General features: G+C 37.4%; 1 protein-coding gene and 6 long non-coding RNA genes across 25 annotated transcripts; 3 read left to right on the top strand and 4 right to left on the bottom strand.

Annotated features, from left to right (window-relative positions):
• Positions 1–22,088: 22,088 nt before the first annotated feature.
• LOC140602256 (uncharacterized) lies at positions 22,089–29,989 on the bottom strand. The gene is made up of 3 exons (XR_012005227.1): positions 29,856–29,989; positions 26,030–26,352; positions 22,089–22,794 (listed from the first exon to the last, which is right to left on the bottom strand). It is a non-coding gene; the product is annotated as an uncharacterized lncRNA (long non-coding RNA).
• Positions 29,990–47,619: 17,630 nt separating this feature from the next.
• LOC140603159 (uncharacterized) lies at positions 47,620–48,837 on the bottom strand. The gene is made up of 2 exons (XR_012006213.1): positions 48,777–48,837; positions 47,620–47,997 (listed from the first exon to the last, which is right to left on the bottom strand). It is a non-coding gene; the product is annotated as an uncharacterized lncRNA (long non-coding RNA).
• Positions 48,838–49,709: 872 nt separating this feature from the next.
• On the top strand, positions 49,710–291,752 carry RAPGEF2 (Rap guanine nucleotide exchange factor 2). 18 transcript variants are annotated; one of them, XM_072773789.1, is made up of 31 exons: positions 49,710–49,860; positions 123,130–123,200; positions 134,167–134,223; positions 150,292–150,375; positions 175,954–176,029; positions 177,628–177,795; positions 180,206–180,223; positions 238,503–238,634; positions 249,514–249,691; positions 255,901–256,037; positions 256,638–256,796; positions 262,123–262,275; positions 262,651–262,815; positions 265,629–265,736; positions 265,825–266,028; positions 266,128–266,236; positions 266,764–267,010; positions 271,112–271,269; positions 272,423–272,663; positions 275,250–275,633; positions 276,818–277,029; positions 277,123–277,246; positions 277,860–277,883; positions 278,911–279,134; positions 280,557–280,763; positions 283,102–283,254; positions 283,990–284,112; positions 285,343–285,568; positions 286,121–286,680; positions 288,370–288,675; positions 289,687–291,752. In XM_072773789.1, exons 1-31 carry the CDS (start codon positions 49,792–49,794, stop codon positions 289,710–289,712), a joined length of 5,103 nt encoding a protein of 1,700 aa, XP_072629890.1. In that variant the 5' UTR covers positions 49,710–49,791; the 3' UTR covers positions 289,713–291,752. The 18 variants fall into 18 exon arrangements, with proteins under 18 accessions (XP_072629890.1, XP_072629893.1, XP_072629895.1 ...); XM_072773792.1 differs by having other exon boundaries at positions 283,990–284,064; XM_072773793.1 differs by lacking the exon at positions 49,710–49,860 and adding an exon at positions 83,438–83,456.
• Positions 68,502–130,478, bottom strand: LOC140603162 (uncharacterized). Of its 2 annotated transcripts, none has more exons than XR_012006217.1 (3): positions 130,102–130,478; positions 122,011–122,133; positions 68,502–68,601 (listed from the first exon to the last, which is right to left on the bottom strand). It is a non-coding gene; the product is annotated as an uncharacterized lncRNA (long non-coding RNA). The 2 variants fall into 2 exon arrangements; XR_012006218.1 differs by lacking the exon at positions 68,502–68,601 and adding an exon at positions 87,024–88,048.
• Positions 291,753–292,572: 820 nt separating the features above from the next.
• Positions 292,573–333,679, bottom strand: LOC140603163 (uncharacterized). Its single transcript, XR_012006219.1, has 3 exons — positions 333,241–333,679; positions 294,770–294,923; positions 292,573–293,975 (listed from the first exon to the last, which is right to left on the bottom strand). It is a non-coding gene; the product is annotated as an uncharacterized lncRNA (long non-coding RNA).
• LOC140602257 (uncharacterized) lies at positions 298,038–304,954 on the top strand. The gene is made up of 3 exons (XR_012005228.1): positions 298,038–298,303; positions 300,199–300,529; positions 304,511–304,954. It is a non-coding gene; the product is annotated as an uncharacterized lncRNA (long non-coding RNA).
• A 93,091-nt stretch (positions 333,680–426,770) lies between the features above and the next one.
• Positions 426,771–539,904, top strand: LOC140602258 (uncharacterized). Its single transcript, XR_012005229.1, has 3 exons — positions 426,771–426,870; positions 519,266–519,371; positions 539,558–539,904. It is a non-coding gene; the product is annotated as an uncharacterized lncRNA (long non-coding RNA).
• Positions 539,905–576,716: the final 36,812 nt, after the last annotated feature.

Raw genomic sequence — 576,716 nt, forward strand, 5'->3', positions numbered from 1 at the left:
TTTCTTGGGTCCCCAAGGACAACCCAGTTTTAGGTGACAGCTCTTTTGATTAGTTAGTGAGTATTCCTCTGACTGCATGGGGTCAGGGTGGGTACTTTTGACCTGGAAGCTCCTCTACTCCAAACCTCAGGCCTTTAGTTGAATCCAATGCACTGTGCCATACTTAATCTTTGCTTGGATTAATTCTCTCTCCTGCCTGGAAAAAAATCTACCTGAGAAAAATTTCTTCCATCAGTACTCTTCCTCTAACCCAACTCCCTTTTTTCTTATGACTCATCCAGTTCACCAGGCATGCTTCAGGTTATTTTCTCTGGAAACTCCCACCTCCCTTTGAAAACCCTGGATGCAATTAGCTACCAGGAGGGAGGCAGTGAGGGAAGGTTTCCCCAGTGCACAGCCAGGAACCAACCCTTTCCAAGGAAATGTATTTTTATGACAGACTATAAATATTTACACTTATGAGGAGAAAAAGCAATTAAGTGTCATCTATAATGATATGTGTTCTTCTGTAAGTTTTTCTAAAGTTCCTCCTCAGAACCAAGATCTAAAGTTCAGGGTGTCTTCATATAGCTTCCTGAGGTGAAGCTTAATTTACAGCAGTTCTACATTGTGATGTTTCATATCAATGTCAGACCTTTGATATGGATATGAGCTAGAGCTTCCTAATATTTGCCAGTCACTGGCCGTGCCACAGACTGAGCATTCAGATACGATCCTCAAAGAGGGCCTCATAACTACAAATGTAAAATTCATTAAAAAAATAGCTGTTACATTTTACCTAACACGCATTAGAAACTAGTTTTTCTAGAAACTAATATGAATGGTCTAGACTTAAAAAAAAATTCCATTTCTTTGAAAAATATCTTAGCAAATTCAGCAGGATTTCTATGGGGCCACAACTTTTCACATATATAATATATTTTATATATATATATATATATATATATATATATATATATTTTTTTTTTTTTTTTTTTTTTTTTTTTTAACTCCTGAGAGACACAGAGAGAGGCAGAGGCACAGGCAGAGGGAGAAGCAGGCTCCCTGCGAGGAGCCTGATGCGGACTTGCTCCCAGGAAACCCAGGATCATGACCTGAGCTGAAGGCAGACGCTCAACCACTGAGCCACCCAGGCTCCCTTTTCTTATATATTTTATTAGAATTTTTAGCGTGATCTTTTTATTAAACTCTAATGTAAGACATAGAAATGTTATCTTAAATGGCTAGGAACAGTGTGAGCTGAGGAGAGGGGAACAGCGTCTAGGAAAGAGTACGTGAATGGGGCTGAGGCCTCTTTGGTGGTAGAAGTCGAGACTCCTCCCTACTCCTCACTCAACCTCATTGATGGGGGGAGTTTACACAAAACCAAGTTAAAATGTTTTATATTAAGGAAATGTAAGGTCTTGGTGGGGAGTAGATCTGAGGCCTCTTAGACTGGAAGAAAAATAGCAAGACGGAAGAGATGTTTGGTGGACTAGGGGGGTCACTTAGGGAGGGGCACACAAGACCCTGAGGAGGACAGTCGAGATTCCCCAATGCTGCCATTATCCAAGGAACTGGAGAAGTCTAATTTCAGGAATCATGGAATTTTAATTTTAAGTGGTTTGTTATCAGTGCTCTGCTGTGCTTCCACTCCGCAGCCTCGTGTTGGTGGCATCTTGGGGAACTTGAAGAAAGCAGGGCAGGGCCCATCTTAGAACAAAACTCGAGCAGGAAGAGACCTGAGCCAGGAGAGGCGGGCAGACTGTTGGTGTGAAGTAATTCCAGAAAGAACGGTGACTAATGGGAATAAGAGCCTTCAGGGTATCCTCCAAAATGTGGGAAGAGAGAGGGATTTCCACACTGTGAGGGAAAGTGGTGGCGCAGAGCATTTTATTTGAGGTATTGAGGTAACAGCTGAGCCCAGGAGGCCGAAAAACAGAGATTTCAAGTGTGGACTGCTCTACTAGCATAGAGCAATATTCCAAATCAAATTGTAGCCAACGAATAACTAAAATATCTGAAAATAATTGATTTTATTACCATCAAAAGTTTAATCAGGGAATGGAGTATCTAATCATCACAGGTTTTAATTTAACTTTTATAAAATGTACCAAAGCTAGAATATGCTTAAGTTGATGAAATCATAGATTTTTCACATTATTTATTGTGGGTGATTCACAGTTTCTTCATATAAGCTAAGAACTGTGGTTACAGCAGCTAGCATTAGAGTTTCTCTTGGGTTAAAAGCTTACTTTATGATTTTTAGGCCATTTAAGATGAAAAGGAGAAGCCTTGAGGGCATGGCATAAAGGAGCCTGTGAAACGGAGACAGTTTTATTTTTTATTATTTTTTAAAAGATTTTATTTGTTTACTTGAGAGAGAGCAAGAGTGTGGGAGACAGCATGACTGGGAGTGGGGGAGGGCAGAGGGAGAGGGAGAAGCAGGCTCCCCGCTGAGCAGGGATCCCGATGTGGGATTCGATCCCAGGACCTTGGGATCGTGACCTGAGCCCAAGGCAGATGCTTAACTGACTGAGCCACCCAGGTGCCCCAGAGACAGTGTTAAATGATCCACAGAAGAAATAAAAGGAATGTGGGGGTGGGGAATGGCAATGAGAGCGATGGGACCCAGTACAGGAAATGAGAAGGTGGACTGAAGGAGATGGAAGGGTGCACCGGACGAAAAGGTGTATTAGTTATCTGTTGCTGCATAACAAATCACCCCAGAACTTAGCGGCTTAAACCAGGTATGTATTTTCTCGCACTTTCTGTGGGTCAGGACTCTGGGTCTGCCTAGTGTGGTGCCTCTGGCACAAGGTCTTTCTTGAGGTTGCGGTCCAGGTGTAGGCTGAGGCTGAGGCTGAGGTCTTCTGCGAAGGCTCGGTGGAGAGGATCTGATTCCAAACTCACTCACATGGTTGTAGCCAAGGGTCGATTCCTCGTGGGCTGAGTGTGCTGTGTTGTGTGCCTCTTGCAATGTGGCAGCTGGCTTTCTTCAGAGAGAGCAAGTGAGGGAGTGTACCTAAGACAGGAGCAAGGGCCGTTCTGTACCCTAACCTAGTACACGACGTGCCATCACCTCGCCACATTCTATTTGCCAGAAATAAGTCACTAAACCCAGCTCATATTGAAGGACACTCAATATGGCAGGATATTACACAAAGCATGAATACGAGGAGGTAGGGATCACTGGAGACCATTTGGAAGCTTTCTGTCACAAGTGGCCAAAGAGAAATCCTCAGTGGCAGTGTGGCTGGGGGTATTTTAAGAGCAAGGATGATAACTATGGAATTTTTTTTGCTTCTTTTTTTTTTTTAATTTATTTTTATTTTTTAATTTTTGTTGCTTCTAAACCTGCTTCAGCCTCTTAATTGTCAACATTGATTCTCGTGCTGCCCATCAAGATCTGGGAGACTGACATAGCCCTAGAGAGGTGGGGTGGGTGTGGTAAGGGTGGGGTTGGTGAATGGAGAGTTGGAAGTTTTCAGATCTTGGTATTTGGTTGTCTCGTTCTTTCATTACCGTATTTTCTGAGGCCTTTTGGAGCATTCCACATGAGTGGAATTCATGACTCTATGAATTCTGTTAGGCCAGTAGCATTCAGAAAAGTTAAAAAATATTATTCATGTTTTTCTAAAACAAACATCTATTCTTGTGCATCTTTAAGGTTATTTTTTTTAAGGAACTACAAAAAGTAGTTTGTTACCAACAAACTGAATAATCAACTCCAGAATGAATTTACTCTAAAAAATGACTTAATCCTAACAGGAAAGGGAAACCCTAAACATACTTACGTGCCTACATACATTTACGTCTGAAACCATTTACCCGTCTACTTAAGCAATACTTTTCTCCCTTAACTGTGTATTTAAGGAACTCCCTCTGCTTCTTTACATTTTGTTAAGGGCAAAATTTACACTAGATTTTAAATTGAAAAACATTCCTCTCATTCCTGCCTTGTTACATTGCTTGATTGATTACATTTTTTTTTTTTATCTGCTAATGCTTATCATCCATTCTTAGGAAACACAGTCTCCAGCAGTGATCTATCTTGATCTCTTTATCTGCTATGTCACAAAGTCACATTACAGCAGATTCTTGGTAATCTAAAAAATACCAAGATACTTCTAGATAACTGACAAACCCACAAACCCAGTAAGCAGAATTTCCTGCATCCACCAAACAAGCTCTGCGGGGAGGGTATTGAGGGGAAGCTTGGCTAGAACCCGATGCTCACAGTAGGCTTCTCAAAGCACAGTAGGGCCTGCCCTGCTCCCTGGTGTTCTGTGATTTTGTCCTCAGTTTTCTGAGCTTCTATAATGGTCTGAAATAAATTAAAATGTACAAGAAGAGGGATTGTCAAACATGCAAACCATGACGTGATAGCACGGAATGGGATAGCACTTCACAGAGAAAAGCACAGAGTAAAAGTAAAAGGGCCTCAGTTAGAGAAGAGGATACTTACCACATGGTGTGCTTACCACCACGCAGAGATGTGTGTCCTTTTTTTTTTTTTTTTTAAAGATTTTATTTATTTATTCGTGAGAGACACAGAGAGAGGTAGAGACACAGGCAGAGGGAGAAGCAGGCTCCCTGCAGGGTCTCCAGGATCAGGCCCTTGGCTGAAGGTGGTGCTAAACCGCTGAGCCACTGGGGCTCCCCATGTGTGTGTTCATTTTTTAAGTGATTTCTGTCTCTAGAAAGGTCCAGTTTTGCCCTTCTCTCAGCCACTTGAGCTAGTCAAGGGACTAGGGATAGGATATTCTTATGCCTCCTCCAGAACATGGTATTTGAGAACAGACCTGGCCTCTGTTCTGACTGTTTTGTGTAACCACAGAGGGGGCGGGAGGAAAGCTTTCCTGAGCTTCTGACCATCTCCTGTTCAAGCCAGTTTATTACCCTCGTGTGCAGGGTGCGCTGGAATGTTTGGCAAGTGGAAGTGCAGTGAAATGCGTCATTGTGCGGCCTTCCCAGTGCATGTTTTCCCACGTAGAACATTCAAAATGTTCAGTTCCCTGGAAAATGTTCTCAAGAAGTTTCACTGTATTAGGCTTTGTCTTCTCATCTTTCACAAAGCAGTCAGCTCTCTGTTGAGAACAGGCTTTCCTTTCCATAGGCATTTCTCTTGGCACCGAGCCACATAGATGTGAGCTACAGCCACAGGGCTACGGAGGAGAAAAGCAGGGGGGAGGGGACGCGTTACAATCCATCCCCCCCCCACCACACTCAATACACAGGAGGGTGCCGACTTGCTCGTGAAAACATTGTCAAAGAGATGTGCTTACGATGGTAACTATAATTCTTTTTTAAGAAGCGAGATAATTTACCAAATGAGAAAGAATTCAAAAATTTACTTAACATCAGAATATAAGATAGGAGCTTTAGGTTGAAATATGTGGTTGGAATTCCTCAAAATATTGAAGTCAAATGCTTAAGGTCATGTCACATACGTTCATTATGTTTTTTTTTTTTTTTTTTAATGACCGAGGACTGATTTTCACAGAAAGAAGTTTTCTGATTATTGTAAATTTACAAAAATGATAGGGATTTCTGAAAAATTACTGTCAAGAAAGATAAAGTAACATCAGTTTGTCATATTACAATGGATTCTACTGTATTAAACACAGATTAACTTATTTTTTTTTATGTTTAGAAAAACAAGAAGACATAGCTGGACCAATTAGCTTTTTTTTCCTTTCACTACATAGAAAAGTCCAAAAACATCTTTATTGCTTTCTTGAAAGCACCACAATAAGTAACTGAAAATTGTTGAGAAGTTATAAGAAAGAAGCTTGAAATATGGAGATGATATCAAGATTCTCAGAGATCTATTAAAGAATGGAATGCAAACCAAGTGATTTTAAACATATTCACTTGTTTCATCCCACCTTAGGATTTTCAGTCAACTTTTCTTGAAAAGTATTTGTTCTTTAGAATGTTTTGAATTTTCATGATTCTTTGGGAATATTGGTCACCTGTTCTCAATTTTTTTATATTGGGTCGGGATCTACTAAAAAATGAGTTAAAAACCACATGAATTCTGTGTCTGTCTGGGAAATAGGGTTTGACTTCCAGAGATGTCACAGAAATCCCAAATATACACTGCATTACATCACTGGTATTTTCCATGTCACAGAAGAGACAAAAATACATTTGATGTTGAGGAGGTCTTGGTTGGAAATTGGCATTGAGGTAAAGGCTACTTTGACTTTAGAATTAAAGCTTCTTGATAGATATAAGGCAATCTTCTGACAACACATCAAGTAGCTTAGACATTATTTTTAAAATTGTGCCTTGCAAAAAAATAAATAAATAAAAATAAATAAATAAAATTGTGCCTTGCTAAAAAGATGCCCAGCGGTGTCAATTATTGCTCTGGCCCTGCTGCTTTTTTTTTTTTTTTTTTTTTTTTTTTTTACTTAGCTGGGGAAGCAGTGGAAATACAGTTAACAGTGGCATTAATCCAACACTCTTAGTTTTGACAGCATCTGGATTTCATTCTTCTTACTGGGTGGCACTACCACTGATCTGTTTTATTTTTTGACCGTGCTTACTGATAACCCCGTCAGGGGCTGAGACGTAGAAAGACAGGTTGACTACTTTAGTGTTGGCCTCCTGAACTGAATGGCACAGGCAAGTGACTGCATTTTTAATAAACAAGTATGAAGTTCATGGTAGTATGAATATAATAATTTTAAAAGGAGGGGACGGGGAAGAAGGGAGTGTGGATTAGGAGAATTCACAGATTCAGATAGCCTTGAGATTAGAGAACTATAAACACTTTTATTTTTAAAATCTTCAAGAGGCTTCCAAGAAAACGCTGTTCCAAGAAAATGCTATTCTTTGCATTTTCTTACAGAAATATAAAAACAAAATGGCTGTAGAACAGGCTAACAGAGTTTTTAGCAAATGTGGTTTGAATTATGTTCAGACAAATGCAGAGTGCTACGTTTTCTGGGAGAGGTGTCCAGTACGTAGATTTCTGTGTTCCTTGAAACTGTTTTTAAGATTTGAGATGGACTTTTGGGAGGAGCTTCATCCTTCTCGCAAATCTGAAATACTAGACTATAAACTGCTCAGAGGAAAAGATCACCTTCACCATTTCCTGTGCCTCCCCCTTCTCGGTGCCTGCTACTTTGTGCACAATAGTTGCTAAGAAATATTGTTGCCTCAATTATCACAGGGTCACATTCAAAAGCACTTGCATTAGCAAAGGCCGAGCAAGCCTATTTACACTACGATTATTTCTAAATTCTCTTGCTGCTAATTAATGAAATCGTATCTGCCATGAGATGTAACATCTATTTAGAATGATGGAAATAGAATCTCTTTCTTCGATTACCATTCTTATTCCACCATTTATTTGTGTCCATAACAGCAAAAGCATTTGCCCCCTATTCATTACTCGGGGTTTCCTCCCAGCACAGTAAACCGTCTGCAATGTCAGGAGCCAGGAGCGCTGGGTGAAGCTCCAGTACCCAGCTGTGTGCTGAGCTACAGTCAACTACTGACGTGCTTATCACAGTTTACTTGTGGCCTGTTATTCTCCGTTGCATTACTGTTTACTATTGGCCAAGAGTGCCCTCAGCTCCATCCTTTGGTTGCCTCTCCTTCGCAGGCAGCACCCATTGCGTGGCCTGCCCCCATCCTTCCCTGCCCCCCCCCCCCCCCCCCCCCCCGCCTTCTAGCTGTCTGCTCTCTGGCTCACTCCAGTTCAGGACGCTGAAAAACCAAACACAAAGTTTCTCTTGACACTACTTGATTCCCAATGGAAGCTCCGGACCCCCCACCCTCACCCCCAAGAAAAGAGAATGACTCAGATGGAAGGAAATCGACAAAAAAAAGATAAGGAATCCAGGGGCACATAGTCAGACCAGGTGAGAGTCTGTTGGGGAAAAAAGGAGCAGAAGCCAGTGACATCACCTTTTCGCTCTCTCTGGGGATGAGTCTGGGAAGGAGCCAAGTGCACAGATTTAAGGCAGGGGTCTCACCCTGGTGGCTGGTGTCCTGGGATTGCGGGAAGTGTCGATTTCATTTCTTTCTCAAATGCGCCAATATCAAAATATCAGACTTTGTCTGTCTATAAATATAAATGTCCAGATCCTCTTGAAAAATCACAAGAGCTGGACCCACATTCCTGCATGGGGATAATCAGCTAGAGCTGAACAGGGCTTCCCATGCCCGGTGATTTAAGGAGATCCCCCCCAAAACAAAGACAAAGCCACACAACACTTGCACACAGTACAAGATTGATCTCCCTGGGTGCCACAAGCTGCAACTAGTCAGTTATGCGGGTACAGCAGACTGAAAATGGAGAAAGGCTTTAGGCTTAGGGCTCAGCTCCCCCGGTTACTAAGTGCAGAGCCTTCTAGATGTGAGCCTCACTCTTTCTCTTCCGTAGATGCAGTAGTAATGCTATTTGTCTTCACCTGGTTGTCATGAGGATCAAATTAAAAAAAAAAAATAAGATTTGAGTGAAAGTGCTGAGTATGCACAACATGCAGGGCAGCTAGTTTTTGATGTTCAAGCTTTTGAGTTGTGGTATCTACTCTGTGTGAGATCTCTTAAAATACAGATAGACATGGATGGGTAGTATATTGATTTATGAATGCATAATAACACCAGGGAGGACACAAGGATGGCCGCAGGCCAGTTAGGGTCCTCGTATTCCTGGGCTCCCCTAGCCCACATCGACTTGCTTCAGGTCCCACCCAGGGATCTAGTGTGCTCCTAAGAGCTGGAAGTATGTTATGTTTCTGAGTTCCTCTCCATTTAAAGCCATTTCTGGAAGATACGGACCACACTATTCCCTTCCTCAGGGTTTGTTCTCAGCAGATTGAAGCCATGAATGGCACAGGATAAGACAGCAGGAACCCACCCTTCCTTCCTTCCTTCCTTCCTTCCTTCCTTCCTTCCTTCCTTCCTTCCTTCCTTCCTTCCTTCCTTCCTTCCTTCCTTTTTTCTTTCTTCACTAGAAAACCAATTCATACTGTAGCAGTTTTTATTCCAATTTATCATCACTCCAGCTCACTCTTTCTTTAGTATATGTGCTGCCGAAGCGAGCACCTTCTCTTTCTTTAAAATTCATAAAGTAATGATCTTCCTTCCCATTCCCATCTTTCCCATTTTACATGTTTGTAGGAAATGCAGCCCCAACGCCTCACAATTCAGAGAGGCCAGGGATCATGTTTCCATGTTCTACAAACCCATTCTGGGTATCAATGTCCCTCTCACTCCACACCTCAGTTGTCTCCTAGGCTAACACCCCTGTCCAATCCACTTCCCTCCCCAAACACAGACACATATTCCCTCATATTCCCTCATACCCCTCAATGCACGGCTAACGGAAGCTGGTGTGGTTACCATTCTTTCCTGAAGGGTAGGTAGACACGAAGGGACACGACACGTTGAATGGAAAACAACTTGAGACTTAAGTTTTAAAGATCTTGTTTGTGGAGGACGGTGGCCATCCCCTTCTGAGCGCCCCCTCTGCCTGCCTCTGTCCTACGGCTGAGCTTCTGAGTCCCTCACCGTCTCCTGTCTCCTCATTGGAGGAGCTGACATCTTCCAGGGTCTTATTGCCTAGCACCCCGGCCCCCCCTCACCAGCCCCTGCCCTCACCACTCATACAGAAAATGCTTCAAACCTTAATAATCTCTACAGCAAGCGCTCTGTTCCCACTGGGGACAGCAATTTTAATTATTGAAGAAAATATTGAACACCCCAGGCTGAGGCATCTCTATTTATCTCTATTTGGCTTATTCCCTTAGTCCAAGGCTTCCATAAGAAAATCTGCATGTTTGTAAAGGGTTATCAAAACCCTGCCCCCCTTCTCCCTGCATAAAGTTTGAGTTTGCCTAAAGACCTGTCTAAAGGCAGCAGAGGCACGCCTGGGGGGCTCAGTGGTTGAGCCTTTGGCTCGGGGCGTGACCCTGGGGTCCTGGGATCGAGTCCTGCATCGGGCTCCTTGCAGGGAGCCTGCTTCTCCCTCTGCCTGTGTCTCTGTCTCTGTCTCTCATGAATAAATAAACAATCTTAAAAAATAAAGTCAGCAGAAATGTTAAGGTCTGGGGTCAAAGCATTTGGATGCTGTTCTATTTCAGGAGCGATCTCAGGGCTTCCTTAGGCCTACTTAGTGAAGTGCAGGCACATCATCAGGAAATACCTGAAGAACCCAGAAGAAGAATACTGACCCGCCACGGTCTATGTATCCAGGGCACAGCCTGAGGACAGACAGGCCGCGCTACGGGCTGCTCCATGGTGCGCTGATGACATTGTCTGGCTCTTGCCTTTGCGTCTCCCTTTTGAGAATCTCCAAATGCCAGAGGAAACTGAACCATATGAGAAAACCACAGCATCCAGAAGCATTCACATGGATAGCCTCTGTTGTCCCAGGGAATTAAAACACACACACACACACACACACACAAAACTCGAAGGGTGAGGTTTATAGGGTGAGCATGGGTTTCAATTATGTTCTGACCAGGTCCTAAATTTCAGGATGGAGAGCAGAGAAGGAGGGTGTCCTTCTCCCCTGAGGACTGTGCGGTTTTCAAGCAGAGGATAAAGCAAGCTTTTCCTGCAAAGGTTGGCTTCCAGCTCCCATTGTAAATCTGTGCCACTGACATTGAACAATACGTTATTCACACCTGTGTCAGACAGGGGAGGAGCCGCTGGTCTCAGCTTAGACCTCACCATGCTCACCAGTGTTCCAACACCTCCCCCTCTTCCCCGTTCTTCATTTCCTTTCTCACTCCCAGAGGTATGTTGTATTTCATTTTAAAGTGCTTAGGGACTACAGCAATATGCGCTATATAAATAATAAATGGAATGCAATAGAATTGAAATAGTCTTGAACCCCTGACTTTGGCTTATATCCCAAAACAGACAGATTTAGACATGCAAAAGCTGCTTCTCTGACAGGCTAGGTTTTTTTCCTCTCCCTTTCTTAAAACTGTCATTTCATTTACTTATTGGGATTTGTGTGTGTCTGTTGGGAGGTTAGGGGAAGTTCATAGCCTTCCGTCTCTCTTGTTTATGGTGGATGTGTTCGATGTGGAATGTCACTGCACATGAAATCGAAAGACTAAAGGCACAGAAGGGAGAACAAAGAAAAAAGCGTGACATGCGATAGGTGGAATTAAATCAATCAACAATGAACACAGGCGTATTTTGTGTCAGGCTTGGTGCTAGGGTGATGGAGGGATACAGAGAGCATGGAGACATGGGCTCCATTTCAAAAAGCTTATGGTGCCCCATAGACATCCATCACATACACCAATTGTGAAACATGCTAGAAGGCACAGGAAAAGAAGTTCATTTCAGTTGGGGAGATCAATCCAGAAAAGTCTATTTGGGTTGTGGATAGGATTTTGGAGATGCAAGAAATGAGCATTTGATGGAAAAAAATAGAATAAGCAGAGGCATAGAAACAGAAAAGCAACAGGTGGGTGTGGGGACCGATGGTGGAGCGTGGGGGTAAAAAAGGCTGAGCCCAGACTAAGGAGGAAAAAAAGAAAGGAATTCACATTAAGGAGGCCCTTCATTCTGGGCCCTTTCTAATGAATTCTCATCTAATCTTCTAAACAGCCTTGCAAAACAGATACCATTATTTTCACTGTGCAGATAAGCAATCTGGAAGGTTGATATTGGCACAGGGATGGGATCTGAATCTGGCTGCTCTGAGTCTGTGGCCTGTGCTCCTTCCAGGGTCCTGCTATCAATAGGTTCTTCCTATTGTCTTAGAGTCCCAATTTAGGACTTGGAATTTGTAGACAAACTGGAGCGATTACAAATTTTTTTCAGGAAGGGAAAAATACAATCAGATCAGAAAACAGAATCATCTTTAACGTGTTTGGGTCTTACATTTTACAAAGGGCTTCTAGAGCAGGGAGGGCGAGGGGGGCACCTATTAGGTAGGGAGGAGTAGCTCTCATTTCCTGACTGTCCTTTTATGATATCTGATAACTGATAATCTGATATAAGATTTTATAAATCATTCTCTAATAATCTGAAATTAATCTTCATTTTTTTTAATCTCATGTGCACAGCAACTGAAATTACTTCTTTCTTTTTGTTTGGTTCCCAAAAGATTAATTACATCAAAAACACCTATTCCAAACTTAGTGCAGATTAAAATCACTGAAACATTCAGTGCTAGAGCACTCTGCGTGGCTGATGATAAAGAAGTTAGAAGGATCATTTGAAAAAAGTAATTTGAAATTTAAGATAAGGTCCTAAAAATGTTAATTTTTGGAAATTTAAATTAAGAAAATACTTCAGTTGAAGAAAACTGTGTAGCCAAACATATTTATTGTCTCATTATATTGTTCATTGCTCATTTCTATTATTCCATAATAGAAAATAAATGATAATAGTGCATTCACTTACTGACATATTGTAAATTTATTAAAATGAAAGATACTAGCACCATGTCAGAATATGGAGATATTTATGCTGTAATGTTACAGAAAAAACTGAGTATATGATTATAATTGTTCTTTAATTTTTAATGGGGCAGGGAAGAAGATAGAGGGAACGTGAGAGAGAGAATCTTGAGCAGGGTCCATGCCCATGAGGAGCCTAACATGGGGCTTGATCTCACAATTCTGAGATCATGACCTGAGCCAAAATCAAGAGCTGGATGCTTAACTGCTGAGCTACCCTTATAATTTTTTAAAAATTAATATATGTATTAGTAATTACAGAAGAGTGATATGGAAAATGGTCAGTGTATTGGCTTGGGCTTTTTTCCCCCCCTTTAAAACTCTTGTTCTGTTGCTTTGAACAGTTTCTAGTGGTATTATTTTCTAAATGTCATTGTTGTAAGCAATGGCAACTAGGGCGGAAGGGGACAGAAAACCTATAGCTAAGAATAGTAATATCAACATTAAAAAAAAAAAAAAAAGAAGTCTTGACATTTGCAATGATGTGGATGGAACTAGAGGGTATTATGCTAAGCAAAATAAGTCCATTAGAGAGAGACAATTATCATATGATCTCACTCATATATGGAATTTTTAAAATTATTTTTTTAAGATTTTATTTATTTATTCACGAGAGACACAGAGAGAGAGAGAGAGAGGCACAGATACAGGCAGAGGGAGAAGCAGGCTCCCCACAAGGAGCCCGATGTGGGACTCAATCCCAGGACTCCAGGATCACACCCTGGGCTGAAGGCAGACACTCAACCACTGAGCCACTCAGGCGTCCCACTGAGCTACCCAGGCATCCCTCATATGTGGAATTTAAGGAACAAAACAGAGGATCACAGGGGAAGGAAGGGAAAAATAAAACAAAATGAGATCAGAGAGGGAAATAAACCATAAGAAACTCTTAACTGCAGGCAACAAACTGAGGGTCACTGGAGGGGAGGTGGGTGGACGGGGACGGGGTAACAGGGTGATGAACATTAAGAACAGGGTGATAGGGATCCCTGGGTGGCGCAGCGGTTTGGCGCCTGCCTTTGGCCCAGGGCGTGATCCTGGAGACCCGGGATCGAATCCCACATCAGGCTCCCGGTGCATGGAGCCTGCTTCTCCCTCTGCCTATGTCTCTGCCTCTCTCTCTCTCTCTGTGACTATCATAAATAAATAAAAATTAAAAAAAAAAAAAAAAAAAGAACAGGGTGATAAATCCCTGAACTCTACCTCAGAAGCTAACAATACACTATATGTTAATTAATTGAATTTAAATTTAAAAACATTTTTAAGAGAATAGTAATATTAATTCACAACCAACATTTTATATGCTAAGTACTAACAAAGGAAGCACAGTTTTTGTTTTATCTTGTCCTTCATCACTATTTTTTCTTTAAGATTTTATTTATTTATTCATGAGAGACACAGAGAGTGAGAGAGGTAGAGTCACAGGCAGAGGCAGAAGCAGGCTCCATGCAGGGAGCCTGACGTGGGACTCGATCCCAGGACCCCGGGATCACGCCGTGGGCCAAAGGCAGGTGCTCAACTGCTGAGCCACCCAGGTGTCCCAATCACTGAGTATTTCTATCATTAAACCAGAAGTATTTCATATTGAATGAAGGGAAGATACAGAACTTTTATAAAGTGTGTGTCTTGAGACCCCTGGGTGGCCGAGCCTGTTAAGCATCTGCCTCTTAGCTTCTGCTCAGGTCATAATCCGGGGGTTGTGAGGTGGAGCCCCAAGTGGAACTTCACACTTGGTGGGGAGTCAGCTTGGGATTCTCTCCCTCAGCCCCTCCCCCTACTCCTGTGTGTGGGTGTGGGTGTGGGTGTGTGTCCATGCACACGCACTCTCTCCCTCTAAAATAAATATATCTTTAAAAAAACAAAATGTACATCTTGCATTTATAATTAGGGAAATATTTACTTTGTATTTTCTCAATTGTCTATGTCTTCATCTGTCTGAATATGCTTAAGGGCAGCTCTGCCGCATGGGAGAGAAATGGATAAGCACTTTAAAGTCTCTTGCAAGTGTATGATTCTGTGACTCTCATTCTAGAAATATACAGCTATTACAGGATAAAGAAAATAAATAGCTGTAAAGGAAATAATGGAAGCATGGCTAAGGGTGACTTATTTCTAGATAAAAGCATAATTATAATAGGACAATATACCTTTTTTATTTTAATGGCACATTTATGGAGATATAATAATATAGAAATAACTTAAATAATAACTCGAATAGTATTTTAACAAAGCACATACCCATTATCTTTACAGTTGTACATAAAGTGAAATACCGATATACAGATGGCTAATAATACCTTTAATTCAGCTTTCCCGCTTTAAGTTTAGGATAATCATTGTAACAAAAAACACAGTAGTTAAAAAAAAAATCTAAGTGCAAATGTCATTGTGATTGGTACTTTACAGAGTAATATGTCTTGAGCAGAGACCTAATCTGTGAGAGTGTTTGTTCTAAATGGATAGCGTGACTGTAGACATGCATCAAGGACAGCTCGGTAAAATGAAGAAGGAAGAGAGAAGAGATAATAGCATGAGTTGAAGGGTGCTGCTAGGAGTCACATACGAGTCGCAAATATAATACAGAGTGACCTTTCCCTATGCATTGGAATTCTTTTTTTTTTTTTTTAAGATTTTATTTATTTATTCATGAGAGACACACACAGAGAGAGAGAGAGAGAGAGAGAGAGAGAGGCAGAGACACAGGCAGAGGGAGCAGCAGGCCCCATGCGGGGAGCCCGATGCGGGACTCGATCCTGGGTCTCCAGGGTCACGCCCTGGGCCAAAGGCGGGCGCTCAACCCCTGCGCCCCCAGGCGGCCCCCTACGCCCTGGAATTCTCTAAGAGGCTGGGATTAATGTCCATTCTTTGCCACAGACCCTGGAGAGCAAACTTTCCTGAGGTTCCATGTTCTAAAACACCAGCGTGAATCTGGTAGTGGGAGGATGTGGGATCAAGTATTTTTAACATCCCATAGAGTCGGTGAATCGGTGTTAAAATGCAGATGAGTTTTGTGAAAGCTCGCAGGGGGCAACGGGAGGGGACGCTCTGGGGGGGGGGTCTGGACCGAGGGAAAGCACCCGGGCGAGCACAGTGCTGTGGCCGTGGCAAGGCCTAGTCTAGGTGGAAGGTGACACGTGCGAGGCCCCACGGGTACAGGGCCCAGCACCCTGCCGTGGGTGAGCTCCCAGACCCCTGCGCCCTGAGGGCTGAGCAAAGGCCCCCCCGGGGGGCACCCAGGCGCAGCTGCGGCTGGAGCCGGCGGCCCAGGCTCGGGGAGGGCGTCTGAGTCCCTTCGGGAGGGGTCCGAGACCGGGTGCGAGCCCGGGGCAGGGGGCCTGGGAGGGGCGGGGGCGCCTGTCCCCGGAGCCCGAGGACGCCGTGCGGGGCGCTGAGCTCGTGCGTTGGGTCCTGGCAGCGGGGTGGGGGGTGGGGGGGGCTCTGGCCTCCGCGCAGGGGCCGCCGTCCAGAGCCGGAGCCCGTCGCCCCGGGTTCGAGCCCGCGGCAGGGCAGGAAGCAGCGTTTCTCTCCTGGGCGTCGGGAGTAGGGGTGGGGGGTGGGGGGTGGGGGGCAAGAAGGCGGCGCATCCTCCGTGGGAGGGGCCACGAGCCCCTGCGGGTCCGAGGGGCCTTGGGGTCCCCGGAGATGCGGGGGCGGCAGGTGGCCCGGGATTTAACCCCCGGCGAGGCCCAGCTCCTTGGGAAACCCCTTGAGCCTGTGGAATTCCGCAGGGATGTGAAGGGGCGTCCATGCTCGGGGACCGACTCTGCGGGCCGAGCGGGGAGGACGGGGAAGGGGCGGAACAGCAGGGAGCCCCCCCGCCCCGCGGGACCTCGGCGGGAGAGCCGCCCGCAGGCCTGGGGCTCTGGGTCCCTGTGGCCCCTGCCCCGAGGCCACCTGCGGGCCCCGTGCCCTACTCCTGCCACACACACCCCCTCGCGCCCGGAGCAGGGCGGGGGGTCCAGGGGCTGCTGCACGGACCCCAGGGCGCCCGCCGGGCCGAGTCCCCCGTGGACCAGATGCAGCGGACAGAGCAGGCACACCGGGGAGACTGAGGCCGTGCCTGCAGGGAAGTCGCAAGGTCCCGTCGCGGGGGGGTGGGCGGGCTCTGAGCGGCTGCAAACCAGAGGCCAGGGCGCTACTACCTTGGCGGCGGCTGTTCCGCGGCCCCGCCCCCCGCTGCCGAGGCCTGGAAGGCAAGGCTCGCCAGCGCTTGACCGCCGCGGCCTTAGAGCCACTATCAGAGCAGTCAGTCTAAGTGGCTTGCTGTTTTTGCTTATCAGCAACAGGAGCCACTTTATTCATTCACTCATTTATTTATCGAATATTTTATTTATTTGACAGAGAGAGCGAGCAAGAGAGAGGGAGGGAGAAGGCAAATGCAGAGGGCTTGTGCCCCGTGGGCCGGGATCCCAGGACCCTGAGATCATGACCTGAGCTGAAGGCAGCCGCTTATCGGACCGAACCACCCTGATGCCCACGAGCCTATATTTTATTTTAAAACACCGATGCCGATGCCGCACTAGTTGTGATCATAGGATGGGCAATTTATGCACTTGTGGAAGATGTAACTATCCTCTCATTTAGGTAAGGAAGTTGACACTGGAGAGCTAGACCGAGACTCAGAGCCCAGTCTGGTGCCTAGGTCCCATACCCGGGTTTTCCCCATGGCTCCCCCACCCTTTCTTTTTCCTTTTACTGTGTAAAGCATGGTGTCCCAACTTTTAATCACCTCACCTATCTTGGCTAGTCTTGAAAACTGCTGTGATTCACTGTCTATGTTGCTGATCCATTTATCTTTTTAAGTAATCTCTAGGCCCAACCGTGGTGCTTGCACTCATGTCCCCAAGATCAAGAATCACATGCTCTGCTGACCAAGCCGGTCAAGCACCCCTGGCCGATTGCATTTTTAAATGCTCTGTACCAAAAAAGAGTTGATAAAAATATATGAAGGCATTGCCATTTGGTTTTAAGTTTATCTATTTATGACTCAACCTCACAAAGATAATTGCAGAATGAAATGCTAGAGCAGCTTTGCAAAGTTTTAATGCTTTCGTTTTAAAGATCAACAAAGGAGAAGATACTGAGCAAAAATAGAAAGCTTCTTATAACATGCGCTGAAGGCCGGACTGACTCAGTAGGTTATTTAGCTTCATTGTGTTCTAAAAATAAATAAACTTGTATTTAGGAGGGTGGTATTTTCTTTGTCTTTTTCCACTGAAGTTTATTTCTTAAGTTTTAGTTTTTATTTATTTAGGTACTTGCAAGGATAATGCCAAGACAGCCATAAGAATATTAACTTTGATATTTGTAATTTATTACTATGTATTATTAATAAGAGTTGATGAATAAATAATGAATAGCAAGATGAACAATGCATATTTTCAAGTCAACAAAATTGGTTTGAGCAATGGTTAGAAGAGAATGATTGAAGCGTGGTGTGTCATGGGTTGCATTCTTCAGGTTTTACCAAGGGGAAAGGATCATATGGAACCAGAAAAGTGTATTAAAGTTTTTTTTTTTTAAACATTTCAAATGAATTGTCTCTAAAATATTCCTAAAAAAGACACCGGCAGGGAAATAAAAATGACCTGTTCGTAGCTTTACTGTTCTTCTCTCTCAAAGCTCATTTTACTATTTAAAAGCAGGTCCTTCATTATGTCTTTTATTTTAATTTGCAAAATGACAAGTAAAGTAAGCTAGAAAAGAATTAAGGAATTAAGAACTAAGGAAAATCACATTTCTGATGTCAAGGATCTTCTTGGAATTCTTCATTGTCTCTTATTTGAAAGAAATACGGATGAATAATATTTTTCTCCTATACTACTCAAAAATGGTGCTAGGAGGATTGTTTTAGAAAAACATCATTCACTTTTTAAGGTCAGTTTTCTCTAACATTTATAGGCTTTAGGGTGTCTTCCCGCAAGTTCTATTATTTTAATCATACTGAAAAAAAAAAGAGTAAATATAAATTAAATTAAATATTAAATATGTATGTTCAGGATACAGAGCAATAAACAGAAGAATGTTTTAAAACCCTTTTCATAAAAAAAATAATAAAACCCTTTTCATGAGAATATCACTGTCTAATTCCACTGATTGAGACTAGTCTCTAACCTGTGACGTGTAGAGTTTTCAAAACAAGCTCCACATATGGAAGGGATACACTTGTGTACTGAGGGGATGAAAGGAAGCATTGATTAGCTCTCAAGTTACATTAATGTAACACAACAGTGGGTTTTCCACTTGATTCTGTACCTTTGCATTAATAATGCATGCAATTCTTTGTGAACAGGATTTTACATTCCTAAGAAGATGTATGTGGTCAGGGGACCTTCTAGAATGTTTCAAATTATACCTGCTCACATAAACAGGCTACTGCTGTACTGGTGTGCTCCCTAGTACCTAGCCCTGAGAAATCTGCACGTTCACTGTGGAGAGGCCCTGAGCAAGGGTATCTTGCTAGTTCCTCTCTAACCATCCTTTCTTTTAAAACTCTGTCTTAAGTAATCCTTTCTGGCTACTATAACAGAATACCAGATTGTGTGGTTTAAAAACAAGAGACATTTATTCCTCTGGAGAACTGGGAAGTTCAGGATCAAGGCACTGGCAGATTCAGTGTCTGGTGAGAGCCTGCTTCCTGGTTTGGAGATGACCATTGTCTCTTCTCTCTCTGTCTTCACAAGGTAGAAGGTGCCAGGGAACTCTCGGAGGCCTCTTTAGAAGGGCACTGATCCTATTACTGAGGGCTCCACCTCACGATCTAATTGTTTCCCAAAGGCCCCATCCCATCCCTAGATATTCTCACTCTGGGAATTAGGTTTCAATGTACAAATTGGCTGGGGGGAGGGGAGGAAGTGGGGGGCGGGGGACACACACACATTCAGGCTATAGCAATTGATAGCTAATTTTGAGTATTTGACACGGAATAGAATCACAGCACCTATTTTGGAGAGGGAAGGGTGGTGAGTAGAATCTATTCTCCATCTTCTAAATAAATGTCCTGGATATGTCTAGACAAGTTCAACATATATGACCTGAGTTTCCTACCATGAGGAAGAATGCCTTTTAAGTAGCTTTTCTTAGTAAATAAAGTTGAGGTTTTTGGTATATTTATTCATCCAGTATGTTTTTTAAAAGCTGTTTTTCTCAGGGTCCCTCAGTGACTCAGTCGGTTAAGCCACCGGCTCTCGGTTTCCGCTGAGGTCATGATTTCGTGGTTGTGATGATCTCTGGTCATGAGGTCGAGCCCTGCTTCTGGTTCCACTCTCAGCGTAGAGCCTGTTTGGGGATTCTCTCTCTCCTCTCCCCCTGCCCTCTCCACCTATTATGTGCACATTCTCTCTGCCTCTAAAAAAATAAAATAATAAAATAAAAGCTGGTTTTCTATTTAGAACATAAGCTCCCTACTAAATGAGGGTATTTGTACTTTAGAGACGGAAAGCACAATATTGCTTTCCTTTCTCTCTAGGCATGATTGGAAGTGAAATTATGTCATGTTAATTATATGTTTAGAAATAATCTTAAATAGATAACCAACGGGGATTTGTGTCCCTATATTCATTACACTTGAATAGGTTCTAATTGAAAACAAGTCTGAGATTTTAAGAAATGAAACTTGACTGATTAAAACACTGAAAGGTATAGAAAAAACTCATTTGGGGAGTCGATTCGTGTTGTCTTCTGTGAGTTCTATGAAGCAGGGAAAAATCCTATCAGAAAAGATTGCTTGAAAACACAGGATTTCAAAGGATGGTAATCTAAAGAATTTATTGGAAAAATGAATCACAGTTTTCTTTAGTAGGAAAAAAATGCTGCATCCGAATAAATAAGATTCAAGCAAGGCCTTCACATGGTTGTGTTACCACTATATAATGGGAATAACACTGAACTGTATTTTGTGTGGGATAGTTGTTCCCTTCCCCACTCCTGCTTCTGGGCTGCCCTACCACATCTCGCAGCCCCTACGGTGAGAACCAACATCGTGCCTCCCTGTCCCAAACCTGAACTCTCCTTTTCTCTCACACCATGTTTTCTGGCTGTTTATTTTTTCCTTCTTAATGTCTATGTAATGCGTAAACTCTGACAAATTACCTATATCAATCTAGATTACTTTCTAGAACAGTTGAGTAGGCCTGGTAAAAAATGAGACCAGATGATTAAATAGTTAACAGTTACTAACTGGTTTCTCAAGGGAAACAGTTGATACTTGGAAGTTTTATTGCCACGTGTTTGGGATGACTCCTGCCCTCAGAACCCTGAGAGTTATGAAGATCATTTCAAGCAAGTGACTATCAATCTTTTACAGATAGCATCTTTCTGTGTTCTGTCCCTCTTCTCAGGGTAAAGTAGTTGCCATAGAAACAATGACAATGGCTAAATTCAGCCAGAAATATTTGCTGTTATCTATGCCACATGTTAAACATGGTTCTTTCCTTCCTTTGAAGCAGGAAAGAAGTAATCTGGAGAGTGAAGAGCATTGTAACACCTTCGCGTTAATTGCGAGGGTCATGCCTTTTGATTTTGGTAGATGTTGGTCCATATTATCCCCATTTCACAGGTAAGGAAATTGAGGTCATGAGAAGTTAAATTGCTTTCTAAGGGTCACACATGTAGGATTTTAATTGGGGCAAGTCTGATGTCAGAGTCCTCTCTGCCATGTGGCCTCCAGTCATTAGTGACTCTGTATGTATCTTTACTTTCCTCATTACCTAGTTCTTTCTCAATGTTGCTAAAATATCTGCTACCTTTGTGACTCCATGTACATAGTCTTATTCTTGATCCTAAAATTGTTTTAGCAAAGTTTGACAGTTTTCAGTCTTCCAAGATTCCAGTTACATTTTACACAACTTTCAATTCCCAGAAATATAACATATTACTTAACTAGAGAAATGTTTTGCTATAAAATACCTATAATTGCTGAAAAGAAATAACTAACACCTAGCTGATTTTAAGGTGGTATCTGCAGAAGACAAAAGTAGTTAGTATAGGAGCTGTGGGTGCTAAAATCCCATAGAGGGGTTGCTGGTGTGGCAGGAAAATCTTTTCTAGATCCAAAGGTTTGGATTTAAATGTCCTTCAGAACTGGACTCATGCAAGATAGAGAGTTAGGATCAGTAAGTCTGCATGCATTCAGGACCCCCAAAATGTCCTTAGTGAAAGCATGGATTAAAAAACAAAAACAAGAGCAACCTCCTGAGTAGCACATTGAGTCAATGAAGAAACTAGTCAGTTTAGAATCAGGGTGAAAGGAAATGGTCTCTTTCCCTGGGAATCTATAAACTTATGGCTGCTCTTACTCTGGCTTAGGATTTGAATTTATACCAGGGTGTGGCAAACATTTTCTGTGAAGAGCCAGATGGTAAATATTATCACCTTTCGGGGCCTTACAGTGTCTAATGCAGCTACTCAGCTCTGCCATTGTAGAAGGAAAGCTACTGCAGACAATATGTAAACAAATGAGCATGTTTGTGTTTCAATAAAACTTTATTTGCAAAAAATAGATGGTGGTGGGACACTTGGGTGGTTCAGCAATTGAGCATCTGCCTTTGGCTCAGGGTGTGATCCCGCGGTCCTGGGATTGAGTTCTGCACTGGGCTCCCTGCAGGGAGCCTGCTTCTCCCTCTCCCTATGTCTCTGCCTCTCTCTGTGTGTCTCGAATGAATGAATGAATGAATGAATGAATCTTTTTTTTTTGAATGAATAAAATAGATGATGGTTTGCTGAAAGCTGATTTATGCTATCAGCCTGCACCAAGTCAAAAAAATGATATAAAATTTGGTCCTGTCCAGTGGTAACCCTAAGGCTCCTGGAAGAAGCAAACATAAAAACTGTTGTGAAGAGACACAACAGGCTGTCAGGGATTCCCGTGCTGAAGATGAACACACATTCCTAAATACAAAGCATACAAGGCAACAGTTTGCCACGTCTGAGAGTCAGCAGACACAACACAACAATTAGGGGAATTAGGTTTCCTGAGAACTCCAGATAACAGAACTATTAAATCAGGAGTATAAAATAAATATAACGTGATTAATGGCATAAAGGAAAGACTCTAAAGCATGAGAAAATAATGAGTCTGTGAAAAACCAACATACAGATTTGAAAGAAATAATTGAATACAATTTCTATAAATGAAAAACTGAAGTAATGGAAATGAAATATTAATAGTTAAAGACCAGAAGTGAGACTTAATAAACTGCAAAGCAGGCTTAAGGAAATTACCTCTATATAATCACTTGGAGGGAGGAAGAGATGGAAAATATAAAAGAGATATAAACTGGGGGTGCCCAATTGGCTCAGTCGCTAGAGGATGTGACTCTGGATCTTGGGGTCTTGAGTTCAAGCTCCATATTGGGTGTGGAGTTCACTTAAAAAAAAAATAAAACAAAATAATTAAATATATCTGTTCTCTTTTAAAAGAGCGGGGGGGGGGCGGTGGGTGGAAAAGTGGATGGGGAAGAAAATTAAAAGGTATAACTTTCAACCACCCTTATAAAACTTTTTTGGGTCTCTAAAATGAAAGAATCAAGAGAATGGAAGAAATGTAATATTTAAAGAGATAGCACCTGAAGAACTTTTAGAATTGCTAAAAGATATACTCCTCAGATTCACGATTCACAGTGAGTCCCAAGGAGTCTAAATAAAAATACATTTTAGTGAGATTTCAGAACAAAGACAGAGTGAATAGTTTAAAAGAAATTAGCAAAAAAGAAATTACCAACAAAAGAACGATCATTGGAATGACACCAGACTTCTTACAGTAACAGCAGAAGCCAAAGACGGTGAATAATTTCGAAGGACTAAGAGGCGGTCTATGTCAGAGTTCTATATCCAGCTACACAATCATTATTTGAAGGTGAGAAAAGAGTGAATATTTTAGATCACCATTTCATACCACTGACCACCTTATTCTTCTTAAAGCTCCCTCTTCTTCCTTCCCTCTACTTCCTCTTTATGCCTTTCCTTTTAGTTAGGATGGCTCTGTTCCTCTCCACCAAACTGAACATTCCAGGAAATCGTATCCTTGGCTCTCTGCTCTTAGTCACTTACCCTCAAGGCTTTGATTCTTTGTGACTTGCAGATTCACGTTTCTTTGGCCCGTATCCCAGTCCTAGGTCATAAGGCAATGGGAAATGTCTAGTTGATCATGTGACTAGAAGTGTTTAGAGGAACATTGGCCAATCCCCAGTCTGCAAGGGGCCACCAGTGACAAAACTAGGTATCCTTTCCAGTGTCCTTTCATCTTTCAATGCTGTTGCCAGGTTCCTGTTACCTACCATTAAATCTCACTAGTTGTTGTCCCTCTTTCCCACAATTCTCATATTCAGTCTGCTCCTACAGTTCATTATATTTATTTAGAATAACAATTTATTCTTATATACCTTCACCCCATTCAAGTATTTTGTCTCTATATTCTTGAAAAAGTCAATAGTCTTTACTGAGCTCCCTGATTTCAGTCTCCGTCTCTTCCAGTCTGAAGACTCTATGGCCAGGTTACTAACCCTTTCTTCTCGATGATTACCTCTCTTAGCTTTTCATTCTTCACAAGTAGAATTCTAGCTTTATCATGCTGGCATTGGAAGGTTGCTATATTCTGGAACCGTAGTTTGAACTCACTTTATCAATTTTGTCATTCCCCTTAGCTACTTCCCACATTTTATTCTGGACCATTCTGGTTTTCCTTCCTTACCTATATTTTTGTTTCTTGTCCTAGATTTCTCTCCCTCAGGACCTTGTTTTGCTCTATGCCAAGACTGAAATGTTATCTGGTAACTGTGTGAGCCCTCTACATAACATCATTATATTGTAACAGGGGTTTTATAGGGACCGTGTTCCACATCTTTACTTAAACAAAAAGCCTGAACTTGAAGAATGGTTCTAATATTCTAATAGGGAGGAACTTCAGAAAAATTGGTAGACCAAGGGAAAGGATATTCTGGGAAAAACAGAGCCTTTGTGGTTCTCCAAATCACATCACTAGAGGATGTCTCTTGCTTGTCCTGGATTTAATTTAATGTCTAAGCCCGATAGATTAAAGTTCCTTGATGATTAAAAACAGCAGCAACAATAACTTCTATCAATTTTGCATCTTATTCCCACTTCTATATACCCAATTTTGGGTACATAGAGTGTTTAATAAATGCTGCCTAGGTAGGCAGCGTTTTTGAGGATTATAACAAAATTTTATGACTCTTTCACTTGAACTGAAGTAGATCCGTTGGGAGCCCCTCCAGGGCTCATAATACAACATCTCTGAGCAGATCTTTCATCTCCTTGATTACCCCCCATGTTGTCCCTCCTAGAATGCATTTCCCTCTAATAAAAATTAAATTAAAAAAAATTAAATCCTAGCTCCAGCTCCTTTCACTTTCTCTCGGGATACTGTTGAAATTAAGCAGTGGCAGATGTCTTTAGGAGATGTGGATGTATGTTTTTAATTTATTTTCTATCAAACATTGATACACCTTGATGTAAAATCAGTATTTGTCTTATACTTCAGAAGCTTACTTTTATGAGTATGACCATGATATGTATATTTTTCCCTTAAATCCTTTTTCATTCCCATGAGACAGGCAGACAAGATATTTAATACAAAGTGGAACGTTCTTGACTAACATTTTAAATTTTGTCTCCGTTTTGTTAGACTCTGACATTCACAAGAGTGGCTTCCGCCTGTCTCTCACAGTCTATGGGAAGGCTTTGGAACCACAATAGCAGATCATGTGTTTAGTGCCACAGAGAACAAAGCATGTAATATTTTAAGCACCATTACTCTAAAAGAAGACAATGACTGCTAACCTCTTGCAAGACACCAGCAAAGAGGTGGTTCGCTTTTTTTTGTGTGTGTGTGTAACAACAATTAATCATGACAGAAGGACTCGAATGAGGGAAAAGAGGGAAAAGGACAGATGGTTCTTGTTACAATCTGCCCCTAACCTGAATTACCATGCCCTACCATAAATAGAAAGTTTATATCAAAACTGTGAGAAAGAAAGAATCATTAGAGATAAATATCTGCAATAGTTTATACTACCAAATTGTTTAAAACCACAATTTAACGATGAGTACATTTATAATAGTGTGAATACAGCAGAGCCAGAAAAACTTTTGGCTGAATAAACATCAACAGTCATCAAGTATTTGACTGATTCAAAGGTAATATAGGTACTGATGGTTGATAGAATGTAAATATGTTTTAAGTTATTTTTTTTGAGGTGCAGCTTAATACCCCCATCATATTGTCTGGTATGACCTTGACAGTTCCATTCTAAGCCTACATTGCTTTAATACACTAAGCTTTGACTTACATGGAAAAAACTTTTCTGAAAGGTGATTAAGTTTAAATGCCAGATGAGCCCTGGATATTTTCAAATGTACAGATAACACCTATGGTTTGGAAGAATCTTCCATTATTGATTTCAACCAAATGATAGATATGTGAATATTTGGCCAACTTTGTAGATATTTCTTAGCTTCTTCGTGTATACATAAATCTTACTGGACTGTCCTCAGTATGGCGATCTGTAACCTAATGTGGTGTGCAGGGAAGGGTGCTCTAAAACAGAGACAGACTTAAATCACTTAAATGTGTGTATACTTACATGATGAGAATGTCCAGTATTCTGAAAGATAGGATGATAACTCCGGGTAGGAGAGTACACATTTGTGTGGTGATTATTTGTTTTCATGAATGCTTTAGAAGGGACAGTAGCCGAGCAGGAACTCCTCTCCTAAGGACCCCGGATGGCCTGCCATCACAGTTCTTCCTGGGTCCATGCCAAGCCTCGTGGTCAATGACGATGATGAGCGCTACTGGCAACAGGGTTTTCAGAAAGAACAGTCAAAACAGACTCCATTTGTTGCCCCGTGGATTGGTTCCAAGAAACATTTTTGTTTCTGGATGATCAAAGCATGGTCTGATAGGCTAAGAATACAATAATGGGTATAATTAGCCAATAATTTTGCAGCAAAAAAATGTCATTAGTGACTGTTAGCTAACTCATTTACATGCTAATATTTTGGGAGAGGGGCTGAAAGAAAGGCTTTTTGACGCTTACATTTTTTAATGTATGTCAGAGTTATTTCTGGCTTTATTGTTGTTGGAGTAACACAAAGGAGATCGCGCTCAGGTTATGCCATCAGCAAATCCTGTGAGGTGACTTGTAGAACCTGTGCACGGTTTCTGGCACCTCCGTTCAAGGCATCTAGAGTGACCTTTCCCTTGAGGTCTGTGGAGAACAAAGGGCTGGGGGAGGGGAGTAGCCCGGGATTTATAGGTTCTATTATGTGCACCCAAGAAAGAAGAGTAAGGACACCTGCCACCTCTCATGATCAAAAAGCAACACGGCCATTTCTATTAAATTAAACCAAACACATGAGGCAGAGATGACAAACTCATTTTGAAAGAAAACAAAGCAAGTTTCTGGATGTCGGCCCTTCCCAAGTCCTGAAAACTAAATCGGGAACATCTCTAATATGTGAGTCACTGCCCCCCTTTCCTGTTAACATTGGCTACCTGAGGATTCTTCTTTCTTTTGTCACCATGAGGAAAAAAATTCTCTTTTTTCTCTTGGCCCAGTAGGAGAGGAGACTGGAACATTCCATTCCTACTTTCCAAACTGAGGAGTTGTGGTGGATGGCAGTTTGGGAAATAGGGAGCCATTCCAGCATCGTGGGCTGCAGGGTGGAAATGTTGCTGTTTTCCCTCAGGAACAACAAGGAACTAGAATTTTTTGGTGCAGCCACTTGGGGGTTAGTGGGCTTACAAGGCCTGCTAGAAACCTAACCAATATCACTAACATTCTTTCCCTAGAAATATTTTCTTCTAAGTTCCAAATGAGTTCACAAGTATCCGTTTAGAGAGTAAAAATAGCAGTGGTAAATTGAGGACAACTTGGATTTGGATGTCTTCCTTGTTCATCCTCTCCTTGGGGAACAGGTTAGCAATGTTCTCCTCCTCCTCCTTTGGGAGGAGGGTCGGAGAACATTGCTTGATCTTTTCTTTTCTGTTCTGGTGTTTTAATGATGTTCATTGTTAATCTTACAAATTCTTTTTCAGTGTCCCAAGCTCTTCCCAAGAGAACCACTTCACCAGTAATGATATAAATGCCCTAAAACTAAACTTAGAATTTTAGTGAAAAGATGTGCTTTGATAAGCACAACAAAAAAATGGTGAGCTGTGTTGGCTTACTACTTCTAAACATAGGAAAGTGAAGTCTCATTAATTTTTATAAACCATTTCCTATCTTTTTAAAGGCTTTGTTAACCTCACAATGGCTCTGCCAGGGAAGTGGGTAACAAGGATTGTTACTACATAGCAAATTATTGTAATGGAGTATACACCCCATTGTACTGTTCTTGAATCTGCACAATGTCATACCTATGGAAGGAGGTTATTCTATTTAGGAAAAATAAATTTTCTTCTATTACTTTACTTAATATTTACCAAGGCTCTCTTCAGCCAAAAAACAAGTAAAGTTCCACAGTGGGTAGTAAAACCAAAACACCGTTATTAATCATGGTTACCTAACCATACTAGCTAATTTAAAAATGAGAAGAAATGAAAGTTCTTCTTCTTCTTCTTTTTTTTTTTTTTTTCACACCCTTTGCCATTCCCCGCTCTCCTAGTCCAGTCATTTTCCCCTCTGGGAAATAATCTGGACCAGGAACTACATCCTGAAGCAAACTGAATTTCAGTACAGGCTTTTTGGGGGTTCCTGGTAGTAAAAAGTCCCATTGATTTTGATGCATACATAGATCAGGACATTTTTAGCACATTTCTTGCTGGCATTGGTGAATTCTGAATTCTTTAAAACAATTGGATTCAAGTAGTAGAAACATCAGTTTGCAAAGTTTTTGCCATTGTTTTAATCAGTACCTTTTTTTTTTTTTTCCAGTTGTATGTGATAGAAACTCCAATAGGTTCAAGGAAAAAAGCTATAGTATATTTGTTCACATAATGGTGAAGAAAATTGTAAAAGAGAGCTGTAGGGACTGGGGGCTCAGAGTCTGGAACTGGGCACAGTGACTCCATGGGCCCCTTCTTTTTTTTTTTTAAGATTTTATTTATTCATGAGAGACAAAGGCAGAGACATAGGCAGAGGGAGAAGCGAATTCCCTGCAGGAAGCCCAATGTGGGACTCAATCCCAGGTCTCCAGAAACACTCCCTGAGCCAAAGGCAGATACTCAACCGCTGAGCCACCCAGGTGTTCCCCCATGGGTCCCTTCTTAGAGTCATCTTTCTCTCATTCATCCTTACTTGTCTCTGCTCAGCTTCATTCTGTAGAATGATCTACTGGTAGTAGGGAGGCTAGCCACAGAAGGTCCCAATGTTATATTCAAGTCTTTAGTTCAAGGAGAAGAGGGCCACCTTTACCTCTAATTTGGGAAATTCGGGGTGAAGAATCTCTATCATTTGGCTTAAACTACAGCTTCACCACATGAACTAATCATTATTTGGGGGGGGGGGTGGTGGTATTAACAGACTTGGCCCACGAAGTCTGGGAGTGGTAGTTGTAGTGATGCCGTATGGAATGGGCATATATTTTCCAAACTCAACAGAAGAAGGAAGTTGACTAGAAGGAGGATATTAAAGCTGAGAGGCAGCTGAGAATATTAACTACACAGTCCTTTACATTATTTCTATTAAGAGCTGGTATCAGTCAGGAGGTTAGGACAGGTTACATGAGACACACATATTAGGTAGTTCGAAGAGATCTTAATAAAGAGATTATTTACAAAAGGGTGAAGAGGATGCCACGAAATGGCCGTGATGCCATTCTCTGGAACTGGCAGGAGCAAGGGCCTTACCCTCTTACGTATATGGTCAAGGGCTACAGCCCACTTCCTCCCTCAGTGACCACTTTAGGGAGGGATATGGGGAATAAATACTCCAAAGTCTTGCTGTCCCCCCTCTCTCTCATCTCCTGCTGATGTACCCTATTGGTTGAACCTATCTAGAAGCCAGTGGACAAGGGCGTCCATTGATAGAGTTCTTAAAAGTCAGTTTAGCAGTGCAGAGCCCAGAGTGGAAAGGGTGGAGATCTGGAGGGACAAACAGAAAATTTCCAGGACAGCCTTATATACACACAGAGAGACCTACAGACTGACAGACATGGGACAAACACATTTAATATAGTAGAAACAACCATTCAATTGAATATCCAGTGAATATTATTATATGTGATAATTATGATTATACATATTATTATGTATATAATATAATATATATATTGCCTGGAAGAAGAGATTCAAAGAGACAGCGGGGCATCATAGAATCTTTTGGAAGTAGGCTTAGATTTTAATCCTCATCTTGAATACTTCAGTCTTGTATCTGCCAACACTAGTGAGGCCAAAGCAATTATATCTGCAGACTAGAAGCAGACTAGACTTAAAATTCTGTTTAACTATCGATAGCAGAAAAATACCTTGGGGGCAGCCCTGGTGGCGCAGCGGTTTAGCGCCGCCTGCAGCCAAGGGTGTGATCCTGGAGACCCTGGATCGAGTCCCACGTCAGGCTCTCTGCGTGGAGCCTGCTTCTCCTTCTGCCTGTGTTTCTGCCCCCCCCCTCTCTCTGCATCTCTATAAATAAATAAAATCTTTAAAAAAAAAAAAAAGAAAGAAAAATACCTTGGTTAGTGGACAAACTTCTTTATGTGGTCAATAAATTTTTGCCTCTAACTAGGTCTTTGAATCAATAGTTGGCTTCTAGTTTCTTTAATGTCACGATGATGATGATGCTAACGTTTATGGGATACTATGTACTGTGTGTTTCACACATATTAATTCTCCCAATGATTATGACTCAGGTACTATTATCCCCATTTTATAGGTGAATAACCTCTAGCTTAGAGAGGGCTATAAAAACAAGGTCACATTTTCAATAAGATTAAAACCCATGTTCAAATTCTGGTCTGTCTGATTCCAATCTTTGGTTGTATAGTATGTTGACTTCCAATACAGTGCTTTTCTGACCTACTGTTTTAATTCTGGCTCAATATGTTTACTTTCTGTTATTATTATATAGCATATAGCAGACTATAGTTTATTTCACAGTTACTTCTGGTTATTTTTGTAATTGTTCTTATTTCTCTTAGTTGAAATACATTTAACATCTCATTCTTTACCTCTGCTCCTCCCCCTGCTCTCTCTCTCCCTCTAAATTAAATAAATAAATCTTTAAAAAATTTCCTTTTAAAATAAACATTTTTATCCACAAATTGAATACATCTCATTATTTAAAACATAAGAAAGTAGGGATGAAATCCAGATGTCCATAAAAAAAAGATATTATACAAACAGTAATATACAGTTTTTCTTTTAATGAGTTTTTCTTTTAGGAGAATTTTTCTTGCGGGAGGGTGCGGGTGGAGGCTGCGTCTTTGTTTTTTAACCCAAAGTTTGAGTTTTATAATAGTTTTTATAAAGTATTCTCATTATTTAATAAGCTTACATGCTACTTAAGTCCAGCTATATTAGGAATGTGTAATCGGATTTTTCTTTTACATTTTAAAAATGTATCAAAAAATAATTTCGTTCATTAAAACAGACCTCATTATACTCAGAAGACCAAAGGTCACTGCATGACTCATTTTAAGATTTTACATTCAAGTGTGATATGAAGAGATCTTTAATAACCTGGACAAAACCTCTTAAGTAACAGAGTGATGGTGTTTAACATCTGGGGGAAAAAAACCCCGGAGACTCCAATTTAATGGAAGAAAGCATCATCCTTTCAAATAAACCACCGAAACTTAGATATGCAAATAGTGCTATTGTGGTAGCAAGTAGGTGGCACTTTCATTTTCTTGTTCCTTTACTAAAGAGGAGATGTAATCAGGAGTCTCAAGTTTGTACATCAATGACATAAAAGAAAGTCATAAAAGAAAAAAAGTCAAGGTGTCTAAAAATAGTATTTGAAATGTGAAAGAAAGCAGAAGCCTGGTGTGACAGGTATTTCCAAGTTAAATCTAGGCTTTTTTATTTTTGTTTTTTGTTTTTGCTTCAAAGATTAAATAGAAGGGCACCTGCCTGGCTCAGTGCATAGAGCATTAGACTCTGGATCTCACAGTTGTAGGTTTGAGCCTTGTGTTGGCTGTAGAGATTACTTAAAAATAAAATCTAAAAAAAATTAAAAAGAAATTAAGCAGAAAGTAGTGGGAGAAAACGTAGAATGAATAATATACAAATAATTTTTATTAAATGAAGTTTTCAGCATATCATGTGTCTTATTTCATGAATCCTATGCAGCCTGAGTACCAAAGATTGCTCTGAAATCCCAGAGGAGTGCCTGGCCTATAGTAGGTCCCCAATAAATATCCATAAAGAAATGAATTCTCAAGCAATCAGCAGGAGTCCAGATTAAAACATGACACTGGTTCTGTACCAACTTCGGATTTTCAGGGTCAGGTGGTGGGGAGTTCCTACTGGTGTTGGAATTGCCCTACTCCAATGCAGAAAATGCCCCAGTTGATAAAAACCAGGGGCTTCACAGCTGAATCCCTACTAAAACCAAATACGTATGATGGAAGTACTTAACGAAACTGGCCAGCCCTTTTTATCTTAGGCTGAATGAATTTTTGATAACCTTTCCTAAACCTTGTATTATTTAGCGGGGAATGGATGTAGATGAGGGTGAGGAGGTGAAGAAAACTTGAGGATTGGATGGGGAGGACACCAAAGGAAAGATTGGAAAGTCAAAAGACACACTTCTCACTTTTCCTGTGAGCATAGAGCTGGTCCTAACACAACTCAAACATTAGCTGATTACCAGATCGATATTTCCAACTGAGAAACCAATTTGTCATCTAAAGACCAACTGGACACATTAAAACATAGATTTCTATTCAAGAGGACTTGGGATTTTTGGGGTTGCTCTCTGGTTGGTAAATTGGTTAGTTTTACAGCCAGAGCTCAACCATATACCTAAAACACAAATTTTGGAATATTGGATTTCATTTTAGGTTTTACTTTAATTTGATGTACTGTATAAGCTAATGCATAAAAATTGTCCCTATTTCTATTTATATAGCTATCTATCTATATATACCTTAGAAAATTGAGCTATCATTGGAAATTCAGATTGGAGTCTACTTTTTTTTCTTACTAAATAGAATATAAGCATATACTTATGCTACCAAATCATCTTGAAAATGTGGGGAGCCTGGGTGACTGGCTCAGTCAGTTGAGGAGCTGACTCTTCATTTTGGCTCAGGTCATGATCTGAGGGTTGTGAGATTGAGAGCCTCTGAGTGGGGCTCTACACTCAGTGGGGCTCCTGTTTGAGATTCTCTCTCCCTCCCTCTCTCTCTGCTGTCTCCCCCTGCTCTCTCTCTAAATAAATAAGATCTTTTAAAAAGATATTGAAAATGTGAGCTTAATAACCTCACAGAACCTGTAGAGTTCTATTGCTTTAGCAATAACCTCATAGAACCTGTAGAGTTCTATTGCTTTAGCATCATTTATCTAAAAAAATGCTTTATTATTGAATATTTATTGTTACTACTTTAAAAAAAGATTTTACTTTTAAGTAATCTCTACCCAACATGGGGCTCGAACTCATAACCCTGAGCTCAAGAGTCACACGTTACACCAACTGAGCCAGCCAGGTGCCCCACTCCTTTTTTATTATTATAAACAGTGCTGCAAGTAACTCTTGATTCTTTACTTATAATCAGTTTCTGGAAATGAAATGATGGGTCAAGAAAGACCTGAAATTCAAGATGTATAGAATGCTGGAATCTTAGTTTTCCATTCTTTTCCAGTCCAGTTCCTCTTGGGACTCCACACTTAAGCATTTAATGCACCTGGCTTTTATGAGTATTCTTGAAGAGTTGTTCTCCTACTCTAATTGACAAAGGGAAAAAATGTTTGAAAGTCAAGCAGAAGGAAGGACAATCTAAATCTGACAATTCACCATTTGCATGCATGTGTGTGTCTGTGCTTGTGTTTTGTTTTGTTTTGGGACCTGAGAGTTAGGAGGGTTGATCAAATATGAGCTTGGTAAAGGTGAAGCGACTCAAGACTAGGAAAAGGAAGTTAAGAATCACATGGTATTTGGTGACAACCCGGAAGTGCTGAAACATTATCTTCAATAAATACTGTGCAATTTTTGTCAAACTTTTTTTTAAAGATTTATTTATTTATTTTAGAGAGCGAGCGAGCATGTGCATGAGTAAGGGGAGGACCAGAAGGAGAGAATCTCAAGCCGACTCCCTGCTCAGCATGGAGCCCCTCTCAGGGGCTCGATCTCACCACCCTCAGATCATGATCTGAGCCAAAATCAAGAATCGGCTGCTCAACTGACTGGGTTACCTGGGCACCCCAGTCAAATGTTTCCAACTGCATTTTCATGTATGTAATTAGTCTGATCATGGTCAGAAAACAGTTCCAGGAACAATTCTGGCTATAAATCGGTAAATAAATAATCAATTCAACAGATTAAGCGTTTGCTATCTATGAAATTTACTTTCTGGATTTCGCTGCCCTGTCATCCCTTTCATTTGTCCTAGTACCTGACAGCATAATCAGAGCTGAATTTCTCAGCTTTTGATATTTTGTTAGATTTATATTTCTATTTAAATGTAGTTTTTTGGTGTTTATTAAATCATCTGGGACATAGATTCAAAATGGTGCAATTTTCTCCTTTAAATTGTGTGCTTAACTCTTGTCAATGTTAATACATCTTAAGTGTGTATGTCAAAGTAGAACTATGAATAGGCTCTGCCTTGGGAGAAAAAAATGCTACAGATTTCTCAGACGCTGTCAGAAATTGCCTTATTTCTTTCATATTTCATTAATTCAGTTTAGTTCCTCCTGTGTCCCAAGTATAAATTATTGTGTAATTTTTGAAGTAAAAGTGCTATGTTCTACTAGAAATCATCTTTTCTGAAGATTCATTGGATTTTGTTTAAAATCATAGCTTTGAGGTGCAGACGTATTTTGAAAACATGTCACTTTGCTATACTCATCATCCTTCTCAATTCTGGAAAAACTATGAAAACTAGGACAAGTTGATTTTAATTAATATTCTCATAAATCTCTCTAGAGTGCATTATAATTTCCATTACTTTTAAAGTGTTTCTGGAACCACAGGAGACAACATTCCCCAGTTTAACTACATAGTTACAAGCAAGCACGGTAAATGTTAGTATGGTATATTTTTTTTTAATATTTTATTTTCTTTTATTTATTTTTCTTTTTTTTTAAATTTATTTTTTATTGGTGTTCAATTTACTAACATACAGAATAACCCCCCGTGCCCGTCACCCATTCACTCCCACCCCCCGCCCTTCTCCACTTCCACCACCCCTAGTTCGTTTCCCAGAGTTAGCAGTCTTTACGTTCTGTCTCCCTTTCTGATATTTCCCACATTTCTTCTCCCTTCCCTTATATTCCCTTTCACTATTATTTATATTCCCCAAATGAATGAGAACATATAATGTTTGTCCTTCACCGACTGACTTACTTCACTCAGCATAATACCCTCCAGTTCCATCCACGTTGAAGCAAATGGTGGGTATTTGTCATTTCTAATAGCTGAGTAATATTCCATTGTATACATAAACCACATCTTCTTTATCCATTCATCTTTCGTTGGACACCGAGGCTCCTTCCACAGTTTGGCTATCGTGGCCATTGCTGCTATAAACATCGGGGTGCAGGTGTCCCGGCGTTTCATTGCATTTGTATCTTTGGGGTAAATCCCCAACAGTGCAATTGCTGGGTCGTAGGGCAGGTCTATTTTTAACTCTTTGAGGAACCTCCACACAGTTTTCCAGAGTGGCTGCACCAGGTCACATTCCCACCAACAGTGTAAGAGGGTTCCCTTTTCTCCGCATCCTCTCCAACATTTGTTGTTTCCGGCCTTGTTAATTTTCCCCATTCTCACTGGTGTGAGGTGGTATCTCATTGTGGTTTTGATTTGTATTTCCCTGATGGCAAGTGATGCAGAGCATTTTCTCATGTGCATGTTGGCCATGTCTATGTCTTCCTCTGTGAGATTTCTGTTCATGTCTTTTGCCCATTTCATGATTGGATTGTTTGTTTCTTTGGTGTTGAGTTTAATAAGTTCTTTATAGATCTTGGAAACTAGCCCTTTATCTGATATGTCATTTGCAAATATCTTCTCCCATTCTGTAGGTTGTCTTTGAGTTTTGTTGACTGTATCCTTTGCTGTGCAAAAGCTTCTTATCTTGATGAAGTCCCAATAGTTCATTTTTGCTTTTGTTTCTTTTGCCTTCGTGGATGTATCTTGCAAGAAGTTACTATGGCCGAGTTCAAAAAGGGTGTTGCCTGTGTTCTCCTCTAGGATTTTGATGGAATCTTGTCTCACATTTAGATCTTTCATCCATTTTGAGTTTATCTTTGTGTATGGTGAAAGAGAGTGGTCTAGTTTCATTCTTCTGCATGTGGATGTCCAATTTTCCCAGCACCATTTATTGAAGAGACTGTCTTTCTTCCAATGGATAGTCTTTCCTCCTTTATCGAATATTAGTTGACCAGTATGGTATTTTGATTTAAGAAAATGGTGGCAGTTACTCAAAGCTACTTGGTTGAAGAAGGAGGACCAGGTTCTGTGTACAGGTGGGGATTTTTGAATTAGTTGGCTGCATACAAACTTGAGAATGCAAATGAGTATGAATGATCTCTTTGTGTGAAATAAGGTGGTACGCTTAGAAGAGAGGTATAATTAGAAAAGTTTAGTGGACTCTCTCTATGGAGTGTAGAGCATCATTTAGTTTGGATATACTATGTAGGGCAAAGCCATCAAATGTATTTTGTGTTACAAAGCTTCCTCATGGAAACCAGAACAATGTTGGACACCTGAGTGTTAAACAGGGCTGAGATCATCCTGCATAGAGTAGGATCCACCACCATCCTGTTATGTAAGAAATTATATTTAGTTGAAAAATAAAAGCTACATTTTAACTTTTTTGGGCTGATATCATCCTCACATTGTGGTCCTTGAAGAAGAAAAGATGACTCACATCACAGTAACAGCACACAGTTTTTTCCTGGTTGGGTTAGGTGTCCCAAAATCATGCTGGCCTGTCTTTCTACAGGCCCCGTCACAGCCAACCAGGCCTGGATACAGAGCCTTAGAAATCTTCAGTGCTTAAAAAAAAAAGAGAGAGAGAGAGAGAAAGAAAGATAAAAAATGATGCCCCACCCTACATGGGATTCTAAAATAAAACAATAATTTGTAAGAGAGTCCAACAAATTCTGATTTTTCCTTTAATGAGCTTCTTGATGCTTTTTCCTCTTTCCTTTCTCCCTCTTTTCCTTCTCTTTTTTTCCTTCTTTCCTTCCTTTATTTTGAATCTTTTTAGAAATCTTTTTTAAAAAAATGCCCTTGCTGTGGTGGTGCCCTAAATATGTGTTTAGTCTGTTTGGTTACTCAGCACTTCCTATGTAAGTGCTGGAGTCCCTATGAACCATCTCTAGCATGAATCCCAATATGGTAAGAAGTCTAATTTCTCTGCTCACTCAGTTCACAAAGATGAGGCCACTGTTGCTCCTTTTTCCTTCCTTGAAAGGTGAAAAGAAACCAAATGAAATGTATAATACCGATTGCAGTCATAGACAACAATAAAAGGTATGTTAGGGACAGTTGAGTGACTTTGAATGCAGACTGAGTTTTAGATATTATTGATATGAATTGCTTAGGAATTATACTGGTATTGTGATTATATAGGAATGTTCTCATCAGTACGAAGTACATGCTAAAATATTTAGGGGTTTAGTGTCATGGTGTTTGTAACTTTTAAACGGTTTAGAAAAAAATTGTAAAAGTGTGTGTATTATATATGTACATAGAGACAGAGAGAGAATGCAAATATGAAAAAAAGGTGGTATAATATGTACTATATTTTCAACTTTTCTATAGAGGGAAAAAGCACATAATCACTAAAACTGGAATGCCAAGTATCAAAAGAAACATAGTTGATATTATATGAAGCTGTAAGATACTTGGGAAACCACAGCTTTGATTTATTAGTTCCATCAAAAAAATCTACATTTTTAAAGATCATTATAGACTAGATAAATGAATTTAGGCACACACACAAATAAGCTTACAAAGACCGGAGTTCAATTGAGCCTAGAAGTTATTGGTCAAGTGCCAATTGCTTTCTGAGAGAGTCCAACCCTTTGAAAGCCAACTAACTGGTATTCTTTTGATGAATTTCTTTTACAACATCAGCTTTCCAGCAGCTCAGAACCTGTTAGGAATCAAAGTATATTTCTTATACTTTCCTAATCAATAAAACATATTTTCTGCCTTTATTGTTAGCTTGGAACGTACAGAAATAAAAATACAATGGCCCTGTCCTCAAGGAGTTCAGAGTCCATTGGAGAGGCAGACATTTGACACAATTAAAGTGTAATGTAAAAAGCATTATAATAATGTATATATATGCTGCTATGGGAGCATGGAGTAAGAATCCTAACTGACCTGATAAGGGAGGGAAGAGATGAAGAATCAGGGAATAATGTTACAATAAGTAATAATAGTAACAACAACAATAATAATGACAGTGGTCATATACCATGCAAGTCCTAAATATAATAACTGTCCTTATGAAGGTATAGGGACGGTTGCCAGAAGACGATACAAATTACTAACAGGGAAGGTGCCTGGACAGATCAATACAAATCTTGAGTAAAAAATGTTAAATCTACCCAGCTAGAACATTTTTGCCATTTCCACGGACTCCCTTCCCAGGTGTTTCCCATATGTTATCCAGATAATATTGCCTCCAGTGTAAATCAGGCCTGAGGCTCACAGGAGGCGGTATGGGAGTTGCCTCTGGACAAGCAGCTGGTATGTGGCAAGACAGAGTCTAGATTAGAACTCAAGTGTCACGCTTGGTCTCTTGCTCCATCCAGTATGTAACACCACCTGCCCACAGACCTGTGCGTAGGCAGGTCTGAAAGGAGTAGGAATTTCACAGGTGAACCTTGGAAACGAGAATTCTAGGCAAGGGGAGCTTGTGCATGGCATTAAGGAGTTAGAGAGTTTAGCAAATCCTCAGAGGATCAATTGTTAGGAATGACTGGAGTAGAAGTTCTACGGGTAGAGACGGCTGGATAGGTATACCTGGGCCGGAACACTCAGGGCCTCTTGGATATTGTACAGAGAGGCTTGTACTTTGGAGTGAGTTGGAAAGCCACTGAAGCTTTGGAATTACATGATAGATATGATTTTTAAAAATATCACCCTGTGCAAAAGCCCAGGCAGTTTCTAACAGGAAGGGAGGCAGCCAGGAGTAAGGGCCAAGTGCTGGCCAGGTACCCGCCACGGGGTGGAGTCTACACTTTGCAGACACCTGGCGGGATAAAGAGGTTTTACCCTTTGCCTGCATTCTCTCTACAACTTATGGCCCTTCTTTCAACAAGACCAAATGTAATGTCTTTTCATTATAATCATAAAAACAATTATGTCAACATGCTCTTTTAAAAGATTTTGAAAAGGTACCACTTTTGCAAATGGTGCTCAGGGAGGCAATGGTTCCCTCTGCCATTTTCAGCCATGCTCCTCCTTAAGAGGCATTTTGGGGGGATTGAAGGCAAGAGACAAGGTTTAGGGGAAAGAGTACCTACGCTAGGTCAATGGCAATAGAAGGGCAGGAAGGATTAGATGTGTGATTCAACATGATTTATTTATCTATTTATTTATTAAAAGATTTTATTTATTTATTCATGAGAGAGAGAGAAAGAGAGAGAGAGAGAGGCAGAGACACAGGCAGAGGGAGAAGCAGGCTCCCTACTGAGCAGGGAGTCCCAAACAGGACTCGACCTCAACCCTGGGATCACAACCTGAGCCAAAGGGAGACACTCAACCACTGAGCCACCCAGGCATCCCTATGATTCAACGTAATTTAATAAGTGATTGAACTCAGGCAGAAAGTGAGACAGTGGGTCAAAGGTTTGTTTATTTTTAGCCTGAGCAACTGGGTGGTTGATAGTGTCATTCTCCAAGATACAAGAATATTTGGAAAGATTTTGGAAGAAAAGATGTTGAGTTCAGATTTGAACATGCTGACTTTGCTGGATGTCGAATTGTTCCGGTACCATTTGTTAGAAACCCTCCTTGCTCCTTTGAATTACCTTTGTGTCTCTGTCAAAAATCAGCTGACTATATTTTTGTAGGTCTATTTCTGGCCTTTCTATTCTGTTCCATTGGTTTCCATTCTTTTGCCATTACCAAACTGTCTTGAATGTGGTTTTATAGTAAGCCTTGAAATTGGGTAGTGTGAGTCCTTCAACTTTGTTCTTTTTTATCCGAAGTGTTTTTACCTTTTCACATGAATTTAGAGTCAGATTGTCAATATGTAGCTTGCTGGGATTTGGAGTGGGATGGCACTGACTCAATAAATCAAATTGGGGGCAGTCAGCATCTTAACATCAGGTCTTCTAATTTGTGAATGTGGCATGCTTTTCCACTTTAATTGGACATTTTTGATTTCTTGTATCAGTATTTTATAGTTTTCTGAGTACAGCTATTGTATGTGTCTCGTTAGATTTATCCCTAGGTACTTCATTTGTCTTGGTTGGACATGCTGACTTTAAGGTGTCTGTGTGTACCCATGTGTAGATGTTCTGTGGGCAAGCCAGGAGGTCTGGGGTACTGTCTAGGTTGGGATTCAGGTTTAGTATAATCACACATGTCTCAGGAAGTGTCACATTTCTCAGGGACAGAAGATAGAGAAAATAGGGCTGAGGATTAAAAGTCACCTTAATTTTCAACCAATGGTTAGTTCTGTCACTTGATCGAAGCTCCAAGTTTAAGAAATAAGTCAAGGGAGACCTGAGAACCTCCATGATGAAGACTTAACACATATAATTTGGCACCAGAGAGCATGTGTGTAGATCCTGGCTCTCGGACCTCATCAAATCTCTGTTCCCTGGAATTGTAAAATATGTATGGTAATAGTATCCACCTCATAGAGTTGTTGGAAGATTAATTAAGGCAGTACATCTGGAGGACATAGAACAGTGCGTGGCATATACTGAGCACTCAATACTTATCAGCTATTATTATTAGTCACATAAATGAATTGCCAGGAGCTTATCGTGGGAATGCCTTGGAAAAAAAACTTTTTTTTAAAATTTTTATTTATTTTTGATAGTCACACACAGAGAGAGAGAGAGAGAGAGGCAGAGACATAGGCAGAGGGAGAAGCAGGCTCCATGCACCAGGAGCCCGATATGGGATTCGATCCCGGGTCTCCAGGATCGCGCCCTGGGCCAAAGGCAGGCGCTAAACCGCTGCGCCACCCAGGGATCCCAGAAAAAACTTCATGGTTCTTAAGGGTCTTAGCATTATTTGGTATCACTACTGATTTGCACAAGAAAAGATGAGATTCACTCACTAATAATTTTTCTTGCACAAAACATACCCAGGTCTCAATGCTCCCTTCCAAAGATAAGCGGTACGTAAGGAAGAATATATAACATCTGGAATTCCCCGCTAAAAGCTCTTTGTTCAGAAACCGTGTCTGCTGCAATTTTTGGTATGTTTCAAATATCTCCCAAATGAAGCATGGGAGTTGTGGCTGGATATCACCATGGACTCACCGTTTCTTTCTGGAGGGAAGTAGGAAAAGTGGTCAGAACTCCTATCCTCCCTCTCCATCGCTCCCCACTACCAATGGTTGTCTGGCCTTGTTCACAAAGATTACCACATTAGCTTAGTCCATCTCCAGCTTTGCATGAGTGGGCCCCAATCTGGAGCCAGGGCCCTTCAGAAGAACCCCACTTCAGGGCAAGGACAGAAATCAGGCAGGGACAACTGGATGGCCCAGACAATACCTGGCACTTTGTTTGATGGAAGGAAGGGGAGAATTGAAACCCCTTCAGAAAGTCTTTATTTTTTCCAATTTCCATCTTATTGTGTTTAAAAGGAGAGTCGAAGAATGTCTTGGCTAAAGGAAAGTATTCTCTACTCTTGGCAGGTACCAGGAAAGAGACAGAGAGCCTCAGCTAACTTTGGGTCTGATATAGTCACGCTGACTGCAGATGCTCTAACCAGTCAAAGGAGCTATACAGGCTCTCCTTGGAGATCTCCTTGGAGATCTCTTGTAGTGTATTGGGAGAAAGCCAGTTGTCCTGGGACCTAGTGCCAATGCTGCTGCTACCATTCATTCTGGAAATTCAGCGGTGCTTTTGTGTTCACAAAGTTCTCATAGTTCCTGATGGAAGTTGTGTTAGATTGCAGACAGCTTATCCTCAAAAATTTTTGATCACCATAAAGATAAATGAGGAGGAGGGAGGATGCTTCAGGTAATATTGTATAGATTCCACTTGTTTTTCAGATTGTAACACTGTAGTTAATCTTGGGTGGAGGGCATTGCGAGGCTCCAGGAGCATTATTCTTTGGTCCCTGGTGGGCCCAGGTAAGGCACAGATTGATTTGGTTTTAAAATTGGTTAAAAACCTGGGAGTTGCAAATATCACAAGCATTCCACCATAGATATTATCTTTGTATGTAATTAAATTAGGTCTCTGGTTTGATTTTATTGCACCTTTTTTTCAGATTGTCTTTTGAGTAATATGTGTAGATTTAGACAATTCCAAATATTAATATTTGGAATCAATAATTCTGACACTTAAAAAATGAAACAGCACACATATTAGCAGATTGCAACTATCCCTGGCTTTTTGAAATGGACATAAACCTGGCAATAGAGTTAATATTTGAATGAGTAAGTTCTAGTTTTTCATTTATTTGATAAAGGCAGAGATGCTGTGAGACCCAGGTTTGGCACCTCTGGGAAGCAGCTCCAGTTGTGCCGTGTGGAACCCTGGAGGCTTCCCGGGTATTGCTAGCTCTGGCCAGCTGGCCAGTACACTCAGCACCGAGAAGATGCTGATACTCCACAGCTGGGAATAGCTGGTCCAGCTGGAAAATTATTTACCTTTGAGGCTTTGGACTATTTAAAATAATTAAAGCGGGATCCCTGGGTGGCGCAGCGGTTTGGCGCCTGCCTTTGGCCCAGGGCACGTTCCTGGAGACCCAGGATCGAATCCCACATCGGGCTCCTGGTGCATGGAGCCTGCTTCTCCCTCTGCCTATGTCTCTGCCCCTCTCTCCTTCTCTCTCTGTGACTATCATAAATAAATAAAAATTAAAAAAAATAATTAAAGCTTATTATAGTTCTCTAAGTTCAAAATTCTATCTATAAAGTTAGAGAGGTCAATATATTATTAACCTAAAATCTTTCTTTCCTAGAGACTTGAAGGGCCATTATAAGATTCTTTCACTAAAAAAAAAAAAAAAAAAAAAGATTCTTTCACTAACGCTATTCCTTTTAGGGAGAAGGGAGAGATGAGAAAGGGGATTTACTTTTATAAATCCTGTTTTGAGTCACTGTCATATTACTAACTACATTTTACAAAGGTAGAAACTCAGGCCAGAGAGGTTAAATTCTGTCTTCAGGGTCACAAAGCTCATGCATATCAGAATAGGCTTTCAAATTCAGGGCTGCCTCCTATTAGATTGCAAGGTTTTCCCCACTATATTACTTATATCATATATTCCACTGTGCCTTTATAAACCTGTGTTTATTGACTCCACTAAAAATACAGATTATGTTTTTTCCTGCAGCAATGTGAATAAAGTTCTGTAAATTCAATCACTTCTATGCTATTTCTTCTGTGTCAATAGACCTGTTTGTGAGGCACCTCACCAGGTTGGGGTGGAGTACTGTGGGTTTATGTTGGTCTTTAACTTGATTTAATTACCTCTGGATTCTTACAGACAGCTACGATGCCACGGGCTCATTCCTTGTAGGTGAGATAAGCATAGGGTGGAACTGAACTCTATTTTAACCGTACTACCAGTACCTATCACTGGTCATATTTATGTTATATGATAAGTAAAATGTTAAATGTAAGAAAAACCCTGAAGATGGCCAGGACCGATTGTGATTTGCCTCTCAAGGGCTTGGATGGTTCTATTTCTTTCTGAGCCATGTCTCATGCATTATCTTTACCTGGTCCCTGTATCATAGTAGCTCATCCTATATTCAGAGTTTCTCTTCTTGCTATTTCTTTGTACTTTCTTCCATTAGGTCTCTAACTCAATGCATTTTGCCATTTTATATTTAAGGTTTCCTCCATAAACTCCCACAGAGGGGGAATGTGCTTTTTCCTTCGACTTCCCTCCTTTAAATTTTTGTGTTGCAACATAATGGATCTTCTAATAGTTAAAACTAAAATAACAACATAACAAAATAGCCTCATTTTCTAAACAGGCCCTCAGTGCGTGTTTCCCACGCCCTTGTTTGCCCTTCACTTCCTTTGCCTAATTTAGATTTGTAGGCTCAACGCATAGGCACTTTGTCTCTGTTTATGTACATATGGTGCCTAACACTAGTCTTGGATTTAACAAATATTAAATAATAATGACTTCAGAAGAATCACGAATGAGTGTTGGCATTTAAAAAAATCAGAGCTGATCAAGAGTGCTGCTTTTTTTGCTCAAATGACCTTGTGTGATTTTGAGTCTTACGTAGACATTGGTACTATAGCACACTTGCATTTACCCTTGGATACCACTCAGAGACCAGAGCTGGTAATAATTGTAGCTGCTCTTCTGTAGAACACATTTACAAATTCTGCACTGCGTGCCACTTTGCTTGTGGATGTAATTTCAGTTGTGTGTAATCACCTTACCATAACTAGAGAAACCCAGATACAATTTTATATGATGCTCCCTGATACTGTTATGATAGAATAATCTCACTGGGTTAACTTTGCATGTTTGAAATCAAAGGTCTTTTTCTCTTTGAATTGTTACCTTGAGCATTCATGATACCCGGTATGGGCTTTTAAAATCTATGCATCAAGTACTCATTGATTATGTAGTGGCATTTACATTGTTAGGTTTAAAAGTGAAGTCTTTAATTCTACCTATTTTCAATATAAAAAAAAATCTGTATATCTTACCTAATCCCCTTTAAATGGGTGGACTGATTGTGGACTATAGTTCTACAGGGCAATTCATAAAAATAAATGCCAAACATCAGTCAACAATAGAAGGAATCGACGGTGGATCCAAAGTTTAACAATGCATTTCCTTTCAGAAATGTCAGCATCAGCTTTCTCATAATAAGGAAATAAAGAGGGTTGTTTTCTCCCACTAGCCTAATATTTGAAATGCAAACAAATCAATGGAAGAAAGTAGTTATGTCAGTATGAAGGATATAATAGTGTAACCAGATAGAACAGTTTTGTTAGCCTGAAGATTTTTTTTTATATGTATATTTAATTTTATGTTCAAGGCAGACCCACCGTGATAATGATGTTAAATTAGGGGAAAAAATGGGTTTCTTTTCATAGAACCAGTTCCAAAATATCTAAACATCCATGTGACATTTACATTAGTATTTTTCTTACTCATGTGGCAGCATTGTCAAATCTGTATTTATTAGAATTCCTGTAAAATCAAATCTAAGACTCTGATTCTAATTGTGCTTTTGATATGCTTCACCTAACTTGTTTTGTGAGCTCCATCCTACCAACACATTGCATCGTTCCCTGGATGTCTGTCACTGCACGCCCCACCAGGGACTCTTCTGGAATGCTATTTGCAGGTGAATCCAGTATTTCCTAGTGGAGTGTGCTGACTGAGAATGATACAATGTCTAAGCTACAGCCTTCCACTCTCCTGAGATTCTCACTGACTTGATGTCAGGGGTAGAAGTAACTGTAAAACAATATTAAAAAATGTTTTGGGGGGAGGGGGAAGTATGTGAGGAATGTCATTAATAGAATTCAACTTCTCTCTGCTCTGAACCTTCTGTTCAGAGAGTTTTAACAACCAGAGAAAACGGTAACCAGAGGAAATTCTTGTCTTAACAGAGCAGGGAAGCTTCCTGGATCTTTTCAATCACCCTCACCTTTCTCCTGTGTAAGATGAGTAAATTAACCAAGTGGCTCGTACATAGAACAAGTTCCCACAAGGCCAGGGAAGGGACCATGCTTGTCTTATTCCATTGGTATTCCAAGCATCAAAATCAGCACTTGGCATACAGCACCCAAGAAACATTTATTGACTGAACAGTGATGCTCAATGTGTGTGTGTATGTGTGTGTGTGTGTGTGTGTGTGTGTGTGTTTTAACAAAGTGACTTCTCTGTCTCAATCAACTAGTCAATAGATAATAATATAAATATAGATAGATCAATCCTTAGCCTTAGGTCATAGCTGGAGTCACAAGAATTTTTAAAAATTATTTTAATTCACTTTAAAATGACTCTAAAATACCTAACCTTCAAAAAAAAAAAAATACCTAACCTACATGATATGTTAATATAGGTAGGGATGTACTAGATTTTACAGTTGGAAAGAAAGAGATTTTTAGGTTACAAGTAAAATGATATTAAGGCCAGAACTCAAAATGCATTTCTGATTTAAAACTTAGTGCTCTGTCTCTGTTTATCCTCTAATGATTTCTGGATAATATGATATTGTGGAGACAGAACAAAGAAAGTCTCATTTTTATACTCGCCTTTATGAGGCAGCATAATAGATGGCTTACTTTGATTATGGTTGGTTGACACAGTTTAGACTATCTGGCAAATAGGCAGATTTGTGTCCAGTTCTGTCATCCATGTTATACCTAACCTGCTGTTGGTGCTCAAATGATACTGAAAGAGCAATGCATGCCAAGTATCAGATGTCCTAGATGCCGAATGGTGATAAGCATTATTGACATACGTAGAGAAGTAGATTTTAAATAGTGGGAACATTAGCTGTAATTGAAGTTAAATGATACTGTAGAAGTTGACAGTGAGTCATTCTGGCGGTGGAGAAGACCTACTACTATACCTTACCCGAGGTCACTGGTACAGTTCAGTATCACAGTGCAGCACTCAGAAAAAAAAAAAAAAAAAAAAAAAGAGCTGGTTTTATAGCTGGAATTCACAACTTTATGGCTGTGAGATCCAGGTGATGGGGCTTCCTGCCTACTGCCCATGCTCCGAAGGACTCTGCACTAGCTTCACACTTCGTCATGGGACAAGGGGTTCCATACTCTTTGAGCACCCAGAACCTGGAACTTACTGCTCTGCGGCTTTCTGGCCTGATCCTCCAAAGCTGGGGCAGGGCTAGAAGAATGGCTGAGAGGTGCCTTCTGCAAGGAGTATGATGCAGTTTGGATGTGCAGGCCAGGGTGTCCTCATGTGCATGAGCCTCTTTGTGGTATGGGATGGGAAGAAAATGGAGTGTGAGTTTCAGGCCAGAAACCACTAATCCCTGCAGCACTATGTTCCAGTTAGTGTATAGTTGTCAGTATTTTTTAATAGGTATATGGATCTCCATCATTAGCTAACCCCAGACCCTTCCGAAGTTAAAGGCAGGCCTGAAACTAGGGCAAGTCAGGTCACCTATTTTAGTCTCAGTTTCCTCATCTGTAAACAGGATGAGGAAAAAAACAAATAAAATAGATGGTAAAGAAAGCAAGGAAGAGAACAGGGCATATGAAGTTATAGGGAAAATGACATTTGAATAAAGATATGAAGGAGGAGAGGTTTTGTTTTTGTTTTTTGGGGGCCTGGGGGAGCAGGGAGGTAATTCAGGTGGTGAGAAGGCCATGAGACTGGAACTTGTTCATTATGTAGCATCTTCATGCGTTCAGAAACAGCATCTCCATCTCCAGTGTGGCTAGGAAAATAAGGTGGGGGTAGAGGAGCAGGAGATGACGTCAGAGAGATAAGCAGTGGAGGGAACAAGGTCCATAGGTCATTTAGACTATGGTAAGGACTTTGGTTTTTACCTCACATGAGATGAGCTAATGAATTTTTTTTTTGTTTTTCTTAGCTGATGAGTAATTTGAGCTAAAGTGAAAAGACTCACTCTGGCTGCTGTATTCAAAGTAGACTGCTGGAGGCAAGGACAAAAAGAGGGAGACCAGGTAGGGGGTAATTGCAAAGTGCAGGCAAAGGGTGATGCTGGCTTGGACAAAGGCCATGGCAGTAGAGGTAGTAGATAGAGGGTAGATTCCAGATATGGTGCTTTGAAGGTTCAGCTGACAGATTAGTGACACTTGTGGGGTGTAATGGAAAGGAAGGACTCAAGAAAGACTCCAAAGTTTTCAACTGAGCAATGGCAATGGTGTAGACAGCATTAACTGGAATGAGGAAGGCTGTGGGTGGGGCACTTTTTGGGTAGGATATCAAGACTCTGGTTTGCAAACGTTATTTCTGAGATATCTATTAGACACCAGATGGAGATGTCAGGTATATTTTTTCACTTCACTGGATTTGATTTTCTTCTCCTTCTCCTCCTCCTCCTCTTCCTCCTTCTTTTCTTCTTCTTCTCTCTTTACAGAGCTGTATTTATTCACGTCCCTTTGCTTTCAGTGTGGTGGTCTGCTGGGGCTCAACGAAGCAGTGAAAAAAAATGTGGGGAAGCAGTTTCAGTAACAGTAATACAGAAGGGTCTAGAGGTCCAGTTTCACAGGTTGGGCAGTCAGTTTTCTAGGAAGCCACACAATCTGTTTATTGACGCAAAGGTGACTTAAGGATCCCAAAATGTTTGCTCACAAGCAATGCATCCTAAGTGTCTAAAATAAACTAGATGTTAAAAAAGTATGTTGGAAAATTTGAAGAACAGTTCAATAGAGTAGGCCATCAGTGTAACAACCCTCCTCTAAGTATAGCATCCACATAGACATCAAAACATGAACTTATTGGGAGGGGGGGGGGCAGGAGGGAGACGAGGCAGATAAAAATAAAACCCTAGGACCAGAGCAGCCGAGCTGTCCCCGGGCTTGGCCGACCTTCACACCTGGACCTGGCACGGGAAGGGAGGCGGAGGGGACCCGAAGCAGCAGGAGGGGAGGGTGTCTCTGCCCCGAGCGGGTGGCGGGTGGCGGGTGGCGGGTGGCGGGTGGCGTGGACATCTGGGGTCTGCACAAGGAGGGGCGCTCTGCCCGGATGCAGCCCCGGCCGGCAGCGCCTCTGATCCTGCCGCAGGCCGGGCCTCGGGGGCTCAGACTGAGGGCCTCGGAGTCCGGCCAGGCCCGGCGGGCGGCGCTGGGGCTCGTGGGGAAGCTGGCACTTCTCCACGCCCTTAGTCTGCGGTCACTGAGGTGTCCCAGGGGGGCGGTGGGCACGGGAGGCCGGAGCGGGCAGCTTTCCCGGCCGCGAGCTGCACACCGAGGCCGGAGCGCCGACCCCCGGGATCAGCCCGCAGCCGGGCCGGTGCCCCCGGGTCACCTCCCTCCCCTCACCTCCGGGGAGGGAGCGGCCGCCGGGCCGGGCGGGGTCCGGGGGCGGGGCGGGGCGGGGGCGGGGGCGGGGGCGGCGCGGCGACCCCTCGCGGCCCGGGCGTCCGGCTCACCTGGCGGCGACGCGAGGTGCGGCTCGCGGGGGAGGGCGCGGCCGGCGGGCGGCGGGCGCGGGCGGCGGGCGCGGGCGGCGGGCGCGGGCGGGGCCGAGCGCCGGGACGCCCCGCCCCCCGTGACGTGGCGCCGCCCCACTGGCCCCCGCCCTGCCACTCACGCCTCACCATGGTTGCAGCACAAAGCAACAAGCCCCGGAGGCCGCTTCCTCCCTGAGGAGCGGCTCGGGCGGCCGGAGAAGGCGCAGGAGGAGGAAGAGGCGGAGGAAGCGGAGGGGGAGTCGCCGCTTCCCAGTCGCCGTGTGCGAGGCGGCCGTGCGCGGCTCTCGGCTCTCCGCCCTCGGCCCTCGGCCCTCGGCCGCCCGCCGCCCGGAGTCCGACCGCCCCCCCCGCAGGCCGGGAGCAAAGTTGCCGGGAGCCCCCGGGCCGGGGCTCAGCGCGGGCGGTGCTCGGGCCGCTCCGCTCGGGCGCGCGGATGGGGGCGGGCGGCCGAGCCCCCGGCGGCGGCGCGAGCGGCAGGGGCGGCCCGGGGGGATGCAGCAGCAGTCGGGAGGCGCGGCCGAGCCCCGTAGCCGGAGACTAGGAGCGGCGGCGGGCGCCGGACCTGACTGACCCCGCGGCGCGGGGACCCGGAGACCCCGGCGGGACCCCCGCGGCGAGCGAGCCCCAGCGGCCACCGGCCCGAGCGCCGCAGCCTCTCCCGCGGACCCGCCGCCCGCGCCTCGCCGACCCGACTGCGGCCCGCGGGCCCGGGAGCCAGGCCCCGAGGGAGCGGCGCGCCGGGAAGCCCTCGCCCGCCGCGCGGAGGAGGAGGCGGAGGCGGAGGCGGAGGCGGAGGCGGAGGCGGCGCAGCTCCCGGCGCCGAGCGCCCGCGGGGACCCCCTCGCCCCCCCGAGGCCCCGCCGCCGCCGCGGTTTGGCCGCCGGGCCTCGGGCGGAGCGCGCAGGGCGGGGGCCGGGAGGCGGACGGGCGTGCGGAGCGGCCCCGGCCCGGCCCGGCCCGGCCCACGGGGGACATGGCGTCCTACGTGGATAACAGCTTCCGCCAGGCGGTGATGAAGAACCCCGCCGACAGGACCCCGCAGGTGAGGCCCGGCCCGCGCCCCCGCCCCCGCCCCCGCCTCCGACCCCGCCCCCGGCCCCGGCCCTCCCGGCGCTCCCCGCCGCTGCCCCCCCCCGGGACTGGCCCCCTCCCCCCACGCGTGTCCCGGGGACTGACCCCTCTTCCCCCCACCCCGTGTCCCGGGAACTGACCTCGTCTCCCCCCACCCCGTGTCCCGGGGACTGACCTCGTCTCCCCCCACCCCGTGTCCCGGGGACTGACCCCCCCACCCCTCCCACCCCCCCCACCCCCCGTGTCCCGGAGACTGACCTCGTCTCCCCCCCCCCCCCCGTGTCCCGGGGACTGACCCCTCTTCCCCCCACCCCGTGTCCCGGGAACTGACCTCGTCTCCCCCCCCCCCGTGTCCCGGGGACTGACCCCTCTTCCCCCCACCCCGTGTCCCGGGAACTGACCTCGTCTCCCCCCACCCCGTGTCCTGGGGACTGACCCCCTCCCCCCCCCCCCCCGTGTCCCGGGGACTGGCCCCGTCTCCTCCCCTCCGTGTCCCGCGGACTGACCCCCTCCCCCCCACGCGTGTCCCGGGGACTGACCCCCCCCTACCCCCCGTGTCCCGGGGACTGCCCCCCCCCCGTCCCGGGGACTGGCCCCCTCCCCCCCGTGTCCCGGGGACTGGCCCCCGCCCCCCCGTGTCCCGGGGACTGGCCCCCGCCCCCCACGCGTGTCCCGGGGACTCACCCCCCTCCCCCCGTGTCCCGCGGACTGACCCCCTCCCCCCTCCGTGTCCCGGGGACTGGCCCCCCCACGCGTGTCCCAGGGACTGACCCCTCTTCCCCCCCCCCCCGTGTCCCGGGAACTGACCTCGTCTCCCCCCCCCCCCCGCCCCCGGGTCCCGGGGAATGACCTCGTCTCCCCCCACCCGGTGTCCCGGGGACTGACCCCCTCCCCCCCCCGTGTCCCGGGGACTGACCCCCCCTCCCCCCCGTGTCCCGGGGACTGACCCCCCCACCCCCCGCGTCCCGGGGACGGACTTTGCCAAGGAGCTTCGCGTCCTCGCGGGCGCGCCCCGGGGCTTCGGAGTCTGGCGAGGTGGGGGCGTCGCCGGCCCCTAGCGCCCCGCTCCTGCCGCGGGCTGCAGGCCCTGCCCTCCCTCTCCTCCCTCTCCTCCCTCTCCTCCCTCCCCTCCCTCCCCCCCTCTCCTCCCTCCTCCCTCCTCCCCCCTCCCCTCCCGGGCGTGAGGCCCCCTTGCCCCTCGGGTTCTTGGGTGTGTGCGGGCCTGTAGGAAGGAAACCCGCAGGGCTCTGCGAAGGGCAAATCCCCGCTGACCGCAGTAGAAGGTTGGGATGTGTCTACTTGGTGTCCCGCTTGTGTGAAAGGGACGCCGCTTGCCAGTCGGGGGAAGGAAAGTTGGTCAGCTAGGCTGGTGCTTGGAGTTTAAATCCAAGGCAGGCGTCAGCGCGGAGCCGCCCGGTCAAGGGCACCCCTGAAAGGGCGCCCTGCGGATCCCCTGGGTGTTGCAGGAGCTTGTCAACATTAGAGAAGTCTGCGGACCTTTATAGGGCCGTTTACCTTCAGGTTTATTTGTCCTCTTTAAGCGGAGCGATTGCTGATGATGTTGGATTTGGACTAGAGAGGGTGAAATTTTATAAAAATGTGGTGGTTTGATTTGTTTTTAGTTGCAGACTGGTTAATGACACATATTCCCAAGCATTGGGATGGTGACTGCAGGGGATCCTGCTGCCAACCCTCTTAAGACCAATAAGCCCTCCTGATCCGTGGGACCATCAGACATTTAGGATCTAATGCTGGAAGGAGTTGCTTCACTTGTTAGGTGTTGGATGCCATCTGTTCAAACCCAAATGCTCTCCTTCTCTGATGTTGATTGTTATTATTATTTAATGTGGGGAGAACAGAATAAAATAGAATCTTTCACTGGCTGCCTTTGGACAAGGCCCAAGAATGGCACCTGGTACCGTTAATGAGTTTTCATTTTTCCTGGTGGAGCCATCACATCTGGGGGATCGTAGGTTGCACCATATTTACCAAAAGAGTGGAAGATGTTCGATAATATTATAAGAATATTCATTTCACTATACTTCAGAAAATGCCAATTCTAAAGGACTATTTTATCAAAACCAAGCAGTGTCTTCTTGCTTTGGTCTTGGTCCTGGGCATTGCACTGCCTCCCATGGGCCTTCTTCCTCTACTGTTTGTTTAAAAATTGTCAGTTGAATCAGTCTTCTGCATGTGAAAATGCACATTTTCAGTGGTAGTGTGACAGAAAAGCAGATTTCAGTGAGATATTTCAGTTCCTTTCAGTGTCTGTAGCGCCAAATGAAATCACATAGGCTGAGAATATTAGAACCTAGCAAGGCAAGTGGAGAATATTAGAACCTAGCAAGGCGGGTCAGAAAATGATGTCATAGGCCGTTAGTGGAAATTAGAGACGGTGTGAGCGGTGCCTTCGGTTCATTAGTTAGAACAGCAATGACTTGAAACCTACTATCAGTTGGAGGTGGTGGTCACCAAACAAGACTGGAAGAGACAAAACCTCCACTGTGAAAGCATGTGGATTGTTCCAAATAAATGAACTGTTAAACTTTCCTCTTCTCCTGCCAGTTGTGTAGAATAAAAACTGACCTAGCATAGAACTTGGCCTGATTCAGAAGTGGGCCGGTTACTATTAACGCCACAACATGAAAGCTTTATTGATAATCGGAAAGCAGCACATTCCCCCCCCCCCCCCCCCCACCAAACCTTTATAGAAAAAGTAAACCTGGAGAAAGCTACCAAACATTTTGAACATTGTTAAGTGCCAGCTGCGTTAACTTTGATATTCATTTGGTTATTACTAATGCAAACTCCACGGTTGCTTATTGTTATCTTAAAGAGAAAGTACCTTGAAATGTGAATGTTTTCCCATCCTTACCTGGCTGGTTAAAAACAATCTTCTAAAAGTTTGAAATGTATTAAATTGTGTGTGTGTGTGTGTGTGTGTGTGTGTGTGTAGAGGTGCTTTTTATATTGAGTGCTTTGGTAATGTAAACACTCACTGTATTTTGAGTGCTGGAAATTTTTCTCTCCCATCTTTTCTCATTAATGCTAGAAAAATTTTGTAATATGAGGAAAGTAAATGTATTAAACTTGATGTCACAAACAGAAGGATATAAATTAGGAAAGTTTTGCTGTCATGCTTCCTTCTGTTTTACGGGATAGACTCGATAAAGGACTTCATATGATTCTCCTTATAGGCAAAAGGAAGATGCTTTAAAAGAATAGAGGAAATACATTTTTTTTTAAAAATCCAGGTTTTTAAAAAAATCCCCACCATCCCAGTTTGTCTTTCAAACCCTGATAAGACATAGTTTCGTATTTAGGTCAATCAGTTGCCTAGAAGTTAATAGAGATGTTACTAGTGTAACCTAAGAAGTTAGCTAGAAGAGAATTTAGGGGTGGGGAGAGCCCCAGTGTAAACACAGAGACTGCAAATTAGGGAGCTTCCAAACACACCTGGGAAATGGGAACCTATTTTATTTAGCCACATTAGACAGGCAGAATGGTAAGGAGAAATAAAGTTTCCTGAATTCTTAGCCAAGTCATGCATACTTAGATTTAAGACCCTGTCACTCTTTCACCTGATATTCTGAGAGAATGAAAAAAATCTTTGATTCAATATGTGACCCGTATTACGTGTTTGGAAACCTGGCTAAGTTTTAGTCAATGGGGCTACTGTATTCTAAATAACAAACCCCTTGAAAATAATGAACACTAAACGTTGTATTGATATTTTTCAGAGCGCCTATATTGAACAACAGGACTGTTAAGTAATTGCTTTATTAAACTATTTGGGTTTATGCTTTAATCATTTAAATGAAAAGCTTGGTCACCGAAGCAATTTAGTAAAGTAAAAGATGTAAATAAATTACAAACAGCTTTATCCCCAAGGCTTTAAACAATAAAATGCTTTTTCTAAACCATTTTATTAACTGGTTGAGTTCAGACCCTTTGTAGCTGCTTCTGTAGAGTGTTTAAGTGCATGATTTTAGTTTTTCAGGTGAATCGTCTATTGCTGAATTGTTTTCTTTCAAGATCTAATTTGATATGTTTTTAGCTAGTAGCTGTAACAGTTTTTGTTTTTTTTTTAATGGTGTGTGTAAAACAGCTCCATCTCATTTCTTCCTCATTAATAATATTACTTTGTCCTTCACTGTTGAAAATTTCTTTGGCTCCTGAACCTTTTGATTTAGTTGTTAACTCATGAATTTGTCAGCTGAGGTCTCACAGCAGTGTAAGACTTCATTCTTTGCAAAGTCACTTAGTCATAGTGAGAGGGCTGAAAAAATACCTTTTGTCCAGAGAACTTTAAATTATGAGAATCTGCACAAAACAGTATCTCTGGTAAATAATTAACTTTTAAATCTAGTGAAAGAATTATGTTCAATACAGGTATGTTTTCCATTTGAATTTCTTTTTATCATTGTTTACCAACAGTTTCATATTTTAATTTGACAACTTAAACTTTGATTATGTTTTAGCAAATTTTAGGGCTCTAGTAGTAAATATTTGGTTTTGAAGTAGTTTTTGTTGAAAAAAAAAACACAGCTAAACGATCTTTGTGCGGTTTTGCGAACTGTATTTTACTAAGTAATTCCTGTTTGGCCACAAGCATTTATTTACCCTTCATAACAATGATCTTTGAATTTATAGGTTAAAGTATATACATATTTATAACTGAAATACTAATTTCAAACTGTATTGGCATGTGACATTGAACGAGTACTTAAATTCATGGTAAAAATTGACATTTTTTTTTTTTTTGCAATAATGATAGAAGCTTAGTTGCCTTAACCTTTTAAACAATTAGTAATTAGCAGTTCTATAATTAGCTTTGCATATCTTGGCTAAGGCTGAAAATGAATCTCTCCCAACTGCAGTGCTGTATGTGGACTGGTTTAATGCAGTTCTTCCGAGGTCCTGTTCTTTAACAGAACAGTTACAAAAAAATAGTAACAAAATAAGACTAGGAAAAGGAAGGGGACTTGCCAACTTGTTTCATTTTTTTTTTTCCTTTCAAGAAAGGTTGTGAAATAACAAAATAAACTTACAACCTTTGACCACTGTCATAAGAAAGGGAGGATATACCACCGTCTTTGGGAAGTTAATTTTCCAGGTCAAAGATTCCTTGATTCATAAGAAAACTCACTGTTTTTGTTTTTTTGTTTTTTAATTTTACTGTCAGTCTGAAAACCGCTTTATCTCAAGTGGGTTTTGGGGGGAGTTAAATGATAACAGTAGGTCTGCCTTTGCTGATACTTGAAATTCAAGTCACCTAAAGTAACAGTGGGGTAGACTTCAGATACAAGTTAACTATCTGAGGTAAAGATAAAACAGCGCTTTAAACAGCCCTTTAAAAACACAGACTGTGTTTCTTCTTGACTCATTTGAAAACTTTTTTTCTTTTAGTGAAGAAGACTTAGGGGCAGCCGGGGTGGCTTAGCGGTTTAGCACCGCCTTCGGCCCAGGGCGCGATCCTGGAGACCGGGGATCGAGTCCCACGTCGGGCTCCCTGCATGGAGCCTGCTTCTCCCTCTGCCTGTGTCTCTGCCTCTCTCTCTGTGTGTCTCCCATGAATAAATAAATAAAATCTTAAAAAAAAAGAAGACTTAAAATTACCTGAAATAACTTTGATCTAGACTAAAGACATAGGGAAATGTGATGATAGTTCTTTGATGTCTAAATTTTATGGGCCATTCCCTCTCCTCATCCCATTTTTGGCACCAGGTAGTTTTATCCATAAAATACGGATTCTAGCTTCCTGAGGTTGTTTGTGGACTAAGTGACTGAAAGTACAGTTACTATTAGTGCAGTGTCTACTAGTAGTTTTTATTGTAGCACAGTTTACTGAAATACTTTCTATCAAGCCTTGGGAATTCACAGATGAAATAAGACCTCCATCTCTCAACTAACTCACCAGTGTATTGTATTCTCTAAGTAGGATGTGATTCATTAGTGCTGTAGCAGCTGTTGAAGAGGTTTGGACTATCTAGATGAGATGTCCTCTGCCAACACTGAAGAGGCTGTGAACTTCTTAGACAAGCATGTACTGAGTCTTAGGAAATTATCCACCAGTGGAGTAGGGAACATGCAGGATATTCCAGATTGACCTGTCATAGAAGTAGCACATGTGATTGTAAGAAAGTATGTGTAGACCTTTGTTCCATGTACTTGTAACCAAGGGAATGATCAGGGCATGGGGAGTGATTCCACTGGAGTATAGAAGGTTGTGGTTTGAAGGAAGGAAAGAGGAGACCAAGAAATCTGTTAAAGACTGATGTCTTTTCTTAAGGCTTGAGATAGCTGGGAGCCTGAGTTACACAGTGGACATGGGCTAGAATTGTTGCAGTAGTAGAATTTGTTGGGCAGCCTGGCAGAATGTGTGCACATTTGTATCAGCTACTCACTGTATCAAACTAGCTGCATATTTATGCCTGTTACAGCCTCATCATGGCATGAGATTATGATGGACATTTCCTAGTTCGTAGGAAAATATTCTAAGTTGTTGAAAAAAATTTTTTTTTTGTTAAAGTTTTTCCTTTATCTTATACTATTTTTTCCTTAAGCTTTGTGGTCTTCTACAGTTTGGAATCTAATATGAAATATCTGACTTATCATATTATGCCAAACATGTTAATATTTCTTATTTTGTAACGATGTGATTTTCAAGCATTCTGTCCTTTGGAAGAGTTGAGGAATATCTGAATTTAAGCAGGAAAAATGGACTTATTTATATAAAGACTCACAATTGTCTTATGATAGGACAATGTAATGATTATAGTGAGTGAGAATGGTTCTTTATTCCCCTGCACCATTTTTGTTTAGACAGACTAGTAAGTTAGGAGGGAGAAGCAAACTGTACTACGTATTATTGCTCTTTTGTAGCTTTCATAAATTGAAATGTATAGTTAAAGTATGTTCAGTAGTTATAATGTCAGCCTTTGTAGGGAGAAAAACAGGCTGATTACTACTTTATTTTGACTGTTTAGGATTTTTATCTATTCAGGAAGAAAAAACCCCACCTCTGGTCTCACATGCTAATTAACTACTGCTTATTGAACTATTTACCCTATGTATTTCTTACTGTACTCAGGTGTTTTCTTTTTCAATCTGTGGGAGGATTTACCTTTAATGTGGTCATGGTGGGGTTAGTTTTGTGATGTTGGAAGTTTAGACCTTCTTGCATTTTGTTTTATTTTTAATATTTTATTTATTTATTCATGAGAGACACACAGAAAGAGGCAGAGACACAGGTAGAGGGAGAAGCACACTCCCTGTGGGGAACCTGATATGGGACTCGATCCCAGGACCTGAAAGGCAGATGCTCAACCACTGAGCCACCCAGGTGCCCCTAGACCTTGCATTTTAAATTCTCTTGGGCTCCACACTCAGCAGGGAGTCTGCTTAAGATGCTGTCCCTCTGCCCCTCCCACCACTCATGTGCACTCGCATGTCTGTACTTTCTTTCTCTCAAATAAATTAAATCTTAAAAAAAGAAATTATGTATGTATATATATGTGTGTGTATATGTATGTGTGTGTCTGTATATATGTATATACACAAATATATCAGGTATCATCAGAATATTTGCATAGTCTCAAAGTATCTTCCCAAGGTTGATTAATCATAGAGGGGAAATCAGTGTGTTTTTATATTGAGGAAAACTGGTAGATACCAAATGAACCAGGTAAATCAGTTATCACACCACTGTCAAATAACAATATTGAGTAAATTTGAGGATCTAATTGGCTTTATTAGATGATTCATGAATCCGTATTCCATCTAGCAAACAGGAAGGAGCTTCCAGAAGCTGTAGAAAAATGGAAGGCAGAAGGGAGAAGGGATAATGAAAGAACAGATTACTTTAACTTTCTTTTGGGGGATGGAAAGGTCTATGTGGCAAACTACCTCATTGATGTTGACCAGTTAAGACTAAATTCCTGGAGAAAGTGAATTTCCTAATTCCTAATGAAGCTGCCATTAGATTAATTATGAAGCCTTGGTTTGACTACATGGGTTTAGCACAAGTGACTCCACTTTGGGCCTGTCGTTTGTTTGTTTTTAAGATTTTATTTATTTGACAGAGAGTCAGAGAACACAAGCAGGGGGAATGGCAGAGAGGGAGAAGTAGACTCCCCGCTTAGCATGGAGCCCGATGTGGGACTCAACCCTGGGACCCCGGGATCATGACCTGAGCCAAAGGCAGACACTGAAGGCAGACTGAGCCACCCGGATGCGCCTAGTGATAAGACACATCAACATTATGCTGCATTGAGAAGGGCACATCTGTGATAGTATTCTTACTGAAAATACTTCCACCTAAATGGCAGACCATACTAGACAAACTCAAATTTTAGGACATTCTACAAAATAACTGTACTCAAAAGTGTCCAGTTTAGGGGTATCTGAGTGGCTCAGTTGATTAAGTGTCTGCCTTTGGCTCAGGTTATGGTCTCAGGGTCCTGGGGTCGAGCCCTGCATCAGGCTCTCTGCTCAATGGTAAGTCTGCTTCTCCTTCTGCCCCTTGCCCCCTTGTGCTCTTAAATAAAGTCTTTTTAAAAAACTCTCTAGCTTATGAAAGGATAAAATGCTGAAGAATTGTTACAGATTGAGACTAAGGACATGTGATAACCAAATGAGATGTGAGATTCTGAGTTAGAGCCTGGACCAGAGAAAAAAAAAAAAAAAAAAAAAAAGCAAAACAAAACCCAAAAACATAATTAGGACAATAGGTAAAATTTGACCAGTTAGATAATTTTACTGTGGTTATTTTGTTAAATTATGGGAAGCTTGGGGTGTATATAGGACCTCAACTATTAAAGTTATTTCAAAATTAGAAGTAAGAAAGGCCTAGCTTTTGAAGTCTTATTGTGACTCTGATAAGGGACCACAAATTAAGATATTTTGAAAAATAATCTTTTTCCTGATTAGTGATTTGGTCTTACTGAAGAGCCTAGTCCTTTTCTTGCTAAATGTTTTGTATGCACTGGACCATTAATGACATGGTCAAAGCAATATATTAGTTGGAAGAAATTTAAAATACACTAATTAATAGATAAGTAAACACAAAGAGCTAAAATAAGTTTTTGACTATTTATTCGTTTTTATTCCTATCTTGTAGACATTCACAAGATGCAATTTATTTTACCAGTTTTGAATGTTTCACAATCCTGAATTTTAGTAGTTTAGTGTATTTGGTATAAGAAAAAACATGCAGAAAATAAGGTATTCCATGTACATTAAGCACAATAGAAAAGAAATTGTGGTAGTAACTTAAGGAAGTCAGTCTAGCTTAAAATAAGGTTGTAGATTCCCTCCTCCCTCTTTTCCTTTCCTGTGAACTTAAAAATTATTTAAAGTATTACTTTTCATGGGAGTGAGGGGGTGGATGGAAGGAAAAAGCAAGGGTGTGTATAAGGAAGTTTGAAGTTTGGTCAGAGGCACTATTACCTTTATAGATGTGATAGTACTATGTAAGCTGAGTGTGGTCAGTACACTTTTTAGGAGTTTTTTATTTATTAGAACCACCCCCCGCCAAAAAAAAAAAAAAAAAAAAGAAGGAATTTCTTTTAAAATCAGTGTAAAGCAGAATATCCTTACCAGTATTTTTTTCCTTCATACGTACACCTTTATATTTCAATCATAAAGCCAAACTCCATGGTCTCTTGCCTCCAATAGTTACCTATTTTTTCTTTCTTTCTTTCTTTCTTTCTTTCTTTCTTTCTTTCTTTCTTTCTTTCTTTCTTTCATCTATCTATCTATCTATCTATCGTAAATACTGGAGAATGCATGCTGTATTTGTATACATTAAAAATATGGGACCTAATATTTAGATAACTACAAATAAACTGCAAGTCTGAAAGTATTTACTATTTTCAATTATAAAAACATAAACCATTTAGTTTCTGTATTTTAAGAGATTTTTGTTGTTTCATGTTTTCAATAATAAATTAGATTTGAGGCCACAAGTGAAAAAAGAAAAGAGCTGGCCAGGCTTTGAAATAACTAAAGTCTTAAAATAAAAAATGTAAGAATATGTAGGTGTAGACTAAACCTATGTATTTTAACATTCTTTCAGTTATTCTGTGTATAAGTAACTATTTGAATTATTCAAGCCACTAAATTTCTGATTTCTAACGCCTCTAACATACATTTTGCAGTCTTACAAATTCTGTTTTAAGCACCATGGAATTTATTAGGAAATAGGTGGTCAAGTTGTTAGAAATATTTGGCTACCTAAATTATATTATTATAGTATTAAGAAACTGATCGATTTTATACATTTTGAAATAGTTAGAAAGGAGTTTAAAAAATGAGAGTTTAGGGCAGCCCGGGTGGCTCAGCAGTTTAGCGCCGCCTTCGGCCAGGGTGTGATCCTGGAGACCTGGGATCAAGTCCCATGTCGGGCTCCTTGCGTGAAGCCTGCTTCTCCCTCTGCCTGTGTCTCTGCCTCTCTCTCTCTCTCTCTCTCTCTCTCTCCATCTCCATGAATAAATAAACAAAATCTTAAAAAAAAAAAAGAGAGAGAGATTAAAATAATGAAATGCAGTAGCATAAAATGCCAAGAATTGAGGTAGGGAGAGTTTGGCTGCATTTAAATTTTGGTTTGATCCCCCTACTTTTGTAGAATGGAAGAAATTGAGGAGCAGACTTCAAGAGGCACATTTTATCTGCATACCTGTTCCTATTCCTTCTATTGGGGGAACCACAAACCTCTTTTAGAGGTAGAAAATATAGGAAGAGACCCAAAAGTTCTTCCCAGTATGAATCTCCAAACCTAGATTGGGAATTCCTAACCTTTTTTTTTTTTTTTAATTTTTTTATTTATTTATGATAGTCACACACAGAGAGAGAGGCAGAGACACAGGCAGAGGGAGAAGCAGGCTCCATGCACCGGGAGCCCGACGTGGAACTCAATCCCGGGTCTCCAGGATCGTGCCCTGGGCCAAAGGCAGGCGCCAAACCGCTGCGCCACCCAGGGATCCCTGGGAATTCCTATCTTGATTCTGTTTCTTTAGTATGGTTTAAATCTACATTATACAGAGAAAACTGTGGGAGGTAACATGATAAAGTAATTTCACTTTAATTAATCAATTTTATTTTTATTTAAATTCAACTAATCAACATATAATGTGTCATTGGTTTTGGAGGTGGAGGTCAGTGATTCACCAGTCTCATATAATACCCAGTGCTCATTACATCATGTGCCCTCCTTAATGCCCATCACCCAGTTACCTCATCCCCTACCCCTATCCTCTCCAGCAACCCTCAGTTTGCTTCCTATGATTAAGAGTCTGTTTTGGTTTATTTCTCTCTCTGATTTTGTCTTGTTTAATTTTTCCCTCTCTTCCCCTATGATCCTCTGTTTTGTTCTTAAATTCTACGTCTAAGTGAGATTGTATGATAATTATCTTTCTCTGATTGACTTATTTCACTTAATATTCTCTAGTTCTATCCACATTAGTGCAAATGGCAAGATTTCATTGTTTTTGATGGCTGAGTAGTATTCCATTTGTGTGTGTGTGTGTGTGTGTGTGTGTACACATCTACCACATCTTCTTTATCCATTCATCTGTGGATGGCATCTGGGTTCTTTACACATTTCGGCTATTGTGGACATTTGCTGCTGTAACCATTGTGATACAGGTGTCCCTTCAGATCACTACATTTGTTTCTTTGGGATAAATACCCAGTAGTGCAATTGCTGGGTCGTAGGGTAGCTCTATTTTCAACTTTTTGAGGAGCCTCTATGCTGTTTTCCAGAGTGGCTGCACCAGTTTGCATTCCCACCAACAGTGTAAGAGGTTCTTCTATACCTGCATCCTCGCCAACATCTGTCATTTCCTGACATCATTTCACTTTATTTATTAATTTTTGTCATTTCACTTTAGAAGTCCTTGTTCACACTTTATTCTGGGCTGGCTATTTTCCTTTGTAGTTATACATTTATATCTTTAATTGTGTTCACAGAATAGTTGTTTTGAATTCATTTAGTGGATTTCCTTAATGTAACCTAGTCGTAATGTATGATCTTGGCCTTTGTTGTCAAACACACTGCTTTGTGGTCCTGGGCAGGTTACTTAACTTTAGTGTGTTTCAGGCCTTCGGATTTCATCAACTATTAAAATTTCATGAAACACTGGGGCACTGACATTGATTTGTTACTTATTTTGCCAACTAAATATGTTAAAATGAATGTAAACTCATTCTCCACTATTCCCATTTTGTAAAAGAAAGGGCATTTTAGTATTATAAAAATAGAAAATCTCAGAATAAGTAAATTTAGCTTTGTTTTATTGTTACTTTTATTAAGGATTGATAAAAATTTTACATTGGTTGTATATGGTAATATTTACCTTGTTGTGAAGATTAAATGTGTACATGTGTATTAAAGTTCTTTAACAGTCTCTGGCATAAGTAATTTAATGAGTAGTTAAGAAAAATAGTTAATAATTTAATATTTCATGTTTATTATTATTTTTTCAGTAATTAGTATTCATTTACTCTCTTGATCCTTTCCCTTAGATAATTTTTCATCATTAGTATGCCTTGTGGCAAATTCACCGAAGTGATTTATAATATGAGTCAATTTCATACACTTGATTCATAGAATAAATTGTGTTAGGATTGCATTAGTCTATGGGGTTACCCAAAACTATACACATAGACTTAGTAATGGGCTTATTTTCTTCACACAAAAAGAAATCTAGGGTAGGTAGTGTAAGATTGGTGCAGATGCTCAAAGGTGTCCTTAAGGAAACTGGCTTAGTCTCCTACTTAGTGTGTGATTTTAGTTTCCAAAGTCTCAAGATGACAGCTGCACCACCAACCAGGGGAGAAGGGAGAATGTTTTCTTGGTAGGAGTTCATTTTTATTTTGAAGGAAAACCCTTTCCAAGTACTTGTCTTTGGCCAGAGCTTTATTACATGACTACTAGTAGCAAAGGAGGCTAGAAATTCAAATATTTTGTTTATAAACTGCCATATTACAGAAAGGTAGGAAAGAAAGAGATTAAGATGAATGAACTATGAGCTGATAGTATTTGTCCAACTTGCTTTGCATAGGAAGCAGATAATTGTAATAAGTTGAGGCAGTGATTCTCAGGAAGATCTCTTTGAAAATCTTACTGGAATATATAGCTATGTTATTATAATTATGGTTATGGAATCATACAGATACATTTAACTTCTTGGTTTGCTTATTAGGTGTATGGTTATTAATTTTCTGAACTGCAGTCTCTTATCTGAAAATAGACATAACAATACCAGTGCATGAGCATTATGTGTAAATATAAATATATACAAATTTATTTATGATATTTATTGAATATCAATGTAACTTTTAAATATAATCATTTCTAAGTGGTAACTATTGATTTATATATATATATATATTTTTTTTTTTTTTTTAGATTTTATTTATTTATTCATGAGAGACACAGAGAAAGAGAGAGGCAGAGACACAGGCAGAGGGAGAAGCAGGCTCCATGCAGGGAGCCCGATGCGGGACTCGATCCTGTGACTCCAGGATCATGCCCTGGGCCGAAGGCAGGCGCTAAACCACTGAGCCACCCAGGGATCCCTTGACTTATATATTGGTTTAAAGTTAAACATAGGCTTATATTTCTTAATTTGTTACTTTTGCTTCAAATTTATTTTTAAAATTTCAAAAATTTCATTTTTAAATATGCTCCATTTGTCGTGTGTGTGTGTGTGTGTGTGTGTGTGTGTGTGTTTAAGATTTTTATGTATGTATTCATGAGAGAGACGGAGACAGACATAGGCAGAGGGAGAAGCAGGCTTCATGAAGGGAGCTTGATGTGGGACTTGATCTTGGGACTCCAGGATCATGCCCTGAGCTGAAGGCAGACGCGCAACAGCTGAGCCACCCAGGTGTCCCCATTTGTGTATTCTTATATTACTCTCTGTAGTAAATACTTTATTTTTCTGTGACTTTAAGGCTGCAATTGTCATTCCTCCTAGAAGTTGAGTCATTACTATAAAAATACATATACATTTGGTATAAAACATTTATAAAGATAGCTGTTTGGTTTTCTGTATTTTGTTGAATCCATACTTATAAGCTTATGTCTTTAAGAAAAATGGTTTGATATTGAATGTTAAACAAAACTAGCTTTGATACTAAAACTTGAAGTATGCACTACGTCCTGACTTAGAGCAATTGTTGTGTTTACTTATGGGCTTTTTATGGTAGCATTCAAGGTTTATATAGATAAATGGTGCTTATGTGTAGTGAGATCAGTTAAACAATCTGCTATCAAAAACTAACGGATAGATATGTTATTGGAGAGTCTTGGCTATTTGTCATTTAAAAATAGCTTATGTCTTCATACGTTCCTTGTTTGGGTGGGTAAGGTAGGGTATAATAAATGCCTGAAATTGGAATCTAAGTTAGGACCCTGATTTCATTTAAAATGGATTAGCTTGCACTGTGTCCATATACTTCACTAGAGATCTTGCTGGTCTGGGGCTTAACTATCCATCTTTAAAGCTCAGGACTTGGCATACCCTTTGCAGAATTTGAGCTAATAAATGTTTAATGACTTGATCTTTCTTTCCTGAAAGTATGAGATACAGGGAAAAAAGTAATTATATACTTTTGTGTTAATAGCAAGTTGAATAAAAGCTGAAAAGGAATAGTAATTTTTGGTTCAACTTCTGTAACACATGAGTCCTCCTATTTTATTTTTTTAAAGATTTTATTTATTTATTCATGAGAGAGAGAGAGAGAGAAGGAGGCAGAGACACAGGCAGAGGGAGAAGCTGGCTCCATGCAGGGAGCCTGATGTGGGACTCCATCCCGGGTCTCCAAGATCACGCCCTGGGCTGAAGGTGGCGCTAAACCAATGAGCCACCCAGGCTGCCCAAGTCTTCCTATTTTATAGAAACATGTACCTTTGTGGAACAAAGTTATTTTTATTGAGTGTCAAGCAGTTGCCTCCCTGTGAGTTTAATCACTTTGGTGCTAGTATTTTAAACTGTCATTGACATGATGTTTTCACTGGCATTTAACACAGGGTATAAATTCTTTCTCTGGGCTCCTGTGACATTTTTGTACTATTATGCAAATTTTGATTACTTTGAGATTTTTGACTGTCATCAGGAACAGTAATTTAAATTAATGACGGACTTAAGTTATAATTTGATTCTAGTATCTAAAACTAATTTGCTGTTACTAAGTAGAGATCCTAGCCTTGACCTATTTTAGCAGATAAGACTATTTTTTAATCATAGAATGCTTTACAGGCAAATATATTAAGGGGTGATGTCAAGAATAGATTAAATATACTCCATTGAAATCTTACTCAACTTGCTGATTATAAAACTTTAAGAAAAAGTAAGCTGTAATAAAACTTATTGTAGGTAAGTTTTTTTTTTATAGATTTTTAGTGAGAGATATATTAAATACATAGAGGAGTATATTAACTTTCACTTCATTGTCATTCTGTGAGTTTTTTTTTTAAGATTTTTATTTATTCATTCATGAGAGAGACACACACAGAGAGAGAGAGAGAGAGAGAGAGAGAGAGAGAGACGCAGACGCAGGCAGGCAGAGACACAGGCAGAGGGAGAAGCAGGCTCCATGCAGGGAGCCCGATGTGGGACTCGATCCCAGGTCTCCAGGGTCACACCCTGGGCTACAGGCGGCGCTAAACCGCTGCACCACCAGAGCTGCCCTACGAGTTCTTTAGTTTTAATTTTGACATATAATTGCTCCTTCATGGAAGGAGATAGTGTGATTTCTAGAGTATCTGGAAGGCCCCTAATCCAATAGAATGGTTTTCTCATCCTCTGATTATGCCTAAGGTGACAGTGAGGAAAACCTTTGTCCAAATTGGTTCTTGGTATTGAGTGGAACCTTAGGAACCAGCTGATCATTGTCCCATAGAGCTGTAGATGGGCCCCAGGAGACTTCTTAGAGGCCTTTGAGGAGACCTGGAAATCTACCCTGGTTTGCACACTTAATTTTAATTAGAAAAAGGAGATTAACTAAAAAAATGTTGAAAATTCCTGATCTAGTTTGGACTGCTGAGTGACATAAACAACAAGAGTAGTTATGTGAATTTCTCCACTTTGACAGAGACAGAATTTAATCATCCACATTAGGGTGAGCAAACTATTGCCCTTGGATCAAAATCAACCTATTTCCCGGTATTGTAGGTAAAGTTTTATTGGAATACAGCTACGTTCATTCTTTACCTCTTGTCTGTGGCTGCTTTCATGCTGGAGGTTGAGTTGAGTAGTTGACAGAAACAATGTTGCCTGCAAAGCCTAAAACATTTTATTGTCTGGCTCTTCACAGAAAAAGTTTGCCCTTTCTCTTAGACCTTCATATAGGTGAAAATGCAGATATTTTTGGAAGAGTGTGGGTGTGGGGTGACTATTTAGTACTGTTATCAGTTAAACCTCAAGAGAAGTGGAAAGTTCTTATTTAATGTTTGATAGGGTGAGGAGTGAATGAAGCTTTGCTATAAGAGTGAATTTTATAATTCAAGGGGCTGTTTCCAAAAGCGAAAATGTCTTTATTTCTAATTATATGCCTTAAAGTCTGTACTTTTCTCAGTCAAGTATATGATAACTGCAGAATTTTGGAGTTGTTTATAATGTAGTTCTGAGCAGAGTCGATTAAATAATCAACTTTCTTGAATGGTCTACAGTTTAGAAAACTTCAGAATGAAAAGATAGGTTGGAAATGTGTCTGAGATTGGTCAGAATATTAAGTCATCTGGGGATCCCTGGGTGGCGCAGCGGTTTGGCGCCTGCCTTTGGCCCAGGGCGTGATCCTGGAGACCCGGGATCGAATCCCACATCGGGCTCCTGGTGCATGGAGCCTGCTTCTCCCTCTGCCTATGTCTCTGCCTCTCTCTCTCTCTCTCTCTGTAACTATCATAAATAAATAAAATTAAAAAAAAATAGTTTAAAAAAAAAAAGAATATTAAGTCATCTGACCATTATTTTTCTTTTTCACTCAGTATTATTCTAACTCAGAATTTATTTATGTGTATGGTGATTTTTAGAAATTGTCAGTAAATTGCTTGAATTCTTCAGTGATTACAGTTAAGAATGTTACAGTTGCTATTCCATAGTCTGTTACTAGTCAATTCATAAAACGAGAACTTTAGGAACTTTTTGAAGAACAGTAATCCCCCATATTGTAAATTAATTTTCTTGGCACATGTCATATGTTTCCATTTCTTTTTTATTTCAAGGTAAGATAACTTGGTGAAAAATTTTTTTTTGACAGAAAAGAAATTTGTTACTTCAGAAATACATGCTGTACTACTAGTGAATGAAGGCTATGTGTTCAATAATATAGGAAATGAAAACACTGATTTTAAATTCAGTTAACCCATGAGGTTTGTGTTCTATTTCTTAAATACCTTAATAAATAAATAAATAAATAAATAAATAAATAAATAATTTTAATCATTTATTTTGCCAACAAATACAGTAAAAGCTTCAGAACCATTCAAACTGAATATTTAGAAAGCTAGCTGCTTATAGGACACATTTAATCACTGATTCTTAGCAAGGCTGTTTTCTGCTTCTGTGATGGAACATTTATATATTTCTCTTTTGTTAGATGGAAACTGTTAATTCCTCCATATTTTGCATATACTCCATAAGAAATACCTTGCTGACTTTCCTAGTGGTTACCAAAAAAAGTGTTTCACCGCCTTCTGGTTTGCTTACAGGCTTGAAATGTTTAATCATGCTAGGTTAAGAATTTCTAGTGTGTTTGATATGCAATGGGGAATCATTGGAAGCTTTTGAATCCAGGCAGTGAGTCAAGATAGTGCTTGAAAACACAATTTTGTAGTGTTAGGATGAACGTGAAGGTCATGGAGGACAGCTACAGCTTTTGATGTGCTTGAAGCCTACCCTCAACTAGACTGGGTGCACTGGTCTAGAAATGACATGGAGGTGGATCTGTATCAGTTTGAAATGAAACAAACTTGGGAGGAAGAGGGACCAGCAGTTGCTCAGTACCATACTTGAAATAAAGGACTATTATTTTCATGACTGTTCTTAATGATCAAATATGGTGTAAGGGCAAGATACATGACTGTTTTTGCATTTTATATTAGGAATATGTTAAGAATAATGTCTTACTAATTTAACATTGTTAACTGTACTGGAATCAAAATAAAACAAAACACAAAAAAGGAATAACATGTTATAGTCCATTGACTGTAGACTGTGAGGACAAAAGTAAATGAGGAAATTTAATTTGTCAGGAAAGCCAAAGAGTTGTTTGAAGGAAGTAGGGGCACAGAATATGGATTCTTATTATTTTACCTTTTTTTTTGGTGTGTGTGGCATTAAACACATTAAGTTTTTCTTTTAAAGAGATTTTTAATTTAAATTCAATCTGCCAACATCTACATTAAGTTTCTCTTTCCTGGTTTGTCTGTTGGGCCCTTAATGAGAACATCCAACTGATTTTAGAGTTCAAGGATTTAACTCTTTTGTAATTGCAGCCTGTAGTCATTTTACTGAAAAGGTATCTTTACACAGAGTAAGGTGGAGGAGTGGACTCTTCCCAGCCTAGTTTCATTATTATTTAAAACAACAAAAACAGAGCTACTTTGTCAGTCTTTTATTTTTTCTTCTTACGCATAGCCAGACAAGGACTAGGACTTTTTAATCATTGTAGTAGAGTATCTCTTCGTGATCTTTACAAGTGGACTCTGAAAGGAGAAAATAAATTTTGTTCCATAATATTATTAGTAACATAACTGTTTACAAAGCATCTTAAAGGCACTGTATATAATATGTATTATTTATTTTGTCTGTCTGTTAGTGTTCACCTAGTGTGGTTTTTCTGAGTCCTACAGTTTTGCTCCTGGGAAGGATATATATTTGTCTAGGTTGTTGTCTTCAGTTTTCCAGCCTTTTTGGAAACTCTGGCTTTTTTCTAGGTTTTCAAGGAATCCTGAGTTAGATGAGAAGTTTTAATAAAATTTTTTTCCTGAATTAGGCTTTCATTATGAAAAAGGCAAAACAAAGTGAAATTATTGAATTCGTTAAGCCCATCGGTTATTATCAGGCCCCAGTACCTGGCGCATGCTAGACACTCAGTTCAATTAAGCAGCTTTGTGTTGTACTCAAACACCCTAATTTCCATTAAATTTGCAGTCAAGAATTATTTTTACTGCTACTTTATCTTATTTAAAATGACTATAGGCATTATCTAAATCTTGAAATTGGACTCAGAGATAAAACTGTTTATTTTTTTTACTAAGTTGTTTACCTTGCTCTATCTCACATCCAAAAAAATTTGCATGAGTCTATCATCTTTCCTCTTTGTGATGTGCTCTGGCGTTGTTTCAGTAGCTGTTAACTTCTTTGCAATTACACAAATTTTTAAATAATTAGTTAATATAACTTGTACATGTGTGGTAATAAATTACATCAAATGTATTAAAGAAAAGACTGTTCCATTGAGATTTGGGGGGTTAGAAGGTTAGAAGTGAAATTGCTTCGTGGAGAGCATATGCTCTACTCAGGGTGTAGGAGGGAGTAACTACTTCAAATTTGCAACAGTGTCTTGCCAATGTTAAGTGAAACTTTGTAGAAAATACTAATGAAAACATTATCAACATCAATGTACATAGTATCAGAACTCCTTACTCCCAAATAGAAATATTCCCAGCGTTTACTGTTCTTCAGCTACTTTTCCTTAGAGGATAATCAATTTTTATCTCTTGAGGTGTTATCTCATTTATAAAAACAATGTAGTCTTCTGAAAGGGTCAAGGACTAATTTGAAACTTCAAAACTGTTATACAGTATTTTGTATATTTCTACTTGTGATTTTTTTTTTGTTTTTTGTTTTTTAAGAAGGTAGTAGATGTTAAGCATATTGAATCAATTTTTCAGGAAAACGGTACTTACCTTTAAATTGGTTGCAACAAAATAACATGGAGGAAAGAGAAAAAAAACAAAACCTAACAGCTCCTCTTCACTCTTTGAAAAGTCTGATGGAAAGCATTCTGAAATTCTCATCAAGTTTGGTGCAATTTTTTAGGAAAAATGAGAAAAAAATATCTCACCCATAAAATCTGGGCCTTAAAATCTGGCTCTTTGTATATCGTATAGTTTTCTTTATACATGAAATAGGCTAAATGACTTACTATAAAATATTTACTCTTTTTTGTCCAGGGCTTTAAAAAAAAAATGCCTAATCCCTCTCCTCTCTTTCAGAGGATTAGAATAATTTCTTAGAATGTTCTTCTTAATTTATTGGATAAACATTCTCCTCCGCTGATTATGAAGATAACTGCATTAAAAATATTTACACACTTATGTACCATGGTTATCTTTCTTCCTCTGTGCTTTTAGGCTAGGTCCTAATTTCCATTTCCCTTCATTTTTACTTTTCTCCGTTGATTATAAGATCAAAGTTATAAGAAGAGACATGTTGTGGATCTATTTACTTAGGATGGTATTTTAGAGGAAGAAACCTGAGGCCTCATTTCTCTTTGTCAAGTAGAACCCATTTATATGGATGGTAATTGTCAAGAATGATACTTGTAACCACAGAGAACAATAATCTTACATTATCTTCTGGGTAAACTATGAACTGATTCTGTAAAAAGCTAACTGTGGGGTTTGGGAAGGAAAACATCAGTTTATTTTCCTTTCTTGTTCTTCTTTCCATTCCAACTGCCATCCTTCTCAGGCCTTATCAGTGTCTTGCAAGTGAAGCTTTTGATTTTCTGTCTTTTTACCCATGCTAGTAGCTCTTCATTTAATGCTCCTTTCCCACTCTCACATCTGTCCTGGTAATTTAAGGACTAATTCAGATTTTTTTTCCTCTTTCATAAAGCTTTCTCTGGTCCCTGGGGCAAGAGGCTGAATTTTTCTTTATGGGATCTTTACTATTTTTAGCTTGTGCATCTCTTTAAGGCAATTATCCTCTGGTAATTATTTCATAATTCTTAGCTATATACATCTTACCTCCTTTTTTAGACTGCAAAATTCCTTAAAGGTGAAATCTTACTGATGTTTGTATTTCCATGAGGTTTTAAAAGACCTTAGCATTTAATAAATGTTTTAATGTATGAAGTGTATGGCAGACATTCTCCTGTAATTCAGTAAGCAGTACCGATGAGGTGCAATCCAATTTGGTACAATTTTAAAATTTAACTCTTAGAAAATTATTTTTATTTCATTGTAACCTAATTTAGGCTTATGATTATTTTAAGACCATGCCCAGTTGATTCTTAGAATTGCCTGGTTAGGTGATAGTGCTTCGAATTTTACTTAGTCACCATGACTTACGTCAGCCATAGAGGCAAGTCAAAAGTAAAACCTGAATTCTAGGCATGACATGAATTTCTAAGCCCTGGACTTCACTTTGTTGCTTTGGATTAAATTTGGGTATGTAGCCATTTGCTTTCACTGGATTCTGAACTTTTTATTTATCTAGACTTTAACCTCTCTTAAGTTAGATCAATGATACTTTAAGTTACAGATTCAATCTCTTTAGGATCCAAGAAGTAAAAGAAATTGAGAGTACTAATGCCTTTGTGTGTGTGTGTGTGTGTTTGTGTACCTTTTTTGCATTGATGTCACGCTAATGCTACCACTAATTTTTGGGATTTATACTTCTAAAGAGGAAGTGTTGCTGGAAAAGAAGGACCTATGTTACAGCCCTCACTCTGTCTGACTTTGGCAACGTTCATTTGGCCTTAGTTATTACTCTGGTGTGTAAAATAGGGTACACTGTCTGCCTTATCTATTTTTCAGTGTGATTGTAAGGCTTAAATGAGTATAATATATGAGAAAGTACTTCACAGATGGAGAAGTCTATACTATGTAAGACATTACTATCACTGACGCAGCCAAAAGTATTAGTGCCAGTAGAAATTGTGAACCACTTATAAAGATAATAATAGACTAAGATCCTTTTAACATTTGGCTAGTAGCTTTTATAGAAATATGCCTCCTTTTGGTGCATGTAAGGCAGTAAAACCATGTTTTCAAATTATTTCTTTATTTGGTTGTCCAGGTTAATACTTTTCTGGATCATTTTAGAAGCATGGGCTTCATGTTGGGTTTTATAAAGAGCTTTTCTTTGTTAAAGCATTTTCTGACTTCAAAGTACCACTGTGTAAAAGCTCATCTACACCAATGTATCTCAAATAGTTTTCATCATTTTATTTTGAGCAAAAAAGCTGAACCTCAAATTCTTTACTTTCAAGAGTGCTCAAAAGTGGCAAAGTCTTTCCATGTGTGTAACGTGTGCATATGTTCTAAGGGTGTTTATCATAATGCAATTTTTAAAGTAAATCTTTGTAATTATATGTTATGAGTGGATGCAATTTTCTTTTCTTTTTTGATTATTGAGATCTATCATCATTTTGTATTTAAATTTGAATGCTGTATGAACTTAGACATATAGTTAGAAACTTGCATAATCGGAATAAGAATGTAATAGACATCTCATGACTGTTTTTGAAGAATTTGGAGAGGGATTTGAATTAGTTTCATAATATAAATGTTCAAAATTGAAAGATGCAGCAGTAAATGAATCTATATATTATTGCCTCTAATGATCTTTAAGAATTATTTTTATGATGCAGCCCTTTTGAAAGGGCCATATTCGCTGTTTCAGGTTGCCTGTCAATGTAATAATAAATAAATACTTTGACTTGTGTTGTTTGTTCTTCATTTTGTATTTAGGGAGAACATAACTCTATAGCTGAGGAAAGATATAGAAAAGCAATTGACGTTTACTGTCAGTTATGTGCTTGAAAATCGAGGTGTTTAATTTTTTTAGTTTTTTTTTTTTTTTTTTTTTAAACATCAACTGAATTTAGTAGGAGATGCTGTCTTCAGTTTACCAGTGAAGAAACTAAGATACAAAGAGGCTAAGTAATTTGCTTAAGGACACATAGCTATCTGATTTCAAAGCCCATACTTTTTTTTCCCCCACTATACTATACACCCTCTACAGTGAGATTTGGTATTATCTGTATTGTTTGTTAATAAGGACTTTTACAAAATGAAATTTTGATTTGCTTAGGATTTTTAAAAAATTGTTATTCACAATACCTTGTTAGCTTATACTTTAGAGATGAGCTTCAGATTTAAAGTCTAATTTTATGATGGTTATTAGACTGGGGCTAGAAGGTCTATTTTTAAATTAGATTCAGGCACTTAGCAAATAGATCACTTTCAAAAATTTTAGCTATTATTGCTTTAACTCTACCTTTTAAGGTGCCTGTCTTATAGCATCTAATATTTATTGATTGTTAATTTTGTTATCAGACACTGTGTTAAGGATGTAAATGACTTACTGTCTTGATACCCTCTGATGCCTTCTTCCAAATATTTGGTATTGCTTTTTTTTTTTTTTTTTTTTAAGATTTTATTTATTTCTTTCAAGATTTCTTTCATGAGAGACAGAGAGAGAGAGGCAGAGACACAGGCAGAGGGAAAAGCAGGCTGCATGCAGAGAGCCCGACGTGGGACCCCCCCATCCTGGGTCTCCAGGACCACGCCCTGGGCCGAAGGCGGCGCTAAACCACTGGGCCACTGGGGCTGCCCTGGTTTTTGGTTCTTAGTTTGTTTTTTTGCTTGCTTATTTGTTTGTTTTTAATATTCAAGTACGCTGTTGGAGAGTTTTGCCAGTTGAAGAGAAATGTTAGTGATAAGTCTAGTTAAGAGTTCCTTGGTTTACAGAATGGGCTAGCTTGAGGCCTTTCAAGTTGTTCTATATTGAGGATAGTAACCACTTCTAATCAGCAGTAGCACAACCAGTCATCTGCTGGATTGTCAGAATCACAGAATTGGCTTGCCTTTTATTTCCATTGCTTCTGAAGTTTCAACATGGAATTACTTTGATACTTAGCCTTTCTGTATAAGACCATAGCTGGGAGCTTTGGTTTTCAGTGCTGACTAGAAAAGCCAGGGGAAAGTTTTGGGAGATCACTACCAGAGACTAGGTTTGAATGGGTTTTAGTTTTTGAAATTTAGTCTAACAATTTGAGGGTAAAACCTTCTGGACACTTCTGCTTTTCTCTACCTGGCCATGAGGACAGCTTTGGTTGTAAATGAACTAATGAACTTTGTTGTCTGGCCACACTGTTCAGAAAGGGGCTGATAGGACTAAAATTTGACCAGAATTGAGAAACATTTATTTGGGTATGCTAAGAATTGATTCATAAGCCTGTATCTTGCAGAAAGATAGTATTTATCTGAAGTTATCTAGCTCTAACACCATTTTAGGATTGTACTTCACAGTTTCAGCTACAGAATAAAGGGCAGATTGCTGGATTTGGAATGTGAAATTTCCAGGACTCTTAAGTGCTTGTGAAATCCAAAAATAATTCATCCAGATGCTCTGGTTGTGCTGAGTGTGTATCAGTGTTTAAATGATGCTTTTGAGTCCTTCATTTTCCCAGGACGTGTGTCACTTTGTGTCTGTGGCAAGAAGACCTATTTCTTTCCCTTTGGCTCTTATAAGACCTAGAAAATATCAATCCCTACTTTAGGGGTAGTGTTACCCTGGAAGAGGGTAACACTCCAGGACAGAAAGATAGAGGCTGTTCAAAGGTGTACCAAACTCTTGACTTTTTTTTAATCTAAGTTTTCTCATTTACTCCTCCTTTAAAAAAATTATACCTTTTCCTTCTACAACATCCTCTGTTCTCTATTTCTTATACTCCTTATTTTCTTCTATTTTTGTAGGATACTGGGGTCAAAAAGAAAGGTTAAGTACATAGTCTCTTATGAAGATTGCTCATTATCTTCTGGTAATTGAAAGTTAACTTGCATTGTAAGTGTACATGATAATGTTTTCTGTCTCTGGAATGTTTTTAGTGTTCCAAAAATGTTTATAATTTGTACTTAAACTAGACATTTTTAAAATTAGTGTTTTCAATATTATTTAGTTTTTTTGCATACCTCATACGTAAAAAAGTATAAAAAGGTTCACAGTGGAGAGTGTTACTTCCTTTTCTGTTCCATATCTGCCTAATTCCCAGTGCCCCAATGGTAATGAGTGATTTTAGTTGCTTATTTATTTTTCCAAAGATTTTTTTTAAAACCATATATAGACCCATGCAAAATGTATTCCCCTGCCCCTAAATTATATCTGTACATCTGTCCCCTGCTTGTTTAAATAAAAATATGATTTGGAGATCTTTCTAGAACAGTACATGAGGAGCTCCCTTGTGTGTGTGTGGAGGTGTTTGTGTAAGTGTGCTTAACTATTTCAGAGTATTCATGGTTCTGTAAAGAATATCCCTTACATTTGTGATTTGTTTTATTTCTGCTGGGCCAAAGGGTGCTTGCATTTTTTATTTTGAGAATTATTGTAGTAGTTTACACTACCTACCAACATTATATTAGTAGTTAAAAAATCAAGTTGCATTTAAAGTTGGATGGAACTTTAAAAAGTCAAGTATAATTTATACATAGTAAGATTTAACCTTTTTTAAGTGTAAAATTCAAGGAGTTTTAATGTGTACAGTCCCATCACCACCATCACCATTGCAATAAAAATAAAGGCATTTTCATCATGTTGAAAAATTCCCTTGTCCCTTCTTTGTAGTCAGGCCCCTCTGACTAGCCTTGCATCTAGTAATTATTGATCTGATTTCTATCCTTATAGCTTTGCCTTTTTCAGAATGTCCTATGCAGGGAATCATATAGTGTGCAGTCTTTTTGTATGGCTTTTTTTCATTAAGCATAATGATTTTGAGATGCTGCCATGCTGTGGCATATTTCATATGCCACATATCATAGTTTTTTTCTTTTCATTGCTGAGAAGTATTTGATTGTATGGATGTGCTAAACTTTGTCCAGTCCCCAACTGTTGGGTATTTGAGTTGCTGCCTGTTTTTGGCAATTCTCAATAAAGCTGCTGCAGATATCTGCATAGAAGAATTTATGTGGACATATATTTCAATTTTTCCTGATAAATACCTAAGTGTGGGATGGTTGGGATATAGGATAAGAGTAAGTTTAACTTTATGAGAAACTGACAAACTATTTTTCCCAAGCAGCTATATCACATTGTATTTCTATCAGCAATGCATGAAAGTTCCAGTGTCTGCGTCCTGGTCAACACTTGGAGTTGTTGGTTTTATTTATTAAGCCATCCAATGGACATGTATTGATGTCAAGTTTTCTATCTATCTATTTATATTTTTTAAAGATTTTATTTGTTTATTAGAGTGAGCACATAGGGGAGAGGGGCAAAGGGACAGGGAGAAGCAGACTTCCCACTGAGCAGAGAGCCTTCCTTGGGGCTCAGTCCCAGGACCTTGGGATCGTGACCTGAGCCGAAGGCAGATGCCGGTCTAGTTACTTTTTTAAAAACAGCTTTATTGGAGCTTTAGAAAACCTTAAAAAAGAAAAAAGCTTTCTTGAGATATAATTCACCTGCCATGCAACTCACCCATTTAAAGTGTGTAAATAATGATTTTTTTGTGTATTTTCAGATAGGTGCAGCTGTCATCGTAGTTTTAGAACATGGTCATGCCCAGATCCTGAGATCAGGATCTGAGCCGAAAGTAGATGCTCAACCGCTGAGTCACCCAGGAATCCCTGGAAGACTGTGAATTTGTTTCTTTTAAACCCTCAGTGTCGGAATTGATGATTGTAGCAATAGGAAAGTGACAAAGACATTTTTCCAATAAAATTTTCTTTGAAGAAACTGAAAAAACAACAACAACAAAAAACAAAACAAAACAAAAAAAAACATGGTCATGACTTCAGGAAAAAAAAAATTCCTTGCACTGTTTAGCTATTACCCCTCTGTTCTCTCTCCTCCCCCCCACCTTCCTAATATGAATGGAATAATATGTGTTTTTTTGTGACTGCCTTCTTTCATTTAGCATAATGGTTTCAAGGTTTATCCATGTTGTAGTATGTATCCATACTTCCTTCATTTGTTTATATAATCAAATAATATTTCATTATATGGATATAATATATTTTGTTAATCTACTCATTAGTTCACAGACATTTGGGTTGTTTCTGCCTTGAATAGTATGCTGTAAATATTTATGTACATGTTTGTATTTCCTTAATGATTAGTGATGAGAATCTTTTCATATACTTAGTGGACATCCACACATCTTTGGTGAAGGTTTTTGCCAATATTTTGCCCCCCACCTTTAACTTTTAATTTTGAAATAATTTTAGATTTACATAAAAGTTTGCAAAATAGTAGAGGGTTCCTATATATACCTGTCAGGTTATTCTGTTAATACTTTACAGAGCCATGGTATATTTGTCAAAACTAAAAAATTAATATTGGAACAATACTATTTACCAAACTATAAATCTTATTTGTATTTACCAGTTTTTCTTTTCTTTATTTTTTTTTTCAGTTTTTCTATAAAAGTCTTTTTCTGTTCAGGATCCAGACAAGGATACCACATTGCATTTAGCATTTTGGAGATTTAGATGGTTTTCCTTGAGTTATGGTAGTTCTTTATATATTCTCTATACAAGTCCTTTATCAGATGAATGCCACTTGTAACTTGACAAAATTCTATAAAATAATTTTTATTTGCAGCAGAATCACTACTTACTCTGTTTTAGATAAATGCAAATATGTATATTTTTAAATGCTGATTAAATTTACATAACATTAGAGGTCTGTAGTTTCCCCACTTCCATAACAAATGAATGTATTTTAAAAATTGTGAAAGAATTATATTTTCTCCAGATTTCACCATAATTTTGTAGATGTGTTCTCAGAAAAATCTTCCTTCCTTCCTTCCTTCCTTCCTTCCTTCCTTCCTTCCTTCCTTCCTTCCTCTCTCTTCTCCTTTCTTCTCTTCTCCCTCCTTCCCTTCCTTCCTGCCTGCCTTCCTTCCTCCCTCCCTCCCTCCCTTCCTTCCTTCCTTCCTTCCGAGAGTGCACACTTGAGTTGGGGGATGGCAGGAGGGGCAGAGGGAGAGAGAGAGAACCCTGAGATCATGACCTGAGCCTCGAAGTTAAGTGTCTGATGCTTAACTGCTTGAACCACCCAGGTGCCCCCCAAAATATTTTCTTATTGTTGAAATATCACCTATGTGTTGTGATTGATTTTTCTGACAAACATAGAGAAAGATTCTTTGCAAACATGAGTATGTGGCTGCATAGAAAGCCTCTGAGGGTCGAGGGGCCTTAGGAAACTTTTGCACGAGGCAGATATTTTTTATTTTTTCCTTTTACATAAAGTGAATCTCACTGTAGAATATTCGTACCTTGCATATCAATAAACATTCACTCCCATGAATCCCTGTAATAGAAATTAAGTAATTTAACAAGTGTGTCTCTCAAGGATCTACTGTGTGCCACCCACTGTTTCAGCCATTGAGGTTACAACTGTCAACAACAGAAGAACCCCTGCTTTGTATGTGGAGCTTACATTTTAGTGAGGGGAGGCACACAAGCAAGGAAATATATAGCATGTCAGATGCTGATAAGTATTATAGAAAAATATTGAGCTGAGTGAGGTCACATTTGGAAGGCTTCACTGATGAAGTGGTTTTGGAAGAAGGACTGAATGAAGCTGTGGAACCAGCTCTGTGGTAAATAGAAAACAGCAAAACTTCTTAGGTGGGATCTTGTCGTGGCATGGGAAGGAATGGAAGTTTCAGAGTTGAAGCACTGGCCAATGGAAGGTATTGATATCAGAGGATTAGCAAGGGAAGCCCTGTTGTGTAGGGACTTTGGCATTTATTCTGAGCATGTCAGGGAACCATTGGAAGGATTAGATTAGCAGTATGGTAAGATCAATTCTAAATGCTGGGTCGAGAATAGTCAGTAGAGAGAAGAGTAGAAACAGGGAGACCAGTCAAGGGGGTCAAAGCAATCAGCTAATTGTGATAGCTCTGGAAAGGAGAAATAGTCACATGTTGGGTACATTATGAAAGTAGAACAGATGGACAAGATAAATTGGAATTGGGTGTGAAGGAGAACTCAAGAATGACTTCATGGCTCCTGAAAGAATGGGGATGGTATTTACTGGAGAAGAGGACTTTGGGAAGATCAGGTTTGATGGAGGATGAGATGGTGGTGCTAGTGGTGGTAGTGGTCAGGAGTTCAATTTTAGAAGAAGTGGAGCTTAGGATGCTTAGTTGTGATCCAAAGAGTTGTCAGATAATTAGTTTGAAGTTTACTGGGCTAGAGATTTAAGGCTATAATGCTTTATTTATTTTTTTTATTTTTTTAAGATTTACGTATTTGAGAGAGAGAGCATGGGGGGAAGGGCAGAAGGGGAGGGAGAAGGAGAATCTCATGTTGACTCCCCACTGAGTGTGGAGCCTGACTTCGGGCTCCATTTCACAACCCTGAGATGGTGATCTGAGCTGATATTAAGAGTTGAATATTCAACTGACTAAGCCACTCAAGCGCCCCAAGGCTATAATGCTTTTTAACTCACACCTGACATCCCTCTATCATTGGAAAGCTTTATCTGATCTTAGTGACATGAGTGCCTAGCATAGTATGTACTTGATATGATGGAAATGTTTAATAAGTATTTGATGAATGGACTTGAGTGTAAATCTCAATATTTTCTCTAAAGATACATTTTATTATTATAGTCTCTGTTACTAGAAATTTATCATCCTCTCAAATGGACTTTAATAAAATGGAACTTTATTAAGTCATGAGAAGTTGGATAATCTTTCTGAAGCAATAATTTTTGGAAACATTTAGACGTTAAGTAATATGTAGACATTATCTGAGTTGGAGCTATCCACACTTCTCCCTCATTACCTCTATTTCTGACTATCATCAAAAGTGCTATCCTTGGGGCACCTGGGTGGCTCAGTCGGTCAAGCATCTGACTCTTGATTTCTGACTTAGGTCATGATTTCAGGGTCATGAGATCGAGCCCCACGTTGAGCTCCATACTGGGCTTAGAGCCTGCTTAAGATTCTCTATTTCCCTCTGCCCACCCCACAGGCCCACACCCTCACAACCCCACCCCACTTACACTCTCTCTCAAAAAAAAAAAAAAAAAAAAGTGCTATCCTTGATCCTGGGCTTCTTGTTCCTGATGGCCATTGAATTTTAAGGCTTAGACTGTGGAAGAAATTAAATTTATCTGTATCAAAGGTTATCTATATCAGAGAAAGTGAAGGTTTTGGTAGTATAACTATTTTGGCTCTGCTCAGTGGGCTTAGAGATCTATTTGAATGTATTATTTAATGTTTTGAAACATTGGCTTAACTTTACTAGATTTAAGAAACCTACTGTATTATTCTGTGCAGGCTGCCATAGCAAGATAAGATAGACTGACTAGCTTAAACATTAGGAATTTTTTTTTTTTTTTCTCACAGTTCTGGAGGCTAGATGTTTGAGACCTGGATTTTGACTGCTTTGGTTTCTGGAGATAGTTGGCTTCTTGCTGTGTTCTCACATGGACTTTACCTTTGTGCAGAGAAAGAGGGCTGTCGTGTCTCTCCCTCATTTGTAAGGACGCCAATCCCTTTGGAGTAAGGCCTCTAATGACCTCATCTAACTGTAATTACCTCCTAAGGGTCCCATCTTCAGATATCACAGTGGTGGTTAGGACTTCACCATATGAATTTGGTGGGGTGGGGTGAGGATGGGGGACACAGGTATCTTGGTATAGCATCTTTAAATACCTAGGTTATTTTACAATTTCCCTTGTGTTTGAAAAAAACCAAAGAACTCATCTTTTTAGGTGTTTATACTTGAGGCATCATTCTAGAAAATGAGAGTGACTTTATGAAAAATAAATGCAGAAATAATGCACAGATTAAGTTTACTGGGAAAAGTAGTTTAAATTTCTGAAATGCTTACATTGTAGAATATTTAAATACATGTGGCTCATTATCTATAAGCACAAAGAAGAATAGTGATACTTTAAGAATGTTTTTTTTTATCCTGATGGAATTGATTTTAGTGAATTGAGAAATTATTCACTTGTAATTAACATTCAACTAATGTGCTAGGGTTCTTAAATTCTTTTCTTAAGTAGGGAAAATGTGCTCACATACAGATTTAATTGCATTATTAATTTGCTTAGCATTTTCGTGGTGTAATTGACTTTTGCACAGATTGAATTGCTAATTAGTGGAACCTTAATGAATATGGCTTAATTTTACCACATAATATGGTCTGATACATCAACCACAAGCTTTCTCTAAGGAGGTATTGGAGTAGAGGTGTCCCCATGGACATTTAACATTGGTATCTGTTTCATCCTATCCTGACACTGCTGAAAGGACCAGCAATCTGGGATAGATGGAGATATATACACATTTACATATATACAAATGGGCCTATATACACAAAATACCTAAAAGCACTGCTATGGAGTATTCTGTTCTTTTTGATAAAGAGTATGAAAGTATAGATGTCCATAAATCCAGCTAAAGTTACAAAGCCTGTATGTGATACAATTAGTTTGATTATAGTTTTCACTGCCATGTTGAATACAATTTTGTATCTTTCAGCTTTTGAAATTTTGGCAGGTATGGGGAGGAATTAAGAGTTACGTTCATACCTTAGGATGCAGGCCAAACCTTGTCAAAATTCTACTGTCTTAAAATCTCGTTGAGTGAACAGACTCTAATATACCAATAAGAATAAGGTGACTTATTGCCTTTTTGGTGAGTTAACTTCATATTTGCGAGGTAGAAAGATTCATATGAAGGAATAAAATATACGTGTTGGGGGAAAATACCCCCCCCCCATATTTATTGTTTTTTTTTTTTTTTTTTTTTTTTTTTTAGTGATGAAGACAAGGGGATTTTGACTTAATATTTTGTTTTGAATTTGGTCAATTGAAAGGATTAGGAAATGCATTGTAATAATCTTACACCATATCTTTATCTATTTGCTACTTCACTGTTTGGAGCATAAAATAAATTCTGAGACCGCTTGAACCAAAAGGAACAGGACCAGGATACCAGTCATGTAGTTCTAGTTTAGAGTTAGTCCATACACATTGAATGGATACCCAACATAACTACCACCTGAAGGAAATTTCCAGACCATAATGAATTGATATTGTTAGGACAGAAGCATATTTAAAATTTCCGTGAAATAGAGCCTCTATCAATTTGATACATCTGGCTAGGTAGCATTTTCAATGAATGGATGAAGGTAACTTATGTTATAACAGCGTGAAATTCTAGGAGGTGCATACTTAGACATTTGAGGCACATTGTCACTTGCCAAATATTTTTTAACACATTTATGGTACACGTGGCACTGTGCTACTAGGTGCATTAGGATACTCAGATGAGTAGGACAGTGAAGGGAACTTACAGTTCAGGGAGCCAGTACTTGGCAGAGAAGTATTCATACACTTGTGGAAGTGATGAGGTGGTATGAAAGAGAGTAAAAGGAACTTTAATGTACAGGTGTGAAACGACAGACTCCCTGTTTCTTTTTTATTTTTTTTTTAAAGATTTTATTTATTTGTTCATGAGAGATACAGAGACAGAGAAAGGCAGAGACACAGGCAGAGGGAGAAGCAGGCTCCATGCAGGGAGCCCGACGTGGAACTCGATCCCGGGTCCCCAGGATCACGCCCTGGGCTGAAGGCGGTGCTGAACTGCTGCACCACCTGGGCTACCCAAACGCCCTGTTTCTGTTGGAAGAATTGTTGGTTCCTCAGCAGCCTCTTTTATATACGTTCTTCAGTGTTTGAGATTATAATTCTGCAATACTTAGGGCTTTGAGAAGAGTATCTTACACGGTGTAAAGCACACATTTTGAGCGTAGAATAATAGATTTTTTTTTTTTGAATAATAGATTTTTTGAGTTACATTTCCTGTACTGTCATTGATACCCACAATATACAGAGCACTTTTAATTTTTTCTTTTGTTAAAGATTTATATATTTATTTGACAGAGAGCGCATGTATGCTCATGAGTAGAGGAGGTGAAGGGGGATAGGGACAGAGAGCATCTTACGTAGACTCCTCACTGAGCACGGAGCCTGATGCAGGACTCAATCTCAGGACCCTGAGACCATGACCTGAGCCGAAATCCAGAGTTGGAGGCTTAACTGACTGAACCACCTAGGCATCCCTTAATTTTTCTTTAAAAGCTATTTTGGTAATCTTAAATTCCATAATATAAAGATTAGAAGGATATTAAGCTCTAAATTATTCTAAAGTTATCTTATTTTTTGTAAAGTTATCTTTTGTCCAGTAAGATTTATTAAAAAGATTTCCGTTTGTTCAGTATTAACAAGTGGACAGTGAACAAAGCAGACAGATATTTGCCAGGCATAAACAATGTGATATCCTGTTGATTACATAGAAAATACCTAAGTAGATATGCTAAAAATGGATCCCTCAGATTTTTAGTTTTGTCACACCAGGGGTGGGGTCACTAAATGGGAAGACTGAAATCCAATAAACAGGAAATGCGTGCTGAGAGACAGATTTTGGAGGCCCATGCCCTGAGAATTTCAGTGGAATATTTCACCATTATGAAGTACCTTTTTAAGAATGTTCAGTGTTATGGAGTGCCAGGTGATCTTTTTTCTCATCATTATAGTACTATGGATGACAAATGATCTCTACTAGGATTGCAAGTTGCAGGTTAAATTTAATTTAATCTGAAATTTAATTCATTTCTGTTTTCACAGGCTAATGCATTGTGTTTAGTCTCATTTTTTTTAGTACTTTATATATTATAAGGAGATATTTTTTCACTTAGGTAGAGATAATTTTTGGTATACTTTAGAATGGTTAGTTGAGTTTTGTATTGCTAAGTATAGCCACATATATTTTTATATTTATACATATATATTCAAGAAAGTTGGGAAAATGTCAACTGTAATATTTAAAAAGCAGTTTTCCCTCCTGGAACTCCAGCAGGTAAACAGCAGACAAACCTGAACTTTTCTCTTTCAAAGCAGTTGTTTTTGGGGGCGCCTGAGTGGCTCAGTCAGTTAAGCATCTGATTTGGTTTTGGCTCAGGTCATGATCTCAAGGTCCTGACATTGAGCCCTGTGTTGGGCTCTGTGCTCAGTAGGGGGTCTGCTTACGACTCTCTCTCTCTTCCTCTCTGCCCTTCTCTCCATCTCTTTCTCTCAAATCAATCAATCTTTAAAAAAAAAAAAAAAAAAGACAGTTTTTGGGGAAGGTATATATTAATTCCAGTGGTGTTAACAATTTCTTAAAATGCTTTTGGGATGTTTCTTTTGTATTTGCCAAATATTAGATTGTAAGGTGACAGCTTTAAGTGTTAAAAAATATCAGAGAATTCAGAATTTACTGTGAGCTGAGGAAATGGAGAACTGGATAATCAACATAGTGTTGTGGAAGGCTCTTCTACTTATGAGGGTGGAGATCAAATGAAAGAAGGATCTCACTGATAATTCTCTAGTAGACAAAGTAGAAAACAAAATTAATGTCATTTAAGTGGATGGGGGCTGAGATGAGAGAATTTCACATTGATAATGCCAATTTTATGTGTAATGGAAGATCTTACATGCAGTGATGTTGAATATGTTTTGTGCCTCAAATTTCTTTCTAGAAATAGCCTTTTTAATTATAAAACTGCAAACACTATAAAGATTTATCTAAAACAATATAAGTAAAGGTAGGTCTCTTGTGTATCACCATCCCAAAATCTCTAATAAGTTTTTATATAATATACTTGGGAAAAAAGTTTTTTGCTCTTACAACATATGTAAACAATATATGCAAATGGAATCACTCTACATACAGTTCTTACCTTTGCCTTTACATAGGGTTTTTGTGAGATGGCCCCAAGATCAGCCTTGTTCTGCTCACAGATTGTATAGCATTCCCCTGGATGCATCATGATTTATCTCCACAGTCCCCCAAGGGTGAATATTTAGGGTGTTTCCAGATTCCATGTCCCCTGACAAATAGTGTTGTGGTGAATATCATTGTACTTGTGTGTATGTGTGTTTGTGGAACAGATTAAAAAGATTCTTGGTAGTGGAGTTACTAAATCTAAGTATACGTAGAATTAACATTTTTTTTTATTTTTTTTTTAGAATTAACATTTTGATACATATTTCCAAATGACTCATTGAAAAAAACTGTACTGATTTATATTCCCACCAACAGTGTATAAAAACCTATGCCAATGATGGATTTTCATTAAACTTTTCCAATTTTGCCAATCTGAGATGTGAAAACTTGTATCACAGTTTTCATAACATTTTTTTAAATTTTAAGTGAGGTTAAACATTTTTATGTTTAGTGGCTAATGTTGAAGGCATTCTTAGACAGTTTTACCTATATGTCAATGAGAAATGCTTTATTTTAATTGGAGACTAGCTCAACCAACAATAGGATCCTGAAAACCTAACTCCTGTATGACATAGGGAAAGTGTTCATCTCAGTGTGTCAGTGTTTGGGGCATGTATGCAGAACAGAAGACATAAAGAATTGCCTGTACTTTCTTAGTGTGTATGACCAAACATTTTTCCCATGTTGTGTACGTCTAAGATTATAGGTATAACAGTTTTATTCTTTTTAGCAAAGAACATTCTAAAGAACAATTGGAAAAATAAGAATTTGTTTGGATATTTATTTTTCCTTTTTGATTTTGAAAGCAAAAAGAGATAACTTAATGACACTCAGAACATAAAAATTTTATGTTTTTTCCTTTTTGTTATAATTAAAAGTTAATGGATTTATAGTTTTGGAAGATGAGAAACATTATTTCTAATATATAGTGAATCCCGATTGATTTCTGACAGAACCAGTAAACAATTTATTTGTAGTATTTTAAAGTAAATTATAGGATGGAAAAATCCTGGTACATTGGCAAGTAGATGGGACCAGATGATCAGATATTTCATTTCTACATCTACGTTTCATGAGTCAGTTTCACACAACAGCTGCTATGGAGGAAGGGTTGATTTACCAGAATACTTCATGGTTTAATAAAAAACAAAAAACAAAAAAACAAAAAAAACACCCCCCCAAACAATGAAAACACAACAACAAAAAACTCCTACCTACCCAAATCGATAAAAAAATAATACAAGATGCAAGTTTGTATTTATATTTACATGCAAGTGTAAACTGAGCAAGTTATTGCTAATAAAAAAAGATCACTTAAAACATACAGTTCTAAAAAGGGCCCTTTTTGGACAGCCCCAGTGGCTCAGTGGTTTAGCGCCACCTTCAGCCCAGGACGTGATCCTGGAGTCCTGGGATCGAGTCCCACATCAGGCTCCCCGCATGGAGCCTGCTTCTCCCTCTGCCTGTGTCTCTGCCCACCCCCCACCCCCCGTGTCTCTCATGAATAAATAAATAAAATCTTAAAAAAAAAATAAAAAGGGCCCTTTTTGATTTTCAGTGTTTTAAATAACAGAAAGCAATGGTTAATTAAAAAATAGTAGTAACTAATAGCAAACATTTATTGAATAGCTTCTGTATAAAATATTTTACTATGTTATGTGAAGAGCATAGTGCATTTTTCAGAAGAGACGTGCCTTATCAGGGCTGATGTAGATGGTAGTAGAGCTGCTGTTGGAATCCAGGGGCGCTGTGTGCTCTTACACATTGTGTTAGATTGGATTTAAGTCATTAAGAAGAATAAAGGTAATTTGTGAGTTAGGCTTATAGTATTAAAATAAATACCTGCTAATTTTAAAACATTAAAAATTTTTCATTGAGTACTTTTTAAGGATTAAGAATATTTTTTTCCTACAATAAATACCTAGTTCCTCTAGTTTTGTTGATGAAAAATGTTGGTGTTTGTGCTACTCTTGATTCAGGTCTTAATTCTCCATTGTTTGAGTCCCAGGGATTATGTGAAAACTCCTACACTAACTGGAAACCCATAAAAGTGAGACACATAAAAATTATATATTTGAAATGTTTATTTTTTCCCCAATTTACGGTATATGCATGGGGAATGTATTGTTTGACACAAAATATTCCCCTGGGCCCCTAACTAGTGATAATAGAAGGAGGATTTGTAAAAGTCATGTGCTATATTAGTTTATATTGATAAGGGCTTGGATCAAATTTTATAAATTTTTTACACCTTCAGGGATATATTACTCTAGGTAGCTTGATCAAATGTTACAGTTGCTTTGAAGTTGATATTTGCTGGGAAGAGAGTTATATGGATTAAGTGTTGCTGACTTTTTGTTTTGTTTTTTTGGATTTTTTTTTTTTTTTTTTTGGATGGGCAGGATGCTTTTGGGGAACAGTGTTTGAACAAATACCTCTCTTTTTCACAAAACATGTTATTGCCATGGAGACCTTTACATTCTATAAATGCAGCCTCTAATAACAGGAATATGGCATTGGGTTGAGTGTGAGGGGCTGTGAGAGCACAGCGCAATCCAGATATGTATAGTCAGTTTGTTCATAGACGTTATTTTACAGTAGCCAGAAGCCCATTGGTCTTTTGGTAATCTCCCCTTTTCTTGTTCTTTTTTCTTATGTATATGTGTGTGTCTGACATAGAAATAATGGAACAGTATAGAGAAAATCCATTTTTCCTTCTCTAGTTTCATAGTCCTTCCTCTCAGGACCACCATTGTTGAAAATTTAGTGAGTATCCTTGCGATGTTTTTATTCTTTTACTGCATATGTATTAAATGTCAAGTTTTGTATTTTTAAAGTTTCTCTTAATACTTCCATGCTTCATATGTGATTCCGCAGCTTGCTTTTTTTCTCAGCCATATTTTTTGAGTTCTCTTCATGTTGATTTATGTCTAGTTCATTTATTTTAGTTGGTGTATGGTATTCTATTGTATTGCAGTTAATCTACTCTCTTAGTTTTGGATGTTTAGAGTATTCCCCCATTGTATTTCTTTATAATTCCTCAGTTCTATTTTTCCCCTATCCTTTCCATGTTGTTCAGTAGAGAAACTCAATAAATACTTGCTTCATTTAATTTTAATTTGGCTAAGCTAGGTCATAGGCTATCATTAATCTGTTTTTCCAAGAGGCTCTGTTCATTTTTTATTCAAAAAAATTGTTTTAGTATCCTCCAGTCATTCTTTTTCTTCACATACTCAACCTAGCAAAATTGCACTGTGATGCTTATTACCCAGGTACTTGTAGCTTGGCCAGGTTCTGGGATGTCCTTGATTATTCCTCAAGTTATGCATTTTTCAGAAGATTATAAGTAACAGATTCCTATTGTAAGTAACCACTTGTAACGGGTTTCATTGGGTCCAGGGTATCTAGAGAAAGCAAAGCCAAAAGCACTTTTGATCAAGTCTGCTGATGGTTTTTGCTTGTTAAACAACTTGCTTTCTTATTTTTACTTCTCATTTTTACTTTCCTTATTATCATAATACCATTCAGAAAGTACTTCTTGAGGACTCAGTGTTTGCCCGATACAATTGTCAAAATATGAACTATATATAGATCAGTGCTGCCCAACAGAAACATAATGCATGCCACACATATAAACTATTCTAGTAGCTGCAACAGAAAATGTAAAACAAAACAGTTGCAATAAATTTTATTTGATCAGTATTTTCAAAACTATTGTTATGTCAACATGTAAGCTATGTAAAACCTATTGAGATATTTTACTTCTTTTCATAGTAGGTCTTCAAAATATCGTGTGTGTTTTACACTTATGACAACGTATCTTCACTAGGACCAGCAAAATTTCAAGCATTTCATAAGCGCCATTTGGCTAGTGGCTACCATATTGGACAGTGCAGGTATAGAAAACACAATTCTCAGAAGTATCAGTTACCAAAGAAGATATACAAATGGCAAATAAGCATATGGAAATATGCTCCACGTCAAATATCATCAGAATAATGCAAATTAAAATACACCTGCTAGAATGGCCCAAATCTTTGACAGTACTAAATGCGGGCAAGGATATGGAGCAGTATGAACTCTCATTCATTGCTGATGGGAATGCAAAATGGCACAGCCACTTTGGAAGATGACTTGGTAGTTTCTTACAGACTATATATACCCTTATCATATGATCAAGTAATCATGCTCTGTAGTATTTACTTAAAGGAATTGAAAACTTAGGTCTACACAAAAACCTGAGCATAGATGCTTATAGCTGCTTTTCCAAAACCTGCTAAAACTATTTTAAAACAAAAATTTTTTTACAAAGACAACATTAATCCAGAATTATTTTTTATTTTCCATGTTACTGTTCTAGTAACCAGCCTTTTCTTTTCATCTAAAACTAAACATTAATGACTAAACATCATTGGGGAAAATTACTTCCAACATAAAGGATACTGTTCTTAAAAGAACTCAATAAGAAAGGCAAACATAAAGAGTGAACAGAAAACAAGAAAGGAAAATACAAAAAGAAAAAATACAAATGGCCTAAAATATATGAAAGAGTGATTTTCATTAGAAATTGCAAGATGCACTTTGCATGAAATACCGTGGTTTTGCTCATGAAATTGAGAAAAAAGTTAGATAAAAGATAATACCCAGTTTTCTTATGGGTTTAAGAAACAGGTACTCTCATACAGGGGTAGTAAGCATATAAATTTTGTAACATTTTGGAAGGTCTTTTGGTAACAGGCACTAAAAGCCTGTACATGCCCTTTGACTCAGCGGTTTTTTTCTTCTTCTAGAATTAAAGATGTTTAAACAAACTACCATTTCGGGCTTAATTTATATGCCATCTACTCTTACATCTCCTACATTACGTAATTTACTTTTTTTTTTTTTTAAAGATTTTATTTATTTATTCATGAGAGACACAAAAAAAGGCAGAGACACAGGCAGAAGGAAGAGAAGCAGGCTCCCTGCAAGGAGCCTGATGTGGGATTCGATCCGGGAAATCGGGATCATGCCCTGAGCCAAAGGCAGACACTCAGCCGCTGAGCCCTGAGCCACCCAGGGGTCCCAGATTACATAATTTTCATGGCACCCCAAGGGACTTGAAAAGGTTAGACGACCTGCCCAAGGTCACGCATTATCAAGTGGGAGATGTATATTACAGCATTGCTTAAAATCGACTCCCACATTGGGCTCCCTGCGAGGAACCTGCTTCTCCCTCTGCCTGTGTCTCTGTCTCTCTCTCTGTCTCTCATGAATAAATAAATAAAATCTTTAAAAAAAATAGCAAAAAAAAAATAGCAAGAACTTAAATATCTAAAATGAAAGGCTTGATGGAGCAGAATTTAGAGTAAGCGACTACCTTGTAGTCTTTTACTTCCTGAGGATAATTATAACAGATATCACTGATGAAAGCTGATTGCAAAACAGAATGTATACTGTAATTGAATTTTTAATAATATACCTATATGCTTATATAGGTGATTTGAAATCACCTCAACAGACGCAGGTCCAAATTTTTGCTTTGTTCCTTACCAGGTGTGTGACTGTAGTCAAGCTACTTAACCTCTTATTGCTTTAATTTTCATCACAGAAATTCTATTACCAATTTACAGGTAGTTTGAAGGATTACATTAAATGAGTGAAAAAAGAATTTTCCACAATATCTGGCATATGTGCTTAATAAATGGTTTTCAAGTCTTTGAAAAAACCTTGTTTCTGAGTAAAGGGATTACAGATAATTTAAAATTTCTTATTTTCTAATTTATAGTTGCTCTACAATAGTTATGTTTTTTGAGTTAAAAAAAAAAAAGGTTAGAAAAATGCTTAATTGGGATGCCTGGATGGCTCAGCGGTTAAGCTCTTGCTTTCATTATCAGGGTGTGATCCTGGAGTTCAGGGATGGAGTCCCACACTGGGCTCCCTGAGGGGAGCCTGCTTCTCTCTCTGCCTATGTCTCTGCCCCTCTCCTCTCTATGAATAAATAAATAAAATCTTAAAAAAAAAAAAAAAAAAGAAAATGCTTAATTTACTTCTGGCTTAAAGAGAGAAAAGATAGATTAGATGTTAGATGAGACATATACCAGAAATTGTTATATTGTTTACAAAATTGGAAAATTTAGGGCACCTGGGTAGCTCAGTGATAGAGCATCTGCCTTTGGCTCAGGTCAAGATCCTAGGGTCCTGGGATTGAGTCTGCATCAGGTGCCGCTCCCTCTGCCTATGTCTCTGCCTCTCTTTCTGTGTCTCTCATAGATAAATACATACAATCTTAAAAATATATATAAAAACAAAAATTAATTGGAAAATTTAGAGACCCACTCACTTGATGTTGAAAATAGCCCTTTAACTGCATGTACATTTAGTAGTATTTATGAAAGTAGTAGATTTAATTGAATCCTAGGGCTTATTCTTTATTGTTAAAGTAGGTGGTTAGGTGAGGTTCAATAAAGAAAGAATAGATATTGAAAATTGTAAATGCTAGTTCCTTTTATTTTCAGGAAAGTTTTTCCTCTATATAAGTCATTTCATATATTTTGAACGAGGAAGTGTTGTGGCCCTTAATGGTGAGAAGGGGCAAACTGTCAAATGACTTACTAATTTTGGAGGTTCTGTATAATGTTTCTGATTATTTTTCCTGATTTTATTTCCATTTTGCTTCTATCTACTTTGAAGCGTCTGTAACATATGTGGTGATCCATGTTTAATAACTACCTATTGAATGCCTACTCTTTCCATTTGAAATGGAATTTCATTGTGTTTTTCATGATTTTCTTGTCATAAACCATTTTTAACTTTGATTGTAGTTAGGCATTGGGTACAGGAGTGAATCTGGATTTCATATTACATTGTATCAGTAGTGATACATCTTTCTCTTTTATTGGTTGCATTGTGGTGGGACTGTCAAGAACAAGCCCAGAAGAAACAAAAATAAACCAAATTCTTATGAACACTTCATTTTATTTTATGCAAGTTCTTCTCTCTATAATCTGTTTTGTCAAATGTTGACATTTTACAAAATGCCTATTACTATATTTCTTAAAAAGAGGGTGTTGTGGTCAAATTGTTTTTTGGCTCCAAATTAAACTTGGATTGAACAAATTTATTTAGCATTTTTGGAGACCTTAAGTTTCAGATCTGCATCATGCCTTTCTACGGCAGGAGAGAGTAGAATATGTATTTCCCAAATTTATTTGACTAGGCAGTGCTTTTGCAGAATCATCATGAAAGACACTCTGAGAACTACTGTTTTAAATAAAAATATAGAAAGCAAGAAAAAAAACGGAAATATTCACTCATTGAATATGAAAGCTGGCTCTTAAAACTAGATTATGGACACTTCAAAAGATAGCAAATTTAGGTAGTTTCAGTTTTAGTTTTTCTTTTCCTCCTTCTTCCCCATTCATCTATCTCTTCCTTTTTTTTTCTTTTAAGAGAACATTCTTATGGAAATGCTGAAAAATAATTAAGAAATTACTGTGAGTGTTTATTTGCCTAAGTAGATTATTTCTATGTACGTTGGTAATGAGTGTTCAAAAATTGCTTTGAGTATTAAGCTTTAGACTGTCCAGTTTTCTGAAAAATAGAATTGTTTAGGATTGGGTAGGCCTCCCCTTGTTTGTTTTGGAGCAATAATAATCAGGGTTCATAGGAGACATTGTTATCACAAACAGGTGTGAGAACATAATTTTATTCTAAAAACAGTTGAGTGCAGATAGAATTTGGATCTAGAAAATTGCCTTTGTAATCTTGAATATTTTGGTTTTTGACCTAGAATTTGCAAATCCTAGGAAAATTTTAATCAAGTAGTATTAATTTATCTTGTTATTAGTTGTATTGTTACTGTTATTAGTAGTATTGATTTATCTCATTATTTGTGGTATTTATATTCTATAAAGTTGCTGAGAACCCTGAATTAGCAAATAATGAGCTATTGCTACTAGAGGGAGTACTAGATTAGGTTCCTGAAAGCCTTTGGTCAGAACCTTTTCATCAACTGATCAATATGTAACTATGCTTTGTGTTAGAACTAGAGAAGCAAGTGAGATTCAGTATATCCGTAAAATGTCAAGAAAACTTACTAGGTAGATAGGATTTGGAAAGGAAAATACTAGAGGTTAATTCTCTCCTAGCACACAGGTGAGTACTCCTAAGAAGTAAAGGAGGCACATATTATTGCCTCAACATTATGGTCTTGTGTGTGTGTGTGTGTGTGTGTGTTTTCATCTTTTGAAATCCTTTCACTCATAAAGTTGTCTTTGTACTTTAGAGAATGCACACTTCTAGTATCTTTGAACTCAGATTACAATCACATTCTTATGTAACCTCTTGTTCCACTCACGTTACCTTTGTTTCTTGTTCTTTGTTTTAAATTCAGATTGCCTCAGAAGCTAGTGACTGATTTTAGCTTTTAGAAAGGAACAAATGATTAGTGATTGATGTTGACTATGTTAATGTATTTGAAGATTTGTACAGTAAACTGTTTTTGGAGATAGGTGAGAGGCTGAGTTTTAGTGATTGACTAGATTTTAGACTAGATTTTAGAACTCAGAGATCCTTGATTTAACCATTTTTAGAATACACATTTGGGATCAAAGACCCAGAGGAAATCAGTGACTTCTTTTAAGAATCTCAGGATTTGATTCCAGATCTCAGTCAGATTTCTTTCCATGTTACTATACTGCTCATAAGATTCTACATTAGAGTGAGTGGGTAAAACAGGTGTTTTGTTCATCATAATTGGTATGAGCATAGTCCATGTGCCACGGTATAGTTTTATTTGATTATTATACAATCATTTGTATAATCTATTTCTTAATATACAGTATATACCACTTTTTAGTAGGTTACATATTTATTTAAAGTATAATTTTCAGGGGTGAAATACTCTATTATAAAAATATTTGATATTTGAAAATCAAATCAAATAAAAATATTTACAGAAAATTCTGTAACTTCTGTAACGTAAGCCACAAAAATTAACATGGGGAAACATTTAGCTGCTGTGGCTACGGTGGTTCTCAAATTGGAAATCGAGGACAGACAACCTTTATAGGGGGAAGATGATGAGAATTATAAGTTTTACAGGAGTGTAGATAGGTGGGAAAAAGTTGAAAAACTTAGCACTTAATGTCAGAATGAAACTCCAGCTAAGCAGTTTTGATTGACAGTCTCTTTTGCACATTTCTTTTTATTTCCTCTTCCTCATTTTGACGTGATCTAAGAGGATTAGAAAGTGGAATGTTTAGGCATTTCTTCTTCCTTTTGGCTTTGAACAAAGGTGGGAATGTTCGGTAAAAAAAATTCTGTCTTGAGAAGAACCATATATAATAGAAAGGAGATAATGGGCTTCTTTGTGGGAAGAGTTTCCAGGTAGTGGAACAAGAAGAGATATTATCTGTTTCTCTAATAGGGCCATACTGGGCATTACGTTATAGTTCCTACCTGAATTGACTCGATTTAGAACAGGAGAAACTCCTGGAATTTTTTTTTTTTTAAGATTTTATTTATTTATTCATGAGACACACACACACACACACACACACACACACACACACAGAGAGAGAGACAGAGACACAGGCAGAGGGAGAAGCAGGCTCCATGCAGGGAGCCCGATGTGGGACTCGATCCGGGGTCTCCAGGATCAGGCCCTGGTCTGAAGGCGGTGCCAAACCGCTGAGCCACCGAGGGTGCCCCAACTCCTGGAATTAATTTGAGTAATATTGTAGAAGATATAACAGTTTTCAAGTATGTCTTTTGATTATTTTTTGTGGAATAAAACAGTACTCTCTCAGCAGACCTATGCTATTTTTGCATTTAAGTAAATGCATCCTTATACTTCAAGGTGAACTCATTTTTAAAAGTAAAGGTGGTTTGATCTTGAAAAAAAAACATATTTCGCTTGTGTATGTTATTACATGAAGTATAGGCAAGCTAACTAATTACTTTGAAAATGGTCACTTTTTAATTTCCTTGCTCTGAAACCTTTGAAAAAAGTATCCTTATTTAAAATATAAAGATTCAGATTTTTCAGGCAGTCAGAAGTTTGTATTACCAAGTTCATTTTGTTATTACTGTTGTTTATAATTTCTCCTTTCCAGGTCTACTCAACTTCTCTCAATAGTCTAACCTAAAATGAAGCCATCATCCAAATTCAAGTATTTGATTCAATAGCATCAAACTTCTGAAAACCACCTGTTGTGAATTGCTGGCTTCTACCTACCATAAAAATGCAAATGTAGGCAGAATAATTGTGCTTGCTTTTAGGCTTTCACTGCTCTTTTTGGTTAAAGTTAGTGGAGTCCTAAGTCCAGCTGAAATGGTGATTGCGTTTATTGTAAATATAAATTGTAATTATTAATAATAAAGGGTGGGTAATATAGGCAGAAAGCATTCTAAGCTTGAAATTTAGGCTTACAGAGGATTAAAAAAAATACATTGGCAAGAGACACCAGGATATCCTTGACCAACCAGATGGAGTAGATAAATGGTTTAAAGAGACAAATTCATTTAATGTGCTGGGGAAGGAGTATTAAACCTAGTTGGAAGCCTGAGATCTGTTTTTGTCACCCAGGATCCCGAATTAGCAGAGGTTGGGAGGAAACCTTTAGTTTATCATACTGGTTAAGAATGCTCGGTTAGTTCTTTCCTTTGCAAGCTGTGTGAACATGGGCAGGTTACTTAACCTGTTTGAACTTTCTCATCTATGAAAGAGGGGATAATAAAATACCTATCTCATAAGACTCTTCTAAGGATTGAAAAAAATGATCCCTTTCAAATAGGTGGTTTTTATGAGTTTGACAGTACTAAATCCAATAATTGAATTTGGGTGATGGCAGCAATTTAGGTTAGAATCTTAGATAGAGCTGGGAAGGAGAAATTGTAAACAAAAAAAATAATCGAATCTAAAGTAAATTTTTATAAAAAAGAATAGTTTGAAATCCAGGCCTTCAGATCCCCAAGTCAGGCTACTCCCTGCCATGTCCCAATATGCTATATTTCTGTTTTCCCTAAAATACTAATAATTGCTTAAATACATTTATTCCAAAAATTTAAGTAGGAGCTTGCTGTAATCATTAGGATGTCTTAATGTTAGCATTTTCACTTTACCTGGTTTATGGCATCTTTGGTTAGTTATTTACCTGTATGTAGCTGTAAAGCTGACTTACTGTAAACAAATACCATGATTTTTATACTCTGTGTGGAAAATCATAATTCTGGTATCACAGTGTCATCTAACACCATGAGATTAGCAAGAACAGTGGTAATTAGGTGCTTTTGACAAGAAACTCAATTGCACATGACAGGACACCAGTGGTTCCTTCATGTATTCCCTTATGTCTCTGTTTCCCAAACTCGTGTGATTATAAGAATTTCTTTAATTCTTGGGGGAGGCATAGATTCTGCTTGTGAAAAATACAGATTCCTAAGTCTCCAGAGTTGAGGAATTAGTACAGCTAGAAAGAGGCTCAGGAATATGTATTATTTTAAGAAGCTTACCTTGTGACTCAGTTAATTTAGGAACTATTGGCCTGTAGCCTGGTTCATTTTATTTGGTTAGTCAGGATTCTTGCATTGTCCATTCAGGGTGAGGAAAAGATACTGCTCAGTTGTAACTTCTTCTCAAGGAACTTCATAATCTGTAAATTTCAGGAGCATATGCAGACTCCCATTACCCATGAGGTTAGGACTGCTGCTTTGCCCTTTGTTGTAGGGATCTCAGATGTTTGTAGTTGAGTGAATCTGAATGAAACTGGTATTTAATAACAATATAAATGATGTCTGGGGGATCCCTGGGTGGCTCAGCGGTTTGGCGCCTGTGTTTGGCCCAGGGCGTGATCCTGGAGTCCCGGGATCGAGTCCCGCATCAGGCTCCCAGCATGGAGCCTGCTTCTCCCTCTGCCTGTGTCTCTGCCCCCCGCCCCCCTCCCCCCGTGTGTGTGTCTATCATAAATAAATAAATAAATCTGTAAAAAAAAAAAATGATGTCCTGCAGGGTATACCAATTCAGTGTCAGTCTTTAAAAAAAAAAAAAAAAAAGCCAGCAGAATTGTCACTAAAGCACTTGGAAGAGACAGAGCAATTAATATTTCCTACATTCTTGTTGATACTCCTAAATTATGAGTTTATGGTATTCATCCATTATGGCCAATACTCCTAAACTTTATTGCTGAATTTTGTGTTTATTGCATTCCTTACTTTCCAGTTTGGGAATCATAAGCCTATAACCTTTTAAAATGGTTTCTAGGGTTTCAAAGCCTTGCCTTTGACTTAACTTGACTATACCTGTTAGCCAAGATGAATGAATGGCTTTTTAGAAAAACCAGTTTTGCAACACTAGAAGGTTTGTTGCACTTGATATCTATAATCTATCTGTGAAAAGGAATTCTTCACCAAGTCCGCTCTTTAGGATGGAGGAAAAACTGAAGAGATGACTTTAATCTTTGTATTTCAGTAGCTTTTCTTGTCCTTTAAAATATCAACTTTCCCTTTAGGAATTTAAAGAAGACCCCCAATATGTATCTGCTACTAGAGTTTCATTCTCTGAGAAAGGAATCACCTTTCTCCTGTGACAATCTCTAAGCAATTGAAGCCATCCCATCTCCCTTTATCCTTTCCTCTTGAATTAATGGCAGTGGCAAGGTAGTTAGGGTAGGAAACCTGGGTTTTAGAGGAGTTGGAATATGGACTGAAGCAGGTGGCCGTGATGACAAGCATGATGAAATGTGTGTACTAGTACTAGCAAAGGGTACCTCTGGTTGTACCATTTAAAAGTTCTCCCATTTGGTTATTCCCACAATTTGCTTATTCAGTGTTTCAGAGCTTACTGAAAGGCAATAATATTTTCTTATTAGAGGAGAAAAATATAAACTAGCAGGCTTTTATAATTTTTATGCTAAAGAATGTCTGTGTTGCATTTTTGCCAAGTGAGAAGAGGGAAAGTTCCTGCTAATTCTTCTGCACCCACCCTCTTCACTCCCCATCCAACAGTAAATTCTGGGAACAATAGTTCAGTGTTCTTTTATCTTTCATTCTTATCTGGGAAAATACTACTACTTAGGTATAAGTATGGATACAGATATAGACTATATTTGAACAAAAAGCAAAGGAAGACGTGTGACTGTTCTTTGGTTCTCTTTCTTGTGTCCTGGGTCTGGAAGGACTTTAAGATTATCTAGTTAGAGGCGTCTGAGTGGCTCAGTTGGTTAAGTGTCAGCTTTCAGCTCAAGTCATGATCTCAGAGTCCTGGGATTGAGTCCCAAGTTGGGCTTCCTGCTCGGTGGGGAGTCTGCTGCTCCCTGTCCCTCTGCTGCTCCCCCTGCTGTGCTCTCTGTCTCTCTCAAATAATTCTTAATCTTTTTTTTTTTTTTTTTTTTTATTCTATCTAGTTAATCTCCAGTCTCCCATGGCAGGGGCAGGGGCAGTACCTAAGCCATCTTTATTGAAAGCACCTAAAAGATTATTAGAGGTCATTCGGCACTTTCCTACCTAAATAGCTCTACTTTTAAGTAGTGGGCACCTTCATTTATAGGTGTCCACCACTTGCTTATCGAACATTTTGTGTGATGTTATCTTCTTTGTAAAGAGGAAAAAGTAAATCCATACAAATGGCAACCCTTGGTGGTTGCAAAAAAAAAAAAATCCATAGATTGTTATTTAGGAGAACATTCAAAGTATCTGAGAAGCACACACCAAAGTCTTCTCAGTTTGCTCATTGTGTACAATTTTAATTCAATTTTGTTGAAAATAATGAAATTTACCAACAACAGCACTTGCTAAATCAGACCTGAGAACTTGAAGCAACTGGAAACTGTCACTGGCTGCTTTGCCAGAATCCCTTCAAGTTTTAGTCTTGATTGGTGTCATCGAGTCTGGCTAATCCTTTTTCCCCTTAAATTTGAGATGATAGCAGTTAGCTATATAGTAGCCAGTGTGTAAATGCTTTATATACCTTGTGTTATTTGGGTTTCACAGCAGCACTTACAGTGTAGATACTATCCTCAGTTTACATATGGTGAAATTTAAGTTTAGTGCTGTGAAGTGACTTCCAGGACCTCACAGCAGTGAAGAGCAAGGTCAGGATCGCAGCTGGGCTTGGATGCCAAAATACGGCCTCTTGTTGTCGTCCTCCGCCATCTCTGTCATTTGCAGTGTCTGCCCTTCAGCCGTTGTCCTTCTAGATTATGCAGTTGTTTATATTTCGCATCATCCATCCTCCTTCCATTTTACAAATAAGAATTGGTAAGTTCAGATTCCACCATATTGTGAAAGTGGCAAGGCATCATTACTATTCTCTTGGGAAAAATGTGTTGCCTCAACCTGTGTGGAGAATTTTCATTTGATTGTAGGACTTGTAATGGGGTCAGCCTACGGTATTTCTAGGAAAACTAAGCATAGTTTGTTCTTGTTGTCCAAACTTCAGAATCAAGTTTGACCACTCTAAAATTATTTTTATATATATTATGACAAATTAAATTTGAGGCATTGTATTTTCTAGCCTTTAGAATTTCAGTGATCTGTTATTTAGGAAGGATATGCACATTGGCTAGCCCATTGTGGAACTACCTATTTATCCATTCATTGCTTTCTGTGGGTTTTTTTTTCCTCCTTTGTTAGGTACTTCCTCATGGCTTAAATAGCTTTGCTCCCTGCCCCCCCCTTTTTAAAATTAGCAGGATATAGAAATTTTACAACTGGAACTCTTCATTAGAAGTGTGGAAGCAATTTTAACTGATGGTGTGAACAATAGTGTTCTCAACTTGTATAGCAGCACCGTATTTACACATGGAAGCAGCTGCATCCTTTTTCTTAGGAGGAATGAACAGTATTGTCCTCAGATCATCAGGTAAATGCTCCTGTGGGAAAATGGAAGACAACTATAGCATAGATATGATTGATCTCTCTCTAACCAAGCTTTTACTAATCTGTAAAGAGAATCCATTTTAACTCTAATACCTAAGTATGAAATGTGGCATTGGATTCATATTAATTGGCCATTCACATTATTTTTTTAGCTTAATAGGAGTTTTTCATCAATAAACTGTCACTGTTCAACATTACATTTATATTATAGTTGTGCAAAGACTTTAAAAAGTCTTTTGTTATGTCAGGTATACCATAGGTGGGCATGACTAGCTTCATTTTATTTTTTTATTTAAAAAATTAAGAAAAATTATTTGAGAGCAAGAGAGCACATACACAAGTGGCAGGTGGGGGTTGGGGGGACAGGCAGAGAGAGAGGGAGAGAGAATCCCAAGCAGGCTCACTGCTGAGCATGGAGCCAGCTATGGGGCTTGATCCCATGGAGAGTCAGATGCTCCGTTTAACTGTGCCACCCAGGTCCTCCTTTTTTTTTTTTTTTTTCCTATCTTCATTTTAAAGTGTTATTTATTCTGTGAAATGTCCTTTTTACCAACTGATTCTTCCCTGTTTCCTGCCAATAACTGTTAGTCATGCTTCTATATGAGATCTTAACAATAGCTAGTAGTTAAGCAAGTTTGATCACTTAAACCCACTGAAGAACATACTTTTGTTTTTATCACCATTTTACAGATGAGTAAAGTTCAAGTTCAGGAACTTGCTCAAGGTCACAGCTCCCCAAGGTAAATGGTGGAACAAAGCCTCAAACCCATGTCTTTGATTTTAAAGTCCCATTCATCACACAGGAATATCCTTGATGGTGTTGGGACTATGGCTACAAGGTGTTTGTTTATTTCATTCAGTAGCACACATGTGAAAGTCTGCTTCAAATTGACGGCATTGACCTCACAGAGCTTAGACTAGAGTTGGTGTACATCCTTAATATGATTTGTAATTTACCTTTTTCTATGTGTAACAAACTATATGGATGAACATCTGCTAATTTGTGCTTTAACGTAATGCCTCCAAAAAGAAGTGGATTTGATTTAAGTGAATTTGTGATGCAGGCTCTCTCTATGCAATCTGGTAAATCATCTTCTTTTTCTCTTTTTACAATAAAACTTTTCAAGTACAAGGCAGGAATTCATGTTCAAGTGTTTTCTTACCCATGTTGAGATTTAAAAGGTAAAAATACTGCAGCAGTTTCTTCTGTAATATCTCCTATGCTACATTTTTTAAGTTGTGCTGATTTCTTGTGATTACATATTTGGAACTAATTAGAAATTAAATTTCTTTAAAGCTATAGGTTTTGAATACATAACAGTTTTTGATACATGATTACACAGGAAAAAATCATGAGGAGAAGAAAAATGGATAACTTGCATAAGGACCTTCTTTCATGTATATAGTTCAAAAAATCTTGGAAATAACAATTAAAACTGGATTGCTGTGTAGCATTCTAAACATTTTAAGGTAGAGGTGCTAACTTATTAGAAATTGATTGCTGAATATGAATTAAAACTTGTGAATAAAATTGAATTTTGTAGCAAATTTCTTTTTGATGTTGGATTTAGAAAGCACATAGAAGATCTTAACTATGTGGAGATAGTTTTCTTTTAAAATAATTATATTTTTAGAAGTTTGCTTCATTTATAATTTGTGGTTTTCTTATAGTTTTTATTTCATGAAGGTGTTCTTTGAATTAAAGAAATAATTTAAATGTGATGTCAGTTGTGATAGTTTGTTAATCGTAGCTATATAGCTATATATAACTCCTTATCTTCATACATATTCAATTTGATGCCTGGTATGTGGTCAGGTTTGATGAGTAAATCAAGAATGGCAATATCCTTCAGGAATATAATGGTCGCTTAATAGAGGCAATTAAGACTTATTTTTTGAGAGCTATGGTAATTAGATTATCTCCCAGATATATTCTGAACTTTTATAATTTTTTAAAGCATGCATTATCAAATTCTGGAGGGAAAAGTCCTCAAAAGACTGAGTGCAAACTATAAACTTCACATTCTGCTCATTTATATGGTATCTCTGACACATCTTTTTTAAAATTTTTATTTAAATTCAATTACCATATAATGTATTATTGGTTTCAGAGGTAGAGATCAGTGATTCATCAATTTATGTAATACCCAGTAACTGACATATCTTTAAATGTTTATTAAAAATCTAGGAGTCTTTATGTATATTAAACAATTTATCTATGATAACTGTCATAGTTGTTATTAAAAAATAATTCTCAATATCCAGGGAAAAGGACTATTAAATCTTCACACTTACAATTCAGGTTTCTAGTATATATTAATGAACCTGACTGAGAGAACGTACGTAAACTCTGCCCACCTCTGTACATTATGCCACCTGACTATCAAAATAGCACCCGAGGGATTTGTTGGCATTCTCTCATTTAATCCTTGCAACAGACTGAGGGGTTGAGCATTAGTTTACCACCATTTTTGAAATGAAACAGACTCTTAGGTTAAGTTACGTTGTCCATGGTTAAAAACATGCAGGTGGCAGAGCTGTGGATTTTAATGCAGCCTGGCCCCAGAGCTCAGTCTCTTACCCACTGTGCTAGGCTGCAGCTATATTAAACAGTGCATTTCAGCAGTCTCTGTTACTTCCTATAATATATTTTCCAGACAGATTACTCAGGGAGGGAAGAAATAGGTGAAATGCCATAGTGTAGGCACGGACTATATACATAGAAATACAGATATAACTATAAAACTATGATCTTTTTGTTACTTGCTACCCTCCTACTCGCTAACACCTCTTTATATAATAGGAAGCATTTCCCGTGACTTGGGCACCACTTGCTGAGCTATGTAAAGTGTGTAAGTTTTGTTTTTAAATTTTGTATGATATCATCCCAGGAAAGATAGTTGAATACTAGGTATTTATTATCCCTATTGGAAGATGGGAGTACTTGTGGTAAATGGTTCATGTATTGTATTTATTTTGGAAATGTTTTTTTCTACTCAGATGATTTTGTGTATTATCATTGTACCTGTTTACAGATTTATAAAAGTATGGTAGAATTTTTTTCCCTCCAAAAGCCCCAATATGGAGCTAATATAGAGACATTATTTTATTGTGTAAAACTGAGAGTTGAATAAGCACTTTGCCTTGATGGTGAATTAGTTATAGTTACTTACAGATGCTTGCTTTTCTCGGGTAAAATTGATAGAACAAAGCAAATAAGAAAGCTTATAGGAGTTCAGTGGAAATAAAAGAGAGCATTCAAAATATAAGTTCAAATTCTTTTCAGTTTCCAGAATTCTTTTTTTTAATCTTAATTTTTTTTCAGTCACCTGTGGTGATTTACCATACACATATGTTGTGAAAGGATCTTCCCCATCTGTTACCTTTTTTTGTTGTTGTTTAGAACATTTAACATTTAGAACATTTAACTCTAATAAATTTCAATTATGCAAAAAATAACGGTGTTATCAACTGTAGTCATCATGTTATACATTAGATTCTCAGGCCTTATTCTTCCTAGAACTGAAAGTTTCTATCCTCTCGCCTACTTCTTCCCATTCTCCACTGGCAGCCACTTTTCTATTCTGTTTATATGAGTTTGACTTTGAAAAACATTTTTTTTTTTTTTTTTTTTTTTAAGCAACCTACATATAAGTGATACCTTACCACGCAGTATTTATCTTTCTCGGGCTCAGATTTTTTTTAGTGTAGTGCCCTCCAGATTCATCATTTTGTTGCAAATGAAAGGATTTCATTTTTTAAAGGCTGAATGATACTCCACTGTACAACTATATCACATTTTCTTTATCTATTCATCTGTCTATGAACATTCAAGTTGTTTCCATACCTTGGCCATTGTGAATAATGATGCCTAAGTCCACTTTTTTTTACATTATATATTTGCAGAAAATAATTTGGTTTTTCATGCAAAACTAAAAGCTCTGATTAATAAATGATATTCATCCTTCTTTAAAATCCATAAATTAAATAATTGCAGTGGAACTGTCTAAGGCAATCAAAGAAAATTTCATGTTAAAACTAATCTATTGAAATAGATCCGTGGGCATAGAATGAGAATTACCTTTTGCAGTGCTTTGGGAAAAAAATTATTCATTGACTCAATGAATTTTCATTTCAAAAACTCGATGTGTTTTCATTGAGGACAAACTGTAGGCTAGATGCTGTAGCCTGAGAGGTCAAAGAGGATCAGAAAAATCAGTGGACATATTACAACTGTGGAAATCATGTCAGACATCTAGATGAATATGAAGAAATAGTAGTATAGATAAAATGACCAAAGTTAGAATCTTAGGCTTTGAAAGTTGCCAATTGCTTACAGTACAATTAACATTATGTAGGTTTCAATGAAGGAATATGGTGGTTTATAAATTACAAGCTTTTTTTTTTTTTTTTAAAGTGACGTGTTATGATTGGACTTGCGTATTTCTAAATTGCTACTACTGAGCATGTATTTAATTTTAGCTTTCTGGAAAGGTGATTGTTGAGAGGTTATATTATATATGAAACAATACCAGGACTAATTGTAAGATTTCATAAACTACGACTTCAGTTTTAAATTTGATGTTTAGATAATGATAACATGTATAACTACCAGTAATTTTTTTTCTTTTTTTTCCCCTTTCTTAAAGAGGGAGGGATATGGGGAAAGAGTTGAATGTGAGAATGAATTTTAATGAATAAGAGGAATGAATATTAGAATATTTGGGATTTGAAAATTCTGTAAACTACAATAATCTTGCTTATTATAGAGCAATCTTTTTGCATGTATGTTTGCAGCGGAGCAGTTTAAAAACTATCTTTGATTTCTTTCTGTTTGGTAATTATTAGATATAAAGTATCTACGTGTGAGATTGTTATGGAAGTTAGAGATAATAGATGTAGAACATCCAACACAATTCCTGGCATGTAATGGGTAGTAGTTATTATTTACGAAGGTTACCCTTCATGCAACATGGGTTATACAATATAGTAAAATGATGTAAATAATGTCTTGAAACAGTATGTCTGAAACTGATTTTTTTGTTTGATAATTCATATTACTAAGCCGTTGAGACATGACATCTCTACAAAAATTACAGATAGAGCTTAATATCAAAATAGTAAACTGAAATGCCAGATCATAAAAATACAGATGCCCATTGTATTCTGTGACTTAGTCCAGTTTGCTTATTTTTGTATTAGCCTTAAGAAGAACAAAACTTCCAGGCTCTGAACTATAGCAAGCACACAGAATGGTACAAAAAATAACAATGTAACCTACTGAAAATCTTTAATATTATGTACTCCTGCTGAAAATCTTTAATATTGGAGTATATTTTGCAAACTTAAAGAGACAACTCAACACAAAGAGCCTTCTATGCTTCTTGAAGGAATTTTTTTCCCTTGGGGGGGAGGGGAAAGGTCTGTGGGATAAATTTATTTAATATGACATCAGTTGAATAAAGCCAGCTGTGAGTAATTATATCTGATATTTGATTTCCAGCTGGTTTGTTGAACTATTATTGGCTCTCAAGGTACTTGGATATTAATTAAATGATGACTTATAAAGAAGTCTTGTTTAAAGTAGTGTTGCCTCAACTAGAACATTTAGAATGGGCCACCTGTTACAAAGTTGTAATTCTTTCTCTTGCAACTGCTGTTTTAAAAATCAGTGCATTTTAAAAAAATCAATGCGTTTTTAACTTGAAAAAGCATACAGTTCAGATCTATTTTGGCAGTGATTTTCTATATATTATATACGTATATATGAATAGAATTAAATTTATCCTTTCTTTGCCTAATAGTTTTCAAACTCAAGTTATCATAAGTGAAGAATTCATGTCAGATTGAGTATAGAAGCACAGGTATTTTTATTTTAGCATGTCAGACATTGAACATGTCTAAGCAATGGATATTGTGTGAGATTTGAAAAAAAAATAGGATAAAAGAAAAAATACAAAAGAATGGAAGAAAGAGAAATAAAAATTTAGGAAGTAGGAACTGGCCAAATGCAGATTAGTGCTTTAAAGATATAAGGAAAGGGGTGCCTAGCTGGCTCAGTTGGAGATTCTCAGGGTTGTTAGTTTAAGCTCCACATTGGGTGACGAGATTACTTAAATTAAAAAAAAAAAAAAGTGGAAAGAGCAGAGGCATAACTTAAAACCAAACAACCCTTTTAGAAGCTCGGGCAGTGGGGTTTGGTGGAGGTGGAGGGTTGCTGGATGAGAGGGGTAAATGCTTCTAGGAAAAACATGTGTTTATTTGCAGATAATAGTGACCAGACACACATTCTCACTTACCTTCTGCATTGGCATTTTAGTGTGATCACCTTATTAATTTCTCAGTCTCAGGACTAGTCAAACTACAGAAGTTAGTGTAGCTACTAGCTGTGGAGCACTCTGCCAATCAGATTCTAGATTTTAGCAATTCTAGACACTTCCTAGGGATTATGGGGAAAAAGAGGTACAGGGACATGGATATGTTTCTTGCTGGGAGCATATGGTCTTTATTAAGTATTGCCCATATTGACCTGTTTCTGCGGATATATATATATATTAAAAAATACCAATGGTATGAAGAAACATGGTGAGTTACTTATGAATGATACTTATGAAATGTTTAGGATATTAGAGGAAGGAAGAGCATGATAGAATGGTCTGAAAAGGCATCTGAGAGGACCTGAGCTGAGATGCCCATGAGGATGGATTGGGCCTGGATATGTACAAGGCAGGAGGAGGCATGTATCTTGCACAGTGTGGTGGTCGGCAGAAAAGCCGCCCCAAGCAGAGAATGGAGGAGAGGAAGAGTGGGAGAAGTCTGAGCTAGGCCTCGAGTGCAGGATGTAGAAAGCTCTGTGAATGCATGTGTGATGCAATTGAAACTTGGTGATCAGTGGAAGTTTTTCCGCTAGGGGAAGGGGTGGCCTAAATAATTGTTCGGAGTCCCTTATGCATGATAATGGGGTGATGTCTCTAAAACTGTCCGTGAGATTAAAAAAATAGAATGAAAAAAAAGTATGACAAAAAACTGGATTTGAAAAAACTACATGTGTGGAAAAGGCAAAGAGAGCTGCTATAAGTCGCAGCTATAGATTGAAGATAATTCCTAGGGTTCTCCCCAGAGCAGCCGGGGCACTTGTACCAGTGGCAGAAGGAGAGAAATCAAAAGGTTTGGGTAGAGGAAATTTAGTGTGGATTTTAGCTACCCTTTTAAGCAACTTGGAATAGTAAGTAGTCAGCTGGATGATTGTGGTCATTTGTAAGGAAAGTTGGGGTCTGGGAATCATTTGTAAAGGTAGGCTGAGAGCAGATGTGATTTCTAAGTGAAAGGATCTTATAAGGAAGGGTGAGGTCAAAGACCAGCCTTGGGATACTCACCTTGGAGAGACTCGGTGCAGCCTACAGAGCACTTTGAGGGGGGCCTAGGGAAGACCTAGCGGGGAGGGAGTGGTCAGCACTGGTCACCTTTCATGACATTTCATTCTCTCCTTCCCTTCATTATTTTTTCTTTTTATTGCTTATCACTATCAACAGTTTTTATACTTATTCAATTTCTTCTGTCCCACTAGACTGTAATATCCACAAGGACAGATAAATTTTGTCTGTTTTGTAGACTAGTGTATCCTTAGCACCTACAAGAGTGCTCGGCTTTGGGGAAAAGAGAAAATTAATTTGGGGAAAAGAGAAAATTAATTTGTTTTAAGTAGATTATTGGTGATCTTGGAGAAAGGACTTTCAGTCAGTTTAAGGGCAAAGATCAGGTTCCAGAAGGTTATACAATAACTGGAGAGTTGAGAAAATGGACAAAAAGGGTACATCTCTCATTCCACAATCATAGCTAAAAAATAGAGCTGTTGCTATAGAGAATTTAGGAATGGTCAAGTGAAGATTTTCTGAGGTAGGAAGCTTGTTCATTGCTAAGGAAAGAATGGAAAATGTTACAGACAACACAATGTTACTAGTTTAGAGATCTGGGTGTGTTCTGTTATTTATGCTTGAATGACTTACCAATTTCAGAAAAGACCCCAAAAGATGATAAAGGAAAAAGGAAACCCCAGGAATGGTCTTTTTTTCCCTTGTTTTAATTTGTAGAAGTTTAATTTTTGCTCAGGATACTAATACTAAAGGCAGGATCAGCATGATTGTTTTGGGTGGTAGTGGTAGTGGGTTTGTGAGGAGGGATTTACTGATCTACCAGACTTTTTGCATTTCACATTTTTGCACTGAATCTTCTACTCATAAGGTAGCTGGCCTCCTGGGCAATACCTGTGTGTTTGGTAGATATCTCACTGGCAGGATGAGGCAATGGTTTGGACAGGTTTACATTTGGATCATTTCAGTGGCATCTAATAATTACTTTTTTTTTTTAAATAATTACTTTTATGGATCAAACTGTGTTGATTCCAGAAGAATAAGAAGTTAATTATCTGCTACATATTTCAGAGATAGGGAGGTTTTTAAATGCCAAATAGGTATGAGTAATATAATATAGTAGATTTAGTTCCATAATTACCTGTTATTTGATTTTGGTGTACTTTTTTCTACCAAAGATGAGAATCAGCTATAATGAAGTAAAATTTAAGATAAGGCAGGGCTTATATATCTAAAAAAGTATTATCTTTAGAATATTATCTTTAGAATATGTTATTCTTTAGAATATGTTACTTATATATCTAAAAAAGTATTATCTTTAGAATATGTTACTATGGTTAATATAAAAACCTTGTTGCTGTTGTTTAAAACATCTTTAGACTGTAACCTGGTGTTATTATCAGAGTTGTTTAGTGAATCCTACAAGGAAGTTACTTTTTTACTTCATATAATTGCATGTTATTTTTGAGTCTGTGTGAGCTTAAAAAAACCCAACTTGCTCACTAGGCTTAGTTCTGGGCAAATGTTGGATGTTTTCAAAAGCCAAATCTCCCAGTTATTACTAATGATAAAATTGAGAAGACTGTATTTTACAGATATTCGTAAAGCACACAAAGCTTGTGTGTACATTCAATAGCTAGACCATGACTGAATAATGGTGAGTGACCTGTGACTAGGGAGGAAGCCTTTATGTCCTTTGTCTTCCCTTTTTCTTTTTTTCTCCTCAGTTCATCACAGTTGGCACTTGGCTTTGATGGCAGACTGGGTGCAGGGTAGTGGAAGGCTGGGCCTGATACTTGTTCAGCATAGCTGGTGGTTCTACTAAGTTGGGTTTTATCCGCAGAGGCATGTAAATTTATTTGTACTTTTAAGGCACTGCTGAATATTTTATTATTGAGCTGTAATGAATTGAAATAACTCAGTAAACGTACACTTTGGAAGTGACACTCCTCTAATGGTAAAAGGACTTGATGCTGACTATCGGATCCGCTCACATTTCCTTATGTATAGTAGGTACTCAATAATGATTTGTCATGTGAAAGAGTGAGGTTCTAGATACTAGATTTCTGGTATAATTAATTCTCTTAATACATGTTTTGAGGATCAGAGCCTATGGGAGAAGAAGATAGGTGATATGACTTAGAAGTTCTGATATAGGCAGGTGGCAGTGGTAAAGTGACAGAAAGCTTTTGTTGAATTTGGGTGGGAGTAATTCAGAAATTGCTGTGATAGACTAATGACTATGAATTTTGAGGCCTGTAATTTAGAAGATATGAGTAATTAAGAAGTGCTCTGTAGGGGCTCCTGGGTGGCTCAGTTCGTTGAGCATCTGCGTTGGGTTCAGATCATGATCCCAGGGTCCTGGGATTGAGCCCTGTTCTCCCTCTCCCTCCACTCTCATGCTCTCTCTCACACACACACTCTCTCTCTCACTCAAATAAATAAATAAAATCTTAAAAAAAAATTGGGAGCAAGAAAACATGTCTTCTAACACTCGTGACTGACTTACAATGAAATTTCTGTCTTGCCTTATAGCTAGTTGTGAGGATGTTCCATCTATCTTAACAGACTAAGTAAGCTGCTTTGAAGACTAGAGTTGTATTATTCCAATCTCGTCCTCCAAGACAACATCTATCTAGCACAGTGCTTGTTCAGAGCATGTATTCCGTATTGACAGTGGAGTACCTGGGAACTGTGAATGAAGGGAAGGGATGATGTCTGAGCAGATTTTGGGTCCCCTTCCCCCACCCTGAGTTGAAATTTGGGCTTAGTAGAAGTCTTCATTTGCATTACAAAGAACACGAGGTATATTCAAGGTTCTTTATTACTTTTCAAGTCCAGCCATTCTTTACTTCTGTACTTCTCCTGTTAGAGTGTTGCAGCATTGTATTTTACTTTAAATCCAGAAATTAGATAAGTAAGATGACAAAAACAAGACACTGAAGTGCTATTTTCAGTGTGTTGCCAGGAGGTCTCTGTAGCCTGACAAATTTTGGAGAATTACTGATGTCTCCTCCATTGCAGCACCCCTGTGCCTCAGATTTCCATAATTAGCATTAAACACTGAGTATTAGTAATAGTAGCTGGTGCTCAAGAAAAAAGTGTCTACCATATGCCAAGGAACAGTTCTAAACACTTTTTGAAGCTTACCTTAGATACTGCTATAATTCCCATTTTACAGGTTCAATCCCAGGACCCCAGGATCAGACCTGACCCCAATGAACAGCTACAGAGAAGTTGAGTGACTTGACTTGTTCAAGGATGCTGAGCTACTAAATGTCAGAGTCAGGTTTTGAACTTGGGCAGTATGGTTCAAATGACTCATACTGTTAGCACAGTGGCCTAGTGTACAGAGGGTACAGAAAAGAGTTTCCTGGCAGGACTCCCTCAGAACACCTGGCCTGTCCAAAATATCTTACCATGTTTTCTGCCAATTTTTCATTCTGTTCTCAGACCCAGAATTCCATCAGAAGCTTCTAATGTTAGAGTTTTCATTAATTAAAATTAATTGAAAAATCTCTTTTGGGGAGGTTCAAAATACTGTGATGCTTTTCTCTGTTAAGTTTGGAGAATAAGAGCTGGAGTAAGAGGTTGATAATTTATGAAATTTGTATTCATCCCCCTTCCTCATTAGTATGATTGCCTAAGTGGGTGTCCCAGGTTTTTGGATTTCATTGAATTAAGAGCATTGAACTCCCTGTCATTCAAAAATGAAATTACCAATGTAATGTGGGCAATAAAAAAGTTTCTTCTATTAATGATGTTAGACAAAGCTATGAACTACTATCATCTAGTATCAATTTAATTTCAAAGAAAGCAAAAAAAAAAATGTGGTTATGATCCTAACGTAAAGGAGAGCTCTTTCAGTTGAATACCTTAGCTCATCAAGAATCTCACCACGTTATCCTTGTTTTCTCACCTTGCCACTTGCAAAAATTTTCCTGTGGACCTACATTTGGAACCCTGTCACTGTTCTTTGAAATTTGTCTTTTACCAGGAAGGGGAAATTGTGCAGCTTCCTTTTCCTTCTTCTTATATGGATCCTCTAATTCTAGGATGCAGTGGCCAATGTAGAAACCCATCTACCTTTTGTAACGCTGGCCCTGAAGTGGCATGCCATTTAAGTTGTGAACATATATTTTAGGAAATGTGGAGTGGGAGCCATCTTCCCACCTTTCCTTCTTATCTTTTCTGGTTGTGATGGCTTCTCTGCAGTCATTGACTTCACAGAATGGTCACTGTTGCCACAGAGAGCTCTTTGCATCCTTCTGATTTCTGGAGAATCTTGGTAACGATGCTCTAGTGGCTTCAGGGGTGTGTATGTGTGTGTGTGTATGTTGATGTCAGAGTATTGCTGTTATGAAGGTCAAATTTATTTATGAATGCCATGGAGTCTGTTGTATAAATCAAATATACACATGCACAAATTTAAGCTTTTGTGTATGCATGGTATATCCTGTACAGTTGGGTGAGGTAAAACAACTATAGTAGGATAAATAAAAAGATGTTAGATTTTTAGCTTCAAAAAAGAGTTCAAAATATGATTGACAGGTGGGATACCTCAGAAAGTATGACCTGCTATCCCTTCTAGTGGATCACTTGATTCGAATTTTATATATGTATGTAGTATGTAATACAGATATTTATACGTCTCTAATTCTTTCCTATAATTGAATCATACATACGCTTTTTTATCTGTAACTGCTGTCCCCACCCCACCATCAAGTGTTTATCTGGTTAGATGGTCAAACTTCTCCCTTCCCACCACCTTCCCTTTTATGGACCGATCTGAATTTTGAGCAGTACCTACTTTTTTTTTTTTTTTTAGCATTTAGTTAATTTCTGACTAACATAGTTGGAAGGCTTTAATTACATGTGTAGAATATTCTCATTTGCTTCTCCTGTTCTCTTGAGAAATAGAAAAGTTTGAGAAAAAGTATAATATTGGTGGTTGACTCCTCAGTAAAACATTCAAGATGGGAAAAACAGATGTCAAATTATTTTTGTCTTTTGTCCTAGAAAAATGACAGCAGTGAAGTTTTCTATATTTAAATCTGCTTCCATTCGGAAGCTCTTCCTTTCTGCTAAGAGGCAATAAAGAGCCTGTGTCCTCAGTGACCTATTCTGCTTTGCTTTTATGATGTTGGGACTGCCTAAACTCTACCGCTGTAGGAATATTGCCATTTGTACAGTCAGTGATTCAAAATAAGTACCATTAGTTGAGCCTCTGGAGTTAAGTTGGTATTTGAAACCTGAGGTATCCTGAGGGTGATCTTGTAGACTCTAAACTCTAAGGCCCCTTGCTATAGAGATTGTGTTCAGTGGAGTGGTATATGTCAGCTGTCCTCTACCTTGGTCCTCCCTGGCTGAACAAGGTTTCTACAGGGTTTACCAGAGCCAGATTGTTGTCTGTGGAAAATGAGTTGAACCCCAAGCTGTAGGTTTTAACTGTGTTGTTAGAGGAGAGTTGCAGGGGAGGGAGTACATTTGGTTGATTTTGTTTTCATTGAAATGAATGATAGTCCAGGAACCATTTTATTGGATGGTGGTGTGTGTGTGTTTGTGTTGTGTGTGTGTGTGAGTGAGTGCATACGCCTGTGTACAGCTGATTGACCTTTTGGTTGTTGCTCTTAATCAGATGTTTAAATGTTAACTTAAAATGTAGTCATTCACCGCTGCTAGCTTACTCATGGAGGGCAAAAACCAGGCTAGCATTAAATTTACTGCAAATAATTTTCTAATGTGTTAATCTGTACATGTGAAATTAAAATTTGACTACAAGGTTTTTTACTCTGAAGAAATTAAAGTAAGATAGTTACTTTAATATGAGGATATTTTTGTTTTGCTGCCCTAAGAGATGTGAATTCTGGGAAGCTGTCAACTTGGTGGTAATGCATTGTTCTGAAAGGGAAATACTTACACTGACTCTTGAAAACAGGAATTGTGGACTGATTTAGACGCTTGATATTTTTCTCATTTGTGCACAAGATGAATTTTTAGTTACAACTAAATTGTTGATTTTTCTAATGAGAAATTTTAATATTCACAAATGGAATTTAATTGCTTTGATTTGGATTTTCTTTTAGGAAATGACAATGAATTAGGGTGCAATATGTATTCTAAGTGTTTGACATAACACTGATTATTTAGTAATCATAAAAATTGCCTTGTGATTTTGTTGTTGCTTGTTCTTTTACTTAATGCATTTTCTTCAATAAGATACAAACTCTTTAAGAATGAGGATAGGATGAGACACTTCATCTCTCTTTTAGAATTTATAAAGTACTTGTCTACCTTCTTCAGCTCACTCTCCAGAAACAATTGCCCACTGACACCAACCTGAAGTAGAGGAGGCTTGGGACAAGGGTGTGTTTTGTTGAACCTAGATGTCTATCTCGTAATTGTCATGGTTAACGTAGGAGGTAGTGACTTTATAACTACTTTTATATAAATTTAGCAACTCTTCAAAAACTCCCTCTTTTTTTTTTTTTTTTTTTTATAAAGATATAAGTGATGCCTTCTTCAGTGGAAAACACCAGAGGAAATTTTAGACCAACAGAATAGCTTGACTTTGTACCTCTTATTCCAGAATTCCTTATGCATGTGTCTTGTAAAGATACAATGCTGAAAAACCTGAAGCTGAAGACATATATCCAGGCTGTGTCAAAGATGACCAGTAATATCATTTTTCTAAGTTTTGGCAAGTGAATTTGAATGAAATTACAATTCTGGGTGATTTTTTCCTTTCAGGTATAAATTAGTAAGCTCAAAAACAGTCCTCATATGATTTAAAGTTGAAATTGCTGTTTAAGAACATGTTTAAGAATTTTACTTAAAATCACAACAGTCCACCATGGACTTTTTTCTTACACTTCCCTGAAGTGTGTGATGGCATAACCCTGGGTTGTGAAGGACTTGGCTAGCGCAGAGCACCTCAGCAGTGTTGTGATTTGACATTTTTGTTTTAAATGCTGTTTCTTCACTATGACACATGGGGTGGTGGTTCCCCGGGAGGGATGAACAGGACTTGTGTATTTTCTCTGGCGATCTAAATCCCTTAAGTATATGCATAATGGAAACGTACTTGGGGTCGGGACTGAGATTGCTAGCCACGGAAGAGGACCGCTGGCCCGGTCTGCCACCTTGTGGCCCTTTACAGAATCCTCGGACTGTACAGGTAGTCGTTTCCCACCGCTCTGGACTCCAAGATTGAAACATGTTTTCTCCCTTTTCTTCTTTCACTGTCATTCTCAGGAGTATTTGCTTTTATTTATTTTTTATTTTTGTTTAGGAGTATTGACTTTAAAGTCTTGCATGCGCCCCCCCCCCCCCCCCCCCCCGCTGCTCTGCCCCAGTGGGAAGGTTGCCCTTTCCTTTCTTTGCATCTAATGCATCCACAGTCTTTTGCTAGATATAGATTAGAAAAAAAATGTAAAAGAATCAGAGTGACTTTGTTCAAGGTGCTTATTCTCCAGTTGGGGGATAAAATGTAAACCCTTGAAAGTAAAGCAGCCACACAGAACATGTGGGCCGGGCCACGTGTGAGTGGCACAGGCGGTAGGACCTGCAGTGGCTCAGAAGGGAAGCCTGGACGGCCTGTGCAAAGTGAGATCTGGGGGGCTTGCTTTCCACTAAGGTGATAGGGACTTTGTTAGACCAGACCCCAAAAATGTGGGTCATTTGTGTGGAAAGAATGCAACAGATTGTTGGAGTCTGGGCTTTATTCAGAAGCCCTCCCAGGGGACTTTGGAAGCAGGAGGTTTGAATGTGACAGGCTTAAAACATTGCACACTGTTTCAAGGTGCTCTGGAAGTAATAGGCATCTTCTGCTCAACAAACCTGATGTAAAAGCTGGGATTTATAAGGCAGACAATTTACAGGACCCTTTAAAGTTTTATAAATAATTCATTTGACTTTACTTTTATTTTTTTGGATAGAGATACATACGAAAAGGATGCATTAATTTGTAAAAATTCTGATGTATACGTATTTCAGGAATACTTTTATATTCTTAGCATTACTATGTGCTTGTATTCAGTCTCATAGGTAATAAAATCAGCTACTATTTTATAGTAGTAGATCTTTTCCAAGGATCTATATGGGTCGTGTTGTTTTGAAATTATATATCATTTTAGCCACACAGCCTAGCCAAGTTAGATACTATTTCCTTTATTTTGTAAATACAGTCTGTAAAATACCCAGAGTCACACATCTTGGCAGTAATGGGGATGAGGATGTGAACTCTGCTCCATTTGACACCAAAATGTATATTCTTTCCATTATTCTTCCTGGGATAATTGTTTTATATGTTTTAGTGTACAAAAATGGAGAATCTTTCAAATAGAACTTTTGTCACCATGTCAACAAGCACAGAGAAACTTACAGGCTTCCTACCTTTCTGCCCTCTCCCCCATTGGGCTGTACACATGAGTTTGAGCGTTGAATATTCTATCTTTTAGCCTCCTTATTAATGATGTTCAAGACCTAGCTCTCTAATTCCTTGCTAGTGATCTTTGGCCTACAAGGATAAATTACCTTTCTGTCTTTGCAAGGGAGAATAAATGGGCATCAGTATAGTTCCTGGTCATGAGACTGATGTCATTTAAGCAAGGTACTCTTTTCTCTTTATGTTTAAATTTGTAGGTATTTACCCCTTGAGTCTCCGTAGGCCTGCTAATTGTAGCATAATCTTGGCCTTAGTTTCTTTGAGGATTGAGATAAAGTCTTTATAAAGGAATAACTTTCCTTTTTAAAAAAAAATTTATCTTATACGTGGAAGGTTCTACTCTTTGAGCACCTGATTATAGTTTTAAATACATAGCTTCATGGGGCATCCGGCTGGCTCAGTCCATGCAGCTTGTGACTCTTCATCTCAGGGTTGTGAGTTTGAGCCCCACATTGGGTGTAGAGATTACTTAAAAATCAAATCTTAAAAAAAATACTGAGCTTCAAATATAAAACATGTATAGGGATCCCTGGGTGGCGCAGCGGTTTGGCGCCTGCCTTTGGCCCAGGGTGTGATCCTGGAGACCCCGGATCGAGTCCCACGTCGGGCTCCCGGTGCATGGAGCCCGCTTCTCCCTCTGCCTGTGTCTCTGCCTCTCTCTCTCTCTCTGTGACTATCATGAATAAATAAAAATTAAAAAAAAATTTATAAAACATGTATAAAACTCACTTTAAAGGAAAAAAATGCATACTTTTTTTCTCATAGTGCAGTGCAAAATACTAACTCCCCTTGCCTCATTGTTTACAAAGAGTCTCTAGAGGAAAGGAGGAAGGAGCACATAACACTAATTGTGGGAAAAGACATAGAGGAATAGTCAGTCCTCTTTTCTCAGATCTCCGAAGATTGTTTTAAAATATATTGTAAGTTGTTGGCGGATCCCCGATGCTCCAAATTAAAAGCTAGTTTTAAATGCATTATAACTTTGCTATGAGGTCGATTATATTCTAAATGAGTCTCTAAGGAGAAATTAGAGAAAGAGCCCAAGATGTAGAAAACTTTCCCTCTGACTTCTTTCCTGTTAGAGCTGTTTTGTGTTTATAGACTCTGAGCAAGATGGTTAGGTTGTGAACAATTAGAGAATAGTTTTGGGTTTTGATATGTGGTTTATGTCTGGGACAAGTTTGCTTGTTTTTCTTTTCAAGGAAAGCTCCATTCCAATCAGCCTGTCAATATTCTTGCCTACTGGGCTATAGTACTTTTACAGTAGCTTAATCTGCTTTCAAATAGCATCTATTTTTGAAAAAAGGATGTCCTTCCTAGGGTAGAAGGAAAGGCTTATTGTTTCCAAAAATACTGCTTCCTGGTTAGAGCAGTATGTTCCTGTTTGTATTCAAGACTAGAAAAATTTTGGGGAAAAATAGCTTACATTTTTTAAGGTCCTTTAAAATAACAATAGTCACGTGAATTTTGTCTTGGGAGGTGCAGTTGGGGAATTCTTAGTTTGCATATCATAGTTTCTTGACAGAAGTGTCAGTTGGAATACTTCAGGTGATTTAATGCCAGCATTTGTTTTTCTGCAGTCAGGTTTGTTGAAATGTAACTTCAGTCTGTGAATGTCTTGTTTGTGTAGAAAAAAGAAATTTATAATCCAAGAATATAACTCCCTGAAGGCCATACATTTCCTTGTTTATCTGGCTCTGTGATGCAGCAAGCATACCTGGTTTTCACTGAGGTTTGCAGATTTCAGGTTGGTTTGGGGAGCTAATGTTCCTCAAGACCTCACTCTTTTGCCTTTTTGTATCTTTGCTGGGTAAAGGCAATTCCATGCCAGTTTATAGATTATTTTAATAAAGACCAACTATTAAGGGAAAATGAGGGTTAAAACTTACCAGTGAAGAGTGAAGGCTGAGCAGTTAGGGGTGACCTCTAAGGGTTCCTGGGCGGAGTGGAATTGCTTCACCTGGCCTCTCATGCTCCACCTCCCCCAATATCTCTTCCCTTCCTCTGCTGATATTTTTCATTTTTCTTAGTTGTGCTGCCTGATATCTCATATATTTACGGGTTTGTTTGGACTGTGCAAATGCAGATGGAGGCAGACAGCTCTCCATGGAAGATTCAAGGGCCCCCAGGGAGAATTCAGGGACCCCCCACTGATAACTCACTGCTGCATTGTGTTCAGATTTAATTTTGATTTTTAGGCCTTTAATTTTTAGATCAGGGCACTGATGCCTCAGAATGAGGTTTGGGGTAATGCAAGATCGCTGGATACCTAGGGAGAGGGTAGAAAAAAATGCGTAGGAAGATTGAAAAGGCCATATTTGCCTATTTCAAAATATTGCTAGGAATATTTGCTACTAGGAAAGGATAAGAAAGCTTGTCTTCCTTTTTGCCTTTCAGTGTTATTTACTTTACTTGAAATCCCTGATCATTGCTAAACCTAATATTTGGCCACTGGACTCTTTATTGAAGGAAAGCTTAGCCAGAGTTCTTATTCCTTGAGTTTGCTTTTCTTTTGCTCATCTCTAGTCAATGTTCTTTCATTCCTCAGAGTTGGGAGGAGAGACTTCTGATGCCTTTTCCAAAGCTTTTCTGCTTTTCCTCCCTACCTGAAGCTGTGATGGTTGTGTTCATATTGCACATGAAACAGTACACAGACTTGTTTGTTGCCTGCCATCTAGACATCATTTCTTACCATTCCTTCTGTTAGTTACAATTAAGAGATCTCAAGCTTAGATAGAATGTATCCGTAAAGTCATCTAATTCCAACTAGGTAATATTACCTTTCTGTTTAACAGATTCATTTAGAATAATGATGACTGCGCCTTGAGTTTGTAAACTCCTTGTGGCATAAACCATTTAAAATAAGTTTCTTTTGAGATGACTTATTCTAAGTGTGATAGAAGAAACTCTGGACATAATAGTTGAATTCATTCCAAGAGTTGAATTCAGGAAGTTTATAGTCTAGTTAGGTATCTGAAGTACACAAAACAGTTGCATAGGATTCTGATTGTGCATCACTCAGGTGACACATGTTCAAGCTTATTCTCCAGAAAGCATCATGATCATGTGAGGTGCAGACGTTTTATTTATGCAGTGGCATACATACAGATTTGGTCATGCAGTGGTGATGTAATACAGTCATTTTCCTTCACACTCAAGAGTTTTATAATGCAGGCTTCATAACAGCTCTCTGACCCATTTATTTATGTCAGTGACTTAATAGGTGAGAATGCACCATTGTTCTCTGCATTTTTAAAAGTCATGAGCAATTTTATTTAATCTGCAAGTTATGATTATACATACTGTCCTAATATAAATAATGTGATAGTTATTCTTAAATATATTTTATATAATTGTATAGGCCAGACATTCATACTCAGAGTTGTTAACATCAGTACTGATACACGTAATGGGTATGACATAACTTTTTCAGGAAGGTGACTCCTCCACAATTATGAACTCCACAGTGTTAAAGAGCAACAAATTAATAAAGTGCCATTTCATTAAGGGATAAGCTCTTTTACTTTGATTTTTGCTTGGTTTGTTTGAAAAAGACAGTCACTTAAGACTTACTGTCTTTTAAGGTTTAAGGGTGCTTTTTCCCCTCCATTCTATTTCTAAGCTTCCAAATTCTTCTATCGTGTTTCTTTTAGACTTCTTCCTCCCCAGCTTAAAAAAAATTTCTTTCTATTGCTTCCCCAGTATATCTTTTTTTGTCATTGTAAATTTATCTGCTTGATGAGTATTAAATGAATGTCAATAGTCTTATCTGTTTGCTTAGATTAGAGGTGTTTTAGGCCATGAGCAGGTTATAAACCCAAGGTTGAAAGTTCAGTTAAAAATATATGTAAGACAGGGCTCAGCGATTAAAGTGTCTGCCTGTGGCCCAGGGCAAGATCCTGGAGTCCCACGTTGGGCTCCCTGCATGGAGCCTGCTTCTCCCTCTGCCTGTGTCTCTGCCTCTGTCTCTGTGGGTCTCTCATGAATAAATAAATAAAATCTTAAAAAAAATATGTAAGACTTCAGTATTAGTTTCTGAATATAAATAAGTTCTTTGAAAATGGGGGGGGGCTGTGTTTCATACTATTAGACTGCAAGTAGCACACATATTTATATCTAAAATAGAATGTGAACTCTAGGATTGTTCAGAAAGACCTTTTATTATAGCTATTAAGGAAAACTCATTAATTAGGATATTTTTATTGGTTTTCCCTACATGCAAATAGAATATTATGATTGGAGTGATTGCTTCTAAGGAAGGAATTTATTAGCTTTAGGAATGCAAACTTTGTTAACTAGATGGTAGGAAAGGTTTTTTTTTTTTTTTTCTTTTTTCAGCTTTCTTATTCATATTGAATTTATAGAGTCTAGTTTTAGGTTACAGCCTTTAAATAACTTTTAAAATACTTGTGGGAAGCCACAAGGACCATAGATGAATAAAGTTAAAGACCATTGGTTTATTTGAAAGTTGATCATCAGAGGATGGCACTTTAAATTTCTAATATTGATAAATTTTAAATTGGAACAAATTTAAGTTACAAGTAAGATTTTTTCTGCCTTACCCCATCACAATATTGTTTTAAGGACTACACTATAATATTTTAGGCTGAAAACCTCCACAGTATCCTCTTAAGAATGTTTTGAATTTTCTGTCTAGTTGTTATCACTGTCCCTTATCTGTGCCCTTAATATAAATTGCACATATAGTTTGAATTGTTCAGAAAGGTATTCCTAAGGCTCCAGAGTTGTTTTTTTTTTCTTAGTTGAAAGAGAAGATTAAATTGAACCAGAGTAGTACAAGCCCTGTATACTGAAAAGTATAAAAACATTGTTGAAAGAAATTAGGGAAGACCCCTTAGTAAATGACAAAGCATCCCCTGCATGGATTGGGAGGTTACATGTTGTCAAGATGGCAGTACTACCTGAATTGATCTTCAGACTCCATGCAATCCTTATTAAAATTTCAGTTGGCTTAAAAAAATTTTTTTTTTTTTTGTATTGACAAATGGTTCTAAGATTCATATGGAACTGCAAGGCACTCAAAAGAGCCAAAACAATCTTGGAAAAAGTAGAATAGGATTGGAACACTGATACTTCCTGTTTTTAAAACTTACCACAGAGGTGCATAAACAAGACAGTGTGGTACTGGCGTAGGGATAGACATATAGACCAGTGGAATAAAACTGAGAGTCCAAAAAGAAACACTTTTGTGGTTAGTTGATTTTCAGCAAGAGTTACCAATACAGTTCAATGGGGGAAAGAATAGTCTTTTCAACAAAGGATAATGGGGACAGGTGGATATCCACATGCAAAAGAACGAAGTTGGACCCTTCTTCCCTCACTATACAAAAGTAACTCAAAGATGGATCATAGACTTAAATGTAAGAACTACAGCTGTAGAACTCTTAGAAGAAAATATATTAGTAAATCTTTGTGACCTTGGATTAATAGTTTCTTACATATAACTCTAAAAGCACACACAACAAAAGAAAAAAATGGGTAAATTGGACTTCATCAAAATTCATTAATTTTGTGCTTCTAAAGGCATCATCCAAGACAGTGACAAATTACAAAGCCTGTAGAATGTGGGGAAATATTTGCAAATTATATATCTGATAAAAGCCATCTATCCAGGATATATAAAGAATTCTTAAAATTCAATAATAAAAAATGTTAAAAAATGAACAAAGATATTGAATATTTTTTCCAATGAAGTTATATAAATGGCCAGCCAGTCAGCACATGAACAGTGCTTAGCATCCTTAGTCTTTAGGGAAATGCAAATCAACACCACAACTAGATACCACTCCAAACCAGCTAGAGTGGTGAAAATTAAAAAGACAATAACAAGTGTTGTGGACAACATATAACAAGGAGGTATGTAGAGAAATAGCATTCCTCATACATTGCTGATAGGCTTATAAATGGTACAGCCACTTAAGAAATTTGACAGTTCCTTAAAGATAGAGTTACCATAGGAGCCAGCAATTCCATTTGTAAGCATATACCCATGAGAACTGAAAACAGGTGTTTAAACAAAAATTTGCTATTTTTAACTGTACCTCCACAATGAAATATTACTTGGCAATATAGTGGAGAGTAGAGATACATGTTTACAGAGTAGATGAACCTTGAAAATATTGTGCTAAGTGAAAGAAGCCAGACAGAGAAGGTGTAAATTCCATTGTTAGATTCCTTTTACACAAAATGTTCATAATAAGCAAGTCCATGGAAACAAAGTAGATTAGTGGTTGCCAGGAGTTGGGAGTGGGGGTTATGGAAAATGACTGCTCATGGATATGGAGTTGCCTTTTGGGGCATTGAAAAGTTCTGAAGTAGTGATGAGGATCATACAAAAATGAACCACCAAATTATTCACTTTAAAATAGTAAATTTTGTGGCACTTGTGCGGCTCAGTCAGTTAAGCTTCTGGCTCTTGATTTCAACTCAGGTCAAGATCTCAGGGTCGTGAGATGGAGCTACTGGCTTGGAGCCCGCGTAAGATTCTCCCTCTCCCTCTCCCTCAGCCCACCCCCCCCACCCCCCACCCCCGCTCACGCTTCCCCCTCCCCCCCCCAGAAAAAGAGAAATTTTGAGTTCTAGCTCACCCAGCCACCCTGTCAGAGCGGGCAGCAGACACCCCAGCCCCCACCTCTGCTCTCTGGGGGGTCCTCACCCTGCCCGCCCTCACCCTCTTCCTGTTGCTCTTCCTCTGGGGTAAGGTGCAGTGGGTGTCAGAGTCCAGAGGGCGGGGAGGGTCACACACATGGCCTTGGCTGGGGTCTGTGCCCTGGTCCGGTGCTGCTGTGAACTCCTGGAAGAAAAAAAAAAGATTTTATGTGACTTGTATCTCAATAAAACTCTTATTTTAAAACACAAAGGATAGGGGGCACCCGAGTGGCGTTCAGTCGGTTAAGTCTCTGACTCTTGGTGTTGGCTCAGGTAATGGTCTCATAGTGCTGGGATTGAGCCCCACACGGGGCTCCTCTTGGGAGGCCACTTCAGATTCCCTCCCCCTCTCCCCCACCCGCATGGATGCACTCCCTCTCTCAAATAAAATCTTTAAAAAACATGATAATTTTTCAAGTTTCTTAAAATACTTCTGTTTTAGATTTTAACTAAAATTTAAGAGAGGAGTAGTAAATACCCCTTCATATTCTTGTTTCCACAAACTGTAATCCTAGATTAGTCTTGAAATACTAATAACTTGTTAGCTTGTCATTTAAATGAATAAAAATGGGGTTTTGAACTTTTACCTGTTCTGAACTTTCATGAATAACTTTGAATTTTTTCTAAGTATTATAGTATGATTGAGAAAAGTAAGACGTCTCTTTTTTTAAGGCAAATATTTAAACTTAAATATTTCTATATATAAGAAATGTCATTGTGATAAGAATTGAAAAAATTCGTGTTCATTTTTAAGTGTAGTCATGTAATAGCATGCATTAATTTTATGTTGACTGGGAAAATAATTTGATTTAAGCATATTATTGGCATATAAATTAAGACTTTACATTTGAGATTTTATTTAAAAGGCAGAAAGTAAGTGATAAAAAACAAAAGGAATTTATTTTCATAAGTTTAATTAAGCCAATTTATTTTATATTTTGAGGCTCTGTCTATATCCCCAAGGTGGCTGATGAATGACATTTGTGTGATTTAGCTTTTCTCTTGATAATGTTATTTTTTATGTCTTAAGAGAACTTGTATTACAAGAAAAGCACTGTTTTTAACTTTGTAAATATAATGACTTATTTTAGAAGCTGCCTTTCCTGAGAATCTAAAAATTTCTGTTTTTCTTTTCAAACAGGATCTGGAAATAGTATATTCCTATTTACATGGTATGGAAGCCTTATCAAACTTGAGAGAGCACCAGCTTAGGTGAGTCATTTTACAATGACTGATAATGGGATGCTGGGATTTTCTATGATCATTTTTTATGGTTAAAGAAATAGGATTAAAGATAACTTGTGAAAACTCTGCTCTATCTAGCCTCTGTACTTGGCCTTATAAGTTTTATATCCATATAATAATATTTTGACATTTCTGCCATAGTGATATTCTCTCCTCCATATCCCACTCCCTACCCTCCCTCATCTAAAGGAATAAACACTATGTGGTGAATACCCCAAAAGAAACCTTATTTGCTGTCCTGGCAAACAAAGATCTACATTTCAATGTTTCAATGTTTAGATACATAAGAAACCAGATTTTTTTTTTTTTTTTGGATTTTATTTATTTTTTCACAAGAGACACAGAAAGAGAGAGGCAGAGACACAGGCAGGGGGAGAAGCAGGGTTCATTCAGAGAGCCCAATGTGGGACTTAATCCCAGGACCCCAGGATCACGTCCTGAGCCCAAGGCAGATGCTCAACCACTGAGCCACCCAGGCATCCCCAAAACCAGAATGTTTTTACCCATTCAAAGAATAATTGGGTTCATTATCAGTATGTTTTAGGTCTTTGTATAGAATATATTTATTGCATTAAGTTGACTGCCCTTTTTTGGGAAACATAAAAATCTTATTGGTTCTATTCTACAGTGATGCAGCAATCTTAATTATGATTATCTGGTTATATTAAAAGAGCAAAATCATGTAAGCCAGTGATTTTTTTCTTAACTGGAACAGAAAACAAAGGACCTTAGGTAGATGGATTATATATAAATGTCAGCAAGGACATATGAGCTTTTGTTTCCTCCAACTGTAGCTAGTTTTAATACCAGTAGTTTTTAATTATGAAAGCAATACATTTTCTATGTATTTTCCCTTTACTCTTTAAACACTAATTAATTGGCGAGCATGTCAATTTCATATTTAGTTGTTAATTGAAAAAAGTGTCAAGAGGATTCAGTACTTTTAAAATTTAATTTTTGATGAAAATCATTTAAATTAAAGTAGATTGCAGGTTAAGTGCTTAAAAATTCAAGTTTTATTGGAAAGGGCAAAACCATTGGGAACTTAGAAGATGGCTCAAATTAAAGTAGGCATAATTTTTAAAGTGTCTATAACTTCCATTTTATGTTTTTCGGTGGCAGCTACCCTAAGAAAAAGTTATGCACCATCTATTTAATAAATGCAGTTAATCTGCAAGTGCAAATGGAATTATTTAATAAGCAAATACAAATGGCACATTCCCATGTGCGTATAAAATGTTGTAGTTTTATATATATAGTATATACATATAGTTTTATATGGGTAATATTTCAGTAATATTTAACATATTGATTACATAATGTATGTCTGTAGTACATGTGATTATAAAATTACTGAGGTAACAGGAACTCTATGCAATAGAACAAGGAAAATTTTAATACTTCTTATGGAAATTTGCAAAATTACAAAAGTAAATAGTATGACAAAGTCTCATAGACCTATTACCCAGCTTTAGAACCATCAACTTTCCACTGTTTCAAAGGGAAATTATGGTTAGAAATAACTGATTAATTCAGTAGTGTAGTTTAGTCTATTTACACCTTAGAAAGTCTGTTTTGGAGACTATATAGTTTTGTTTGTTGGTTTGAGCTTACAGGGAGGGAACTTTGGGATGTTTATCTTAATCTGCTTATATTGAAAAGTCATTTGTTTCTGATATTTATGGAAAATATCAGCTGAAACTAACTTCAGTCCTTTTTTAGAACAAGATCAGGATACTAACATGATTAATAACAAAAAAGAGGTGCAGATAAACATAATAACTTGGATAAGCTTTTATAATAGCTACCATTTCTAGGAAAAATATATCTTAATTTCTTTTTTTTGAATTTTATACTCTCCCTGGGATTAATAGAGAACAGTTAAGACTTCCACATAATAGAGTTTTCCAATTTTAGAAAAGGCAGCTCTTAATCAAGATTTTAGAAGTTTATTTGATATTGGGTAATATAGAACGTTAGTCTTCTATGAGGGATAGCAGAGGGTTTCATTTATCTGAAAACTTTGGCTTTGTGCATTATTGTGGCCCATCCATATGCATGCTATCACGTGATTCTGAGTGGTAATTGACATGCAATTAGTTGACTGTGTTGCCATAAGATCACATATTTTGTGTAATGAATAGGTTTTTAGATCTTCACTTAAAAACTATGTATTTTTTCAACATGACTTTATTTATTTATTTGTTTGTTTATTTATTTATTTATTTATTTATTTATTTATTTATTATTTACGATAGTCACAGAGGGGGAGAGAGAGAGAGAGAGAGAGAGAGAGGCAGAGACATAGGCAGAGGGAGAAGCAGGCTCCATGCACCGGGAGCCCGACGTGGGATTCGATCCCGGGTCTCCAGGATCGTGCCCTGAGCCAAAGGCAGGCGCTAAACCGCTGCGCCACCCAGGGATCCCTGACTTTATATTTCTAATATTTACTCCCTTAACCCACATAGTTTAGAAGAAGGATATTTCCGATATGGGTAGAGGATGCTATAATTAGGAGTGGAGGCCAAAAATCTGAAAAAGCAGAATAACCGTCTGAGTCCATTCAGTGTTGGAAATGAAAGACTGCTGAAATAAATAAATAAATATAACTAACTATATATATATATATATATATATATATATATATACATACACACACACACACATACATATATATCTTTAGCGTTATGGATAAGTGTAATTATTGTTATATAAGCAGTTGTAGATCATTAAGAAACAACTGAATTATGCTTATTAGTATATTCTTGAGGATTCAGGGAATATCAATGTGCTTTTTATAAAATATTCAACAATGTTTAAAGACAACCAATTTTGGTACTTTTCCCATTTATTTATGTTAGTACTTTCCCCAGTTATTGGTCGCATAGAAGATTTTATTCCTGTTTTTCTGAGGGCACTGGTTAAATTTATTTATTCTGTCAACAATTATCTATTGTGTGCCTACTATGTATTGGACGCTGACATAAGCTATGGAGATGCAGCATTTAAGTAGACCAAACCTCTGCCATCATGGAGCTTATATTCCTGATGGGGCAGACAAGACTTAAGTAAGTGGATCAGTGTTGTTTTCTTCAGATGTTAGTGTGCTTAGCATGGTGTATAGAGTTACCCAGCAGATTCTGAACCAGGGGTGAGTGATAGTCCAGTGAGGCAGAAGACACACAGAGACAGTGATTGAGACATAAATTTGCCGAGGGATCTTGTGTAGAGGGAATCCAGGGACAGCAGAGTGGACAAAGCACCACTGCTGGGATCCACATGCAACAGGTTTTTATAGCATAGCAGCTTTGTCTAGCAGCTATCTGTAGCCTTTCCCCTCCTTCTGCGACCAGTGTTCCAGGGAGCTCAAGGCCTGCTGTCCACACACTCTTTGTTACAAAGGAGATGCTCTGTGTTAGCCACCCTGGGCTGCTGACCTTGAACACTGAACAGCTTGTTCTACATAGTCTGCTTGATGGGAATATAGAGGGGGAGGATGGGATCTCTACATTTTCAGTGAGTTATTAACAGGAACGTTCAAACTGCGCTTGTACAAACTAGCCTTCTAGCTTGTACCATATACTCTATCAGAGATTCCCTGGATGGCTCATGTATATTTTTTTAGGAGGGGGAGGGGCGAGGGAAAGGATGAGAGAAAATCTTAAGCAGGCTCCACACTCAGCAGTATGTAGCCTGACGTGGGGCTTGATCTCTCAACCCTGAGATCATGACCTGAGCTGAAATCCAGAGTTGGACACTAAACTGATTGAGCCACTGAGGCCCTCCTGGCCCGTACATTTTTTATATCCTCTTTTTCTGAGATTTCCCGGGGCCAAGTATGCTGAGATGAATTGCACCAAATCCTACAGTAACAGTATAAGCCACAGCATTCAAATAATAGAAAACAAATGGCTGAGAAACTCTAGAAAATATTTTATCAGAGGAAGCCTGCAGTCCCTGGTAGGGGGAGTTCACTATATACCCAACAGTTGGTTTTATTCTGTATGGAAGCTGTGGTCAGGGCCCAGTTGGCAAACAGGTTCCCCATACAGAATCCAAGGGCAAAAAGTTAAGCTGTTTAGGAGGCACCAGAAGAGGCAGGTCATGATTGTCTAATGAATGCAGGAGGTGCCGTTCTGGGATAATACCACTCCTGACTCGTGGTTTGGCTCTAGGTTTGTGGTACCCATTTGTTCACCTCCCCTCTGTTACACAGTGGGACAACCTGAAAAGGATGGTGGGAGTATAACAGTGCTCCATAAGGTGATTATGATTGTGTCCCTTTTGTCTTTTTTTTTTTTTTTTTTTTTAACAGGGAGAGAAACTCCTTAAGCAGGCTTCAAACCCAGCACAGCACAGAGCCCAGAGCCCAGTGTAGGGGCTCCGTCACACAACTCTGAGATCATAGCCTGAGCCAAAATCAAGAGTTGGGCACTTAACCTTCTGATCACCCATGTGCCCCAATAGTGTCCTTTTTAATGAGAGATCTGGGGTTGTGTGCCTTTATTATCTTTGGTTGAGTTGGGTGAGGAAATGGGGGATGGTTAGGTCCTGTTCTACTCCTTTTCCCCACTGGGCCAAAAACCTAAAGCACTGTGGACTTCTTTGCCATTTCCAGGGCCATTTAATTATATGTTCCCCTGTAGATGGAATTTGTGGCAAGGACAATAAAAGGTTACCTTGTGCCTCTATCTGCAGCAGAGAACATTCTTCCTGCACGTTGTCTATATGTATTCTAAGGGTGACATCAGGTCCTTGAGTGAGTAGAGTGTAGGCACGGGACGGATTGTAAGGTACATGACAATGGACCAAACTGTGATATAGGTTACAGGGCAGAGAATGGAGTGCAGCTCCACACTAGGAGGACTGTTGGTCAAGGTCTACATTGTTGCGAGGAGGCATGCCATTCCTCTGGTTTGGGTTGGGTCATTGCCTGACTCAGGCCTTTGGATTATATATCCTTTAGCCATCCTGCTATAGGATACTGGGTGTGAACAGCTACTGGGATCCCTTTAGTTATGTCTTCTACTTGCTATAAGGCAGGGTAAATAGCACACAGCTGTTCTAAAATGTTATATTGGGTCAGCTCCTTTTTATTTTTAATTTATTTTAATTTTTTAAAGATCTTATTTATTTATTTGAGAGAGAGAGAAAGAGAGAGAATGAGCAGTGGGGAGAGGCAGAGGGACAGGGAGAAGCAGACCCTCCCTCAGTGAGCAGGGAGCCTGATGTGTGGGGCTCGATCCTGGGACTCGCAGAACCTGACCTGAGCTGAAGGCAGCTGCTTATTAACCAGCTGAGCCACCCAGGTGCCTCTCAGCTCCTTTTTATGATTGTGATCAGAAACCTATTAGTACTCGTTTGTGTTCTTGCCATTGCTACAAGCTCCATCCAAACCTTCTGGGTAACTGGCTACACCCAATTCATATGGCTGTCCCTATACAAGAATACTTGAGGCTTTGATCTATTTAATAGCCATCTTGGCGTGTTCAAATGTGCCCTCTTGAGGACTAGTCCCATTGGGCTCCTTTTAAGCCAGTCTATGAAGGGGCAGAAGCAGTTGAGCCAGACAAGGGGTAAACTGATGCCAATACTCTAAGAGACCTACGAAGGTTTGCAGCTGCTTTGGGATAGTGGGGCATGGGTGTGCCTGTATTTTCTCATTAGGTACTACAGAAACAACCTTTGTCTTATCCGATAAGCCAGCACACTGTATTTTGTTTTTGTTGACTTCTCAACCTTGACTTATTAGGTGAGAAAGCAAATCTGGTGCAGCGGCCTGCAAAGTAGAAAAAGACTGAAAAGTTAACATTAGATCATCAGTATAATGAAACAAAAAGACTGGCCACCAAGCTGTGACAAATCAAGGGGCTTTATAAATACCCCTGTGGTAGGATAATGAATGTCTGTTCTCCTTCCCAGGTGAAAATGGATTGTTCTTGGCTTTCTAGAGCTATAGGAATACTGAAAAAGGGGTTAGCCAGCTCTAACATAATGATATGTGCCTAAAACTTCCCCAATTCAAGTCAGCAAGTGACATGATGTTGGGCACAGTTGTACGAAGAGGGGCTACCACCATATTTAGTTCCCTGTAATCCACAGTCATTCTCCATGTTCCATCTGGTCTCTTTCCAGGCCAGACAAGACTATTATATAGACTGTGAGTTGGTCATATCATTGCCCACCTGGGCTAATTCCTTAATTGTGCCTGTGATTTATTTTATTTATTTTATTTTATTTTATTTTATTTTATTTTATTTTATTTTATTTTATTTATTATTCATTCATTCATTCATTCATTCATTCGAGACAGACATAGAGAGAGAGAGGCAGAGACACAGCCATAGGGAGAAGCAGCTCCATGCAGGGAGCCTGACGTGGGACTCAATCCCGGGTCTTGGGGATCACACCCTGGGCCAAGGGCGGCGCTAAACCGCTGCGCCACCCAGGCTGCCCCATGCCTGTGATTTTTTTTCGTGGCCTCCTGGGAGGTGATACTATTTACTTGCCATCCCCCTCTGTGGGACAAGTAGCATTACAGCTGTACATTTTGCATCTCCCCTTATTATTTGTTTGACCAAGTGCACCCTCAATTTGAAATCCCCTGCCATAGTTTGTAACGTTAGTCTTGCGAAGACATCCATTCCTAGAATATATTTGGGTGTTGGGGTCATATACAACGAATAGGGCTTTGGTGGGAGTTATCCTGTCCACAGTTACGGCAACCTGCTTTGTTTGTATGGTACCCCCCCTCCGTAGTGGTTACCGTAAAAGAGAGTACATTTGGCACTAGTTTTAACCAGAGCTGAAACACTCTATGGGACCAATCTATGGTGAGTTCTCCATGTGGCCCCCAGTCCCCAGGTACCTGGGTGGTAGCAGCCTGAAGCAGCAGCACGTGTCCTTGGCCTCTTCCCTGGTTTGTAGAGAAAGCGCCTGTCATCTTCTGTCTCAGGGTGCCCTTTGTAAATTGCTGTTCAGGTTTTAAATTCTGCCAGAGGCCAACAAGGACTGCACTGGATTACTTGTCTCACAGAGGGTCCCTGTTACCCTGAGGTCTCACTACATCTGGCAACAGGTAACATGTGCACCCGTCGTCTTTGTTTCTTCCTCCTGTGAATCTGTTACCTTCATCCCTGCCTTCCCAATACCTCTTTTTCTGACCTTTCCTGTTTCTGCCAGACCTGTGGCAGCCAGCTTAGCCCATCAGGGGCTGCCCCATTAGAGGGTCAAGATGGACACAAGGCCCCGCCAACCATCAGGGGCAGACTGACTGTAGCACAGATTGTTATGTAATGAATGCCAGTTTGCACATCCCTGGCCAACAGCGACCTGCCTTCAGTGCCCATGTCCCGTGTACTGAGCAGCCATGCCACCCTGGATTCCCTTTGTTTCTCTCCAAATTTATCCCCCAATTCTATCCATTCGGCAGGTGTCTAATCTTCCACTGTGGTCTATGCCGATGCTTAAGTTGCCCGCAGGTTCCAGGGTTCCCCATTCAATGGGCATGAATGCTCTGCTTTCATTTTGGTTGGTAACAAGAGGCTGAGCTAAGAGAATGGGAATTTTTATGGGCTCATTCCAATTAGTCTCTTCTTCGGTAGAACTTTTCATTGGGTCCCCCAGCTTGGGAATCCCAGGCTGGCTTAGAGATACATGCAGGGACTTTGTTGCTGGGGCAGTTAACCACCCTTCAGTTGGGCCGTTCTGTGTGCCAGAGTTTTTAATTTAACATCTTGTTTTCCTCAAGCCGATTATTGAGGTCTATGGAGTGTCATTTATGTTAGTCTTGCCTTCCTCTCTAAATGCAGTTTCTCCTGTAGGGTGGCATACTTTCTTCAAGGCAACTACACGGACAGGAGGGGTCAGCTAACTATGGCAACTGAGCATCTATCCTTTTCTTAGTCAAATTTATCTTGGTCAAAATTTCCTCTAGACCCTTTGATACTTTCAGGGGGCATTTCGTTATACTCATGTGGTGGGCTTATCCATCAAGGATAGGGGCTATCGAGCCCCACATAGATGTGGATGGCCAGCCTGGGATTTCCCCTGCAAAAATCCTTATTCCCTTTCCCACGTGTTGGTGGTCATGGTTTGCATGTTTTGTTTTGTTTTGTTTTGTTTTTCCTGGCTTCCTGGTTGGCTCACCATTTGTGTGGTCACACCCCAACAGACTGTAAGCCAAGGGTGGATGATTGTCCTATGAGGCCAAAGAAATGACCTGGAGACAGCCAGGGAGGCATAGGTTTATTGGGAGAACTTACTATAGGGAGTCCAGAAGTGCCAGCCTGGACACACAGCATCTGTTGCAGAGATCTACATGCAGCAAGCTTTTATACTGTAGCAAATAGCCAGCAACTATCTGTAGCCCATCCCCTTCCAGCATGGCCAGTGTTCCAAGGAGCTCAAGGTCTGCCATCCAGACACTCTTTGTTACAAAGGAGATGCTTCTGATCAGCCAGTGACCTTGAACACTGAACACTTTCTTCTATACATTCTGCTTGATGGGAATATAGAGGGGAGGACAGGATCTCTACAGTCTCAAGATAGTGATTAACAAGGCCATTTAGAGTGTGTTTGTACGAACAAGCTTTCCAACACTTACCATACACATAAGAATGGGTGTTGGGCTGCTTTCACTTTGTGGTCAAAGGCAGTAACATCTGAGTCAGGGCAGTTTGCAGAAATCTCCACAGTATAGTGATGCCCAGATACTCTGCTATGGGAAACAGGTTCAGTGCATGAAGGCACCGAGGATAAGGAGTTTGGATTTCTTCCAAAGGTAGTGGGAACCAAGAGCACAAGTGTGAGAGGATCTGACTTAAGGTTTAGAAAGATTTCTCTGGAAGCCATGTGGCGAATGGACAATAGGTGTACAAAAGCAGAAGCTGATGTCTACATTTGTAGACTTGGTCAATTTGAGAGAATATATTTTGGAAACAGATGCTGGCAGAAAGATGGGATATTAAGAAAAGGGAGGAGTCAAGGATAATGATTCCAAGGTTTTTGGCCTAAACATTTGGGTTCTATTGATTGTGGGAAAGCAAATTTTTGGGAAGGAAATTTAAGATCCATTTTGGACATTTTGAACATGAAGTCGCTGTTACACAGCCAGTGGCTATGTTGAGTAGGCATTTAGATAAGTGAGAGATTAGGTGTGGGGCACTGTTTGGGAAGTCATCTGTTTATAGATTAAACTTAAAATCATAGACTGGATAAGATTACATGGTGCAGAGGAGAAGAGGGCTGATAGGAGTTGATAACATTTAGAAGTTAGGTAGAGGAATGGAATGGGAGGAGAATCCAAAGGAGACAGAAAAAATGACTAAGGAGTTAAGAGGAAAACCAGAAGATTGAGGACAGGAAGATTCTAGGAAATGATGGTGTAATGATACTGCTGAGAAGTGGAATTAAGATAAGGACAGAAAAGATTTAGATAATACAGAGGACACTAAGAACTTTTAGAGCCTTTTCTTTGGAGTTTCAGGGAGCAAATGATGGAGAAATGTTAAGAAGGTGAGAAAATGGAGAGAGAATATATATAGACAGCCCAAGAGGAGAATATCTGTCATGGGTAAAAGCAAAATGTGGTTAGTAGCGGGAGGGGTATGTGTGGTCAAAAGAGGTGCACCCTTACCCCACACGGGTGATGCTAAGGTGTGTTTATTTAGTAAAGGAAATGATTTTGGAGGAGGTAGACATGGATGGTGATGTAGGAGAAGGAGGTAAACCTGAAGGAACGCAAGGTCTACTGTAGGAGAAGAAATGAGATCCATTGAAGAGGTTAGGGCAAGGACGCTTCTTTCATTCTAACAGGAAACAAGGAGGGCTGTTATCTAATTTAAGACCAGGTATTTTTAGACTTAAAACTTGTGACTCTTATCTTTTCTTATAAAGAATTGGTGTGATTCAATCCCTGTGTTAATGATGTGTATTCAAGGTTTGATACTGCCTCCTCGAGTTAAGTAACATTCAGTTGGGATGTTTCAAGTTAAGGGATAGAGAGGACCTCTGAAGTAGGAATGGTGGTAGTAAGTACAAGGAAGAAGAATATACAGGAAAGTTGTTTTCAAGTGAAAAATCAAGAGTATGTTGTGTTAATAGGATTTAGCAAACAGGAAAGATGGCAATGGGTTGATATCAGAGTTGCTTGCACAAAGTGGAGACCACTAACCCCATTGATCAAAATGGAGGTGCTGTTGAAATAATCACTTTTATAGCCAATTTATTATTTGGTGGTTCCTTCATAAGAAGAAACAGTCATTTTCTCTTTTACATTTTTGTATTTTTTTGGAAATTTTACTTGGGCTTAATAGAATAGGATGCTTCTTGAAAATGCTGTTCTTGAGGTAATTTTGAATATTTAAACATTTATTCATGTTTTCCATAATTTCCATAATTTTTTCCTCAGGGATGAATCAGCCAAAATAACAAATCTTTAAGCTGTAAAGCCTCCATTTAGTCATTAGTCATAAATATACTGAGTTAATAAAAGCCTACTTTTGCTGAAATTACATACTGGTAAATAACATTAACATGAATGACGTTATCATTTTTTAAATTAATAGGTTCTCCCTTCTAATTTTTAGGTTCTTTTCTTATTTTCTGCTTACCTCAGAGAACATTAATTTGTCTACATGTCATTTACAAAGTGTAAAACACATATAATTTTGTACCCCATAAAAATAAACATGTAAAATTGACATATAACAAAGGTTTTTTTTTTTTCCTAGTGTCTTTTTACCAGATTTTATTTTATTTTCTTAACCTGGGTATCAAGAATATTTATCTTGAGGCTAATAATTATGGCAATCCATATAAAATAATCTTAACTGTCTATACTACATGTCTCTTTTATGTTTTTAAATTATTAGAGTGTTTTTTCATGATACATGTTGAACTCATGTCCCCCTCTTTTTTTTTTCCCTTACAGGTTAATGTGTGAAACTGTGAGATATGAAAGACATGAAGCAAATGAAGTTTTATACTAGTAGGTGTTTCCTTTCTCTTTGTTCAGTGTATACGGCAACAATTAAATAATTTCCTTAAAGTATCACAGAAGTATTACTAATGGCTAGGTCAACGTTACTTTAATTTTGCATTAACTAATTTTTTGTAACTTAGAAACATAAAACATTTCAACTATTACCTGTCATAAAGTAAAGTTTACAGTCCTTTGCAGATAAGTGTGTATCTATACCTATATACCTCTCATGTATGGTTCAGAGATCTAATTTAGTATTGTGGAGTATTTTGACAGTTTTATCATTATGAAATAAGGAACAGTGTAGTCTTTCCAACAGAACAAGATATATTTTCCCGCAACCATATGGAATGAGATGTAATGATGATAGCATAAATGTCATATTTTAGTTTATAATCCTTTCAAAAATAGGAAAATAAGCTGCCCACATCTCTTTGGGCATAGTTTGTTCTATAAATAATACTGATACTTATTTCAAGATGTGTAACATATTCCTTGAAAAAATGACCACAAGTTTTTAAAGAATGTGATAAACATAGTAGTAGATAAATATTGTTGTATTAAGGACGTATAAACTGATTTACTGCACATATTATTTTATTAATAATGTTTGCCACGATTGGCTGTTGTTCAGTTGACTTTCTATTTTTCAAAGTACTTATTAAATAAATAATAACTACTTTCCATGCATATTATAGGGATTACTTAATGAAATAAATAAAATGCAACTCTCCCTTAAGGAGGCTATAATTATAGTCTCCTGAAGGAGATGGAAATAAAAGGAGAACAACAACAGCAAAAAGTAACCAACCAAAAGAACTGAAAATAGATAGGTACTAAGGGCTGAAGAAGTATAAGGGGAGCCTTGTGGGGAATGGGGGGAGTCTCAGAGAGGTGGCCCTTGAACTAGGTCTCAAAAGTATATCTGGTGGTCTAGAGAGACTTTCTGGCAGAAGGAACAGTAAGAGGGAAAGGGGCCTGATGTTCTGAATATTATAAGGTTAGGGCCACTGACATGTGCATCAAGATGACAAATTAAGGAAGAGTCAGGCTATAGTCATATTTGCTTGTGAATGCGTTGTTAAAAATACCAGTTGTGATTTTTTAGGCAATTGGAAATGAGTTTTTTTTCCTTCTAAATAACACTTTATTATGGAAAATTGCAAATATTGATGATATTGGAGACAGTAGTATAATGGTCCCCCAGGTATGCATAATCCAATAATGTTAATTGATGGCCAGTTATGTTTCATCTCCTATTCCCTATCTCCAACCAGATTATTTTTATTTAAGTCTAGACATAACAATTTATCTGTATCAATTTTAGAATGTGTCTTTGTCTTTAAAAGATAAAGGATTAAACAAAAAATTTAACTACAATATTATCAATCAAACCTTAAAAAATAATTCTTTAATATCATGGAAATATTCAAAATCTCTTTGTCTCAAAATATCATTCATTCATTCATTCATTTATATATAAGGATTTTATTTATTCATGGAAGACACAGAGAGAGAGAGAGAGGCAGAGACACAGTCAGAGGGAGAAGCAGGCTCCCCATAAGGTGCCTGATGTGGGACTTGATCCTGGGTCTCCAGGATCACATCCTGGGCTGAAGGCGGCGCTAAACCACTGAGCCACCCAGGCTGCCCTCAAAATATCTTTTATTTATTGGTTGATATTTTTCTTAAATGTCTTTTGCAGCTGGGTGGCCAGTTTTCAAGCAGTAAAATGATGTGACCAAATGCCTCCCCATTCTTCCCCCTCAAAGATGTCTCCCTGAAGATACAAAGGTGGATTAGAGTGAGTGGCTGGGCAGGGAGATTAGTGAGGAAACATCAAAGTAATCTGAGGGGGTATGGCTAGAACTGAGGCCCTTCAGGGAGTCAGGGATGGAGGTTGGAAGAAGATAGGTGATCTGATCTAGGATGATTCTTTGGTTGTAACGTATGAAACTATGACATCTAGGGGATGTTTTACAGGCAATTCTAAATATACAATCTAGAGAATAAAAGAAGGTACATCAAATGTAGAAGAATAGTAAGTAATCGGAGTGTATTTATTACTGAGAAAACTAGCAAGAGGCAGATGCCCTTAACATATTTATTCTTGAAGAAATTAAGACAAATATTTTAGAATATTTGTTTCTTTTAGGAGCAATGAGAAGCTGTCAATGGAATGAGTGTACAGATGTTAGGGTTGGGAATCTCTGAGGGGTATTATTAACATTTTCTGAAGCTGTCTAATGGCGGTGTGTCAACTTTCTATTAATTTGACCTCCCTCCTTAAAGCATGGTTTTGATAGTATTGATGATGTAAACATTTGATGCAAATGTTTAACAAGCACTTCCTATCTCCCACATAGTCTAATAAGTACTTTACATGCATTAATTTACTTACTCCTTGTGGCTGCCTTTGGGATAAATATTATCATCACCCCAGTTTTACACATGAAGGTACTGAGCCGTTTAGGGGCTAAGGAACTCGCCAAGGTCTCATTGCTGAAAGTGGGATCTAGATTTGAGCCTAGCCATTGTGATTCTGTTGCCTTAGCTGTTATCCCACTCACTAGCTTTTTCCAGCCGTTTTCATGCCATCGTAAGAAATGGCGCCATAAAAAATGATATTGCTTGTGTGCATGTGAGTATAAGCCTGTCATCCCTTTCTGTTGCTGGCATCCCAGGGGTGCCAGGGGTGATGAAACCCACCATCGGTTGCCTCCATTTCCCCGAGTCCCTAGCAATGATTACTTTTTATTCATTTAAATTGTGGGTAGGTTACAGTGTCTTAAATATATCTGAGTTGTTTGTTTTAAAGTCAGCGAATGTGAGCTATGCTGATGATGCAAAGCCACGTCTTAGATAATCCTAAATTGATTGCATTTAGGTTAGAATTTGTATATAAAGTTGATTGTAGCAGTTGCTGATTTTTGATTAGTTAGAATCAGGTGACAATGGAAAGTCTGTGGATATTCAGGAGATCATGATTTCCTAAGACCAAAAATTCGCAGAGACTAATTGTAGATCACTTAATCAGATCCCTGGTATTTGGCCAATCTTGTGATGAAGGGTAATTGGAGTGTTTTCTTCTGTGATCCTTGAAGAGACATGCTTCTGCTCTTACCAATCTGTGTCCATGCAGTTTTGAAAATTAAAGAATACTTGTATTTGTGGTGTATATAAATCTGTGATAACTTCATAATACCATCCCTCTTTTGGGGACCCGCTGTTATTAACTCATGAGGGAAATGACTTGTCTGCTCTTGTTCTCCCTCGAGTGTTAAGAATGTAGTGTAGCCAGAATATCAAAGACTTCCAGACTTTGGCTTTATGATCAAGAGATGAGTATTTTTTTTCCTTATTATGTTTGTCTGCTGGTAACTTCTAAGTTGATGGTTATAATAATTTCACCAGGTAAATATAATACTCTTTTGATCCAACTCCACACCTCATTTTCCTCAACTATAAAGTGGGAACAGTAGTAATAGTATCTACCCTTTAGTGTTGGTGTGAGGACAATATCAGTAGCATGTATAAAGTCTGTAGAGTGTTGCATACCTCGGAAGTGCATAAAAATGTTAGCTGCTGCTCGGGGAGCCTGCTTCAGATTCTCCCTCTGCTCCTCCCCTCACTAGCTCCCTTCCCTCTAAAATGAACAAATCTCAAAAAAAAAAAAAAAAAAAAGGTAGCTGCTACTATTGTTATCATCATTGGTATATTGATAATTTACATTATGGTATTATGATCTCCCAATTTTTTAACTGCTTTAAACGTTTGTTAGGAAGGCATCATGGTAGTGATATCTAACTCCCATGGTGTTAATTGTTTTAGCGTAAACCAACAGGATGACAAAAAAGATTGGGGAAGAGTTGTGGCTCTGACGAAATTGAACTGTAAAAAATTTAGAATTGACCATTTAGAATCTGGCATTTTTTTTGTGTGCTAGAAAGATAGATGAAATTAGTTGGACTTTATACAATGGATGAGAATATCAGGTGATTTCCGTCTTCCTTTCATTTGTTGTTATCAATATATGCTAGATTGCTTGCTTGGATAATATAGAGGTGGATAATATAAATATGTAACCTGACACACTACAGATATTTTGCTTAAAGAATGTAATTTGGGGCACCTGGGTGCTCCATGGCTGAGTGTTTGCTTTTGACTCAGGGTGTGATCCTGGGGTCCTGGGATCAAGTCCTGCATCGGGCTCCCCATAGGGAGCCTGTTTCTCCCTCTGCCTGTGTCTCTGTCTCTCTCTGTGTTTCTCATGAATAAATTAATAAAATCTTAAAAAAAAGAATTTAATTCAAGAAATGACATAAACAGTATGTCCTTTCAGTTTTAGTTTTTCTTTAGTGTCCAGGCATCCTCATGATATCATTTTAATTTACAGTTACTTTTCAGGTGCTAAAAACCTTTGGATCAGAAATTCAACCATTACAGTTTTTTAAAAAATGTATACATGCACCCCACACCCACACTATAAATGTGTGTAACGCTACCTCTGTTCTCCTTTTCCCCATATATGTCTGCCTGAATGCATTGGTTTCCAGAAGAGTTTTCATAGCATTTTGTGAAGGAGTTTCTCCCTATTGCCGGAGAGGAAGTTGTTCCTGTATTTAAAAAAAAAAAAAAAAAGCTTCATTCAGGTCCACTGAGTCCCTTAAAGCATTTTGATTGAAATCTGTAAACGTGCAATTTAGAACTTCAAGCCTCTACTCAGTGCTCGTTGCTTGTAGCAGTCTTCCCATGTGTTGACTTGGTTTCCTGTTGTCACGGCAGCTATCCTGAACTGACCCTGCTCTGCAAGGTCCCCAAGCCTCTGCTGCTGTCCCCTTCATGCCCTCCCAACTGCCCCACCTCCTCCTCCTCCTCCTCCTCTGTTCTCCCCACAGGGAGGATCTTTCTGTTCTCTCCTCCTGCCCCCTTTGCTACAGGCCCGAAGCGTGCCAGTCTCTCACATCCGTAAGAACCTTCTCCTTTGATGCTTTGGCCCGTAACCAATTGTTGTACTGCTTTTTTCCTTCCTAATGTGGCCAAGCATTTATTTCATTTTACATCACTCATCTACTACCTTAGTCCTTCCTTAAAAAAAAAAAAAAAAGAAAAGAAAAGAGAAAGAAAATACGTCAAATCTCCTTTCTTTCCCAGCAGGATATAATCACAATTTTCAAATATCCTTCTTGTCCATGTTTCCATGATTTTGCTGTACTTGTATGTGTGTATAAAGAAAATAGTGAAGTCCCAAGATTTTCATTTACATGAAGGAATGAGATTTTTAAAGAATTAGCCTGTACGTAGAATTGTGGTACAAGGATGTTTAACCCCAAGCTTAGCGTGTTGTGAGGTACTTGTGTGCTGTATGTAAATATGAAAATTCAAATACACACACACTTGTGTATACATACATGCACATACACTGACATTTAGACAAACTTAAGATTATGCACAGTTGGTAATACTCTAGGGCTTCTTAGCAATATTGATATTTTAATATTTACTATTAGTCTTTAGATTAAAATGCTTTATTTTTGTGGTGAATAGAAGAGTAAATAGAACTTTCAAAGCTGTATTTAGTTTTAACCTCTGTCAAGGCAGGGACTGTAGTTTACATTTGCCACGCCTGGTACAGAAACTTGGAGTAGTCTGTTCTCTGTTATTTTTTGAGTTTATTTCAAAGGAAGATGCTCCTTTTAGAGATCGGCTGATAAAGACCTTCATTATGGTCTAATTTTGTAATAAAAGGGCTGACGGTGTGTTAGGTGTTAGATTTTTTCGTATCAGTTCCCTGTGGAACTCTTTGGTGAATAAAGACCTCTGAACTCTCAGATATAGCTCTTTAAAGAAATATGTAGTTGGTAAATAAGGCTAATTACTTCATCTGCTTTCTGATAAGTACAGGTTAGTGGTGCTATAAACCGTTTGGCAGTATTATTGCAGTTACTTGAGGCCCTTGTTTAGTGGGTTGGCAGATTTGGCTTTGAATTTCACTCAGTTTCTGGATGTCTACAGGTTCTCTTTGATTTCTGAGCACTACTTTTCACTAGATGAGGAACAGGTTTGTGATGAAAATGAGATTGCTGTGCATAATTCTAAAAGACTGGCTTTATAAATTAATTTCATGACTCATCGGTAGTTTTCAAAACATTTAACTTTTCAGATTTGGCTGCTCTTTTTTTTTTTTTTTAAGATTTTATTTATTTATTGCTGAGAGATACACACAGAGAGAGAGAGAGGCAGAGACACAGGCAGAGGGAGAAGCAGGCTCCATTCAGGGAGTCCAATGTGGGACTTGGTCCCAGGACTCCGGGATCACACTCTGAGCCGAAGGCAGATGCTCAACCACTGAACCACCCAGGCGTCCCTATATATTTCTTTTTTAAGATTTGATTTATTTGAGAGAGAAAGCAAGGACGAACATGTGAGTGCATGTGAGCAGTGGGAGGGGCAGAGGGAGAGAATCTCACAGGGACTCCCCACTTAGTGTGGAGCCCATCCCAGGACTTGATCTCAGGAATCTGGGATCACGACCTGAGCCGAAGGCAGACGCTCAACCACTGAGCCACCCAGATGTCCCTTGGCTGGTCTTTTAAATTTGATAAATTGTTTCTTGAGCCCTTGAAAATATCCCTCCATCCTCAGTATGGCTGAATGACTGATTGATGTATTGTAATATATGTGGAATCTGCATTGACATTTTTTTATCATTAAAAAAAAAGTGTTTTGAATAACTTAACGGTTCCCAAGGCATCACTCCTTCATTTCATTTTTTAAAATGAATTTTGTTAGTTTAAGAATGACTCCATTTATGAGCCTATAGAATTTTTGGCTTTACTCGTTCTTCAGGTCTGCTGGCTAAGTGAATTACGATTAAAAAAAAAAAAGGATGTCTTATTATATTCCCTGTATTTTCTTTTTTTTTTTAAATTTTTATTTATTTATGATAGTCACACACGGAGAGAGAGAGGCAGAGACACAGGCAGAGGGAGAAGCAGGCTCCATGCACCAGGAGCCCGACGTGGGATTTGATCCCGGGTCTCCAGGATTGCGCCGTGGGCCAAAGGCAGGCGCCAAACCACTGCGCCAACCAGGGATCCCTATTCCCTGTATTTTCAAAATACAGTTATTTATTTTTCAAAATAAAGCTGAAATAGCCTTAATATTTTCATCAGTTTTCAGAGTTCTTCTAATGTATTTACTTTTCCTTTTTTCATGGTTCTGAGCCCCTGCTATTGAGTAGAGAATAAGGATTTTCTCAAGAACTTAATGTTAAAATGGTGCTTTTTTTTCTTCAAAATTTTTATTTATAATACAGCGAAGTACCTTCCTTACAATCTAGAACTTTTAGGAGACAGAATAAAAAGTTACCCTCAAAAAAAAATTACCCTCTATTTCTTAAATGTGTTTTCAGAAGTATGGGAATTTATATATTTATATATAATTAAATATTATGAAGTATATACTTTTGTAATAAATATTGCTTCTTTAAGCAGAAGAGACCAGGGCCCTGGGTGGCTCAGCTGGTTGAGCGTCTGCCTTCGGCTCAGGTCACGGTCCCTGGGTCCTAGGGTCGAGCCCCGCATCGGACTCCCTGCTAAGCCTGCTCCCTCTATCTCTGCTGCTCCTCCTGCTTGTGCTTTCGGGCTCTATCTCTGTTAAACAAACAAACAAATTCTTAAAAAAATACTGCTTCTCTATAGGGTAAAAATATAAATGCAAAAACCTGTAATTCTTGTTAGAGCTCTTTCTAAAATATGTTTTATTATTATGCCTTAGTAAAAATCATGTGGGTTTACCTTTCTTTTGACCTAATATTTCTAGGATCACTTATAATGCTGTGTTGCATTAATTTATCTGATGAGCTTACTTTGTGGTATTGGCCATCCAAAAATAAATAATGCATATTTTGTCTTTCAGCTTATAGCTTACAGTCCCATCAGAGGAGCAGAAACCCAAAACAACTGATGATTAAACTTTTTGATTAACCCAGTAACAAAAGTGATGTAATGTATTTGAAAAAAATTAACATTATTGTGTATCTGAAAAGCCATCTGCATATTGGAAGGTGGCCATTGTTAGAACTTCTTTTTTTATGCCATGGAACACTTTGTTCATAGGAAATCCTATTTAGCTCAATAGCAGTAGCTGTTATGGTTAGAAGAGAGTTGGACGGTGTGTAGTCCCAAGGGGCTGGCAAGTGCATATTGAAAACCTCTGCTGTGAACTAACTGCCTGACTCCTGTAGAAGGACAGAGAATAATTTGCTCTAAATAAGTAAAGTTATTTGCATGATGGCTTTTGGCATAATCATATATTTGAGAGTACAAGTCTAAGCCCATCAGAAGAGTATGAAGGACAGTATAGGTGAGCAGCCACGAGGGCCTGACCTTCAGCAGAGAGCCTCGATGGAGAGGCTTGAGGGTTGGGAGGCACAAACAGAATGTGATGATAGGTTGGGGAGAAGGAGAAACTTAGGAAGATTTTCTTCTGTTTTCTGGTTTTGTCCTCTGGTTGGATGCTGCTGCTCAGATGGTAGATCCAGAAAGAGACCGATGTTTTCTAGTTTTGGTCATTTGGTGGCCGGCCTTTTGGGATTCCTTGCCTAGTTGTCTCCACTTAGTTATTGGAATTTTTGTTACTCGTCATTTTATTTCCCTTTCTGATGTTTTACCCCAGATGGGGAGCCATTCGCCCACAAAAGGGTGATAAGAATCCTGGCTCCACATCTTTTGGATGCCCGCAGCTTTGGTGTTTGAATATGGTATAATATCCTTTCTAAAACATCCAAAAAAATGGATGTTTGATGTTTGGTGTCCTAGTTGCATCTAACCTCTCCATGAGTGCCCCAGCCACTTCTTCCCTGAATGGTCTTCCTAACCCGTGTTTGTAGACGCTTCACTGATGCTTGAATGGGTGACCATTCTTATTCACCATGATTTTCATGTTTTTGCTTCTCTGTGTCCTAATGCCCTTGCTGCTGTGGCCCACAGAAAGCACTGTAGAGGTGATTCTATGCCTCTGGGTCACTTCCGACCTAGGCCAATGCCATATTGCACTTGATCTGCCAAAGTGGGCGGGATTCCTTCCTGTGGCTCTGACGCCCTCCTCATGCCTTGTTTTGTCAGGCTCATCTGGGAAAGCACTAATTTCTGGCCCCAAATTTTCTGAATTCTTGGAGGGTACCATTCTTACCAAAGTTTCTGTTTCTATTTGTCACCGCCACCCTCCCCCCTCAGGTGCCTGTTTCCAGCTGAATATTAAGGCACCTGAGTATCCCCTGCCCGCAGCTGCCTGCCCCACTCCTGCTACTCTTGTCTTGTTGCAAGGCTTTCTCCTCAGTTTTCCTTGCTGTCATTGCCATAAGCAGCCCTTTTGGTTGTTGGGCTCCACAAAACACCACTAAATTTTCATATTAACAACTGAATAAAGTAGCCCTTTCATGTTAGTTTTTTGCTCTCTAATAGCTGCCTTTGCTAAGTTAGTTTTCTTTTGATGCTGATGCTGATTCTTCCAACCCCCTTGTCATCTTCAGTTTGATCACTTGCATTAGCTTCCTGCTTTCTAAATGGGAAATGTGCAGCGGCACATGCAGCCCTTTCACGTGCAGACATCGCCACCGTGTGGGCTTCCCACATATTGCTTAAGGCCGTTCTCGGCCTGGTTTCATTTTTCTGGTTACTGGTAAATTGAAACTTACATCTTTGACTTTTCTTAAGATTTTATTTATTTATTTTATTTTATTTTATTTTATTTTTTTTATTTATTTTTTTTTTATTTTTTTTATTTTTTTTTTTTTTATTTATTTATTTTAGAAAGAAAGCCCAAGAGGGGGCAGGAGTGCAGGGGGAGGGAGAGGGACAAGCAGACCTCCTGCTGAGCGCAGAGCCCTATTCCCTCCAACTCTGGCCAGGTCTCCAGACCCGGAGGCCTGTGACCTGAGCCGAAACCCAGAGTCTGACGCTTACCCGACTGAGCCACCCAGGTGCCCCAGGCTTTCACTTTAATACCACATCTGAGTTGGTGTCTATTAAATATTAATTAATTCATTAAGAATAGAGCTTGAGTGCCAATCAAGCATTGTGTAGCATATATATATATATATATATATATATATATATATATACACACACACACACACACACACACACACATATACGTGATACTGGTGAGTTACAGGAGTTTAAAAACTAATGGTGGGGAAGACTCTTAAAATAAATATTATGACACTGGCAGCTGCTTACTGTGAACATGTACAAAATGCCCTGAGAGCTCAGGAAGAAAATGAGTCACTTTATTTGGAAGCTACTAACACACTTCTCAGGGTAAGTGGTAGTTAGCCTGGAATTCGAAGGATGAGTAATGAGTTTACTAGATAAAAGGTACTGTTTAAAAGCTGGACCAGCAGGTTTATCCAAAGGCCCTTGAGACATTGTTGGGGAAAAATAGTGTAGTATGGCTGACCAAGGTGAAGTTTGCAGGATAGGACATTTGGGGTTAGGAGCAGGAGGTAAAATTGTAGGTTGGCCTTTTAGAAATGGTCATAAGAGAAGGAAAGAGATGAAGAGAACTCTTTTTTGTGTACCTGCTATGCAAGGCACTGCACAAATATACTGTTGTTAAATCCAAGTAATGTTGTGAAAAAGGTATCAGTATCTCCATTTTACAGTGGAGGAACTAGGATCTAGAACTAGAATTTAACTTCAGCAGGATCACATGGCTAGCAGGAACGAATATATGTTCCAAAACCTTTGTGCTTTGCATAGCAACATATTGCTTCCTTCCTGTGCTCGCCAAGGGTTTGGACTTTCTCTGGTTGGGGAACTACGGGTCGTAAGCAGAAGCTCGCCACGATCTGACGCGCATGAGCAAACGGTAACTGCAGTGGTGCCCAGTTTCTACCTGCGGCAGCGCGCAGCTCCTGTCTGGAAGGAGCTTCAGTGTCGTTGGAGGAAGGTACCTAGGTACCTCAGGACTAAGAATTCAAAGGAGAAAAATATAAAATAGAATAAAATTAGATGGGATAAATATTTTGGAATTTGGAAAACAGTGAGGAGAAGATTTATTAAAGAAATAGGGCTTGAGCCAATTCTTTAAGGTATGATATGATTGAGAAGATGAAGAGAGGCAGACGTCTTCGACAGGTTGGCCGAGGTGGGAAGGAGCAGCCAGGAGAGCAGCCAGGCAGTAGTGGTGGTTCGCGTTGAGGAGTAGAAGGAAACAAGGCGGGGACAGAATGGCTCCACATTCAGTGCTTGCCTCTCTCTTCCCCGTTATTCCAAGTCTACACTTGCCATTCCAGCTTAGCCTTGGCTTAAGGGGCATCATTCATTTTTGATTACTTCAGAGTCCTTCTGTCTAATTAGACCGAGAGCGAATTGATCATTCTATAATGGTCTGTTTATATTTTGGTTTTGTTTGGTTTGGTTTGGTTTGGTTTATTCATTTTCTCCACGTTGGTGAAATAAAAAGGCTTTTCAGAGTGTCTTGTCATACACCTAGGCTTTTGTGGCTTTCATTTTGTAGATTGCAGAATGGGCTGTACTAGCATCAAATCAGTTGTCTGTTAGAGTTCTTAGTTTAGTCTAAAAAATTATAGGTCTTTTCTAAGTGTCCATTTTGGCTAATCAGAGAGATTTGCAAAGTACTACTTTGCTGTATGTCCCTCTTTAATCTTTAGGTTCCTCTTTTCTACCCACTGCTGCTGGTGTTAAGACTTAGGTTATTTGGAGACGCTCAATCCAAGGTTTATTCCAAGATTCAGCTTGTCCCATTAGCTCATAATTTCGGCCCTTAGCTCATTTTAAAAGCATAAAACAATTATTGAGGAAAAAATTAAAATAACACTGGTGAATATGACACCTGCAACTTATTTCCGTAGATATTGATAGAGTTGTACTTTTTCTCTTGCCATTTGTTGCTGTTGGGGCTTGGTTTTGAGACGGTTTTTCTAAAGGTTTTTCAAAGTTGACAAGCCCCAAGCATAAAAATCACCTGGGGTCTGTGTTTAAAAGGCACTGTGATGGATCTCCCACCTGATGATCATAGACTGTGGGGTTAGGTGGAAAAGGCAGAGGCTGAGAGCATTCATTCTTAATTAATATCCCAGGTGATTGACATGCATATTAAAGCTTGAGAACCACTGGACAAAATGAAATCCCAGTGTTAGTCCCAGATAACTACTATTGTCATAGTCTTATGTTTGCTAACTTCGTTGCCAGTGTGTCTGTAAGCGAGGTCTGGGATTCAGTTTGCTTATTACCCTTTAAGTGTTAGAAAAGTTTAATGCTGCTCCTGCTAAGTACTTTCTTAGAACCTCTGCATTTTTTCTTTAAAAAAATAATCATCACTTTATATGTGTAAAAAATGCTATAAAACCTCGGGTAATGACAGCTGCACTGTGGGAAAGGCGTATTTGCAGCCTTTGAAGGGAAGCAGGATGTACCCCATACTGAAACACTGCCTGCCTGAGGCATAATTGTAGATGATTTCTAACAAAGTCAGGAGAATTTTCTGGATGATTAATACTAAGTAAAACAGATTTTATGGTGGCATCTCACAGCAAGGAATTTTTGGAACACAAACCAACATGAGTTCTGTGGGGGGATGGGTGGGAAGAGAAGATGGGAGGGATTTTCTAGCTTTACAGCTATTTCCTGAACATGTTAAAATAAGATTCACTGTTTTTGTTTTCCTAGTTCTGATGAACTTACATTTATAAAACCCGAATCCTTAAAAAAGAGATAATAATAAAGGAGTTGCTGTGGTCATAATTGGCATGGCATGTAGTGTACATGTTCCCTAAATTCAATAAATGTTTGTTGATTGATCATCCTCTTGTCAGTTCCTTCTCAAGCAAATACAGCTTTTGTGAGTTGACATTTGAATTTTTTGGAAAAGGTAGAGGAAACAGCCCATCTATCAGGAAAACAAAATGAAAGTGGAAGAGGTTGAGATTATCAGTTTCTTATCTTTACCGTCTTAAATTTTTTCTGAAAGAGTCAACCCTAATTATAGGGTAATGAATGGGCATTCGGGGAGTCAGAATATTGCCTGTTACCGTACTTTATCCACTTTGGACATTAGTTATCATTCACTTCATGCATGCTTTAGGATCAGTGCCAGGAAGGCTGCATTTACAAACCTTGCACTTATTTCATCCATAGTAATATGCCTTCAAAGTGGACAGGTACGGGCGCCGAGGTGGCTCAGCGGTTGAGCGTCTGCCTTTGGATCAGAGGGTGATCCCGGGGTTCTGGGATCTAGTCCCACATCGGGCTCCTCGCAGGGAGCCTGCTTCTCCCTCTGCCTGTGTCTCTGCCTCTCTCTGTGTGTCTCTTATGAATAAATAAATACAATCTTTTTAAAAAAAAAGTGGACAGGTACAGAATAACTAGGAAGCCAGCAAATGTTTGCTCTAATCTCTATGTCACAGTTGATTTAGACCGTGGTATATGATAAAAAAAAAAAACTCTAGAATAATTATTATTCGCATTTAATGAGTGTTGTTTATTTAATCCTTGCAGTTACTCGCTCTAGTAACTTGCCCAAGGCCACATAGTTAATAAACAGTGATCTACCTTAACTTCCCATTTTTCTAGATTTCAGTTCTCTTGACCAACCTTTTGGTGATAAGGAAACATTGTAAGAGCAGATTAAGTTTACATAATAATTCTTTTTTTATTTCAGTGTTTTATTACTTATTATTAAAAATTTTTGAAGCGGTGCTTGCATTTGGGAGAGCACACCTTCACTTAACATAAATTAGAATTTAATAATAATACTGTCACCTTATGCTAAGAAAGACACCCCTCCCCCCCAATGATTATAGATTGTAAAAGCTAATGATTAAAATCTGGAGGGAAAAGGATATGAATTATTTCTGTAGTACTGTACTTTGCATTCTCATTTGAGAAATCATTGAACTTTTATGGTTTCGTTGGAGCTAAACTCTATTTGACAATATCCTTCCTTTACTTTTCATGAAGCCTTGCTATCAGGGACTAAGTAGTTGTGATATTAAGACTGATCTTGGGGAAAATGATAGTCAACTGCTGATTTGTTTGGAAGCAAATAGCAAAATGTAATGATTACATGATAGTGGTTGGTGCTTTAAATAGCTATTCAGAACTGTAAATAGAATTTACTGTCCTGTAAAAACTTTTGGAATCTATTTCTACCTGCCCTCTCTCACATTGTGCTGTGAGACAAGTGTAGTATGCAGCTTCCATGTTGTACTCATAACAGCAATGTCCTGTACTTCCTTCCACCCCTTCCACTGCCTAGAATGTGAATGCAGTGGTGAGATTTGAAGCTGCTTCCTTAGAATATGCCATGGCCGTTGTGGGTTGGGAATGACAAAGCCACCGTCATATCAGCCTTGGGCCTTTGGTGCTAAGGCTGCCGTTCTGTGTGTGAGAGAGAAATGAACTTCCTCCTGGTTAAGCCATTACTATGTTTAGCTTTTTGTTTTGTTTTAACAGTATCTGAGCCTGTATCCTAACTAATAAATTTGGTGAACTTGACTGGATAAAATAGAATAACTTACACAATGGCAAAAAGTGCAAAGGATAAAGTAACAAACTAAGGAAGAAGCTACTCACAGCCCATCTTTTTAAAAAGGCTAATTTTTATAAAGTGTTTCTAGATTAGAATAAGTCCCACAACTTAAAAGAAAATTGGTTAAAAGTAGTAAACTAATTTCACAGAAAAAGATTAGACTCATGGAAATAAAAAAGGTGCTCTTGTAATAAGAAAAAGAAATGAAAAATGCACAAAGATCTCATTTTCATCAAGCAGATTGGCAATAACCTAAAAGATTGTTAAAAAAAAAAAGCCTCAATGGTAGTATTTCTCATGCCCCCCTGTGGCTTACCCCTTACCCACTCTGCTTCAGCCGCACCTAGGCCCTGGCTAGGTCATGTCAGCCTTTGCACTGACGCTGGGTCCTCCCCGCCCTTTGCCTGGAATGATGGTTCCTGACCCTTGGCTGTCAGCTCCTCCACCCAAATGTGCTCTCCTTGGTGAGACTGGTCTTACCCAGCCAGGTATGACTGTAACACCCTGTTTCGCATTTTCCTTGACCTATAGTAATTTTTTTCCCCAGAGCACTGATTTGGAACTTAACTAATTTGCTATTTTTCTTATCTGTATTATCCCACCAGAATATAAGCTCCATAAGGGAAAGAACTTTTTGTTGTTGATGGTGGTGTTCCTTAAAGTATGCTAAGCACCTAGAATAGCCCTCATCATAAAATTGTGAAACATTTGTTAAACAAATGTAGCCACTATATTATATATTAGTAAGGCTGTGTGATAGTATATAGGTAAGTAAGTTGCTGAGTTGAGCACCTGTGGAGGACAGTTCTCAACATTTATCAAAATTATGGTGCATGTGCCTTTTGACACAACAGTTGCACTTCTGGTTACTAGTTATAGTAAAAACTGTATGCATGAGGTTCCTGGTTGCAGTTTTTATTTATTTTTAAATAACTGCAAATGATTAAAAACAACAGAAATAACTGTCACCAGGGGTTGCTTAAGGCAAATATGTCACATCCACAAGAAAGCTATCCTCTCATAAGAAGATCTCTAAGAGCACAAAGGAAAGAACACTATAGAGTATGCGGTCTTTCCATAGAGAGAAAGAAAGACGGTGGAGGGAATAAGAATATATGTCCTGTTTTTTCTGTATATAAATTCTGAAAGAATATCCAACAAGTATGGCAGAAAAATGTGGGAGCTTGGTAGAGAGTTTCATTGTTTACCTCTTTATATTTTGTTTTACGAAAAGCAGGGGAACTATTTTAGTCAAAAAAATTCAAAGATAAAACTTGGGATGGTAAGTGCAGTAGGTGTAATATACTGATAAGTATCTTTAGCTTATTTGGAGGATAAAAGATAATTTAAAAAATGATTCCAGTAATCAAATAGTGGCATTTTTATGAATTTGTTTTATGCTATTTCATTGTACTTCATGATTCTAAAAGAAACATGGGTACTATACTTTGTGCTATGTTTTGATTTTGTTGTTGTCACAGATTAATCATCTGATTTTATTATCTTTTTTTCTAGTCCTGATGATATTGGGACCTGCTGGTATATCCTTCTCTCTGGTTCCGTGTTCATTAAGGAATCCATGTTTCTTCCAAGAAGCAGGTATTGTATAGATATTCTGTAATGGATTATCTGTGAAGCTTAAAATCCTTTTGCTGAATCCTTTTGCACAATTCTTCTCTTCCTGTTTCCTCTTCTGCTGACACAAAACAAGGTAGTACCTTGGGGTGTTGATCTTTAAGAAAGGACCATTTTATGTTTAAACACGATTCCAATCTCTTTAACCAAGGAAAAGAACACAAGATGTGTTGGTGACATGTCCATTTGTTATAGGAACATGTCAGGCTAGTGTAGGGCACATTTGTTCATCTGCATAAAATCTGCCTCTGTAACAGGCAGTCTCATAAACATCTAAAGAGAAGCAAAGAAAGTTCATTGAGACCACATGGGACTAGAAATAGAAAGCCAGAGACTATCGTTGACTTTTCTGCTTTTTAGGACCATATGGTCTCTCATTCTTGCATTTGTCTCTGGACTGGCTTCCCGCTTTCTAAGGCTACTAATGTCTTTCTTCGTGTGATTTTGGCTGTGTGTGCTGACTGTTGATTTATGCCCTTATGTCCCTAATGGTTATGCCATTTGGCTGTAGTGCCCCTATCTTTTCTTTGGCTTCTTCAGGCTATAGTCTGATTGTCTGGGGTTGGGGCAGATGTGCACCTGGTTGCCATCAGCTATGACCATCTTTGGGTTAGAACTTAACTGTTACACATGTGCCGCCTCTGTTTAAGTTCCCTGACTGAGGGTGTCAGCTACTGAGTTTTACTAGTTATTTTTTACCCCATTTGTTTATTTTTCACAATTAAATATTTTTATTTTGACTGAAGTTTTTAAAATTTTAACTGATTAAAGGGCACCTGGGTGGCTTGGTTAAGCATCTGACTATTGATTTCAGCACAAGTTATGATCCCAGGGTTGAGATGGAGTTCCACATTGGGCTCTGCACTGAGTATGGAGCCTGCTTGGGGTTCTCTCCCCACCACCCCCACCACCCCACACCCATGCACACACATTCTAAAAACAACAAAACCCAAAACTGATTAGATATCTTTATTTAAACTTACTAAATAAATATTTGAATTGACAAAATTTATTAAAGCATAAATGACCACCCCCCCTTCTGTAACCTAACCTAAGTCTCTCATTAAAATATTAAAGTATATTCTTGATGAATAATTCTGAATGGGTCAGAGACATATTAAGAGTCTATTTTAAAGATATGAAGAAACTTTTATAAAATGTCAGAGTCGGTGAGACAGGGAGAAGTAATTTGTACAGACCTAGGTGTGGTAATAGAAGGCACTGGGATGGCCTTTGGAGGCCAGAATGGTAGGTAAAGAGTGCCAGAGGCACATTGCATCCATCTACTGAAAAACAATCTCTGGTGCAATTCCCATGCCTCTTTGCCCTTCTACTTGTCCAAGATCAGATTGGCAGGCATTATTCTCTTTGGAAAATGGCCCCATGAGGGAGAGAGGCTCTATTGCCTGTTTGTTCTTATAGTAGGAATAGTTATAGTAATGGTAATAGCATTGGTGGTGGCAGTAGTAATGATAGAAGTAGTAATCATTTTAGTAGTAATACAATAATGATGGAAAAATAGCTGAGGCTTCGATAGTGCTTTCTATTTACCAGGTCACCATTTTAAATGCTAAATATATACATATATATATATTTATGATATAATTTAATATTGCAACTATCTTTTGAGGTGAGTATAATTATCATCTGCATTTTATGATTGAGGAAACCGGCAGTATAAAATGGCAAGTGGTTTTATGTCCTAGAATTCTACCCAGGAAGCCTGGAATATGCCTGTAAACCAGCTCCTGTATTTCTGGGAATTCTGTTTCCCAGAGGAATGGAGAATTGAATAATACTCTTCTCCCTCAAACACAGGACCTACTTTTTTTTTCCCTTTTTGGAGACTCTTAACTTGGAAGAAGGTATAGGCAAACAACATTTAAACATTGGTATACTTTTAAAATTATATATAATTTTAATGTAAAAAATAATAATTACATAAATTAGCAAAGATAAAGAGAAGGAAAAAATCACTTATAATCTAATATCCAAGATAATTAATCTGTAATATTCTAGTGTTTTACAAGTATGCATTCCACATATTTAAGAGAATACTTAATAAACAATTTAATATCCTGTTTATTTCAACTAAATAATATGTGTACATATATGTGTAGTCTTGTAATATTAAAAACTCTTTAAGGACAGCCCCAGTGGCTTAGTGGTTTAGCACCACCTTCAGCCCAGGACATGATCCTGGAGACCTGGGATCGAGTCCCACGTCGGGCTCCCTGCATGGAGCCTGCTTCTCCCTCTGCCTGTGTCTCTGCCTCTCTCTCTCTGTCTCTGTCTCTCTCTGTGTCTAATAAATAAATAAAACTTTAAAGAAAACCCTTTAAAAGGCTTATGCTGTATGCATTTTAATGCCTGTTTAATTGTTCAGTTATCTGAACAGTTTAGTTAATAAATGTAAGGGTACACATTTGATACTTTATATTAGAAATACTGCTTTAATGACTGATTTGAAATTTATGCATCTTAAAAGAGAACAAAGGTTAGTGACTTCATTATCATATTGGTGCAAGGTCTGTTGTGCAAACCAAATCTATAGACTGAACTCCTAGAACAGTGAAGGAGCCTATGATGGTCTTTTTTGACTACCAGCCATAATGAACTAGCCAAGCAAGCAGCAGCTTGTTCTAACTTCTGGAAAGGGAACCTAATGTTCAGATAACTGCTGTTCTAGAAGAAAGAGGACTTGCAGTTCAGACCTATTTTATGAACACATTGGACTCTATGTCTAATTATTTAAAAAGATGACATAAGTTACTCTTTCTCTGGCTGGGTATCAAGTGCTCGCAAGCCAGTACTTTAATGGGATGAAGGAAGGAATGGTGTTGCAGTCTGAATGACAAGCTAGTACTATTTATAAGCTATTTCTTCACGTTGCACCTGTGACATTTGCTCTAAGTTGTTTGTTTCCTTTGGTGATGTTGCCTTAGGAATAGTGCTGATACTGTTTTAATAAGGAATCTCTACTGGCACTATGCTACAGGTTGACATTAGTGATTCATATTTCTCTAGAATTCTTTCTCATTGAGGTTTGATTACAGAATAATATGGATGAGGTGTTAGTAACAGTCGTATTATAAAACAACTAGTTCACAGATGATTCTCCACATTTACCATATTTTTATCATGTTAGTCTGGAAATTGTTTATTGGTGTATATATAATAAGTAACCTGCTCATTCTCTTAAAAGTTTCAACTCATTTTAACAGCTATTTCACCCCAAACAGTTAGTCTTGAATCAAAGTACTTTGAAAAACATTTTTATATTTTTAACTAATTCTCATGAAGTTGCTTTGACACCTGATATCATCAAGTGAGAAGGAAGGTATATATTGCAAAAAATCTGTCACTTGGCTTTCAGGTTTCATTCACTTTATTGAATTCCTCATTTAGGTCAGCATTTTATGATTTTAAAAAAGAAATTTTGTTTTCTTTTTAGATAGATAAAGGTTCTTTGGGCTGCTACCTTTACTGCGATTATTGAAACATGAATCGTTTTCGTGATAAGAGTTACATCATTAATGGAGTCTATTAATTCTTTTGAGACCATCAGTGACAGCTCACTCTTTCCCATTTCAAGCAACTTAAATGATATAAATTTTTTATGGATTTTATTGTAAATCTATTAGAAATGTCTCACCTTTTGAAACACTGGTATTTGTACAAGTGGCTGTAATGCCATTTATAATGTTGTTACATGTAATGTTGCCCTAAGGTACGCTAAACTCTGGAGTAAAATATGTAGTCTTGAAGCAATATATGATTTACAGTAATATTTTTCTTAAAGTCTTATTTAAAATAAATTCAGTCTCTTTGATCAGAAAGATGGTGAGCAAGGGTAATTTAGGAATGCAGCAAAGGTTATTCTCATTCTCATTTAGGAGAATGTCAGAGGGGACACTTATCATGGATGAATATAGAAACAGTATAAATTGGGTGTGTTTTCCAATCAGATAAGCAAAGCAGTGGTAGTCACTAAGTTGTGCAGGTGGTATCTATGGTAATCGTAGGTTGATCTATTAAGACGGTGACAGGCATCATTTCAAAGGCATAGTTTGCAGCAACAGTGAAGCTGGAAAGCAATAGATGAAAATTGTCTTAAATAAAGTTGCAGGTTTAGAAGTGGTTTTTAAAGTATACTTTTGATTATTCTACAAAATGGGCCAGAAGATATCAATATTGTTCATTGTCACAATGTGCTCTAAATCAGAGTATTTATGGAACTTTAATAAAGATTGTTATATACTTTAAATTTTCTCACTTTTAAAATTGTCCCACCCTATGAAACCTATTTTGTAGTAATGTCACAGTTTATTTATTTATTTATTTTTTTATTTTATGATAGTCAGAGAGAGAGAGAGAGAGAGAGAGAGAGAGGCAGAGACATAGGCAGAGGGAGAAGCAGGCTCCATGCACCGGGAGCCCGATGTGGGACTCGATCCCGGGTCTCCAGGATCGCACCCTGGGCCAAAGGCAGGCGCCAAACCGCTGCGCCACCCAGGGATCCCACGTCACAGTTTAATAACTTGGGTTAATATATTGTGTTTTGGCTGCTGGCTTCTTTGAAAGGCTGAGAATTTTAATGTAGATATTAAAGATAGGCTTAGACTGTGCTTCTAAACTTACTGTTTGGATTGTTAGAAAAGAAGACAGTTTACCTACATTAACTCACAGCATTGGAATCTTTTTCTAGTAATCTATCATTTTACATTTGTTTGTAAAAAACAGAATGTTAGATATATAAACATTATAAACTGTCCTTTCGGTTTACGTTGATCACAATCATAGAAAAAAAATCACTTTATTAAAATGTTGAACATGGTTTTCTCAATAGAATCAATTTTATCCTAGAAGCCTCCAAGGAAGGACCTTTTAATAGAAATGATCATGCACACGATATTTAAGAATAAACAATGTTTTTATTGCTCTGATAGTTAAAAACTCTCTATATTTTTATATACAGAGCAATCAGTAAGCAAATCTCTTAACTTCATATCAGTGTGGTAGAGGCTGTAAGTTTGAAGAAGAGATAAACCCAAGGTCTAGAAATGTTCAAGATGCCAAGAAATGGGTTATAATCAAAGCTGAGAGCCTGAGGAATTGGGGACAAAGACCTATCTATAAAGAGGGGGGAGGCTTTCAATGCATGGAAGTTAGGGTGCAGCTACCAGGTTGTCAGGCAGCAGACCTAGTGGGACAAGTGATCTGTACACTCGAAGTGCAGTAAGGGGTTATGTCTATAGTGGGCAAGCCTTGTCCATAGAAATTGCTGAACATGGAAATGCCATAAAAATTTAGGATTGGTCAAAGACCCTTTTCATGTTTTTGGTTTATTCTGTCTCATTCTAAAATAGATTTGATAGAGTTTAAATTTTGAGGCATAATTCCGTGTCATTTCAAATAGTGGTTGAAACTGGCATTACGTCTTGTTATGGTCTCTATATTAAGTTCTGGAGTATACAAAGGAAGCAAAATAGTCTACTCCCTGCTGTCATGTAATTTGATATCTATTTGGGGGGGGGTTGAAGCTGTTTTATATGAAACATAAAGAAATTGCCTAGGTGTCATTAGATAATACAGTGTAAACTGATAGAGCAAAGACCACACGGAATGCAAAATCCCTTCCAAGATTAGTGGTGTTTTATTGTCTGTGGTAATCAGGAGTAGCTCTTAAGGAAGTGAATTTTGAATTAGGTTTATGATTTAGATTGTTGAACAGTGGTTGCAAAGGAAATCTGGACATAGTACAGAACATGAGTGATGGCACAGAAATACAATTGAAAGAAGGCAGTTCATACATAAGCAAAAGCCAGGGTGGAGGGAGGCACAAGAATAGGATCATTCAGCTAGAACAGACATGCACTTTAGGGGGTGAACTAGTTGCAAAAGCATTTGGTAATGGTGTCATTAATGGAGAGGTCTAGTTTACAAAGCTACACAAGCTGGTTGGAAAGGCTAGGATTGCTGGGAAGTTAGGTATCACATAACACTGACGGGGGGTTGGGAGAAGTGCTCACATCATTTATTTGTGTCATATTGGCTGTGTCCATTTACAAGTACTGCTTCTCTTTCATTGATACCAAATATATCCACAATTTAAAAATTAAAATTATGATACGGTACTCTCAATAATCACATTTTAAATTAGAGCTGGCAGCTATAATGAGGATAAGTGGGGAAACAAGACATTTAACTAATCAGTTCTGAGAGGCTAAAATACTATTCTCATTATGATTCACATGACAAACAATGAGCTACTTGAGTTTAAAAATCCAGGACTACTTTCTGCTTTCCAGTGCTGCATCATAAGTTAATTGATTTCTCTGAAAATTGCTAGCTTTTTCAGAAATGGAAGAGGGTCAAACAATGGAAGAATGGTTCTGTATTTATGTGGTAGGGACTGAAAACACAACTAAATATTCCACATTTCATGTAAAGAGCTGTATAGGATTAGAAAATCATATTCTGGAAAGTACAAGTGTGTTATAAGTCATATGATGCCTTATCGGAGATGGGAATATGGCTTTTAAAAAAACAACTCACTAGTAAATCATATTATAGAAGGATAAGTTTATTGGACATTAAATATATCCACATGGTATGAAGGGAAGGTGAGGATCAGAGTTCTGGAGATTATACAGTATGGATAAGAGTTACCTTCAATTATTGGCCAAATCACATGGTTGCATAGATTGAGCATGGAAGAGAAATTGTGGTTACTAAAGAAGGCATGAGGGGGAAAAAAGAAAAGAAAAGGAAAACCTAAGTCATTTTACAACTGCCCTCACTGGGTTTTTAAAGTAATGTATTGGTCTTATATACCTTCCTTCCTACCATGGGAAGATACCAATAACTTATAACAGGATTAAATGACATGATACATAAGTTTTTCAGAAGTTTTCTTTATAGCCAGCATTCCTAAAAGTTGTTTATTTCTTTAAAAGAAAAAATTGTCCCTCCCTTCTTCCAAGAGAAACCATAAGATTGATTTAATTCATATTTGGAATAATCTAAAGTGAGTGGATGATAGAAGAATTAGTAAGAGCTAATAAATAAGGTCTAAGAGCCACTTAACTCAGGCATTGTCTCATACAGCCCATTACTACATTATTTTGCAGAAGCATATGATTGGGGCCAGTTAATGAAAATAGTTGGTTGGACATGGAATCATAGAAACATACTTTTTTTTTTTTTTTTTTTTTTTTTTTTTTTTTAGAGACAGAGAGCTTGTGAGGGCGGGGTAGGCAGAAAGAGGAGGAGAAAGAGAGGAGCCCAGGGTAAAGCTCAAAATCTCATGACCCTGAGATCATGACCTGAGCTGAAATCAAGAGTCAGATTCCCAACCAACTGAGCCACCCAGGTGCCCCAGAAACATACTGCTATTTTAACTTTAAAGTGGTCACATTGATCTGTAAATGTAAACACACACACATAAACTTTCATGTATAACTGGATTAAAATATACACATATATGCATGAATGTGGGTGTGTGTATCAAGTCTTATTGGACTTGACTATTTTGTGTCAGTCTTCTACAGTTATTTTGCCTATGCCTAATCCAGTGGCAGTTTATTAAAGAAAAAAAAAAAAGACATACCTTGGGGTGCCTGAGCGGTGCAGTCGGTAAGTATCTGACTCTTAGTTTTGGCTCAGGTCATGATCTTGGGGTCATGAGATCAAGCCCCACATCAGGCTCTGTGCTCAGTGCGGAGTCTGCTTGAGATTCTTGCTCCCCCTGCCCCCCCCCCCCATATTTGTGTGTGTTCTCTCTCTAAAATGAATAAATAAATCTTAAAAAAAAAAGCAAAACAAAATTGACATATTTTATTGAGATTGCATAAACATTCTACTTCATAGATTATTTAAGTTAGTTACCAAGAATAAATGATAAATGTATTTTTCATTTACAATCTTAGTCTGTTAATACCTAATCACTACAAGAGATGGTGTCCTAACAACTTCATATCTAGGAACTTGTTTACCAAAGGGTTATCAGAAGCGATGAGCATAATGACTAGACTGATTTCTAGCACCAACTGTACTTTAGGCAATTAGTTACGTCCTTTTAAAGGAGTCTTCAGCTTAATGCTTAATTAGCATTCATGAGTCCTTCTATCGACCTCTGTCCTAAATTGCTCATCTTCAGTCATATATGCATATCCTCCTATCTTATTCATTCTACAAATATTATTGAGTTGCCTCTGTGTGCCTGCCTAGAATATAGTGTTGAAACACAGGTCCTGCATCTATGTCACCAAAACCAAGAGATAAAAGGTGTTTGAGAAGGTGCTGCAAGGAGATTCAGTGAGGTAAAAATAGAGATGTGGTTTAGCAGATGGGAGATCATAGGTGACCTGAGCGAGTCAGTCTCAGTGAAGTGGTGGAGCTAGTTTGGGGGGGGACACTGGGAAAATAAGAACTGGTAAAAGATAAATTTTTTGGGAAGAGGAGCCCAGAAATGGAATGGTGGCTGGGAGTTGTTTGTGAAGTAAAGAGAGGTTTGTTTCTGTAAAATTAGAAGATGCTAGTATGTGTTTGTATGTTGATAGAGATGATCCAGTAGAGAGGGGTAAGTGAATGATACCAGAAAGAGGAGAGGGAATTGCAGAAGTGGATGAGACCCACAAGAGGAGAGGTGTTGGCTTTGGAAAGAGTGAAAGAGCTTCACCTTCTTTCAGGCTTATGATAAAGGCTGTATAGGTCATTGGGTAGATTTGGGAGTTCAGTAGTGGGTATTTAGGAATTTTTTTATTTTATTTATTTTTTATTTTTTTATTTTTTTATTTAGGAGTTTTGACAAAAAGAGAGAGAAGTTGTGAAGCAGAGAGTGTTGGGTGCCCGTTTAATATTAGTGGTCATAGGTGTGTGTGTGTGTGTTTCCTAGCAACTTTTGGCTCTTTAGAGGAAGGCGTGGAGAAAGTGGGTAATTGGGTATTGCTGGGGTTTGTGCTTTGTCAGTGCATGTCGTAAAGGGAGAGATGGGAGCAGGAGTTAGAGTGTATTTGGAACACCCATTCCTTATGTGGATTCTCTCCAGATCCCTTGAACTCTAGATACCATGTATGTAAAGCAACACACACAAGTCTGCTTGACTTCTTGCTTTTTCTCTAATAATGGTTTTAATAGCTTGTCACCAACTACAGACATTTCTGTCTCAGTTTTGATCTCTCTTTTCTCCCCTGACAGTTGTTTTTCTTTTTTTAAGCAAATAACACTTCAGAGTTAGAAATGACAGTATCTCTCAAATCAGCTGCCTCTGTCACCACTGCCAGTGCCTTTGTTCAAGTGTCACCTGCTCCATTAAAGTAGCTCCCTGTATGCCTGCAGTACTTCTTCCGTGGTGTCACCCTATCATTGTTCGAAGCACGGAATTTTTCTTTTTGATCTTTCGCATCATGAGCTTAAACAACTATCAACTGCCAAACAGATAAAATCTAGACTTCTTAGTGATATGTTTAGGGCAGCTCAAAATGTCTCCAACCTACATTTTCCCCTGTACCTTCTCCAGCCACCCAAGTGGTTCATTGTGGTCTGACGTACCTTTGTCAGGGTGTCCTCACCATCTGGGATGTCCACCTCGTTGTTGCTACCTACCTTCACCTCCCACTCCTCATTTGCTGGTGAAAACAGCATGTTTTCTTCTCTAGGAATCCTACCCTTGTATTCTTGTAGGATTAATCATTCCTATCCATACTAAACTGTAAGATTTTTTGGAGGGCATGGGCTGTATTATTCATCTTTGCTTCCCCTGTGCCTAGCACATAACAGCACTTTCATAAATACTTGTTGAATCATATTGGTTCAGGATTATATTTTTAACTTGCCCTTTGAAAAGGAGTTTAAAAATATTATGCTGATATCTTCCCTTTTAGAAATAACTTTTTGGGACGCCTGGGTGGTTCAGCAGTTGAGCGTCTGCCTTTGGCTCAGGGCATGATCCCGGTCCTGGGATCGAGTCCCACATCGGGCTCCCTGTGAGGAGTCTGCTTCTCCCTCTGTCTATGTCTCTGCCTCTCTGTGTCTCTCACGAATAAATAAATAAAATCTTAAAAAAATAATTTTTCAATAACCTATGATGTATTGAAAGTCTGATGAGTATAGAGATGAAAAGTTTGGAGAAAAGAATAAGGCTGCAACGCAACGGAAGGAGGGAGTTTGGGGCACTCATGAGAATTTGGTTCTGGCCAGTTTGTGCAGGACTGCAGAAGAAGAGGGAGAAAGGCAAACGGTTTCTTGTTGAATATTGTTTTGCTTACTGCATTAGTTATGGTTAGTTTTGGTTGTATAAAACAATTGCATAAACACAGCAGGAACTACTTTTTTTTGGTCACACAAACAGACTCTCAAGGTGGATGGCCCGTGATGGATCGGTGGCTCCACAGTGTGCAAAGGTTACAGACTTTCATCCTTCTGCTCTACTTGTGCTTACACATGGCTTCCACTTTTGGCATCAGTGCGTCCCTCCCAATGGCTGCTGAACTCTAGTGGTCACCTCTGCAGTGGCAGCTAAAAGCAGGAGGAAAGGCCGAAGAACAACAAAGTTAACTTCCATCCCAATCAGATCCCGTGAAACAACGTTTCTTTTTATATCACATCCTGCAGAGGTACATACATGGCCACTTCAGGTTGCCCAGGGGTCTGAGGCAAGCAGTCTTCTATTCTGCAATGCAATGCCCCCACTAAAAATAATAGTATAAAAATCTCCTTCTGAGGAGAAGGAGGAGAGTGGACATGGGAATGGGCCAACAGCAGTCTCTGATACATTTGCTCTGTAGTTCCCCCTCATGTTCTTTTTGTTGATTATTTTTCATTGCTAGATCATTCTTCCCCTCAGTCCTAGGATCATCCTCCTCTTTAGCTTATTCACATTGCTTCAGGTCTTACATCATCTATAATTTCTACTTGTCGTGTCTAAAGTTGACTTGAGTCCAGGTATTCCCATGACACACAGATAAAAGGTAAAGATATATATATTAAAGATTTTAAGGAAATGTTGGGACAGGGTTCCAAGAAGGCAAATAAAGTTAAGAAACAAATGTGAGCTCGGTTTGACTACAGCTGGTAATATTGAGGGGGAGAGTTTAGTTGCACTTGATATAAATATATCCTGTGTTAAATTTGAATTAAGGTAGATGTCTAAGTGAAAGTAGAGTGAGACATGTAAAAAAGATACATTGGAACATATTAAAATATTCCCCTTTAGATATTAGTTGTGCTTTCTGCTTCAGGATGAAGCATCTTCACTCTGGAAAGCTAGTGTGATTTTTTTTTTTGAGCATTTTTTTAGATGAAACTTACCTCTTTTAAATAATATTCTGATGGGATATCTGATGCACAGAGCACAAGTGCTCTCTAGAGAGGGAGTTCAATTGCTGGGTCAGGTTGGGAATTTGGTTGCTATAACTACAACTTCACAGATATAAGCACAGACTTTCATAGTCCTTGGAAAATTGGCATTGGTAGTGTCTTAACAAAGTAAGTAGCCTTACAGAGAAGGACTCTGATGTTTTTGTTTGTAGTATAATTGATATGGTAGCCCAGGTCATCTGATGCTTGAAATCTTTAAGTCCGGGAACTTGTCATTTGTGATGCTTGGTGTAAACGAGTGTGTGCGAGTTTACCCTAGATGTCCTTCTTTATAGTGATGTTTGGATTTCTCTTGCAAAAGTTAATATTGTATTTCATAAAGGTTGTAAAGCCTGATGTGTGTGTGTGTCAATGGAATATAATATTTTTCTCTTTAAAAAGCTGGATTTGCTTATCTCCTGCAAAGTGTCATGGAACTCACAACCTCTATTTGTGCCATATTTGGTTGGGGGGGGTGGGTTGGTTTGAAGGGATGAGTAAATTACCATTTCACCTATATGAATTCAAAGTATCTTAAATTTTGTATCAACTAAATTCGTTTTTATTTTTATTTATTTTTTTCTAAATTTGTTTTTAAAGAAGCATGTGTTCAGTATTGGGGCAACTACAGAAAATAAGAGAATGTTATAACTGAGAGAAAGATTGAGATATGAAACAAATTATACTTGATGAAATTGGAATATCTTTACTAAAATAAAGGTTTCCAATTAATCATAGCTCAGGGACCCTCTTTTATTTTACTAAGAGTTAAATTGCATATGTGTATATATATATATATATATATATATCTATAAATACAACAAAATTACATATTTGAATGTTAAAGAAAATGACTTTATATTATGTACCCCACTTGATTTTTTTCAGTGTACTGAAAATTGTTTAAAAGTACTTGAAGAAGAATTAAGAAATAGTTGAAATAAAGTAATAGCTTAGATGTATTACCATCTTTCTATTAGAATTTAAATGAATGTTATATGAGTTTAAAAATTACCTTTTATATTTATTACTGATGAGAATATTGAACTGTAAGTTCAAAATATTAAAAATTTTATTTCCTTAGGTGTTTCTTACTTTGCCACACATCTATGGTTTATAAAAGTTATGTGTTTTTTGCAGTGAAATATGAAATATAATTTCTGGTATTGCATGTTCATGTATTATAGATCTATGTAAACATTAACTATTTTCTTAGTTATCTAAAATTTTCTTAGTTTATCTAAAATTTGAGTCCTACATTTCAAGAGTATTTTTACTTTGCCTTTATTAATGATTTACTCTATGTGAGTTTATGGCAGTTTATGACTATAAACTGCTTAGTTTATCAGCTTTATTAAGATAATGTTTATTTCTTAATTTAAACATTTTCAGATAATTTAAAATATTGAGACAATGGTCAGAATCTGTCACTTTCCTATGTTTTATTTTAATTATTATTTTTGCTTTATTAAGATTATTTTAGAAAATCATCATTAAGTATACTTTCATTTTACAAATAGGAAAACATCATTCTAAATAATATATAATATATAATATATCTTTACCGATGTGTGTATGTATGTATGTATGTATGTATGTATCTCAGAGGTCTGCTGCTGCCAAGATGGTTTATACAGTCTAAATAATTATTTAATCATTATTCAGAATCTTGGGACCATTTCAGTTTACTACTTTGTCACCTGGTCTTGACTTTTAACTTACATAATTTTGGAAATGCAGAATGAAGAGTTATCTGTGAATAGGGGCTTCTAGGTTTTATACTCCTTATCCCATTTAATTTTTTTTATTGAAGTATGATTGACATATATAAAGTGAACTTAAAAAAAAAAGACTTATTTATTTGAGAGAGAGAGACAGAAAGACGGAGAATGGGCCCGAGAGCACGAGGGTGGGGACAGAGGCTTAGGGAGAAAGAATCTCAGCAGGTTCCCTGCTGAGCACAGAGCCCAGAGATCATGACCTGAGTGGGACAGTTAACCGGCTGAGCCACCCATGTGCCCTCTTAAGTGAACTTTTAAAAACCTTTGTATATAGTCAGTTTTGTGTATGGAAACATCATTGTGGCTAAAGCAGGGATTTCCCCCCCCTGATTATCTATGTCAGAGTATAAAGTTAACAGTTTTTCAAATATAGTAGAGAAGAACTATGGTAATTACTCCAGCCCAAGAAGTGTGAGTTTAATTTTTCTAAGAATGTGCTTATGGGACAAGTAGAAAAGACACTGGATTAGAGTCCTTGTGTTTGGCAACAAAGATGATAACAGATAACATGGGACAAGATTATGAAAGGTAATTGAGCAAGGCAGAGGTTTCTAAGCCAGGCTAGTTAGTAGGTTCACCTGGCTTAGGATGGGTAAAATACTGAGGCCCAGACCCTCGAGATCTTCATTCACTACAATCTAGACTGGACCAGACAGTCTCCTTTTCAAAGTTCAGAAGCAAGTGGTTAGTCAGATTTGAACTGGAAAGGCTGGGCTAACGACTATGAAACTGATATGTAACCACTGAAGTGAAAGGATCGCTAGACTGAGAAGATCGTGGAAGATTTGGCAAAGCTGAGACAAGACAGGAGCCCTATCTCTGTGGCCTTGGTGTGCCAAAGCTAAGGACCTGAATGTTATTTTCAGGAAAATTGAAGTTGATGGGTCATATGTCAGTGTAATTTAGAAGGATCAACTGATGGATTTTAGAGATGGAGCTTACAGGCAAGGGAAAAGGTGGAGTAAAAGATAATTCCAGTGCCTTGAACTTGGCATGCCTGGTAGTATGATGCCTTTGCCAGCTATAACCAAATCTGGAAGGAATGAAATGGGTGGATATCAGAGTTGAAAGGAATGTAATTGGTATTAGGCATGTTCTGGTACATGGTTTTGACAGATAGGGGGAGCTACAGGCGACAAGAAGAGAACCTGGGCATTGAGTCACCTGAAACACTTTGGAGATAGGGTAGCGGAGGGTGGAAAGGTAGGTAAATAGGAAGAATACAGAAGCAAAAATGAGATGCTTATAAGGTCAGAAGGCTATAGGGAAGGACTTTAACAACTAAAATTTTGCTACCTGTTTCAGTGCAGATTTATCTCATGCCCTGTTGAAGCAAACCATGTGATATGTTGCAATTCTCATATAAAGTGGATGCCAGATTTCATAAATTCTATTGAATTTTTCATTTTCATTTTCTTTTTCTTTTCTTTTCTTTTTTTTTTTTAGAGAGAGTACAGGGACAGGGGTAGGGGCAAAGGGAGAAAGACAATCTTGAGCAGGCTCCAGCCGAGCACGGAGGGCTTGATCTCATGACCTGAGATCATGGCCTGAGCTGAAATCAAGAGTTGGATGCTTAAGCGACTGAGCACCCAGGCATTTGTATTCCATTGAATTTTATAAGTGAGGTAGTAGTAACCTTTGCAAAACGTAATTTGAAAATGATGGTTTGGGTTCTTTCCAATTTTTTGTTTCTGTCAACATTGATGAACATCTGTTTGTGTGGACATATTTTTTATTACTTTTTGAATAACTAGGAGTGAAATTGCTGATTATAAGGTAAATGTATGTTTAACTGTATAAAGAACTGCCTCTTTGTTGTCTGCAATGGCTGTAACATTTTGCATTCTCCACATGTTATGAGAAATCTGGTTGTTCTACATCTTTCCCAACCCTTGGTATTATCAGTGTTTATAATTTTAGCCACTCTAGTGGATATGTGGGGGTAATCTCACTGTGGCTTTATTATGCATTTCTCTGAAGCCCAGTGTTGTTGAGAATATTTTCATGTGCTGATTGGTTATATATTTCTTGTGGTGAAATGTTAGTTCACCCATTTAAAACAATCGTTTTTTTAAAAAATTGGAATTTGCCCACTAAAATGGTCTATTTCTAGAATTCTGTTCTATTGATCTACATGTCAGCTGTTTTTTTTTTTTTTTTTTAAGGTTTATTTTATTTTTTTAAAGGGAGAGAAAAAGTAAGCATGGGAAGAGAGGGGCAAAGGGAGGGGAGATAGGGAATCTCAGACTACCTGCTGAGGGCAGAGCCTGAAGTGGGGCTCCATCTCACGACCCTGAAATAATGACCTGAGCCCACATCAAGAGTTGGATGCCCAAGTGACGGGGCCACCCTGATCGAGTGCCCTGATCTACATGTCAGTTCTTATACCAATACCACATGGTCTTGAATTGTGTAGCTTTTGAAATCACGTAGTGTAAATGCCCACCTTTGTTCTTTATCAAAGTCGTTTTAGCTCTTTTATGTCTTCGCCTTTTCATATAAATTTTAAAATCAGGTTGTTTATTAAGATTTGATTGGATTTGCACTGAATCTATAGATCAATTTGGAAAGATTTACTCTCAACAATATTGGGCCATCCACAGCATGAACATGATATATTTCATAATTTATTTAAATCTTCTGTTATTTCCCTTTGTAGGGTTAAGTACCCTTTTGTAATTTTGAGTGTATAGGTCATACACATCCTCCGTTAAATATATTCCTAAGTGTTTTATTTTTGATGATAAGCAGTAGGTTTTTACAACTTTATCAGAGAAGATCGGAAACAGATTAATCAATATTGCCAGGATTGTCTACTTATTGGTAAAACTAGAACAAGTACTTATAAAACAAGGTAAAACAAGTATGGCTTATGAGAGATGTCCATTTTATTCAGATGAACTAAATTAGTTGACATTTTATTACTTGGTATCTTTGTAAGAAATTACATATGTATGAGTTTATGCTTTGCTTTTCTTGTAGATGTTTTTTTTTTTTTTTTTTTAACTTCCAGGAATTTTATGAATGTGACATTATTCAAGTGACCTGTGTTTTTAGGTCCTGTCTTAACAAGGACATATGTACTATTTCAACTTCATTTATGGTATATGCTGAATTTGAGGGAGCTTAGTGGCTAGATTTTGGTGTCATTCATGTAAGCCTTTAAAGAATATCAGATGCCTTGTTGCCCTTATTTGAGATCTTGTTTGATTTTTGAGAACAGTTCCATTTCTTCCTGGGGAAGGGCCAAATCTGAATCATTCCTATGAATTCATCTACCATTTTTCTCATGAACAAGTTATGTAGATCTGTTTTGTTATTTCTTAATGTAATTGTTTATTTTACGTCTTTAATGAATTTTACGAAAATTAGATCATTTTTAGATAAGATGTTAGAGCTAAGCTTCCTGGTCTCTTTACCTCCTTCATGATGAACTTTGCGTGATGAAATAGTGAACATTTAACAAAGGCATTTTGGATAAGGCGTGTGTCTATATGCTGAAGGGGAAAGCTGTTATGGACCATAACTCTTATACAAACCGATCAGCTGCCATCTGTGTACAAAGCACTGTGATCAGCAGAGACCTGTTTGTGCCACTGAGTAGACTGATGGCAGCAGATCAATTTAGCTGAGCTGTTCTGTAGCAGTTCGGTCACGAGGACATAGACACTACCAAACTGTAGTCATCATCACACCACTGTCCTTTGCTGGTTTAGATTGTGGCAAGAGAGAAAAAACTGCTTGCTCTCTTCACCCCAATACAGCTTGAGGTAAGATCCACCTTTTTTCTCTTGAAGGGATAAGCAAGACCAAAAGCAGCCTCTTTCAACTTTTCCCACATTATTTGGATTTAAATTTACGCTAGTTTTTCTCATGACAACCCCTCAGGCCAGGTATACAATTCAGCATCCCTTTGGTGGAGAAGCAACGTGTGTAGTACAGCTTAGATAAATTCTAATAACAAAATTGCATTGCTGAGCACATCTAAGTATTTGACCTTGAAGACTCCTAGGAGAGCAGACATTGCAGATTTCCCTACTTGCCCTTGACTTACAAGAGAGTAGATAATGAATTAATAGAAATTGATAAAGAGCGTCTGTCAGGCAGCCGCTGAGGTCATGAGGCTGGTATGCGGAAACAGTGCCCATACTACATGCGTAACACATAACTGCAGCCAGGAGGGGTGGGTGGGTCATCGAAGCAGGAAATTAGCCTTCAGAAGGAATGTTGGCTTTCTGCACGAGCTACAGCCGCATGGACTCACTGAGAGAAAACACACAGGGACATGGGGAGTGCTCACTGCTGCAGAGAAAAGAGCTCCTATAGAAGGTGGCAGCGGTATTGCTGTTACTGGTGCTTCAAAGATATTGAAGACAGTGCAGGTTAGATTTTTTTATTTTTAAATGAATCGACATGTTAATAGTATCAATAGCAAATGTTTAGTACTTCTCCTGTAGCTAAACAGACAACAGGCTGCTGAGGAATGAACAGGGAGGAGAAGACACAGCTTATGAGGCCTTTGCTTGTGATATTTTTCTTGTTGCTCTATTTTAAGCGAAGGTTAAATGTTGGGGTTTGCTGTGGAGCAGTCCACCTCCACTAATTTGTGCAGGGTGATTGTTAGTGTATTTGTTAGTATATACTCTACATGAGTCTTGAAAGAAATTTAGAGACTCCTAAGTGCATATTTAGTTTTCCCAAATACTTACTTCTGAAATATGAGCTTGTTAAAGGCCATGCTTTAGAAACACTTTGTAATTTTGCACACACATGTAACTTGTATGTATACTTGGTGTGTGTATGTTTCTGTTTTGAATAATTGTTACCTTTTCCCCCCCTTTTTGGTTAAACTGAGTGAGGACAAAATAGAAAGATTAAATGCATTTTTATGGTTAGTTTTTCAGACCATGTTCCTTTTATATGTATATTAAAATTTACTCCTGAATATTCTACTGATTGAGAATGGGTTGATGACCTCAGCAGTTACTTGTTAGATTTCCCCCCTTATAGTTAATTGTTATTCTTCTATTTGAAGACAGTGTCATGTGAATATTTTTTTGTGAGCCCTGAGTAATTGATTGATTTTGGTTTAGGAGCATCATGTTCAGCCATTTATTTAAATTCCTACAGAGAAATGTGAAGTTTAGTAACTACTTACCATTATCTAGAAATAGATATAAAAATTGGTATCTTGGAGTATTATATTTTAGATCATTTTGTAAATTGGGATTGCCCATGGTATAATCTCAGTTTGATTGCTGTGTCTTCTTCCCTTGCTGGGTATAGCCTGACATGAATAAGTTTACATTCCAATACTGAGGAATTGCATTCCACTGGGCAGTTCTGACGTACAACAAGAATGTGGAGGCCCATACAAAGGGCAAGTTTAGGGACAGTGATAGAAGAAGCTTCTGTATTCAGCAACTGCCTTTCGTGGAAACTCACGCTGGTGAAAAGTGCTCTTGACTCCACTTGGGTCGGGAAAATGTGGTCACAGAAAGTTAAGACAGGACGGCCTTACCAGAGTAAGATCCCCCAGTACCCCGTCCGGTGTATTTATGAAAACTAGGTAAGACTTTATATTTTCAAACATTTGTGCTTTCTGGTTGTAGGTCTTGAACTTACTTGAAAGAAAGTTTATCAAGCTATTAAAAATTTCTCAGTCTTACATTATGTAAAAGACTACTTTTGGTAATTTTTTGTCTGCATATCTTTACTACTATAAAGTCATTTTACACTTGTAAAAGTATTGTTAGCTCATTTCAATTTTAGAACAACTTGTAATTCTTAATTTTAAATTTATTCTGTACAAAAACTTAATGGGAATGGAAATCTGGATTGTTAAACTGTTTGTGGAGCAACCATTCTTAAATTGGTTGTACTTAGAGGGTATGAGCATTTAGGAATAATCTGCTTGTTGTGCTGTAAGTGGTCTTTTCAGTGATCATTTCTGTGAGTTAAACTTTTTTTTTTTAATAGCTCAGAGAACCAATAGATTGACCAAAAGTAAACCTGCATCACTTTTAGTTGTCATCTTTGGTTGTATTTAATGTAAGATAATAAGGACATTCTGAAATTACATTGAGGTTAATAGTTGAAAGCCAAACTCTATAGTATATTCATACAGAACAGTTTTAGAAGAATTTAAAATAGGCTGAAGTAATTAAATTTTTATACTGTGTAGAACCAGAAGACTATCAGCATTCTTAAAACATAGTGTACTTCTTCCTATCAGCCTATTTCTTTCTTTCTGACTTTATAGTCTCTTGTGAAAGGCTGCTATTTAGTATAGAAAGGGTTAACAAGTTTTTATATATTTCAGGCCAAGTCTCATTGATAACAGTTACCCACATCCTTCTTGATTTTGAAAGTTATTATGCATTTGTATTTGTGAGTATACACAAATTATGAGAAGACAGGAATTTTTAAAAATTTAATTCAAAGTCTAAAAATAAGCTACATGACTTTAAAAATTAAGAAGTTTAAACTTTAAAATATTGTTTATCATGGTATGTGGCATTATGAGTGCCATTTCAAAGAATCAGATATTTTACTAGTTGAAGTTCTCAGCAGCTGCCTGAAGAAGCTTGGTTTTTATAGATTTGACATTCAAATCTTTGACTTTCCCAGGGTAACTAACCCTCAAGCTCTTGATGGTAATTTGTAATTTTGCTGAATTTGAATTGCCATCTGAATTACAAAAGCTGATGTGTCTTTTTTTTTTTTTTACTCAACTAGGCAGTGAGTGAGCCTAGCCAACCTCTGAGAATTTACCTCTTAACAAAATTCTGCTCCCCACCTGTCATTGAGTTTGTGCCTTATGGGTGAATGCGATACATGGTAGCAGTGTGCCTGAGGAGGTCTGGAAACTATTCCTCTGTAAACCTCAAGCTGACCAAAGACCAGAGTTTATGTTATTGAGTGTGGAAAGCAAGAGAAAGGGTAAGGTCAGTGTAGAATGATGGAATCCTGGATCATGGAATCTTTTGTTTCAGGCATCTCGTTTAACCTTCCCTCAGAGAAGCTGGCTTAGTTTCTTCAATTGTGAAAGGAAAACTGAACTAGAGAGACAGTTCTTAGGGGGAAGTAGGAATGCATTGGTCATATGTAGAATCACTTGGGGGCCTTTCCTGAAAACAAATGTTTGAGAACCTTTGAATGTAGTAGCTTGGATTATGCCTCACTTTCAGATTTGAAGCTGAAAAGTGCCAAGAGACCCTGTACTCTGTGATTTTCTAAGTTTTTTCTCGACTCTGAAGTTCTACAAATCTGTTCTGCTTTTGAGATGCAGCTATAGGAAGCAAAAGATATTCCTTAACTCGTGGTACTTAATAAATATTCTGTCTGTATTCATAACTTGCTGTGTACTCACCTTTTGTAGAAGATACGTACATTCTCACATCCCACCTATGTAAGAATAGGGACTATATTTAGCAAGCTCTGTATTGATTACAGAGTTTATATAGATTTTGTTGTTCGTGTCCAGTGAGTATTTGGAAGGAGGTACAGGAAGCAAAATCGTGGAGATGGGGCTAGCATGGCCATACCCTCTAATCTATGGCCAGGGATAAAACTTAAAACATGGGTTTACTGTTGCGTGGAAAAAAATTTAGGTATAATTGGCTTTTCAAAAATATTTCAGTAATATTTGTTTACCTTTTCCCCATTTCTTCGTAGTTCCACTTTTACCTACAACTTCTCTCACTTCATTGCTAATTAATGTAGAAAAGAGATTGGTTCCAGGCTTATCAGTGGTGTAATTAAGTCATCAAAGTTAACTCTTGTTCCTAAGATTTTCTGTTATTTGGCTAGAGAGGTAGTGTTCCCACTTTCTGTTATACAAGTCCTGGATTTTGTTTTTTTTTTTCTTTTAAGATTTATTTATTTATTCATGAGAGAGAGAGAGAGAGGCAGAGACACAGGCAGAGGGAGAAGCAGGCTCCATGCCTGGAGTCCGACTTGGGACTCCAGGATTGCGCCTTCGGCCAAAGGCAGGCGCTAAATCGCTGAGCCACCCAGGGATCCCCCAAACCCTGGATTTTTGCCAAGAAACTCAACCTCTAACCTTACATAAAACATACCATTTTAACTATTTTTTAAAAGTTTATTTATTTATTTTTTTAGTAGTCTCTACACCCAATGTGGAGCTCGAACTCACATCCCTGAGATCAAGAGTTCCATGTTCTTCTGACTGAGCCAGCCAGGCACCCCTGCCATTTTACCTTTAAGGTGTATGATTCAGTGGCATTAATTACAATCACACTTGTGTAACCGTGAGCACTACCTGTTTCCAAAATTTATGTTCCATGGCCCCAAATGGAAACTGTAACCATTAAGCATTCCTATAACCTGCAATAATATGTAGTCTACTTTCTGTCCTTATAAATTTTCCTGTTCTATATGTTTCATATAAGTAGAATCTTATAGTTGTCATTTTGTGACTGCCTTATTGTACTCAGCATAATGCTTTCAAGGCTGATCCAGGCTGTAGCATGTGTCAGAACCTCAGTCCTTTTTATGGCTTCCTTTGTATGTATTTATCACATTTTGTTTAAATAGTAATCTATTGATGAATATTTATGTTGTTTCCACCTTTTGGCTATTGTGAATAATGCTGTAGTGAACTTTGATGTACAAGTATCTGTTTGAGTCCTTGTTTGTAATACTTTTGAGTATTAATCTAGTTGTGGAATTGCTGGGTCATATGGTTATTCTGTTTAGCCTTTTGTTGAAGAACCAATTTGTTTTCCACAATGACTGCACCACTTTACACTCCCACCAGCTAAGTAACAAGGGTTCCAAGTTCTCTGTTCTCTTTAACACTTTTTTTTTTTTTAATTATCATCTTAGTATCTGATGCACATTTGGCATCAGGTATGAAATGGTATCTCATTGTGGATTTGATTTGCCTTTCTTTAATGACCCAGGATGTTAATCAGTTTTTCATGTGTTTATTGGCTATTTGTATACCTTTTTTTGGAGAAAAGTCCATTAAAATACTTGGCTCAATTTTTAATTAGGTCATTTGTCTTTTTCTTTTTTCTTTTTTTTTTTTTTACATTTGTCTTGTTGAATTATAGGAGTATATAGGAGTATATATATACATATATATATATATATTCTGAGTATTAAACACTTCTCAGATGTATGATTTGCAAATATTTCCTCCTGTTTGTCTTTTCAGCTTCTTGATAATGTCCTTTGATGCACAGAAGTTTTTGATTTTGATGAAGTCCAATTTATCTATTTTTCCTTTTGCTTCTTCGGCTTTTATAAAGTGTCATGTCTAAGAATCTCATTGCTGAACCTAAAACAGACTTAACTATAGAGAACAATCTGAGGGTTGCTGGAGGAGAGATGGGGGAGGGGGAAATGGGGAATGGGTTAAACAGGTGATGGGTATGAAGGAGGGTGCTTGTGAGCACCTGATGTTGTATGTAAGTGATGAATCACTAAATCCAACACCTGAAACTAATATTACACTTATGTTAACTAAATGAAATTTAAATAAAAACTTGGAGGAGAAAACCGAAAGAATCCATTGCCAGATCCAATGTCATGAAGATTTATCCCGTTTATTTCCTAAGAGTTTCATGGTTTGTGCTTTTTTATTTAGGTCAGTGATGATTTTCAGTTAATTTTTGTATGTGGTGAGAGGTAAGCAACTAACTTACTCTTTTTTTTTTTTTTTTTTAATGTGTCAGTACAGTTGTCCTAGCACATTGTTCTTTCCCCACTGATTGAACTTGGCATCCTTGTCAAAATTTGGTTAGCTATAGATATATGGGTTTATTTCTGGACTCTTAATTTTGTTTCATTGTTTTATACGTCTATCCTGTACCATACTGTTTTGATTACTATAGCTTTGAGGTGAGTTTTGAAATTAAAAGTGTGAGTCCAGAAAAAACAACAAAAAAAAAGTGTGAGTCCTCTGCCTTTGTTCTTTTTCAAGACTGTTTTGGCTGCATAGGCCCCCTGTGATTTTATATGAATTTGAAGATTAGCTTTTCCATTTCTGCAAAAAAAGCTGTTGTGATTTCTGACTTTTTTATCTCCCTCCCTCCGTCTCTCCCTCTTTTCTTTCTCCTTCCTTCCCCCCTGCCCCTTTTTTTTTCTGACTTTTCTTAAAACCTTTAAGGATTGTAAGTATATTTTTAAATTGCCCACATTCTTATTTAATTTGTATCATTCATGGATTTTCTTAAATCATGATTTTAGAAACTTAAATGATACCAAGTTGTAGCTGCTATTAATAGGAAGGGTTCTTTTAATTTGTACCTCTGAACTTACAGGAAAGCCCTTTGGAATCTCTTAATTTTTTTGTTGGAGACTTTTCAGGTCTGTGTTTTTCCCCTTAGAAACTTTACTAGGGCAATGCTATATCATAGGTTTTACATAGTTTTCTATATGGGTAGGTATAGTAATTTTTATTTTTTATTACTTCCTAGTGTGTTCATCATTTTGAGGTGCGTTTTGTGTATTATTTATTATGTTAGCAGCTCATGCTTTAAAGACTTCTAGTGTTCATTTATGTCATTTAAAATGTGAGAACCTCTTATTGTTTAATGTCATTAAATGGTGTGTGCATTTGATCACTTTTCACATTGGATAGTTCATTGTATAGATTGGATCTTCTATTTATTGCCTTCTTGCCCTCACATAAAACTTAATGAAATATTTTGTTCTTTATTCTTCTTGGCCTTTTTTTGTACTTCACTGTCTAAACATCTATATGTCATTTGCAAACCTGAAGATTTCTCTCCATTTGTTTCTACTAAATCATCTAAAATATTTAAAAAAAACTGATCTTAATATCACTTAGGGTAGATCTTATCTCTTATACATCTCTGTCTGGTTTCCTTTTTTATCTCTGTACTTATTTTCCAGAACTGCGTTTTTAAAACAGTTTATAGAACTTGATCCAAGGTTTTAAAAAGCTTATTAATAAATAATGATATTTACTTTTGTTTACATATTTATTGTTTCAAAGAATAACATAGGAAAAGCAAAAGTATTTTGTGGACTTAGTGAATTTCTAGCTTAACATTTTTCATTACTCTTCCTGTTAATTCCTACCTTACAGCTTCCGGTTTGTAAGCAAAGAGTAAATCATCTTTGCGTTTGAGTCAAGAGGCCTAGTCCTTAGGCCTAGCATGTGCATTCACGACCTACTCTTTGGCTCTTTTGGGGCCGGTCTTTACTTCTGGGTTCTTGACTATATTTGAAGTAATAGATTTTTTGATAAGTGAAATAGTATATCCTCCTTTGCTAGAGTACGTTCTGTGTGCATTTGCCTTTTCTGCTCTGTGTATTCAAGGAATTACCTGAGGGAGAGTATTATTTCTCCTATGGTTCACATATTTATGTTGTTCAGTAAGGCTCGAGTCTTCTGTGGCTACCAAGAAAGTTTCTTCAGATTCTAATGTATTTCAATTCCTTAAAAGACTTTCCTGGAGGTATTTTTTAATAGCACATTTTAGAGGATGCAGACTTTCCATCTCCAAAGTAATAGATAATATTTTCCTACCATAGAATTCCTTCGAGCCAATGGCTAATCTGCACAGGGATTTTCACTTCATGGTTCTAGTGCATATATAGCTGTGTCAGAATAAATATGCTATGGTGTTAAGGTGGGAGTTATCACACGTAGGGCAAAGTTGCTGTGTCTGAGTTCACTAGTGAAAAATTTCAGGAGAAATGGTTTTATAGTATGCATAACCACTTGAATTAAGAAAAGTCTAAAGTTGAATACTTTTCCTTAAACTTATCTAGAATAAGTTGATTTGAAAATTTAGAAAAATTAAATGCACTTTTTGGGTGAAAGAAATGCTTAACCTAAGTGAGTTCAATTATAGAAGAAAAAAATTTTTTTTAAGATTTTATTTATTTATTCATGAGAGACACACAGAGAGGCAGACACACAAGGCAGAGGGAGAAGCAGGCTCCATGCAGGGAGCCCAGTGTGGGACTTGATCCTGGGACTCCAGGATCAGGCCCTGGGATGAAGGTGGCACCAAGCCACCCGGGCTGCCCTATAGAAGAAAATTTATATGCATTTTATACTTTGCGTATTTTTATAGCTTGCCATTGGTTCAGTTCCATCCATTAGAATATTCTAAGTCTTCACCTAACTGGGAATGATTTAAAACAGCCTAATATACAACACATTCATACTGATTTTCTGTTATATATGTTATCAATTTGAAAACATGATACTGGAATTTTTCGGAAAAATATATGTCTGAAATGTAAGAAATTGAATGGTTCCTTGTCATTCTGTGTAAATAATGATTAAAGAGTTTCTCTTTCTCCAGTAGTTTTTGTTCTTTAGTTTCACTTACTTGAAGAGTTGGCCTAAATTTACAATTTATATTTCATAAATCTTTTTTTTTCTCCCTAGTTTTGGCAAGCGTTCTGCAGGAAGCTTTAGGCGTGGCTGTGAATGCATTGTTTTAGAGCCTTCTGAAATGATTGTGGTAAGAATACTTCTTTGAAGACTTTTTTCCCTAAAAAAAGTTGCAAAATAAAAGCCCTTTAACAAAGTCCTTATAATAGTGTATTATATATTTTATAACTTTAGATATATTTATATTTATATTTCATAATTTTTAGTATGAATCTGAGTTCATAATCATAATACTGTAATTATTTATAATATTCAATGAAATGAAAAGGATAAAAGACTCAAAAGGGGCAAGTACCTAAATGTTTTGTGATTGAACTTTGTCAAATCAATATTTGATAATACCACTTAATTGAAATTTGGAGGGAATACTTGAACTGCAGAACTTTATTTCTTGAGATATTAATTGGAATGAATGAAATACTTCAGATGAGTCACAGTGGTATGAATTCAGGCAATGGTTAACATAAGGAAACCAATTTCTGTTTTTTGTGTCTATCCTACATCAATATATTTTTTAAATCCTACAATTCAGTTAAAAAGAGAAACAAAGTTCTCAACAGAGTGTCTAGCCAGCATACCAACCCCCCAATTTTCTGGCCTAATATAGAAGATGGTGAAAGCTTTTTATTCACAGTTAATGAAGTATTTGGTAGAAAACTACAAGTCTATTTTTAGAGAAGAGTTAGGGTTTTTCCCTATGATGTAGGAGAGGAATTTATCAGAATGAAAACTTCCTTGTCAAAGCTAGTGAAAACCTTTGGTAAAATTTCACAAAATTTACTCTTAAGGGAGAAAGTAGCGTGGTGGTGAGTAAAGATACAAGATTGGAAAAATGTAGTGGTTACATAGGAGTTTCCAGCAACAGGTCTTGAAAAGTGTTTTAGATATTTCCTAGAGATTTTGGCCTCTGCTAGTGCTATTTAGTGTTTCTCTAAGGGACTTTTGATCTTCAATATTCTTTGAGGATTTTACATTTGCTGGTATCATACAAACTACTAGTTTGCTAGTGTGAGAATAGTCTTAGAATCTTAGTATGCCTTGATTGTGAGTAATCACATTTTCATTATATAAGTATGAGGAGGATTGACCTAAGGTAACTTTTATTCTGGGTTAGTCCATTCATCAGTTTCTAAAATGTTGAAAATGAGGATTTTTTTTTTCAAAAATAACACTTTATAAAAAGAGAAACTGAACCCACAGATTGAAAGTAGGAAGAGAAACCCTTAGGTAACAAAGCCATTCTGCTAGCAGTCCTGTTTGAGTCATTTGGGATTTGGGGGTTTTTATAGCTTTACTCATGTACATCAGGATTAAGACAATGAGGGCAGTTGCTTTCATAATTTGAGGCAATGTATCCTGTGAGTTCTTTCACTAATAAATCAGTACAAAGATTACTGAAAATATCCTTCCCTTTGAAACTGCAGGAAATTCAAGAGTTACTCATATTGTCCTAAGTGGAACTGAAAATGCTTCTTCATAAAAGAAAAGTTACTCAAAACCAGTTAGTTCCAGAGAAGTTCAGAAACACTTAGTCTGTTACCGTAGTTTGTCTACAAATGTCTTTGCAGAATGAATGAATATGGACCTACCTGTAAGTTTTATTTTGCCGCTGGTCTTAATATGGAATGTTGTGTTTGAGGAAATAAGTTTTTGGGGGTTTTATTTCAGGTGGACTATATGGATGAAAATGAAGAATATTTTCAGCGTCAAGCTTCTCATCGACAGTCTCGAAGGAGATTTAGAAAAATCAACCAGAAAGGTGAAAGACAAACAATTATTGACACTGTGGATCCTTATCCTGTGGGCAAACCACCTTTGCCTCGAGGCTATCATACGGTAAGTTATTAAAGTATAATATTTTTATTTATCTTTAGTTTTTTATTGGGAATTATGTGAAAAGACATGTAGATTTCCTATTTTAAAGGAATTATTATTCCTTTCTGTGATATGCTTATCCAAAGTGTAGATTTTGTTGGAAACCCATACAGTATGAATAGTTTAAAAGAGCATTGAAATAAGATATCAAAAGACATTGTTTAGCCCTTTTATTTTTTAAAATGTCCCCTGAGGATTAGCTTTGTGTGTGCAGCTATGCAGTTGTAACTGGGATATTTTAAGTTCTTACCTTAATCTAAAATTTGAGCTTCCCTTGCCCCTACCCCAGTGACTGGCATCACACTTATTTTTTATTTCAAAAGTAGATATAGCAATATAGGCTATTTTCATAGCTTCGCATACCACTACAAGAATAGTACCTGATAATTTTTTTTGTTTTTAACATGATGAAGTGAAAGCATAATTTGAAGCAGTGCTTTCAAAAATCCCAATGTTTAGTTGATCTGAAGTATTTCTGATAGGTTCAAAGATCCTTTTAAATGCTGTAGCCCACTTGATCATCATTTATTTCATAAATATTTAATAAAGTATTTTTATGTTTGAGGAAACCAAGGCACAGATAATGAATGATTTATAGAAGACCCCAATGTAGTCAGTTTCAGGACCTTATTTTTCATACTCCTTACCTTCTGCTTAGCTCCACCATGCTCATTTCCCCCGGTGGCCAATCCAAAATAGTTGAGAATATATTTGAGGATTTCTATTTTCAGAAAGAAAGTAACAGGAGTTCTTACATATGTCATTATAGAGTCAAAGGTGATTTGTCTGTACATAAATACCATTAAGTAAGTAGTCATTATATGTGAAATCAGTTTTAAAATAAAAATATGGAAAACATAAAAGTAGGTAATTGACAGCTCTTTTACATTTCTCATTTGTTTTGCTTACCTGCATTTTTCTTTCTTTTTGTAAGTATTAAATGCAAAATACATGGGAAAATATATATAGCCTTAAAATTATATATTCAATTTTTAGTAACTCTTAGTGATATGATATACTTGATACCCGCACTTCATCACTTCATATGTTTTATTTCTGAGAGCTCTTTGTGTGTGAATATTTAAGCAGTTTTGACCACCAGCTACTTGCCTACTCCTTTCACTACCCATGCACTATTTTAATTTAACATGAATTTTATAGCTGAATCATTTCATTGAGCTCATTTGGAAAGGGTAGCTTTTTGCTCATCATAAAGAGAGCTTTGTTTGTCCTTTGGAGAGACTTGGTATTTAAAAAAAAAAAAAAAAACCTATGAAAGGTTTTTTTGTTAGCATTGTCTGTAAAAGAAGGTAGTATTTTTAGTGTTGATATAGCATCATGGAAGAAGGAAATTTGGATTAAAAATAGTCGTACATATTAATAGTTACATATATTATTTTAGCCTGGTGCTAATATTGTTAATATTCTTTCTGTTCTGAAATTATTTTTCCACATCAGATTCCATACTAAGATAGTGAGAGTATGAGTTACTTAAAATTTAGTGTTAAGCAGATTGGTTTAATTCTATAGTCTTATATTTTTCACACTAAAGTTGAGGGAATCATATAACTGTTTCTCTCTTTTATTCCCCTGTGTCCCGTCCCCCTCCCCTTTGTGGAATATTTCACTCACTTTTCCCTATGTGACTTCCCTTTTCTGGTCTGATTTTTAAAAGTGTGTAGGGTTTTTTTATTATTACGAGATTACTTATTTTCTCATTTTGATTTAATGGTTTTAAGAAATACCTGGTTAATAGGTACTTTTATTAGGGAATATTCAGTGCTAGGATGAAAAGTTTAACTTGATTACTAATGGATCATGTACTAGGTTACTAATATATGACATGCTGGTATTAATTTTACTAAATGAGTTCTGATTGGCAACAATATGGTCATAATAGAAAATATTGGATCTTCTTAATTGTGTGCGAGGTGTGTTTTAATTATATTTAGGTAATATTCTTTCATCTAAATACATGATTTTAACATAAAAAAACAACAATATTTTGTTTTGTATATATGGTGCCACAGGATTAAAAGAATGAAATGAAAATTATTATTCCTCATTAGTCCTAAGTTATATTTCCTTATCCGTAACAGAAATATTTCTCCTTGAAAGAACCTTAGTAGAGAGGGACTGAGGGTGAAAAGTTTATTTAGAAAATGCATGATCATACTTCACAGGTGATTTTAAATAATTTCAAGTGCATGACTAAAAAACAGAGAACATTATACATACAGCCAATTCTATATGGTCATTCTTAACCTGATTTTAACATTATCTTCATTTTGGCAGATATACTATAGCATGTCTGATAATGTTCATCTTTTCCTTTCCTCTTTTATGGCACTCATTTCATTTTGGCTCAAAGGAATGCACTAAATCTCAGGTATTGTAATTTGTGTGTGGTCTCCTAATACTAACCTAAGTTTATTTGTGAATTTGCATTGTAACTAATAAGTTTATAATATTGATGTGTTTGGCTTAATCTTGTTCTTTTGTATTTTGCCCTAATTTAGTAAAATCTCTTAAACCATCAGTGGTTCAGGTGATGGCACAGTCTAGTTTATTTGTGCAGATGTAGTGATGCATTGTCCACCTCAGGTCCACCTAAGCGCAACCTGCTTGTTTTTAAGAATGAGTAGAAGCACTGTTCTTAACTGATGTGATTTGCAAGTAAAGAAATGAAGAGGGAAAGACAGGTAGTCATAATGGATATTTAATTGCTTCTTATGAGAAAGCTTATGGGAAATCCATTAGAAATTTACATTTTAAATGCTGTAGGTGAAAGCTTTAAATTTCAGGAATCCCAATATGAGAGCATTTTGGGACTACTAGTAAAATTTTAGTCAGAATAAGGGCTAAGTCAGAAAGGAAATGAGAATCTAAGAATGCTTGTGTTTTCTTATTTGCACTTTATTTTTAACCAGATTTCATGCTTTATTTCATTCTTTATTTTAATCAAGAGGCCTATAATAATATCTTTGCTCATTTCTTCCATGCCAACACATGACTAATTTATGATTTGCAGTGTTACTGTTTAGAAAATGTTCAGATTGGGGGTTATCAGGGAATTTGGAGTCAAGGAAGGAAAACAGGAAAACTGATTTATCTCTGGAAATGAATTGGTTAAGTAACTAGTAAAATTTTATGATTGTGTTTTCTTATTGCACAGGAAAAAGATCATATACAATTTAATTCACATTAGAAGAAGTCTGCTGTCCATATAATATCTTTGACAATATCTTTGTCCATATAATATCTTTCAGTCAGTAACCTTGCCTGAAAACATGAAATACTTGTATAGGTTTTCAAATTAAAATGAGGCAGTAATTGTATGTTCTGTGCAAGAGAATGCATATTAAAATGCCACAGGTGTCATTGCTGCTATACTATACTTTAGAAGCACTGCTAAATTTTAAATGATGTGATGAATCTTAAGTATTTTCATGCCATTTTTAAATTTAATAAAATTTTGATGTAATTGTTTTACTTTTTAAAATTGCTCTAGTGTTTTTGGGCTTTTATCTGGTAATGCTATACTCTAAAAATATAGAACTTTCATATTTTAAAAGATGCATCAATATATAATTACTCTTCCTCTTTTTTAATATGAAAAATTACCAGTTAGCCTGATTCCTGTTTAAAAGTAGGAATTGAATTGAAAATGTACACTGAGTTATGAGCTATACCTTATGTACACTTTTTAAAATTAGACGTGTTGCAGTATTTTAGAACAGATTATAATAATTTTCTTCAGAACCGTGAGTACTCAGATAGTCCATATCAAGTGTTTTCAAGACATGTTTTTCAAGGCAAGTGTATGAGGTTTGCGGAGAGAATAATAAGCACTTTAAAATGCAGTGAGAAGGGAATATTGGAGATGGCTTTCATTAGCATTTTCCTACATTTTGATGTGTTGAGGTTGAGGCTGTATTTAAGATTGCCAGAAAATAGGATGTGGCATGAATTTTAGTCTTTTTTTTTTTTTTTGGTAAAGATTTTATTTATTTATTTGAGAGAGCGAAAGAGAGAAAGCATGGGCAGGGGGAGGGGCAGAGGAAGAGGGAAAGCAGACTGCCCTCCGAGCAGGGAACTGGATGTGGAGAACCCAGGGATCATGCCCTGAGCTGAAGGCAGCCACTTAACTGACTGAGCCACCCAGGAGCCCCATAAATTTTCAGTCTTAGAATAGGTAACAAAAAATAAGGTTCTTGGCAGAGGCTGAAAGATTTTGGGTCAGTCTCTTTAGACTTTGAACAAGTTAATTTTGTCTGTGAGTTCAGAATAGGGTAGAGGAGAAAAGCTTTATTTTACCTATAATCACAGGCCCTACCTATCTATATTTATGGGTAATTTTTTCCAGGAGTTTGTGATTTATTTTAGAAGATATTTAAAAGGAGGACTTAACCTACTTGACTGGAGTAATAGGGAGACTGGCACATACCTGTTCTGTCATCTTTTATTTTTTTTATTTTAATAAAAAGAGAGCTCTGCCTTCTCAGTTTAGAAAGAGCAAATATTGTACAGAGATATTAGACCGAAGATGGAAGAAAACTTGTCTACACCATGGAGTTTATACACGTACCAGCAGACACTTCAGCCTGGGAAGGCTGAAACAATTGAAATGCTCCCGGTGCTTTGAAGTTCTGATGACTTTCCACTCCCATTCCTATTACCCCCAAAAGAATAGCTGTTTTTTTTTTTTTTTTTTAATAGTTTAATTAGCAAACATCTATAGAATATTACCTATGTATATACTACTGTTCTAAAACATTTCACATAAATTAAATCATTTAATATACATATCTACCCTGTGAAGAATGGATTATTATTACTACATTTTACAGATTAAGAAATGAAAGAATAAGGTTAGGGGATGCGCTCAAGGACACACAGCTACTAAGAAATAGTATTCAAACCCCAGAAGTCTGGTTCCAGAGTCAAAGCTCTTCACATCATTGTCTACTGCAGAACACAATAAACTCAATGAATGAAGGTGACTTCTTTTAAAATATGAAAAAACAAAACAAAACAAAAGAAGATTATATATTGAAAGGATCGGTATTCCTCAGCTATCACAACTTCTCAGCCAAACATTTTATGAGATTTCATTTAGTTTAGATAATATTTGGAAATGTCCATGACTAGTAGCTGTTAGGATGAAAAAAGTCAAAATCCAAGATGGCTTTGTGACGTTTAATTTTTTTTTTTTAATCTTGAAATGTTTTGTTTGAATGTAAGCACACTCATACTGTCCCAAAGGACATTTATACAAATTTGAATTAGGAGGATTTGAACACAGTATATCATAAACCATATTCATAAAGTTTCAATCAATGCAAAATTTTTGAAGTAATGAAAGCCTGTTGGTCACATAAAAAGGTATCTCCCAATATTTTATTAGTAGTCCTTTTCTACAATATGAATATACATTTCAGAGCACTGTTTAATAATTATGTATTACATTTTTCAGTAGATTGGGCTTAGTTTAAAATTCTTGGTGCAGATGTATAAGAGGTAATAAAAAATACTACATAAAATTATTAAGTTAATATAAAATGAGAATACTTTTTGTATTATAGTCCGTGATAATACAATATCTATAAAATGTGGCACCAATGTAATAAGATTGATTCATGCATGAGGCTTATGGAAATGAGTCCCATTTTTTATATGGTTATTCTTTATAATAATATAAAACAAGTTCTATTTCTTATAATGGTTATATAATCATTCTTAGGTTATATCATATTTCTCTGAAGTAGATTTTTTTTAAAAAAGACTTAAGTTATTTCCATTTTCAGTTAAAGACTACTTGGTTTCGTTAGTTTCAAAAATTGTTAGATAAGGAAACAAATGAAAAATTACAGATATTATGCACTTTTAGACAAATCTTTTTGACTGGATTATTCTTTCATTAAAAATAGTATTTCACTCATGTCATGGCTTTGCTTTTTCACTTATTTTTTACTGAAATCTTCATTTAATGCAATATTTGCTGCTTAACGGTAAGAGAATATGTTTTGAGTAATATATCAGTGACTTGTATACTTAATTTCCTAGAATATTAAGATCTTAGGATTTTAACTTACAACAATCATTTTACATCATATTACACCTATGATTTATTCATATGCTGATATCTTAAAATTTGTTTATATGCTTATAAAGAAAATATTCAAATACAGGGGAGATTGTTAATTATTTCAACATTTTCATTCTTCTTTAAATTCATCAAACATTTGTTTGCTTAATTGAACCTAAAGCCTTTGTCTTCAATAATGTCGTAATGCCTCTCTGTGAATTATAATAGGATGGAGTTTTAGAAAATGTGTGTATTCTCTTCCTTGTATCATAGAAAGGAAAGCTCAGTATCTTCATTTACATATTTTATTCATTTAATGAATATTTATTGAATGCTCACCTTGTTTCATGTTTGTGCCAGACTTTAGGGCTATAAAGGTCTATAGGATAGACATATTTTGCCCTTATTATCCTTTTAGTTTCATAGGGGATATAGATAAATAAATGGGCAACTAAAATGCAGGGAATTCTAGGTACGTGGAGGCACATTGGACACTTGAGGAATCAGGCATGATTTCTTAATATCTTGGCTCAAAGGAAAATATTCTTTAATCCAGGAAAGTCCAATAGAAATGTGAAAGCTGATTTGGTAAAGAATGGAAAGAGAGGTGTGGAGAGAGCGTTAGACAGTAGTGATGTACATCCTAGTTACTGTATGCATGCCTGATGTTTTATGTTTGCATCAGAGTCTGAAAGTGTCAAAAATATTCTCTGCTTTTCACACCCATTATCAGCAGGCTTACTGGTTCCTCTTCACCTAGATCATGTTGCATTTTAAAATCCTGCAGAAAGCTCCCTGTGGAAAGGTCTTTGAACAATAGGTGGATGTAACAATTCTGTGCCATATGTGCTGCAATTTCTAACAAAATGCAGCATGTAAAAACTGCTGCAGGGTCTTAATTTCCTTGCTTTGGGGGGACTATTTCTCTCTTTTGCAGTTCTAATCAGGTATTTATGTTCATTTAATTTATACAGATTGGGAAATTATACTATAGAGTATGTATAGAAATTGACATGTAAATCCGGAAATAGTTTAAAACACAGAATAATTTCTCTTGCGCTATTAACGGCATGCATTGCAAATTCGTGCAAGGCAGTTGAAGATAGTATGCAGTGTGCTGTTTACCCAAGTTTCAGCTTCTGTTAGAGGATGTCTATTTTTATATATTACATCATCTCTGCTGCAGAACTCCCGTGTCCACTGGGATTTACTGTTCTTTCATTCCATTTTGAAAGAAAGCTTGTATTGATGTCATAATTGGACTCATCTTTTGGTTGCACTTGGAAATTGAAAGTAATAAGGGTGTTGTGTAGCAAGTCATGCAATATTTCAAACTATTTATTTGTCAGAAAGATCACTGCTACTTTGTCCTGCCTCTAATTGTGAACACTGGTGGTTCACTGTGCTTGTGTATGTTTTAAATATACTTGGCTAAAATTTAGCTCTTGGTCGCCACAGCAAAGATTCTTTTCATCTTAGACTGTTTCATTTTGTATGTGATTTTTTTCTTTGTGAGATTTTGCAGGGCTACATGCTGATTTGAAAAATGTCTCTTTTCTTTGGGAAAATCTACTTTGATATTCAGACCGATTTCCTAACAGTGCTGAATTGATCTTTTTACAATTAAGTTATCAGTAAGTTGTCTGTCTCGCTGTTTCAAATATCAGGTGACCAGAAATTTTCTCTTTGATTTTGAATCCAGTGTTAAAACATTATTAACTTGAAATCCCTTTCTATTCGCTAGAAGGTATTGTTGACCTCTGATAGAAACTCTAGTTTGTGGCCAGTGTATAGGTGTTAGGTTTAAATCACTTGTGAAAGGAAATATTTAAATTTTTTAAATGCCTACTAGATGTTATATGTATATAAGATCTCCCCCTTATTGTCTCAGGAAACATTAGTCATTATCCATATGTCAGCAGTAAACCTTTTTTCAAATCTTTGCTACAAAAAAACCCCAAAAACAAAACAAAAAAGCAAACCAAAAATCTGATTAGGAGTAAACTTACACTTTTAAAAAATAATAGGTTTATTGAGTTATAATTCACATACCATACAATTTACCTATGTAAAGTGCATAATTCAGTGGTTGTTCTTTTTTTTTTTGGTAAGAAACACATAACATTACATTTACTATCTTAACCATTTTTAAACATATAGTTCAGTAGTGTTACGAATATCAGTAGTAAACCATTGACTGATTTGGACACACCCCATTCACATTGTACCTATTATCCTTTGTGGTTTAAATTACACAGAGGCTGAAAAAATAGCTAAGATATTTTGGAAAAAAAATAATTATAGAATCTACTTGGGGGAAAAAGCCTTACTGAGTAATTGTTTATATCAGAGCAATTTCTTTTGGACTTAGTATGAGACCAAGTAGCCCTTTTTTTTCTTACATCTTCCTTTCTCTCTTTCAAGTGAAACACAGGTGACAGTTGGATGTAATATGGAATTTGGAATTGCTAGTCTACAGGAGTAATGCTGTGACAGTAGAGTGAGCCATTCCAAAATATGAATTGCTCCTTGAGATGACTGATTGGGAGACTTAATTGAGAAGGGCAGATTTTGAGGGTGAAAAAGAAAATATTCAGGTTGTCTTGATTTTTACTTAAATGTCTATGAGGATAGTAATGATAATTGGCCACTTCCAGAAAGCATTTGCAAATGTTAGCAAATAAAGTTAAAATCTCAAAATAAATTTTAACATTTTCCTTTCACTAATTATTAGCATACTTTACTTTCTGTCTGTTTCTTTATACAGTTTTTAAACTGAAGCCTTAAAAAGCTGAATCATCAGGAATTTTGAAATACCCAGGCAAGAAAAAGATCATTTTGCCATTTGTTGATTTGTGACATAAGCATGAGCATCCTAATTAACTGAGATGTAGAGAATACTTGGACATCATTGATATTCTTGATGATATTGATGCCCTTGACAGTGGACACTTGATAGCTTTAGTCTTTTTATGTCTCCTTTGTACAAACATTTGCCTAGCTTTAATTAAAACAGAAGAGTATGAGCAACTAACCATTCTGCAAGTAGATTAAGGTGTTAGAGGGGTCAGCTGAAGTAGTATTTCATGTAAACACAGGATTTTGTCTTAAAGGAATCTATGGATGTTTGATAACTGTGGAATCATTAAACGAGCAAAAAGGCTGATTACTTTCTAGTTCATCTCTTAGAACTGTAGTTGTCAAAGCTTTTCATTTCAGGACTCTTTTATACTCTTAAAACTTTTTGAGAGCTCCAAGAAGCTTTTGTTTATATGAGTTATCTATATCATTGTTTGCCATACTAGAAACTGGAACTGAGAAATTTTTAAGAATTATTTATTAATTTAAAAATAGTAACCTATTGTATATTATATAAGTTTTTTAGTGAAAAATAACTATATTTTACAAAAAAAAAAATTTATAAGAAGAATAGTGTTGTTTTGTACTTTTGTTTAATACTTGGCCTGATAGAAGCAGCTGGATTCTCATATCTACTTCTGTACTCAGTTATGATATGCTCTTCTGGTTCAAGTATATAAAGTCTATGAGGAAATTCTGACTTCACACAGGTATTTGGAAAAGGCAGGAGTATTTTAACAGCTTTTTCAAATAATCTTATTGATACACTTAACCAAAATTTGACAGGTAGTAATTTCTTAAAAATTTAGTTGCCTTGAAGAATGTAAAGCTATGGTCGGGGCGCCTGGGTGGCTCAGCGGTTGAGCGTCTGCCTTTGGTTCAGGTTATGATCCTGGGGTCCCGGGATGGAGTGGCGTATTGGGCTCCCCGCATGGCGCCTACTTCTCCCTCTGCCTCTGTCTCTGCGTCTCTCTCTTTGTCTCTCATAAATAAATAAACAAACAAATAAAATCAATCTTAAAAACAACAACAACCCACTGGTCTTACTTACCCATGGGTCTTTTTACTCATGTATGATTTTGTAACATCAAGTATTGGTCACTAAATTAAGCTGTTGTCCAAATTTGGGCATGTTATACAAAATACAAAAATACACATTTGTTAGTATCACTACCAGTCTCATTAAAAAAGCCTCACTTATTGGGAAGTTGTCAGGCTTATGGTGTTGGATATACATTTTCCAAAAGTCTAATTTTTACTTGAAAGCTAAAATTTTATCATTGGCAAACAAAGTACTATCAGCTGCTTTCCTTGAAGTGACAAGCTCAGTTTGTTCATTTTTCAAGAAAATATCTGCCAGATATCTACTTTTGAATAACCGTAGTTTGTCCATTGCTTGTTCTTTAAAATAAAAATAGTTTTCCCAAGTGAAGGGGCCCTTGTAAACAGAGTCCTTTGTGACTGCACAGGCCCCATACCTACGAGGCTGACCCTAACCTTGTTTTCCTGTATGATTTTTCTCACTACTTCCTTTTCTTCCTTGTGGCTTCTTTTATAGATACTGGGAGAAAATGGAAAGATTCCAAGCTAACGTTGGGTGGAATCAGAAGAATTTTAAGATGTTTTACATGAAATAATTGTGTTTTAAATATATTAAGTGTATTGAATGGTTACCAACAATCCATTTTGCAGTTACTGTAGTGATTTTTAAAGATAGACATTTTTACTTAATTTATTTAGCTTTTCTTTTTTTTTTTTTAGAGTTTATATTTATTTATTCATGATAGATGGAGAGAGAGAGAGAGAGAGAGAGAGGCAGAGACACAGGCAGAGGGAGAAGCAGGCTTCATGCAGGGAGCCCGATGTGGGACTCGATCCCGGGACTCCAGGATTGCGCCCTGGGCCAAAGGCAGGCGCTAAACCGCTCAGCCACCCAGGGATCCCCTATTTAGCTTTTCTCAATTAGAGATTTTTTTTTCCCTTTAGGAATTTTATCTAGCCCCCCCATCACTCCCCCCTAAAAAAAAAAGCTAACACTCCTTCCCTTTTAAGATAATTATGAGCCATTATGTGGAATTATAAAATACTTAAAGTTTTTATGTCCAATTTTATATGGTAATGAAAGTATAGTAATCATACCTGTAAAATGTCTGTTAGATAACATTTAAAAATGGATTTGGGGTCTTATGCCAATACCAGTAAGACTAGTTTTAGGTCCTCATCACCCAATACTCTCCAAAAACAATATCACCATGTGTAGTTTTGACAACATCCTGTGGGTGACTAGTAGTTAATGTTCAGCATAATCCAATCCAATTTATTACAAATTGTTTCAGTTTGATAGTGCAAAATAAATAAATAACCTAGCAATATATTTAAAACTTTTTTCCCTTAAACTCCAATTACTATTTTTTTAGAGTTGAATTCTTTTCTTTTTATTATCCTCTACTTTGAGTACTTTCTTTTCTCTTTTTCTTTTTTACTGACTCATTTTGTGTCCAAATAAATATGCTACCTTCAGTCTTTTCCATCTCCTTGTTCTATTAGGTTAAGACATTAGTGGCTGCTTTCTTTTGTTATCACAAGGTGTGATTTGCTACTGATTATGCTCCGAGGTTCAATGTGATTTAATAATCAACGACTAAAACAAAATATCTGAAAGATAGAGCTGCCTTTGGAAAAAGACTGAAAATGTCCTAGCCCCAGATTTAAAATTGTGGGTGGGTTTCCCTTGATGGAAGCTGAAATGTCCACATGAATATTTTATGGGGTTAGTGGTTACTATAGATTCGTGTATCATTTCTCACATAGAGAAGTGCCTCTCTGTGAAAATAGTTGTCTCATTCTCTTCCCTACTGTATTTTTACCTTTATTGTAAATACCATGTTTTGCAGTAGCTTGAGTATAATATATTCATATCTTATAGTTTTGTTTTTTGTTTGCAGTCTTATAAGTCCCTTGGGTTGTGAGCATATATTTTTAGATTTTCGTCCAACAGATTTTTATTTTACTTTCTGTCATTGAAAAAGCTATAAAATACAAGCCATCAGGGAAAATAGATTTTGTTGTACATTTGTTCTAAGGTGGTCCTTTAGTGAGCATTTCGTATGAAGATCAATACATTTTGCTTAGGTCTACCACACTGTTCAGCTTCCCAGGATGATTTCTAAAGTTCATTCCAGATTTCTTGTTTCCTGTCTTACCCACTTAGTCTTGAGGGTCAAGTGTAGAATGAATAAATGACTGCTTTATTCTGTTTAGTATTTAATCTATGGTTATTTGTTGATACTATGAACTGCTATTTTATGGAACAACCAGGAGATATAATCTTCCATGAATATGATCTATCTGGCCAATTGTGAACAATTCTAATTATAATAGTCTGATATGTACAATTAATTATTCTAGTATTATTTTAAAATATCAGCATGGTGATATTTGAAAATTTCAAAATGCAACTAACATTATGAATAGGTTTGCCTTTTTAGAGCTTTTAAGGAGAAGGAAAAATTGGATGTGTGGTTTGGGCTTTGTTCATTTATTTATGAGGACGATTGAATGTTGCCATCTTGAGCCCATGTGGTCATATATCATAGGCTGACTTCTTTTTCAAGAGAACACTTAGAATTTCTTTGGCATCTAAAATATTTTCTATATTGAGACAGTCTTCTATATTTAATTATTTTCCAGGCAAAATTACTTGGAAGCATTTCCTGTCTGGAATATATTTAATTACACCAGAGGGGCAGTCACAATTCTGTTCCTGATTGTGAAGTTATTGATTAGTGCTTCCATTTATAAACATCGTCATTTTCTTTTAGAATGAAGATTATTCAACCATCAGAAAACCTACACATTTTGATATTTATTTGAAGACATTAGATTTTTTTCTTTTTTTGAAAGTGAGAGAGTAGGGGGGAGGAGTGGAAGGAAAAGAGAAGAAAGGAACTTAAGCAAGTTCCATGCCCAGTGCGGATCCTGATGTGAACTTGATCTCAGAACCCTGAGATCATGACTTGAGCCAAAATCAAGAATTGGACGCTCAACCATCTGAGCCACCCAGGCACCCCTGAAGACATTGTATTTTTAAAATGAGAGTATATTTGTTAAAAATTAAATTCCTAAGGAGAAAATAGTCTTTAAAAGCAGATAATATCTTGTCTGCCATATTATACTTTTTGCACAGTATATAATAGGTGCTTAGTAGCATCTTGGTTGTACGTTGGTGTCTTTGGATCAAACTCACAGAATTAGCATTACTGAATATTTCTGGGAGTGGCATTATAGATCCACCTACATTAGCAGTTCTACACAAGGGTATCTGCACAAGGGTATTAATCCAGTCATCTATGTTATTTTTTTTTAATATTTATTTATTCATTAGAGACATGGAGCAAAAGAGAAAGAGAGGCAGAGACACAGGCAGAGAGAGAAGCAGGCTCCATGCAGGGAGCCCGACGTGGGATTCAATCCTGGGTCTTCAGGATCATGCCCTGGGCGGCACTAAACCGCTGAGCCACCCAGGCTGCCCCATCTATGTGTTTTTAAATAATGGATTGCCCAAACCTTGAGTGCAACTAACTTTTTAGACTATCTTAGAAGGAATAAAATTTTCCCTTATTGAATCTTTATGATATATACCAGCTGGCTAGGTATTATTTCATATCTTTTGTCAATTAAACCTTGTAGTTCTAAACACTTAGGTGATGGTATCTCCACTGATACAATATAAGCATGGTAAGGTCAAAGAGGTTAAGTCACATGTTTAGTGTTTATGGTACTCAGAATCAAACCTAGACATCAATTTTTTCCATTCCTGGTATTTAAAATTATTTATTTTTTAAAAATGAACATATTTTGCTTTTATGTTACTTGAACTTTAAATTTGATCTGAAAGAGATACGTATCACATAATTCAGCCACTTTAAATGCCTGGTATTTAAGTAGTTTTAAAAGACAGGCTAGAGCATAGACTATCGAATGTGAAAAATAATTACTAAATTATATTGGCAGTGATAATAAGCTTTGATTAATTCATCGGTATTTTTGTTGCAAGTAAGTGCTTTTCCTTTTCAAACCATATCTATCATCAATAAAGCACAGGATTTGCCCCCCCCACACACACACCTTTATAGTTTCATTCCAGTACAAAAATAGGTTTTTATTGTTAAGTAGTACCATTTTGTAACAAAGATGACTATGTAATTAATTAGTATATTTAAAAGTTAGGTTCACTAATATTATAAGTAATAAAAGCCAAATCCTGCTGCAAGATTTTTTGTAAGTATGACCTTTTAATGAATCAAAACAACTTATAGTTGTCTGTAAGTAGTTGTAGTTTTTAGAGATGAAAAGATAAAGTCATAAGATTGTTTACTTCTGTACCAGAAAATATTGAATGTTTTAGTAATGTTTAAGAATATTAAAACATTAATAATTTCAAGAGATTTAAGAAACACCCTATAAAACTAATTATTGGGGTGCCTGGGTGGCTCAGTCAGTTAAGTGTCTGCCTTTGGCTCAGGTCATGATCTCAGGGTCCTGGGATTGAGCCTGACATCCAGCTCCCTGCTCAGTGAGGAGTCTGCTTCTCCCTCTCCATCTGCTGCTCCCCCTGCTTGTGCCCTCTCTCTCTGTCAAATAAATTAAATCTTTTAAAAAACCTAATTATCTAGTTATGTACAATTTTTAATCAAATTATTGCTAACATTAAGAAAATCATCTTTCTTTTTTTTTTTTTTTTTTTTTTTTTTTTTTTTTTTTTTTTTTTTTTTTTTTTTTTTTTAAAGATTTTATTTATTTATTCACGATAGTCACAGAGAGAGAGAGAGGCAGAGACACAGGCAGAGGGAGAAGCAGGCTCCATGCAGGGAGCCCGACGTGGGATTCGATCCCGGGTCTCCAGGATCGCGCCCTGGGCCAAAGGCAGGCGCCAAACCACTGCGCCACCCAGGGATCCCCAAGAAAATCATCTTTCACTTACCTAAGTGTGGCAACTTTTAATTTATGAACTAAGGATGTTAAGAAAACCTCTAGGCTGTTGTCTAGCACTATATCAGCACTATACTTTTTACAAAGTAAGGGCATTTTAATATTTCCCCTCTGACTGCCAAAATAAGGAAGACAGAGATCTCAGAACATAAAGAAATAGTTACTACCAGGAAATCTTATTACACGATAGATTTTTTTTTTCCATTCAATGAGTCTCTCGTTTCCTGTTGTTCTCTGTCATACCATCCCTTTTATCCCCATTTTGCTACCAGCTAATGTTTGGTAATAGCTGTGTTAGATAAGATAACCTTAAGAACTTGAAAGGACTTTAGGAATCTCTCAAACCACTTAATACAATTTATCTTTCTTTATAGAATTACTGACATTCAGCCTCTGTGTAAGATTTTTAATTACAATTAGCACTGATATTTGCAAGATAGTCCTTACATAATGTGTCATAATTATACCCTACTGTCTAGTACAAGCTAAGGGTTTAGTAAATCATAGCAGTAATTATTTATTATAGGGAAGAGTTAATTATGAAAAAACTTTTCCTTATGTTTAGCTGAAATCTGCTTCTCTATAATTTTAGTTCATGGTTCTAGATTTCTTCTAAAGCAACACAAATGAATATTTATATAACTCTGCTTCAAATAAAGAATTCCTACTCCATTAAGCCTCTTTTCTGGGTTAAACATTCCTAACTTCATGTACTTTCCTAAACCTCTTGTCATCTAGGTTTTCTGCTCTTTCAGTAATACATTTACTCATTATCTCACCTAAGTTATGTCTAGAACGGGGTGCTACCACTTACATAAGGTCCTACAGTACCCAACAATGCAGATTTTAGTAGAACTTTCTGTCTCCCTTGCTATTTTATGATGTAACCGTGATTATATGACAGTTTTGAGGCATCGGGTATTGGCTCATATGGAGCTTTTATCCAGCTCAATTTTATGGATAATTCTTCTCATCTCCTCTCACAATTATTCTTCCAGTGTGGTATCCCTTATATTGCATTTGTGCAAGTGACATTTTGATAGTATGCATGTAGATGTTTATATTTATCCCTGTTAAATTTAAATTTTCTGGTTTTAGTCTACTCTTTTAACCTGTCAAATGATTTAAAACACCTAATTTTGTCAGTAAACAAATTGGACATCTTTATGGTTATACAATTATCCTATGTCTCTTTCAGCACCTTAAAGCTGGTATAATAATACTCCACAGGGTAGTTTTGAAAAAGTTTAAGTGGAATCACTTATACATTCTTTCTTTTTTGGAGTAATTACTGTGTGTTAAGCATAAGAGATAAAGCATAATTTGTCATTAACAATATCAAATAGATTAAAAGCATGGTTCTTGGCTTCTAGCTAACCTACATTCCAGTTTGTGTTCAATAGTTCCCTTTTTATTCAATAAAAATGGAGGGATAATTAATAATTCATATACTCATGTAAATATATTCATCATAAGGGAATATGTTACATGCCAAATTAGTAATAAAGGTAATAATTGCTTTGAATTTGGAGTGTTGCTTTGTGAAATACTGTAGTAGGGAACCTATATTGAGTACTAGTGTGTAAGGACTTCACCTCTATAACTGAGCATTTCAGGATGAAGTATGGTATTTTCTTAAAATAGATTCTAGGAAATGAAATGAGCTTTGTTAAATCAGTTATTAAAATATGTTCCTTTTTCAAATAAATGGCATTGTAAAATCCCATTCTTGATGTTGGAATTTCTCATTGATTTACAGGGGGAAATTTAAATTGGATTAAATTTAAAATTTACTCTGTTGTTTTTCTGCATGTGTCCCATCTCTTGGTATCTTTTAATTTTTCTCTCCTAACATGTACCATATAAATATTGGGCATATTTATTATGGATAAGTTACTATGTTAATTTTCCAATTATCAGTCCAAGGTAACATAAATAGTATGTTGTCAGGAACTTTTTTTGTTAAAGAAAGAAATAGCCTATACAGAAAACCCAAAAGGCTCCACCAAAAAGCTGCTAGAACTGAGAAATGAGTTCAAATAAAAGATTACAAAATCATTCTTCAGACATCTGTTGCATTTCTATACATTGATAATGAAGCAGCAGAAAGAAATTTAAAAAAACCCATTTACAATTGCAGCAAAATTATGGAATATTTAGGAATAAACCCTAACCAAAGAGGAGAAAGACTTATACACAGAAAACTCTAAAACACTGGTGAAAGAAATTCAAGATGACACAAAGAAATGGAAAGATAGTCCTTGTTCATGGATTGGAAGAACAAATACTGTTAAAACATCTGTATTACCCAAAGCAATCTACACATTCAACGCAATCTGTATCAAGATAACAACAGCATTTTCCACAGAACTAAAACAATCCTAAAATTTGTATAGGATCACAAAAGACCCTGAATAGCCAAAACAATCTTTAAAAAGCAAAGCAAAGCTGGAAGCATCACAATTCTGGACTTCAAGTTATATCACAAAACTGTGGTAATCAGAGCAGTATGGTACTGGCACAAAAACAGACATATAGATCAATAGGACAGAACAGAAAACCCACAGATACCCACAATTATATGGCCAATTAATCTTCAACAAAGCAGGAAAGAATATCCAGTGGGAAAAAGTCTCTTCACCAAATGGTGTTCGAAAACAGGACAGCAACATGCAAAAAAAGAAACAGGACCTCTTTCTTACACCGTACATAAAAATGAACTCAAAATGAATGAAAGAGCGCACTTGATGGGATGATGAGCACCGGGTGTTATACTGTATGTTGGCAAATCAAACTTCAATAAAATTTTTTAAAAAAGAAAGAAAGACCTAAATGTGAGACCTGAAATCATTAAAATCCTAGAAGGGAGCACAGAGTTAACTTCTCTGACATTAGTCATAGCAACTTTTTTCTAGAAAGGTTCTCCGAGGCAAGGGAAACAAAAGCAAATGTAAACTATCGGGACTATATCAAAATAAAAAGCTTCTGCACAGTCAACAAAACTAAAAGGCAACATATGGAATGGGAGAAGATCTTTCCAAATGGCATATCTGATAAAGGGTTAGTATCCAAAATATGTAAAGAACTTTTAAAACTCAACACCCAAAAAATGAATAATCCAATTTAAAAAATGGGCAGAAGACATGAACAGACATTTTTCAAGGAAGACATACAGATGGCAACAAGCTTGTGAAAAGATGCTCAACATCATTAATCATCAGGGAAATGCAATTCAATGGCTAACAACAATACGAGAAACAACAGGTGTTGATGAGCATGTGGAGAAAAGGGAACCCTCATGCGCTAGTGGTGGGAATGCAAACTGGCACAGCCACTCTAGAAAATACAATGGAGGTTCCTCAGAAAGTTAAAAATAGAACTGCTTACTCTATGATCCAGCAATTGCCCTACTAGGTATTTACCCCAAAGAATACAAAAACACCAATTCAGAGAGATTGATTGATGAATGTATAAAGAAGTAGTACATATGCATGCAATATATATATATATACAGTGGAGTATTATTCAGCCATAAGAGAACGAAATCTTGCCATATGCAGTGACATGGATAGAATTAGAGAATATAATGCTAAGTGAAATAGAGACAGACAAATGCTGTATGATTTCACTCATATGTGGAATTTAAGAAGTAACACAAATGAGGAAAGGAAAAAAAGAGAACATGAGAGAAAGAGAGAGAAACCAAGAAACAGACTTAACTATAGAGAACAAACTGATGGTTACCAGAGGAGAGGTAGGTTGAGGGGTGGGTAAAGCAGGTGATGGGACTTTAGGAGTGCACTTGTCATGATGGGCACCAGGTGATTAAAATAAAAATTAAAAAAAAAAAATAGAACTTGAGAAGAAAAAAGATTTCTTTGGTACCTATCTTTGAAGTATATCTGAGTGAAAGTTTTGCACTCTCAGCTAGGTCTTTCTGATACTAAGTGTTAATTGAACAGGTTCCCGGTATTTGTGAAACCTGTATATAAATTCAACTCAGATAGTTTACTCAACAGTTATTACATGTCCAGCATTGTGTTGGTATCTTTCATGTATTTCATAATTAAATTATTTTTGATAATGAATCTGAAGTACCCTTTTTATTTGGTCAAAGTGAAAAAAAAATGTCTTTAGGAGGATGTGTGTGGAACACCTGTCTGAGGTATATCCAGGGATGGATAGAATAGATTATGTGAAACGTAGGATTGCGTTATGGTATAAAGAATCTTTAGAGAATCAGCTTTTCCTTTGAAATCATCATAGTACTAATGGGGGAGGTGGGTATATTGGGTTTAGGAAAAGGAGAAAAATTTCTGACCATACCTCCTACAATAACTTTATTTTGTGTTGGCTTAGTGCTCAATTGGTTTGGTGTATCCATAGAGAAAACAGCATTTTAAAATGTCGTTTCTTTGGTGAACAATAAGATATTAGGAATCAGATTTGTGAAATTTCATGTTTATACATATAAAAAAGTAAATTCTTCTATTATCTTCTCCCACAGATTCTCTCCAAGCCTCAATAGTTTTACCTTTCAGGTAGGGGGAATAGGGAAGAAATCAATATATATAGTGGATAAGTGAAATTAATGATATTAGAAACCTGGAGGTCTATTTTATATTCTCCTAAACTACCAAATCTATAATTTTATACACTTTATTTTTCTATGAGAGATGAATAAATTATTCCTTGAGTTTGACCATGCTTAATTAAAATATTTGTAAAGCACATTGAGATCTATTAATAAACAGTATAGATATTATAATTAAGTATTATAAATGAATAAATATATTAATCCTAAATGTGGTTAATAACTACTGGGAACAGTCCTTTTTTCTCAACTTCATAGTAATTGAAAACCAAGTAGAACAGGTGGAGAAATATGAATACAATGGTATTTTTCTTTTTATAAAGATTTTATTATTTGTGAGAGACACAGAGAGAGAGAGAGGCAGAGACACAGGCAAAGGGAGAAGCATTCTCCATGCAGGAAGCCCGATGTGGGACTCGATCCCAGGTCTCTGGGATCACACCCTGGGCTGCAGGCGGTGCTAAACTGCTGAGCCACTTGGGCTGCCCTACAATGGTATTTTTAAAAAATATTTTATTTATTCATGAGAAACACACAGAGAGAGGCAGAGACATAGGCAGAGGGAGAAGCAGGGTCCCTGTGGGAGCCTAATACGGGACTTGATCCCAGGGCCCCGGGATCATACCCTGAGACAAAGGCAGACGCTCAACCACTGGGCCACCTGGGCGCCCTTGAATATAGTGGTATTAAATTTAGCATGTAAAGGCCTTGCATTAAGCAGTTTCCTGAGCTATGAATATAATCTCTGTCTTTTGGATCAACGTTACTGATAATTTGGAAGTCATTAGATGTTCCTGACATGGAACAGAAGTTGTTACATGGTCCTTTTTCTATGTGCTCAATCTAGATGGTTAAGGAATGGAGCAGATAAAACCCAAATTAAGGCTACTTCAAGGTCAGTATAACATCTGTACTAATGGATTCTCTTAAATCTTCAGTTTATATTTCATTTCTTAAGTACTGTTTGGCATATTATAGCCTGGCATAATTGTGCTTCAGTGTACAAGGTAGGAGAGATAGTAAAATTTCAGTATTATAGTCATGAGTTTAAAGATATGTAGGTTGTAGGCACAGAGCCAGATTACGAGAGAAATCACACCAAGTCTCAGCACAGAAAAGCAGCGGTGCCTGAGGATGTGTGATTTTTCTGACATCACCTATCAGGTTCTCCCATTTAGTTGCCTTGTTGAGAGAAGTGACACATTTTCCCAGAGAGAAGCAAGCAATGGCAAACCTTCACATGTGAGGTCAGATACTATCAGCATGGGGGTAATTTGACTGAAACTTGGAGGAGACTTTTTGTCACATGGACATGTGGGACACGAGCTAAATGGATAGAAGTTGTAGAACTCGATTATTTAATTCTTAGATTGCCATTAATTTTGCATGTGTGTGTATGTGCATGTGGTGAAATATATACAACATTTAAATTTATCATTTTAACCATTTTTTAAGTATATGTAGTTCAGTGGTATTAAATTCATTCACATGGTTACACAACCATGGCCACGACTCATCTCCACAATTTTTTCATCCTCCCAAGCTGAAACTCCATGCTCATTAAACAGTAACTCCTTCTTACTCCCTTCCCCCCAGCCCCTGGCAACCACCATTCTCCTTTTGGTCTATGAATTTACTAGTCTAGGTACTTCATATAAATGGAATCCTATAGTGTTTGTCTTTTTGTGATTGGATAATTTTATGTAACATAGTGTGTTCCAGGTTTTTTCTTGTAACAGAATTGTATTTTCTTTTAAAGACCCAGTAATAATCCCATTGTAGGTATGTACTACATTTTTTTTATACATTCATTTATAGATGGATGCTTGGCTTGCATTGCTTATACCTTTTGATACCATGTACTTCTTTAAAAAATTTTTTAGAGCAGTTACAGATTTACAACAAAATTGCAAGAAAGATACAGAGATTTTTCATACATCTCCTATCCAACACATGCATAGCCTCCTCCACTATCAACATCACTTACCAGAATGGTACTTTTTAAACTCAATATGAACCTACATTGCCACATCACATTTACCCAAAGTCCACAGTTTACCTTAGGGTTCACTTTTGATGTTGTACAGTCCATGGGTTTGGACAAATGTATGAAGACATACAGCCATCATTATAATATCATACCGAGTATTTTCTTTGTTCTAAAACTCTTATGTGCTCTACCTATTCAAAGACTGATCTTTTTATTGCCTCTATAGTTTTGCCTTTTCCAAAATGTCGTATAGTCGGAATCATACAGTGTTTAGCCTCTTCATGTTGGCTTCCTTTACTTAGTAATATGCATTTAAGTTTCCTCCATGTTTTTACATGATTTGATAGCTCATTTCTTTTTAGTGCTGAATAATATTCCATTGTCTTGATGTACTACCATGTATTTATCCATTCGCCTACTGAAGTGTATCTTAGTTTCTTTCACATTTTGGCAACTTTGAATAAAGTGGCTTTAAACATCTATGTGTAGGTTTTTGTGTAGACCTAAGTTTTTAAGTCCTTTGAGTAAATATCAAAGAGTGAGTAAATATCAAGGAGTGTGCTTGCTGGATCAGATGATGAGTATGTTTAGTTTCTTAAGAAACCACCACACTGACCTGTGACTGTACTGACCTGTGACTGTACCATTTGGCCTTCCTACCAGCAATGAGTGAAGTTCCCATTGCTCCACATCCTTATCAGCATTTGGCGTTGTCAGGGTTTTGAATTTTGACCATTCTGATAGGTATATGGTGGTATCTCACTTTTGTTTTAGTTTGCATTTCCCTGATGACTTATGATGTGGGACAGCTTTTCATATGCTTATTTTCTATTCGTGTATCTTCTTTGGTGAGGTATCTTTTAAGATCTTTGGCCTATTCATCAAGTTTTTCTTACTCTTGGGTTTTAAGAGTTCTTTGTGTATTTTGGGTAAGAGTTCTTTATCAGATGTGTCTTTTGCAATTATTTATTCTCGATCTATGGCTTGTCTTCTAATTTTCTTAATATTGTCTTTTACAGAGCAGAAGTTGTTCATTTTAATGAATTCTAGTATGTTTTGGTGTTGTATCTAAAAAGTTATCACCATACCCAAGTTTATCTAGGTTTTCTCCTGTTATTTTGTAGGAGTTTTATAATTTTGCATATTACATTTAGGCCTGTGATAATTTTGAATTAGTTTTTGTGACAGATATAAAGTTCTGCATCTAGATTTATTTATTTATTGCATGTGGGTGTCCAACTGTTCCGGCGTCATTTGTTGAAGAGACTGTCTTTGCTGTATTGTGTTGCCCTTGCTCCTTTGTCAAAGTTTAGCACCACTTACTTTTAAATCATTCATTTGTTTATGGTAAAAAAAGCATTTGGGGTTTTGGTAAGAACTAGTTTATAAGATCAAACATGGTTTTCCTGATCTCTGCAGATTTTATTCATTTAGAAAAGGCGAGAGCCTATGATGTGTACCATGCTATTTGCTGCACGTACACTGGCACACAACACACATGATGCCAGGCGTCACAGAGATTAGAGTGTAGCAGGGGAAGTGGACACTACTTAAATAATTTCATGATTAAATGTAAAACCAGAACTGTAATAAGCATTATAGATAGGGAAGTGATACTCAGTATCATAATAACTTTGAGGGTATTTCACTGGTATTTTTTAGGGGTGAAGTAAGACACAATCAGGAAAGGGAGGGTGAAGGAATGTTCTAGGCAGAGGAAATAATGTGTAGATAGGCCTTTTTGCCCATTCTTGGAGACAAGAGCAGCCCAGGTGACCTAGGGGGTATGAGCATGGTATAACTCTTAAAAACATACAAATCTTGCAGACTATAATAAGGTATTTAGTCTGTATGCTGAGAGCAATGGGAAGCCATTGATGTGTTTTAATTGACGAGAGGGCTCAATAGATTTGGTTGAAATGACCATATTTTAGTTTTTAAAAGATCTCAGGAGGAGTATGTTAAATGGATAGAGTGGATGAGGTTAAAATTGAATCCAGACAGTTGAGTAAAGAGAGTTTTGCGATTTTTATGGCAAAAAGTAATGAGTGGGATGATAGTGGCAGAAATGAAGAGAAATTTAAGTTTGAGAAAAGGTAGAGAGCTTAATTACTGGGATATTGTGATGGATTGGACATGGAGAAAGGTGTTAAGGATAATTCATAGATATATAAATCGTACAACAGGACCATGATGGTCCTTCATTGAAGAAGTACATGGGATGACGAAATGGTGGAAGCCAAAGCCGGTGATTCTTGAGAAATCTGGTTGTGAAAAGGGTTAGTGTGAACAGATTAGACTGTAGCCATTGGAAAATGTAGGATCTAAAGAAGGTTTCCATTCTTTGTTTTGTTTTTGAGATGTGAGAGACGAACATATTTAAAAGCCAGTGCAGAGATCTGCTAGTTGTGAGAGGTTGAATATGTGTGGGGTGTAAAAGGGTTAATGGATAATACAAGAAGTCTGTGAGTGGGCTATACTGAGGATGGGCAGGGAAAAGAATCCCAAATTGTCATGTGGAGAGACTTTAGATAATGAGGAGGGAGAAGAAAAGAGATTAGCACAGGTGCCGTGTTAAGACAAGAAACACAAATTAGCAAGCACTGACAATATCAAAGTCAATTATTAAAGTTGCTAAATTTTCCATGTCTGTTTTCTATTATGTATACCATTTATAGACAGATTTGACTATGAAGAACTGACCAGTACCTCAGAGTGAAAATGTCCTTATTCCTTGTCACCTCTCATGCTGTCTTTCAAATAACCTGCTACGTCAGGTGCAATTAAGAGTTTATAGTGGAATGACATATCCTCATTAAATTTAAACTCTCTACCTCTAAAAGTTTGAATTTTTTTTTTGAATTGTGAGTGTGTTGATTTTGATACTATTTGCAATGTGCTGTGTGCATGTATATATGGGTGTTTGTGAAAATCACATCTTTTAAATTTATATAAAGCTTGTTAAATGTGCATTTTGTAAATTTTTGATAGATACTTGCTTCCTGTAGCACAGTGATATTTGAGGGTGGGGAAGAGGTCCCATCCATTGTCTTATCTTCAAATTGGTGAAAAAATCATATTTTAGTTCAAAGCTGTTCAAGTAAGTCCTTGCTCCGTTTTCCCACCCTGTCTTCAGTGATATTATTTGGAGTCAGCAATCAATGGATTCCATCCCTCTGAGACTTGCTTAACCTACAGCCGCTGATATAATACAGGCAAGAGCTTGTTACTTTATCTGAATTGTCCATCGCTACCTTAATGAGTGAAATGGTTAAGTAGAGGAGGGGGCGAGTCTTAAGGAATGTGTGTACCATTTGAGCTGAATATTTCAGTGTATGTAGAGAGAGGGAGGGTGAGAGAGAAATCCACTTACATCACTAGAACTGCATTGAGTGTGAGCCTGGCAGGTTAAGAGACAGACTACAGTGTCTTGCTTTCTGCAGGAAGCAGCAATGCCGTTTGTTTCCTAAGAGGAATTTTTTATTTAGAAAAGGAAGCTTTCTCTCTACCCAGGAAATGGCTTTCCTTGTGCGTTGCTATGCCAACTGCCTGCAGCCATGGTCCTCCAAAGTAAGCACAATAATGTAATTATATTGGTGTATTGCATTCAGACTCATGATTCTCGAGATTGTGTGTGTGCATGTGCTGTGTTTCTGTTAGTGACTCTCTTGCTAGCAGTCATGCTTGTGTTGAGTGTGAGGGACAGACATCATTAAATTAAATGTCCATCAGTGTCATGCTGCTAAGATTAATTGTGCAAACTTGGTTAGTGGAGTGGGACAGAGATCACTGGTCACCACTCTGTCAGCATCATTAGCAGCTAGGGAGGAGGTCCCGATTCACATGCTCTGCCCTGATTTTTTCTTTCTTTCTTTTCCTTTTTTCTTTTTTTCCTGGTTGGAGGGGTCCGTATGTGTGATTGCAAATGAAACAAGAGTATTAACAATGCTTGGCTGAATGCTAGAGACTGGTTCTCATACCACCCTGACTAATATAATTCTGTATTAAGCCTTTTTGAGGGGAGTCTGTGTGCAGTCAGCCATTTTAGCTTTTTTTTTTTTTTTCTTCTTTTCTTTTGCTTCTTGTTCTTCAATCTCAGAAATGATCTTGTTCTCTTGGAAGACTGAGAGCTGTATAAGGTTTCCTCAGTCTTGTCACAGCCTAAGATGGTTAGAGTTTCAGTGTTATAAAAATGGAGACGAACACCGTTGTTCGGATTCCTTTTCTGGTCTACAAGTGTGAGGGGTTTTTTAAGCTTACCAGTAGTGACACTTTAAGCTGCAGCTTGGTTTCCTCCTCCTCTTTTTTTTTCCCCCTTTTTTCTTTTTTCTTTTAATTTAATGCTGTAGAGGGTGACTTGCCATCCATGAGAGATTGGTACATGATGTGTAAATTCAGTTCAGCATATGTTTCTTCATTATGAAACCACTAGCAATCCCAGCTAACCATGGAGTTATGGGCCAGCAGGAGAAACATTCAGTAAGTATCGCAAATGCTGCTTGTGCTTCATCAGCACGTCATAGAGAATTGCTTTAAAATGGGAATTATTGCTGCTTCTGTTGAGGGAAAAGAGGTCTTTTAGAGGGTGTGATAGTCTACTTGGAGGCGGGAGGGTAAGTTATGACTGGCTTGCGCTTCTAATTTTGTTGTGATTTTTAAAAATTTTTAACAAGACCAACAATTCATTTAAGGGAAAATTTTGGACAGCCGATTTTTATCGTCAGAAACTAGCACTTGACAATTCAGGTTTGACTTAATACTCAAACAGTTTTTTTAAGAATGTTTTTTATAGTTGAATTTAATGAGAGATCATGGAAAGGGTTATTGGGAACAGGCGTCTGTGGTAAGGAATTCACATGTAGGTTTGAGGGAGGGCGGGAGAGCTTTGGGTATTGATTTGGTAATAAAACGTTTGGTTAGTGGGACTCATCTGACTTCTTAACATGCATTAATAGGTGATAAAAACAGAGGATAATTTTTTTAATGCCACAAGTATTGCTGCTTTCTAATTGATCCCATGAGTCAGCTATGCATTTGTCATGCCGAAATCCCACAGGCAGCTACTGCTGTTTGTAGGAAACACTCTTCTATGGCTAACACCAAGCCTGAGCCGCCTGTTTCAGGAATGGGGGTTCTCACGGTGCTACTTTTATGTCACCATGTTGGAGTTTCCTGCCGTCACACTGATTCATGTGGTTTATCTCTCTACGTTTTTTAAAATTCCCCAAATAAAAATGTATAAATTTAAGCGCTTATACAGGAGTCTAAGTATTTTTTAAATTGCCTGTTTTTACACCCTATTATATAGCAAGCGTTCTATTAGGGTATAGGAATTATCTTCTGTGTGTTCTTAAAAGGATAAGGTGTTAAAATTGTGAAAATTGAGAAAAATCGCTAAGGCTTTATAGAGAGGAGGCCATGAATTAGGAATATTTAGCTGCTTAGGCTTATGAGTGTAGTTTGGTTTTGATAAATTAAATCCAAGAAATTTTCTTAGATGAAGTGACCCTTATGGCACTATCTCACTTTTCCAGTGAACCGCAGGATGTTCTTAGGGAAGTATCTGAGGTGGAAGCGTGCTATGATGCTGTGGGTAGAGCCCGGCCCCTTCATAATGAGGTCCTAGTGGTACCTCACTAATTAAATCTCTTCAGGTCAGATCCAGGAAAAGACCGGTCTTCTACTCACTTACTTTCAGTAATAGAAAAGGTTGTTATAGAAGAGTTCCACTTTTGATTTTATTAGCAGGGCCTTTGAAATTAAACTCCTCTGTAGTCATGGTTTCTCCAGGTAAAAGTGAGACTATTACTTAAGACTACTTCAGGAGCCTTAGAAGGAAAGTTTAAACTACAGGTTCCTTGTCTACCTTTTTCACATATCCTTTCTCAAAATGGAGGGAGGGAGTATTTAGATTAATAATATAATTTTAGTGAATGAATAAAATTGTTAAAATTATTTGCTAATGGTGGTGGGGGAAGTATTACTAGATTTGTGACAACAAGAGCAGTTGGGATACCACCGAATAGTGCGTAAGCTACAGTACCTAGTATACTGTTCTGTATCATATTTGTTTCCTGACAAGTGCTTTATGTATATATTTTACTGAAATTTAGGGTAATGCTATAACAAAAGTAACCATAGCCATAAAATAGCCTTAAATCAAGCAATCTCTAAAAAAAATGTAAGTGGTATGTCCATGATACTTTTACAAACTGAAGGACTGGGATTGGCCATCCCAGAGCACCACGTGTGGCAGCGCCGGCCTGTGGCGTCAAGATCTTGCCGTGTACTCATGGATGAGTTTTTGGTTATCTAGACTTTGCTGTGTAATGAGCAGGCTTTCAGATTTTAATGATTTACGAGGAGTTGAATAGGAGCATAATCACTCTGGCTCTCATCTAACAGGTGACTCAGTAAACTGTTGAGCAAAAATGAGTGAGAATGCCCCTCTTCTGACTTGTGAGGCTTTATAAGACTGATGTCAGAGCTAATTTTAAATGAGGAAAATTTAGTAAATTGACAAAGACTTCTGTTTTTGCTTCTACAAAAGGTTGCAGCTTTTTATGTGGCTTTGCTTTTTTGACAATAGAAGTGAGCAAGAAACTAAAAAAGCAAAAACGTTAAATTGGGTGCTTTTAAAAGAGCTGTGATTGGGCACCAGTAGTAAACTCACTTATTCTGCTTTTTTCAGATCTTATGGGCTCCTATTCTTTATTTCTGGCTATTTCAGTACATTTTCTCAGTTGCTGGCACATAGTAGGTACACAATAAATGCTGTTGAATTTCTCATTTAATTTTATTTTTGAATCAATGAAGTTTCATTTAACCCTCTAAACTAGTGAATTTCATATATTTTATTACATCTCCTCCCCACCCCAGCTCTATATAGTCAGTTGATAACACTGGGATGAATACCTGTATGTCACCAAAAATGTCCCAGCCTGGGCTGTATGTATTCTAGTCATCTAGTGCTTTCAGTTAGTCTTCAGAGAAATCTTCTAGTTTTGTGAATTTTGAAAATAAAATACATTTTAAAAATACGATAAAACTGTACTTTCTAAAAGAGTACTGTTGAGCACGAGTTGTACTGACTGTGGATAGATATTTCATGAAAAGAAGTTTTCTAACCTCAGTAAATTGGGGAAACCTTTAGGATGGCATTACGGGTGTCATTACTCTGTTTACCAACTGTTTTTTTTTAACCTGCCTCTCCCCTATTTGCCTGCCGCAGGTTATCTAATGGGAAGGGTGTTCCTTGAGCGTTTTTTTGAAAATTCTGCATTCTAGGATGACTTTGAATCCTTGCAGATTTTAAAATGAATTGCTTAAAATCAACCAGCTTGATATTGTAAAACTGATAATCCCTTTTCCAGTTGGGCATTTTTCTAGGAATTACTGGAATATGTAGTGGGCTGTACTTAAAAATAGATGAAACCTCAGTCATGATTGAATAATAATTTTAAAAAGTGGTGTACCTAAGAAAACACTTTACTTAAATGTATGGACTAAGTCACAGTAGCTGTCCTTTATTGAGCACTTACTGTATGACAGGCACCGTATATTATCTGGCTTAATTATTATAGCAACCTTCTAAAAAAAGATGTATTGTCACCCTTTTAGAGATAATGAAACTGAAGCTTAGCAGGGTAAAAAATATTTTTTTCCAATATCTAGTAAGTGGTGGAGCCATCATTGGAAGCCAGGTTTGTCTGGTTTCATAGCCCTGCTTCAGCCACAGACCTATACTACTTCTCCTTATGTAGCCAAATTTAGACTACATTAGATGTGTAGACTGCATAATTATGAGAGCTGGTATTAATCAGTGCAATCCATTACCTGAAAAAAATGCTTGCTTTTCTCCTGCTACTCTTTCCTGGTGTGTGTGACATTCCAAGCACTGTTAATGTAAAGAGCAACAGTATCGCAATCAAAATTATTGTATAAAACTTTCATAAAAGTAGTTTTATAAAGCTGTTTATTGCTATGTACAATTTTGATGTTTCCTTGAAACTTGAATTGGGATGATCAGGAATAGATGCCATTTAGCACACTTCCTTCCTGTTTCTGTTTTTCTGTTTGGCCTTATCACACACATACCTTTTTTTGTTTTGCTGCTTAACTCTTTAAACATAACCTTTGCACCTCAACTTCCACTGTTCTGTTTGTAGCTTGTGACAGCCCATCTTTGGCCACTTGTGCTCCATTGGAAGCACTGAGTCTGGCTCTTTCGTCTACCCTGTTTGTGCTTTAATGAGGTCTGCATCTGTCATGGAACCCAACTAGAATTCATGATCTCTTCTCTGAAGTCCATACTGGTCATGGCTTGTTTGTAGCCATAAATATGAATTTCATTATGTCATTAGCTTCTTAACCAAGAAGGAAATTAATGGAGCCTAACCATATGTCTAAATTCCTGTTGGGTCACTAAGGCCCTCACTAATTGACATTCTCTTCTTTATGAACATATTTTTCCCCCAATCATGACTTTTTTATTTAGGACAAGATGATCTGATTACAGACCCTTCAGATTCATTTTCTTTTCTCATTTCTCAACATGCAGTGCTCTTTTCTTGACTTTCACTTGCTCCTTGTCTCTCATGTTCATCTCTGCTTTCTCTGAATATTGATTGGCACCTAACATGCAATGCTTAATTTTATTTATTCTTCTAACCGGTGCTTGTAATTGGTTTGGTATTTATAGTTCGATGAGAGATCATATCTTGAATGAATTCTCTCCCTGCCTTGTACCATGTATTAGGGATAGAGTTGGAATTCAGAATTGTTAACTGTTAAAAGTACAGTATATAGAGAGAAGAATAACAGGAAGTAAGTATAGGTTAGAAGAATGACATGTGAGGGTCCAAGGCAGGAAGATATAGGAGCATGTGAGGAATCAGAAGGTTAGGAAAATCAATGAAGTGTCATTGTTGGAATGGATTATATTAGAGAGTAGGTCAAAACAGGTGATGGAGAGGAGGATTTTAGGATACCTGATAAATAGTGACTATAATTTGAAGATCCAGCAAAGGAGTGTAACCTCGTTATCTTCTCCACCTCCCAAAGTATGTTTCCCCATCTATAACCAGAATATATTTAAGAAAACTCAATTTTTAAGAAATTGTTTTTTTTCCTACCCTGACAATTTGACCTTGTCTGTAAACACTGGGTAGAGTATCTTTAATATAATTTGATTGATGCATTTTCCTTAGCAATGTAGAAAATAGCACTGATTAATTATAGATGTTAGGTTATGTGTCTTTTGAGTTAAGACTCCACCTTTTCTTTATCTGATCTTTTTTTTTTTTTTTCATCTATTATGACAGATACATTTCCTGAGATGAAATAAACTCATCTCTTGGGGAGGTTTTTCACTGTGCTAGCTCACAAAGAGGCCTGAGAGGGAGCAATATCCTATTGTTTTATTCAAGGACAAGGTCATCTTGCCTTGGAATTGGGCCAAGAAACCCTAGCAACAAATAATAGATCTTTTTACTCTGTTAGAAGTGAAGAAATCTATTTTAGAAACTTGCAGTGTATTGCATACGCTACTTATATGTGTGAGATTGAGAAAAGTTCTGTCCCCTTGTGGAATATATTAAAGAAAAACTCTTACCTTTAGTCAAGAGAAGAACCATACTTCCCATCCTTGCTTTTAAATATTGTTTAATAATTTACTAGTGATCCATTTAAAATTAGACTTATAAAAATTAAATCAATTAAGATTAGTGAAAAAATGGTCATGTCACTATAAATATCCCTGAAACTTCTTCAGTCCATTTCCTTGATTTTATGTCTGACAACAGTCTTAATATTTTATCCAGGTAATCTGTTTAAGAATTCCTCCAGAGTGATCATTTGGTTTTCTTCATTTTCCTGTATTAATAATAGTCATGTAAAATTATTTTTATTTAATTTAAATCCCTGATGAAGTACGCTTTAATGCTTACTTTATGTACTTAGTAAAAAGAAAAAGTTACTACTGTCACATCTGTAGCAGTTTTTTGTAAACTTTGAAAAACTTTGCCTATTTAGAACAAATAACCAGCTTATCATTATCCACATATTTTATTTAGATTATGGTTTGGTTATGAGCTTTTTTTTTTTAAGAGATTTTTTTTTGAACTTTATTTTTTTTTATAATAAATTTATTTTTTTATTGGTGTTCAATTTTTTTAAGAGATTTTAAAAACAAAAGAACATGAATGCCTGGATGTATATAGAGATTTGTGTGTGTGCACGTGCGCGTGTGTGTTTTAAATGAAAGTTTATAAATGTGTCCTCTAGGTCCCTGTTACTTTCCTGTTCTAGGATCTTTGCTCTCTTTACCTCCTTATTTTTCTTCATCGTTAAGAAATTAAATTTATTTTTGAAGACCTGACATATGCTTGTATTTCCATTTACAGTATTAAAATGCCAGTGCTATTAGTACTGACATAGGAGTTATACAGGACTGGTTAAATACTGAGCCCATATTCTGGGAACATAGATAAGAAATGTGTACGAAAGCATATAAGAGAACATAAATATACATTTATACTCTAAAGCTCATAAAGAAGTGATATAACAGATTACACTAAAAAAAAAACAACACGTCCCTCTATGTTGTGCATCATACAGATCGTCCTTTTAAGCTCTTGATCCCTGCCCTTGCCTTTCTGTTAGTATAGAAACACTTTCACAACATAGAACTAGTCAGTTGTCAACCACTGCCATTTCTTCTTATTAATTGAACCTGTAGCATAGGCTTCTTATGTTAGTTTTGTTGTGTATATATAGTGTTGTGTGTGTGTGTGTGTGTATATATATATATATATATATATATATATATAGTATGTGTATATGACATATAATAATTGTTCTTAATTAGTCTACGATATGGGTCATATCTGCATAACTTACCAGTCAACCCCTGATCTCTGTTTCCTTTGTATGTTAAGTCATTATATAAATATTCCCCATGCACTTCGAATCTTTTCATTCCTTGTCAGTACACAGATCACACTGCATGCTCATTCCTTATAAAGGCTGTTCTCAGAGATATCTTAGTAATGGATTAACCTTATATTTGTTGATTGAAAAAGTAATAGTCTAGGGACACTTCGGTGGCTCAGCGGTTGAGTGCCTGCCTTTGGCCCAGGGCATGATCCTGGAGTCCTGGGATCAAGTCCCACTTCAGGCTCCCTGCATGGAGCCTGCTTCTCCCTCTGCCTATGCCTCGGCCTCTCTGTCTCTCTCTGTGTCTCTCATGAATAAATAAATAAAATCTTTAAAAAGAAAAAATAATAGTCTGAAAACATCTTGCAGATTAATGTACATATTTTTTTTTGTGAACTCTAGAGAAGTACATTATTGGTTTATATATTGACTTGATTATAAAATGAAATATATATATATATATTTATGAGTGTATTTCATGCATATATGTTTGTGTTAACACAATAATATAGTTAACCCATAATCTCATTTCCAATTTACATATATAGAAAAAGCTAGAATTTAACATTCTGCATGGTTTATTTTATTGGTAAAAGCTAACTTTAGGGAACTTAAAAAATAGAGATTATGATAGGAATATCTTATAATGAATTATTTCCAGTAGGTCAACTTTTCACTAAGTTTAAATGCTAGTAAAGAACTTCATGACTTTCATAATGAAAGAAGACAAACCTGCCTGTAAAAAAAAAAAAAAAAGGCCATAGAATTGTAATCTTGATTGCCTCTCTTCTAGAGAAACAGAATGGGTTCAACTAGACATTTCTATTCTCTGAACTATTTTGAATAAATATGAAAGCACTTTTTTTTCCCTCAGAAAATCAGAAAAAAATTAGAGTTAGTGGGAATATTGTGATGTGCAGTTTTTCTGGGTTTTATTGAACGGAGAAGTGCATAGCACTTTTACTATTAGTGAAAAAGAAGATTGCTTGGGGCTATTAATAAGGATTGAGAAGAATTCACTGAACATGTAGTGGCTGGGCAAGGGGCGGGGGGGCCAGGGGACGTGGGCAGAATTTGAGTGATGAGTACAATTTACAACCTAGGTTTCCAGTGATTGAGATGTGAAAGCTGAAATTAACTTTTTCTTTATGGCTAATTAATCTCTTATTTACTTTTTTTTAAATACCCTTTTCTTCATAATAAGTGGCAATTAAAAATAGGCATTTTATGTTTGTATTATATTAATCTATAAAGTTTCCTATTCCTTGTTTGAATTAATTCTATTTATGGAAACAATCAAATGTCAAAATTATACTAGTTTAGAGATAACATTCACCTAAAAATAAAAATAAAGTTATTTTAGAAGGGGTACCCCCTGAATAGGTAAACTAATTTTTGATGCTTGCTTGCTTTGTGCTATTGTTTTTCCGGTGGCACTTTAACCTGTGGCTTGTCTGCATTATTAGTTTTGTGCAAAACTTACCATTTAAAAAAACACATAACTTACATATTCTTTTAAAAGAAAGCAGGTAAAGACAAGGACAGAAAAAGAATCACAGGTTTACTAGTCAGATAAAACTATTGGTAACATTTTAATACATATCTTCGTATTACAGACATGTTTGTATTATACCATAGTATAAAATCTGTAATAGTATAGTATTTGTTCTAGATTTTCCTTCCCCCCAAAATATATGTAGAAAAATGTATTTGAGGACAACTGATTTAAGAGACACTTTAATTATTATGAGACTTCTAAGCTGCTTTGTCTACTTTACAGTTTTAAAGTTTGCAACATATTATATATTGCTATACAACATACTATGTATTATATATAATTTACATTTTGAGGGAAAAGTTATTTAAGAGCTTCTTTAGTTAGTGTTAGGATTCCATCTCATATGGAAAAAAATGCAACGTGATTTTAATAAAGTTTACTGTATTCATATCATTGTGTTTTTCTTGAAATTTGTGACAAACTGTAAGATACTGGAAGTCAATATTAAAATGTCTAAAGAAAAAAGAAGTGAAAAAAAAAAAGAAAAAAGAAGTGAGCTTTCAAATGGCTTAGCTAAAGAAAATATGTAAATACCTGTGACAACATTCTTGTCCTCTTCCCTTTCCATTGTGCATCATGGCTTTTATCATTGAAACCTTTTGTGTTCTTTTTTTTTTTTTTAATTTAAAGATTTTATTTATTTAATTTATGAGAGACCCAGAGAGAGAGGCAGAGATGTAGACAGAGGGAGAAGCGGGCTCCCTAATGTGGGACTCCAACCCAGGACCCCTAGATCACACCCTGAGCCGAAGGTAGACGCTCAACCACTGAACCACCTAGGTGCCCCCCTTTCATGTTCCTTTTAGTTGGGCATATTCCTGGATTTCTTTACCCTTCATTATCCTGTTTTCTTATTGTCTCCGTGAAAAAAAATTAGCAACTTAGTATAAATAAGATTTAAAGCCTGCGTGTTGAAGAACAAATATCCAAAAGTTGACAGTAGTGATATTAAATGAAAACTTACTTTGCCCTAGAAAAAGAGATATGGATAAAGTTAAATGTCTCTCAGGCTTTTTTCTTAGAGCAAGACTTCTTAAGCTCTCTCTTTGAAGAAGAGAATATAGATTGTAGTTCTCAAGTAATAGAAGTGTTTTCAGCATTAACTGAATAAAATGTCAAAATAAGAAAACTGAATGTTTTCTTGTGGGTTTTTATCCAGATTTCTCAAAAAGAGATTAAAAAATATGGTTTGAAAACTTTGTGTCTGGCTGCCTATATTTAAATGCTTGGGTGAGCAGTACTGACAAAAAATACATAGGAGTGCACAAGCAGGAATGTCATGTATAATTTGAGTAGTCTACAAAGAAGGAAATAAGACTTGAGCTGTGCCACAAATAAGGTCAAGAGATAAGCAAGATGTGAAGAAAAGAGGAAATGGGTGGAATTTTTGCAAGGCAAACAGAATGAGCTAAAAGCACTGAATCAAGTGTTCGTGTATAGTCAGGGAACAGTGATATAGATCAGCTTGGCTGAGGTGGAGGGGCAGCTGGAGGTGTACAGGCTGATGAGAGAGAACCCTTTGAATGTCAGGTCGAAGAGTTTTGGGCCAGTGCTGTAGATTGAGGAAATAATTAGAAAGCCATTAACAGTAGAATATAGTGAAAAGTGTAATGTGGCAGGGTACCACCTGGGATTGTAGTGTTCATGAGTTAAGTTTCTGAAGTACAAGCTTTGCTTTAGGTCTTTCTTGAGGGTAGCTAGTAGTCAAAGCATTTCTATCAATCTGGACATAGTTGACTAATCCTTTCTTCTAATTATATTAGGTGAGCAGGTGGGATGGATCAAGAATTCCCTAGGACTATTTTCTTTAAAAATTTGTGTGTATTTTAATGAAAATGTAATTTTTCATCACATCTAAGACACCACTGACTAACTCATCTTTTTTTAAATAACCCAGTATTTTCTTTTCATTGATTTTAGGATGGATCTCAATTTCAAAACTGTTAAAATAAAAAAGAAATTGTATATCTTAGAATCAGTGAAATATGATATTAGCATAATACTTAGTATAATTGTGTTTACATTTGTATATTACAATAATAGTGTACATATAGTTGTGGAACTAGATACATAAAATCACTGGTTTTAGGAAAATGTGTTCTGTATTTGGTTTTGGTTATTTGTAAGACTGCACTTCTGTCTTAGAGTTGCTCACAGAAGAGCAGCAGGAGAGGCATCTGTTGACGTGTGCATTAGTGTTATGTATGGGGCCCAGTGGAGGAATATACAAGGGGCAGCAGGAGCCCACCAGGTGAATATGAATAGATTTAAAGAATAAGGGCATTTCAGGCAGACAGATTTTGAAGGTTTTAAGCAGCAGGTCAGAATCATATGATAGAAGAACTTAGAAGCCCGAGATGAAATGAGGTTGAAGATGCCCTGCTCCCATAATGGTTTCTATGTTGTAATCTTGTAATTGATAGGATGCTATCTTTTATATCTAAAGGAAACTAAATCCTGAAATATATTAAAAATAACCATCCTAGCGATCTACAGGAGCTTAGAACTTAGCTATGAATGGGAGAAGGGAGATCTCACTTAGGTTTCTAGGAATAGTTTCACTTTCTATCTATAAAAATAACCCAGTTGGGGAAATAATTTGTACATGAAATAATGAAAACACTAACCAGTTGTAACCTTTGTGAAGGAAGTTACACAGAGAGAAGGCATTAGTAAGAACTGTAGCCTAGTGGGTAGAGGAGGGCTCCAGAGCCAGGAACTTGGATTTCTATTCTGGCTTCACCACTCACTAGCTATGTGAGTCTAGCTAATTTGTTTAGCTTCCCTCTTACACCAATTTCATTTGTAAAATGGAGATGGTATGGTTGTGTGAAGATTAAACAAGATAAAACCTATAAAGTGCTTAGAGCAATGAATGGCCCATAATAAGCACAGTTCCTATGTTTTTTTTGACAATGGCCGTTTATCCTTCATTATGCAGGAGGTAAGGAAAATTAAATCTGTCATGCAAGTGGATCAGAGACTATGTGTTAGGTTTTCTCTTTGCTTGGATGACATGTCTTAATGTTGATTCACTTTTCTTCCTCTGCAGTTCCATACTCAGCAAGCAATCTTCTGTTCACTAATCTAGTATTAGAGTAAAAAGTAACAGTCATAATGTCATTAGCTAAAAGTAAGGCTTCCTATGTTCTAGGCAATGGTCGAAACTCTGTTCATATATTATCTCATTTAATCCTCACAACCATGCAAGTATATTGTCTTCTTTTATAACTCAAAGAAATCAAGGCATAGAGAAGTCAAGTAACTTTTCCAAAGTGATACAGCTAATACAAGTGCAGCCAGTGGAAGTCTTTTCATGTACAGGTGTGCATACATATGCATGCACATGTGCACACACACACACACACACACACACACACCTGTGCACATGAAGATCTATTTTTGGAAGCTGCATGAGGGCACTAAACTTGGCTTCTAGTACTTTGTTGCAAGGATGGCCCAATTCCTTGTTTTCTATGTATCCTGTAGATTATAATTCTCATCAGAAAGTTGGAGAACAGTTTGTTTCTTCCCCCTACATTAAGACTTTCTCTAGTGTAAGTTTTAAAGGGATTTCATACAGATATGTAGTCATTACCATCCCTACCATAAAATATAGAGTAACTTTACCTTGATCTTGAAGGAAATAAAAGAAATGTATTTTATTCCCCTTGAACTGTGGCTAGAATTATAAGAGTGTAATTTTGTATTGAAGAATTTCTCTAACTCTTTACGTGGAAGTTTTCTATTGTTAATTCAACCTTTTTTGGGTCCCCACACATATCTGAGATTTCCCATCCGTATGGTCCTTCAGAGGTCTTTCATATTACCCTATATTTTTATACATAAGAATGCTGGGTTTTTTTACTTATTGTTTGGGTGATGTTTGCCCTCTTAATTTGTTTCTAGTGAGACAAGTAATTTATAAGGAGCTAATTTTAGCATTTAGCCAAATGAGATAGTTTTTTCAGCCACACAGATTTAGCAACATTGTCTTAGCCATTTAAAATATAGATAAATGAATCATAGGTCCATCTTTGTCACAATTTTGACATATCTTTAATCTCCATTCCTATAACACATATTCTTGAGACTGTGCAATGTAATACACCTCTTAGAAAGCTGTGTGAAAATATACTTTAACCTGGCCACAACAGTGACCCGAGTGAGATCCAATGATTATGGACTCCATTGCTCCATTGCGTTAAGAAGTCTTTTCTTGGCAGTGCTAATGGCCCTAGGTTCAGTCTCCATTTTCGTTTAAATAGGATGGTGGGTGGGGCATTGTAGCAGGCAGGATTAGAGAACATCCGTCAAGGTGTTGTATGTATGTATCAAGAACTGCCTCTGGATATACATTATTTCTTTTCTCTGTTTTGTTTGCTCCCCTAAGTACTATCCAAAGATGCCGTAGAAGAAGGTATTGCCTTCAATTGGTTTATAATAAACTTAATGGGTAGCTTTGAGTGTTACCCTGAACCTGAGGCCAAACAGGATGCATACTGAAATGTCATAGTGTAGCAAAGCTCACTAACAGCTCTCATTGCATATCGTTTTCCCATACCTAATGGGTATTTATAGCAAAATACCTATTTCAGCTGTGAACCTTTTCCCATAGTTCCCATAGAACTATTCCAAGTAGGTTTTTATGTAGCTGAACATAAAATGCTTTATGTACAAGGACCTTGCTTTGAGTCCTTGTTCTGATGCTTACTAGCTGCACACTGTTAAGCAAGTCATTTAACTTCTTGAAGTTTCTGTTTTCTCATTTCGAAGTGAAGATCATGATGCCAATACTGGTCTCTCTCAACCTTGTTATGAAGATTATTAATGATTATAGTAATAATTACTATTATTTTACTAAGTACATATATTATTTTCTTCATCAAAATAATACTAGGAGTGAAGTAAGAATCTGCGTTATTGGTGAAAAACTTGAGGCTTAAAAAAATATAAAAAGTTAATATTTTCAGAATCAGACTCGAAAGCCTCTGTCAGTTATTGATGTTAGATTATAATGCTCTAAAATCATTTGTATGTGGGTTGGAACCCTACCTTTTCTTAGTAGCTAGCTGTGTGGCATTAGGCAGATTAGTTAAATGTTCTGAACCATTTTTCCTAGTCTGTAAAGTGCTCTTAATGATGCCTACTTCATAGGTTTTTTGTCAAGATTACATATGTGGCACAGGGTCTGGCATCTAGTGGCATCCATGAGTTTGATTCCTACTTTTCCAGCCAGAAAATTTCCCTTTTCTTGGTTTTTAAATAGAATGTTGACAGTGATGCAGAGATTTATCTTTCTTTATCTTGTTTTAAGTTCATAGAACATGAGTCTCTGTTGGACATCTTAGATCGATTATGATTTGCTTTAAGATCCTCCATTAACTACTTTTTACAGATGGGAACTGGTTTTCAAAATAGCTCATAAAAGATCATAGTTGCTATGAAAAATTCCTGTTAAATTTTCCCTACTTTAAAATTTTTCCCCACTTATTAAGTGATTTTGTGCAAGTGGAGCTGCTTAGTAAGACCTGTCTTTGTAGTCATTTCGTGTGTGTGTGTGTGTGTGTGTGTGTGTGTGTTTGCAAGGAGGTATTTTTAGATAGTTTAGCTGAACAGCAATCTGACGTCTTTAGAGGAGACATCAGTTCATTATGTGGATACAAATTCTATGCTTTCAGCTTTTATACACCAAGTCTTAATTTAAATCTGTTCTTCTTGCCTTTTCTAACGAAAGAGACTATATCATGGTATGTATTCTATTCCTTCCTAAGGTTGGCCTTTCTAGTTAACCTTTGCTTAGAGAAATGATCAAGGTAGAAATGCCTTTATTTTGCTCACAACTTAATATAGATAGAAGCATGGAATTTTGGGTCATATTTAAATATGCTATTATACATTATGCTACACAGTGTTTTTCTATTGTGATGTGATTCAGGGGATTTAAAATAGTCATTATGGGGCTCATAAATGCTGCTTTATTATAAGAACAATTTAAAGGCCGGGATGTGGGAGTTCTATACCTCTTAACTGTACATATTGCTTTTCGGTTAAAAAAAAAAAAAAAAAAAAAAAAACCTTTTGCTTTTTGAAAGATAATTTAATGCTAAGCATGTAAGAGGGACATGGTTATTTGCTTTCTTGTTGCTCTAAACACAGTGTTATATATATATATTAAGTTACGATAATGTCTTCTTTTGCCTGGTTCTTTTCATCTTTTTTAAAATTCTGGGAAAAGAAGCTCTTAACAGCTTAAGCAAATTAATATTTGTTGTTTGTGACCCTTGTTCTCACAAAAGCGTGCCTTTGATTAATAATGTACATAGAACTTATATATTTGTTTTTCTAATTTTACTACAGCTAATTTTGGGAAAGTATTTATATAGAAGTTCAAATGATTTTTAAAATTAATTTTCAAATATATATTCTTTATTCATTTTCCAAAATTCAAAATTTGTATTTACTTCATGTCAAAATGACAAAGCCTGAGTGAAAACTTTTGTTATTCTTTCAGACATGTTATCTGCATGGTGTGAAGCTTCTAGGATTTAAAGCATGGTTTTTAATTTTTAATTGAGTTATTTGATAATGTGTGAACCAACCAGGATTTTAGTACTATTTTGATTATTGCAGTGGAATTCCTCATGTTTTACCTTATTTTGTAAACATGAAGCTTTATCATAGAGAGATGAGTTTCCAAACCTAAAGAAAGATACGTTCTTGGAGAGCCAGGTTAATAATGACATTTGTCTGAAGATATGGAGAGGTTTCGTTCTTCAAGAAAAAAAGCAGTAAGTAACATATATTAGTAGGGTCAGACATGACATTTTTGTGGTATGAAAACCAGAGAGAGGAAATCCTAAAGCCTTTAAAAAAAAACAAAAACCAAAAAACAACCTTTCTTGTTCTTAAAAATTAGTGGTGTTATGTAACCACTTAAGAATTTAGCTGAAGCCTGATATTAAGTGACTCACATTCCTAGCTTCTTAATGATGCTTCTTTACTGTGAAATTCAAGCAGTTGCCAGATTTTTAAGTCATGAGTTCATTCTCCCCCCACCCCCAATTTGCATGCAATAAAAATTGACAATCTGTGCCAAAGAAGGTGTTAACACTGAAATTCTTATATGCTAAATGCAACATATTTTATGTTAGGCTGTTTCTCAGTGAAATCATCCATATTTCAATTTAAGAAAAGTGACCAACTTTAGGCTAAAGTTTCTTTACTGAAAAGTAGTAAAACAGCTCCTAAATCTGGCTTTATTGGATCTTTCTCCTAATTCCCTTTGCCCCTCTGCCAGAAAAGCCATCGCTCTTTCAGAGTTGTTTTCCCCAGATCAACCAAGGAAGGTACCTGCTTTCTTCTAACACAGTAATATACTAACCATGTCAACTAAACATGCTCTCAGGTAAGCCAAGGGTTTTCTTGTTTCACCACTCACTGACTTAAAGGGAGATTCTTATATAATAAGCTTGTACAAATAGAGCTGAAGAACCCTTAAGACTTGTGAAATTGAACACTTCAAGAATTTTTTTTTATAAAGGTACCTGGTGACTGGGGAGGATTTAGGTTGGACATATGAAGGATGGTGTTAATCCTTGCTCCCCCATTCCCACTCCACCACCACGCACACTCACACACAGACACAATCGAGCAGGTATCTGCTCTGAGATGAGTAAAGCAGTGTCCTCATGAGGATATGCAGTATCTGACTTGTCAGATATTCATTCAAATCGATGTCCCATCCCCCTTTTCCTGAATTAAAGATGATTAAATATTTTTTTGTTATTGTTGTTCCATTCACGTCAGAATCTCTCACAATTTTGAAGCACAATTAAGTGGAATGTATAGAATTCTTGGCAATTGTGTATTTTTCACTTTTCCCCTCGGTTACTCACTTTGGGATAAAGATGTCTTAATTCACTCCCTCTGCGGTGACCTAAAATTATTTTCACCTCCTTTACTTTTCATTTCTTATTCCCCAGTTTTCCACAGTTGGTAGAATGCATTAGAATAAGCCTTGTTTGGTTATATATGAAGATAGGCATCTATCTAGTTTGATATGAAGATATCTAGTTTGTAAGCGAGGGAGAATAACATGTCACACCATGGCCTTCAAGGGAAGAGGATACACAAAGGAAATCAGAGATTGTATCTGATTTGCTTAATGTGTTTTGTTATTGGTATCTTTGTTACTATTTAGTTTTTCTTGATTCTGATCTTTAAATGAGTTCTCTTAAGATGTAAAAGAAAGGAAATTTCTATCTCAGGAGGTCTGTTAATCCTGAAAGCATTTAAAGAACAAACTTTACTTACAAAGGCTCATTAATTCAAATGACAAACGTCTAATTCATATCTCAACTGAACTTTTATTAGGTTTATACATTTGGAGGAGGCACTAGGTATTTTGCAAGTTCTTTAAAAGATTCTATGAGTAAAATTCTAAATATTTAAGGTAACTTTACTTTAAAATATAAATGAATTCCTATTTTTCATTCCTGTGAGCTACTTTTTAAATTTTTTGCTAGTGTGTATCTTACACTTTTATATTAATGGCTTAGATCAAAAGGGAAAGAAAATGGGACCTTGTATCTCTTGTTACCCTACCTGTTTATTGATTTCAAGAATCTTTATCCTATCGCAGTCAAAATATCCTCTTCCTCACCCTTATGATTATCTTGATCATTTGTTATTTATATATGTATTAACATGTAAACACTTAATGAGCAGCTAAAAAGTTTTACAAAATTTTGCCCCCAAAACCAGACACCCATTTGTTGATTATAATAAAATTCAAGACTATGTATTCAATTACCCACTGGATATATTGATGTAGATGTGTCAACTCAGATTTGACATGGCCAAAATATAACCCCTGAATGCTCTCCCAACCACCACCAAAAAAAAAAACCTAACCAACCAACTAATCAAGTAGGCAACAAACACCTGTGGTTCTCCAGTTTTCCTCAGCTCATCATCTTTGGCATTACCGCCTATTAAGACATTGAAGCCCTAACACTACAAATTACCTTTGGTTCTTCACATTGCCCCAAACTCATTATTCTTCATAAAATCCTGCCTTTTCTACCTTTTAATCATGAAGTCATGTTTTTACTCTCCTCCATTACTGTTCCAGTTGACTCCCACTGTTGCGTTTGAGTCTTGCCATTTTCACATAGATAGATGCCTGATTTATCTTATAAACTATGAACCAGATCATGTCATTTCTCTTAAAACTCTTTAGTAACTCCCTATTGCACCTGGAATAAAATCTATACTCCCTACAAAGCTGTGTATGAGCCAGCTGAGGCTTGCTCTGCTCTCATCTTGTTCTACTTTCCTTATCTTCTCCACTTCAGCTGCCTTGATCTTCCTTTTGTTCATTTAACAGACCAAGCCATAGAGTCTTTCCGCCAGTTGTTTCTTTTGCTTGAATTCCATTTCCTGTGATCTTAATGTGGCCGCTCCTTGACTCTCAGATCTCGGCCATTTTATAAGTATTTATCAATTGTATAAGAGATTAATTAACAAGAAGTACAAAAATGCAGATATAGGCAAATGTTATTAAGTTCAGAATCAGTGGATAATTATTTTACCTTGGGAAGATTTTTTTTTTCCCCATGGCTGGATAAACTTAGATGAAACTGAATAGGGTATAAAGACCGAAGACAGTAATGAGCCAGCATACATTAACACCCCCAGTATTTATATTAGCAATACTAGTGATAAATAAAGATTAACATTGTTAACTATGAGAATTTTGTTATACTAAATCATGTAGTTTAACATTTATGCGAAATATGGACATAAATATTCACCTAAGCAGCAAAAAATTTCTGATATAAACTATTTAGGAATTTTGGATGATAAGAAGTTTGAAACATACTATTCATAAGCAATATTAATATGGATTATATTGAAGATTAAACTTTTGAAGGACTTCAGTATAATTCAATGCCAAAAACCAGGTAAAAGGTACTTGCTTGTGTCCTTACATGTAACAACTTCAACCATTTAGCATTATGAAAGTCATAATTTTCTGAGAGCAGTCATTTTTTAAAGATCCATATATCATAGAATTGAGATTAAAATTAATCGTACATTATTTTTGGTTTATACAAACATAATACATCATTAATAATGAATTCCGAATTATTTTTTCCTTTTAGTATTTTTGCATGCTTTAGAATATTTGTTTTAAAATATTAATGTTACAGTTTTATATTATAGAAAATTTGAAAAGTATTCAAATTAATTTTTTCTATATTGCATAAAAGTATGATCTGGATTCTAGTGTTAGCAGTGCCATGCTAATTCACCTTCTTGGTTGTCAGTTCCCACAACTATGAAATGAGATTATGTTAAATGAACCCTTAAAATCTCCCCAGGTCTGTCACTGTACTTTGATACACAACCTTGCATTTGTATAATGCTTTATATTACTAGAATTCGTTCACATTCTTTCATTCTCACAGCTCTCTTGTGAGTTGGGCAGGACAGACCTTGTTATGTCTGTTCTACACTGGTAAGGAAATTGAGTTTCAAGGAATTTAAGTGATTTTCTTGAATCACACAGACAGCTTGGAACTAGCCATGTATTCTTTATATACTATCATATGATAAACTATGACCTCCTAATGTGAGTCTCTGGTTAGGTGCTTTGTCAAAATAAGTATTCATTTTATTAGGATATTTAATAAATTATTACTGCAATAACTTGAATATTTTTTACAATCTGATTCCTTGTTCCTTGGAAATCTGTTCAGGCACCCACATAACTTATAGAAGGTCAGAACTAATTACTAAAGTATTGTAGCAACCAGTGGCACATAACTCATTGCCTTTATGGTACTTTAGATAGATTTTTATCTTTTAAAGAAGTTAAACAGTTGATTACAGAGACCCCTCCAAGTATCATCAAGTGAGGTGTCAAAAGGCCATTTTTTGTTTGCCACCACCTAGGTGGCATGCCTCACTGTGTCCTGATTTGTCTCTCCACTCCCATTCCAACCTCTTATAACCCAGTCTCCCTCCACCACCCTACCAAGGATGATCTTATGAAATATAACTGGATCTTGTTAATTGCCTATTTACAAATCCCAGCGTCTTCCCATTGGCCTTAAAAAGCCCTCTTGTTAGAAAGAATAATTCCTTCTCTTTTGACCTCATTTGTCCCACTCTCCTCCCTCAAGCAATCTCACTTTCTCCCATCCAGTCACTGTAGACTTCTGTTTCTTGAACATTTACTTGCTCTTCCCACCTTACAGCCTCTGGCCTTCATGTCTCCTCCACCAGTAAAGCTCTCCCCCATCCTTATTGGGCTTGATCCTTTGTGTTCGTTCATTCATTCATCATTCATTCATTCATTCATTCATTCATTCATTCATTCATCACTCATCTCAAATGCCATTTTCTCAGAGCATCCTTTCCAGGCTGTCCAATCTAAAATAGTCCCCTGAAAATAAAATAAAAAATAAAATAGCCTCCCTGTTCCCAACCAGTACCATCCATTACATCACCCTACTTTTTTAGTATTCTCTTATGGTACTTGCTGATCTCTAAAATTGTTTTGTTTATTGTTACTTTCCTTGCTGTTCCACCCTCAAGCCCCTCCTGCCTCTAGAAATGTATATTCCAGGGAACAGGGTCTTTGCCAATCCCAGTCATTGCCATATAACTAGGTCCAATAGCAATGCCTGGTTCATTGAAGCAAGTCAGTAAATACTTGCAAAATAACTGAGTAATGAATGAGCCTCACGATTCTAAAGTAGAGTTCCAACACTCTTCATCTGCCAGGCTCCTCTTTTGGAATCTATACAGATAGAAAGTCAAAATTTTTTTAGCCCTGAAGCTTTTGTCCTTAACTTTTTTGTCCCAAATTCTAGGAAATCCAAACTAAATATATTGCTTAACTAGTTACTGTCCACCTAGGCTTAGTCTAATTCCATCCCTCTTCTGTTCCTCATCTTTTTGTTTTATTCTGGTGATCCAACATAGAATCGCTGGTAGTAAGGGGTGACTGTGGAATTGGGAAGGGAGAGAATGTTGGCAACAGACGGTCCTGGTTCAGTGTCTCAGCCACAGTGTCTTCAGCTCTCCACCAGAGTTAATAGTTTGGCAATTCGCGCATGTGTTAAGTACTGATTGCAGTAGTTTAAGCACTTGGAAGCAAGGAAAAGAGTAATGACAACAGCAGACTTGTTCCCTTTTGAACTCACCTAGAGAATTAGGTCAGCAGCTATTGTAAAGAATGGTTAAGTTCTATGGCAGGTGACATTCTCGGTGTCACAGGAGCATCTTAGAACTTCTCACCTCCACGAAGGAGAGTGCAGAGAATTAGGCAGCCTGGGAGTGAGTGTTCTAGGAGGAGAGAACAGTGAAGACCCAGGAGAAAGATACAGAGTCTGCCTCTTGAATGATCGTAAGTAGCTTTAGAGATCTAGTACAGAGAGACTCAGGGGCACCCTAGAAGCTAGTGGGGGCCATGATTCAGGGTGTGAACACTTTACTGAAGGTGAAGGAAGTCCACTAGAAGATTTGTGGCAGGGGATTGGGAAGATCAGGTGTGTATTTTTCTGTTGTCTTGTAAAAGTTTACTCTTGCTGCAGCATGGAGAAGAGATGGAAAGTGGGGGGAGACGACTTGCAAGCAGCAGGAGAGAACAGTGGTGGTGTGGGGGCATTCGAGGGAAGTGGGATGGTATTTGTATTTATTTATATATTTATTTAAGTAATCTCTATACCCAACATGAGGCTCAAACTCATGACCCCAAGATCAAGAGGCACATGCTCTTCCAGCTGAGCTGCCCAGGTGCCCCTGGGATAGTATTTGTAGCTCGCCTGTCACGGTGTTGTCACTGGGAGCCTGGCTCATTTTCTAAGTTCACGTTCTTGCTGAAGGTGAATTGCGGCTATGTAACTTCCAGATTATGAAAAGTTAAACTGTTTACATCTAAAGACATTTTCAGTTTATTAAGAGCTTGTATGTGTGTGCGTACACGCATACACACATGCGCTGACATCACAGATGATCTTAACGCAGTCTTAAGATTCCCTAAGTGTACCTCAATTAATGCTCTTCTATTTTCCTGATTTAAACTTGGGATAATAAATTAATAGGCATACACATACACGCTTAACAGGAAAGTTTAGAGAAAGTAATTGAAGTTTGAGGAAAGTAAAAGCTTAATGGACTGATATAGTACTAACTGTTGGTGTTAATTTAGGAAGAATGTGCTTTCTAAGAGAGTCGCTCAATTGATTATGTAAATAAATCTTTGCAGATGACTGAGAAGGTCATGAAAAATGGTGGAGCATTGACAGAAGTGAGGGTATTAGGAAGGAGTCTCCTTATGAGGTAATGTGTGTTTCACTGTGTCTTAGTAATTCGAACTATTCATCTGATGCTACGGTGTCTAAGGTTTACTAGTCCAAACAAAGGGGGGAAAAAAGGAAGGATGAAGGAGAAAGAAAAATCTGTTCAACTCCTTTCAATTTATGCAGTATGTGTTTCTGCTGACCCTGGGCAATGAGTAATGCACCACGAATGTTTAGTCAGTTCTCCCATAATGCCCTCCAGACAGAGCTAAAGCAATGAAATTATCTGGTGTGCCAGGGTTGACACATAGAGCCCTTGACAATAAACATTAAATTAAATGTCTTGGCATGGAAGTCCTTGGAAATAAATGCTGAAATGAATATCTTTATCTTTTGAAGTAAAAGAGAAAAAGTGATACACTAGACACATAAAATTAATACCTACTATTTTTGTTAGTAACTTAAGAGGGATAACATGTAATTATTTTTTGATTTAAAGATTATTGTCTAGCTGAGTTGTAATACTCATCACTAGCAAAGTAGCAGTTGTGGTGGTAGTATTTGAATGAAATCTTGAAATGAACCAGTAGAGGTAGGATCCTAGATGTCAATTAAAATCAAAGTACTTTCCTGTGTGTGTGTGTGTGTATGTGTGTGTCTCACATTACTGGGGTGGGATTTTTCAGTAAATTAAGTTATATAGCCAGTGTACCCATAAAGGATAACTTAGAATAGACACAGCTTCACAGTTGAGTCACATTACCTGTGGTGTATCCATCAAGATGAGCTACGATGCTCTTGTTTCCTGACGGCCTCTTGACACAAGCTGTAATAAACATCTTTTTCTGTTTAAGTCATGTGAAATTCTCATAAATATTTATCAAAAAAGTAATATATATTCACATTAGAAACTTTAGAAAAATGTTTTAAATTCATGATGTGTACATTGTGAATGCTCAGAACCCTCCAGTGGGTTCCATGTCGCTCAGGATAAAATCCAAAATCATTATCATAGCTTTCCTACACGGTTTCAGCATAGAATCTCTCTCTGTACTAATTCCCTCTGGTCTTCTCAGAGCTTTTACTAACCTTCTGTCTATTTCTCAAACATACGAAGGCCACCCTTGCCTTTGCGTTTTGCTCTCGAAGTCCTTGTATGTGAAATGCCTGTTTCCCCGTTGTGTATCTACAGGGTTCAGGCATGTGCTCCATCAAGGTCTTTGTTATCTTAGCAGTGAGACCTTCCGTCCTCTACCTCCTGTATCCTACTTTATTAGTTTTCAATTTACTTAACTCTGGTTGGTATATTCTTATGTGTTTGATGGTCATTCCCCTGACCTCAGTTTCCTACTACCACACACAAATGCCAGGATGTAAAGTCTATGGAATCGAGGGTTTTTGAGGCTATCTGAGCTTCTTCCTAGGGAAATAAAAGTGCGTTCTTATTTTTCAAAGATTACAACATAAATTTTAATAGAACTATTTTTTTTCTCAAGCAGTCAATCTATTCAGTGAATCTTTGAGTACTCAAATCAATTGACTATAAGTAGGTGGGTTCTAGGCTTAATTTTCCATCTAACTTAGCAGTATTTTTTGAGGACAAGTATATTTCCATCATATATATATATATATATATATATATATATATATATGTGTGTGTGTGTATATACACATATATATGCTGTAATTATTTTTTATGTAATTATATATATATATATATATATATAGTCAAATGGTGTAATTAGAACTGTCCATTTAAGAAATAAGGTGAAAGTATACAAAATAATTTTCTCATCTTAGTATCACATCTTAGATCTTTCCAGGCTATCCTGTGACTCTTCATCATATCAATCTCTCTCTTTTTTAGTTTTTATTCAAATTCCAGCTGGTTATCATACAGTGAAGTATTAGTTTTAGATGTATAACACCTGTGATTCAACACTTCCATAAAACACCTGAGGCTCATCACAGCAAGTGCACTCCTTAATCCTCATCACCTGTTTCACCCACCTCCCCTCTGGTGACCATCAGTTTGTTCTGTATCTTAAGAGTCTGTTTCTTGGTTTGCCTCTCTTTTTTTTCCCCATAATTGTTTGTTTGTTTTTAAGATTTCATTTATTTATTTGAGAGACAGAGCACGTGAACATGAGCGGGGGTTGGGGGCGTGTGTGTGGAGGAGAGGGAGAAGAGCAGAGGGAGAAGGAGAAGCAGACTCTACCTGCTGAGCAGGGAGCTTGACATGGGGCTCGATCCTAGGACTTCAGGATCATGAGCTGAGCAGAAAGCAGACACTTAACTGCTTAACCAACTGAGCCATCCAGTAGCCCCATTTGTTTTGTTTCTTAAATTCCACATGTGTCTGAAATCATATAGTATTTGTCTTTCTCTGACTTATTTCACTTAGCATAATACATCATTCACATTTAATCTTTGTTAAATGCAGCAGTTACCACTATTTGACAGTTTTCTTCATTATTTATTATTTGTCTCCACCCACTAGCTGTAAGATCCATGAGAGCTGGGAGTTTATCTTTCCTACTCCATTATCTAGAAAACCTGGAATAGTGCCTGGTATACTAGCATGAAGTGGGTTTTCAATAAATGTGTTTGAATAGGTAGAGGAACTCTAATGTTTATTTTATCCAAATTAGACATAGTACTGTGAGGTCAAGATATTATCAGAGCCCTACTTACTTCTTCTTAAGCAATTTAGAATTTCATTGTGAAACATTTTTCACAAATAGATCTCACTTTGTGTTTGTATGAGTTATGATATGTGTTAAGACAGTGTATTTATAGGAGTTATTTATTTGAGCTAATGATAATGTATTTATGAGTTAAGATAATGCTGTCCATTGTACCAAACAAAACATAATGATTCAAACACAGTAGAAGTTTATTTCTCTTTTGCATAAAATCTAAAGCAAGTACTCTTGATTACTTAGTGGTTGGTTCCCTTCTAAGCAGTGTTTCAAGGATCCAGTCCCTCTGTTTTTGGCTCATCTAACCTTCAAAACCAAGCTTCTGTTGTCTTCCAGCAGAGACTATTTTGCTGCAAGGGAAGAGGTCATGACAGGTCTTAAGGCAGATTTTTATAAGTGAGGTGTGGAAATGGCATATGTCACTGGTGTTTGTCAGCTTGAACTCACTTGTGTGGGCACATACATCACTATAAGGGAGGTTCGGAAATGTCTAGCTCTGTTTCCCAGAACAGAGGATACCGATAAATAACTAGCCAGTCTCTGACATTTTATGTTATTTTGTTACATAGAAACCTTAGTACCATTGCACTTGGACGTATGGTAGCTTTAATGATCTTTAAAGAGTTAAAGATTACTTGTAGGTTAAAGTTTTTAATTCTGTGTGAGATTTTCTCCCCAAACCAACTGTTTATTTTTGTTCAAAAAGAAGGCAGCTTAGGGTTCTCCATAGATCCCCCTAGGAATCTTTTTTCCTTGACTTTAACCACTCATTTCCCTAACTCCATACTCCCTTGAGCGTTTTTACAGCTGGGATAACTAAGCATAATCCCTTTGGAGCTCATCAGAGTTGTTGTCTAATTGGTCACAGAAGTTGGTTTCTGGTATTACCAGCAACTTCTTTACCTCTCCAGAGACTGCTACTTCCATAGCACCAGTCCCACTTAGTCCTGGAAAACAAGACACCGAGGACTCAAGTTTTAGCAACTGCAGGAAACTGGCAGTTTTACCACATGGATAATCACAAATTTTGCTTAAAATTGTATTTATTGGGCTGTTTTTCACATTAGAAAATAAAGCTATTCTTAAGTTAGTGTACAGTTCCTTTAAGGCGTTTACTGTTTACATAAGGGAGAAGACAGGAGCAAAGATTGGGTTAGAATATTGCGCCAATGGGATCCCTGGGTGGCGCAGCGGTTTGGCGCCTGCCTTTGGCCCAGGGCACGATCCTGGAGACCCGGGATCGAATCCCATGTTGGGCTCCGGGTGCATGGAGCCTGCTTCTCTCTCTGCCTGTGTCTCTGCCTCTCTCTCTCTCTCTCTTTCTCTCTCTGTTGACTATCATAAATAAATAAAAATTAAAAAAAAAAAAAGAATATTGCACCAAATAACAAATATCTAGAGACAGGGTACCCTGGGCAGAGATTTTGGAGCCTCTTACCTGAGGGCTTTCAACAAGTCACTTGAGCTGTTTGCGCTTCTGTCTCTTTAGCAGCATCTGGGCTTTTTACAAATATTAGAACAAATTGGTGTCAAATATTGAGCTCCTTGCTCATTACATAGTACGTACCCACCCGCGCAATAATGGCAGTAATGGTTACTAACAGGAAAAGAAAATGCACAAAGGGGTTTGGGGTTTAAATAGGTGGAATGCTACTCAGAAGATGATGTTTAAATTACTGGACTGAGAGCCAGAAGCTGCCATGTATTTTATTGACAATTTCTTGGACTGAGTCATCTAGGCATTTTTTTTTAATTCCTTGGAGAAATGTGTGCTTTTCAGATGGGTGGTTATGGATGATTGCAAATAAATTGAAAAGAAGAACAGATTATATGTTATGTCGGGGAATGGGGTGGGGAGATGGAGCGAGGATGGAGTGGCTATCTCTTAAACCATCATAAGACAATGTTTCTTAATAGGCAACAGGATATTTCATTTGCCATGTACCATGATAATTAATCAACTACCTCGGTATTTCTGTGGAAAACTATATAGACGGTTTTATTTTAGGTCCCAGATAAACATTTTCATTTTGAAAAATATACAGCTTTCTTTCACATGAGAAATTTTCATTGGTTCTAATATTAATATTATAGAACTGCTCTCACTATGCCAGGTGTCTTCCTTTAGGATGATGAAATTCATTGACTAACTCATAACTAACTCTGTGTATATGTGTGCATAATTTTTTTCTGATTATCAAATGTTAGGGAAATTATATACCAGGCAGATTCAGTTTCTGCCAAAAATAACTACCAGAAAAGGAATTGCTCTCCTCACATATTTTATGAGGTTCTCTCAATTTATTTTACTTTTAAAAACAATTAAAAATACTCTTCAGTAAGGAACATAATGCAGAAATGACCTCAACCAGTGCTAGCTTGGAATGCTTTCCAGTGTCACACCATGGAACTGGCATAAGGGAGTTAAAGAAGCTTTGCATTTTATGCAGGTTTAATAATGATTCCTGGATGTGTGATCTCAAAGTTGCAAGTACTGAATATTACCATAATATTTTTAAAATGAGTTTATCACATAAATAGTAAATTATTTTATAAAGAACCTGTAAGATGAATGACAAGTCAACTTCACTAATGTACATTATCACACACAGATTCAAGAAAGTAATGTAACTCAAACAATTTATAGGGAACAAAAATTCTGCTAGGATGTGGATGTAATGTTTTAATAAATTGGTTTTATGAAAGTGAGAGTGAAAAATCATTGTAGATTAGTATTTTTCTGTATGATTTTAAAATTTGCACAAGAAATTATATTAATAGGGCTGCCCTGGTGGCTCAGTGGTTTAGCGCCGCCTTTGGCCCAGGGTGTGATCCTGGGGACCTGGGAACGGGTCCTGCATTGGGCTCCCTGCATGGAGCCTGCTTCTCCCTCTGCCTGTGTCTCTGCCTCTGTTGCTCTCTGTCTCTTGTGAATGGATAAATAAAATCTTAAAAAAAAAAAAGAAATTATATTAATAAATTGATATAAGCAGCCATTTGACCATTTCATCATTATCCATGGGAGTTTTCAAGTCAACTACTGAATTAATAAATACATTAAATTTAAAGTTTAAGTATGTGTGCTCTGGAGACCCATACAGCCGGAATGTTTCTTTACCACCTTTTCACTATATGATCTTGGTACAAATCACTTAACTTTTCCATGTCTTAGTTTCCTCCTATTTAAAATGGTCATAGCCACACCTACTTCATAAGATACTTGTAAGGATTAAATGACCTAATACATCTACAAGTGTTGGATCGGGGCCCAGCACAAAGGCACTGGTATCTGGTATACAAGTGTTCTTAGTATTGCCTTCTCTTTGAAAAACAATGGGCATAGCCTTACATTTTGAAATATTTTGAAATATATGGTACCTAAATTCTCATCATACTAGAGGATTCTACTTTTCTGTTTTGAAGGAAAGGTCATGTGGATTGCTTTCATTCAACATCTGGTAGAAAAGGCTTTCTAAAAGTATTTGCTTAAAAACATCAATTTACTAGTTTTGGTTATTTATTTTCCTCAACAGAGGATAATAACTGTTCTATTTGTGTACAAATGATCACTATTTCATAAATGTAGGAATTAAATTTTAGATAGATTATAATTTGCCCAACTGTAGCCAACGAAGTTTATGATTCATTTATGTCACTAACCCCCAAAAATGTGAGGGTGGCCTTTCTGCCCTGGGGTGAGGGCTAGGTTACTACCATATTTCAGTAGGTAATTCTAACAAGTAAAGGCTTATTTTTGGGCAGAAAGTCATGTGAAATAGTCATGTGTATAAGTTTATCTTAATAGCAAGTCCTCTCTATTACAGATTCCTCTAAAACATTGTTTTAATGTTTTAGTAACAAGAAATTTTTGAAAAATGCATGACTGAACTTGCACTTTGCTCCCGTGCAGTGGTGTTTCCATTCAGTCTGTCCTCTAGAGGCAGCATGCTCAGGATGGCAAGAGTATCATTGTGGTTAAAGCCATACCAGGTTTCAGCACATGTATCTGGGTCAAATATATGGAGGCTTCTGCAGTCAAATATCATAGACTACACACAAAAGCACAGACTCCCCAAGACATTATCACTTTGAGAGAATTCTTAGCTATGACAATTTGAATGTTTGTAAAAGAGAGAAATTGGACTATAAGCATATCATGATAATGAGGTTGTTTACTTCACAAAATTTAGTACAGTGTTCTAAGAGTGAGCTCCTCCATATAGACCTACGGTTTAATGTAATATATAGTCTTGGGGGAATATGTATCATAAGTAAACTACTATAATGGTAGTGGTAGGTATGACAGTGTTAAAAATAAGTCAGTTTTTTTTTTTTTCTTTTTTTCATTGTACTTGAAAAACATCTGACCCAAGGTGATGGAGAACCTTGACTAGAAAAATACCAGAGGGAATGACGAGGAAGAGAGAGGCATCAGTAAGGTAGATTTTGTAGTTCCCAATGATTAGTTCATTTAGTCATTGTGTTATAGTCATCTGATGGAAGAAACTAAGGTACACAGAAGTTAATTAACTTGTTCAAAGTTGCCTGAGTTAGGAAGAGGTTGAACAGATGATAATCTATATATGTTGACATGAAGCTTATATCTTTTGAACCTGGCAGGAACCTGGGAGAATGTTCTTGCAAATTATTTTTTTTTGTTCTTACAAATTATTAATTTTTGTTCCACCAGTAGACATACAGCACAAATCCTTCTAGACCCACTTCTGTAAAACATAGTCATATTAACATTAAAAGTGTCTCCGTGTGTTTTAATGAGAAATATAATTAGACCTATTCATTATTAAATTATCTCATGACACCTTTGGGAAAACTTTCATGTTTATGAATAAAAGAAATTGTGTACTGTGCAAATATCTTTCTCTTTGTTGGAATATTGATGGATGATGTAATCAAGAATAAGTATTGGATCTAGGCATATCATAAGGCAGTATAAGGGAAGCAGAAATTACTTCTGATGAATAATATCTGGGTATTCAAATGTTTACTCTTTTTGGTGTTTTTAAAGAAATATTATGATGGAGAGATATAAAAGTCGATCATATAAAGTGGCCTTTAAAATGGTCTACTAGGGATCCCTGGGTGGCGCAGCGGTTTGGCACCTGCCTTTGGCCCAGGGCGCGATCCTGGAGACCCGGGATCGAATCCCACGTCGGGCTCCCGGTGCATGGAGCCTGCTTCTCCCTCTGCCTGTGTCTCTGCCTCATTCTCTCTCTCTCTCTGTGACTATCACAAATAAATAAAAATTAAAAAAATAAAATAAAATGGTCTACTAAATAATATTTCTGCCTACTTAGTCTCTATGTAGAAACAGGTCAGAGAGTGTCCGGACTAGTAGTATCTGAATAAATCAGTAGTGAAAGTGTGTGTGTGTGTGTGTGTGTGTGTGTGTGTGTGTGTGTATACAGATGCAGAGGGGGTGAAAATATGAATTGCTTTTAAAACACAACTTGAATTCAAAAGTGGGTAAGGGAACGGTGTTTGTGGCTGGAACAGTAGAAATTCTGGATCTGGAAAGGACCTGTATCTTACACGGCATCCACATGTGGTAATTGTAATAGCTGACACACTTCTATCGTGATTTCTCTGTGCTAGGCCCTACCCTAAATGCTTTATTCCGGCTCATTCATTTAATCATCACAACACAGGTTTCCAATAAGTGATGAATGAGTAGAAAATATGAGAGATGTTATTTTCACTAACATCTCAGAGAAAGACAGGAAATGTGTCCAGTAACATACCAACTCTTCCTTGCAGAGCTTGAAAACATGATCATAAAGAACACTCACAAAACTCCAGTGATAGGAAGAAAACAATATTCATTTGGGTAAATTCTTAAGGAGTACATCTTAATATGAAGTTAGTTTAGGTCATTAAGTATGATATTTACTTTAGATAGTGTTACTCAAGGTAAACTGCCAGCGAAGATTACGTAGATCCCAACAATTACCCCAAACCTTGTGTGTTTTGTTGTAACTGTTTCTTGAAATAAACTCATTCTAAAGATTAGTTGGGAAATTTTTCAGTTAAAGAAATTTCAATGTTGGTGGCAGTATTCGTTTTTTTTGTTTGTTTGCTTTTTAACTCTTGGATTTCTCAGCAATCCTAAGCTAATAATAATGCATTGTGAAACATAAACTATTCCATTTCCATTACATGTCCAGTAATATACCTACTCTTCCTTGTAGAGCTTGAAAATGTGAGCATAAAGAAGTCTTTTCTGGGGAGAGAAGGAAAGAGAAGCTTCTACTACTTTATCACCACTTTAAGGAATTTTACTATTTCAACAAAGTATTTACTTCCTGATGTCAGAGATTCCAGGCACTCAAATTCATTGCATTTATGTTCAAAACAGAGTTCATATATTAACTAGTATATTTATAAATGCCAATCATTAGACTAATAAATCAAAGATTATCAAATGCCTTTCAAATTCATTGCATTTATGTTCAAAACAGAGTTCATATATTAACTAGTATATTTATAAATGCCAATCATTAGACTAATAAATCAAAGATTATCAAATGCCTTTCAATATGAGACTTAAATCTTTTAGATAGTACTTGTTTATAGCTAATTGTTGTAACATTCCTTTTTCTTCCAGAAGAGAAAATAAAATAAAATAAAATAAATAAGATAAGATAAAAAAGAGAAAACAAATTATTATATAATTGATACCCAGATTTTATGAAACTATGATTATTTTTGCTTATGTTCATTTTATGGCATTTAAGAATCTGATTTTAATAATCCCCTGTATTACGTATTTAATAGTTTTTGCCGTTAAACTATGGTTCAATCATTTGCCTAATGGTCATTTATTGCAGTTGTGATGCATAAGTACTGTATTTCTAGGAATATAGGTTGATTGATCCAGGAAAAAATTAAGCAGGAATATATTAATATATCAAATATTAAAAATATTTAATAAATATAAGAGATGCCTTTAAATTGTGTTCATCATTGTGAAATATATTGGTATTAAGATCAAAATGTATAAAATGTGTTAATTTCCCCCTTAGCTTAATTATTGTTTAGTTTTATTCAGGTAGTGACTGTATATAGTCCCAACTTCAAACATTTTTCTTATATTTTGAACAGTTTCTGTTATAAATGGTGGTTAGGATCACAAGATAATTCACAGCCTCATTTTAATCTGAAATTTAATGAAATAGGATACTGATAGTAATTTAAATAGGCATTGAGTCAAGCCTAGAAAAATTTGGAATAAATGAATCTTGTTGTCTTTGCCATATCGTGCCCTTTTTGGGTATTTTTTACTCAGACTATGAGTTACTGCCTCTCTGGGATTCTGTGTTAGCCTTGTTGACCTCAGGTTTAAACATGGGTGCCTGTACCCAGGTTTGTCCGCTGACTTCCAATCCCTATATAGTTCATTTGCCTCTTAAAGACCCACTGCCCCTAGATTAGTCTCAGGTCTCTATTCTTTTAAGAGTATTGTGACTGGCTGGGTCAGATCAGTGGATTTCAGACTCTTCCTTTATGGAAACAAATTCCATAACTTCTCCCATTCTGATACCTTGGCTGAGGTGTACTGTCAATAAAGTTTACTCATGATACTATTATCCCAATCTATGGAAAACATTTTTAAACTTTCTTAAACATGGCATCTGCTCTAATATAAAGAAATGTTCAGTTAAGACTAAATTATGTATGCATTTACTGAGTTTAATATAACATTATTTCATGCTGCCCTGCAAAAAATACAGGTGTGTGTGTTGGGGGGGATAAAAGCCATGTTTTTTTTTTTTTTTAAGTATGTTTGATTTATTTTTATATCATAGGTAACACCTGTTTCAATTACATTTTGGGTAGTAGACGTTACATTTGGAATAGGATATGTCTGATTCCCCAGCCCTAACAATCTGACTTAGCAGATACTCCATAAGTGTTTATAAAATAGAACTGAATTCTTAAGAGTGAAAATATTTTTTTTCTTTTTAAATACTCCTTGTGGTTCTCAGCCTAACAGCCATGTAATTCTGGTGTCTGCAGCTATAAGCTAGCATAGATGAATATATTGTGGCATATGAAGGCTGGATCCACGTGTATCCTACTAGATTCAGAGCTCTGCAGCTTAATGCTTTCCATACAGTGAGTACTTAGGAAGGATGACCAGCTGATGGATGCTGGAGAGGAGAGTCCTCTGAGACTTGAATAAATAAGTGTCTAGTGAGTAAAAATTCATTAGACAGTTTTATCCTCACTTGACAAATTTAAGTTAATTTAAAAAAAATCACACTGTGGCACATGCCAACTGGAGTCAGGTCTATCAAAAATAATCAATAGAAATCAATTTATTCTATAATTATATATATCGATTTATGCCTTTTAAAATCACTGAGCTGTTAAGTAATGTTTCCCCAGTTGACTTCTGTAGTGAGTGACTGAATTAAATGGAAATGTAGCTAGAATGATGAAGGATGTTTATCCTGGTTTTGGACATATTATTTTAACATCTGCTATCTATCACTTAACTAAACATGCTAAATCATAATCATTAGTACACCTTGGCAGATTTCTGTCTTCAAATTGTTCCCGAAGAAATCCTGCAAATATTTCACTGTTCTACGTTGTGAATAAATATATATAAATTCTCAGTTTAGTTATTCAGCTATCTATTCCTTGTAGGGGAATTGTTATTCTCCTAAATTTTATCTAAATATTTCATAGCATCTTCAATTATCAAGTTTTTAAAAAACAACACTCTTAGTGAGGTATGTCATGTTTGCAATGATTTCACACGTTTGAGTAAACATCTCACTTCTCTGAGCTCCTCCAACATATGTGCTTTTTGTCCATTTATTTGGCATCTAATCATATACCTCCTAATAACTTTAAGTGCTTTCTTTGTATACTTGTCTCTTATGAAGTCAAAAATATTTCTGTACAGACTGTATTTAATCTTATTAAGTATTATTAAATATCATAGTCTGTTTACTGAGTCAGATCGGAATATTTGTGGGATATAAATATTTTGCCTCATTGTTTGGAACTTTGAGGTATTAAAATTCATTGGTCTTTGTCATAAAACTGAATCACCTCCCTTGGGAAACTTATTCTAATCTGTGGAATGGTGTCTTGTTTTCAGAAGGGGGGAGAAGGGATGAAGGTCAAAGGAGAGAAGGGAAAGTTCTAAGATTAACTCTTACAAAGTTTTACATTAACATTCCTTATTATTATTCAACAGCTAACTAGGATCAATATGTAGGGAGGAAATGGAGAATGTTACCAGTATTGCATGTCAGCATATATTTTGAAGTGTCGTGTATATTACTAGCCAATAACATAATAAGTTGGATAGGATAAATAGTGCCCGTTTTTAATTCACAAGAACTGGTAATAACTTATAAGAGTGTAAGATTCTTATGGCAGTGGTTTTCTTAGTGTCTCATTCACTGACTAGCACATAGAGGAAAAAGTCTCAGTAAATATTTGTTGAATGGACAACTATATGGATGTTTTCTTTTTAAGATTTATTTGAGAGAGAGAGCAGGGGGTGGGACAGAGAGAAAGGGAGAGAGAGAATTCTTTTTTGTTTAAGCTATTTCTTGCTATAAAGTTGTGTTCGTCTGCTTGCTGAGGGCTGAGCCCTGAGCCCAATGCAGAGCTCAGTCCCAGGACCCTGAGATCACGACCCGAGCCAAAGTCAAGAGTCAGTTGTTTAACCAATTTAGCCACCCAGGCATCCTGTGGATAATTTTTCAATTTATTTTCTGTTTCATAGGGGAATGGTAGAAGCACTTGAGGGATACTTAGTGAATCTGTTCCATAGAAGTTCTTTTATTTAGGGTGTAAACATGAACAAATAGAAAATTGATATATATGTGTATGTGTATAGATAGGTAAATGTTGTCCATAACTTTCTCAATTTTAAGTTCTTTGAACGCATTCTTTTCTGTTTTCATAGAGCCTAGCATAGTTATTTGTATAACAATATATTTTGTCAATCCTAAGATGCTCTTTTTTTTTTTTTTTTTTGAGAGACAGAGAGGGCCTGTGAGCAGTGGAGGGGGTGAAGGAAGGGGGGCACAGAGTGGGAAGGAGAGAGAATCTTAAGCAGGCTCCATGCCTAGTGCCCCATGCAGGGCTGATCTCAGGATCCTGAGATCATGACCTGAGCCAAAATCAAGAGTCAGCCACTTAACTGAACCACCCATGTGCCCCTTTTCTTTACTTTTAAGTAGTATGTGGGGATATAAGAACCTCATTTCTCTTTTTTTGTTTAAGCTATTTCTTGTTATAAAGTTGTGTTTATGGTGGCTAACAAACAACAGTAGACTAATTTGCTCAGTGGTGTGTACTTTGAAAGTTGTCACTCACTGAATTAAGTGCTCACCCAAGTGAGCACCTTCAAACCCACCTCTTTAAGCATTGGATTTAGTATTAAGGTTTATTGAATGTCCATAAGCTTTAAAAATTTATTTTGTGACTTTTGATAAATAGAACACTATTTAGTAATTTGTGAACTTAAAAAATGAAAGATTTCTTAGTACTTTTGGGTAAATGGTATGGAGTAGAGTATAATAAAATTTTTCAATGTCTTAAGAGTTCTTGATTCAAATTGTAATCCTGTTTCTCCTGCTCCTTCCATAGCTTCCTGCAGATTTCACAAAACTACACCTTACTGATAGTCTCCACCCACAGGTGACGCACGTTTCTTCTAGCCATTCAGGATGTAGTATCACTAGTGATTCTGGAAGCAGCAGTCTTTCTGATATCTACCAGGTAAGAAGGTGTTTTCTTTGTCATTTGCTTCATTTTTATGTATTCTAAGGATTTTTTTTTATTCTTAATTGATAGGATCTATAAAGTAAATATATATGTGTATATTATATGTACATACAGGTACATAAAATGCTAATGTTATAGTAGATTTGTTTCAGGAAGTAGAACTACTGTCTAATTGTATTTGCCTCTGCTGTTACCAATTATCAGAATTTTAAATATTTAAAGTTTTAAATTTAAAGTTTGACTTTAAATATTTAAATTTGACCATAGACATACTAGGTTTATGATTATTTCTGGACTAGAACTCCAGGGGAAAACTGCAGAATTATGCTAAATAGTAAGTTTTTCTTATTAAAATCTTGTGATTATTATAATTAGATCATTGGATTATTTTTCTTGCATTTTTAATTATGTATAGATTTAGTTATGTATATAAAATAAATTTTTATGATACTGATGGAGAGAAAAGAAATGAGAACTATGGAATTCCAAAAATGTTTTAAAAGCCAAATAATTTTAATTGTAAAGGGAGAGTTCATTGGCTTAGAATATGCATATTTAGGAAAGGTGACTAAAATAATGCAAAAAAGGCCCGTTTGTGAAGAGGTCTTTAAATAAATTCTAATATGGGATTTTGGATGGCTTCAAATAAAAAGAGCATAGTACTCATTTTACAAGGCATAATTCTTGACTTCTTAGGAATTGTGATAGGAGATGACCATAGAAGTACCTGTCCTTAGAAACATTATAGTGTTTCAGGATCACTGAAATATTCAGGCAGTGATAAGTTTCTATTAAAAAAAAAAAAAAAAGGTAAAAGTAACTAAACAATTAGAATGCCATCAGGGCAAAACATACTTAAGTTCTAAATTTAGTAGATCTTAGAGAATTAGTTTTAAGAAAGTAATAGGTACACAACTTTGTAGAGAGCTTACTGACTAATGATCAGTAGACAGAAATTAATTATTTGCAGATTCTTGGCTTATTAAGAATTTTTATTATTTTGCAATAAGAAGTAATATCTGGTTCTTTAACTTTAAAAATTTCTACTTGATAGAGTATCAAACGCAAAGATAGATACCTCGCAGTAAGTGTTAACTTACAAGGCAACTTTTAGGAAGTAATCCCACTTTCAAATGTTAGAGGAGGAGAAGGTGGTGGATAAAGGCAAGGTAACTTTGCTCTCCTCCCTCCACTTGGCAGTACTGCCTATTTTCAAAAGTTGATTTTTTAAAACATTTACTCGAGTATCCCTTATGCTAAAACAATGAATGGCATAACTAAAAATTGTGCTTTATAGTAACTGAAATGTCATGATAGAGCCCTGTCTTCTAAACTTTGAGATGACTGTACCCTTTAAAGATCTGCTGTGGAAACACAGCTTGAGGTTATAGTATATACAGACCTGAATGGAACTCCTAGAAGGCAAATTTATAAGAATGAAATAAGTTGTTCAAATAATTTACTGTGGAGTATTCAGAAGGAAATTCTAGCTTTATGTGTTTAACCCTTGAGTAAGCTAGGATAAGTTCATGAGGAAATTCTTGGTGATACAGAATGTCTGAGAATCCAGGCTGTGGGTGAGAACTCCAAATTGCTCTGATGTGGTCTGCCTGCAGCCTGACTTCATTTTGAGATACAGATGGAATAGAGGGTCCCTGTGTATTTTGATTTATTTTAGTTGAGTTTCAAGGCTATTCATTTCAAATTTGATGGCAAGCATATAGCCTGTTAAGTTTATAACCTTCATAAGGAAAAATCCATAGGAGTATCTAAGGATTTGTTACTAGCTATACAAAACTTAAAATTTAATAGAGATTCCCAATAGACCATTTCCATTATCTTTAAATCAGAAACTCTTAAGTTGAGAAGAAACCTGAGAGATGCACCTGGCTCAGTGACCAATCTTTTATTTGAATCCTCTACTACTTTCCTTTTTATTTTGTTTTATTTATTTTTTAATGTTTCAAGTTTTTATTTAAATTCTGGTTAGTTAACACAGAGTGTAATATTAGTTTGAGGGGCAGAATTTAGTGATTCATCAGTTGCATATAACACCCAATGCTCATTACATCAAGTGCTTTCCTTAATCACCATCACCCATTTACCCCATCCCCTACCCACCTCCCCTCCTGCAGCCCGCAGCCTGTTCTCTATAGTCAGCAGTCTCTGTTATGGTTTGCCTCCTTCTATTTTTTTTTCTTATAAATTTCCCCAATGTTTATCTGTTTCGTTTCCTAAATTCCACATATGAGTGAAATCATGTGGTATTTGTCTTTCTCTAACTGACTTAATCTGCTATCAGTGAAGTATCCAGTTTTTTCTTGAACATTTCTAGGGATGGTCAACTATCTGTCATGGTAGTCTATTTTATCTTTATATAATTTCTGACTTAGGAGAAACCTCCTAAGTCAAGTAAGGGAACTTTCTCCTAAGTCAAAAAGTTGTCATTTTGAAGAAAGTATGAATGTTAGGAGATGGGCCTGGAGAGGTTGAAATGCATGCTATGTACCAGAGAGAAAAGGGTAGAATAATCTTTCTGAGAGGAGGAGAGGAACACAAGAGCAAAGTGGAATAACTAGCTTTAAGATGAGAAACCTTCCTCTGTTTTAACAGGTACATATTTATCATGGTGGGTTTGGAGTGGGGAGTTTGGGAGTTGAGGGCATTTTTCTCCGGTGGCTTTTTTTCTCTCTGAATAGGTGAGTTCATTTGTTAAGAGTGAGAGGGTGGGCAGGTTGGGAATTAGAAGTTTGAAATAGAAGTTTCAGGGAGTAGGAGAGCAAATTGACTGGAGTCATGGAAGCTCAATTGAGATGGTGCCCTCAAATTCAGAGTGATTTTCCTCTGCCCTCTTAAGTATTCTTTTTTTTTTTTTTCTACAGCAAGCACAAAGAAAGCAAAGACTTGGCTTCACCGGGTCCCAGAGTTTTGTTAAATGAGTGTAACACAAAGACGGATGAAGCAACATGCCAGCCTCTTTTTAACGGCTGAGCTTTGTTTTTGCATGCCTTCTGCCTGGAATGTTTTCTCCTAGGTTGATCCTTTTCTGCCTTCATTTTTAAGTACCATCTTCTCAGAAAGTTCTTTCCTTAATTACTTTCTGAAAAGTAGGTCCTAACATTTTGGTTCCTTTCCTGGCGAGTCCTTTTGTTTAGACTTTGATTGAAATGATTATTGCTTTCTCTGTTCTGTCTGCTTACTAAAATGACAGCTTCAAGAAGATAGAGAACTTCTCTGTTTCATCTCTATTTTCTCTCTAGAGCCAGAAGTTGTGGGCATTCGGTAAAGGTGTATTGAATGAATGTGACTGAAATGCTAAGCTGAAATAAGCTGGAGGAGTGAAAGCTAGACATAGAAGGTAGTAGAGTCTTGAGGACTGAAGGTATGCGTGAGTTGTAAAGGGCTTATCTGGGGAACAGATGGAAGCAGTTGAGAGCAGGAGTTTGTTGGCAGTAGAAAACAGAATGCTTAAGTTGGTGATATGAGACAGTGCAATTCTAGCCTTGATAAGATCCTGTCTACATAGTGTGATTCTCAGAGCAGTAGCTTGGTGGACTGGAAACTGTTGTTTAAAAATAGATCAATAGAACAGAGAGTTCAAGTAAAATGGAATTCATATGTAAGGACGTAATATGTAATAGAGGAATCCTCACAAATCAATGAAGAATACAATAGATTATTCAATAAATGATCTTTAGGGTGAGGGGAGTCACTTTTAGTCTCATTTTAATTTGTTATTTTAAAAAGATCTATCTATCTGTCTGTCTGTCTACCTACCTACCTATCTGAGAGGGAGAGAGAGCAGCACAAGCACGAGGAGGGGCAAAGGGACCAGGAGAAGCAGAGAATCTATCTATTGGTCTCCTGACTGAGATCATGACCTGAGCTGAAACCAAGAGTCAGACACTTAACCAGCTGAGCCATCCCGGCGCCCTGTACTCTCACTTTATATGATAATTAAGATTAAGTTCCAGATAAACTCAAGAGTTAGCAAACTCTTAATCGTATATTAATAATAAATAATAATAATTAAAAGAACATTTGAGACAGAAGTTTAAAGTCAGAATACAGGGATCCCTGGGTAGTGCAGCGGTTTAGCGCCTGCCTTTGGCCTGGGGCGCAATCCTGGAGACCCGGGATCGAGTCCCACATCGGGCTCCCGGTGCATGAAGCCTGCTTCTCCCTCTGCCTGTGTCTCTGCCTCTCTCTCTCTCTCTCTCTGTGACTATCATAAATAAATGAATAAAAATTAAAAAAATAATAATAATAAAATAAAGTCAGAATACAACTCACTTATATTGAGAAAAATACAGTTCACTATGTAACAATATTCAAAGGACAAGAGTAGGTAATTTGCAAAGAATGTACATGTAGATATCTGTATCTTAGATAAAATATTTCAAAACATTTTAGTAATTGTGCATGTGGGATTAAATACAATATTTTACTGTCAAATTAGCACCAACTTTTTTTTTTACTTATAATAAATATTTACACATAGACATTCTTACACCTGTTAACGCTTATAATTTTGGAAAGAAACCTAACAATTTATACTAAGAAGTATAAAATTGTTCCTGTTTAGGCATACATATATTTTTAAAGTCTGTATTGAAGTAAAAAAACAAACAAACTGATGTGTAAAATTAGGAACAGTACAACTTATACAAACTAGCCTTATTGCAAGCATTATATTTATTTTGAAATTTTTCTTTTCTTTTCTTTTTCTTTTCCTTTCTTTTCTAAGATTTTATTTATTTATTCATGAGAGACACAGAGAGAGGCAGAGGGAGAAGCAGGCTCCCTGCAAGGAGCCTGATGTGGGACTCAATCCCAGGATCCCGGGATCACAACCTGAGCCAAAGGCAGACACTCAACTATTGAGCCACCCAGGTGTCCTTCAAAATATATTTTCATCATTCTACATATATATGGTTTTGTAGGTAGTTCCTACTTACTTATTGTTTCTTTTAAATTATCATCAGCATTAGCATTCAATATAACCTACAAGCCTAAATTTATATCAAGTCTGACTTAAGTGCTATTTGGGTTAAATATGTATGTTCAAAATTCTGCACAAAATTTATATTAAGAATGCTTATTAAGCAACTCCTCTAAACATAGGGGTATGCATGGTATATTTAATAAGCAAATACTTTTTCGTAAATGATTTTTAAGTACTTGGTAAAACGTGTAGTAATTTTTATTTTAGTTAAATTAATGCTTCACTGGAGCTTTATGGCATTCTTCTGTTCATTTTCTTGATATACTTTGAAAATGCAAAATAATCTTTTAAGAAATGTATTCACAATATCATATATGTAGTCCCTTTTGATTTCAGTAAATCCATAGAGCTTTGGCATTTATCTGAAGATGTTACAGTTTTTGGGGTGCCTAGGTGGCTCAGTCATTTGGGCATCAGCTTTTGGCTCAGGTCTTGATCTTAGGGTCCTGGGATCAAGCCCTGTGTGGGGCTCCCCGCTCAGTGGGGAGTCCACTGCTTCTCCCTCTGACCCCTCCACCTTGCTTGTGCTCACTCTCTTTCTCTCTCTCAAATAAATAAAATCTTTTTAAATAAAATCTTTTTAAAAAATGAAAATATTACTAGTTTTTCTTGAGAATATTACTATTTATCTATAATGTCCATCTAAACCTGTAATTTAGGACAAGAGTTATTTACCTACCTGAATTATATAAATCTTTCTTCTTGTTCCTGAGACAAATATAATCAGATACTATGTGCTTTTGTGCTTATCTTTATTTAGAATAAAAGAGTTTAAAGACTAGCATTAATCTTAGTAATATTATAGTTTGGAGGAAGCTAGAAATTAGCAAGCATTTTATTTATGTTTATATACAAATACATTTATTTAAGATTTTATGTTTTATGACTTAGCAAAGCAGAAAACACTGCTTTATTATATTTTAGCTATTTAGTATAGTTGAATTTAGTATTTAGTATTAGTATTTAGTATTTATTAGTATTTAGTATTTTAGTATTTAGTATTTAGTATAGTTACATTGTTACATTAGTTTCAGGTGTATAACATAGTGATTCCACAAGTCAGTGAGTGATGCTTAGCTCACTACTAGTGTAGCTACCATGTCACCATACAGTGTTCTTACAGTACTAGTGACTATATTCCCTATGCTGTCCCTGTGTATCTTTTATTTTCCTAAACTATTCATTCTGTAACAGGAAGCTTGTATCTCCCACTCCCCTTTACCCATTCTGCCCATCTTCCTTCCTTCTCTCTCTGGCAGTCATCAGTTTGTTCTCTGTATTTATGCTTTTTGTTTATTTGTTTTGTTTTTTAGATCCATGTATAAGCGAAATCATGTGGTATTTGTCTTTCTTTGAATTATTTCATTTAGCATAATATCCTATAAGTCCATCCATATTGTCATGAATGGCAAGGCAAGATCCATTCCTTTTTATGGCTGAGTAATATTGCTGTGTGTGTGTCTGTCTGTTTGTCTATGTGTCTGCGCCACAACTTCTTTATCCATTCATCTACTGATATACACTTGGGTTACTTCCATTTTTTGGCTATTGTAAATAATGCTGCAATAAACATAAGGGTGTATGTATCCTTTTGAATTAGTGTTTCCATTTTCTTTGGGTAAACACCCAGTAGTAGAATTACTGGATCTTGTAGCACTTCTATTTAATTTGTTAAGGAACCCCCATACTGTTTTTCACAGTGACTGCACCAATTTACATTCCCACCAACATTCCTTCTCCACATCCTCACGACCACTTGTTATTTTTTGTCTTTGTGAGTCTAGCCATCTGACAGGTGTGAGGTGATATCTCATTGTTATTTTGATTTGCATTTCCCCTGATGATTAATGATTTAACTATTTTCTTTATGAAGACAGTTGATGGAGAAAACTTGGGCAAAGTATTATAGTGCAGAGTATTTAGTAGTTGGTATTGGTCAGACCTGATTTTAAGTCCCGGCACTATTACTAGGTTTGGTTTTATTTACATTGAACAATTTATTTGATTTTCCTAGTGTTTTCTTATCTGAAAAGTAGGAATAATAATTCTAATTTTCTGAATTGATGTGAAGATTAATTATTAGGTATTAAAAGCATCAAATGTAGTGCTAGCTACATGGTAGTCATTCGGTGTAGGATCACTGTTTTTATAATTATTGTATGAGCCATTTGGCCAGAATTTAATGGTTGCAATTAGCCTGAGACATTTTTTTACAGTAAGTAAGAGGTTGCAGGATTTAACAGAGTTCTGTTTTTTTTGGCACAATCCGCCAATAAAAATTGTGTGCAAGCTTCATTACTGGGATGGGAAGAGGTAAAGCTCTGCCAGTGCTGATATTAAAAAAAAATGTCCCTTTAAGGAAGGGACTGACTTTTTTTTTTTTTTTTTTTTTAAGATTTTACTTTATTTTTTAATTTCTTTGAGAGAGAGAGCACAAGTTGGGTGATGGCAGGGCCTGGGGAGGGGTAGGAGCAGACTTCCTGCTGAGCAGAGAGCCTGACACGCTCAATCCCAGAATCATGACTTGGCCTCCCAGGTGCCCTAGGAAGTCACTGACTTTTGAAGTAGCCTATAATGAGCTTTCTTCCTCCTTATTTGAGCCAAGAACAGTCCTATGAGTGGGAAGATATAACTCTAGTTTACTGATAAAACTAGGTTCATAGAATTTGAGTAATTTTGCTAAAGTCACGTTATAAATGGTAGAGCTGAGATTTGAATAACTAAACTCTGAGTTTGTTCATTTAGCAAATGTAAATTCTGTAACTCCTAAGGTTTTAGGCACTCCTAAGCTTAGTACACTTCTCCTATAGACCAGTTGGTGTCTGTTCATTAAACTTTTAACTCCAGTCTCCAAATGCATCATTGTTCATGAAGCAGTAGTATTATGGAATTAGTAGACTCCTAAAAAATTGTTTATCAAATTCTATTTAAAAAGTATTATTAAAAAGGAATTCTGTTGGGGCTTCTGGCTGCCTCACTCAGTATAGCATGCAACTCTTAATCTCAGGGTCATGAGTTTGAGCTCTCTCTTGGGCCTACGGCTTACTTAAGGAAAAAAAATTAAAAGGGGAATTCCATAGTATTTTAAAATATAATGGATATTTATTTTAAAAAATAAGTTACTGGTTTAATGAATGTTATTTCATGAATAATTTGTTTAGGAATGGAATACATATAATAGAAAACAACTAATGATCATTTACACAAATGTGGTGGAGGGTTCAGTTTTGGAGAGATTAATCCAGTTCCCATTTAAAAGTCTTTTTGCAGGGCACCTGGGTGGCTCACTGGTTAAGCATCTGCCTTTGGCTCAGATCATGATCTTAGGATCAAGTCCTGCATCAGGCTCCCTGAGGAAAGCCTGCTTCTCTCTCTATGTCTCTGCCTCTGTGTCTCTTATGAATAAATAAATAAAATCTTAAAAAAAAAAAAAAAGTATTTTTGTTCTGGGATGCTGGCAGGCTCCATCAGTAAAGCATGTGACTCTTGATGTCAGAGTCCTGAGTTCAAACCCCATGTTGGATGTAGAACTTACTTTGAAAAAAAAGAAGTATTTTTATTCTATTTAAGATTTACATATAATTCATTTAAATGACAGTAATGATTTCCTTGGGATGGTATGAAATATTTTTTTAATCTCTTACTCTATGTTAGATGTTTAAAAATTAAACAAAAATGTAAGCTATATAACTATGTTACTTAGTTTTTTTTGTTCTTGTTTTTTATTTCTGTCTCCAGTAGTGTCCCTTCTTCACTCTACGCTAATATTAAAGAATATAGAGAGAGAGGACTGATTGTATATTTGAAAATAGAAGGTGATGAATAATAATCTTCAATGTTAAGACAAAACTGGGGTGAAAATGTAAACATAGGAAGCATTAGCAAATTGTCACATTTCTGGCTTTCAGAAAAAAGGTGGTGGTAATAACAGGTTGGCCTAATTTCTCTGATCACAGTCTTGACATTACTACATCATATCAAATTCTACTTCAGTTTCATTCTACACTCTAGAGCCAATTCTATGAATCCTAAATTTAAATTAGGAGATATGTTTCTGAGTGTGCCACAATTAATTCTCTAGTCCTACTGTTCTCCCACCATCAGTAATATTTATTAAGGTCATTACTTCGAGCTTTTGTAGACATTAGGTTTTCTATTTTTAATTATTCTGTCTTCAGTATTTTCCCTGCTTGTTTATTTATTATTAAAAATTTATTATTTATTTTCTACCATTTATATGTTTTAGTTCAGGAAATTGTACCTAAAGAACTGAAAATGTAAATAAAATCAATTTTTTTAACTTTAAAAAACATTAACACCCTACTTGTATTGCTTCAAAAGGTAGGATTAAATTTATATTCAGCAGTAGAAACCAACGCTTGAGAAAAGTGAAACTTTGTTGATAAGAAAATAAAGTTTTTCTTTTAATATTGATGTAAGCTAAATTACAGAAAAAGTATAGATCCTTATATAAGCCACATTCATATGTAAGTATGTTATAAAGAGACAGAGTAGGTTTGGTTAATGAGATTGTCAGAATTCCTGGGTTCTAATCTTGATTCCACAATTTATCAGCAACATAACTTTGGAAAAATAATTTCTCTTTATCTGAATGTTTGAAGAATAATAAAAGTCAATAATAGCACATATTTCATAGGATTCTTTTGAGTATTAAATGAGCTAATATATATGAAACAGAGCAGTTCCTGGCACGTTGTAAGAATTTGGTTTTAGATGTTGATGGTGAGGATGATAATCAGGTTCAACATTTTAGGTTTTTATCTTTCATTTTTAATGTGTTTTTGCCTATTCTTAAAAACAAGATGTTTTTAAAAACCACATGGACTGAGAGTTATTCAAAGGTAGTAAACGTCATAATAACATGTTTTCTACAAAGTTAATGGTTTTACCACAAACTGTTTTCAAGAATTTATATTTTATCTGGTAAAACATGTTTGTGATATTTAAGACTTACACAGTTAATATTTAATTGAAATCATTCTTATGCTTAAACAGTGAATTCTGAGTTTATAAGGTCAAGTAAGGCCGATATGGTAACATTTATACATATCATTGAGATGATAATCACAACAGGCCATAGAATGACCTAAATAGGATAACTATGCTAGCCTTGAGATAGCCCAACAGAAGAGATCATTTTGAAATCTGGGACTTTAGTGACTAAGAAAATATTCAGGTACCAGATTATATCTTAAATACTTTAAATTTGATTAGTGATGCAGTCACCTGTGTTGATGAATGAAGAAAGAATGTGTTCCCTGTAGGCTTATGGTCTTTTAATATTTTTTTGGTGATTTATAGTTGGAGAGTGGACATTGGGATAATCAAACTAAATGTTAATGTTTTATTCACATACTTAAAAGTTACCTTTGATTTATGACTCACTTTTCCTACAGACCATCTAATAGGAAAGAAGTTTTCAGTCTTCTTGGCATTAATCAGTCCACACCTATTCTTTTAGGGAAGGGATTCCTTAAAATCATTTGTCACCCTTAAGCTCTTAGCTTAAGCCATTCTCTTTGAAAAATGGAGTAAAAACAAACAATTTTTCTTTAGTCTGTTGTTTGAAGTAGATATGACAACTCAGATAAGAAATCAGAATTATTGAGATAAAATCATTAATCCTAACTAGAAATTTAATAGTAGATAAAATCACTCCTATTTTGTTGAAATAATTCTTCTTACATTGTGCCTGGTACATTATTTCTTGATGTTGAATATATGTTTATTTATGGACAAATTAATAAACTAAAATTTTAATATTTCAAATTAGACTTGCTCTTATTTCCTTTGAATACAAAGGACTTACTTAAAACAATTTAAAAAATTGTTTTGGTGTCTTTTCAGGCCACAGAAAGTGAGGCTGGTGATATGGACCTGAGTGGGTTGCCAGAAACAGCAGTGGATTCTGAGGACGATGATGATGAAGAAGACATTGAGAGGGCATCAGATCCTCTGATGAGTAGAGATATTGTGAGAGACTGTCTAGAGAAGGATCCAATTGACAGGACGGATGATGACATTGGTAAGTTTGGGTGAGAAAATGAATCTAAGAGCAATTTAAGAAATTTAGGGTAAAATGGTCTCATAAAATAGAGCCCAAGAATAGTAGGCTTCAAATAGTTATTAATTTGTAAACTTCCCTAGCATAGACAGTAACATTTGTTGAAAAAAAATCAATTGTATTCAGTTACTATGTTCTGGAGTCTACAAATAATAAAACTTCCTAATAAAAACTTTCCACATGAGCCCCTTCTTAGCTTTCTTTATGACAAAAAAAAAAAAAAAAAATCTTCCAAACAGTGTTATTTCTATTATTTTTCTTGTGAGCCCTATTCCTATTAAGCTCATGTTTTCTGTTTGTAAATGCTAGTCAATGACAACTGGTAAAATTGTCATGTAAATGACTTTGCTTCTACTCTAGTTCCATATGAAGATGGGACTGAGTGGAGGAAGATTATAAAATGTCACATTAGCCTATGAGCTTTGGGGGATTGAGACTTTGGGTGCACCCAAAGTTGGAAATCTAAGTGGCTTTGTATCTGTTTATTCCAACCTTGAAATTCCCTTTACCCACTTTCCTATCATAGCAAGAGTTGACTATATAACAATGGCTTAGTGTTTGAGTATGCCTTCTGCACTCTGGTTTCTTTCTTGGAATAACTAGGAGTCAGAGCAACTTCTGTTGAGTGTCTTCTCTCCTCAGGGGCCTGGAATCTGCAACCACCCTTGGCTGAACCCAGATAATCTGTCCTACCACTCTGCCAAGTCTTTGTGGCCCAATGTATAATTAAAGACAAATTCAAAGGACTGGATCTATTGAGATTAGATATAGGACAGGAGGGCATAGTAATGAATGGCTAGTTGCATGTGTTTTAAGGGAAATAAACACTAAAAATCTTTTACCACTTATACTATATACATATGCTAGAAAACTAAGGATGGAAAACAAACTAGTATTAGATATTTAAAATATAATTTTAAAATTTGTAGGAGTTGCTAAGTATTTCAGGTGAATATCACTTGTTGGTAATCATTCATTCATTCAGTTAATGCGATTGAGCCCCCTCGATGTACTGAACATGTTCCTAGGTCCTGGCAACTCCGTGGGGAGCAGAGCAGATAAGGTCCTTGCTCTGTTGCAGTCTGAAGAATGAAGTGAGGTTAGGGAGTGATGGAGGTTGGGGAATGAACTGAATAGGAGCCTGTTTTAGGAAGAAATGGCTGGTAATGGCCTTTTCAAGGGCTCGGACCTAAGGAAGTGAAAGTGGGAAGCGACCTGTGTCTGTGGCCCTCAGTAAACAATGTGTTCTGTGTTAATTCTTTCTGAATACTCTGCTGGAAGAAGGGACTTAATGACTTCCCAGATATCTATCCCTGACTCCAGCCCGTTTTCTTCTCTATTGCCTCCATTCCCATTGCAAAAGAGCTGGCAGTTCGTTCATAAGGCTTGAGGGTTCTGCAGCATAAATTATAGTGGTTCTACTGAACCTGCTGAAAACTCTGAGTTTCACTCTCTGGTGTCTGATACCCCATCCACCTGCATTTGGTTTCTAGTGTCCACAGTTGTACTTCACTGTCCTATTCTCTTCATCCTTGAGGATTTCTTTTCAAAAATATTTTTATTGTAGTTTTAAAGAGCAAGTGAAATTGGAAATGTATTCAGTTTGCCACCTTACTCCAGAATCCTTGTTCATTGGTTTTATTTTTTAAAATTAGATCGAACATTGCTTATGAACAGATTGATGTGGAAATTATTCTTTTGTAAGTTAACGTATCTTCTTTTTTGAATATGTTAATTTTAGTATAGTTATAGAAAATAATGATATTAAAAATGTCATTCCTGGCAATTTAAAATTTTTACTTCATATCTAAGAAGCTTTTTTCCCCCACAGTTTCTGGAAAGCAAAAGCTTTGCTGATTCCTACAAAAGAATACAAAGCTGTCTGTCTTTTTTTTTTTTAATGGGCTTGTTGCTATAACCTCTAGTGAATAATATTTACTTGAATATCAATTCACTTGCAAGCAGCAATGATCCTGATGCTTGCTTCTATCAAATATACTTTTATTTAAAATAATAAACCATTATTATTAAAGATAAGGCCTAGTAAGTATTGTTTGTTCTACAAACAATCTTATAAGATCTTATATTCTGACTCCTCAAAACAAAACCACATGTGAGAACTCTTTAGTTCTTTTGCTGTTACTCTTGTTAAATCTAATTCATCCTCCAGTATTTAATTATCACAGACACCTTTCATATAGTTTATAAACTACAAACTTCTGTAGAATTGGTGCTTTCTCTGGATGCCTCTTTTGCTAACTACCTTCCTCTAACCCCACAATAAAAGGAAGGAATGGTGTGGGATGGGTAGAGGGATCTAAGTTGAATCAAATGATATTGCTAATATTTGATCTTATTTTTAAAACTGCGAGAATTAAAAAATTTGCCTTTGGATTCCCAAAGATTCTTGGGTATGTGTACCACTGATTCAATACTTTGAAGGAAGGGAAAAAAAAAAAAAAATACTTTGAAGGAAGGGACTTTGTTCATTTTTGCTAACTCATAACTTTGTAGGTCCTCAATTATTGAATGGTTGTGAATTTATTTTTTTAAGATTTTATTTATTTATTTGTGAGAGACACAGAGAGAGGCAGAGACTTAGGCAGAGGGAGAAGCAGGCTCCCCATGGGGAGCCTGATGTGGGACTCGATCCCAGGACCCCAGGATCACAACCAGAGCCAAAGGCAGATGCTGAATCACTGAGCCACCCAGGCACCCCTGAATGGTTGTGAATTTAATTTTTTGTTTTGATGACTTGACACATTAAGGTAGAGACCTACTTCCAAGATCTCTTCCAAAGAATTCTTTTTTTCTCCCCTTCAATATACCACCAAAAAATTCCACAGATTTCTACTGGTAATCATTTCTTATACAAAAGTAAACCGGGGGCACCCCGGGTGGCTCAGCAGTTTAGCGCTGCCTTCAGTCCAGGGCGTGATCCTGGAGACCTGGGATCAAGTCCCACGTCGGGCTCCCTGCATGGAGCCTGCTTCTCCCCTGCCTGTGTCTCTGCCTCTCTCTCTTTCTGTCGCTCATGAATGAATAAATAAAATCTTAAAAAAAAAAAAAAAGTAAATCAAAGCAAATATGGTAAGTTAATTTCTATATTGACATAGCTTGTGGTATCTGTAGGCTAATTATCTAGGCTGATTATCTGGCTTTTCTGTGTGTCACATTGACTAAAAAAAAAAATAGTTTTTAAAGATGTCTTCTTTCAAAAACAAATATTCCTTTCCTAACAAAAAAACAAAAATTAATGTGTTATTCTATTAGATTCTTTCAAGCAATATACATGAAAGTAGTTCTGCTTCTCTAATCCATGGCTTCTTTCCATGTCTTAGGATCTATCTTATTAATCAGTCCAGGCTCTGAACTCTTGGCTACCCTAATTCCTTTAACTCTATATGATCCCTGTGGTATTATCAGAGTTTATGTTGAGCCCTGAAAGCCAAATGCTTCATTATTTATTTATTTATTTTTTGAAGATTAGTGGTAGAAATTTTTTAATTGCTCTAATTCTCCAGTGTAATAAATAAAAGTTACTACAAAACCAGAAATACCGTTATTGGATCTTTGAGGGTCTTAAAAACTCTTAGATACCATCTAGTTAAGCATTTATTATTTTTAGCTTTTCAACTGAGCCTAGAGAATTATGTACATTACTATAATTAGATCTTTTCTGTTTTCTTATTATTTATCCTTATTATATGTGATGCTAGATATTTTCTATCCTGTCATATTTTTTAATGTTAGTCATTACTCATATATCACAACTTAATTTAATGACCCACTAATGGAGGAGAAATATTGCAAAAACAAGAATAGTAGCTGCATAAGATACTTCAAATCATTATATAAGTATTAGTTGAATATATATATTTTTAAAGATTTTATTTACTTATTTGAGAGAGAGCACATAAGCAGGGCAAGGGACAGAGGGAGAAGCAGACTATCCTCTGAGCAGGGAAGCTGATGTGGGGCTCCATCCCAGAACCCTGGGATCATCATCTGAGCTGAAGGCTGACACTTAACCTACTGAACTACCCAGGTGCCCCTAGTTGAATATATTTTTATACTTCATATCCATATGCTTCATATTCTTCACTCATATGTGATTGTAGTTTGACTTATTGTTGCTTAAACATGTTAAATTTAAAGCATTTCTGACAACTTCTGGTCGCATATTTTCTTAAGGCACAAATCTTTGCCTATCTGAGGAAATTTAGTATTACTAGAGGAGGGGGAAGAAAGCAAAATGTGTATTTTGTAGATAATATTCTAATACCTTATGGTGAGGGGCCGGGGAGAGAAAAAAGAGCTGGTAACTGCAGAACTAAAATTAATGTGCTAGTCAGAGGACCAAGGTTTATACATTTGCCTTTATGTTTCAAATCAAAAGGTCAGTGTGTTTGTAAAACCATGATTCTTACCTCCCATGTATAATAAATATGGGTCACCTCCTGAAGTGGTACTAAAAATTGCTTTATCGCTGTCCCTAGGAATACGTATATTTTATGTCATGACACAAACGTACCTACTAATTGCAGAAAAAAAGTTTCACTAAATAGAACTTATTCTGTAAGTGATGTGCTTTGATTCTCTTTCTTCTTTTTTTTTGATGCTGGTTGCAAAAAAAATAAAAACTAAATAAAATGCTGGTTGTAACAGTAAATTGATTTCCTGGCACGTCAGTCTAAGGTTGAAGAACACTGTCTTCTTGGACAAAATCCCTGGGAACCACCTACCATTGTTACTCTGATTCTAAAGCCACCCTGTGTTATGAAAAGTCTTGTACAGGAGGGATGACGTAGGGTCTAATCAGAAGAGACATTACCCAGCTGGACCAGAGAAAAACACTCAGTCTGACCTTCTGGAAATGTAATGTTTTCACAGAATGTATCTTTCTATTCTGTGTTGTTTTTGCAATTAACAAACTACTGTATATCCAAAAACAATGTGTCACTAAGTCCTAACAGACGGAACTGCATAGGGACAGTTTCATTATGTGAGGACAAGAAAAATGTACTAGGATTTTTACTTAGCCAAAAATTTGAATGATGTATGATAATGACAAGAATAGCAGTTCTTTATTGAGTATTTACTCTGTGCTAAGGATGTTATTACTTCTGTTTCATTTATTGTATATTGTTCTTTCACAAGTGACAGAAACATGCTTAAGGAAATTAATCCGCTTTCCCAAAGTAATATAACTAATAAGTATTCAGATGATGTCCGATATACACCTTGTGCTCTTTATCACTACCTATCATGTCCAGCAGAAGCTTTGGAGGCAGGCAGTTCTGAATCCTACCACTGCCACCTCTTAATTATGTAAATTTGAGCTTATTTCCTCCCTGTGAAAGGAGAAAGAAGACGTGTCCCTCAAAGAGCCATGGTGAGGAGTAAGGATAGAACTTAGTAAGTAATTAGTAAAGCTACCTAATAATAGAGAAAATTAAAAATAGAGACCACAGGACTAGAAAAGACTATGAAGTCATCCATCTTGTCAACAGCTAGAAATGTATCAAAGTTTAAGCTGTTTCTCCACAGCATTGCCAACAGGAAAAGTGATCAAACTTTTCTCTTTTTTGGCCATTCTGTGGGATAAAAATTATATATCAATTTTCATTTGTATTTCTCACATAATGTAAAAATTTTTTGATTAAGTTTTTGTAGATTTGTCTTCATTCATAGAAAATATCCTTCAGTTTCTAAATCCTGGACTATTTTTAGATTGAAAGTGGTTATTTCTGCTGCTTTGGATATCTGCTTGCCCAAAAGGCACTAGAATAGACCTACTGACTTTTTGGAGAATTCTCAGAGCTCTACTTCATTTCAGCTTATCATTTTATCCTTTAATTAGCCTTAATAAGGTCACAGCTCATTTTCAATAGAAATTTCCCATTTGAAGTTATTAATTTCTTCATTCCCATTAGAATTTGAAATACAGTATATACTATTTCCTAAATCAATAAGTAAATGTCACCATTTCCACAGTGACAATTCTTTGTAGACTTGTAAGAAATTCAACTTTGTACTAACAATACTTGAAGTAATTATATTTTCCAGTGGGCAAATTTGTAGGGCATTTCAAAAGAGCCATAGAGCATTCTTTTTGAATGCTTGCTTTTAAAAAGTTTGTAATGTTTACAATATCTTTTGCCTTTCAGAACAACTCTTAGAATTTATGCACCAGTTGCCTGCTTTTGCCAATATGACAATGTCAGTGAGACGAGAACTCTGTGCCGTGATGGTGTTTGCAGTGGTGGAAAGAGCTGGGACCATAGTGTTAAATGATGGTGAAGAGGTCAGTGAACATTTCCACCACCTAAAAAGTTTCTGATTGAGGGTCTCAGTAACCGCATATGAACAAAAAAAAAAACAATTCTTATTTTTCCCTCTTAAAAAAGTAAGGAACAATTAATTTGAATAATTCAATAATTGTGATATACTCCTTGTCAGAGTATTCCAAAATCCATTTTTTTAAATATTTCATATGATATTGATAGAAATACTTTGATGTATTAACTTTTCAGAGTTTTGTAACTTTAAATATTCATAATATGCTTTTTGTGAGAACAAAATGATCTTAATTAAGGCAATGTGATCACTTTATATTGCTTGAATATGTTTTAGAGAGCAGAATTCTTTTTCCTTGTATCATTTTAGAGAAGAGTATCCAAGGTCAAATTAAAAGGGCATGTACCCTTTGCTAGGCGTGTGGAGAACACAGATACTTGGCTGTACTTTGCTTTATTACTTGTTTGAGTTTAGTAAACAGTTAATTTTGCTTGAGTTGTTCCATCTTTAAAGTGAAAGATCTGCTAAATCATTTTTAGGGACCATGCTAGGCATTTACAGCTGCATGACCATGATTTTCTGCTTTGTCTTCATTTTTTTGAATTAGCTGGATTCCTGGTCAGTGATTCTGAATGGTTCTGTGGAAGTAACTTATCCAGATGGAAAAGCAGAAATATTATGTATGGGAAATAGTTTTGGTGTCTCTCCTACCATGGACAAAGAATACATGAAAGGAGTAATGAGAACAAAAGTGGATGACTGCCAGGTATAAAATATCATTAAAAATGTTTATTTTATGCTTAACACATATATGCAGTTGGGGTAAGATTTTTCTGCCTATATAAATAGGTCATCTTTTAGAGTTATAAATAAGATTTTAAAGTAGAACTATTACTTCTAACGTTATCATACCCCAGAAAATTAAAAATAAATCTTCCTTAAAGTCATTTGGACTCAGGGCATCTGGCTGGCTCAGTCAGTAGAGCATGTGACTCTTAATCTCAAGATCATGAGTTCAAACCTCACACTGGGCGTAGAGCTTACTTTAAAAAAAAAGTTGTTTGGACTCCACATAACTAGGTGTTTTATAAATATGTTCTTTAAAAGTGTTCTATAAATATAGTATTTTAAAATTTCCATTAATAATATTTTGATCTTAAAAATATAGAAGTAATCACCCATTATGGAAAGAAATTATAAGTAGATTAAAAAGATAATGTGATATAGTTATGCTGTGTTTTTGTTTAAGTATATACAAGGAGTTGATTTCGAAGTCATGAAAATTAATCATAGTATGAACTAGTGGAAGGACTTGCTAATAAAAAAGTAATTGCTAATTAAAAGAAAATACTTGATCACAAAAGAAAAATGTTAGTGTTGATATTATATTAATATTCATTATTTGAAGACATTTAATAAGACTAGAGAAAATAGGAAGAACAAGTGTGAAGTTTAATATATAACTGGTAACCTCTGCTTTATTTATTTATTTATTTATTTTTTTTTTTTAACCTCTGCTTTAGTGAGAACTAAATTTAGGATGCTTGTGTTACCAAGTTTTTAAAATGTATGTCTTATCTTCTGAAAAAAAAAATAAGGTGTTTGAAATATAAAATATTTTAACATAAATAAACCCAGAGATTTGACTTAAACTAATTAATGCTAAGTGCTCATTGTTTTAGTCTGTAGCTGGAAATATATCTGAATATACTTTATTCTAAGAGAACATCATTAAAGTTTTAGGGCCTGATAAATGTAAAATAGTACTCATTTAAATTTTCATTTTGAGCATTTTATTTACCAAAAGAGAAAATGACCATGGCTATAAATAAAATTATCTAACATAGAAAATTGAAATAGTGTTACCAAATAATTCCTTCAGTAAGCACTGTAGAGAAAAAATAAAGGGCTCTGAATTCATTGTTTTGAATATTAATACGAGAAGAACATTCTAAATATGTCAACTCTCCATTATTTCTTAAAGTCTTAATTTGGCCTGGAAATGTGTTTGTAAAAGAGATCATATGGATTTTTCAGTTCTGGAACTGTATTCCCCAAAATAATAAAGCCATACTTAGTCCAAAACAAACTAGAAATTTGTTGAAGGTTTCCCCATTCTGTTACCCCTTATCACTTCCTCCCTGGTACATGTTGGCACTATTAGAGCATTTTAGTCAGTCTCTGCCCTTAAAAGACAAGTTAAAAAGTAACTTTATTTCTGAAGATTAATTGATTACATTAATATGTCTTACTTGGTCAGCCCCTTTTATTAAAAATTTGTAATCATGGAACTGAAATGATATTAGAGGCCTAGAAATGTTTCAGAATAATTGACAAACACGTTATATGACTGAATATATTACAGAGTAATATCAAATATACCAAGTTATCATTATATATTTGGGAGTTCTGGGAAAGGAAGAGGAAGTAGATGTCAGGGAAGAAAGTCTAATCTCTTTACTGCATGAAGGAATTAGTGGGAAACCCAGTGATAGCAAGATAGACCCAGAAGAAAATTCTGATTAAGATACCTAGACTCCTATAGTTCCTGATAGGAGGTTGCCAGGTATACAAAGAAGGTCAAGGGTGAGGTATCTGCCAGAGAAAGTCTCTTTCTTTCTCTCCACTCCACTCTAAGCCACTGTAAAAGGAACATGTTAAATTGGTGGTTTCAAGAATCACTCTTGTACCTCTACTGACTAATCTGCTCAGGCCTGACACTCTTTCCCTCAGCAGTAAAACAAGCATGGAGAATGCAGTGACACCAATTCACCTAAATGCTTGTTTTGGTCTAGTAGTTTAGTGTATTTCTGTTAAAATGTCATATATCTGTCAGAAGGTACAAATGTAAAAAAAAGTACAAATGTCAGATCATCCTCTTCTTAGAGGAAGTAAAGGAAACAATGAGACTCATCTTTTCATTCAGCCATAAGATGCCTCCATAAGTTTGTATCATTCTCCTGAGCACACTAACAGTTATTGAATGAAATGAACAAAAATGGTGTTCTCTTTGCCAAGAAGCGGCAACTTCATTTAGGATTGGCCTTAATTTTCTTACATTCCAGTGGGTTCCAAAATAAATATTGGGTATGTGACATAACTTAATTGTGCTCATATTAAGCCTAAGTGGCTTACAGTGAGTGGATTAAATTTAACATTTATTTCTACTTATTTGGATCCCACAGTATGTTCAGAGTTATGTTTTCCTCTGGATCCCTCCTTCGTATGCTCCTCTCTCAGTTCTTTTCCTTTCATGGTCTATTCTCGTTCCACTGTTCTGTTTGAAGGACAAAGGCAGGGCTACATGTAGACACTGTGGTACCAGCGATTAGTAATGGTTTTCTGTTTCCCATATGTGCTCCTTTCTTTTCTTCTCCTCACTTCCTATCCCTCTTTTCTTTTCCTTCTCTTCTACTCTCCTACTGTCTTTTCCTTCTCCACTGCCTGTGTCTTAGGCCTGCCAGTGACACATCAGGCATTGCTTAGCCCTGCCCTACACCCTTCAGTGGGGAATCAACACTTGGATACCCGTGTGAACAATTAGGTATGAACTTCCCTTACAGACCACAAAGTGTGCCCCAGTTTAAATAACTTCTTAAGGCAAACCTGTTAGGCTCACCTTTTTCAGAGACCATGGGAACTAATGACACTTTGAATTTAAGTAAGTTTTGGAGGAAGTTACGTGGATAAATTGAAAGTTGACAATATTGTATTATGGTTGAAGTTTAATTTTACTTTATCCCTTTATTGTCTATAATTTTTCTTCTCCATACCAGTTGTGATGTCATGTGCCCCAAAACCAATCCTGCAATATGAACTACCTTTTGCCTTTTATAACCAAAACTTATTTGGATTTTTATTTTATATCAGAATGCCAAGGTTATACATCACTTTCATGTATTAACAGCTATCTAAAAGTATAACTTATCAAAAACAATTATTATACATAATTCACAATTTTTCATCTGGCTTCAACATATCAATTAAAATTATGTTTTACACATGAATGTCTTATTAGATCTACAAACGTCTTAAAGCAAAAATAAATCTAATAAAAATAAAGATAAATGTTTTCATCTAAAATTTCTTTCTGTTTGGTATGTATGACCATATTAGAACTTCAGTTGGATTTTATCTTTTTTTTTTTTTTTATTTACTTTATTTTATTTTATTTTTGATGGTACTTTTCAGTTTGGTACAGAAGTGCCAAAAATGTCTCTCTAGGCATTAAAGCATTTCAAATCAAACTTATTCTAATTTCCTTAAATCCTTAGTCAAGAGTAATTTTGGTATGTTTCTCTTCCAAAAGCATTTTCTGTTTTACTTTTTTTAACTCATGGATTTATTTCTTTCTTAGGAGATAAATGAGAAAATACAATATATAATTGTTTTCTCTAAAACTGAGTATAAGAATGATCACCTAAAATTATTTGGAGGCATAGAGAGCAATTTTTGTGTCCTGTTGAAAGAAAGAAAATAAACTATTTTTGAGACAAGGGACTAAGGACCACATATTTCAAAACATACATATGCCTGTGGTCAGTGTTACAGAAATGCGTTTTGTTTTTAAGATTTCTTAAAAAATTAAATTATATGTGATTACAAGGAAAGTATGTCTTTTGAATTTTAATTTTTTGATTCCAAATTCTTAATTGAAAAATTAATGAGATTATATCAATCAGCTCTGGAAGAAACTTAACATTGTAATGCTGTTTCTCAGGTATGAAGCACTACTATTTCTTTTTTTAAAAACTTTACTGTTCGTACAGAAAGTATGGAAAGTATAGAAAAGTATTTTAAATCAAATGAAAATCACTTATAATTTGCACTGTTCAGAAATAATCATTTTAACATTGTTATATTTCATACTAAGATTTTGACATGCATGTGTAGTTTTTTTTTTTTAATTAGCAAGTGTGTAATTATGAGACACTGGGCAAGTCAGCAGGCTGTTGCTACAGCTGTTTCTTCATCTCTACATGGGGATAATAATAGTACCTTCTTTATGGGATGCTCGGGAGGATAAATTGAGAAAGTTCCTATAAAGCTACCACAAAATGATGACAGTCATCTTCATTATAGTTATTACTACAACATTTGGTTTTGCATCTTTAAAAAAATTAATGTGCTAATCATTAATTCAAAATTGTAAATATGAAAATATGATTTTGGATGGCTGCATCATATTTTATCTTCTATATGTTGTAATTTAGCCATCCCCTTTTTATCTTTTCACATTAAAGGCAAAAAAGAAATGTCCATGCTTTTTCCATTCCCAAAATGAAAATGAATTCTTCAAAATTCAGAGAGGACAATGATTCTTTCTTACTTTAGAATCTAACTCTTTATCTCCTCCTAACTGGATTCTAATTATTTTGTGCAATAAGTGATTTGTATTATTCATTCTTCACTTTCTTTTTAAAATTACTAGGAAAGGTAATTTAGTGGTTTGCCATAAGCCCTGATTTTTTTATTTGGGATCACGGAGGACTAATAGCTTGATGTGCATATTATTTTTAACTATGTTTAAGAGCAAGGATTATCCTAATACTAGTTACAAGGAATAATGACTTGATTTAACAAAGAGGTGGCTTGTTTTGTGGGCCTTTTTAAAATAAACTTTCTGATTTCTTATCAATAATTAGCAAATTTATAATATCTATTCAATGAGTATCTTTGAATTTTGATCTTTTATTAATACCACCTTTATTTTTAAATTATTGCTTTAAAAGTCCTTTCTAACTTGAAAAACCCACTAAAGGAAAGTTATGTTTTAAAATTTATCCTCCTAAGATTTTGTCAGAGACATGAAAAAGGACTCTTCTGATTTTATCTTCTGATTTTTAAAGTTGTTAGGATTTTTAATATAAACTACATATAAATATGCTAAAAATGAAGCTTGACTTGACCAAAGAAGAAGTACATTAAAAAGTAGAGAAGTCTGATTAAGGTTCATTACTGCATTCATTTAGAGAATGTGGGAAAGACATGGAAAAATGTCAGCCTTAAATAATTAAAACACTGAACTATTAGTACTGCTAGGTCTCTTGCAAGCACTTCATCATTAACATGTGACTCACATTTTATTTCAGTTTGTCTGTATAGCCCAGCAAGATTACTGCCGTATTCTCAACCAAGTAGAAAAGAACATGCAAAAAGTTGAGGAAGAAGGAGAAATTGTTATGGTAAAAGAACACCGAGAACTTGATAGAACTGGAACAAGAAAGGGACATATTGTCATCAAGGTAAGACAGACAAGCCTCCATCTTGTAGGAAAGGATTGTTTTGGTAGTATCCGTTAGGACAACTTAAGATTCCACCCACCACATTTTTATGTATAATTTCTCTTAAAAGTTATCAGTTGCTAAAAAAATCTTTATCCTTCCTGAGGAACAGAGTTTTACAAATTATTATATTGCAAAATATTATACAAACTATAATATTATATTAGAGTTAATATATATTAACTATCCAGTTCATCTTATGTTGAAAATTTGGAATTAAAGTACCATGTAATAAACAAACAAACAAACAAATAAACAAATAAATAAATAAATAAATAAAGTACCATGTAGATGACATTCCTGCAGGAGAGTGATTAAACCTTTTATTTGTTACAGGGCACCTCAGAAAGATTAACAATGCATTTGGTGGAAGAGCATTCGGTGGTGGATCCAACATTCATAGAGGACTTCCTGTTGACCTATAGGACTTTTCTTTCTAGCCCAATGGAAGTGGGCAAAAAGTTATTGGAGTGGTTTAATGACCCGAGCCTCAGGGATAAGGTTGGAGAATATATTCTAGTTTGGCTTTTAAATGTGAAATATTTAGATACAAACTTAAAGATATTTTAATAGTTGTCACACCAGTTATGTTCAAATTTTTTTAATGAAATAAGAGAATGTACTTTTTACTCCAAAAATGACAAAATCTCCAAACTCCTGAGTTCCACTGAAATCTGCATTCTCTACTTGGGCAAATGGTCAATGTATCTTAGATGAAAGTTAACAGTTTTTAAATTGGCACCAGAGCAGCATTTTATTGTAAGCATTGCTGGTTGGTAGGCCCCCCAGTAATATAATTCTAAACAGACTCCTTTAGCAGCTCTTGAGAGCTCCATCAAATCCAGATTGGATGATAAACTATATACTCTTGTGAGGTGTGAGAGTTAATCATAGCCTGTACTCATTTCTCCTTCCCATGTGACAGTCTGATTTACATGAGACAGAGTTGGGAAGACAGATAGGAAGATCCAGAACAGGAGACCGACAGTGGAACGCCCCCAAGTTCTCCTGTTGGTCCTGCCACTGACTAGCTCTGTAGCCTTAGAAAAATCATTTGGACAGCGATGTTTTTCATTTCATATTCTGACAGTATTAGCCTAGAAGAGCTCAGCCAAGCTCTCCAGTTGTTAAAACTTAGTTTGAGTATTAACTATGCCATGTACTCTATGTGCCATCTGACCCTCCTGACCATCACTTATTTACTTGTAAAATGAATAATCAACAACCTTCAAGGGTTATTGTGAACATGAATAATAGAAATAAAGTTCTTTTTGTCGGCCTGACTCAATTCACTTAAAACATCTTAACACATAATACATCTTAGAAGTTGTTTGTTGGTGGTGGTAGTTGGTAGTATTCGTTATGATTTATGAATCTTGGCTTTCTAACCTGTAATAGGCTAGTAAGACTTTTACGTTGGCTTCTCAGCTGCAAAATTATAATTTTATGAAAAGGTTTGTGTTAGATATAGTTTTAAGGGAGACGATCTTCTGGGTTTCCTAAGTTTGAAAAATGGGCAATGACCAGAAGTTAATATGAATATCAAAACTTGATTCTTTAGTGTATATTAACTATAAGAGTATTTTAACTGTAGTTAAAAATTAATTATATACCAAAGTGCCTGGCTGGCCCAGTCAGAAGATCATGCCGCTCATGATCTTGGGGTTATAAGTTCAAGCCCATGTTGTGTGTAGAGATTACTTAAAAATAACATCTTTAAAAAAAATTAACTTATGAGTACCTGGGTGGCTCAGTTAGTTAAGTGCCTTCCACTCAGGTCATGATCCCAGGGTTCTGGGATTGCTCCCTGTTCAGCAGGCAGTCTGTTTCTCCCTCTCCCTCTGGCCCCTAACTCATGCTCTCTCTCTCACAAATAAATAAAATCTTTTTTAAAAAAAATTAACAATATACCATCACCTTTGTTTCTCTACTGCTAGAAGAATACCATGCTTAATTTTATCACTTTAATTAAAAAGTTAGATGGTTTGGGACACCTGGGTGGCTTAGCAGTGAAGTGCCTGCCTTGGCCGAGGGTGTGATCCTGGAGTCCTGGGATCGAGTCCCACATCAGGCTCCCTGGAGGGAGCCTGCTTCTCCCTCTGCCTGAGTTTCTGCCTCTCTCTCTGTGTCTCTCATGAATAAATAAATAAAATCTTAAAAAAAGTTAGATGGTTTGATTAGAGGTTTAAAAAGCTCAAAAACAATTCTATGGGAAATTCTTTTATGTTGTTATTTAGAATTTAGAAAACTAAACGCATAAATAAAACAAGTACTCTTATATTTAAAGTCACAGTTTTACTCACTTCGTTTAGTAAAAAAATATTTAATATATAAAAAAAATATAAATATAAATATATGTGTATATTTTTTAATGAGAGTGCATGAGTAGGAAGAAGAGTGGGGGGCGAGAGGATCTTAAGCAGGTTCCATGCTCAGCACTGAGCCCCATGCAGGGCTTGATCTCATGACCCTGAGATTATAACCTGAGCCAGAATCAAGAATCAGGTGCTTAACCAACTGAGCCACCCAGACGGGACATCCCCAGCTAGTAAAATTTTGTTGAGAATTCACTCAATGCCAGGCATTGTAATAAGTTTTAAGGATGTCCTTAGAACATAACAGGTAAAGCTGTCCACGTGGAACTTAGAATCTAATGAATGTCACACACTTCCTGCTGGGTACAGCACAAATATTCTATGACTGTGTGTCTAGATAAAGGAGGTATAGGGCTCTGTGTAAAGAAAGCGTGCAGCGTAAGAAGGCTACTGATTTTTCCTGAAAAATTGTAGATGTTAAAAGCCCCCTAAATCTTAATGTTAGCAAGTAAGATGTAATTCCTAATAACTCGCAGCTAGCTCCTTCCTTTTACAACTTACTCCCTTGTAAATCTTTCTAGGCCTGATACTATTCATTCCTTTTGTCTATTTTGCCCTCAGCTGTTATTTTTTAGTTTCTGTCTTCTTTTAATTTATTTTGGTTTTATTATAGCTTTGTTTTTATTGTGACCAGTTTCAAATATGTTTTGAGAGTAATAAACATACGTACCTCCTTCACAGATTCAAAACCCTTCTTGGCAAAACAACAAAAAGTCTCTATTCATTATATATATATTCATTATATACGTGTGTGTGTGTGTGTGTGTATGTGTATATATATATCTTCAGAAGGTCATTTTCTTATGAATGCAATCCTTGCCATGAGGAGTTTGTTGTTTATTGTCCATTGTTATTAAATAAATTATTAAGTATCTTTTTTGAAATGACTCTATTCACAAACTTTTAGCACTGAAAAAAATAAAACAATTGATTTTTCAGGTTACACGGGTAGTATTATTGTGGGTGAATAATCACTTCAATGACTTTGAAGGAGATCCTGCAATGACTCGATTTCTAGAAGAATTTGAAAATAACCTGGAAAGAGAGGTAATATTTGTGATTTTTAAAAAGTCATCAATTTTAAGTTCATTTAATTCAGCCTATTTTTGAAACCATTCTTTCTGAACTTTTATAGAAAATGGGTGGACATCTAAGGCTGTTAAATATTGCATGTGCAGCTAAAGCAAAAAGAAGATTGATGACGTTAACAAAACCATCTCGAGAAGCTCCTTTGCCTTTTATCTTACTTGGTGGCTCAGAGAAGGGATTTGGAATCTTTGTTGACAGTGTAGATTCAGGTAGCAAAGCAACTGAAGCAGGCTTGAAACGAGGGGACCAGGTATGATATTTCTAAATCTAAACTTAAGGGTGAATATTGGTGTCTTTTTTCCTTCAATCAATTGGAATACTAAAGTAAATTTCATAATTTTATTTTTAGATATTAGAAGTAAATGGTCAAAACTTTGAAAATATTCAGCTGTCAAAAGCCATGGAAATTCTTAGGAATAACACACACTTATCGATCACTGTGAAAACCAACTTATTCGGTGAGTAGTTTTACATACTTTCATTTTTATCCTTTTGATCTTTTTTTTCCACATTTAGGTCTTAATCATGAAAAAAGTCATTTTTGTAAGTAATATTTCAAATGTAAGAATCAAAATATTTATAGTAAATGCTTATATAGAGATACTAATTATGTAAGTATATAATTAGTTCTAAATCAAAATCTACTAACTTGACCATAAAAATTTTTATTGATAAATGTTTAAGCATCTAGTATATATAAATACCTATAGATTTATCTATAGATAAATGTTTTAAACATCTATTATGTTAAATGCCTGTAAATACTACTGTATTTTAACTTATTCTGAATGGAAGTGACAAAGCAACAAAACAAAGCAGATTCTTGGTGTCACTCATTCATTGGAGTAGTGTTTTTTTGTAGGATATCAGTTTTGATAGCTGAAGTGTCTACTTCTCATCTGTTTCCAAGTCCAACAATTTCCTTTGCATTGCTTAGATATCTTATAATGGTTTTTGTGTGCATGTGTGTTTCTTTCCATTTTAGTATTTAAAGAACTTCTAACAAGATTGTCAGAAGAGAAAAGAAATGGTGCCCCTCACCTCCCTAAAATTGGAGACATCAAAAAGGCCAGTCGCTACTCCATTCCAGATCTTGCTGTAGATGTAGAACAGGTGATAGGACTTGAAAAAGTAAATAAAAAAAGTAAAGCCAATACTGTTGGAGGAAGGAACAAGCTAAAAAAGATACTCGACAAGACTCGGATCAGTATCTTGCCACAGAAACCATATAAGTAAGTGTCTGTGTAAATTTTCTGTACATTATTTTATTGTGTTAAAATGATATGCAAAGGTAGTGATAAAATGTTTACACTTAAAAAATGTTCTAAGCTTTTCTAGAAGCTTAGGACATTCTGAACTATCTTAGAGACAATGTTAAATAACCAAGTTGATTTTAATCTTGTGTATTTGCTACTTACTTGCCCAACCCAAGCTTCATTAGAGATAGTTTAGCACTTCCTCATTGAAACTTTTTTGTTTCTTGTTTTTTTTTTTTTTTTTTTTTTTAATCATTTGAACTAAAGAAAATAAGAATATGTGTTTGCTCCTGTTTCACCCATGGTTTAGAGTGGTTTTTGCTAGTTTTTCTTTGTGAAAATTATCTTTTCTTTTGTGAAATGTGTGAAAATGCTTCCTCAGAGTTTTAAAATCAATTCATCTTATTATCTTTTCTTCTTGTGAAAACTCTGAGGAAACATTTAATTTGTATTAAGAACATGTATGCCTCCTTTATTTTTTTGTGAAAATATTTCTTTCTGGAATATCTTCTCAAACATCAGTATCTGCTCTTTGACCACCAAATCATTGCTTTTTCTGGTTGCTACTGTTCATCCTTGCCATTTTCTTTTTCTCTTTCTCTGTTTTCAGTTATTTAATTGTTGTGAAGATATCAGCAACCAAGCACAGAACTCCTTTCCTTCTCTCAGTGAGCTCTACAGTCAGAATGTCAGGTGTATTCTTGAATCTGTTCGTGGCTGTTCATTTATGCCAGGAGCTCAGACTAGACAAAGTTGTAGGTCTCACACTTTTTAAGTCTTGTTTGTTAGCCTTTTTTTTTTTTTTTTTTTAATGTTAAATAACATGGTTGTTGGATCCCTGGGTGGTTCAGTTGGTTAAGTGTCTGACTCTTGATTTTGGCTCAGGTCGTGGCCTCGGTCCTGGGTTTGGTGCACCCAGTAGTACACTTGCTCTCTCTCAAATAAATTATAAATAAATAACATGGATACACCAAATGCATTTATTTTATATTCCTGGAATTACAGTGATATGAGAGAAGTTCAAAACATTTAGGTTATTTTTCTTTGATAATTTGATAATTTTTATCCATAGATTAGATAGACATGGCCCAAAATATAATATTGTTGGGAGTGTCAAACCCATGTTGTCCCCAGTGAACTATAAGGATTAGTGGATTAGTGGGTTTGTATCAGCTAAAAAGGCTTCTATAACAGAGTCGTAAGGATAAGCAATGAGTATGATGGTTTTATTTATTGACTTGAGAGTATTTTTATATTGAGTAAATTTCTAATAAGCAATGGATTAGGCCTATTAGCATTACAGAAAATAGAAATTTATTTTTAAAGTGATCGTTCTAGAGTTAAAAATTTACTTTAAATGGGCAAGAAAAAAATAAATTACTTAAATGTAGATTAGCAGCACGATAACAAAAAATCTACAGTCTCATTTGACCATGAGTTAAATATGAACCTTAAAAAAAAAGTCAAATAAAAGTCAGCATGACCCTGGAAAGTATTAATAGAAATGTGACACGTAAGAACTGGGATATAAGCCATCCACAGTACAGGATGTTGGCAAGGAACACAATATGAGAATACTATGTATAATTTTATTCTATGTGTATTTAAAAAGATATTCAAAAGTTAGAGAAGGGAAAAGAAGAAAAGATAATAAGATGTATTGATTTTAAGACTCTGAGGAAACATTTAATTTGTATTTAAGAACATGTATGCCTCCTTTAAGTATTTTTTTGTGAAAATTATTTGAAATAATTCATATATGTAAAAATTGAAATGAAAAAATATATTTAAAAGAAGGCTTAGTAAACTGTAGGATCTATTATATGGTATGATGTACTAATTACTACTTAAACTTTGCTCTCCTAGAAATCAGCATGTGTTCACAAAGATTTTTATTTTAACAAAGCCATGAAACTAGTCAATTAGACAAATCTTCTAGATATACTGATTCCCTCCCACGTCCCCTCCTCTGCATCACCATCAGTATTATAGAAGCTAAGATGCTGGTTGATGGCAAGTTGGGAGGGATAGGTATGGTGGAGAAATGTGAACGGGGGTGGGGGGGTGGAAGGGGGAGTTAAGAGGATGATTATAGGATTCAGATCTGGTTGTAAGGTAAGTAGAGAGAGACTGATGAATCCTGAGAAAAGAGAATAAGTCAATGAGCTATAGAATCAACAAAGGCCAAAAAGCAGTTTTAGTAATAATGAGAGTTGGAGAGATTGAACAATAAGGGGATGTGCTCAGAGAGGGACATTTCTGAATTAAGTCTTGAATATAAAGTAGTTCCAATCGGGAGTAGCCTCATGTCTGTGGGTAACAGAGATATAGGCAAGAATTAGAGCTTTATTTTAGGTGTTAAAATGTTGCTGAGGAACACTTTTTAAGAAGATAGCTCTATCTCCCTCTCCCTGTGTGTGTGTGTGTCTTTCTCTGTGTCTATGAATAAATAAATAAAATCTTTAAAAAAAAAAAAAAAAAGGGCAGCCCCGGTGGCACAGCGGTTTGGCGCCGCCTGCAGCCTGGGGTGTGATCCTGGTCCTGGGATCGAGTCCCACGTCGGGCTCCCTGCATGGAGCCTGCTTCTCCCTCTCCTTGTGTGTGTGTGTCTCTCTCTCTGTGTCTATGAATAAATAAATAAAATCTTAAAAAAAAAAAAAAAAGATAGCTCTAGCATTTTTAGCCATTTGTGGTAGCAGTGGTCCATTTGGCTATATCTTTGGCCTGAGCTCATAGTAGTTGTTTCATGTCATGGATGACATCTGAGATTTTGGGCAAAGGTGATTTATATGGTTGAAAAATGAAATTTTACTGATAATTTGAAAGTTTTAATGTTTCATGGAACATTAATATCTCTTACCATTATATGCATGCCTATATGTGCTTAAGTTGAAATTGAATTTTGTCAAAACTAACCTGTGAATTTGGAGGAATTTACACTAAACTCTTTAATATTCTGTGTTGACTTTAAAAGAAAAATCTTGTCCTTATTTAACTTTAGAATTTCCACTCTCCCCCCTCAAAATAAAGAATGCAGCTAGATTTTTTTATTTTCATGGCCATAGTGGGTACTATGATTAAGCGCTGATGTCTGAAAACCTAACTGATGCTAAATATGTTAATTTTATTTATGACACTTTGGACACCCAACCTTAGTACGGTCTTCCTTCTCCTCATTTTAAGGTATTTCTAGAAATTAGTTAGAACTATAAGCATTTGCTTATGACCTAGTTATTTTGAGTGTGTCCCAGCTTATTATTTCAGTTTTAATATTTTGTTTCGGAAACAGTTGACCTTTAAATTCTAGAAATAATTTTTATATGTTATTAAATCATATTTTAAGAATTGTCCACAGTAACAGACTTTTTACAAATGGAACTAAGTTTATAGCAATAATGATAAGTAGTATTTCTCTGGGAACTTTAAATGTATAAACTAGAAATTTTGACTAGAGAATTAAAAGTGGGTCAAAGAAGCTCAGAAATATCACCATGCATCACTGCGTTTTTATGCTTTGTATAAATAAGAAATAGTGTCTGTGTAAGGGTTTCTTTACATTTGATTCTTTAGTGATTTCATTTTATTTCTCTGAAACGTTAGAGAATGAAATTAAAATAGTTTAGATTTGTTTTCTTCTGTTCATTTTACTCCATTTTTTCAGTTTTTAAAGATCAGATTATAAAATAATTTATCATTCTGATGCATAAATCATCAATTGAGACTAAGTGCACTCTTGTCAATGTGCTTTTTCTTAAATCTATTTCCAGTAGTAACTAGAGCTTATTTTTTCTTGAATATACTGACAAGATTACTAGTATTTGTTATGCCTTGTCTCATGAAAAACACAGGTTTAGAGTAATATATGCTTAAGAAACAGCAGGGTAAGTTGAGTTAGATACACTTAAGCAGTAGTAGTTGCCATTGCAATTTTCAACCAAAAATTTTAATGGTACTTTTAAATGAACTGCAAGTCTTAAGAAATATGGTTTATTTATGGTCTGCATCTATTACATATTGATGAGTTATAACCTTTTTACTTGTGGATCATTGATTTTCTAATTTTTCCTCTTTGTCCAGTGATATTGGGATTGGTCAGTCTCAAGATGACAGTATAGTGGGATTAAGACAGACGAAGCACATCCCAACTGCACTGCCCGTCAGTGGAACCTTGTCATCCAGTAATCCTGATTTATTACAGTCACATCATCGCATTCTGGACTTCAGTACTACTCCTGGTGAGCACCACCCATGCCATTTTTGTTTTCTCGTAGTAATCTATTTTCTGTTTCTTCTGATGTAATGGTGATGCTTGTATGCTCTTGGTTTGGCATGGAATATGTCAAATGCAGAACGCCAGAATGAACCCTAAGTCTGACACAATTGGAATCAGTTCTTTTTTATTCTTCAGACTAGTTTGGTATGGTCATGGGCAAATTAATCTCTCTGAACTTGTCTTCTCTTTCATAAAATGAAGAGGACACATACCGTGCAGATTATTATTAGGTCATATTAGAGTAAAAGGAATATTTTAGGTTAGCTTAATGGGATTTTTTTTTTTAAGATTTTATTTATTCATTCACGAGAGACACAGGAGGAGAGAGGCAGAGACACAGGCAGAGGAAGAAGCAGGCTCCATGCAGGGAGCCCGGTGTGGGACTGGATCCTGGGTCTCCAGGATCAGGCCCTGAGCTGAAGGCAGATGCTCCAGCACTGAGCCACCCAGGCGTCCCAGTGGGATTTTCAATATTAGAAAGACAAACTTTAGATTCACATTTTTCATTTGTTGTTACCAACCCAACAATCTTTTTTTTTTTTTTTTTTTTTCTGGATGTGTTAAAACCTGATGATCTTATTGCTGCTGTTGTATACTATTGTGTTTATATTTGTGGACCAGTTATCTACAGGGAAAAATGTGTTCATATAGTAAATCAGTATGTTGTCTGCCAGAATCTTTTTTTTTTTTATTTAAATTCAGTTAATTAACATATAATGTATTACTGGTTTCAGAGGCGGGGGTCAGTGATTCATCAATCTTATATAATACCCAGTGCTCAGTACATCACGTGCCCTCCTTAGTACAATAGTCCATTGTATGGATAGACCACATCTTCTTACTCATCATCTGTGGATGGACATCTGGGCTCTTTCCAGAGTTTGGCTATTGTGGACACTGCTGTTGTGAACATTGGGGTGCAGGTGTCCCTTCTGATCACTACATTTGTATCTTTGGGATAAATACCCAGTAGTGACTTCTAGAATCTTTAAAGAAGGATTATAATAAGGGAGAGATGCAAGTTCAGCGTTATCTTTTCTGAGGAGGCTTTTCAGATGCTTATATTACCATTCACTAAAATCCTTTTTATTAACATACGGCTTTTTTTCCCCCAGACTTGCCAGATCAAGTGTTAAGGGTTTTTAAGGCTGATCAGCAAAGCCGATACATCATGATCAGTAAGGACACCACAGCGAAGGAAGTAGTCATTCAGGCCATCAGGGAGTTTGCTGTGACTGCCACCCCGGATCAATATTCGCTGTGCGAGGTCTCGGTCACACCTGAGGGTGTCATCAAACAAAGACGGCTTCCAGATCAGCTTTCCAAACTTGCTGATAGAATACAACTGAGTGGAAGGTATACAATATCTATTCTATTGTTTCTTTAACTTATCTTCAAACTCACACCGAAGTCTAAGAGATAAATACTTTGAAAGGGTTTTGAAATGAATTAAGCAAACTAGAAAGAAGTATATTCTCATTCTCTGAGAATTGCTGTATCAAAGTAAATTTACCCAGCAGTTTGTTGACCCTCACGAGGATCTCTTAAGAACCTTTTGCAAAGCAGGGCACTGTGCCCTCCGTGTTGTTATGGCCTGTCAGGGCACAGGGCACAGGGAATCACTTCTTAAACTCGCTCTTTAGGACACTGGCCCCCAGAACAGCACTGGGTGCCTAATATAAAGCCACAGAGTTAAGCCTGATGCTCTTCTTGTATATGTGCATTCACAAACACATTTTTCAATAACATTCTAGTGTCAATTGCTCCTGCCTGCCTTACTTTCCTAGAGCTTCATTTGTTAGATGAAGATATATATGACCACGTGGTTAGCTAATGGTGTCTGTTATTGTGCAGTACACGATGAAAAATACCTCACTCAAGGACTAAACTTTGAGTTGCTTCAGAGCTTTGTCTCCTACTGCATGATTGCATATATCATGTATTACTTGCAAGAAAACATTGTACCTGGTTTTGTGAGCCTCTTGAATATTAATTTCCTTGATATGTGTAATTTGTATCCTCACACCACAGATTAGTGAAAATTAAAAGTTTTGGCTCTTATTTAGTAACCAGATTCTACACTGATGGAGTATTATGTAGTTCTATAAATCAAATTTTTTTTCTTTCTTTCTTGCCAGATGGAGTGTTTTATCGTACTTGATTTTTCCATAATGTATATCTAAATCTGATTTAATTCATTCAAAACTTCACTTTTCTTGCTATCAACTATAACTTTCATGCTTTTCTTCACTACTGCTTTATTTCCAACCCTGACACTAGCAGATAGTGTTGTTTCAGGAGATCATTTTTTCTCATGACCATTTGAATGTACATTGATATATATATATATCTGTAACCATGGTGGAGTTCTACAGATCTCCACTGAGGTGCAGATTCATGACTCACATTCAAGAAAATTATAGATGAATACATGTCATGGGCTTTATGAGTAATGAAAACTGGGAATGTTACATCTGTGAATGTGAAGGACTCAAGGTATGTGTTTCCTGTCCTGGTTGCTTTGGTGAAATATGCAAAAGGCCAGTTTGGCAGGACTCCCACTGCGTTCATTCTGTTTCTATCTTTATGGAATTTGGCCTAGGAAAACCATCTGTCTACAAACCAAACCCCCCCCCCCCCCCAAAAAAAAAAAAAAAAACAGGGCAAACATCTGGATTCGATTTTCAACAAGTTATTTACAAAGAGAAAGGAGTATTAATAAGTTCTTGTCTCTGTCACTGAAATTAACTATCATTAATTTTGGGAGTCTATTTCCTCATCTGATAATAATACCTGCCCCACTTACTTGTAAGGTTTTTATGAAAATCAGGTATTTAATATTAAAAAATCTGTTTTAGGATTGTTGTACTCACAGGATCAAATAGAGGGGAGCAGCTTATAGGTTTCTTTGGTATTTAAATAAATAGGTAAACTTGGATTAATCCAATTTGGACCCATCAATAGTCACAGATTCTCTCTGGGAAAATAGGGTGATGACCTATGTCTGATCTCTCTCATTGCCTTCCTTAGAGCCTATTTTTTTTATTTATTTAAAAAATATCTTATTTAAATTAAATTTGCCAACATATAGAATAGCACCCAGTGTTCATCGTATCATGTGCCTTCCTTAGTGTCCATCACCCAGTTACCCGATCACCCCACCCACTTCCCCTTCTGCAACTCTTTGTTTCCCAGAGTTAGGAGTCTCTCATGGTTTGTCTTCCTCTCTAATTTTTCCCCACTTGGTTTCCCTCACTTCCCTTATGGTCCCTTTCATTATTTCTTATGTTCCACATATGAGTGAAACCATATGATAATTGTCTTTCTCCAATTGACTTACTTCACTCAGCATAATACCCTCCAGTTCCATCCACGTCGAAGTAAATAGTAGATATTCATCCTTTCTGATGGCTGAGTGATATTCACAGTATACATATACATCTTTTTTGTCCGTTTGTCTGTAGAAGGACACCGAGGCTCCTTCCACAGTTTGGCTGTTGTGGACATTGCTGCTGTGAACATTGGGGTGCAGGTGTCCTGGCGTTTCACTGCATCTCTATCTTTGGAGTAAATCCCCAGCAGTGCAATTGCTGGGTCGTAGGGTAGAATCCTATTTTCTTATTTAAACTGAAATATGAAATTTAGCTCTTTTCTGTCACTTTTTAGCAAAAACAGATAATCTAGAAAGCAGGGAAGGACAGGAGAAAAATGCATTACAACTGGTACAAGTGAAATGCCGTGTGATTGGTTAGCTTCCATCAGCGGCCTCTGGCTAGGTGATCCTGTGCGCTGGTGACAAGGCCCAGCTACCTTCTCTGTCCTTAGAAGAATTCTTGCATCATCCAACTGAGTGTTCTTGTCAATGTTATTTCCAGAACAGGATGATGCTTTCAAGTAATGTCATGAGACTGCTGCTTAGGCTTTGAATTCTGTGTTCTGCAGGTACTACTTGAAAAACAACATGGAGACAGAAACTCTTTGTTCAGATGAAGATGCTCAGGAGCTGCTGAGGGAGAGTCAAATCTCCCTGTTGCAGCTCAGTACTGTTGAAGTTGCCACACAGCTCTCTATGCGAAACTTTGAACTCTTCCGTAACATTGAACCCACCGAATATATAGATGATTTATTTAAACTCAAATCCAAAACCAGCTGTGCCAACCTGAAGAAATTTGAAGAAGTAATTAACCAAGAAACATTTTGGGTAGCATCTGAAATTCTGAGAGAGACAAACCAGCTGAAGAGGATGAAGATCATTAAGCATTTCATCAAGATTGCACTGCACTGCAGGGAATGCAAGAATTTTAACTCCATGTTTGCAATCATCAGGTACGAACATATGATCTCCTGGGATTGAGTCCCCACATTGGGCGCCCTGCTCAGCAGGGAGCCTGCTTCTCCCCCGCCCCTTGCTTTCTCTCTCTCTCAAGTAAGTAAATAAAATCTTATAGACATATGATAAATTGTCATTTATCATATATATCTAAATATATGTATATATCTCTCTATATATAAATCCAGGAACATCATATAATTTGTGTAAGTGTAGTAGGTTTTGTTTTTTTTTAAGATTTTATTTATTCATGAGAGACAAAGAGAAAGAGGCAGAGACATAGACGGAGGGAGAAGCAGGCTCCGCGCAGGGAGCCCGATGTGGGACTCCATCCCCAGACCAGATCACACCCTGAGCCGAGGGCAGACGCTCAACCACTGAGCCCCCCAGGCATCCCAGTGTAGTGGTTTTTAATTGAATCATATTGAACCATTCTTTTCCTCTAAATCCAATCATTCTTAATTTAAAATCTCCTGTAAACTACATTTAGAGCCCAGAAAAGCTATATTCGTTATTTTTTTAATTTCTGTGACTTTGAACAACTTCTTGAAATTTCTCTGAACATCAGTTTATTTCTCTGTAAAACAACTATGCCCCAAAGAGTGATCGAATAGATTAAATGGTATTACGTATATGGAGTTCTATCAGCTAGCACAAAGCAGATGTCCAGTAAATGTTCATTTTCTTCCCCTTTAAGTGCTTAGATTGAGGCTGGAAAAAAATATAAACTGAAACTATTAGGAATATTGATATTCATGGTGATTATTAGTCATTTTCTCTCACTAGGAGTTTGATCATACTCATTATGACTTTTATTTTATTACTACAAGATAGTCTGTTTTATCAAATGCCTGCTATGTGCCAAGTGCTTCTCTATGTATGGAGACAAAGCTGCAAAACAAAATGCTACCCTTATGATACTTCACATTCTAGTTGTTTGGTTCATAATAAACCCAGACTAGAAAGGTATAAAGGGAAGAAGAGTAATAACCCTTGGCCCTGACCCTGCTTCTATCTTCAATTCTCATTACCCAGAATTATTAATATTTCTTATGAATCCTGTGAATTGATATGCAGCATAAACACAGAGTTATGTGTTACTAAATATGCTGTTTTACTTTCTTCGTTGATAATAATGAGTAACTTGACTTTATGTCACTTTTCTTTTTTGTCCTTTCAGTGGCCTAAACTTGGCCCCAGTGGCAAGACTACGGACCACCTGGGAAAAACTTCCCAATAAATATGAAAAGCTGTTTCAAGATCTCCAGGACCTGTTTGATCCTTCCAGAAACATGGCAAAATATCGCAATGTCCTCAATAGTCAAAACCTGCAGCCTCCCATAATCCCCCTATTCCCAGTTATCAAGAAGGATCTCACATTCCTTCATGAAGGTAAGTGTAAAATAGATTTCTCTGTCTTTACTTGTGGAAACACAGAATAAATGAGTATGATGTGATCCCCTTTTCCTTCTTTGCCAATTGTAGGAAATGACTCAAAAGTAGATGGGTTAGTCAATTTTGAGAAGCTAAGGATGATCGCAAAAGAAATTCGTCATGTTGGCCGAATGGCTTCAGTTAACATGGACCCTGCCCTCATGTTCAGAACTCGGTAAGTCTGTCAACTTCAGTAGAACATGTGGGCTTAGAGAAGTGTGGGTTTACAGCTTCCTAATAAATGAGAAACTTTTGAATATTTATATTTGTAGCACAGTAGAAATTTTATTAGGTCATGCTGAGAATCCCCATTGAGCTCTAATTTGAAGTAAATATCTTATTCTGCATCAGGTATACTTTTGACTGTCAGTAAATACAGCTTGTCCTGCAGAAATTTTTCAGTTGGCATGGGGCAGAACTATTCCTTATTTGTCAGAACACTGATTTGTGGAGCTAAAACTCATAACTGATAGTATGAACCAAAATATGCAAAGAACCCAAACAATATTGTCTCAGTATCTATACAATGGATTAGTTGTCAGTATAGTAAAAAATGATTAATCTAGTGAAGGAGAGTAGTTTTTAGAATAAAAAATTTAAATATGTCTGTCTTTTGAGCTAGAAGAATATTGCCAGTAAAATTGCGTGTACGAGGTGATTGTACAGTTTAATGTTTGTGAGCTTCTAGTACTGCTTATCCAGAAGTCTAGTCCTTTCTTTCTGAGCTTGTGATCTTTCTGTCTCTCTCTCTACACCCATGCTTCAATCTCCATGGCTCTCACTTACAGGAAGAAGAAGTGGAGGAGTTTGGGGTAAGTGGTGGAGACCTTGCAAACCCACACACAATTCTTATTCTGCTCATTGCATTGTTTTCTTACCTACTATATTTTCTGATGCTTTGCATTTTTTCTTAACCCTCTTGCTCTAGCAGAATTTCAGTTGGCAAACTGACTTCAAGTTTAATCTGTTGGGGCTTTTGCTTTTGAGGTCATGATCCATGACAACCGTGAAATGACTGATGATTGTTCTGGGGAACTGGCCAGGCATACTTTGGAACTTTCAAAAAGATTTTATTTTAATTTGTGTGCTTTGAAATGGAGAAAGCCTAATGCGGAGTTAGGGGAGGAAGAATGTTAAAAGGAAAAACTGTGCAATATAAATACTATCGCACAGATACTTAACATAATATAAAAAGTGCCCCTACGTGTTAAAACTAAATTTTTTATAGCTCAACTAACTACTATTTTCATCCTATAAACCAATACTTTTTAAACATAATTCTTAACAATTCATGTGCTAGTTCTGTGTATATATATGTTTACACATTTGCATGATCATTTTATTAACAGATTGACCCATATTACTTTAAACACGCATTACATTTAACTCAAGGAATAAGGAAATGATTGTGAACAGTGTAATTTTATTTAAATGTATTTAAAGCATCCTCTTTAAGAAAAATAAATTTAATGTAAATCTCAATGATTTTAACTGTGTATTGCATGAGCTTTTTATATATAATCATTGTTATTTGCTGGCTTCTCTGAAAGAACTGCCTTGAACGCTCTATAGATAAGAAAAGCAGAATTTCCTAGTTCGACTAGTAGCAGCAGGTGCCAAACATATATATATGTTTGTATGTATGTGTGTATAATTCTTTTTTAACTTTAAAAAAATTTTAATCTATATTAGTCTATATTTCTCTGTAACAGTTTACTTACCAGAATGAGGCATGTGATCTTTTGAACATAAAATACCTATGTAAGTCTTATTATGTTTCAGATAGCTAACACAATCCCATGCTAGAGTGAGCTGCATATCTACCTTTTCATCTTCCAGGTCTCTCAGCCAGGGTAGTACAAATGCAACAGTGCTAGACGTTGCTCAGACAGGTGGTCATAAAAAGCGGGTACGTCGTAGTTCCTTTCTCAATGCCAAAAAGCTTTATGAAGATGCCCAAATGGCTCGAAAAGTGAAGCAGTACCTGTCCAATTTGGAGCTAGAAATGGATGAGGAGAGTCTTCAGACATTATCACTGCAGTGTGAGCCAGCAACCAACACATGTGAGTTTTTCCTTTAAGTGGCTACGAATCTGACTGGAATGCAGATTGGTTTCCTGGGCAGTGCCATACATGGGCCATGACAAATAGGGCTCAGTACAGCGTGGTCAGTAGCACCCTGGGGACATACTGGCCTTTCCCCTGAATGCTACTGTCAATTCCGTGCAGTACTGTCCTGGACTAGACCTTGTGTCCAGCTAGGTTAGTGTGGAGAGAATGATGCCAGAAACTTACGGCGCCTGCCATCTTGGTTGCATCCCCTTTTTGTCATAAAAGATACTTCCAGATTGACGGGTAACCTGGGAGGGGGGAGGAGCCGACCTTCTCAGAGGGACCTGTCCCTAAGCTAAGCGTGCTGGCTGCCTTTTTACGCTCTCAGTCTGGACAGCACCCAGCAGTAAGTTCACCTACCACATAAGCAGCAATCCTGCTACACGATAAACCACAACTCATCCTAGTGTGTAGCTTCCAGCCTTTAAAAATCTGGCCAGGCTAGAAGTGGGGGCAGTTTTCTGTTCACTTGGATCTGCATTCATGTAAGGTAGAGGCATTTTCCACCTAGGACACTTTTGGGTCTTTTATGGGCAGGTTTGAAGATACTTTTTATAGACTTTAAGTATAAGATGATTTGAGAAGATTCAAGTTATTAGATTTTCCCAGGACACTATGAAAACACTGTGTGTCATGGTGAAGAGTTTGTTCTCTGGAGTCAGACTGGTTTGAATTCAAATGCTGTTTGTTCCTCAAAATAGCAGTGTCATCACCCCAGGCAAGTTAATTGAGCTGCCTAACCCTTAGCTTCTTTGTGTGTACAATGGAGGAAGTAGATCTGTCATTGAGTTGGTTTTTCAAATATTATTATACATACAGCATTTCTGGATCATGCTAAATTGGTTTGCCTTCTGTATGCCATGGAATTATATACTCAGTATAATATTCAAGCAGTATTGGTTACTAATAGCTAACATAGACCATTCTACCCATTAGAGAGAAAATTTGATAGTAAAAAGATGATTAATACCACTTATTAACTAAAAACTAAGCTCATATATGTCAAGGAATTTTGGACTCCATTTTGAAAAGTAATTCCTAACAATCTTCCTGTTGTAGCTTTTATCATTTACTTGTGCTTTTTATATACATATAACGTGTGAACTCTCCATATTTTTCTACTTTTATTTTAATGTTGTAGTATTGGATAGTGTAATCATCATTTAAGAGCTAGTTTCATAAAGTAAATATCTTTGTCCTGTCATGCCTTTGTGGTCTGTAGGTGAGTTCTTACCCACTCCCATTTCTGTTTTTATACAAGCGATAGGAAAAAAGATAAGATATACATTTTTAGTGTTCTAAAGTGCAGAAAGTCTTGTATATAGTTACTAACCTCTGAAATTTCTTGTTGTTTTCAAATCAAATGATTAACAGTGCCTAAGAATCCTGGTGACAAAAAGCCTGTCAAGTCTGAGACGTCCCCAGTGGCTCCAAGGGCAGGGTCACAACAGAAAGCACAAGCCCAGCCGCCGCCCCCGCAGCCACAGCCCCAACATAAGATCAACCAAGGCCTTCAGGTTCCTGCTGTATCCCTTTATCCTTCACGAAAGAAAGTACCTGTAAAGGATCTCCCACCTTTTGGTAGGTGATTAAAATCATATCCCCGCCTTTGAGACTATCCAGTGTCATGGTTTTCAAATTAGGAAAAAATCCTTATCTTAAATAACTCTAATATACTTGAGTCACTCTCTCATGTTGCCTCTTAACAATAAAACGTTAATGTTCGGTAAGTGAAACTTAACTCTTGCCAGTGGAAGGGACTGTTTATGTTATAGAGTCTCTCATTTAATCTTGCTCTTTGGGAAAAAAAAAAAAAATCTTGCTCTTTGTCATGGTGGTGGGGGAGTGTAAAATGGGAAAATTTTGCTTTTATTAATTTTTTAATGAGTACAGACATTACTTTGTTCATATACATTATTTACACCAGTTTGGCCTCATGATCAAGGAATTGTTAGAATTTAGGTAGAATATATTTTTAAGTGAAATGATTTGTCTGGAAGTGAATCCTTATTTTTGAATCATTGATTCTTGTAACTTGAGGGGGAAATATAGTTACTTCCTGAATGTTAAGGAGCCAAATCATGCTTCATCTTTCCCACTAAAACATATCTGCAAGTTTAGTTCCTTTATATAAATGGGACAGCAAAATTATATTTCATAAAATGTATCAGTTCTTTTATATGCATGTATGTGAAAGGAAACAATAAAAGGGAAGAAATTGAAGAAAAAAACTTACAGAGTTTTCTTAGATAAAATTGGTACTTGGGCACCGATATAGTTCCTGCCCAGTTACAACCTGTACATGAGGAGGGCAAGAGTCTTAGAGTAGGTCCTTCATACTCTATCTTTGGCCCTTTCTTCCTCATCAGCAAGTATGCCGTTTGTGGAGAGTGACAGCAGAATACCTTTACTTGCCATTTTCCCCTTTGATATATCTGTATTGCTCTCCCTATCACAAATAAGCTGAGTTACATATTTATTTGTCCACTATCATATTGATATTTATATATTACTAAATCCCCTGCAACCTGACTTCTATCTTCTCTTTTACATGGAACTTCTTATAAGGAAGTTTATCAGTCTTTCGTTGAGTTAAATATAGCCTATTAGCCAGATGTGTAGGTGTGCCTGAGTATAAAGCACTTTTTGAATCTGTGTATAATGCTGACCTCAGAACTCTTTCCCAAATCCAAACTATTTATTCATATAGCTGTAGTGTAACTAACATTTTCATGCATCTTTGTTATCTTAGCATCTATACATGTAAATAAAATATTGCTTTAAAAGTGGTCTTTAGGGACGCTTGGGTGGCTCAATGGTTGAGCATCTGCCTTCGCCTCAGGGCATGATCCCAAGGTCCTGGAATCGAGTCCTGCATTGGGTACCTTGCGAGGAGCCTGCTTCTCCCTCCGCCTGTGTCTTTGCCTCTCCCTCTCTCTCTCTCTCTCTCATATGAATAAATAAATAAATAAAATCTTAAAAATAAATAAAAGTGGTCTTTAAAAAATTGTATTAAAACAAGATCAAATGCTTACATGAAGTAAAATGAAGGATTAAATCTTTGTTAAATTTTACTGCCTCCTTCTTAAAGGATTCTGTTAAGTCTAAGAATATTTAAGCTAGCATTGATTGAGATCGTGTCAGGCTATCATGCCTTTCCAAGTATCTCTTTTTTGTCTAAAGTAAGGCAATTGAGAATGTCTCATAGGAATAATATTTTAATGTGACCGCCTCATTTCTAAAAATAATTTTTTTGGGGAAAATCACCTTATAGTGTTATATGTAATCCTTTCCCTTCTACCCTCACCTTACTTGATCCTACATGCACTGGATCACTCCCTTCTGAAAATCATCTCTCTGTGACACAGGGCACTGCCTTCTCTTATCTACTTATTTGATCAAATATTAATTGTATGGAATTCCTAAGAATGCTTTTATTAACTTTTCCTACTACTTCTATTTAGCTCTTGGCTTGTTTGTTTTCTCCCGTCATTCCCACTTCTCCTGAGCTCATATGTCCAACAGTACCAAAACACCCGTTGTGAGTTCACCAAAGTACTTAAACTTGAATTCCAATAGTAAATATTCTTACCTGTATCACTTTCACCCTAAATTCTAATATTTTCAAACTGTGTTTATTCTTCATAGTTTAACATATTGTTGAATAAAGATGGTGATTACTTTAAGATGTAGAAGCTGAAGTAAAATACCAAAAACAGTCCACTTCTAGTACTCCAGCAGATAGCAATCAGAAACCTCATTACAGGTGTCGTGTGCCTTCTGTAAGCTTTCTGTTTATACCATGATGAGTACAAAGACTGCTGAGATTATGAATGTAATATTAAATTTTACAAAAAGGCTTTAGTTATTGATGTTATTTCTTTTTAGTCTTGAAAGTACATACTTCTTTCTTTTATAGGCATAAACTCTCCACAAGCTTTAAAGAAAATTCTTTCTTTGTCTGAAGAAGGAAGTCTGGAGCGTCATAAAAAACAAGCAGAAGATACTATATCAAATGCATCCTCACAGCTTTCTTCTCCTCCCACTTCTCCACAAAGTTCTCCAAGGAAAGGTAGAACTTAAGTTACTTACTGTTTTCCTTTATAGTAACCTAGAACATTTCCAGTACAGTCAATTCCAGTTATATATTACATCATTTTTTGATATTAGAGTCACTTAAAATGATCTACTATATAATGCCCAAGGGATTTTCTTCCCTTCAGTTTATGAATTTGGAAGGATTTTGGTATTTTTCTTAATATTATACTTTCTAGCAAGTAATGTTAAACTGTATAAGGCCTTTTAAAACATACATTTAAGATTTTTATTGATTGTAAGTACAGAAATAATTCTTTTTATATAACAATAATTACAGAGTTAGAGGGCTTTAAACACATAAAGAAAAACTAGTATCTTCCTGATTTATTTTTTCATTGTATTAACACGGGTCTTGATTATCTTTTTATCTTTTTTTGTCACTATTTTGTCTTATTTTAAGAGACTAAATTCTAGGCAGACTATCTCTTATGTGGATGCTTTCTGAGATTACAGTAACTGACTTTTTGCTGCATAAGTCCCTGAGTTACTTTCTCCTCCTCCCCTGTAAGTGAATGGGGGGAAGCCAGTCATTTTTCTCTGGAGGAAGGCCAAAAAGAGGAACAAATTGTTAGATATCACTGACGTAACAAATACCTTTTCAGCTTTGCTTTTTAGATATTTCAGACATCTGTGCATTTTGTGTGGGTATCAGTCTCTACTGTCCTTGTTAAATGGATACATCTAAATTCTTTTCTCATCCTGTTGTTAGGTGGCAGTGGCAATCAGCTGAGATCTTTTGGCTCCGGGCAGTTGGACTTAACCAGTTCCTCCTCTTCTCTTGGAAGTGAGAACAGTAACAAGAATAACAATGCACCACGGACCTATGGGATAGGTGGGGTTAATAGAACCAAAAACGGGGTGGGCAAGAGAGGACCTTTCTCATTATTAGCTAAGGAAAATGGGAGATATCCTCTAAATGTCAGGCGCTCCGTCTGAGTGATTATTTTTTCTAGAGATGTTTTTTTTTTTTTGAGCAGACTGTTCAGCGAAGGCTTTAAATCTTGTCTGTCAGAACTTCCAGTGTGGTTTATAAAAAGGCTTCTCATAGATGAACACATTCAATCTTATCAAGACCTGTGCGCAACCTTTAAAAAATAAATCAGGAATTAACAAGTTACTGAAAGGATGGGGAAGTACTATTTAGAGAAAAAATTAGCAACATTTAGGTGTTCTAGATTTACTTTTTTAATTAGGTAAGTGGCACTGAAAAATTTGTACTGCATACATATAATCATATGAAACCAGTATTTTAAGGTAACATGAGATCTATAGTAATGTTTTTTAAAAAATGAGTACTGTGAAAGAAGATCTGAATTTTTTTCACTAAAAATATTAAGGCATGTGTCTCTTCCTTTGTGACTTTCAAAACTATTTTTAGCAACAAAGGAGAGTTAAGGGTCCTTTGGGCCAAAAATGTCCTTTAGGATATCCATTTAGACATCGTGATGGTTTGGGAGAAAATGGAGATTTTGCACATCATATCCTTCAAAACAGTTGGCTTTTATTATATTATTAACATTGAAAAACCAAATGGCAAAAATCCAAAAAGGTCTTCTTCAGATATTATTCTTATATGTCCCATTAAAATTGTAACACAGATACTTCCAGTTGAATTACTGTATACCATAAAGTTTGAAAAACTTCATCGAAGGTTACTGACTTCGCAGTTTGAAAAAAAAATACTTTTAAAGTTGATCATAGTTATTCTTCAGTTTCTTTTATATAGACTAATAGGAGTGCAATTTATACTTAACAGGAGCTAAGAATAGTCCAGTAGTGCCCTGATTTCTGCAGGCTCACATTGTTGCTGCAGGCAACATTTCCTGGCTCACATAACACTTTCTTTTTTTCCTCCTTGATCTTTCATTAAGCATGTTAAATTTCATTCGAGTAAAAGTTTACTGTATCTTAGTCACCTGGTCTCTACAAGTAAAATGGTTTTTTTCCCCACTTCAATGGTGCTATCTTTGGCCTACATTTTGGTTTTGCTTCAATTTGTAGATTTCAGTTTTATGTCATAAACCTACAGTGTCTGATTAATATGGTTGTATTTCCCGTGCAGGCTACACCTTGGCTCCCAGTGGTACTGTGGATAATTTTTCAGATTCTGGTCACAGTGAAATTTCTTCACGATCCAGTATTGTCAGCAATTCTTCCTTTGACTCCGTGCCAGTCTCGCTGCATGAGGAGAGGCGGCAGAGGCATTCCGTCAGCATCGTGGAAACAAACCTCGGCGTGGGCAGGATGGAAAGGCGGACTATGATGGAACCAGATCAGTACAGCTTAGGGTAGGCAGCTTTTCTTTAGGTTCTTTACATCACTTCTTCCATCCTTTACTCCCGATGCATATTTCTTTTTTTTACAATAATGCCTAAGAAATGCTCTCCCATCCCAGTTCTAATTTCTGTAATTTCAAGATTATTAAATGCCATGATATTTTTGTTGTACACACTGCTTCTTAAGTTAGGTTTATTCTTTATTGGAAGACAGCTGTTCTGTGCTAAAGGCAGAGGGTGACTTTAGGATGTATCCCAGATCCTTTGTAGGAGCTACCTTCCTGAAATCAGATTATGTTGAGCCATGCTTTAATCTTAGAAGGAAAGTGTTCCTTTATTTCAAGCAAGTTGTTGTTTTCCCTCTGTATTTATTTTTTGGTAACGATAAGGGAGCAAACCGGCAGACCTGGCTGCGAGAATGCAGTTCAGTGGCGCTTTCATTCTCTTCCTGGGATGGACACAAGCCACCTTTCCGGGAAGAACAACAAGTATTTGGGTTTACATCCTAGATGAAGTTAACAGTCTTGCACCTTTTTTTCCTTTTCACTTCTTTCAATCACTTAGGTCCTATGCACCAATGGCTGAGAGTCGAGGCTTATATGCTACAGCTACGGTAATTTCTTCTCCAAGCACAGAGGAACTTTCCCAAGATCAGGGGGATCGGGCTTCACTCGATGCTGCCGACAGTGGCCGTGGGAGCTGGACGTCGTGCTCAAGCGGTTCACATGATAACATACAGACCATCCAGCACCAGAGAAGCTGGGAAACACTTCCATTTGGGCATACTCACTTTGACTATTCAGGGGATCCTGCAGGTTTATGGGCCTCAAGCAGCCATATGGACCAAATAATGTTTTCCGATCACAGCACAAAGTATAACAGGCAAAATCAAAGTAGAGAGAGTCTTGAACAAGCTCAGTCCCGGGCAAGCTGGGCATCTTCCACAGGGTACTGGGGAGAAGACTCAGAAGGTGACACAGGCACAATCAAGCGAAGGGGTGGAAAAGATGTTTCCATTGAAGCTGAAAGCAGTAGCGTTACCTCTGTGACCACAGAAGAAACCAAACCTGTTCCCATGCCTGCCCACGTGGCTGTGACATCGAGCACTGCAAAGGGACTTATTGGTAAGCTGATTAGAAAGCTTTGTCAAATCTAACCTGTTTCAGAAGTAAGATTATGTCTTCATGGTTCTTGTTCTCTTTTTGTCCCATCCATTGTTGTGTAGGGCTTCCAAATTAGCAGTGTGTTCAGAATTTTGAAATGAACGGTATTTAAGAGCCCAGGTACTGTGGTCAGGTACATACAGATATATTTTAACATACTAAACATCCAGTAGATTTTTAGCAGTCAAGATCAGCAGATTATCATTATGGATGTTCTCTTATTCTTTAAGCTAAAATTATCAGAAACGATGCCAATTCTTTCTAAAGGAAGAATTTTCATTTAATTGGAACTGGTTTAAATGTTCTATTATACTTTGTAAAACTTTGCACTTTATGTCTATACATCTTCCATTGACTTTTGTTATGCAGACAAATTGGGCGCTAAACAAATTCTCTCTGCACACTGTAGAACAAGGGAGAAGGTACTGAGAGATAACATAAAGCACCAAAGCATAGGCCTGGGAATCTGGCAGATTGGGGTTTGAATCCCTGTTTGTCACTTTACTAGCTTTATGATATTGGACAAGGTACTAAACTTTGCCTGTTTCTTCCTCCATAAAATGAGTCAATAATTTCCTCTAAGATAGCTGATGTGGGGATTAGAGGAAATCTATGGAAGGCACTTAGGACAGTGTCTAGATAGGAATTCATAAGTACACGAAAGATGCTGTTGCTCTGCGGCTGCTGTTTCTGTGTGAAGTCTCCCCGTGTTCCCCTAATCCTATCAGGTTGTAGTTTCTATGGCATATTCAACATCTACATAATTGAAGTGTAGGAATACAATACAGGATACAGAGTGAGAAACTCTAGAGTGTAATCATTACAGACATCACTTTTATTAGTAGGGAAATTATAGTTATTTTGCCATATAAACAGTCATGGATGAATAACAATACCTCTTCTTGGGTTGTGATTTTTAAAGCACTTTTTTTTTTTTAAAGCAAATACTCAGTATTTTTACTGCAAAGAAAAGAATGATTTTCAATCCTAATGATTCTGTGAAGTTCAAGAAAATAAAACTTTAGTTCTACTTGCCTTTACAGATCTCGTGTTCTAGGTCATGAACATTAACAAAAGGATTTTTAGAGAAATACATGCTGTATAGAGTTTTTTAATTTGCATCATTTTTTTTTTTTTTGGTACTACTTTTTCCAAATTTAATTCTGTTTTCCAAAATGAGGTCCAAAAACCTGAAAGTGATCTAATAACTGATTCTCTGACAAGGGTAATGCTGGGTAAATGCCCAGCAAAGATGGACTAGCCTTTCTTGACCTTGGGGCAGGGAGAGAAGGAAGGAAGGAAACTTTCATCAGGCACTAGAAATGTCCCAGGCATAGTACTTTTTCTCTTAGCTTCATTCTTGCAGTAAACCTTATTACTATTTTATAGTTTAACAGATTGCTTATTACTAAGTTCTCTTGCCAATTATTTTACCGCATAGAAATAACCATCATGAATATTTGGTCCAGTTAACATCCATTCCCTTGCCTACAGTATCCCCCACTACCATCTCATACCACACAAAATCACATTTGTGATTACACTGTGTTTGCAGTCTTAATAATTACTTGTATAATTTATTATAAACATTTGTGGCGTGAAATATTCTTCCAGAAACTTTCTAATGGCGGTGCATTGTCTTTACTCTAGTGCGGAAGGAGGGCAGGTATCGAGAGCCCCCGCCCACCCCTCCAGGCTACATTGGAATCCCCATCACTGACTTTCCCGAAGGACATTCCCATCCAGCCAGGAAGCCTCCAGACTACAATGTGGCACTTCAGAGATCTCGGATGGTCGCCCGACCCACTGACACAGCCGCGCCTTCGCCCATACAGCAGCCGCACGGGCATCCGGCGAGCGGAAGGCCGGTGAACAAACCACAGTGGCATAAACCCAATGAGTGTGACCCGCGCCTCGCCCCCTATCAGTCTCAAGGGTTTTCCACCGAGGAGGATGGTATATATGCATTCTTAAAACCATAAAGCTAGCTGTGTTCACTTATGGGGCTTACTGTAAGCTTTCCAAGGCATTTGTTTTCTTAATATCGTGGTCAGCTGTGTCTTTAGCCATATACTACGGGAAGAAAATATTCAGAGGTCCAAATTTAGGGTTAAAGCTTTCATATGTTTGAGGTTTTTTGTTTGTTTCTAAATGGCTTAAGAAATACCAAAGATTGGGACGCATGGGTGGCCCAGTGGTTGAGCATCTGCCTTTGGCTCAGGACCTGATCCCAGGGTCTGGGATCGAGTCCCACATCAGGTTCCTTGCAGGGAGCCTGCTTCTTTCTCTGCCTATGTCTCTGCCTCTCTCTCTGTGTCTCTCATGAATAAATAAATAAAATCTTTAAAAAAAAGAAATACCAAAGATTGCAGAGGAGAGCACTTGTAATAAAGTGTGTACATGACTAGATTTCTTTACTAATTGTCAGTTTTCTGTGAAAATGTTAAATTTGGACTTTTAATAAGTTCAAATGAAAGTCTCATAAAGAAATATACTTCTCTAACTTTTTTGCCTTCTTCCTATAAATCTACCTGGCTGTGCTGAAGAAGGACAAAGATTATTCCATCCCCTAATTTTTTTTAAGTTTTGCTTTTTGTATAATGATTATTTGCATAACAAGTTAAACACAAAAAATGAAAATTCTAATCCTGCCACTTGCAGATAACCACTATTTACATTTTGTTATATATCCTTCTAGATACATGCTGCTATAATTTATAATTTTCAATAAATTTTTCAATGAATAAACGATGTTTCTATTTTTATATTATGTATATATAAAGATATGCACCATATGTATTTTTTTAAAACTCTTATCAAATCATTTCTTAGGTGAGTTATACTAAAAATAATAGCTATGGTATTTTTATTTAACCTATATTGAATGTGTTCTCTCTTGCACAAGAAACAACCCGCTTACTGATTTTTTTTTTTTTTCCTTTCTTTCCTTCCTGGTTATGTTTACAGAAGATGAACAAGTATCTGCTGTTTGAGGCACAGGCTTTTTCTGGATCCAGAGTTAGCCACCTTTAAAAGGAGAGCACAAGAAGACGTCCCTAGCAGCGGAGCCTTGGAACTCACATTCTGAGGCTGGTGGACCAGTTTGCCTCCTTCCCTGCCTTAAAAGCAGCATGGGGCTTCTTCTCCCCTTCTTCCTTTCCCCTTTGCATGTGAAATACTGTGAAGAAATTGCCCTGGCACTTTTCAGACTTTGTTGCTTGAAATGCACAGTGCAGCAATCTTCGAGCTCCCACTGTTGCTGCCTGCCACATCACACAGTATCATTCCCAATTCCAAGATCATCACAACAAGATGATTCACTCTGGCTGCACTTCTCGATGCCTGGAAGGATTTTTTTAAATCTTCCTTTTAGATTTCAATCCAGTCCTAGCACTTGGTCTCATTGGGATAATGAGAAAAGCTAGCCATTGAACTACTTGGGGCCTTTAACCCATCAAGGAAGACAAAAACAGTGAAATCCTTTGAGTACAGTGCTTTGTCCACTTGTTTACAATGTCCTTTTTGTTTTTTTTTTTTTTTAAGAAATGAATTTAAAGATTGTGTTCAGAGAGTAAATGTTATATCCATTTAATGATTACAGTATTATTTTGAACCTGTAAGTAGGGTTGCCAGCCTGGGTTTCTAAAAAACCAAATATGCCGGACAGGGTGTGGTCACACCAAGAGGAGGGAAGACCTGGCTTGTGAACCTGTCTTCCTGTGTCCTTCTGGCCTCGCCTGTGAAGTGCCCTATCCTGGAAGTATAAGATGTTAGCCAATTACTTAGATACCAAGATCCCTCATCCACTCCTTCCCCAGTGGGTGGGGTTCTTCCATAAAACTGTTTGCACATGGCCAGGGGAGGGAAATGGGACTCTTGTGTCCTGTGTCTGAGCCTTATGGAGTGCAGGATGGTGTCATTTGAGGGCGTGTCCTGCTCCATTGAGATGGATGGCAAACCCCATTTTTTTAAGTTATGTTTCTTTGATTTTTGTTAAATTAGTTTTAGGGATTTTTTTTTTTCTGTTTGTTTTTAAAGAAAAATGTTTGTAACTGGATAGCATTGCAGTGAAAGCAGCTTGGGATATTGGAGCTAATGCCAGCTGTTAATACTGCTCTTTCAAGACAGCCTCCCTTTATTGAATTGGCAGTAGGGAAAAAAAACAAGCCTTTAACGTGATAAAAGAACAAAAGATCAAAAACCTGATTAGACATGCCAGCCTTTGCAAGGTGGGTTAGTCACCAAAGACTAACCTGTAAGTGGCTTTATGGACGCTGCAGATAGAGAAGGCCTACGTGTAGCAACCACCTGCTCACAGCTGCTATTAACCCTATAATGACTGAAATGACCCCTCCACTCTATTTTTGTGTTGTTTTTGCACAGACTCCGGAAAAGTGAAGGCTGCCAATCCGAGTAGTACTCAAATGTGAGGAACTGCTGGTCTTGGATTTTTTTTCCATTAAATTCAGCTGATCATATTGATCAGTAAATAAACGTAAATAGCTTCAAATTTTAAAAGTCAAATTGCAGTGTTTTTTCACTGTATCAAACGATGTCAGTGCTTTATTTAATAAATCTCTTCTGTATCATGGCATTTGTCTACTTGCTTATATATTACATTGTCAATTATGCATTTGTAATTTTACATGTAATATGCATTATTTGCCAGTTTTCTTATATAGGCTATGGACCTCATGTGCAGATAGAAAGACAGAAATCTAGCTCTACCACAAGTTGCACAAATGTTATCTAAGCATTAAGTAATCGTAGAACATAGGACTGCTAATCTCAGTTCGCTCTGTGATGTCAAGTGCAGAATGTACAATTAACTGGTGATTTCCTCATACTTTTGATACTACTTGTACCTGTATGTCTTTTAGAAAGACATTGGTGGAGTCTGTATCCCTTTTGTATTTTTAATACAATAATTGTACATATTGGTTATATTTTTGTTGAAGATGGTAGAAATGTACTATGTTTATGCTTCTACATCCAGTTTGTATAAGCTGGAGAATAAATAAATATAACATAAAGCGTTGTCTATATCCTTAATGAATCGTGCATGCCTTTTATTATAGAAGTGTAATAGGGCTCTGGGGTCTCATTGCAAGAGCAAGTCCTCAGGAGGCCAAAGAGATTTAGCCTAGTTAGCCTAAAAACTGACCAATGGCCTATTCTTTTAGGTAGCTTTCTGTGGATTCAGAGAAATTAATGTTACAAACCAAACCATGTTCAGAATGCAGTGTTTCTTGAGATTCAGTGAAAAATAATGATGATGATCGCTAAATGTTTACATAACATTTGTTTCTTCTCAGCCCTTTTCCAGTAAAGATCTCTGTGGGGCATAATATTTTAATTCCCAGTATTAAGAAACAGAGCCTCAGAGAACTTAAACTGTCATTCAAGATCATGACCACTAAGTTAAAGGTACAATTTAGATAATGATTTAAGACTTCTAATGAGTACGTAAAATAGCATTGTTGTGTCTTTAGAGTTCTATTGTTTGGTAAATCTGAATAACATTTCAGTCTATCGGAAGGGCATTATACTTAAAAAGGTAAAAATCAGTTAAACAGCAGCAACCCACTTAAGGACATTTTATCATCCAGGGCTCATTTCTTATCCTTAAGCAGGTATAAATAAAAGTATCCACCACCCACTGGGAAGCTTCAGAAGTTGGAGTGGAAGCATATGGAAGCACATGCGCAAAATGTGAGAAAGTCGAAAAAGGAGTCAGAAGTTTAGTCCTAAAGTTTAGTACTAATGTGGCCACTGGCCAAACTTAAGAACACTCTTATCAAAACAATAACCCTATGCTTTATTTAATGCAAAGCTCTATTTAAACTTGTCATTCAAAAAGCTTAATTATCTCAAATCTGGTTCAAAAAAAGAACCTGATGTTAATAAGCTCTTCATAACTTTTTGTGTTCTGCTAAAGTATAGGAAAAAAATCAGCCACTATGTGCCCATTAATGAACACTTTTGTGTTTTAGATTACCCTTAAGTGGCCAGAGACTTGTTTCTGCTTCATGACTTCAAGATGCAATCAATAGTAGTGACAGAATTAAGTCTATATCACGTTAATAACAGAATTTGGCCAACTTTTAGGAACGTCGTAGAAAGTACTTTGTCGGCAAACATTTGGTATTTTATTCTCTAATCAAAAAAGCCACACAGACCCAGGTCTGTTTCCATACATCCAAGTTAAAGCCCTCCACATAATCTCCTCCGCTTAAATCCACTTTCCTCTATTGGGACATGTGGAGTTTATGCTCATCTATATATTTTATCTCCAGTTCACTGATAATATCTCCCCAAATGTTCCTGAATGAAGCAAGCTTCTGAGAATGCTTGTAGCAAGAACACCTTTTAGGTCTGTGTACTAATGTATTAATGTGTTATTGCACTCCTGTTTTTGTCAAAAAGAGGGCGCTGAGTCCTTGATTCCATGATCTAATTCTCTTAAAAACCGCTTACTCAAGGAAAAGTGAATCAACTGAGGGTAAGTTGTTGATGGAGAGGAAATGACTCTGAATATTCACTAATGTCAAGAAGAATGTTGAAAGGGGCAATAATGTGATGGAAATGAGAAGGACAGAGATGGCTGCCAAACTGACAGGACTTTTAAGTGAATGAGCATTTACCCCACTGAAAATGAGACAGAAACATTGGAACTGAAAAATAATTGTGAATTGTACTTTTTTTTTTAATATCCACAGTTTTTGACAAGCACAATAAAATTCCTATCTATGTTTGAAATTATACTTACTGCCCATTTAGTTTTTACAATGCCATGGCTATATAACAGGAAAATTTATAGAGGTGATCAAAACATTACACGCAAGTTAAAAGAATCTTAGAAAAGGCTTTATTTCACGGGCAATCAACAAGATCATAACAATTTTCATCATGGGAAACTTGGGCAAATATAATATTAAAGTAAATTCAGAGTCAAATGACCAATTTTATAGAGGAGGGGACATAATAAATACCCTGGACTGAATTTACTTCAACACCTCAAAAATAAAAATTAGTTATATTCTGTAAATAGTTTCATAAAATTTTTAAAGACTTTATTAATAATATTAACTACTGGGGCACCTGGGTGGCTCAGTTAGTTAAGTGTCTGCCTTCGGCTCAGGTCATGATCCCAGGGCCCTTGGGATCAAGCCCTGCATTGGGCTCCCTGCTCAGCAGAGAGTCTGCTTCTCCCTCTCCCTCTGCTGCTCCCCGTGCTTGTGCTGTCAAATAAAATCCTAAAAAAAAAAAAAAAAAAAAAATTAACTATTTGACCAAACACTGAGTTGCCACACAGTATGGTCTTATGAGAACCAATGAATAGTATATCAGAACATTTGAGGTTTTCTTTTATATAGATTTATAATTTATACAAAACATTTTTTCCCAAATAAGACTATAAAATTAATGGAGGATCAGTGTCACGTGTAGCATTAAGATAAAAATATGTGCTATGCTTCCAGATGTAGTTAAATGAGCTCATTTCATTCATGTTATGTACTTACTGTGGTCTATGCGCTTTTCTAGATGCTAGATATTTATCGATTTTATTAAAATGAACCAAGGTGCTTTTTAATTACAGTTTTTTTTTTTTTTGCAAAGTGTTTCCCATTTCTCAGGCCTTAGAGGGCCTTCCTCAGTGATCCTAAGATAATAAATGAATACCTTATCAAGTAGCCTTGATAAAGGAGATACTTGGCACAAGAATTACCCATGTAGACTTGCCAGCAATCCATGAGAGGGTCCTGGAATAAGTACTGTGGCTAGGAGGGAAAGCACCAACCAACTTAAACTCATCACATTCTGTTTGGGGTATTTCCATGCAAAGGCAAAAAAAAAAAAAAAAAGCAAGAGCTATATTCAAATCAGTATGCAAAAGGCGTGAGACAAGAGAAGTGATGAGCATGCAGAAATCATGAATAAGGAGTCTGAAGTCAAGAAAGAGATTAATCAAAGACAGGAGTGGGGGTAAAAGTCTAGCGCAACAGATGCCTGTTTCTTAAGGAGCAACCAAATGATGTCTTCAATGTACCTGAATAGATTTCCAGTCTCAGAACAATTCCCTTGCAGGGTGGCTCTGTGGATTGTTCTTATTCTCCCTGAAACCAGGATGAAAGCCATTCCTATTCTTTGCATTTCCTCTTCTGATAACTGTTCTTCTCAGCACCTGGAACAGTGCCTGGGATCTGTAAAGGTTTTTATAAATGAATATCAAGCACCCTAAAGGGCCCAAATTACACTGGAACACTGGACAACCAAAATCAGCCAACATGCACTTATTGAGGGGCATCTACAACTGTGCCCAGTACCGGGAAATACTCAGAAGTAAAATAAGTGAGTTTATTAAAAAATTGGATATTTAAGATTTTATTTATTTGACAGAGAGAGCATGAGCTGCAGAAAATACTGATTTTTAAACCCAAGTCAAAAAAGAATTTTGTCCAGGAGACTCAAAGTTCCACTTTATCCCCATCATACCTCCTGCACCCACAAGAAAAGACTGGATGTGGTTGAGGAAGGGGACATTCTATCTGACTTTGGTACCATTATTGGTGAGTCCTCATGGCTTATTTACTACATTTTACAAAACGTGTTTGATTCATTCTTTTGTATCACTGTCTTGGTTTCAAATCACTGAGGGCAGGCTACTACACCTAACCAAACTATTTCTAGCACTATGTATCTATGGTTATGCTTAAATGATAGAATTTGTGTGATCTTGGATCAGCTGGTTATTTTTATACAGCACTTCAAAGACCAAAAGCATAGAAGAAACAAAATAGACAAGCAGAATGTGAATAAGTAAGAATGAAAAGAGCCAGAGAATTTGAGTGGGTAAGAGGTGAGGCCACAGCCCCACAAAATTATAATTATTGATTCACACGAAAAGCTAGGCCTAGAGAAGAACATTTGCAATACAGAATTTCAAAGACTCACCTTAAAAAAAAAGGCACTCCCCAGAGGGCTAGTAGAAATGAAAATATATATACCCAGCCTGCTCACAGGAGTCTTGATTCTCTGAGTGTCTCTTCTCCGAACTTTCCTAACAAGTGAAGACACTGGTGATTTGGCATCACACTGTGCCTGCTATCAGGCCCTTCACTACCCAGGAGATGGGAGCAGAATTTTTTCACTAAGATTCTTACTCCATCAAGAATCCTGAGACATGACCAAGTCTGTAATATGTAAGTCTCTGAAAAACCAAACAAGACAATAAAACACCTTGTTTTCAAAAAGGTGAAATGAATAGATGCCAAGGTTTCTTTTACAATTTTACTAAATTCAAAAAAATTTTTTTTACTAAATTCTTTTTTGGTCCAAACATTTGAATCTTGGAGTTGAACTGCTTGGTTGATTTCTTAACTGTGTGACTCTGGCAAAGACCCTGAATTCTATACCTGTTTCCTCATGTGTAAAATGGATAAGATAATGGTATCTATCTCAATGGTAACAGCAAAGGTAAATATCACACATTAAACATTTTATACAGTGTGTGTGGCACATGGTAGATAATAAAAAAAAATGTTAGCGGTTAGATTTTCTAAAATACAAAATATTTTCCCAAATAGCCTGTACATATTAATAACCTAATGTCTATTTGTAATTAAAGTATGCTTTTAGGGATCCCTGGGTGGCGCAGTGGTTTGGCGCCTGCCTTTGGCCCAGGGCGCGATCCTGGAGACCCGGGATCAAATCCCACATCAGGCTCCCGGTGCATGGAGCCTGCTTCTCCCTCTGCCTATGTCTCTGCCTCTCTCTCTCTCTCTGTGTGACTATCATAAATAAATTAAAAAATTAAAAAAAAAAATAAAGTATGCTTTTAAACATACAACTTAATGCAATTAAGCAAAATATTCATTTCGGGAGGATGTAAATCACAGCCTGACTGGGATAGCATTGCATACCCATTCAAAAAAATACCCAGGAAATAACAAATGCTGGTGAAGATGTGGAGAAACCAGAACTGTTGTGCAACATTGGTAGTAATGCAAAATGGTGCAGCCATTGTGGGAAGCAATACAAACAGTTCCCAAAAAATTAAAAATAGGGGTGCCTGGGTGGCTCAGTCAGTTACACGTCTGACTCTTGGTTTTGGCTCAGGTCATGATCTCATGGTCATTAAATCAAGCCCTGCATTGGGCTCTGAGTTCAGCAGGGAGTCTACTTGAGACCGTCCCACTCCTCTGCCCCTCCCTACTATGTGTGTGCTCTCTCTCTAAAACAAACAAATAAATCTTACATAAATTAAAAATACAATTACCATAAGATCCAGCTATTTCATTTCTGGATATATACCCACAATAATTGAAAATAAGAATGAGAAGGGTTATTTGTACCCCTATGTTCACAGCCATGTTGTTCACAATAACCGAAAGACGGAAGCAGCCTAGTGTCTACTGACCAATGAGTGGACAAACAAAATGAGGTGTACACCTATAATGGGCTATTACTCAGCCTTAAAAGGAAGGTTCTGACACATGGACATAGAATTCTGACACATGGACATTATTAACTAAAACTGGCCTTTTAAAGGGAAACGTATTACTGATTTCATATTTTCATTCTCAAAGAGAGAATTGTACAATTTTGTTCCTACCTCTGGATGATGGCTATAATAAGGAACAAGCAGTACGCAGGCACACGTGTACAGACAGAAGGCAGAATGATGGCTCCCAGGGCTAGAGGAAAGGAGAGCTATCGTTTAACAGGTACTGAGTTTTGGTTTTGTAAGATACAACTTCCGTGGATGGATAGTGATGATACTTTATGACATTGAATGACACGTTTAAAAATGGTTAAGATAGCAAATTTTATGTGTATTTTACCACCATAAAATTTTTTTTAAGTTTATCAATAGCCCACAGTTGTACACGTGTGCCTGCGTACTGCTTGTTCCTTATTATAGCCATCATCCCGAGGTAGAAACAAAATTGTACAATTCTCTCTTTGAGAATGAAAATATGAAATCAGTAATACGTTTCCCTTTAAAAGGCCAGTTTTAATTAAAAGGATACAAGGAATCAAAACATTTGAACCTAAAACAATTTAACTTATATTCTGTGTCCAATACATTGTATTAATGCTTTTTTTTTTAAGATTTTTAAATTTATTTATTTATTTATTCGTGAGAGACACAGAAGGAGAGGCAGAGACACAGGCAGAGGGAGAAGCAAGCTCCTGGGACTCGATCCCAGGACTCCAGGACCACGACCTGAGACAAAGGCAGACGCTCAACCACTGAGCCACCTGGGTGCCCCTGTGTTGATGCTTTAAGAAACCTTAATGGTACTATACGTCTATGATGCAGGATTGCATCATAAACAGAAAATCATTTGCATCAAGTAGAACTAAGTATGACTTCTGCTCCAGTCTTTAACACGAGAAGTAAGGGTTCCAATTCTGGTAATGGAAGAACAGCTTTGCGCTGAACTAACCCTCCTGCTGATGGCAATTTTAACTGCTACACAAAATATAAAAACAAACCGTAGTTTGAATTACTGAAGAGCAACCAAAAGCAATATTGGTAGAGAGAGACACAGTCCTGGAAGGAAGTGAAGCACACCAGGTGAGCTGTGCCTTGAACTGACTTTTCCCTTGTGGGTACCTTCCAGTCACGTGACCCATCAGGGACAGAGTTCAAACTCGGTCATACTGGGCTCCGGAAGATCAGAGGTCTGTCCTGAGAGGCTGGGAGAAAGCAGTCTGCAGAGACAGTGCCAAATCTGCATAACCGTTCTCTTCCAGTCACTGGAGGACGCCAAGTGATGGTCCAAAGAACCCAGCAGAAAGCAGCTGCTGGGAGGCTAGAGAGCTAAGCAGAGATTTCAGCCAGTGTCTGATTCTGGGGAGACTGGACTTAGAATAATCACCTTGCGCCACTACTAGGAGTAAAGATCACATCCCCAAACTGAAAGCTATGTCCTCTCCTCTAAGGCAAAACTTAAAAAGAGTCATCCTGACAAAGCCTATAACTAAGCCCCAAGGATCAAAGTGATCTGTTTGTTAATTACAAGACAGCACAATGCGATACTCTTCAGAGGAAAGTAACATAAATCCGGATTCTCTACAATGTTATCGTGGATTATATGATGTCAAGAATATCACTTAATATTACTAAGTATGGAAAAACTCAGGAAAATAAAAAAGAGTGGTAAGGGAGATGAAAGGACAGGGAAAGAGAGAGAGGAGGGTAAGAAACAATAAGAAACAACAATCATATGGAAGAAATAACATTTTCAAGAGAGGAAAACCTCCACAGTCGTTCATATTCATTTAATATAACTATATGCATATATTAGCCAAAATATGTGAAACATATTACTTTATTGCTAATATGATTATCTTCATAATAAACAATAAAAAGCAACAGATTTTTCTTTTGGTTTTACTTCCTGGCATTCAATAGAAAGAATGAAAAGGATGTTTATATTTACTTTTCTTTGCTGAAACAGTGATTACGGTCATTCGTATTTGGGCATATGGCAAACATGGTTTTCAAAATTAAAATACACACAGCCGTGACACAGAGCAGAACTCTTGTGAAACAAAAACTCAGTCCTTTTACATTGTAATAAATGACCCTGAGATTTTCCCATTAATAATAGTTAATGTGTTGGGCAGCCCGGGTGGCTCAGCAGTTTAGCGCCGCCTGCAGCCCAGGGCGTGATCCTGGAGACCCTGGATCGAGTCCCAGGTCGGGCTCTCTGCATGGTGCCTGCTTCTCCCTCTGCCTGGGTCTCTGCCTCTCTCTCTCTCTCTCTATGAATAAATAAAATCTTAAAAAAAAAAGTATCCAAAATATGAGCCACATTAACTATTATTTTTTTTTAAGATTTTATGTATTTATTCATGAGAGACACAGAGAGAGAGAGAGAGAGAGGCAGACACAACAGGCAGAGCCGGAGCCCAACATGGGACTCGATCCCAGGTCTCCAGGAATAAGCCCTGGGCCAAGGGGAGGTGCTAAACCACTAAGCCACCCAGGGATCCTATTTTGGATACTTCTGATAACAGCAAAGGATTGTATCTTTTATTTATTTTTTATTTTTTTATTTTTGGATTGTATCTTTTTAATTGTCTGATTTTGATAGTCACCTGATAAGCTCATTTAGTTAGTTTAAAATTAAAGTACATAATTTTTCACATGATAGCTGAATCCAGAGTTTACCTGGTTTACACTTAGAATGGTTTTCTTCTTTGATTTCAAGTATCTTTGAAGGTCAGTCAAGGATGACTGAACTATAAGCCGCCGTGGTGCCTTTTATTCCTACAGAGCACGAGACCCTCTGAGTTCCCCCCAAACGAGGCCATCCTCAGGGAGAGGGTGGAATAGGCTAAACGCGTTCACGTCATGTGAAATCTCAGTTGACCTGGTCAACCGAAAAGGAAATTATTAGTGGATTTATACAGATATCACTATTAAGAGACAAAATATGAATAAGTGCTTTCAATTTTTCCCAGATGCAGAAAGGAACCCGGGATTTATCAGCTTCACACATCATAAGCCTTGAGCTGACTCACCCTCTGGGCAGGGACTCTCAGTGAGTGAGGCTCCCCTTCCTAGTGCATGGCTCTCCCGGAGGCTGCTTCCCGCCCAGGTCACGAGGTCACGTCAGGGCAGCAGATTCTCGGAGGAACTAATTCTCATGACAGTGCACGGTCACCGCCTTCCTGCCTCGAAATGCTGGGGAGGCTTCACTGTGTGTCTAAATCATGCTTTGGCCGCCCAGACAGGACGACTGCCTCATGGTGACAGGCACACTGAGGGACTTCGGAGTTTAAAGCTAGAAGTGTGAGTCTTGGATGATTTTCAAACCACTTTCAATAGGTCTGAAACAAAGTGGGATAGAAATACATACTATCCGTTAGCTGATGTGGCACTTTTTTTTTCTTCTCTGAATATTTTAATAACTCGTTTCTACTGTAAAATAGTTCCTTCTGTCCCTAACCCTTCTTCCCTCCTTCTTTCCCTGTTCTCCCAACACGTCCTTCACCACCACCCGTCCTGCCCTAGGAAGATAGTTTCTTTCTCTTAGCATTCTTCTGTTCCGTCCCCCCCACCGGACTGAAGAGTGGTTCTCATTAGAGACATGTTCAATGCATTCATCCACGGCCTTGGGCTCTTTATCTTCTACTGTCAAATCTGGGGCATCTTTTAAAGCCCCCTTCACCACCTCCACCAAGCTCGCAGGTGTCCTTTCTTGTCCAAGAACTCCTCTCGCCAGCCTCTGCACAAAAGCCCGGACCATGTTCATTTCCATCCCAAGAAAAAAATAAGCTTTTGTCCCTCCTCCTTTAAAAACATTACTCAAAGGCAATGGGCATCACCACTTCACTGAATTAATTAATTTCTTCAATCAGGCTGGGTTTTATCTTCTTAGAGACTCTTGGCAAAGCAAAATGAACAGCAAATTTGATGTGACGTAAGAGATGAGAAGGGAGAGGATGTAGTGTGTGTTTCTGTGTGTGAGCAGAATTATGGGTATAAATATGGGGGAATGAGGATAAGATTAAAAGGAAAAGTGGAAATCGTAAATGCGCAGTGAGTACAGTTTTACAGCTTAAAACTTTTTTTTTTTTTTTTTTTAATGTAGCCTAGCTATTTAAGCTGAGATGCTAGGATACCGGAAGGCATTTAGAAAATAGTCTAACCCTCTTTAAGACCATTGCAAACCATTTTTCCTGGTTTATTTCTACATGACAACAAATATCTTTGAAAGTTAAATAATGAAAGGAGATTATTTCTCTCCCAAGAACTCTTTCAGATATAAGAAGGTGAACAACTCAAAGCTTTCAGTTGTGCTTACTTTGCCTGTGGTGTGTGTGTGTGTGTGTGTAAAGAGCTATATATGAACGTCCTCCCAAAATCTCCAAGAAAGTTGGCACATGCGTACACACACACACACACACACACACACACACACACACATTTTAATGTGACAAGAGGTCTGTGTACATCTTGGGCTTTTTTTCCTGGTGAAGGCAAAGCTTATTCCCAGCTGCCAGAAGAGTGTTCTGAGCCAAGCTCCTTTCCACCCCAGCACTGCCTTCTGGTATCCTGCTATGGCCCATGGGCCAAATAAATTTCCCAAGATGTTCAATTAATGCACCCAATCCTGGTCAGTCTGGCTTCTTTCTATGACCGAAGCAAGGTCTCCAAATCACCTCTTGGGAATGTGTGAGCCCTTAAGGGATGAATTCAAATAAAAATGTAGTAACAAATTCCCATTCTTTATTTTATTTTATTTTTTAAGATTTTATTTATTTATTCATGGCAGAGAGAGAGAGAGAGGCAGAGACACAGGCAGAGGGAGAAGCAGGCTCCATGCAGGGAGCCTGATGTGGGACTCAATCCCCGGCCCCCAGGATCACACCCTGGGCTGAAGGCAGTGCTAAACTCCTGGGCCACCAGGGCTGCCCTCTTTATTTTATTCTTAAAAAAAAAAAAAAAAAAAAAAAGAAAGCATTATTATGACTAGTCAAAGCATCACACGGCACACACTGCATGGTCATCTGCCACAACGGAGATATTTGTGTCCATCCTGCTCTGTGAAGGAGCAGAGTGACATGTGGTCATGCGGAAGCCTACTAGACTTCAAGTCATTTCGGGGTTGGCAGCAGGGAGGACCAGCAGTGTTCAGGATTAGAAAGCAAAGGTCTCTTGAGCTTCCTGGATTGCTTTCTCTCCTTTATGCTCCCTGAATTAATTTGCTAGGGCTGTCATTATACCACAGAAAGGTAATTTCTCATAGTTCTGGAGGCTAGAAGTCCAAGATCAAGAGGCCTCTCCTGAGGCCTCTCTCCTTGGATTACAGATGGCTGATTTCCTGATGCATACTCACATGGCCTTTTCACCCTGAGTATATATCCCTGGGTGTCTGCTAAGTACAGTGGTCCTATTGTTCAGGGTTTCACTCTTAAGATCTCATTTAACCTTAATTACCCCTGTGTAGGCCCTCCAAAGAGAGTCACGTTGGATATTAGGGTTTTAACACGTGAATTTTGAGAGAACACAGGTGGCCACTGAACCAGCAGGTAGCTAAAAGCAAGAGCTCAGGTTCACAAAAGCAACAGTCCTCCTGCAGCTCAAAGGGACATCCATACAAAACTCTTCACTAATGATGATCCTCCAGGGACTCTTTCTGTATACGTGTGATGAGTGAGATGATTTAAAGGTAACCTGTGGCCCTGTAGGTCTTTCATGATGACCCTCAGTACCTGTTTCCTCCTAGGAAATGTTCTGCTGAGTCCAAGGTCTCAGGCTTAGAGTTAGGAAGTTATTTGATACTAAAAACTAAGTAGCAAACTTTCTGCATATTTATTAAGATTTTTTTTTTCATAAAAGACATAGATGTGCACAAACACATTTTAAATTTGCAAGCGATAGTGAAGTAGGATGGGTTATTATAATCAGTTCATCTCATGGCCCCAAACTAGAGGCACGGGAGCTATGGTACTCCATGTGATGGTATTAGGAGGTAGAGCCTTTGAGAAATGATTAGGGTTAGGTGAGGTCATGATGGTAGAGCCCTCATGAATGGTTATTGGCGCCATTATAGAGTCACAAGCAAACTGACTTCCTTTTTCTGTTCCTCTGCCACATGAGGATATGAGAAGTCAGCAGTTTGCAACCCAGAAGAGGGATCTTTCTGGGAACCTATCATGTGCCCTGATCTCAGACTTTCAGTCTCCAGAACTGTGGGAAATAAATTTCTGTTATTTATAAGCACCCAGTTTATAGTAATTTGTTAGCACCCAAAACTGACTATGACATCTGATAAACTTTGTCTTCAAAAATAGAAAAGTGAGCCTACCACTTCAAGGAAAAATAACTGTGATGGTATTTGTTGCCAATGATAAAAATCCAAGCTTTCAAGTGAAAATTAAAATTTTGGAAAACCTGCATCTGCCATTGTACGCTTGAAAACTTCCCAATATTTAAAGCCTTTTCTGATGAAATTAGTAAGGATATCTTAAAGAATATGTGTTTTGGATATTATATAATGAAATATGTCAACAAAAGAGGTTGAGAATCACTACCTTAAAATGTAGGTTGGGCTTCTGTTATCCAGACCATTTTGATCCTTCCTTATTAAAACAGAACATAAATCACACACATAAAAATTATAAATTAAAGAGTTTCTCTCCTTGAAAATGATGAGCAGGGCAGCCCGGGTGGCTCAGCAGTTTAGCGCCACCTTCGGCCCAGGGCCTGATCCTGGAGACCTGGGATCGAGTCCCATGTTGGGCTCCCTGCATGGAGCCTGCTTCTCCCTCTGCCTGTGTCACTGCCTCTCTCTCTGTGTGTGTGTCTCTCATGAATAAATAAATAAAATATTTTAAAAAAATAAAAAATAAATAAAAATATAGATATGAAACTCTTGGAAAGGTTAGTCTTTTTTTTTATAGTTTATTCTAAGAGAACATCTAGAACATTTATAATCTACATTCCACCTTGTTTCAAATATACAACAAAGAGAACAGTTTCTGGAGTCACATAGATCTTGGTTTGAAATTCAGATCTTATTCCTTCTTTCCGATTGTGTGACTTGGAGAAATTTACATTTCTGAGCCTCCAAAGTCATCCTCGATGATCTCTGGTCTTTTATAACTTTTCTACTCTGGTCTTTATATCCTTGTGGCCTTTCCATGGTGAATATTGGTCTATATGACCAATAGAATATGGCAGAAGTAATGGTATGTAACTTTCAAGAATAGGTTATAAAAGAATACAACTATTGTCTTGAGTTCTTGCTTCTTTTTTGGATCACAGCTTCGGAAGAAAACAATCTGTGCCTTGAGGCCACGCAGGCAGCCTGTGGAAAGCTCATGTGGTGAAGAATGGATGTGCCAACAACCATGTGAGTAAGCTTGGAACATGCTTCAGCTCCAGTCAAGGCTTCAGATGCCTGGTGCCCCGGTTGACAACTTGTCTGCATCATGAGAGACCGTGAGCCAGAAGCACCCAGCTAAACCGCTCCCAAATTCCTGGCCACACAAACTATTGTTACCATATTTTAGTTACTATACTTTAGGGCCAGTTTATTAGCTACCTTCTGTGCCTTTTTTGAATTGATGCCTAACGGATATCTTTTTCCCCCTGAAAAACTATAGTTTTGTTAGAATTAGAAAGCTGGTACTGTGAGTTGTCGGCTACTGTTTCATTCAAGCAGAGGGGCACATTCAATAAAGAGTTTCACATCTTTCCTAAAGAAAATTTTACTGAATTTCAGATTTCAGCATTTGTTTCAATTATTTTGGCTTTCCTCTTTCCTAGTCCCCACCCCCCACTCTTTCCTAGTTAAATTAAACTATGTTGGTTTTCCTCCCCATCATACATGTGAGATCCTCTTTTACTGACTTTTACAGCTACCACTTCCTATCAAATCTTTTTTTTTTTAATCTTTTTCTTCATTTCCTATTGATGTTTAAGTTTCCGTCTTTGCCATCTTCTATTTCCTTTAAAGCATTTTGTGTTGGCTTTGTTACTATTTCATTTTCTGAGTCCTTTCACTTCTCATTTAAAGCTTTTCCTCTACTCATTTTATTTATGAAATTTAAAAAGATTCTGAATTTTGATGCTTTATCAAAACAAAGTATTTATCCTTATTTTAACATATTTTAAAATATTAGATAATAATTATTCATTTTGTAAATTGGATTTCTGGCATTATTTCACAGTATGTAAAGGCTTTATTTTAATATACTCCCATTTCCTTTTTCTAATAATATCTTGGCTTGAGATTTGATAAATCCTTTTCTGCAGTTCATTTTGAAGTGAAATAAGTACTCCTGTCTTCTTAAGAGGAATGAATGAGCCAAGATAGTTTTTCCAACTTCATGACTCTAGATCTCTCTTTCGTTGTTTTCACAAACTGATGAAAAATACAGAAGTTAAATTCCTGAGATTTTCCTCTTTTTGTCTTCTCCCCTAATTTTATTTAAATTCCCTTTCTTTTGCCTCTATTGTTTCTGTCCAACTCAAACAGGTTTCTACTCTCAGCACTTTCTCCTTGGTACAGGGCTTTGTCATAGAAAGCTGGTTTGGTTTGTTACTTTCAAGAATTCATAGGGACAAATCCCTGAACAGATCCTGCATCCTCAATTTCCTGAAGCCCCACTGAACAAAGCAGCCTGCAAAATGCCTTCCCAGGTTCTGCAGCTATTCTCAGAATAGTCCACCATGTTTTACAGTGAGTCACTGATAGTAATTTAGTAGATCTCTGTCTTTGGTTTTGTTTTCTTAGTTACTCTGATTGTTTTAACAGGGAAATTCAGAGAAATTCAAAAACTGTATTGCCATTACTACCTAATTCCTAGAATGGTATACTTTTGTTTCTCTTTTGAATAGAATTTCCTTAGAAGTGTTTTTTACAAACTTGTGCATTTGCTTAATTTTTTAGTTTGTTCAAAAAATGTGTTCCTGATGTAAATTTTAAAGGGAGAGATTAGTTTACTGCCACTCCTCTGTATACCCATTTTCAACATTTATTAACATATAGTCCATCTTATTTCATTTTTAGCCCTATTTACTCCTGCTCCCTCAATGGATTATTCTGAAGAAAATTCAAGATATCATATCATTTCAACATAAAATACTATCATTTTCAATTATTTTTGAATGCTAAATTTTATATGTTTGTGTGTTTGTGTATATATATATAAATATCAGGCCTGAAGTCATTTACAACTTCACATAAGTTACAAGTACATAATGGAGCCTTGTACATACAAGTACATAATCAAAATTAGCAAGAGGTCCATTCTTAGAGATTTATGAAAAAGACAGTATTAAAGACAACAATACCTAAAACCATCTGTCCAGTTTTCTGTCAGAAAATCTAAGCATCATCGTTAATTCTTCTTTCCCTTCCTCCAACAGCACCAGAAACCCAAAGTTCTAACCATTCAGCATCTTCAATATCTCTAATTCCCACTGCCTCTCTGCCTTAGTTCAGGACTTCTTTGTTTCTTTCCTGTGCTGTAGCAACAGATTTCTAACTCATCTCTTGACCTCTAGTCCCACCCACTTCAGCTGCTTCCCCCAAGAACCATTAGCAAAATCTTAAATGTAAATTAATTCATTTGGCTCTTAGGTTTAGCACTTAGTGTCCCCCATCACTTAAAGAAAACATTCCTTTTGAAATAAACTACACTGCTCAGGATCCAGATCCTGTTTATTTCTCCAATCTCTCCTCTTAACTTTGTCTATATAAACACCACTCATGTTTCATTCAATGCTCTAAATTATTTTAGACAACTGTGCTTTCTTTCAAATGTGTTGCTCTATTTTTTTTTCCAAAACCCTTCCCCCATACTGCCAGCAAACTCTGACTTACTTTAGAGCTTTAGCAATGTTTCTCTCAGCTTTGGGAAAAAAATAATAATAATAAATAATAATAATAATAATAAAGCTTTATTGAGTAAAATGACTACATTTTGTTCACAAAGAAAACTTAAATAGTATTCTGGACTTCCAATATCTTGCTCACATTTCGTATTTCATTTGTTCCTCAAAAATCTCCATGAAGTATAAAATGCAGGTATTGGTTCCTATGGATGAATAAACTGGGTAAGGGCAGCAGTCAGTAGGTGGTAAGAGGTAGGACAAGGCATTGGAAAACTCCAGCAGGCACCATTCTTGTTGTATCCTATAGAAATGATTCCCACCCCCAGTGCTGCAGCAAGCAAATCTGCCTTTGTTTCATATAGATCACTTTCAGAGTTCGCAGCAGGGGATGTCGTTCATTATGCAGATTTTTGACCTTTTTCTTTCTTTCTTTTTTTTAAAGCTGTCATGACCAGTAATTCTAAATAATAGGCAACTTAAAAAGCTTTCCATTGGAAGAAAGTTAGTTTTTTCCTTACCTTCTTCACTCACAAATGCACCCAGGTCAAAAGTTTAGGGAAGCTTGGTTTGAAATGGTATCCATGTTTTCTTATGGTAATTTTTGATTTCTAAATACAGAAGTGATTTAATAGTAAAATCCTACTGGTCCAGTTAGAGGTCATGGGAATGCCTCTGAGTATAAAGAATTTTAAGCTACTAATTGGGCAAAGGTTTATAGAAAGCAAGGGTAGGGAAGCAGTTTATGACCTTTACCTACACTTGAACTGGAATGATAATCTACATTTCCAAAAATACTAAAAATTTCAATTTGAATTTTGGTGCTAATGCTTGTAAAGACTGATCATTCTGTTCTGAAAGAAGAAAAAATGTAGGGGAGAAGTTAAGAGCAAGCAACATTATCAATGGGACTAACAATCAACTAGAAAGTAGCCTCAAGAATTTCCAATTTTTCCAGATGCAATATTTAATACTCTCTCTCTCTCTCTCTTTCTTTTTGGTTTACATTTGGTAAACAACCATTTTGAAATCTGAGTGTCGTAATACCTGCTGTCCCACTCCAGCTACCAAATTGGTTAAAATAGAAAAGATTTTTTACTGTAATTGTTTTTCTTCAGGTTGTGGAACATCTTTGTATTTTCAATAAATGCTTTTTTATTAAAGACATATGAATAATAAAACTAATTTCAAAATCCGAACATCTTAAGTTTTACTTTTTACTTTCAAACTGCAGTTGATGTGTTCCCTTCAAAGACTTTACTGGATGTAACATGTCCAAAGTAAACTGATTAATGTGGACAAATAATAATTCCACAGTTTAATCATGCTGGTACACCCTCCCACTGAATAATGTAATCTTAAGAAAATACTCAGATAAAGCTGATTTTTTTCAAGATGAAATTTAAGAAAATTTGGATATTAAGGAATTGAAAATTAATTAGAAGGGCAATTTAATCCCTCAATTATGTTTGAGAAGGCTGAAAATTAGGCTCCCTTTGAAAAAGGGGGGGTTGGGGGGGAGTATGTTAGAAGAGACTTCTAGTGTTTATAGTAACTTACTGCAGTTTCATTTTTTAAAAAATCTGTAGATAGAATAAATGTACTTTTCCCTATTCCTTTTTTTTTTTTTTTTTTTTTTTTTAGGATTTTATTTATTTATTCATAAGAGACACAGAGACACAGGCAGAGGGAGAAGCAGGCTCCATGCAGGGAGCTTGACATGGGACTCTATCCTGGGTCTCCAGGATCAGGCCCTGGGCTGAAGGTGGTGCTTAAACTGCTGAACCACCCAGGCTGCCCCTTTTCCCTATTCCTCACACTAAGTACAACTAAAACCTCTGATAATAGATATAAAACAAACATAAGATGACTCTGAAAGGTGAAGAGAAGAAGATAGGCTGGCTAGAGACCTCAGGACCAGAGGTGATGTGTTCCCTTGGTTTTCTTTTTGTCACATATATCTCAGACTTGGAGCTAAAGCTGGTAACTCAGAAATGTCAGTGAATGGAGAACAAATGAAACAAGCCTGCTCTCAAGCAAAAGAACTAAGAAATGGGCAACTAGCAAGACAGAAAACCATTAGACAATAACTGCTCTGCTCCAGTGAAACAGAACAGAAAAAAAACTGTAGCCTCACCCTACCCATGCCAGCAAAGGTTGAGATGAAAAGCCTAGATTTCTACTGTTCCCAGACTGTAATAGTAGTGGCACCAATCTTCCCCTTAAAACTTCTATGGGGTTGGTGTCAAAGAAAGCAGATCAGAAAGCCAGGACTTTCATCCCTCTCAAGCAGGATTACTCAAGACTGTGTAGATTCTCATATCTCTCCAGAAGTAATGATCAATAATGTAATGCCTTTGCCCATCCTTGCTGGGTTTCAGAGGATTTTTACTGAAGAGTTAGGACTTTTATCTCCACCCAGCAGTGATGAGGCTGACCCTCCCCCATAATGTCAGTCAATGCCATGAAGAAAGAAGTAACAAGCCCCTTGGCCCCTCCCACCCCGGCATAGCTGAGTGTGGAGCAGGAACTCCCATTCCCATTTTACAGTAATGATTAGCTTCTTCCCTCAGATGTCAATGAAGGCCAAGTGGGAACCTGGAATTCTATACCATCTGACAGTAATGAGGCAGTACACCTCCCACTTCTGCTTTCCCTTCCTAGAAGAAACTAGCTAAAACAGAAGATTTTAATAAAACTCAAATTCTCAGTACATAATGTCTCAGTTTTGACAGAAAAATCACTCATATCAAGAACCAGGAAGATCTCAAACTAAACAAAAAAAGACAATGAATAGATGTCAAAACTAAGATGACAACAATGTTAGAATTGCCTAATTAAGGTCTTAAAGAATTCATCATTAAAATGACTCAACAAACATTACAAATGTGCTTGAAACAAATAAGGAAAAAGTATTAATGAAGAAATAGAAGATATAAAGAGAGAGAAATGGAAAGGTTAGAATTGAAAAACATAATAAAAACAATAACAAAAAACTCAGTAGAGAAGCCCAACAGAATAGAGGGGACAGAGGAAACAGTGAACTTCAAGATAAGATGACTGAAATTACCCTATCTGGGAAGAAGGGAAGATGGCAGCAGAGTAGGAGGACCCTTAGGATCACCTCATCCCATGAAAACAACCAGGTAACTATCCAATCTTCCTAAATACCCCAGAAATTGACCTGAAGACTGGCAGATTCCACAGCCATATCTAAGAAGGTAGGAAGGGCAGAGATGTGTTTTGGGAGAGAAACAGATCATAGGCAATGTGATGGAGAGGGAGCCTGGAAGAGAGTGAGAGATCAGCATACAGGGGATTGCACAGGGAAAACAAATCCCCATAGCAGTTGACTTGGAAAGCAAGAGGGGCCAAATTTCAGGAGTTTTTGCAACCAGCAGGGCTTAAAGCCTAGAGTTCTAAAGGGCAGTGGGCTTGGCTAGTGAAGAGCCCCAAGGCATTTGAGGCTGCTCTTGGAGAGAAGGCAGGACATAGAGCCCAAGGACATACAGTGGGAACAGTGATCTAAAGAGTGCCCAGGGGTACACAGTACAGAGGTTATTTGCTCATCCCACAGAGGCAGTATTCACGGAGAGACCCCTTCAGGAACAAAGGAACTGGCAGGGGCCATTTCTCTCCCTTGCCCCTCATCACAGGCACAGCATCCACACTTGCTACATAATTTGCTTACATCAAGCCCCTTGAGCTCTAGGAGAACCACCGTTTGAGTCATGCTTGCCTTAGTCCCACTGTCCTGGGCTCCTCCCCCAGAAAACCAGCCCAAACCCCTGCTGACACTGACTGTCTCCTGACCTGGGAGTTTTCTGAAGCCTAAGTTCCAGCAAAGGTGGCAACAGGTCTCATTTCAGAAGCAGACCAGAGCACACCTACTTAAAACATGCCACACTGGGGCCAGGAACCAAACATTACTCACAAAAGGCAAAGAGAGGCTCTGCAGATGAAGACTAGCTTGAAGGATAAAAACAACAGAGCACATGTAGCACACATTGGAGACACTCCCAGAAGAGCCAGGCCCTTGGGAACAGGGTCCTATGGAGCCTTATACAGCAGGGCATTATAGGACCACTACTTCATAAGGCCATTACCCTCAAGACCAGGAGATGTAGTTTACTTTCCTAACACCCAGAAACGGGCACAGAGATTTAGACAAAATTAGAAGACAGAGAAATTTGTACCAAATGAAACAATAGGTCAAGGCCATAGCCAGGGACCAAAGCAAAACAGATGTAAGCAACGTGCCTGATGGAGTATTTAAAGCCGTGATCTTAAGGATACTCACTGGACTTAAGGGTGGAAGACATCAATGAAACCCTTGACACAGTGATAAAAAAGAACCAATCAGAGATGAAGAGTACAATAAATGAAATTAGAAACACTAGATGCAATGAACAGCACCCTGGAAAAAGCAGAGGAATGAGTTAATGACCTAGAAGACAGTGTAATGGAAAGTAATCAAGATGAACAGAAGAGAAAAGGGAATTATGCAAAATAAGAAAAGACTTAGGGAACTCTCTGACTCTATCAAATGTAATAACATTTGCATTATAGGAGTCCCAGAAGAAGAGAGAAAAAAGGGGACAGAAAATTTGAAGAGATAATATCTGAAAACTTCCCTAATCTGGGGAAGGAAACAGATATCCAGTAGGCACAGAGAACCCCAACAAAATCAACAGATCCATATAAATACAGATTATAATTAAAATGGCAAAGTATGGTAATAAATTTTTTTTAAAGTATCAAGACAATAGAAAGCAGTTACATACATGGGAAACCCCATAAAGCCACCATGAAAGAAAGACAAACAAGAAAGGACCAGAGAAAATCTTCAGGAACAATTAAAAAAACAGGCAAAAAAAAAAAAAAAAAAAAAAGGCAATAAACACATACCAATAATTACTTTGAATGTAAGTGAACAAAATGATCTAATCAAAAGACATTAAGTGACAGAATGGATAAAAAACTAGACCTTACATGCTGCTTACAAGAGACTCATTAGACCTAAAGATGCCTGCAGATAGTAAGTGTGGGGATAGAGAAACATTTATCATACAAATGGATGTCAAAGGAAAGCCAGTGCAGCAATAGTTATATTGTAAAAAAATAGACTTTAAAACAAAGACTGTAACAAAAGATAAAAAAGAATATATATAATAAAGGGGCAATCCAACAAGAAGTTATAACAATTGTAATATGTATGCACCCAATATGGGAGCACCCAAATACAGAAAGCTATTAATAACAAACATAAAGAAGGGGTGCCTCTGTGGCATAATCAGTTAAGCATTAACCAAACTCTTGGTTTCAGCTTAGGCTCCATGCTCAGTGCAGACTCTGCTTGAGTTCTCTCCTACCCTCTGCCCCTCCCCACTCATGCTATCTCTCTCTCAAAATAAATAAACAAATAAATAAATCTTTAAAAAACAACAAAAGGAACTAATTGATAATTATACAATAAAAGGAGGGGATTTTAACACCCTATTTATATCAATGGACAGATCATCTAAGCAAAAAATCAAAAAGCAAACAATGGCTTTGAATGATACACTGGACCAGATGGATTTAACAGATATATTCAGAACATTCCATCCTAAAACAGCAGAATACACATTCTTATCAAGGGCACATGGAACATTCTCCAGAATAGATCACATATTAGGCCACAAGACAAGCCTTAACAAATTTAAAAAGGTTGAAGTCATACCATGCATTTTTTTCTGACAACAGTATGAAACTATAAGTCACTCAAAAGAAAAAAAAATCTGGAAAGACAACAAATACTTGGAGAGACCACAAATACATGGAGGTTAAATAACATGCTACTAAATAATTAATTGGACAACAAGGAAATAAAATTTAAAAGTACATGGAAACAAATGAAACAAAATGAAAACATAATGGTTCAAAACTTTGGGATGCAGCAAAAGCAGTTTTAAGAGGGAAGTTTATAGCAATACAGGGCTACGTCAAAAAGCAAGAAAGGTCTCAAACAACCTAACCTTACACCTATAGAAGCTAGAAACAGAACAACAAACAAAACCTATGCTCAGCAGAAGGAAGTAAATAATAAAGAATAGAGCAGAAATAAATGATATAGAAACAAAACAAAAAAAAACAATAGAACATATCAAGGAAACTCAGAGCTGGCTCTCTGGAAAAAGAAAAAAAAAATCAATAAAATTGGTAAAACTCTTCCCAGATTTACTAAGAAAAAAAGAGAAAGGACTCAGGCTATTAGGTGGCTCAGTTGGTTAAGCATCTTATTCTTGATTCCTACTCAGGTCATGATCTCAGGGTCTTAGGATCGAGCCCTAATTTGGGCTCCCGACTCAGCAGGGAATCTGCTTATCTCCTTCTCCCTCTGCTACTACTCCCTTTACTCCTTCCCCTCTCTAAAATAAGTAAGTAAATCTTAGGAAAAAAAGAGAAAGGATTCAAATAAATAAAAAGGACTCAAGTAAAATCTCAAAGAGAGAGGAAAAATAACAACCAGCACCACAGAAATAGAAACAATTCTAAGAGAATATTATGAAAAATTATATGCCACCAAAGTGGACAACCTAAAAGAAATGGATAGTTCCTAGAAACATATAACCTACCAAAAATGAAACAGAAGAAATAGAAAATCTGACAGACCAATTACCAGCAAAGAAATTGACTCCGTAATAAAAAAATTCCCAACAAACAAAAATCCAGGACCAGATGGCTTCACAGGCAAAGTCTACCAAACATTTAAAGAAGAGTTAATATGAGACACCTATTCCAAACTCAAACTATTCCAAAAATAGAAGAGGAAGGAAAACTTCCAAATCCACTCTATGAGGCCAGCATTACCCTATACCAAAACCAGATAAACACCACAAAAAAAGAGAACTAAAGGCCAATATCTCTGATGAACATACATGCAAAAATCCTCAACAAAATACTGGCAAATCAAATCCAACAACAACAAAAAAATCATTCATCATTAAGTGGGATTTATTCCTGGGTTGCAAGAATGGTTCAATATTCAGAAATTAATCAAGATGATGCACCACATCAATCAAAGAAAGGATGCATCATTTCAATAGATGCAAAAAAAGCTTGATAAAGTACAAAATCTTTTCATGATAAAAATCTTTGACAAAGGTTTACAGGGACTGTACCTAAACATAAGAAAGACCATATATAAAAAGCCCACAGATAACATAATCTTTAATAGGGAAAAACAGTTTTCTCCTAAGATCAGGAACAAAATAAAGATGTCCATTCTCACCATTTTTAAAATTTATATTCGATTTGCCAACATACAACACCCAGTGCTCATCACATCATATGCCCTCCGTAATGTCCATCACAAAATTACCCTGCATTCCCACCAAACTACCCTTCACTATCATCACTTTTATTCAACATAGTACTGGCTGGAAGTCCCAGCCACAACATTCTCACAGCAAAGAGATAAAAGATACCCTAATTAGTAAGGAAGAAGTAAAACTGTGACTATTTGCAGATGACATGATAGAGAAAACCTGCAGGAATCCACCAAAAAACTGCTAGAACTGATAAATTCAGTACAGTGGCAGGATACAAAAAAAAAAAAAAAAATCAATCTACAGAAATCACATGCATTTCAAAAAAAATATGTTGTATTTCTATACACCAATACTGAAGCAGCAGAAAGAGAAATTAAGAAAACAATCCCATTTATAACTGCACCAAAACCAGCAAGATACCTAGGGATAAACCTAACCAAAGAGGTGAAAGACCAGCATTCTGAAAACTATAAAACACTGACAAAAGAAATTCAAGATGACACAAAGAAATGGATACTCATGGATTGGAAGAACAAATGTTGTTGAAATGTCTACACTACCCAAAACAATCTATACACTAATGCAATTGCTATCAAAATAACAACAGCATTTTTCACAGAGCTAGACCAAACAACACTAAAATTTGCATAAAACCACAAAAGACTCTCAAATAGCCATAGCAATCAAAGGACAGCAAAACTGGTGGCCTCACCATTCCAGACTTCAAGTTGTATTACAAAACTGTAGTGCTCAAAACAGTGTGATACTGGCACAGAAATAGACACATGGATCAATGGAACAGAATAGATAACCCAGAAACAAACTCCACAATTATATAGCCAATTAAGTTTTGACAAAGCAGGAAAGACTATCCAATGGGAAAAATACAGTCTCTTCAACAAATGGTGTTGGGAAAACTGGACAGCAACATGCAAAAGAATGGCATTGAACCACTCTCTTACACTACACACAAAAATAAATTAAAAATGAATTAAAGACTTAAATGTGAGACCTGAAACCATAAAAATCCTAGAGGAGAACACAGGCAACAACTTTGACATTGGCCCTAGCAGCTTTATTCTAGATAAATCCCCAAGGCAAGGGAAGCAAAAGTAAAAGTAAACTATTGGGACTTCATCAAAATTAAAAACTTAACAGTGAAGGACCCAACAAAATGAAAAGGCAGCCTATGAAATGGGAGAAGATATTTGCAAATGACATATCTGATAGAGGGTAGTATCCAAAATATATAAAGAACTTGTGAAATTCAACACCCAAAAAAACAAATAACCCAATTTAAAAAATGGGCAGAAGACATCAGCAAGGTATTTCCCCAGAGAAGACATACAGATGGCCAATAAGCACATGAAATGATGCTCATCACCACTTATCATCAGGGAAATGCAAACTGATATCTCCTTTGGTTTTGACTTGCATCTATCAGAATGGCTACAATCAACAACATAAAAAACAGGTGTTGGCAAGGATTTGGAGAAAAAAGAACCCTCTTAAACTGCTGGTGGAAATGCAGACTGGTGCAACCACTTTGGAAAACAGTATGGAAGTTCCTCAGAAATTTAAAAATAGGGCTACTCTATAATCCAGCAATTGCACTAATGGGTATTAACCCAAAGAGTATAAAAACACCAATTCAAAGAGATATATGCACCCCTATGTTCATAGCAGCATTATTTACAATAGCCAAGATATGTAAGCAGCCCAAGTATCCACTGGTTAATGAATGAATAAAGCAGAAGTGATTTGTGTATGAGTATAATGTTATTTAGCTCTAAAAAAGAATGAAATCTTGCCATTTGTAATGACATGGATGGAGCCAGAGAGTATAGTGCCAAAGTCAGTCAAGTCAGTCAGTCAGAGAAAGACAAATACCATATGATTTCACTCATATGTGGAATTTAAGAAATAAAACTAATGAACAAAGGGGGGAAATAGAGAGAAAAACGAAAAAACAGACTCTTAACTATAGAGAACTGATCGGTACCAGAGGGGAGGTGGCTGAGGGATAGGTGAAATTGGTGATGGAGAGTAACAAGTGCACTTGTTGTGATGAGCATAGGTGATGTATGAAATTGTTCAGTCACTATATTGCACACCTGAAACTAACATAACCCTGTAGGTTAACTAACTGGAATTAAAATAAAAACTTAAAAAAAATTATCTAATTTGAATAAACAGATTGAAAAAAAGTGACAAGACAGACCTTCAAGGACCTGTGTAGTCTGACTATAACAAAATACTCAACATTCATGTCAACGTTCCAGAAAGAGCAGAGAAAGAGGACAAGGCTGAAAAAACACTTGGAAGAAATAATGGATTAAAAGTGAGACAGAAATGACATCTTAACTACAAAGAAAAAACAATTTGAATAACAAACAGATTCATCCTGAGAAACCATGGAAGCCAGAAGTAAGTGAAACAACAGTTCTAAATGAAGGAAAGGCCTGTCAACACACAAAAAAACTATACTTAGTGAAATATCCTTCACAAATAAAGAGGAAATTAAGGCATTTCCAGATAAAGGAAAACTAAAAATATTTCTTACCAGTAGACTTATCCTTAAAAAATGGCTAAAAGAAGTTCTCAAAACAGAAAGGAAATAGTGGAGGAAGAAAATTTGCAACATCTGAAAGGAAGAAGGAATGATGGAATGATGGAAAGAGTAGTATGTTATACAGAACATTTCCTTTCCCTTCTTGGATTTCCTAATTTATGTTTGAGTTGAAGCAAAAAGTTATAATACTGCTAGATATAGTTTTTAACATATGTAGGAGAAATATTTAAGCCAATTATTACAAATGGTAAAGGTCATAAAGAGAGACAAGGTTTCATACTTTTCTCAAACTGGTAAAATGAGTAAAGTGTTGACACCAGTAGTTAGCAACAAGTTACGTATATACTATGTACCACCTAAATTAGTAAAAAAAAAAATTATACAAAAATATAATGATTCAATAATTCAAGATAGAATACTAAAATATGTTCAAGTAACCCATAGGTAGGCAAGAAAAAGAAAAGAACAGTGAAAAAAACAGAACAGAAAACAAAATGGCAGACTTAAAGTCTAACACTACTACAGTAATTACATTAAATGTAAATGTCTTAAATACACCAATTAAAAGATTAAGATTGGCTATGTGCATTAAAAATTTATAATCTATAATTATATTTTATTTAAAAATATATAATCCCACCTATATGCGGTCTATAATAAACTCACTTCAAACATAACAGTACAGGGCATGTTGAAAGGGAAAAAGATGGAATAAATTATACCATGTAAACATTAATCAAAAGAAAGCAGGGCAGCTATATTAACATCAGGTAACCAGACACCAGAGAAAAGAAAATTGCCAGAGAAAGATATTTCATAATGATAAAAGGATCAATCCATCAAGAAGACATAGCAATCCTGAATGGGTATCTACCATACAACAGACCTTTAAAATACATGAAGGAAAAACTGATAGAACTGAGAGAAAGAACAGACAAATCCAGAATTATAGTTGGAGACTTCACTCCTTTCTCAACAACTGATAGAGCAATTAGGCTGAAATTCAACAACAGTATAAAAGCACTAAATAACTTGAACCAACAGAAGATAATCAACATTTATAGAGTAGTCTGCTCGACAAGAGAATACACACATTCTTTAAAATACCTATGAAACCTATCTCCATATAGACCATAGCCTTACTTGTAAAACAAACTTTACCATATTAACAGAAAAAATAACAAAACTTCACAATCATATTAGTACAGAAAAGCATTTGACAAAATTTAATACCTATTTATGATAAAAAAAACTCTCATAATAATAGGAATAGACATGAAAGTCTTCATGTTGATAAAGAGCAGGAAACACATATAACACATATGCTTTTTTATTTTTATTTTTTAATTTATGATAGTCACAGAGAGAGAGAGAGAGAGAGGCAGAGACATAGGCAGATGGAGAAGCAGGCTCCGTGCACCGGGAACCTGACGTGGGATTCGATCCCAGGTCTCCAGGATCGCACCCTGGGCCAAAGGCAGAGCTAAACCGCTGCACCACCCAGGGATCCCCACATATGCTTTTAAAGCTGGATCAAACCTTAAATAAGAAAACTGTAATTTCAAAAAGTGGACTGACCTCCTGATAATTCGTAATGGACCTGAGACCTATTACTAAGCCTGTAACAGTTTCAGACTTGGGAATACCAGACCACTGGCCACCTGTATGGCTACCAAATGGCAAATTCAATTAAAATGTTCACCCCCTGACGTAATATTTACTTACATTAGCCTTTCAGGAGAGGCAGTCTTTTACTTATTTATAGGAGACTAAGAGCTACTGTTATTTAAGGCCAAACAACACTTTTTGTGAACCCAGAACTGCACAGCATTTTGTGTATCACAACCTATAGAAACTTTTCCACACTATGAATATGCTAAAAGTACTAATACACTAAAGGACATTATCCTAATGTCCCAGATCCATGTGTCTAGGTAAGCCTACATGAGAGTGGACACAAATGGCAATTATATATATATATATATATATATATATATATATATATATATATATATATCTCAAGCCTTTTCTGCGTGCTATGCACTGTTGAAGGCATGTCACCTTTAGTGACAGACTAATTTGTCACAACTCCATAAGGTAGATTTTCTTGCCGTTGTTTAGGTGAAGAAACAGGCATAGGAGATAAGCCACTTGGTGCAGTTAGAGTTAGAAAGTTGTAAAGCTAGCGTATTTGAACCCAGTCAGGCTAGCTTCAGAGTCTATGGTCTTAATCATTACTCTGTAAATGATTAAACAGTAAACATTTGAATTGCTAAACATCCAGAGATGTTACATAGTTTTCCTTGAAACTGCCTTGGCATCCATGATTTCTGAGCAATAGGGAAGGCTTTTTAGTTCAGACTGAGTTTGGAAGTCATTTTTTCTTTATAAAAATCAGACAACTGTCAAATTCCTTTACAGTTCTATCTCATCTGATGTGAGTCACACATGCTTGACCAAGAGGTAAACAGCCAGAGGGTGCTAAAACCACAAGCACTGAAAGTTGTAGAAACACAAGGAACAAGCTTCAGTACTGTGTAATATTCCTTGCCTCCTTCTCCCCTTTGCCTCTGTCTGGTTTCAGAAAATTTTGCTTTTCCTCTGCAAATAATCCACCACCCCCTTGACATGTTTGATTGCTTGAACTTGGCTGAGTTTCCTACTCTTTAGTGTTGTCGTCAGTAGAATTAGAAAAAAGGGTAACTTACTTAGGCTAAATACAGAAGCTGGAGAGAGGGAATGAACTAGAGAGGTTCAGAGGAAATAGGCAGGGGCTCAAGTTTAGGTTGAGCATATGAGGGAATCCTGAATAGTGAGAAGGAGGGAGAGAGAGCAGAGTAGAAAGAGACATTGGAGAAGTGTTTCTGTCAATTTAAAATGGAGTATCTTTCAATAGTATTCAGTATATCCAAGAAAAGATCACAGTCTGTTAAAACTTACCTTGCTTCCTGGATGGGATGTCTATGAATGCAACTCTGAGCAGAAATCTGCTTACAAGGTCCCTTGTTTTATTAGGGTCTCATATGCTTTGATTGAGAAGGACCACTCCCAGGGGCAGACAGGTCGTTAAAGGAATTGTACAGAATATTCTAAAGGAATAAACTTTTAAAAATAATTGAGATGATAGAGAATAAAGACCTTGCATTTAAAATTCTGACTTCATATAACGATAAACTAAAAAAAATGGAGACTTCTAAAATTAGAAAGAACCAGAAGAACTCAAAAACAAGAAAGACATTCAATCAGAAAAGAGTAAAATACTTTAACTGTGTTATGAGTTAACTAGCTCCTAGGAGGAACTGGCATATCAAAATATCCTAGGAGGAACTGGCATATCAAAATATTATTCATGGTTCATCCTTATGTGGTTGAGTTAATTAAAATAATGCATATAATTTTCATTTTGTAATGTAGGTTTAGTACTTCTGTTAACTTTCCATTTGTTTATAGACTGTCTTGATCTAAATGACCCCTTTTGTTATTCCCACAGTTAGTCTCCCTGGGCAATGTAAATCCCCACTAAAAATTACAATAAAAATTCTGTCATTCAAAATAGGAAAATCAGGTGAGCAGCGCCCCCTGCAGATTGATTTCTTGATTCAGCATATACTTGTCTGATTATACTACCTGTTACAATCATTTAACAAAGAAACTGTGAGATTTTAATTTTATAATAGAGATAGACAATATGAAAAATGTGTAAACTGTGATTCTGCAGATTTCTTTATCTGTGTAATCTTGGTTTCCTATTTCTCTAGCTCATCTTTTCCAAATAAGAGAAAAATTAAAATCAGACTGAGAATATATATCCACTCTTGGTTGGAGAGAGAATATTCTATCTAGAAATAGATTTATAACTTCAAGAATCCAAAGACTAGTTTGTTAAAATAAACTTTAAAAGCTTTTAAAATCCATGAAATTGAGAGCTTTATTAGTCCCCTTTTAATTTCATTTAGTTAGGAGAGTTTTCAAAATTAAGAACTTTGGTTCAGTTACTCTCATTCTGTGTTTTACTGGAAATGTCTTCTAGTGTTCTAAATATCATATTTTCACTGTTATCATTTAACCCTACAGGCAATTGAATTACTTATTTTCTTTTAAATTTCCCTAGGGTTAACAGATCTGACTCTGGGTTCAGATTTTTGTGATGTGGTTTTGTAATTCTGGAGTATTTGGTCATTTTAGAAAGAAAAGAGTCCTTTCATGACTCAGCCCTAGGCATGAGAAAAGATAATTTTTCCCTTGACTCCAGTGTTATCTGAGACTCCACAACCAACCAATTAACACTGTAGCTCAAGGACAAAGAGTAAGGATCTGACTTTAAGAGAATAATGGTAATTTTGCCTTCAGAGATTGTCTGAATATACCATTAAATGCTCCCTGTGAAAGATGCCACTTGGGTCCAACACAGGTGTAGTGGACATGCTAATTTTGTTTGGCCATCATCCATTTCCCCTTCCTCCATTCATTACACCTTTATTTGAGTGATGGAGTCCATCCCTCTCTATTATGTGGCCTGGATCATATGCTTACTCTAAGGTTCCAGAAGAGTATACAGCTCCAGCCTGGCCAGTCAGAGCACCTTGTCGTATCAATGGGAGGAATTGGGTGAGGGGTGTGTTTGTGACCTCAGCTGTGTCAAGCTGCTCACTGGGATTTTTGCTGGGATTTTTGGGAAAGGTGCAAGGCTTCTGCTAGGTTGCTAAATTGACGGAATGGAACCATTTTAAAAAACGGAACCATTTTTTAAAAACATGGAACGCTGGCCCTTCTGGAACCATTTAAAAAAAAAATTTAAAAGCACTAACCTTGCCTGAGAAAAAGCCAATCCAGAAACAAACCAAGGAGACGAAGCAAATAAATTCCTGGTTATTGAGTACTTGCTTCGTCAATTTAGCAACCTAGCAGAAGCCTTGCACCTTTCCCAAAAATCCCAGCAAAAATCCCAGTGAGCAGCTTGACCCAGCTGAGGTCACAAACACACCCCTCACCCGATTCCTCCCATTGATACGACAAGGTGCTCTGACTGGCCAGGCTGGAGCTGTATACTCTTCTGGAACCTTAGAGTAAGTATATGATCCAGGCCACATAATAGAGAGGGATGGACTCCATCACTCAAATAAAGGTGTAATGAATGGAGGAAGGGGAAATGGATGATGGCCAAACAAAATTAGCATGTCCACTACACCTGTGTTGGACCCAAGTGGCATCTTTCACAGGGAGCATTTAATGGTATATTCAGACAATCTCTGAAGGCAAAATTATCATTATTCTGTGCTAATAATATTATATATAATATGCACATAATTTACATTATGTATAATATAATTATTATTTTAAGCCAATTTAAGTTGAGTTACATTGGCAATGGAGAGAGTTCTGACTGTGTGATTAACACAGATTTTTTATTTTATTTTATTTATTTATTCATGAGGGACACAGAGACAGAGAGAGGGGCAGACACACAAGCAGAGGGAGAAGCAGGCTCCATGCAGGGAGCCCGACGCGGGATTCGACCCCAGGTACCCAGGATCACACCCTAGGCCGAAGGCGGCACCAAACCGCTGAGCCACTGGGGCTGCCCACAGTTAGTTTTCTGTGAACTGGTACTATTGGCCATGACAAGGAATGAAATATTATAAGAAGGTCTTGTGGTCCTAGAGGAGAGGGACTAGGAAAATCAGTTATAGGATAGAACTTCAAAATAGCTATTAAAGTTGTACAGGCTGCCAGACAGAGAAAAGTTGGTTTTATCCATTGACCCATATTATTGCGTATAAAACAAGACATTGTTTTTTTTTTTTTTTTTTTTAAAGTGTGAACTTGTACACATTGTTCAAAATGAATAAAAGCTCTACGTATTAGGGTGAATAACAGTCCCCCAGAGATATCTACTTCCTAATACCCAGAATCTGTGAATGTTATATATGGCAAAAAGAACATTATTGAGCTAATTAAAGATCTCGAGATGGGATGATTATACTGGATGGGCTCTGGGTGGCTCTAAATATAATCACAAAGGTATATAATTATGAGAGATGCAAGAAGGTCAAAAGAGGAAAAAGATGATGTGAAGACAGAAGCAGAGTTTGGAGTGATATGGCTATGAACCAAGAATGCCAAGGCAACCTCTGGAGGCTGGAAGAGGCAAAGAACAAATTCTCCCCTGGACCTGCCAGAAGGAAACAGCCCTGTGAATGTGAGATGGATTTTAGATGTCTGATCTTTCAAACTGTAATAGGATAAATTTGTGTTGTTTGTGCCACTAAATCTGTATTAATTTGTTATAGCAGCAATGGGAAACTAATACATATGTTAAGTGGATCTTTTTGAAATGGATCACCTCATATTAAAACATTTTTTTGACTCGAACCATGAGCAGCGTTAAGAGAGAAAAAGATCTCCAAATATACCTGGGCCTTATTCTATGAGCTAATTAAAAGAACACTGCTAATTAGGGGTAAGGGTGGAGACTTCCCAATAAATTGGATTACTTAAGAGGATCATCAGGTTCAGATAATATCATGGTGTTCATGACTGGAACACCTAATTACCCAAGAGAAAGCACACTTAAGAGGCCTTCAAAAGAAGGCGGGATGATTCTCTAATCGACTTGAAATAGAGAAAAGAAGTTAAACTTCTCCTCAAGAGATAGTGTTGGTCAGGAAAGCATTTCCTGTCAGTTGAAATATCTTTTTATAGCTGGGAAAAACTTGGAAAATCAACTTGTGAGCCATGGAAAAAAGGTTCCTTTGTTTATTTATTTTGACTTTTTAAAAGGTTCTTGGACTTGAGCAGATGTTGGACTCTGGGGAAAACAGACCTAAGGACAATTAAAGATGTACCAAGCTGACTCTGCAGGAAGTTAGCACTGCCTACGCCTACTGCAGTGCTTGAGAGTAGCTCTGAGATAGAGCTTCAGGCCTGTGTTCCCAAAGGCAGGCCGTGTTTGTTTCATCTTTGTGCAGCAGGCGATTGCACCTGAAACCTTTCCAAAAAGAGGGCAAAATATGCTTTCACCTCAACTTAAATTAGATACCATGTCCCATCTTGGTTAAGTGCCATTTTGTTCAAAGGACTGTAACCTGAATATATACAGCTAAAGACTCTTAGGACGCCCACCTGTAGAATTTAGGCCTTTAAGCAACCTTTATACAGGTTTCTCTTCACTTTAAACTCTCCTAGAGATTTAAAAAAAAAAAAAAAAAAAAAGGACTGACCAAGTTAGCCTAAGCATAATAACTCTTGGTCAGATTTAGGGACATCCTTTTCTCCCTAAACTCCCACTCCCAACTTATAGACCAGCAGTGGCAGATACTCAACCAACTTCTTCTTCTCAACAAGAAGTCTAAGGGAACCAACTTTGTGCATGGATTAAATTTCGGAAGGGAGGGGTTTTGATTTTAGGTATTCAACTTTCTGGTGTCACTGAAGGATTTTTTTTTTTCTTTCTTAGAGTCTTAAGGGTTGGTGAATAGTGGTAGGTATAGGAATGAGAAAAGTTTCTGTTTGCACGTGGGGTTGGAGCAAGGTGGGCAAGAGAGGACATTACACTAGAAGATGAACTTAGATTTAAAACTAGCAGCTGCAAGGAATGGACCAGTAGACCGAGGATCCTGGTTGGCAAATAGAGATTTCTCCATAAAAATAGTTAATATTTCCTGAGTATTTACTTTATACAGTCTTTAATGTTTTATATACGTCAACCTACACAGCAACCCTATGATGCGAGTGCTAGTGTTATTTACATTTAACCACCGGTAAATCGGAGGCACAGGGAGTCCAAAGCACCCAGCCAGTAAATAGGGGAACCAGGATTGCACTCAGGCTTGTCTAGATCTAGACCCACAAACAGAAAAATGGGAGAGGAATAAAAGAGGCCACTCCAAACTAGATAGAGATGCCTCCAAGGAAACAAGAGTCTGCATGCTGAGACGTTTTCATTCCTCTGGGCATGTGCTTCCTTGAATGGAAGGCGGAGGCAGGCCAGGGTGACTCAGCCCCTGCCTGGGCAGCCCACTCTCTGGCTGTGGTCCCTCCTGCCAGTGCCGCTGGGTGTGGATGTGCTGGGGAGGGAATTCTGAGTTGGGAGATGGTGGAGATGAGACACACGCTGGAGGCTATAAAGCTCAGGACAGGACTCTAACACCCCTTTTCCGCCTGAATGGGGTTGTTTGACTTCCTGGGGGAATGTGCTTCTGTTTGCAGTCAAACCAATTTGAATTAATTTAGCAAGTGTCAATTGCTTCCCTCTGAACTGTGTCAAATGCTCTTCTAAAATTAGACTAACTAGTGAAATCCTCTTGCAGTTTTTTTTTTTTTTTCTTTTTTACAAGACTGAGATAATGTTTCACACAAAGATGCAACTGGATGAAGCAGCCCTTTTTAATCACAGAGAAACTTCCCCTGAGGATTCTGATGCCTCTCCCACAGCCTGGGGATCTGCCGGTGGGGGGTGTGCCCCGGGGGAGGTGTTTGTTGTCGTTGTTTTGTTTTTACTAAGGGCGGCTGACCTACCTACCTACCAGTCAGTCACCTTCTCAACCTCGTATCACTGGGGCCGGACAATAGTTTCACCATTTTAAGAACAGCTGCTGGCTACTTCCATACTCCCCAACTTTTGAGAAATAGTTCGGAGTAAAACAAAGCCTTTGCAGAAGTCACCATTCTTGTTATTACCTGTGGATGTGGATTAGCAACGCAGGGAAGCTATCATTTAAGAGATAGCTTAGCACCTGGCCCCCTGCTGCCTGAGGGCCCTGATCCAGTCCTGCTCCTTTGAAAGAACATGGGTGGGAAAGCAGATGCTGAGGAATGAAGTCATTTCTACACATGATTCTGTGGGGGTAAGCATGGGACACCTAAATGGGAGACAAGGGCCTGGTGTGTCAGCATGAGAAAAGGCCATTCAGTCTAGAATGGTCTGCAGGGAGCTGCGCACCTCACAGAGGAAGGCAGAGTGCTTGAGGAGAGTTCACCCCCCAGTGAATGGGGCTGCTGTGGGCCAAGGGCCTTCAGTCCACGGGGAGCCCATCTTTTTAAGGTCTCTGAAAACAAAGCAGGGATAGTATCCATCCTCTCTGACTTCCCTCTTCCTTTTCTACTCCGCCCTCTCTTCTTCCTGCCCTACCCTCTTCTCTTTTCCTGCCTTCTCCACCCTCCTTTTGTCTGCTCCGTTGATTTAGTTTCCTTTCTACTGTGCTGTCAGTTTCCTTTAGTTAAGAGCCATTGATCCCACTATTCTGTAGTGTTTTTCTCAAGAAAAATGCGGTTTTGTAACAAATCCTGCTCAGTTCCCTGCCTCCTCCCATGTTATCTCCCATTTTTACTCTTCATAGCTCACAACAAGGCTAGGTCAGGAATGTGGAGGGGGGTGCTCTGATCTCTTCAAGTCTGAACCCTGCCCACAGCAGGAGGAAAGGGAGAGCCACAGTGATCCAAGGACTCTGATAATCCACTACCCCTCACCCTTCACCCTCCTGTGCCTTAACTATCAATTGCCTAAAAGACCATCCCCCTGAAAGAGATTATAATGAGAACTGATTATCCACATCCCCACAGGAGACCACGAGGACAAACCTCTCTAGCACTTATGTCCCTGCTTGCCTCACTCACCTCCAGAAGTCCAAGTCTTCAAGGTCATCCTTTATATTCTGACTCATTCCCACAATCGTTCAGGACATTTTCTCACGGACTCATGCTCCTATCCCTTCCTGACCCCTAGCCATTCCCCTAGCCCTCTGGACCTCAGAGTCTGTCATCATAAGATTTCCTGTCTTCAATCTCATCTGTGAACATATCTCTTTCACCTTCTTGCTCTAACTTTGAGCTGATATACAGTAGCTATTAACCACATGTGGCCACTAAGTACTGAACGTGGTTAATCCAAACTGAAATGTGTTGTCAGTACGAAATACATACTACATTTGAAGACTTTTGTGAAGAAAAAAAAAAAGAAGTTAAAATATCTTGAAGGCTATTTACGTGAGAATAGGATTTTGTGCTGATAGTTCCTTTGGCACTTCAAGGATATATCACTTCCTTCTGGCTTCCATGGTTTTTCATGATAATATTTGGATTATTATTGGGTTAAATAAAATAGGTCATTAAAATTATGTATACCCAATTCTTTTTACTTTTTGTTTGAGAGAGAGAAAAAGAGAGCATGAGGAGGGGGCAGAGGGAGAGGAAGAGAGAAAAACTCCAGCAGACACCTCACTGAACAGAGCTCAACTTGGGGCTTGATCTCATGACCCTGAGATCATGATCTGAGCCAAAAATCAAGAGTCGGGCGCTTAACTGAATCACGCGTGTGCCCCAATTTCTTTTTACTTTTAAAAAATGATGCCTAGTAGAAAATTTAGATGACCTACGTAGCTTACATTGTATTGTTCTAGGACAGTACTGCTCAGACCTGGTTGTTCCCTGAAGACCCAGCTTCTTTGGAGAGGTCTCAAATGGTGGTGGTCCTTTTCTGATGCTCGGACTAGCCAGAAAGGTGGGGCAGGTAGCTCCTGGCTCTTCACTGCTCTTTCTAAACCATTGTTCATCCTATTTCCTAATACATTCTAGGTCTTTTAAAGCATGTGATACTGGATTAGTATCCACCACTTCTCATTGCAATTATCTACCATTCTCTTTGGTTACCATTTTCCCCTTATTGAAGATCTTACCAACTGGTTCATTGTCATTCTCCCCAGCAGGACTTTGGTCATCATTCTGATAACTGGTATCCTCATAGATAATTCATTCACATCTTGACCTCTCTGTTCCTTGATGTCCTCGCTTATAATGATTTGCCCGCCATCCCACCTCAGCCCCCACTTTAATAATATCCTTGTCATTGCCCGCAATTTCACAATCTCCAAAATCTTTAATTCCAAACATACCATTCTTTCAATTCTCTTATGTTTATAGCATATATCCTTTAGGCTCCGCATTTCAATAATTCTTTGACTCTGCTTCCAATTAATGGAGTCTACTACCTTTTACTTATCCAGCTTAGAATCTATGGTTCATCATTGTAATTATTGCCTGGAATAGAGCTTTAAGTTCCTTACATCTCTACACCGCTCTTACTTTCTGGCAAATTTCTCAACCTGTTTTAATCCAGCTGTCTGCCCCTAATGTCTACAGCCAAGACAACTGAACTAGTCTTACTAAATTTGTGATGCCAAACCTCAAGTGGTCCCTAGTACTGCCTGTCAGTCTTGTACATATCCCTTGTCATTGTACTCTCTCACTTTCCTAAGACTCCTTCACTGAAATATTTCAGCTGAGATCTTGCTTTCTGTTGTGAGAACACAGAAGCAATCAGAAGAAAATCTCTGCTTCCCATCATCAAATCAATCCACCATCTATGAAACTATATATTTATTCTCTGTTTTCCTTTCATATATGATGGGAGACTTTCTCCTGCTCTTATCTAAAGCAAATTTCCTTACTGTGACACCATATCCCATCCTCCCACCTATGGAGGACTAAATTGCTGCAACTCACTTTCCTCTTTTTTCTCCTCTCTACTGGATCATTGTCCTCAGTATCCATCTCTTTTGAATCACTTCTAGCAGACATTCAAGCCTACCAGTCCACAGCTGTTGTCAATGTCAGCCACAATGTCACGGAACCTCTTCTAATGTTCACTCACAGTCATCTTGCTTGAACGTTTAGCAGCATTTGATCTGGTTGCTTGTTCCCTCCTGTAACATGTTCACTTGGCTTCTAGCACTGCTTTTCTTTTCCCTCCCTGGTGGCTCCTTCTCCATCTCAACTGTTGATCCTGCCTTCTCCTCTTTCTCATCTTTAGTTGGAGTATCCACAGTCCTTAGACTCTTGTTTTCTTTTTCACACTTACTTCCTTGAAGACAATTCCATACAGTTCTATGGTTTAAAAGACATATATATGCTGAAAACTTCCAAATTTACCTTCCTAGCCTGAGAATCTCTCTGAATCTCTAAATTCAGAAATCCAACTCCCATTCTGTACCACTGTTGATCTCTAATGGGAATCTTGATTATTACATATCCAATACTAAACTCTTTTTCCTTCCCAAATCTCTTCCCCCCGCCCCCCCGCAGTGGTCCATATATTAGTAAACGCCATTATCATTCATCCCCAAATTGGAATGAATCCTTCTTCTCATAACTTAAATACTATCCATCATCACATTAGGCAGACTCTAGCTTCACAGTACATTCTCTCCATCTCCCCGTCATCATCTAGTCCAAATCGTCAATTCTTGCCTGCAAAAATGTCCTTGTTTTTGTTCTTATTTCCCCTCTAACATTCCCTGCACACCTGCCAGATTGATCCTACTGAAATATAACTAGGTCATGTAATGATCTACTTAGAAACCTATAATGACTTATTAGCTAGGTTATTGTGATGGTTAATTTTATATGTCAGCTTGATTGGGTCATGGGATGCCCAGATACTTGGTCAAACAGCATTCCACAGAGCATTGCTGCTGATCCAGATACTTGTTTCATAGCAAATAAAGTATGGAAATAGATCTAGGATCATAGCATTCACTAACATCATGTTCCCCACTATCCTGAAACAGCTGGTTTGACAGAAAAGTGTAATAACCTTTTGAAGACTTTGTTACAGTGACAGCTAGGTGTCACTGCCTTATAAGGGTAGGGCAAGGTTCTCCAGAAGAATGTATGTGCTCTGAATCAGCATCCAATATATGGTGTTGCTTCTTCCATAGCTAGGATTCATGGGTCCAGGAATCAAAGCATGAAAAATGAGAGTGGCATCCCTCACTATTACTCCTAGTGACCCACTAGCAAAATTTTTGCTTCTTGCTCTCATGACCTCATGTTCTACTGGCCAAGGGGTCTTAGTTCCAAAGGCCAAGAAACATAACAATAATTCCATTGAATTGGAAACAAAGACTACAGCCTGGCCACTTAGGATTCCTCATGCCTATGAACCAAAAAGCAAAAAAAGAGAGTTACTGCATTGGTTGGGGTGATTGATTCTTACAACCAAAGGGAAATTAGATTACCACTCCACAACAGAGTATGCAGGGAGGAGTATATTTAGAAAACAGGAGATTCCTTAGGGTATCTCTTACTATCCTCATGCCCAGTGATTAAGGTCAATAGAAAACTACAAAAAGCCAACCCAAGCAGAGCTACTAATGGTCTCAACTCTTCAGGAATGTAGGTCTGAGTTACCCCACGGTTACCCCATGGTAAAGAACCATGATCAGCTGAGGTACTTGGAGGCAAAGAGAATACGGAATGGGTAGTAACAGAAAGTAGTTATACATACCAGCTACAACCATGTGACCAGTTATAGAAATGAGGACTATAATTTTCATGAATATTTTCTCCTTATTGTAAAAAATGTGTATGTGCAGATATAGATATATACACTAAGCAAAAATTTCTTTCCTTATTCCCTTATCATGTAACATAAGAAGTATTAACTTTGTATTATAATATTTAAGTACTATTAACTTTACATGGTAATTAAATTATGGAAGATCACGGAGAAAAGTAAACATTATTCAAATACTACCTCCCCCTTCCTCTTCCTATAAATGCTATGTATTTTCCTAAACATACATACCTATAATAAAGTTGTTTATAAATTGTGCACAGTAAGAGATTAATAAAATAGAACTATAACAACATCCTGTATAAAATCATGAGAATATGGTTTTTCTCTCTCAAAATATCTTAATGTACTGTACTCATATTCCTGTGATGAAGTGAGATGATAAAATGCCTGTGTGAGGAGATGAACTGAAGTGAATGACATGAAGCTACTACTGATTTTGTGATAATACGTCAGAAGAAGGATCTGCTTGCAGGATAGCTGACCACGGGTAACTGAAACCTCAGAAAGCAAAACCATGGAAAATGGGAGATATATGTATATATGTATACCTATACCCATATCTTTGTCTATATTTATCTCCTATTGATTCTGCTTCTCTGGAGAACCTTGAATAATACACTTATAATAAAATGACATTCTACTCAATGGACTAAAAAGCTCTCCATGATCAGGCTACCTCATATTTCTTCAACTTCCATCTTTTTCCCCTTGCTCACTTTGCTTCCACCATACTGGCTTTCTTATTTTTTAGAACATGCTAAGGACTTTCCCACTTCAGGGCCCTTGTACTTGCTCTTCCCTCAAGCTTAGAATGCACTGCCCCTATATATTGTTATATGTTGTCTTTATTGAACAGTATCCCTCTCAAAGGCATTTCCTAACCAACGTATCCCAAATAACACCTGATAACATTTTATCTTACTGTTTGTTTTCTTCTTCTTAGCACTTATCACTCTCTTACATGACATCATTTTTTTTTTACATTTGTTTATTTTCTACTAGCATGTAATTTCCACAGAAGAAAAATTTTGTCTTTCCATTTCTCTTCCCCAAAGTGATCCCTTTCAGGAAAGCTCTAACTATTTACTCATTCCTTATTTCTGGGCAACAGATGTTGTTCATGAAAGTTGTAGAAGGAAAAGATCAAATTTTCTTATTTCAAATAACTTTTACAGTAAATCCAATTCAAGCATTTTATAGACAGTTATTGCTTCACAGCAACACATCTTTAAAAACCTAATTAAACACCGTTAGATGTTATATCATTTCCTGGGGATTACTATCCCCACCATACTCCCTTTTAATTTACTAATCTGATTGTATAAAATTTTTGAATAATTTCCCTAAATAAACCACTTTAATTGATTACCCCAAAGCAAATTCTTTATAATAATTACCAGGCTAACTGCAAAAGAAGCATGCAAAAAAGTTACCACCCCTAGAACATAACTATGCTCAAAGAAGATATGCTGTGTTTTCCTCATGATGACGTTATCATTTACTTTTAGTTTGACTCTTGGATCATCCATTTTGTATTGTGGAAGAGCCACAGACTCTTCCATTACTGACCATGTACCTGAGTCTTCGATCTGCCATTCAAATGCCATGTGATCTGGGCCAGTTACTAAACATCTTTGAGATTCAATTTTCTCATCTCTAAAAATAGATTAAGAATAACAATAACATCAGGGCACCTGGGTGACTCAGTCAGTTAAGCACTGGACTCTTGATTTCAGCTTAGGTCATGATCTCAGGGTCATGAGATCAAGCCCTACTGCAGGCTCCACACCCAGCAAGGAGTCTGCTTACCCCTCTCCTTTTGCTCCTCCCCCCGGCTTGTGGTCATGTGCACACTCTAATAAATAAATAAGTCTTCAAAACAAAGAGAATAACAATAATAGCTACTTCACAAGGATTTTAGGATGATTGTCTGGCATTACATGTAGGAAAACTGATAAAATTTAAAGCAGTATAGCAATGTTTGCTGTTACCTTCATGTGTCTGGGTCATAGTAGGAACTCAATGTATTTTCTTAATGATGAATGAATGAAATCATATTGGTTTTGTTCCCTTTGAGGATGCAGGGGATGGCTGTGCTGACTTAAGGTAGGATTAACCAAGGATAGATACTGGGCTAGTTTACTGAAGGACTTCTATCCTTTATCTATTTTCACTACTGTTCAGTCTCACAGTGCCATTTTAAATTATCCCAAGCTAAATCTGAGGTGAAGAGAGATATTTTGCAAAAGACCTGTAAATTATCTAGGTAACAAAGAAACAACAAATAAGATAAACATACACACACATATATGCACACGTGTATATATTTACATACATATATGTTTGCATATTACTCAATTTTTATCTCAATTTTCACTGATTTAAAATATATACACATTATACATTAAATCTTATCCACCTTGAACCCATGGATGTTTAACAGACACAACAGCTGGAAAGCAAAAAAGAAAAAAGAACAAAAAGTTAAGCTGACTAAACTAGAGAGTTCTTAATATGTTTGTGCTGGAATTTCAATTACATTAAAGGGGCTAAAGAAATAGACTATATTGTTGCATTCAGTCTGCTTTTACTGTTAATAATTGTCCCATGCTCCATTCTGTATTTCCTGCATCCTTCATTTTTACTTTATAGCTCTTTCTTTCACTTGCTGTTGTTTTTTAAGCTTACTGTTGTCTATCACTCTGACAGAAAGCATAAGCTATTTGTTGAAAATCTACACAAGTTATTTTCCCAAACATAAATCCTTCCCCCCCGAACTTCCTTAAATACAAACCTACTTACTCTCCAAAGAAGCCTCAAACAGATATTTGGTTCAAGGCATCAGTACCCCAAGTCACTAAGTTATGGTCTTTTATGACTTATTCTGAGCAGTTGTAAAACTGCTTTTAAATTTTACCTGTGGGGAGCCCGGATGGCTCAGTGGCTGAATGTCTGCCTTCCAACTGGGTCATGATCCCAGGGTTCTCAGATGGGGTCCTGCATCAGGCTCTCCATGGGGAGCTGGCTTCTCTGTCTCTGCCTCTGCCCCTCTCTCTGTGTCTCTCATGAATAAATAAATAAAATCTTTAAAAATTTTTTTTACCTGCAAGTCACAGTAGTTTCTAGGATCACTGAAAACAAAGCAATGACAAAAAGCAAGGAGCTAAAGGTAGACAACTACAGGATAGAGAGACACAAACTATCTGAAGACCGGAAGACTCTTCACAGCCTACATACAAACACGGAGAAGCTAAATAGGGTCTGTCCATGGTGTTCATCACAATTTTGTAGGCAGACATGGTGAAATATTGAAGTTACATTCTGTCTCCAGTCTTGAAACTGACCAAAGTATGATGGAATCCTTTGCAAGAAGGTGGGGATTCTGAACTAACAAGTAATAGGGACTGAACTGCCTCTCCCAAAACTATATTCATGCATGAGATACACAGGTACTGAGTAAGCAAAGGTAGATGGTCTGCATGCACCGAAAACCCCTGGCTTCATTTTACTCACTTCCCTTTGCAGCTGGGTATGTGTATACTGTTTGTCAACTGGGAAAAATACAGCCTACTTCTGGATTCTAGTCTTTCACTAAGGGAGGTTCTGAAGCTTCCTTTCTTGGCAGGCATGCGGGTGCTCCAGGATAGAGAAATAGATACTTGTGTGTCAGCACTGATAGCTCGCTGGGAATATCATAAAACAGCACTGAGAATCTTGGTGAGTTTTCTCTGCCTCAAAAGTCTCTCAATTATATAAATGTTCATCTTATGGGCCATATTTAGAGTGCGCATGCTCCACAAAATATAAAACAAACGGAAGTCTTCACTGCAGAATTATGAAGAACTCACACTGAATGCTGCCAGTTTCACATTTTGTCATGCTGTCCTCCTTGGGACGCAAGTGTTATAGAGGAGGTAGCCATCTGGTCCCTGTGATCATGACAGATGAAAACTGAGTAATATGCAAACAGATATTTTATATTTCTAAACCACCAAGGAAATAACTTGGTCTTTCTGCTGCTTGATTACAAAGATCTGGGCTTAGGCTGAAGTGATGGCAAAAGTTCTGAATATATAAGATCTGATACCTTAAAACCTCCTTTATTCATCAAATCCACAAGTACTCACTGAGTGCCTGCCTTGTGCCAGGGCACTAGACTCAGGGGACAAGAAGTTTCCTGCTCTCATAAAGCTTACAAAATATTACTGCAAATCACAGATATCAAAGGGGATATTCTTGCTTCCTTACTATTATTAGTCTCTTAAACATAATGCAAATTTGGAGATCATAATTATGGGCTGAGTCTTAATTACATTTTTAAATCTTAATAACATCTAGTTGACTATCGGAACTTAGATATAAAATGCTAATCTGAAAGCATCTGCTAACCAATTCACTAATTTCTTAGAATTTCTAATGTAATAGAAGTCTATAGCTATTGATAAAAATAAATAAAAAGAATTGTAGCAAACCAGTTATAGAGTAAATAGCGATTAATATAATTCATTAATTATCCTTAATTAAACCAAAGCTTATAGAGTTTAATTTCTCTGCAGAAAATTCACTTTTGGCTCAAAATCTTTTTGAAAATGGCATAGGGTAAAAATTAATAGACAAGCATAACATGACTATATGTGCCCCTTCTGTTTCATTTCTCTGAATTTGAGTCTGATTCTCTACACTTCTAATGATTTCTGTCTCATTCTCTTCAACGAAATTTTGTAATTACTTTGCCAATTACATATTTGTATCCTATCTTCTAAGCTGTTAGTCTTCTTTCATTTATAAAATTTCCAGAACTGAATTTGTGCAGATGGTCTGGAATAAGCAGCTCAGGTGGCTCATAGAATTCAATGCTAAGGGGATTATGGGTGTCTGATGTCTGCACTGGCCAGAAAGCTTTGCAAAGGGACATAATTAGTAATCACTAGTTTGGCAGAAATTAAGAAAATGGACTCAGTTTATAATAAAACTTGTCATTTACTAAGAATTTCACAGCAGGAAGGAAAGAAAGAACTAGCCAGTAACTGGGAGAATAGCTGATAAAGTCCTGGGTGAAGCAACAAGATTGAAGGAAACTGGGTCCATGAATAGCCATCTAGAGGAGGGTGCCCTGCTTAGCTGGTACTGGACAAGGAAATTACCTTCAACATGCTTCAACCCCCTGTATTTTGGGGTCTTTATTAAAGCAACTTAGCTCTAGTGCCAATCAATTATATACTGTTTGACAATAGTGAAACAATAAGAAACTAGACAGTACAGGCTGGAAACCTATTTGTTTACATCATGGCAAAATTTTGCTAAAACTTTTACCTGACACACTATCTGCTCTGAGGGAAGTGACTGGAAAGAACAGAATATGAATATGGGTTCTCTTGGCCAATCTTAGCAAGGAGTTCAATAAAGAGTCTAGTTCGGTGAAGATTTAGCTGGTTTGTAATCAGAGATGCAAGGAAATAGAAAGAGTCCATATATTTAGAGCCTCATAAGTTAAAGACCAACCACTTCTGAAGCTCTTGAAAATTTTCCTCAAAGACTCATTAAAATTTTTCTGCAAAACAAGGAAATCAGGTCTCTGGATGTGGCTTTCCTACCCAGTCCTACAGTCTCACATGACCTCAAGGTAAATCTTCATTAAAAAGGAGCGGTCAGAGTTAAGCTCAGAAGATAAGAAATAAAGCAGGTTAAAGAAATATGGCTGGAAAAGAATGGTGCGTATGGGTATCAGCATGTGGAACCGACTATAAAAAAATATAGCAGAAGCCCACTAAGATTTTGAGGGAATTGTATTGCCAAAGAAATGACAAGCCTTTTATGGCTGAGTAATATTCCAGTGTATACATTCCGCATCTACTTTATCCATTCATCTATTGAAGGACATTAGGGTTTCTTCCATATCTTGGCTATTGTAAGTAAGGTACAAGAAACACGGGTGCATGTGTCTTTTCAGATCGATGTTTTATTTTCTTTGAGTAAATACTCAGTAGTGGAATTACTAAGGAACCTCCATACTGTTTTCCATAGTGGCTGCACCACTTTGCATTCCCACTAACAGTAAAAAGTAATGTAATGTTTAAGAAGCAGATACAGAAAAAAAAAAAAAAAAGCAGATACAGGACAGACCATGTGGGGCTTGTAAACTATGTTAAGATTTGCTTTTATACTGAAAAAGTAATAAAAAGCCATTTGAGATGTTTTATACAGACTTGATCATATTTACATTGAAAATATTATCACTCTGGCTCTAAGGAATGATCAGGTGTTTGGAGACAAGCAGTGGGAAGTTAAAAAGAAATGCTATGAGGGATATTTAATAGGTAAAACATACAGGATTCGGGGAAGAGGAAGAGAGGTATTATTACTGCTAGGTTTCTGGGCTTGGATAATTGAACAGATGGTGGTATTATTCACTGAGACAGGGAGTGTCAGAAGGCAAGCAGATTTTAAGAGGGAAGATAGGTGTTAAACAGGCAGTTGGATACACAGGTTTATACCTTACAGTAGAGGTCTGGGCTAGAGATGTGAATTTGTAATTTTATATGGTAATTAAACTAAGGATGTAGATGAGACTTTTTAGAATAAGAGTATATAAGAGAAAAAGAAGAGGCCAAGAGAAGAACTCCAAGATGTAATGGCTAGAGGAGACTGTGCCAGCAAATAGGACTTAGAAGGAGTGGTCAGAATAGTAGGATGAAAACAGGAAGACGATATTTTAGGAAGGAGTGTGTTATGAACTAAATGTCTATGTCACCCTAAGATTCACATGTTGATATTCTTGCCCCCAATGTCATGGTACTAGGATGTGAGGCCTTTGGGAGGTGATCAGGATGTAAGAGTGGAGTCCTCATGAATGAGATAAATGCCTTTCTTTATAAAAAGGACCCCAGAGAGCTCTCTCGCTCTATGTGAGGACACAGTGAGACGATGACCATTTGCAAAACAGGAAGAAAGCTCTGTACCAGGAACCAAATCTGCCAGCACCTGCATTGGCTTGGATTTCCCAGCGTCCGATCCTGTGAGAAATGTCTGCTGCTCAGGCCCCCAGTCTGTGGTGTCTGTTGTAGCAGCCCCAAACAGAGAAAGATGAAGAAAATGCTCAACACTGGTGCACACAGCTGAAGATACCAAGAACAAGGTCCAAAGTATTCACTAGACTTAGTGAAGTGGAAGTCCCTTATGACATTAGTAAGAATTGTTTAAATGGAATAATGGGGTGGAAGCCAGATGAGATGCCTGAAAAGTGGGTGGAAGAGACTAAAAGGAAGATGTTTAGTGTATATAACTCTGTGAAAAAAGAAGAGATAGAGCAGAAGCCAAGGAGAAGAAGGGAGCTATAGGGTTCAGGGATATTGTTTCAGTGAGACTTAATTGAACATATTAAATAAGAATGGAAAGGATTCAATTAGGAGGAAACGCTGAATTCACGATTAAGTATGTTTTATGAGAGGGCTATGCTTAGAATCTCTGCTCTCTACCCTCCCATAGGACTCTCCTATTACCTTAGAAAGGAGCTTTCCTCTTACAGCAGAAGTATGGCTACAACTGCAGGTAATGTGATATGCTTGTAGAAGCAGACGGAGAGGCTTCTAATTTGATGGTTTCATTTTTTATGTAAAATAAGAAATAAAGCTATTTTCTAAGAAAAAAGAAATTCTGTAAATGTGGGTGTTACGTATGTTTGGGAAGAGGGGAGTTAGTTGGAGAATTCAAGAGACTAGGAAAACACAGGAAAATATTTCAGTTATCTACCACTGAATAACGAAGCACCTCAATATTTAGTGGTTTAATAATTTTATGTTAATGATTACCATAAAATCAGTTTATGGTAATAAACTCCATGGACAAAACACAGTGGGGATAGCGCATCTCTATTCCACGATGTCTGGAGCTTCAACCGGAATTCCATGAAGGCAGAGGGTAACTCGAAGTCTAGCACCTGCTATCATCTGGAGGATTCTTTATGTACATATCTGGAAGTTGATACCGGCTTCTTGCAGAGACCTCAGCTGAGTATGTAAACTGGAACACCTACATGGGCCCATTTCATGCGCCCGATCTTACAATATGGTGGCTGGATTCCAAGAGTGTCTTAAAAGATGGGGCATGGAAGCTGCTGGTTTCTAAGGCCTGGCCCTGGAAACTGGCAAGGCATCACTCCTACTATACTCTGTTGGTCAAGGAGTACATCTCCAAAGAGAAGAAATATAGACTTCATCTCACATTGGAATAAGTATCAAAGAATTTGGGGGCCTTTTTAAAATATGGGAATAGGAAAGTTCGGAATAGGTGTTTTCAATGAGTAGAAGGTAGTGTACAAGGCAGACGTACAGAAGGAATCTGAACAGTCTTATTTTTCATGTCCTTTCTCTATTTTCCAACCTCATATTGAACCCTTTGTGTTCCTTGCCCTTCTAGGTGGCTGCTTCTGTTGATACTGTTTTAATGGTGACAGGTATCATGAAGTCAGACCCACATGCTCATTCACGGGAGTCATACTGAATATTTACTGCTGGCATATTTGCTTCCCTTCTTTTAATTCCATTCTTCTCTTTTTATCAGTGTTTATGTTTTTGTTGCAGGGTACTGCCAATTTGTTTAAGGGACAGAGGTACAAACAAATATACAATTTCCCTTCATTGTAGAATTGCCTTATCTCCAATCATGCTTGTTTAAAAGCTTTTAAATCCCAGTTCAAACACAATCACTTCTATGAAGCTTAACTGATTTTATTCTTTGTTGGTGCTCCTAAAGTACTTGGTTTGTGTTTTTAACTACCTGGACCAACTGTCCCCGAATTTGTTTATGCAATATAACTAGTTATGGGTCATTTAAGAAATGCACACCCCCAAACCTACTGAAATACATCTCGGGCATACAGTGACCATCAATTATTTAATCAATCAATTGACTGGCATTTGTATTTATGTCTTTAGATCCGTGAGATTCTTAAATCCTCAGGGTCAAACAGGATATTTTATTTCATATCCTCTCTAGTGGTTAGCATAGTACCTGGCACATGGGAGTTTCTCAACAGACTTTTAAGAGTTTGTCTCCATCTTCTCTTGGGATTATTGATATCTAGAGATTTTCAGATTTCCCAGGTGCTGTTCTTTTTCTCTTGGATTTCTACCAGGTGCCACTTGACACTCTTCTTGCTTTTTTTAACTAGCTATCTGGAGCTTGTTTGTGAGCTAGCGAGCTTGTGATTGTTTGTGAGCTTGACGGTCACAAACAATAACAACAAAAACCAATCTGTGTAGGTGGGATGTGTACATTCAAGTTAGTAGAACCGTAAAATAGGTTGGCATTTGGCTTGCATTTGTGTGAACTCTTTTATATAGTCAGAGATCAAAGAGATTTCATATTTTTTAAATACTAAAGGTAATATTTTTTATGTCTTCAAGGTATGAATCGTCTATATTATGCAAATAAATGAAATTTCCAGTGATTATGTGGTATATGTTGCTTTGTTTTCTTTTCTTTTGTGGTATACTGGAAAAGGGAACAGAAAAGTCTTAGACTCTCAGAAAGGCAGCTTAAGCATCTAGTCTCCTGAGACTCTCTGCTCAATATACTTTGTGGTAGTAACTTAAAACTGGCTCTGGCTGACAAATGGATAGTATGGAATTGAACTTTTTTTTTTTTCATTTGCAATCCCAGTAACTACTAAACAACCAGATTATGATTTTAATGAAGTGGTTTGAAATAATTGATCTAATAGAGCAATAGTGGACTATCCTATTAGGTATGTGTATTATATGTGGGAAGCAGTTCTTTTCTCATTGCATACCTGTCTAATTTGGTTTACAATTGTAGCCACAGTCCTTTTTCTTTCCCCCTTAAGGCTTTGTTTGCAGCTCCTTTAAATGCCAGGCACTTGTGCTAAAAATAGCTGTTCCATTTTCTTGTGACTCCTCCCAGGTTAGTCTGCCTGCTTCCCTTGCTTCCCAGGAGGCCTTATCCACATTAAGGTTTTGTTAGCAAGTCTTTGTATTATTTCTTTTCCCCTCCAACTACAGATGACCCACATCTCACTTCCTCTACAGGGCTGCATGCCGTGTTCCTAAATAGTAACCGATAGAGTGGATGGCAGCAGCAGCATTCAGCAACAGTGGTAGGGACTCCGAGGGAGTGGGCACCAGAGAAAACATTTCAAGTGGAAAAGGTCACTGCTGAGGGAAGTAGTCTCTTTTAATCTTTTTAAAAGATTCAGAGACCTCGCTAGAGAGATCAGCGTGTAACACCAGGTGAAAAGGAAGCCAAAACAATGGAAGGTTACCAGACAATGAGACAGGAAGAAGCTTGGAAGGAATATGTGGTCCTGATTCTAGGAGGTCTGTATTTGTTCATATTTTAATATTGCAGATGTTAAGAGGTATCTTACGATCTCTAGGTACATTTAATAGAGTGGTGGTGTTTCTTCTCTGTTCTGCATATCCCACCTCATGAAACAAAGCAATTATTAGGTGAAGGTGTGACTCTGGTAATGAAGAGTATCTAGATTTGAGGAAACCATATATTCACCAAAGTAAGTTCACTCGAGTGCAGGGTTTACCCCCCAACCTTGTGAACTAAGAATCCTAATTTGCAAGCACACAAACACATATATTCTAAGGAAAAGTCTAATATTTACTTGGCTTACAAAGACTGAAGTATAAATTTAGATTGCTAAACAAACAGACACAAAGGGAGGAATAGAAGAATGTTCTCACGTGCATGATCAACTAGTTCCCCTCCTACAGATGGACTCTTACTCAGAAGCCTCAGTTTAATTAAGGACTGCCTGGTTGGTCTCCAGGTAGCTTGAAAATTTCTTCTCCATGATAGAGATATTCATAATACTTATTTGTCTTTGTGATTTTCTCTTTTAGTAATGTTCCTTTGCAGGCACCTCTAGTATCCCTTTCTGATGATCCCCCTTTTTTTTTTTTTTTTAATATTGGTATTCCAGGTAGGTAGTGTTTTTTTAATAAAATTTGGTTTTTTTGGAGAATTTTTAAATCTCTGGGTAGAATTATTCTACCCTTAGCTACTGATCCTGTTAAAGCACTCTCTTTAAAGAGGAATTTGAAAAAAAAAAAAGTAATTTGAAAGCTGCAATACATATCTATAAATCCACATCTGTATTTATCAATATCTGTATATAGGGATACATTTTTACTTTCTACTTAGAATTACAAGCTTGAGAGACACTTGGTCTCTTTAGGCTATCAGTTATATTACATTACATTACTGACTCTCAATCTTGGCTTCAAATGACCTGTCCACAGCATACTCCTCTCACTCCCTTTTCAAGGGAAGTTATTCTTGTACATTAAATGTCATTAGACTACAGACCATTTTATGCTGTTTTTTTTTTTTTTAAGATTTTATTTATTTATTCATGAGAGACACAGAGAGAGCACCAACACAGGCGACGGGAGAAGCAGGCTCCATGCAGGGAGCCCGACATGGGACTCGCTCCCGGGTCTCCAGGATCACATCCCAGGCTGCAGGCATCACTGAACCACTGCGCCACCAGGGCTGCCCCTTTGTTGCTGTTTCTTTTACTCTATATAAAGTCTATATCAAGTTTTACTCTATATAAAGTTTACTCCGCATAAAGTTCGCCTATATGGTTGAATGTGCTTGTAGATTGTTAAACCTCATTGTTATGCAGGGCACTATTACATGAATATACCACAATTTATTTATCCATTCTACTGTTGGTGGGCATTTCAGTGGTTTCCAGTTTTTGGCAACTGTGAATGCTGTTATGAACATTCTAGTATACGTCTTTTGGAGATCACATGTACACATTTTTGTTAGTTATATACAAAGGAGTATACACCTAATGGGTTATAAGGTATGCCTGTATTCAGGCTAAGTGCTTATAGAGTATTTTCGTAAATGAACATCAGATCACATGATTCACCTGTTGAACCCCTCACTAGCTTTCTTTTAATGATGTGAATAACATTGTGTTCCACACTATAAGGTCTATATGACTACCTTAGAACTAATCCTCTAGCTTTATCTCATGCCACTCTCTCTCAACTCATCTATGTTTGCTCCCATTCATTTATTTTTTCTAAATGATTGTTTCCTGCTTCTCTATTTGAAATATTCTTGTTATAGATGCCCCCTAACGGCATGCCCACAAGTACACACAGCTCAACTCCTAATAGGAAGCTCTTACTCATTCTTCAAATGTCACCTTCTTGGAGAAGCTTTATCTGATTATGTTTATCTAAATAAGTACCTCTACTTTATATAAGTATATATCTCCATTAATTTTCTTTTGTTCTATCAAATATCTTCATAGCACTTATGATACATTTTAAAGTACATATACATCTTCATTTCTTGTTCATGGTTTCTTCTTCTAGCCTTGTGGCACTTAAAAAAAATTCATGTTTATACCCCATTCCCAATTTCCTGATATAATTAGGTTGAAGGGGATCTTGGTCTTGGTATTTTTTAAAAGCCTCTCACACTGAGCATTATTTTATAGAGTACATAAAATGTAAAATGCAATTATAAATAAATATTGGAGGTATGATACAACAATTTTTACAGATAGACATGTGCAATGCAAAATATTTGGAGGCCCTGGGACCAGCCCATATAACACTTCATTTACAAATTAAGGAATTATGTTACAGAGAATCTCTAAATTATGTCCACTGCTATACAACTGGTTATTGCAATAGCTGGGATTACCTCAATTTCCAATCCCATTGCATTCCCACTGCAATGCAACTCCAGGTGTTGCATATTCTAATTATTTGTGCATGTCTGTCTCCCTTACTGGACTGTAACAATTGGGACTGTGTCCTCTTGCATTCTCCATAGTACGTATTACAAATAATTCCTTGCTTATAGCAGATCATCAATAAATGTGTTGAGAGCAAATACTATAACCATTTCGATCATTTATAGGACACAGATATAATATGCTTCACTGAGCTGTTTCTGACATTTTATCCTCAAGCACTGACATTTCATTATTTCAGAATCTTTTTTCTCTGCACAATAAAGAGTTGAATCAATTTTAGAGCCTTGAAGCCAAAGAGGCTTCAGAATCCTTGAAAGTACATTACCCTTTCTGGAGTATTAAGTATCAGTAAAAGTAGGGATTATTTTAGTTTATGATTGGGCTTATTATCAGTCAATGTCATAAAACAAAGAGTGTTCTCAATCACAAAGAAAGTCTGGTGATTTCAGTCATTACATTACTATGTTTTTAGAGGCATCACTTGTCACAGTATTTAACTCAAATGTAAATGAAAAAACTTGTATAGTGAGATAGTTTTTGATGATTTGTATTTTGTAAAAAAGAAAAACAATAAATTCAAATTCTCAAAATGCTGTCAAATTAATGAGGTAGTGGTGGTTGTAGAAATTTTTGATCTGGGCTCGTTCCAAAGAGAGTAAAAATATAATTGTCAATAAAATCCAAGAAATTTTGTGGCTGAGAATATACAATAAGCCACCTTCTCTTGTCTAGTATGGTGGTTTTGTTTCTAAGTACATTTTTATATGGCAAGATTAAGCTCTCTTAGAAAAAGGGTTGGGGAAAACAACTAAAATAGCAGTGAGTTTTTAAAAAATTAATAATAAATAAAAACTTAAAGAAGGAACCCATCTCATCAGTACAATAATCTGTTACAGAATCAGCGTCTTTAATTGATGGGGAAACACTGATGTTGGCTTGATGATCTGCTGAGGCTTGATTCTGTTTTATATGAAATATGCTTCCTTTAAAATTTTTTTCTTTTTTTAAAAAATTTTATTTATTTATTCATGAGAGACATAGAGAGAGAGAGAGAGAGAGAGAGAAAGAGGCAAACACAGGCAGAGGAAGAAGGGACTCTTGAGTCCTGGGACTCAATCCTGGGACTCCAGGAGCATGACCTGGGCGGAAGGCGGCGTGAAACCGCTGAGCCATCCAGGCTGCCCTCCTTTAAAATTTTCTAAGCTACCCTTGCTAATTTGAAATGCAATGTCTTGTGCTCTTATATTCTTGTTTTGCTCTTGCAAGTCTTGGCAGAATGTTAAACTCTTCACAAATTATTGTGGTGTTCAAAGGTACGCTTTCTGGGCTTGGTCTTGTGGCCATATATTGAGAAACTTACTTATAAACAAAGGTCCCTGTACCACTATTTGGACTTGTCCATCTGAGAAGCAGGGATGGACCTTGGGGGAATAGAGCACTGAAGAGGAACTCTGAACACGTGGAACGACAATAATAAAACCAACTGCCTCAAAACCACTGCTGGAAAGGGATTAGGGTATTTACATAATTACATAGTAACATGTCTTCCTTTGTATACTTAAGGTCCTTAAAGGCAGTATTTTTTAATTTTTATATTCCTAGCTCTTTTTTTTTTTTTTTTTTTTGTCAGAGTCTTAAGTGACTAGTTAGGTGATGTTTATTATGCATTTGTTGAATGAATTGTGAATGTAACACCGTGGGGTTTATCATATAGTAATAGTCCCTTTACAAATCACCTTTTCTCTGTATTTTTTACAGAGTAAAATCAGAAAGCAAATACATTTTTGTTTCCCTTATTAGTTGGAATTTACTTGGTAGAAGTAGTTTATCCACTGAATGAAATTTAGGCCAAGTCCTACATCTTCTCTGCTCACACTCAGGTACTAAAATGTTCTTTGGTCAGTGATTAAAATACTCAGGTACAATAATAGTTAAAACTTCAATTTTAATTACATTTAGAAGTTCTTCCTGTTGAGGGAAGGGGGTGTGGTCAGGAGAGAGGGAATGAGGAAAGATCTAGATTCTGATCTAGTGTTAGTTTCTTCTGGCGTTGGCCCAAGTTTAAAACTGTTTTTCTCATGGTCTCTTTTCCTGGGATCTTCAGAGGCTCTCCTTGACTCTATCTCTTGGGATTTCTCACCATTAGTTTCCTTGACCTAGACTGATGCCCCTTTGCTACTGCTAGTCACTTCATTGGTAAATAATTTTATGTCCTTTGTCCACATGTCTTCTTGAAAGTCATGTCATGCATTGTAGCAACTCCTCCTTCATTGTATCTATATTTTTCAAGCCAGATACTGAATTACCAAGTATCCTAATGAGTTCAATTTTTTTTTAAAGATTTATTAATTTATTTGAGAGAGAGAAAGCATGAGCAGGAGGGAGGAGTGGAGGTAGAGGAAGAGAGAATGTCAAGCAGACTCCCTTCTGAGCTCAGAGCCTGACCCTGAGATCATGACCTGAGCCAAAACCAAGAGTCAGAAACTTAATTGACTGTGCCACCCAGGCACCCATCAATTTTCTTTTAAATTTCTCTTCACTTGAGGTGAAAGGAGGAATTTTGAGGGTAAACAACTATTCTCGTTTACCCAGGATTTTTCTGGGTATAGTATGAAAATTCTTGATTCCCTAGAAGCCTTGCTTTTGGATGTAAAAAGTCCTAGTTTTCTGCAGTAGATATGGAAGGTTGGGGGAAAAGCACAAAACCCATATGACAGCCCCCCAAATAGGAACTAAAAACATGGATTCAGTGTTAAATACATATGGCATAGATTATCCATCTTCTATAACTGCCGTCACAATCATGATTTGTGGAACACAACAATGCATTATCCATTACAAGACTGGTCCAAGGGATATGGGTCAAGTGTTCACAAAGATTCTCTCCTTTTTTTTTTTTTTTTTAATTTATTTATGATAGTCACAGAGAGAGAGAGAGAGAGAGGCAGAGAGACAGGCAGAGGGAGAAGCAGGCTCCATGCACCGGGAGCCCGATGTGGGATTCGATCCCGGGTCTCCAGGATCGCGCCCTGGGCCAAAGGCAGGCGCTAAACCGCTGCGCCACCCAGGGATCCCAGATTCTCTCCTTTTAATCAGCTTCCCACTGAGGCTTCTTTTACAGCCTATGAGAACCTGGCTGCAGACTTTCAGCACAGATGATTTCATCTACCTTCAAACTAAGAGATTTGAACAAACACACACTAGCATAGTTTCTGAGCTGAAAGGCATGTCCTCAAGATGATGACCCCAGCCCCCTGAAAAACCCATGTGAGAAAGCTCAACACTGCCAAAAGACTTTACTGTCCATTCTGCCCACGTCTGAATATAGGCTCTTGACCTTCCTTTTCTTAGAAGCATTTACTTTTAAAAAAAACCTTGCAGTTTGTAAACCTGTTCTCTGTCCCTTTGAGATGTATCTTTTACAAGCCAGGAATGCCTTTCTCAAGGACCTGGGGCTCATCCCTTGAAATGTAATCATCAAGAAAGATAGTGGTACCCCTGCCTCCTAGACTCTGGGATTATAACGTCAGTAAGCAAATAGATGGCTTAATCACATTGACTATCCCCTTTAACAACCTTCAAAACCTTTCTTTAACACACCCAAATATTTAAAGAGCCTTCCGCTTTTTGTTTCAGCAAAGTTGTGCTCAGTTCAGACTGTGGCCTCTCCCCTACCGTAGTAGTACTGAATAAAATGTGTCTTGCTGCTTTTAACATGTGCCAAACTTTTTCTTTGATAGCATGCAACTTAAAGGTGTCATAATTATGAGTATTAACAGTCCATCTTTGACTGCAGATTAACTGTGCTTTGTATTGAGATAAAACTTAATTTTTACAGTTGTAAATATTGTAACCATGTTTTCTAATGGGTTCACTCACGAAAATGATAATGATTACAATACCAATACTAGCATAAACTATTTTGATGATGGATAGAAGGATATATATGACTGGATTTAGGATGTAAATAACTAAAACAGAGCATACTGCACAACATGCAGAAAATAATTGAGGATAAGAATATGGTAGAGAAGGGAACATGAAAGTGAACATGGAGACAATCTCACAGGTATGGGATGAGCTGCACAAATACTTCTAAATTAATTAAATGTTTTTTCATTGCCAAAAAGAAACCAAAGCTCAGTAGACAATAGCTAGCTCTGAATTACCTTAGGCATACCACAAAAACAAGCACAGTACTAAAAAAAAAAACAAACAAACAAACAAAAAAAACAACCAAGCACAGTACTGTTCTCTTGACTATTTATGAAACCAAATGAAGCCACACTTCCAAAGGTTGCAACTAAAATGTCTTATGGTTGAACAAAAAGGGAAATTTAAATAACAGGCTTTTTGACCCCTTAACAGTGTAGAGCTGATTCTGTCAGACTTTACCAAAAGTTACGCTTTCTATAGTATATCACATAATATGTTGTTCCTGCTAGCTCTTTTTAAAGATTTATTAATTTATTTGAGATTGAAAAATTTGAAAAATGGAAAATTGTCAAATTGTCTCCTTAATCTCTTTAAAGATTTTAATGAAACCACATAAAATATGAAGTAAAAGATCACTGAAATTTTGTCTAACTGCAAGCAGCAACTTGTTCACTAATCTACATATTCCATAGTGAAAATGTAAATTTTGACAAATTCTTTTCAATCTGTAAACTGCTTACTAAAATGAAAAGATCTTATCAGCTAAAAGTCCAGCATACCTTGTGTAAACACTGATAAGACAGGGTATGCTTTGCTTTCCTGGGATATTGAAACCATTATAAATAAAAGCTTTTGGTCACTTTGCAGTTTCTTCAGAATGTGCAAAAGCAACTAAGATTTTTGAATGCTCAGAAATGGAAGGAGATAGCCCCCTTAGACATATGCCCACAAATACCCATCGGTATTGTTGGCTATAGAGAAGATATGAAAATGTTGGTCTGCTATAAAATTAGATTTCGAGAGGCACTGGGTGGCTCCATCATTTAAAAAGCAGACTCTTAATTTTAGCTTAGGCCATGACCTCAGGGTTGTGAGATCTAGCCCTGCAGGCCTCCCCACTTAGCACGAGTCTGCTTGTTCCTCTCCCTCCCCCCACCTGTGCTTTCTCTCTCTCAAATAAAATCTTTTTAAAAAATAAAATAAAATTAGATTTTGAAAGCGTGAGACAAGAAGAATGCCCTTCTCTAATTTGGACATACATAGAGAATAAGAAAGGAGAAAAGAATTAGAAATGTAGGTGGTGTTTTTCTAAAACTGCTGATGATCCTTGAAGAGATATAAGAAGCTTGGAAAAGAATGAACTGACTGCATCTGAGTTGTTCAGTGCTATATGTAGGTTGCAACAAAAACGGATATGGGGGGGGGGGAGCTAATTCTAAAAAAATATAATATTGCCTCAAAACTTCAAAATGAAGTCTCCAGAAGTAGATGATCAAGTTAAACAGGAGTTTATTGATTCCTTTACTAAAATTGTAAGTTAATTGGTATCCAACTTTGATACCATAAATTCAAGTTATCTCTATGCTTTAAAACCACTTTTCCAGAGAAACAGAGATTTAACTTATGATGATGTCCAATGTAGTTATGACTGTTTAAAATGAAGGGCATTTTAGAAATGGATAGCTGGGATCCCTGGGTGGCGCAGCGGTTTGGCGCCTGCCTTTGGCCCAGGGCGCGATCCTGGAGACCCGGGATCGAATCCCACGTCGGGCTCCCGGTGCATGGAGCCTGCTTCACCCTCTGCCTCTCTCTCTCTCTCTCTCTCTCTCTGTGACTATCATAAATAAATAAATAAAAAACCTTAAAAAAAAAAAGAAATGGATAGCCTATATAATAAGTTTATAGAAGCAAAGGACCAAATGATAAATCCTAAGAAGCCTGTAGATACAAAGTGGATGGATGGTTTTGGAGCGCTGGAAACTAATTCACGTGAAGTCTAAAATCCTGCTGTTGCTGGTAAGTAAAATCCTGAGTATTCCATGTTCAAATGCTCTGGTCAAGAGGATATTTAGTTTGATGTCCTCACATCAGACTGATGCCAGGAATCACTGCACTGTGAGCTTGATAAGAGGAGAGCTGTAAGTCAAAGTGAATTTTACATTTGACACTATTTATTTTCATCACTACATATAAGAGGAGGAAGAATGTCCTGAAGGCCACAGGCAGGTCAGAAAAGTATTAGAAAAAGAAAGAAACAGAAATAATAAAAATTCTATGGTATCATGGGACAGAGAGAAAGAGGTCATTATTATATTAAATATAGATCTAAATGAGGTCTTATAGGACTAAGTTCTGCAACCTTATGATTACTTCAGGCCCACCTGGATAATCCAGGATAATCTTCCTATTTTAAGGTCAGCTAGTTAGCAACTTTAATTCTATCTGTTGTCTTAATTCCTCTTTGCCTTGTAATGTAACATATTTTTAGTTGCCTGAGATTAGGACATGGACATTTTTGGGGAGACATAATGCTGTGTACTATGGTTAGCTTTGATTAACATGTACACTACAATGATTAGTGGAAGTAGGTATAATGACTGGCAGCCCCTATCAGCATTCCTATCATTTAATTAAGATGAAAAGTTTCCTAAAAGAAAGTCTCTGTGCAAATAAAATATTTCTGCAACAATAATATGGTATCTTGGTACCTCATTGTAATTAATTGTATATTACAGTTAGGGAATCTCAATATAATCGGGAACCATCAGCAGATCCAGAGCCCAAACACCTAGACCCTGTGTGTGTGTGTGTGTGTGTGTGTGTGTGTGTGTGTGTGTGGTTAGGAAGCAAGAGAGAATTTGGATGAGAACTTTAGTCAAGAACCCAAAGGCAAGGAGAATAGAAAAAGGCAATATGGCAATATTAGCTAATATTTACATAGCATTTACTCTATGCCAAGCATTTTTTTCTAAGCATGTTCATACTTATCAACGTAATTCTTATAAAACTCCAAGAAGTAGACACCATTAACCTCCTTATTTTAAAGATAAAATTGAGGCACTGGAAGGTTAAGTAAATTACCCACAGTAGAAGAGGATTTGAGCCCAGGTGATCTGGCTCTAAAGTCTATGCTCTTAACTATTTAAATAACTATCATCATAGGACTATGTAAGAGTTCCAGTTACTAGAAAGAGATCCAGAAAGCATCTGGAATGGCTGATTCCTAAATCTTGAAAGTGATGATTCTATACCCCTCCTCCACTGGGGAAAGGCAGCTAACATCTGGGATATCTACTGAATGCCACTTCTATTGTCTGAATGTTTGTGTCATCTTGCCCCAATTCATATGTTGAAGCTTAATGCCTACTGTGATGATATTAGGAAGAGGGACTTTGCAAGGAGATTAGTGCTTATGAATGGGATTAGATCCTTTATAAAAGAGGCCTGAGAGAGTACTCTTGTCCTTTCCTGCCATTTGAGGACACAAAAAAACGTTAGCAGTTTGCAACCCAGAAGGACACTCACAAGAACTCGACCATGCTGGCACCCTGATCTTGGACTTCCAGCCTCCAGAACTATGAAAAATAAATGTTTGTTGTTTATTTTATTTTTTTAAGATTTTTACTTATTTATTCATGAGACACACACACACACACACACACACAGAGAGAGAGAGAGAGGGAGGCAGAGGGAGAAGCAGGCTCCCTGCAGGGATCTCAATGTGGGACTCAATCCTGGGACTCCGGGATCATGCCCTGAGCCAAAGGCAGACGCTGAACCACTGAGCTACCCAGGTGTCCCTAAATGTTTGTTGTTTATAAGTCCACCAGTGGTATTTTGTTATAGCAGTCCAAGTGGACTAAGCCACTCTATTGTACATATTACACTAGATATTTTATATTATCTCCTAATAAATTAGTTTTAGAAGGCTCAAAATAGGACCAAACTCCTGATGATCATGATAATATCAAAAAAGGCACAATGATGATAATCAAGATAGTAACTAATATTTATTAAGGGGTTTCCTAAGTGCCAGATATTATCCTAAGTACTTTTTAAATATCCTATCTCCTTAAATCCTCCCAACGGCTGAGGTAAGGCCTATTACTTGTAATGACTGTTGCCTTTTCCAGTTGTGGTTTTTTTTTCCCCCCTCATTTAAACTAGAGAGGTTAAGTAATTTGCTCTGCTTGAGAGCAAAGAGAAATATAAGGGTAGGAAATCAGAATAATTTCAAAAGTTGCGGAGATTAAACGTGTAAATATTTGGACGAGTTGCTTCAATTATAAACTGCTATACAAACGAAAGGCTGTATGTATTATCTATCCTAATTTTGTATTATACTGAAGGTACTCAGAGACCAGCAGGCATGGAACAAAATCTGCCCTATCCCACTGGATGATGCTGGCAGCAAACACCTAAGCCATCTGGCTTGGCAATGCCAGGCTGATACCTAGCCCAGGGACTTGTGCAGATAAAATGGTAAGAGGGAAGACAGACTCTCCAATGACATAATCCTTAAATCCTCGAGGGAGACTAAAATATCATCCCTCTGTTTTTTGTTTTTGTTTTTTTTTTCTGGAAGCAGTAACTACCCCCTGCAACCTCCCACTCCCCCACCATCCACGCTAAAAAAAAAAAAAAAAAAAAGAGAGAGAGTTATTTTGATTTGGATGAACTTTCTCAGTCTAGTCTCATCACTTGACCAAGTTTGGCCTCTACCACCCCAATTTTACTATCTTCCATGGGTCTTGCTTGATGCAGTCTCTTCTGGAAATGGGAATGGCTATTGGTCGTTACCATGCCTATGTCCCAAGGGACACAGAGAAAGACTTATGAAGTCATAGATAGAAAAGCACTTTGGAAACTCCAAAGCACAGTGCTTATGAAATGTGGATGTGTAATGCTAGAACTATTTGCCAAGAGTTGGCTTGCAAATTTCCACAAATATTTCACTTTGGGAGATGATGAAGATTTTATAAGGAAATCACACAACTAGTTAAGGCCCCCTCTGACTATGCCACTTTTCCTTCTCAAAATATCCTTGTAGTCGTGCAGTTCTTATAGAATCAAGCCCCAAATCAATGAGTCATCATTTAAGGTCCATTAAAACCAAACTCTGGGACGCCTGGGTGGCTCAGTGGCTGAGCGTCTGCCTTTGGCTCAGGGCGTGATCCTGGAGTCCCGGGATCAGGTCCCACATCGGGCTCCCGGCATGGAGCCTGCTTCTCCCATCGCCTGTGTTGGTGCTCTGTGTCTCTCATGAATGAATAAATAAAATCTTAAAAAAAAAAATAAATAAAACCAAACTCTAACCGTCCTTGTTCAGTCACTGTGATTTCCTAGAGATGCATGTACAGCCAGGAAGTGGTGTGGAAGTCATATTGCAGGCATGAACTTTTAACCAAGAGACCAGAACCTTCTTTCCAATTCTGTAAAATAAGCCACTGAGCTGAGATACATATTGTTCCACAGATCCAGTAATGAGTTGCACTTAGCAGTGACCAGTTCAAAAAACATATTCTTGTCCTGGCTCATCTTCCTTCCCTGCTTCCCTCCTTTTGTCTCTCACTTTTGCTCCCTAATAAAGTAATACATAAATAATTCATAAGGGTTTTTCTGCCTCAGGCTCTGCTTTCTGGATAACCCAATAAGACATCTTCATTTCTAACTATCGAAAACCTCCTCATTAATTCAATCATCTTATAATATCATTTGTTTGAAACCATATACTGAGGGAAAGGGACTCAGAATGCACACTCATTTTGAATTTCATGACACTCTCTCACTGGCTGTATGACCTTGAGTAAGTTGCTGTGGTGTATACTATGGAGCAACTTGTTTAAATGTCATTCCACTCTCTTTTGGTTGAAGATGGGAAAGTTAACCTATATTCTTTAAACTCAGATACAGCTAACATTTTAGATGTGAGTTAAATGAACTTGTTTGAGATTTGAAAGGCAAAATGAGTCAGAGACCATTTTCCTTGTTCTTCTTGGCTTCTCCTACTGGTGGACAAACTTCAAGTGTTCCCATGACTACACTCCATTATTCTGGGTATTGAGAGGCAATTGCAATGACAGAATGATCTGAATGTTTGCTCTCCATCTCCCTAGTCAGAATAAAATGAACAAGTTGCTATTTTCAACGGACAAAAAACTACTGGTTAAATAGCCAGCGAAGCTGAAGGTGGAAATTTCCAAACAACAGCTTTCAAGGAACAACAGCTGAATTGACCCTAACATTGGAGTAATTGCAAAAGTAAATGAGCAGCAGCTTATGTCTTTTTGAAATACTGCTTCTCCTTACTGGAGAACTTACTTTGGGGCTAATCTTAACTCTATCATCTGTCCCTACTTGACCGTGGGTAAAACACTTGGACTCTTGAAGCCTCTGTTGCTCATTTATAACATGTTAATCATGATCCCAAGCCAGTGTGAGGTCATAAGAGTGAAAGTGTCTGCAGACTGCCTGCCTGTACATGTCTTTGGCTATGTTTATGTTTGTGCATCTGTGTGTGTGTGTGTGTGTCTGTGTGTGTGAGTGGATCTGGGCGGGTCTATATGTGTATCTGAATGTATCTTTTGCATCTGTAGATATGTTCATTTGTGTGTCTGCATGGGTTTTATGAACATGTGACTGTGTTCATGAGTATGTTTCTGTGCACATGTGCTGATGGGTATATACATATCTATCTATGTGGTGGAGGTATGTGTTATATATGTGATAATGGGTGGTGTTTATCCATGTATCTGAATATATGTTTATGCAGGAGTATGTCTTTGTGTTTCTCTATTTCAGTTATTTCACAGGAGTACACTCAAATTTATGGGCTCAGCATCTCCTATACACACGTACAGAGCACCCTCTAGTGCTCAACAGGAGAAAGCACATTGCCCACAACAACAGCTTGAATTGCCATCAGTAATGCCAGTGCTCAGCCACATGGCCAGTTTTCCAGGACTGTCCTTGACAGGCAGAGGAGGATCACTGTCTAGAATTGGGAACCAACAGAAAACTCTGCACAGGATCCAACCCACAGGAAGGTGCTTAATGGTATGAAGTGAAAATATGCATCCACTGGTAGTGGGAACAGGATGACCAGAGAGTGGATCAGACATAGGGATGAGGGCTAATAATACCACATTGCCATTTGCTGAGTCACCAAGAGTAAGATTGCTGACACATAATTAGATTGCAATGAGAAGGAACCTTTTTTCTCTTTTCCACATTTGAGAGTTTCTGCATCTTGAGAGCCTAATCCCAAAATACACTATCTTCCTCTCCAGCTCTGTGTAGTCTAGGTAAGGGCTGACAGCATCTAGAGCACACAGGTGCTGTTTATTGAATATTTACTGTATACCAGTCATGGCACTGAACTCTATGCACCATCTCATTTGGTTCTCTAAACAACTATAAGAGGTGGGTACTATCTATTATTACTATATCCATTTCAAAAATAAGAAAACTGAGACCTAGCAAAGGTAAATAGCTTGACCAACTTCACACTGTTGAGGGGTAATAAAGTCAAATTTTGAATCCACACTGTGCAATGTCAAAATGCTACTTATGGGACGCCTGGCTGGCTCAGCAGTTGAGTGTCTGCCTTCAGATCAGGGCATGATCCTGGTGTCTGGGATCGGAGTCCCAGAGGGCTCCCCACAGGGAGTTTGCTTCTCCTTCTGCCTATGTCTCTGCCTTTCTCCCTCTCTCTCTCTCGTGAATAAAATCTTAAAAACAAGCAAAACAACAACAAAACACACAAAAAAACCCCCACTACTTATAATCATTACAGAGCATTCCATGGTCTGAACATCCATTTTATAGAAAACAATATGAAATAAGAGGCAGGGCACTTGCTAACAACTTACCACTAGATAAATGGAAGAAAAACACCGGTGCCTTAAGAAAATGTGTGAAATTTTTAGCAAGAATGTCAAGTTCATTTATTGGGAAAAGAATGGTCTCTTCAATCCTCAGTTCTGGGACAACCACAAAATGACTTCCAACATAGAAGTCCCTATCCTGACAAACTATTCAAGTGTCAGGATAGAATAAAAATAATTCAGACATGCAAGATCTCAAAAATTTTTACTTCCTGTGGTTTTTCTCAGGAAGCCACTGGATGATGCATTCCCAACAAAACTATGTGGGAAAAAATAAGAAAGAGAACAACATTGTATCCAACAAATGAAAGATTCTGGTTGACAGATGTACAAGAAGTTTGGAAAAAAAATCCACATTAGAATATAAAGACTAAAAATTTTAGGAGGGAGGTCATCAGGACAAGATAATGTGATTGATAATTTGATGATTTGGAACATGTAATAAGCAGGTTTGAGGGATAATATATATAGGAAATGAAGTGAAAAAAGTTAGAAAATTTTTGACTCCAGGAAAAAAAAAAGAATGTTGTACACAAAGTAAGCACAATTGAAGTGTAGTACTTCACACAACAGTTAATATATTTAAAGTTACAGTCAAGCAGATATCAAACATTGGTTGAATAAAAATTTATGATATAGCTGTATAGGGAGATGCAGGAAGCAAATGTCATCTCTCATTACAAGAGTTCAATATGTAATGTGCATAATTAATGAATCAAAGAATACTGATAAAAGTATTTTTTTAGTAAGTTAAATAAAGAAGCAGTAGTTTTCAAGATTTTTAAGACTTTAAATGGTTGCTTCTGGGAGGTAGGAGGTGAGATGATAGAAAGTAGAGGACAAAGCATTTTTTTACTATATGACTTTTGGTAGTACAGTGTGTGTGCATGCCTTACTCTGGTTAAGAAATTTTAAATTAAAAATTAGCCAAGGAAAAAATTCCAAGTGTTTGGCAGAGCATTATTTTTAAGATCTGCAAGTCATCCTGATTTAGAACATAAGTTAAAAATGAGCTCTTGACGTTTCCATTTCCAACAGTTTAGCCAGAATGGATATTCTGAAATGTACTCCCAAATGCTAAATAAATGAGAGTAAACAAACTTTTAAATGTACTGCTGAGCTAATAAGAAAGTAAGAAAAGTCCTTAATGAACAAAAAAGTAGACAACAACAAAAAGAACTCATGTCCAAAAACAAGGCAAAATACAGAGCTGAACCTAGTGTGGTAGCCAACACAGCGGCTTAGGCTCACCTAAGCTAGGTCTCCAGGTCAGTGACCTAGAACTTTGCTAGTTCAAAACTCCACTACGGAACAGAACTTCAACCTGACAAAGTGGATTAGCTGAAACAGACACCCACATTAAGCCAGGTCTTCAGTTAAAAAGATGAATTTAGGGGGTGCCTGGATGGCTCAGGGAAGTGTCAGACTCCCGATTTCGGCTTGGGTCATGGTCTCAGGGTTATGAGATTGAGCCTTGCACCAGGCTTGCATCAGGCTCCGTACCCAGAGTGGGGTCTGCTTGAGACTCTCTCTTCCTGCCCCCTGCCATTCCCCACCACTCACATGTGTGCTCTAAACAAATAAATAATTTTTAAAAAGAATTTAGAAAAATCTGCATGCTGGTAACATGAACAAAAAGAAAATCAGTCTGTCTCAGTTGATACTGGGTTTGAAAAAATGCATAGTAGTATTTCCCAATGTTCTGCATGACAGTGTTAATCTCATGTAGTCCTGGGATTTGAACTTCAGCAAACTCCCAGGCTGAGAAAGCCCTACACAAGAAATTCAGTTGAAATGGTTCTAGGTTGGTAATGTTTCCTAGCATTTGGCAGAAACCAAGGCAATTCAGGTAATGTGGGATTCGTAAATCTAAAAGTCAACCAAATTTGAGCTCATAATAAAATCTAGCAAATCTTACAATATGTGAGGAAAAGACAACATGAGCAAGAAGCAACAGAAACTACAAACTGGTGGACTAAGACACTTGTAAAGACTATTGATACTGAAATTACAACAAAGTGTATAAACAAGTATGTTTAAGGTATTTTAAAAGTATGTTTAAATTGGAAAGAGAGGTAAGTACTATGTGGAACAGAAAGAAAAAGAATTTCTCCCAACCAGAAATTTCAGAGTAGGTTTCCTGAAAGAGGTGATAACTGAGGAAGAGTTAAGAATTACCCAGGCGGGGATCCCTGGGTGGCTCAGTGGTTTAGCGCCTGCCTTTGGCCCACGGCATGATCCTGGAGTCCTGGGAACAGGTCCCACATCGGGCTCCCTCCATAGAGCCTGCTTCTCCCTCTGCCTGTGTCTCTGCCCGCCCCCCCTCTTTCTCTGTGTGTGTCTCTCATGAATAAATAAATAAAATCTTTTTTTTTAAAAAAAAAAGAATTACCCAGGTGAAGAGAAGTGTAAAGGGAGCGCTCATCATTATGAGCAAAGATACACAAGCACTGAACAGTATAGGGGGTTCTTGGGAAACTACAAACATTTCTCTATTACTGAAGCAACAAATGCAGAGCAGGGAGTAGTAATGGTAGAGGTAACACGGAGGAGGAGGGGTTCCAGCAGAGGGCTTGTATACCATGGTAAGAAGCAGACTTTACTTGACAGACAACAGAGTCACTGAAGGATTTTGGGAATATCACCGACATTTTTTAGGTAGACAGCTCTGGTAGTTAGGAAAGAATGTAAGAGGGGAAAATCCATAAAGATGGAGTTTTGGTAGGAGGAACTACATAGTTTAGGTGAGAGACTCTGAAGGCTCAAATTACCAGAAAAGGAACAGATTTGAGAAATATTTAGCAGATAAAATGGACAAAACTTGGAGACTAGTTACGGGAAGAATGAAAGTAGAACAGATAGCTCTAATGTTGGGTTACTGGGTGTTGCTAATTGATTTCTGTAATACAAGAAGAGTAGGTTGGTGTAGGAAGATAATGGGCTAAATTTTAAAGATGTTAGATCATTAGTTAGGTTTTGAAGAGACTAGGTTACTAGTGTGAAATTGATGTTAGGATGTTTAGCAAGCAACTGGGTTAATAAATGCGATGCTCAGGGAAGTAGTCAGAGCTGAAGTACTAAACCACAATTGTGGATAATTCAACTAAAGAGACTAGAGAGAGAAGCAAGGATAGATTTTTGGGTTAGGAAATAATCTGGAATCAGGAATACTTGTCGGAATAAGAGTTTTTTTTTTTTTTTTTTGGAATAAGAGTTTACAAGCAAGTACAACTAGGCACAAGATGTGAAGCAAAGTTTTATAAAAAAAATTAAAATCCCATATATATACACAAAGACATATTTTATATATATACACACATACACACACATATATATAGTAGACATGGTATATCTACTTGATAAGATATCAGAATTATTAGAAATGATGTTTAGTATTGGCACAAAAATAGACACATAGATCAACAGAAGAGAGTTGAGAGCCCAGAAATGAACTCATGTATATACTGTCAATTTTTGACAAAGGAAGCAGGAATTTACAATGTAGAAATGACAGTTTCTTCAATAAATGGTGTTGGGAAAACTGGACAGCCACATACAAAAGAAGGAAATGGGACCACTATCTTATATCATATACAAAAATTAGCTCAAAATGGATTACAGACTTGAGTGTAAGATCTGAAACCATAAAACTCCTAGAAGAAAACAGAGGCACTAATTAGCTCCTTGACATCAGTCTTAGTGATGTTTTTTAGATCTGACTCCAAAGGCAAAGGAAACAAAAGCTAAAATACTACTGGGACTACATCAAACTAAAAAGCTTCTGCACAACAAAGGAAACCATCAACAAAATGAAAACGTCACTTTCTGTATGGGAGAAGATATTTGCAAGTCATATACCTGATAAGCGGTCAATATCCACAATATGTAAAGAACTCATGCAGCTCAATAACCACAAAACTCCCAAACAATTCAATTTAAAAACGGGCAGATGATTTGAATAGATCTTTTTCCAAAGAACATATAAATGACCAACAGGCACATAAAAAAGATGCTCAATATCACTAGTCATCAGGGGAATGCAAATGAAAACCACATGAAATATTTCCTCACACCTGCTATCAAAAAGACAAGAAATCACAAGTGTTGGAGGGGACACAGACAAAAGGGAATCCTTGTGTACTGTTGGTGGGAAAGTAGATTGCTGCAGCCACTACAGAAAACAGTACGGAGGGTCCTCAGAAAATTAAAAATAAAACTACCATATGATCTAGCAATTCCACTACCGGGTATCTACCCAAAGAAAAAAACATTAATTAAAAAAGATACAATGCGGCCCTCTGTTCAATGCAACATTATTTACAATATCAGAGCTATGGAAACAACTTAAGCATCCATCAAAGGATGAATGGATAAAAAAAGATGTGAGACATTTTTATATTAGCCCTCCAAAAATGAAATCCTGCCATTTGTGACAACATGACTAGAACTTGAAGGTATTACACTAAGTGAAATAAGTCAAAGACAAATACCACATGATTTCTAAAAAACAAAACAAAACCCAGACTCATAAATACTGAGAAAAGATTGGTGGTGCCCCAGGGGAAGGGGGTTGTTGGGTGGGGGGCAAAATGAGTGAAGGGGATCAAGTACAAAATTCCAGTTATAAAATAAATAAGTCAAAAAAATTTTAAAAAAATTAAAAAAATAAAATAAATAAGTCACAGGGATAATGTACAGCCTAGGAAATATATCAATAATATCGTATTAATTTGTATGGTGACAGATAATAACTAGACTTGTGGTGATCATTCACAATGTTTACAAATGGCAAATCACTATGTTGTGATTTGCAACTAATGTAATACTGTATGTCAATTATTCCTCAATTTTTAAGATGATGTTGAGCAAGAGTTTACAATAATGTAGAAATGTTTATAATATTATAACATTTATTTTAATGTTTATAATGTCAAATATTCCCCTATGGTTTTAAAAACACTATATATTAAACATTAGAGATTTTGCTCTGCGAATTTTTATAAAGAAAAACAAGTGCAGGTTCCGTGTCCTTGTTTTGAGGTTGAAAGTCATGAGATTCTTCTGTCCACTTTTCTGTATCTTCCAAATTCCCTATATAATACTTTTACAATTGGAAAAACTATGAAAGAAAAATACCTCCTTCTACTTCTGCTAATGACAAATGTAGCTAAATAAAGTTTGTATGAGCACAGTACCGACAAATACTTGGCTCTCAATGAATGCATGAACAGGTCAATACCTGAGTATTTGCAGGAAGACATCTCAGAGTTTTTGCTCTACCACAGAAGCCTGAGACCTAATCCTGTCTCCTGCAGGGAATCGTGCCAATTGCTGAATTATCCAGAGCATGAGATGTGATTCTGCCTTTGGCCCTCAGGACGAGGCTTCATCTCTGAGGCTGACTCTGGGCCTTCATAGGCCTTTCCCTGGGGTAACCACAAACCATTCTTTTCTGGCCTTATGTTTGGGCACCAGGATCGTATAGCTGTTAGCTCTTGAATGCAGTTTAGGGTAGAGAAGTGGGTACCATCTAATTTGTAGATATTGGTCTATAGAGAGAATTTGAGATGCCAATCCTTTAATTTAGTAGACTGGCTGGTGTCTTGAGGTCTCATGGTCTTTCTGACCCATTCTGATATTTCCAAGACTCTGGGACGTTTTTAGGGGGCAATGAATAAGGCCGTTCAGTAAGGCCAACGCTTCAAGAACCCTGCTGAGCGCTTAATTCTAGCACCACCCTCCTAACAACTGTATTAGGTAGGCATTAATATATATTTCCTGCAATGGATGAGGGGTTTAGATCAAATGACTTCCCCAATGCCAAGCAGCCAGTACAGGGGGATTTTCAATAAACAATGGGTCAGTTTTGTTACCATTATTATTATTACTACACTGCCCAACTCCCTGGAGAAAAGATCACTTCCTTAGCAGACCAATGCCTTGAAAAGTCTCTGAGGACCTGTGGCCACACCTGGGTACTGGAAGACTCCTAGGCCAAGCCTGGGCTGGAGCACCCTCCAGAAGTGTGAGACTTGCCTGCTGACAAGGAACAAAAAGAAAGGCTCCTCAGAAGTTCACAAAGCTCCACCAGCAACTCCACTGTGAGGTAAGATCTCCAACTCAGAAGCAACAGAGACAGAATTAAGAGTGAAGCCTGGGAAAGACCCTCAGGCCCTATATCTGAGATGAGCCCTGCCTCCCTTCAACCATTCCCCAAAGGTTTATGGATCACTTACTAGACGCTAAGCTCAGATGCTGGAGATACAGCAGTGAACATGACAGACCAGATCACCTTCCTCAAAAAAGATAAACTAAATCAAAAGTCTTAACAGTGTGAAAAATGCTGTAATGAGGGAAATAAGGGCACCTATCCTCTTTTCGTAGGGTCAAAGAAGATCTCCTATAGGTTAAAGCTCTTTCTTTAAAGCTTGAAGGAATTAGGAGAGGAGGAGTGAGATCCAAATGTTTTAAAATATTTGTTAGTGAAAGCTTCCCACTTGATGGTTTCCAGTTCCCGTTTGCAGTGGAGAAGTTCTGTCTGCTGAGGTAGTATGAGCGAAGTGGAGAAGGCTCCAAATAATTTTAAGTAAAATGAGAGAAAATTGTCCTGACATCAGGTGTGGTGTTGGGGACTCGATGTGATCTAACTCCAGGAAGCTCTACTCGCATCGTATTCTATGTCAGAAGAACTTTTTGAGCACAAAGCACAATTCGGCAAAGTGAATAATGCCTTCTGGGTATATGTAATACTAGGAGCACTGGGTGTGGGCACAAAGCATTTGAAAAGTTTTCTAGAGAAATATCCTATTTTCCCCTAGCATTATGCAGTTTAATGAGCTTTTTGCCTTTTTTTTGGGGCGGGGGGGGGACTTCCCACTTTTTCACATAGGCATGAGCTGGCTAAAAAGGGGAAACAAAACCAGAACCTGAGTTCTAGAAGCAAAATGAGATTGGGGGAGTTCCTCCTAGGTTGTATCCTTATCTCATTTGGGTTTTTTTTTTTTTTTTGGACAACTCATTTAGTAGGCTCTTGGATTACAAATTCTGACTGCCTTGTTCCCTTTTTCTTTGGAAATAAGGAAAGAATTGGGAGGCAGGTATGGCAGTATGTAATCCCAAGCAATCATTCAGCTCTTTTAAGCTACTGTCTCTCCTCTGTTCATAAAGATTTTGGGATATAGTACTTGGAAAAGATCATCAGATTGGGAGTTATATTTTCCGAATTCTAGTTCTGGCTTTTGGATAACTCAAATCTCTAAAACTTAAGTTTTGGGGATCAAACAGAAAAATGGATGTATGGTATTATTAAATACAAGAATGGAAATTAATCTTCCAAGAATATAGGTCTTCTTCTGGAGGCCTAGCTATTTCTGTAGGACCTAAAGTGGTTTTGCTAGGGCCTCCAAAAAGTTCTAGTTTCCCAAGTTATTTTCTATGAGCAAGATGAGAGATTAAAAATTCTGTTATTCTCCTCATTGGAGGGAGACAAAGAGGACTCTGCAAGCTCATTACCAATCTTTGATGGGGAACCTTCTCAGAACTCTTTGGTGGACCAAATTTTATGTCATCACCTTATTTCCTAGCTGCAAGAGGGTTTCCCCCCAAAGAAGCTAGCAACTTCACTATGGTGTTGGCCGTAAATGTGTGAGAAGACGGCCACCTAGGGCAAAAACTATAATTGACCTTCTCATCTTTAAATAGTTTTATGGATTTAAAGATTGTAAGGGATAGGCCCTATCTCTGCTGTACTTAAAGTTGATTATGAGTTTCTAACAAATGGTGAAGGTCTAGATCAGGGAAAGAGAACTCCAGGGAGGTAATTCAAGTGATGTTTCTGAACCCAGCAAGGATATCAAATTACTGGTATCCCAAGGCACACAGTATTTTCCAAGAAGAGACAATGATTAGGAGAAAATCAGGAATGAAGCACACGTGCAGGCATCCAATCCTGAGATACGCTAACTTCTTGCCCCACTGTACCATTAATACTTTGAGTTGCTTCTAGTCCAGGTTCCTCTGAAGTCCTTGATAACTAAGTCCCTAAATAATCTTCTAGGTGGTAACCCACTCATCAGCAAGTGATGCTATGATTTTCCCAGAAGAATTTACTTGATAGCCTGACCTCAGTTGTTTTGGAAGTGATTTCTTCTTTTCTTTCTCCTCTCAAATGTGGAAATCCAGTCTACTTCTGACCATATCTCCAGGAGTACCTGGATGTCAGGACTGAAGAAAGGGAAGCTGCCAGCTTCCACATGCCTGGTTGCAGACACTTCCTAGAGCCAGACCTCTTTTGAGCAGAGTATGAAGCTTGTATTGGAAATCACAGTATGAGAAGGTGAGGAACAACAAATCCTTGGCAGATCCAGTGCAGAGGGTGAAAGGGCAAAAGTAGGGGAAAAGTAGTAGGGAGGATTCTCAGGTCACAGCTGAGAGAACCAGTGGTAGGGGTAAAAGAAGGTACATGAAAGTTAGGATGGCCAAGTGGCAAAGGATCTAAGGACAAAGATGGTGACAGCCATCAAGAAGTGTGGAAATGATAAAAATGTGGGGGCAATGGTAGAGTGGCCTCTGGTGGCAGAGAGAGGATCAGTGGTAGGAGTTAAAAGAATGAGAAGGGAGGAATGGGACTCAATGTGATGGCAGGATACAATGACAAAAAGGGAAACAGAATGGATCAGAAACAAGATGGGGTCCAATGAGGGAAGATGAGCTTTGAAAGTTACTCCAAGGACGCACACAGAAAGCCTGGCAATTGCGCTTCTGAAGAATCTAGTGAAAGACTGCAGGCAAGAGGCAAGAGTGTTCAGGTGGAGGGGCTGGTTATCTGGAGTGTCTGGTGGGATGGAAGAGAAGAGAGAAAACAGGAGTTATGGACACCGAAGAGGAGAACACAAAGAGAGCAGTGGCTTTCACAGGACCCCCAAAGAGCAGGTCACCTGCAGAAACTCTACCATACATCTCACATCTGGGCTCTTGCTGTAATAAAGAAGCTTCAATGGTCAGAAAGCTTGCCCCTGGGGACTGCAGGAGGCAGGAAGTGCCAAATGCAGCCAGGATCAGAATGGGGACAGAAAGGTCTGGCAAACCAGGAAGCGGTCAATTTCCCCACACCCTTCACATTACAATACACATTCCGTCACTCACCTGGAGGCTTTAATAGTCTCTTCTTTATGGGTTTCCTCAACTTATGTCAATCTTGGGCTACACTTGGGCCCAGAATTACATGAACTATGTTAGAAAGAGATTAGGAAAGGTGCATCTGGCCGTCTTAGTAAATAGAGCATGTGATTCGTGGTCTCAGGGCTGTAAATTTGAGCCCCATGGGGTGTAGAGATTACATACATATATATATACATACGTGGGACACTAGGAAAGAAGGGGAAGACAAATATGTTCAAAGACTAATTAGCTCCAGGCCAACTTTAGCTTCTTTCTGGCAAGTTCTCCAAACCAGGAAATCAGGATGCTAGGTATATATAGTGAAGGTGAGAGCATGGATCTTACAGGATGCTGCAGAATAGGCTTTGGAGGTGATTGGAGATTAGACTCTGAGAGCCCCAGTAATTAGTGTGTGAATGGTGAATGACAATAAAAGTAAGGCTCACAAACATAGTGTTTTATCATTTATAAAGTATCTTCACATACATTATTTAATATTCAAATAAAAATACATTAAACATTAAACAACCTGTGAGGAGTCAGCCTTGGGTAAGTCAAGTAAATATACAGTGTTAGGACCAGGAAATTTTGCTTCCAAAACTAATGAATTGTAAGTAGTCCTCCTAAACCTCATTTCACCAACCACTTAGCAATACCTATTGTCCACCTCCATCATTCTTTGATTAGGATTCACTTGGTAGGGGCCCTAAGAAAAGGTGTCAGTTTCTAACTGCCTACGAGCCTCTCCTCTAAGGGATTTGTCTTCTGAGAGGGACTTACTCTAGCATCTGCTATCCTCAGAGATTGTGGACTGGGCACTTTCTGAAGAGAAGAGACTATGTTTAATCCTTTGGGAACTCAGGGTTGAATAGGCAGGAGCTTACTTTTTAATGCTTGACCTTTGGTCCTCTTACTGACTTTGCAATGACACTGAAAGGCAAGAATAAAGGACTGGGAGGTGCCTTGGTGGCTCAGGTCATGATCCCAGGGTCCTGGTATTGATCCCCACATCAGTTCTCTGCTTAGCAGGAAGCCTGTTTCTCCCTCTCCCTCTGCCTGCTTGTGCGCTCCCTCTCTCTCTCTAAAATAAATACTTTATTTTATTTTATTTTTTATTTCTATTTTTTAAATTCTTTTTTTAAAATAAAGGGTTGGATTCCAATTTTTGCACTCATTTCTCTAGATTAGCTACAGGTAGAGATTATTTTAGAAGATGACTTTTCAACATTAAAAGTAATTGCACTCTGTTCTATCAATCATTTCTCAAGTGGAAAAAACTATCTTTCATTTCACCTTCTTTCAAAAATTCAGAGGATTTTCTGCATGTGATCCTCAACTGAATTTTTAAGAAAATAAATAATGGATTTTTTGGGGGTACAGTTTTAGGTTTACATAGTAATTGCGAATAGTACCTAGAATTCCATATACCCAGCCCATTCCCACTTACTACGCCCCTCACAAAGTTTCCCCTATTATTAACATCTTGCATTAGCGCAGCACTTTTTAAATAGTTAATGAATCAATATTGATACATTTTTCTTACCTACAGCCCATAGTTTAAAAGAAAAGTCATTCTTTATACAGTTCTATGGGTTTTGATGAATGCATAAGGACACAGATCCACCATTATAGTCTCATATGGAATAGTTTACTGCTCTAATAATCCTCCATATTACACATGTTCATTCCTCCAATCCCTCCCCCTGAACCTCTGGCAATCATTGATCTTTTTACTGCTTCTGTAGTTCACCTTTTAGAAAAATGTCATGTAGTTGGAATCACACAGTATGCTGCTATTTCAGACTGGCTTTTTTCACTTTACAATATGCATTTAAGGTTCTTCCATGACTTTTCTTGGTTAGTCATTTCCTTTTACCACTGAACACTAATCCATTACACAGATGTACCACAGTTTGGTCATCCTTTCACTTATGGAAAGACAACGTGGTTGCTTCCAGTTTTTGGTGATTATGAATAAGGCTGTTATAAACCTTTGTGTATAAGTTTTTGTGTAGACAAGTTTTCCACTAAGTTGGGTAAATACCTAGGAGTACAATTGCTAAATTGCGTGGAAAGACTATTATTCAGCTTTCTAAGAAACTGCCAATTGTCTTCCAAAGTGGTTGCATCATTTTGTATTCTCTGTTGCTTGGCAATGCTTTGAGCATCAGTAGTGTCAGGTTTTTTAATTTTAACCCTTGTAATATGTATGTAGTGCTATCTCATTATTTCAATTAGTAATTCCCTAAGGCCTGATGCTGTTGAGCATCTTTTCATATGCTTATTTGTTATTTTTTAAAGATTTTTTATTTATTCATGAGAAACACAGAGAGAGAGGCAGAGACACAGGCAGAGGGAGAAGCAGGCTCCATGCAGGGAGCCCGACGTGGGACTCAATCCTGAGTCTCCAGGATCAGGCCCTGGGTGGAGGTGGTGCTAAACCACTGAGCCACCCAGGCTGCCCACTTGTTATCTTTATATCATCTTTGGTGAAGTGTCTGCTCTTTTGCTGATTTTTAAAATGGGTTATTTATTGTTAGGTTTTAAAAGTTCTTGATTTTGATACTAGTTCTTTTATTAGATTTTTTTGCAAATACTTTCTCAGTCTGTGGCTTATCTTTTCATTTTCTTTTTTTTTTTTTTTTAAGAATATATATATTAATGCATGAAACACACAGAGAGAGGCAGAGACACAGGCAGAGGGAGAAGCAGGATCTCCATGGGGAGCCCAATGCAGGACTCATCCTTGGACCTGGGATCACACTCTGAGCTGAAGGCAGACAGATGCTCAGCTGCTGAGCCACCCAGGTATCCCTATCTTTTCATTTTCTTAACAGTGAGCTTTTCAGAGCCTAAGTTTTTAATTTTAATGAAGTCCAAGTTCCCAATAATTTTTTCATGAATTGTGCTTTTGGTGTTCTATCTACAAAGTCACTGCCAAACCCAAGATCACCTAGATATTCTAAGTTACTTTCTAGAAATTTTGTGGTTTTGCATTTTACATTTAGGCCTGTGACTTAATTTTGTGAAAGCCGCAGCCTGTGTCGAGATTCATTTTTTTTGCATGCTGATATCCAGTTGTTCCAGCACTATTTGTTGAAAAGACTATCCTTTTCCCACTGAATTGCCTTTGCTTCTTTGTCAAAGATTAGTTGACTATATTTGTGTGGGCCCCTTTCTGAGTTCTATTCTGTTCCATTGATTTATTTGTCTATTCTTCCACCAATACCCACTGTATTCACTATCACATAGCCTTACAGTGAGTCTTGAAGTCAGGTAGTACCAGTCTTCTGACTTTTCTTTTCTTTTTTCTTTTTTTTTTTTTTTTTTAAGATTTTATTTATTCATGAGGACACAGAGAGAGGCAGAGACACAGGCAGAAGGAGAAGCAGGCTCCATGCAGGAAGCCTGATGTGGGACTCGATCCCAGAATCCAGGATCGCACCCTGGGATGAAGGCAGGTGCCAAACCGCTGAGCCACCCAGGGATCCCTGATGTTTCTCTTTAAATATCATGTTAACTACTCTAGTCCATTTGCTTTTTCATATAAACTTTATTTTTTTTTTAAGATTTATTTTGAGAGAGAGAGTATGGTGGGGAGGAGCAGAGGGACAGACAGAGAGAGACAGAATCTCAAACAGACTCCATGCTCAGCTCTATCCCAGGACCCTAAGATCATGACTTGACCCAAAATCAAGAGTAGGACACTTAACCAACTGAGCCACCCAGGTGCCCCTCACATAAACTTGAAAATCAATTTGTGGATATATACAAAATAACTTGCTGGGGGATGCTTGGGTGGCTCAGCAGTTGAGCGTCTGCCTCTGGCTCAGGGCATGATCCTGGAGTCCTGGGATGGAGTCTCACATCAGGCTTCCTGCAGGGAGCCTGCTTCTCCCTTTGCCTGTGTCTCTGCCTCTGTGTCTCTCATGAATAAATAAATAAATCTTAAAAAAAAAAAACTTGCTGGGATTTCAGCTGGGATTATGTTGAATCTATAGATCAAATTAGGAGAAATGACATCTTAATACTTAATTTTCCTACCCATGAACATGCACTCTCTTTCCATTTGTTCAGATCTTCTTTGACTTCTTCCATCAGAATTTTGTAGCTTTCCTAATATAAGTTCTGTACATTAGATTTGTACCTAAGTATTTCATTTCGGGGAGGGTGTACTAAGAATTACCCAAATAAACTTGCATGTGCTCTTGCCACCTCAGGGTCATATCTTTTTCCTCAATCAGTTCCAAAATCCTCAAATTCAGTCCCTACAAGTAGAGATGATGATGGGGTTTGGAGATGATCAGGAAATCCATATGAAGTCTACCAAAGTCAGCAGGACAATCAGTTGGCAACACAATCCTAGCCGGGCTTAAATGGTTGGGACTCACAATTTAAAACATCTCCATGTCAGTGTGGTGTGATGTTGCTCTGTGGTGTATAGGTTATATTTTTTATGGTTTCCCTGTGTTTCAGTAGTAGCCTCACCAAGCAGTAATGGTGGTAATAGAGTGAAGCCACATCATTGGAACTGACTTTTGAGGTACAAGATGTCAAGCTGCCTAGGGAAGGAGGTAAACCTGGGCCCCCTACTAGGCAGGTGCTGAATACTGTAAGACCTTGAATGGGCTTCAGCGGAAAATGAATGAAGTGTACATGCCTCTGCACCAAAGGTGGGTTTTAACTTGTATCCATCTAGACATAGAAATCAATACCTTCTCCTTCTATTTCCCCTAAAAGACACTCTCTATATAAAAATGATTTAGTGAGTCATACTATAAGGATAACAAAGAGCAAGAAAGATATGTAGCAACAATTAGGCAACAATTCAAAAATCCTTCAGCTACTCTTTATCATGAACTCCCTTTTAAGGACCACAACTATGTCTCATCCTGCTGGTCCTTTTCTTTCTTTCTCTCTCTCTCACTCAAGTTACTATCCTCCCGCCATCATTTAAAAATCTTGTCCTTTTATAATAAACAACTTTTCAGTTCTTTCAAATATATTCACATCAACCTACATATCCATCCTGATTTGTGGAGTGGGAAAGCTACCTCTTTAAACACAATCTAAGCTTCTAGGAGTGCAAATTTTATATATATATATATATATATATATATATATATATATATATAATTTGTTAGGTTTTTTTAAAAGATTTTATTCATTTATTCATGAGAGACACACAGAGAGAGGCAGAGACACAGGCAGAGGGAGAACCAGGTTCCACGCAGGGAACCGGATATGGGACTCCACCCCAGGACCCTGGGATCATGCTCTGAGCCAAAGGCAGACGCTCAACCGCTGAGCCACCCAGGCATCCCCATTTGTTAGTTTTGAATCATGTCTATGGATACTTTCTCTGTGAAAGGTTTCTTGATTTTTCTCAATTACTTTCTAATATGTCACCCAAATCTCTACTGGCCCCTAAGTATTTTCTTCCTTCTAAGATCATATGTTTTATGGAATTCTAATTTTTAATCATAAAAATAAGTCCAATAAAAACTCTGATATTAAAACATATATTCTCATGAAATTAAATTCATATGTGATGAAGATAAATGTGCCATGTAGCCAGGATACCTTTTAAAAATATAAAAAGATATAATTTGTACATAGTAAAGTTTACCTTATGAATTTTCACCATTTCACCCTACCACTTGAATTTCGACAAATACATGCAATCATTTAAACAATACCCAATATATATAGAATATTTCATCACACCCAAAAGTTTTTTCAGTCCTTTGGCATCAGACCCTTTCCCTGCATACCAGGCTATGACAAATACTGAGGTTTTCATTCAATCTCATAATGTTATCTAAACAGAATCATACAGTATGTAACATTTGAGTCTGGTTTCTACATTTAACAGTAGTTTTTAGTTTTGTTCATGCTTTTATAAGTATCAGTAGGTAATGACATTTTATTGATAAATGATGTGCCACTGTATGGATATATCACAACTGGTTTATGCCTTCACAAGCTGATGGTGAAGAAGACAAAGGGACTTAGAAGTAAGGTCTCTACACCTCTCTTCAAGTGGTGAAATCTTAACAGTAGGCTGTGACAAGTTACATATGGATATGGTAATGCCTAGAGCAACCACGAAAAAACTATACAAGTGATTTATTCAAAAACATAAATAAAATAGAACTCTAAAAAAAGTTCAAGACTCAACGAGGCAAGAAAAAAAGAAACACAGGAGCAAAAAAGAAACAGAAAACAATATAATGTCAGACTTAAGTCCTAACACACCACCAATGACTTTAAATATAAATGATCCAGGGGTGCCTGGGTGGCTCAGTCAGTTATGCACCCAGGGCTTGATTTCAGCTTATGGCAGGATCTCTGTGGTTGGCTTTGCATTAGGGGTGGAGCCTGCTTAAGATTTCTCTCTCCCTCCCTCTTACTCTGCCCTTCCTCCTCTCTAAAATAAATAAGTGAATAAATAAAATACAAAGAGAAATGATTTCAAACCAATGATCTAAGATCTCACCTCAACAACCTAAAGAACAGCAAAATAAACCTAATGCAAGCAGAAGGAAGAAAATAGTAAAGAGCAATTACCCCTGTAACTGAACATATCAAAACGACAGAGAAAAGAAACTACAAAACAAAGATCTGGTTCTTTGAAAAAATAAAATGTATAAGCCCCTAGCAAGATTGACAATGATAAAGAGAAGACATTGGTCGCTGATCAGGAATGAAGCTGCATATCATGATAGAACTACAGCCGTTAAAAGGATAATCAGAGAATACTGTAAACAAATCTACACTCATAAATTCAACAACTATGAAGAAATGAATTCCCCCAAACCATGAGCTTCCAAAAGTTAGCCAAGATGAAATAGATAACCAGAAGACTCTATAGCTGTTTTAAGTAGATTGTGCTGGTAGTAGAGAGAGCAAAGAATTTAAGAGGGGAAAATCTGTGATAGAATGGGTTAGGCAACTACTGCAGTCTGAGAGGTGATGAGGGCTTGAACTATCATGGTATAAGAAGAAATAAGAGCAGAGACAGATTTGGGAAATATTTAGAAGATAAAAATCAGCAAATCTTGGTGACTGATTAGACATGAAAATTATGAAGTGAGAGGAATATACAGCATAGTTCATATGTCTCTTGCTTGGATGAATGGGTGCTACTAAGTAAGAGCAAATTGGTAACTGAAGATAATAGGCTAAATTTTGAAAATAGTAGGTTTAGGGTTCCTGTGGCAAATTGAGGTTGAAGACATTTAGCAATCATTTTGCCTTTGAGGAGTTTGAACCTCAGAGAAAACAGTACCGAAATAAGCCACACAAATGATTAATGGATACTATGATACATATTCAGTCTTCGTCCCTCATTCTTGGCATAGAACTCCTAAAACCCTTCTAATTTCTGACAAGTGATAGGAGCATCTTTTCTTATGATATTTGTTCTGCACCAAAGGTGGGTTTTAACTTGTATCCATTTGTTCTTAGTCCTGGTTCCTAATGCAAAAGCTTCTAAGACCACTGGAATCCTGGAGTGAGGAGTATTTTTTTTTCATGCTGATGAGAAGACAGGGGGCTGGGGGCTCCCTAGATAACTTCAGAATGGGAGCTGGTTAGCACAAAGACCATAGCATGATTAAAGGATTGAATTTTTGTGCACATTCCCCCACCCCAGCCCATATCTGGGGAAGAGAGAGGGCCTAGAGACTAAATTATACTATTGATGATTGAATTCAATCAGTCATGCTTATATAATGAAACCTCCATAAAAACACTAGACGAGGAGGTTCAGAGAGCCAAGCAGGCTAACCAGGGGCAGCAGCAGAAGCTGGTATCAGACTGAAGTCCAGGTAAGCACCCCATGCTATAGGTGCAGTTAAATTGGACATTAGTGTAGAATGTCTGAGTGAATGCTCTCTGCCAGAGCCATGTCCCACCTGCAGGGCAGAGGGACAATGGAAAAGGCACTGTCCTCATTACCAGAGAGAGAAAGACAGGAACTAATTTCCCATCCAAGAGCAACAACCTCAATAGAGCCCTGAGGCTGGTCTGACTCCCTTGAACATCAAGATTGACAAACCGTGGGTTACCCTGGATGTAGGAGGTAAGTTAATTAATTTTATTATTGACAAGAGAGCTATTTATTCTGTCCTTGTTTAGCATTCCAGCCTGACTGGTCTTTCTAGACATATAATTACTTAAATAGAAGGAGAACCTAAGTCATGCTTACAAACCTTTCCTGTAACCTAAAACTTTGGAGACCAATTAGTTACCCATTCTTTTCTGGTTCTCCCTTTCTGTCCCACTTCCCTATTGGGTAAGGACCTCATGTTTAAGTTAGGAAGCCAATTCAAACAGTTTGAACAGTTAGTTTCAACAGGAACATGGTCTCTTCTCTGTGAGGGCTGAAGAAAAACCAGAAAATTCATCCTGGAATTCCCTCTAATGTCTGGGGACAAGTAGACCCATAAATTTAAAACTGTGATATTCTAGGGAAGGCAATTTGGGTTCATCCCATCAGAAAACCCCTAAAGGATCTTGCTACTATTCCATACAAAACCCAATATCCTCTTAAGACAGAAGCCAGAGCTGGACTCCAACCACTTATAAATTTCTTAAATATGCAATTCTTAAACCTTGCTAGTCCCCCTTATAATACTCCCATTTTGCCTGTTAAGAAGCCTAATGGAATGTACAGAATACTATAAGACCCCAAAGCAAAAAATGAAATGGTAGTCCCTCTTCACCCTATAGAGCTAAACCCTTATACTTACTGACTCAAATTCTGGGTGATAGAGAATGGTTTGCAGTGCTTGAGTTAAAGGGTGCCTTGTTTTGTATCCCGTTAAGCAAAGAGGCCCAGCCTCTATTCGCCTTTGAATGAATTCCATGAGGAGAACACCAAGTATGCTAGCTTGCACGGATAGTCCTACCGCAGGGATTCAGAGATAGTCCCCATTTGTTTGGCAATGCACTCAGTAGAGAACTCAGAGATCTTACATTGCCTCAAGGGACAACAGTACAATATGTTGATGATCATATTGTACTGGCCCCACAAAAGAGGCCTCAGACTATAATTCTATTGTTGTACTAAACTTTCTTGGAGAGAGGGGATATCAAGTATCACCTAAAAAAGCTCAAAGTTTTAAACAGAAGGTACGGTATTTAGAAAACGAATTATCTCCTGGACATGATTCCCTGTCAATTGAGAGAAAAAGAGCTACAATAGAATCAGGACCTCTTGCCACAAAAAAAATCCCAACTCCGAACCTTTTTAGGAATGTCTGGGTTTTGCTGGATCCCAGGGTTTAAAGTCTTAGTCAAACCTGTATATGAGACCACTAGAGGACCTGACGAAGAGCCTCTAAAGTGGTACAAAGAACAACAGGGGGCCTTTCAACAACTAAAAGCTAAGCTATCTTTTGCCCATCTCTGACTCCGCCAAATTTTAAAAAGGCATTTATTCTATTTGTTGCTGAAAAACAGGGACAAGCAAGCCCTAGGAGTACTAATACAAAAACTAGGGCATAAATTGAGACTTGCAGGATATTTTTCCAAAGCCATTGACAATGTAGCCCAAAGATGGCCAGCATGCTTCCAAGTAGTAGCAACTATTGTATTACTGGGAGAAGCAGCATCTAAAATTTCAATGGAATAGCCATTGCCAGTGATGATCCTCATCAGGTTCAAGGAGTTTTGGAAACTAAAGGACATCAATGGATGATAGAGGGACAACTAAATATCAGCCTATACTCCTAGACTGCCCCAAAACTGTTCTCAAAACCAGTCAAACCCTAAACCTGGCAACGGCCATGCTGGACTAGACTATGCCACTATTGTATCTGTACATGAATGTAAAGAGATCATAGAATTAGTCTATTCCAGCCATCCAAATCTAAAAGATCAAGCTATAGATAATGCTGATGATTGCTGGTGGTAGTAGTTTAATAGAAGGAAGACAAAGCAAGGCTGGCTACATAACTGTTAGTCTAACAAAATCTATCAAGGTCAACCTACTACCAAATCAATACTTCAGCTCAAAAGGCAGAACTGATAGCTCACTTGTGCTCTTCAGTTAGCTAAAAGCCTACGAGTTAATATACATACAGATACTGAATATACCTTCCTTGTACTTCACTTACATGATGCTACCTGGAAGGAAAGGGGATTATAAATCAAAATCCCCTATTAAATATGGACCTGAAATTGTAACTCTACTAGAATTAGTTCATCTCCCTAAAGTTGCTGTAGAACATCTTAGAGTACATCAAAAAGGAGAGTGTTTAGAATCTAAAGGAAATAGTCAATTGGGCAGCCAAACTGGCAACTTGAACTAAACTAGTTATGAGTCTTATACCAGTTATCTAATCTCTTAAGCACTACTGCTCCTAGTCAATACTACGGACGCGGACAACAAAGCAGTTGGGGAAGGACATTGGGCCAGCAGTGATATAGGGACAGTATAAGAATGATAAAGGAAACATCTTTGTCTCTAAAGAAAAACAATGGAAATTAGCAACAGGCCTACAATAGGCTACTCATACGGGAAGTGAAGCTTAATGTAATATCACCAAACGATTGTTTGGTGGAATAGAATTAAGAGCTATCTCATGAGGGCATGTAAATTGTGTACAATATGTGCCAACGTTGAGCCAGAAGGTGTACTACGACCATCCCCGTTTAACACCTGTCCAAGGTCATGGAACATATCCCAGAGAAGACGGACAAGTTGATTTCACACAAATGCTACCTTGTAAGGGATATAAATACTTAGTAGTCTATACAGATACCTCTACTGGATGGGTAGAGACTTGTCCATGTAAGACAGAAAAGGCTACTGAAGTAACAAAGACTTTATTAAGGGAAACCATTCCCCAGTTTGGGCTCCCTTGACCTCTTCAAAGTGACAATGGCCCATCCTTAACAGCACAAATAACTCAAAATTAAATATATTTTTTTATACAGTGTGGCATCCTCAATCATTAGGCAAAGTTGAAAAGGCTTACTCACTATAATTTAAAAAGACACCTAAGATGAGCATCGAAACACAAGAAAACTGGGTAACTCTTTTACCAATAGACCTTTGAAGAATGAGAACCACCCCATGGGAAAGATTAGGGTCAAGCTCTTTTAAATTAATATATGGTAGACCCTTCCTTACCATTGATTTATCCTTGGATCCAGCTTCTAATAATCTGCTACACTTTTCATTAGAGGCTGGGTTAATCCATAAAACTCTTAACTAATATGCTAGTTAGGTACTGCAAAAACCAGACCCTAATGGAAATCAAAATTAACTTTGCAAGTAAACTCTGGACAACTAGTTTATTTAAATGATTGGAAGGCAACTCAGGAAGACCTAATTCAAAAATGGAAAGGATCTTACAGGGCCATATTAAGCATTCTCACCATCATAAACCTGAAAGGCCATTCAACACGGACTCCTATTTCTAGAATTAAACTTCTAACCCCTTCACAACACAGGATGACAACAACCTGGACAATGTGCCCTCACATTCCTGGGAGCTGATGGGAGATCTCAAATTCTTCTTTAAAAACAAGAAAAAAAATGAAGGTCTTTTTTTTTTTTTTCTTCTTTTACTTGCCATCTCTACACCATCTCTAAATGGTAACTCTCTTCTACAAGGAGCACAGAGAGGCCCCTTAATAAATACACAAGTAAGGCCTCAACTCTCAAATAGCAACAGATTGTTAAAACAATGCCTAAAAGCAGTTCTTCAAAATAGGGCAGCCTTAGAGGCTTTGCCAGTAGCACAAGGCGGAACCCGTGCCATTATTAGAAGGCAATGCTGTGCCTAGTTCCAGATTTATGACAAAAAAAGGTAACAGGATTTCCTTATCGATATGAGTAATCACAGTGGTGCTCTGAAAGACTCTACATTGTCACTAAATGGTTGGTTAGAGTCTTGGAGGTGGACTACGGCCTGCTTTAAAGGGTCTTCCTGGGCAGCCCGGGTGGCTCAGCGGTTTAGCATCACCTGCAGCCCAGGGCGTGACCCTGGAGACGGGGATCGAGTCCCAGGTCGGGCTCCCTGCATGGAGCCTGCTTCTCCCTCTGCTGTGTCTCTGCCTCTCTCTCTCTCTCTCTCTCTCTCTCTCTGTCTCTCGTGAATAAATATATAAAATCCTTTAAAAAAAATAATAAAGGGTCTTTCTAATCACACTGATTTCTAGCATTCTATTAACCCTATCGCGTTGTCTCTTTCACTCCGTTCTCGCCTATCGTCCAGGTACCCACCTACCCAGCAGACAGATGACCCTCCTGGAAGGGCCGAAGGGTCCTTCCCCGAGGTCCACTCTGCTCTGCAGCAGCGACCTTCCCTGCGTGTTGTTCCTGGGGATACACAGCGACCAGTTTCGGTCCATAGGCGGGGGCTTCTCTACGACTGTGGGCTTGGAGAAGTTCCAGAAGACACGCCCTCGGCCTCCCACCACCGTCCAGGTTTAAGGTTGAAACTTGGTCCGGGGGAAGATGAGGAGGGAAAACAGCAGGAAAACGTCTGTCCCCGGCCCAAGGCCACCTTACGCCCGCGCAGTTCCCGTCCGCAAGGATCAAACTGCGCTGGTCGCTACCGTCTTTAAGGTAACCTCCGCGTGGCCCCGCCCCCTCCGCGTGGCCCCGCCCCCAGGCCCCGCCCCCGTAACCCCGCCCCACTATGTAGCCCCGCCCCCGTGTAGCCCCGCCCCTCCGCGTGGCCCCGCCCCCTCACGAGGCCGAGACCTCAGCCCTGGAAGAGCTCCAGGGAGCTCCTGCAAAAGTAGTTTGGGGAGGAACTTCCGTAATCCGGTCAAGTTGCACCTTAACGGGCTACAGAGGTGCTTCGGCAGCGGCCGCCACTTCCACCCCTCGGGAAGAGCGCGGGGCCCCGTTCCGGCCCGGCCCGCAGCAGGCGCTCGGTCGGCCAAGCGGTGCCCACGTCCGGGGCTGCAGGGGTCCCGCCCTGGGTTCCTGCTCCCCTCGCGCCTAGGCCTGCAGCCCCGATGCGCAGCCGGGCGCCCGCGGACCCAGGGCAGGGTCGGTGTGACCGGGTCCCCGGCGCCGCGACCGCGAGGCTCTGCCCTTACCTGAGGCCAGACCGCCGCGTCCCGCAGCCCCGCCGGCGGTTCTCAGGTGGCGCCTCCTGCAGACCCAGGCGCGGCTTGGCCTCCGGGGCCTCCGCTCCCCGCTCCTGGCCCCCCTCCTCTCCCCCCTCCTGGCCCCTCTCCTGGTCCTCCTCCTCTCCCTCCTCCTCTTCCCCCTCTTCTTTCCCCACCTCTCCACCCTCCTGGCCCTCCTCCTGGCTCCCCTCCTCTCCCCCCTCCTGGTCCCTCTCCTGGTCCTCCTCCTCTCCCTCCTCCTCACCCTCCTCCTCGCCCCCGTCCACTCCCTCCTCCTCTTCCCCCAGCTCTGCCCCCTCCTGGCCCCCCTCCTGGCCCCTCTCCTGGCCCCTCTCCTGGTCCTCCTCCTCTCCCTCCTCCTCACCCTCCTCCTCGCCCCCCTCCACTCCCTCCTCCTCTTCCCCCTCTTCTTTCCCCAGCTCTGCCCCCTCCTCGCCCCCCTCCTGGCCCTCCTCCTGGCTCCCCTCCTCCTGGCTCCCCTCCTCGCCCCCTCCTCACCCCCCTCCACTCCCTCCTCTTCCTCCTCTTCTCTCCCCACCTCTCCCCCCTCCTGGCCCCCCTCCTGGCCCTCCTCCTCTCCCCCTCCTGCTGCCTCCCAGCAGGTGTCTACAGGTACCTGCATTCGGACTTGACAGCAAGCCTCAGAGCTCAAAGAGGCAGCGCCCGTGTGGCTGAGCAGGACCACAAGAGAGGGCTCCAGTAGACATCTGTTTTGTTTTTGTTTTTGTTTTATCTTGTCCCTCATCATCCTGTAACTGTACCTCGGTTTTCCTCTAGAGAAACTAACCCCGGGGTGCCTGGGGCTCAGTCGATTGACGTTTGCACTGTCACTGTCAATCTCCCTCCAGGTGACCCTGGTCACCTTCGAGAAGTCAAGCAAGCACTCAGTAACAGCTGAAGCCTACCGTTTTTCTAAGCCTAGGCTTCCGGGATGCTTGAAATCTACCCTCCAAATCCAGTGTAGACAGAAGGTAACACCCTCTTACTGGGATAAACCAACATGTCTTATTTTATTATTTTAAGATTTTATTTATTTATTTTTTATTTATTTATTTATTTATTTATTTATTTATTTATTTATTTATTTATTCATGAAAGACACACAGAGAGAAAGGCAGAGACACAGGCAGAGGGAGAAGCAGGCTCCAGGCAGGGAACCTGATGTGGGACTTGATCCTGAAACCACAGATCACACCCTGAGCCAGGGGCAGGTGCTCAACTGCTGAGCCACCCAGGCGTTCCCAACCAACATGTTTCAAAATAATGTTCTTGGCTATGAAAAGCAAAGACCACCCCCTTCAGAGGATGTAGTGGCATGGAAACTATAAATTTTTTTCTATCTAGATTGAACTTTTTTTAATGAGGGAAGTTTTTCTCTTGGGGTGGGGTTGGGGGGCTGGAGAGACATTTTCTGACAAAATGAGTCATCTGCGAAGATGGAGCCAAGGTGGTCTAAACTAGCTGCCATCCTTGTGTTGGCAGGCTGGCCGGAATAGAGGCTGCCTGGGAGGACACAGGACCAATACGCAGAAATCACTTGTACTTCTATACTCTAGCAGTGAAAGTATTGAAAACTTAAATTTTTTGAAAGGTACTGTTTACAATAGAATAAAAACCCATGAAATACTTAGAGGCAAATCTAACACAATATGTATAGAATTTACATTCTTAAAACAATGCAAATTTATTTTCTTACAGTTTCTCTGGGGCTGGAGTCTGGGTGTGAATTAGCAGGTCCTCTGTTCAGGATCTCACCAGCCTGAAATCACGGTGGTGGCCAGGGCAGTGGCTCTCATCTGGAAGTTGGGATCCAAGCTTATTTAGGTCGTTGGCAGAATTTAGTTCCTTGCGGTTGTAGGACTGAGGTTCCTTTTTTTTTTTTTTTAGATTTTATTTATTTATTGGAGACAGACCAAGATAGTGAGAGAGAGCAGGAGTGGGGAGGAGAGGGGGAAGCAGGCTCTCCACTGAGCAGGGAGCCTGACACAGGGCTCCATCCCAGGCGCTGCTGTGGACAGCAGCTAGTCTCAGCTCCTAGAGGCCGTGTGCTGCTTCCTGCAACATGAAAGTTTGCTCCTTCAAGGCGCACAAGTGAAATCTCATTCATGCTTTGAATCTCTCTTCTTTAAAGATCTTCCATCTGATTAAGTCAGGCCACCCCACATCCTCCCTTTTGAGTAACTCAAAATCAACTGCCTCTGGTCTTTAATTATATCTGCAAAATCTCTTTTTTAAGATAATGTAAGATTATAGGAGTGAAATCTATCATATTCACAGTCCTGCTTATACTCAAGGGCAGGGGATTAATTACACAGGATGCACAGACCATAGTGGTGGAGGGAAGTTCTTAGGAACTATTTTAGAAGTCTTTCTATCATTATGTTTATTGGAAGACTCAATATTTTTGATGTTCATTTCCCCAAATTAATTTACAGATTTGATGCAACCCCAATCAAAATTCTTAGAATTCCTTTTGTAGAAATTGAAAAGCCGGTTTTAAAATATATACGTAAATGAGCACTGATACATAGGATTTTTGAATCACTGTGTTGTACACCTGAAACTAAAATAACACTGTATGTTAAAATTAAAAAAAAAAATTAAAAAGGGATCCCTGGGTGGTGCAGCGGTTTGGCGCCTGCCTTTGGCCCAGGGCGCGATCCTGGAGACCCGAGATCGAATCCCATGTCGGGCTCCCAGTGCATGGAACCTGCTTCTCCCTCTGCCTACGCCTCTGCCTCTCTCTCTCTGTGACTATCATAAATAAATAAAAATTAAAAAAAATAAAAAAATAAAATAACACTGTATGTTAACTATATTGGAATTACATTTTTTTTAAATTGCCTCTGAAAAATAAAATAACATAATGTATCTAAATCCATTTGGCTTAGAATAGCCAAGGCAATTTTTTATATTTAAATTTAATTAGCCAACATATAGTACCTCAAAAGTTTTGGATGTAGTTTTCAATAATAAAGCAATTATAATAATGAAGAATGAGTCAGGAAAACTTAAACTACTCTAATACCTACAATAATCAAGTCAGTTTGGTACTGGTAAAAATAATAGAAATAGAGGTCAGTCTTAAACATATCATCAAAAGAAAATACATGAATGACGTGCTAGTAAGCACACAAAATGATGTTCCACATCATCAGTGATCATGGAAGTGCAAATTAAAACCCAAATACATACAGTTACACACCTATTAAAATGGCTAGAATTACAATGACTGATTGTACCAAATATTGGTCAGAATATGGAGCAACTGGTGCTCTCAGGTCCTGTTGGTAGAAATGTAAAGTGGTACAATTACTTTGGAAAAACATTTAGCAGTTCTTAAAGAGGAAATATATATACTTAGCATATAACCTTGCCATTACACTTCTAGGATTAAGAAAATGAAGATACATATCCACACAAAGTCTTATACATGATGCTGACAGCAGCTCTATTGGTGAGAGCCATAAACGCTAGACATCCCAAATGTCCACTAGCAAGTGAGCATATAAACAAAATGTGTTGAATCTACATAATGGAAAAGAAAGAAAGAAACTAAAAGAAAGAAAAAAGAAAAGGAATTATCGGCATGCAAAGTTATGGATGAATCTCATGATAATTATGCTGAGTGTGAGAAGCTTTTGTAAAAGGATACACAGTATCATATTTCACTTATAGAAAATTCTACCATAGCAAAGTAATATGTACAAACAGAAACAGGATCAGTGGTTGCCTGATAACATGGGCAGTGAGATGGATTGCAAAGGAACACAAGAAAAACTTTTGGGGGCGATGCAATTGTTTTCATCTTGATTGTTATTGCCAAAACCCATTAAATTGCACATCTTTAAATTTGTGCAATTTACTATATGAAAATTATAACATAAAGTTGTAAAAAAAAAAAAAAAGGAATTCCTAGGAGCGCCTGGGTGGCTCTGTCAGTTAAGCATCTGCCTTCTACTCAGGTCATCATCCCAGGTCCTGGGATCAAACCGTACCCTGGGCTCCCTGCTCAGTGGGGAGTCTGCTTCTCCTTCTCCCTCTGCTCCTTCTCCTGTTCATTTCCTCTCTCTCTCTCTCAAATAAATAAAATCTTTTAAGAAAAATGGAATTCCTAGAAACTAGCAACAAATCAAAAAATATAATTTTTAAAATGGTGTAATATGCAAGAAGAGAAAATAAGGGACCTAGAAATACATAATTTTAACACTTACAGATGCATGGGGAAAATTATTAAAGTTTATTAGAAGATTATAAAGAAGTCCTAAGTAGTAGAAAATATATTGTGTTCAGGATATAAAGATTCATTATTATTAGGAGATAAGGTCTTTCCAAATCAATCCACAAATCAAATGCCATGCCAATAAACAATTTAAAGTTTTCACGGCATCTGAGGAGCTACCTGTAATATTTATACAGAAGCTCATAGCTAAAAATAGACAAAAGAAAGTTGAAGTAAAAGGACAAAATGTGATGACTTGGCATAAATCTCTAGTATATGAGACAATGTTATATTGGAGTAGGCATAGACACATTAATAGAACAGATAGAGAGTCTATAACAGACGTGTACGTTATATAAAACCCTGATACATGATACAATTGGGTTGAATTTTATGGATTATTCAAGAATGGTTCTCAGGGGGTGGTTTATGTAGCAAACAATTAGTTCTCTCACTCCATACACAACTATAAATTTTATGTAGATTAAAAAGAAATATGAAAAATAAACTTTAAAATTAAAAAAAAATGAAGGATACTATGGCATCAGGATATGAAAGGATTTCTACAAGCAGTATAATAAAAAGAACAAACCATAAGGAAAAGATTGATAAAAAGAATACATTAAAACAAAATCAAAATTTTGTTCATCAAAAATCATTATTAAAGGACGCCTGGGGTGGCTCAGCGGTTGAGTGTCTGCCTTTGGCTCAGGGCATGATCCTGGGGTCCTGGGATCTAGTCCCACATTGGGGTCCCCAGGGGGGGCCTGCTTCTCCCTCTGCCTGTGTCTCTACCTCTCTCTCGGTCTCTCATGAATAAATAAATAAAATCTTTAAAAAATCATTATTAAAAAAATGAAAGTCAAGCTGTAGATTTGGATAAGTTTTTTGTAATACATGTAACAAAGAGTTAGTAAAGAATTAATATAGGATTCCTAAATCCAGTAAGAAAAATAAACTGCTCAATAGAAAAAATGGACAGGAAATAAGAACAGGTAATAAACAGAAAAGGAATCACAATTAGCTAATAAGCATATGGCCTTATTCTTAAGTTTACTAGTAGTGATGAATATGGGAATTAAAATCAGGATGAAAAACTATTTCGAATCTATCAGATTAGCAAAATTTAAAAACATCTGAGAATATCAAATATCTGTGAGGATGTGGAACAAGAACTGTTCTATGCTGTTCTAATAATTTGTATTAGCACAATCACTCCTAAGTCTATATACCCTAGAGAGTCCCTTACATATATACAATGAGATATATTTGGAACTTTTTTGTGGCATTATTTGCCCTGGGAGTAAATGGCAATATCCTAAATATATTTCTAAGTATGTCTTTTGCCCACCTTTCAAGTTACCATTTTCTTATTAAATTTAGGAGCCCTTTTTTTCTGCATACAGGTAATGGATACAGAAATTGTAGTATATCAATGTAAAAATAGTCTATAGATACGTTAAAAAGGAATTAACACTATCAAAATGAATAAATCTCATAAACAGGATACAGAAGAATATATATTCAATATGATGTATGAAGTTTGGAAATATACAAAACTTTCAGAGATTCATATGTTTATATTAAAAGTATGAAAGAAGGGACACCTGGGTGGCTCAGCAGTTGAGTGTCTGCTTTGGGCTCAGGGCATGATCCCGGAGTCCCGGGATCGTTTCACATTGGGCTCCCTGCATGAAGCCTGCTTCTCCCTCTGCCTATGTCTTTGCCTCTCTCTGTGTCTCTCGTGAATAAGTAAATAAAATCTTAAAAAAAAAAAAAAAGTATGAAAGAAGACATGGAATAAGAAATATCAAATTTAGTATTTTATCCCTGGGGTAGGAGGAGGCTAATGTGATAAGGAAAGAATACCCAAGGGGTTTGTGGTTTGTGCCATACTATATTGTGTCTCGTTTATTTACCCAGCTGGGGTACATAGGTGTTTCTTTTGATTTTCAACACCTTATTTATATTCGTTAAATGTTCATTTATAAATAAAACAGATAAATCTTAAAAATACATAAATAAGGTAAACATCATTTCCTGGTCTGGTTGGTTTTTTAATAGTTTTCTTGGGCTCTGTTCCCTCTTTATAGCTCACACTCTCTCTCTGGTGGTCACTCACTGCAACTGCAGATTATTTCCCTGAGATGTCTTTTTTTTTTTAAGATTTTATTTAATTTACAGAGACAGAGCGCACAAGCAGGTGGAGCAGAACACAGACGGAGAGGGAGAAGCAAGCTCCCTGCTGAGCCTGATGGGGAGCTCTGGGGAGCTGTGTCCCAGGACCCTGGGATTATGACCTGAGCCTACGGCTGACGCTTTAACTGAGCAACCCAGGCATCTCTCCCTGTGAAGTCTTACTGCGGTGATGAGCTTCAATGCTGCAGATTTTCAGCTCCGTCCTTGTGCTCCTTTGTCATGTAAACTTTCATTCAAAGACCTGCCAATCTTAAAATGAAATGATAAATACATCACAAAAAACATTTATGAAGTTCTATCTTCCTGAGGACATGGACAATTAAAGTGGCTTTGCTTGGTTACTCTAAGGGAGGATGTGGGATGAAGGAGGTTGCAGTACAATTTAGTTTTATTTTGGACAGTGAGAATTTAAGAGGAGAGTAATTTAAAAGAGTATGTAAAATATTATGTGCTTATATTGTCATGCATTAAGATTAATCTGACAATAATCTACTTACTTTACTTGAGCTCTTAGCCTATTTTTTTTCTAATGACATTTCAGCCTATTCTGTCTCATTTTTCCTCTGTGATAATAGACAGCACATGCCCATTACTTTCTGGATATTGCTCTTTCACATGCTGATATGATATTGCTTATTAAATTTTTCCTCTTTCTTGCATCTTTCAATTAAAGAGTTATTAAGTGTATTGGACAAAGTACCTACTTCCACTGCTTTTATCTCATTTGTTCATTGTATTTAACTCTTAAAGGTATGTTAACTTTTTTTTTTAATGAAGCAAACGCTGTATACTCGGCCATTTATTACACTAAGTCTTGATTTCTCTTTCTTTCCTAAATTACCACTATATAATTGCACTTGTTGCACTTTAAAACTTAAACTCTACTATCTGGAATATAACTTTAGGGTGTAAATATTGAGGGGAAGAAAAATTCTTCAGGGTCTTCCAGCTGGACTAAGAATTGAATTTACGTGACATAGTTTAATAGGAGGAAAAAAACGGAAGTTTTATTACGTGCACATGGGGAGACCAATAATGAAATCGAGGCCCAAAGAAATGACCAAGGCAGGCAGTTTTTATATCTGTTAGACAAAGAGACAATCTGTGAGGATTAATTGAAAAGAACAAAGAACAAAAAAAACTAGCTTTGGGAACTTCAATTAGTAGGGAATTCTAAACAGAATTTGGGCTGTGGTAGTAAATTAGTAAAAAGTAATAAGGGTTGTTTATAATATAGCTTCTTGGTTCTAAACTTCCCATCTATGGTGATAAGACTCTTTCCCTCCTTGTACAGAGAGGGTATGCTGCACATGGGAGATTTATTTCCTGCTTTCAGTGGAACAAGAAGGGTCTGAGAGCTCTTCTTGTACAGGCTGCCTCTAACTTTTATATAAAATGATCAATACACCAAAGTGGCACATTTTGGGGGCAGTCTGCCCTTGGCCCTTACAATATATACCAAGGATAATTTATCCCAGAAGAAATCGATCTGTCTCAGGTGTCTGGCTGCTGATCTCCTTGCTGCTCAAGTAATCTTGCTGTCAGTGTTCTTTTATCTAAGTATGTCTTCCTTTATCAGTTCAGAATCTGTTGAAAGTTTCTTCATTCCAAAGCCCCTGTGAGGAAAATACTGGGCGGATAATTGAATTTTTCTTTTTTTTTAATTGTGGTGGCTCTTCTCCCTATCAGAAAATAGGTGTTATTATAAATACGTCTTGGGAATATACATACTGGAGATTTTGACATTTGAAATGTGATGTCACACTGTTTGTAAAAAAAAAAAAAAAAAAAAAAAATCAGAGCACCTGGGTGGCTCAGTCAGTTAAGCATCTGCCTTTGGCTCAGGTCATGATCTTGGGGTTCTGGGATGGAGCTCTGCGTTGGCCTCCCTGCTTGATTGGGAGCCTGCTTCTCCCTTTCCCTCTGCTCCTGCCCCCTGGTCATGCACTGTCTCTTTTTCTCTCTCATATAAATAAACAAAATCTTTTTTTTAAAAAAATCATGTATGGGTAAACAAAAAAAATTGAGAAGGAAATGCTCAATGTGTTAATAGGATTAGGAAGGTTGTACAGATAGGATTCGTGTCGAGGATAGGGTTATGCAAAGGGGAGCCTTCCAATATCTACATTGTGTAATAAACAGTCGGTTTACAAACATTTTGGGTCATTTTCGCTTTCAGCATTTTTTTTTTTTTTTTTTACCTTTTAATCATTTTCAAAATGATGTTTAAGAAGAGAAATGAATAAAAACAACATTTCAAGGTCCAGGTACCTTCCCTGTAAATATTAGAGGGGAGAAGTAAGAGAAGAGTTATATACATGGGGACCATCAGATCTAGACGCAGATGGGGGTGGAGTTAACAAAGGTTATGGAGAGAACGTGACCCTGGTTGACCTGAAGCCTGGACCAGGGCAAATAGAGTCCCCTTCCCCCCTCTCCCCATGCTCCATCCGTGGAATGTGGGTTTCACTCAAAACTGCCCCAAGGACACAGCCTTGAGAGAGTGACGTATTGTTGAGACCTTTTGGATTTATACGTGATGGAACCCAGTTAAAACCTCCATATAAACTTTTAAGATTCTGACTACAGGACCCGGAGATCTGCTCAATTTGGAACTGCCCAAGACACGCCTCGTACGTTAGTTCCCTTGCTTATTAAACCTGGCACCTTAGTCTGGCGTGGCCTGCATCTTCACTCCTTGCCCTCCCTGTATGGGGCCGGGTTTGCAAACCAACAATTGGCAAGACTGCCAGGAGTTTCATGAAACGGTCTTGGGGAAAGCGGCATCTGTGGGGGAACTCCCACCTCTATGTGGGGAGAGTATCCTACATGTTAGATGCTTATGGACTTCTGTGTGAGTGTGGGCTGCCCTGAAAATGCTGGCTGGTCTAATGCTTTGCTGTTGGAACTGCACATGGCACACTGATGCAGAGATGGGGAATGAGTGGCTGCTACAGGTGGGCTGACCTCTGCTGTGGGCAGTTTGGTGGCTGCCCGTGCCCACCTAGAGGCTGAAGCTCGGGTTAGAAAGTTGGAAGAAGAGCCAAGGTTATTAGAGACACATAGATGTGTCTATGTCTACTAGTCTGGAGCTTTGGCTATATGTTGGCAAACTGAATTTAAATAATAAAAGAAGTCTGCTAGCTTTGAGGCTGGCAGACAAGGTGGAAGAACAGGATTATAACTGGGAGAAGTTAATGTGCTGTTTTTGCAAAACTGGGGGGAGTGCAAACCGCTGAGGATTACGGTCTGAATCCTAAGAGGTGGAATCCCTGGGAAAGTGAAGAAAAAGAAGGGTAGGATACTGTGGTGACTGACAATGAAATAGCGTGCCCCATGCTTTCCGACCCACACAAAGGAAAGCAAAAACGCAGCAACAATAACCCCAGCCAGTTGGGCAGCCCCAGTTCAGGAAGTGTTCATGATGAGAGACTCTGCTCCCGCTGAGCTTGTTGATAGGGCTGCCAAATTCCGACAAAAGGCCAGGAAAGTATCCATGCGTGGTTAGTGTGGCAATGGGAGATGAGGGGTGTGTGTGTGTGTGTGTGTGTGTGTGTGTGTGATTGTATTTCTTTGGGCAGGAGGCAAAGAAAATGAACATCACACACCCTGCCCTGCTGTAGCACCTACAGGGCACTTGGGGGATTCAAGGTACTCATTCCCTTTTAGATTGGATTATTCTAACCTGCAGGGACGCGTGGCCCAATAAGAGAAATTATACTGGGCATGTGGGACCCTGGAAATCTTTAAGAGAGTTACAACAAATTCTTAGAGAGTTAGGAACGACACAAGACATCTATGCCTCTGTGTTTGAAGGCCCTGATGGGACACATTCATGGCAGGAATGAGAGCTAAGATTCTCCAGTCTGCCCCATTACCTGGTACAGGATGTTGCTATGCTTGATGAAACCAGTCATGGGACCAGACATTTATGATATTAGGCAATCCATTGCTAATCTGGGTTTGACTGACAGGTTCCAGAAATGGGTATGGGCTATGGGAACCTCCTTACTGCTAGGACCCCACCTAAACAAATAGACTGGCAATCCAATACTGTTTTGATTGTCCTATGGAAAGCTTTAAAACCTGAACAATATAGTTCAGACTTTGTCCACCTGTTCCTATTATCCCTGATGTTCCACCTACTTCAGCAGAGGCCTCAGGGATTCTGGGCGTATTCTCAGGGATCCTCTTCTGGGTAGGTGCCTCCCACGCCTTAGGTAGAAGGTGCAGGCCAAGATTGCTTCCAGATAAGAGCCATTAGAGGCAATTGAGGCCTTGGGTTGAGTTCACTATTCACATGTCCTCCAGAAATAAACAACAGATGACAGCTCCAGTTGAAACTGAAGCTAATGGCTGAGGAATATTCCATTGTATACATACAATGGAATATTCCTCAGCCATTAGAAATGACAAATACCCACCATTTGCTTCAACGTGGATGGAACTGGAGGGTATTGTGCTGAGTGAAGTAAGTCAATCGGAGAAGGACAAACAGTGTATGTTCTCATTCATTTGGGGAATATAAATAATAGTGAAAAGGAATAGAAGGGAAGGGAGAAGAAATGTGGGAAATATCAGAAAGGGAGACAGAACATAAAGACTCCTAACTCTGGGAAACAAACTAGGGGTGGTGGAAGGGGAGGAGGGTGGGGGGTGGGGGGGAATGGGTGACGGGCACTGAGTGGGGCACTTGACGGGATGAGCACTGGGTGTTATTCTGTATGTTGGTAAATTGAACATCAATAAAAAACAAATTTATTAAAAAAAAAAAAGAAACTGAAGCTAAATGTACTATAATACATAGTAACCCTCACAAGTTTTCTAGCTTCCTCAATGCCACTGACGGTTATGGAGGGCAAACAGTTATGAGTAGGAAGGTCTCTTTGACACTGCAAAGTAGGCATTCTCCCCCAGAAGAATATGAAGGCTTTCAATGTTCAATACCAGAGAAGTTATTAGGCAATAATATCCTACCAGGTCAAACTCTGCAAATTCTGTTGGTGAATTTCTCCTGGTTGGAATAATCAAGCCGAATCTAAGGAGGGATATGCCAACTGACAACCAGTAAGGCTTACTGGTGGTGTTTGGTATGGCCAGTAAAAAAGCCAGACAGCTCATGGCAGATGACCATGAACTACAGACAATTGAACAAGGTAGTGGTCATCCATTTGCCTGTGCCCAACACTGCCACCATCTTAGTACCTTGGCCATGGTCCTAGGAGTGTATCATGCTGTATTGGGCTTAGCACATTTTCTTTTCCAATATACCCATGGCCATGAATCACAAGATTAATTTTCTTTAATGCAAGAGAGACAACAATGGACTTACCAAGTGCTTCCTCAAGGCTACCTGCTTGGCTCCACAAAATGTCATGATATGGTAACCCGAGATCTTCTCCTGTCTCCTTTCCCGTGCCAATCAAATGGGCCCACTACATTGATGACATAATGTTAACACGTGAAGACTTAGCTCTCCTGTAGGATATTCTACTAACTTTGCTGGAAAATCTTTCAGGGAGAAGATAAAGAGTAAATCCACAGAAAATTCAAGGCCCAGGGACTACTGTAATATTTTGGGGAGTCATTTGGTCAGGTAAGATATACATTGTCCCCTAGGCTGTGACTGATACAATGCAAGCCCATTAACCCTGAAGAACATGAAAGGGATGCAAGCCTTTGTGGAGATATTGGGGTTTTGGAGGATTCTTATTTCCCATCAGACATAGTGCCTCTGTCCCTTATGCTGCTGGGTAAAGAAATGGCACATATGGGACTGGGGATTAGAGCAGCAAGTTCACTTTGAGAAGGCAAAGATACTAATAAAACAGATTAAAACGCTGACAACTCTCCCTAAACGGGACCACCATTTGAGTTAGATGCATCTGTGACTTCAGAAGGTAGGAGGTGGACACGGTGACAGAAACAAACAAAAGGAGAGAATATCCCTTGGATTCTGGTCCCAGCTCTGGAGACAGAAACCCAATATAGTCCCCTAAGCAACAACACCTTGCAGTGTCCATAGCACTCCCTCATACAGAGCCTTTCATCAAGGAACAGCATATTATAAGAACTTCTGCTCTGAAGGGATACATTGAGAATATGTTCCATCCACCGACCTCTGCCATGGCTCAAACTCCCGTTTGACTAAGTAGCGTGCTTATTTGCAGCAAAGGATCATCCTGTCCATCAACGCATCATCTCTAGAATGCTACTAGGCCCTGTAGAGTATGCAGATCTTCCAAATAAATCCACCTCCATTCCTATAGTGGACCCTGTAGCCTATAAAGAAAGAAATGAAGAAATTCCCATTGACACCTAGTGTATAGATAGATCTAATCAAGCAATTGGTCACGTGAATTATAATCGCTGTTCAGCCCAACACTGATGCCATCTGGATTGAAACAGAAACAAACCAAAACAGCCAGTGGGCTGAACTCAGAGCAGTTTGGCTGGTGATCACTCATCAGCCCTGACTGTAACACTTTGCAATGAGAATTGGGCTATTCTAAAGGGATTAATCCTATGGTGTGGACAATGGGAAACTGAGGGGTGGATGGTCCTGAATAAGCCCTGATGAGATCATGAGAGATAGAAAGACATTTGGGTTGGCCTGCAAGAGCCTAAGGCAGTCTTCTCTGTCTTCTACATCATAAGGCACTGACACCTCCTGCTAATCAGAAATCTGATGCCCTAGTTTGGATTAAAAACCCTAGCAACTGACCCTTCATTAGATACAGCTAATTGGATGCATAAAAAGAGCAACAACCATAGCACCCAAGTGGGATGACATATTGCCAAGGATGCTGGATTGCCCTTGAAATACGGTGATTTTGTTAATACAGTAACAGCGTGCCCTGCATGTTCTAAACAGCACCCAAAGCAACTGCCAAAGGAATCTGGGGCCATCTACTGAAGTTCCCAACTGATGAAGAATTGGCAAATTGATTATACTGAGTCCTTTCCTCTGAGCGAGGATTCTAAATATACTTTGGTTTGTGTGGACGATGCATCTGGCTTAACTCAAGATTTTCTCTGTCCCTGTGCAAACCAGGCTGCCAGCATTAGGGGATTAAAGAAGCTGAGTACTGTATATGGGCATTCTCATCAGATAGACAATGATCAGGAGTCACATTTCAGAGGTCAGAATATGTAAGACTGGGCAGTAGAACATGACATTGAATGAAGGTTCTATCTCCCCTCTAACCCACAAACAGCAAGGTTAAGGGAAAGGAAAAATGGAGCATTAAAGCAACAGATTAAATTACTAACAAGTCAGAACACTTTGGTGGAGTGGACTGAAGTACTGTCTTTTAATATATTTAAAATACACTTAAATAAATCAGGCCTGTTGCCAGACTGGGGAGGCCTGCTGAAACATCCAAAACTTTTAAAGATATGGAAATCATGGGAAATAGCCATTACTCCAACTCCCCATTGTTGATCAACATACTGTGCTTCAGAGAACACCAAGCCCCATCATGCTGGAGAAAGAAATTATTCATTGGAATTTGCAGTAGGATCTCCTGTCAGGATACTACTTCGTGTCCCTGGGTGAGGAGGAAGAAATACTGTCTCCACTGGGATCCGTTATCCTGCTGCAACAGGACCTGTTGAAACACAGGATACCTGGAACGGAATACACACCATGGAAAGAGGGCAGTAGATGGGGAACCTGGTCTGGCATATCCTGCCCCCGGTTTATCTCCTCATTTCTAGCAGTGCTACCTCCCCTGGCCAACATGGATAGTACGCACAATTAGATCAAATTCCTAAAGCTACAGCCAGCCACATTAACATCTAAGGATCTGGCCACAGGGTCCTCAGCATCTAAGGATCCACAAGGAACTATTCTTATAGAAAGGAAAGACCTTCCCATACAAGTTTCTACTAAATATCTGTCTTCTCAGCTTTAGATTTCTGCTGCTCCTATGGTGCCTTGTTACAAGATGGGTGCCTGATGGAAATACCTTTCTACAATAAGCTCACTCCTATGCCCAACGAAGAAATCAATCAACTATTAGGCATGTGGGCAGCTGCTCCACTCTAGCTCGTCAGGATTACCATAATGGCTTTCGTCATCCAGGGAGGAGATTAAAAGGTCCTAAAGCAACACATTAAGAAAAAATAATCTAAGACTAGTGCTCTTAATTCATCTGATATTACCAATACTGATCCAGAAACCTGGCCTATGGCACATGCTATTGATAACACTGGACATGAGTATTCTTTTTTTTTTTTTTTTTTTGGTTGTCAGTCAAATGACACAGGGAGCTCATCAAACTGCTGACCAGAAGGGTCCTAAAAATACCACTATTAGAGACATGGGTGGCTATGCTCAGATTTGGGAGGGGTTTATGTACATTACCCCAGGTTATGGACATTTGAACAACCTACACTGGGAACAGGAATATTTTTCTAAATAGAACTAACCCAATTGTATCAAAACATGAGAAAGATATCACTGGAACTGTGTAGTCCTTCAGTCACACACAATGAGAGTGATTGGTTTACCACTAACTAGTTATACCTCCCAGGTATTTATTGAGAAGTCCAGGTGGGACCGACCAATGGCAATGAAGTACAAATATTGGACTGTGGTCTCCACCTGGGCTGTTGGGCCCCTGCACCCTGGGTTTTCCCTGGGTTTGGGGGAGAATCTGCCCCATTTAACAACAGTTGCCAACTATTCTCTTTTCAAGGCCAGATGGACATGTTATATTTTCTACTGGTAATGTCACTAGCCTCTATGTTCCTTCTATTGGCCAGGAGGACATTAGGACACGTGTAGAAGCTCTTACTAAATTCACCCAGCAAGACTTAAATGATAGCCAACAAAGCCTATTCTTACTGAACACCGAAATGTCTCTAATGAGAAAAGCTGTCTTCCAAAATAGGATGGCCTTGGATATAATCACTGCCGCATGAGGAGGCACCTGCGCCATTATCCAGACAGAATGTTTTGTGTTTATACTTGATGAGTCTGCTAACGTAGCATCTTTATTAAATCATATAAAGACACAAACGAATGCCCTGATTTGACCCACAGCCTAGAGGACTTAATAAAATCAGTGGTTCAGATTATGGGGCTCTTGATGGAAAAAATTACTTATTTTGGAAATCTTTATCTTAATATGTTTTCCGATGCATGTGTCTATACTGTTGCTGTGCCATCTGCCTCCAATACAGCCAAATACCCATCAAACAGCCCACGTCAATGCTAGCAAAACCCCCTGTTGATGTCTCAGGACACATTATGAAAGAGGGGGGTCATATAAGATTGTAAGAGCTGGTTTCAAGAGATGAAGTGGTAGGAGAGGTCATTAAGAGAATGTGATTGCCAGTTGGCCCTGCAAGCTGGACCTGGGCAATCAGAGGCTCCCTACCCATTCCCATTTTCACAATGTGAGTTCTACCTGCCTTTCTGGAGCTAGAGAAGCTGCCCCAAGGACACAGCCTTGAGAGAAAAACGTGCTGTTGAGACCATCTATATGGATGTGTGACTGAACCCAGTTAAGGCCTTTATGTAAACTTTTAAGATTTTGGCAGGAGATTCAAAGATCTACTTATCCTGTGACTGCTCAAAACAAAGCTCATGTGTAAGTTCCCTTGCTTATTAAAACTGACTGCTACCAATTTGGAACGTCCTGCTTCTTTGTCTAAGAGGGCCAGGTTATGAACCAACAGGTAGGATGTGAATACCTGCAGCCAAATGTGTTGGTGACATTGGTGAATGAGGGACCACATTCTTTCTAACTGACCCTTTCTGCAGGAATAGCTCATAATTTCAACTGGTCAGTAGGTCACCTTTCCTGGTCAGCCATGATCTGCTGCTCCCTCATGCCTTATCAATGCCCATTCTGTCTTCACTGTACTCCTACAAGAAAAAGGAAATGTGACACCTTTGCCTCCAAGTACTCTTCGTAATTTTGGCCGAGCTGACTTCTTCTCATCCTTCAGGTCTCAGCTTAAATATTTCTCTCTCACAGAACACTTGTCGATTTTTCCGACTTTCCAGTCTAAACCAGGTCCATAGGCTGCTCAACATCCCATTGTTTTTTTTTTCCCCCCCACAGGCTTGCTGGTGGTTTGAATATGTGTTTATGTGTCTTCCCTAGATATAAACTCTATGAAGAAAGAGCCCACAGCCTTTTAACTTACCACTGTTTTCTTCACCTAGCACTGTGCCTGGCATATAACAGTGCTCAATAACATGTTGAACGTATGAGGATTAGCTGTATCCATGAGATTGTAGAACAAAACAGTTCCTGAGTGTAGTTACATATTTCACCACCTTAAGTGCCTCTTTTGAAACTCTCATCTGAATCCATTTTGCAATTATAGCATTATGCTTTCTAAGAGGAAAACATACTGCCTGTCTTCAGCAGTGATATATGCTTCATGTTCAGTGTGTATTAAAGGCTTTCCAAAGAATCTAAAATATGACATCAGGATAGAAGGTATTTGAGAGTGTTATCAACATGGTAATTCCTACAATAGATATTTGCGGACAGGCTCATCTTTTAAACCATCCCTTTCATCTTATTATTTCCCTCCTCAAGAACATACAATGGGTTTCTCTTGGGCAATCATATTAATCAAACTCTGCAACTGAGAGATTGGATTAACTTCCCAGCTGCTTCACTTCTTTCTTTTAATAAATAAGGGGTGCAAGATCCAGAGGGGTCTGGAATTGGACAGTGGAGGGACCGAGAAAGCTTGTCTGGCCTGTCTGGATTCTCAGTTGTCTACACTCTGATCCTGGTCTTCTGCACTGTATTTTTCAACATATCCCCTATGCAGTGGCTGGTCTGGTTTCTTGATAGAAGAAATGTGCTTATTTCTAATCGTGTGTTAGGCCTTGATTATATCTATGGTAACCTGCTTGGGCTCCCTTTCCAGTCTTTTCTTGTCAATATGAACTTCTTGAAGCAGAGCTCTGGTCATATCACTATCTTGCTGGGAAATGTGGGCCTGGTTTAATGCCCAGACTCCTTAGCCAGGCATGTTTGTTCTTCAGGGTCTGATCTGAAAACTTTTCTCTTTTTATTTTCTCTTATTCCCTTTTAAACACTCTTTGCTCTAGCTAGTCAAGCAAAAATGGCTCTATCATGCATGTCCTGTGTCACATTATTCTAAAATTTGGCTTCTCATTGATTCCCTGTGTCAGTAATTCCTGGTCTGCCCCATTTTATCTATTTTTTATTGTTCTTTCCATGTCCAAATCCTACTCCTTTACAATAATCAGCACACTGAGTTGTTTTGGAGAGCTGATCCTTACCTGATTGTCTTTCTGAGTTGTTTCCTCCTGTCTTCTACCAAGCTTGAACTTATCATCTGTCCATCCAGATGTAGTTTCTTTAATATGAATTTTCATTACATTTTCTCTTGTGTTGATGTCGTATCTTGTGGCTTAGTTACACATTTGTCTTATGCTCCCTATAAGAATGGAAACTTCTTTAAGGATCAGTATTTAATTCACGTGTCTGTCCTTTCCCATTGAGGATCCTCTAGTACTTTGTACATAGCTGACATTCAATAGATACTTGTTGGATAAAGTTGTTGAATGAGTACTAGACACACAAATATTTTAGCTTGTCACTATGGGCACGTGTCTGAAGGGTACATCATGAAGTATATCTGATATTAAATGTGATAACGTCTTTGAAACCCTATGTGGTGTATAAAATGCCATAAAGTTATCTGTTTTTACTATAAGGATAGAGTCGTTAGTCTAGAATATTTGTGTCATCTCAGGCTGGTCAGCAGTAGCTTTGGTGGATATGATGCATATGACGCTAAATTTGGAGAGAGAAAGAGGGAGGAGGGAAGTAGGTGAAATTTGTGTCCCACCCTACTATACAATAGAAATGATCTTTTATTTTTGTATCTTATCACTATTAGGGCAAATCCCTTCTATGCTATTAAATCTATCAAGTACCTCACCTAATAAAATGAAATGTGTCCTTCCAAATTTACCGCACATGAGTGCTTTCTCCTCTAAGGAACTGTTTGCTATATTATGAGAATTGACTTTACCCTGAAGCAGTAGTTTTCAGTTTTTACTGAATGTTAGAGTCACCTGTGGAAACTTAAAAAAAAAAAATCCCAATGCCTAGATCACACCCTATACCATTTAAGTGAAATGCTCTAGTAGTTCCAATGGGCAGCTGATATTGCACTAAAACACTTACCCTGGTTATAATATTTTTAGGTGTTTATTTCCAGTGAAGGTTCTTTTTTGGTGATGGTTATGGCTTTAAAAAATTTTATTTCCTGGGATGCCTGGGTGGCTCAGTGGTTGAGCATCTGCCTTCGGCCCAGGGCCTAATCCTGGAGACCTGGGATCGAGTCCCATGTCGGGCTCCCTGCATGGAGCCTGCTTCTCTCTGCCTGTGTCTCTGCCTCTCTCTCTCTCTCACTCTGTGTCTCATGAATAAATAAATAAAATCTTTAAAAATTTTTTTTATTTCTTTGCTTTATGTGTAACCAGAAGTCACACTCCAGGGTTTCCCCCCGCCCCCAGGGTTTTTTTTTTTTTAATAACGTTATTAAAGTATAATTGGTATATAAAACGTGGCACATATTTAATATGTACAATTTGATGAGTTTTGACATAATGAAATACTCATGAAATTACCACCACAATCAAGGTAGTAAACATAACCATCACCCTCCAAAAGTTTCCTTCTGCCCCTTTGTGTTGTTTTAGCTTTGGTAGTAAGAACACATGAGATCTACTCTTTTAGCAGACTTTTTAAGTGTACAATATAGTATTGGTAACTATTGGTACCATATTGTGTAGCACATCTCTGGAACTTACACATTTAGTATAACTGGAACTTTATACCCATTGAAAACAACTCTCCACTTCCCCTCCCGTCTAGGCCCCAGTCACTGCCATTCTACTCTTTATGAGTTTGCCTATTTGAAGCACTTTATGTAAGTAGAAACATGTACTGGTTCTCTTTTTGTGACTGACTTATTTCATCTCTCAAAACATCCTCAAGTTTCATCCATGTTGTCACATATGGGAGGATTTCTTTCTTTTTAAAGACTAAATAATATTCCACTTGTATTCTTATATTTTCTTGAGCCATTTGCTATGGTCTGAATGTTGTGCCCTCCAAAATTTATGTCTAAATCCTAACCCCAAAAGACAATCCTCTTAAGAGATGGGGTCTTTTGGAGCCCCTGCTTAAGTCATGAGGGAGGAATGGGATTAGTGCCTTATACAAGAGGCTCCAGAGAGCTCTCTATACCCTTTTACCATGCAAATACACAGGAAGAAGTACTTGTTATGAACCAGGAAGAGGACTTTCACCAGAATGCAGCCATATTCGTGCCTTGATCTTGGTTGGATTTCTCAGCTTCCAGAACTGTGAACAATAAATTTCTGTTATTTTTGAGTCACACAGCCTATAATATTTTGTTAGCAGCCTAAAAGGACTAAGACAGCATTTTTCTATCAATAGACATTTAGGTTGTTTCTATATATTGGCTATTGTGAATAATGTTACAGTGAACATGGGCAAACAGATATCTTCTCAAGATCCTGATTTAATTCTTTTGGATAAATATCGAGAAGTAGGATTGCTGGAATATATGTTAATTCTATTTTAATTTTTTGAGGAACCAACATACTGTTTTCCATAGCAGCTGTGCCATTTTACATTTCTATCAATACTGTACAGGCATTCCAATTTTACCACACATCCTTGCCATACTAATCTTTTGATTTTTTGATAATAGCTATCCTAACAAGTGTGAGGTAATATTTCATTGCGGTTTTGATTTGCATTTCCCTGTTAATTAATGATGTTGAGCACCTTTTTGTACCTATTGGCCATTTGTCTGTCCTCTTTGGAGAAATGTCTTTTCAAGTCCTTTGGCCATTTTTAATCAGATTTTTTTTTTGTCTTTTTGCTATTGAGTTGTAGGAATTCTGTATATATCATATAAATGGTTTACAAATATGTTCTTCCATTAGGTAGGCTGTCTTTTCATTTTGTTGATGGTTTCTTTTGATGTGCAGAAGTTTTTGTAGTTTTTTTTTAAAGAATTTTAAAAAAATATTTATTCATTTGAGACAGAGAGATACAGGGAGATACAGAGAGAACATGAGCAAGGGGAGAGGCAGATCAGGGAGGAGAAGCAGACTTCCCACTGAGCCAGGAGCACAATGTGGGGTTTGATCCCGGGACCCACAGATCATGACCTGCACTGAAGGCAGATGCTTTACCGACTGAACCACCCAGGTGTTCCTTTTTTAGTTTGATGTAGTCCTACTTGTTGATTTTTGCTTTTGTTGCTTGTGGTTTTGGTGTCATATCCAATAAATCATCACCCAGACCGATGTCAAAAAGGTTTTCCCCTATGTTTTCTTCTAATAGTTTTACATTTGAATCTTTAATCCACTTTGAGTTGATTTTATGTATGTGTAAAATAAGCCTCTAATTTCATTCTTTTGCATGTGGATATCCAGTGTTTCCACCACCAGCTGTTGAAGAGACTGTCCTTTCTCCATTGCATATTATTGAATCTCCATTGATTATATATGTGTGGGTTTATTTCTGGACTCTTTCCATTGGTGTATATCCATTTTTATGCTAGTACTATACTCTTTTGATTACTATAGCTTTGTAATGTATTTTGAAATAAGGGAGTATGATACTTTAAGCTTTGTTCTTCTTGCTTAAGATAACTTTTGCTATTTAGAGTTTTTTGTGGTGCCTCCATATGAATTTTGTGATTTTTTCTATTTATGTAAAAAAATGCCATAGGAATTTCGATACAGATTTGAATTTGTAGATGTCTTTGGGTGGTATAAATATTTTAACATTATTAAGTCTTTCAATATTTGAACACATAATGTCTTTCCATTTATTTGTGTCTTCTTTAATTTTTTTCATCAGTGTTTTGTGATTTTCAGTATACACATCTTTTATCTCTTTGGTTTAGTTTATTCCCGAGTATTTTATTCTTTTTGATGTGATTGAAAATGGAATTGTTTTCTAAATATCCTTTTTGGATAGTTTGTGGTTAGTGAATAGATTTTTTTTTTTTTTTTGTCTATTGATTTTATATCCTGAAACTTAGCTGAATTTGTTTATTAGTTCTACAAGTTATTTGTTTAGTTTTGTTTTTGGTGGAATCTTTAGGATTATCTACATATAAGGTCCTGTCATCTGCATAGATAATTTTACGTCTCCCTTTCTGATTTGGAAGGGTTTTATTCATTTTTCTTGCTTAATTCTTCTGCTAGTACTATGTTGAATAGAAGTGGTAAGAATGGACATCTTGTCTTGTTCCTGACCTTAGGGGAAAAGTGCTATGGCCTGGAAGTTTGTGTTTTCCAAAATTCATATGTCAAAGCCTTAATCCCCCAAGTATGTGATGTTATTTGGAAGTAGGGACTTTAAGAAGAATTAGGTCGTGAGGGTGGAACGTATGGGATTAGTGTCTCTATAAGAAGAAATGCAAGAGAGATAATCTCTCTTTCTACCATGTGAGGATACAGCAAGAAGGCAGCTGTCTACAAACCAGGAAAAAGGCCCTTACTAGGAATCAAATCAGTTGCCATCTTGATGTTAGACTTCCCGTATCCAGAACCGTGAAAAATAAATTTCTGTGGTTTAGGCCACTATGGGATTTGTTACAGCAATCTGAACTTAGGCAAAAAGATTCAGTTTTTGTTTTGTTTTCTTTAAAGATTCAGTTTTTGATGTTAGCTATAGATGTGTCATATATGGCCTTTTAATGTTGATCTAAATTTCTTCTGTACCAAGTTTAAAAATGTTATCCTGAAAGGGTGTTGAATTTCTTTAGAGATAAGGGAGGCACAGATGGAGAGAGAGAGAGAGAGAGAGAGCGAGTCTTAAGCAGGCTCCAAGCTTAGTGGCACAGAGCCTGATGCAAATCTCAATCTCACAACACTAAGAGCATGACCTGAGCTGAAATCAAGAGAAGCTTAACCAACTAAGCCACCTAAACACCCCAAAAGAGTGTTGAATTTTTTCAAATGCTTTTTCTGCATCCAGATAATTATGTGATTTTTATCCTTCATTTTGTTACTATGGTGAATAACATTAATTGATCTCTTTGCAACCTAGAGATGAACCCCACTTGACTGTGGCATATATCCTTTTAATGCACTGTTGGGATTGGTTTACAAATACTTTGTTCATGCTTTTTATATCTATTTTTATAAGGGATTTGGACCTGTAATTTGCTTTTTGTTTTTTGTAATTTTTTCTTGTGGGATCTTTATCTGGCTTTGGTATCAGGGTAATGCTGGCCTCAAATAAGAGTTTGGCAGTGTTTCCTCCTCTTCTATTTTTTGGAAGACTTTGAGAAGGATTAGTATTAGTTCTTTAAATATTTGGTAGAATTCACTAGTGAAGCCATCTGGCTTTTCTTTGGAAAAGAAGGCTTTTGATTACTGATTCAGTCTCATTACTTTTATTGGTCAGTTCAGATTTTCTGTTTCTTCATGATATAATCTTGCTAGGTTTTATGTTTCTAACAATTTATGCACTTTTTCTAGGTTATTCACTTTACTGGGATACAATTATTGATTGCTGTCTCTTACGATCTTTTGTATTTCTGTGTTATCAGCTGTTAGTTCTCCTAGGCTTTATGGTAAATGTTCCCCACTATAGTTATAATTTACCTAAAGATCTTATCTCACTGGTATTATAATATATGAATATTTTTCTTAAGGTGGGAGGTAACAGGACACAGTAGAACACTGGGAGTCAGTAGATCAAGTGTTTGTTCAGTACCAACCAGGGGCAAAATGGTGCAATCCCATCTAAACTTAGTTTCCTCATTTATAAAATCCAATTATTTCTAAGGTCTCATGTTCAAATACTTGAACCACTAATTTACAAGCCCAACTGGGTGACAAATTAATAGTAAGAGCCTAAGGCTTAGAGTCCATCTTTCTAGACTTGAAAACAGGCTCCACCAATTCCTGGCCTTTAGCTTGTATTCAGCCACTGTTTAAAAATGGGTTTTTCCAAAGCAGGCACTGCGAAGTTTGGTGTGCAGGATATTTAGGAATCAATATATGCAAAAGGAAGGGAAAGCAAACAGGATTGGGCTGAGAGAAATTGAACTGAGATGTAGGCCTGACAAAGGCTTAGGCCAATCTCATGGGGAATTCTGGAACATACATACCTAGAAGAGTTGTCCTAGGGTGGAGGCAGGCCATTAAGCCCTTTTGTGATTCATTACTTGATGTGGGCTTCCCTAGAAAGAATGTGTCCTTGGACAAAGGGCTCTCTGAGCTGAGGAAAACCATGAAGTTGCTAAGAGATGGAGGAACAGTCCGTCCTTGAAGAAGAATCTTGGTGATGATTTTCACCACAGCTACTAGACTCTTTTCTTGCTCATTGGCCAAGTGGTAATAATTTACCTATTGAGTATGTGATAATTAGATAGATGATGTCAGCGCTGTAGAATTTTTGAGCTGTCGGGAAAGGTGGAGTTCATCTAATTCAGTAGCTTTCAATTTTTAGCATGTATCAGAATGACTTGGAAGTCTTGTTAAAACGCTGGTTGCTAGGCCCCAGGGTTTCTGACTCAGTAGGTCTTTGGATAGAGCTTGGGAATTTGCATTTCTAAGTTCCCAGTGGTGCTGATGTTGCTGGGTTTGATAACCCACTGCTCTAAACATTTCCTTTTTCAACTGATGAAGATTACGCAGGTAATGACTGGCCAATGTCCGATAGTTGAGTTGTAACAGAAATGGAATTATATGCAGAATCAATATTCCCAGTCTGATGCTTTTTCCACTTTTGTAACCTCTACAGTTATCATTTCAACGTGGAAATGACTTCCTTTTTAGAGCCGATACCATCCGCAGAGAATAAAAATATTTTGTTTGCATTAAGATTTTTCAAATACAACCAATTGCATGTGTAATACCTGAATCAGTACACTCGTTTCTGAATGAATTCCTTCAGGTAATTACTTTTATGGAATAATTCCTAGTGGTGTATTTCCCTTTTCCAGCACTCCTGGGGATTTCTGAAATAAAAGACAAGTGTTTTGCTATAAAGTTTAATTAAGAAGTTTAATTAGAGAAATATTACGTAGCATATATCAAACTTTAATGTAGTCTGGAAATGGAAGTCATGAGAGTTCCTGGATCACCTGAGACGATGGAGCTCATTCACATCACCTGCAGATAGAGGAGTGCTGTTTTTTTCCTAGCACCAAGATACTGGGGCCCCACTTACTTGCTTCTATATTTATCCTCCTAACTTTTTTCATCATCCCCAGCAGACGTGACTCCCATCTCCCCTCACCATCCCCTATATGTACCCAATGTAAGGGAGCAAAATTTGCCACTTCAAAATATGTCTCTTTGGCGTAAGTATTAGGCTGATTATTATTGAAAAATGGCAAACATAGGAGAATCTCTAAAAACCGAAGAGGAAAGTTAACCTTTTGTGAGAGACATTAACGGGTATAAAAGAAATCTCTATTTGTAAGGGTGTCTTCCTCACTGTACAGAGAAAGAGAGAGATGACTCTAAATCTCCAGAAAATTTTATCAATGGAGAAGGACTTAAATCTGCACAACAAGCATATACTTACTTGTTTATTGTGCTTCTCCCGGCAATCCTCCCCCCTTCCCTACCCCAGCAACTTTTGTCTTTAGCTATTTGTATTTAGCTTTTTGGTATTTAAGGTGGTGGCTTCAGGCAGTTTGGAGAGTAAGTCAGTTTTTCTGGGTCTCTCCCTTGGATACATGTTATTCACTTTTGTTTATTTTTCTTCTGTTAGTCTGTCTATCTATATCTATCTATCTATCTATCTATCTATCTATCTATCTATCTATCTATCTATCATTATTATTTGCCTTCTATCAGTTTAATTATTAGACCAACCAAAGAACCTAGAAGGGCAGAGGGGAAAAACTTTTGGCCCCTACATTAACATATACTCTGAATCTTCTTCGCAGGGGTCAGTCGCTCCTTCTCTCTTTCTCTCTCTCTCTGTCTCTCTCCTAGGCTCACCCTTGCCTGTGACAAATGCTAAATTTTAGAGAGAGAAAAAAAAAAAAACAGAACTGGATTTGCTAACTGGCTATCTCCTCTCTGTGTTGACAAAAAGCAAACCTTATTTGTTGAGGCTATAGTCTTAATTATCTTCTGAGATGCCGTATGGGTTTTGTAATTCAGTGTCCCCTTGTCATGATTCTGTATCATGGAACTGGGCTGATTCTGCCAGTAGGAGGGGAACTGGATCATTTTTTGGAGATGTCATCTTATTTTTGCTTTTACATCTTCTGGAGTGCCAGAGATCTCATTTCATTTCTTCCTGGAGAGGGACCTTCACTTATTTTCTCTTTGCCAGTCTGCCTCCAAGGACCTCCCACTATAGCGTATTCCTCCCCTATAGTTCTATTCCCTAAAATGGATCTTTCCAAAAAGCATGAAAAAAAGGCATGGGTATATATTTTACTATAATTCAGCTTCTTATTTGAAATCAGAGCAGATGGTAATTGAGGCGTCAGATGGCATAATTTTAAAATGTGCTGAATGGCTTAGTCTGGCAAAGGGGGCTAGAGATGGAGAGAAGAATCTCAGAAATCCCACGGCCAAAATTTATTATCAGCCACTTTGGCTTTAACTGACTCTTCCTTTTCTTTTCTTTTTTCTTGCCTCATGATATATACAAAGAAGAAAAAGCGACAACAGGACTGACTGAATGATTTGCAAAATTATTTGCAGTGTCATTTGCAAAACGGGCCCAGTGCAAAATGAAAATGCAAATCTTTATTCAGAAATTAGCAAGAATTTAAGAGGGTGATTGCAGGGCATGAAGCCAAGTGTGGGTGTGCTTTTGAACATGGGTCTGTGTTAGTGCATGGTTGCATGGCCGAGAAGTTGGCCCTGGGTAATAATCCTAACCTTTGACCGTGTATGCCATTGGCTTCCAGGCCAGAGACTTCAGGTAAACTTCCCTTTTCTAATTGTATGTGACATCCAGCCAGACCTTTCTGCTTCTCCACCTCATGTGCCTTGACCTTGGAAAACTAGGAGGACTCCATGCTGCTTTAGTTACTGTCCTTAAACTATAGCCTAGAGGACCTTTAGGCCAGAATATTCACCTGTGACATCATAACTATTCTCCAGACTAAACACTATCTTCTGGAAACAGATCCTCAGGAAGTAACCGTGAAAAAGATCTTAAGACAAAGATCTGCTCAGACCCTTATCTACTTAAAGCATGTAAGGCAATTTTTAAGTTCACTTTTGAGCAGAGTTCACTGGGGAGCAAGTCAAGGCCAGGATTGAAGAACTGATCATTATAAACGCAGTCTCTGACCTAGGTGTACCTCCGAGCCGCTGTCCTGGGACAGCACACAATGTGCTTTGTGAGTCAACACATATTGAGCAGGATTCTTATCTCAGAATTTTAAAGCAATTAACACATAGGCTTTATGTCTCTTCTCTAACAAAGCATCATAAAATGCCCAGAGTCAAGGACAGAGGGAGAAATTATCAAGGTGATGTGTGTAGTAGATGGTGAGAATCCTCTTGCTTTCAGTGGCCGGGAGAGAGGCTGTACTCGATCTTTTTTAGTCAGGTTCCTGAAGTTGAGCAGAGAAAAAATAAATACAAGAGCTGCCTATACATAGGTTGATAATAATTAAGTGCTGCTGGTACACTGCTCTAGGGATTTCAGGAAGTACAGGTGAAAAGCAATATCTAGTTGTGTTTTATAAAATGGTAAAATTAATTCCAAAGGGTACCTGAGGTAGTAGCTCCTGATTCTGTTATCCCACCCACCAGTCATGTTTGCTGTAACTTATTTTTTTCTGAAATAAGATTCAGTCCACAGAATGTATGAATGTTCCCTAGCATTTTTCCTTTTTTAAAATAATTCCTAAAGGTGTTACGGAAAGAAGGCAAGATGTATGGAGCTGAGTCAATTGCTTTGTGAGCTACTTACTGAAATAGAACTTTGGTTTTATTATTTTTATGGTTACATAAATTGGAAGGAAAGGACAAAGGGAATGGCATAATATTTGGTTTGGTCAGGAACAGACCAGGTGGCCATCTGAAATATTCTTTTTGATTCCAATATTCCAGAATGAGGAGTATGGAAAGGAAGACCCAAGACATAGTGGAGTAGATGAGTGGAGAAGCTCAGAAAGAGGGGTTCTTGACACTCAAATGTGGCTCTTAGGAGCAAAACTGCCTCAGAGCAAAAAATGCCTGCGCAGTTCCTGTTTTTACCTCTAATATAGTTTCTTTCCTCAGTGAGAAGAAAGTAAGATTGGATGAATGAAAGGAAATGAACTTTGGAGTATTTTGATGGAATTACAATATACAGTTGATTTTTGAACAAAATGGTTTGAATTATGCCATTTATACATGGATTTTTTCAGTACCATAAATGTATTTTCTTTATGATTTCCTTAATAAAATTTTCTTTTCTCTAGCTTTATTTTAAGAATACATTATGTAATGCATCTAATACACAATATATATGTCAATTGATTTTTTTTCTGTTTCCAGTAAGGCTTCCTATGAACAGTAGCTACATTTGGGGGGAATCACAGGTTATATCCTGATTTCTAATTCCGCAGGAATCAGCGCACCTAACTCCATGTTGTTCAAAGTCAACTGCACTGTGGCTCCCAAAGCTTCAATAGTTAAAATATGTAGCAGGTCCCTTAGTAAGGACTGTGAGGGCTAAAACACTCCATAAATAGCTACTCTGGCTAACTTTGGCAGTTTATTTCCAATTTTAATTCATAGGTCAGGTTTAAACCTCTGTAGTTTAGAGACTGTCCCTACCATCTCAGCAAAGTCTACTAACTATTGGTAATCTGGAAAGACAAAAATGAGATAGCAAAGCAAGTATGCAAGAAGAAGGCAAATGTAAAATGTTGGAGTTTTTCTTAAAAATGATGTGTAGTCTCATCAGGACATATTTTTTAGTCTTAAAAATGTGCAATGAGTTGTACTATATCAGAGTAGTTATTTAATTCTGGTATTTATATGGTTTATTCTCTATATTTGAATCTAGATCTAATTGAAATTTTGCTTTAAAGAGTGAAATACAGAGGTGCCAGGGTGGCCCAGGTGGTTAAGCCTCTGCTTTCAGCTCAGGTCATGATCCTGGGGTCCTGAGATCAAGGCCCTCATCAGGCTCTCTGCTCAACAGGGAGTCTGCTTCTCTGCCTCCCGACTCAGCACGTTCCATGCAGCTCATGCTTGTGTGTTCTCTCTCTCTGAAATAAATAAATAAAATCTGTCAAAACAACCAAACAAAAAGCCCCATTATTTTATAGTAGTTTTATTGTGCTTGTGCCACTTTGTTTTATTAAGTGTACAGAGTTTAATTGTTTTGACCTTCAAATCACAACTCCTTCTATAAATTAATGCCTGGGTTCATTGGATCTCCTGGGTCAGTTGTTTTGATTGCTGTAATTGTCAATTAATCAAAGTAGATATCTCTTAGTTTCCTGAACCCATTATTTTAAAGTTTTTTTATTTTATTTTATTATTATTATTTTTTTCACTTTAAAGGTTTTTAAAGGTTTTTTCTTCCAGTCTCAAGAGATAAGATGTCCTTTCTAATGTTTATGGCCACTCTGTCCTTTGACACCATCTTCTCCCACCTTCTCCAGGAAGGAGCTTGCTCTATTAACCTTCTTTTGTCTGTATCTTCAACTTTATCCTCTCTAAGGGCTCTTTCCTTTCAAGGCTATAACTTGGGAATGGAGGTGGGTCTCACCACTTTATCTGTGGGAAGACTAGAGTTTTTTCTTTCCACTTTACCTGAAGTTCAGAAACAGGGTGGCTTTCTTTTCTATACAACAATGCCTTATCAGGATACCCAGGGAAACTCTATCTAGGGGATAAGATTTAAAGAGAATATAGGGCATTTGAAGAAGGAATTGACTACGTAAGTGTAGACTGGATATACTCCAGGCTTGCAAATCAAAAGGTTTTCACAACTATTTTTTCTTAAATGTGTTTCAAGATATTATCCTGAATTTAATGGAATTTTAGAGCAGATACAATTAATTAGCAAGACTTATCTAGGATGGGAAACCCCCAGAACATTGGTTTTCTCCTGGGAGGGAGAGTTGACACAGAAGCAGCATGGTGGAATTTCTGTGGAGTATGATCATCTATATCGTGATAGGAAATTGGCGTTATAGGTTTATACAAATATATTTACAAGGATAGTTTTATATTTACCCAGAAAGTTGGCATCTCTGATGCTCTTTACTCCTTTCTGAGGATTCAAGTTTCAATCTGATATCATTTCCTTCAATCTGAATAAAATTTTAAGGAATTTCTTGGAGAAGGGTCCTACTGGAAATAAATTCTCTTAGTATTTTTTAAAAATATGATAATGTTCTTGTTTCATTTTCATATTTGAGGAATATTTTCACTAGATTCTTAATTGGGTGTGTTTCTCTGTCAGCAGTTAAAGGACAATGTCCCACAGCCTTTATTGTCATAGTTTGATAAATTTTGATTCATTCTTCTGTGTGCAATGTGTCATTTTCTCCTGGTTGCTTTTATAATTTTAACTCTAGTTATCAACAGTTTTGTTACTGGTGGGAGAGTCTGCCTTGTGCAAATGGAGGTCTCAGTCTTTGGATTCCACATGAGAAGATTTAAGCGGGGGTCCACACTAGAAGAACGACAGCCAGAAAGTAGCAAACACAAAGCAGTTGATAAAGCAAAAGTACACTCAGGGTGGGAGAGCAGACAGGTTCTGGGAGGTGGAACTGGCCCCTAGGTTATTTTAGGGTTGGATATTATTGAGTCTCTCTGGGCTGGGAGAAACCATGAAGTACAGTGGGGTGGTTTCTAATGGGGGCTGCTTCTAATCATTTAGGAGATTCCTCCCACAGGTTGGGAAGGCATAGTTTTTGACCCTACAAGATTTATACCAGATCCTTTTGGCAGCCATTCTCCATGGCTAGGGGGTGGGGTGGGGTGGGGTGGGGTGGGGAAGCTGTGCCTGCAGTTCAAATGTATTACAATGAATCTAGGGGTTACCTGGGGCAGAGGTGGAAGAGGAGAGTACTCTGTACTTGTGGCTCTTAATCTGTCAGCTCTGAGGTCTTGGAAGCCACAAAGTCAAGATGTTGTGCCCACAGGCTTTTAATGTGTGGCTTATTTATTATTGTCCTTGCCTCCAGCTCATGTCTATCATTCTGTTGCTCAAGGACTTAGGACTCTACCTGGGGGTGTTCCCTCCACTGCTAATATCTAGCTTCTACCTAACAGTTTAAGTATAGTGTGCCTTGTCATGGTTTTCTTGGTATATGTCCTATTTTGGGTTTTAATATACTTCCTGATTTTGAAAATTTAGGTCTTCCATCAAATTTGAGAAGTTTGGGGGCATTGCTTCTTCAAATATGTTGTATGCCTTATATACACTTACCTCTCCTTCTTGAATTTTATCCATATCTGTTAGGTATTTATTTATTTATTCATTAAAAGATTTTATTTATTTGACAAAGAGAGAGCACAAGCAGTGCAAGTGGCAGGCAGAGGGAAGTGGGAGAAGCAGACTCCCCCACTAAGCAGGGAGCCGGATGTGGGTGGGACTCCATTCCAGGACCTTGGATCATGACCGCAGCCGAAGGCAGCTGCTTAACCCACTGAGCCACCCAGGCGTCCCTCTGTTAGACGTTTAATATTGTCCTGAGGCCCTGGAAGGTCTGTTCAGTTTTTTCTAATCTTTTTCCCCCTCTGTTCTGCACATCTACATTGAACTATCATCAAGTTACTGAGTATTTTCTCCATCATTTCTATTCTGTTAGGCCAATAGAATAAATTTATAATTTCAGGAATTGTATTTTTGAGTTTTAGTGTTTTCACTTGGTTCTTTTTACTATTTATGTTTCTCTGTTGAGATTTCCTATCTTTTCACTTATTGGAAACATATTCTTCTCTTACTTCCTTGAGCGTAGTTATAACTGCTTTTTAAAAATTCCTGTCTACTAATTGCAATATTTAGGTCAACTCACCAATGGTGTTGGTTGCTCGTCAGTTCTCTTAAAAATGGGTCAAACATTCTCCTTTGCCTGTTGTCTAATTTTGAATTTTATCCTAGTCATGGTGAAAATTATTTTGTGGAAACTCTCAGTCCTGCTATATTCCTGCTATGAGATTTTTATCAGAAAATTTACTTGTTGGGATCCCTGGGTGGCGCAGCGGTTTGGCGCCTGCCTTTGGCCCAGGGCGTGATCCTGGAGACCCGGGATCGAATCCCACATCAGGCTCCCGGTGCATGGAGACTGCTTCTCCCTCTGCCTATGTCTCTGCCTCTCTCTCTCTCTCTCTGTGACTATCATAAATAAATAAAAATTAAAAAAAAAAAAAAAAGAATCTTAAAAAAAAAAAAAGAAAATTTACTTGCTTGGACTCAAACTTAACATTTGCTTTTTGGTGGAAGATCAAATAATATTTCAGTTCTTTTAACTTAGCTGCACTGCTTTAATCTGTTCTATGCATGCATTCATGGGGCAGCCAGAGACTTTGGCAGGAATTTGTAATAACACAGTGCTCATGCCTTCTGGTTGTTTTTCTGAGACTTAGCTCCTTACTCTGTAGTATCTGTGGTTGTTACAAACTTTGTTCTTTTTTTCCTGGCCAGAAATATGTAGGTTTTTATGTCAAACTTTTAGTCATGTTACTTGGTGCCATCTTCATCCTGCTCATAAGTTAAAAGCCATTAAAAAAAAAAAAAGTAAACATGTTCTATATTTCTTCAATTTTCATGTTCTATATTTTCTTCAATTTTTTTCTTTCCTCCAGAATTTGCCCACTTTTTTTTTTTCACTCTCCAGTGACCAGTGACTTCGGGTCATTATTTTATTTTATTTTGCTTACAGTTCGTAGCTGATATCTAGAAGATCCACTAGGAACTTACTTAGTTGTATTGGAAGTGGAAACTAGTTTTATTTTGAAAAACTTTAGTAACCATAATCCTTTCAGTATTTAGTGTATTTGAAGTCTTAATTCATCTATAGGTGCAAGATATACAATAAATGTTCATTGAATAAGTACACAAATTCAGTATCTGGCCTGATTACTTTTTCACCTAAATGGAAGTTTGTTTGACCAATTAGATAACATTGACTCTGACTTTGTCATTCTGTTAACCGAATTTATGTATTTGAAGAGAGGAAATGATGATCTCTATTTATCTGCATGGTTGCTTTTGGATTCTTTCTTTACTTAAATTAATATTTCTGGAGAATACCTGCCATTGTTTTTCAGCAGTACAAATCAATCAACCAGAAGAGAAATATACCTTCAGTTTTGAAACAATAAGATAAACACTCCTTGTTTGTCATTGTTCTTAAGAAACAGACTTTAATTGTGGAAGCAGGTCACTTGGGTAAAATAAGATTGCTTTAGATTCTAGTAAAATAATGGAAAAATGCTCTGTAGAAAACCAATCACTCTGATGTGTTGTGAGAGATGTGAAATATGAACAATCAACAGTCTATAATTATGAGAAGCTAATTTGATTGCTTTTTCCAAAAATAATTCAATTACTGAAGTAGTGGTGAAAAGAAATGAACAGATGTTTGATCTAATACCTCATATAGTATTTTACTTAGCCACATATGAATGAATTAAAATTGGTTTTATGAATGTCGGTTCATAGCAGCAACATTGTTTAATTGAACCCCAAATTACTCATAAGATTTATTTTTGAACAACACTATGTAATTTGGAATGGAGAAGGTTTATGAAATATCGGAGAAGGGGATTAGTAATCAAGATTTGAAAACCATATATAGCTTATGAGAATATTTAAAATCTAGGAACTTAATGTTTTCAAAATATTTGCTTCGTATTTACTCAATAGAGTATGTTGCTAAATAGACAAGGGAAGCAAAAGAATGAAGACGCAGTCAAGGGAGGTTTTATAGCTTTACAATATTTCTACAAATTCTTTGATAGTCCCCCTTACTGAAAGGTAATGTCTAATCTTTTCACCTCCTACCCTGAATATGATTGGATTTAGTGACTTCTCAACAAGAAAATATAGAGGAAATTATGAATGATTCCTGAGGTCAAGACATGAAAGGCATTACTTCTGCTTTCCTTTTGCTTGGATCACTCACCCAAGGGGAAGCCAGCTACCATGACATTAGGACACTCAAGACAGCCTACTGAGAGGTTCAGGGGTAAGGAACTGAAGCTTCCTGCCAACAGCTAGCACGGATTTCCGAGCTATCTCAGTGAGCTTCAATCAAGTTTAGCTTCCGTCAAGCTTTCGTTCAACTTCCAGTGACTGTACCCCTGGCTGAAACTTTGACTAAACCTCGTATTGAACCCTGAACCAGAACCACCCAGCTAAGGTACTCTTGAATTGTTGGTCCACAGAAACTGAGAGAGAATAAATGTCATTGTTTTCAACAACTAAGTTTTTAGGTAATTTGTTACGCAGCAACAGGAGGTTACAAAAGCTTAGTTATGTTTAATTTCAATTTTTATGTAGAGATGACATGGGAGCTTATATACTAGTTACGTTTAATTATGTTTTTACTACCTCTTTTTAGGGTGGGATTCAGAGGGCAGAGATTCTCCCTGTATCTCTCTGACACAGAGATTGCATGCATGGGGGTGGTGTGGTGGTGGTGGTGGTAAACTGGGATAACTGAAGGAAGGTCAGCAATAGGATGTGAATTTGAAGGTCCATATCTAAAATAGCATGCTATCAATTTGAAAATTTTTGATTGAAGTGGGTTGCCATTAAAAAGGCAAACATCTTTGTTAGTCATTCTGCAATATATGTTTTTCTCATATCAGTATATTATACACTTTAAATATAAACAATTATATTTGTCAATAATTCATCAATAAAGCTTGAAAAAAAATAGCCTGGGGAAGTTAAATCCAACAGTTGTTTCACACTTTACCTGGATTAATTTGAATAGAAAATTACATTGGCTAACATGTGGCTAAAATATAGTGGACTAGGACACTTGGGAAAAACATACTGAGGGTATAGGGAAGGTAGGATGCCATGCTGGGAAGGGCCCTTACAGTGGATTTTGCAACCAATAAGCAAAGTTAAAGTGAAGTGAGAACCAAGGCAATTTTATTTCAAAAGACATATAAAAAGAGAAAAGAACAGATAGAGAAATGGTTGGGACTAAAGATCATTATCTCCTATTCTGAAATTTGCCCTTGGGCTTTTCATTATTTTTAGACTAATACTAAAATTCTTCTTGGTGCCCTCTTTAGCATATTCTCAAAAATGTCAGGTCTAATGCCTGTCTTCATACCATATACCTATGAAGAAGGGTCAACCTCAGCTGTGATATGGGGGTTACATTATGTGCTCATGCACTGGAGGAGTTGTGCCATGCTTTTGCAGTTAGCTGAACCTTGTTACCTTCTGTGCTTCCCTCACCATAGCAATGCAGTTATATTATTTCTCCATATGTGCTTTCTTCCTTCCAGATCTTAAGGTAACTGGCTGTTGGGGCCCTTTCTTTCCATTCTGCTCCCTGTTGAACATATTGGTATAACCATTTGTGAAATTGTGTTGAATATGGAAAACCAAATTTAGCACTTTGTTGAATAGCAATGAGCCAATGTGGCTTTATTTAAAGAACCAGATTTTAGAAATACCCAATACTTGCCTAAGCTAGACACTGAATCTTATGCCTTAAGGAGGGTGGTCTCCTCAAGCATACATAAAATGAGGATGGAGTGTTGACTTTGGTAGGTCTAGTTAGAAAACTTGGATGGAATTGGATGAAGAAGGAAAGATACAAGGGGAAGATTTGATCTATCAATGGCATTGTCCCTGGAAAGAAGAATTACAAGAGGTATAGGAGGGAGGGAGGGAGAGAGGAAAGAAGACAGACATCAAAGGATATGCAAGGGACAGAGAGGGGGTAAATGGACAAAAAATTATGATGTTATGGTCTTGAGAAGTATGTGTTGAAAGATGAAATGTATAAATGAGGGGCAGAGTAAAGACGTTATCAGAACAGTCAGGACATAAAATCTAGGACTATTCCGATTAATGGATATGTCACTGGTTTTATTTTACGCTCTCAACGGGGTACTTCAGTTGCAGGGAACCAAAAAGGTGTGACAAGATGAGATATGGACTAACTAGATTTTAAAATATAAAGTTTACTTTAAGGATACACATGTATTGGAACAAAGACAGGAAAGCCAAGGAACCAGGGCCATTCTAATGGTCCCTTGGCTCCCTCCCTTGGCTCGCAAGGTGTTTTTCTGCTTCTCTCCAACTCATAGGACAGGCTACTCAGTCCATAACCTGAAGGAAGCCAGTCTGACTGGCTCTGCTAACCATCCTCCTCTGATTGGGTAGAGATCTGGGCTGGGACAGTCCAATGGTCTGATCCTTGATAGTTCCGGTCATCTGCCCAAAGAATCTGGAAGCATGGTTCCCTTGGTGGATGGACGTGGCACCATGATCAAAATTTCAAATGTAAATATTAATGGTAATTTGACAGGAAAAGAAAATAAAACCCTGAGTCCTATTTATAGACAACCCACAACATGTAACACAAAGATCCAAAAGTGTAGTGTGATAACCAGGAAGGCATTTGATGTACGAGTCTGATAAAGAAATCTGGCTCTTTTTTCTTCTTTGTAAGACCCTTACACTATTTTATGAATCCATCTTTAGCTTGTTTCAGATTTTCCCTGGCACTCTGAATCCTACATCTTATGTACTGTGTGATTTTTCTGCTTTTAAACAGGCCCTTTTCTCTGGAAAACAAATGGGGATATCGAAGCTCCTGGGAGGTAAACCAGCGGCAGCCCTTTCTGACTCCATGGGTGGGCCCTTCCACACCTAACATCTGCTTCCTAATACCCTTCAGGGTCTTTGCCCTGCACCTCTCAAAACCCCTTCAAAATCACTTCAAACCATTCCCGACTTTTCAGGGACAGTAAATGCTCCTATAGCATAAATAGCTGTTTCTGTCAAATTGTTGCACAGTGTCTTAGGGGAAAACCGTATTAATGTCTTTTTTACTCAAACTTTACCAACACAACTCCATAAAGGCAACACCTATTTCTCTGGTGTGCTTTTGTTGTTGTGTTACTAGAAGTAAACCTCTCTGACATCACGGTTGTTGTTATAATAAAAATCTAAGTAAAGGATGGTGTTAGTATCATGGGCTTCTTAGCGGCACCTCTCCCAGCACGGTGGACTCATTGAGTTTTCAAGTTTTCCTGTGTTCTTACCAGCTGATAATAGGGTCATTGTTCTCAGGGTCCCAGTGGCTACTGAGAGCTCTTTGTGGGAAGCCATCGTGTGACAGGCTCAAGAAGATCCAGACAAGGGCAGGCCCTGAATGATAGAGGACCACAATTTACCTTTGCTGCACGCCTTGCCTCAGGTACCTGGCATGATGTCTCAATCCCAGAGGTTCTTGAAAAGCAAAAGGCAGCCACAGGCAAACAGGGGAAACAGAACAAATCTACTAAATGCAAAGGTGTTTACTCTGCATCTTAGCTTTAGAAATGCTCAAATCCCACTTGGAGGGCAGAAGGAAGCTTATAGAAACATACTGTGAGTGGAGCATACAGAGTGTGGTGATTTTCAAAAATCTGCTGTAACCTTCTGGTTCAATTTTTGTTTCCCTGAGGGCAAGGGAGTAAGATATTTATATTTTTCGTTATGTAGGAGTTCACATCTGGATAAAGCATATCTCGGTTTTGTGAGTGAATATTTGGTGAGACTGTTTATGTTTCCAGTGTGAGGATAAGTTTGGAAACCAGGATGTATTGATTAATGATGGAGAGCTAGGCTCAGCCAGTACTGAAATAATTTATGTATGTGCCGGAACAGGCTTACTTCTTGATGACATGTGACAGATTGCTTGAAATCTGTGAAAGAGAGTACGTGCTGATTAACAGCACAGACCTGGGAGCCAGAATGCCTGGGTTTCAATCCCTGCTCTGCTGCTAACAAGGTATGTAACCTTGAAAAAAGTATTGAATCTCTGGGTGCCTCAGTTTCCTCATCTCTGCAATGGGATAGTGATAGTATCTATTTTATAAGGTTGCCATACGTATTAAAAGAGTCAAGATTTGTAAAATGGACTCATAAGCTGTACATGAGCATTTGCTGCAGACATCCTTATAAATACCCAAAAGACTTGACATCATTCTAGCTATGTCATCAGCCAACTTTTGTGACCTTAGACAAGTCCCTTGCCTTCTGTAGCTTTACTTTAGTCCTTCATCTACATAGCAAAGTGGGTAGGCTAAGCTCCATCCTAGTTGTACAAATCTGATTCTATGTTATAGTGTTTTCTTTTTAATTTTTTTTAAATATATTTTTTTATTTATTTATGATAGTCACACAGAGAGAGAGAGAGGCAGAGACACAGGCAGAGGGAGAAGCAGGCTCCATGCACCGGGAGCCCGACGTGGGATTTGATCCCGGGTCTCCAGGATCGCGCCCTGGGCCAAAGGCAGGCGCCAAACCGCTGCGCCACCCAGGGATCCCTAATGATTCTATGTTATAGTGTTTGGAATTGGTAGTACAGATATGAAGAATAGTATGGAAATACAAATCAGAGCCCCTAATGAATTATCTGTAACAGTGGGTGTAGAGATGATTCAAATGTCTTTCCATTTTCTCAGTACTTGAAAGCGTGGCACGATATGTGCATAATCTTGGATTCAGGAGCTTATCTATACAGGCATCTGTCAGATAAAAAGCAACAGACAAGCTTGAACCAACCATGAGATTTTTCCATTAAAAATGAAAACTTTATGGCTTAGACTGTGTAAAGGCTGGCAAAAGCTAGAATGAGGAAATATCTATACCTTAATCAGAAGAAAGAGAAAGGCAAAGATTTAAAACAGCCGGGAAGCTTAGCCACTCTCCAGGCTGAGTTGAATGTGTGCGTGAGACACAGGTTGTTCAGTGTTCTTTCACTGACACTTTCAGGGAAGGAATGATGAAATGATAAAAAGAGCGGGTGTTTTTTTTTAAAAATGTTCTTATTAAGATTAAATTCCACAGTACTTGGAGAATTTACTTCTTGTGAAATTGGAGAAAGTTTAAATTCTTAAGTTGGGTAGAAAAGAGATACAGCCAAAGGACCATTTCACTGAAAAAAGAATGATATATCTTATAATGTATGACTTAGGCCAAGACTGAGTATCTTCAGGATTTTAAAAATATTTTTCAATTTTTCATTCTCCCTTTATATTCCAGTTGTAATCAGAGGTGCGCTTTGAGTATGACCTTAGTGCTTGTTAGTGGTTTTGAACTCCTTGCAAAGAAAAAAGAAAAGAAAAAAGAAAAGAAAAAAGGAAAGAACATTGCTGAAAAGAGGCATGAATAAATAAGCAGTCAGGGTAGATTTGCAAATATTTTCTCAGAGGTCTCCGGGTCACTGAAGTATTGGAAAATGGAAAAAAGGAACAGTAAAAAAAAAAAAAAAGCATCAACACAAATCAAAAACTTCAAGCCGAAAATACACTGAGAAGCAGCAATATTTAATTAAATTAATGTCTCCCGAAAGGGTCAAGATGTTATAAGAACCACGTAAACTGGAAAGACTTCTGAGAGGAAAAGACATGCCAATAAATAAAAAGGAGTTGTGAGAAGACTTTAAATGGATAAGGCTGTGAATTTACTTTTCTAAACAGGCTGATTTTCAAAACCTAGGCAAAGTCTTTACTATTAGAAAGTCATGAAAACCTTTCAAAAAAGCCTGGGATATTGTATTCAGTTTGAGGCATTTCACTGCCAGAAAGATGAAGGCAAACAGAGATGGGAATTCAGAGGGAAAAAAACACAACAAAAGTATTTCAGGGTCTGTGGAGGATTGACTTTTCAAGAGAAAGTACGAATAAATAGAATAAATAATAGCTTGGTTTGCAAAGTCTAAAGAGAGGGAGGTGCTATGTTGTACGTGCCTAAAATTGAACAGAACAAAATCACAAGGTAACAGGCGGTGCCTCATTTAAATCCTTTTAACTTATTTAGTAATCAGTGTAACCCTACCATTCACATTAAGGTCTGGACATTTATTTAACAGTATGTGTTGCATATGCGGAAAACACACACGCACACACACGCACACAGACACACACACACACATCCCTATATAGCCAGTAAGTGTCCGATCTTCCTTTCCTTTTTCCTACATTTTCTTGAGTGCTGACCTCTGAGACTGCTGAAAATGATGCTTTCTATATTTTCTTGAAAGAGATTTTTAAAACCAGTTTAGCTGAACGGAGAGTTTGCCCATCTTGGCTCTGGCTAGGGGGAGAGGGTGTATCCATAGGACTATACAATACAATCTTTTTTAAAGAAGTAGTTTTATTTACAGTGAATTATTGAGGGGGGGGTGGGCTTGCCAGTCATTATAATACTGACACCATTATAATACTAAGGGAATTAAGTATCTGCTATCACTTTATTCTCACTGTATGATAAATGGGAAACCCAGTAAAAGACCCTGAGATTCACAGAAATAAATTATTTAACACACAGAAACAGGTATGAGGCTCAAAATATATAGATTTAATATTGTTGCAGCTACGATATGACTGTATTCTTGTATTTTCTATTTATTACCCATTCTCTTTCCTACCTCACTTAAAGCCTTCCACATAGTAGGGGCACTAAACAGAGAGGTATCCAGTAGATAAATGCTGTTGATTTCTAAAATGGTGGGATGTTTTATTTTTTTTTTTTTTATTTATTTATTTTTTTTGGTGGGATGTTTTAAACCTTATTTAAAGTCCTCTCTGGCTGTGTAAGCCATAGATTACCTTGTGCTATGGTTGGGTAGCTATGTATGTTCAATCAATGAGAGCACTGGGCTGAGGAGTTAAGCAAATGTTGTTTTGTGCTGGCAGCTGGGCTTCAAAATGTGGCAGTCCCTCTGTTTGTTGCCGCCTAGTACTTTTCAAGCAAATATAAAAATTGTCATTTTCTCTGTCAGCACGAGCTCACCGAATCATTAAGACTCACTAGCACAGTCTGTAGCAAAAAAAGATGTTTTCCTTTGCTATGGATTTAATCACTTTATGGGAAGCACTTTTCAAAAACTCTGAGTTTAATGCAATAAAAGTGACATTTAATGAACAACAGGTATTAATAGAAGCTATGACAACTAAGGAAAGGTGAATTGAATCTTGGAGAGTGGCAGTTAACAGGCGGATGACTGGAATCAAATGTGGAAGGCCCAGACAAAATTAGAAAGGCAGTGATCACTTGTAGCTGCCAGCAGGGGTCACCCCATAACCAGAAACCAAGTGGGAGGTCTGTGTGCCTCCCTGCTTGACTGCAGAAGTGAAAATTCTCGCACTCGAGATGTCAGGATACCCAAGGGAGACACACACGTATGGAACTCATTCATAGTCCTAAGTCAACACCGAGACAGCGAGTCTCTTGAAAATGATGTCTCTTGCTCGGTAAAGAGGGAAAACCGCAGGGCCAACTCTGGGGCTCTGCTGCATGCAGGGCAATGAAGAAGAATACTGGATGCGGTCAGTTGGGGCTGGAATGGAAGAAAGTAGGAGACACCTAAGGGGGAGAGACTCCTTTTGGGTTCATATGCTATTGATCTAACTTCAGAGCCCCAGAACAGAGAGCCCAGCCTGTGCAAGTACAGAATGACCCCTCATGGTTCAAAGGTTCGCGTAAAACGCATTTTTAAAACATTAAAAAAAGTTCAGATCTCTGGGTTTTTTACAATGATTCTTCTTTTCTTCTTACAGTTACTCTATACTTCCCCTTCTCTTCAAATGTCTGCCACATTAAAAAAAAAAAAAAAGGTGTGTCCCCATCAATACTTTGTCTTTGGGTTTCTGAATTATTCTTTGAAAGGGATCTTCAAGAGGTTGGGTTAGTAACAAAAGCGGCAGCTGACATGATTGGGAGTATACTGTGTTATGCTCTGCCCTGAGCTCTTACTGAACTTGAGTGTCTCTGATAACCCTCAAAGAGGCCCTATGATGTAGACACCATTTTAAGAACAGTGAAACTGTGCTTCACAGAGAGCTAAAGCAGAGACTAGGTTTGCCCAATGCCTGTTCTTAACACCCATGCTGTTTGGCTGCAGATCTCAGGCTACAGGAGACAAAGGAACATTAAAATTCAACCACTGAAGCTCAGATTCCTTCTATGCCATTTCTGTTGCTTTGCTGTGGTTGTATATTAGCATGATAGGGGCCCATGAGTCTATTTTTCCCTTGGACATTTCTGACTATAAGAGGGTTCAGCTGCAAATGAACCTCAGCTCCGAGAGGGTCATGAAAAGAAGACCAATTTCTCTTCGTTCTTTCCGAAGTACTTTCCACATTTGAGAGGAGTTATTGTGAACTTCCCAGATAATTAGTCAGGGTTCTCCAGAGCAATAGAACCAATAGGAAATATATACATATATATGGAGATTTGTTCTAAGAATTGGCTCACATGTTTATGGAGACTGACAAGTTGCATGATCTGCCATCTACAAGTTGTGGAACCAGAAGGATTGGTGATGTAGCTTGCTCTGCATCTGGAAGCCTAAAAACCAGGTTGTTGATAGTGTAAGTCCTAGGCCAAGTTCAAAGGCCCCCAAATCTGGGGCTGATGGTGTAAGCTTTGGCATCTAAAGGTCGATGGTGTGAAGATGGATGTCTCAGAGAGAGTGAATTGACCCTTCCTCGACCATTTGTTCTGCTCAGTCCCTCAGTAGATTGAATGATATCCACCTGCATTGGTGAGGGTGACTTTATTTCAATCTACTGATTCAAATGTTAATCTCTTCTGAAAACACTTTGACAGATATACCCGGAAATGACGGTTTACCAACTGTCTGGGTAACTCTTAGCCCAGTCAAGTAGACGTGTAAAAGTAACCACACTGCAGATCTTCTGTTTGTTAATTGAATTATGCCCTCTCATAGGTCTTTATTTTATTTTTTAAACATGGTATCATTTTCAGTACTTTCTCCATATGAGTGAACTGCACTTGCTCGTGTTTTTCCTAACCTGTAGTGCCTGGAGCGGAATGAGGCCAGCCAGCAGCAGCATACATAGTTTAAGATACTATGTTCTATTGATGTTTGTTTTCTGAGAAGCACTCAAATTACTGTTTTCTCTCCTGCTTCTTGTGTATTTTCTCTTCACTTCTCAGAAATGATGTTTCTTGCTGGGTCCTTACAGCCAGCTAAAAAAACATACAACTATATGATGAAAAATAGTTTAGTGATGACATGTAACAAATGGCAAAAATGTTTTAGTGAACAGTAGCCTCAGTGGTAGATAATGGGAGGATTCAATCTCCAAAATATTAATTGACTTTTCTTATAGCATCATGGGCTAAAGACGCTTTATGGATTATGGTGGACACATTCGGCTGGGTTGAAATGATAGAGTTGCTATTAAGTTTATCCATAGTTTAGGAGTTTAGTACTAAATTTCTGGCCAGCTATCTCTATACTTTTATAAAAACTCATATGTAAATAACTTTTGAATGCATAGATTATAAAAATAGCATGCTAAAGCCACCACTTTCTTAGGAACAATTAACAAGTATAATTTTTGAAACTACTCAGCAATCCCAAGAAACTGTTTTGAACAAGTTGAAAACAGAATTAAACAGCATGTCATGCAAAATAGTGACTGAGTTAATGTTTCTTTTTTCTTTCTAACAGACTCAGGGTATTATATGCAAACAATTTGAACAAAGGTTGCATATGATGGCAACCAAAGTTATTGAAGTCATTTTATAGGCACTAAGAAACACCTTGCAGTATCTTATCATTTCCAAATTTCATAAGTAGACAAAATCTATTTGCACATGGTTGCATCCAGATGACATTAATTTTTAATATGGTTAAACTCCATTTGAATGTGTGCCAAGATAGAAGCAATGATTAGCTTATTTAGAAAATTAACACTTTATTCTTCTCATTATTGGATAACCTCTATTGAAGAGAGAGCCTTCATGAAGATTTCCTATCTGACCTCCTAAATAGTCATAAAATTGAAGCTCTGAGTTTGACCTTTAGATCTCACACTGACCTAACGCAAATTAGACCTTGTTCAAGACTCAAATGGAAAGATATTGAGCCAATGCTTGGAGGAATGTTTAATTCCTAGAGCAGAAGATAGGGAAAATGATTTAAGAAATTTTTCCCTCTGATAAAGGGAAGGACCATCCTACTCTAAGAAGACCAAAAGAGAAAGATCAGAAGGGATGGAACTAGGTGGGCCCTGAATATTTCAAACAAGATCCAGTGCCATAGCTCTTTAGGTGGAGGACAAGATGGCTTATAAAATCATCAGAACCTAAGTTGAGGGGCCATCCAACCAAACAGAGATCTGTCCCCACCTGAAATCTGGAGAAGAGACACCCTTACCAAGTACCTCACAGCACAATGCAACATAGGCAGCTTTAGAAGAAAAATAAAATAAATAAAATAATAAAATAAAATAAAATAATAAAATAAAATAAAATAAAATAAAATAAAATAAAATATGTATTCTTCTTTAGCAGTGATGGTGTCACAGAATTGCACATTCCTTAAGATCGTACAAGGAGGCCATTCTTGCTTGCTATTGGTAAGCCTGGTTACTTGGGAGGCAGATGTGTGGGGGAGAGAGAAAGAATCTGAGGTCCAACCAGTAGGACATTATCAGACAGGACAAAACCAGAGACTTAGAAAGAACTTGGAGTAGATTAGATGCTACAAATTCAAATACTTACAACGGCTGAATGTGTAACATGGAATATCCAATTGGTTTGCTGTCTCTTTCTCTTTCTAGAATCCTAAGACTACTACTATGTGAATAAGTCTAGGATGAGAGGATGAGAGATCATACAGAGCAGAAAGTGTTCCAGCCAAGACTCATTAGCCCAGACAGGCTGCCCATGAGAATGAGGCCAGCCACCTGCTGACCAGAGACTAGCCACACTGGCCCAGACTAGAAGAACTGCCTGGCTAACTCAGAATAGTGAGAAATAATAAGATTGATATTTAAAAAAAAAACAACAAAAAACTCCATTATTATTTTCAAGTTTCATAACTGAAAAAATCTGTTCACATGTCTTTTTTTTTAATTGAAGTAAAATTGTCATATATTTGTTTCAGGTGTACAATAGAGTAATTCGATTTTTGTGTATACTACAAAGTGATAACCGCAAAAAATCTTGGCACCATCTGTTACATACACTTAACCCCCTTTACCCATTTCACCTACCTCCCAAGGCCCTTTTCCTCTGATAACCTGTAATCTATTCTCTGTATCTATGAAATTTGTTTGTTTGTTTTGTTTTTTAGATTCTTCATATGACTGGCCATTTCTGACCAGCGCACCCTCACCCTGAGTGAAATTATATGGTATTTGTCTTTCTCTGTCTGACTTATTTATCTTAGCATACTATCTTCAAAATTCATCTATATTGCTGCAAATGGCAAGATTCCCTTCTTTTTTATGGCTGCGTAGTATTCCATGGTATGTATATATCACATCTTCTTTATCCATTCATCTTTAATGGACACTTAGATAGTTTACAAACCTTGGATATTGTAAATAGTGCTGCAGTGAACACAGGGGTGCATATATCTTTTCCAGTTAGTGCTTTTACTTTCCTTGGATAAATACCAAGAAGTGGTATAGGTGGATCATATGCTATTTTATTCTTATTTTTTTGAGGAATCTCCATACTGTTTTCCATAGTGCTACACCAGTTTACCTTCCCAACTACAATGTGTAATGGTTCCCTTTTCTCTATATCCTTGCCAACATTTGCCCTTTCTTTTAATTTCTTTCTTTCTTTCTTTCTTTCTTTCTTTCTTTCTTTCTTTCTTTCTTTCTTTCTTTCTTTCTCTCTTTCTCTCTTTCTCTCTTTCTCTCTTTCTCTCTTTCTTTCTTTTCTTTCTTTCTTTCTTTCTTTCTTTCTTTCTTTCTTTCTTTCTTTCTTTCTTTCTTTCTTTCCTTTTCTTTCTTCTTTCTTTTTTGATAATAGTTATTCAACAGATTTGAAGTGATATCCATTGCAGTTTTGATTTGCATTTCCCTGATAATTGGTGATGCTGAGCATCTTTTCATATGCCTGTTGGCCATCAGTATGTCTTCTTTGAAAAAAATGTCTATTCAGATCCTCTGCCCGTTTTTTAAATTGAGAATTTTTGTTGTTGTTGAGCTGTATGAGTTCTTTACATATTGTGGATATTAACCCCTCATAGGATATATGATTTGCAAATATCTTCTCTCATTCAGTAGATTGCCTTTTCATTTTGATGATGACTTCCTTTGCTGTGCAGAAGCTTTTTAGTTTGATATAGTTCCAGTAGTTTATTTTGGCTTTTATATGCCTTGCCCTTAAAAAAAAAAAAAAAAATTGTTAAAACTGATGTCAAGGAACTTAGTGCCTCTGTTTTCTTCTAGGAGTTTTATGGTTTCAAGTATTATATTCAAGTTTTTATTTCATTTTGAGTTAATTTTTGTATGTGGTGTAAGATAGTGGTCTAGTTCCTTTTTATATGCAGCTGTCCAGTTTTCCTACATCATTTATTGAAGAGATTGTCTTTTCTACATTATATATTCTTGGCTCCTTTGTTGTAAATTAATTGACTGCACATGTGTAAATTTATTTCTGGGCTCTCAATTCTGTTCCTCTGATCTCTGTGTCTGTTTTTGCGCCAGTACCATAGTTTTGATTATTATACCTTTTTAGTATAGTCTGAAATTAGGGAGTGTGATACCAACATCTTCATTGTTTCTCAAGATTGATTTTGCTATGTGGGATCTTTTGTGGTTCCATACAAATTTTAAGATTATTTGTTCTAGTTCTCTGAAAAATGCTATTGATGGGCAGCCCAGGTGGCTCAGCGGTTTAGCACTGCCTTCAGCCCAGGGCCTGATCCTGGAGTCCCTGGATCGAGTCCCATGTTGGGCTCCCTGCATGGAGCCTGCTTCTCCCTCTGCCTGTGTCTCTGCCTCTCTCTCTCTCTCTCTCTCAATCTGTGTCTCTCATGAATAAATAAATAAAATCTTATAAAAAGAAAAATGCTATTGAGATATTGATAGGGATTGCACTGAATCTATAGTTTGCTTTGAGTAGTATGAACATTTTGACAATATTAATTTTTCCATTGCAAAAGAATGGAATATCTTTACATTTACACTTGTCTTTTTCAACTTCTTTCATTTATGTCTTACAATTTTTAAATTTTTATTTTAATTTTTTAAAATTAATTTTTGTATATTTTTTATTGGAGTTCGATTTGCCAATATATAGTATAGCATGCAGTGCTCATCCTGTCAGGTGCCCTCCTCAGTGCCCATCATTTAGTTACCCCATCCTACTGCCCGCCTCCCCTTCCACTACCCCTTGTTCATTTCCCAGAGTTAGGAGTCTCTCATGGTTTGTCACCCTCTTTAATTTTTCCCACTCATTTTCCCTCCATTGCCTTATAATCCCTTTACTATTTCTTATATTCTCCATATGAATGAAAACATATGATGATTGTCCTTCTCAGATTGACATATTTTACTCAGCATAATAGCCTCCAGTTCCATCCATGTCGAAGCAAATGGTTGGGTATTCATCCTCTCTGATGGCTGAGTATATTCCACTGTATATATAGACCACATCTTCTTTATCCATTCATGTGTCACAGGACACCGAGGCTCCTTCCACAGGTTGGCTATTGTGGACATTGCTGCTATAAACATTGGGGGGTGCAGGTGTCCCAGTGTTTCTTGCATCTGTATCTTTGGGGTAAATCCCCAGTCATAGGATAGCTCTATTTTTAGCTCTTTGAGGAACCTCCACACTGTTTTCTAGAGTGGCTGTACCAGTTTGCATTCCCACCAACAGTGCAAGAGGGTTCCCCTTTCTCCACATCCTTTCTAACATTTGTTGTTTCCTGTCTTGTTAATTTGCCCCATTCTCACTGGTGTGAGGTGGTATCTCATTGTGGTTTTGATTTGTATTTCCCTGATGGCAAGTGATGCGGAGCATTTTCTCATAAGCATGTTGGCCATGTCTATGTCTTCCTCTGTGAGATTTCTGTTCATGTCTTTTGCCCATTTCATGATTGGATTGTTTGTTTCTTTGCTGTTGAGTTTAATAAGTTCTTTTTAGATCTTGGATACTAGCCCTTGATCTGATATGTCATTTGCAAATATCTTCTCCCATTCTGTAGGTTGTCTTTTGGTTTTGTTGACTGTTTCTTTTGCTGTGCAGAAGCTTTTTGTCCTTCCTGATGAAGTCCTAATAGTTCATAATGTCTTACAGTTTTCAGTATACTGGTCTTCCACTTCCTTGGTTAAATGCATTCCTAGGTATTTTATTCTTCTTAAAGCAATTATAAATGGGATTGTTTTCTTAATTTCTCTTTCTGATCATTTATTATTTGTGCGTAGAAAAGCAACAGTTGTCTAGATATTAATTTTGTATCCTGTTACTTTACACTTATTGGTTCTAACAGTTTTTTGGTGGATCTGTAAGGTTTTCTATGTATAGTAGTATCATGTCATTTGCAAATAGTGACTGTTTTAGTTTTTCTTTCTAATTTTGAGGCTTTTTATTTATTTTTCTTGCCTGATTGCTCTGGCTAAGACTTCCAATACTATGTTGAATAAAAGTAGCAGGAGTAGACATCTTTGTGTTGTTCCTGGTCTTACATTTTCACTGTTGAATATCATATTATCTGTGGGTGCACATTGTTTCAATATAGTATTATCCTGATAACATTGATTTTAATATCAATAAACATCATTTAAATTTGGGTCAGAGGGGATCCCTGGGTGGCTCAGTGGTTTGGCGCCTGCCTCCAGCCCAGGGCGTGATCCTGGAGACCTGGGATCGAGTCCCGCATCAGGCTCCCTGCGTGGAGCCTGCTTCTCCCTCTGCCTGTGTCTCTGCCTCTTGCTCTTTCTGTGTCTCTCAGGAATAAATAAATAAAATCTATAAATAAATAAATAAATAAATAAATAAATAAATAAATAAATTTGGGTCAAGGTAAAAGCAATAATTTGTTTATTCTGATAAATTACGAATTTCATCGTCTGCCACTTTGGACAGCCTCATACCTTATACTGTTATAAGGTCAACAAAAATGAAGTTAATCATATGTACTGAAGAAGTATTTTTTGCTGAAATCTGAAGCACACTCAGAACAACCCATTGGTGCAAACTTTTGTTTATCTAGATTAGATCCTAAAAGTGATGTCGTCTTAGATTTTCCCACAGTTAAGGGACAGAAAAAGCCTTAGAAACTATGTAATCTAGAGGGTTCCAACTGGTAGTTTACAGGCAAAATTTGGCCAGCAGATGTGTTTTGTTTGGCTTAACAGTGTTGGCTCACAAATAAAAAAATCTAATTAGTCATATTGCTAAATTTTTGAAATTGGATAATTACTTTAGAAATCTGCATTTCCAAATTATCTTGAAAAAAGTGGAAAGTATTGACAACATTGAGCTTGTAGGACAATAGTTAATTGAAGCAGAATACAGGCTGCTCCTTTTATTTATTTATTTTAATTTTTTAGAGAGAGAGGGAGTGCATATGTGTGCAAGCATGGGGGCAGGGTGCTGGTTAAGAAAGGTAGAGGGAGAGGGAAAGGGAGAGGGAGAGAGAGAATCTTAAGCAGGTCCCATGCCCACTGCAGAGCCCAATATAGGACTTGATTTCACAATTCTGAGATCATGACCTGAGCCAAAATCAAGAGTCAGATGATTAACCAACTCAGCCACCCAGCCGCCCCTAGATTGCTTCCTTTATGTGGGGTAAGAGCTCGCTAAATCCCTGTATTGTATGGATGGAGGTTTCTGTGATTTGTCCTGCATAACCGACAGCCCTGACCTGCATATACTTAGGCAGGCCAAAGAATGTTTGTGAGATTTGTGCTGCATAAGAGACCTTGGAAGCTGGTTAGTTGATATTAGCTGGCCTCTAGGTCAGAAATGGCCCTTCTGGTCTGGAGGCTGAGAGCTGTAATTCTTGCCTTATATCCCCACTGGCTCCAGGCTGGGCTGGCTCCCCAGAATGGAATCTGGGAGGGGAGACAAGCACACCTAACCCAGACTCCTTGAATATGCAAAGATGTGATAACATAGAATCAGCTCGTTCCAAATTACATGTAGGTGAACAAATGTTTAACCTCAGACCCCGCCATTTGCCTATAAACATAGCCCTATGGTCAATTGGAAATTTCCCTGATGGGAGGACACATCACCTAGGCCTCTCAAACAGGACTCCAGCCTGGTTATCTTCAAGGGGCTTCCCCAGCTAGTGAGGTTGGATGTTGTAAGTACCTGATTTGATAGAACTTTGTCTCATTCTCCTTTCCTGATTACTATTGTGCTCATTTATGTGCAGATTTCCCTTTTCTTCTTCCTGTTTCTATGGATTTTAATAATATCAGTAAAGTGTTTTTTCCGTTTGAAACTGAGGATACAACTCTCAGAACAGTCCCCAAAGAAACCACCCCTCCCCACTACATAACACCTCAGTTTGCTTTATTTATCCACATTACACACAACCTCTATTTGAATTTATAACATCTGAATCTGCTTGAATCACTTAGTTTTACAGACAAGCAAACAGAGGTTCAGATAAAAGTAACTCTGTCATCAGCTGGTGAGGGACTTAAAATATGGTATAAATATAAACCATTATTAGCTGTGGAACTGATACTAGCTTTCCTTCCCACCTGGCAGCTAAGGACAGAGTTATTTTTGAATGGGTGTGAGCAGAGCAGAAGAGTCTGTAATTTTCCAAGACAAGAAAGCTGAAGAGTGGTTTGGAGACACCAGGATCAGTGTCCCCTAAGTCCCCAAGTGATTAGAGGCTGGGAGCTCCTGGAAGGCAAAGAAGGAGCTGAAAGACATAAAGGGAAAAAGAAAATAAACATCTCTTGTTTCATTATTTTGTTCCTCATCTGCCATACTGGCCTAACAATCTTTGCTGGGAAAACATTTAACTACACTTTGGCGTTGATAGACTTTGGAATGCATGAAAGTCTAAAAAAACACAGAAGAAACTGTGAGATTCCAGCTATATAGATGGCCAAGTCTTAATTTAAAAATATGCTTCTTAAAAGTTCTTTTGAAAGATTTTTAAAAATTTCATCACAAGAAAAAAGAAATTTATAACTAGATGTGGTCATGGATGTTACCTAGACTTACCATGGTGATCGTCTCACCATATACACATATATGGAATAATTAAGTTGTACACTTGAAACTAGTATAATGTTAATTCTATCTTAATAAAGAAATAGTTCCTAGAAATCTGTCTTCCCCTATATCCAATTTACCAGTTTCTATCTTTAAATGGATCTTGACTCTATGAGCTGTCTTCAATTTGGTTCCTATCATTACCATGTGAGTTGAGATCACCCCTCATCTCCCCAGCCTCCTAACTAGTCTCATGTTTGTGGTGGGCCCTCCTCAAACCTTCCTGCTCACACCCTCCTGTGCATTGTAAATTGGGAGGTGAGTTACAGCACAGGCCCACAAATCAGTCATTACTTTAGAGCTACAGTGTAATTATACTTGTGTGATTCCTTATAGTGATTATATGATTTGTGGGCAATTATCAGGATGTGAAGGTGGCTTTTTCAGAAATTATACTTGGAGTCCAGATGCTAAATTCAGGTAGCAGGGTTTGCTAATGATGGTGTTTGCACCCATAGACGTTAATTCTACTGAAGTATAAAGTGGTTGTGGTTGGGGAATATGAAGTGCTAAATCCTTGCCTGGAATGTCCTAAGGTCTGGAAGACCTAACTGTGGACAGATAGATGACTACCATTGCCACCAACCAGGGACATTTCCAATAAATAAGTGGGAGGCTCACTGAACATTCTATAGCCTAATATCCTCTGATGTCCTTTGTTGAAAATGTATCCTTTGAACTCATTAGAGCAAAACCGTAATCTGTGGATATCAGAGTCCTCAAGTTTTTTTTTTTTTTTTTTTTTTTTTAAGTTTTTATTTATTTGAGAGGGAGAGAGAGAATAGATATGAGTGGTAGGGAGGAGCAGAGGGAGAGGGAGAAGCAAGCTCCCTGCCAAGCTGGGAGACCGACTCCGGGGCTGGATCCCTGAACCCCAAGATCATGACCTGAGCCAAAGGCAGATGCTTAACTGACTGAGCCACCCAGGTGCCCCTCAGAGTCCTCAGTTTCACTAATTCTCAAACTTAATCCTTATGTTTACTAATTCACTGCTTTTAATTTGCTCCCATCGAATTCCCTCTTAACATATTTGACAGAATAGTTTTTTGGTCACCAAAATCTAATTAGGGTATTTGTCTACTCTGAAAATGCAGACCTTTGATCTTGGTATAAATTCTATTCCTCTCAGGATGCCTGGGGGGCTCAGTGGTTGAGCATCTGCCTTCGGCCCAGGGCATGATCCCGGGGTCCTGGGATTGAGTCCCACATCGGGCTCCCTGCATGGAGCCTGCTTCTCCCTCTGCCTGTGTCTCTGCCTCTCTCTCTCTCTCTCTGTCTCTCGTGTGTGTCTCTCATGAATGAGAATAAAATCTTTTAAAAAAAATTAAAAAGAATTCTATTCCTCTCACCTCTTGCTGCTCAAGCTTCTTTTCTACTTCTTTCTTCACACTTTAAAATTCTGGATAAATCCTGGAATGAGTCTTGATCTCTCCAGCCTCTGGAATTCTGCATATCCTATGTTTTTCCGGCCTGGAATATGTTTCCAAACTGCTATGGATTGAATGTGTCCTTCCCAAATTAATATATAGAAACTATAGCTCCCAATGTGATAGCATTTGGAGTTGAAGCTGTTAAGAGGCAATTAGGTTAGATTAGGACATGAGAGTGAAGTGGTCGTGAAGATACGTATGTACTTATAAAAAGAGGAAGAGACGTGTGATCTTTCTGTCTCTGAGTGTAGCCCCCAAGAAACGCCGTGTGAGGGCACAGCCAAGAAAGAACCAGGCCTGATCTTGGACTTCTAGCGTCCAGAACTATTAGAAATGTTTGTTGTTTAAGCCATCCAGTCTATGATATTCTGTTAGAGAAGCCTGAAAAGACACAAAGCATGCCTATCAGCTTAATTCTTGTCCATCCATCAGGTTTTCCCTGATAGATTTCCCTGAAAAAAATTTTTTTAATTGAAGTATAATTGACAGACAATATTACATTAATTTCAAGTGTACCACGTAATGATTTATCAAGTCTATACCTTATGCCATGCTCATGCTCACTGCAGGGTAGCTACCATCTGTCACCATACATCACTTATAACACCTTTGACTCCATTCCCTATGCTGTACTGTTACCCCATGACTTATTCAGTCCATAACTGGAATCCTGTATCTCTTAGTCCTCTCCCCCATTTTGCCTCTCCCTCTCCCTCTTTCCCCTCTAGTAACCACTAGTTTATTCTCTGCATTTATTTATTTATTTATTTAGATTTTATTTATTTATTCATGAGACGGGGGGGGGGGCAGAGACACAGGCAGAGGGAGAAGCAGGCTCCACGCAGGGAGCCCAATGTGGGACTCGATCCCAGGATCCCGGTGTCATGCCCTGAGCCAAAGGCAGACGCTCAACCTCTGAGCCACCCAGGCGTCCCTATTCTCTGCTTTTATGAGTCTGTTTCTGCTTTTTGTTTCTTTGTTTATTCATTTGTTTTCTTTTGGCTTCCACCTATGAGTGAAATTGTATGGTATTTGTCTTCCTTCGTCTGACTAATTTCACTTAGCATAATACCCTCTAGGTCAGTCATGTTTTTGCGAATGACTGAGTAATATTCTGTTCTATATGTAGATGCATATATGTCACATCTTTATCCATTCATCTGTCAATGGATGCTTGGGCTGCTTCCATCATTTGGGTATTGTAAATAATGCTGCAATATAGGGGCACATATATCTTTTTGAATTAGTGCTTTTGTTTTCTTTGGGTAAATACCCAGGGGTAAAATTACTGCATCATATGCTATTTCTACTTTTAAGTTTTGCGGAAACTCTATACTGTTTTCCACAGTGGCTGCACCAATTTACATCCCCACCAACAGTGCACGAGGTTCCTTTTTCTCCCTGAGATGTTTTTATGACTTCTCTAGTCTGGGTTGGTTACTCTTCCTTAGTGTCTCCATAACACCTTATACTTCACTTTCATGTGGTTACTGTGCTTTATCATAAAATCTTATTTACTGTTTTGTATCTTTTACTTGACCATAAACTCTGTGGTGACAGAGATTATGTCCAGCTTGTCTGCAGTTTTATCCTTAGCTTTTAGCAGGTGGTAATAAATATTAATAAATTAGTAAATATTGGCTAGATAAATGAATAAATTAGTTAGCAGGAGTAAGCAATTGAAGAAAGCAGCCAAGCAAACAAAAACAACAAAAGAAACTTTTTTTTTTTTTTTTAATGTATGATGCTCTTTATCTTAGAGGTAGCTACATCCTTACATTTTTAAAGACAGCTTTAACTTGGCTGTAGTCAGATGAAGTAATTGGCGGGTGAATTTGTCATGACCTGTCTGATTCATTTTAGTTTCTTGTCTTTGTTTTCTGCAAAGACAGAAAATCCCTTTAAAATCCCACAGTTTAAAAACTCAGTAATAGAAGAACTTAATAGACAGTGTCTTCCAACAACTGTGTTTCTGTATATGTTAGGTGCTTACCCTTTGCAAGCTTGGGGGTTCACAGGGCCTGCAGCTGATTATATTAACCCAAACTATAATCATTTCCTTTGGCATAAATAAAGTCAAGCAGTTAGTGAGAGGCCAAAGGCCCTCGCAGCCGTTTTAGTACAATTTGGATGGATGCAGATGAAATTACAGAGTCACATTTTATTTGTTGGCTGCTGTCCCAATTATGAGCTTAGTCACATCAGAGAGTTCAGAGAGATCAGAAGTGGGGGTGGGGAGAGAATGCACAGTTCTAAATAATTATTCCATGACAGGATGGGCTTTCATTTGCTCTGACCAACATAAAGATTAACTCTAGACCTCTGACCATCTGATCCTATGTGGATTAAAAAATTCTCCAGTCTTCCAAAAACATTAATTATATTCTCTTTAAAAAGTTTAACATTTATGCAGCTGGTGGAGGGGGTAGGGGTGTTGGGAAGATAGGGTAGAGAGAATGGCTGATTCAGACGCTGCAATTATTTTGGGACTGGAAACAGAATTGAAATGACCCAGATGGTTAGCCTAATGAAGCTGAACCAAAATTTATGCCAAGAGCAGTCAGAGCCATGTTTCCATTTCTGTGTGAGAGGGAATATGTATGTGTGTGTGTTTGTGTGTGTGCGCGCGCACGCACAAGTGGGCATGCATGATTGATTTTGGCTGAAGAGGGCTTGGGGTTATAGGAATAAAAGTGTGGCAGGCCAAGATGAATGCACATAGGAAAGAAATCACAACAAAACACAGAGCCTTTTCCTGCTACAGTCTGGCCTCGGGCAGGCCTGCTGCCTCTCAATTGCACCAGTGTGGAAAATCCTCTTTCCTTTGGCTTTTAAAATAGACCGTATTTCCTGGGAGTGTATGGTGCCTTTTGGATAAGGTGCTTAAGGTAGATCAAGCCGAGCAGGGGACATCCATGCTGCTGACTCGTGCCAGGGCAGTTGTCCAAAACTCTATCGCTAGCAAAAGACATATTGTGCTACATGCTGGTGTGACTGCTACTATCACCTTGTCTGTGGACTTTGGTTTATTTAACCTACAGGAACCAGCATACCTGCTTCAGTGCTGTGAGGCAAAGGGTGAGGACAGGGCTCAAAGCCAATTCCATATCTACCTAGGCTTTGAAACTATTAAAGGGTTTAAAATTTTGATTAAAGTAGTTAATATATGTAAATCTTTAGGACACTGCCTGGTACATAATATAGAGTAATTATGTTTTAGCTTTAGTATTATTACTATTTTATTATTTAATATCTTAGCTGTGGGATTTGCTGAGTTTATCATTCAAAGGTACTTCTCTAATAAACAAGAGGAGCCACGAGCTTTTCACTGGACAAGAAAGGACACAGACTTGAGAACTGATACGGTAACTATGCCACCTTGTATAATTGAGAATAAGCCTTAGTTTCCTTAGATGTAAAATAAAATTAGGTTGGGGCAGAGCATTCCTAGAATGCCCCCCCCCCCCCCATAGGGGGAAATCATATTTATTGCCTACAGGTCTATGTGTTATGACTGTGTAGGGTACTTTACATATATGAGCTCATTTAATCCTCACAGAGCACTTTTGAATTTGGCTTTAGGAGAATTAAATTCTTAGAACTAAGAACATTACAAAATAGAAATGATTTTTATTTATTGAGTACATGCCTTATATCATTATTTCCTCATGATCACCCTACCAGTTATATTATTATCATCCAGATCTGTAAGTGAGACAACAATGGCTCAGAGAGACTCGGTGATTCACAAAGATCACATAGCCAGTAAGTGCTGGAGCAGAGATTTTTTTTTTTTTTAAAGATTTTATTTATTTATTCATGAGAGACACAGAGAGAGAAGCAGAGACACAGGCAGAGGAAGAAGCAGGCTCCTTGCAGGTGAGCCCGACGTGGGACTGGATCCCCGGTCCCCAGGATCACACCCTGGGCCAAAAGCAGGCGCTAAACCGCTGGGCTACCTGGGCTGCCCCGAGGAGCAGAGATTTGAACTCGTGTCTCCTCAATTCATAAGTCCATGTTCTTACTACTAAAATAGAGCTGCTTTGTGAGATCGCCTTCTTATTAAGCCACATCGGTTCTAATCATACTTGGATGAATCCAAGATGCACTTACTTGATAATAAATTCTATTGACACTATTCAAGAGCTAAGGGAATAAAAAGTGTCCCAGGGAAAAGCATGCTTCAGAAAGCACAGCTTGCCATATGTGCAGAGGAGAGGAAATTAAGTGAGAAGAAACCAAATTGGTGAGTGCTTCTGAAGACACAGTGATATAAACAATTTCTAAACCAGAGATATGATGTGGTATCGGCTCCAGTGTGAAGGTGTATGTACGTGTTGGGGGAGGAGAGAGATTTAAATAGTGCAGGTCCTGACTCTTCTCTCACAGGAAAGAGTGGAGGCTGCTGCTCCCATGGGCTTTCCATGCATGGGGACAGGGATAAGGTTGTGGGGGGCAGTGGGAATGACCACCCCGCATACGTCCTGCGGCTCAGTGGGCACTGCCGTGTGGATTCTCGCTTGGGCCTTGTATTTGGGAGGGATTGCTTTGGGAAGTGTACTGGGAGTGGGAGGGCGGCAGGATTTTCCCTTCTTGTCTGAGTGTGGAGGCCCTGGCTCCCGCTAATGGATTGCTCGTAACGGCAGTCTGTGTCTCCTGGGCTAGGTAGCGCACTGAAGCCCCAACTCTGTCTTGTCTCTGTTGTTGTTGTTGTTGTCATCGTGTAACCCCAAGCAAGTCATTCCACCTCACTGAACTCTGAGGATAACAGCGATCACCTACCTCGCAGGGATTCTGTAAGGAATGGACAATAAACATGAATATAAGTGCCACATAAAGAAATGCTAAGTAGCGCTATTAATCCTCCTGTGGACCGTGATATGTCTATCTAATTTGCTAAATCTCTCTTGAGTGACAAGAATACAGGACCTCAGGATAGGATGTTCTTGCAAAAACAGTTTAAGCCACAAAGCTGATCACGTTAGGGGGTCTGGCTCCAAGAGTGGCAGACGAATGGAGAGAGGTAAGGCCAAAAAGTCATTATTAACTCAGTCTACTGGGCTCTGGAGTCTGTAGCACATTCCATGGTACTTCAGTGCCTTTCTAGTTAAAAGTCACTTTCTCAGAGTGCAAATCTTTACTTTTATCTTTCTAAACAAAACTTGATGCTGAACTTTGGAATATGAGTTTTGCGCAAGTGCTGCAAGTACAGAATCAGGAGAATGGATGTTTTTATTCAGTCTTTCTGTGTGCTTGGTTCAGGTAGAATTGCTCAACTGTTGGCAGTGATCCGTGAAGCTGCTGGCTGCCCTGGGTTCCTAAATGGTTTTGAAAACTGCTGGAAACCATTGCAGCGTGCGGCAGAAGGAAGCAGCCCTGCTTGCTTCAGGGGAGTTTGGGGTTCAAGCTGCTGGCTCTTCCTCGTACCAGTCACACTCACCATGGCTTTGGGCAACAAGACTTGATTTCTAAATTTCTAGGTTTTGTGTTGATAGTGGAAAACGCCTCCTGTAGCGGGATTCCGTTGCATCAGTCTTTAACACACAGATGGTTGAAAGCGGTTTCAACCAAAATTTGAATTCACTCATTCCTTCGTTTGACAACATGTGTAGTTAACTTTTAGGAGATAACTGTTTCCGTTGACTATATGATGTCTGATTAGCTGTTTTAAGACTAGGATGGGGGCAGACTTTATCTTTGCTTTCAAATGGGATGCCTTGGTCTGGGTTTTCAAAGTTAGAGTTTTGTTGCTTCTGGAACTTTCTTGTCCTGGTTTCCCTGACACTATTTGGCCTTTCGTTGACTTTGTTGGTGATTTCTTGTCAGTTTCTTCCTGCTGGCTCCTCTGCTGGACCTTTAAGCTTTGGAGTGATTTAGTTAATGCCTGCTCCTTGATCCTATTCTCTTTTTGAACCCTTTGTTAAAATATTGGGAGGTCATCAAATATTGATAACTCTGAAATTTATATCTTGACTCTGACCCTGCCTTGATTTTCAGACTCTATATCCAATTCTCTTTCTGATTCTCCACATGGAAGATGGAATTGGAACTTTCAAATTAACATGTTGAGAACTGAACTTTTGATTTCTCCTTCTCCAAACCTGCCTCTCCCCCAGGCTCTCTTATCTTCTTTAATGGTGACACCAGCCATTTGACTGATCAGGCCAAGCACTTAAGGAGTTTCTCTGATTGCTCTTTTGCCATTACATTCCTGCCCAATCCATTGACAAGTCCAAGAAGTATTGAATACGAGCACTTCTCACCATCCACCCTGCCATTAGCATGGTTCAGGCCATGCTTCTCTTATTTGGGCTACACTGCAATAGTCATCTAAATGATATTCCTACATCAGTCTTGTCTCCTAGAGTTTATTCCCCATATGGCATGAGGTGGGATGTATTACTTATGCTTTTTATTCATTTTTATTTCATAGGTGAAGAGACTTCAAGGAAATAACTGACTTGTTTCAGACCATACATGTATAATGATGGAAGGACTTGAATCCAGTTCTCCATAGCCCTAAAATAGTTAACCTTTGAATGATTTCAGTCCCACCACCTAATCATTTAAAACTAGAAAGTTTAATTTAAAGACTCTACTAATAGCAGCTAAAGATTATATAACACTTACTATGTACTGGGTATGGTTAGTTCCAAGGGCTTTATGTAATTTCGACTCATTAATCTTATATTAACCCAGTGAACCATCAACTATTACTATTGCTATTTAAACATGGAGGAAACTGAGGCACAGAGCTGCTAAGTGTCCTGCCCAGGTTATGCAGCCAGCAGGCAGCAGAGGGGCGATTCAGACACAGGCATCTGGCTCTAGAGTTGTGCCCTTGACTGCTGTGTTATCCTGGCACTCTGTTGAAGCTCTAAGTTTGATCCAACATGATCCATTAGTCTGTTTAGGGGTGCTTTTTTTTTTTTTTAGACATTAGTTATTTTGCCCATTAAACAAATTAACTATGATAACAAAAAGTATTCATTATTTTACCAGTTGCTTCTCAAGTAGAGCTAAGAGGTGAATTGTAGTAGCTTTTAGGGTTTTTTTGTTTTGTTTTGTTTTGTTTTGTTTTTTCTTATACACATGTGATTTTTTGGGCACACAGTTTTTTAGCTCTAGGTGATATTTACCCCAGGGACAGACCCAAAATGAACTCCTAAATTACCTCAAATATTTTCTATTTGGTAACATTTCCCCAAAAGGCTCTGCCCTGAAAACTATGTGAAACAGCAAATCCTATCGTGTCCCAAAGGGGCCGCTTGCAGTTTAAAAAATCATCGGTCTCTCTCCCTTGCCCCTGTGGCTATGCTTGGTAGATTTATTTAGCCAGGGACAACTGGCTAAAAGGATTGGCAATTTGAACGGAGTCTTGATGAGCTGAAGAAAATTTTGAATATTGGAAAGAAGAGATTTCATTCATGCCAACTTCACATTGTGGACTGTAAAGAAACAGCAACCCTGTTTGCAATTTAATTTAATGATTGTGATGCTAATTTCTTTCTGTCTCAAAGGTAAGACATTGTATAGTTTGCCTGGGTAATCTGTAATGTAACATCACCCAGGAACAGAATTCTGCTTCCTTTCACTCCTGGAAAGGAGTGGACTGCCTCTCCAACCCCTCCTTCTTTGTGAATAATTCTTTGTTGATAAGAGACTCATTATCATTATTGATTCGACTTTGCCATCTCTGATGTCGGCAAATACCTTGCTCATTTTAATCTGTCTCAAAGCTGTTTTATGCTTACTATGTTTTAATTTGTCCCTAGATTGTATTTGCCTGATGCTTAGAGTAAAGATTGAGGACTCTCTTGGGGCGTTTTGTTTGGAGATACATGATGGTCCTGAAGGATAAGCTTGGAGACTGGCAAACAGAACTTCTTGGTGACAACCTCCCTCTGCCTGTTGCCTTGAGCCTAGACTCATAAACTAAAGCAGGGGATACATTTCTATAGCAAAACCTTGAATCCACTTACATTTTTAACTCAGGGAGGATTTTTTTCTTCTTCAATCCTTAACATTTTCCTCTCCCTGTGATGCTCTATTTTTCTGTTGACCTCTACAAATATCAACTCTGCTAGATTTTGGGTGAGTTCAAAGTTTTATTATATGCTATGAAGATGATATTTACATAATACTTTGAAGTAATTCCGTATTCACAGAGAAGTTGCAAGTGTGGAAAAACAAATTCCTGCGTCTTTATTGCTCAGATACCCCAATAGTTATCATTTTACTGTATTTGCTTGACATGATGCTAATTTGAAATGACCATTTCTTATTTCTCAGAGTTCTAACAAGCTCACTACTTGTGTAGAGCATAGAAATGAAGGGTCTGTTTGGATGCTAATGGGAGGAGGACTACAGAGGTGATGAGATTATTGTTAGAAGGAGGGGACGAAGAGGGGGGACAATTATTGGAGGAAACAGTGGAAATTTTGTAGTATCTGTCTTAAGAATGCTATGATTCTCCAGTAGGCGGGTGTGCTAGACACGGGGCGCCAGCAACGCTAGTTTCTTCCAGGTACTCAGAATATCTCACTTTCCAAATAGGCTCAAATGTCAATTTTCCCTTATAAATGGGCAATAAATAACAGTATTCCTACTTCGGTGGCTAACAGTGATGCAGAAAATAAAGTCAAGCACAAAAAGTTACCCCTTTGGGACACTACATGGAAATGATAAGGGTTTTCCTGATGCTGCCAATTGATTCACCCTTTGAGGTGTCTGAATGACCCGTGGGTCACACGGCCAGGGAGATTGTTGGCGAAGGGGCAATTGCCAGACCTCTCAGCGGTGTGCACCATTCTGATGGGCACAGCCCCTGGCTCTCCCGCCTGGCCTGGGAGGGAAATGAGTAATGGGATTTGAATTGGCAAAAACAAGGATTTTCACTTTAAAAGGGATCTTTTATTCTTGAGCCAAAGCCAATTGAAATACCCCGAGCTTGGGCCTTTTTATTCAGACAAGAACAATGAGATCAATTTTCAACAGAAAATGAGGGAAGAAGAGACAGCGGCTGAGGTAATAGGCTGTAAAGGACAGAGTTTGAAATTAAATATTATGGCTTAAATAGTCCTGTAATTCAAGCTACCCTTCACCCCCACCCCCACCCCCCCAGTCTTGTATTAAAGAAATAAAACAAAAAAAACTCCTTATCACAAAATGGGAGACAATCTTTCTCTAATAGTAGAAAATTCTCTCTGCAGCATGAATTTGAGCTATAGCGATTTGATTTCTATGGAGATAAAGAGGCAGGGAAGTTAGTGGTGTTTGGAAGGGAATGTAAATGCGGTGTTAAGGAGTGAGGAGGAAAACTTCACGCAGGCTGGCTTATTAGAATTTTGCTGTATTTTATCCTGTTTTCACAGAGCAGCAGAAGGGATGTAGGAAAGTTTTTATTTAATTTTTAGGGCAATTAGGGAAAGGCAGCCCAGGCTGAGTGACTTTAGACTGCTCATTACCTTCTGGCGGGCAGAAGGAGAGTGCATATTTTAAATGTTAAGATCAGATTATTTATAAGTTTCACTTTGAAATTCAAGGGCATGGAAGGAACGATAACTCGATTAACAGAGGAAACAGCCTTATGTACACAGCTGGTTTCATCTCTGTAATAGGTCAGAATCTGTGGAGCAGCATTTCTTAGTCTCTTCCTGGAAATGACAGATTCTGGGGGGGGGGGGGGAACCAATGAGGTTTAAAAAGGAAAATGACTTTTAGACATTTTCCCCCCAAACCTTTTAAGTAATGTTGTGAAGGGGGATAGGCATTTTTAGAAGATCTTGTGTTACTGTCCAGTAATGGTGATGTTAATGCCGCATCTTTCTTGGGATGGATTACTGTTTTGAATTCCCTTTTTTTTTTTTTTAAGATTTTATTTATTTATTCATGAGAGACAGAGAGAGAGGCAGAGACACATGCAGAGGGAGAAGCAGGCTCCATGCAGGGAGCCCGATGCGGGACTCGATCCCAGGACCTCAGGATCACACCCTGAGCTGAAGGCAGATGCTCAACCACTGAGCCACCCAGGTGCCTCAGTTTTGAATTCCTTGGGGGGATCTATCCGCTGTGGCTGGGGGCAGGGAGGAGTCACAGAGGACACACATGGTGGCTGCCCACTACTCCTGTGTCTCAGATGGAAGGAAGGCCCTGAAGAGTTGTTTATTATATCCAACTAGTCTTTGTGTGTAGGAGAAACAATTTGTTATTTAAAATCCCAGCAGACCGTGGCTGCTTCTGAATCCTAAGGAAGTAGCAGAGTGTCTCTTTGGAATAGATGAGCCATTTAGCCGTGGGAAAAAAAAAAAAAAGATAAGCTTCAGGGAATGGTTTGGAACACATAGGAATGAGAAAAAGAATTAACTGCCTTTATCAATAAAACAAGAATTTGGAGGGACTGGACAAGAGAAAAGGAGACCAACTGTAATGAGGAAGCTAAGGATTTACAGAGTATACTGTGAGCGTGGCCAGGGGCATGGCTGAAGGGCATTTACAGTACAGATATCTTATATTCATTTTTAATTAGGTTTGCTAGGCAGTGCAGCAGCATAGCCCTCCTGTCTCTCCCTAAACCTTCCTAGACATCTGACCTATGCCCAGTCCTCAGTTTGCTGGTTCTTCAGATAGAGGGGAGCTAGCGGTTGAAGCAGTGTGAAGGGTATAGTGAAAGGATCCTTTTAAACCAGCTAATAGAACTCGCAAGGGACTCTAAGCCAGAGCCTCCCAGGAGAAAGATAAATCCCCTTTTTCCTCTCCCCTTTTCTGAGGAATCTCAGTAGAGGTTGGGAGGGACAGCAAAATTTCCTCTCCTGGTGAAATGGGAAAATTTCAAGAGATGCTAACTCCAGATGAGTTTTGGGGCAGACAAGTAGGAACCATATATAAGTTGAAATAAAATGAATGTGGTAATATGGAGGAATTTTTAGATTGTCCTTTAAAGGTTTCTCTTGAACCTAAAGCCATTTATAACTTCATTTTTCTCTAAGAGAACATGGAATACATGCTGCATGTATTATCATGGTGGGGGTGGGGCACTGGTAAGACTTCAAAGTGTGCCTTTCTGCCAGGAGAGGGGTTCACTGGGAGTCATGTACACTGGGTGTTTCCAGGGTTGCTCTGTGCTAACACCATCACATTCTTCACAGTAGGAGGGAGCAGAGGTGTGATTCCCACCAGCCTTCTGGCTGCTATCCTTGTGTTGGACATTAAACTCAGAGCAAAAGTAAAACAGCGCTGTAGAAAATTCAAGCTAGTAAGCTGTTCTGAAAAAAATGTTTTGCTTCGTCAGTTTTCAATTTTTCATTCTGTGGAAGACAATGAATTTCTAGGTGCCATTTTTAAAGGTGCCAAGAGAATCAAGGTAGTTCCACTAGGGTAATGAGTTCCTGTTATTGATGTCTTCATTTATTCACTCATTCTTTTATCAAGCATATATTTAATGCACATAATGCTTTTGAAAGATGCTGGGTATTGAATGCATAAAATGACAGACTTTTAAATAAGGTATTAAAGTACTGAGATAAATGTTAATAGAAGGCCATATAAAGTGCTAAAGGGAACACAGAATACAGTCGCATTAAATAGTTACTCCTAAAATTGGGGACAGAATAAGATGAGGGAAGAGGAGAGATTTTGTCTGTATTTCACTCTACCTTTCTTTTTTACCACTTATCAGAAAAGATATTTCTATTTCTTAACTGCTTCCAAGCTTTTATGTCACTTCTTCTAAGACACTGTTTTTGTTACAGGAATCTCACTATAGATAGTGGTTTATTTCTTGAATTTTTTTTCCAGTATTAAGCTTTTATGGACTAGCCATGTGGCCCTGACAACCAGGCATACCATTGCCTCAATGGGAAGTTGGCTTTTTTTTTTTTTTTTTTTTGAGTTTCAGATGTACCTTTGAAATAGAATTTAATTAGAATCATCTGTATGATGATATTTTAAGTATAAATTCCTAGCCATTAGGATAAATTTCAAGAACAAGCCTATAGAGGTATAACTGCAGCTATGAAAAAAAATGTTTCTACCCCTAACTTGAAAAGCCCATCATAACACAGTTTTTCTTCCTTTTTTTTTTTTTAAGGTTTTATTTATTTTATTTTAGAGAGAAAGATAGAGTGTGCATGAGCAAGGGGAAGGGCAAAGGGTAAAGGAGAGAGAGAATCCCAAGCAGACTCCACACTAAGGGCAGAGCCCAATCCAGGGTTCGATTCCATGACCCCAAGACCATGACCTGAGCTGAAACCAAGAGCCAGACGCTTAACCAACTGAACCACCCAGGTGCCCCCCTCCATATCACATTTGAACTATCTTGCCACTAGTTGCCTTAATTCCTGTGGGTACCATAGGCTGGAGAAATTTGGCATTGTTGAATTCAACATTGAACATTGGTTTTATTTATTTTTTATTTTTATTTATTTTTGTTATTTTTAAAATATTTTATTTATTTATTCATGAGAGACACACACACACACAGAGAGAGAGAGAGAGAGAGAGAGGCAGAGACACAGGCAGAGGGAGAAGCAGGCTCTATGCAGGGAGCCCCACATGGGACTGGATCCTGGGTCTCCAGGATCACACCTTGGGCTGAAGGCAGCGCTAAACCACTGAGCCACTCAGGCTATCCTGAACATTGGTTTTAAAAGTCTACTCATTTTCCAACAACAACAACAAAACCCCAACAACCTGATTCAAAATGGGTAAAAGTCTAGACAGATGAGACATTTTTTCTTTTTCTTTTCTTTTTTTGAGACATTTTTTCAAAGAAGATATGTAAATGACGAAGAAGTGCTTGAAAAGATGCTTAATATCACTAAACATCAGAGACATTTAAATTTAAACCACAATGAGATACTGTTGCTTCATACCAATTAGTATGACTACTATAAAACAAACAAAATGTAACAAGTATTGAGAAGGATGTGCAGAAATTGGAATGCTTGTATATTGTTGGTGGGATCATAAGTACAGTTGCTGATGAAAACACTATGGCAGTTCCTCAAAAAATTAAACACTATGGCAGTTCCTCAAAAAATTAAAATTCTAAAAATAGAATTAGCATGTGACCCAGCAATTCCATTTCTGACTATATACACAAAAAAATTGAAAAGAGTCTCAAAGAGATTTGTACACCCCTGTTCATAATGGCCTTATCCATAATCGTTAGAAAGTGAAAGCAATCCAAGTGTCCATTGATAGATGAATGGATAAGCAAAATGTGGTGTGTGTATACACACACATACACATACACACACGCACGCACACATGTGATGAAATATTATTCAGCCTTAAAAGTGAAGGAAATTCTGACATAACATTGATGAGCCTTGAGGAATGTAATGTAAGTTACAATTATATTAACTTATGTCAAGTGTAATAAGCCAGTTACAAAAAAGCAGGTACTGTATGATTCCACTAATATGATATACCTAGAGTAGTCAAAATCACAGAGACAAAAAGTAGAACAGGGGCATCTGGGCGGCTCAGTGGTTGAGCATCTGCCTTTGCCTCAGGTTGTGATCCTAGGGTCCTGGGATTGAGTTCCTGCATGGTTCCCTGCATGGAGCCTGCTTCTCTCTCTGCCGATGTCTCTCTCTCTCTCTCTCTCTGTTGCTCATGAATAAATAAATAAAATCTTAAAAAAAAAAAAAGGAGAACAGTGATTTTCAGGGGAAGAGGAATGGGGAGTTGTTATATGTTCCAGGGAGTTATGTGTATAGAGTTTAAGTTTTGCAAGATGAAAAGAATTCTGGAGATGGATGGTGGTGATGGTTGCACAACCATGTAAATAAACTTAATGCCACTTAACTGTACATTTAAAAATGGTTAAGGTGGTACATTTTATGTTATATGCATTTTACCACAATAAAAAAATTGGAAAAAGAGGAAAAAAGTCTATGCATTTACTTTCTGAAATGGTTAACTCCTATTTGGGAATGAGACAGATCTGTTGTTTTCTTAACCAAGTCTCAAATGCTAATAGTAAATTCTATATTGTGGTTTTAGTTAGGCTATGTTAGTAAGAAAATAGTCTGACCTAAACTATTTGTAGTGGATGCTATGGTGTGCCACACATCTCTCCGGCAAGACCAAGAGTCACATCACCCCAGCTGCTGGGAGTGTTAGATGCCATGGCTCATAGCAGATTCCCTACCCACCCTGCTCAGGCACTGCCCTCAGCAGAAGGGAGCTGTGTCACTCAGGGATGCACCTTCTCCCTGTATCTGTTAACTGGTTGATATGGAGATAAACCTGTCTGACTGTTTTACCTTAATTTGGGAAAACTCTGAAGGGCTATGTGTAATAGAGAAAAATATTCCATTTGAGAATAGCTCCTAGCATTCTGTTGGGCCTTGGTAGAGATGGTGAAGCTAAAACTGGGGTCAGAATTGTCCATTATGAGCTGGGTTTGGTAAGACCCACCAGGTCACCTCTAGGCAGGATCAGCAGCAATTTATCAAATGATGGTAATAATACATTCAAAATCAAGCATGGACAAGGCAAGGCATAAGTAAATGTAGAAACCCATATCAACCACCACTCTTACACTGGCATTAATCCCTTAGCTCAATCCTCTGGCCTTGTGGGGGGTGTCTTATAATCAACTAATTGAGAAAGAAAAAGTCCTAGCTTGGTTTATGAATAATTTGGCTTATTCCATGGATAGAAGTTGAAATGAGACACCTGCTTCATTATAGCACCACTTGAATGTGACTTTAAAAGATAGCAATGAAGGGATACCTGAGTGGCCTAGTTGGTTGAACATCTAACTCTTGCTTTTGTCTCAGGTCATGATTTCAGGGTCCTGGTATCGATCCCAACCTTGGGCTCTGCACTCAGTACAGAGTCTGCTTGTCTCTCCCTGCCCCCTGCTTGTGTTCTCTCTCTCTCTCTCTCTCTCAAATAAATAAACAAACAATTAAATAAATAAAATCTTAAAAAAGAGAGAGAGAGGGAGAGAGCAATGAAGAGAAATGCCTGTAGGGTCAGCACTTTGTGACAAGAGACATGTGCTTTAGTAAAGATATATGTAGATTCCTGAGTGGTGGCAAATGCCTTGTTGTTAAAGCAGGGGCTAGCTAGAAGGGAGAAAGATTTGAAAATAGGGACAAGGAGATCTGAGCATGTGGGAGTAGGTACAAAGTATAAAGATCTTTGTAGTGATGTCAATTCCCGTCAGGGAGCATTCTCTATGGGAGAGATATGGACAACCAAGCAAACCGAACAATCTGCCAGTCAATATCAGCCAGGCTCTGTCATCTTTTACTCCAATGCCAGCCCAACAGAGTAGTCACTGTGAAGCGGTAGAGTCTATGCATGGGCCCCAAAGCATGGACTGGCACTTGCGAAGGTTGAGCTAGCTGCTGTTGCTTCCAAATGTCTAACATGCCAGCCACAGGGCTCAACATTGAGCCCCAGTATAACACAATAGGAAACCATTTAGGCACAATGGTGGCAGGTTGATTACATTGAACTCTTTCCATCATGGAAAGGGAAGCTATTCATCTTGACTAGAGATGACACATATTCTAAGTATGGATTTGCTTTTCCTATTTGCAGGATGTTTCTGTCTAGGGCCGTATATAATGTTTGATCTAGTAATCTAGTAACCTATTTCACATGATCTCAGACCAGAGGACCAACTTTATAGTAAAAGAGATGAGCATTGGGCACATGACCATGGGATCCAGTTATCCTTTAACATACTACACCTCCCAGAATATCCTGACCTGACAAACTGATGAAATGGACCTTTGAAGGCTCAACTCAGGTACCAGTTTAAAGATGAAACTCTTTGAGAATAAGGCACTACTCTCCAGTATGTGTTATATTCCATCAATCAAAAAATGAGTTCAGAAATAGAAGTGATCCTGTTTACTAGAACTCTTAATGATCGGCTTGGATAATTTGTTCTTTTTCCTGTGATTTTAAGTTTGGAACCTTCCATCAGGGAACACCAAAAGAGTTCTTTTAAACCTTCAGCTATAGCTGCCACCTGGTTACTTTGAATGTCTTGTAAGAACCTAGTGGACAAGAAGGAGAGTCATTATATTGGCAAGAAAGTTGGCCTTGATCATTGAGAGGAAGTAGGGTGGCTGTTACGTGACAGCAGCAGGAGGTACATATGTAACATCCAGATGATCTACTGGATCATCTCTAGATACTCCCCTCTTCAATTTTAGTGATAGCCAGGTACAACAACCATGGACTGAAAATGGCCAGATGCCTAGGGGTTCAGACTCCTCAGGGGTGAGGGTCTGAGTTGCTTCAAGAAGTATGCTATTTATGCTGAAATGAGTAGTAGATGAAGAAGAAGATAAGTAGCTTTTATGCTCTAAAGACTAGCTGTGGTGGCTGCTGTATTTTGTTCTTTTGTAAGCTTCCCTGGGAGAAAAAAAAGACTGATTAAAATTCGGAAGTTCTTCTTCCCAGGTTGAGTGGACTTACTATATGATGCACGTAGATGTACGTAGTACAAGGACGAGCCATTATCATGCTGTGTGAGCCTCCCAGCTGCCCCTTTCAGGATTGAGGCACTCATTCCCTTACTGGGAGGAGTTCTGGCTGCTTATAGTTCCCAACTAAAACCGTCCCTAGGAATTTTCCTTGTCAATGGGAGGTAACTCACCCACAGTACTTTCCCTTCTCTGGGGGAAACTTTGCTTAGTGACTGGTCTATACAGAGAATATGAAGATCTAGGCCCCTTTGCTTTAGTTCAGGCTAACTCTGCAGAGCCATCCTAGCTCCAGACCTCCTCATGAGATGGGCTGAGGCTTCTGATACACCTGTATGGTAGTTCAACTTCTCACTCTCCTTAGTCCTGCTTCTCTCATTTCTTTAGAGGTGTTGTTTCCTACAGTGCTTTATATTAAACCTCCCCCCCACAAATCTCTGCTATGTAGCTCGTTTCCTTTGGAATCTGACTCAGGCCTAGGGTGATTTCAAGTGTGCACAGAACCCAAATTCAGGAAAAGCTGAACTCTCCAGATTCCGGAAGCCGAAAAATCTTAATAGAGCTAAGCCATGTGGAGCCAGTTTCCAGAAGTAGAGGGTTTGATCTTCATTTCAGGCATTGTCCATTAATGTGAATTAGCTATGCTATTTGAGTCTGCTCCTCTGTATCTGTTTGCTTCCACTTCTCAAATTCTTGATTTATGCCCAGATCAAATGGTATAAAGAGGGATCTGTATCTCCCTCCAAATACTAACCAAATACAAAAGAGGAAATAATGACTTTATAGTGAAGAAATCTGGCAGAAACCAACTTGACTGTGTGATCAAGGTAAATATTACCTTGGGACAGGTAAGCACAATGTGTCTCGAAATGTAGTTTCTGAGAAGAGTACAGTGTCATTTCTTTGGCATTGCTGCCTTGGATGCTTTGGTTGATTGTGGTCATGAGTACACAGTGGATAGACCTAAGTTTAGGGTCACCTTATAGAATAAAAGACCTGTACTCCTTTGTTTGTTTCAAGTTTTTATTTAAATTCCAATTAGTTAACATACAGTGCAATATTAGCTTCAGAAATAGAATGTAGTGATTCATCACTTACATACAACACCCAGTGCTCATCACAAGTGCCCTCCTTAAAAACAAACAAACAAACAAACAAACAAAAAACCAAACAAGCGCCCTCCTTAATCACCATCATCCATTTAGCCCATTCTCCTTCCACCTCCCCTGCCCAGCTACCCTCAGCTTGTTCTCTATAGTAAAGAGTTCATTTTATGGTTTGCCTCTATCTTTTCTTTCCTTATGTTTGTCTGCTTCATTTCTTAAATTCCACATATGAGTGAAATCATATGGTATTTGTCTTTCTCTGACTTATTTCACTTAGCATGATGCTCTCTAGTTCCATCCATGTGGATGCAAATAGCAAGATTTCATTCTTTTTATGGCCAAATAATATTCCATTTTATATATACCACAGCTTCTTTATCCATTCATGAGTCAATGGACATTTGGACTCTTTCCATAATTTGACTATTGCTGATAAGGCAGCTATAAACATTGGGCTACATTTGTCCCTTTGAATCAGTACTTTTGTATCCTTTGCGGTAAATACCTAGTAGTGCAATTGCTGGGTCATAGGGTAGTTTTATTTTTAACTTTTTGAGGAACCTCCACACTGTTGTCCAGATTGGCTATACCAGTTTGCATTCCCACCAACAGTTTAAGAGGGTTCGTTCCCCTTTCTCCACATCCTTGCCAGTATCTGTTATTTCCTATATTGTTAATTTTAGCCATTTTGACAGGTGTCAGGCGATACCTCATTGTGATTTGTATTTCCCTGATGATGAGTGATGTTGAGCATCTTTTCTTGTCTGTTACCTGTCTGTGTCTTCTTTGGAAAAACGAAAAGACCTATACTCCTTAAGACTATGAAGGATGAGAAGTAGGAAAAAACTAAGGAACCATTCTAGATTGAAGGATACTAAGGAGACAAGTAAAAGTAATGCATACTTATAAGTACAATCCTAGCCCAGAGGTGAAAACCACTATTACGACAGTTGGCAAAATTGATGCCAGTAGATGGCACCATCAGAACGGTGTCTGTAAATTGATGATAGTATAATAATGTTTATTTCCTGACTGGAAGGAATGAATGATATTAATATAGAAGAGTATCCTTGTTTGGGAGGTACGGGGTACACACTGCAGTATTTAAAGGTAATGAGTCAACAACACATCTTTCTCTGAAGAGAAATGAGGCAAATGTAAAATTTAACAATCAGGGAATCTGTGAAGAGCATGCAGCAGTTCTTTGTATTATGCTCATACATTTCCTGTGGGTGTTAAATTATTTCAAAACTTGACAAATTTAAATTAAAGAGAGAATCCGATTGGCTCAGTTTACGACCATCCCTTCAGTTTAGACAGAAAGCAGATCATTCCACTTTCCTCATTGGACAATGCTAGTCAATGGATGGTTAATTTCAGGACACTGGTTGTTCTTTGTCTTGTCAATATGGCCAGGGTGCAGGGGCATCATCAAACAAGAAATGTTTGCCTAAGTTTCCTTAGTAGAGCTTGGACCCATGGATACTGTGAAGGGTATTTAGTATGTTTTTCAACAAAGAACTTGAAGTCTTTCTCTTCATTAAAACAACAAAGATTTTTTTCAGGATATTTACATTCTCAGTGCTGTACTTTTTTGCCCACCAGATTTTACATTCAGATAGATCCTTGTCTGGGTGTCAGCTCAACTAGTTTATGACCTATTTATTATTAGGGTCCCTTTTATAGAATAGGTACAAATATACCCAACTAATGGGAGTTTGTGATGAGTAAATAAATAATGGAAGTAAAGTGCTCAGCACAATCCCTGGCATATAGTTAAGCCCTCAATAAATCATAGGGGGTCATGGGTTATTATGGTTTTTATTTTCTTACTTGTCATCCTTCAGCCTGGGAGAAGTTTAGGGTTTGTTGTTGTTGTTTTGTTTTGTTTTTGTTTTTGTTTTTCATTTTAATTATATTTGAGTGGTTAACCTTTGACACTTCTTTGAAGGAAAAAGATTTGCTTTGGGAACTGTCAGCCAGTTTTTTCCATCTCTATGCTCTTAGATCTGTAGTCAATGTTTTTCAATTTGTAGGGGTTAAATGAGGACAACAAAATATTGTTAGTATAGTATTCAATTCCAAGCCTTTCACTTCTATTTGGTTAAGTGCTTTATGATCCATTTTATTTGTTAGTCCCAACACAGTCTTATGAGGTCCATGATCATTTTTAGCTTAAGTGAGTTCATGTAACCTCATGAAGGTCAGTGGTGGTGCTTAACTTCAATTCCTTCAAATCCTAGAGTTATACGTGGTCCTTGGGGCCTTGCCATTTCTCTTGATTTCTGTGTTTTTGACATGGTTATAGATGTAAGCTGTTGTTCAAAAGAAAGAAAGCAAAGAAAGCAATATGACTTTTTAATGAAAGAAGTTAAATCAAGCAAGACCCTATCAGCTCTGCATTAATTTTTTTTTTTTTTAAGTTTTAGCTTAGGAATGTCACTTTTTTGAATCTTTCTCATGTGTTCTATATTTTTTCCTTTACAAATTCGTTAAGCATCAGACCACTCAAATAATTTCAATATTTAATATTTGACATTTTATGAATTGACTGTTCATCAAGCATTATGGAATCTTTTTCTTGGCTAATCCTTTCCTTCTGTATTCAGGACAGTGTCAAAATCTGCACTATTCTCACCTTCTATTGAAGGAAATGAGAGAATTACAGAGGTAATGCATTTGGAAATGTAGCTAATACTATCTAATGCTATGTAATTTTGAGATCTTAAAATGAAGCCTTGGTTCTCAGAAGCCCTAAAAAAGGGATTTTCTGGAAGATATTTTTCAGAAACATGAAGCAAATTTCTGAAAGTCAAAGAGCTTAATGAAAAAGTAGTGGTCCTTGTTCCACCCTATTCTGTTCCCTAGTCCTGAGATACAGAGCCAAGCCCTTTAAACTCTTACCTTCATATTTCTAAATAATAAACAAATAATGTTATTTCCTGATTATTTTTAACTTTAAACATTATCTAATAAATTGGATTGTATTGGCTTTTTAGAGACTTGTATCAGTTATATTTTACTGTATAGAAAATTACCTCAAAACTTGGAACCTCAAAGCAACGGTCATTTGTTTTCTCACAGTTTCTCTGTGTCAGAAATGTGAATTCAGTTTAGCTGGATGCCTCTAGATCAAGGCCTCAAGCTATTGGCTGCCATCAAGCTATTGGCTCAGGCTGTGGTTTCCTCCTGTGGCAGAGGAACCAATTCCAAACTCATTCAGGTGGTTCTTGGAAAAATTCTGTTCTGCGGATCGTTGGACTGAGGATCTTCTATCATTTGTAAATGCTGGCAAGAGACCTCCTTCCATTCTTTACCATGTGAATCTCTCCATAAGGCAGTTCACAACATGGAAGCAGGTTTCCTTCAGAATGAGCAACAGAGAGAACATGAAAGTTGGAAGCCCCCGTTCTCAGTATTTTTATAATCTAATATCAGCACATACCTTTTGCTCTATTTTGCACCTTCTGCTATCTTCTGTGGGTCAGTAAATTAAGCCCACACTCAAGTGGAGGAGATGAAACTAGGGCTTGGATAGCAGAGGGCAAGGTCTATTGGGAGCCATCTCAGAGAGTGCCTTTTATAGTTCATTGTCTAGACCCCAATAATCCAAATCTATCCCACATGCAAATACATTCACTCCCAACTGATAGCTCCCAAAGTTTCATCTCATGACAGCATCAGCTCGAAATCCAGAATCTTACCAACTTAGGTCCAGGCCAATGATGGTGGATAGAATTCATCATCAGAAGTAGTTCCTTAAACACAGCTCCTCAGGCACATATCTCTTCAATCTGTAAAGCTATGAAACTAAAGAGACAAATAATCTCCTCTCCTTTCCTCCTTCAGTGTACAATGGTGGGACAGACATAGGTTATTCTTTTTTTTTTTTTTTTTAATAAAATTTACTGCTAAAAAAAGGGAAGGGGATGGGATGCAGAAGGAAGTCATTGACAGGAATTCTGAAATTCTAGCCAAATATTTGATGGTTAAGTCTTAAGGTCTGGAATAATTCTTCATGGCTTTTGGTTCTGTTCTCTGGGTTCCTAGTTCCACCTCTTAGTCATCCATTTTTCCTTTTCTTTAAGAAAGGTATCATGTGTTTACCTTTGAGTAGTATTTGCTTCTTGTCCAGGATTTTGACCTTGTTCCATTGCTTTCTATGTCATAGATTCCTCTTGTATCCCCTAATTCCTGTGTAACCAACTTTCAATTTAAAGTCTAAGCTCTTGGCAGCCTGGGTGGCTCAGCGGTTTAGCACTGCCTTCAGCCCAGGGTGTGATCCTGGAGACCTGGGATTTAGTCCCACAGCAGGGTCCCTGCATGGAGCCTGCCTCTCTCTCTCTGTGTGTCTCTCATGAATAAATAAATAAAATCTTAAAAAAAAAAAAACAACACACACAACACAAAGTCTGAGCTATTGAGTCTCTTTGGTAAAGCCTGGACCACAGTGACCCACTTACAAGGGAGGCTGGAGACTTGAAAATCTTAAGCTTCTATATAGTGGAATGCTGAATCTTCTGAAACTCAAAAGATTGAGAATTTCCTCCACAGAGGGGAAGGGTTTAGATGCTAGTCAAAGGAATGACAAAGGTTTCTTACCTCCATCTTTTGTGCTTAAGTAATACATTTGCTTACATATATATCTGCAAAATATATGGTCTTTACACTGATACTTTACAAGTATTATTTTTATTTTATTTTAAATCCACAGAGACAAAACTCAGAACAAAACCCCACAGTAAAGTACAAAGGAAATTGCTTGCCAACTCTACTCCATAATTCTAGTCCTTAGATTCTTGTCTGTCCATATGTTCTATCAAACTCAGACCATCTTCCCTACCTTTAATCTGACTACTTCTATCTCTACTGCTCTACAAAAACTCAGCTGAAACATTCCCTCCTCTGTGGAAACCTCCCTAATTATTCTTACTTAACGACACTTTTCTTCATGTTCCCATAGCATTCTCTAGACCAGCAGTCACTTTTTTTTTTTTTTAATGTGGAAAATGAAAGTTTAAAAAATCAACACCATTTACAATCACTCAAACAAACAAACAAAAAAAACATAAATACAAATTCTAACAAAACTGGTCAGAACCTTTATGTTGTAAATTATAAAATAGTAATGAAATATCAAGAACTACTTAAATAAATGAAGTGTCATAATGTATACTGTATTCATGATGCTGCTTCTCAACAAATTAATCTACATGAAACGATATATTTGAATGAATGAGTGTTCTGAGGAGTAAAACATTGTGCATATAGCTTTCTTCAGCATAAAAATGAAATAACACCATTATTAAAACTATCATTTTTTACCACAATGATATTAAAGCTAAAATAGAATAAATACAACAAGGACAGCAAAACAACCATGACCAGGAACATATACTATTTCTCAGGCACTGGGCTAAGAACTTTACATGGATTATTTAATGCTCATAATAATCCATAAGTTTTACTATTATTTTTTTCTAAATTTCTTTATTGTGGTAAAATACATATAACATAAAATTTATGTTACTCACTTTTATTTTTATTTTTATTTGTATTTTTATTTTTTAGTGGGGGAAGGACAGAGAGAGAAAGAATCTTAACCAGACTCCATGCTCCGCACAGAGCCAATGGCAGGGCTCGATTTCACAACCCTGAGATCATGACCTGAGCTGAAATCAAGAGTTGGACACTTAACCAACTGAGCCACCTGGGCACCTCCATGTTAACCACCTTTAAATGTACAGTTCAGTAATATTAAATACATTCATAGTGTTGTGCAACTACCACCACCATTCATTTTCAGAACTCTTTCATCCTGTGAAACTGAAACTTTTCATACATTAAACAATAACTTCCTATTCCCCTTCCCCCCAGCCCCTGGAAACCACTATTCTTTCTATTTCCTTGATTTTGACTACTCTAGGTATATCATATTAATGGAATCATAAAATGTTTGTCTTTTTTTTTTTGATTGACTATTTCACTCAATGAAATAATACTCTCAAGATCCATCCATGTAGTAGCATGTGTCAGAATTTCCTTCCTTTTTTAAGGCTGAATAATATCCCACTGTATGTATGTACTACATTTTGTATCCATTCATCTTGTTGATGGATAATTGGGTTGCTTCTTCATTAAAGCTATTGTGAATAATACAGCTATCAACTTGGGTGTACAAACATCTCTTTGAGCAATAGCTTCCACTGGAATGACACTTCTATGTAATAACCAAATAAACTGATTGTAGCAGCTAAGTCTCAATGGAGAACAAAATTTAACTCAAGTGATATAGGATATTTTAATGGAGAGAGTACCTGTATTTGGGTATAGAGGCTTAAGGGAACTTATTAATAAGATGTGTTGAGATATCCAGACATTAATAATAGCAGAAAGCAGTTAGCATCTTTAGTTCTGAATAGCCAAGGAAAGGAAATAGTATTAACAGAGTCCAGTGAAAACTGGAGATAAAATAAAGGATCCACAGAAAGTAGCTGAACCCCTGGGAAGGTGTAACCCCTGCTATAAAACTGGCCCAGAGTGAGTAGTTATGAGGACAAAATACCTCAACCTCTTTTTCTTCCTGTATTCTGATCTTTTTGCCCATAAATCTCGTTGGTTTAACCCAATCAGTAGCAAGAACCAACTGTCTATCTAGGGTGATGCAAACTTTATATTAGTCAGTCTCATGGGGAGGGAGCATAGCAGAGAAGGATGAAGAAGATGAAGAAGTCTTCCTTCAATGAACAATTTTAAATCTTAGAATTTATGGACAGGGATACTTGACTTACTGTTCTATCACTGAAGACATTTCATTCAAACTTTTCTATCAACTTAGATGCAGGGAAATGAGGCACATTGTTCATAAACTTTCTTTGTTTTTCATAGCAATGCGCCTTTAAAAACTGGATCAGAAAGTAGAATGGCCAGAAACGGATCATTTAACACTTTATGCTAAAAGACATGAACATTTTAAATTTATTTATATCAAACTCACTCCCAAGAAAGAATCAAAGCCTGCTCCATATAGGCTATAGTCGCAGCTTCTCTCCCTAGATGGTGTTCATGCATGGGTGAGGAGAAATGCTGACTGAGGAGAAAAAAGCTGAAATTGAAGAGAATCTGTCAATGATGAAAAATGAACTGTACGGGCTTTTAGACACACTGCGTGACCAGATGGGTAAAATTAGAGATTGTTTGAAGAAGCTTCTATAAAGGAGCCATGATTGAATAAAATCATTTCGTGATGTGCCAAAAGCAGTATATATTTGTGTATGTTTTTTGGGAATGGATGTAAAGAGAAGGGCAATTAATAATACTGAAAGCAACACACAGAGAAAGCGTAATATCTAATAGCTTTCCATTATCTAGGAGGACAAGTGATAGTATTAAGAAACACATAGTGAAAGAACTTTTATATTCATAGAAACTTTCATCATATTTTTTGACTTTTTTTTTCCATCTTGCAGAACCTCCATCAATATCTCATCAATTGTCCAATTCTCCAGGACGACGATAGCAGAGTATAGGCAATTATAGGGCTGCATTTGCACAGAAGAGAAGGATTCAGATTCTGACCTAAGTTTAAATTTCAACAGAACTTTCTGTCTCTAAGTTTAGTACTAAATAAGTAGATCTTGCTGCATTTCGATGCATTTTTTACTACATCTCCCCTTTTGATGTTAACAACCATGTCCATCACATCTTCCCAACACAATTTGCCATGGGTGACCCCATTTCAAAGCAACGTTTATTTAGCAAAGGTAGTTTACCCTGGCAAAGTTTTCTAAATAATTCATAGATGATTTCTATCAACTGAGAAATGTTGGTCTCCAAGTATAAAAAAGTGAGTAGTCAATATCTATCTTTTTTTTTTTAGTATCTATCTTTAATTAGACAAAATATGCCTCTATCAAGGAGTATAATATGTAACTAAAATTTAGAAATAAGGAGTGCAATTCTCATAATGCCATTACTTGTTACATAAGATGACAAATAATTACAAAAGCCTTTTCTTTTTTAAGATTTTTTTCTTATTTATTCGAGAGAGAGGGGGAGAGAGACAGAGAACGAGCAAGCAGGGGGGAGGGGAAGAGGGAGAAGCAGGCTCCCCACGGAGCAGGGAGCCTGATGTGGGGCTCAAACCCAGGACTCTGGGATCATGACCTGAGCCAAAGGCAGACGCTTAACTGACTGAACCACCCAGGTGCCCCACAAAAGCCTTTTCTAATGGGAATTGTTCTATAGCTTGCAACTCTAAGCTCTTGGTGATGGGGTATTGAGAAATTGGTCCCATCTGTACTTATATGACCAGTGAACATTTTAACCAGTTATGAATCTCTCCTTAAAATAATATGCTATCAACTTACCTCTGCTCACTTACAAACCTAAAATAAAAATTAAAAAGTGGAATGAGAAAGAAGCAAAAGATTCTGGGAATCAGAAGATCTTGCTAGTTGACCTTCTGCCACTAACAACATGCAGGACTGCTTAGAGTTAGTGTGAAACAATGAAATTAAGGATTCTTTGACATCCTTAAATATATAAACTAAAAGTAATTCGGAACTCTTTATTTACCACATCTTTTAAAAATGGACTATAAAAAAGAGTCAATCCTTAAACAAATAAAATTTTGTGTAAATAATTGTGCTCTTTATCCTTTTTCCTAATGTGAATATCTTTAGTCCTCTCAACTACTTGAAATTATTAAAAGCTTCATACATTTTTTTCCCTTTTGGACCTTTGCTTATAATTTTTCCTTCCCCTGTGTCCTGCCCTCAACTGGATAAATCATACTTATCCTGAGTCCCCTCCAAATCTGGGTTAAGTGAGCAAGAATGTACCCTCACAAATGTAGAGGCAGTATGTCCATGCCAGGGTAGGCTAAGTTTGCAATAGTAATAATCCCAAATTCTCAATAGGCTTAGCATAATAAGTCTTTGATTCTCATCTATACTACATATCCAGGCTGATTCACAGGAGGTTTATGCTCATTGTAACTACTCAGGGGCCCTGGTAATGAAAACTTTACTTGATACACACACCTATCACCTCAGGAATGAATTATGCCCTGGCTCCTGAAATCTAATGGAAATGACACGTCATTGGTACTCACTAATCAATGGCCAAAGCAAGCACATGGGCCACCCCTTTCCAACTTCAGTATTCGTTCAACAGTCCTAGTGACTATCAGCTGTCACCTTGGTGAAGGGTAAGACTTTAGCATCCAACAACTTGGGTTCGCATTCTGTTTCTTTTCCTTGCTGGCTGTAATATTTGGCAAGTTATTTAATCTACCTTTTGTCTCAGGTTCTCATCTATAAAATGGTGCTTATAATGGTACATTCTCTTTGGATTTTGAAAATTAAATGAGTTAACACATGTAAAATGCTTATAATAGTCCCTGACATTACATTAAATCAGAATTAGCTACCATTTTACCCCATATGTAGCTTTTCCTGCATCATAATGTAATGTGTTTCCATAATCATTTCCCCTACAGAAATTCCCATGTTAGTGGGAATATCCGTCCTCAGTCTTGCAACTTTAGAGTTTGTAGAGTAGGAGTTTTTAGAGTTTTTAGATGTCTGTACTAGCTCTTTCAAATTATTAAGATGCTGCTTATGAAATTGCTGCCTCTATGCAGCAAATTGCACTGTGGCTTAGCTTTCTTATGTACTCAACCAACGGTGAAGTGCCTTAGCCATGGAGATAATTTGGTTTACTCAGGAAACTTAAAGAATGAAACAACTACTTTCTGCCTGTGTATCTTTAATTTATATTGCATAGGAGGTACTTGTGAAAGATGACAAAGACTCCTAACTCTCATTGCTTCATCAAAAATAAAAGAGTTCCATACATCTAAAAATGGAAAATATTTTCTTCCTCTGTTTTCAGTAAACTTTCATGAACAATATATGAATTACATAGAGCACAGTTTAAATGACAAGTGGGTAACAAGAACATATCAAACTTCAATGCAATTTCACTCACAATTTGATTCGGCAAGGCAAGAAAAATAGGTTGCTTAAAAACTGTCAGAATTGCAGTCCAGGGTTGTTGACAGCTGTGAAGAAAAGTTGAATAACGCTGTGCTGAAAAGGTCAACGTTTCTTGTTGATATCGTTGGTTGGATGGGAAAGCCTTTGGGATTGTCAAGTGCCCCCTCCAGGGACATATATTGCACTGAAAGTTGAGAGGTCAGACTTTCTGAGATAAGGAGCAGGACTTGTTTTCTTACAATAGTTCTGAACTCAGAGGTCATTCGTGAACTCTTTTGAATCACTTTTTCCCCCAAAGGCTCAAGTAAAGAATGTGGGTTAATAAAACTGGTAATAGTAAGGTTTGCAGGAGACACGGGAACATTATTCTATGCCTTTTAACTGAGTTTCATAGTGTGTTTGGAGAGAAAGTAAAAATAGAGGAAACCTAGTGAAGAGGATTTAGCTGAAAAAAAAAAAAAAAGGAAATAAACACATTGGTGGGTTGTTTTTTTTTTTTTTTTTCATTACAAATTCTACCACTGTGGATCACCTTCCTTTATTTACTATTTTCCTTTCTAAGCCCCATAGTTTTTGAGGGTGGATCTATATTCTAAATAAAATGATTGGCTTCTGCCAAATAATCTCAGTGTTGGATGTGAAAATCAAATAATTCTAACATTAAGATGATAATCAATTAATAAGAAAATCTATCTTTTGGCCAATAATTCTTTCTGACATGTGGCATTCCTTACTGCTTTGCATCCCAGGAGTTTAGAACATTTAGAACATAAGCATCATTAACCCTAATAAAGTACTTTCATATAGTGTTCCTTTCATTTAATAGATATGGATATTTATATTGTAAAATAATCATTGGAATAATAATCATTGGGATTAATAAACCAATCATCTATATTTTCCATTAAAAAATATACCAACATTTCAAGATTGATGGATTAAATCATTTATTGAAAACCTTTTATCCAGGCATTAATATTGTGCAGACTTGGATTAGAACATCATTCCCATATTGTGGGCTAGTGACAAAGCCAGGCTACTCTGCTCTTTAAAAACCCAGCTTAACATGGTGGTAGCAGGAAGGTGAACCAGTGAACTGAGTCACCAGCTCTCATTTGGTTGTGCTTCTACCTTTCTTGACCCTCCAAAGCCATATAAGTAGGCTGCAGGCTGCAGTGAATTAAGACAGCTGAATCCATAAGTTGTCAATTTTGATACAGTAATACACAATATGAGCAAATACATATTAATTCTGCTCATTGTCAATGCTTGTCAATACTTATCATTATGTTGCTAGCACTTTTCCCATCATTTACATGTGTTACCTCATAGAACATTCATATTAACATTACGGTGTATTTTTGTCCCTATTTTACAGATGAGTTAACTAAGGCACAGAGAGGTTTTCCTAAACTTGCCAAATTCCTCATGCTAGTAAGTGGTAGGGCCAGATTAAAATCTAAGCAGTCTTGTTCCAAAGTCATTGGTTCATATGTTCTAACCTATGTTGTTAGGCATGGCTTCCTAACTCTCAACCATATGAATGGACTCCAGAAAAATTTTCTTTGCATTCTAAAACTGTACTTATTCTCATACTTGTTCATGTACTATTAACTGAATATATATATTTAAGCAGGAAGCCTCACTAGTTTGAAGAAGAATACTCTAGTGGGCACGTAATACAGCTTTTATCCACTGGAATGAAAATCTTTTATTTCACAAAAAACAGAATGATTGTTGTCAAGGGCTGGGGGGTGAAGGAAAAGGGGAGTGTAGATACAAGGGTCCAAATTTTCAGTTATAAGAGTAAGTTCTGAGCATCTAATGTACAGCATGATGATATAGTAAACAATATAGTACTGTATACTTGAAAGTGGCCAAGAAAACATCCTAAATGTTTCATCATACATTCACACACAAAGAATCAGCTGTGTGATGATGGATGCATCAATCATCTTGATCATGGTAGTCATTCCACAATGTATATCAAGTCAACACATTGTACATTTTAAATATATACAATTATATTTGCCAATTACTCCTCAATAAATTTGGATATTTTATTGCTATTTTACTCTGTTGCACCCCACCTCACCTCAAGTCTGTTTCCTATAAAAATGTTTTGATACACTAAATATTTTTCTTTGATTATTTTTTAGGAGGTTTGTAGAAGTGAATATTAAAATTCTAATTCTTAGCATTTAAATAATGACAAAGTTGAAGTTCATATATACTTAATCTACATCAGGTAACTAATTTGTTGCTTCAGTGAATTCTTCTCAGACACTAGATAGGAGTATACTATCAATTGGTTTTGATTTACTTTTTATAAAGTGAGAATAAGGATGGAATTTGGAAGTAAGAAACTAGGATTTTAGTTTCTCTGAATATTAGTGGCCTATAATGTTTGTGATACAAAAACTATACAATGACTTTGTAAAATTCTCTTTTGTTATCAAAATATCCAACCATAGATAAAGAAAAATATACATTTATTGAAAAAAATTATCTGATTTATTTTGCTGATTATGAGTTAAGACAATACATGATATCTGGTTCTCTGTATTTCTAAAATGGGTGAAAACTTTTACAGACCTGAATGAAAGGGATGAGTATCTGGGTAAGGAGGCTAAACAATGATTTTTTCTCAAAATAGGAATAAAAACCTCTAAAAGAAAAATTGCATTAATCCAGCACTCACTTTTGTACAGTCAAATGTCTAATTGCAGCTCTTTGCCTTTCCATTTGTAACATTCCAGGCAGGTGGCATGCTAGCTGGTGTTTATCATAATTACACTGCATCTTACCACCTGAGTAGAAAACTACTGAAATGTTGCACATAAATCTTTCAATGTAATAAAATTACATATCAGGACATCCATATAGGTAGAGGAGATGTGAACAGAGCACTATATATATTACTCACAGTGATTATATAATTTCTTGGCAGATTAGCAGTTATTGTTCCCTTTCCCTTACCTCCACCCCCTGGACAAGAGTAGAGATGTTCAAGGTCACTGTCATTCATTTTTCACAGTCTCAGGGACCTTTGAATGATTCAACATAACCAAGTGGCCATACCATTTTAAAGGGCATTAACATTCCTATTAAGCTCTTGAGAATTTTGACCTTTCTTAAATGTCAGAAAAGGGATATTCTGCAGATAAATTGTGATCAACTAGATGCATGATATACCAAGTGTTTGGGTTCTTCTGTCTACTTCAGACCTCATGGGAGATGATGGGTTTAGTGAAATGTTGTTTTCTATTATGCAAGAGTATTTGATAATTGTTTAGCAGCTCTCTTGGCATAGAAAGTGCTACTAGTTCTGACATTGGTGACCACAGAACTGTATTCATCTGAACCAGTCTCCACACTTTACAAATAAGAAAACTGAGGCTCAGAGAAATGAAATGATTTGCCGCAAATCAGCCCATTATTAGCAGAGCTGGGAATAGAATCCTGGTCTTCTGACTCCTAGCTTGATATTCTTTCGACTTTATCACGCTGAACTGCACTTTTTCTCTCCTGTACTCTTCTGTCTTTTTATGCAATTCATTATATGCTGAAGTTCCAAGCAGAGGAATTGAATTTTTCATTATAATTTTAATAAGGTGCCACAAAACATGAAATTCACATTTGAATCCCAATTTTCCTTCTTAGACCACAAAGAGTGCTGAATAGTAGAGACAAACCAAAACCACAGAAATTGCCATTGTGTCTGGACTTTCCAATCTTGATGATTATACATGTGACTATAAATCCAAACACCTCTCTTACTGTGCCTTTTTAAGGTTTATAATCCTATATACAGCTAATTATCAGCCCTGCCAGCTCTTTGACTAATTTTGTTTTCTTCTAGCTCAAATAATCCTGGCTTAGACCCTAGTAAAACATCTGTCAGGGAGACTCAGAATGTGGCGTGAGGGGTGTGTGCATGCCTGCGTATGTGTGTGTGCAAGCGTGGGCGCTTGTGTGTATCTTTTCCCTCCACAAAACCCAAGGAATTTATTTTTTTCTTCCACAGAACTCCCAAAGTATTACGACTTTGTAAGTGCTGATTCTCCTGTGCTTAAATTGCTGGTTTCCTACACATAAAAGGTTGGGAAGAGTTGTCTTTGGCAGTTGCTGATATAGTTGGCATTCACTGGGATTAAGTGAAAAAAAAATCCATTGCCTAAAAGATGACATTTTCAAAATGGATGTCCTAAACCAAATAGGAAACTACATGAAGTCAGATTTATTCTATCTTAAAATTAGCTGGAATCCCTGAAAACTGCACTTGTATCTCAAAGAACACACTTGTAATGTTATCCATAAAGAGAATTTAAATATATATATATATATATATATATATATATATATATATATATATAGTATTTTACAGTTCTGAGAAAGCACTTTTATCTGATTTGAATTTATTATACCTCATGAAATACCATTGTTTGGACAGTGTGCCAGTTGTCATGTTATCACTATAAATTTTGCACTGAAATGGCAGTTCCCTCGCTTTCCTGCTGCATAGCGTTTTCCCCACCTCTTATTGTCAGCTCTGAAAACCACTTTCCTTTTGCCCAAATTCCCTGCTGGGCACAATCGTTTTACCGAGGCACAGCTCTGTTTCTTTTATTTATGACCAGCCCCCCCCCTTTCTAAATTGCTTAGAGAGCCATATATTATTACTGAAATAAATTGTTACAACTGAAAAGGTCCTTGACAATCACTCAATCCAGCCCTTTCATGTGATAAATGAAGACCAGGAAGTGTAAGTGCCCTGCTCAAGTTCAGAACTTCTTAGTGGCATTGATGGAAACAGAACCCATATGTCCCTATATTAGCTTCTTGCCCATTCTGCTTTTCCTATTCTTCTCCCCTTGATAGGCTGTAAACAGTTAGTCAGATTTGGTATGATAAACTCTGGATAGATCTGATTGGTTATTATAAAGCAACATGACTTTATAATCCTCAGAAAGCCCCAAAGCACCCATAACCTATAATCTGCAAAGCATTTCTATGAAGTTGATCCATTGTATCTTTGTTTTAACAGAATCCATGGCTCACTTAAAATCTCAAATCATGTTTCAACTGAGGGCTCAGCTTGAATCTGACCTTTGCAAACTGCAGGTGCCTGGAGGTCTGGTGTAAGGGACCTACTGGGAGGATATTCAAATAAGAGATATAAGAGCATTTTGGAAATGAAAAGAACCTCTGCAACTGGACAAAGAGGGAGTAAAACATGGAAGCTGGCTGGAGAGGTCTCAGTTGAGAATGGGGAATGAAAATAGGGATAAACAGTGAGAAGAACAGCAGATTCTCTCACTAATACTTGTCCTCTAGCCATGCCACAAGGACCAATGAATATATCCAAAGAAGGGAGATGTTAAAAAAAAAGTTAAAGAAATTACATTAAAAAAAAGCTACTTTAACTAAAATTCCTATGAGATCTTTGGTGTATAAAGAAAGCAGCATGTAAGTTAAAACACAGAAACAATGTGTTTCTGTGAAACAACACAGAACACACAAAATAGCACAAGTCAGTTCTGTAGCTTCCACATGGAATTCAGCACTGCTTAAATCAACGGAGGTCTTCAGACGACTCAATGTTCTGGTATCAGTGGGATCTATTACCTAACTTTTTTCTGGATCAGACCCCAAACTCTTAACTAAGTTCTTGTGTAAGAAAGATTACAGATGGCTTGGAGAGTGTATGGTCTATTTGAATAAGGGACTGAAAAACTTTTGGGTGAAGGCATCCAAATCATAAAGGAAGAAATAAAACTGTCACTATTTGCAGATGACATGATACTATCTCTATATAGAAAACTTAAAGATTCTACCAAAAATCTTTTGGCACTAATAAATGAATTCAGTACAATTGCAAAATACAAAATCAATATACTGAAATCTATTGTATTTTCATACCTTAATATTGAAATATTAGAAAGGGAAATTAAAGGACACCTGTGTGGCTCATTGGTTGAGTGTCTGCCTTTGGCTCAGGCCATGATCCCGGGGTCTTGAGATCAAGTCCTGCCTCAAGGCTCCCCACAGGAAGCCTGCTTCTCCCTTTGTCAATGTCTCTGCCTCTCTCTTTGTGTCTCGCTGAATAAATAAATAAAATCTTTAAAAAAGAGAGAAAAATTAAGAAAATTACATTTATAATTGCATAAGAAAGAATGAAGTACCTAGAAGTAAATTTAACCAAGGAGGTAAAAGACCTGTACACTGAAACCCACAAACATTGATTAAAGAAACTGAAGATACAAATAAGTGGCAAGATATTCTGTGCTCATGGATTGGAAGAATGAATATTGTTAAAATGTCCATACTACCCAAAGTAATCTACAAGTTCAACACACTCCCTATCAAAATCCTAATGGCATACTTCACAGAACTAAATCAAATAACTTTAAAATTTGTGTGGGCCACAAAAGATTTCAAATAGCCAAAGCAATCTTGAGAAAGAACAAAATTGGAAGTATCATACTCTTTGATTTAAAACCATAATACAAGGCAATAGTAATCAAAACAGTATGGTACTGGCACAAAAACAGACACAGAGATCAGTGGAACAAAGTCAAGAGCCCAGAAGTAAATCTGCACATATATGAGCAATTAATTCGCAACAGATGAGCCAAAAACATACAATGTAGAAAGGATAGTTTCCTTAATAAATAGTATAGGAAAAATTGGTCAGTGGCATCCAAAAGAATGAAACTAGTCCACTATCTTATACCATCATGTACAAAAATTAACTCAAAACAGATTAGAATGTAAGTTTTGAAACCATAAAATTCCTAGTAGAAAAAAATGTAAGCTCCTTGATATCAGTATTGGCCATGGTTTTGTGGCTGCAACTCCAAAGACAAGGGAAACAAAAGCAAAAATAAATAAATGGGAGTACTTCAAAGTAAAAAGCTTCCGCACAGTAAAGGAAACCACATCAAAAGGAAAAACTAACTTACTGAATGGGAGAAGATATTTGCAAATCATATAGCTGATGAGGGGTTATTACAAAATATGTAAAGGGTTCATACAATTCAACAACAAAAACAAACCATGCAATTAAAAATGGGCAGAGTGTCTAAGTAGACATTTCTCAAAGACATATAGAGGCCAACAGGCACATGAAAGATGGTCAAATCACTAATTATCAGGGAAATGCAAATCAAAACTACAATGAGATATTATCTTGTACCTGTCAAAAGGGCTAGTAGCAAAAAAGATAAGAAATAGCAAGTGTTGGAGAGGGTGTGGAGAGAAGAACCCTCCTGCACTGTTGCAGCTACCAATTTATATTGGAGAGCAGTATTGAGATGCCTCAAAAAATTAAGAATAGAACTACCATGTGATCTAGTTATTCCACTAGTGGGTATTTATCAGAAGGACACAAACACTAATTTGAAAAGACATTTGCACTCCTATGCTCGTTGCAGCATTATTTATAATAGCCAAGATGTGGAAAGAACCTAAATGTCCATTGATGGATGAATGGATAAGATGTATATATAGATGGATTACTACTCGGTCATAAAAGGAATGAAATTTTACCATTTGCAACAACATGCAAGGACCTCGAGGGGATTATGCTAAGTGAAATACTTCAGAAGGAGGAAGACAAACACTGTGTCACTGTATGATTTCACTATGTAGAATCTAAAAAAACAAAAAGAACAAACAAAACAAGACAAAAACAAACTCACAGACACAGATAACAGGTCAAGGTATTTACCAGAGAGGAACAGGATTCAGGATTTGGTGAAACGGGTAAAAGGAGGGGAAGCCTTGGTGGCTCAGTTGGTTGGATGTCTGAGTCATGATTTCGGTGAGGGCCATGATCTTGGGTTGTGGGATAGAGCCTCTCCTGGGCTCCCTGCTTAGCCAGGAATCTGCGTGGGTTTCTCTCCCTCTCCCTCTACCCCTTCTCCCTCTCTCTCTCTTTCTTTCAAATAAATAAATAAAATCTTAAAAAAAAGAGAGAAAAGAAAGGGATAAAAGGAGGGTCAATTGCAGGGTAATGGATGGTAGCTAGATTTCTGGTGGTTACCACTTTGTAGTGTGTGCAGACATTGAATTATAATGTTATACACCTGAAACTTATATAATAATAAAAAAACATGTCTTCTACCTAGAAATCCAGTCCATGGCCACTTGGTGCATAATTGATTTGAGTACCTATATTATGTCTTTTGTATGCTATTGTAATAAACATAGTAATTCCAAAGGAAAAAAATTCTACTGTAGTTCATGAAGCTGTGTGTATTTTTGTGTAACTGTGTCTACATATATATTTAAAAATATATTACTGTCATATAGGTATAGAAATGGATATTTCAATAGTGGTGATTGTCAGAATAAATGACTTTCTTTTTAAAAGAAAAAGAAAGACTGAATAACTTTTGGGTGATGGACATTTGTGGAAGGTCTGGACCAAAAAACAATAATGCTTTTATATCTGTCTTGGAGAAGGAAGGAAGGGGAAGACATCCCTTCCTCTTTACCACTTACCAACACCAACTATGGTATTTTGATGGCCCCCCACTGGCAGTGGTGGTGATGCCCAGTGTTACCCGCTGAAAAATGGCAGCCACACCTGCCAGAAAGAGTGGAAGTTGCTGGGAAGATGAGCAAATCGAGAAATGACTTTGTGGAGCTATTCACAGTGGAGGTAGCATCATGCCCAGTGGGAGTGCAGGCATCAAAAAAAAAAAAAAATGTGATGTTGTTACCAAGGGGCCATTCATCAGAGTCTCTGTGAACAGTCTGTGAGACCTCTCATGGAACCTCACAGATCCTCTTGGGGAGAAAATTCAGAGGCTGCTAAGGTACTAGATGGGCAGAAGAAAGAAAACCTATAGAAACTTGAGTTATGTTTGCTCTCTACTTCTCAGCTCTTTTGATCCTGCTTGATTGCCCAATTGGAGGGTTGGAAGACCATCTTGGAATTTCAAATTTATAAATTAAAGAACACTTTTATGAATACTGGCATTCTCATGAATGATTGCAGTATATCACTATTTTCTTAATTCTCCTAAAATAATAACATCCTCTGGACGAACAACTCATACATTAAATTCTCTGTAATTCACACAAGAATATTACAGAGTTTATTTTCTGTTTTGTAACTTTGCATTTATAGGATTTAAAAAAAAGATTTCAGTTCTCAAATTTCCAGTTGTCTCTTTGCTACAGGTGACAAACAGCATAGGAGTAACAGGAAAAACAGTGACTTTATCAGCAACCTTTTCAGTGACTGTGTCTAACTTTCCTTTAGATCTCATGTCCTTGGTCAAATGGAGTCTCCAGATGGCACTGTTGTCAGAAAGATCTAGGAAAATAGATGACCCAAATATATTTTTATATCTGTGTTTCAGTTTATAAATCACTAGTTTTGTGTTTGAAGTGTTTTTCAGGTCAAAGCAGTTTTAAGATCCCTCTTCAGCAGTTACTTGCCATTCTCACCCTATTCTTCCCATTTTCTGTATATTAGATACTTTTTCAGTCTGGAATTTATAGTTCCCAGTGCAATACCAAGTGCTTGTTGAGAATCCACTTTTCATTCCTGATAAAGTCGCAACAACAAAAGTACTTACTATTTTGTTTTAGAGAATTTCTAATCAACATAAATCACCATTATCAACACAATCGTATACATACATGGACCCACAATAGTATGTCCTTTTTTTTTTTTATTGTGGTAAAAATAAAATCAGATCTATCCGCTTGACAGCATTTTATGTATACAATACAGCGTGTTAACTACAGGCACGATCTTGTATAACAGATCTCTAGAACTTAATATAGTGTGTATTTCTGCATTGAAGGATATTTCAGAATTTCCCTCCAGGAATCTCCATATAACGACATATTCTTTATTTTGGAATAACCTTTGCACACATCAGATAAAGCAGAAGCATATGTTTCTCTAGAAGTTAGCCAAACATTGTGTGCTTTCTTTCTGCATGTTTATAACCTGTTCTTGGAACTTCTTCTTTGGGTCAGGTGAGCATTTGTACAGGGAGGACAAGAGGGCAAATGTTTTCAGGTACACACCATTTTGCAGACCTTATTCATTACTGTTTGTTACACATTGGATCTCCATTAGCATGATAAATAAGAAGCCACATAGCATATTCTGTGTTGAATAAAGGATTCAGAGAGTTGTATTCATAAATGACCTTGGGGTACTACAAGGGCCACCCTCCAAACCACTTTGCCTGGTCTAAACTCATCCTACTTTATCTTGGCCTCTTCTTTTAACAATAACTTTCAATAATAACTGTGTTAAGGCATTGGTGCAAGGTCTCCTGGAAACCCCTGTCAAAATGTGCAACCTGCCTTGGAGGGACAGGAGGGCTGTTTCATTAGCATAGACTGGCAAATTGCCACCTTTAGTCATTTAACATCTAGTAATTGAGCTTTTTTATGTGCAAGGTAGTGTAGTCAAATGAGGAGAAAGGTGGTTCCCTGAGGACGGGGAGGGTTGTTAATATTTGATGGCTGCGAAGGCAAAAAAAAATCTGAAGCATTGGGAAAGTGGAAGCTATCAAGAGACAGAGATACCTAAATGGATACCACTGGGCTCACTTAGATAGCAGTGGGTATAAATGGGCAGTAGAGGGTTTGTGTAAATGATATTGGAATGGAGGCAATGACATTTTTTAGAGATCTTTTAAAATTTATTTTATTTTTAAATTTAAATTCAATTAATTAACATATAGTGTATTATTAGTTTCAGAGGTAGAGGTCAGTGATTCTTCAGTTGTATGTAACACCCCGGGCTCGTTACATCAGGTGCCCTCCCTAATGCCCATCACCCACTTACCTATTCCCCCAACTCCCCCTTCGGCAACCCTCAGTTTTGTTTCCTATGATTAAGAGTCTCTTATGGTTTGTCTCCCTCTCTGATTTTGTTTTGTTTTTTCTCTCCCTTCCTCTATGTTTCTCTGTTTTGTTTCTGAAATTCCACATATGAGTGAGATCATATAATTGTCTTTCTCTGACTGACTTATTTTGCTTAGCATAATAGTCTCCAGTTCCATCCACATTGTTGCAAATGGCAAGATTTCATTTTTTTTTTTTTTTTGGTGGCTGAGTAGTATTCCACTGTGTGTGTGTGTGTGTGTGTGTGTGTGTGTACCACATAGAGATCTTTTTTAAATTCAGCAAATAAATATTAATATTTACAGTGTGTCTGCCATCGAGGACCTGAGCATTTGGAAGTAAACAAAAGTAGCAAAATCCCTGTCCTCAAGGAACCTATAGATTGGTAGTATAGGCCTTAAACATACAAACAAGTAAATGTGTAATGGCAGATGGTGATAAGGGATGCAGAGAAAAAGAAAGTGAAGTAAGGGGTAGAGGCAGTGCCAGGTGAAAAGGGCTGGGGGTACTGGATGAGGGGGAATGTTACTGTTTTGTTTAGAGAGGACCTGAAAGCCAGATAGAAGTTAGATATGAAGCCTTGCTCTACAGGGAGGAACAAGTAGAACATTTAGGATCAAAACTACAAGTTCATTGGTCAGAGGCATGAAGACAGTGTGTTCAAGGACTAGGAAGGAGGTCAACATGGCTTAAAGAGAGCAGGCTGAGGTAGAGAGGAAGTGGTTGAAAGCAGATCACGAAGAGCCTGGAAACCTAGCATACACCGTGGATTTCACTCTGAATGAGCTGGTAATCCACTGGAGGATTTCCCGCTGGGGAATGATGTTCTTGGACACATTTTTAAGAGGCCATATTGGCTGCTGGGTTGAGATTAGACTATATGGGTTCAAGAGTAGAAACTGGAAAATAGGAAATATTACAAAAATCCAAAGAGGAATGATGGCAGCTTTGATCCAGATTGTGTTGGTAGAGGAAGTGGTTAGAAGTCAGATTTGGGATTTTTATCTGAAGGTAGAATTGGCAGGATTTGCTGTTCTTTAATATGGATAGTATGCATCGGTGCTCTTTTCTCTTGAGGGTGGAGGTGTATGGGAATGGGCTCTGTGCACAGAAAGCAGTCACCCACTTCCTCTAGCCAAGTCTTGGGACTCTAAAGCCACAACGTTCACGGTTATGTGGCCTTAGAGTCATGTATAAGATACCCAGTTACTGAAATTGCCAAGTGATTGTGCTCTATCCTGTGGAGTCCACTATACTAGAGTATCTTCAGAAGACATGAGCAGTTCTAAAGGGCCCCCTGTTAACAATCAAAAGATCCAGGCTTGTTTGAAGAGCCAATGTTGGATACAGTGCAAGCTACTATTTTTCTCTAGTTCCACTGTGGTTTAGGAGTTCAGATTCTTCAATCTTTTGGGGGTTGTGATGGTTAATTATATCTATCAACTTGACTGGGCCATGGGGTGCCCAGATTAAACAACATATTTAGCTGTGTCTGTGAGGATGTTTCCAGATATGATTAGCAGGAGAATTAGTAGGCTCAGTAAAGTAAATTGCGCTTGTCAATGTGCATGGCTATCAACCAATCGTTGAGGACTTAAATATGATAAAAAGTGTAGAGAAAGGGAGATTGGTTCTCTACCTACCTACCTGTTCAGCTAGGACATGGGTCTTCTGCCCTGGGACCGGGATTTACTCCATTGGCTTTCCTGATGAGACTCAGAGCTTGAGACTCAGACTGAATAATACCACCAGGTTTCCTGGGTCTCCAGTTTACAGAGTCGATTGTGGGATTTCTCCACTTCCATATACACCTGATCTAGTTCCTCATAAAGGATCTGTCTCTCTCCTGTTCTGTTTCTCTGGGGAACTCTGACTAATACCAGTTTCTCTTTAAACTACAAGATATTTTAGTTGCAGATACAATCATTTGCAAGTAAAGTTTGATTCCGAAGTAAATTTTAAAGCAAATAAGAAATGCCTTTGATCTACCTTCACATTTAGGGGCTTCTCTTTCTAGATGCTTTTTCAAGTGTATGCTCTGTCACATTCACATTTATCTTAGCCCTACATAGTTGCAAGTCCTAGCTAAAATATTTACTCATGACTTAATCTATTTAATAGAACATCTCAGATACCAAAATCTGATTTCTCCTGTACAAAAGTCCCAGGAATAGAGCTCTGTGATTGATGGTGACACCGTAGTTTTTTGGGTTTGGGGGAGAGATGTACCCTGCCAACTACCCACAAATTACATGTTTTTTTTTTTTTTTTAAACCAACCACTGCAAGTGAAATGCACAGTTCTATTGAGGATACTTGCTAAATCCAAATGACCATTTGTTTGTCAGCAAATGTTTACTTAGTTCTTACTGTGTTCTAAGCCCTGTGCTGAGTGAGGAGTCCCCTATCCAGTCTTGAAACCTACTTTTCCAGTCCAGCACTTTCAATATCCATTTCCAGGTATATTATTTCAGTGTCCTCCAGCACCTATTAGCCAGATTCTATATGTCCTTGAGTGAATAATTCCTTTTCTCCCCTAGCAGAGCCAGCACTCCGCCAGTAAGATCATGCTGGTCTAGTATATAGGAAGAGAAGAATGGCCCATCTTGAGGGACAAGTATAATTCTGCAAAGTGTTGGTCTCAGTGGAGAATTCTGCACAGTCTTCAATAAGAAGAAGTTGTAGTTCTCCAGTTAGATGAATTCAATCACTTTTTTCAGGCCCAGGGAATTAAGGGCATTGGGAGTGCAATGATTTTGCATGTATCCCAGGTATCTCTGTTCCAAGTCTCAGGATCCCATTCCTTCTCTATCACAGTCCTACTTTTAGCCTAAGAACTTGCCTTGGTGTAAATCAACTTCCTTTGCAGCTTTGCTATTCTCAGTCTTCAGTCCTGCTCCTGGCTTCAAAAGTCTTCCCCTGTAGCTCCAGAAGTGATGGTCTCCTTAAATGTTGCCATGGAGAAGATGTGGCTTTCATACTCTGTTCTGAATTGGTAATTGGCTAACCTAAATTTGTAATTCTCTTTCTCCATTAATGGCCCTTAATAATAACAACTATGACCCCTACAGTTTTTATATGAAATAGCCTCACTACCGTTAAGTCCCAAATGCTAGAGATATTGTACAATTAGTACACCCCCTTCCTGTTGTATCCCATCCAATTTACTGTACATGGATGTGCTGAAATGACCCCAGGTTTTTGTCACCTTTCCCCCCTCCAAACAATGGGATTCCTTTACCTTGTAGCTAGCAAATTATCTAACACTAGAAACCTACCCTTAGTATCATTTCTGATACCTATTGTCTTAGGTTGGGTTTTCTAGGAGTAAATTCTGAAATAAGGATCATGTGAAAGTGATTTATGAGGAAGTGTGACCAAGAAGACTGGCAGGACAGTGGAAAAGTGAGGCCAGGTGGAGAAGGAGGTAGAGCAGGAGAGAAAAACTTGGACTTGGTCATGCGGGGATGATCAAAAGACACTGCAGCTACACCTCAGGGCTGTCATGCATGACCAGGAAGCAGAGGAACAGGAGTCTTTCCTCTGCAGCTCTGACCTTGGCAAAGGCGGTTGCCAATGCTGGCATGTCAATTCCCAGGCAGTTCCAGTGTGTGCACTGGCTAAAAGCTCTGGTCTCCTGAGGTCCATCCTCTGACAAAGAGGTATGGTTTCTGGCTTCTGGCAGTGAAAGCACACTGGTGGACATAGAATGGATGAAAATGTAGGGCTGTACAAGGATTCAGGAGGAGCACCAAGGCTCTCTTCCAAAGGGGTGATAATGGCAGATGATAAATAATTGTCAGAAGGAATGATATCTTCTGGTGTGTTAGGATAGAAAGACCCTTTTCCCACTACCTCTGCACAGTAGTCTCCAGAGTAGATTTTTTGTTTCAAAATTTTCAGATGATCTGTCTCACTTTTTAAGTCTCACTGCTACTTTAAACGACTCCTCATCTTTGCCAGCTCCTCATTTGTTCTCTATTTACCCATTAAAGAAAGTTAGGAAATGGCACATCACTGACCATATGGTGGACATTTTTGGTGTTTTGCCTCCTAATCTTTCTTCTGCATTTACCTTTCAATAATTTTAATAATTTTATTCTTGGGGCACCTGGGTAGCTCAGTTGGTGAAGTGTCTGACTCTTGATTTTGGCTCAGGTCACGATCTCAGGGTCATGAGAATGGAGCCTGCATGGAGCTCTACTCTCAGTGAGGAATATGCTTGAGATTCTCTCCCTCTCCCTCAGCCCCTCCCCCAGCTCATGCACAGACACATACGATCTCTCTAAAATAAATAAATCTTTAAAAATAATTTTATTCTCTAAACTATTTTCAAATGATTGCCTTTATTCAAAAGAAATTTGGCTAATATGGATCATTCAACAAAAATGTGTTGAGTATTTTGCATGTGTTGGACAGTGTTCTAGCCACTGAGCTTACAGCAATGAACAAAATGGGCAAAAATATTTGTCTTTCTGTTGGAGAACCAAAGATGATAAATTAATATATAATATGTTAAATGGAAATAAGTGTTAGGAAAATAGATGCACAGGGAAAAAGGGATGGGAGTACTTTGTGCATGTGTTAATTTTGGAGAGTGATCAGGACAAGACTCTGAAACAGGAGGTAGTGAGGAGAAATCTGAGGAAAATGTACAGAGGCAACAACAGGTATAAATTCCTTGAGAAAGGATTGTGTCCGGTGGGTTCAGGGACCAGTTAGGAGTCTGGACTAGACCAGGAGGAATGTTGAAATTATAGCAGTTTTAACCGAAGTGAAGTACAGAGCAGCTGAATAACCAGGATCTTAGGGACCAATTTTAGGACTCTTCTTTTTTGCTCTAAGGTAGGAGATCATGGGAAAACTTGAAGGAGAAGAGTGTCATGATCTGACTCACATTTTAAAAGATCCACTTTTATTGCTTTGTGAAATAGACCTCAAGGGAGCAGAGGCAGAAATGCATTCTAGTCAGGAGGTTGTTGCAGTAATCAGAGTAAGACTAGGGCATGAGCCATGGACCGGGGAAAATAGGTCAGTTGATGGGAAAAAAAAAATGGCAATAAGATTTGCTGATAAGTTGAATGGATTAGATACAGAGTTTATAATTTGGAAGAACATTTCATATTTCAAAAAATTCATCTCTAACTTCTATTTCCCTTAATGTTGTACCATAGTTTCTAGCTTTAGGGAAACAAATTTCTTTAAAGGTAATTCAGCTACAGAGAGGAATGCTAAAACTACAGGCATTTTCATGAATTATGAGTTACTGATAGCTCGTGGTAACAATAAAGCAATCAAGCCTCATATTAGTCATAGTGAGAGCAAGACAAAAATATGACTTATGCCTGATTTTGATGAGCCATTGGATCCCCGGCAATAATGAAGATACAGGTTAATACATGTGATGTATCTCATAATGTCTAGAGAGATTTCCGAATATGGAATATCTATGGCAAACCTATGTGTGTGCATGGGTGTGCATGTGCATGCACACTCACACTCACACACACACACACACATATGCATTCTCTGATTTCCCCAGATTCTGTGTACAATAAGAATTCAGAAATAGGATAAAATTGATCTAGGTTAAAGTCAGTCACTGAAAGCTTTACTGAGGAAATATTTTAGAGTTTCCTTTCAAGGAAACATATCCAACAGGGAGATGGGTCAATGAGAGAAGTTAAAAGTAGAAATAGGCAGAGTGTACAGAGGGATAGAGATTGGCCCAATGTGAATAATGAAAGATCAATAATGAAATAAGTGCAAATGAGTTTTCTTGAGATAAACATTTGTGTAAAAAGCACCGGTTTTATAGTCCTCCCTCTCCCCACCAAGACTTTCTGAATGATTTGGTGATGCTTAATCCGTTTTGATTAGCAGATACTTTGAAAACTTAGTAAGTGGTAGAAAATGCACATTAGCACAAAATTTTACATACATTTCAGGGATTTTGTACATATTCCAAAGCTAGAGAGTCTGTGGAAGCCAGACTGCAAAATGCTAAGACTGATTTTAAACACTTTGGTGGTGCTATCAAGTAGCAACTATGTTTTAATATCCCCTCTCTTCTGAAAGGTTTCAACCAACTTTGCCAGAAACATCAAATTAGCATATCATCGATCCAACTGAAAGTTACAAAATAGAATTGACCCTATGGCTGGAGAATGATAAGTAGATCTTTAAATTCCTTCATTTTTTTGAGCAGTAGAGAAAGGAAAAGATGCTTTGGTATTTCTAAACATTTGATTGCTTTCCCTATATAGAATGGGTAGGCATGCAGAGGATGTTGAGTGTGTTGTTATCCATGCATAGATGCAGTTTTTCAGTGAAATATGTTTACCTTAGAGTGGAGATGAGCAAGGACATTTAAGGCAAGCTGAAGAAAGATCCATCAACTAACAATTTTAAGGAATAAGCTAAAAAATGAAATTCAGCTTTTCTGCTCCATAGAATTCTGCAAGTAATCACCAGAGGCATCAAGCTATGGTCTGTGAGGGCAGCAAGTCATGGTTGTTTTTTTGCTAGTAAATTACATACTACCTATGAGCTATTTATTTATTTACCTATTTCAGGCTCATTAAAATGCACCCTTTGTAGAGCTCTCTGGGCACAGGTACAAAATAATAATGGCTTGGTAAGCTGTGTGCTCTGAAAACCCTGCAAGCAAGTAGATTCAGGTGGAATTGACACAGCTGAACTGGTCGCTGTCAGTGAAGTGTGGGCTGACCTCCAAGGGTGTAAGTGTCACCGTAGCAAAGCACTTTGTGAGCAGAGTGAGATGAACTGCAATTATCTCTTTCAGAATAGCAATCTTGGGGACAGTCATTTTCTCTCTCTGATTTCTCAGTTGAAAACTGTACTGCACACTTTAGGGAGATGCCTTGAGTTTTATGTAGTGCATTATACTTTTGCATGGCACCCTGCATGAGTATCCATATGGCAACCAGGTGAAATTAGTCTGAGCCAAGACAAAATAGCAGACTGCACCGATTTAACGAAGACCTTAAAAACAAGGGGAAAAAGTGCAAAGGCAGTGCCTAGATTATTTACCCCGCCATATAAAAGGGTTAAAAGGTATGATCTTGGGGAGCAGGCAGGTCTTGTGTTTTGGACTGGGCTTTACCATTTACTAGTTACTTACTAGGATCAGTTTCTGGAGCATTGGTATCCTCATCTGAAATGGAGCTAATAGTATTTTATTCCTAAAGTTGTTTTGAGGATGAAACAGATAATTTATACATAAAGCTCTTAGCAGAATGCCTAATGTATAGCAAGTTCTCAATACATGTCTATTCTTATCAGTTCGACTTTGGACTTCTCTCACGGCTGTGGACAGTGCAGATGCTGCTATATCCCAAGGTTTTTTCCCTTTCTACCTACTGCTAAGTTGTCCTGGGACTCACTCCTCTGCTCTCTGGGCTCATCGGGCAACCGTGGGAATGTTGGTCCAGTTGTGTAACCTGGCATACAGATGAGAAGAGAACCCTGTACTCACCACCAGGGCTTCATGAAGGCAGGTGTGATTCCCACCTGGTCTCTCAATGTACACCTTTGATCAACAATTCCCATGAAAATGGCACTATATTAATATTTCGGTACAAAGTTTTCAGGCTTAATTTCTATGTATGAGTAAACTTAGAAACTCACAATTATACTATTGTACTGGTTAGGAAACTGCTTCTTTTCATTTAAAAATTGATGGTGAACATTTTCCAATGTAATGATGAAATATTCTTTTAACATAATTTAAAATGGGCACCTGGGTGGCTCAGTCAGTTGGGTATCTGCTTTCAGCTCAGGTCATGAACCCAGGGTCCTGGAGTTGAGCTCTACATCTAGGCAGAGAGCCTGCTTCTCCCTCTCCTCCCTACTCGGGTTCTCTCACTATCTCTAGTTCTCTCTCTCTCAAATAAAGAAATAAAATCTTTATAAAAACAAACACTATTTAAAATGTATTTTTTCTCAAAATGGAGGACATCTTTATTTTAAAGTAATATAAATAGCCACTCATTTCACTCTTCAAAAGTAATTGCTCTTAAGAATTTCATTATATCTTTCAAGATGCTTCTGCAAGTATAAACTATAATGTACATATTTTACATAAATGTAGTTACACTACACATTCTAATCCATAACCTGCTGTTTCAGTTCAACAAAATATTGTGGACATCTTCCATTTCAATATAAAAGTCTACCTTAAAAAAAAAAGTAAGTAGTTTCCCATTAAATAGATATATCATTCTTTTACTCAATCTTTTATCATTGGATGCTTTTATTATATTTTCTGTATTATACAGTATTCAGTCAACATCTTTATATAGCACATTTATACACTCACACTTTTATTTTCTTAAGATAAATAATTAGAAATGGAATTTTAGGATGAAATGGTATGCACATTTTAAATGTTGGTACAAACAGCCCTCCAGAAATGTTGAATATTTTACATTCCCTTTCAAAATGCATGAAATGTCCCATTTCCCCATACTTTTGCCAGAACTAGACTAGTGTTTTTTGTTTTTTATTTTTAATTCCTATATTTAAAATTTAATATATCTTTGTAAGCTGTTCTAAATCTTTGTTGGAATTCAACAGTATATAAATCAGAGCAGTAATTTTGGCAAGATACTGTGACTGATTAATCCTTCTGTATAGCCTTCTCTTTCTATAGAAGCCATGTCATTCCTTTGGGAAGATATCTGCTATGTTCCAGACCACCTTCAAAAATATAAGGCTTGTCAATTTTTCTGATACAAATGACTGAATATCTCAGTAAATATTTATTCTATGACTATAATCCTATACCAGACAACTTATAAACCTGGCTTCCATTAAAGGTATTGTGACTCATTTTAATATTATAGGAGAAGTAAGAAATTGTCTTCGTGAGTTAACTTTCAAGGACATTACGGAAGACTTTAGGAAAACTTGAGGGCTCAGTTACTCCTTCTAGACGTGCTATGTAAGATGCATTTATTTTGTCTGCTACTATACTTATCTTGAGACCTCATTATCTCGGAATGTGCCATGGCTCTGTGGCTAGAGGTCCTGAGGGAAATATTTTCACCCACCATAATATCAGCCTTTCAGTTTTGAAAGTGGAATGTGAATCACAAATTTATACTCTAGTCTTCAATTTGTAAAAAGATAGTGTGAAATAAAATGAAAAAGAGTAAGTGGATGAAAAAGCTCTTATCCTTGTCTCCGATGTGCTGAGTTTGCATGAGGCTATTGCCACTGTTCTAAGGGATTGATGTGTTCAGATTAGGGGGAAGTCTGTTCATTAGAAAGAGTATTTTAATATTTCTGACCATCAGATGAGTACAGGGAGAATATGAAAAATATTCTACAAGTGCTTGCAGAAGATATCATTTGATGCCATACAAGTGTCAGCACTCAATTAAAGGGCTACTCCAGTCATTACAGAATGTGAATCAGCTGTGATCCTTGGCAGATCCTTGAGTGTATGCTAGTTAAAAGTGTTCTTCCTCCCTCCCTCTCTCCCTCCCTCCCTCCCTCCCTCCCTCCCTCCCTCCCTCCTCCTTCCTTTCCTCCCTTCCTTGCTTCCTTCTTTATGATTAATTCATATATGTCAGTTATGGCATAATACTGAAGTGTTTTTATCTTTTCACATTTTGGAAAAGCTTTAAAAATGTTTTCTTTTCAGAGCTGATATTTGGGAAGTCTTTAATATAATGTCCAAGAAATTTAGGAAGGAGAAAAAAAGAACCTATTCTGACATCATACAATTATTTCAGCACATGTATATATTGTGATCCCATAGCATTATGTTCACACTGCTGAACCCCAGTTGTGACATTGTGCCTTCCACTGTGTTGTCTCCTTCAGGCAGGTCCACTATCTTATTCCTCGCTCTCAAGAACACCTTGCATAGATTGGAGCATCAACAAATTATTTTAAGAAATCCGTTTAATAGTTGAGTGATTTGTGGATTAAAAAAACAAGCTGTCCTTTAGCTAAAAAGGAGAGGAAATTTTTAGTGAGAACTTTCCCCACAGAAGAAAAGAAATTTGGTAGATGTAAGGATTATACAAAGGAATAAAAAAAATTATTGAGTGGGGGAATGAATTGCAAGAAGTTGGAGAAAAATGGCTTAACCTCGATGGTTCTTAGGGAGGAGATTTGGTGAGAGTGGGGACCATTGCAACATTAATGCAGTCCTTAGAGGAGTACTTTCTACTTTAATAATGTGGTAGTAGATGGTTGATCTCTCATTCATCCTCCTACCCTCAGAGACATTCTGGTATCTCTGTTGGTATGGGGATCCTCATCTTGCAGAAAATGATAGCAACGTGACACAGGCTATTTATGTGAAGGTGTTCGCTAATTCAACACTTTGTTCCCCCTTCCACATAAACCTTCACTAATCAATCAAACAAATGCAAATCTACCAAGTCTAACTCAAGAACATCCATAGAGTCTGGCAAATAAGCACTAAGTAGTTTATACAAGAGTTGTTTTCTGACCTGCATCACCCAAACCCTCTTCTTCTCTTAGGAGGTGACAACGAATTCAATTCTGTCTAGCAGAACACTGTAAGCTATGGGACTTTTTGAACAGCTGTGGAAAATGGCTAAGACAGTGATTCTTAAAATCTGTTTGGAAGATTAAATAGGGATTTCATGCAGTATTTCAAGCATTTGTAAGCAATTTCTATTTGGATGCTTTTCAACTTTTTTTTTTTTCCTTTGCCTTATGATAATTCAGCTGTAGACTATCTCTACTGGAAAGAAAATAAACAGTTTCTGGGACAGAAGCATGTCAGAATTATACCTTAGCTCTTGGACTACAACCCACACCTGCATTTTTACCCCTTCTAGCTTGCTCTAGTTTAGAGGCGTCTTGCCTGAAGAAGTATTTTATCACTTCTTTCCATTGGAATTCTACTACTTGGAATATTTGTGAAGAGAATGTGCAGAACGAGAATAATGGCTGATAATGTCTTCCATGAGAAGGATGAATTCAAGTCTCCTTACCTAAAACTATATGATCATAGTTTCAGATACAGTGTTACATCAGTTATTAGTCACAATGGGTTTTTCTTCTGATTTATATTGACTCTGAAGATAGCTCAGGTAGGTTAAGTATCAGCAGACAATTTTTGAACCTCACTTTAGAATGAATTTTTCATTCGAAATTTCACTGCTTTCTTGCAAATGATTGAGCAAATCAGGCATGCAGATATTTTAGTGTCTCTCTTCTTTAAAAAAAATTCTATGGTCATAGTAATGTATGTCAATCTAACTTACAATTTGTCTGTTTCTGGTTTAGAGGAGTATTTGTTGGATGCTCCTTGAATTACACAGGCTCTAACAATCATTATGAGCTCCTTCCATGTGCCAGGACTCTACATAGTCTATTCTTAACTAAACATATTGAAAGGACTCTAAATCATAATCATTTTAGGAGGAAGAACTGAAGCTAGGAAGATTGGAAATTGCCCAAGGTCACAGACCTGGTAAGTGTCCGTGTCAAGATTTACACCTAGATCCAACTGCATTTAAACTTCTAGTTTGTCACTTTGATCAGTTTTGTCTGTGGCATCTTAATATCTGTAGAAGATCAAATGGTTTATCATGTCAATCAAGAGTCAATAAAAGTTGTCTAGAATACATAACTTTAACTTTCTCAGAGACACTCTGAATTGCAGCCTCATGAGTTCAGCTCATATGTAGTACAGAAAACTGCTGCAAAATGACTTGAATATAGGAAGTTTCCAAGTGTCTGGTTGAAAGGAAGTCAGTAATACGTATATATGAGGAATAGGGGTATCTCTAGGCACTGATTTTTCTAGTACCAGTAATTTATTCCCCTATATGGTGATTTTTAAAATTATTATTTCTTATGCTAGCCAAGTAGTTTCATTCATTTTCCATATATATTTCCTAGTCACACTGCTGTACTCATCACCCTTTGAACAAATTGTACACATCGTTGACTATTGCTTTTGTGAAGATCACGTCCTCACATTTAACTCTCACATTAAGTCTGTTTCTCTTTGCTGCCTGAAAGTTTTCCAAACTTCACAGCAACTTTTGTGTTCCATACCCTATATTTTGCCTACCCTACTCTCCTGAGTTCTCTGGCATCTACTATACCACTTATTTGAAATTTACACTATGTTGTACATACACATGTATTTTTTATTTTGAAATTTAAACATTTAGAAAAATAATATGAATAGTATGAACTTTTTATATATCCTTCACTTAGAATCACCAAGAGTTAAGATTTTAGCATACTCGTTTCCTCTCCCAACATGCACATATATATATCATTATAATTATTTTCTGCAGTATTTGAGATTAAGTTGCAGACAATAGTTCCTCTGCTCCTACATATTTAGCAAGTATTTGTTATGTAATCCCAATTCAATTAACTTTGTTTTGTTGTTTGTTTTTATATTTTATTAAAATTTTATTTAAATTCAATTAATTGACATATAATACTGGTTTCAGGAATAGAGGTCAGTGATTCATTAGTCCTATATAATATCCAGTGTTCATTACATCACATGACCCCTTTAATGTTTTTCATTCAGTTACCCCATCCCTGGACCACCCTCCTCTCCAGTGACCCTCAGTTTGTTTCCTATGATTAAGAGTCTCTTATGGTTTGTCTCCCTCTGAGATTTCATCTTTTTAATTTTTTCTCTCTTTCCCTATGAGCCTCTATTTTGTTTCTCAAATTCCACATATGAAGGAAATCATATCATAATTGTCTTTCTCTGACTATTTCCCTTAGCATAATATTCTCTAGTTCTATCTGTGTTGTTGTAAATGGCAAGATTTTATTTTTTTGATGGCTGAGTAGTAGTCCATTATATATATATGTATATATATATAATATATACACACTATTATACTCACATCTATTATATATATTATATATACCATATCTTCTTTATTCATCTGTCAAAGGACATTTGCACTCTTTCCATAGTTTGGCTCTTGCTATAAACATTGGGGTGCACGTGTCCCTTTGGATTGCTATATTTGTGTCATTGGAGTAAATGCCCAGTAGTGCACATGCTGGGTCATAGAGTAGCTCTATTTTCAACTTTTTAAGGAAACTCCATACTGTTTTCCAGAGTGGCTGCACCAGCTTACATTCCCACCAAAAGTGGACCAGGATTCCCCTTTCTACACATCTTTACCAACACATGTCATTTCCTGACTTGTTAATTTTAGCCATTCTGTTTGGTATAAGGTGGTATCTCGTTGTGGTTTTCAGTTTTATTTCTCTGATGTCGAGTGATGTGGAGCATTTTTTCTTGTGTCTGTGGCCATTTGTATGCCTTCTTTGGAGAAATGTCGTTCATGTCTTCTGCCCATTTCTTGACTGGATTTTTTGTTGTTTGGGTGTTGAGTTTGAAAAGTTATTTATAGATTTTGGATACTAGCCCTTTATCTGATATATCATTTAAAAACATCTTCTCCCATTCTGTTGGTTGCCTTTTGGTTTTGTTGACTGTTTCCTTTGCTGTGCAAGAGTTTTTATCTTGATGAAGTCCCAGTAGTTCATTTTTGTCTTTGTTTTCCTTGCCTTTGGGACTTTGTCTAGCAAGAAGTTGTTGCAGCTGAGGTCAAAGAGATTTCTGCCTGTGTTCTCTTCTAGGATTTTGATGGATTCCTGTCTCACATTTAGGCCTTTCAACCATCTTGAGTCTATTTTTGTGTATGGTGTGAGAAAGTGGTCCAGTTTCACTCTTCTGCATGTGACTGTCCAATTTTCCCAACATTGGGAAAGAGACTGTCTTTTTTCCATTGGATATTCTTTCCTGCTTTGTCGAAGATTAGTTGATCATAAAGCTGAGAGTCTAGTTGCTGGGTTCTCTATTCTGATTCATTGATGTATGTCTGTTTTTGTGGCAGTACCATACTGTCTTGATGATCACAGCTTTGTAATATATCTTGAAGTCTGAAATTGTGATGCCTCCAGCTTTGGTTTTTATTTTTCAACATTCCTTTGGTTATTTGGGGTCTTTTCTGGTTCCATACAAATTTTAGGATTATTTGTTCCAACTCTGCAAAATAAGTTGATGGTATTTTGATAGGGATTGCATTGAATGTATAAATTGCTCTAGGTAGCACAGACATTTTAATATTCTGTCAATTCATGAGTATGGAACATTTTTCCATTTCTTTGTGTCTTTCTCAATTTCTTTCATAAGTGTTCTATAGTTTTCTGAATATGGATCTTTTGCCTCTTTGGTTAGGTTTATTTATAGGTATCTTATGGTTTTGGGTGCAGTTGAAAATGGGATTAACTCCTTAATTTTTCTTCCTTCTGCCTATTGTTAGTGTATAGTAATGCAACTGATTTCTGTGCCTTGATTTTGTATCCTGCCACTTTGCTGAATTCCTCTTTGGGTTCTAGGAATTTGGGGGTGGAGTCTTTTGGGCTTTCCATATAAAGTATCATGTCATCTGCAAAGAGTGAGAATTTGACTTCTTCTTTGCCAATTTGGAGGCCTTTTATTTCTTTTTGTTGTCTGATTGCTGAGGTTAGGACTTTTAGTACTATTTTGAACAGCAGTGGTGATGGTGGACATCTCTGCCATTTTCCTGACCTCGGGAAAAGATCTTAGTTTTCCCATTGAGAATGATATTTGCTGACTAGGTAGCAGAGATGTTTTAATAATATTTGTATATGGCTTCTATGATATTGAGTTATGTTCCCTCTATCCCTACACTGTGAAGAATTTTTAATCAAGGAAGGATGCTGTACTTTGTCAAATGCTTTCTCTGCATCTATTGAGAGGATCATATGGTTCTTTTCCTTTCTTTTATTAATGTAGTGTATCACATTGATTGATTTGTAGCATGTAGCAGAATTCCCTTCTTTTAAAGCACTGAATACTATTCCATTGTATGTGTGTGTGCATGCACTTGTGTGTATGCATGTATATCTAAAACATCTCTATACATTCATTTATGGATATTTATTTAAGTTATATTGTGATTATTATGGATAGTGCTGCAACATGGGAGTGCTAATATGTCTTTCAGGTCTTGATTTCAGTTCTTCTAAATAAATATCTAGAAGTGGAATTGCTGGATCATATGGTAGTTCTGCTTTTAATTTTTGGGGGGACTTTCATCTGCTTTCCATAATGGCTATTCTGATTACATTTATACCAACACTGTATAAGAGTTCCCATTTCTCCAAATCTTCTCTAACACTTGTTCTCTCTCTCTCTCTCTCTCTCTCTCTCTGTCTTTCTCTTTCTTTAATAGTAGCCATCCTACGCAGCGGTTTGGCGCCTGCCTTTGGCCCAGGGCGCGATCCTGGAGACCCGGGATCGAATCCCACATCGGGCTCCCGGTGCATGGAGCCTGCTTCTCCCTCTGCCTATGTCTCTGCCTCTCTCTCTCTCTCTCTCTGTGACTATCATAAATAAATACAAATTTAAAAAAAAAATAGTAGCCATCCTAACAGGTGTGAGGTGATATTATGATTTTGATATTCCACTTCCCTGATGATGAGTGATGTTGAGTATCTTTTCATGCACCTGTTGGTCATATGTATGTATTTAAAGCCCAGGTAAACAAAGAAAACTAGTGGTGTGAAGAGTTAGTGTTATGCCTGATGTTGTAACACTGTAATGATTGTTCCAAATACTAGTTGCACTACTCTGTATATAGTTGATAATATTAGACAAACAGTAGACAAATGCAGAAACAAATCAATTATATTAGCAGAATATTGTCCTTGTTGCATATGTAGTTTGAGAATACATTCCAAACCTATGGCTGAGTTTCTTTTGGTACGACAAAAAGTTTATTTTGATCAAAAAGTGAACAATATATTAGACCAGATGGACATAACAGATATTTGTAGAACATTCCATCCCAAAACAAGAGAATACACATGCTTCCCAAGTGCATATGAAACATTTTCCAAGATAGAGAATATGTTAGTCTACAAAACAAATATTAATAAATTTAAAGGGATTGAAATGATATCAAACATCTTTTCTGATAACAATGATATGAAACTAGAAATTAATTACATGAAGAAAACTGGAAAATTCACAAATATGTAGAGATTAAATGACGTGCTACAGAACAATCAATGGGTCAAAGGATAAGCCAAAAGAGAACTAAAAAAATTCATTGAGACAAGTGAAAATGGAAATGTAACATACGAAAATTTATGGGATGCAGCAAAAACAGTTTTAAGAGGGAAGTTTATTATGATAAATGCCTACCTCAAGAAACAGGAAAAGTCTCAGATCAACAACCTAACTTTACATCTCGAGAAACTAGTGAAAGAAGAACTAACAAAACCCTCAGTAGAAGGAAGGAAATAATAAAGATTAGAGCAGAAATAAGTGAAACAGACTGAAATGATAATAGGAAAGATAAATGAAACTAAGAGCTGGTTCTTTATAAACAAAATTGGCAAGCTTTTAGCTAGACTTAAGAAAAAAAGAGAAGATTCAAGTAAATAAAATCAGAAATGAAAGGGGAGATGTTACAACTATTACCAAAGAAATACCAAGGATCATAACTACTACAAACAATTATATGCTAACAGATTGGACATCATAGAAGAAATTGATAAATTTCTAGAAACAAATTCATAGACATACACAACCTACCAGTATTGATTAAATATGGTTTAATGATTAAAGAGAAATATGAATTGGCCAATTACTACTAAGATTGAATCAGTAATCAAAAACCTACCAGAAAACAAAAGTCCAAGACTAGATGGATTCATAACTGAATTCTATCAAACATCCAAAGAAGAATTAATACCAGTTCTTCTCAAACTCTTCAAAAAATAGAAGAGGAGGGCAGTCTTTCAAATTCATTTTATGAGATCAGCATTGCCCTGATATCAAAACCAGATAAGGACACCACAAAAATAAAAATACAGGACAGTATCCCTGATGAACATACATACAAAACTTCACAAAAAAATATTAACAAATATATTAAAAATATTATGCACCATGATTAAGTTGAATTTATCCCAGGGCTGAAAATATAGTTCAGTCAGCAAATTAGTCAGTGTGATATACCACATTAACAAAATGAAGGATATAAAAATATAATCATCTAGATAGTTGCAGAAAAAGCACTGACAAAATTTAATTTCCATTTGTGATAAAAACTCTAAACAAGGCAAATTTAGAAGAAACAAACCTCAACAAAATAAAAGTCAGATACAACAATTCAACAGCTAGCATTGTACTCAATGATGAAAAGCTGAAATTTTTTTCTCTAGTATCAAGACAAGGATGCCCATTCTTGTTACTTTTATTCAACATAGTATTAGAAATTCTAGCCAGAGCAATTAGGCAAGAAAAAGGAAAACAGAATGTTTCCAAATTGGAAAGGAAGAAGTAAAGCTGTCACTATTTGCAGATTACATGATATTACATATGGAAAACCCTGGGCAACCCCAGTGGCTCAGTGGTTTGTTGCCACCTTCAGCCCAGGGCATGATCCTGGAGACCCTGGATTGAGTCCCATGTCGGGCTCCCTGCATGGAGCCTGCTTCTGCCTGTGTCTCTCGTGAATAAATAAATAAAATCTTAAAAAAAAAAAAAGAAAGAAAACCCTAAAGATGGCATCAAAAATTTGTTAGAACTAATAAAAAAGTCAGTAAATTTGCAGGATACAAAATCAATACACAAAAATCTATTGTGATTCTATATGCTAATAATAAAGTATCAGAAAGATCAATTAAGAAGATAATCCCATTGAATAGACGATATATATATATATATCACACAACCATAGAAAAAAGAATGAGATTGTGCCATTTGTGACAACATGGATGGACTTAGAGTGTTGTATGCTAAATGGAACAAGTCAGACTGAGAAAGACAGATACCATATGATTTCACTCATATGTAGAATCTAAAAACACCCCAAATCAATTAACAAAGAGAAAGCAGAATAAGACTTATATATACCGAGAATAAACTGATGGTTGACAAAAGAGAGAAGAGTGGAGGATGGGCAAGGGGGAGATGGGAAGTGGAAGATACAGATTTCTAGTTATGGAAGGAATAAGTTATGGGGTTGAAAAGCACAGCATAGGAAATATAGTCAGTGACATTGTAGTAGTGTTGTGTGGTGACAGATCATGGCTATACTTGTGGTGAACACGACATAATGTAAAAAGAGATTGAATCACTATGTTGAATACCTGAAACTAATATAACATTGTGTGTCAACTATACTCAAATAAAAAACATTTTTTTAAAAGAGAAAATCCTACTTATATTGCATTAAAGAGAATTAAATATCTGGGAATACATTTAACCAAGGAAGTGAAAGATCTATATATTGAAAGCTACAAGACATTAATTAAAGAGATTAAAGACAGAAATCAATGGAAAGATATTCCATGCTCATGGATTGAAAGAATTAATAATATTAAATGCTCAAAAAAGACTTCCCAAAGCAGTCTACAGATTCAATGCAATTCCTATCAAAATTCCAATGGCATTTTTCATAAAAATAGAACAATCCTAAATTTTGTGTGGGGCCATAAAGGACCCCAAATAGCCAAACAATCATAAGAAACCAGAATAAAGCTGGAAGCATCATGTTCCTTGATTTCAAATTATACTAGAAAGCTGTGGTAATTAAAACTGGTAGGACAACAGACACATAGATCAATGGAACAGAATTGAGCCCAGAAATGAACCATGCACACATAGTTAATTAATTTATGCAAAGGAGTCAAGAATATACAATGGGGAAAAGACAGTTTCTTCAATAAAAGGTGCTGGGAAAACTGGACAGCTACAAAAGAATGAATTTGGACTAATATGTTACACCAAACACAAAAATTTTTTTAATTTTTTTAATTTTAATTTTTTTATTGTAGTTCAATTTGCCAACATATAGCATAACACCCAGTGCTCATCCCATCAAGTGCCCCCCTCAGTGCCCATCACCTAGTCACCCCTACCCTCTGCCCACCTCCCTTTCCACCACCCCCTGTTCACCAAACACAAAAATTAACACCAAATGGGTTAAAGATTTCAACATAAGTCCTGAAACCATAAAATTCCTAGAAAAAAACCTTGGGCAGTAAGCTCCTTGACACAGGCCTTGGTGATAATCTTTTTAATCTGACACCAAAACCAAAAGCAAAAAAAAAGCAAGTGGGACTATATCAAACTAAAAAGCTTCTATACAGCAAAGGAACGATCAAAAAATGAAAAGCAACCTAATGAATGGGAAAAGATATTTGCACATCATATATCTGATAAGGAGCTAATATTGAAAATATATAATGTGCTCACACACTCAATAGCAAAAACAATCTGATTGAAAAATGGGCAGAAGATCTGAACAGACAGTTTTCCCAAGAAGTCATACATATGGCTAGCAGGTACGTGAAAAGATACTCTACATCGTTAATCATCAAGGAAATGCAAATTAAAGCCACAATGAATTATCATCTCATGCCTATAAAAATGGCTATTATAAAAAAAAAAAAACACAACACCTAGAAATAAGAGGTATAGGCAAGGATATAGAGAGTAAGGGAACCCTTGTGCACTGTTGATAGAAATGTAATTTGGTGTAGCCACTGTGGAAAACAATCTAGAGATTATTCAAAAAAAGTAAAACTAGAACTACCATATGACCCACAAAATCCACTTCTGGGTATTTATCTGAAGAAAATGAAAATACTTCATAAGATATATGCACTAATGCTATATAGACTAATGCTATGTTCATCATAGCATTATTTATAATAGCCAAGATACGGAAAAAACCTAAGTGTCCTTTGACAGCTGAACAAATAAAGAAAATGTGAGAGGTATATATTGTGCATATATAAAAAGTAATATATATTATTCAGCCATAAAAAAGAATAGATTCTTGCTATTTACAACAATATGGATAGACTTGAGGGCATTATGCTAACTGAAATAAGTCAGACAAAGAAAGACAAATATTGCATGATCTCTCTTACATGCAGAATAAATATATGTAAACCAAGCTCATAGGTATTGAAAACTGATGGTTTCCAGAGGTGTGAGTGGAAAGTTTAAATAAGCTGAATATGAATGAAGCATAAATGTGCAATAAGTAAATAAATAAATTTAACACACACACACACACAAATTTTTTCTTTGTTCTGAATAAAACTAAATTATGGGAGGGGTGTCTGAGTAGCTCAGTCAATTAAGCATCTGCTTTCTACTCAGGTCCTGATCTCAGTGTCCTGGGATCAAGTCCCACATTGGGTTCCATGTTCAGCAGGGAGTCTACTTCTCCGTCTCCCCTGCTTGGTTCTCTCTTTCTCTCTCTCTCTCTCTCTCTCAAGTAAATAAATAAAATCTTTTTTAAAAACCCGAATTATAGGTTCTCTATAAAATGTGGCATTTTGGGCTTTTTCTCTTTATCTAAAATCATATCTAACTTATTGTCTAGTTAACTTCAGTGACCTTTTATTGTCATTGTAAATAGAACAACTCAAAAATGTTTTCTGGAAAAAGAGAACAACTCTTCTTAGGGAAAATACCTATTTAGGTTCTTTGCCCAATTTTAAGTCAGGTTATTTTATTTTATTTTATCTTCTTGCTGTTGAGTCATAGGAGTTCTTTATACATTTTGGAGATTAACTTCTTATTAGATATATTGTTTGCAAATACTTCCTCCTGTTCTGTAGATGTTTTTACTACGTTGATTATTTCCTTTGCTGTACAGAAGCTTTTTAGTTTGATTAATTCCACTTGTCTGTTTTTGCTTTTGTTACATGAGCTTTTGGTGTTGTAGTTGTGAAATCATTGCTGAGACTAATGTCATAAATTTCATCCCCTATGTTTCTTTCTTGGAATTTTACAGTTTTAGGTCTTTAATCCATTTTGAATGTTTTTTATATATGGTGTGAGGTAAGAGTACAATTTCATTTTTTCGTATGTGGATATCCAGTTTTCCTATCAACCTTTGGAGAAGAGATCTACTTTCCCCATTGCATATCCTTGGCATCCATGTCTAAAATCAGTTGACTGTATATGCATAGATTTACTTCTGGAATCTCTATTCTTTTTCCACTGGTTTATGTTTGTGCCATTACCATGCTGTCTTGATTACTATAAATTTGAAGTATATTTTTAAATAGGGAGTGTGATGCCTCCAGCTTTGTTCTTGTGCTCTTCTTTGAGGATTCTGAGTCTTTTGTAATAAAGTTCCATGTCAATTTTAGAATCATTTTTTTTTCTATTTCTGTAAAAAAAATGCCATTGATATTTTTATGTTGGTGGAATTTGTAGATTCCTTTGGATAGTATGGACATTTTAACAATATTGTCTTCTAATTCAAGAACTTGGAAAGAATACTTGTCTGTATTCTTCCTTAATTTCTTGTATCAATTTTTTGTAATTTCTAGTACACACATTTTTCACCTCTTCAATTATGTTTATTTCTATGTATTTTATTCTTTTTGGTGCTATTGTAAATGGAATTGTTTTCCTAATTTCCTTTTCGGATAGTTCACTTTTAATGTATAAAAATACACATGATCTTTCTATTTTAAGTTTGTATCCTGCAACTTTGTTCTAATTGTTTTTTAATAGTGTTTTTGTGAGTTTTCTATACATAAGAGAATATTGTCTGCAAATGAGAATTTATTTCTTCCTTTCTGGTTTAAATGCCTTTTGTTTCTTTTTCTTGACTAATTGCTCTGGGTAAAAATTCTAATACTATGTTTAACTGAAGTGGTGAGAATAGGTATACTTACCTTGTTCCTGATCTTATTGAAAAAGCTTTCAGTTTTTCACTCTAAAATTCTTTTAAAAATATTTTATTTATTTATTTGACAGAGAGACAGAGAGAGCACAAGCAAGGGGAGTGGGAAAGGGAAAAGCAGTTTCCCCATTGAGCACCGAGCCCAATGCCAGGCTCAGTCACAGGATCCTGATATCATAACCTGAGCCAAAGGCAGACACTTAACTGACTGAGCTACCCAGACATTCCTCAGTTTTTCACTATTGAGTATGATGTTAGTTGTGGGGTTTTCATATATGACCTTTATTATGTTGAGAAAATTTTATTAAATGTTTGATAGAGTTCAGCAGTGATGCTGTTTGGACATGAACTTTTCTTTATTGGAAGGTTCTTTTTTTTTTTTTTTTTTTAAGATTTTTTTTTTATCTATTCATGAGAGACACAAAAAGAGAGGCAGAGACACAGGCAGAGGGAGAAGCTGGCTTCCTGCAGGGGGCCCAACGTGGGACTCAATCCCGGGTCTCCAGGATCCCACCTTGAGCCAAAGGCAGATGCTCAACCCCTGAGCCACCCAGGCATCCCTATTGTGAGGTTTTTGGTTACTGATTCAGTGTCCTTACTAGTTATAGATCTGTTCAGACCCTCTATTTCTTCCAGATTGAATCTTGTTAGGGTTTATGTTTCTAAGAATGTATCTGTTTCTTTTGTTATTCAGTATCTTTGTACATAATTGTATTTTCTTATGACCTTTGTATTTGTGTGGCATAAGTTGTGATGTGTCCTCTTTCATTTCTCATTTTATTTCTTTGGGTCTTCATTCTTTTTTTTTATCAGTTCTGTTAAAGATTTGCAAATTTTATCTTTTCAGAGAGCCAACTCAATTTTCATTGGTTTTTCCTTTTTATTTTTTCTATTCTCAATTTCATTATTTCTTCTCTAATATTTGACCTAGTTCCATGAGGTGCAAAAGTTAGGTTTAGCTAAGTTATTTAAGATCTTCTTTCTTAATATAGGTGTTGATTTATATATTTAAGTGTTTTGATATGGGGTGCTTGTATTTTCATTCTGGTAGTTTCTTTCTGTCAGTCCTTTTTTTTTAAAGATTTTTTTTTCTTTTAAATTCATGAGAGACAGAGAGAGAGAGGCAGAGACACAGGCAGAGGGAGAAGCAGGTTCTATGCAGGGAGTCCAAGGTGGGACTCGATCCCAGGTCTCCAGGATCACAATCTGGGCTGAAGGTGGCGCTAAACCACTGTACCACTGGGGCTCTCCCTCTGTCAGTCCTTTGAAAAAAATCATCCCTTGGGAGATGACCTTCACAGTTTTGCTGCAAAAAACTGCTTACCGTCTGTTAGGGGCTCACTCATGTGACAAATCACTTTTCTCTTGCTGCTTTCATAATTCATTCTTTGTCTTTTGATAATTTGTAATGTGTCTAGGTGTTGATTTCTTTAATTCATCTTATATGGGAACTCTTGGGTTCCCTGGATCTGGTTGTCCATTCCCTTCTCTAGATTTGGGAAGTTTTCAGCCAGTATTTCTTTGTTTAGGCTTTCTGTTCTTTTCTCTCTCTTTTCTTTCTGGGATTCTTGTAATGTTTATATTGCACTATTTGATGGTGTCTCATAAGTCCTTTAGTCCCTCTTCACTCGTTTTTATTCTTCAGTTTTACTTTTAGCTGAATAATTTCCAGTGACTTGTCTTTTAGTTCATTGAGCCTTTCTTATGCCTGATCTAGTTTTCTGAATGTTTTTCCTCTATTGAATATTTTAGTTCAGTTACTGTAATCTTCACTCAGTACTTTCTGTTTGAGCTTTTTAATATTTTGCATTTCTTTGTTCAAATTCTCATTTTGTACATGCATTGTTGTCCTGACTTTGGTGAGCATCTTTATGACAGTTATTTTGAATTTTCTGTCAGTTAAAACATATAACTTGTTTTCCTTAAAGTCATTTCCTAGAGATTTCTATTTTTTCCTTTATTTGGATCATATTTTCTTCTTTTTTTCCTTGGTTTTCTGTGTTGATATCTGCACAGTAAGCAAAATAGCCACCTCTCCCAGTCTTCATGGACTGTCTCATAAAACAGAAGACCCTTAAGAATTAGCTCAGATAGAAATACTGGGTGTCTCTCTGTCTTCACTCTAGTTCAGCCTCCGTTCTTTGTTCTTAGCATCCCTAAGTTGTCTAGAGTATGTCAAATCTCATCAACAAGTGAGTGATGGTAGGTCCTTGGGCACCTTCCAGAGAAGCTGACTCATGGGATTCTCTATCTAACTTTTCCCATCTGTGGGAGAAAAATGGCTCTAGAATTTTCCAACCACTTTCTCTGTATTGAGGTGGGGGGAAGGCCTATGGTAACTGTCACCTGAAACTTTTGTCTAGCCAGGTAGCAAGATTGTGCTGAGTCCTGTCAGCATACTGAAATGGGCAAGACAGAAGCCAATCCTTTGAGAAGCTTCCAAAAAACTTGGGGTATGTGACATGAAGACCAACTCTTTCTTCCTCTTAGGGAAACCTGGGAGCCTGGGGGTTTCCTCCCAATTGGTAGGGTGCTGAGCTACGGGTAGGAATTATAGTGAGAAAATGTCTTAAATTTCTCTACTGATTTCAGTGTGCTTGATTTCACACTTGCCTGGTGTGCAAGAGCATTTCAGCTAGTTTTCGGATTTCTCACAAATTGTTGAGTTACTGTGTTCATGGAAGGAAGGAAGGTCCAGAGCTTCCTATCCACCATCTTGCTGTTTTATATTTAAGTATCAATTTTTTAGTACACCTGAGGTCCTTTGGGCTTTGATCTTGACAAGTACTTCACAGAATTCCCCCCTCCCCTCCTTAAAAGAGAGAGGAAGGCTACAAGGGGCTGAAATTAGGTATTTTCCTGTAGTCAAGTTGCTTAGGATCTGATAAAACCTGAGTGGATTTGCCTCTTGCAAAATAATTTCCCTCAGGGCAGGCTTTTGTTAAGTAGAAATGAATGATCTGGGCTTATTTCAAATAGCTACTTCCTGCCTGTCAGAAGCATGAGGGGATTTTTGTATGATCTTTAGCCTGAGAGTTTGTTGGCACTCCTGTGTGTAAATCTCAAAGTGTGGGAGTCCCTTTAAGGTTGGACTTCCTTGAATCTTTAATTCTCAAGCTCATCCACACTGAGCCTCTAGCAGTTCATTAGTCATGTTTATGGGTTCCTACTAGTGCTCACTGGCTTCAGCTGTGGGCTTCTTCCTCCTGTAAAACTAATTCTGTGTTCACCTGTGATTCCAATTTTGAGGATTGTGGGTTGCCCTATTACTTCATTTCGTTCATGGATCTAATACAAATCGTTGATTTTAGTTCACTTTTTTTCCTTGTGAGAAAGGAATGGTAACTTTTAAACTGTTTACATGTTGAACCAAAATTTTTATCTAATATACATCCAAATTTCACTAGTTGTTCCAATTATGTCCTTTATCGCAAATTATTCCCCCCTGGATTCAGGATCCAATAGAGTATCATGCATTGCATTTAATTGTCATATTTCTTTAGTCTTCTAGCTTCTTTCAATATGGAATAGTTTCTCAGCTGTTGTTATTTGTTTAGTTTTGTATAGTTTTTGTTTTTCATTGTACTGATATTTTGGCATTCAGGTCAGTTTTGTGGAATGTTTCTTCCTTTGAGTTTGCCTATTGTTTCTTACTTATAGAATTCAGAATATGTTTTTGAGCAGAAATATTACCTAAGTGATGTTTTGTACTTTTCTGTGCATCATCTTAGGAGACATATGATGCTAATTTTTCCAACAATTAATAATGATAACTTTGATTACTTAAGTAAAATGGTATTCACCAGTTTTCTCCATTATAATATTGCTTTTTTCCTGTTTGAAGACATTTTGTGGTTATGTAAATATCCTGGTCTTCATTAAACATTGGCTCAAAAGTTTAACATCCATTTATGATTTTTGCTTATAATGGCTAGAAATGGTGATTTTTATGCCTATCATTTATTCTACACTTAGTAGTTGACAGTCTACTATAAGAAAAAGCTTTATTTCTTCATTTCTTTTTTAATATGAAATCAGAAATTTTTATAATACATAAGTGTCATTACTATTATTGTTCATTTTGATGTTCAAATTTTCCCAGATTTGGCTAGTGACAGCTACTTTATTTTCCTTCTTTAATTAATTAATTAATTAATTAATTAATTAATTAAAAGATTTTACCTATCTACTCATGAGAGACACAGAGAGAGAGAGGCAGAGACACAGGCAGAGGGAGAAGCAGGCTCCATGCAGGGAGCATGACATGGGACTCCATCCCGGGTTTCCAGGATCAAGCCCTGGGCTGAAGGAGCACCAAACCGCTGAGCCACCCAGGCTGTCTGTGACAGCTACCTTAAATTGACTATCATGTTGTTTTGACATGTCTCCATAATTTTTTGTTATTTCCTTTCTATCTCACCACAGTGATCTGGCCTTATCTTGTTCTTCCTTGCATGGCCCTCGAATTAGGCACATTTCCAAGAAGTTCTTTTTTGTTCGTTTGTTTGTTTGTTTGTTTAGTGGGGAAAGTATTTAAAAATCAAGGTCATTAAATGCTTTATATTTTAATTATGTTTCTGTATATTTATCCTGATCACACAAATGTATTTTAAACTCTTCGATAGAGTTTGTTCAGTGTCTGATTATATATGTTTATGTTTTCCATAAGATTTAATATAGCAACTGTCTTTCATATATTTGGATTTTAGAACTAGAAGTGGCCTTTGATAGTCTTTGCTCATTGATGTGTATCATATTCATGAGAATAGTGAGAATCAAAACGACTAAATACCTTGACTAAGACTGCTTATTGGTGGCAGATTTGATGTTAGGTAGAACTATTTTGGTTTCCAGTTCACTTCTCTGTCATATGGCACATGTACTTAGTAATGAAGGTCTACTAGTTGAAAAAAGTAAATCACCACATTTGTTGGATTAAAGGTGGCTGTAGTATTTTGTACACCTCACACTGACAGGTGATTTCTTTCTTCAAAAAACCTGACTTTTGCCAATATAAGTCTTGACCTTGAAGACTGCTGTCTCTCCCATTTTTCTCTAAGGGATTCAAGAGCATATTTTGGGGTTAAAATTGAACATATGCCTTTTACTGGACAAACCAGCTCTTCTTTGAGAAAAGAACGGAGACAGAAAAGCCTGAAAAGTGGTCTCAATTAATATCTTAAAACTTTATTCCATTACACAGTAATAAAAGTCCTAAGGTAAAGCCTGATTTCAAAACTAGAAGTATTAATATAAAACTTAAAGAATTTAGCTTAGCAGATCATAATAGTATACTACTATTTCTGAATAATAGAGTAGGGTGTCCCAGGAAAATGTTACTATCTCAGGCAGGTTTTTAAACATTTATTCATCTTTTGTTTTGGAAGAAAGTGGCTTCTATAGCTTGTATTTCTGTTGAGTTAAAGAACAATTATGTTTTGGTGTTTTCCTCCTATTGTCCATGAGACACTGATCTTTCCAGGAATATTGCCAATATCAATATACTTTCTCAGTAAAATAACCTTGGGGCTGATTAGGAATTAACATGCTTGATCCCAAGTCTGTCTTGAACACTAGACTATGTTTCTCTAGGACGGGATCCTTTTGCATCTGTTCATCATTAAATCCACACAGTTTCTAGTCCAGTGCCTGTTGTAGAAGTTGCTTACAAATGTTTTATGAATGAATGTCAAGACTTTGAATGGTTTGGTTTTAGTAAAATAGTATAGAATGTATGTGTGTGTAGGTGTGTGTAAAATGCACAGTTTGTATATTCTTAAGAGAATTAGAACCTGCTGCTTTCAGGTCCTCATTGGAAAAAAGTTTTATACTTAGATCTTATAGTAGTTTGAAGACAAAAGTCAAATCCATGAACTCCAGGAGATGAAGAGACTTTCTCTTTCCATTTATCCAGAGTTGAATTTCGGCAGGGCTACCTTTCTGAGGAGTCAAAAGAAGGCCATCTTACTAATATATTATTGGTTTTAAAAAGTTCAACATCTTTTTTAGTACTACTTTTGGTATTTTAAACTCCTTTTAATGGTGCACTTAAAATCTCATTTTGATTCAACATTTTCAAAAGACAATTTGGTTCACAGTCACAATTTTTCTACTTATTCTCTTTTTAAAAACCTCTATGTGTACATGCATGTGATTACATTTAACATCTAAAGAAAATCACTTATCTACGCAGATTATTTCTTTAAAGGCATCCCTGAACACCTCAAGTTATATTCATGATGGTTGTTCAAAGTGACACATGGCTACACTTCTTTGAAGTATAGAATTACACTCAGCTGCCTTCCTGCAGTGTAATCCAAAATAATTACTGTCAATGTCCAACTTCTACCTTTTAAGGCCCAGAGGGTAGCAGCGAATTCATGAGGGAAATAAATTGTGTAACCTTGTTCAAAGCCTCTTTTCCCCTCTTCTTTTTAAAGAGCTAGTACAAAACTTCACTAAATAACTATTATTTATACATTAAAAAGCTAAAGCATTTTATCTCAAATTTGCCCCTATAAAATATTTTAAGATTGAAATTGTGTTTGAAGACAGCATTTGGAGTTTTCTCAGTAATTTAGAATTATCTGGCATTAGTTTCTGCCTCTGCCTCTCATATTTGGGATCCATTTTGCCTATATGATTTAATATAAAAAATTGAAACTTGAGAATACATGACCATGAACTATAATCATATACTTGCCTTCACCATATGCATATGCAAAGGAGATGATTTGGTGTTGAGGATTCTTATATTGATTGCTTATTTTTCAGAGTATTTGTCACATGGGAAAAGCTATGATGATAACATCTGCTACTAATCTTTGAAGCTTATGATGGCTTTTTAAAGTGGAAAAGAAAAAAAATTTTTTTTAGATTTTTATTTATTTATTCATGAGAGACACACACACACAGAGAGGCAGAGACACAGGCAGAGGGAGAAGCAGGTTCTGTGCATGGAGCCTGATGTTGGACTAGATCCTGGGACCCCAGGATCATGCCCTGTGCCAAAGGCTAAACCACTGAGCCACCCAGGGATCCCCAGAAAACAAAACAATTTTAAAGAAAATACAAGCTAATCTTGATATTCTGATGAAATTATACATTTTTTTTTAGCTAGTACTAAGAGTTTATTTTTTTAATAATAAATTTATTTTATTGGTGTTCCAATTTGCCAACATACAAAATAACACCCAGTGCTCATCCCGTCAAGTGCCCACCTCAGTGCCCACCACCCAGTCACCCCCACCCCTCACCCACCTCCCCTTCCACCACCCCTAGTTTGTTTCCCAGAGTTAGGAGTCTTCCATGTTCTGTCTCCATTTCTGATATGAAATTATACATTCTTGAAATACACATAGAATATTCTGAATAGAAACATTGAAAACTTTAACTTTTGAATCTCTTGCCTACAAATTTCCCAACTATTTCTATGTAATTATCTTCAAAGCACATTATTTAAACTAAGATTTATTTTGAGGAGGTAGGAAACTTCATATCACATCTCTAAAAGAAAGTTTTAAAGAGTTATTAGCAATATGTTAAAAATCAGTATTAGATAATTTGTTTAGATTTCATTAGATTTATAAGAATATAACAATCTGAAGATAACATTTATATTATGAGGGAAACAGGATATGTGTATGGTGAAAGAAAATAAGCAAATGAATTCAATAACCAATATTGCAAAGGGAATCTTTATTCCTCTTTGGTAAAAATGTAAAGTCTCTTAACTCATTTAGAAATACTATTTTACAAACAACGTACTTGCATGTAAATTTTGATAGATCACACTTTGAAAAAACTTTTTGAAATTATTTTTTTCATTTTAAATATGCCTTATAAGAAACTACATTAACTAAATTTTAAAACTGAAAAACAAAAACTGCACTTTAGAAACATGTATATTATTCAAGCTATTGATAATTCTGGAACAATCTCCTTTCCCTTCCCCCTTCTTTGAATTAGTGAGAATTTTCTTTCTTTAAAATAGTTTTTGGGAGCATCCGTGTGGCTCAGTCTAATGAGTGTCTGCCTTTGGCTCAGGTCATAATCCCAGGGTCCTGGGAATGGGCTTCAGGTTGGGCTCTCTGCTCAGTGGGGAGCCTGCTTCTCCTTCTCCCTCTGCCACTCCCCTTGTTTGTGCTCCCTCTCTCTAATAAACAAATAAAATCTTTTACAAATTAAAAAAAATCCAAATAAAAAAATAAACAAATAAAATCTTTAAAAAATTAAAAAAATAAAATAGTGACTTTGGTTTTTTGCAGATCAAAAAATATATATATGTGCATTTGTATGTATTTGGAATATAGAGGAAAGTACAAAGAAAGGTAATTGTTTGTAAGCCTATTGAGAAACATTGCTAATGTGAGAGTCTATTGCCTTTGTTTTTTTATAAATGCATTTTTGCATTTATAATACAAATATACAGAGATAAAAATATTTTACTGATTATAAAATTAGAATCATATTATTTATGCAGTTTTGAATATAAACATTGAGTGATTAAAGATTATTTGAAAACATTTTTTATTGCCTACATTATATTATATGGTAAAAGTATTACATAATTTATCTATTTTCCTTATGTTGTTAAATGTTAAATATTTCAGACTTTTTTTTGTTATGTTTAAATCATGCTGATATGAACAACTTCATAAATAAATCTTCATGGGTACCTCAGATTATTTCAATAAGAGAGATTCCTAGAAATGAGTTTACTGGTCCGAGTGTCAATATTGTAAAGCTATTTCTACATACTATAAAAACTTCCTAGAGAACTTGTACATCTCAGGCGGCAGGATAGGAGACTGCCAGTTTCAAAATATTGACTTAACATTGAATATTATTATTGGAAAATCACTGTTAATTTGATAGGCAATAGTAGCTTATTTATTTACTTTTTTATTGAAGTGTAACTGACATATAACACTATTTCAGTGTTAAGTGTATGACATAATGATTCAACATTTGTATACATTGAGAAATGATCACCAAAATATCTAGCTACCATCTGCCACCATACAAAATGTTATTTATTTATTTATTTATTTATTTATTTATTTATTTATTTATGGAACTTTTATGATTACTTTGTTAGCATCCTTCAAATTCGCAATACAATGACATTGACTATAATCACCATGCTGTACATTATAACCCCATTCTTATTTGTTTTATAACTAGAAGTTTGTACCTCTTGATCCCCTTTACCTTTTTCAGCCACCTCATATCTTCTTTGTCCATTCATTCACCAGTGGACAGTTAGGTTGTTTCCATATCTTAGGTATTGTAAATAACACTAGAATGAATGTAAAGGTACATATCTTTTCAAATTACTGTTTTTGTTTTCTTTGGATATATACCCAGAAGTAGAATGGCTGAATCATATAGTAGTTCGGTTTTGAATATTTTGAGGAAAAACCATACTATTTTCTATAGTGGCTGCACCAATCTACATTCCCATCAAAATTGTATGAGGGCCCCCTTTTCTCCACATTCTTGTCAACACTTGTTATTTCTTGTTCTGTTGATAATAGCCATTCTGACAGGTATGAGATGGTACCTCATTCTGGTTTTGATTTGCATTTCCCTGATGATTTGTGATATTGAGTATCTTTGTGTGTGCCTGTTGGCCATCTGTTTTTTTGAAGAAATAAAATCTAATCAGATCTTCCGCCCATTTTATTTTATTTTTTTTTCTTCTGCCTATTTTAAAATTCAAATTCTTTGTTTAGTTATAATTGAGTTGTGTGAGTTCTTTATATATTTTGAATATTAATCCCTTATTAGATATATGATTTGTAAATATCTTCTCCCATTCAGTAAGTTGCCTTTTCATTTTGTTGATAGTTTTCTTCACTGTGCAGAAGCTTTTTAGTTTGCTACAATCCCATTTGTTTTGGCTTTTGCTGTCATTGCCTTTGGAATCAAATCCAAAAAATGTATGGCCAAAAGCAATGTCAAGGAGCTTACCACCTATGTTTTTTTTCTAGGAGTTTCATGGTTCTTGGTCTTACTTTCAAGTTTAAATCTATTTTGAGTTTAATTTTGTATATGGTAAAATAGTGGTCTTATTTATTTATTTATTTATTTATTTATTTATTTATTTACTTTGCATATGGCTGTTCAGTTTTCCCTGCATCATTTATTGAAGAAATTGTCCTTTTGCCCATTGCTGCATTCTTGACTCCTCTGTTATGAACAAATTGACCACATATACGTGGGGTTTTTTTTTTTCTAGGCTCTTTATTATGTTCCATTGATCTATATGTATGTTTTTAGGCCAATACCATACTGTTTTGATTACTATAACTTTGTAACGCAGTTTGAAACCAGAGAGTGTGTGGCCTCCAGCTTTGTTCACCTTTCTTAAGATTGCTTTGGTTACTTGGTATCTTTTCGGGTTCATATAAATTTTAGAGCTGTTTTCTTTCTAGTTCTGTGAAAAATGTCATTGGAATTTTGATAAAGATTGCATTGAATCGGGATCCCTGGGTGGCGCAGCGGTTTGGCGCCTGCCTTTGGCCCAGGGCGCAATCCTGGAGACCCGGGATCGAATCCCACGTCGGGCTCCCGGTGCATGGAGCCTGCTTCTCCCTCTGCCTGTGTCTCTGCGCCTCTCTCTCTCTCTCTCTATCATAAATAAATAAAAATTAAAAAAAAAAAAAAAAAAGATTGCATTGAATCTATATATTAGGTAATATGGACACTTTAACAATGTTAAATCTTCCAATTTATAAGCACAGAATATTTTTCCATTCATTTATGTCTTCTTCAATTTTTTTGAACAGCATTTTAAGGTTTTCAATGTATAAGTCTTTCACTTCCTTGATTAAATGTTTTCCTAGCTATTTGATTTTTCTGATGCAATTGTAAATGAGATTTTATTTTATTTATTATTTATTTATTTATTTATTTATTTATCTTTAAAGATTTTATTTATTTATTCATGAGAGACATAGAGAGAGAGAGAGAGAGAGAGAGAGAGGCAGAGACACATCAGAGGGAGAAGCAGGCTCCATGCAGGGAGCCCGACATGGGACTTGATCCCGGGTCTCCAGGATCACTCCCTGGGCTGTAGGCAGGCACTAAACCGCTGAGCCACCCAGGGATCCCCCCTGTAAATGAGATTTTTAAAGTTCTGTTTTTGATAGTTCATTGTTAGTGTATGATAATGCAACAGATGTTGTAAATAGATTTTGTACTCTACAATTTTACTGAATAGTTTTAATAGTTTTTTTTGGTCATTCACAAATAGTGACAACTCTACTTCTTTCTTACCAAATGTATTTCTTTTTCCTACCTAATTATGGTGTTTAGGACTTCCAATACTATATTGAATAAAAGTCGAAAGAGTGGGCATCATTGTTTTGTTCTTGATCTTAAACAAAAAACTTTCAGCTTTCTCCATTGAGTATGGTGTTAGCTTGTTATATATGGCCTTTATTATGCTGAGGTATTTTCCCTCTACATCCATTTTGTTGAGTTTTTATCATAAATGGATGTTGAATTGTGTCAAATAATTTTCTGCATTTTTGAGATGATCATATGATTTTTATCCTTTATTTTGTTCGTGGTGTGCATCACATTGATCGATTTGTGCATGGTGACCATCCTTGCATTCCTGGAATAAATCCTACTTCATCATGGTGTATGATCTTTTTAATTGAATTGTTGAATTTGGTTCATTAATATTTTATTGAAGACATATTTATGTTCATCAGGGATATTTTCTGTAGTTTTCTTTTCTTTTTTTTTTTTTTTTTTGTGGTGTTCTTGTCTGGTTTGGGTATTGGGCTAATCCTGGTCTCATAAAATGACTTTGGGAGTGTTTCCTCCTCTTCATCATTTTTGGAGGAGTTTGAGAAGGATAGGTATTAAATCTTATTTGAATGTCAATAGAATTCATCAGTGAATTAATCTTGCCCTAAATTTTTGTTTTTTTGATTACTGATTCAATCCCCTTACTATTAAGAAGTCTATTCAGATTTTCTATTTTTTTCTTTTTTCTTTTTTAAAGATTTTATTTATTTGAGACAGAGAGAAAGCATGAGAGAACATGAGGGGATAGAGAGACAGGGGCAGAGGAAGAAGCAGATTCGTCACTGAGCAGGAAACCTGATGTGGGGCTTGATCCCAGAACCCTGGGGTCATGACCTGAGACAAAGGCAGATGCCTAAATGAATGAGCCACCCTAGCACCTCAGATTTTCTATTTTTTCTTAATTCAGTCTTGGAGGATTATATATTTCTTGCCATTTATCCATTTCTTATAGGTTGTTGAATCTGTTGGTGTATAATTTTTCAAAATAATCTCTTATGATTTTTTGTATTTCATTGGTATCCATTATAACTTTTTCAGTTTCATTTCTGATTTTACATATTTGAATCATCTCTTTTTTGTTAGAGGGTCTAGCTAAAGTTTTGTCTATTTTGTTGATCTTTTCAATGAACCAATTCTACGTTTCATTAATCTTTTCTATTGTCCATTTAGTCTCTAAAATGTCTCTTCATTAATTTCTGTTCTTGTCTTTATTATTTCCTTCCTTCTACTAACTTTGGGCTCTGTTTGTTCTTTTTTTTCCTCTAGTTCCAAAGTTAGATTGTTTGAGATTTTTCTTATTTCTTGAAGTAGACCTGCATTGCTATGAACTTTCTTCTTAGAACTGTTTTTGCTGCATCCCTTAAATTTTGATATATTTCCATTTTCATTTATCTCAAGTTTTTTATTTCTCTTTTGATTTCTCCATTGACCCATTAGTTTTTAAGTAGCATGTTGTGTAATCTCCAGATACTTGTGATTTTTTTTTTTCAGTTTTCTTCTTGTATTTGATTTTATACTATTGTTGGAAAAGATGCTTGATGTGATTTAAGTCTTCCCAAATTTATTGAGACTTGTTTTGTGATCTAACATATGATGTATCCTGGAGAATGTTATATGTGCACTTGAGATGAAAGTATGTTTTATTTTCGGATAGAATGTTGTGTATGTATGTATGTGTACGTTGTGTCCATCTGATCTAATGTGTTATTTGAGGCCAATGTTCTTGTATCAATTTTCTGTCTGGATGATCTACTGAGTGATGTAATTGGTAGCTTATTTTAATTTGCCCTTTTTGGTGTTATGAGGTTGAATTTTTCAACTTACAGTCATAATTAAAAGGACTTTTAAACTGTGTATAGCTAAAGCACATGGAATTGTTAAGAGATTCATGCATTTACAGGAATCATATACCTAGATATTAGTCCTCATCCATACTTAGCTGGAGGACCTATTATGTCATTCCCTGTCTCTCTATAGTTTGCACATCTGTCAAGTTGAAATAAGATTTGCTCTCTTGTTTTGTAGAAATGTAGAAATTATCAAGTGAAATTATGGGTATGCGTTATATCACAGTGACCCATTGCACATCTGAGTTTGGATCCTAATTCTAACACTGAATATCTTTGTAATACTCTTTGCCTCAGGATTCTCATCCTTAAATGGGGATAATAATGGTATGAATCTAAAAAGAATTAGGTGAGGTCATATCCATAGTATTCTGAATGGGGCTTGATACTTTTTAACACCCAGTAAACCTGAGGTATTAAGAGTGTTTTTGCTGACCAATCTATCACAACTGCTAACTAAAAAATGAATGGTTAGCCTTGGTATGCCACTGAAGCCAACTGCTCTGTCCCCAGGAATCCCAAAGAGGTTGGACAAATCAAAAGCATGGCTCCATGCTCTGCTTGACAAAACTTGCTGAACAAATTAAAGAGAAACTAATAACTCAAGAGACCAGGGTTTGGAAAAGAGAAAGGAAGAAGTTTATATTGGGTGCCAACAGGCAGGGGAGGTGACAGGATCAAGCCTTAAAACTGACCTCTCTACCAGCAAGATGGACACCTAGAATTTTATAGGGAGAGGTTCAGGGGTATGTGCAGAGTGCAGGCAGAGATTGCATGATCATGGGTGGGGGTTGGTATGTGGTCAGCCCATGAGTATGGGCAAGGAAGTGCCATGTGGGGTGTGGTCTTTTAGGCATTCCACGGCTATCAGGGTATTTCTAGCTTGGTGGTTAAAATGTTCCAGTCATAGCAAAACATTTTCATAAATGCTTAAAATAAGTTGATACAGAATTGCTTGGTTCTTGTCTCACAGAGTCAAAGAATGAATCTTACCGACAAAGGAGAGTGAGTAAAGTGATAGAAGTTTATTAAGTGAGGATACAGAGAAAGCTCTCAGAAGTGAGGGGGGTCCCAACAGAGTTGCCGCTGAGGTCTTGTAGGGTTGGTCTTTTATGGGAACCAGCCAGGGAACCTAAATCCTTTTAACATTATCTACTGATATCACCATTGAGTAAGGACTGGTGATAACATCTTTAATGGCTTACTTCTTCTTTGGGGTCTGGTTAGTCTTTGTTGGTCACAGGTGACTGTCATAAAAAAGACAAAAAGACACCCTCCCTGCCCACACCTAGGGCAGGGTGGTCTGGCTTATTTCCTTATTTCTGATTTCCTTACACCTTAGCATTTTTGGGATTTGGGGGAGCATGATTCCGTGGCCCCCTACCTATCTCTCCCTAGCTAGCCCTGTTTGTCTCTAACTCAAAGTGAGATAAGAAATAAGAACCATGGGTTTCAGTTAGAGCATGAGTTAATCAGTCTTAATTATTTTTGGTTTTAATTGTTGAGATCTACAGTTGGGCAAGAGGAATCCCTGATAGTATTATGTGAAAATAACTTAAGATAGAAAACACTTCATAAATGTAAGATTTTATTAATTTATCATTCAGGTAATAAGCCAGTTACCCAATTTGTTTAGGGACTTTGATTCTTTTCCGAATCTTTTGGGATTGCTTTATGTAGTAGATATTGGAATGTTTTGATTAATAAAATTTGTTTTGAAAATAATCATTAACATTAAAGTTATATTATCCAAAATACACTTGCTATAATGAGTAGGGACAGGCAGGGCTAGGTAGGGAGAGATAGGTAGGGGGCTATTTGATCCTGCTTAAGCAATACATATCAGAGTAAGATTCTGAACATGCCTGATCGTATTTTACTTTTCTTCTCTAAAAATTAGCAGTTAAAGAGTCAGTTGACAAAAGTCTCTTTTTTTTTTTTTTTTTTTACAAAAGTCTCTTCTGACCAAACATTAATTCAGATCCTCTGAGTTCTTTTTTTGACTCTTTCTCTGTCTCTATTTTTTTTACTCAGTCCAGTTTTAGCAAGAATTCTGCTGCTGGGTCGTGCCATTAAAAATTCCCCACCCTTCGGACATCTGGTTGGCTCCACGGTTGAGCAGCTGTGTGATCCAGAGGTCCTGGGATGGGTCCCACATTGGGCTCCCAGCAGGGAGCCTGCTTGTCCCTCTGCCTGTCTCTGCCTCTCTCTCTGTGTCTCTCATGAATAAATAGAATAAAAAAAAAAAAATCCTCCACCCTTGACATTTTGATCAAATTCCTTACCCCATCCTTGGTAAATGACCACTCCTGATGATCTCTTTAAATTCCTTATCCTCCACCCTTGATATCCTATCCTTGCCTCCTTCAGCAAAAATTCTGGCAGGTTAGTTTAGTCCTTGACATAGTCCCCTTATCTCTGATGTTTTTTTCTTAGTAGTTTTTTATCTATTGACCCCACTCTGCCTCTCGTCTATGTAGGGGCCAAGGACAGGCTGCTTCTAGATGGGCCACTTTGAGATTGTTTTGAGTTAAAAAGTAATCAAAACCCAGTAGATGCAGGAACAGCTCTCTGCCTCCCCCTCAACTGCCTAAATTTACATTGGAAAGGAGAGCCTGTACCAGGAGGAGAGCTATTAACTGAGATTCCCCTTTACCCATGGAATTTATCTGTAGAAGAGAGCAAACTGATTTTCCAAACATCTCCTTTCACCTTCTTGCTAATGGTCTTCCTCTCTTTTGTATCCTCAGACTCTACCCTTCTCTTTAGCTCATATAAGCTTCATGTTGCCTCACTATCTTTAGAATTTCATGTCTGTGTGAATTCACGGTATGTATTCCTATTAAATTTGATTTTCTTCTGTTAATCTGTCTTATGTCAATTTGATTCTCAGTCCAGCTAGAAGGACCATAGGGCAGAGGAAGCTCTTCCTCCCCAATAGCTATAAATCTCCACTTCTTGTATTCTGAGGTTAGCTTAATCTCTTTCCTCTACTACAAAACCCCGATGTAGTAGCCCTCCTTGAATCAAGTCTGCATTATTGTCTTTAACAAATGTTTAAATAATTTTTTCTTTAACACAGTGCAAAATTGTGAACAGTGTTAACTGGGCACCAAAAAAAAAAAAAAATCAAACAAATTTGAAATGCTGAAGTAATTATTTGTAGAAATCAGTAACATTGACCAACAGTAGGTGAAATTTGCATTTTATTTATGGGTTGGGCAGTGGTTCTTTCAAAGGAAAAAGTTGAAACAATGATTCTCATTGATCTTTGGTCTTGAAGCTGCAAAGGCAGGAACACAAATGTTGCTATTAACATAGCCTTGGGGAAGGAGGAAGAAAGAAACTAGAGTTGGGGTTCTAATATTGCTCTGTCTGCACTGATCTTCTGGAGAGAGAAAAAAAAAGGAGGGGACAGTACAAATCTGCATTTCCCCCCCTACAGAATGCCTCTCCTGCTATTTTCATTTGGCCCCAAGGTTTTGGAGAGATCAATACAGATTCTTTTCAGGGAAGGATGTAAGACAGGAACATGTGCCCTGGTGGAGCTGCTTAGAATATTGAATAGTTTTTGACATAGCTTGGCGCAGAGGCAAGGTAATACTCTCCAAGGAGAGAATTGCTACTATAGTTTGAAGCTCATGGGGGCAGAGAAACTAAATGAAAACTGGAAGGGGAATGAGTGGAGGTTTTTACTCCTCCCTACCTCTCAAATTCACAAATAGGATGGTGAGTTGAGAATATAGGAGCTCAAAAAGAGCACTTTACTCTGATAGAAATTGTTTTCTACCCCATCATCACTACAGCAGAGGGCAATGAAAATGCCTCTGCTTCTATTTTAAATCAAAACTCGTTCTTTAGGGTAATATTTGCTTTCTTTCCTGTTTCATTTGATGGTTGCGCTGCTGACATGGATTCACAATGGTTACTAAAATATTCACTGCAAAGAGCTGGTGTGAAACAGTCTCATATACTGCTACTCTTTTACTCATCTGGATTAACCTTTCTCCAGCAATCACAGCATTGTAAACACCTCTCAACATTAAATAAAAAACAGCAGTGTGCAGGTTTAAACGATTGCTTCAGCTTTTTTTCTGGCCTGATGCGTGACTTGTTTTATTTAGCAGTTTCTGCATTTTCCCACTGTTTAACAATCATGCACAGCTGAAAGCTTTGCCTTTACTTTCCTTCCCTTGTTTAATGAGTTCCAAGATGAAATATTCAGTCCTCCCGTTTTTCCCCTTAAAGGTCAAGACTTGAATCAGAATCAAATTTGGAAGGTCAGCACTCAAATATTACGGGTTTAGCTAGCATTGTGCCAAGAAAACTTGGAGGACAATTCCCTACAAAGAGGCAAAAAATTAAGTCAAGATTGGTTAAAAAAACTTGTATGTATTAATGCAACATTGTGGCTGAGAATTTAAACACATAAAAGTCAAGAAAGTCAAAATTATGATCCTCCCAGCTATTGTTATTCGTTCCTTGCACACATGATAGTATTTTATGTACTGTATTTGCTGTTATATTTATGTCCTTATATAGAATATGCCAAGTTATAGTTACTAGGGGAAGCATAACTTTTCATTTCTAACTTTCCTGCATTCTAATTCTTTGGCACAATTAGCATTTGTTCCTTTGCTTTCTTCTGATCTTATTTCTTAGAGAAAAAAATGAGTTGACCATGTATCTCCGTGTTTTAACTGTTCACTGACCTGTGAGACTGATTATGTATTTATGGGTCAGGTTTCAAGGAATATAGAGAATTTGCTTTGTTTGAGAGAAGAGCTTTCTGCAGCCTGCAAATACTTTCTCAAAATCCAGCAATCCTTTTTGGAAGAGGCAAAGGAGAACTTGGTGTAGCTCTCCAAGGTCCTGAGCTCTATCCTTGTATTGTTTGTAGTTTTGTATATACTGTATTATACTTATTTCAGCAGATGCTGTAAGATTTGAAAATAAGAATATTGAAAATAAGAATACCAGAATACAGGTTTGTGCAATTTCACAAGAGAGATATATGTAAAAGAAAATAGCCTGTTATTTTTGGATTGATTATTTTATTTTCACAAGAGAAAGTGTTTCAGAATGTTGGTACAGGTAATCTAAGTGATCTGCCTTAATTAAATTGAGTCATTGATAGGTGCTTAGAGGCAAAAACTTTATTCAAAGTCTCTATTGTTTATTCAGGCTCCATTTATTCAGCATGATTGATCTGGTGGTGGAAAGAATTCTGTGGTCAAATGAATCCAGATTCAAGTCTAGATTCTGATATTAATGGGTTATTTTGGACAAGTGACCTAACCTCTCTAAAAATCCCGATCTCCTAACTTTTCAACTGCTAATAACTGCACTTTCTCCTGGGATTGTACAAAGATTAAATGAATTGTCTATGTAAATCACCTATCACAGGACAGGTTCTCATAAACGTGTAGCAGAGTGTTTAGAAGCAGGATTACTGAATCTAGACTGCTTGGATTTGAATTCGGGTTATGCAACTTAGCTTTGTGACCTTGGGCAAGTTACGTGACCTCTTGTTTCACTTTTCTTATCTGTAAAATAGGGATGATCATAGTCCTTACCTAATGAAAATCTTGTAAAAATAAAATGAATTAATTTATATAAATTGCTTGGGACCATGCCTGACATATATTAAGCACTATATATACATTAGTTAAAAATACTATTGCTCCCTTCTAGGTATTTAGTGTCCTATTACTTCACAATCAAAACCAAATCAAGAGGTTCCTCCTTTATTAGGTAATTGCAGATTTTCCAAACTGCTTAATTTGTTTTATTAACAGAATTTCCCCCTATGATAAATAATTCACTTTCAACTTATTTCTAATATCTGGTAAAACTGATGGATGTTTGTTTCTAGTTAAAAACTCTAAAAAAGCAAATTTTGCCCAGTCAGTATTTATAGCTAGCTTAGTTTTGATGTTACTAGTCACCTATTATAAAACATTTTTTCTTTCATACCACTTAAAACTCTTGCATTCATTATGGTCAAATTTTAATTTAACTCTCTTAAATCATAATTTTGCATACCTATCTCTCGAAATAAGTGGCCCAAATATTATATAAGATATACTGATCTTTCAATTACTTTGTTACCTTTCTTAGAAACAATATATAGATGTTCTTTATCACATTCATTACACCTTACAAATATTTCTCCCTTCTTTGCCTTTGGTTTTGCAACTTCAACCAATACTTACTCTTCAAGTACAATTTCTTTACTTACTAAATTTATCTCTCTTAGCACTTGTCTTCCTTTAGGCCTCAAACATGCAAATTATTCATTTCTGCATACTTATGAAACATTTTTATTTCCTTGTAGAAAATATACTCAATAGCTAAGAAATTATTTATTTACTTTCACTTATTATTTTATTTAATAAATATTTATTGAACATGTGTATTATGCCCAAGACTGAAGTTATTTAGAACATGTGCTAGGCCTTGGGATACAGTAATTAAGAACAATGACCCTAATACTTGCATAATACTATTTCAAAGTGTCTCTATCAGGGCTCTCCAGCTGAAATATAATATATGCCAAATGTGTAACTTAAATTTTTTTTGTGGTTATATCAAAAAAGTAAGAAAAGAAACAAGTGAAATTAATTTTAATAATAAATATATTTAGGCCAATACATTCAAAATTTTATCATTTCAACATATAATTTGTATAAAATTTATTGATGAGATATTTTATTTATTTATTTATCTATCTACTTATTTATTTATTTTTAAATATTTTATTTATTCATGAGAGACGCAGAGAGGGAGAGAGAGAGAGAGAGAGGCAGAGACACAGGCAGAGGGAGAAGCAGGCTCCATGCAGGAAGCCTGATGTGGGACTTGATCCCAGGTCTCCAGGATCACGCCCTGGGTTGAAGGCAGGCACTAAACTGCTGAGCCACCCAGGGATCCCTGATGAGATATTTTACATTCTCTTTTGTATACTAAATTTTTAACTTTTTCCATCTTCTTGAAGCGTAATTGCCAAATAAAATTGTAAGATATTTAAAGTATACAACATGATGACTTGGTATACATGAACATTATGAAAGGATTTTCTGTCATCAAGTTAATTAACAGTCCTCACCTCAAATATTTACCCTTTTTTGGGGTGAATGTCTAGTAACCCCTTAAAATTCAATTGTGCCTTTCTCAATGAGCACATCTCAATTCTGATTAGCCACATTCTACTGCTTAATAGACTTGTGGCTGTTGGCTGCCATAGTGCAGGCTCCTTTAAAACAGGATATTCTAGGGCAGCCCCGGGTGGCTCAGCGGTTTAGCGCCGCCTTCAGTCCAGGGCCTGATCCTGGAGACCTGGGATGGAGTCCCACTCGGGCTCCCTGCATGGATATCTCTGATGAATTTTTTTAATTCTGGATATTATAAAATGGCTGGAATTTAAATTTTAGGGTAGTATAAATTGAATTGGAAGTAAATTCCGGGAGTCTAAGTTGTGATGATATTATTTTTTCCCTTAAAGAAAATAAAATAGAAACACACAGGATCAAAGATAAAGTATATACAGGCAGAAGACATTGGCAGTGAAAGATGTTTCATCTTCAAGATGCTCACAGGTTCACTCATAAAAGCCCAACAATAATAGCTTGAGCAGTGCTACAAAGGAGCCCTGGAGGTGTTTCAGGACGCTGGTTAGAATATTATCTTATATTTTCAAGGTGAATCCTGGTTCCTATAGAAATCTACAAGTGTGTACTGCAAATCAGGCATTTAAAAACCTTATAAAGGGGACCAAAAAAAAGGAAATAGGAAAATGGAACATCCCGATGAAGAACCAGTGACCTCTAGAGAGGCCAAGTTAACACGCACTGAAACAAAATATGCACACTTTTTTCATGAGTTTATTTTCTGCTTTGAGTAGTTAGCCCATATTTCCATTGCTTATGCTTTTATGCAGAAAATAAGAAACAAAAACATACAATTAATTTAGTAAAATTCAAGTTATTTAGCTTGTCTCCCCTTCAGTAAAATGTTTTTCATCAAATTGAAAGGAGAGGGACACCTGAGTGATTCAGCTGATTGAGCATCTGCCTTGGGGTCAGGTCGTGATCCCAGGCTCCTGGGACTGAGCCAAGCATGAGCAATGGCATTGGAAACGGAGGCTTTGTGCAGTGGGGAGCCTGCTTCTTCCTCTCCTCCCTGCTCTTGCTCTTTTTTCGCTATCTCTGTCCCTCTGTCTCAAATAAATAAGTAAAATCTTTTAGGACAAAAGAAAAAGATCTTTTGCTTCCCTGATTTGCTAATATTGTTGTGTATTTATCTTAACTGCAGTCACAGAGGTAGTTGACTTTTTATATGTGTGTCTCTAAGCCAGTTTTGGAAGCAGTAGGACGAAAAGAATTAGAAACACAGGTGATTTCCTTAGGACATCAAATGCTCCATTTTCTTCATCGATGTGGTATCTGTTCTACATTTTGGTGTAAGGGAAGGACCTTGCCCCTAAAGAGTGTAAGAGGATATCCGTACTGGTTTATGATAGTGTTTTCACTTTTATTGTTGAGTGGAGGGGAGATACACTAAAATTTCCCTGAGGAAAAGTGTGCTATAAATCCACGATGGGGAAGGTAGGGGTCTGAAGGAGAGAAGCTCTTAAACCATCATTTTCACTCTGGCCATTACCCATAAGAAATGTGAAATAAAAAGAAGAGAAAGCTGAGTGAAAATTAACTTTAAGTCATAGAAACTGACAAGCAGCTTCTGTGATTTAGAGTAGAGTCATGTCAAGTCCAGTGTTGAAATAAGAAACATGGAGGACAGGCATTTTTATGTTGTCTGTAATTGGACAAGTGAAGAAAGTGATTTGTTGAAGGTGGTGCTAATGACAACAAACCAATGTCAAACTGTGTGCTGGGAGGCCACAAAAAGAAGATAGAAGGAACATATTGTGCCCAGCTTGAGTTTATGAGGAAAAAGATTTTGTGCCAGAAGGAAAAAATTTCGTGACCACAAAAATGTAAATGTGGAGAATTATCTTTCTGGCTGAGTTTTTATTTTGATTGGTATCTCCTCTCTCGTGTAGGCTAAATGTATTATGTTGTACTAAATGTACTCCTGGCTTGTCCTGCGCTGCTATTCCAGGTGGTATTTAAAAACTACCTATTTTCAATTATGATAACATACATCTTGCAGTCCTGTTGGATAGGAGATAACTTTGTGTTTCAAAAACAGACAAGCCATTTAGTGATAATTTTTTAGTAATCACTGGGGTCACATTTCGTTTCCCCCCCTCCCAAACATGCTCCATCTCTGGACCACACGCAGTATTGAAATAATCACGCACCTGCCTCATTCACATGTGCCTTTGTTGCCAACTCCTGCCTCTTCCTGCCCATTCCATTCCCCCCGTGGCTTCACCTTGGGGAAGAGTCCATGGTTTATTGTGTTAGGACTGAACATTTTTCTCCAACTAATAACCAACAAGTCTATTAAACAAACATGAAAGTCAAACATAAAGAGAATAGAAGAAAACCTAAGAATATTTAATTTCATATCAAATCTCTAGCCTAACATTAAAAAATTATCTTGTTTTATATCCATGATTTTCTGAGTGGCCTCGTTTAAAATGCCCTATCGATGTACCAGACCATATGTCAGACAAGGCCTCTCTATTTGAGAAATGTAATTATGCTGCAAGAAAGCCTATGATACAATATTGAGCATGCCTGGGCCAAATCCATACAGACCTTAGTTAGGCTAGGGTTGGAAGCCCTTTCTGATATTTTCTTTCTTTTTTTCTTTTTGTTTATTTATTTATTTATTTATTTATTTATTTATTTATTTATTTATTTATTTAACTTTTTTTCCTTACTGATATTTTCTAGAGAAATGATCCAATCATGTCTCATGTCATGAAAGGAAAAGAGACACTGAGTGGGGAAAGTACCGAGAAAACCTTTAGAATACTCCACAAAGAATTCTCATAAACAACTCAGGCAGTTGTTTTCAGGAAAGCATTTCTAATTTTTCTTTCAAAAAATAATGTTGATTACCTTTGTTTCCTAAAAGTTAGATTTTTAATAACCGAAATTCATAGAAAATCTACATGTCTTATTTTAGGCAATAGCTATCTGTTTGCTTCCCTCTTTTAGTTTTTATTTTTATTTTTAAAAAAGATTTTATGTATTTATTTGAGAGAGAGAGAGAGCATGCACGCATGCATAAGCCAGGGGTTAGGGGAGCACAGAGGGTGAGAGAGAAGCAGAATCCTCACTGAGTAGCGAGCCAGAGCCACCAAGATGCCCTTGTTTCCTTCTTTTAATTCTTAAAATTATTTATTTTCTGCATAGGTAGTAGTTATATGCTTCAAAAATTTAAAATATAAAGGACATTCATCACAGATTTTCCCTTCCACTTCTGTTGTTCAGGTACACAATTTTCAGTGCAGCAAACCAAAATGACCAGTTTCTTGTGTGTCCTTTATTTATTCTTGGGTATCCTTATTATCAAATATTCTTTTTTCCTTATTTTTTACACAAATATAGGCATGTTATTACTACACATATTCTTCTACACTTAGCATTTTAAAAAATTTCACAATATGTCTTAAAGTTCAATTTATTTTATTCTATTATTTGTGTTAAGCTTTTATTTATTTATTCATGAGAGACACACAGAGAGAGGCAGAGACATAGGCAGAGGGAAAAAAATAAGCTCTCTGCAGGGAGCCTGATGTGGACTCAATCCCAGGACCCCAGGATCACAAGCTGAGCCAAAGGCAGACACAACCACTGAGCCACCAAGCATCCTAAGGTCAATTCATTTTAATATATAAACAGCTTCTTCATTCTTTTCTAAATGACTATACACTATTTTTTGGTGTATATTCCTTAATTTAACAAATACACCTGTGTGAGTATTTTAGATTGCTTATTTTGCTCTTATAAAATATGTTATAATGAATGTCTTTTCCTAAGTGTGTGAGTACCTCTATACGACATATTATTCTTAGAAGTAAAATTTCTGGGCATAATCTTTGTAATTGACAAATTATTTTCCATAGAAGTTATGAAATTGTATACTTGTTAGTATTGTATGAAAGTGTCTGTTGCCCTATACCTACAGTAACTTATTACATTTCTGGATCCTTGTCAGTCTAATAATAAATACCAGTGTCTCACTACCTTAGATTTCTCTTGCTATGAATGAACTTGGGCATTATTTCATGCATTTAAAATCCATATTTATTTCCAAAATGAACTCTGTGCTCACATTTTTTGCCTTTTTTCTAATGTGCTATCAGACTTTTAAGACTGATTTGTAAAAACTCTTTATATATTAAATGGGAGATAAGTGTTTTATGACACATAGTTGTGGTTTTCCTCTAGTTTGTCCTGTGTTTTGACTTTGGTAAATTTTGCTGTGCAGAAATGTTTGATATATGTATAGTTAAATTTATCCATTTTCTAATCTTAGAACCTCTGAGTTTTTAAATTGTGATTAGAAAAGCCTTCCCCTTGGGACACCAGGGTGGCTCAGTGGTTGAGCATCTGCCTTCAGCTCAGGATGTGATCCTGGGGTCCCGGGATTGATCTCACATCAGGCTCCTCTTAAGGAGCCTGCTTCTCCCTCTGCCTATGTCTCTGTCTGTCTGTGTCTCTTATGAATTAAAATCTTAAAAAAAGAAAAAGAAAAGCCTTCTTCCTCTGAGATTATTCTTCCTCTGAGATTATGATAAATTCTCCAAAGATGTCTTCTACTACTTTTATAGTTATTTCCCTACTTTCAAGCCCCCCCCCCCCAACCCAATCATCCTAAAGGTGGCCAAGGTACAAATACCAAAAGGGAAAAGGATGCTCTTCTGGCCTAGAAACAATTGAAAACAGACATTCATGTTTGGCTCTAAAAGGTTTCTCCTTCAATCCATTTTCAGGGGTTATCTGGTATAAACCGGGTGCTGCCCCTACTTTCCTCACCTATAGCTCTGAAGTGGAAGGTGTCAGAAGTTGACAAAGATGTTATGCAGGTATAATTGAGGATAATGTCTCCCTCCTGCCCACGGATATTACTAAAAGGAGAACTTAATATTAGTTTGTGCAGTGCTGTAGAAAGCAATTGGAGGCACATACACTGTGGAATAGATCTGATATCATTAACTTTAAGGTTAAATGCCTTCTCAGTGAGTTACCTGTGCAAGTAAATTAAATCAAACATTTAATGTTAGCTATGCAGGTTACTTCATTTATGAAGGTTAAATAGCTGAATTTCAATATAATTTTTTAGCTTTGCAATGGTGGAGACCTGGAAAGAGCTCCTGTTGTATATACCTTTCTAAATTGCTTAAGGAAAGCACCTATACATATTAATGACTTATTTTCTCACCTTTTCAATGTGGTAATGAAATGCCCGCAGGTGGTATGTAATAGAAATTAGCTACTTATTTAATTAGCTAAAAAAACACAAAACATAATAATCTTCCTTTGTCACTATGAAGATGATGTAGTTGATAAGAGAAATCCTAAATACTGATTGCTTAAAGAATACCAAAAAGTTAAAAATTATTTTTTTTTCTAAAAATGATTTTTTTCAGAGGTTGGGTCATTTTTATTTTAATCAATGTCAAATATTTACATTATTTAAGATTGCATGGCCATTATTAAGTAAATGAATCCAAGGTTGCCATTTTTATTATAGCTGTAGTACACCTTTCTAACACCACACTCAACAGAATGCAGAGACCCTTTTCTGGCAAAGATTTTCTGGTTCAATAAAATAAGGGGTGCCTGGGTAGCTCAGTCAGTTAAGCGTCTGACTGGCTCAGGTCATGATCTCAGGTTTTGGGGTCTAGGCCAGTGGCAGGCTCCATGCTCAGTGGGGAGTCTGCTTGTCCCTCTCCCTCTTCCTCTGTGCCTCCCCCTGCTCATGTTCTCTCTTTCAAATAAATAAATAAAATATTAAAAAAATGTAAAGAAAATAAAATGTCATCACAGTCTCCCAAATCAGCCCATCTGTGTGGTCTCTCTGAGTAGAATGCCAGTGAAGAAATGAGAATGCTTGTAATAGGGAGGGTAACTTGGGTAACATCTGTCTGAAGAGGAACCCCCTCTCTCTTTACTATGGAGCACTCGTTGATCTCTTCCAGATTAAAAGAAATAGAGATAAGCATTATTTTTAGTTATTTATTTTCATAAAGGGGATCATGGAAGTAGGAAATAGGAAATGATGTGCATGGCTTCAGAGATTACTTCATGGACTATTTTCTGGGGGTTGGCAGGTCAATAGTGATGTAGTGTCATTCTAACAACCAGATGAGAGAAGCAAGACAAGCAATATGGGAAGGCTGCTGTGACACTTCTAAGAGGTGGTGACAGGGGCTTGGGCCAGGGTGGTGACTCTGGAAGAGAGAAATCAGAAGAGTCAGTACAAGGGAGCAGGCTGCGGTCTTGACTGGAAAGAATTGGAAGATGTCATTGGCCTATTCAATATACTAACACACTTAGAAAACCTCACTGTCTACTAAGTGGTGGTAAATAATGACTTTTAAACTCCCAGTGAGCATTGTACTTAGACCAACAAATCTAAGTACAGTATTTATTATTTATTAGCCATAGGAATTAGTTTTATTATGTGAGGTCTGTACACTATGATTTTCACCCATAATCACAGAGCATACATTTTGGTATTATTCACAAGTGTAATGGATTTCAAAGCTCAAGGTTTCCTTGAAGGCTTGTAGAAGACAGTTGGAGAGATGTATAAAGTGGAGTGGGAATAATTGTGTAAAATTTTCCATGGGTACAAATATTGTAGAATGAATGTTAATCTGGCTAAATATTGTATAGATTTAATTTTGCCTTGCAAAACCTAATCCTCACCTGTAGAAAAGCCTGGTATCACATGTAAAATGGATGTAGTCCTATTCCCTGTATTGCTTCTACATGGCTTTTAGATCTTTAATTTCCTGATATTTCAGTGGGTATCTTTCCTCCAGTGTCTCACTTCATGTAAGTGAGTAATGCATTTAATTCCTGGACCTTCTCAAAGGAAAAGTCCCTTAAAATACCAAGTTATAATCCCTACAATGTTCAACTGAATGGTCCTTAAAAATAATAGCCAAAAAAAAAAAAAAAAAAAAAAGAATTTATTGTTAGAAGAAATGAAATGGAGTGAATTCTCTAAATTTATTGCATTAAACTGAAATCTATCTTCCATAGCCTTCTTTTTTAAATCTAATGGTTAATCAACTATTAACATTTTCTAGTTATTTTATGTTATGCGCGTACTTTACTGCCACATGTTTTAGAATTATAAAACAAGCATATAAATAACTTCTAATGTGAGCAAAAACCTTTTATTAGATTAGCTGATGACAGGAATGAGTTTTCTTAAAAGGGCAAAGGAGTTATATGAATTTTATGTGACTTAATCAGCCGGATTTCTAGGTGTGATTTTTAAGATGCATTATCATTGTTCCAGCTGAATTTAATTCCTAACACTGGTATCTAGGAGATGTAGAGGAAGGAAAACTTTCTCTTCTTCCCTTCTAAGTATTTTGGCTGGTCTAGTAATCAAATTGACACAAGACAGACCAACAGGAGATAAACAAGAGTTTAATATTTAATAACATGTATACCTCCTGCATACATGGGAGACATTCAGGAAAACTGAGTTACGGCTCCAACATGGGCCAGAGGCATCCCCTTAAATACCATCTTTAGCTAAAGACAAAAGAAGATATTGGTGATAGGTAGTCAGCTATGGGAAGTTACCAGGAAAAGCCTGATAAATAAGAGTAATGTTGTTATGTTGATTTAAGTCCATGCCTTGTCCACTGATAATGGTTTCTAGAGATTGAGTCACCCTTCTTCCCAGTGCAGAGAGGGGGGTACCTGACGAACGGAGACTTCCTGTGTAAACGAAAATGTCTCTTACAAAAGGATTCCTTCCATGACATTTTCAGAGCTTCACCTGTATCTGCTGTTACGTAAAAATAACCAGCTCAAAGTAATCCATTGCCAACGGGGTGTATTTTGGGGTGGTATATTTTGCTTCACTTCATTATCATCTTACTTTCCCTTACAAAAGTGACTCAGAACAGTAATGCAGGATAATCGCAAGAAAGGCAGGCAGGGGCAAGGGGCTCCTGCTCTAAGAAGAAACCACCCTTAAAAAGGATTTTACACCACCCTGGAAGGAACCCTCCATCCTTTCCTGTGTGAAAGGTAGGTGACAAAAACCTGATTAGGTGACAGGTGCAGGGAGGGTTAATCAGATTGAAACAACCTGTCAACAAGCCCATAAAACCCCTATACTTAGAAACTGTTGGCAACTCTCTCGGATCCCCTCTCTCTTCCAGAGCTTTGTATTATCACTCAACAAACTTTACTATTGCTCAATAAACTTTCTTTGCTGCCCACCAGTCTTGGTCTGGTCTACCTCTTCATTCTTTGAAGTGGTGTGACCAAGAACCACAGGCATTAAAGGAAAAGAAAACCTGTAACAACAGTAGTAAGCAGCAAACCAAAGTGGTTAAGTCAAATTCACTCTTAGAGATAAAAACTAGCCTAGACCAAAAAAAGAGAGAGAAAGAAACAGAGAAATGCTTTGTTTTGATTCCTTACCTGGCCTTGGGTCTTATTCTTTTTTTTTTTTTTTTTTTTTTTTTAAGATTTTATTTATTTGAGACAGAGAGAGAGAGGCAGAGACACAGGCAGAGGGAGAAACGGCCCCGGCCTTGAGTCTTATTCTTCATGGGGCTTGGTTACACTAAGTCCTCTTCCAAAAAATTTCTTCCTTTATGATTGAGCTAATCTGAGTGGATTTCTGTTCCTGACAACCAAAAGAAACTTGATTAAGACAGAGGGAATGGTGGAAGAGCAGTGCAACTTTTCTTCTTATCCCTCTCTTATTAGGTAAAGTCAAACATGAAACAGTTAGAGAACTGATTGTTATATCATTTCGGGATTAGATTGAAGAATTTTAATTATTGACAGACTTTCTCCTTTGACCAAACTTATGTGAGGCTTCTTTGAGCCCTCTTCTTCTTCCTTTTTTTTTTTTTTTAATTTATTTATTTATTTATGATAGACACACACACACACACACACACACACACACACAGAGGCAGAGACACAGGCAGAGGGAGAAACAGGCTCCATGCCGGGAGCCCAATGTGGGACTCGATCCTGGGACTCCAGGATTACGCCCTGGGCCAAAGGCAGGCGCCAAACCGCTGAGCCACCCAGGGATCCCTTTGAGCCCTCTTCTGATTAGGTCCTGAACTTGGGCTCTGTCCTTGGCCCACTTAGTCCCATTTTAGCAAGATTCCAGCTAAATTGGTTTATCAAGAATTCTTCTTCCTCTGTATGTGATCAAATCCCCCACTCTCCATGTCTTATTACCTTGATCAGCCTTCAACAAGAATCTTGATGAGTCAGTCGAGCAAGAATCCCACTAGTCTTTATGTTTCCTTTTAGTTAATTTTGCATCCACTGACCCCACCCTTAATCCATGTGATTGCCCTCCTTTCCCCTTCCTAATAAAAACTCTTGGCCTTTTCCCTTCAAGTAGGATACTCTTTGCATTTCTACTTGCATCTTTGCTCCCCAAATTACAATTTTTTATTCTAAAATAAAATCCTTGTTTGCCTCTCTCATCGTGGCTCTTTATTTTCAGGTTAACGGAGTCTATCCATCTCAAGCTTCCTCGTGAAGAGAGCGTTTTAAAGAAGCGGGGTTCCAGCAGATGTCTGAGAAGGAGCACTTGACCCTTTGAGAAAGAGGTTCCATATAATTTTTTGTTTACATAAGTAGGTGTGATACATTGAGTGGTGAAAGATAGGTGAGATGAGAGGCAGGACACGAATAAATAGGAGCAGTTGATGGTTAAGGTGAGGAACCTCTTTATCACAACCTGACAGAAAACTTGGTAACCTCTAAATTAATTTTTTAATGTAATTAAAATGCATCACAATAAAAAAAGCATGCACTGTACCACTGAATCTTTTCTGCACCTTCGTTTGCCTGAGTAGCCCAAATCAGGATCTGGCTAGGCTGTGACATGTGTCAGAAAATTCCATGAGAAATAGAGTTTTTCTTCTATTTTAGGCTGCGGTATTAAAATCCAAAACATTGTTGGGATGATATTTTGTGCCTATTATCCCCCAAATGATGCTAAAGTGAATTCATTAATTTTTAATCTGAAAACACTTTAATTAATTCAAAATGTGAAAGGTTAGTTTGAAAATAAGGTATGATACAAAGGGGATGGCAGGCACCCTGGTGTGCAGCAGATTGGCTCTGATCTTTTGCAATCCAAGTGAGAGGTTGTTGTTCTGTTATGGATGAAAAGGCTCATTATCTCAAAGATAATTGCCCAGATGCCATACCAGTGAGGTCACACTAAACAGGGCTGTGGTTTCTGAACCAAATACTTGAGCTAATTAACAGTTAAAGGTGTAGGAAACCATTTTTAATGTACTGGAGAGCAACCAATAAATACTTTAACTAAAAGGTTTAACTGTTTATGGGCACTGGATGGAGCTCCATCACGAACTTGCAATAATTAGGAGGAAAGGCTTCAATCTAGTACATAGCTACATGTTTTCTATGTTGCTCAAGTTTTGTTTGACATTTCTCTGATTTTGCAAATAATTCCGTTAACTTTCAAAGAAAGTCATGGGGCATAAGAGGATAAGTAGTAAAATATTTTAAATCCTTTACATTCTATTTTACATTTTTAAGCTAAGCCTTTAGATATCAAGGTCTATGAATTTAGTTGAGACGTTGAAGCCCTAGACATTGAAATTTTCTGGAAAATATGCTTGTGGAAAACTGCAATGCAGAGAGTAAAGACAGGGCTGGGGGGAAAAAAAAACCAACAACAACAAGTAAGAATATGACCTCTTAGTTCTCTCTCCTACTCTTCAAAGTAAATGCTATGCTTCCTTGGGTTTTTGAATCGCATCATCATCTCATAATAACTCTGCGGGTGGTGCTATGTGAAGGTGAATTTTATAGTTAGTCACAAGATCTTTTTCTGTTAGAAAGACTATTAACACTTTAAGTGAAAACCAAGCCAATTGCATGTGGGTTGTATGATATGTGATAATGATCAAGGATGACCATTTTCATGATTTGATCTTTATTTTTGTCCTGTTCCATCTTCGCACAAATTTGTGGAGTGGCTGATTAAGAGCCACAATAGCTAGTGATGGGGGAACACAATGATGGGAACACAGGGCTAGCCGAGGACAAGGCAGGAGCTTGGGGCAGCACATTGACAAGTCCTTGAAACTCCTCTTCAGACTCAGCGGCCTCTATGTAAATACTTTGCTAAGGGCAAAAGGCAATCTTAGCCCAACCCCCAGGAGCCTGTAAGTCTACTCTAACATAAAAATTCCTTTAGAAATTTCCTTTATCTCTAAACCCTGAGATACATGTTGACAATCATCCGCAAGCACATGCACGACCCACTGATACACATCTGAAGGGTCTCATGACTCAGGTTTTATTAGAGGTAATAAGTGACCTTTCCCTTAAGGAAAGCCAACCCCCTTAAGGTCCTGGAAACCTTGCTTCCAAAATTCCTTAAAGAGCACACTATCCCCAAACCCCTCCCAACTCCCAGGTATATAATCAGCCTCCACTCACAGGCCTGGGGCAGCAGCTCTTCCTGCCCACGGGTCCTGCCCTATGTTTTTAATAAAACCACCATTATGCCCCAAAGACATCTCAAGGTTTCTTTCTTGGTTGTGGCTCCGGACCTCACCTGTATTCCAAAACTTCATCAGCTAAGTAGGGAAAAAAAAAGAAAGAAAGAAAGAAAGAAAGAAAGAAAGAAAGAAAGAAAGCAAGCAAAGCGTGCAATTTTATGCATTTGTAGAGAGATGGGGAGGGGAAATTCTAAAGCCTGGGGCAGGATGTGGCATAAACTCGGACGCAAAATGAGAGAAGTTAATGTCACAGAACCAGCGAAGTCAGAGAACAGGTTCCAAACAGAGATGAGAAACCTTTCTTGGAACTGTGACTGACTTAAGGCTTTATTGATTCTTCCTTTGTGAGGTGGGTTAGGACTTCAGTATTGGAATTGAAGAGGATTTTTGTAGTTTATTTGTTTAAATTAATTGTAAATGATGTTTTTATGTAGTATAGATTTAGTTATCAACCACACTTGAGTTGTTTTCTTGAAGAGCTGGAGTATAATGCCTGTTGTTGGTGCATTGCATCCTCTCCATTTGGATAAGGGACACAACTCTTGTGACATTGGGAATCAGTAACAGTGCTCCATTGTCACGGCCTGGGTGATTAATTCCAGGATGTGTTAAGCTTTTTTTTTTTTTTTTTTTTTTCTTTCTTTTTTTTTGAATGGAAGTTGTGGAGAATTATCCTTTTTCTCTCTTTTGTAAGATGGTAAGCTTTTGCCTGCAGAGTTGCCCATAGCAATGTCACACTTCACAAGAAGGCCTGAGAGAGTGCAGCTGATGCCCAGGGGGCAGACAAGCCTGAGAGAGCCCTGATACCTTTTAAATTACCAGCTCTAGTCTCTCAGGTCCTCAGGGCTGCTGTGCTTTCCTGCAGAGCTTCTCCTTCTGTGGCTGCCACAGGAATGGTGGGGATCAGGACACACTACCCCCAAAATGGCAATTTTGCATATAGAATATTTCAAGCTGAAGGAATTTGAGAAATGGCATGTGTGGGAAGAACTTTCTGACCTTTCTCTGAAGGTCATTAAACCTTAATGAAGGAGGTGATTTCCCTAGACTCAGGAAAAGAGCATACTTATCTTTGAAGGCGAGAAGGCGCACAGAAAAGGATCTGAATGGACAGGACTTGCTAAGCTTCCTCTGGTTTACTACACTTAGCTCCCCTTGCCCTGTCATATCTTTCCACTTGTCATCAAACCTAGCATAAAAATACTCAGGTTTAGGTGTCTTTAGGCCTTCATTTTCTTCTGAAGGCTCTGATGTCATGTAAAAGTTAGATTAAATATATTTACATGCTTCTCTCTTGTTAATCTGTCTTTTGTTCTGAGGTCCTCAGTTGAGAATTTAAAAAGATAGAGGGAAAAAGATAGTTTTCTTTGCCTAGAGGAGCTTTGCAGTCCCTCCTTCTACCCTCTTCTTTTGAATGGGTTCATCCTGGGCTTCTGTCGGTGACAGTCTAGTAAGGCAAACCACCCAGTGTCTTACTTCACGAAAGATACTGAACCTGTGGAGGCCGAGAAAAATTAAGGCCATCCCACCTCAAGTTTAGCATTAGCACAAGTTCAGCCATCTTAGGCCCCTGTGAATAAGAGCTGAACTTTATGGGAAAAACTGCAGAATGAATCCCATATCAGAAAGACAACAGAGCCCACAACCGTAGTAGAAAGTCCCATATTAGAATGAGAACAGAGCTCAATGCCCTTGAAAGCCCCATATCATAATGTAAACAGAACTTGAGAAATTCCTCCATCCCTTCTGAAAATCCCCTAGACCAGCCTATAAAAAACCCAGCTGTAACCCACTTCGGGGTCCAAGTCCCTGCTCCGCTGTGGCAGGTACACTTGGACCCAAGCTGGAGCTTGCTAATAAACCCTCGTGTGCTTGCATCGGTGTCAGCTCCTTGGTGGTTTTTCAGATTCGCAATCTTGGGCACATCAAGCCTATTTGAAGGGAACCTCTCAACTTTGGTACAGTCTGTACCTGGAACCATCTTGTTCTCTTTTCTCTGAGTCAGAAGGTGAAGTGTCCCTTCTCAAATATGATGTCCTCTGCCCTGTCTCAAGACCTTTACATGTTTTTTTCTTCTGTCCCTGGTGGCCGTCTTCCACTCACCTCCCTTTCATCCTTCAGGCTTAATTAATGCTGGCTCCTCAGAGAGATCTGAACCACGGAATCAAAGTGCTTTCTCCCTGTATTATCCTTTCTCCCTGTATTATCCTTTGACTACTTGTGATGTCATCTTTCATAGCACTTATCCCAAATATGTGAATGTTTTCATTTGTTGGCTAATTTTTTGTCAGTCTCCCCAACCATAGTATAAACACAAGATCAAAGGCAATGTATTTATCAATTATCCTAGTGCATAGCTGTTTTAAATTCATTGGATAAATTATTGAATAAAAATATCCTTTTGCTCTTACTAAAGATAATTACTTAACTAGGGCAAATTGTTCCCAATAATTATGATCATGATCTTATTCCTTAAAAGGATAAAACAGAGGAAAAGACACTGATGGGACTGACACCTTTGGTTGGCTATCAAGTTCTTATTATTTTTCATCCTTTTTGTATACAGAACCTTGAGATTTTTCAGCTGCAGGCATCCATTATTTGGATTATTTACATCCATTTACTTGGGTGAGGAAGAGGTCCATCCCCCTTGCACCAAGTGTCATCATGATTAGTAAAAGATAATCCTGGCAGTTCCATTCCCTTTGCCAATGATTCATTTAAGAATGGGCTGCTGGCATACTCTGAGAAAGTTTTCCTCTCTCTTAAGGAAAGAGATCCAGGATATTAAAAAAAAAAAATGATTAAAGAAGACAATTTAGGTGACATAAGCAAACTTTACTTAATGCTTTATGGAGAGAACAGTCTTGGTCTGGAGAAGTGCAAAATGAGGTAGAAGGCAAGAAGCTTTTGTAGGATAAAGAATAAAGAACACTGAAAAAGGAAAACAGAACATAACTGATGGTCAGCCTTCTCTGGGATGAGAAGGAATAAGAAAACAAGTAAGAGCTGGAGTTGGCTTGGCGGTTGGGGATTGGCTGCCTGGATATATTGCATTTCTGGCCAAGTGGAGAATTTACAGGGACATAAAAGTTATCTAAGTTCCAGTCAGAAACCGGCTCTATCTCAGGCCAGGAAAGTTATTTCAACGAAGAAAAGGAACTACTCTCTTCTTTCTTCTGGACTTTGTAGATTGTTGACTGAAGATATGATGTTTAGAGCCTCTGAAGCCCTTTGGGGACTTTTAGATCAATAGCCACCATGCCAAGGGTAGCAGAGGGGAAATAAAAGAAGCACAAAATTGTCCACCCTCAGAAATACTCTGCTTCCAATTTCTTGTTATGTGAAAGAATAAAATTGATTGATTTTTAAAAGGGATAGGTTTTCTGTTACTTGTAGTCCAAACTGCTGCTCCTACAGGATGGTTTCTTAATAAGGGACATAATAGGCCCATTCTATCACATAATGATAGAATTGTACATTTGTATTTTGTTAGAAAAAGATTAGTAAATAAAGCCTAACCAATTATCAGATACTGAAGATACTTTAAGTACTTATGGTTGGGTTTAGAAAAATGTCCCCAAATGCTGATGGGATCTGGAGAACTTTTGATCGCTATTATTGACAAGATGGATTAGGAAGGGTTTTTAATGAGACAATGTAATTTAAGAAAATGCTTTTTTTCCCATATGTTTAAGGAATACAAAAATGAACACCTGCTTTAAGAATACCAGAGAATTGATATGAGTGCTCTGATAGTTCTAAAACTGAGACACTTGGGGTGCATGGCTGGCTCAGTCAGTAGAGCACAATATACTCTTGATCATGGGATTGTGAGTTTGAGCTCCACATTGGGTGTAGAGATTATTAAAAAACAAACAAACAAACAAAAAAACACAAATGCTAACAAATCCACCATAAATTAAAAAAAAAATAAAACAACCTGAGACATATTTAAGAATTTAAGAATTTTTAAAAACAATTACGTCTAATCATACTGAGGAGATAAAGAGGTTCTAGGTATTTATGATCCACAAATGTGCTATTTTCCAACTATGTTTTCTCTCTCAGAGATCTGTCAAATAGAAGATAAGTATTTATTATTGAATTTAAAGATCTTATTTATTTTATTTTTAAATCTTTAAAAAAATTTAAGAAAGGCTTCACGTTATGAAACAAGTCCTACAAACAGTACCAAATATCAAACAATGGAAAAACTATGTAGAGAAAGAGTAAGTCCCTTTCGTAACTTCCTCACTCCTCATTGACAATGATTCTTTTTTTTTTTTTTTTTTTCACCTTGTATCTTTGATAAACAGCTTGGGTGGATGAATGAGTAGATTATGTTATATTCAAGCAAATATTTATTAAGCACTGGCTATGTGTCACACATTAAGCTTGGTTCTGGGAATGCTATGAAAAAGGCCACTTAAGAATATGCCCTCAATGAATTTCTGGAATAAGTAGGGAGAGAGGGCTAGTAATGAATGAGTATTCTCCTGAGAGTGAGAAGTATTAGGATGGGGAAGTACATGTTGCTTGTTAGCATCAGCAGTGGTCCCTAACTTTCCTTAGAGGGTTGTAAAAGGCGTCCCTAGGGAAATGATATGTACACTAAAACTTGAGGAAGAAAGGCCATGGCTTTAACACATTCTGTCATCTATTTTAGGCTTTGGAGGCAGAAAAGATGCCGTGTGGTCATATTTAAGTAGTTCCTGTGATTTAGCACTTATTTCTGTCAGATATATCCGAGCACATTTAGCATTATTAGGCTTTGAAGTGATTTAGTTAAGTTTTTTTTTTTTTTAAAGGCTTAAGCTTTCAGAAGTGAAAATTCTTAATTTGTGGTTAAAAATAAATAGCTGCAAAAAAGCTAAATCAAGATAAATAAATGTATGTGTGGCATTTAAAATATGAGGAAATAATACCAAATGAGACCAAATGAACTCTAGCTACAGTATGAAGGATTTAGATTGAATATTATTGAGAGCTACCAGGAAGACATTCTTAAATCATTTGTTCCGCCAATGTTATTGAAGGCCTACCATAGGTCAGGTGTATGTGAGGAATTTAAGATTTGTTGCTAATTTCTCATTATTCTTTGAAAAATGAGAATCTTGTCCACTGTTAAAACTTACCCACTGTTAAAGTCTTTAATGTCCCTCATAAAATGCTGGTTTGACTGGGATTTTTTAGAGAGCAAGATCTAGACTTTTTGTCACAACGTCCAAGGGCAATCGCCAAAGTGCTGAATGTTTGGCTGAAGAACAGGATATTTATGAGGGCGCATAAGTGCTTTGTTTTGGTGGTGAAGTGTATTGGGTTGTAAATTTTAGGAAATAACTCACGTAAGGAACATCTGTTTATTGTCAGGGAACTTCCTGTTACCTTGGCTGCCACTGTCTTTGTTCAGGCGCTACCCATTTCTTGCCTAGATCACGACAGTGTAAGCATATCCAGTTTTCCTCCCTTTAATCTCGTCCTTTTTTAATATATATTCCACTCTGGATATATATATATATATATATATATATATATATATATATATATCTGCCCAATATATATATATATATATATGGATATATATATATCTGCCCAAGTGACCTTTTAAAAGCATGCCCCTCTCCTGTTTAAGGATCTTTAATCCGCTGTTTTGAGGATTACAATCCGCTTTCACAAACAAGGTGCGGCATCATTTGACTTTTCTCTTTTCAAAGTTTTTGTCTCGCTACCGGTTTATACTTTTACTTAGCCAGATGCATTCTTTGCAGTTCCACGAAGAGCACGTGCATCCCTGGGCCTGTCCTTGCTGCCTTGCTGGCATAACCTCCATGTTGTTTCCTACTCTGTGAACGGTTAGTGTTACCATCCTAGGCTGAGATAGGTTGCCTTTCTCTATTTCTATTTGGTTCCCATCATGCCTTCCTTGTTCATAGGTCTAGGAGAGTACCAGCCTCACTGGGTTGAATCTCCTTTTTCTCTGTCCTAATACAACATGAGTTCTTTGAGGTCAGGGACTGTGTCTTGTTCATCTTTATAGACAAAGAGCTTAACATGATTTCTGGTAAGTGAAAGGAATATGATAAATGTGACGAATGAGAAACAAGTTTTATTTTTTGACACTGTTCATCCGGTTAATATAGTAGGTAAAAATACCTGCTTACCTACATTTGTTTGAAAGTATCAGGTTATTATTTGAAAGCATTCTCTTCCTAACTTTATTACCAAAAATTGTGGGGACTATATTTGAGGGTTACAGTTCAAACATTAATAGAGTGCAGATGGTATAGTTCATTGGTTAAGAAGATGATCACTGGAGTCTGAGTGTGTGTAGTTGAATCTTGGATCTTTAACTTATTAACTGTGAATCTGAACAAATGACATCTGTAATGCCTTGGTTTTCCCATCTATAGAATAACAGTGCCCATACATAGGATTGTTGCAGGATTAATTGGGATCATCTTTGTTAAGCACTTAAGGTATCTGGAAGAGAGCTAGAATTTTTGTTTTTAAGATTTGCTTATTTATTTATTTGAGAAATACAGAGAGCAGAGGAAGGTGGAAAGGGAGAAGGAGAGGATCCCAAGCAGACTCCCTGGTGAGTGTGGAGCCTGATACGGAGCTCCATCCCAGGACACTGAGATCATGACCTGAGTCAAAATCACAAGTTAGATTCTTAACCGACTGAGCCACCCAGGCATCCCAGAGAACAAGAATTTTAAATAAATGTTAGATATTATTATTTTGTTAGATATTATTATTTTGTGGCTCTGCTCTTTCTGTCCTGGGCTCTGCTGATGGTCTTTGTAACAGATGGGAGCCTAAAGCAAGGTGGTAAGTACTGAACAGAGGGAGATCAAAAGATGATAAAGGCATGACCCCTTCTCACCAACTTACAAAGTAAACATTAATTATTTCTCATAAGGAACCAAGAGACAATCCATTCTAAGCATCTAGAAGAGGAGATATTAACCTTAGTTAGGACAGGAATTTTTAACCCTAGCACTGTTAGCCTCTTGAAATGAGTAATAATTTATCAAGGGAGGTTGGCTTGTATATTGTAGGGTATTTAGCAACATTTCTGGCCTCTACCAAGTAGATGCCAATAGCTTATCCCTTGCTGTGAAAACCAAAAATATTGGCAAACATTGCCACCCCACACCTCACTGGGGGAGAATAAAATCCTTCTCATTTAAGATCCATTGAGCTATGGGAATCTGGGGAAAACATTGCCTGGATATGCAGGAATCTGTGTGGTGAAGTCAGACCAACTGTGAAGGTAATTTTCAAATGAATAGCAAAGATCAGAAAAGTCTTTGAAAATTCACCTTTGGGATACCTTGAAAAATCTGATTGATCTTTATCTGTCTAAAGTGAATTAGGTGTTCAGTTTGAGGGAGGGACAGATTACCCAAGCCTTATTATTAACATTTGCCACTTCCAGAAGGTGATAGATCATCTAGTGCATTCTCAATACATCAAAAGAGGAAACATTAATGATAGGCTTGAAGATGCAAAACATGGCTCCTGAAACTATGGAACTTTTTAACTAAACTCTTTAAAGACAAAGATTATATTTTATAAGACAAATTTATAAGACACATTAAAAATCACAAGATGGATATGACTATATTAATTAAGATTTTATTTATTTATTTGAGAGAAAGAAAGTGAGAGAGAGAATGAGCATGAGCAGGGGGAGGGGCAGAGGGAGAAGCAGGTTCTCTGCTGAGCAGGGAGCCCGATGAAGGGCTCTGATCCCAGGACTCTGAGATCATGACTTGAGCTGAAGGCAGATGCTTAATGGAGCCGCCCAGGTGCCCCTAGGTATGACTATATGTAAAGAATAATTCAAGACAAAAAGAAAGGCACTTTCATCACTTTATGAACACAAAACTCACTAGGAATTTAAGGAAGAAGGGAACTTAACAGGCCCGCTAGTAGAGAAAGGCTTTCCCCAGAATGCTGGATAAACAGATCCCTGAAAATAAGTGGTATTTAGGTGAGAAAGATGGCAGATTTCAGGCTAATAAGTCCTGAACAAAGCCACGAAGCTAGAAGTTCTCTTCTCTCTAAAAATGATTTTCAGAGAATCATGTTTACACATCTGTAGGAAAGTTTCAGTTTCCAAAGCTGTTTCTTTCTCTTTTTTTCCCCTCAGATTCTCATTGCTTTGGTTATATGTGTTATGATAAAGATATCCTTTTTTTCTTAACAGCTCCCAAGGATTCTGGGTCACTTTTGGGGTCACATTAATAAATAAAAGAGAACATGACATCACACACAGTGACGTGCCATGTATATTTTCACACTTTACTTTCCTAGAGTATATAAATAGAGGTGCATAGAAGTGGCAATCATCAGCAAAGCAAATCAACAGATAAAGAAATTTACACCACAGATTAACCAAATCATCTCCTGGCAACCCAAATCCTCTCTCTTTCTCTGAAATTTAAGTCAAAGTAATACTCTTTCACTCCACAGCAGTGAAGACCATGCCAAATGAAAAAATGTGAAAACATTCAAAGGAACATATTTTAAAAAATCTTTTACAGGTTTTTTGCTCCATCATCCTTTGAGCAAAAAGTTCTATGTAGCACACTGTTCTAATTTGCAATGTTTCATGTCCAGTATTCCCTAATTTAGAATGCTAAAATTGATTCATGTGTTCCCACAGAAGTAATCACGAATCATTTTTGTAATCTGTGGGCATGTTTGTGTGAGTGTGCTTGATTAATAGAGAGAGAGTGAGAGAGGGAAAAACAAAATCCCTCCATATTCAGAGGTCAAATCATGCTCAGAGGTTGAGACCTCTTAACTGAAGACTGAAGTAATTCTACTGATAATTTGGACCTGAAATTTCACATTCTGGGATTCACTTTCCAGCAAGAACAAAGGTATCGCATTTACAGTAATATTTAAATCTTGATAGTCTATGCTCCAGTTTCTTGAAGAAAAGGAAATCAGTCTTTTCCTCTCAGGAAGTCTGCCTCCCTAAAGGCTAAAAATAAATCATCATCTGTGTTATCAAATGTTTGCTGTGTCCTATTAACTGAGGCTCTGGATAACATTATTTTTCTTCTAGGAGATGGAACCCCCAGAAGGAGAGGATTTTTTTTTTTTTTCATATTTTCAGTACCAAAGACTGTAGTGGTCAATGCCATCCGCTGTGTGGTCTGGTCTCAACGTCCCTGTCCGGCACTGACCACTGCCACTTGGCAGCCTGTAGGTCACTGGACTGCTGCTATCCTGTTGGACTACTGGCAGTGAAGGGGAAGTGTAGATATAATGCATCTAAAACTCTCATGACCCAGAGCTGTGTCCATAATATGCTAATTGTCATTGGATGATGATGACCAAGAGGGCTTTAACGTTCAGCTCGGCAAGACTAAACTGTAGACAGACTTCTTGTCTGTAGGCTACTGGACAACCTTTTCTTAGACCGTTTACTTTAGCAAATTTGTAATTATGAATTCTTTCTTTGCTCCTTTGAGATGTAAATATTTTTAAAGTCTTGCCAATTTTGTTTCTCAAGGACCCGTTTGTAAAAAAGATTCATTTTAGGAGAGAAGGGTGGAGGGAGAGAGAAACTTTAACAGACTTGGAGCTCAGTGAGGAGCCCTATGCCAGGCTCAATCTCATGACTCTGAGGTCAGGACCCACGCCCAACCAAGAGTTGGCGCTTAACTGACTGAGTCACAGACATGCCCCTCTCAAGGACCCTTCGAAATGTATTTATCAATGAAGATAGTGCTTCTTAGTCATATCTTAGTCTCTGTGGGAGGGTAGGTGTCTCACTTGATGCTTCAAGTTGCATCACTACTTCCTCTCATCAAAATAGGAGAGGTTTATTTTGCCTTGGGAAATAGCCAATTAGAAAACTTATATGACCTATGAGTTCCTCCTCCTCCTAGTTCCTCCTAATGGCATTGAGCACTATAGTCTTTGGTATGGGGGAAATGAAAAAAAAAATTCCTCTCCTTCTGGGGGGTCCCATCTCCTAGAAAAAAAATGTTATCCAGAGCCTCAGTTAATAGGACATAGCAAACATTTGATAACGCAGGAGGAATGGTAGCATCGTACTTTTCTGTAAGTTCACCCAGAGCTTAATTCATACCCTTTCTTTCAGCAGAGTTGGTTCAGACTGACTTCTGGACTCTCCTATTGCAATAGCCTTCAATAAAGTCTTTGCTTGTTTAATTTTGTTCAGTGAGGTTTTTGCTTTGACAATGGTGATGATCGTTTTCTCCGGTTTAAAGATTAGGAGCTCAGAGAATGGTGGCACCAGTGGAAATAAATAGAGGACTGTGAAGAGATACTCCTTTGATGAGGGAACTTGTTGAATTCAGACATTTGAGACTTAAACTGGCGATTGACATTCAGGTTGAAGAAGTGACCCTGGAGCATTGATAGTACAAAAACTTGAGAGACAGTCAGTATGGGAGTGATGTTTAAAGTTCTGATGGTGTGTTGTTTCTCTGAAGGAGCAGGCATGGAGAGAGGAGCAGAAGTGCTAGGATGGGAGCTGCCAGGAAAGAAGAATAAAAGGGTCCTCAATAAACAACAGAAACAAAAATGGAGGGGGAAAAAAAAAAAAAAAAGCTTGGTTTTTAACTGAAAGGCTATGGGTCAGCTCATAAAAGAGTGTTACATGACTAGAACGGTGATAAAAAGAATTTTAAAAGGGGAATGTATAGTAAAGAACAGGTTCAGAAATTGTATACAAATCACTTGAGATTTGGACAAAGGAGAGAAGTAGAAAGTTGGAATAAAATACTTTTTCCTAAACTGGATAAGACTAAAGCATTTATTAAAGGTAGACAAAACAAAACAAAACAACACAAGAGAGACAGGTAATCAAGACACTGGATAGTTGCTGTTGGCAGGCCACCTTGTCCTTTAAGTGAAGGCTTTGAGTGTGTGTGTGTTGAATGCTAACTTTGTTAGCAGTATTTCCTTTTTTTTTTTTTTTTTAAAGATTTTATTTATTTATTCATGAGAGACACACAGAGAGAGGCAGAGACACAGGCAGAGGGAGAAGCAGGCTCCATGTAGGGAGCCGATGTGGGACTTGATCCTGGGACTCCAGGATCACACCCTGGGCCAAAGGCAGATGCTCAACTGCTGAGCCACCCCAGTCATCCCAGCAGTATTTCCTCTGGTGAAAATAAATTTCTATCTTAAAAATTATTTTTTGGAGTTGGTTGCATTTTCTTTTTAGTAGTAAATTGAAAAAGAAAGGTCAGGTAAATTTGTATGGCTTCATTTTCTTTTTTTAAAGAAGAATTCTACCTAATTGAGGATAAGGTTTCTTCCAGGTCAGTGAATCTGATGGTATTTCAGGGGCAAATGGCCTATTGCAGAAAACTAATGGCAAAGTATTTGTTTTACAAAGGAAAGGCTTCATATCACTTAAGAAAACAAGAGGAAGTAGGTAAATAACATTTTTTCCCCTGAATTTTTGACTTGTAAAAGCATAGTAGAAGTGAAGATAATATATTATGTACTATTTGAAAGTCATTTTGAATTGGTCTATCTGAGCATCTGCCAGGCACTTTTAATTCACTTAATACACGACTTCTGTGAGGGAAAGGATCATTACAATTCCCACTTTACTGACAAAGAAACTGGCAGATTAAGTAACTTTCCCAGAATTGCTTTCCTTGGCAGTAGAGATTAGAATCCAGACAACCTAGTGCCAAAACCTATGTACACTTTATTTGATGGCTTCTTGTAGTGTAGACAAAAAAATAGATGTTGCAAGTTCCTTTTTTTTTTAATTTATTTTTATCATTTATTTATTATTATTTTTTGTTGTTGTTGCAAGTTCCTAAATGGGATTCACCTCTTCAAAGTTTATCTAGGAACAATACATTTGAGAGAAACTGGTTCAAATTAGATGTTACACGTTATTTATTTATTTATTTTTTGTTACACGTTATTTTAAAAATGTTTCCCTCATGCTTTGGATGTTTCCCTTTTTGAATGTTTTACTTATAAAGATGTGAAAAAAAACTATTTTTGTAGCACCTGATATAAGAATATATTCATTGGGCAAGACTAGTTTCATGGAGAAAATAAATATCCTCTACTTTCATTTTCCTGATGAGAAGCTCCAAAAAATTTATTTGGTTGATGAGAATATATAACCATTCAGGAATGTAGCAAAATTCAATGTAATTCAATGTAATATTGAATTTATCATTAATTACAGGTGTGTGTGTGTGTGTGTATGTGTGCACATATGTATCTGTGCTCTCAGGACCAATAGTCTATGTAACACCTTTGTGGGAATTGGATAAAGATGCCCTCCTTACATGGATGGATTAGAGAACACACCCAGCCGAGCAAGAAAAGCCTGGTGGTCCTGTGCACTCTAAATCCACAGTGTCTGGCTTCCAGTTGTGGCTCAGCCTCATCATTGTGAAATGGCTTTGGTAAACTGGCTTCTCTACTTCTATCTCTTCATCTACAAATTAGGGGCTTTCAGAGTTTTCCCTACAGGTAAATATGTGTATTAATTGAGATGTTAAGATGAATGTCTAGCCCAGAGCAATATCTGACATTTTTTAGAAATAGTTTTTTCTACTTGCTTTTTATGTAGATGAAAAAAAAACCCAACTTATTGATACTTTTCTCATTCACGATATCTCTGTCTTTATCATCACTAGACATACTTTTTGAATAATTTAAGGCAGTTATTCAGGGTCCAATAGCTTGGATCTCAAGTTGAGACATAGCACTCTGTTTTTTGTGTTTGATACCGTCATAGAAAATTTCATCTCAGTCTAGCGCTACGCATCACAGAGTATCAGGACAATTTTTTTTCTCATTCTTTTGAGTGTAGGTTGGTGATTTCTACAGTGTAATTATTTTATGTGTTACTTTCTAAAAGGCTGTTTAAAATGTTTGTTACAACTACATCCAATGTTTCTTATTGTGAATCCATACCCAAGGAATAATTAATAAATCTGTGAAATTTCTCTTTTTCTTTTCATGAAGAATTTCTCCCATTTCTTTTCCTCTTATACTTCTGAAAAATTATGCACAATGGGAATATTTCTCTGATGTAGACCACGTTGTGAAGGTGTCAGCTTGTGATTCAAATACTCAGCCTCCCCATTCTTGTCCCCTTTTACTCATTACAGACTCCCTCCCCTACTTTTTGGATCCAATGCCCCAATTCTTGCCCATTTTCCTGTGCTTTCTCACTTTTAAGTTCTTTTAATGTGATGGCTGATAATTTATACTTTACTACAAATGAATTACAATGACTTCATTTATACTGGAAACCACTTAATTGGGGGTGGATGACCATGTTTGGGTGGGAGAGACTTGGAATGACAAGGAGAAGTTTAAGGGCAAGATGCCCCTTGTATCTCCCTTTTACCCTTTTACCCCAGTAAGAGACTCTCCAAAGAGAGTGTTGGTTTTTCATTGACAAATGGCCCAAAATATTGCACTGAGTGTATTTAAATAGGCAAAGAAGACTCTGTTTAAGACTATTGATATAAGGGAGAAAGATGGAATTTGACCTGAAGGCAACAGGACAGCTGGGCATTTATAGTGAATGGATAATGTGAAGGAATCACTGGATTGAAAATACTAAGAGGAATTTGGTTAGGCATCAAAGATTGGAGGAATTTTCACTAAACTAGCTTAACAAGATTCTTGCTAAAATTAGGCTCAGTTGACCATGGGCAAGTCTTTGCTGAGAAGAGGGCTCAGAGAAGCCCAACTAAAGCTTAGTCAGAAAAGGAGTTCTTGTCAAGGAGTAGAGGTTAATGATGAAGGACTGAGGAAAGATGGATGATATAATTTCCAACTTTCTTTAGCCAAAAATGTTGGTGTTTGAAGCTCTCCTATTCCTTCTCTACAATGGTAATAGCTTATCATTTTTATAGTCCAGATATGCCTCTCTCTCTCTCTTTTTTTTTTAAGATTTATTTCTTGGGGTGTCTGGGTGGCCCAGCTCAGGTCATGATTCCAGGATCTTGGGATTGAACCCTATGTTGGGTTTCCTGCTTGGTGGGGGTCTGCTTCTTCTCCCTATGTGCTCTCTCTTTTTCAAGTAAATAAATAAAAATCTAATATATATATATACACACACATATATATGGATTTATTTATTTATTTATTTATTTATTTATTTATTTATTTAATATTGGGAGTCCATAACGAGGGGAGGAGCAGAGGAGAAGATTGGGGAGCCTGATGTTGGGCTCAATCCCAGGACTTTGAGACTATGACCTGAGCTGACGTCAGACGCTTAACTGGCTTTGAAATCCTCATCTGCTTCTGAACTCTTTATATATTTGTAAATGCTATTCAGATATCCCAAAGAAAATCATGATGAGATTCAGAAAGCATCTCCTTGAAGTGAGGATGCAGAGAGGCACACTGTAATTGCATTCCTGGCTTTTGAGCAAATACCTATTAGTGTCCCAATGTATGTATACTCCATTGCATAAAAGGACAGGAAAATAGGTTAACATTGGGGAAAATTAAAAATACTGAAGAACTAATCACTTAAAAGGAGAAAAAGGTTGTTAAAATTTGGATTGTCATGGAAAGTAATCCCAAATTCCAAATTGGTTACTGTCTGCTTCATTTTGTATGTAAAGAATCATGAGCTTCAAGGAGGATGGATCCTGGAATCTGCTTTGTAAATAACTAAATGTGGAATTCTCATGGTCCCACACTCACTCAAACTAGCAAATCACTGCCCTGGGAAATGTAAAATCTTTTTTTTCTTTTTAAACTTTAATGATAATGTACTTTGTCTCTGATTTAATAAAAATGGCTTGAATTGATAGAGCTAGATTGGCTAAACGAAGGAACAAAACATGTATACTCAGATTAAGCTTTGCATCTCAGAGAAATAAGAGTAAATTCCATTTATGTAATTTTGAAAGTGCTCCTCTCTCCTTTTCTTTCTCTCTTCTTTCATTCCTGAAGAACAGCCAAGAAATGACTTCAATTTGCCCACCTGAAAAGCTGAGTTACAATCTGGAGATTAACCATTTTGCTGAAATCACTATTTGCAGAAATATACAGCTCCTTAGCTGGGCGAAAGTGTTCTTGTCATGATGGAAGGCAGGTGTGACACAGCTGGAAGGGAAGGGTTGCCATGGTCACAGCAAAAGCCTTTAGATAGCTCAGATGCCTGAGAGTTGGCCTGCCTGGAACGTCTGATTCATAGCCCTGATGGATAACAGTCCCTAGGGAAGTTTGAGTGCTCAACACTGTGATATGCTTTCACTCCTTCATGGATTCAAGTTTGATCTGACAAAATAATCTTGGAACATGCGATGTTACCCGCGTGTTTTCAAGTCCAAGCGACAGATGTGGGTTAAGAATACTTATGGTGCTTGGAGTTTTTGAATACATTTGTCACTCTCACTTGTTGCTTCAGAATGGACATAATGCAGACTTTGGAATTTGCTTCTGGAGTCCAGATTACCAGGGTTTCAACACAGGCCATGCTATTTTTTTAGTGTGCCTGATTCTGAGCAATCTATTTCGCTTTTCTGTGCCTCATTTTCACTTCCACAAAGTGGAATGGTAGTACCTTTTCATAGAGGTTTTTCAGAAGGATTAAATGAGATGATGCAAGTGGAGCATTTGAAACTGTGCTTGGCACATACACAGTGAGTGCTCTTTAAATGTTAATACTTTCTAAAGTGAGCAACAAATTGAGCTATTCAGTTTCTCATGAAGGACTTCATTTTTAAAGTGTTTAAACATATTCAATTCCTAAATTTTAGAGATTCTAAAATATATGGAACTCAGCTGAGAGTGTGTGCACATGTGTGTGCATGTGGTAGGTGCCAGGAGAGAGTAAGCAATGTAAATCCAGGCACTGGCCATTTGCCTCCATGGTATTAACGATGGATGGGGAAGAAATAAAGTCACAGATAAGGAATACTAGCTTCCCTCTCAAACTTGTATCTTCTGTAAGTTCTCAGTGTTATGTTATATCCTTTATATTCCACTGCAGGAGGGGGATGAAATGAGGCTGATTTGGGGAAGACACAGTTCTGGTGTCATATTTATGTCTTTGTAAGGTTGTCTAAGAAGAGTTTAATTTCTATGACCCATTTCCTCATTAGGATGATGAAGAAAAAGGAACACAGGTAGGGTGGGCACAATATGACTTATTAAGAATCTAAATTTTTGTTGTATAGGGGCAGCCTGGGTGGCTCAGCGGTTTAGTGCAGCTTTTGGCCCAGGGTGTGGTCCTGGAGACCTGGGATCGAGTCCCACGTTGGGCTCCCTGCATGGAGCCTGCTTCTCCCTCTGCCTGTGTCTCTGCCTCTCTCTCTCTCTGTGTGTCTTTCATGAATAAATAAAATCTTAAAATAATTTTTTTCTTATGTATAGTATGAGAGGAGACTAAGGGTCTCCATTGGATTTTGTGGGAAGACTTTGAGTTAAGAAGAGGGGCACTCACTAACAATTTTTCTCTCTTTATCAAAAGAGATTAGGTCTATCAAGCCAAGAAGTTGTTCTTTATCCTACAAATTGTATTTCAGCTGAGCGGGAATGACGAGAACATAGTCATCAGTAGACTTAAAAGTGATCCACTAAATCAGTCAGGAAGGAGCATGGGGGAAGTAGAAATTGATATATACAGAGTTCATTTTCTTCCAGATTGGCAAGTATTACTCTTGTTCTTTTCTTGTCATATAATCTGCCTGTTTTTCAGTTCTCCTATCTCTTCTTCACATATTGGAAGAGTAGAGCAGTACTGGCCCATGTCAGATTTTTACACAACACTATTACTACGTGCCTTTTGACTTTTCCAAGCATAACTGTAAACCTTGTCTGTAAGACACAGATATATTATTACCAAAGGTTTTTTTTGCATAAATTTATATTAAGTAATTTAAAATATCTGGATATTTTAAAACTTAATTCTCAGTGGCTACTATATATTTCTTCCTATCTGTGCAGCTGCACCCCAGCAGATTCTAAGCCAAGCGTGGGTGATTGTCTAGTGAAGCTGAAGAAATGACCCAGAGACACTGAGTAAGACATAGATTTTTGGGAGAACTTACATACAGGGAGTCCAGGGAAGGCAGACTGGACAAAGCATCTGCTGCCAGGATCTACCTGCAGCAAGGTTTTACAGGATAGTAACTTAGCCTAGCAACTATCTATATAGCTTTTACCCTCCTTGCATGGCCAGCTTTCCAGGAGTCAAGCCCTGCCATCCAGACGCCATTCCTTACAAACAACAGGCTCTGGGCCTACCACCCCCAGAGCCCTTGACCTTGGACACTGAACAATACGTTTTTCTATACGTTTTGCTTGATGGGAGTGCAGAGAGAGGACGGGATCTCTACATTTTCATGACAATGATTAGTGGGAGCATTTATTCAGGGTGTTTGTACAAAACAGACTTCCATGTACCATACAATATCCTGAAAGCCATAGTGCCAAAGTATCAGTGAAGATGAAAATATCAGTAATAAAAAAACTGTGGGATTCTTATACTTTTAGTTCTATATTCTTTTTTTTTTTTAAATTGGAATTCCATCCAAGCTTCAAATGATGTTTTATTCCTCCTACCTGTTTCATTGTTTGTTGTCCTTGAATTAATTTTGCTCTTCTAATTCCAAGCAGACAGAACCTGTTTATTTTAACAATGTGGCCCCACTCTCCTTCTGGCTATAGTAGAAGATAGAATTGTGGGGCACCTGGGTGGTGCAGTCAGATAAGTATTTAGCCCTTGGTCATGATCTCAGGGTCTTGAGATAGAGCTGAGTCAGCTCCATGCTCAGCGGAGTCAGCCTAAGACTCTCTTTCCCTCTCCCTCTGCCCCTCTCCCACCTCATGCTCTCTCTCCCTCTCTCAAATAAATAAATAAATTTTATAAAAAGATGCAGTTGTGTGTGTGTGTGTGTGTGTGTGTGTGTGTGCGTGTGTTAGCTGGGGTTTGTTACTTCTTAGGGACTCAATCCTACCCTGAGCCAGGGAATACTTCAATGAGATAGCCTTGTTTACCTTCTCATTTGAGATTTTTTTTTTTTTTCATTTTTTAGAATTTTCTGGCTTCATGAGGGTTGGGATGGATATAGAAAGCAAGTGATGACGTCCAAAGAGGCACCATGTATTTACTAACTATATATTGAGTAAAAATGGTCATGTCTGAGGATTAAAGAGGATGTTTTTTAGCTTCAAATATTTAGCTACTTCTTGAATATGTAGATAACAAATTGGTTCCTAAGAATGTATTATTTGCTCCACAGGTTCAGAGATCAATGGGAATATGCAAATGTTAAGACAAAATCCAGAGCTGCGAGGTCAAGCTCTAAATGTCACCATCAATCACTATGGTCTGAAGTCTTCACCGGGTGTAAAAGGTGCCCTACAGACTGAAATGTGTAGGGAGAGCTGTTTTTGTTATTAAGATTCTGCTTTTGGGGCACCTGGGTGGCTCAGTTGGTTAAGCCTCTGTCTTCTGTTTAATCGTGATCCCAGGGTTCTGGGATAGAGTCCAGGGTCAGGCTCCCTCTTCCTCTGTCCCTCTCCTGCTCTTGCTCTCTGTCTCACTCACTCACTCTCAAATAAATAAATAAATAAATAAATAAATAAATAAATAAATAAATATTCTGCCGTCTGCTACTTGTACTAGTTCTTGGTAAAAAGATTTTATATACTCCTATAGACATAACATTTCAGTCCCAGTTAGGAATAAAAAAAGAGCATTTTCATAGATTCATTGGGAGGCAATTGACATACAATAAACTTTTCATTTTAGCCAGTGTAAAATTTTATAGATTTTGACACCAATAAAACCATCACCACAACCAAGAAAATGAATATATCTGACATCCTCTGAAAGTTTCCTTGTGCCATTTGTGATTCCTCTCTCCAGGCCAACACTCCACTCTCCTTAATGCAACTGACCACAAGTCCGTTTTCTGTCAACATATATTAGCTTGCACTTTTTTTTGAGTTTTATACAAAGAGAGTCATACGGTATGCACTCTACTTTGGATTCTTTCCTTCAGCATAATTTTGAAAATCATAGATGTTATGTATATTAATAGTTTATTTCTTTTTATTGCTGAGCAGTATTATTTGGCTATATACATCTGTCCATTTACCTTTTGATTAACTTTTGAATTGTTTCTGGTTTGAATATAAATAAAAGTTCTATAGTCGTTTATGGTTTATATACAAGTTTTTGTGTGGATATACACTTTCATTTACTTGTGTAAAACTTAGGAGCAGAACGGTTACGTTAGATGGTATGGTCCTTTTAACTTTTCAAAAGAACTGTTTATGATTTTCCAAAGTTGCTAAATCATTTTACATTTTCAAAATAAGAGAGTCCAAGTTTCTCCACATACTTATTGACACTTGCTATGCTCAGTCTTAAATTTTAGCTCTTCTAGTAGACATGTAGTGGTCTATCATTGTGGTTTTCACCCAAAGAATAAGAATGTTGAACATCTTTTCATATGTAAATAAATATGTATCTTCTCTGGTTAAATGTTCAAATCTTTTACCTATTTTTTTAAATGATTATCTTATTATGTTGTAAGAATTTATATATTTTACATACAAGTCCTTTATTGGATATATGTTTTGAAAATATTGTCTCCAAGTCTGTGGCTCACCCCTTTATTTTTTAATAGTATTGAAGGAGAAATCAAGTCTAATTTATTGATGTTTTCTCTAATATCTTTCTGTATAATGTTCCAGGCATCATTGCCAAACCCAAAGTTACTAAGATTTTTCTCCTATGCTTTCTTCTAAAAGTTTAATAGTTTGGCTCCTATATTTCAGTCTATTATTAGTTTTTAAAAATATGGTATCAAAGAATGATTGAAGCTTTTTGTTTTTAAATTTTTTTATTATTTGTTTATTTTTATTTTTTAAAGATTTTATTTATTTATGAGAGACATAGAGAGGCAGAGACACACGCAGAGACACAGGCAGAGGAAGAAGCAGGCTCCATGCAGGGAGCCTGATGTGGGACTCAATCCCAGGTCTCCAGGATCATGCCCTGGGCTAAAGGCAGGCTCTAAACCACTGAGCCACCCAGGGATCCCCTGCTTTTTTTTTTTTTTTTTTTTTTAATAAGATTATCCAATTGCCCTAGCCCAATTTGTTGAAAGGATTATGATTTCTCCATTGAATTGCCTTGGCACCTTTGTTAAAATGAATTGACCATATGTGTGTGGATTTATTTCTTTCTACTTAGTAGCATTGGATTACATGTCTATCTTTATGCCAATGTTACACTATCTTGATTAATGCGGTTTTGTTATATATCTTGAAATCTGATAATATAAGTCCTCTAATTTGTTCCTTTAAAAAAATCATTTTGGTTTTTCTAGGTCTTATCATTCTTGTATAAATATTAGAGTCAGGTAGTCAGTCTCTTGAAAACTTGCTGGAATTTTGTTTGAGATTGTACTGAATTTATATACGTCAATTTAGGAAGAAAGAAATCTTAACAATAATTGACATGACCTCTGAAGATGTATGCTTTTTTTTATGTCTTAAAAATGTTCTCTCATCAATGTTTTATAGTTTTCAGTGTACAGATTTTATACATATTTTATCAAATTTATCCCTAAATATTTAAAAAATTTCCATGCTATTATATATGTTACAGTTTAAAATTTTAAATTTCTGATTTGTAGAACTATAATTTTTGTATACTGATTTTGTAAGTCTTACTAAACATTGTTATTAGTTCTAGCAGATTTTTTTTTTGCAGATTCCTTAAGATTTTCTACATAGATCTTCATGTTATCTGTGAATAAAGATAATTTTCTTTTTTTCCCAGTCTGTGTGTTTTCAGTTTCATTCTCAATGCACTGGCTAGGACAAGCCTGTACGGTGTTGACTGAAATTGTCGAAATGATTTCGTGAATTATATGTTGTCTGGTTCTGGAATTTTTGTATTTTTTTTTACATATTTTTGAAGTTTATTCTATGATTTATCTAAGTTCCTTTTGAAAATTGCAGGGTAGCCTTTAGCCTGGAGCTAATTTGGCTCCACTGTTGAGATAATCTCCTTCTAAGTACATAACCCGTTGCCTCGTGCATTAAGAAATTTTTACAGTCTAGCTGTTGGGAGGATGAATTATTCCCAGCCGGCTATGATCTCTGGAATTGCTTTACCAGCCTCAGGTAGTTACCTCACATACATGTACTAAAAACTACTCAGCTGGAGACTCAAGAGAAATTCCTTGCATATTTTCAGATTTCTCTCTGAAAGCACTTTTTTATTCTACCCTATGAAGTCTAGATGCTTTGGACTCCCCATTCTCAACTGTCTCAACTGTCTTAATTCAGGGTGACTTCTGGGGTCTGTTTGGTTTTCACTATTCTGTGTTGAAGCCTAGAAACTCTGTAGACAATAGGCTGGGGCAATTTTAGGCCTTACTTCATTAGTTTCCTTTTTCTAGGGATTACTGTGCTGAGATGACTTTTGTCTGATGTCTGAAAATTGTTTCATATAGTTTGTGCATTTTAAGTTTTTTATGGTAACAGGGAAAAACTGGTTCCTGTTACTCTATCATAGCCAGAAGCAAAAGTCTTAGGTGTATTTTGAGTTCGTAAAATTTGTCACATTTGGGACTCCTGGGTGGCTCGGTGGTTGAGTGCCTGCCTTCAGCTCAGGGTGTGATCCTGGGGTCCCGGGATCGAGTCCCGCATCAGACTCCCCGTAGGGAGCCTGCTTCTCCTTCTGCCTGTGTCTCTGCTTCTCTCTCTCATGAATAAATAAATAAAATCTTTAAAAAAATTGTCATATTTATTAGGACTCATTCAGTTGACTAATTCACACTTGTTCAAAACAGAAGCCCAACTCAACTTCCTAAAAGAGCTGAAGCATGAAAGACCTCACCTAAGTGGGAAGTTAAAGGTAGATAATAGGATACAGAGGTTTAAACAGTGTGATAAAAATCACACACTCTTTTTACTTGCTTTTGTGTATCTACCTGGCTTTATTTTCAGAACATATCTTTCCAAAGAGTGAAAAGATGACCTAGCAGCTTTAATCTTATGTGAAACTTAGAATGCTGATCTCAGAGAAAGAGTGATTATCTTTCCTAAGTACTCTGGTAACATTATTTGAGGGGATTCTGAATTGCCCAGTTTAGCTTCCGTATCTGACTCTGAAGCGGTCACTCTGGTCAAGGTATTGTGTATTCTGATTTGCTGAGCTTCCTTGCCAAGGAGGGTGTAAAAATCAGCTGTTCCAGGAATGTCATGGGTTATGCAGGATTATTTAAAGTGGGGAAGGATTCTACAAAGTAAGGGATATTGGGGAAATGCGTATGTTCACTATATGTAACTGATAATACAGTTTATGACATGCATTAATGATCTGTCTCTGCATAACAAATTGCTCATTTAACAGCTTAAACAAAACAACAAATATTAGCTCCCTCATAGTTTCTGTGAGTCAGGAATTTTAAAGCCAGTATGAAGGACTTAGCTGGAGGGTTCTAGTTCATGGGTTCTAACTTCTCTTGAAGTTAGAGTCAACTGTTGGCCAGGGCTGCTGTCATTGCTTAGCTGGAGATGAGTGTGAGTGGGATCTACTTCTAAGTTCAAACACTTGTTTGTTGACAGGCTTTGGTTCTTTGCTGGCTGTTGGCTGGAGATCTTAGTTCCTCACAATGTGGGACTCTCCAAATCTTCCTAAGTGTTCCTCACTCATGGAAGGTGAATTCTCTAAGAATAAATGATCTAAGATAGAGATTTTTTTTTTTGTATCTAAGATGGAAACCTTTTTATGACCTAATATCAGAAATGCTACAATATTGGGCACCTGAGTGGCTCAGGCGGTTAAGTGTCTGCCTTTGGCTCACGCCATGATCCCAGAGTCCTGGGATGGAGCCCTGCGTTGCATTGCCTGCTCAGCAGTGATCCTGCTTCTTCCTTTTCCTCTGTTGCTCTCCCTGCTTGCTCCCCCCATCCTCCCGTCAATAAATAAATAAAATCTTAAAAAAATAATGATATAACATCACTTCTGCTGTATTCTACCCATCTCTGGAAAGGAGAAATAAAATAAAAATTGTGGACATGTTTCAAAAACCACCACTGGATTTTTATAAGTAAAACATACAACTTATAATAATCACAAGGATGTATATATTTTTCAGTTCTTCTTATGAATTTACCTGATTTATGGTTTGAAAAAGATGAGTATTTACCCTCTCAAAAAGAAAATCATACTGAACCTTGGAAGTACTATTAATTTAATTTTTTTGGGTTGTGGTGCTAGTAATTAGTTGACCATCTGGATTGTTTTAGAAATGGAAAGATGTCTAAAGATATGCTGATAGGCTGCATTTCAAACATTTTGAAATATTTCATATAAACTCAGAAAATCTTATAGAATGAAAAAATAACAGCAACCTTTTGCCTTAGAGACTTAATATGAGCTCACGTCTGTATGCTTCAATTGAGGTTACTGCCAAGTTCACTACAATGTGAAGGAAATGAATTATGCATATGATATCTTATATTCCATTTAAAGTTGTAGCCTGTAGATACCCACTCTGATATATTTTACAAATAATTTTCTGCTTTGTGTAGACATTTTGAAAAATGTCATGTGGGGATATCTTTAGAAAGGTAATAGCATGACAATTAATTAAAATCACTATTTGTTACCTTAGTTGTTTCAAGTTCCTAATAATGAAATATGTACCTTGGCTATAACCTGCTACTTTTCCTCTAACTTAATATGTTTACTGTAAAAAGGGGGCAGAAAATATTTCAAAATGCTTTCTCTCTTTTCCACTTGTCTCAATTTTAATTTTCCTTCATTTCAACATGGAGATTTAACGGGAGGGAAAAAACCCCTACATGAACAATAGCTCTGAATATTTCTTTAGCTTTAAGTCTGAAGGTTTCTCTGAAAATTTACTCTTGTCAAAGATGTTCACAGTAAACCAATTCTAAAAGTACACAAGCTCCTATCAGAAGTAAGCTTCTTTTCCATCTGGGACCCCTAGTGCCTCAGATTCCTATGTACTCGAAGAAGATAGTCTGTGATTCTAGAGGGATGTGTGAGATCTGTGTGTGAGTGTGTTTGTGTGTGTGTATAGTGTGTACCCATATGTGCACTGTTTCCCTTTTAATTATATCGGTGATTCACTAAATTTAGCATGCCTCACAATCACCTGGGGGGCTTGTTAAGACAGTTTGCTTTATTGTTCTTCCCCTCAGAGTTTCCAATTCGCTAGGTCAGGGCTGAGACTTGCCGTTCTAACAAGTTCCCAGGTGATGCTGATGATGCTGGTCTGGAGATCACACTTTCAGAATCACTAAATTATATAAATGGCAGTAACTTGCTTTTTTCCTTATCTACTAAAGATGTGTTCTTGTTCAGTTTGTTCGAAACTTCACGATTCTCTTTTGAACACTTGAGCTCTATGGACATATGATAATATGGTTAATATCTCCCTATTGATGGATGCTTAGGTCGTTTCTAATGTTTGAAACTTTAATGAGAGCAGGTAAATTGGTCAATATTCAATTTTCTAAAACGGACAATTTGCCTAATATACACTTCACAAATCAATTCACAAGAAATGCATTAAAGGAAAGTTCAACTTGTAGTATATCTAATTTGATGAATTTACTAATTATGTCCTATCAGGAATGCTTTGATAGCTTTAACAGAAATGGTTTAACAACTCTATAAGAATGTTTGCTTTTGATTACTGGTGACATATACTTTTCTTAAAATTAACTAAAGTAAGATTGATATGTTACTGATGAAATTGGCTAGAGAATCATAAAACTGCTTACAGACCAGTGAAATTGCAATCTGTGTATATTAAAAATCTTCCCTAGTTCATGCTATTTTTCTAACACAAATTCTTTCATTTTGTGTATGGTCATTTAAACTGCCAGTGTTTTAGTCATCTGCCTTTGAATATAATCTTCTGGCTTTTAAAACTTTAACATCCTGTTATTTCTTTGCAAATTCCTCAAATGATATGGCAGCTTTAATTTCATACGTCTAGTAAGTAAAATTTCAAAGTTAAGTATAGATACTTCTATTTTTTAATTATTTTTGCAATTTAAGTTAAATTCAGAGCATTAATTTATTTTTTAAAAAATCTATTTATTTGCGAGAGAGCAAGAGAGGGAGCAAGCACAAATGTAAGGGAAATAGGGCAGAGGGAGAAGGATAAGCTGACTCCCCACTGAGCAGGGAGCCTCTCTGCGAAGCTCAATCCCAGGACCCTGGGATCATGACCAGAGCCAAAGGAAGATGCTTAACTGACTGAGCCACCCAAGTGCCTTAGAATATTAACTTAAATTAAAAGCAACTGAAGGAAACGGAACTATTGAATATCAAAATTTTAGTTTCAAAAAACAGCAATTGAGATTCATTGACTAAACAGTGGTTTGCAGAAAGATTATATTTGAAAATCAAAATAATTTAGAACATCAGGAAATAAAAGAATATCTACGGGTGCCTTGGTGGCTCAGTTGGTTAAGCATCTTCCTTTGGCTCTGGTCATGATCCCAGGGTCCTGGAATCGAGACCCAAATTGGGTACTTTGCTCAGCAGGGAGCCTGCTTCTTCCTCTTCCTCTGCCTGCCACTCCCCTTGCTTGTGCCCTCTGTTTCTCTGTCAAATAAATACATAAATAAATTTAAAAATCTCTAAAAAATGAAATTCTATAGAAGGAATTATGTGATTAGTGACTTACATTTGATTTATCTTAATCATAAATTAAAAATTCTGCAGCTTTTACCGCTGTCTAGGATGTAAAAAGAAAGAGTACTTCCACCCTAAAATTAAAGCCAAATAAATGACAAATGAGAACTTTTTTTGAGCCCATCAGACAGCTATGTCAAAGGGAATCCAACTGGTAATCTAAACACAGGCAGACTGCTCCAAGGAATGACAAGGTGGAAGCACTGGTTCATGTGTTGTAGAGTGTGGGAGGAAGAGGTGTTGGGTGCTATCTATGCTATTATAATTCAGCTATACTTTTTAATGAATTGCTAAAGGCCAAGTGAGAATATTAAAACCTTGGGAGTCACAGACATAAATGGATCCACTTGCAGGTTCTTCTCCAGAGACCTCTATGGGTGTTCATGACAAATATTAAGAGCAAGCAGTGAGTATTGAGAGAGACTCCCTCAGAAGTATAGGCCTGAATAAGGGGAGAGACAGTGTCTATGTGAAAAGCATGAAGCCCCCCTAGAACTTTCTCTCAAATGGCACAAAAGATTTAAGATGATGAGGAAGGGAAAAAAAATGCTGTCACCCTCAAGGAATAGATGAGGACCCATTGCAGCTGAGGAAAGAGTAAAAAGGAAACAAAACAAAAACAAAAACAACTCAACCCTCTACCTCCAGGGGAAAGACAAGAAAAAATCCTGGTGCTAGGACTCCATACTAACAGTTATATTTCCTTATTCTTGGGCAGCAGACAGGAAAATCTCTTGCAAAAAAAAAAAAAAAAAAAAAAAAAAGTGTGACTGCAATGGGGAAGAAGATCATGATCATTAAGAAAGTCCCACTTCAGAGACCTAACACAGGGCTTGCCTAAGAATGATGTTGTGCCAAGACCACAGTAAAATACCTTGTGTCACTGTGCCACTGGGTAATTAACATAGGACTGGCTTAGAAAAAAAGTGGGTGGCTCAGTTGGTTAAGGCTTCGACTCTTTATTTTGGCTCAGGTCATGATCTCAAGATCATGGGATTGAGCCCCACATGGGGCTCTGTGCTCAGCATGGAGTTGGCTTGTCCCTCTCCCTGTGCTTCTCCTCTCACTTCTGCAGTCTCTGTGTCTCAAATAAGTAAACAAAATCTTAAAAAAAAAAAGAGAGTGAAGAAAGAGCCATTGTGTAGTGCAAGTGCACAGGGAAGACTAAAAGTTGAGAAGATAGCATAAGCAAACAAAACCCCACGGGAAATGCTGGTCTATCCCTACCCACAAACACATTCCAGAGGAAGTTAAGGTAAGTGGTATAGTGGGAGTAACCATAGCAATAACAAAACTCAAACTTTGCTCAATTCCTCACTATGTTGACACGCTCTTCTTTGTCCTTCCACATTAATGGCTAACAGAAGAGGCATGCAAATTTCCCAGCATAAAAACTGTTTACTTAGTCTCTACTAATCTACACAAGATGTATGGAATTTAATGAGAAATTTTAAGATACAACTCCCCCCGCCCCCTCCCGCCCCAGAAACAACAGTCTAATAATCAATGGAACTGAATCCAGAGATGGCCCAGAAGTTGAAATTATCAAACAGGGACTCTGGCATAAGTATGACTAATATATTAAAGTCTCAAAAAAAAAAAAAAGTCTCTAGTGAAGTGAACAGTAGGATTTAACAGATGGAGAATTTCAGTACAGATATAGGAACTATAAGAAAGAAACCAATGAAATGTTAGGAGAAATTTTAAAGGGCATGATAACAGAGATAAAGAATGGCTTTGAAGAGCTTACCAATAGACTTGACGTAGCTGAGGAACAGAGTAGTTAATTTAAACATAGGTGAAAAGAACACTAAACTGAAAGACAAGAGAAAAATAAAAGTGAACAAAATGTACCAGGGCATTCAAGAGCTAAGGGACAATATCAAACAGTCTAATATACATGTAATTAGAATCTCAAAAGAACAGATTTTGATTTGAGACTTTCTTCTTACTAAATATTAAGCATTTAGTGCTGTATCTATCTCAATTGTGCTTTAGCTACTCACAATTTTTCATATGCTGAATTTTCATTCATTAGTGTACTTTTTTATTCCCCTTGCTACTTCCTCTTTAGCCCACAGATTATTTAGAAGTCTGTTATTTAGCTTTCACGTGTTTGGAAATTGATTTCTAGTTTGATTCACTGTGGTCAGAAAATATACTGTGCATGTTTCTTTTTAATTAGCTGAGGATTTTTTTATGGTTAAGTGTCTGCCTTCAGCTCAGGTCATGGTCCTGGGATCCTGGACCAGGAGTCTTGATATGGGTGGGGCTTGATCCCTGCCCAGCAGGAAGCCTGCTCCTCCCTCTCCCTCTACCTGCTGCACTCTTGCTTCTTCTCTCTCTCTGTCAAATAAATAAAATCTTTAAAAAAAAGTCTGTTTCCATAATTGCTTATTGAGATTCTTATCTTATTTAAACCTTTTTTAGCTGAATAGTGACAGTTCTCTAGTAGGAGAAGATCTCCCTTCCTGTTGCTAGATGGAAGTAGAGATACAAGTTTCTTAAAGCAGTGCCTTCTGTTGAGGCCTGATGGGCTAGTGCTCATTACTGCTTGTTATATTGGGAGTTTGGGAATTCCAGTTCTTCATGTGGTCTCCACTGCAGGGGGTAGGCTTGATACTGGCTGGCAGAGGTGAAAAGCTTGGCTTCCTACTTGGTAATCTCTGAAACCATCTTGGCAGGGCGGGGCCTGGGGTGCCTTATTATAATGTTACAAGGATGGAGGTCTAGACTTCTCACTAAGCCTTTGTTGGCATGATTGGGGGTGGAACCACATGGTTTTTTCCTCCTGGTGTTTGAATGGGGTCGAGAAATTGTTTTCTAAAAGTATTTTGCCTTGCTAGGCTGCCCCTTCCTTGGTTCCTTTGTCTACAAAAGCTGTTGTGGCTTCTTTTTACATGTGTCTATGGCTATTTCCAGTTTTCCAGCTCCTTTACTTCCAAGTCTGGGATATATGAGGCAAAAAAGATACCCCATAGAACTTATCAGTGTGTCATTGCCTGGGTCCTATAGTGTCTAGACAGTCTTTCTTCTTTGTACTCTTCAGAGTCTTCTTACGTTTATTTTATATATAATACCTACAGGTTTTAGTTGTACTTATTGGGGGGAAAAAGGAGAAGTATGGCTACTCCATCTTCCTGGAAACATCTTATTTTTTTTCTTTTTGTTTGTTTTTTATTCATGAATGATTTGCTTTTTACTATTTTCTTACCTTCTAAATAGGTATGATATTTTTACTGATAGACTTTCAAGTATAAACTACATTCTGTAATGACAAAATTATGTGAGGGAGATGAAATAGAGATATGAGTTCCAGGAGAAAAAGGACAGATGTTAAATTCCTAAATGTTGGGGATCCCTGGGTGGCTCAGCGGTTTGGCGCCTGCCTTTGGCCCAGGGCGTGATCCTGGAGTCCCAGGATCGAGTCCTGCATTGGGGTCCCGGCATGGAGCCTGCTTCTCCCTCTGCTTTTGTCTCTGCCTCTCTCTCTCTCTCTCTGTGTCTATCATAAATAAATAAATCTTTAAAAAAAAATTCCTAAATGTTAAAGAAAAGCTTGATTATGCATTTAAAAATAAATAATGGTTGGTAAAAATTTATTATTATATTTATGTTTCTTAAATGTATTTTAAAAGAAGGACTTGACAGTTTTATTTATTGATCATGTATTTATACTAAAATGGGCATTGTATTCTTTGGAGCTTCAAAAACTTTTGATTAATGATGGTAGCCAATTTAAAGATGAGCATGGGGGTATAGAATTTTGAAAAATATTAAGGGAATATGTCAGCAAGTAAGGTTGAGTCCATTGCTCAGGAGCAGGTGCTGAGCTTGAGATTGTTTTATGTATAAATATATACCTTATATGTATAAATATATAAATAGCCTTCTCCATAGTAGTTATGTCTGTTTACATTCCCATAAACAGTAGATGACAGTTCCCAGGATCCTATGTCCTTGCTAGCATTGATAATAGATCAAAAAAAATTTTTTTTGAAGATTTTATTTATTCATTTGAGAGGGAGAGAGATAGAGAAACAGAAAGGATGAGCAGGGGGAGGGCTAGAGGTAGGGGGTTAGGGGAAGCAGACTCTCTGCAGAGGAGCAAGCCCGACTTGGGGCTCAATCTTAGGACCCCGACATCATGACCTGAGCCAGTCAGACACTTAACTGACTCAGCCAGTCAGGTGCCACTGGCATGGATATCAGATTTAAAAATTTTGTTACTCTGGTCAGAGTAAAATATTGCCTTATTATGGTTTTAATTTTCATTCTCTTGACCGCTGATGAGGTTGGACATCATTTAATTGTTTTGCTTCCATATTTATTTTTCTTCATTTAAGTTGCTGGCATTGTCAATACTTCAGTTTTCTCCAAAAATTTTCGATTGCATTAATTCTAATTTTTATATTGACTTGGAGGAATTCTTTCTATCTTCACTGATCCTTTGTCAGTTATGATGGTACATTGAACTTCTCATAACTTGTGGGTCATATATTCATTTTTGTTATGATGTTTTTGATAAATATATTATTTCAACTTTAATGAAGCCCTATGTGTCAATATTTTCCTTTCAACCTTGTATTTTTTTAATCTTGTTTGAAAAATTCTTACCTCCAGGTCATAGAGATATTCTGCTTTTTATCTCCTGCAAGTTTTTTTGTAGCTTTGATGGTCACATTTAAATCTCTAATTCACCTGGAATTGATTTTTGTGTAAGAGATGCTATAGGATTTCATTTTTTCTCTATAAAATAGTTTGCATACAATTTATTGAATAATTCTACTCTCACTCACATACTATTCAATGTTACTTTCATTACCACTTTAATTTCCATGTATTTATGGACTGGCTTTGAGTTTGGTCCATTTGTTTTTATCTTCCCATCTCTACCTGAAATCTTCAGTGGCAAGCATCTTTTTTTTTCTTTTCCTTTCACTCTTGTACAGTTCACCCCATTGGTAGCCTTTCTTCATTTATTTTGAAGTTGGGTGTCAAGGGTATTAGTATCAATGAAGATGGTATTTCCATTTTACTTTCCTGTTCTTCTAGCTTTTGGTTCACTTCAGAAAGATATCACCTGAGAGCTTTATACACATCCAATCTGAAATCTCAGCTTCATGTTTGAAGTCATGGAAATAATTTATATATCCAGTTTTATCTTTTTCAATATCAAACTCTGGAGAATATTTACTTATATTGGAAGAAAAATTTTGGTATCACACACACCATGGGAACTTTGTAATAGATCACATAAAGCAATGAAAAGTTTAAGATAAAGTATTTTTGCAGATCTCAATCATATTATACAAACTATTTTGGTATAAAGATATAGTGGCATATTATATCTTTGAAATTCATGATTTTTTCCTAATGTATTTGTTGAGATATGTATTACAGGGAAATCTAATGTAATTAGTTATCTCATTTTCCATTTTTGGCAGCATGAGATAAGCAGAAAATATTTATTGTGTACCATATGTCTAGTACTAAGTATAAAGTAAGTCAGAAACTGACGTTTTAGCACCAAAAAGAATTACTAACTGTAGTTCACACATATTGAGAATCCCAAAAGAGCTATTAGAGATTATCCTTTAATATTTTGAAATATTTAACTTGAAAATAGCCATATGTATGAATCAGTGGATAATCCATAAATGTGCTGCTGTTAGCTCATGAATGTGTTTTCTCTGTAACAAATTCTTCACTTAATATGCTGCACATTTTAAGGTGATATAATTTCAGGAAAGAGGGGAATTTGAGGCAAATTCTTCCCCATGAGGGTTCTCTTATTCTTACTGGTTTCTTTATAAAAAAATACTCAGTCTCTTGGTCAACTGTTTAAGATTGGCAAATGCTTTTGGAACAAAAACATCATGGAATGTAGGGTTCTTTTCTCCAGAGTTTTGTAGTGTATTGTATCTTGGCTCAGTTATCCTTCTCTCTTGTTAGTTCTTTATTGCTTTTTAACAATATGTTTTGTCCAGTTTTTTATTTGTTATCTGTGGGGGCTAGAGGATTAATCTGAATTATCTTGGTTACCAGTACTAGATATGATAGTCCTGCCATATTTTATAAGCTTTAGATTTTTAATGACTATCTTAATGACACTAATGTCTTAATCCTGATGATACTAGGAGACCAATCAATATTCCAGTCATGTTATAAAAAAGTGCATGGCATCATTATCCTAAATTGCAATGGCCAAAAAGTACTCAGAAATATTATTAAAGATATCTTATGAAGAAGTCTTAGACCCAAAATCTGATTGTGATATTTATGAATAAAGTTTTATTTATTTTATGAATATCATATTGTGAAGTAATACAGGTAATATTTTTTTATTTATCTACAATTAATACATTGTTACCTTTTTTCCTCAAAAAGGAGCTATTATTAAACCTATGGTGTTCATTGCTATTGATAATGTCTTAGAATAGAAGAGGTGCTGTATTTTAGATATCTGACCTTTTCTGAATGTTCAGTTGAAGTTTCTAGGTATGTTGCTGATTATTTTCATCAGAGACCTATTGTTTTCAATGATATCAGTGTAATGGGGCCTTAAAGTGAAACTATTCCTAATATTCAAGTCTCCTGAAAAATTCTTGAACTAATCTTTCCAGTCAGTAATAATTTCTTCTTAATACATTTTTTTTTTTACTTTAAAACACTAAAAAATAAAAATCTTTAAAAGTTATAAATAAGCTTGGCATAAGGGACGATTTACTTTGGATTTAACAAATATTTACTGAGTAATTCTTATTAAAATGTTAGATACTAGGGATTTGCAGTAAATAAAACAAATCTTGTCCCAGCTTTCTCCCCCCACCCCTACATGTAGCTTAGGGTCTATTGTAATTGCACAGTCCCTAATAAAACTCTATCAATTTTTATCAAGCCCAATTAATTCAATAACATTTTGGATTTCTCATAAGGCTTCAATATGTTCCTCTTTGGACTTAAAATAAGAGCCTAATCTCTTTATGAGAATTAATTGGTTTCTCCACTGAAGAATGGGACAGCTTAACTTGATACAAACTTGCCTGCTTTAGGTTTGAAACTCAAGATATTGCAGTAGCCATATTCTTTGCTTTCATTACCTTAAACTAAACCTATTCTTACCTTTTTATGCAGCTACCAGGAAACAGGTCCTTATCAATTCTTTTCTTGGGGAGCTGAGTTGGATAGGAGGCAAGAGGCAGATCTATAAATAGAGATAGAATGAAATAGTGGAAAGAGCATGGATATGGAGTCAGGAAAAGATTAGAGTACTTGTCCTGGTACTTACTGAATAAATTTGAACAAGTTATTTAATCTCTTAAGCCTTAGTTTATTTGTCTATAAATTAATAATTATAATATTAACTTGGTGGGTTTTGAGATTGCTAATAAAATATACATGAATATCCTGCACGTGATAGCTATTACTATATTTATTGCATTTATAACAGCTACTACCATTTTTTCTCTCCTCCAGCCCCGAGGTGGTGTCAAATCACAAGTTTCATTTTCTTTTTTAATTTTATTTTTTTTATTTATGATAGTCACAGAGAGAGAGAGAGAGGCAGAGACATAGGCAGAGGGAGAAGCAGGCTCCATGCACCAGGAGCCCGACGTGGGATTCGATCCCGGGTCTCCAGGATCGCGCCCTGGGCCAAAGGCAGGCGCTAAACCGCTGCGCCACCCAGGGATCCCAAATCACAAGTTTCAAACCAAACATGGAGTTGCTTTTTCTTCCTCTCATCCTAAAACCTCTTTCCTGGGCTTTACATAGAGGTAACTGATAAAAGATTTTGTTGTATTTTCTGCCAAGTAGGAACATTAAAGTCATCTAATTGTAAATTAAATGATAAACCTGATTCACTCTGGGATATGAAACTTGTGGACAGGAGGTCACATTTTTCTTGCTAGAAAAAAAGAATAATAATAGCTCCTGGCTGTTTAAGCTGAAAGGATATGTTTCCTGTGACAATTAATCTGATAATAAAAGGCTGTGGGTAACTCTTATGGGAGTCAGGCAATGATGTGGAAAAGAGAAAGCTCTGTTTGGTGGTAACAGTTCAAGGCCGAGTAAACTTAGATGTCACAAGAGCTAACTGATCACAATTCAACTAAACACAAGATAAATTTGATATAATTGGTTATTTTACATTCAAATATATAATGCAGATGAGAAATAGGTTGATACTACCTTGTATTTTGCTTTGGGAAAACTAGTGTGAACAAGTTGGTCTTAAATTGAGTCCTGAATGTCATGCTGGTTTATCTAATTTCAAGAAAAATTACTGATCCAAATTCATTGGAAGAAATCATTTTCCACACCCTGAAATCTTTTCGGACTATTTTTAAAATGAACTCCAACATGGTTAATCTTTTTCAAAAGAACTGAACAGAGTGCTGAAGAACAAATTACTATTTTTCTGGCCTCTAGAAGTTGAAAGTATATTTATTAAATTATGGGTCTAACTTAAAAAATATTTGATCACACTTATAAATTACAATCCAATTAAAGAGCTCAACCTAGTTCTTGTGAGAGTTGAATGATGAAGGTTAAAAACCATTAGATATTTTGACAAGTGTTTGAAATGAACATTGGAATGAAATAACTTTTTTTTTTTTAGATATATTTATTTATTTGAGAGAGAGAGAGTGAGCAGGGGGAGAGGCAGAAGGAAAGAGAGTCTCAAGCAGACTCCATCCTGAGAGGGGAGCCATATGCAGGGCTTAATTTCACCAGCCTGAGATCATGACCTGAGCAGAAATTGAGTCAGATGCCTAACTGACCGAGACACCCAGGCACCCCAGCAATGAAATTCTTATCGTCCTTTTCTGTTTTTGGTCTCTGCTGATCACCTTTTCCATGACTTTACATATATTATTCACATCTTAGTATCATATATTCTCATATTCAAAATCAGTATGGTTTTGAAATCGGAGAGCTGTCAGTTTGAATTTAGGGCCATTATTTACTGTCCTCGTTATCTTAAGTTTATCTTTCAGAATCAACTACTGCTATTTCAGGTGTTTTTGTAGGGCAGAGTAGTATGTTTAAATAATTTTACATATATATATGAAGATACGGTAAACATTGACATGAAAATGGAAGTAATTCCATTCATGTAGTTTTTGTATAACAATACTCATAAACATATATTTCACTAAATATTTTTCTATACTATTTTTTTAATGACTAAATAATGTTTTACCACTGTATGGTTATATACCATAATTTACTTGGCTGCTTCTTCATTTTTGGACATCTAAGTAATTTCTTCATTTCCTTTTTCCCCATCAGTGTTATTGAGATATCACTGACATAAAACATTGCATAGGTATACATGTGTTGATTTGGCATATGTGTATATTTGAAATGATTACCACAATAAGGTTAGTCAATCCATCGCCTTACCTGGATATAGTTCATTTTATTTTTTGATCGTGAGAACTTTTGTTTTTGCTTTTTGATTTTTTTAAAGACTTTATTTATTTATTTGACAGAGAGAGAGAGAGAGAGAGAGAGACAACAAGCAGGGGGAGTGGCAGGCAGAAGGAGAGAGAGAAGCAAGCTCCCACTGGAGCAGGAAGCCTGATATGAGACTTGATCCCAGGATCCTAGGATCACAACCTGAGCTAAAGGCAGATGCTTAACTGACTGAGACACTTAGGAACCCAATTGTGAGAACTTTAAAAATCTACTCTCTCAACAATTTTCAAATGTACAAAATAGTATTATTAACCATAGTCTATGCTGTATATTAACTCCCCAGAACGTATTCATCTTATAATTGGAAGTTTATGGTCTTTGACCACTTTCAGCCATTTTACATACCCCACCCTCTGCCCCTGGCAGTCAACCATCTGTCTCTGTTTGTAGAGTTCATTTTTTTTTTTTATTCTACATATAAATGAGATCATATTATTTCTTTTTCTCTGTCTGACTTACTTCACTTAGCATAATGCCTTCAAGCTCATCCATGTTGTTGCAAATGGCAGGAATTACATCTTTTTTTAATGGGTGAATGGTATTGTATTCTATATATGTACCATGACTTCTTTATTCACTCATTCATCAATGGACAATTAGGTTGATTCCTGCCTTGGCTACTATAAATAATACTGCAATGAATATGGGGGTACAGATGTCTTTTTGAGTTAGTGATTTTATTTCCTTTGGATATATAGCTGGAAGTGGAATTCCTGGATAATATGGTAGTTCTATTTTTTAAATTTTTGAGGAAACTCCATGTTGTTTTCTATAGAGGCTGTATCAAATTACATTCCCACTGGGGTTACTGGGTAGCTCAGAGGTTGACTGTATGCCTTCCATTCAGGGTGTGATCCTGGAGTTCCTGGATCAAGTCCCACATTGGGCTTCCTGCATGGGGCCTGCTTCTCCCTCTGGTGTGTCTTTCCCTCCCTCTCTCTCTGTCTCTTATTAATAAATAAATAAAATCTTTTAAAAAAATTACATTTCCACCAACAGTGTATATCCTCACCACACTTGTTATCTCTTTTTTGATAAAGGCCATTCTAACAGGTATGAGATAACATCTCATTGTGATTTTGATTTGCATTTCCCTGATTATTAGTAATGTTGAGTACCTTTTCCCATACCTGTTGGCCATTTATATGTCTTCTTTGGACAAATGTCTATTTGGCTTCTTTACCCACTTTTTATTTGGGTTATTATTATTATTATTTTTAAGATTTTATTTATTTATTCATGAAGAGACAGAGAGAGAGAGAGAGAGGCAGAGGCACAGGCAGAGGGAGAAACAGGCTCCATTCAGGAAGCTCGACGTGGGATTCGATCCCAGGTCTCCAGGATCAAGCAGTGCTAAACTGCTGAGCCACCTGGGCTGCCTTATTATTATTATTATTATTATTATTATTATTATTTGCTAACTGGGTTGTATGAGTTTCTTTTATAGCTTAGATATTAACCCTTAATCAGATATGTGTTTTGCAAATATTTTCTCCTATTCTGTAGATTGCCTTTTAATTTTATTGTTTTCTTTTGCAGTGCAGAAATCTTTTAGTTTTGATTACTATAGTTTTGTAATATATTTTGAAATCTCCAGTTTGCTCTTTTTTTTTTTTTTTTTTGTAGCAGATGTGTTAATTGACTGAAGACATAAAAGCACATCTGGTAGGGCAGCTATAATTGAAATTACCACTTAGTTTATTATAATCCATTGTTATTCTCCAAGATCCTGAGCATTCCTGAGAAGTGCCCAGTTGTATGATTATATATCAATTCATGGCGAATGATTTGTTTGGATAGTCAGAGATTTGGAAGGAACATGATTGGATAATTGGCAACAAGGTAATTTGGAGAAGAGGTATGTGGATAGATCTCTCTGAATGAACAAAGAATATGAAGATATTTTTGTTCCATGTGAGTGCTTCTGACCTTAGTTGAGGACAATTTTAAAAATCCAGTGGGTAGTGACCTATTTTGTTGATGCAGGTGAACCTCTTCCCCCTTCATCCCTATTATCACCCAATAGGCTCATGAACAAAGTGACCATGATAACAGGCATGACAGTTATGCATGGATTCAGAACTGTGGTGTTCTGCTTACTAAGGCCTGTGTGGCTGTGGCCACTACTGGATTTCAATCTACCAGCAGCAGAGACCGGCACTGAGTCTGATATGGCACCATTTCCTAGGGTGATCAGCCAGCTATTTGCTGGCAGATTAAGCCCCTTCCACTATGGGAGAGAAAGTGTTTTGTTCTTATCTGAATAGACACTTAACTCTAGATGTGGATTTGCCTTCCCTAAATGCAATGCTCTCTACTGCCAAATCTACTTATCCATCATCATGGTATTCCATACAACATTGCTTCTGACCTTAGAACTTCCTTCATAGTGAATGAAGTGTGGCAGTGGGCCCATTTTCATGAAATTCCCTGATCTTACTATGTTTCTGATCATCCTGAAATAGCTAGCTTGAACGGAATGGCCTTTTGAAGACTCAGTGACAGTGCCTGCTAAGTGGGAGTAGCTTGCAGGACTATGCAAGGTTGTACAGAAGGCCGTGTATGTTCTGAGTCAAGATGCAAATATGTGGTGTTCTAACTCTTGTAATCATGATTCGTGGGGTCCAGGGAACAAGGAGTGGGAACGGGATGGCACCATAGTTCCACTATTCACTATTACCCATAGTGAATCATTAGCAAATATTTTGCTTTCTGTTCCTTTGAACTTATGCTTCACTGTCCTAAAGATTTTAATTCTAGAGGGAGAAATGCTTCCACAGGAGACAGCATAATGAGTCTACCGCATGGGAAATTAAGAGGAAATACAGAATACATAGTGGAAGAAGGCAGTTTCACTACATATATTAAGTATTTCATACTGTATTAGTTCTGTTTTTCTGTACAACCCCGACTAATGCAGTATGTTTTTATGGATGTCTTTTTAGAATACATTATAAACTCTTTTATGGCAAGGCATACATAATATAACTCTTTGTATCTCTGGCTCTTAGCTAGTTCCTTACAATAAATTTGGGCTGAGAGAATTTGTTGATACTGACTCTGTCAAATTTTTAAAATTATTAAATGGAGGACATCGTGGAATTTAACTTTATACTATCTCTGTGTATTTGTTGAATATGTAGCATCAATAAACTTTGTAAGCTTCCTTAAGCACATTAGAAGTAAATATTTACATTCTAGACAACCGATTTGCTGGTGGGAAATCATATCTATTCAATAAAGCCAGGAATTTCATTAGGCAATTTTCTATTAGTTTAGTTCTAGTCACATTATTACTTGAAAGTGACAGAGCAGACGTTTCATTAGAAACAGTCTGCCAATATTAAATATGTTACTAATTTGGAATGCCTTCTCTAAGGCCATATTAACGAGTTTTGTTGAAAAATCGAAATGCATATGATGCTCATAGAACTGCTGCTATAGGATATTTAACTCCCTTTTTATTCATTTGGAGGTCACTGCCATGCTTTAGGCATTTTACAGGTCGAATTCTTTGTTTGAAAATTTAAAAAGTGAGGTGCATTGACATTCATAGCTATAATGAATGAAATGAGGCAAATGAATTGTGACTTGTCTTGTTGCCCTGAAGTATTTATGCCCTTTGGAAGGCTCACTTACAATGCTACTTTTCCTCCCCTTGGTTTTTCAGAAAATGAAAAAAAGAAAGAAAAGAAGGAAGAAAGAGAGAAAGAAAGAAAGTAAACAGAATAGGGTGGTTAGAAGATGTTTCAGTGTACAAAAGAAGCTAAAAGCACCTCAGAAGTCACTTGGATGTCCCGCGATGATATTTTCCACCCTGCGGGGGATCCTGTGGCCTTTGTAGCAGAGCTGACAGGGGCAGATGCCTCTCTTTTTGCAGAGACCATCTGTAGTAAGGGAGGAAATTTTGAGATGATTTCCCAGTTACAGTGTGGCCAACAGAGAGTTTATAACAAAGGGTAGCTCTGTTATGCATGGTTTGGAACATGACAATGGCAATTGTTCTTATGATGATTATAAACTATTTTTGCTGGATCTGAATAGTCCAGCCAACTGGGGAAGGATTTTCAGACTTGGACTCTGTCCATTTTCCTGCTGCGTGGAAAAGCCGTTCTCTTTCTTGTTCTCTTTCTGTTCTGTCCTGGCAGCCCAGAAAATTGAAATTATTAAGCCTCACAGTTTAGTTAATGCTTCCAGTTGAGCTTGGGGAGGAAACCAGGAAGCAGGAAAGGGACTTCCTCAGCAGATTTAAAGAGGTGGGGGGAGCACCCTTAACAGATGGCAGTATGACTTGTGGAAAAGTCAATTGCTTCCTTTCATTTCTAGCAGCTCTTGAGGAAAGCTGGATGAACAGTTCACAGAACAGCCTGAATAAAATGCGACTGAGTATAGAAAAGGGAACAAGGACCTTCTGAGCCGCGTCAGATCAAAGGACGTTTGAGGATGGTTTAGCATTAGAACACTTCAAAAGTGTGACGTGAGCTATTCTGCTCACCTCCAGCCTCACATGCTTATCCAACATTCTTGGAGCTTTCATATGCAAAGCAAAAATGAGAACTGGCTTTCCCAGGACATGCCCTGTTATTTCTTATTTTTCATTAAGCTGGGACCTGAGAGTACAGAGAGAGGAAAAAAATAATGGTGAAGTTAAGCTGATCTTTTATGGAGCAGAAGCTCTTGTTAAAACTCTGGCACTTAAGCATGGGTAGTGACTGTTTAAAACAATTATTTCAGGTAGTCGCCTTGCTTCTCTCTGCTGAGCTCACTGGCTGATGATCCCACTCTGGGTTAGAGTTTTCTGAATGAATGAATGAATGATAAAGGAAGAACAAATGGAGGAGCACATGAATCAAGTGCCCTTGCTGGGGCCTTAAAGTTGTGAACTTACAATTCGATATTAAACAGGCAAGGAGGAAGAAGAAAGCTTTCTATTTGATGACCTTTTGAAACTCACTGGTGTGCAGTATGTTTTCATCACATTGAAAGCATCTGACAATAGAAACGTGATATGCAGTTTCTTTCTTTCTTTCTCCCTTTTTAATTGAATGGCTGAAGTATATCATTCTGCTGTGTCTTGACCTTGAGTAGAATACACTTGGAGTACTTTAAAACCAGAACAGATAGAAGGGCTTCAGCTAACCTGGGTAAAACTGTGAGGTTTTCAGTCTCCTGATTAAACTTATTCACAGTAAGATAGAAAGAGACAACTATGCAAAAAGATAAAAAAAATGTATTTGTCCTAATAAATTACAGATGACTGAATATAACAGATACTGTGATATTGTAGTCAAATTCCTTTTTAAAAATATTTTTAAAAGGTTTTATTCATTTATTCATGAGAGACACACAGAGAGAGGCAGAGACACAGGCAGAGGGAGAAGCAGGCTCCTTGTGGGGAACCTGATGTGGGACTCAGTCCCAGGACCCCAGGATCATGCCCTGAGCTGAAGGCAGACATTCAACCACTGAGCCACCCAGACATCTCCCTTTTTAAAAATATTAACTGAGATTAAGACAAATACAGAATTAGCTGCATTAGGTTCAGAGATTTGTGTCTTGTTCTGAGCCATTGACAAACTCACTCATAATTCATTTTCACTGAACAGCAGACTGATTCAGAGTTTCTATTGGGACTTATCCCTAGTTTTGATGATGAAGGTGAATAGGTGAAGCAAATTCTTAGACCTCATGTATCTTATTCTTTTTGAGGCACCAGAGGTCAAGTACATGGCCTATGGCATGAAGCTGTCTGCTGAGAGCTTCATTGTGATATTTAAGATTAGAGAATTTAAGGACTTGTGGGATTGTGTGTGTGTGTGTGTGAGTGTGTGTATGTGTATAAGAAAACAAACATGTATGTCTTGAGGTAAACTTGGGTTTTAGAATCTTAGATAACTGCTGATTAAATTTCATACTTAAAAAGCCAACGATACAAAATTTTATTTAGCCAGGAACTTTTCCAGATCATAATAGGGACCCATATATCATAAGTCATCACTTACTTTCGATATTTTGTAAAAATATTTATACAAGCAAGTTACTGAAGTACCATTTACATTTTCAAAAGCCCAGTTCCTCTTAACTGATAAAAACATTTTGAATCTTGTAACGTAGCATATCTATTTCTTGAGCCGATGTGCTCTATCCTTGATGAAAAACATAGATGGAACTTAAGTGCAAAAGATAAAAGAAGTACTTACTGGTATTCAGTACTGTCTAAAAGTTCTAAAATATGACAGATTTTACTTTTGCTTATTAAGATTGATGCAATTGACTTATTCACATACCAACATCTTTGTCCCTGTGTCAAATGAAATACTATACTGATAACCGTTTTACCTGGGAAATTGCCCCAGTATTGCATATCTGGATTGATGATCAGTTTTACTTCTCTGAGTCTTCATTTTCTCATCTATAAAGTGGGGCTGCTAATGGTAAAACCTGATGGAGTATTATGAGAATTAAATAAACCATGTAAAGCACTTAGCCCACTGCCTGAGGAGTAGTACATGTTCCTGGGCAGGGTTGTTTTGCTGTCCTTGCTGTGTGTATTTTATCTTAGCTTTAACATCCTCAGGACAACAAATGATAGTTTTAATAGAGGTGCTATTTTATTTTAATGCTGAAGAAAGCTGTGTGTGTAATGTTTTGCTCTTCAGAACACTCAGTCATTCAAAGATATTGTTTTGTGTGGTCACTGTTCTAGAAGATGCTGTGGGAAGCATGAAGGAGAGTGTCTCTACATAAAAACGCATAATGGGGTGCTTGGGTGGCTCAGTCGGTTAAGTGTCTGACTCTTGATTTCAGCTCAGGTCATGATCTCTAGGTGGTGGAATTGAGCCCTGTGTTGGACTCCACGCTCAGTGGAGACTCTTCTGCTTGGGATTCTCTCCTACTCTCCATCCCTCTCTGGATTCACACTCTTTAAATATATACATAAAATCTTTAAAAAAATGCATAAGGAAGTTTCCAGGGAGAAAGTAATGTTTTAGCTAGGTCTGGCAGGCCAGTGGCAGCCTGAAAAAGTTGGATACAAAGGCAGGCAGGAAATACAGTTTGAGGCAGATGGAATAAGTGGAAAGACCGGGACTTAAGGATCAGAATTATGGAGTAGAGTTTGGTAAGTAATTTCAAAGGAGAGAGAGGAAGGAGAAGTGAGTAGTAGAAGATAATGTTATACATGTATTTATGGACTGGAGGATCATAAAGAATTTTAGCGCAAGGGCAAGTTATGGAGAGTTCTTGAAGGATTTTCAAAATGTGACAAGAAAGCATGATCATGTTTGTGATTTAGAGTAGGTGATAGATTGGAAGGGTGGCTGGAAATGTGGAAGCAGTGACTGCAGAGACTTATGTAAGAAATGATGAGGTACTTACTTCACACCGTAGAGGTGGGGATAAATAGGAGAGGTGTGAAACAGAGAGAGTTCACAGGAATTTGTGGTTTTCCAATGGCGTGATAGAGGAGAGAGAGAGGCTTCCATGCTTGGAAAGATGGTGATACATCTGAGTTGACAAAAGGAGATATGAAGCAGTTGTGGCAGGAAGTGGTTTGTTCTGGATATGCTGGATTTGAGGTACCTAAAGGATATTCAAAGATTTCTGTTAATCATTCTCAGGGACAACAGGATCTCTAAGGGTCTTTAAGTCTTACAAATAAGACTATCTGCTAGTGCACAGGTTTATATAAAAACATATGTACATACCTTAATCATCAAAAATGTTTTACTGAAATAATTTCTAAACTCTGCTACATAGATTTGTTGTGTGTTAAAAATTTTAAATCTATGAGCAGTCTCGCTAAATCATTGAAATATCTAAAAACTCGGTGACTCCAAAGGGAATGAATGGTTTTTTGCTCAAACAACTAATTTGGACATAATTGTGATGAAACCAAATAAAATAAAGAGATATTAAAATTGAGAGACCGGGTAAAAAAATTAAGAGACAGGTTCATTCTATATAACTTGTTTGATATAATCTAATCATATTGGGTCAATTGCCTTATATAGAGAATGTGTAGAATTACAGTAAAATAATACCTCTCTTCCCTTAACAATAATTCCTGGATTTGAGGTTCTGGTCATGATCTCAAGGTCCTGGGATTGAGCCCAGCTTTGGGCTTCCTGCTCAACAGGGAATCTGATTCTCCCTCTGCCTCTCCCCCTTGCTTGTGCTCTCGTTCTATCAAATAAATAAATAAATAAATAAATAAATAAATAAATAATAAAATCCTAAAAAAAAAAGATAATTCCTGGATTTAAATGGAAAGGATAAATATTCTTTAATCTGGAAGCAAAATTTCTAGCTAAACTTCAGGCCAATTTCTGATTCTGGATTTTTTTAGCTAGAGATTAATTCTTTCTTTCTTTCTTTCTTTCTTTCTTTCTTTCTTTCTTTCTTTCTTCCTCTTAAAGATTTTATTATCTTATTTTTTTTAAAGATTTTTTATTTATTTATTCATTAGAATACACAGAGAGGAGAGAGAGAGCCAGACACACAGGCAGAGGGAGAAGCAGGCTCCATGCAGGGAGCCCAACGTGGGACTCGATCCCGGGTCCCCAGGATCACACCCTGGGCTTAAGGCGGCGCTAAACCTCTGAGCCACCCGGGCTGCCCTATTATCTTATTTTTAAAGTAATTTCTATACCCAATGTGGGGCTTGAATTTATAACATCAAAATCAAGAGCTGCATGTTCTATGGACTGAGCCAGCCAGGGGCTCCTCATCTTATTTTTTCCCAAAAAGTTTACAAAAGCCATCTTGCAGTCAAGATTGGTTTATGCTGTATGTTTTTGTAAAGTGTCTTTTTGACTTCAGGTCAAATAAACAGATACTAGTATATTTTGTGACATGCTATTCCATTAATTTTTCATGTGTATTATCTGTTAGCATGCCTTATTTCTGCAGTAGCTTTCGATCCTTAAGATTGTATGCTTTACCTAAAGGACTTGAACATGTTTGACCCACAGAATTTTAGAGATTTTTATGGACTGCAGGGTTCCTACCCCAAGATGGGCAGAGTCTTATCCCACATCTCTTTCAAAGAAGAAACTTAAAAAGTTATTTTTATAAATTCAAATGTTCATAAATCTCCCCCCTCCCTCCTCCGCAACTCTTTGCTCTTTCTTTTATCGCTATGACAACCCTAGGAACAAAAGGATTAGAAGAGCATTTCGACATTTGTTTTATTCAGGAGCCTTGCTTTTTCTTTTATTTTAGTTTTAAGATTTATTTATTTATTAAGAGAGAGAAAGTACAAGGAGGGGGAGGGGCAGAGGGAGAGGGAGAGGCAGGCTCCCCAATCAAGGAGTCTGACATTGGGCACCTGGGACTCTGAGATCATGACCTGAGCCAAAATCAAGAGTCGGTTGCTTAACTGACTGAGCCACCCAGGCGCCCTGCTTTTTCTGTTTAAGATCCCTGTTTATATCCTCAAAAATGGGCTATGACAAGACTGCTTGGTATTCTTAGGCCATTCATCATAAATCCTGGAATTACGAAGATTTTTATAATCCAGTAAAATATATTTTTCATGATCCCTTATCCATCTATCTATGTATCTACATACCTATCTACCTACCATCATCTCCCTTTTTCCCTCCCTCACAGGAGCCTATAATTTAACTAGTGTTAAAAATAGTAGAATTTGGAGGTAGTAGTCTAAGATGATGAACTGGTAAGGAACAGAAAAGTAATTATTGAGATATTGGGTTATATAAAGAATATTCCATCTTTAGGAGATAATGCCAGATTCCTGCTTTGGACTCAGAAAAAGTTAGCTTTTGTCCTCATTCATCATACCTTATTGGAATATATGGCTTCCTTAATGTTTACTACTGAGTCCGTGGACCATCAGTTCTCTGTATTTTTCACCTGCTTTCTTTAGCAGTTCTGCGTTTTAGCGATTGCTCAAGTAAGTGATCAGAGTGGTACAGCCAGAAGCATTTATTTCTTGTGCATTTGCGTCAGATGGGGATAGGACTTTTCAAGTGTCATATATATGCAACAAATAGTTACCGACAGAGTGAAACATAACTCATAGGGCCTATGAAATGTTCTCAGAAGACAGATTGTTTTTGAGAAAAATTTGGGATCATTTGACTACATGATTCCATTCTTTACATTTTAAGAATAAATCACATTGGTTATTTTGTGTACATGGAAATAATTACTTTCAAAATATATGAATAGCTTAGTACTTTTACCACTATCAATTTGCATTTATGATACAATTGGTTAACTTGCCAAATTAAAATCAGTAAAATTTTTATTATAATTACTTATAGGAGTTTTGAACATTATCTATTATGAAGTAGGGAAAAATTACTTATATCTGTATGTGCTAATAAAAGTCACATTTTGTTAAGGTTGTTAGAACTCATAGAAATCACAAATTTGATACCAGCACTTGTTTAAATCAACAAACTATACTAAATCTGGCCGTGGACTGTTACAATACATTTCTGTCATAGAACTGCTTGCTCATTTCTTCTTCCAGAAATCAGTAATTCTGAGTAATAATGATTCTTCTAAGTCTTTTTCTTTTCTTTTTTAAATGTAAATAATAGGTAGACATTTTTACTCGAAATTACTTTGGATTTTGATTTTCTTAACGATGCTGCTACTTAAGCCTAATATTTTCCTTGTCAAAGTGTAATCATCTGACAGCTCGACAGGGATATTATAATGATAACTGACCATGCTGTATGCAAATGGTTCTTAGTGTTTAAATGGGAAACAGGTGTTTGGATTATCTCCTGCTAAAAGTCTGATTCTGCTTCAGAGATAAGGACCAGTGAACACACATGTCACTAGTCCTCTACGTGAAGTACCGAATGTGCTCAGTGTCTTTAGGACAGCATCACTCTTTGTCTCATTTCCTATAATCATAATTCTGCCGTAATAATTGATCTTGAGTATCATCAAGGATTCTAGCAGGAGTCTGAGATAACCTTTCCTTGAACATCTGGTATATATAGATAGTACTTGTTAATATAGATCTTATTAACACATCAAACATTAGCCAAGGTATTATTTATGCCAATATCAGAGAATTAATATAAGACCTGTTTTACTAATAGGATCCATAGTCTATTTTGATTTAAATATAAATGGAATTTATATAAATTGGCTTTATGCAAGTTAATCTAAATATAAAGAGAAGGTATCCAGAGACTATGGGAATATTGCTAAACATATATTAAGCATTCTTCAGCGATCAGGATTACAAAATTACATTTAGGAATATGCTATAAAGCAGAGAGAATAGATATGAATGATAGAGGATAAGCTTATGTTCAGATTTATTAATATATTTTTCCTTAGTTAAAATATGAAAATGAAAAACAGTGTGAGGACATTATTTTTTCTGGTTGAGGAAAATCTAAGAGAAGTAGGGGTTTTGTGTTCCTTATACCCTGTCCTGTGATATCCAACTAACCCAATTTGAAGGCTGTTAAGGCAAATTTGCTGATTAGTATAAGAGATTAGAAGTCAAAATTATTAATATGCTTTTTATTTATTTTATTTTTATTTTTTAAATTTTATTTATTTTTAGATTTTATTTGCTTATTCATGAGAGACACGCAGAGAGAGGCAGAGACACAGGCAGAGGGAGAAGCAGGCTCCCTGCGGGGAGCCTGACACCTGATTCAATCCCAGGATCCTGGCATCAAGACTTGAGCCAAAAGCAGATGCTCAACCACTGAGCCACTAAGGTGTCCCATTAATATGCTTTTTATTGAGAGATACTCAAAGAAAAATCTCTTGACAATCCCCTGAGACTTGGGAGAACAACTTGAGGGAAGAGATTAGAGCTGCTGGAACTTTTATTCAAAGGAAGTTGGATTCCTCCACTTGACCTTGTTAAATTTTGAAGTGTAGCACTGCCCAGTTAATTTGCTTTTTTAAAAAAGTTATAATCCAATTATATTAGTTTATAATCCACTTAGTTTTTATTTCCTGACCAATTAAAATGTAATCATGTCCTTTTCAACTTTTTTGGGGGTGTATTTATAATTTCTTTTTAAATTATTTTAATGAAGCTCATTCTCTTTTTCCACAAATTATCAAAGTGAGATCCTCAAGATATACTATCAGGGGAGGAAGAAAGGAAAATAATGTTAACCCATGAATATTTTTACCCCCAGAGGTTATCAGTGGCTGTTAATAAGAAGGTATATTTTGTACTTTTTTTTTTTTTTAGCATATTCACAATTGTTCTGTAGCTAGATATTTTTGTCATATTTTGTCCTCATGGCTTCTAAAATATTCTCATGATATTTCCAAAACACTAAAAATTATATATCTACATATCTATATATCTATGGATATATCTAGAATATCTATATCTACATCTGTATCCGTAGGCCTGTGTTTATTATGTCTGTGTCTCTGTCCATATCATACTCTAAGTGTGGATGTGACTTTATATTGGGCCGCTCAAATTTGCTTTAAAATTTTGGGATTTGGCCATTGTTTTATTTTTTTGAATAGCTTATTGGGTGCTCTTGCTTTATGCAATTTTACGTTATTAAAAAAATTGTTAAAGCCAGGGGCGCCTGGGTGGCTTGGTTAGTTAAGTGTCTGCCTTTGGCACTGGTCATGATCTTGGGTCTTGGGATAGAGCCCCTTGCTCAGCGGGGAGTCTGCTTCTCTTTCTCCCTCTCCCTCTGCCTGCCACTTCCCCGTGCTTGTGCTCTGTCTCTCAAATAAATAAATAAAATCTTTTTTAAAAATATTAAAGACAAAATTTAAACTACCCATGCCTTCTATCCTGAGGCCCCACTTCTGAAAGCTTTCATTTCAGCTGAGTATATACTACACACATGGCTTTCCTTTAGGTATATTTATCACATATTTCCTGCAAGATTCCCCTTTCAAATTTCTCTGTATATGGAATTAGATTTTTGGCTATGTCATACCAATACCTTTTTATTCCCTTTAAGAATAATCAACCTATAGACTGTGCCCATGGAAATAAATGATTGGTTATAATATATTTTATTCTGTTGCTGAGGAAAGATTTGTAATTATGACTGGTCACAGAAAAAAAGTTTGAGGGTCAAAACTGATCTGTATGAAATGCACAGGACTACTTACTGACCAGCAAGCCGACAAACTGAAAGAGCTATCTATTGATTTTAAGCGAAAGAACTAGCCAGCCAGAAAATTCTTTTCTTTCTTTAATGAAATGATTCATATTGCAAAATGAACTTCAGTAATTCGTATGATGTGATATCCAACATGGTGAAATCTCAAGTTGTTTGTCTAAATGTGTGCTTTGCCTGCGGGTTTAACCTACCTGATGATTGATGTGGTCCTGTAGGACCACAGCAATAAAGCCTTTGCTCACAGCCACCAGTGGGAACTGGTCATTTCAGGTTCTGCAATATAGTTTAAATTGATATACTTCATACTGGTGGTGTCACTACAAGAATGATACTCACAGACCCCTAGGGACCTTGGAACTTTTCTTCTCATGACTAAGATCTCTCATCTGATATTTTGCTGGATGGGATTTTAATAAGGAACTCCTCAACAACAGGCTAAGCTAGTCCAGTGTCTAGTGCAGAATCTAGAACATGTAGTATGTTCAGCAAGTATTTACTGAACGAACACTGACCTATCAACAATTATTTCAGAATTAAAAAAAAAAAAAGATGGCTTTTAGAAGATGAATTTCTTTATTGTTAAAGATTTATGTCCCTTTCCTCTTTGGATGTTTTATTTAAAAAACTTAAGAGAGATAAGGGTGGATAACCGTGTTCATCCTTGTTAAGGTCAAGGAGGTAGGTTTTAAGCATTTAAGCTCACATAAGATCACTTGCTTCTACTTACTTCCATTTTGTTGTGGAACGAGATGGAGATGCTGTGCTGTGAGGTTTATATCTTCCTTTCAGTGCCACACAGATGACAGAGAGCTGTGCTATTCAAAGTGCAGTCCACGGACATGGGCTGCTCCAGAAACTGCTTGTTACCAGTCTACAGTAAGGTAAGTGGAGAAATTGAGAGTCCGTGAGTAGAAACATTTTATAGTATTTGACACTGTCAAAACACCCTAGGTTCCTAGCACATTCATCTCCTTGAACATGATATAGACCAACAGTATCAGTTCACCAATAAAAAAAAAATATATTGGAAATCAAAACAAACAAAGCTGATCTTTTACCTTGAGTCGGTTTGAGAAGCACTGACACAGTGCACAGATTTTAGCTATGTGGCCTTAATGAGATGGTGTGCTGTACTTCATACATTCTCTGTGCCTGATAGTTCGGGTGATTATTTCTGTCCTTGTTAATGACGGTGTCCAAGTTCTGCGCATACATTGTAGGTCTTTGAAGGTCTTTATTTCTCCTCCGTTGTCTCACAATGGTTATGTGACTTCAAGAAGAAAGCCAAAATACTTAATTCATTAAAACACTTAATTTAATATGAAGCAACTGGAGAATCTTACAGCTAGTTCACTGAGGAGAAGTTTATGCGTCCCCCCCGCCCACTGCCTGTGTATGAGTGTGTATATGTGTGTGTTCGTGGTGGCAGTGAGCATAGATGGGTCTGTTAACAGCATGGGCATTGTTCACTACAGAAACTACCCGATTATATAACTTTATTGGAAGTCAGATTAGAATTTGGATAATTCACAATAACAAAACCAAATTACCATAATATTATGGTACATATACATACGGTAGATGCTCATAATCTGAGGGTGGGATGGCAGAGGGGGGGTTTCTCTTATGGGCTCAATTGTGCTCTAGAAGAAAGGGTGAGCCATCCACCTTGGGAGTTGGTTATAGCTCAGCTCTCTTACAATATATGCCTGGCAGTGCTGGATCTTCATTTTGGCCCAGAGAGAAAGCTTTTAGTTTTTGTATTTTAGAAGTTTGGTCTCAGTAAGTATGCAGGGATAACAACAAGAATGTTACATCCTATTTTTCATTTCACAGGCATCTACCAGCAGCCATATCCATTCCTTTGGATAAACGGGCAAAAATGACCAAATCAGAATTTTTGCATCTCTGAGCATTTTCTTTGTTTAATTCATGTTCTACTAAGCACCGTATGCCCTTCGGGATGCCTGGGTAGCTCAGTTGGTTAAGTGTCTGCCTTCGGGTCAGGTCATGATCCCAGGGTCCTGGGCTTGAGCCCCATGCTGGGCTCCTAGCTCAGTGAGGAGCCTGTTTCTCCCATCCCCCTATTCCTGCTCTCTTTTGCTACTCTCTCTCTTAAATAAATAAGTAAAAATAAAATCTAAAAAAAAAAAAAAAAAAAAAAAGGGCAGCACTATATGCTCCTCTTATGCATACCCAAGGGAATATTTACCAAAAGCTAAAAACTCCATACTTCAGTGATAACTTAAATAAACATAGTCCTTTAAGAATATCTAAATGTAATAACTTTATGCAAACAGTCCATAAGGGACTCAAATTCCTAACCTATGATAAACACTTTATAAATGTACTATTATTTAAAGGAATCTCAAATACTCTACCCCATTTCTATAACTTGGTGTAGAATGTCATTTTCCATGAATTTATAAATAATATAACAAACTAACCAGATTTGCCTCTACTAATTTTTTCCAATGTAATCAGGATTCTGTTCCAGAAGTGTCACCAGCTGAGTCCTCTACGAAGCAAATTCAGAGCTAGAGATTAATGTGTAGAAAATATATTAAGAAGTATTCTTGGTATCAAATCTGTGGCAGAGAAAGAAGCAGGATGCTGCAGAGGGAGAGTTCGATGTGTGATGCAGTTGTGCCAGGAGACTCAGCAGACTCCTTAGGTTGCTTTGAGGCTGGGGTGGGCCGTCCGAGACATTGCAGGTTGAAGCTAGGGGCTGGGCCTTTAATGTATCATATTGATCATTTTTTGGATATGAGGAACTCTGGGAAAAGGATGTGATCTTGGGGAAAGAAAACCTTTCAGGCAATGCAATTCCTGAAAAGGGCTGATGGCCGAAGGGTGTGTCCTGGCTGCACTTCCAGCATCTGGAGGAGTAATTCCTTTTAGTATCACTGAGGGATCTGGGCTGTGTGTCTTAGTGCTATGGGCTAAACTTTATATTCCTCCAATGCATATGCTGAAATCTTAATTCCTAGTACTTCAGAATGCAACTGTATTTGGAGATAAGGTCTTTAAAAGAGTGATTAACTTAAAATGAAGTCTTTAGAGTGGACCCTGGGCCAATCTGACTGGTGTCCTTACAAGAAGAGGAAATTTGGGCCCACAGAGAGACACCAGACACATGTGAGGACAGACTGAGAAGGCCATCTGTGAGCCCAGGAGAGAGGCCTCAGAAAGAACCACACCTATTATTATCCTGATCTTGGACATCCAGCCTTTAGGACTATGAGAAAATAAAGCACTGTTTTTGTTTGTTTTAGATTTTATTTATTTGACAGAGAGAGAGGAGAGAGAGAGAGAGCATGAGCCAGCAGGGAGGGGCAGAGGGAGAGGGAGAAGCAGGCTCCCCACAAAGCAGGGACCCCCCCAAATGTGAGGCCCTATCCCAGGACCCCAAGATCATGACCTCAGGGGAAGGCAGACCCTTAATCAACTTAGCCATCCAGGCACCCATAAAATACTGTTATTAAGCCACTCAGTCTGTGATATTTTGGTGCCCTAGCAAATGGATATAGTCGGCGTGTACTGGATGCAGCCATTATAAGAAGACTTTTATGTTAAATTTGGTTCTTGTTGTCAGGCATTCTGAATTGAATTCAAACTCTTTTTATGGTTGTTGTATTAGGAGAGATGGAACCAGTAGCACTCTCTCCTATCGTTCTGGAAGTTATATTGATCCTGTGTTGGTTTTGTGCCACTAGCTTACCCAGATGTGTCATCATTTAGTCATCTATTCAACTCCTGAAGCATGAGATCAGCACTCAATTCCAAGCAAAATAGCTGCATATATTACTTAAGAAAATGGAACTATGTTTGTTGGGCATGGTTTCTCCAAATGAAGAAGACTGCTGATCTTACATAGGATTGTTGGGAAGCATGGAAGCATTTGAATATTGGGGAACATTCAGTGGCAGCAAATGGGTTAATTCAGCTGGAGAAGCTTGGTCCCTGGGCTGGGCAGGTTGTTGATGGGCTGAACTTCAGAGGCATAGTCACCCAGGGGAGGCTGTTGTTGATTGGTTGGCTGTAAAAAAGTAGCAGGATGACACTGATTGGTTGGCTTTCAGAGGCAGCTGCACTGAGGTGGATTATCATTGATTGAGAAAACAATTTAATTCAGTTCTGCTTGTTACTTTTTACTATGACTATAAAACAATGAATCTCTTCCTCAGAGTGTGGAAACAGTGATTTGCAAATAGTGGGTGTCAATAAATATTTGCTGAATTAATTGAAAACTGAAAGATACCAAATAGGGGATTAAATACACAAGTCTGTATTTCGGAGGAGAGTCTGGGCCTTCAGGAGTCACCAACATAAAGCTGGGGTGTGAAGCCTGACTCTGGGCAAGATCACCTTGGGAATATGTGAAGGAAAAAGAGGAGAAGTCTGAGAAGTAATCCTGGGGCATTCAGGGTCTTACAGAGTTTGCTTCTCTTTGTTGTAGTTTATCACCTCAAGTAGTCTGAGGAAATTCGAAGATATAAATAAAATATCAATATGTGGTTTACTTAGCTGTGTTTGGTTTCATTTTCTTGTGAACTTCTTCTATTCCATGTTGCTGAACATAAAGAAATGAGAAAAATGATGGCAGGGTTCAGTGATCTCTTTTGAGCCATGAGATAAAACTGAGTGAATAAGGAAGATCAATAAGTTTTTTTTCCCCACCTTCCTCTTTGCAATTTAGAGCAGGAATATAAATTTGGTTGGAAGAAAATGTGCTTTCCAGAGAACAAATATTATAGAAAAATGGTGTTAGAACGTAATCCCTTACCTCCATTGGATGAGTGGCAGCTTTCAACTCTTCCTGTTCCAAAGGAGTGCTCCAAATTATCTGTAAGGAAGCTTAAGGGCAATTTGAGTGCAAGGTGCCCCCTTCCTGGTCTAGGGATGTCCCACAGGCAGGAGCTCACTGTGTTGGCTTTTTGCACTGGTCTTTATAGAACTGTAGCATAGTGTAGTTGGGAGTATACACAATGGATTAGCCTGAGTCTACACCAGCAAGTGGAACAAGGATAGATGAAGTTTCCTGGGAATCCAGGGTAATCCTGGAAATAGAGGAGGCAGGGCTTGTCATTTTAGCAGAATAACAAAGTGAAAAAAAAAATCAGTCACAGTAGATCACATGGAGACCATTAACTAGAATGAAGAGAAGGAAGTAGCACTGCCTCCAGTGTCATCAACTGTCAGACTAGAATGCCAGCCATAGGCTGCCAGGACCAGCAAGCAGACAGGAGGAGTATACTAGTGGCCTCAGGCAGTCAAGTGGTGACCACAAAGCAGATATACAACATGTCCATCACCAGCGTGTAGGAGATCATAGAGAAGATCCTTTTATTCTGTTGCTGGTACTGTCAAGAAGTACATGAGGGTGAACAGCCCCCTAGAAGTATAGAGTTACACCAGGGATGGGGGGGCGGGGTGACAGGTGGTGGTGGTGGAAGGAAGAAACACAAGAACAAAAGTTTTGAAGGGTCGTTTCTTCATTTTCCAGTAACCGATTCAGATTAAAAACATATTCCTAAACTGAATTTATTTGAGTGGGACGGACTAAGTTACTAGGCCTTGGGATTTAAAGCAAAGATGAGAAAAAAATGATCTTGACAGAGATGCAAAATTGGTCAGAGTGAAGAACATTGTGGAACAACATTAATAGGCCTTGCTCTTTTCTTTTTGACATTCGACCAGTGCCTGGCATAGAGTAGGAGTTCAATAACTATCTGCATCTCTCTGTAAATAACTACTGGAATCATCCAGAAGCATCAAAATTAGCCTGAAAATTAGAAATAATTTTTGATTTGCCTTTAATTTTTAAAGTAGGCCTTGAAACTGATTCCAGAAACAATAGGTTTGAAAAAGCACATTTTAATCTGCAAGATATGAATTCTGTTAAAAGAAGAAGGTCTTGGGGCACCCGGGTGGCTCAGTCCGTTAAGTGCCTGCCCTCAGCTCAGGGTATGATCCTGAGTCCTGGGATCGAGCCCCACATCGGGCTCCCTGCTCAATAGGGAGCCTGCTTCCCCCTTTCCCTCTACCTGCCACTCCTCTGCGTGGGCTCTCTCTGACCCTTTTCCTCTGTCAAATATATAAAATAAAAATATTAAAAAAGAAAGAAGAAGAAGAAGAAGAAGAAGAAGAACAAGAGGAAGAAGAAGAAGAAGAACTCTTAAGAACCAAAGAGAGGCCCTAAAGGAAGCAGGGTACTGAATTTAGGCCATTGCAGTAAATTTAACAGAGAATAAGGGCAAGATGAAAGTCACTTATACAGAGAGCAGGACTAGGAGAGTCATAGGACATGATGCTGGAGGAGCTCAATGATGTCTGTTATGAGGCACCCGAATTTAGGGACCTGCTTGGGGACACTGCTGAATATTATAGGTCACCAGCACCAGGAAAGCAAATAAATGTCTGTTTTCATTTTGGTGAGCACTGCATGCTGCTGCTACTCAGCAGTCCCCTTCACTGATCTTCCGTTGCTCCCAGTTGCCTTGCCTCTTAATGCAAGCTTGTATATTGCCTACAGATTATCTACCAGAGGTGATGCATTCCATGCCTACAGATTTTGATTGGCTCCATCCAGACTCCCCATATTGACTTCCCTTTTTCCAATGCTCAGGCCATCCTGCAAAATAGTAAGTAAAGACTGTGGCATGCAGCCAAATGGTAGTTTTGTAGAAGGAAGGCTTTGAGCACCAGGTAGGATCATAGTAGGGAAACTCATCTCCATTACATGTGAAATTAATCCTGCTGTGTCCTCCTAGGCTTTTTCTTATCTGCTATCACTTCCCATCTCCACTATCAGAATCTCACTGATCTTTCAATTAATCACAAAGCACTTCTTCTGTGAAAGCTCATTTTCTGCTTCTCTTCTACCCCATGCTTTCCTGACTTTTGTACAAGTTTAAGCAAAAAAGAGAATTTGTTGGCCCCACTATCCAAGGCAGAGGATGCACAGGATAGATATGGACCCTTAGAGTGATTGCAACCCAGGGTTCAAATATTGCCATAACTTTATTTGCAACTTTTATTAATGTTTCACTTTGCAAGTAGTATTAATTCTTCCAACTCCATCTGCTCCATGAG

This window comes from Canis lupus, chromosome 13, assembly GCF_048164855.1.
Source record: "Canis lupus baileyi chromosome 13, mCanLup2.hap1, whole genome shotgun sequence".
NCBI classification, from domain to species: Eukaryota; Metazoa; Chordata; class Mammalia; order Carnivora; family Canidae; genus Canis; species Canis lupus.

Excerpts from the sequence above, each read along its gene's own strand:
- RAPGEF2 (XM_072773789.1), top strand. The coding sequence starts at position 49,792 with ATGGCGTCCTACGTGGATAACAGCTTCCGCCAGGCGGTGATGAAGAAC. Across the intron at positions 272,664-275,249 it reads AGAATACAACTGAGTGGAAG|GTACTACTTGAAAAACAACA; the intron begins GTATACAATATC and ends TGTGTTCTGCAG. Across the intron at positions 275,634-276,817 it reads TCCATGTTTGCAATCATCAG|TGGCCTAAACTTGGCCCCAG; the intron begins GTACGAACATAT and ends TTGTCCTTTCAG.